Below are 553,892 nucleotides of genomic sequence, written 5' to 3'. Positions count from 1 at the left end.
CTGGACTGGGAATTATTAATTTTTATAAGATATCAAAATTTTCATAACGTAGATTAACATTAGGTTCATAGTGTAATACAGTTTTGCAAGCTTAATAAAAAAAGAGTATATTTTTGATTAGAAACATTATTATAATCATGAAGGAATGATAACACAACATCATAGAGCATCGAGTAGACTGGAGAACTATTTGAGGCAGCTTGCTTAACGAGTGATGTATTCTCTGAGCGAACACTTTCAAATATACATTTGAAATAAACATGTAAGTTTTAGACACACGTTCATTTTGATAACATGGTAGATAGAGTCTATCTGATAGACTATAGACCATTCACGAAAATCATCTACGATAGCATCATTTTACACGACTTAGTGTAGACTCGCACTTGAGCCAGTTTGAGGTTATGTATTGTGTTGATCGGATGATGCAGTGATTATTATTTCATTACTATAGAGGAAAAATTAAGCCATAAACTAGTCTTCTTAGTAGTTCTAGTGAGCACGAATGGATATATACTATTTCCAACTGCGGTTATATGAAGTCAATTGCATCGTTTTCTCTAACTCAGCGTCGCTCCAACTACGTCATATTTTCTGTCAAAACTATCGAACTTCAGAGTTATGTGGTATGTGTATAACATGATCACTTCATTTAATCATACTGCAACCTCCAAACATATCCTACACCCCTCTCTACACCAACCCTGCAGCGTATAGATCACTCAGGTGAAGGTCACATTGACAGATCTGTAGTATTATAGTTCTTATCCTATACTATAATAGGGGTCATCAACCAAATTCTAAATATTATTCTGTGAGAACACTGAAATCGATCTTTTTTAGCAAATTTGTTTTGTAATGAATGGGGGGAGCTCAAAAATGTGACACAATTTAGACAGGGGTGGTAAAAGATTTTGCGATGAATTATTGTGAAGACAATGGGGTTAAAAATACCAAAGTGGCATCATATCATACTGACATTTATTATGAAAATGGTATTTTCATAATAAATGTGATATGGAGGCATTTAATGTAGTAGGACCAGCAGTTACGATGCGTGCATTAGGATGAATGATGTTTGAAAAAAATCATTACCATTGTGAAAAGTCTACATATTATATGAACGTCAATCAATCACTAAAACTGAATTAATGATTATCTGTGGATAGATTGTGGAACAATTCTATCAACACAGATTATTATATCAACATAGCCGTTTTATATATATTATTTATAATAATCATGAAGTATTTGAAATTAGGAAATCAACATCAACAATGTCATTACATCTTACTACTCAAGTGCGAGACACCCCTTAGGTTTTGAAATTAGATATCATCAACCATGTTATCACTGAATTCACAAAGTGCTTGCAGTTTGCTTAGCGATTTAATTTTATTATATGCAATAAGAACCTTGCTATAGTAATTTGCGGTGAGTTATTTGGAATTTTTGGCGGAGAGGGATTTATGCCCGACAACATTGTATATTATATTGTGTATGTATATTGATGTAATTTTTAATATTGTCAGTGAAAGTTGTAATAACTATATTATACGTATATATGTCTTAACCCATCATAGTACCCTATTTGTGCTGCTGAACGTTTTAAAAAAAAAAAACTAATATTACCGTTAATTCCGTGGAGGTATAAAACTGTATAAATTAGGCATTTTTTTCTATATTGAATCAAAATCAAAATCGTGCAGCTTTACACCTTTAATTTTGCTCCAGTTATCTATATAAATGAGTGTGTGAAAGAGATAGCTAGGTAGTGAGAAGAACACAATACAAATGGCACATTTAACGTTAAAAAGAATAAGCACTATTTTATAATTTATAACGATAGCTTTTGTACCTCCAAGGTTAACTCCTTAATATTATTATACAAGGTCACTTAAATTTTGTCTCTGATTTAACAATAATTAATTAAGTTTCATTATAATAATCATTACGTGCGTAATAAATAATATCTCACCAAAAGTTTTAACACTAAACTATTTTTTCATTTTGTAAATAATATTAATCAAATTATGTGTAAATATGTAAAAAGAAATATTGTTAAGTTTAATGAACAGCTTTTTTGACAATTATTATTAAAGAAAAACCAATCATATTTTATGTAATGCGTATTAGTGCCAAAGAGGATACCATATTATACAATTTGAGGTGTATTTCCTAAACATGAATAATTTTTCATTAATTATTAATCTACAGTTTTAAACTCAAACCATTGATTGATTAAAGTATATTTAGATTATAAATAAAACTTAATCGATGAGACCACAGAATATTTGATTCATTTCTTCTCGGTGCTAGGAATACCCAATATTTTAAACCAAACTAACGTAAAAAAAACACATTAATCAATTTTCAATCGCTACATAATATTGTAATTTTGCAATGAAAATATCATTTCCCATTAAATAAAGTCGTAATCTATACAAAAATTAAACCACAATATTCTCATTGAAAGAAAATATTCAAATATTTAAATTTTATTTCAGCTGGAAAATAAATATTCGTAGCTTTCTAAATAAAAACGAATAGATAAGGGTGGCTGCGTACAGAAAAGAAACTTTCATCAAATACTAAATCTTTATTGTATGTATGTAACCTTACACTACTACTATCATCGGAAATATGTCAAACACACAAATGAAAAAACCTGTTTTTCTATGAAATTTATGCTTTGATAATTAATGTTGAATCCTTGCTAATTATTATTTTTATATAATTTAATACTATAAATTATGAATTGTATCTTAATAATTAATAAAATTCAGAATATTATCAGTAATTTTCTGTTGGTAATTTTAAAATATTACGCTATTTTTGTTAGGTCAAAACAATTAATAATGATGTAATTATTATTAAGTGAAATGTTACATAAACTATCTGACAATCTAATGAAATGTATTTGTTATTTTTTTTTGTCTTTCTTGTGAAATTAATATGCTAAAATAAGACAGAAAAAATGTTTGTAAATATTTTAAGTAACTACTACGTATTCGTAAAATTTCTTTTTATAACGTTAATGTGTACGACTTCAATTACTACAAGAAAGCTTTTATGTTTCTCATAAATATTATACAAAAAAAAACATAAACAATTTTATTATTATAATTCCTTTTCCTAAAATATGTAAAGTATTTTGAAATTACAATCTATAATAAAAAAGAAAACGCATTTGTATATTATAAAATATTGTGCTTCCATTTACTGTGCAGGTTCCATTGTATGAAATTTTAATCAAAATATTTATTTTATTGTTCGACATCCTATTTTCTAATCAATTTCAACTAGGTATAAGAATTTTCAAATCCTTCTACCCCAAACACTGTAGGCCTTCAATGTAACCTAAATTATTCACTATTAGTCTGCAATGAATTTGTGATTGAATAAAAATATTCATAACATTGCATAGACTTTAATTGCTATATTATCTTCAATTCGTGCTAATATATTTTTTTTTTATCTCGTATAATAAATATTTTGTTTTCTGACATCTAGGTATTTATTTTTCAAGCTGTCTTTGATGTTTTTTTTACATAATATTATTTTAACAGATATTTTAATAATCTAATACTTACTAACTTAAAAATAAAATGATTATAACGACAGCCGCTGAATAACTGAATTGGTATTAAAAGTTTTCGCTATTTAATAGTAAAGTTTAATTGTTAATCTATTACTTGAAAATTTTACTATGGACATCTGTGCGTTGACTTTGTAAGTAAGTACCAATATTAAACTCCATTTTGACACAATGTGGTATTAGATTATTACAATTATTTGTCATAATAGTAAATCAATCAATTATGTTAATGTTATTTAATATTCCTAGTCTTTTAATTAACAATACCAGGAATACCCATTTAGGTTCGTAAGAAAAAAAGTCTAAAACTAGGTATACTTGGTACTCATCTTGTACTAAATGTCATAAATGTGACAGGTTTTAAATATTATTTATCTCCCACAATACCTTCATCACTTTAATTAAAATGTGCAAATGTTTTGAATTACTTTTTGTAAATATTGAACTGTAAAAAATATTTGATGAAAACATATCTGTCATTGCCTTACGCCTCACCTTCAGGCGCTTTGTGTGTATGTAGATTTGCTGCATGGTTATTTTGATTGATGCCCACATATAAAACAACCATTTTAATGACACGTTTTTAAATATTTTTATTGAATTATTAAAATTGTATTGTAACAGATTTTAATTTAATACAATGATGGCAAATAATATTCATTTAACTAGATAATTTCGTACTATTCTTCAACCAAACATGTCATGGCTGCAATTTTGTAACAATATATAACGTACAGGATGGAAATGTGGGTTGGGGTTATTGATACGTACATGAAAGAGCAGGACGATAAGTGGTTTAGCAGATCACTGCGAAAACATCCGTAGCCATGACATAAGACCAATACAGAACTGAGTGTATTCGCAGCAAAATCATAACAAAAAAGCGTAAATTGTCACTAAATTCTATTTTATTGTGATTCTATGAACTTTTGATGTGTCCTAATAATATGCCAATTAAACGAGGAAAGAAAATATTAAATAATTTTTACAATATCAAAACAAGAACTACTTTAAAAGAATTTTAAAATTATCAGTTTTCATCATTATCATTAAATATATTAATTATTAATTTCCTTTTTTAAGATGTTATAATACAAAATAGCATATTAGCAATTCTTAGGTGAAATTTGTAAGATCACAATATGCAAAAATCATATATAAATCATTCAATCATATTAATATTTACCTTTATTCTAAACATTTGGTTTTTTTATTCTTTGAGCAGATCTATCTATAATAAAATTGTCAATTCGCAATCGTACTAGTTAACATAATTCGAAATTATTGCATTGCGTGATAGACTTTGTGGGCAGTGTAATCGCTATTAGAATATTCTAGTGAGGGAATTACGAGAAATTTGATTAACGACTTATTTTAAAATTGACTTTCAAAATGATTTAATCCACCAATACATTTATTATCTAATGACAAGAAAAAAAATAAGTATATAATATATAAATTGAGCATTCAATTGATTTATTTTTATCAATGAGTAAAACCTTTTTCATATAAATTAATCATGGTTAATGTTTTTTATAATTTTATTTTAAAATAAAGTTTTTTAAGAAAACTGGAAATTCTTTCTTTGTATATCAGTTGCCCTATTCTGATGGTGATACTTTTAGTAAGAAATAATATTGTTTACATAGTATTATCAATCAAATTATTAGTGGAGGCGTTTCAATTGTCTCGTATAAATTATTAATAATACTGTGGTGCTTCTTTACCAAAAGTAGATTATAATCTTTTTATTGTAAAGCAATTTATATAGATTTTTGTCATAGGTAATTTTTCTGTAAATTGTGTTTAATTACATCTCATAATTCCGTCACTAGATGTCACTACTCATTACTTTTATAAAATTTAATTTTTTAAATCATAATTTAAATAATAATAAATGTCAAAATAACGTAATTAAATAATAACACAACCAAATAATATTATGTATCGAGGGTGTTAAGCTAAAAGAATGTAACGAACATTTTGGCAAGAAATAGTTAATTGTTATTAGTTATTGTCTTCGGCGTGAAATATTTCGTGACGTTCGTTATAAAATATACAATATTTTTTCAGTAGTATAGTTAGGGATAACTAAACATTATTCCTTTCACCGTGTCACCAGTTTGATTTAGCATACTCGATACATAAAGATACCTAACATACATCCGTCAATAATAAATTAAAACTACAGCATTATCATGCTTAGCAAAAATGCTTTCTGTTAAAAGAAAATACTATAATATATTATATTAAAAATGTTTTCAATATAGACATACTTACCTGCATTTGCTTTAAAGTGTCTTGATATATTCACGTGTAGGAGATCGTTAAATTTAGTAGTCATTGATGAAATGGAGTCCGGTCTGATCCGGTCCACTCCTGAACATTCCGATCCTGTTTCTAAGCAATTGATTTACACTCGTGAATAATTAGGTATTTAGGCAGACATTGGGTGTAACTTATTTTATCTTCATCGGGAGCTTTCGTTGTTTTTCTTGTAGTGAAATAAAAAAAAACTTAATGACATGAAATTGTTGACTATCGCAATATTTTTACACAATAATCAAAGAGGTACCTTTCATTGTAAGTAAACTTAAACTATATTAGGATCTTATTGCCTGCGTGTTAGAAATAACAATAATGATAATTATTTACGATTTATTGACTTGGCGGCTTGAGAACAAAAATATCAGGCAATTTGGTATTCAAGAATTTGAATTAAGTGTAATGATTACATACCTAAAATAAATTAGGAAAAAATCAAATATAATATAATGATGGTATGCACAATTTATATGGAATCAGTTCTTGTTGGTCATCATTATAACTTTGAAAAATTTCAGTTGATCAAATTTAGAGGTTTTTACAAGCATTTAGTTACACTAAATTTACACAAAATGGGGCTAAAAATTTCGTACAGTATTCAATTACACGAAAATTTTTATACATTAAAAGTTTTTCCATACCTATAACATATGGAACTAGGCATGTAGGCTACATTGAAAAATGGTGTGGTGGAATATATTTCCAAAAACATATCCATAATAATTTGTGGGTGGGTATATTAAGTTTTTAATTTAATTTAAAGCGCTCATTGATGCCAGCATATTATGTTTTAATGAAGTGGGATTGGAATAATTACAAAATAATCCAATGTATATAATAAATATACATCCTGATTTGTAATAAATTAATAAGAAAATAAATTAGCCTAATTTTCTTAACTATATATTTAATTTACATACCTGAATTCTGTTCTCAATCCGTCAAAATTGTTTCATTATTTCATGGGTAACTTGAAATGACGTCTTATGAGTAGAGCAGAAACGCTGGGAAATTAAAAGTCTACCTTTTACTAATGTTTGTATAATAAACACATCAAAATTAATAATCATTATTGTAAAGGAGAATAAATCTATGTATATATTGTGTCATACAGAGTTTAGTGCCACGGCTTCAGTAGATGGATGTATTAAATTTTTTATTCATCTTGAAAAAAAAAATGGTAGCACTGTTGAGAAACGCTGGAAACATTCGATTATATTAATATTCCGACACATCTAATAAGCCTCTCGGTTCCATAGTTCACAGAAGATAATAATATGTTCACCAGCACCCATCCTCTGACCGAACTGATGAGTTTTTTCTTCTTCAAGGTGATGGTTCCCATTTATCAATATAGAAAAGCTCTCCTATTGTTTCCATTATTTCATGTCTAATTCATACGAAGACACATAAAATAATATGTCCATAAATAAATAAACATTGTAAAAAATCTGTTTACACACATTTGTATAAATAGATTTAAAACTTTTTTATACAAATACACAACTATTAGCATATTTTTCTAAATAATTAAAAATGAAAATTTAATCAGGAGAAATCTCTTCGAGAGAGTTTTAAGTTAAATACCATTGCACAATATATTGCATATTATAAGCATACTAGAAAAATCTTTAATTTAAACCACACGACATAAAAGTGTTGCAAAGCTACAAATATGTACATATTATTAAGATTTTGTTGTTGCATTCTGTATTTTCACAATATATTATATATATATAAGAATTATTTGTGAGTGGTCCAGATCCACCAGTAAGTTACTTCATATTATTTTTTGAAGTCGGAAAGAAACAGCGCCATCTTTAAATTATTATCGAATGTTCTTCAGCGCTTCTCAACAGTTTTTACCAAAGCATTTTACTTCATTATAAGCACATCATGAAAGATGATTAAACTTGTTTAGGTATGCTTATGTAATGCCTTATTTCTATAAAAGCACCCAAGCGATGTGATATCCAAAAGAATATTGTTCTATAACGAATATATTCGATAGGTTATATTATAATGCTACGTAAATTAATTCGTTTTCAATTGATAATCTACAAAGAATAAGTTATAAAGTTTTTATCCGAATAATATTTATACTTAAAATCTAATAATCAGCAATATGTTAAGTTTATACTATATAAAATTATTTGTTTGTAAATGAATTATTAAAAATATTCTCATTATATTACTAATATACTGAGAGATATTATATATTATTATTATTATTATTGAAAATATTATTTAACCTTCTTATTTATTATTTATGCACTTTCTGTCTATTTGGTGGTAATCATTATTTTTACTTGTTTTTTTTAACTTACAATATAAATAAGTATATAATTTTGAAAAACCCTTATTATACCATATTGAACAAAACCTAGGAAAAAAATTGCACCTAGTGAGATTCAAAGACACATTGCTTATTGTCCTGTTGAGTGATCTTGTCTATGAGTCAAGTAAATTTATTAATCCTAACAACTACTTTCAAATTCCTCCAATTATTTTGTTCTAGTGTTTGTTCTAATACTATATTGTATGTTTTAGTTGTTTTTCAAAAGTATCTATTTTCTTCAGTTTTGAATAAAAAAAATCTTATTATAACTTATCATTTGATTAATTGAAATTATCATTTTATTTGTCCGTTAATTCGTTGGTTTTAAAAAAAAATATGTTATATTTAAAATATGTAATTAATTGCTTTATATGAATAACTTCACTGGTACGCACACGGGTACTTTATATGGGGGCGTTTCAAACTTTCAATAAAATATGTTTTACTTCATTGCTGTGTTACATAATCAAATGCTTTCGTGCCTGATAATGTACCTACAGATCATAGATGGCATATAATAATAATATAACATTGTTTCAGTGAAAAAAATGATGTGATTTTATTTATGCGATTATCCTAACCAAACTGAATGTGTACATTCAGTAGAAACGGTTTTTGCTTGAGCGATGATCGCATGTGATCATCGTACTGAACGCTTTGAATAAAAATCATGTACCTACATACCATGCGATCATCGCATAAGCGTAAACTTTACATCACTTAAGTTCGCGCTGAGTACCGTAAACATTAATGCTCTCTTTAAGTTTTTTTTGTGAATGCGGATCATAAACTTTTTTTTCGACCATGTCCGATCCTAATAGGATCATATGGGCCTCCACAGAGTAGAGGTTTGTATTAACAAATTTTGTTTTTTACGAAAAATGGATGTCAGCCACTTGCTCAACGTATTAGGTTCATACCCTGACTCACACACAAATTGAAAAACAATATGTGTACTTGCCAGACCCACGACGACGACCACGACCGCGCGGCCATGGTGGGTGTCATAAACTTATCTGAGCAGTAAATTTTATATAAAAAATATGCACTAATATTCACATCGTCTAATTATTATGCCGAAAAAGTAATTATTACCACGCGTTCAGTTTGTTTTCGTAAACACTATATAGTAATACCCTTCAGCCATGTTTACTATAATTGTGTTTAGCAAAGATGGCAACGTTTATGGTTTAAAAAAGCGATAGTATGTTTTCACATGATATAATTATTATGTGATGAGATTTGTCCTGTAAGAAACGAATCTGTGAAGAATGATAAGATGTGCAAAATTTGGTGGGTATGATAAAATTCATTTTTAGTCCATTTGGCCAAACTAAAAATCTGATTTCTACTTTCTACAAAATTTCTATGTGCGGAGACGAAAAACTATTTGACTCTTTAATAAAACTGTATTATACCTTGTCCAAACCCCCTGGACCCTGTTGTGTGCCTTTGGAAGTATCATTACTTGCTATATTACATTTAACTTGCATGCATAAAAAAAGTGTTACTTATATCTAAGTTTCGCATGAGCGTTCAACGCAAGAAGCCATAATTTGTATGGGATTTCACACATGCACTGTCTACAACTAACTCTACACAGTATGCAAAAACACTCGTTGAACGCACAAGCGAAATTTCGATAATATTTAATATAAATTAAAGCCACAATATGTACGCATCGGACTATTTACTATCATTTTTTTCAAATTGTCTAATATTTTAATGAATTTTCATTCTTACCACGTATAATTATGTGTTTTTGTTTGTTAATATGAAAATATTTTCTATCCTAGGTCAGTGTGCTAAAAAAAGGTATAGGAGTTTCTGAATAACGCGTGTAGAAAGATAATTATTAGCTGTCAGTGTTAACAAGGCCTGATCCCTATGTACCAATAATTTCAGTGTGTAATATATAAAAAAATATATATGTTAAAACATTTTGTATTTACTATTATGTCGTTCTATTACATGTAAATTGTTATATAAATAATTAATTATAGATATATGAAGAAAAAACATTAAATTAACAAAATGAATGTATAAATAAAACAACTGAAATAATTCTCATGGAATCTACAATACGTTCACAATATTATTATGATATTATTATAATTTTATTTATCACATAATAATACTTAACATGTTTGATATTATTACAATTGTGACTTGTCAAAAAGCAAGAAGAGTAATAATAAAATTGTTTAATTTTTGAAATAAATATCAGTTTTCATTAAAAACTCATTTCATAATATACTAAACTTCCAAATATATTATATTACCTACCCACTTCCTAATTTTTTTTTTCACTGGCTCGACAATCCGATGTGGATCTCTGCTACCTCCCGAAGAGCTTTCTTAACAGATTATTTTCGAAGAAATCGTTGTTAGATTGCGACAACTATAACTTGAAATCCAGTGGTTTTGAGAACTATTTACTTCGGCAATAGTTAGTCACATAGACTAATATATCTATTATATACTAGGTAGTCACTTCGGGACACAATCGCCAGCGTTGCGCTTTGTGTTAAAGTTATCACAATCAGTGACGTCCCTAGACAAAATGCCGCCCTTGGGCAGCGCCATAATGCCGCCTCATTTTTTATACAATATTTTTTATCATTCGTGCCGTGTCGTTTCTGGCCACCAAGGACGTATAATGACAATGAAAGTAAACTAGACATCGCGAACCCGACAAAAAATTACAGTCCTGTTTAACCTCTTATGTTAATTAATAAGTACATTTTGTTTCCAACCTGTGTGCTGATTTTTTTTAAGAAATATATTTTCGTTATTAAGTACCTAGTTAAGCTAGCTATTTCTATATATGCCAAATGATTCTCCTCGATTTTCCGCCCTCGAGTAACTGCCGCCCCCAAGCGACGCTTAATCTGCCTACCCTCACGGGACGTCACTGCAACTTAGCCACTCGCTCAACTTGCTAGGTCATGCTCAGGGAACTCAGTATCTGTTCTGTGGTCATGCTGGATTCAAACACACATAAAAAAACAACATCTGAATTTGTATGCTATTTTTAAGAAAGGATTTCAAGTTATATGGAATCCTTTTTATTTTATCTTTGACTTTAAAAGGGAATATTTTTCTTTTTAATGTTTTAGATACTTACGTATTGATTCAGACGCGTACACAAAGGTGAGATTATCGGGTCCCCGCCCCCACCTCCAGAAACGGAAAATGTAATATTACTTCTTATTCCTCGTCAGGTTCGATTGATTTGGCTGTCGAAAAGCCTTCTGTACGGGTTGGGCCTACTCCTCTCAGTATTCTACGACACGCATGACCTGTGACAATTGGAAGACCCGTGACACCCATAATTTGGTGCAATTATCTGGGGCATTCAGTGTGTGCTTTAATATTCCGATGCGGCAAGTCTAAAAGGTAAGACAGCTCGGACGATACAAATGGACACTAATGATCCTAATAATTATTATGACCGTTAGTTACGCGTATTCGATGACCACTTGTTGATGCGACAGCTCACAATAACTCGTAAGTGAGCACACTTATAGGCCATCCATAGACTGAAACGTGTACGGTTCAGAACCGTGTGCCATACTAAACTTATGATTTCTGTTCATGTAAATATATTTTCACAAAGTATAATTATAAGCATCTCAAACTTAGTGAAAATATAATATATTCATGAACATGAATCATAAGTTGAGTATGGCACATGGTTCTAAACCGCATACGGTTTCAGTCTATGGATGGCCTCTTAGTTATACCTGCTGGCCAGGTGTTTATTACTAGACAAAAAGTGCAGTTGCAGCGTTGAGAAATTATACGTAGTTGGCGGGCTAAATGTGGAATGTGGAGACAGCGGCACTGATAAAAAAATTGACTTCAACTCCTCCCGACGCTTTCAAAATCAATAAAAAATATGGTGGACATTTATTTCAAAATCGACCCCTCCCCCCGCAAACTATTTTTACCACGTTTTTCTTAGGTCGTATTCTTGTTTATCGGGTGATTGTTTATCCAGTACAAATCTTGCATCGATTTTTAACTAACTTCCCGACTAGCTAGACATTTGAAACTTTTAGAATATATATATCAGAACACGATGCCAATGCATTCTTTTAATACTTTTAGCCATCTTTAAGTAGAATTGAATTCATTTTCAGTTAATTCTGTTTTGTATGAAAAGTTATTTCGGAAGAAATCCGCAATCCAATCCACTACTATTATTGGTTGCTAAGGGGGTGGTCCTAGCAACTAAATTATTAATATATACGTGCGTTACTATGGAAATCAAAATGACATTTCAGTATTCTATATTTCTTTGTTTGTTGCAAAATAGCAAAAAAATGATTTGTTGACAATTACCTTATTTGTCCTAAAGTATTAATACATAGAATTGTCAAGTTTATATGATTCAACAGAAAATTCAAAAACGTTGTAAGTATATACAAAGTTCTTTTTATCTAGTAATTATTTCTGTGTGCAGCTGTTAGGTAAATGTACCGGTAGTTGACCTTTTTTCAATAAAATGCCAAAAATAAGAAGCGTAGACGCGGTATTGCTCTAAATTGTAAAGTTCAGACAAGTGAATCCATCTGTGGTCGGATTGAGGAACCAACACATCACCGAGCGTCATAGCAGCTATTTGAAAATAACACATCACGCCGCAAGCATTTTATTTTTTATTTCCTAAGTAAATTGTTAAGGATATCAGTGGATTTAATGTGTTTGACTTCATGGTATCAAGTTAATGCATTACGGGCAGTCATAATATTGAAGTATCGAGATTATTTATAATTTTTAAGTTAAATTTACAAGAAAGCAAGTTTGTGGGGGGGGGGGTCAACTACTCAAACTTTTTTAATACTTTTTCAGTAGTTGACCGGGGCGGGGCGGTCAACTGCTCAATAAATAAATTTAAATTATCAATAACAATTTTTACATTCCAAAGTGTTGTGGAACGATGATTATTTATTAATTAGAAGTGTCCAGGGCGGTTCTATCCAGTAGATGACCTAGGGGTCAACTTTTTTAAAATTATTTTGCAGCGACGGGTTTTGTGTATCTTTTCAGCATTTTTTCTTCGAAAAACAAAAATTTCTTAAATTATAGCCCTGAATATATAGCAACTGAATGAAGCATGCCAACAATATCCGACAACTTACGAGAAATAGCGACGCGATACAAAAAAAATGCAGGGCATCACGGTTATCATCATCATTATAACGTAAGAATTCCTCAAGAAATTTCCGAAAATGTGGACTTTGTCCATGGATCCCTCGAGTTGTAACAGTACCAGGATAATCTGTGCCTTCAATGGTTACATCAGAGGCAGACAAGCGGTATTTAGAGAGGGGACTGCAGTTCCTGAGTAGAAACATTGATGAGGAAAATCTTGAATCATTCCGCAAAAACAACGAACCTGATCAAGATGACAAGTCACTGTTCGCACTGTGGCGAAAAGTAAAAAAATGAGTTGGAAAGTATCACTCCACCTGAGCCGGTCAGACACATCGATGAGGCATCGCAAGAAGAGGAATCCAATGATATGTCTTTGGCCACCTGGAATACTAAGAATTATTATGATATTTCATCTCAAATCGTTAGGGCACCTGTAGCTGGTCTAACGACTTGTGATGGTGATTCGGCTCCAATCCCCAGTGAACCTGAGGGTGGTATAAGGATTTGTAATGATACTTCGTCTCCAATCGCCAGTGAACCTGTGGCTGGTCCATCAAATGTTCGTAGTCCATTCAAGAGACATTTTTTCTTCCCCGGTAATGGGGAAGAAAAATTCAAGAAGAAGGCGAAAAGGGAGAAAACCCCCACCATTGTTTCCGGTAAACTGTGCCAGGAGTATTTCCTAAACAAAAAGAGGAAGAAAGAAGAAATGGAACGGTTGAAAAAAGAACGAGCTGCAAAGAGGCAAAGAAAGAACTGAATGAGCAAGCAAAGGAAGAGGGGGAAATTGAAAGCAGTCATGAAGAAAATGCGTTTTTCTTCTGAGTCTTCTAACCCAAGTGTTGACATTTCAGACTCAGCGGAGAGTGAATGGCATGAGTCTAGTGATGAAAGCTGTAAGCCTAAAACTCGATGGCTGCCCGTTATGAAAGTCATTAATGAACATTATAATGTAATACTTCCCGGGGAAAATTGTCCATATTTCTAAAGTAGAAGCTACTATTTCATCGATGCAAAAGTGCGGGAGACGATGGAAATGGCCAGAGCGGCCCGATGTACTTAGCTATGAATGGAAGGCGGTAGTATCCCACATAAATGACCCGACACGTTTATTTTTATGACATGTTTATTCAGTTCCGGAATTGGACTTTATTTGGAATATCTAAGGATTTTTATGTTAAGTTTTATTTTAGTAAGTACTGAGCATGCCTTACTATGTACCTAGTATGTATGTAGGTACTTAGTTGCTAAAATAAATATATTTTTGTATTTTTACTTTGATGAAGTAACTAATTTTGCACCTTTGTTACCCGAACAAAGCTGATGATTGGCTGTCAAATAAAATCCTTTCCTATGTAACTCGTTCCTGAACCGCCCATTGCTACCCAGTTGATTCAAGTAGCTATGGGCTAGAGTGGTCTGACAGGAAGCCGTGAGGCAACTCTGATGACAGATTCCTTTTCAGAAGCCTCCTGATTAGACATGGTCAACTACTGAAAAATATAGTGGTCGACTACTGGAACTTTCAATTTGTTCGATGGTCAATTACTGAAACAGCAACATGGTTTTGAAAAATTGAACACAATTTTTTTTGTAACAGACCCTTTCTTAATTTTTGTCTTATCATATTAATTAGGACATTTGATCCATTATGAATAGACTTGCTTTGCCAACATTTGGTCTAATGCTAACTAAACGTTAATCGTTATGTTTGTTAATTTTTTTTCTTAAGTGGTCAACTACAGGTACGTTTACATTACCTGTATGTTTAATTAAAACACTTTAAAAATAAATTTCTCAATAAGTTGTCACAAATTGCAAGCATCATATTTTCCGTTACCTGTACCTGGTAGTCTGTTCACCATTCACCGTAAATTATTAGTCGTAAATAAAAATTTATATAAAAAAAATAAAAACCAAATGTGTAGTGAAAGTAGTGTTGTGACAGAAGTTTCGAATGCGTCAGGAGTTGGTTTAAGAATGGTTTGGCGTGTTTTAAGAGAAAAACAAAAAACAGGAACCTTTTCGAGTCCTAAAAAAAGGGTAGTTAAAAATAAAAAAAAATTATATTGATGACTTTGATAAATCTGTAATTCGACGGTGTATTCATGACTTTCATAAAAATCATAAAACTGTTGCAACACTGAAAAACATTCATGCCGTGTTGAAAGAAGATATTAATTTTAAGGGTGGAATTACGTCATTAAGGAAAGTTATGAAAGATATAGGATTTAGATGAAGAAAAACAGAAGACAATCGGAAGCTGCTCATGGAAAAAAGTGTCATAGTTTTCAAAAGAATTGAATATTTAAGAAAAATTAAATAATATCGTGTTCAGGGGAAATCTATTATATTTACGGATGAAACTTACATACATTCCACACATACCACATCATATTCTTATTCTGACGAATCGAGTTCTGGTTTTAAGAAGCCGATTTCAAAAGGTACTAGCTTAATAATAATCCATGCTGGCGGTGAAAATGGATTTGTGCCAAATGCTTTATTAAAATTTAAATCCAATTTAAAAAGTGGCGATTATCATGACGAGATGAACTACAGTAATTATGAAAAATGGTTAAAAGAAATGTTAATTCCTAACCTACCACCTGAATCTGTTGTTGTTATAGATAATGCATCATATCACAATAAACTGTTGAACCCAGCACCAACATCAAATAAAAAGAAGGGTGAAATAATTCAGTGGCTACAGGATAATAATATACCTTTCCCATCGACGATGATCAAACCGGAGCTTTACAACTTGGTACTAATGAATAAATCTCGGCATGTAAAATACAAAATAGATGCTATTTTAAATCAGCACGGGAATTCTGTACTGAGATTACCTCCTTATCAGCCCAGAGTTAAATCCCATAGAGAACATATGGTCTGTTGTTAAAGGTTATGTAGGAAAGAACAATATTGAAATGACAATGGCATCTGTAGATAGATTGGTGGCAGAAGCTTGCAATCAATTGCCTATAGAGCAGTGGCGGAATATCTGCGGTTATGTGGAAAAAATGAACGCAGTTTTTTGGAATACGACATAAGAACGATGAATTGACCAGTGAGATTATAATCCACACCGCAGATGCCTCTGACGAAGACGATATGGATACGCACACAGACAGTGACTCAAATGGGTGACATCAACGAATACCTTCAATAAATTATGTTCTTCCTACTATTTATATTACTTTAACAGCGTATCATATTGTATACTTATAGTTGAAAATGCCATTTGTAATTGTTCTCCGAAGTCCTAATGATTGTATGTATAATTAAATGACTGAATTGCTTAGTTCTCTATAAATTTATAACTAATCTGTTAAATAATGATAATGATATCGTTAAGGCTAATTTATAAATTCCAAAACATTGTATATTCCTAATCCCAACTAAATAAATAATAAAACACGATGTTTTCATTGAATTGTAACTATCGGTATAAGTAAATAATATATAGGTACCTATGTTCTAATGTACGCATTTTTATTCTATATTTTATTAAAACAATAAGTCGTAAAAATATGCTTATTTACCGTAATTCTTCATGCACACCCTGTGTCAATACTACCAAAGAACACCAACACAACTGCAAATCGTTTTTAGCGTACAACAGTGCCGATGTAGAACGAAACACCTATACACAAGACAAAAGAGGAAACGTAATGGATAAATTAGTACAAATACAAGGTTATAAATGACGCTTGTTATTAAAGTAATCTCATCTCCTTACATAATATTATATTGATTGAAGCAATTCGATATTTGGTTATCGTTTTATAATATTTTAATAATTGAAAGTTATCATTGAGTGCACTTTGCGTTTATAAACAAATTTTATAATAACGATAATAATAAAATTAATACTGCTATAAATATTTTTGTTTTGTATGAATTGGGAGAAAACAATAAAAATTATGCATGATGAAATAATTATCACAAAATAATAATAATTAGGTACAATTAATGCACGAAAATTAAACATTTTCGATCCAGCAACACTTTCTACAATATATTATTCTTTTATCATACAGAACTGCAGAGTTTCTTTCTAGTAAGATGTTTAGACAATTAATAGACAAAATATTTTAAATGTCTCATAGAAAGAGAAAGATTGATCATGACTATAATAATTGAATAGGAAATATAAATTATGTTTTGTAATAACGTGCATCCATCCAGACGATTATTGATCGCCGCGGGCAGTTGATCGTATGGGCAATAAATGTCCATGTATACTGAATGCCGTATTGGCGTTCATAACTGACGTCACATGATTATGGTTATTTACCCACCCCCCTTTCTCCCATTGCCACATCTTTAAAAAATCCTCACCCATTATCTCATACACCCCCAAAAATAAATTCATTGAAAATGATCAATTTTAATAGTATGGATTTTAATATAAAGCGGACGCCTGTAGACGCAGAATATGGCAATAAAATAATTAGATAAACACAGTGTATTAATCGCATAAATCTATATTTATTTACGAAATAATGCTATTTATTTATATATTATAGCAGGGTCATTTACGAAGGCCTTTTCATTTTTCACATATTACGTGCATTAATAAATCAATTTAGTACATATTGTTTTATTTATGAACGCGCGTGAATTTTGTCCCGGGAATAATTTTATCAAATAACATTTAAACTGATAGAAATTAAAGGTCAACTTACTGTCAGCGCGTGTAATTAACCGTGGAGAACATTTTTCCATGAATCAAGCAGCGGTAAACTCACGAATCTAATCAAATTATATTCACCATGTTGCACTCCAGACAATATATATGTGCTACACCGAGAGTTCTTCATTTCTCACAGTTTCCCTAAGGTTTCTTTCAAGTCAAGCCTACGATCAATAATGTAACCAAGTCCAAAGCATCATACTAGATCGAATAAAAACGCGTTTTACTGCGGTCGTAGAACCAATGGTCCCTTTGAAAAAAATATTGTGTTATGCAGTATACTGGATACTATTATATATACTATACTATTTGGATTCATGGAATTGGCTTAATTGTTCTGGCAAATTATACAGTAGTATTTTTGTATAGAAACCATGGCCCCATGGGGGGCTGACGGGGCTCTAGCATGGGGGCCCGGCGTGGTGGATCGACCAACCAAGTGAGATAAACATACATCATAAAATTGAACTAATAGTAAAATAAATGTCACTTGTTTGTCAATGTTCACTTCAAGCGTACTGACATTTACAAATGTATGATTGTGCGATGCAATTTTTGATTATTGTTTATCGATATTCGAAAACTCCGTAATTATTCATGTGGGTGTATTAAAAAATACAAAAAATCTACAAAAATACCCTTAATTTTACCTCGAACACCATTTGAAATACACAATTGTAGATCATCACACTGCCTTTAACCTTGGCGATAGGTAGGGGGGCCTCAAATATCGTAGCCTGGGGGCCCGCTTTAGAATGTAGGGGCCATGATACAAACACTATATCACTGTGTATTTAACTTTATCTGAGATTGTAGCGTCTAAATTCCCGTTCTATCCCGTATTAATAGAGCTAATACTAATAACCGCTATAATTCCATTTTATGAAAGTGTAATAGTTATAGGTACCTACTGAATTAAATTATACAACTTCTTACGCATGAGACTGCTGACAGGTATACCCACAGAACAGTTTCTGAGTTCCCTGGGTATACCTACCTTTATTTATCTTACTAAGATAATATGTAGGTACTGACACAATATTACGTTGTACCTATATGGTTATGGTTATTTCACACACCAAATCAATCCAACACCTAACACAGCGGGTACCTTAGGGAAAAGTAGTAAATAAATAATAATAATAATATTCTTCTTGGTCGTACACTCATGGCTGAGTATCGTGACCACTTTTTAATTTTACCATCCTTTGAGCAACCAACACTTTCCATCCTTCTCGATTATCCGCTTCTCTCAGGGCAGAATGAATGGTGCACAGTCCACTCTTTCACTTAGTCACTCCAGCGCGCAGACGCTCTTCCTCTGCTTCGCCTTTCCTGGAGATTAGATTTTAACATGTTTCAAATGACTAAATGGCACGGTAGATAACTGAATGTGTCGGTATACAGCACAAATACTAACACTAACGTAATTAACCACTAACTAAATAGTGATCAAATGAAATTGTATTTTTATGACAAAATTTGAATTTGAAATTGGAATTTCGTGCATTGGCACGCGGCAGTTTAGACCCGCGGCCAAAAAAAGTTTCCGACGCCTGGTTAAATCACGCGATTTGGATCTTGAGCATATGACGTAATATTGTCAATCAATTGAAAAACAAAGGCCAAGGTTGATTCTAATTTTTTTATTTTATTTTTCGCTCATAAAAATATATGTACGTAAGTATATTATATTATTTATGTACATACATTATCACGTGCGCATAATTGTGTCGCGAAATACTGCAACAGACGGTCATTACGGGTTGGTGTCGTGAATTATAAATGAGATTTCATACATGGAAAATGCGGGGCGCATGTTCCATTATGACCGACATGACATGGAAATGCTCGACTCGTGTGTTCTTTTCCATAGAAGTATAGATTATCTATTCACACAAAATAGTGGGTACATAATGGTTATAGTTCAGCTCAACATCACTAGATGACAGTGTTTATCGCATAGATTTATAAACACAGAAACACAGACTAAATTATTTGTGAATTCGTTCACTATGTACCTACCAACTTATTTCATTTCTACAATTTAGATTTTAGACTATTAGAGAGGACGCCTATCACACTTTTTATATTACGCGATTGGAGTATGCTCAGTGGTTATTTTTCAAAACTGGACATGTCCACTATTCACTCCTCAGAGATAAATGAACTTTTCAAATAAAAACATAGAGCGAAAACACGCACGTGACAAAAACCAAACTGTTAGATTGTATGACAACATACTTGGCCACGTGACTCAATACAGTCCCGTCATTAGCTGAAAGTGACATGTCTCGTTTCGAATGTCAATAACGTTGGACGTGTCCCTATTTGAATGTCAACCTACTTTTTGAAACCTCTTTTCAATATGAAATTGGTGTTTTGTGGCTATTTTTGAAAGTCAACAAAGTGTGTATGAGGTTATAGAATGATATTCCGATAATAACTCATTTTCGGCATATATGGGACATGTCCAATTTTGAAAGTTAACCACTGAAATATAGAAATGTGTAATAACCTACTGAATATGTTGGCAGCAATGGATATAATATGAATTATTTGTGAAACACATTTGCTTTGGTTACTTACGTTTGGTTTCTATTAATTCATCAAAATCAATGAATCCCAAAATATAAATAATTGCCGTCTTCGTAAAGTTGAAATACAATTTAGTAGAAAGGAGAGGAAGGCGATATGCTAGTCGAGAGCTTTAATGAATATAAATCGTTATCCAAAGCTTTTCAATTGAAAAAATAGAAGTTTATCAGTTTCATCATATGTTTTCCACTAAATACCCTACCAAAAAATAGTTGTAACTTCATCACGGAATAACTCTTTCCCATATTGAATATATTCTAGCCCCATAGGATTATCTATTTTCGCCAATGTGATCTTTTGTCTCAGCACCTATTTGGTGGTGTTATTTTTTACTTACGTATAATACCCTCATAAATTACACATTTTAGCCAAAATGTTGTTCACTTCCTTATGGTTTAGCATCCTAGATGTATGAAAGTGAATGTGAAAAAGGTTTATTTTACTATGTTCGGTTCTAACAAGATCATATTATTATAGGCTTCCACAGAGTGGAGCATGCATTAATAGATTTTTTACGACCTATTAGGTCAATACTCTGGATCCAAACACAGATTGAAAAACAATGTGAATTTGCCAGACCCGAGATTCGAACCCAAGTCCCACAACATTATAAGCCTGCCGCGTAAATGACCGACCATCGTGGGTGTAAAAATGTAAATACACGTATAGCTACAGTAAAAACTAAACAGTGATGCGGTTCGTCGACTGTATATGTGCGTATACGTACGAATAGGCGGTCATCGGCTGCCAAGCATTTATCATACGCACGCACACTATCGACCGACCGCTTATTACCGAAGTTTATTTAAGAAAAAGCTCATCTCATCCACTATTGAGCCTATTGATTTCCTACAACTTGGCTATGAGTTACGAGAAAATAATTTGTATCCAAGACAAATGACGAATGTACCTCTACCAAATTATTTAGTTAAACCATGCATATGTAATTCTAACTGCGGTACATTATCATGTCGTTATAAGAAATCGGCTTTGACATATATATCATTGTGCAAATGTGTAAGTAGTGTTTGTTTTTTTAAAAACTGTGATCATGATACTTTACTTAAAGCAGTTTGAACACTTGACTTGTTGATTCTTTTTTATAATAAATGTGTACTTAGTGTGGTTAGTGGTTATCGTTATTTAATTTATTCACCTACCTATAAATGCAACCTACACTGTTTCTGGATTAACCATAATACTAAAACTAATGTCATATGCATAGATATAGTAAAGAAACCAATCTGGGTGATTCTATACAAAAATGCTACTAAATAAAATAATTTAAGCCAAGGAGGATCCTAAGAATCGATATTTTTGATCACATTGCACCACCCGCTATTTTTATTTTTTCAAATGGGACGAACCGTTCTACTACCATGCCGATGGCATGGTACAATTATTGCATTTTCAATCAATCCCCGATTCGGTCTTGGTTTTATTGAATAATTCAGAACAATTTTTGGTGGGTTATAAGAAAAAAAATTAAAACCTCAATAAAAAAAAATTACCACTAATATCGCCTGGCAACATCGACATTATATATCTTTGTGACCCCAAAAACCTATTCCAATTGTCAGAATGCGTTCCGCATATTATGTATACGAGAAGTCTATGGGATCCTGCACTATATTATGAATCCGTCCAGTTGTAATTTTTGTTCTTCATTTTTATAATATTTACATATTGAAAGAGTGGTGGTTATATCCAAATTTGGCTCAATTCATTTTTTTAGTTAACGACAACATTAGAAAGAAATATGCAGTAGGTGCAGTATCACATTGAATTATATGTTTGAATATAGGATATTTGAATAAATAAGTGCATCATGGGCATAACGCATAAGGATAGAAATTGAACAATTTATAAAAAGAAATAAATAATTGTATGTGATGTAATAGAATTTGCTAAAAATCTGGGCAGGGTCCAAAGCTTGAATAAAAAACAGTCGCTGTAAAAATATAGTCATCCAGTAGTAACTACCCAATATGTATAAAGTATTATCTGAAACGTAGGCCGCTGAATCGACAAAATGGTTACGTTCACACGTTAACACTCATGCTCAAAAGGAATGGCATTAGCTTATTAGGTAGATATGATTCCGTAGTGCGTTGATTCAGGCTGATGATGATGATGAAATAGTAAGAAAGTAATGTGTATGAATGAAAAAAATGTTGCGAAACACAGGTATGTAGCATGTGCATATATCTAATTGCACTTGAAATAACTGCCAACCTCACGATATTATATTGATTTTCCACATACCTTTATAATATTTTACAACATATCATTGTACTAGAACTAGATCTATATTATAGAAGGCTAATATTGGATAATATTCTATTGCACTATTTCAGTGTCCCTTTGAAATTAGAATAAACCAGTCTTGCCGCTCGATATAATGAGACAAGTCAAAAAGACATTTAAACGTCAAAATTAGTGTATTTCACTATTACGATATCTTAAATAATAAATAATGCAAGAAGACGAAATTTTAGAACTAACAAATGGTAGTGAATATTGTTCGCTGAATGAATTCTATATTGAAAAACGCATAGGGCGAGGCCAATTTTCTGAGGTCTACAAGGCCATTTCTGCGAAAGATGGAAGACAGGTCGCCATTAAAAAAGTTCACTTCTACGACATGGTGGATGCGTCAGCTCGGATTGACTGCTTGAAGGAAATAAATTTACTGCAGGTTTGTATTCTTCATCGTCTTCCTTAAATCTGTTCTTCTAGGTAATCGGCAGTCATCGTAGTGATTTTGTTATTTTGAGTGATCTGAAGAGATTTTTTATAGTATCTAGATACCTACTGCGAAACTAATTTCGCACATTCGTTTGCTAAGGGAAGCTAATCATTAAAATTTAACAATTAGAATGAACACATTTTAATTAGTCACCGTGACTATAAAGTTACGAAGAAAGTAACCTAACCTAACCTAACCTAACCTTATTGGGTCAAGCATCATAAAATATGATAAGATGTTTTACTAAGAGTAACCATTGCTCATTGGAATAATAGATACGATTTATTATATTATATAAAGTTTAAGACACATTTGAAAACGTATCTTCATTTCTTTGCGTGTTGCATCACTGTCGTTGACTTAACATAATATTATGAGTAGGGAATCCAATCCCGAGCCAAAATTCTGATCCCGGTATTTCGGGATTACAATTTGACAAACCTGGGATCCCGGTACAGGTCCCGGAATTATCATTTTTTTCCATTGTCAATATAAAAAAAATATATTTACAAATAACATTGATAAAATCGGTCAAAAATAAATCTAGTATAATTTATACTATTTAAGACATTTATTGTTAATATTGTATACTTTCAATCTTGGAAATATATAAGTTTAATTCAGTAAATAATATTGTAATATAAACAATAATGTGAATTTAATATGAGATTGCTGTTTCTGATAGTAAAGACTTAATGAATGGGTTAGCGAGATTTAAAATAGTAAAGCAAATCATGGTGTACTTATGGCCTTTCCGCTTCATAAATCTAATTAGTCAGCCAAATATGAAACTGCCGCAAAACGTATGAGATCATGTTCCATGTTCCAATCTTTCTCATTTTTTATTAATTTATGTAAATGAATCGGCAACATACACATGAGTATAAATCAAACTTCATTCAAACTCAGTTTATTTCTAATGTAGTTATTTGTTATTAAAAATATTTTTTCTGTTATATTTTCGTTTTTATTTTATTTTCTATAAAAATTGATTAAAAAATCAATCCTGAAAGTTTCGGAATTATGTTTATCAATCCCGGGATTCATAGGTATCGAAAATAGCTCGGGATCCCGGGATTGGAATCCCTAATTATGAGGCTGTGGTATTTTACTCCATTAAAAATATCAAAATAATCACCTGGGTATGAATTTACGACTAATATTCAAAATAGATAAGTAGGTAATAATAATATTCAGTGATTGCTTATCCACTCAAATGTTTAACCGTGAAACACACAAATTTACGTACTAATAATTGTTTTCCTGGTTATTTATTTCAGCAATTAACCCACGTGAACATAATACGATATCTAGGCTCATTCGTAGCAGATTCACAACTTCATATAGTGTTAGAACTGGCAAACGCTGGAGACCTTTCTCGTCTTATCAGAAATTTCAGAAGACAGAAGAGGCTGATCTTAGAGAAGACGATTTGGAAATACTTTGTACAAATATGCGCAGCTATCAATCACATGCACAGTAAAAGGATCATGCATAGAGGTGAGTAACGTACATGATTTTTTAAATACTTACTCGGAAAAAATAATTTGTGTAATTCTGGGAAATAAAACTACTTACATAAAATTAGATTAAAATTATTATAATTAAAATTAAAAAAAAATAGTGTTTCCTCTATAGTCTATACCGTATAAACCGAAATCAAACTTTACATATATGTTTAATTCTTTGAACTACTGATAATCAGTGACGTCCCGTGGGGGTAGGCAGATTGAGCGTCGCTTGGGGGCAGCAGTTTACCCGAAGGGCGGAAAATCGGGGAAAATCATTATGTATATATAGAAATAGCTACATAAACTTAGTAATAACGGAAATTGCTTTCCATTAAAAAATTCAGCTCACTGATTGGAAACAAAATGTATTAATTACTATAAAAGTTTTAACAAGACTTTATTTTTTGTCGGGTTCGCGAAGTCTAGTTTACTTCCGTTGTCCTTGGACGTCACGTCCTTGGTAAACAGCAATGACACGTGCAGATTTGCAAATAATATTTGAATTATAGGTACGGTATACGGTACCTAATTCAAAATTTATCCAAATATGTTTGCTAGTCATTCGCGAATTTTGGAAGTTGTCAGGTGTATTTTTAAATGCATCTGAAACCGTGAACTCTCAATACTATTGAAGCAGAGATGGCATTTAAATAAAATTAGATTTAGTGGTAATTATATTTTGTTAGTAATGTATCCATACAACACATTTCTTAAATATTGGAATCATGAAAGTATTAAGTATAAAAAAATACTGTATAAAAAAATGGGGCGGCATTTTTATCTAGGGACGTTATTGATTTGAACTACTGACAATATTTCAATATGTTAACAAGTAGTAACGTAAATTGATTAAATAATAACATCATCTTTTATCTGCAATAAATCTAATAAGTACATACTGAATTTAAATAGTGGAAATAATACGTAAAATCCCAAGCTAACCGGCCCGTACAAAAAAACATGTTCCTTTCCCCACAATATGTCATACGCAATTGTTCTCAGAGTTACAAAGCAAATCTACGTACTGCGACAAATTCTTCGAAATCACCTACGCCGTAAATACGTAATTTTTGTTTGATATAGTAGACATTTTAATGTTTCATATATATTGAGAATAATCTGTTTAATTTGAATCTTCTCTTTGGGCATATTAGTATATGCATCTATGAAGGTAACAAAGTCCCATTGGACTATATGAGACTTTGTTGCGTTCACTTCCAATAGCCTCATATGGCCCCATAAGAATAGCGTATCTGTTATCTACAGCCTCATCGAAAAAGAAGATTATACCTAATTATTTATCATCATTCTTTAATAAACCATTTCTTTTATTCAACTAATAATTCACAAGATTTAAGAATGTAACATTTTATATATTGAACATACAGTTTGGCGAAAGCCGGACGTCGGTTAGTAAAGTATTTAATATTCCTTGGTTTAAAACACAAAAACCGACAGTCAATAATAACGCAATTTGATATGTCTAGGACCTACTCGTTTAAATTATCGCAATAAGGTAGGAAGCTCGTAGCTTAATTATTGGTTAAAGCATATTGGCGCGATACCAGTGGATATACGGGTTAAAACTTCGAGTATCGTATTTTTTCAAATGTGATTTTTTTCTAGTAGGTCTAAATCTAAAGTGTTTTCAAGTTATGTATGTTCAATGCCCTCATTCGTTAGGTTTATAGACTTCGCTGTAGTTAGATCGTCGTAGGGCTAATCACCCAACACGGTAAAAAAAACCCTGATTACGAACACCAAAACAATTTCCTTGGACCCCGGACTCCCCATAAACCAACGACCCAAGCAAAGAATTAAGGACAAACGATTATATGTACAATGTGGCACATGGGACGTACGCACTATGTTGCAACCGGGCAAGATGGAGGAGGTTGCAATTGAATTGCATAAGTATAAAATGAGCGTGAATGCATTGCAGGAAATAAGATGGGAAGGCGCAGGTTTCATAAACAAGAGAAACTACACTTTGTATTACAGTGGATCTGCAGGTACGCAGGGTCGCTATGGAACTGGGTTCTTAATCAGCTCTGATATCCGCAGGGCAGTACTAGGATTTGAGCCAATTAGTGAGAGATTATGTAAACTTAAACTGAAAAGTACACTTTTCAATATTACATTCATCAACGTTTATGCCCCAACTGACGATGCGACCGAGGAAATTAAGGATAGATTCTATGAAGATCTGCAGAGAGCCTGCGAAAAAGTCTCCCCACATGATGCTCTAATTATCTTGGGAGACTTCAATGCAAAAATTGGAAAAGAGGAAGCATTTAAAGAAGTAGCTGGGCAGCACAGTTTGCATGAAACGACAAGCGATAATGGTGAACGTCTATGCTTTTTAGCGGCTGCAAATAATTTAATAATTAGTAGTACATAGTTTAAACATAAAAATATCCACAAAGGAACCTGGAAAATACTTGGAAGTAATACATGCAACCAAGTAGATCACATTCTTATATCGAAAAGAAGAGCGACAACAGTGGAGGATGTGCGCGTCTGCAGAGGAGCCAATTGCGATTCTGATCACTTCCTGGTGAGAGCAAAATTAAAACAAAAAATCTCCTTAATACTGAAAAAAGAAGGCGAGAAAAGAACTAAATGGAAAGCTGAAAAATTGAGGGATGAAGAAATTTTGGATAAATACCAGGAATCTATAGAAACAAACTTAAAAATGACTTTAATAACCGATGATGTGAATGTGGACTGGGAAAATACAAAAAACTGTAGTATCACGAGTGCCACAGAAATTCTGGAGGAAAATAAAGCAAAATTAGATGCAAGATGGTTTGATGATGATTGCAGGCAAGCACTGTTTGAAAAAAATGAAGCAAGGAAGAAATGCCTACAAAGGGAAATGCGCCAAAATTACGAAACTTATAAAGAAAAGAGAAAAACTGCAACAAAGCTTTGTCGAGAGAAAAAGAGATTGATGCTCAAGAGAATACTCCAAGATATGGAATATCAAAGAAGAAACAATGATCCCAGAAAATTTTACAAGACTCTTTGAAATCTAACGAAATCCTATCAACCCAGATTAAATTCCTGTAAGGATAGTGAAGGATAAATGCTGATCGAAAAGGAGGACATTATGGAAAGATGGAAAGGCTATTTCTCAACACTTTTAAATAGTAATGATCATGAGGAAACGGAAGAAGTATTGTACCACACTGCTGAGGAATTTATTGATGAACCTACTCTGCTTGAAGTAAAAAGAGCATCAAGAACGCTGAAAAACAATAAAGTACCTGGAACCGACAGGATAACAGCCGAGCTGATAAAGAGTGGTGGCCCAACACTGGAAGCAAATATCCACAAGATAATTCTCAATATTTTGGAAAAGAAATTTTACCTGAGGAATGGAAGATGGGTATAATCGTGCCTATTCTGAAAAAGGGAGACAAAACAATGTGCGATAACTACAGAGGGATCACAGTTCTAAACGCAGCTTATAAAGTTTTCTCATCTGTACTGTAGAGCAGGTTAATGATATATGGTGAGGAAATCCTGAGAGAATAGCAATGCGGCTTCCGACCAAATAGATCCACCGTAGATCACATCCATCTCATGAGGCAAACTATGGAGAAAGCGCACGAATACAACCTGACACTCCACCACCGGTTTATTGATTTTAGACAAGCTTTCGACAGCGTGAATAGGGATAAAATGCTGCAAAGCCTAAAAATACTGGGAATTCCCTTAAAACTAGTAAGGCTAATAAAGACCACACTGACGGATACTCAAGCAGTTTTCAGTGTGCAAAATGAGCAAACTGAAAGCTTCAAAATCGAATCAGGTGTGAGACAAGGGGTTGCGCTATGCACTATGGTATTTAACCTTGTGGTGGAATCCATAGCTCGTGAAACCAACATAAGAGGATGGGTAGATAACAATACAACGCAGATGTACGCTTATGCTGACGACATAGTAATTTCAAGCAGATCCAAACAGAGGATGATCGACCATGGTGGCACTATGAAAATAAAGCAGAAAACGCTGGGCTGCATATAAACCAGTAAAAAACTAAGTATATGGTCAGCACACGCGATCAGGTACCGCTGCAGAATATAGACATAGGACAGCATGCATATGAAGGGGTAGACAAGTTCACGTATCTCAGATCCAGCCTAAACACCCAAAATAAGACAGCAGAGGAGATAAAAATCCGCCTTATCTCCGGGAATAAATGCTGGCATGCCTGCAAGCGACTGGTGGGGTCGAAAATTCTAGGCCGAAGAAGTAAACTTCTAATTTATATAATAATTATAAGGCCAGTGGTCACTTATGGCTGTGAGACTTGGTGCTTAACTCAAAACGAGGAAAACATATTAGCTGTCTTCGAGCGCAAAATACTCCGCAAAATCTTTGGACCCACGTTGGAAAATGGGAACTACAGAATAAAAATGAACTACGAGTTGGAAGAGTTGATTAAACAGCAAACAATCATAAGATACTGTAAGTCCCAAAGACTACGATGGGCGGGACATGTGGAGAGAATGCCTGAAGTTAGAGCGCCAAGGATCATGACAAAATGGCTACCCCAACGGAAGAGACCCAGAGGCCGTCCAAGAAGGAGATGGGCTGACGCCGTAGAAGTGGACTGGCTTCATATAGGAAGACCCGGTAACTGGAGAAGTGTGGCGAGAGACCGGAGTGAGTGGAGAGCGGTTGTGGAGGAGGCCAAATCCCACCCCGGGATATAGCGCCGTGGAAGAAGATGTAGTTAGATTGGGTAGTGAAATATGTCATTGGGTAGCATGGCCCCCACAAGGGGGGGGCTGACATGGCTCTAGCCTGGGGGCCCGGGCTGATGGGGGGCCCGGCGTGGCGAGTCGACCAAATAAATGAGATAAACACACATCACAAATTTGCTCTAATAGTAAAAAAATTTCGCCTGCGGCGCTATTTTCCTTTCATAATAGTTATATTTTAGAATATGTGATCGTGTGATGTAATTTTTAATCCTGTCAATACTTGATAACTCCATAATTCAAGTGGATGTGATAAGTGTATTAAAAATACATTAAATACCCTTAATTTTACCGTGAACACCATTTGGAAAACGCTACTATAGAGCGTCGCATTGCCTTTAACCTTTGCGATAGGTAGGGGGGCCCGACAAATATCCTAGACTTGGGGTCTGCTTCAGGATGTGGGGACCATGTTGGGTATCGAGCAGTCACATATCGACTGGCAGTATTAAATTTCACTGGTTGAGTGGTCATCGCTGTAGGATTGGTTTCCCGAATAGACCAAATGTTCAGGAGACGAAAAGCAAATTTCATAATCCTATATTTAAATACATGGAGATATTTAAATTGTTATTTTTACAGCATATGAATGATGTATTCATTACCATTGCAAAGTAATTTAAAGAAAGGGATGGTTCTAGTCCAATTAGATACAAAAAAATATTCTGCATTAAAAGGTCGATTTCGACAAAAACTGATATTCGGGAAACCAATCCTATAGCGACGTGGTGTCAACAAGGATGCCAGATTGACTGATGCAAGCACCTGAAGGATTGTAGAGACAAATGAATTTCTTGGAAGAGACTATGACCCTGTCTTGGGTTACTAAACTACCAACGATGATGATTATATTCAATAAAATATCAGAACCACTTTCATTCGTTCAGATAGGTATAATCAACTAATGAAAAATACATTTTTTACCGATACCTACTTACAGTGTTTATTTATTATATTTTACGAAATTACAGGTAACACAATTAAAGTGACCTGATCTTAGATTATAGAAATTATATTTCATCGATTATATTATATTATTCGAAGACGTATGAATCAATCCTTGTCTCACCGTAGTCCTGGGATCTTTTGTCTGCTTAGTTAGATTACAGATGTCTTTCTTTTTTTCACCAATCAGACAAATCCCTTGATACTCTGGAGATACCGTTGTGTCTCGACCGTCATAATTAAAATGTAGTGCCGTAACTAGAGCTGGGTTTCCGGAATTTCCCGACGGGAATTCTCGAGAAATCTCGAGAAAAGGGATTCGGGATTTCTTTATTATCAAATATTAATTGAAAAACGATTTTCTATATGAAAAGAGTGGACATATAACACAAAACGTTCAAAGACTGATCGGGGCATTTAACACAATTAAGCCAACGTCGACTCAAAATGAGCACAATTTTTGCAACATCACGGAATTCTGTGTCTCAAAGCGTAGGTACGCGATTGTTAGACGCAGCGATTAACAGTCTGACAGTGTTTTTTTGAAATACTATTTGAATAAGAATTTTTTTGAATTATCTTTGTTTTCCTACTGTGTTACTTGTCTTCTTACATAAATAAAAAAATATTTTTTTGGAATTTGTCTGTTTTTATACTGATTTTAGGATTTTTACAGGTTTTTTTTAAATTTCCCGATATCTCGAGAATTCTTTTCTGGAAATCCCGAATCTCGAGATTGAGATTTTCTCGGGAAATACCCAACTCTAGCCGTAACTCACTATTTAGCCTTGATAAGTGCGTAAAATATAATAATTAACGTCTCAATAAACGCGGGCAACAGAGTTTGTATCTAGTCTATCCATATTTTCATGTCTTCAATAAAAATCTACTTTCGCTCAGTTTTTCTTGTGTACCGATTGGGTTGGGTACATTGGGTTACCGTACGATATTGAATGTACGATATGGTTAAAAAGGCATCAAAACTTTATTTAAATCATACGAGTATTTCTTATAGCCTACAACTCATAATACTATCTTGATCTCACCACTTACTTTCATATCCTTTTCTCACAATTAAGTACCTATTTCTCTCTTTGTCGCATAAACTTTTAGATCAATGTATTTTATTCGTAATGGAATGCGATGCTCTGTTTGCAATGTGCATTTATAAGTATTGATGACGGGGACCTAAATGAAATCTATCAATAATTATATTATATATTTACTGAATAATTTCACTGGATTAGAAAATAATAACATTTTAATTTGATGTAATATTGGTGATTCTAAGAATAGCTCAAATTTAATATGAAGATGACGAAGTGCATATTAACTGAAATATTTGCAATTTAACGGGCTGGGTAACCTAAGGTAACATTACAGTAACGGGAATGTTAATATCACCTCTTCGAAGAGTTGCGAAGAGGCGGAGGGAGGAAACAGATCAGTAGGTATCGTTATCTTGGTTTAGCGTATTCTCAAACCATTAATATATTATATATAACTATTGATTCAACGAGACAATGCTTCACTGTACTTTTTTAAACGATCTATTTTTTATTTATGTTTTCCTTTATATAAATATAAGAAACGTTTTAACAAAAAATATGTGTTGTAGACATCAAGCCCGCAAACGTTTTCATAACATCAGAAGGCCTTGTGAAATTGGGAGATCTCGGCCTTGGAAGATTTTTCAGCCAAAAAACCATGGCAGCTCATTCACTGGTCGGAACGCCTTATTATATGAGTCCAGAGAGGGTCAGAGAACATGGATATAACTTCAGATCCGATATCTGGTCGCTGGGCTGTCTTCTTTATGAGGTTTGCATATTATGTATATTATAATACTATAACAAATTATCAATATCGATTGTAAGTGAAGCACAATATAGGTCCCAATAAAGTACAGATTATCATTCTAGTACAATGTATGCTGAGTAGGGTTGAGTATGAATAATATGAGAGACTCAGTTAGTTTTGTGATTCGATTACCTGAGACGATAGCATACACGAAATGTCGAAGTACATAAGGTTTCAAGTTTTGTGTATTCAATATGAGAGACGCAGTTTGACTTCTAATGTGTGTTTTATGTTTAACGTCATTTGTCTTCTTCTTATTCGTTGAGACCTAAACACCTCTCTCATATTATACATACTCAACTCCCCCAGCACCCTCTCTATTAATAGACTTTATTACAAATCTAATGTTGCCAATATTCTTTCATTGCGTCTTTACGTTTAAAAAAGTATGTCAGCACATAATTAGTGTGTCGTTCGTTCTCAGTTTTCGTCGCAGCCAATATACTATGATATCCTTTAATCCTCACAATCAATTGGTAGCGACCGCAAACAATAATTTATTGAATATGCATAATTTTAAACATACCAGAAACATACTTACTTAGTAGAAAATTATATTTGAATAAAATATTGCTACGTTGTGGGGCTCGAATATGCACCCATTGGATTGCAGCATCGTTAATAATAATTGATAAAGCGCGTTGATCGGAATCCAACAGATGCAAAGTCGAGTCTCGCTAAGTATTACATTTTTTCAAAAATTATTTTCTAGTACCTAGATATATTTCTGAGGTGTTACATAACATATTATATTAATCAACGAATGCCATATGAAACGTGATTTATTCATTGAACTAAAATAACACTAAACAATAATTTATTGTTGATGAAATAATAGTAAGCAGCTTTTGTAACGTGCATCTCCCTGAGACCAGATAATCAGATAGCCAGTGGTTGCATTTAAAAATGTATATTAACGTTACATAACGAAATGTTAATATTATTAACCATTAGGTAGGTATGCGATATGCGTTAACAAGTATTTTTCTTAATAAAACTTTAGCGTACTTTATTAATACACATTAATGGTCATCTGAGGTCATCAAGAGGCCAGCATTTTATTCATAATTAAATCAAAATATATCGACATCCTTATTCTTTCGTAACATACAGGCTGCACACAAAATTTGTTTCATAAATTTAGGTATTTTACGTAGATGTCATCAAAACGAATAATTGAAATGTCCGGTGAACAAAATTTATCGACCATGGTGCCTACATAATACATAAAAAGAAACTGGTGCATTTACCGTACGATCACTATTTATTATACCGTCTCTGTTCTGGCAGAACACACTAACTGAAGAATACTAGTTTTGAGTAATTTGACTTTGAAGTTGTTAAAATGTTTGAAATGGTCTATCATGTGAGTTTATTAAGTAATCGTAAGAAGGATGACTTTAAAATGAAGACTGTTTATTTATTAAGAAGGTTTCCAGACGGACCAGAAAATTTGAAATAAGGAACATTTTGGTATAACTAACTCAATATGACATTTTTTCGAATTAGTGTCTTCTGCCAGAACAGTGACAGTTACCATAATAAATCGTTAGGTGTTCGAATTTAGAACTAAGCCCGTCACAGTATAAAAAGAATTGAATGATGTATGTCAAATGTTAGCATGTGGCGCCCTCACTCAGCGGACAATGTATACTTACTGGTATTATAAATTTTATACTAACTAAATATCTTCATGTTGTAGTTTCGTTTAACTCACATGATTCTTGAAGATAATCTCTTATTTTTAGATGTAATTTTGGTAATCAATAACAGTTAATAAAATAAAATATATAAGTCAGGTCGTCTTGTTTAGTAGAATCGACATCGAGAGAAGGGATGTTGGTATGCGCTCAGCTAAGGCTGTCCATGTGTTGTGATTGCGTTTTCCCTTTATCCCCCGTGCAGACATACCGCGCCGACTGGCTTCTATATTTCCTACGGTGAATGAGCTGACAGTCGATCTAGTGGTCTAATGCTGAGTTCGTGGTTCGTTGTTGGCGGTCAATCTAATAATGACACGCCCCTTCTATTAAAAGGTTTCTCACCTTTCCATGCTATCATAATATTATGTAGAATAATGTGTAGATCGTACTTTTTACCGTTTTTGCATTTTTCGTTACTGCCTCGGGCGCTAAAATAACTTGCTACAACTCTGCGGAACATCAATTATACTATGCTCCTAATAATTATTCACGTGAGTCATCAATGCCGATGTTGACATATTATTATGTTTACAAACATTTATCAAATTTTTTCATTTATATATTAAAATGTTACCTAAACGCATAAAATCTAAACGTTTTCCTGCTTATTTATATGTTTATTTTAAATATAAATGGTTTCTTTTCTCTTTATATCATTCGTTACCGATTTTGCAAATTTCAATATTTTACTTCCGATACCGATATGATATTCTAATTCCTCTTTTCGGTCGCTTCCTCTTAGTTGAGGATCGTAACCGCCCTGAAATACAACCATCTTCTCTGCAACCAAGTCTCTCTACCATTCATGTTTCCCTCATGGTTGAGTGAAGGCTGTCCCCATTAAGGTCGTCTACTTGATCGCTCCAGCGCGCCGATATTCTTTCGCTGCTTTGCCTTCCCGAGGCTACCAAATCCATCAGTATCTCAAGATTAATCGGTCCACGGTGTACAGTATGTTCTAAAATCTGCAGAATTCATTCCAGATATTATTGTCGATAATCGTTGCAACATCCCGAGTCTCTGAATAATTGACTGGTCCATCTTGTTACTATTCCCTATTAATAGGTAAGGTCAATCTGAATAACATTTTTTTTTTCAAAACCGTAATAACCATACACAATATTATTGTTTTAGGCTAGCTAACGTTTTGTTTTTTTGCTTTGATGATAATTGTCTGTTGTACCCAGGGAACTCAATAATAATGGGAACTGAAATACCTAACGGGCAACCGATCTCGAGTGTGGAAGAATATGGCATAAACTTAAACACGTGTTTAGAATACACTTGTATTTCGTTCTCACAACTGCTCTCGTCTTATCCACTGATACTCATTCAATATTGGTGTATTTGAAATTGCAACACACACTGTTGCACGTCTATAATGTGTGGTTCATTTTCTTAGAACACTCACACATTTAAAACCTTGCGTCAACATGTAGTGTATTAGGTTATAGCCGATCGGAATTATATTTATTAATCTGTTCTGTGGTGGTACCTATTCGGTGAATTTATAATAATTTCAAAACTACTAAAAGGATTTGAAGCTTTTATTTATCCCTATAAACCGAAAAGAGAAAATGCCACTGTAAATAATACAATCCCAATCGATAAAAACTATCATTATTTCAATAAAATTACTTTTATATTAATCAATATAAAATTTGAATTTTATCTTATTTAATATACTTAGAACATATAGTATGGTTGAATGTGATGAAGGTACCTCAGATGATACGTAGGTAGTTATTAAAAATAATTCGCATTTAATGTGAAAGATGTGAGTTCTAGTCTCACTCAGGCCAACTTTTTTTATGGGATTTTATCTAAGGTTTTTCAAAATTATATATTACTTCAATACAGGAAAAGTTAAGATAGTATATTATATACATATTCATATATATATTCCTATATTTATGAAACACCTGTTGTGCATACTCTGTGAAGATAATCGTTAATGTAAAACTAATGCCCCCCATTATGAAAAAAATGATGACACGAACCATTTTTTTTTTAATCAAAATTTTCTTAAATATCCTGATTTAAATATCGTTCGATAATTTTGTAACATTATCCTTTTAAAATATGTGTTTATATAACCATCATTACTTTTTAATAATATGATAAGTATATTCGATAAAATTCCATTTGTTTTATTGTCATTCATAATTATATTCATCATTCCTAATATTATAATTACAAAGTTTTATAAGTATTTTAAAACAATCTAAAAGACGAAAGATAGACAATAAACAGAGGGTTGGAGCGAACTCTTTTTCGAGTTGCTGCACTCCAGCTTCGCCCCGGGACCTAATACTTGCTCCAGCTCCGATCCAGGGACCACTCCGCTCCGGGTGAAAAGTTTTAATATGTATCAAGTATATTATGTATACAAATGTTAAAAATAAGTATTTTTGAAATAAGGTTTATTATTCGTCCTTTTCATTATCAACTTTATTAAACAAAATTCCGACAGCAAATCGCCTTTCATTACCTGCCTGTTATGTCAAAAAAGTGAGTTATTTATTACTCGGCAGTGTTGCCATATTTCAAATAATTCCAGTGTTACAAAGTGTCAAATATAGTTTCATTGGATTTTAGGACGAAAATTTAATAATAAAAAAACATCCGGAGCAGTGGAACACTAAAAATTCTCGGTGCTCCAGGTAAAACCCCATTGCTCCACTGATCAGTGCTCCGCTTCGATGCTCCACCTACAATAAACACCTTATTTATTTATTTTTATATTTATTTGGATTCATTTCAAGGGGAAAATACGTTTGCGTAAAATATAAACAGATATCAGTAATTAAGTACCCACCTAATCAATTTTGATAATCTGAATTAAATGCAATTATAATTTATAGATGTAATCATCTATAATTAAAATTGTAAAGAAATAATTCAAAAATTGATTCTCGTTTCTTGATTATTTTTGACAGGGATAGTCTTGTTTTGTGATTCGGAAGTCGAGATTGAATTAGTCTGATTTTTGTTTTGAAGACCTATAATATACTCGTACAAAGATCTCGTCTTCGAATTGGGATGAAATTGGAAAAAAAATATTTGGAAAAAAGAGCTAAAACAAAGCTATACCCAACTCTGGTTTCTGCTCTAAAATCTTAAATCTTAATAAATAATATTAACCGTCCAGTTTAAAAAAAACAGTTAATCTACTGTGATCTAAAATTCATCGAAAATTTGGTCGAGTGATTAACAACCATTTACGTTAAAAAGATCCGTAATAAAACCTCTTCGGGAGGAGGTCAAGATCCACGTAAAATTTTAGAGCAAATAAAAAAATAATCTAAATTCAAACTTATATTTGGGGTAGGCCAACTACTAGATAAATGCCATAGAATTCTTCGATTAATTATTTTCTCGTTAGGTACCGTTTAATAACTGTTGGGTACCATTGGTTAACAAAGTTTATCGTTTTTCCACCCGTTGAGTGACATGTCAGTTTCGTGTGTTTTACAATTCTGCAATATGCTTGACCACACAAATCTTCGTGCCATGTTGCACTGCTTTCGTAGTTATTCTTTTAAATGTACATGCATAATATTACTTCTCTTTAATTTATATCCGTAAAAATTGTAGTATTTCTCTTTATATTCAAAAAAACTTCCATTGTATATTTAATATTTCCGTAATGATGAAGTCCTCCTCCAACAAATGTGCGATCAACATTGAATTAATGTGCGATCATTATTGAATAACATTGATTTAATTTATTTCAATGTTACACACAGGGATCTCTCCTTGACTCATTTATATTTAAAATAACCGGCCCGAATTATAATATAACTATAATTAGCAACATTCTTTCTACGTATTAAATTATTCTCTTTTCACATTCATGTCAGTCAACCTACATGATAACAATATTGATCGCCAAATGAAATGTCATTCGGTTCATTTTGTCAATAATATTTTATTATTATTAGATAAAATAACACAAACAATTTAAATTTCAACAAGAACATCATTGAAAGTATGTAATAGTAATACTTATTGCTTTAAAATATGTAAGTAATTTCTACTTTTAGTCGCGCATAATCAAATGTTGTTTTTTTTTTCAGCTGGCAGCACTTCAGTCGCCATTTTATGGAAATAAAATGAATCTTTTTTCTTTAATACAAAAAATTGAAAATTGCGATTACGACAGCCTGCCATCGTTTGCATATTCAGAAAAGGTGATTTATTTTTCATATAACTATAAGAATTGATTTTTTTTCTATACATAATAATACATATTATATTGCATTTTTTTAACAAAAAAGACCTCGCACGTATATGGATCTTTTTACCATTATATCTATTTTATTCGATTTTCATCGATTTTTAACTAACTCCCCGACTAGCTAGATATTTGAAACTTTTCGTTGAAATTGAATTCATTTTAAGTTAATTCTGATTTGTATGAAAAGTTATTTCGGAAGAAATCCGTAATCCAATCCACTATTATTGGTTGCTAAGTGGGTGGTCCTAGCAACTAAATTATTAATATATAGGTACGTGCGTTACTATGGAAATCAAAATGACATTTCAGTATTCTATATTTGTTTGTTTGTTGCAAAATAGCAAAAAAATGATTTGTTGACAATTGCCTTATTTGTCCTAAATTATTAATACATAGAATTGTTTATAATTGTATATTTGTTTATATGATTCAAAACAAAATTTAAAAACGTGGTAAGTATATAAAAAGTTCTTTTTATATTGTAATTATTTATATATATATTTGTATTTTTCTGTATTTCTCATAATAACAATGAATATATATAATTAATATAAGTACACACAAGGGGCACTAATCGCCCACAGGGATGCCCTAAAACCCGCTGGATAGACGAGCTCATAAAGTTCGGTGGATGTACGTGGCAGCGAAAAACTAGTGACCGATAAGAGTGGAGAGAGCTATGGGAGACCTTCATCCAGCAGTGGATCGACCCGGACTGATGATTATGATGACATACACTTTATTAAAACAATAAAAAAATACAAACCTTTACGACGGAATGGTTTAATTAATAATTGGTTGCAGTGATTGTTATAATATACTAAACGTAGTAGATTAGTGAATAAAATTTCCGCCTTAAAACTCGTAGTTCGTAAAATTGGATATGTAAATCAACATTTTACAACGTTTTTATTAGCTCGTATTCTTGTTTGTCCGGTGGTTGTTTATCCAGTACAAATCTTGCAATCGATTTTTAACTAACTTCCCGACTGGCTAGACATTTGAAACTTTTAGAATATATCAGAACACGATGCCAATGCATTCTTTTAATACTTTTAGCCATCTTTAAGTATAAAATTTTGTGCGTATGCAGTTCGCCGTATCACACTTCACCGTGAAATATTGTATCAGAAATATATGGTCATATATTAAAGACCGTCCAACCACTTTGGGTCGTATGGTACTGAGATAAATTTATGTCTAAATAAAACACGGTTCTTGCCGGCCGAAATAGCCGATATCCTGAATTATTTGTTAGGTTGGGTTTGTTTTCATTATTGAAGAAACATTATTGTCGGCAATGCTCCACGAACAACGCGTAATTTTTTCATCTCGCTGCTATAGAGATGAGATGACCATATTATAGTATACGGTGATCTCTTTCCGGTAAGAAAGCTCACGGCGACCTGTGCTATGGTGAAATGTAATACGTATAATTTACGTCATGTAACCGCATAATGTGTATATTTACTTTCATTATTGCAATGCTTTCTACATTTAATTAGACAGCACAGTTCGTTTTAATGGTATATTATTATGACAGATTTTGTTTTTTACGTTTACTCTAATAGGTATTACCTACCTATTTCAGAAAGTTTTATCGAAAACAATAAAAGTTAACCTCGATGATTTTTGAAAATAAATTATAGAAGTTAAATATTTATTTTTAACGAATTTTATCATGCAGTCTGCAAACAACCAGATAATACTGGATTTCAGATAGTAAAATTAATATTCTTTTAATAAATTGATTAATTTACATTTTTATCACACAGTAATGCCTATAATAAAACAACCTCTTTCCTGTGTGTTTTACAAAATATTAAATAGGTGTTAATTTATACAGCTTTAGACGAATCAAATCTTTTAGCAGAATAACGATGACTCAACAATTTGATTCAATAAGATTCGTTCACAATTATTTATTTATGGTTTACTTACATAAATCAGTATAATAGGTTTGATCTCACATGCAACTAAAATATCAAACTGGTCATAACCGGATTGGAAAATACTAACTAGAATATATAATAATTATTTATGTATAACTAGTAATTTTATTTAAATATGTATGTAAACACCGTTGCTTTGATATCACATCATCGACATTTCATCATTAAGGGCACAGGTGCCGTATAACGGTCAACAATTAAGAATAAGTATGAAGTATATCTGTGAGCAATGTCTGAGGAATACTTTGTAGGAAAAATTTATATATCATTCAGTGGCGAAGGGTGGAGGTAGACTGTGGAGATCCGACATACATAGTGCACACTAAAATTTGTCAGTCATACGTATTTGTTTTCATTGGGATAATAATACAAATTGCAGGTAGTGTTGGTTAGCTTTTAAAGTTCAATTAAACTCTGCTGCAGCCAAACGATAATAGTGGAGGTAGGCTGTGGAAAATCGACAAAAATAGTACACACTTTTGTCAATCATATTTATTTGTTTTCATTCAACTAAGAACACATAACAAATTTATATGCCTATATCAAACCATAAAAAATATTGTTCTATCTATAAAATATCAAAAATTTGATTTATTCAATTTAGTGGCATAATTTTGAGATATTTTATATATTGAAGAATAGTTTTTATCTTCTATATATTACGGTTTGATTTAATGTTGCTCCTTTTCTCATTTATTCTATTTTTATTCTTTTATTATTATTATTGTTTACCTATTTATGAATTCTCAATATAGTAATTTATAATTGTAATAACTGTTTTTTTGCAATGAAGTACTTAATCCCTGTTTTTTCTCATTTTTTTTTTAAATCATAAAATACATGTTAGGTATAGATACTAGATAGCATGGCAAATATAGAACACAAAACATTAAAACGAACCAAATACGCTTGAAACACAAAAAGTCGATTTTTCAACATTTTTATTAGGCCGTATTCTTGTTTGTCCGGTGGTTGTTTATCCAGTACAAATCTTGCAATCGATTTTTAACTAACTTCCCGACTAGCTAGACATCTTAAACTTTTAGAATATATCAGAACACAATGCCAGTGCATTCTTTCAATACTTTTAGCTTTTAGCCATCTTTAAGTAGAATTGAATTCATTTTCAGTTAATTCTGTTTTGTATGAAAAGTTATTTCGACACCATTATTGGTTGCTAGGGGTCTGGGGTCCTAGCAACTAAATTATTAATATATACGTGCGTTACTATGGAAATCAATATGACATGTCAAAATGACATTTCAGTATTATTTCTATCAAGTATATTTTTTTTGATCGTTTAAGCTAGGCAAGTCAAGTTTATATGATTCAACAGAAAATTTAAAAACGTTGTACTTATATAAAAAATTCTTTTTATCTTGTAATTATTTATAAATTTAAAATTGTGAAAATATTGTTTTTTTACACATACCCTCCCATAAATAGACAATGTTCAAATAAATGTGAGTGCATTTTAAATATTATTTCAGTATCGAAGTCTCGTCGACGTCTGCATTCGGGCTGAGCCGGAGGATCGTCCAGAGATTGACTACGTCTACGCGATATCCAAACAAATGCACTCATTCTGGTCAAATGAAACTAATCACTTTAGTACAAATGAATCAGCTGGAACCAGTGGCTCTAGTAGAAATGTTGTAAGAAGCTTTACAAAGGCAAATGATAGAAAATAAAAATGCATTATTATGTAATTAGTTCGTAGGTACTGTAGATTATTTATTTTAATTATGTGAGGATTTTGAATTCGAATTGACGTGTTTATAAAATTAATTCTATCCATTTCGATATGTGTACAAATATTATTAATCTTTTCGAAATAAAAATATGTTTAATAAAATAAAACAATTATTACCGAATTACTCTACTTCCTTGATCGTTTCTCCTCAACCCAAGGCGGGTCCCGACCTTCAAGTATTAGATTCCAATTGCCAATATTGTATTATTATCATGGCTGAAAGTGATTGACTGATTATCACCTGGAGGCCCGGGCATGGGTAGGGCCCGGCGAGGCGCCTCGACCAGCGAAGTGAGATAAAACACATCACAAATTCGCTCTTACAGTAAAAAAGTCGCCTGCGTCGCATCAACATTTAAAAATATGTGGTAGGACAACGCAATTTAATGCGATATTATAATGATTGATATATTTAAATGATAACGTGTAAATATTTTTAGTATATTTCCTGGCTCTAATAAAAATGACTAAATATCCAATACGGCGAGGGATCGTATGTTACTTAGCTACCATAAAATGAGTGTCGACAACTCAATAACTCAAGTGGATTAATATAAAAATATAAAAAATCATTAAACTAACCAGGGAACAGATGTTCTGTGAAAATAACACTGAATACATGGAATACCTATTTTTAATTTTACCTTGCGAAACCTTTGGGTTACGCAGTATACATTGGGAATCGCTGCTGTAGAGCATGCCCTTTTAACCTTCGCGATAGGTAGGGGGGCGGAAAACATCGTTGCATGAGGCCCGTTTCAGGATGTGGGGGCCATGGTTATAATATTACTGTTTCCTCATGTCGGGCTCACCATGCACCAATAGCGAGGGCTGTGAACTGTTCAATGCACTCCATAGAGATGTAGACATTTTTTGCGATGCAATATGTATTTTGTTATATTATTTAATTTGTATTTTTCTAGAATTATTGTGGTTTATTTATTTTATTTCTTTTACTACAAAATTATTTACTAATTTAATTTACCTGTACTTTTTATTCTAAATGTCATGTTGTGAACGTCTTGAATTCATAATTCCTTATATGCTCAATGTGTATTTTTGTTATATAAATAAATATTTGATATCGATGCGCGTAGCCGCATCATCCCCCAACGAAACCGCCCCTGTCTGTCATATTCTACTACTCTTCACCTTTTTTGGAGATTTTAAATAGAAGTGAAAGGAGATTGCTACACACTGCTGCTAACGCTGATAATTACCTAATATTTATTTGAAAATAGTTGCCAATTTGACGTCAATAAAATAGTTATGGAGTCACTTTCCAGTGTTGTTATAAAAATAATCATTATTTTTTGTATGCATAATATGTGTGCATCAAAGAGATTGAAAGACTGGGAGGAGTCCAATCTCTTTGGTGTGCATCCTTTAATAGCGTAGTAAATAGTTAGATAACATAAATGAAAATAAAAATAACTAAATATATTGGATAGAATAAGACTGCAGATAAGACCATAAAAAATATTTTAAATTAGTAATTAATTTATTTATGTTTTGAATTGAACTGCTATTCAGGCTATTTTCGAAATTGGGACACTTCAATCAAATTTTTGCATTATGTACCTATTAATCAAAATGCCACTATCGAATTTAATGAATGACGTAGGTAAATAATTAATACTTCATTTATTTTGAACTTTTGGTCAATAACAAAGATGAATTATTTCAAACAAAAACAATTATAATTTATTATAATATTCAAAATTATGTCAAGTATATTTACGAATAGATACATAGTCCATGAAATGATGATTTGAATAATATAATCTAAAATTTCTCTGGCACACAAAGTTTGATTTTTAGGTACTTACGTATGTATATACCGACTTAATCATGATGCATCTTTTATTTTTAATTCTTTATGACATAAATAAAGAAAAATAAAGGAATAGAGCGGATGTACATACGATGTCTTTATAATACCTACAATGAAATTAAGGGGAGTTTTTTTACATATAATTTTCAACATAATATAATAATCGTTTATAGGATGGTTTATTTATAAAATAGAAACACTTCCTGTTTTAGTATTTATTCAGAGTTCTCAGAGACCAATCAACAATAACAGAGAATACTTCAAACGGTACGCAAAAATAGATTAACAAGATAAGATGACTCGCTCGACCAAATAACCAAATGAACTTGCCAAAGAATTAGTTCAGTTCAGGTAGGTATCGCATTTGACAACTAGATAATCACACTTAGTACTAGAAATGAATGTCGATAGTGTACGGTGCTTAGTTTCACAATAGGACGTGTATGATCAAAAGGGTCACAGCTAATCAGAATGCGCATTAAAATTTACCACATATATATAGGAACAATTTTATTATTACCTACCATGATTATTTACAATACTTTCAAATGTGTAAAAGATCCTTTATAATATGTAATCATATAAGCAATATTTCATATTATAATAAATCCCTAAATACACTAAAAACCAGAGCGCACCCGACACGACATGTTGAAGGGGGTTTCTCTAATAACCAAACCTGAAATGCGTCAAAAGCATGGAATACATATTTTCAAACAAGACATGTCTGTTACAATAAATTCTTTACATAAAATATAATGTCATCCAAATCCTGTAAGCTAAGAAAAATTGTGTTACCTTTGCTAGATTCTGGGACGCTATTCAAGAACCGATACGTGATATAATTAGTGATATCTTATATCATCGTATGGCATGTTGCAGTAACATATAACTGGCCTTGCGATGATTGGATGATTTTGCCCCCTGCTAGATAGGTACTTCGTTTCAGTGGCTGTTTGCGTATAATGCTAGTTTTCCAGTTAGGAATAATGTTAAAGCGAAGATCGACCCGACTAGGGAATCCAATCCCGAGCCAAAATTCTGATCCCGGGATTTCGGAATTACAATTTGACAATCCCGGGATTGGCATTTTGTTCCATTGTTAATATAAAAATTTTATATTTACAAATAACATTGATAAAACCGGTCAAAAATAAATCTATTATAATTTATACTATTTAAGACATATATTGTTAATATTGTATACGTTCAATCTTGGAAATACACAAGTTTAACGGAGTAAATAATATTGTAATATAAATAATAATGAGAATTTAATATGAGATTGCTGTTTCTGATAGTAAAGACATAATGAATGGATTAGCGAGATTTAAAATATTAAAGCAAATAATAATGGCGTACTTATGGCATTTCCGCTTCATAAATCTAATTAGTCAGCCAAATATGAAACTGCCGTAAAACGTATCATGGTGGAATTACTTTGTTAAAAGTGGGAAGCATTGTTTTTTTCCAATCTTTCTCATTTTTAATAATTTATGTGAAAAAATCAAATGAATCGGCAACCTACTCATGGGTATAAATCAAACTTCATTCAAACTCAGTTTATTTATAATGTAGTTATTTTTTATTAAAAGTATTTTTTCTGTTATATTTTCGCTTTTAATTCCATAAAAATTGATAAAAAAAATCAATCCCGGGATTATGTTTATCAATCCCGGGATTCATAGATATCGAATATAGCTCGGGATCCCGGGATTGGAATCCCTAGTCCCGACGCTGGCCGACACCTGGATACAGTGCTCAGTGATGCCCCAATGAAGTGCCGCCCTTAGGCAGAATTAGAATGCCATGCCATCTCATATTAAGATTCAAATTGTATTCAAATTTGTTAAGTAAATAGCTACCTTTGCTTTACCCATTTATTTTCGGCTATCTCAAACAGACAAATGCAACAAAACGCTTAATAAAACGGACATACACATGTTATCATCTATTGAGGAATAGATCATTTCCACTAAACCTGTTATCAAATAGGGGTGGTTCGGGTACGTGGAGGTTTTAGCCGCTGACAAATTTGGAGTCCGCCTTATGGTTTTTTATACTATGATATCGGCACTTTCTAACGAAGCGATCGCATCGTCAGCTTTACGCAAAACCACCATTGATTTCAAAAGTTGTAATGATCGCAATCGATCATTCATTTTCCATCCCTAATCAATATATGACCTATTCACCCTCACGGGACATCTTTGGGGTGATGGCATGAGAAAAAGATCGATGTCATGTAGGTATGATAATAAATAATAATGCATTTACAGAATCAAATGAGTTTAAATTTGATATAAAATCCAATAATATAAATATTTGTTTATTTGTTTATTTTAAATCATAATAATGAGCAGGCAAAACGGTTTGTTATCAGTATTTCACAGATAGTACTAGTTTTTTCGATTGATATGTCACTTAACAACTGGTTTGCGAAAACCGGTGAAAACTGGATAAGTGAGGAAAATTGCGTAAACATAAATAAAATCTTAATTAACATTCCTGTATCTCTAATATAATAACCACTAATTACTATTATCAGCTTTCCCAAAAAAAATCTCTAAATTTCAACTTCACTACGGCATTGACTGACTCATCGATTGTCTCCGCCATAATGCCAGTGCTGATCAAGAAACTTTTTCTGAACGGCAGGAAAATAGATGATGATAATCTTGGAGAAATCTGGCGCCGATAATGACAAGCATTTGAAGTGCGTAGCTCCCATCTGGCAATAGACCCAATGGTATATTTCCTGGGCTTCCTACTCCCCTAATTACAACATGAGTATGTATTACGTACACTGTACAACATAATATGTTGCGGACATACCCGATGTGTATATAGCATTCATTGGTGGGTATCAGACCTGCATTTATGTGAACTCGGAGATATTTTAAATCCTCAATGCAATTATTCAATTCATTTGTTTTTGTGTACGCGCGCACACCTACCAAAATGTGTCCGCACACATGTCTTCATCTCCCGCACAGTCCTCACACAAACATTTTGTAAAAGAAAGTTTCCTTTGCCAGATTTTAGTAATCACTACAGGTGTGTTCAGTGTACGTAACAAACAATTCAAGTGAACAATACGATTGCTTGCACAGTTACATGTATAGTACAATAATTATATCTACTTATTAATTATAGAAAACGTATCCCCTAAAAGTGTCAAAAAGGAGTGGATGTGATATTTCACATATGATCATTAACAAGAAATCCTGCGATAAATTTAAATTGGAATGGCTCTCTGAAATCGTATGCCATCTTCGACGCATTCGAAAAAAGTAAGAATTGGTGATGTATTTGTTCATTCAGAAACAGATGATTGTGTCAAATGCATCATATGCTCCGCAAAAAATATGCAAGGAGAATTCACGTCTGGAAAGAAGTGGATTGAATGGAGTTTGTATCTTTTAAAAAGGCATTTAAGTCAAAAAATACACCGGGATGCTATTACGAAATTGAAAATTTTGAAAAGAGGTGAACTTTTGAAAATGATGAAACACCCGAAGAACGAAACAATAGGATTGAGATTGCTGAGCGCCAAAAAACTGGTTGCTATCTAGTCTTTGTGTTAATTGATAATGTACTATTGGCTCTCAAAATAAAATGCTTATATGCTCTCTGTACAAGATGTATCTAAATACACATATATTCACGAAAGCTGGTGCAGTAAAAATTATGCGTTTGAATTTGTCAAATTCAGTAATGCAATCATTAAAAAAGTGTCCTATGAAAATGAAACACACATTATAGACGTGCAATAGTATCTGTTGCAACCTTCAAATACATCAATATTGAATAAGCGTTAGTGCATGAACCGAGAGCATGTTGTCAGAACGAAGGTCACGCTTATAATGACGTGTTCTTGACACGTGTTTAAGTTTATTCCATATTCTTCTACACTCAAGATCGGTTGCCTGTTACTTCACACCCGTTAGGTATTTCAGTACCTATTAATTATATGTTTCCTGGAAAGAATGCATTGTCTTTTAAATAGTTTATTTTTAAGTTTGCGGATAATAATTGCCTTTTATTACTAAATCCTCTTTATTCATGGCTGATTACTAGATTATAATATATTTATTGTAAATGTCTCTATCTATGTAAATTTTCTACCTAATTTAAAACTTCTAACTATTGTCCACTGAGCACATTCACACCGCATTTATTTTACACAATTTTAAAATACAGATAATGTTGTCGTTTTTAAATTGAATAATACATAATATAACGATATATTTAAAAGATCAGGCTGCAGGTGAATAGCACATCGTTTTATCTTAAATAAAAAAAAAATCACCACAAGTTAATCTGAGATCAAACCAAAATAATATTATAGTGTTGTTTTATAATACAAGAAGCAGGTATTTATGACAAAATGACCAAAAATATTTCATCAGAAAATTATATTTAGAATCAGCGGTTGATGAAATGAGAAAGGATTCTCTCATTCATGGATTTATTTTATTATACATTATTTATAATACACATTAAACATATATTTGTTTCCGTAGATATATTATATTAAAAGAACAAAATATGTAGGTATAGTATATTATAAACTATTAAATTATTATTTTAGTGTGGATGTTTTTAAAATGCCCCATTATTTTACCTACTTACTTCATTACATTTATATTATTAATTACCTTATTATATCAACAATATTTCTATGAACTACAGAATTATTTAAAATGCGAATCTTGATGTAAGCCTTTCTATGCCGCAATTAGTTAATTGATAGTAATTAACGTAAGAGTCGGTGTAATTAAGGCGTCCAAAGACGCTCTGGGCACTTAACCGGGTAAAAACGATATATAGTCAGGCCGCGACACGAGATTGCGAGTTCCGATGATAACTATGGATTGCAATACCGGTATTCAATTATTAATTAATACCGGAATACCGGTTTCAAAAATCTATAATACTGGTATTTTCGTTATTAAAAAAGCATACACAAAGCATAAGCAGTTTTTCGAAAATGAATTTAATGTTATTTTTGCAATACTTAGTACCTAGTGTATAAGTTTCATGCTGCCAAAACGTAAATATATTGACTTGAAACCAACAAAAATTAAATAATAATAAAACAAAATCCCTCAAATATACTTTAGATTAATTGTCGGGATGAATTGACATATTATTTCGAAAACGAAAGCATTCGTGGCAAATATTTTCAATATTCTATAACTATTGATCCAACGTTGATAGTTGTTAGTACATTCAACACACAAGCACTCGAACTTATAGTATTTGTATAATTTGCCAGTTCTACAATATTGTGATCTATAAATGTCAACATAATAATAAATATGAAGGAAGATACTTTAGGTTGCTATAAAATAATGTTTTAAATAGATTTTAATAGCTATAGTTATTGATAGGTACGTTTTGTTCGATATGTTTAAAGGAATACTGGTGTTCAATAAGAAATACCAATATATCGGTATTAATATATTCAATCGGTATTGCAATCCCTAGCGGTACCTAACCTGTTCGCAATAAATGAAGATTTTCGATTACATAATATGCTGTTCATACCAATTAACTTATCACCATTTTTTTTCAAAATGAAACAATCACATAAAATTGTCATAAGATATTATTTAATTTTTCGAAGCACTAAATTCGGAGTAGGTATCAAAAATTCTAAATGTAAAATTAACATTGATAATATTTAACCGGTCACTCATTATAAAAAAAAAAAAATCATTTTTGGACTAAAATTAACTACACAATATCAATCTAATCTTTCTCGAAGAGCTGCAAATATTTTCCATAATATTTTAAATGTTAAACAAAATAATGTTTGACGTCACAGAAATAGGTTATCATTGTATTCGTGAGTTTAATATTTTGTTTTATTTTTGTATGAAAATAGATAGTCACCATTTTAATGCTATTTTTTATTGATTATCTTAATACTTATCTACGTAAAAATATTATAATGTCAAATAAATTTCTCTTCCGTCATTTATAATGATTACAATATATTATCCGTCAAATCTAATGCAGGGCTCTAAATGACAGGAGCGCACCGGAGCGCCGGTACAATTATCGCTCCGTCTCGTGGAAAAAATAATGTCCTTGTCTAAACTAGATATATGCCATATAACAAAAAATCTAACACATTTATTTTTATAAAATACACATAAAATTTGATAGCTATGTTAATATTTCTAGGGCTCCGGTTTGTAAACTTTTCCATTTCGAGCGCTGATCGAATGTATCCAGTGACGTCCCGTATGCTGTAATAGGGACGGAATATAGTAAAGGGCGGCGAATGAAGAAACGAATTCAATGAATATTACAACTTTTGACAACTTCATTTGAAAGTATCGACATCTTAGTATTAAAAAATTATCGAAGCATAAATTAATAATAATACCAAATTTAATACATATCGTATTGGTAGTTTATCTCACACGCAATTTTTTTATAAGAGTGCCTCCAAACTTGTCAGCGTCACAGACTAAAGTGCTGAAGGTGTGTATGTGAATTTTAAGATAAGCGTATTTGTCCATTAAAGATAACCGAAAATAAAAAATAAAATATGTGAATAGTTGTGTACCCAACAAATTTTCATGTCTATCAATGAGGTCTATCAGAATCTAACAATGAAGTGAAACAGCATTCTAAGTCTGCTTAAGGGCGGACGTGCTCAGCGTGGGTCAAAATGGAGCTTTTTTCGATTTTCAAAGCATGATCCTGGACATTCCTTAAACGTTGTAGATAATCTATTTATATAATTTTGAAGCCTTATTATCCTTTATGTTTATTTTAAACATTTGATGACTGCATAAAGTATTTTTATTACATAAAATAGTATTCTTTTAAACCTCTCGCTCTAATGTTTTAGAATATAGTCATATTTCAGTACAAAAATGTGCAGTGGTGTTAAGATTTTTTACATTTATTAATTTTTAAACGCATTTATAAAACCATCAGTATAATTTATGTCGACATTATTAAAGTGAAATATTTACGATAAAAAATTATATTGATAATCTCTGTGTTCCCAAATTTGACAAGAATTAGGCATTTTATTATTCAAAAAATGGGAAAGATTAACACATTTGAAGATAATTCTAAAGATACTGATTGTAAGCTATGTCTTTGACGATTCAAGTGAGATAAACGTCATATGAATAATGATTGCTTTATAATAATTATTGACCTAAGAATAAGGTAGTGTTTTTTTAAAATACGCCATTTCTTTTGGCATTCCCAAGTGGTTGAGCTACAACATGCGGCGTAGCCATAAATTGACAAACTATAATTGAAGTAGGGAGTAAAATGATGTTAACGCGCGTGTTTGAACATGTACCGTTTTTTTAAAAAAAAATCGGTTAGGTACATGTTCAAACACACCACAAAGTGCGCCACTGAATCCCACTTAAGTGACCAAGTGACGGAGTTTTACCTTTATGGTCTCAACCGTGATACGACGAAGAGGTCACATTTCTGGATCCTCCCCAGTGGTGTTAAGCTAAATTAAATTGCTGGTTTTTCAAAACCATAATCGGTCCTCATCCCAAACATACTTTCCCAAGAGTACATTCTGTACAAGTCGGTTTACGGGAAGCCAGTCGGGAACCGCGTTAATTTTCATAGCCGATTTTGGCAAAATTAATGAATTCAAGAATGAAAACCTATCCTAACTTAACCTAGCCTAACCTAACCTAACCTAACCTTTTTTTTTTTTTTTTTTCGGCGGGGGGAAATCTTCTTAAGACACCACCAGCAGTCAGCGGCAACTGACTGATGGTAGTGTGGGATTCTTACCCACTAAAAACCCCCTCCTCTTCTCAGCTGCCCCCCCGGAATCCGCTTTTATGCATTACTTCAGGGAGGCAGCTATGTCCTTGCCTTTTGTTAGGCCACTTCTACCTGTTCTCCTCGCCGAGATCTTTCGTCTTCTTCTTTGGTCTTGAGGACGCACGATGCAAATTCTGCCCATGCTGACCATGCAGCTGTGCTTTCCAGCATTGAGGAAACCATGTTCGTCAGCGACATTGCTTCCTCGCTGACAATCCCTTTCAGGGTGTTTCTGGCTTCCTCCCAAGCTGGGCAGTCAAACAGCGTGTGCGCAGGGTTATCGTCATGGCCTCCACAGTGATGGCATTCGCGGGTCACTTCTTTCCCTATCCTGTGAAGGTAGTTGGAGAAGCATCCATGACCAGTGAGCATTTGGGTCAGGTGGTAGTTCAGCTCGCCGTGTTTCTTTTCGCACCACGCGTTTAGGTTTCCGACGAGCTGATGTGTCCACCTGCCCTTTGTAGAGGCATCCCACCTTTCTTTCCATTTTTGCATGGTCAGCTCCTTAGCGTCGACTTTTTTTTGACCGTTGTACACTGCTTGCCTTTCTTTGGCAAGCAGGTCTATGGGCGGGGTGGCAGTCAACACGAGGATGGCGTCCTCCGACACCGTGCGGTATGCCGAAGCGACTCTGAGTGCACTTCTTCTTTGCACTCTTGCCAGAGTGAGCCTCGTGCTCTCTATTTTGGTGGCATCGGCCCATATTGGGGCGCCGTATAGGAGGACGGAGTGGACCACTTCGGAGTAGAGTTTCCGTCTCTTTTGTTTTGGTCCACCGATTTTGGGCATCAGCCTGGCAAGGTCTTCTGCAATTCTCGTTGCCTTGGACGCCGCCTTTTCTGCGTGCTCTGCAAATCGCAGCTTGTCGTCGATCTGCACTCCGAGGTACCGTAATGATCTGGAGAACGGCACCTCGAAGCCGTCGACCTCAAGTTTTGGCGGCGCCAGCTTTCTGCGCCTTGTGAAAAAGACGGCTTCTGTTTTATGGACAGCGAGTTCAAGCCCTCTGCTGTCAAGCCATCTTCTGACTTTTCTTATAGTCTCCTCTGCAGCAAAGCGTAGTAGCTGGGTTGTTTTAGCTGTGACGAGGACGGCCACGTCATCGGCGAAGGCAACCAGAGTCGCTTCTTCGGGCAAGGGGATTTTAAGAAGGCCATCGTACATCACATTCCACAGAGCTGGCCCAAGGACTGAGCCCTGTGGAACACCCGCCGAAACGTTACGTTGGCACTTCTTGCCCATGCACTCGTACTCGAGTACTCGCTCCGTGAAGTAGCTCTCGACGAGCCTGACGATGTGCACTGGTGCGCCGATTTCGACAAGCGCGTTGAGGGTTTGTTCCCAATTTGCCGTGTTGAAGGCGTTCTTGACGTCCAGTGCAATCAACACAACGTGCTTACTTGCCTTGACACTTCCTTGCCAGACAAGTCGGATCGTCGCTACTACCTTCGCTATTGCATCGATGGTAGATCGACGAGGACGGAAACCGTGCTGGTTGTGTGACAGTCCTTTGTCTTCATCCTCCAATGACACCTGGAGTCGCTGAAGGATTAGTCTTTCTAGCAGCTTTCCGGCTCCATCGAGCATGCAGAGTGGTCGGTACGGAGATGGGCCAGGTGGCGTCCCCTTGCCCTTTGGTATGAGAACTAGTTTTTGCCTCTTCCAGGGCGAAGCGAAAGTTCCTTCCCGCAGACATGTGTTAAAAACCGCCAGCAGCAGCTCAGGGTCAGTCAATGCGATTCGTTTGATAACCGCGTTTGGAATGCAGTCTGGTCCTGGTGCCTTTGCGGTTTTTATGCGCTTGGCAGCTATAAGCAGTTCTGCTTCGGAGAATGGGCTGATCACCTCGTCCATCGCAGCACAGGAACTTTCTCTGGGCTGGTGCTGTGGAAAAAGGGTGCTTATTACCGACTCCAAATTGCCCGGACCCTGGAGGTAGGGATCTACGACTGCAGTCCGGAGCCTCTTTCTTACAATTTTGTAGGGCATGCCCCAGGGATCTTCATTGACTGAACTGCACAGCTCGGCCCAGCATCTTGCCTTGCTCTCTTTGATGGCTCTCCGTAGCGCCCCTTCCTGTGGTCTTGGTGATTCCGTTGGAGGTCGTCGTTGCTAGGTCCCGGCGTCTGGAGGAAAGGCATTCGCGGCGGAGCTCAGCAATGTCTTCGTTCCACCAGTAGACTGGCCGTCGCTGGTTTTGGCTGCTACGTCTGGGCATTGAAGCGTCACAACTGTGTTGCAGAAGGTCATTCAGAGCGCTGGTAATTTCCTCAGCACTAGCACTCTGTGATTTGCTTAGCACCGCACTCCTTCTTTCAGCAACGGCCTCATCAAGTGCCGTCAGGCTGAGCTTTCGAACCCCCCAACCGGTATTTGCGAGATTCGGTTGGAGTCTGGTGAAGCACGCTTCTAGATTAAAACTGATATAGCGGTGATCGCTGTGGGAGTATGCGTCGAGGACTTGCCAATTTCTGATTCCCCCCACGACTGATTCGTCCGCAAACGTGGCATCAATGACCGAACCGTTACTGCCTCGGACGAAGGTGTGACGACTACCAATGTTAGCCGCATGTAAATGCAAGTGAGACACCATCTCAGAGAGCAAGACTCCTCTTCTGTCTGTTGTCGATGAGCCCCATTCTGGAGCTTTTGCATTGAAGTCTCCGGCAAGGATTACAGGTAGGATTGACGTTTTCACGTCATCTTCGAGGCGTCTGAGGTCATTTGCGAAGGCGTCTATGGGAGAATTGGGAGAGAAATAGCAGCTGTAAAGTCTAAGCTTTTCGATCTCTACCCATGTCCAGCCGCCTCCGTTATCACAACCGACGCCTGTGATGCGTAAGTGAGTAGTCGGCACGTAGATTGCAGACCTCGAACCTGAGCCTAAGTACCACCGGTTTGGGGCATTGCGATGCTGCTCAGAAATTATCACGAGATCTGCTCGCCGCTCCTCAGCTATCTGCACCATCAGGTCCTGGGCAGCCTGGCAACCATTCAGGTTAATTTGGAGGACTCGGATCATTTTTTCTTTTTCTTGTCCTCCAATGCAGCTCTGAGGGCTGCGCAGTTTCTGCTCCCTGTCTGGTGATCGCAGCTCTTTTTGAGGTTGGCGCATGTCCTGCAATTGGGCTTGTTTGTGCAGGCGGCGGCTTTGTGGCCTTCCGTCCCGCAGCGATTGCACTCCTTGCTTCTGTCTTCAGGGCTTGTACAATCCGCTGCAAGGTGCCCAAATTCATGACATTTGAAACACCTTGGGAGGTGACCCCGAGGTCTTAGTCGGCAGTTCACCCAGCCGATCCGTATTTTCCCTCCCTTGATAAGGTCTGTGGACGCATCTCTAGGTAGTCTGACAACCGCCAACTGGGTGCCACTAAAGGCAGGCCTAAGAGAGATGACTTTTGCATCCTTTGCCATTTGGGGGGACGCAGCCGTCAAAGCTTCCATCAGCTCGATGGTATCAGTTGCTCCGTCGATATCACGAATTTCGACAGTGACGCTGGGGGTAAGCTTTCTCACCTGAGCTCCTTCTCCCAGCGCCTTGGTGATCGCGTTTGCGAGCTCTTCGGTTTGGCTTGTGCCTCTTTTCATTTGCAGGAGCAAGTCTCCACTCCTGGTTTGTCGAATTCCTGCTACCTCAAGATTCGGGAGAACGACGTTCTTCCTGATGCGCCTGAGAGTCTCCGCGTAGGAGGCGTTGCCCTCAGCTTTGACTTCAATTGCGTCGTTTCTGGGTCCAGGAAGTTGTCTTGTCTTCTCTTTTCTTGGATTTTCTTCTTTCCCTTTCTGGGACTTTTCTTCTTTTCCGTTCTTGTTTTTAGAGTCTTCTTTTCCTTTTGGGCCATTTGGTGATTTCCTCTTTGGTATTGATTCTTTTTTCCCTTCCTTGGCCTTTTCTGCTTTGGCCGTTCTCTTGGAAGTGACCTTGCGCCACTTTTCCTCTTCTTTTGGAGACCCAGCTTCCGTGAGTGATGAAGTCTGGGTAGCCTTGGTTTTTAACTTCAACCCAGTCTCAGCCACGTCTTGGCAGGTGCCCGTGTCATGCTTGCGGAGGTCAGCCAATATCAATACCACATTGGTGATCACCGCTAGTCCCTCCTTTATCGGGGCGTGGACGTTGGTTTTTTCCTTGATGTACGCCATCAAGGACGTGACCTTTGCCTCCAGCAAGTCCACCGTCTCCCACATCTTCGTTGTATTTGTTTTTGTTTTATAAGTGTCCATAGTTGATCCCACGAGTGGCAAGGGAAGAGAAGTCCATCCGACCAAAGCCCCGCATAGCCGGATAAGCCAGAATACTCAGAGGGGTTGGCAGGTACCTCTGAGGGATCGTTTTCAACCTGTTATTTTGCGTCTACAGGCCACTCATCCATCAGCACGATGCCTTACACTATATCTTGGGTTAAAGACGTTGTCTGTTCTTAGTAAGCTGCTGAGGCAGCGGGAGCCCCCCTACCACGACAAGGTGACAGACGCAGGGGGGAACCTAACCTAACCCAACCTAACCTAACCTAACCTAACCTAACTTAACCTAACAAATAATTCAGTATACCGGCTATTATCAAAATTTGTTTGCCGCTGGCTTCCCTTAAGACTTAAACCGACAAGAACCATACATTCCTCAATATTTCGATTATTAGGTAGGGTAGATACATGACATCTTACTAAGCTTCAAGAGTCTCGGCTTTTGAGCTTTGAGAATCGATATCTCCGCCGAATCTTAGGGGTACATTGGTACGACCGCGTTACATACACCCGAGTTCGTGAGCAGACACAACAGCCTTCGGTGATTGAAGTTATCACGAAGAGACGATTTACGTGGCTGGGACTCGTATTCCGGATGCCGCCAAAGAGTGTGGCACTTCGTACGCTTGTGGCACAGCCTCAAGGGTTCCGTCGCCGTTTCTGGCCCTCCCTCACCCTGCAGCGATGCTACAAAAGCGACCTACGTGCTGCAGGTCTGACATGGCGGAAGGCGCAGGAGTTGGCGATGGACCGAGGGAAGTGGCGCCAACTTGTGCTTGCCCTATGCCCCAATGTTGGGACGTGACAGGGTGGAAGAAGAAGAAGATACCAAAGAATTTGAATTTTGCCACTCTAAGTAAAAAAGGCAAAATCACATTTGACGCTTTTCTCGTATTTTCACGCTTAGTTTACCAGTGGGTAGAATATCCCTAATTATGTTTTTGATTTATTCACAAAATATTGATGAGTACTTTTGAAGAAGTGGCGGAGCGCCGCTACACCACAATAAATATTCTATACTCGAACAACATCTTCTTGGCTACGTGTTAAAACTGTGAACTAACAAGCTCCTCCCATTTAGTCGACAACAGCGCCTTCTGGCTTTTGCCTAAATCTTCTTATTGGAGAGTAAAAATATTTTTTTTCAAATATTATCTATCTATTTGTTTATTACTACATAATATTAATACAAGTGAATAGCATTTGATCTAATTTTATGCTAGATTATCTGGCAAAGAGGCATATCAGTATAGCAAAGAGTGCAAAAAAGTGCAAAGTTATAAAACGTACACTTTAATAAGAGATCATTTAACGTTTATCTTGACAGCCAGTTAACAGACATTATTGGCCACCGCTGTAGGTAAATTATTGCTTTGTTATATGTATCAAACAATTTACAAAGATAACATGCACTCAACGTAAATACAAAAAACATACGATGTTCAAAAACATATATTGAAATACCTCATAAGACACAAACGCTATCAAAATACGTAAACCGGAAGTTATAATTTACTATCTTATTGGTTTTATTTCTCCGTGTTTATGTATTTGTCATATATACATGTTGTTACATTTCTTTTATATTATAAATCGTGCGTATTTTTAAAAAAATATTTTCATTTATATAACAAAATAAACAAGGTTTTGGTTGCGTCCTACGAATTCTTCCTTTGTCACAAAGGAGATATTTCTCCGTGGACAAAGAGAGGTTATTTTTATAGTGACGCGAATTCTAAAGTTATTTTCACATCATAAATCATTTGGCCAATCGTCGGGTCGTGAACTTTTCGCGAAATAGATTGTGGAAACCAGAAGGGGCGGGAACAGTTATTATTATTGAACGAGAAAAAAAAGAATAATACGATTATTTTTATGGCTGATAACACCAGTATTGGTGCATAAATAATGCAGGCAATATGACTATCCTACTTATATATGATTCTTCGACATTCATGTTGGTTTCTTTTTTTGGAGAATTTTTTCTTTAATTACCTACTTTACATATGTCTTGGATTACCTATCTGTAACTCTTGATATAAAACAAATGAAAATTTGTATGAGACAGCGAGACATGAAGAAGACGTTTTAAACATACACAATATATAAGTAGCAGTGGAATAAGTAGAAGTGGCCTAGATCAGGGGTCGGCAGTTTGTCAAGTGAGAACAGCCAAATTGTCAATGAAACAAAGGTACCAGAGAGCCGCATATTATATGTAATATAAAATATGTCTATGGATATGGATTTTTAGGGGTAAAAAATTTCAAGATTTTTTATTTAAAAAAATAATTAGAACAGCGTCCATGCATCGCTGTTGATAGCTTTACTATATTATCTGGAAAATAGCTACTTATTTTTAATTGAATACATGATTGTAAATTTTCATCCATTATTCTGCTTCTAAGTTTATTTTTTATTTGGTTCATAGATGAGAATGTTTGTTCGCATACCTATATATGTAGAGGCAAAGATTGTGAGAATACCAAGGAGCTAGTTTTTTTATCTCGTCATAATAATATGTTTCAGGCAAACTGTTCCACGTATCAAATATCATTGTTTCTATTTTAGGCAGTTGTTTTATAGCTGTCCACTTGTGGTGTCTTTCGAGTTCTTCCAAGCGGCTGGTCAGATCTGTGAATTTGTAACTCCAGAGTTTCTTGCCTTTTAAATCTACTAACTGCATCTGTGGGTCTATTCTATACACAAGGCTACTATCGACCACTAAAGTGATAGTATTTATTACATATTTGTATTGAGGTATTATAATTGTTACAATAAGTTAGCAGTCAAAACTGTTTATCTCGCTCTAAATTTTATCACAGCATGTTAAGATAATATAGCACTTATAATCAACTTATTGTAATTGTTACAATAAAATAACTACCCTAAGTTTGATAATATTTATCACTTTAGCGGTCGATAAGTATAGAATAGACCCATTGGAGAGTATGAGAACCCATACGTTATAAGGCTGCTTGAGATGAGGTGAAATTGGAGTTTATGTCTGAAGAGCCGCAAACATCTATGCTAAGAGCCACATGCGGCTCGCGAGCCGCTTCTGCCGACCCCTGGCCTAGATAACCGATGATGATGAGGTAGATACGTTGGCCGCATGGCTTAAACATCGGCCTCAAGCGTAGTGGATCCCAGGTTCGAATCCTGGGTCTGACAGGTACACATATTGTTTTCAATTTGTGTATGACTCAGGTTATGGGCCTAATAGATTGAGAAAGTGGCTGACATCCATTTCTCGTAAAAACAAAATCTGTTAATACAAAACTCCACTCCGAGACCCATATGATCCTATTAGGATCGGACATAGTCGAAGAAGAGGAAGAAGATATCTATCCAAGGCCTGAACAGACACTATCCATCATAGACTATAGATACATATAGACGCCACCCGTTGCATTGCTAAATGAAGCTACGTGCCGTGCGTTTGGTTTGTGGGCGAGCGAACGCATTCGCCTATAAATGTTCGAGACCATAGACCATTTCGCTAGTGCTCGCCCAAAGTGCTCGCACTAGACGCTCAGAATTAAAATATAATTTTCTGTTTTTTTACGTTATATAGTATTTTTAAGCGGTCAAAATGCAACCTATTAGGTAAATATAACCATAATTTAAGTTATTTTAAAGAAACACTAGGTCACTGATATTAAAATAAATAATAATATACAAATAAATTGTCACGAACATGTATCAACTTACCTATGAAACGTAATACCATCTTCTTGCTTATCAGTACGGCTACCATATTTTAATACAACATGCAGAACCACCTTTCCTACTTAATTAACTAAAAATATTTACCACTGACTTTATGTTTAACACAAAAAATAGCAAATTTAGCAACACGAACAACACGCTACGTGAAGCGATTCAGCACGATTTACCGGCGATATTTTTGGAAACCAACTTAAAAGTATGTAGACCTCTTATCTTACTCTAGCGCGTATCGCAGAGATTATAAGGGTGCCGAATACTTTCTCACTCGCACTCATGCATCGTTTTTGTTCAGGCCTTGCTATCCATAGGTGCATCGGCATGACTATAAACTCCGCAATATGCGTTAGAGTAAGATAGATGATATATGAATAATCGACTTAGTGAAGCTAAAAGTGAAGCCGGTAAATGACGGGTTGACTTGTCTGCTTAAGGCCTTAAGGCAAAACCGTAAATACGTATTGCTGAAATATATAGTGTTTTTATTCGAAATATAAAGGTGCTCGTCAATATTTTTAGTTAATTTAGTAGAAAAGATGGTATATTCAATATTGTGTTTTGTTCAAATGTGGTAGCCGTACTGAGAACCAAGATGGTAGTATCATAGGTATGTTTATAGTAGTAAAATTGAGTTCTTCTCTTAAATATTATTGCTCTGAGCACCTACCTAAAACATTAAAAGCAATATTAAAAATGTTTCAAATCGTATTCAGTAAATGTATACGATATTATTGACTATTGACGTGTGTGCGTCAGCCGATATTCAATAATTATTAATGAGATGATTGACTTCGAGGGCAATAATTTCTGCCAAGGATATCTGTATTTAATTTGATAATACACAACGAAAAAATGTTAGATATTGTAGAATAGATAAAGTTTCAAGGCGTCAATCACTTTCTTTTTAATAATGTTTTAATAAACTATTTGGCTGAATACAGGGGTCATGCGATAGCAAATATCTACCTATCTACTTTAGTGAGTGTTTGGTAGGTTGGTACAGTGATTAGTTTCTTTTTAAATTTAATCCATAACGGCTGTACAGTAGTTATACACAATGATGACGTTTTAATATTATGCATATTCGAACATAGTATTTTTTATGAATTTGAATTAATTACTACGTCGAGTAAAAAATAACAGCAAATCAATTACATAATATCGTCACTGTTCTGTCAGAAGACACTAATTCGAAAAAAATACATATTGAGTTAGTTATACCAAAATGTTCCTTATTTCAAACTTTACCGTCTGGAAACCTTCTTAATAAATAAACATTCTTTATTTTAAAGTTATCCTTTTTACGATTACTTAATAAACTCACATGATAGAACATTTCAAACATTATAACAACTTCAAAGTCAAATTACTCAAAACTAGTATTCTCCAGTTAGTATGTTCTGCCAGAACAGAGACGATATTTTCTACGCATTTATTTAAGATAAGAATTTTATCTTTCAATATACCTATTGGGGGTGTGTTTAAATACGTATTAATTGTTATTGTTTTTATTTTTTTTAAAAAAAACCAATCACTCTAATGTATGGAGAAAAAAAACAACGGTCGTTCGCAAATTAAAAACATGTTATGGTAGGCACGGAATAATTTTCCGAATATTTTGAACCCACGACGAGTGATGAAATAATAATATTATTTATTATATTATTGTCAGTCGGAAAATACATGTTAGATATGTTAAGAAAATAACATATATTGTTTCGTCATTCGCAATATTAATTGGCTCTTTGTAATGATTAATTAATTGGTGACGTATAATAATATTTTTAAAATTATTATACCAACCCACCCCACGTAAGCAAACGGAAAGGAAACGTAAATTATGTTATTACACGCAAAAGGCCTAACGAAGGATAACAAATAATGGAAAAACAAATGAGTCATACCATCACAAAAAATAAACAAGTAAACAAACGAAATATTTATATTTATATACAACCTACTTACTCCTTTAAAACTTTTTTTTTCATTCTTTGCGGAAACATATTGTATTAAATAAAATAAAACACACTATTATGTAGTACATACCTACTTATTCCACATAATTTACTAAAAATCACGACCGGTTTCGTCCACTTAGGCTATACTTCAGCTGGGGCACGGTCTAAAACGATCGTGACTACGCGACGCGAAGATTGTGCAAATGACGCGTGCAGAACAAAACAAAATTTGTCATAATAGTCAACATGCGTCCATTTAATGTTATGTTTATTGTTATATTAGATACTAATAATAATAATACATTCATTGACATGTTTTCTTTTTCAAGTAAATGGGTAACGTTTTTTAGTCATCTTTAGACGATTTAAGAATTAATTCCCCCGTCGCCATCACAAAACAAATTGACGTGTTCACAGCTCGACTTTCGCTCTCGGATTGCCAGCCAGTCAGAAATTTCGTCGCACCTATAGTTGAAAATTATTTGCCGTTTCACTGAAGTACCGTCTTAATGTAATATTGGCAACTGATGATAATCGATTTAAGATACGAGTACATGGGGTCCTCGTTGTCCGAGGGTAAGTGGGACCGAAAGAATACTTCCCAATAGTACTTAGTAAATGGGTTTAATTGGGACACGTTTAGAAAAGAAAAAGACACGTGAGCAAGACAGATATAACGTAGGAGTGTGGGATTGAAAGATTGAAAGTGACAGTAGTTGCGTTTTTTGTTTTTATAGTTTTTGTTTGCATTTTCCTGCAAATTCGTAACTGCGGAAACTCAAAAAAATTGTCATAATTAACATCATTATTTGGATAATTTATGTGAGTAGAATGATTTGGATTTCCAAATGTTTTTTGGTCATAAGGTTCATTCAAATTATAAGAATCAGTTAAAACTTTTTTCTCTATCATCTGCTATCCGGAACCGCACTCGTATCAATCACGGAGATTGTTAACTACTAAATACGGCATCATCCTCTGCTACGTTTAAGCCGCGTTGACACGGTCCAGGTACGATCCAAGTACACTTGGACCGAGCGCCATCCAAGCGCACTCGTATGAAACATCTTCATATAAATTACTCCTATCCAAGCTACTTGGACCGCGTCCTACTCATCAAAGCTAGCTTGGATAGGAATAATTAGTATGAAGATGTCTCATACGAGTGCGCTTGGATGGCACTCGGTCCAAGTGTACTTGGATCGTACTTGGACCGTGTCAACGCGGCTTAACTGTTGTCTTCTCATAATGTGACCGACAGTGACGTCCCTAGACAAAATGCCGCCCCTAGGCAGGGCCAAAATGCCGACCCATTTTTTTTAAAGAGCAGGTATTTTTATCATTCACAACTTCCAAAACTCACGAGTGACTGGCAAAGATATTTTTTGATCAGTTAGATAAATATGTACCTACCTATAATTCGTAAATCTGCACGTGTCAGTGTTGGTCAATGCAAGAACTTGACGTCCGAAGACAACGGAAGTAAACTAGACATCGCGAATCCGACAAAAAAAAATACATTCCTGTTAAACCTTTTATGTTAATTATTTGTTTCCAACCAGTGAGCTAAATTTTTAATGGAAATATATTTCCGTTGTTACTAAGTTTGGGTGGCTATTTCTACATATACCTAATAATTCTCATCGATTTGCCGCCCTTCAAATAACTGCCGCCCCTAAACGTCGCTCAATATGCCTACCCCCTCGGGACGTCACTGGTGACCGAAGTACCTACTGTAGTTTTCAGTTGATACCTACTACTCAGAACATCTCGGTCCTTTCCCATTCGTTTGAGGACGTCAACATATTATGTCACCCTGTTAGTCCAAGGAATTTTGAGAATGCTTCGATACCTACAGCCACATCTAGAAACCATGGCCCCCACAAGCGGGGGGTGACAGTGCTCTAGCCTGGGGGCCCGGGCTCATGAAGGGTCCGGCGTGACGACGAGTCGACCAGATAAGTGAGATAAACATAGATCACAAATTTGCTCTAATAGTAAAAAAAGTCGACTGCGGCGCTATTTTACTATAATGATATTAATTATTAAAAATATTTGGTTGTACGATGTACTGTATTTTAATGGATGTACTTAAAAATACAGAAAATCGCTAAAAATACACCTTAATTTTACAACGTACACCATTTGGAAAACGCTACTGCAGCGCGTCACACTGCCTTTACTCTTAGCGATAGATAGGGGGGGCCGCCAAACGTCTTAGCCCGGAGGCCCGCTTCAGGATGTGGGGGCCATGCTAGAAAGTCTCAACTATCCGTGACTTATCGGTTTATCGTCTATTACTCTATATCATAGAATAGGATTGGGAGTAAAGATTAGATAACAACGAATCATACGAAATCTTGGTTAAGGTCTCGATTGAGAAGGCGTCTCATTTTGAGAAAGGCACACCTAACCATCTACCTACTTATTATTTTAAAGTAAAATTTGTGAAAAAATATGTTTTATTATTATTATTTAAGTAATTCTGCAGTTTTTTTTGGACATATTGTTCGACGCGGACTGGATAACCTGGAGAGACTGGTGGTTTTGGGTTGACTCCAGGGAAGGTTAAGCAAAAGTAAATCGTCGGCGCGCTGGAGCGACCAGTGAAGAAGCTGACTGGCATAGATAATATACGTACTGACTGGGGGCAGCATTAGTTCTGCCCTGAGAGAAGCAGTGGATCGAGAGGGGTGCGAAGTCTTCGTCACTCAAAAGATAGCAAAATTCCAAGGTGGTCAAGAGAACCTCATCCAAGAGGGAACGACCAAAAATAAGAAGTAAGTCTACCACATGAATATATTCGCGTCTACCTCTTGGCTCGCAGAACATAATACATTTTACATTACTATGTACTTGCAGACAGATGTAACCAAGAAATTGGTTCAAGCCAAATGAATCTTCTTTTGTAGTTTCCCTATAAAATCTAAGTAAAAATAGTTTAAGTGCCCTTTTTGTAAGTAAAAAGAAACAACAGACACAGTCATCTTGAGTTAGTTATTAGTGCAGTATTCCCAGTGTCTTTTTTTGCCAGCACTTTCATAAGTTTATAAGAAGGTTTGCTAAATTATTTTATTAAAGAAGCTGTATTAAATACATAAGCTATTCTTAATTAGACATGTGTGGCTATTATAGATATGTATGTAGGTTGACTACTACGTTATTTACTTTCTTTTTACATCAGTCAGTACCTACTCCATAATTGATTAGTATATAGTAACACTTGCATGCACTTTGATTACAATAATGTGATCAAATCAAATCACCAATGATTGATTGTCCGATTCAAAAATCATGAAAATATAAACAACATTAATATGCCCAGCCCGCATTAAATGTTTTGAATGAAAATCGGTCAGATGTTACATCAGTCGGAGAGAGGCTGCGACTAGTTTTTTTTTATTATTATTAATGGCTGATAACACAATCTGGGATATTGGCTGATGTTAATAATAAAAGCAGAAGAGGGGGCACTGGCGGACCACAAATCGTATAAAAACAATCTGTCCCAACGGAATAGCAACATTCTTACAGTAAACGAAATTTAGTAGACATGAAAATTGTATACTCGTTGAATAACCTGACACGGCTCGTAAAGCGATTAATACAGTGTGCATTTTTCAGTTACATCAAGGACGTTATATCTATAGAAAACAATCTTACATAGTGTTTATAAACAATACACAAAAAAGTGAGTGAAATTATTGAAGTGTTTGACAACATATTCGAAGACATTGAAATTGTAAGTACAGCGCCGTTTTTTTTTATCATACCTATCGACACTGGAACTTTCAATTATTGATGTTATTTTAATCAACCTGTAAGATTTCTCATACAGCAACGTCAAAACACTTAATAAACTGTAATATTATATATCTCTTAAACTATACTACATATGAAATAATATTGTTATATTTGTGTAGGTATAGGTTTTTTATTTACTAATACTTTGGACAACTTAATAAATTTAATAAACAAACCTTGCGAATTATATCATGTTCAATAAATTAAGTTCCAGTAAATATTGGTGTCATATAATTTTACGAAAAACAACCATTATTATTATGTATTTAAGGATTTAATTACAACTACAGTAATGTTGATAATAATATGCGTAATCATAATTATATTTTTCTGCCTCTGCTCTGCCTTGACGAAAAACGGTTATTAAACTTCCACCGGAGTCCGGACACAAACACGCGGTATAAAACAAGACACAAATTTTCCAGCCGCGCGATTCGAACCCGCAACCCACGTTTTAAATATCGAACATTCTACCATTCTTCCAATGCAAAAGGTTTTCGGTTATAAAAACCAATTGAAAAAATCAATTTATGTAATTTTATATAAATAAGAATGCTTTCTCAATACGTAACTATTAATTCTAATAATTATCGTTTATAAATCGGCTTAAGCGTCGGCCTATAGCGTCGTGGGTCCCAGGTTCGAATCCTAGGTCTGGCAAGTACACATAATATTGTTTTTCAGTTTATGTATGAGTCAGAGTATGGACCTAATAGGTTGAACAAGTGGATGACATCCATTTCTTGTAAAAACAAAATCTATTCATACAAACCTCCACTCCGTGGAGGTAGGTCCTTAATATGATCTTATTAGGATCGGACATGGTCGGAAAATAATTAAAAGTTGAGAAACCCCGCCCTCCTCCCAACTGTCTAAGTTCAGAGATGTTATAAAACACTTATCGATAATATAAAACTACATACATGCAAAATAATAAACAACATTCAATTATTGACACTGTATCAAATTTTCCAACACAATCAATGTAACCTATTAATTTTTATTAACCAATATTAATCGAAGTTCGATAAAACCAATTTGTCAAACGAATGTACAAGAACTGATTCTACATATCGAGTGCGTGTGCACAACTCGATAACTATATTATCAAAATGCACCAATGATTGACATTTCACATTAGTAAGTCAGTGCATGTAATGAATATCGTCGATTTTTTATCGTGTATTATTTTCTCGTGTCAAATGACATGTGTAAGTTGGAAAATGAAATCAGCCTCACTTACCTACCACACCGCGTTAGTTACACAGCAAGTGTGTATCATAATATTATGTTATTAACTTTTAAATCCTACTGTGGTTTAACTTTTTTGCTGTTATACTGTCACACATAATAATAATATAATGTTGGTTAGATATAAAAATTATAAATTTTCCACCATGTTTAATTATTCAGGAAAATATTAATCCCCAAGAACACAGAAAAATACACCTACTTATAAAAATATCAAAATCATTAATTATTGAGAATTTTTGAGTACAATGCTATATTTACTTATTCTTGTTTGTATATCGTTGGGTCTGTTTTATATGTTTGCAAATTTGAAACTCAACTATCCGTCCATCTTTCATACTGTTTTTTTTTTTAAATAAAGAATAAAACTAAACCAAATATTTTCACGATAGAACTATTTATATTGGTACATAGTTTCCAAATAGTTTCATAAAAACGCATACGAATGTAATGTGCAACAACACAAAGATTTAAAACAATTTTAACAAAATAGTCAAATGGTGCGACAATTTATTGTTTGTATAATTAAGTATAATCCTCATCTGATTATAAATACATACCTAATTGATTAGATTATAACCTACATTAAAAGCAGAGGCCATGTGCCTTGTAAAAAATGTCGGTATTATTATTTCATTATAATGTCAACGCCCTGAAGTTATTTCAAGTCAAACATATTATAGACAGCGACAGGATCAAATTACTAAACCAGTAAGAGATACTAGTTTGTCGTCACACTAAAAGTTTATATGTATCTATAATCTCCCAATGGCGTCGAATGAATTAATTTTCGAACATTAAAAGTATGCAATAAGTATGAATAAAAAACAACCAAAAAAGTGGTCACACGGGAGGGGAAAATCAGCGGAATATTGGAAAATTTTCATAGACAACTTATCTATAATATCATGGTCATTGGCCTGAATAGTTCAACACTGGAAACAGTTCAACAAAAAGTTTTGCATAATCCACGATCTCATATTTCATTCCACATAAATGATTAATGTATTCGTAAAAATCTTACTTTTCATTCATTCAGAATAATCATTTGTCTGATTTATGAATATATTACATTATGTGGTTGCAGAAAATCGTTAGATTTCTTCTGGTACCTACTTAATAATAATAAATTATACATTCATTAGGTAATATTCTTTCTCTAAAAATAGTTAAATACGATTAACCTGAGTACTATCGGAATGTAAAACTTATTTTCTTTTATTTAACACTGTTTTACCCAATTTCCCATTTTCAGTAATCATCTACGCCCCTTGTATATCCACAATCGATCAAGACATTAATACGGTTTCATAATTTACTTTTCACAGGTCTATAGCAGAAGGAAATATCGACGAATCATTCTAAATCAGTCTACGAAAGACAACCGTCTGAAACAGTCACGAAAGCTGACAAAATAAATACCTACACGAGGAAGACTATTCATATCGAAAGATATATTATTCATTCATAGTAGGAAAATCATATATAATAAAACAATGGCAACATCAGTCCAAAGGAAACCTTCCGTCGTCAGCAGTGCGGAGATGGTAGGGATCGACAATGCCGGTTTTCTATCTATCACCATGACCGCTCTTCGTCTAACTCTTCCGTGGGCTGCACCAAAGCCTGCATTCATCCCCAGTCCTCAAGAACGCATCATCACCCTGGATGAAGCATCATGGCATGACAACTCTAGAGATTGCTGGATCATCATTTACGATCGAGTATACGACATCACCACATTCCTAGATAAGGTGAGAATATTTTCTACTCATATAACAATTCCAAATAGAAATTATTAGCCATTAATAAAATATTTTTGTAGGTTTGCTTAGATTATTGGGTTCTTATCGGAAATTAGAAACTAAAATTTACTGAAATAATAATATATTTAATATTTATTTCATTAGAAGGCCTATCAGTAGGTATGTGTATTGCAATAGTCCATTTTGGTATGTCGTGATTTCGAATGATTTCCTCAGAATGTGAAACTTCATAAGATTTGTTGTTATGGGGAAGGCATAAAAAATTATTAAGTATCACATTAAAGCTTCAAATCTATTTTAACTTATCAATCAATATCAATATACTATTTAATAGGGAAAAAAATCGTTATATCAAAGATATAGTGAATATAGATACCTATAGTAAATCGTCTGCATCAGCTTTTGTATTGTTACATGTTTATTTATAAAGAAAACAATCAAAATACCTAATGCTGTGTAATAAGTATTCTTGAGACTCCTGAAGTTTTATTAATAATTAATAATAGGTTTAATGTACTTTTTTCAAGTTCAAAAAACATCGATTTACATAATAAAAAAATAACGGAAACGGAAAATGAACAAAATATTGCCATACCTTGTACCGGATTACATGTATTATCCCTTATATTATATTCCTGATAAATTATTTTTATAATCCGTTACTAAGCGTAGGATAATTAATTTATGCTATGTAATATCTACAGTTACATAAGCCTACTTATGTGAGTAGGTATTTGGTAGTTATTAGGCACACCACATTTTCGCCGACCGCAGCATTAACATAATTATTGTACCTACATTAGAGATAGGTAAACAGAATATGACAAGATAGGACTAATTTACAAAAGGGCAACATTCTGATATTTAGACACAAAGAAAGTCTCATACTTTTTTTATACATATTATTATTATCTATGATCAAAAATTTATTTTCAATTAACATTATTTTCGAAGGTGAGATGCAGCAGTATTTTACCATGCCATTAATAAGTTTATATCGCGATCTACAATGGATTTAATGATATTGATAAAAACAAGTTTTTTATTGTTTAATAATAATTTAAAAAACATGAGACAGGCAGGTGCCATACTTTTGTATACCTACCCAAGTAAATTTATTGGTTGGTCTTAGCAACTTTTGAATATACCCCTCTTATTAAAAAAACGATATACTTAATTATAGCTTTTTTTCAACCTATCAATCATATTATAATCGGAACATTTTTTTCTTAGTTCTTCATTTAGATTAAAATGTGGTACTTACCTAATAGCAATTTTGCATATTTCTTGTGGTAATGGTTGCAATTATTCTTTGTACAAATTAAAATGTGTTCCACTTCATCATTATTTATTAATTACCTATCTATAAATATTTTAGAAAAAAAAATGTGAACGTAAATTGGAAAAATATTTTCCTAATTTAGATAGATTAGGTAAAAATCTTTATTATATTTTAAGTTACATGTACTTATAGACAGAACAATCCAATAACACACCTTTTTTTTCTTTCTGCAGCACCCCGGTGGCTCTGATGTCCTATTAGAGTACGCTGGACGTGACGCGACCGTGGCCTTCCGAGGAACCGGCCACAGCACGGAAGCCATCAATGGTCTCCGCCCGTATCTACTGGGTCAGCTGCCGATCTGCGAATGCATCTACCGTAAACCTGGAGGTATCAACCTCAGTGGACTACCTGAGTAATATTTCCAATTTTCATACACCGAACCGAGGAGAATTAAGCTGCAAGTCACTTCAAACTGCTTTGGAAATCAGCCGACTAACCTCTACAGCTCCAAGTATTCACTATATTTGACTTATTCTAAATGAAGGACTGTCTGAACATTTTTATTCTAACAATACGGAATACCAGTTTTATTCAGAATTTGCCTTACCTTCTTGTGTTGATATAAATCATTGATTGGAATATAATCCAATACAAGACAACTTAATAAAATGTAGCATATAAAAGACTGTACACACACAAGTTGGCAACATCATAATAAATATTTTATAAGAATATAAACTTTTTCTGTGTGTACACGACTTAAGATATAAGTAGATACTAGTTAATCTATCCATCCAGCCAACCAAATAGACTTTAATAAAGTATTGTTAATTCAATATTAGTAATACCTACTTAATTATAAGTAATGCAATTTGACTGAATATTGTTTGAACAGTATTTGGCGATAATTATTTTTTATTTAAATTGGTTTATTTTTTGAATATCGAGACAGATAATGATAAAATTAGCAGTGGGATGACGCAAATCGGAAATATTATTCATCTTTCTCTTTGTGATAAAATAAGTTAACCTCACTTAACCTAAACAAGATACTATATTATTACTCTTATTGTTATCTATAATTTGTTAAAAACAAAACTGATTGTCATCGAGAATAATAATTTCTTATAATTAAAAGAAATTGAATGGAACACCTATGAATATAAGTAACATAATATAATTTGTAATCTTTTCCATAGTCTGTTTTACTATTTCTTTATTTCTCGTCTTTTTAAAACATATATTAGATTCCAGGTTAGTGTCAGATCAAACGTAACACTACAATTGTAATTGAAATGATCAGTGCTTTCTATTGAATTGATTTGCTATAGAAGTAATGTTTTGACTGTTATTTCCTATGATAATTTATAAATTTATTGTATTAACTTTAATTCAAAATGAAACAGCATCCGTCCAATATTTATATTTTTATTACCTTATTTTAATACGGGCAGTACATAAAAGACAGTCTATTCTACAAAGTATAAACAGATAAGCCCTTGTCAAAAAATATTTAATAAAAAACCAAACTTGACTTCCAAGTAGATATGTCAAATTTTATTGATAAGACACAATAGCTCTCATATATTTGAATTATTTTTAATCAACAGAAATTCTGTTATTTTTTATTAACTGATAATGGCCATAAAACTAAGAAAAAAAAATATTGATTAAGTGTTGCCGTGTACCTATAGGTACCTATAGAAGAATAACCAAATTGTCATCCCGCATGCTTTGATTTTTTTTATTATGACAACCAATGTAATCGCTTAATAATATCTAAATTCGGTTACCATGCAATAAGAATTACCGCATGGTAGGTATGTTTCGTAATGTTTTTTGCAAGTCATATTTAATTTACTTTGATTAAATTTTAATCGTCATTTATAATGCTTCTCCATTATTAAGAATAATGAAAATTATTGTATTCTAGTAGTTGACTGAAAATGATTGACATTAAAACTATGCTGAACGTATTTATTGCTAGAATCTCCATTGAAAGAATAAACCTATTTTGTTTATATGATACATTAAAATGCATGATCGTGGTCGTTTTCTGTCGTGATTAATTCTATAAAATCAAAAACAAATTCACTTGTTTATTTTATATTGTTTCGTGATAAAACAGTCTACGACCATCGATAAATTGTTATTAAATTATACTAGATGTTAAGAAAATTATAAAACAATTTTAGAATATTAAATAATAGTAAAACTCTAAAATATGCAGTATAAGCTACGCTTATCGAGCAAGGGCATCTTATTTTGTAATCATGAACAAATAATGTGTTTATTGTGTGCCCTCTTTCATAATATTATATTATGCTGGATCAGTATTAAATAATAATTAATGTAGATATTTCAGGTTATAAAAATTAAATTATTTATATTTATTAAAAAAAGATGTTGGATAAGATTTTCAACATTATTATGATGTAAAATTTGTATTCAATTCTCTTCAAATATATACATAATTTATAAAAATCATACCTTTTTCTATATATTATGGTATGTACTATACTGCATTTTCACGTAGTTACTGTATTGTACTTTTATACCAATGATGTATGTACAAAAACTAATAAAAAAACAGACATTTATCTAAGATCTACTTGTTTTTATTTTACAAATAAATGATTTATATACACAATAAGACAGAAGATGTTTACATTCTTTGGAATATTCCTAATAATGTTTATATCTAGTCTGTCTCTCACAACTTCTGTGCACCTGATACGCAATTAACAATAGGAGTAAAAATGAACACAGCATGTACGTCCTCACAACCGTACTCTCTTTCGGCATCCGACATTTTGATATTTTAAACTGGTCAGGTGTAAATGTGCCCTGAAAAAGCAAAAGAAGAACATTAAGAAATACAACTACAGTTCGGTGAAAATATTTATATTTAATTTGGTAGGTGAGAACACAGCGAAATAAAATTATTTGGTGAGGTACATTGGTACGACCGCGTTACAAACACCCGAGTTCGTGAGCAGACACAACAACCTTCGGTGATTGAAGTTATCACGAAGAGACGATTTACGTGGCTGGGACATGTATTCCGGATGCCGCCAAAGAGTGCGGTACTTCGTACCCTTGTGGCACAGCATCAAGGGTTCCGTTGCCGTGGCCAGCCCTCCCTCACCCTGCAGCGATGCTACAAAAGCGACCTACGTGCTGCAGGTCTGACATGGCGGGAGGCGCAGGAGTTGGCGATGGACCGAGGTAAGTGGCGCCAACTTGTGCTTGCCCTATGCCCCAATGTTGGGACGTGACAGGGTGAAAGAAGAAGAAGAAGAGGAGGGTATTAATATATAGGTCTATTATAAAGAAGACATAATTCTGGGAAAAACAATCTGTCATCGGTGATTCGACAGAAACACAGAATCACTGTTTGGATCCACAATGAACAGAACGGAGATTGAAATTATGATAACCAACCTTCCTTCAGAAAACAGCACATAAAGTAGAAGAATTAATATAACTACACAACCATAATAAAGCCAATAAAATTTACAGTCAGAAAGTACGCAAAAACCAAATGCAGTGTTATCAGTATCTTACATTTCAGACAGATAAAAAAGGATAAATATTACAAGTATGAGTCCTAGAGACAACTGACATTTTGCAATTTTGTCATTTTTGCATTAATAATGCCAAGTGATTCCAAATGCATCAATCCATTTATAAAAATCACTACTGGGTGAATTCTGTCCTGGGACTAAGGCCTTCTCACACTGTCATTGCGGATTTCACATCTAAAGAAGACAAAATGAGTTTTGTATATATTTAAAAAAAATCAAATCGATAATGGTACTCATTAATATTCACGGGAGATCACTACTTTTTTGTAACTACGAAAAATAGTGCTGTAGTTGTTTTTCGTGTTTTTTTCAAAACTTGATTATTGGAGACTGTGAAACATCATGAAAAATTAAGTATTTCATAAAAATAATGGTAATTATTAAACTGTAAACAGCAAGTAAAAAATAACCAATGGTAAGTATTAAAATATTTTTTGGTAAGTATAAGGTCCTCATTATCCGAGGGTAATAGGGACCGAAAAAAACAGAAATAGCGTAGGAGTGTGGGATTGAAAGTGATAGTTGACGACTGCGCTTGTGTTATATGTGTTTTTTTTTTTGCATTTTCCTGCAAATTCGTAACTGTGGGGATTTGGATAATAAATACTCGGATAATGAGGACCCCCTGTATGTCTATATTTGGTCAAAAGTAAACTTACTATGTTACATTTACATAATGAAGATGTCATCGATATTAAATACAGTGGAATGGTATTAAGTTTGTCTAATTCTCATTCTTACAATTAGTAGTAAGACTATTAAAAAATACATCAAAACAATTTTTTCTGAAAAGTGGCCCTAAGTGGCCAGATTAGATAACCTATAGGCAGGAGCGGACTGACCAGACGGCAGAAATCACTTTGTGCTGTGTGTAATCAAGACACCAATACGCCCCTGCTTAAACCAGTAATGTAGGTAGGTATACACAATCATAAAATATTATTAATATTTTTCTGTTATCAGTATTGTGCTTTGCAAACAGAAAAGAAAATAATTCCAAGAGATGTTTATTTGTCAATATGTTTTGATTACAACATTACATTCTCATTTAGTTTCCAAGGTATCTATCTGGCATAGTATTGACTCAAAATACACGAATACAAAATAAGGAGATTATTATCATTTATTTTTATTTGCAATATAAAAAAAAATAACTAATCCATGTTTTGTAATACATTTTTACATAGGATAAAATTGTAAATAACCGGATATTGGGGTATATCCTGATGCCATATATGATCAAATTTAGTAACCTTGATTTAAATTACAATGATGGTAGCCAGATGACGGATTTTGAAAACATTCTCAGTTACGAAGGTATTAGAAATTATCCACTAAGAAACCTGGATCGGTAGGCTAAGGGTTAGAACACTTACCTGGGAGGCATCTCAAATCGTACTCAGTACAAGATTTCTTCTAGGAATTTTCTAACATGTATATTTCTGAGACTTCCGAATCATAATATAGCAAAGATGTTGAAGAAAAGCATACTTCAATGGATCTTGAGGCTATTTCCCATAATCTAATCAAAAATTATTTGTCATATGTAATTCAAAATAGTAATCAATTTAAATTATCCAACGGACAGACTCGCAATTTCAATCAAAGCATACGTGGTATGGCACATGAATTGTATGAATTGTAGGTAATGTATAAAATTTGAATTGACAATTATTAATGATTACGTTATACTAGTCATGAAATTATTTATCTATAAAGGGATATATTAAAACTTACCATCATAAAACTGGGGTCATTTCTATTTCTCCATGAAAATGACGGGACTGAATATTCCGTGAATCTTTCATTTTCAGACGCCGGAGAATTTATATTGTGCTGTATAAAACAAGAGTGGTGCGTGTGTCCACCGAACGTAACACGGGGCTGAAAATTCTCCACCAGATACTCGGTGGATTCTCGCGACAAGCATTCCCATCGTTCGCGGAACCGCTCTGACCTTTCTGGAATTGGCGCAGCATCGGATTCAGTGCACATCTCATCAGACACTCGGTACAATGGGAAATGCTGAAAAGGCATACATTTTATAATATCGTTGTATATTATAATATATGTTCACATTCAAATATTAGTAACTTGCTCAACTTCTGTTCAGGAGTTGGAAAGAATTAGAAAGAAGAGAGTACATCAAAAACACCCGTGTCTTAAAAACAAATACTTCTTGTTGGATCTGTTTTATTAGTTTTATTAAAAATGTTGTGAAGTTGAGTCGCAGTTATCCTTTTATCTTTTGAGAGGTCTACAGGATTGCAGCAATCCTTCGAAGCATCATGATGTATGGCTTCCTAATTTCGCCCATCTTTTCAACGGATGCATTATAAACACACTAGAACCTCGAGTTGCGTCGTTAATGCATTCCACGAGAAAGCGAAGCATCTAGAAACGACTTAACTCGAAATTCCGTTTTGGATACATTGAAATAAAAATGAAAAATAAGTTCTTTACTGAATAGGAATTAAAAAATAATGTTTATTGCAATAATAATTAGGTAGGTAATCAAAGAAATAACAACATAAATATGTAATAATTCATACTTCTTAAAAAACAATATATAATATATATATAATAAACAAAACAAAAAATGTATATGAAATCCCCGAAAAATTTGGGTTAAAATTTTACTATATCGAGGGAAATCCCCGATTTGGGTTAAAGTTTTAATATGTCGAGGGAAATCCCCGAAAAATTTAAGATAAACCATTTTCTTTTAGTTGGGTCGAAAAACAACCAAACTCGAATACAAAATATTTTAGCAACGCAACTCGAGGCTCTAGTGCAGGATTGACGAACCTGCGGCCTTTTAGGGTCTCTTGACTGAATCCAACTTTTACAAAATAAATCCTTTCATTTTTAACTTTTTATTTATTAGGTATAAAAAAATGTTGGATTATTTTTGTATCATTTTAGTGCGATTATACATATAAATTTATAATATTATAAATAAATCCCGTGGAAAAGTATTAAAGGAGTGAATGTTCAAGCATCGGGATAAAGAGCATACGTTACCCGTGATACGCTCGCTGTCTTTTTTTTACGTAAGTCGAATATAGTAAATTCGGTCGTAGAACGGTGAAATATTCAGTGTGGATTTGCCATATCATTCTAAAGTGCGTTGGCTATCGCTGGCGACAGGTGTTAGCCAAAAATCTGTCTCTGCGAGAACAGATAGTTGAATTTTATGAAGAACAGAATCTGCGATGTGAGTTATTGAAAGTAAATTTCTATATGAATGTTGCATTGTTGTGCGATATCATGTTTTAAAATGACTTGAATATTTTCTTGCAAGGAAAACTAAGTCAATATATGATATGTGGAAAAAAATCGAGGCATTTCGTAAAATGCTATCTTTTTTAAAAACCCTTCTTCTTCAAAAAGAATTTTCGGGTAAAAATTTCCCCCAGTTAGCGAAGATCATTGATGAGCAGAATAATTATATATTCGAGTCATTTGAAGAATACACGGCCGTTATTGACGTATTAATTGTAGAAGAAATTAGCATTTCAGCCCCACCTATCAAGGCACCTAACGAGCTACAGAAGGAATTGATTGAGTTCTCAGTAGATGATATTTTCAAGTCATTGTTTGATGCTAAGAAAGATTGAATTGAAATATCAAAAAATGCCGTAGAGCGCCTTTGGCAACATGCTCGTATAATGCTTTTCTGCTTTTCAACCACATATTGCTGTGACTATCTAACCCTAATGAAGATACGATTAAGGTCACAATTGACAGATACCCATTTAGAGGATCAACTGAAACTGCGGACCTCTACGCTGCAACCAAATATTCCAATGCTTTCCAAGAAAAAGCAGAAACAACCCAGTTATTAAAAGCTGTCAAATTAATAAATAGTTTTCATTAATTTTAAATATTTACTATATCCGTGTAAATATAATTAAGTACACATTTTAATGGGTAAACCGGTAAATAAAATAATTATTAAATTAAATTTTTTTCATTTACAAAATAATGTACATTCATCCCTCGATTTACGCAGTTCACTATTACGTGGTCAAGAAAAACGAAAAAAATAACATTTTTTTTTCTTAAAAAATCCTTTGGAAATACCGCGTAAATTGAGGGATGACTGTACATCCATTTATATGTATGTTTCTTAAATGCGGCCCTATTTGATTTAAGATAAATGAATGCGGCCTTCCGATTGGAAAAGGTTTGTCACTCCTGCTCTAGTGTATGTACATATCGATGGTTTAGTGCACAGATGCATGAGAAATGGACATATTGTGTATTTGAATGATACAATATCTTCTAAAATATCCTATTTAGACGTACAATATTTTTACAGCATAAAGATATGATGTAGACGAACGTTTTGTGTACGTTAACTCAATTTCGACAAAAACTGGACATACAATATCTGTCAGTGGCAAAGACTCCATACTAGGCGATTATTTAAAGCCTACCTTCTTAAGAAAAATATTTTTTTTTCATATTGACATATTAAATAATATAATCACATAATAATATATTCAATATGCCCAACGACATCTGTCGTATAATTGTCATAATAATTTTACGATCTTTTTCACTATTTCAATAAGCACCATTTATGGCATGTCTCGAAGGTTCAAAAAAATAAGCGACATCTCGTTTCGCTTCACATATTGTATGGATTATGTTCGCGTGAATCGAAAACTTTTTTTATTTGAAGTTTGTTTCTCATAGTTTCAAGACGTCTGCGGCGGCCCACATAAATTGGTAAGCTATTTAAGGAGCGCTTACGTTTTACGTAATTGCACATTTATTCAAAATAATTTATAAGATAATTTAAAAAAATAATTTCTATGGGATTCGATCACATATAAATATTGATTGTTGTTAAAAACAATAAATAATTTATCTCGTGATTTTTATTTGTCAGTTAGTTTATTCATAGACTAAGACAATTTATTCAGCCAATTATGTCAGTTGAAATCTGATATTGTATCTATGTCGTGTTTTAAATATAGAACTATTTTAAAATGTCTAGTTTACGGGTTAAATTATAAATTCTTATGGAAAAGATTCACAAAAACGGATATTTTCAATATATTTTGAGCGTATCTTGCGTTTATATTTAGGAAAATACATATTTCAAATTAATTGCTTAATTTTATACCATCAGTGAGCTTTTGAAAATTCATCAGTAGTTATGCCGGATTATCTTCTTATTTCCCGTAAATACATCTAACAAGTGTGCTTTCTCCACAGCCTACCTGTTTCCAAAAGTCACCCTTCGCCACTGATATCTGTGCACTAAACCATCGATATTATGTAGTTTATTCTCATGTCTTTTTCTCCAAATGTCTCGCAGAATCCAAATACAAGAATTTTTTGAGGAATACCACCGCTTGAAATTCAGCTCGGGGTATTACTAGCATGCAGCATTAACCACTAAAACTATGAGAGGTGACAGACTGAGCTCAAATAGCAAGATTATAATGTTACCTGTAAAAGAATGGGTCGACTATATTTGTCAAGTTGTTTGGTATTCTGGCAGCTGCCAACACCTCTCGAACATCTTAACATGGCTGTAAAGTGTAAACATACAATTTACAATATGAATTATGTTTCAATTTTCTATTTATAATTTAAAAACCTGATATAAGTACTACATCATTCTTTCTAGTATAGATCTGTATGTCCATGATAATTCTCTATATATTATTATATAATTGTATATAATATAGTTTTATCTCACTGTTTTCATTATGTTGCTTCTTTTTCTGTTTATTTTTCATGTTATGTTGTGAATGTCTTTGTAATCTTCGCACATGAAAACAATAAATAATTTTGAATTGAGCTAAATGTCAATTGAATTATTTTTCTATTCAATACTGAATATTTATACACATGACTTATTAATGTAGAACTCATTGTTTTTATTGAATAAACATGATTTTGAAAATTTCGAAAACATAATTAGAAAAATCATTTGGCCGATTGGCGTTTGAGCACACATCAAATTATGATAATATGGACATATTACTAACATGAAATGTTATTCAAGGTAACTTCAGCCTTATTGCATAAGAAACATCCGTCTCCTTCCATCGCCATGGAATTGATGATGACAAAATGGTTTCCTCTTATCGTTACCATCTGCACGGGCGGTGAATTCAATTGGCTGGAAAATCTCTCTGCCAGATATGGTGTTATCCTAGTAGAAAAATTTAATTATCATTATTTAGATCGATGATTTGATAATTCACAAAAGTTTACAAACTAAAATTTCGGGTTAGAATATAGGGGGGCGTTTGCAGAGACTTGGAACACAGTTATATTTCAGTAAAAGTGAAGAAAACAAGGAACTTGTAATTGGACACCTCTGTGCATAGTTAGGTTTATTATTATTATTAATACAATAACATTAGGGGTACATTTATACAGATCTGACAATTGATTGTGTTAAACATTAGAGATAATGTTATCAAAACGACGGTAACATGTAGATTGTACGTAAAAAAAAAACCTAACCTAACCTAAAAAATAATCCAGTATATCAGCTATTTTCAAAATTTGTTTGCTGCTGGGTTCCTGTAAAGTGTAAACCGACAAGAACCTTGTTTTATTTAGACATGAATTTTATGTCAGTACTATACGACCCAAAGAGGTTGGACTTTAATATACGGCCATATATTTCCGATACAACATTTAGATAAGTCTACTACTAGATAAGTCAAAAAATATTTGTTTATCAATAAAATATTTTTTATTGATTATGGCTTGGTAAGGCTAGGCTTAATGAATTTAAAAAAACTAGCTAACACCATCTGTAATATGTATTCTTAATTCAACGAAAACAAAAAATATGACTGAAAAAGTGTGCACTATCTTGCCGGATCGCCCATGGCATACCTAAACTATTAAGGTTTGAACATATATAATTTTGAAAAACACTTTTCTATCGGTTATAATATATTCTCTCAGAAAGTGTTTTTCAAAATTATCTATGTTCAATAATCAGAATGATTTATTCTTAAATCTTGTGAACTATTCGTTGAATAAAAGAAATAGTTAATTATTAAGGTTTTGTTTAGGCAGAGTTTAATTGAATTTAAAAACTAACCGGCACCATCTGCATTTTGTATTATTAGTTCAATCAAAACAAATAAGTTGACTGACAAAGTTTATTTAGTGTGCACTATTTATGTTGAATCTTAGCAGCCTACATCTACCCCCCTCGCCACTGCCACCAAGTAAAGACAAATTTGATCAATAAATTGCCGGCCACAGACGGACAGTTCTCGTAACAGGTTGAACATGCCAGTTAATAACCATACAGTTATCTTTGGTAGATAATCTGCTGCGCCCATAGACGGACACTTTTCGACCTTTCAGATGTGTGCCATGTTCAAACCGCCAGCGACCTCCCACTCCCGTGTTTTTGTAAAACTGTTGGAATTTCAACTCACCGAAAGTTTTCGGGTGACGTTAGCTAGCTGTGTCGTAAAGTAGGAGTAGCCAGTACTATACGACCCAAAGAGGTTGGACTTTAATATACGGCCATATATTTCCGATACAACATTTCACGGTGAAGTGTGATACGGCGAACTGCATACGTACAAGTTTCCGGACACGCAAAACTACACGTAGTCTAGGTTATCTATATAACAGTTTGATTATCTAACTGACTGGTACTTTGGATCACTGATATCGATAGGACGCCATATACACTTGTTATTATATGTATTTGTTTAGACCACGGTTGATCTTATGTCACTTATTAAGTAAGATAATTATTAAAATTTGAAGCGAAGTAAACATTGGTAATTTAATGTTTGGCAGGGACGCATCCCCATTCAGAGCGGCACATGCCTTTTTCAACTAATATATATTTTAAAAAAACTACTATATGTAAGATGTCATGAGCCGCAAGAGGGGTAAATTACCATTAGCAATAATTGTTGTCAGGTATATTGTGTTTTCGTCCGCAAGAGATGCGTGCAATTGTTCCAAGTCAGAACCAAATATTACGATTACGATACTCTTTAGATTTTCGATAGTGAATTAGGCTATGTTTGTACGGAATATACATAGGTTAGTTAATTAGTTAGTGGCGTTAATAGATACTTAACAGACGCCGTGAAATGAAAAAGTTTGTAAACCACTGCATTTACTGATCAAGAGACTGTCTGGGTTTTTTGTTTTGGGGGGTTTTTATCCAAGAGGTAATTGTTCTGTCATCCGTACCTACAACAGTTAATGTTCAATGCTAATTTAAAGATAAGCACTCTGGCAATTCTTCACAGTGAGCCAATTAAATTACAGGATCGAAAACAATTTATTATTTGTGGTGTATTCTATAAAAAAATAATATTTGAAAATAGTGTATAAATAACAAATATTATAAATACTAAATAGCCATAGTAAGCATAAAGATAATTGGATAAATAAGCAATGTTATTAATATTAATATATCATTAAAAAATATCAAGTGATAACACACTAACTTGAAATGAAACCCGACATCGTGATTCCCAACAGCGACATACATTTTGACATCTTTTGGTAAGGAAAAAAGTGAATGGAATCTTTCCACATACGCATTAAACTCCAAGCCACTGCACCATAATCCCTCGTCAAATAAGTCACCTACAAGAATAAATAATAATGTTGACATTTGCACAACTTATCTTGGTAAAAAGCTACGTATATTATGAGAATAATAGTACAATATAATTTATTGATTCAAACACATTTCGAAAATAAAACTTCAAAATAAAAACTGGTAATAATCTGATAATGGAAAGTGTTGAGGAAAAAGAAAAAATACAGGATTTTAAACATCTAAAATACTCTCTTTCTGCCCGCTTAAGTTTTGAGAATTAGTTATCTTGGTTTCATTCTGAAGATGAATTTGTAGCTCAAAACAGCTGTCAATATGAATAACTAAAATATTCTGGAATTAACAAAAAAAAACATTATTTTAAAACCATTATAAGTTCCATTATGGAGTTCTACTAAGCAGTGGTAAAGGGTGGAGGAGGCTGTTAAGATCCGACGTAAATAGTACATACTAAATTTTCTCAGTTCTTCAGTGAACTAAGACTACACTATGTAGATAAAGTTTGATAGTTTTTAAATTTCAATGAAACCCTGCCTTACCAACCCTAGACTACTAGATAAGTCAAAAAATATTTGTTTATCAATAAAATATTTTTTATTGATTATGGCTTGGTAAGGCTAGGCTTAATGAATTTAAAAAAACTAGCTAACACCATCTGTAATATGTATTCTTAATTCAACGAAAACAAAAAATATGACTGAAAAAGTGTGCACTATCTTGCCGGATCGCCCATGGCATACCTAAACTATTAAGGTTTGAACATATATAATTTTGAAAAACACTTTTCTATCGGTTATAATATATTCTCTCAGAAAGTGTTTTTCAAAATTATCTATGTTCAATAATCAGAATGATTTATTCTTAAATCTTGTGAACTATTCGTTGAATAAAAGAAATAGTTAATTATTAAGGTTTTGTTTAGGCAGAGTTTAATTGAATTTAAAAACTAACCGGCACCATCTGCATTTTGTATTATTAGTTCAATCAAAACAAATAAGTTGACTGACAAAGTTTATTTAGTGTGCACTATTTATGTTGAATCTTAGCAGCCTACATCTACCCCCCTCGCCACTGCCACCAAGTAAAGACAAATTTGATCAATAAATTGCCGGCCACAGACGGACAGTTCTCGTAACAGGTTGAACATGCCAGTTAATAACCATACAGTTATCTTTGGTAGATAATCTGCTGCGCCCATAGACGGACACTTTTCGACCTTTCAGATGTGTGCCATGTTCAAACCGCCAGCGACCTCCCACTCCCGTGTTTTTGTAAAACTGTTGGAATTTCAACTCACCGAAAGTTTTCGGGTGACGTTAGCTAGCTGTGTCGTAAAGTGGGAGTAGCTGGCGCGATTTGGCGGCAAATTTTGACAGTTCTGTCATAATTTTCTAAGTTCGTTCGATAAGAAGTATATTATTTTTGTTGCGTATTCTTTTGCTACTCATATTATATAATTACGAATATTGTGAAGTGTCAACTAGGTACCGCAAACAATATTTATTGTGTGTTGTTAATATGTCTGTACCAAATTAATATATTATATTATTCAAAACCAATAAGTAAATTGTTTTGGTGATTGAATAAAACATATTACATAAATTTAATTTATATAACCCTGATTTAAATAAAACAATACGTATGTATTTTATCTTAATTAAATTTTATTAAAACAACAATTAGTATACTATGAATAATTTATTCAAAATAAAAGAATCTGGACATATATTTACACAAACAATAAATTGTAATCATAATAAATCTAACAAAGTAAAAATATTCGTAGATCAATCGTTCGTTCAAGTATACCCTACTTAAAACTAATTTAACACATGGTACCCCTGTGTATGATCTCGGGGAACATAACCTCCATAGTTTTTGACACTTGATCTGCCACAGACAATAACTGTACGTTAACGTACGTACGTACGTAATAACGTACAGTTATTGAACAGTTATTGTCTGTGCCATGTTCAAACTGCTACGAAAACTGTCCGTCTATGGCCGCCTAATCAAAGATAGAATTGCAATAAGAAATTCAGCATTTTATGGTAGAGTGAATGAATATTTATAATGAAGTGAAAGTTGGAATCCTAATTGAGTTGAATTATTCATTTATTAAAAAAATATTTTTAAAATCTCAGATAGTTTTTTCCTTAGTGATAATCAACTGAACTGTACATTACAATATTTTTTCTTATTAATGGCATGCTAGGTGTACCCAACAGGTAGAATGTGTCCCCCATTTCCATTCTAATTCAACGCTTCAGACACTCACACGAACAACACTCACAAGTTTTTTCCACATGGGATTTTTAATGCAGCGAGTCTATGGTCAAGTTGTTTCGAAACCAAAACATTGATAGGTTATTTTGTTTACTTACATAGGTACTGTTACTTGCAATTTTACACAATTGTTTATAATACAAATAATGATGGTTAATACTTCTAATAAATACTTTTTTTAGGCTTGTAACACGTATACATATTGTTATCATATGCATATTGTTTTTCAATTTGTGTATGAGTCAGAGTATGAACCTAATAGGTTGAGCAAGTGGCTGACATCCATTTCTCGTAAAAATAAAATTTGTTAATACAAACCTCCACTCTGTGAAGACTAGGGAATCCAATCCCGGGATCCCGAATCCCGGGATCCCGAATCCCGGGATCCCGGGATCCCGAGCTATTTTCGATACCTATGAATCCCGGGATTGATAAACATAATCCCGGGATTTCGGGATTGATTTTTTTATCAATTTTTATGGAAAATATAACAGAAAAAATACTTTTAATACAAAATAGCTACATTAGAAATAAACTGAGTTTGAATGAAGTTTGATGAGTAGGTTGCCGATTTATTTTATTTTTTCACATAGGTTATTAAAAATGAGAAAGATTGGTAAAAAAAACAATGCTTCGCACTTTTAACAAAGTAATTCCACCATGATATCATACGTTTTACGGCAGTTTCATATTTGGCTGACTAATTAGATTTATGAAGCGGAAAGGCCATAAGTACGCCATGATTATTTGCTTTAATATTTTAAATCTCGCTGATCTATTCATTATGTCTTTACTATCAGAAATAGCAATTTCATATTAAATTCACATTATTATTTATATTACAATATTATTTACTCCATTAAACTTGTGTATTTCCAAGATTTAACGTATACAATATTAACAATAAATGTCTTAAATAGTATAAATTGTACTAGATTTATTTTTGACCGATTTTATCAATGTTATTTGTAAATATAAAAATTTTATATTAACAATGGAAAAAAATCCCAATCCCGGGACCAGTCCCGGGATCCCGGGATTGTCAAATTGTAATCCCGAAATCCCGGGATCAGAATTTTGGCTCGGGATTGGATTCCCTAGTGGAGACCCATATGATCCTATTAGGATCAGACATGGTTGAAAGAAGAACACATTTGCAAGGTGTTTTATATTAATCCAGCCAGTGATGTCTCTCGATCACACCCTTGAGCAGACTTGGAATGCTGTGCCCATTTATTTTTAGTTGTAAAAATTATCTGCAAAGTCGTTAGGTACCTACCTATTTTATAATTAATTTGCGGCTATCTTAAACAGACTAATACACCGAAAATCTTTAAATTTAGCATTACAGGCACCCTTGAGAAAATGTTGCCTGTGAGAGAATGCCATTATAATATTGACTGTAGAAAAGAAAAAGGAATTAACTCTCAATTTGTTCAAAATAAGTTTTATTGGATATTCAACACGACTAAATACACACTATGTCGAAAGGATGTCAGCTGTAAAAATGCCGAATTATTATCTAAAATTAGCTTGTATTTTTTTTTTAAAGAAAGAAGTGATGTGGGAAAAGAGACTGAACCATCATTTTTATTGGTCTTCTACCTCAATAACAAAAATTACATTAAGAAAAAACCAAAGTAATTATCTTAAAACAGCGCGGGGGCCTGCCTAGGCAGTACTTAATTTGCGCACTACGCTGTATGCAAGGCACCAACCACACATCATCTGCTTCATAGAAAACCACAAGTAATATTTGTAGTCGTTCCTTCATTCGCAACCCTTTATAAAATGGTGCCCCTATGCAATACATAATCTGCTTACCCCCACGGGACGTCACTGAATCCGGCTCTGGTATATAAATCTCCGACCACTGGTGTGAAACATGTTACAATATGTACAATGCAAGAAGACTGAAGCCTTGCTAACCTAATTATGAAACTCACTTTCTTTATAAGAAGGTTTTTCATCAACATCAATAGTATTGCTCCAACTATAACTACAGTCGAACTTGGTTATTACGAGGAAGATGGACCGACTGAATTTGCTCGTTATAAGCATTACTCGTATCGTATTATATCGTTATATAACATTTTTCACGCCACGTTCTATTATCACTGCCAGCCAATTTTTACTAGGTGGACACTTGTAGGCCAGCTATTTTCAGAATAAAATAAATCCCTTAAAAAATATGAAATAGGAACAGAATGATAAATATTTGTGAAAACTTACCAACACAACATGTTTATCGAGATAATCATGAATCTTGTCACACTAAAATGATAAATATTGTTTAGAAAATATACACAGAATGTTTATTCAGAAGTTATGACGTTTACAAGAACCTGCGAGTTAACTCATCCGTGGCCTGACGCGACATACATGCTTTGGCGAGTTAACTCGTCCGTGGCACGGATCAGGTTAGGTTAGTATCGTAAAAATCCCCAAAACAAGCATGGCATTCATAAACTACAAAAGAAGTTGTTTATTATAATGAAGTACTGAACCGCCGGCGCTGGTAGTTACCTACTGACTTCACAAAGCTTGGATTTTTTACATGCAATTTCAACCATGTGCGTGGATACTTTTTCAATGTTGTCGGCGAAAACACCAATTAGGTACCTACCTACTTAGACACTTAACTAGTGTCATAAACGTAATCCGATCCCGGCGGCATCGGTCTATTTAACTGCCCGGTCGGATTTTATTGCTTAGGGTCGAAAATGTTGTTTTTAAATGATGGCACATTAACAGTTTTTCTCGGTATACTCAAGAAGTAGCTCGTTATCAAAGTGAATAAATGTATGGAGAAAATCATAAACTAAAATGTCAACAAATGTATCCTCAGTACATCCGAGATCTCGCTATTTCCGCGATCGTAATAACCAAGTTCGACTGAATATTTTCTTAGAAACATAATATGATGCATTATAATATTAAATAAAAAATATTTGCCCAAAACAAAAACCGCTTCAGGGTGATGCAGAGATATTGCTGTCTGGAAAGCACGGTGCATTTGCCATTCCCTCCTCAGCTTATCGAACCAATGACCATTCCGTGAGCCCAGTAAGTGTGTGTCGGCTAATATCATTACATTGGCAGGCTTTTCATTTTCGTCAAGACTCTTTGCATCCAATTCTGGCCAAGAGCACTGCAAATATTTATAAACTTTATTCTTTTACTTTATGTACCTAAATACTCTAAATATAAATGGAAATGAAACCATCGAGGACAGAAAATATTTAATAAGAATCATATTATCATATAGGTAGGTACCCATAATATAAATGGGAAAGCAAGTTTCATAAATAAGAAAGTAAATAAAATACTAAAGTAAATCAATTGTATGATAAACATAGATACCTGTAAAATTACAATGTAGTAAATAAAATATTCACAATAAAAAAACACTCCAATTACAGCAGCAAGTAATTTTAGTATAGTCCTGTTGTTGAACCGCATTGCGTTAACTTTGGGTGCCATGGAAAATTAGCTTAATGATAATTGAAAATCTAACTTGATTATTGAAAGAATAATTTATTTCCTATCAATCAAACAGAGCGCCGGCACTTAGCAGAATTTGACAGATCTGAAGGCCCTCCTTGTTTACAAACAGATAACCAAAGTTACAGTGCTGCCAGTTTCTGAATATACAAATTTTCTTTCATTTCACTACAATCAAATAATACCTCCGAGATATATAACATTTATTATAACTTTTTTTTAAAACATTGTGAGTTACTACTAACTACTACTATTTATTGAGTATAAGAACACGAAAAAATTAATTTTGATATAGTATTATGCCAAAATTGGACTTACAGACCTACAAACTTATCTCGGAGAATGAAATGAGGGCGATTCTATAGCAGTGTTGCCATATTTTGAAAGTGGAATTATAGTACAGAGCCTCCAAAATTATAGTATTTAGGGATTAAAATATATAGTACGCGTTGTCATCTGTTGAAAATGTATAGGTTTTTTGTTTCTCAGAAAAAAAATTAACGGAGAATTTAGTAGAATGTGTTAAAACTGTTGGAATTTCAACTCACCGAAAGTTTTCGGGTGACGTTAGCTAGCTGTGTCATAAAGTAGGAGTAGCTGGCGCGATTTGGCGGCAAATTTTGACAGTTCTGTCATAATTTTCTAAGTTCGTTCGATAAGAAGTATATTATTTTTGTTGCGTATTCTTTTGCTACTCATATTATATAATTACGAATATTGTGAAGTGTCAACTAGGTACCGCAAACAATATTTATTGTGTGTTGTTAATATGTCTGTACCAAATTAATATATTATATTATTCAAAACCAATAAGTAAATTGTTTTGGTGATTGAATAAAACATATTACATAAATTTAATTTATATAACCCTGATTTAAATAAAACAATACGTATGTATTTTATCTTAATTAAATTTTATTAAAACAACAATTAGTATACTATGAATAATTTATTCAAAATAAAAGAATCTGAACATATATTTACACAAACAATAAATTGTAATCATAATAAATCTAACAAAGTAAAAATATTCGTAGATCAATCGTTCGTTCAAGTATACCCTACTTAAAACTAATTTAACACATGGTACCCCTGTGTATGATCTCGGGGAACATAACCTCCATAGTTTTTGACACTTGATCTGCCACAGACAATAACTGTACGTATATGGGCACGTCTGTTGACAGTTCGACAGATTTAAATGGGGTAGTTAAACTGATCTGTGGTGTGTCCACTAACGTACAGTTATTGAACAGTTATTGTCTGTGCCATGTTCAAACTGCTACGAAAACTGTCCGTCTATGGCCGCCTAATCAAAGATAGAATTGCAATAAGAAATTCAGCATTTTATGGTAGAGTGAATGAATATTTATAATGAAGTGAAAGTTGGAATCCTAATTGAGTTGAATTATTCATTTATTAAAAAAATATTTTTAAAATCTCAGATAGTTTTTTCCTTAGTGATAATCAACTGAACTGTACATTACAATATTTTTTCTTATTAATGGCATGCTAGGTGTACCCAACAGGTAGAATGTGTCCCCCATTTCCATTCTAATTCAACGCTTCAGACACTCACACGAACAACACTCACAAGTTTTTTCCACATGGGATTTTTAATGCAGCGAGTCTATGGTCAAGTTGTTTCGAAACCAAAACATTGATAGGTTATTTTGTTTACTTACATAGGTACTGTTACTTGCAATTTTACACAATTGTTTATAATACAAATAATGATGGTTAATACTTCTAATAAATACTTTTTTTAGGCTTGTAACACGTATACATATTGTTATCATATGCATATTGTTTTTCAATTTGTGTATGAGTCAGAGTATGAACCTAATAGGTTGAGCAAGTGGCTGACATCCATTTCTCGTAAAAATAAAATTTGTTAATACAAACCTCCACTCTGTGAAGACTAGGGAATCCAATCCCTTACAGACTTACAGACTTACAGACCTACAAACTTATCTGGGAGAATGAAATGAGGGCGATTCTATAGCAGTGTTGCCATATTTTGAAAGTGGAATTATAGTACAGAGCCTCCAAAATTATAGTATTTAGGGATTAAAATATATAGTACGCGTTGTCATCTGTTGAAAATGTATAGGTTTTTTGTTTCTCAGAAAAAAAATTAACGGAGAATTTAGTAGAATGTGTAAATATTTCACCGCGGGCCGCAGGTTCCCGATTTTTCATAGTCGGCTAGTTTTTTTTAGGAAAAATATTTCGCCGCGGGCCGCAGATTTCCAAATTTTCGAAGACGACTCGATTGCGAAATGGCAAATGCAAAATTATAGTACTTTTATATTAAATTATAGTACTGAGATATCCCGAGTTCCGGTCTAGCTCAGAACTGTATCGAACTCAGGATTCACAAAAATTAATTAAATAGATTTGGGTTAAATGAAAAGTCTTTGTCTTTTTTTTTTGTTATAAGCACGTGGCTTTATATTTTCAGTGATTTTTCTTTGGTACACACGTATATGCTAATAATTAAAACAATAGTTTATTTTTAGCGCGGAGTACACAAATTCAACTTGCGTCCGCTCGCAACACGTGTTTATTCCGACTGCCTTTAAATAAAAGAAAAAAATCTCACTTGACAATTGAGTGAGTGGTACAGTCGCTACAAAAGGAACTTTCATACTAACTCTCTTCCACTCATACATCTTTCACGCCCATCTCTTTCAAACTTAAAAAACAAAATCTTACATATTATTACAAACTATTTCTTTTTATCCAGATAGCCAAGTGATACGTCATAAGCCTTTCATATTTTGTTAATTGACTATGTGACCAAGCTGCACGCTTAGGCCTACAAAACTTTATACCGGCTCCCCATTGAAGACGGTAATTCCAGGAGTATGTCAGTACGATATTCAAAATTATAGTATTTTGGGCGTACTATACCTATTTTATATCGTACATAGTACGCGGACCAAAATTATATTACAAATACTATAATTATAGTCAAAGTGGAATTATAGTACAAAGCCTCCAAAATTATAGTATTTGGGGGGGAAATATAGTACGCGTTGTCATCTGTTGAAAATGTTTTTTGTTTCTCAGAAAAATAATAACGGAAAATTTGAGAAACTCCGAGACCCCTTTTTATTTAGGTAGGTAGGTACCTCTTCCGACCAAAAATGCTTACCGAAAAAATTCAAGAAATTTCATTTTAAACCAGTCAAGAGATTTTTTTACGTTTTTTGAGCAATTTTTTCCCAAGTTCTCCAAATCTTCTTATATTGCGAAATTATAGTACTTTGCACCAATTTATCGAACAGAAATATCTAAATTTTAGTACTTTTAACAATTTTCTTCCGATATTCAAAATCATAGTATTTTGGGCGTAGGTTCTATACCTGTTTTATATCGTACATAGTACGCGAACAACATTATAGTACAAATACTATAATTCAGTGTTCAGATGGCAAAACCTGATATGTGCACTTTTGTTAATTGTGCAGGAGAGCTGTTTTAAATTTAGAGATTGTTTGAATCTTTCTGGTGAATATGTCTTTTGAAAATAATATAATGTAACGATGTATTCGAAATGAGTTTTAGATTTAGAATAAGTATTTCAAAGTTTTGATTCTCCACGTTTGGTAGAAAAAAAGATTTTTGAGATTTTCCAAGTTATCATGTTTTGTCATCTTATGTTCCAATATGTTATAATTATATTGTAAGATAAACTAACATGATATGTGAGGTAATTGAATAATAAAACTTTAAAAAATAGCTTAAAAATATATATGTTTAATGCTTGACATTAATTAAAAATGTTACATAGGTACATATTGATACAGACATTGGCATCAAATATTTTCAGAGGGTTGGAAAAATAATTCCTAATGAGAATTTGCCGTTTCATGAAATAATATGAATTCAATATTAGGTATGTTCTTACAGGTAGATATAAAGAAACGATTAAATCACTATACTTATATTTTTTTTAAATTTTAATCCTTAACAATATCAGCTTCTACGTCTACATTGCCCTCAAGTTCATTGCCATCTAATATTTAACAACTTCAACTTGAACTTATTACCTTCTTTATCTTATTTGCGATGAATTTGTGAATTTGTAAGTAGTTTGAAAAAGCAAAAAAAGTATTTTGGGACATCACTTCAAACGGCTTCCGATCTCTGGCCACTCTTACAAATTGGAATCAATCCCGAAGTACCATATTTTTTTAAGTTCTTGTCGTCAACTTTTTTTTGCTATCTCTATTCTTGAACGGTCACTATCACATTCGAGTCTAGGTATGACAGGATAGAAGATGCCACATTAAAATTTCTGTTCTGTCCATCTGCAGTATCTGAGTATGTGACAATGTGTTTGATTTCAGGTGAAAGATTCATGATTTTCTTTAATACACATGATGCGATGTCATTAGAACCTCTCCACCAGTTGACTCGTGCCACATTATAACCTTCGGAGAATTTTTGAGAAGAACATTCACTAATAGTTAAATTGTACACAAACAATAATCTTTTATAGTACACAATATTTGTGGATAATAGCAGACATGGTCGAACCTGTTGTAAACAACTATAACTAGTTGGTTTGATCTTTCCTCAGCTGTAGTTTTATCTCCTGATTTACTGTAATAACCTGTATGTGCATCAATGAAATGTGCATTGTGTTGTTTGGAGATTTCATTCCTTGCCTCTTTGATAGATATATAACGTATACATGACGTAATATATCCATTGCCTTATGTATTATGTATTTAAAGTTATTATAAATAAGGTTTATTGAATTTGAAACCCGTTTTGTTAAATACATCATAATATGCAGTTTTCACACTTCCATTTTCCAACTTCATTGTTTTATATTCACCATTACATAATTTTAATATTTAAATGACTTGGTAAGCACATTTAAATAGGAATATCTTCACAGGAGTAGTGGCTCTCGTGTTTTGGACGTTTTCTTATAAATGCCTCGATCTGGACTCGTTCATCAACCAATTTGTTTTTTTTTGTGGATGTCTTCCTCTTAAATTTTGTCCATGAAAGCCAGCTGCTGGCGATGAATTTGTCAGAATGAATTATTTCTGTAGTATCTATTAATTCAGCACCACTAACTGACGTTTGAGGATCAGATTAGACGATTTTTTTCTGGACAATTAATTCTTACACCGACTTCCAGATCATTATTTGCACCTGATGGTATAGAGAGAGAGAGGTATTTTTAAAACTACGTTATCTATGAGAGTATTCCTCTAGTAGATTTATTAGGGTTTCTTTATTCTGCTGGTTCGTCGTTAGTTCCAACCATCATGTCATCTTAGTCATCTTATAATACCTACCATGATGTTAGCAAACAAAATGTCGGACGGCAAAATCGCTGTATTGGCAGATATAATGTTTTGTCATATTATACATTTCACTCAAACCTTGGAAACGAAAGATGGCAAAATGAGATATTTTGCTTTATAAGCTTCTGTCAACTTTCGAAAATCAACATTTTGGAGATATAACAAAATGACAACACTCATAACTCCAATACTAGTGGGTCTACGATATATTCAGTAAATAGATTTTTTATATTCAGTAAATAGAACCAAGAATTCAGTAAATAGATTTTTGTTTGCTTCAATATATCTGGCGTAGAAATCATTTAAAAGTGGAGACATGGCGAACTTTTTTTTGTCATTTTTATTTCCTAAGCTCCATTTTTTATGAATGCCTTCGCTTTGTCGTTTTCCTTCAGTGAATGCATTAGTGGTCCTTAGATTGATTTATTCACTCATTTTTTTTTTAATTTCAACCAAATAAACAACTTCAACAACAAAATTATCGTTCCTAAACAAGTTTGCCTTAAATTCCAACATTTTGATTAATTTGACCCATTTATTTCATTTTTTTTACGAGATAGCCATTGCGCTTCACAACAGTATAAAAGTGAGGGATTATAAAATTAGTCTTCATATTTACAGAAAAGTTTGCAAACAACCTTTTATAGGACTGTTTTTTGTGTAGTTTATAACTAGCGGCCGTTTTATAAACTATGCATTTGCAAACTGCAAACCTGTGGCTACATTAATTGTGTTAAACTTTTCGCGCCTCCCTTTGCAACACTCCACGCCTCCCAGTTTGGAAATCGCTGTGTTAAGTAATTAACTTCACCTATTTTAGACATGGGATTATTTTTTTGCTTCTCACGGATTATTTTGGCTTTTTTTTTCTTCTATTGGCAACTTTTTTTCCGATTTCTCAAAATTATAGTATTTTGGGCGTACTATACCTGTTTTATAATGTACATAGTACGCAGACGAAAATTATAGTACAGATACTATAATTATAGTGCGGTTGGCAACACTGTTAGGGCACCAAAGTTGGTTAGTGTCGCAGGACAGGCTCTTTCCTTAACATAATATAGTAAACACAGTATTAATTTTTTTCTTCCTTTTATCTGCCGATCAAAAGCAATGTATGATTTTTTTAAGATTCATGAACTAGAACGCAATTTTTCCGAGGTCGAACAAGGGTTTCACAGACCGGAACCGTGCTCCAATTCATTTCGAGCCCTAAAACAATTCTATAATTTATTTGTGTATTTTCAGCCGACAGTTTTTTTATAATGAGATGAGATTTTATAATGGGTAATGAAAAGCATGCTATTGACAAATTAAAATAAATTAGATAAGTACATAGGTTCATAATTTATAATAAATCACTAGGTTAAAAGTTAGTAGGTTGACAATAATGATAACAAAGGAAAATATTGTATGTACTACGAAGTTTCGATCATAATTAATTATATAACATAATTTTTTTTTATATCGGAAGCAATGTCATTGATCGAAAGTATTGTACCTAATTTATTATTCAAACTAATAAATTATCTACAGAAATATGGTCAGGCTTAATTCAAAATGATCGTTGTGTGCATCTATACATACTACATAGTTAAATTTAGGTACAATGTAACCCAGTGGCGCACCCAGGATTTAATATTGGGGGGGGGGGGGCAAGGAGGAGAATGTAAATTAGTCCCATAGGATCTTTTTCTTCTTCACAGCCTAATTTCTCGTTTATCGGTCTTTTGTCGATTGCACTCGGTGTACCTACAGCAGTGTCTCCACATCCTGCAACGGCCCCCAGGCTAGGATATTTGGCGGCCCCCCTACCTACCGCTAAGATTAAAGGCAGTGTGAAACACTACATTAACGTTCTTCAAACTGTGTTTCAGTTCAAATTAAGGGTACTTACACAGTGAATTATTGGCGATTTTTAATACATCTACTTTAATAAACATAATAATAAAAAAATATATTGCACAATTATATAAGTAATTGAAAATGTTCATGGTCATGAAGCATAATTTTTTACTATTAAAGCTAATTTATGATGTGTATTTATCTCACTTATCTGGTCAACCCAACACGCCGGGCGCCCAGGCTAGAGCTCTGTCAGCCCTCTCCAGCCATGACCTACACCACTCCGGAATTCGGGTGGACACCGAGAATTTTTTGACAGTTCCATTAGGGATTGTGTTTCTAAAAAGACCTGACATTACTTAGTGTTTCTAAATTTTTGTGTTAGAAATTAAAATCTAAGAAATTTTTCTAAAAAGGGTGCTGGAGAATTATTACAAATCATTTTTTTGCCGTGTTTTTATTTGTCTAAGCCCAAGGGTATAGTTTATTGGCTTTCAATTTCAATGTTTAAAATCATTCTGATAATTTTCATTTTTGGGGGGTGCCAGGGCCCCTTGCCCCCCCCCCCCCCCCCTGGGTGCACCACTGATGTAACCGTCAGATTTTCTTTTATGGGGAAAATATTTTACTTGTTTTCAACGGATGGTCTAGTAAAGTTGACATTTTGAATTTGTCGGCTAACAAGATGCGCATGCGCAAAAAGTCATTGCATTTCTCTATCCAATAGGATAACGCAAATGTTTCAAAATATTATGACTATTGACCAATCAAGTAACGACTCTTTTGTTATTGTTTCGTTTGAAGAAACTTCATGCCAGTGCAATTCATGCTGATTGCAGGAGCGAGATTTATTTCGTACGTCAAAACTTTATAAAATAATAGTGATCGCTGGTGAATTATAATAATTTAGTTGTGATATTTCGTGTTTGTGCAGTGTGCTTGTCTGGATTACTTATTAAATTGCAAAAGGATACCGTGTAGTAAGTTTTTCTTATTTCTAGCAAACGTGTTTATTCATAATTCCTGCACAGATTTCATTTGTTCGCACCGTTGGTTGAGATCAGCTCGTTTCTTTTGTTTATTTTTCGGCCAGTTTTCGACAATCAATTTGAATTTTTAGGCTTGGACAAATAAAAACACGGCAAAAAAATGATTTTAATTTCTAACATAAAAATTTCGAAACACTAATGTCGGGTTTTTTTAGAAACCCAATCCTAATGGAACTGTCAAAAAAATCTCAGTGTCCACCCGAATTCCAGAGTGGTGTAGGTCTTGGCTGGGGAGGGCTGACAGGGCTCTAGCCTGGGGGCCCGGCGTGTCGGGTTAACCAGATAAGTGAGATAAACACATCATAAATTAGCTTTAATAGTAAAAGTCGCCTGCAGCGCTATTATACTTCATGGCCAGGAACATTTTAGATTATAATATAATTGTGCAATATATTTTTCTGAGTATTATGTGTCGATACTTGACAGCTCCATTATTAAAGTAAATGTATTAAAAATCGCCAATAATTTACTGTATAAGTAACTACCCTTAATTTGAACTAAAAAACAATTTTAAAAACGTTAATGTAGTATTTCACACTGCCTTTAATCTTAGCGGTAGGTAGGGGGCCCGCCAAATATCCTACCATGGGGGCCCGTTTCAGGATGTGGGGGCCATGGTGTAGGTATACCGAGTGCAATAGATAAAAGACCGATAAACGAGAAATTAGGCTGTGTTGTGTTGAGTAGGTTTGTGTATAAGTTAAATGCACTAATACTTTTTTTGTCCATATTCAACTAATATTTTTGAACCTCAATATTAACAAACCAAAAATCGACGATAAACATTCGGCGTAAAGAACTACTACACCCACTAGTCGGTGGTAGTGTAAATCAAAAGAACATTTTTTACAGTGGAATGCTGCATAAATATTGTAGCTCTCTAGACCAAGCGGGTAGCACAGCCGATAATAGTTGAGTAATGTTTTAGCATACTAGGCGCACATGTCCAGCATGATCGCTGTTGGTCACTTCCAATCCGCCAGTCGCTGATGACACGCTCAGCGGTTACCTCTGGTATGCCTCTCCTCCTTCATTCATACATTCTCCTCCTTGGGATCCCCCAATATTAAATCCTGTGTGCGCCACTGTTATCAAAACACGATGCCAATGCATTTTTTTAAATGCTTTTAGCCATCTTTAAGTAGAATTGAATTCATTTTCAGTTAATTCTGTTTTGTATGAAAAGTTATTTCGGAAGAAATCCGTAATCCAATCCACTATTATTGGTTGCTAGGGGTCTGGGGTCCTAGCAACTAAATTATTAATATATACGTGCGTTACTATGGAAATCAAAATGACATTTCAGTATTATTTCTATCAAGTACAAATTTTTTTGATCGTTTAAGCTAGCTAGTCAAATTTATATGATTCAACAGAAAATTTAAAAACGTCGTAGGTATATAAAAAGTTCTTTTTATATTGTAATTATTGTATATATTTTGCAAACGTTGTAGGAATTGTGGTAATAACTTTTATCATAATATTATCTTGAACGCCGCTTCAGAATCTTGCGATGATACTTACTTAACTTTAATTGTACATTCAGTGACGTCCCTAGACAAAATGCCGCACCTAGGCAGCGCTAAAATGCCACTCCATTTTTTATACAGTATTTTTTGTCATCATTTCATGACTCCAATATCTAAGAAATATGTTGTATGGATACATTACTAACAACAAATATAAGTAGTTACCACTAAAACATACAAAATTAAATTTAAACACAAAACATAATATAATTTAGACATTTACCCAAATCACCAGAGCTGAGGTCTTATTTGTTTGATATTTCTGACACATTTGGTTTGTACCATTCAGCAATACACAGATTGATTATTTTCACAGAATTTTTACTATGCTATCACGTACCTACAATCAGTGGCGCACCTAGGATTTATTATTGAGGGGGGGCCGAAGGAGGAGAATGGAAATTAGTCCCATATGCTCTTTTTCTTCTTCATATAAATATTTTTACATAATTTCACAATACACGGCGATATATTTGTACAGTTTTTCCTAGTTTTTATTAAATTGGAGGCATAGTGGCGGTAACCGTTGAGCGTGTCATCAGCGACTGGCGGATTGGAAGTGACTAGCGACCATGCTGGACATGTGTATCTAGTATACTTAAACAGTACTTAAATAATATCGGCTGTGCTACCCGCTTGGTCTAGAGCAGTGTTTCCCAAAGTGTGGTACGCATACCCCCTGGGATACGGGAAGAGTTTGGTGGGGGTACGCGCTGCACCGGGTTATGGCTACGCCTGGTGCAACAAGCATTAATACAACATCCATGCTAGAAGGTTTATCGCATGCGGAAGAAAAGCAATTGTTGGAATTATTAGCTTCAGACGGATTCTTGCAAAATAAATATAAGGAGTGTACTTAAACATCATTTAGGTTGCAAATGCAACATGTGTATCCAGTTTTAACAGAGAAATTCCTGAAATACATGCCTTTTTCAACTTCATATGTATGTGAAGCTGCTTTTTCAGCATTTGTAGACATTAAGTCAAAAAAAGGAACAGCCTTTGGGTGTGGAGCCGCATCTCAGATTAAAATTAATAACCAGGGAACCAAATTATGATGATCTGTCGTTTCAACATAAATAATTTCATCCTTCTCATGGTTTATAATGAATGTTATTTTTTATAATATAACTTTTATTTATATTTTATTATGAATGAATTTTATTTTTCGTTTATTATTATTTTGTTTATGTACTACAAAAGGAATATATTTTGATTGTTATTAAAGTACTTATATGCATTTTTCTTTGACGAGGAGTACTCAGTGTTACGAAAATTATAGAAGGGGTACACAGATGTCGAAAGTTTTGGGAACACTGGTCTAGAGAGCTTTAATATTTATGCCGAATTCCACCGAAAAAAATGTTCTTTTGATTTACACCACCACCGTAGTAGGTGTAGTCGTTCTTTTCGCCGAATGTTTATCGCAGATTTTTGGTTTTTTAATATTGAGGTTTCAACATATTAATTGAAAATGGACAAAAAAAGTATTATTGCTTTTAAATTATACACAACCTACTCAATACAACACAGCCTAATATCTCGTTTATCGGTCTTTTGTCTATTGCAATCGGTGTACCTACACCATGGCCCCCACATCATGAAACGGGCCCTCAGGCTAGGGCAGTGGTCGGCAAACTGCGGCTCTTTGGCCCCTTGAGTGCGGGTCTGCCACAGATGCTCTCTTCCATATTTGACATGGCTACAAATAAGAAGCAAAGAAAATGGAAGAGGATAACCGTAAATGTAATGTTGAATAGACCGAGACTTCGCGTTTATTCAAAACTTAAATGACTTTCCGACCTTTATTTATGTGTCGGGAAAAATTAGCGCATTCAAATTTAGAGAGATACTACAACTAAAAACTCGTAATTTTGCGCTAAATATTCTGTCGATGATGCAAGGAAGAAAGCAGCTGAGGAGAAGAGCCAAGAAAAATAAAGTTCTGTATTTAATTAGGTACTGAATAAAATCTTTCAACAATGTTAATATTGCAAGTTTTGTGGTTAGTAACAAGATTTCCAAGAGAGGAAATCAAGAGTAAATTGAGAAATCGATTTATTGATGAGAACCTGGAATCGTGCTTAAAATTAAATCAACAACATACGAACCTGACTTACCCAAACTTTACAAGGAGATGCAAGGCCATTATTCACATTGAGTTTGTCAGTCATTGCCATGATTCAATTTTATGGATACCTGACTTACAATTTAATTTTTATTAATAAATAAGATCATTATTACGTATGATATTCAGTTTTATTCAGTGTACCTACCTATAATTTAATTAGGACTTAAAACGTTAACTAAAGTCTATTAAGTAAATTAGCAGTGTACCTACTTACTACCTACGCATATAATTTCAGTTTAAGAAATTTGGCTCTCAAAAGAAATATCAATCGTTGTACTGTTGATATTTGGCTCTATTGACTAGGGCTAGGGTATTTGACGGACCCCCTATCCACCGCTTAGATTAAAGACAGTGTGAAACACTACATTAACGTTTTTCAAATTGTGTTTTAGTTCAAATTGAGGGTACTTATACAGTGAATTATTGGCGATTTTCAATACATCTACTTTGATAATGGAGCTGTCGAGTATCGACACATAATAATCTGAAAATATATTGGACAATTATATAATTTAAAATGTTCATAGTCATGAAGTGTAATAGCGCCGCAGGCGACTTTTTTTACTATTAAAGATAATTTATGATGTGTGTTTATCTCACTTATCTGGTCAACCCGACACGCCGGCCCCCCACAGCCCGGGCCCCCAGGCTAGAGCCCTGTCAACCCTCCCTAGCCATCACCTATACCACTCCAGAATTCGGGTGGACACCGAGAATTTCATTAGGGAACGGGTTTCTAAAAAAACCTGACATCAGTGTTTCGAAATTTTTGTGTTAGAAATGAAAATCTAAGAAATTTTACTAAAAAGGGTGCTGGAGAATTACAAATCATTTTTCGCCGTGTTGTTTGTATAAGCCCAATGTATAGTTTATTAGCTTTCGATTTCAATGTGTAAAATCATTCTGATGATTTTCATATTTTGGGGGGGGGAAGGCCCCCTGGCCCCCCCATGGGTGCGCTACTGCCTACAATACAATGCGTAAAAATAATAATTTTAGCTATTTTTATATACACCAAAATGATTATCGTCGATTTGCCGCCCTTCGAGTAACTGCCGCCCCCAAGCGACGCTCAATCTGTCTACCCCACGGGACGTCACTGTGTACTAACTATAATAAGTACTACTCTAGATTTTATAGTAAGGTACATCATGAGATTTTATAATTATTTTTTTATGAAAACAGTTTATTCCACGTAGACAATTATAATAAATACCCTTTTTGGTAATTGTGCCGCAGAGGTGGCCATGAGCTTTTATATTTTTTTTTACGTAAACAGTTTATTTCATGTAGACCAGCGGTTTTCAAACTGGGTCCGCGAAAAACAAACGCATATTCAACTATTTATATTTTTATAATTAATATAACATTTCTTGGGTATTGTAAGCAATGCTTGGTTTCAAACTTTGGATAAGCTAAAATCCCCAAATATTATTGGTACACACTGTACTATTCATCGCCAAGCCTTACTGGTGAAAACCCTGCTGACGAATTGAAAAATGTTCTCAGCCATGTGACTACGTGACTACAGCAATAAACTTCATTAAATCAAACGCACTTAACTCCCGTCTGTTTTCTGAGTTAAGTATGCAAAGAAAGCGATTCCGAATTTCAAATACTCTTGTTGCACACACATGTGAGGTGGCTTTTGGTGAGAGTTTTCATACTACATAAAGAAATTCAGCACCTTTTGAAAGATACCAAACGAGACACGCACGCAAAATTCTCCGATGTTCGTTTTCTTATTTCACTGTCATTTTTGGTAGATATATTTGAATCTGTGAATTCTATCAACCTGGTGCTGCAAGGAAAAGATATCACTGCTCATTGTTACGAAAAATTGACAGCTTTCAAAATGAAGCTCGAACTATGGATTGTAAAGTTAGAGAATAAGGATTTTGCCCCATTTCCACAGCTGAACACATGTTGATGAAAATGAGCTTGACGTCGATGGCGATGTCCTTGAGGTGATGAAACATGAAATTTCTTACTATTTTCCTGACCTACGAGAATTTGAAAAATACCATCGTTTTATCAATAACCCATTTGTAGTCTCCATTAGTGATCTGGCTTCGGAGGACAATTTAATTCAGAAACAGCTTATTGGTTTGATAAATGATTGGGGTGCAAAACATGTTTTCCGTGAAACGTGTTGTAGTGATTTTTGGATTGAAATGGCATAGTCCTATCCTGATGTTGCAAAGATGGCTCTAAAAGTGCTGATTCTATTCGCAATCACCTATGAGTGTGGGACGGCTTTTTCTACACTACTTAGGACTATCAAGACAAAATCTCAAAATAGATTATATGCGACGATTTTCTTTTTTTTATTAAACCCTTGCCATCGAACGATTTTTAAAGGGACCACCACGCAGGAAATTTTCGAAAGTTTGAGAACCGTTGATGTAGACAATTATAATAAATACCATTTTGTCAGCGCATCGGCTTTTCGATCCAATAATCGTTAATTCAAAATTTGAAATTTTCATACATTTTTATGCACCATTATCACAAGCAAAGTAATATTAGGTTGCGGTAGGTTATATTAGGTTAGGTTAAGTTAGGTTAGGTTTGGTTTGGTCTAAAAAGAAAGTTGTAAAATCTCATGGCCACCCTTACACCGAATGTGTCAAATTGCGTATTACATGAAATCGGCTAAATTTTGCCTAATTCACGAAAAATGCGAGCCCGTTGCCTTATTCATGAATTAGGCAAAATATCTGCCGAGTTCGTGAATTCGGCAGGGTATGGAATTCTTAAACTGTCAACATGATAGAAAAATTAAATTTAATACGGATGGTTTTATTAGTTATAATTGGACATAATATAATATTATCATCAGCCGGGGTCAATCCACTGCTGGATGAAGGCCTTCCCAAGCTTCTTCCAACTCTCTCGGTCCTGTGTCGTTCGCCGCCACGTATTTCCGCCGAACTTTACCAGTTCGTCAATCCAGCGGCTTTTAGGGCTACCCTGTGGCCGTTTTGTGCCCCTTGGGTACCACTGGATGACAGCAACACCCCACGCTTAAGGCATAATGGTAGGTCACTCTTGAAGATACTATTCAGACGTCCGAAAGCACTCCATCCTAGCTTTGTTCTTCGAGCAATTTCATCGTGCATGCTTCCGTCTATGGGCACCTGCTGTCCGAGATAGACGTAGCTGCTGACTTGCTCGAGTTGGGAGCCATTAATACAGATAATCGCAGGGTCCGAAAAACAGTTCCTCATCACTTTTGTCTTTGAGACGTTTATCTTTAGGCCGACCGTTTGACTGACATCCGCGAGTTCTTGCATTCTACCTTGGAGGTCTTTCGGGCCTTGTGAGAGTATAACAATATCATCTGCAAAGCGCAGGTGACTGAGGTGCTCCCCATTGATTGGAATACCTTTTTCCTCCCAATCAAGTTTCCTAAATAAGTCCTCAAGAGTAGCGGTGAATAGTTTGGGTGAAATTGTATCACCTTGCCGGACACCTTTGTTAATGGGGAATTTACACGACCATTTGTGGAGTTTCACGCATGCTGTGGCATCACTGTATATACTGTTCCATATGTTTATGTAGCGTCTGGAAATTCCTTGGTTGCTAAGGGCGTCTAAAATTGAGAATTTTTTGATGGAATCAAACGCCTTTTCATAGTCTATGATAATATAATATAACATGAAATAATATAATATTATTATTATTATTATTAGGTTAGGTTAGGTTTTGTAATTCTGAATTCAACTGAATGTCCATTTTGAGGTTAGCTAACAACTGTCAACAAACTATCAAATCATACTATCACAAACAAACAAACAAATCGACCATTACCAGATACTCAAGCAAGAATCAAATCTATATTTTTATATAATCAATGACATTTGACACATTTGGTTGGTTTGATTAGTTGCAAAAAATGCCACTTTCTATTTTGACCAATGCATGAGCATTTGACATATTTGGTTTTTTTGCAAAAAACACCACCGGAGTGCCACTATGTAATTTGCCCAATACATGAACTAGGCAGAAAAATTACTGCCGAATTCACGCAGTTGGCAGGTATTTTGCCTAATTGCGAAGAGGTCAGAGGGATTACTGCCTTTGATTCCACACATACCTTGTGCCCGTACTTGGTGGTTACCGAGTACTCGCTCATACTGCGAGTGCGATTTGTAAAACACTCGATATTTTGTTTTTCAAATAACCATGCGAAAACCCCACGTACAGAGATGTATGAGGTATCGATCGATTTGTCTCCGAAAGATCTTTCATATCAGTTCACAAATCGCATCGTGAGTGTCGTCATGGCTGAGCAAACCGAGTCACAAGGTTGCGCCTGTTCATTAACCGCATCCGTGTACCATGTATTGTATTATTACAAAATAAATTTATTGAGAGAAAGGTTTAACTTATCCAGCTAATCGTATTCTTAAGATGTCTATATTATTATATATTTATTAAGATAAAATTATTCTAAGGTAACGAACCCCTTATGTCATGTAGCTGTAGTCTTGATACGATCGTCCCTGATCGGACCTAATTAAGTTTACAAATTTTCGGCCCGATCGGACATAGGGATCGTGAGCAATAGGGGTGCATATTTTGTATGAAATTCTGCGGCTTTCCACGGTATCGCGTGAACGAGATGTCGCCATGTGCGAGCGAGATAGCATCCGCAATACCGATTTGGGAACGCCGCTCTCAGAGTCGTCCTCTTCTCAGATCGCAGACTCGATTCCCGCGTAATTAGATTGTATTAATTTAATTGTTATGAAAATTAAGAGATTGCGATTGATTTTACATTATGAAACTATTACTGACATCTTAAGAATACGTTCTTACTTTAGTGCTATAGAATTAATTATAATTATGTTATGTCTACAATTCATATTTAACGCACGTCCGTATTCTCGTTTTAATATTCATCAGGTACATTATATTCTAAATTTATTATTTTACAATTTACAATAATATATTATATTTATATTACATGAAACAATGCCTAACTAAAGTTATTGAGGTTTTTATGTTAATTGGTCTTTATATCTTATTATTATTTTTACCGATACCTTAATCAATTACCTGTATATACATGGCCCTTATGACCGACTTATTGCATCTATAGCTCACCTTGAGGGGTCGTTAGATCTGTCAAGCTAAACTGCAGGACTCTGTACATATTTATTAATTTAAGCTTTGCCAAGGGGTGTGTATCTTTAATCTAGTGGTGGGTTTGACTATTAAGGTCAGATTGAAATGGTTACGTCTTCTACTACTCCACCTGGGGAGCACTCACAAAGGACTGTAATTTCTGTTTGTGTCATTAGGTTAGGTTAGGTTTGGTCTAAAAAGAAAGTTATAAAATTTCATGACATCGTCTGCGACACATTTACCCAATTAATGTGACATTTTTGTGACAGATGACTGCTAATACGTACTACAAATTCGTTTTTAAGAACGATTCAGACAATGAAATCATGTGTTTGGATTAAAAACTAAAGTTTCTATTAAAATTGTACCATCTAATTTCTCTATATCTACACATTTCATTATTCATACCTAAAATTTTCTATAATGGTGATATTTTTCAGGCGATAAAATGTTTCACAAAAGAATGTTTAATAAAATACAACCCAAGAAACGAAAATCTACAGGTAACTCTTTTTTTTCTATGATGTTTTCTGATAGGTATGTTTTTGAGGTTTTTTATAATGATGTATTTTCAATATTAAGAATCTAATAATTCTTATATTATCTTGTATAGTTATATGCAATATCTTCCTATTGACAAAAATTAGTTGTTGCAAGTCCTTGGATGGGGATTCCAGCTCGTAAATAAGTAAATAAAACAACAAATCATTTCAGTAATGCAGTCATATACCAAATTACGCAAGGCCCGAGAAGAATTCCGAGAGAAACTCTTGAATCTGATTGTCCACAATGAGCTTCCCGAAGAAAAGGATGAGATTCCTTCGGCTCACGAGAGACAAGTCTTGCGCTATTATTACTATTTGAAACACGGCATGGAAAATGTGCATTTTGCACCTTTGGATAAGAAAATTCTGATCAGGTAAGTTGGAAGTGAATTAAACAATAGTTAATAAGAGAGATCAGTACGTATTAGACGATTTCAACATAGTTTGAGGAATCCTGTGGAAAGCGTAACATTTAAGACCATACTATAAATCCTGAGATCATGTGTTGAAACGTTATGCAATAGGCTTTTTAAGGAAATCGTGACTCGATAGCCAACTCATTTGAAGTCATTTACTCGTCTGGATCTCAATTACTCATGAAAAGTGGGATATGTCCATAAATTTTATGCGTTTAAACTTTTGCTTTTTGGGAAACACTGCACTAGACCGAAGAATAGCTGAGAAATTCTTGCAAGTAGAGGTGAGTATCAGAGTGAACTCTGCAGCTTAATGGGGAGTCCTTGGAATCAGCAACGAGGAAGGCCCACTGAGAAAATTAGACTCTATTATCAATTTTTATATTCTTTAGATTAACATACGCATTCCATCTGAATTGAGACATAAATTCACTCAAACAAGATTAAAATTCGCATGACAGTGACATTAAAAAGATATTCATATCTATATTATAGAGTTCATAATCTGCTCTCCCCTAAATTGAAGAAATGGAATGACATCTTGATAAGAGAAACCGAAGATATGAAAGAAGACTTCATGATGAGTATGAAGAAATCGATTGTAGATTTTGCCCTGCGTGACCCAAACACGGTAATAAGAAACATGATTATTATTTGAATAAATATCACCTCAACAATATTGTGTCCGAAGATTTGTACGTATGCAGTTGGCCATATTACAGTTCACCGTGAGATGTTGTATCGGGAATAGATGGCCGTATAATATTGAGATCAAATTCATAAAACACAAAATAGAAAGAAAAAGGGAAAGATAGAAGAAAATTGTTAAGTAAGTAAATTAGAAATACAATCATAATATTGTATAATTTATATAAAATACTGGTAGGTACTCATAAGTATCAAGTTATTATCAGATATTTGATACCAATCAATATATCAAATTATTATTCTTATTGAATTTAATACAATTGGAACATTACTGTCTTCAATGCTCCATGATCAACGCATATTTTTTTCTCAATGATATACGGCTATCTCTTTCACACCGTAAGACAGCTCACGGTGAAATATTATATGTACAATTTACATGTAACCCAATAATATAGCTGAGTGGTAGGCATACGTTGGACTAGCAATGTGGGCTCAAATCTTAGTCGGACCAATTGTTTTATATTATATATGAAACATATTACCATATTTTTTGATCTTATCTTATTGATGTTTTTGGAGTCATGGGTGTCTTTATTTTACCTGTTGCTAGCCCTTCAGTCGCATTCGACCAATCTGCAGAGCTTCATTTGGCAACGTTTGTTTTGTGAATAACGACGACATCACATCGATGTATTCGACACGTTGTAGGCGGACGAGTTTTGATGTGAGAGCCGGCTAAACTGTAGCCTACCTATATAAAGTTTGCTAGAAACTAATGTGGTGAAAAAAATAAAAAAAGTTAAATATAAGTATGACGTGTACCAATACCATCTGCAATTTATATTATTAGTTCAGTGACAACAAATGTATTATATGAGTTACAAAGTTTAGTGTGCACTATTTATGTCGAATCTCCACCTCCACCCTTCGCCACCGGACTGTAATATGGTTATAGTAGGCAATTCCTAATAATTCTGTCTATATATATCAAATTTTTAGAGAGAATCATTGGAGGAGAATGTGACTAGCGAGCGATTGGAATTGTATGATCGCGACGGGTCATGGCTTAGTCGGGTACAGACTGCAAAACATTTCCTCAAGAGAAACCTGCACAGCATAAATCCTTGCATAGCGCAAGTCTTGGACATTTGGTGGCAACAGTTCAAGTAACAATAAGAAAATTAATCAATAAATAAAAATATCTTATTGTGTGTAGAGATGATGATGGATGTAGTCTTTGTTGCTAAGTATTCCACATTAATTTTAAGGGCAGGGTGATATTGAAACAATGATTTGAATTGTTTTAAGTTTATTCATGTTATGGTGGCACAGGACAATTTAATGATAAAATGTTAGGACGTATTTGATTCTACCACAGATTAATAAGATAGAAATGTGGAAGGCAGTCACCACAGACCAAGACTTTGAAGTAGGTTTTTGGTTTATGACTTAATGACGGTCAGGCCATAAAACGCAAGAAATACAAAGCCCACTGAGTCCTCTAAAACATAGTTTCTTATCCGGTGGTCCGCGAAGATTTTGAGGTGGGTCGCAAAAATTTTCCGTAGTTTTAAAAATAGTTACCTAGAAACCCAACATTTGATGTGGGGTTGTATTATATTTCGACAATTGTTTCAAAAATAGTGTAAATATAAATATTTATTATTTTATTCCAATGTTGATGGTCCGCAAAACTTTTTTTGATTTTTTTGTGGTCCGCGGATGTAAAAAGGTTAAGATATTACCAATATTGAATGTGTGTTTCGTTTATGTGGCAAACTTTAATACGTTATAATATTAGACAAATATTGAAAATATATTCTTCAACACGTGTTTAAGTTTATCCCATTTTCTTCACACTCGAGAATTATATCTTCTTACAGCCACACCGTGAAGGTATTTTCCTTTTTATGTGTTTCTAGATTTTTCACAGTGTTAAAATATTACTTTAATGCTGCATTTCCATGTGGCAATTTTTGGTTTTCAACTTTGTGTTGAATGTTGAAAAAGAAATGTTCTTTTTCAACATTCGAGTTGTAAAAGTCAACAGTTGAGAAAGGAATGTTCCCACACATCAATTTGAGTATACTTAGTCGTAACCTAGATGGCGTCGAGTGAATATTTTAGTTTGTTAACGTCATTTTGTCTGACTGCTTCAAAACTTTTTTGTTCAATTCAGAAATTAAATGTAATGCACGATAACCAACCATGTATACGTATGCAATTCGAAACCGGTTTGACGTGCCAATGCAAGTTATTATCACCTTGGTTACTGTAGGCCAGTGTTTCTCAAAGTGTGGTACAATGTTACAAAAATTATAGAAGGGGTACACAGATGTCGAAAGTTTGGGAAACACTGCTGTAGGCAAAGGCAACCAGTAGACTCGAATGATGATTCACTGTTGAATCAATTAAAAGTAGAAAGGACTTCAACTTCGTTCAATTCAACTTCCAAGTTGACCAACATGGTTGAAATATAGTTCCCACTCATCAATTGATTTCATTCAACATACAGTTGAACGACAAAAATCACCATATGAGAAGGTAGCATATGTGAAGAATATCTATTACTTGTCAATCAAGCTAGTTTTCTATTTAATTACATTATATACTGCCATCTCATGGATCAGATTCAAACTATGTATATATTACTATTTATATATTTTTGTGTGGTGTTATAATAAAATTGTGAGTTATAATAGCGCCTGTACACGTGCATTGATTTACTTTCACCAATAGTGTGTATTTTAAACTATCACGATAATAATTGTTCTCATTCTTCAAGAGTAAGCGTGACGCGATGTTGTCATAGTATGGTACTATTTGATAGATTGTGAAAATTGGTTAACATCAAAATGAGTAATTAAATAGTAATGATGTAATTCGTTTTTTTACCAGCAGGTTCACCACAATCGTTCTACTGTCCAATTTTTGCGTGAAAATTCTGTACTTTTTTGATCTATGCATGCAATCTTGCAATTTGCACGATAATACATGTTTACATGTGCATTTTCTTATTATGGTCACGATAATACGTACTGTCAGCAGTAAATCCATGCACTTATAAATGGGGTATTAAATATTATAATGTTTTAATGTTTATCTTTCTTGCAGCGATCTGAGATTGGTAAGCATGCAGGACATGGTCAAAGCGAAGGAGGCATATGCAATAACAGACTTTCAATTTATATGCAAGTATCATATTGAAAGTGCCATTAAGGTTTTGAATAATCAATGGCTGCCAACCATTCAAAACATTTTCCTGCAGGTAGTAGAGATATTTTTTTATTTATCAATATTTTTAGTAGTCTATTCTTAAGCCTACCTATACACGAATCATGAAATGATTTGTAGAACACCAGTGACCAAAACATACGGCCATCAAATGCATAATTTTTCAAGTTTTGATTATTTTATTAGGTATATATTTGAAGGGTTTTCAAATTATCTATCACTTACTTACAATTAATTCACAACTATCCCAAAGAGAAAAGCGTAGGTCGGTAATGCGCTCAAGCCAATTGGATTTAAGACCGACCTTGGTCGGTTGTCACGGGTAAAATGAGTGTATCTTTATCAACTGTGAAATGTGGTGTTGGCTCAGAGCACAAGTATGCTGTATGCGTTAAGCCAGAACATTTTTATATTTATTTACCAATCTGACACTGATAATTCAATAAAGAACCGATTTTGGAAAGCAGAAGAAAAAATGGAAATCAAAGAACTTTGATAAATAAATTGTCTCAACTTTGGTCCCGCTTGTTTTTATGTTTGAATGCAATTTCAAATAATCTTACTTTTGGTCTTGTGAATTAATTTTAGGGTAGCAAAAAGAAGTTAATTCCGAGCACAAATCAACCAAAGAAAATGAAAAGATTCTACGATTGTCTCTCTTGTATAATGACATATAATCTGCAAATGTTGTGCTTAAAATCCATTGAAGAATACACAAATTACATTCTGGATATTGGGGTAAATATAAATCTAGCTATTCTTACCTACACTAACCTTGGTCGCTATACTGCCCTCATAAAATAAATAGCTCTAACCGCATTTTTGTTAAAATGGAGTTAAGATTGGTATGTATTTTGTTTTATATGCTTTTACGATGAATACTGCTGACCACAAAATATTAAGCAAATTTTCCACAGCCTATCGCCTGTTTATCAAGCCAAGTATAGTGCAAATTGTTATGGTAGTATGCTTAAGGGGACGCTCTACAGAATTGGCCTTGAGAATTGAAAATATGATTTTTTTACATGTGGTCCATAATATCTGGTCTACTAGTTAATATAAAAGGTCGCGTCAAAGTTGTTTGTGTCAATAAACTCGCTCCAAGTGTAGCGGTCGATCATTATTTCATATTCATTCCGTCAGGGCTGTCGAAGATGTAATTTATTAATATGTATACTTTAAAAATTTTATTTATAATATATAATATTTAAGTTTTGTGCATCTAATATCCACTGTAATTTACGTAGTGACATGGACCTGTTTTTACTGGGGTCAACTAATTCAGGAAATAAACACCCATGATAGAATTTTTCCAGTTTTGGTTGCATTATATTCCAAAACTCATCGTAAAAATTGTTTCCGATTTTATAGATGGAAATTTCTCGGTGTACATAGTAAACAAACCTACGAATAAAAAAGGCAGGAAGGAACATACTGATTCATCACAGTATAACAACTGGCAACCAAATTCGCCATTTTGGAAAGTGATGATTTTGCGTAAACAAATATCACGTGGTCTTGTACGTGTGCGGTAAACTTCGTATGTGTTTGTAATTTTGTGTATCATGCATTGTCGGCCATATTTGCCGGCCTTTCTGATTGCCATGATTTGTACACATGTTCCTTCCTGTCTTTTTTTATTCTTAGAAATAAACAGTATTTTCTATTAGTTATATGAAGTTGGCCTTTAATCTGTAATAAAATAATACACAATTAAAAGATTTTCAAATAGAAAAAAAGACATTTTCCAAGCTTTCAGCCATTCACTCATGAATGCCATTCCTCATTTAGGTAAGTATATACAAATTTTGATGTTATATTGCACAGTAAACAGTTATCTGACCTTTTCACTATTTATTATATATGTACCTACATGCAAATGTAATGTTTTCAAATAATTGATATAGATTATAGACCATCGTAGCTATTATTTTCTCGAAATCATAAAGATACTATAATATTGTTTGAGTAACAACCTATGTTCAATTTGAATTGGGTTATAATAAATACCTGTAGATATATCAATAGTATGTTTGCAACGATATCCACCCGAGTTATCAGTATGTACTTACACAGGTTTAATTAGAAACTATGATGAAATTAACATTCTAACGATTTACAGATTTTCCTGTGTTAATAGCAATTTTAATGATACAAGTTCATATTACGATACACCTACTCATATCAAAATACACTTCATCATATATGTGAAATATTTTGTTAAGCAAATAAGAACTATACAAAAATAACATAACATAATTAGCAGCTAGTCTTTTCATCATTATTTTAGATGAATGTCGTATGCCGTTTGACGCTTGGAAATGTGTAATTACATATTCCATCTATACAGTAAGCTAATATTAACTTTCAATTATTTGTAACTCTTTAAAACGTAACCATTAGGTTGATAAAACCAACAAGAAAATCATTACTTATTTGTGATTGATTATTAATAAAATATTAAAATATTATTTTGACAGCCCTGTTTTACAGTTGGCGGATAGCTAATAATAATAAATCCATGAATGACAATAATAACGTTTCTTGAAATAAAATCTTCGATGATTAGTGGTTTTTGCGAAAAGATCGATTTAAATTAACATGCTTCGACGCCGAGGTCTGTTTTCAACTAAATTATAAATGAATATCCTTCTCTTGAGCTTCCTGATGAGATGAAGATGGGCAGGTCGTATCATAAGGATGGAGGAAACACAGTTTACAATAATTCGAATGGTCTAACTCTAACAATGTATATATTACTTATGTACAGGCAGACCTCGACTTTCGAATGTTTGACTTTCGCACAATTCGCTAATTTGCACATTTAAAAAAAATCGTTTTTTTAAAATGGCGCGCTGTGGGGTAAAGATATCCCCCTCTCGATCGCTCACAAGCAAGTGCATTTCTTGCATCTTTTGCATCCTGTTCACACCCGTCACTTTGCTTGTGAGCTAGCTGGGAGAGGTATAGTCTTGTGTAGGAGCGCGTGCAGGCGTGTTGTGTTGTGCGTTTTGCTAATTTTATTCATTTCAAATATTTCATCCTAAAAATTTATAAACGTGAGTAAGAAATGGAAAAACTGCAGTGTTGACACGAACATAAAGAAATCAAGGACTCATAAACTTCACACGATCGAGACAAAGATGGAAATTATTAGACATTCTGATAGCGGTGAATCTTTTGCATCAATCGGACGTTCGTATAATACAAACAGGTCTACGATATGTTGTGATAATTGTGGAAATATATCTTTATAGATTGTTTCCAAAAGACACGGCATAGTAAAGTTGTGGATGAAATGGAAAAATCTTTGTAATCATGGATCGATGACCAACATCAGTCTACTTTCGAACATTTAACATTCGAACACACTTTCAGGAACCAATTATGTGCGAAAATCGAGGTCCTCCTGTATTGTTAAATTAATTCTGTATTTATTTTTTTAGGGAATCAATCAAGGGTTTTTTATAAACGTGGTATTCATAAATGAGACGATCGCGTTTGATCCCCCTTTCCAACATGTCCGAGAAGTTTTATTGGTCACCTATGCATCATTGATAGAAGCTTGCAAGTCTATCCCAAGACTGGAAACTTTACTATATCAGGATTACTCTGCTGACATTGTCTGCTTAAAGGTATCTCTTACTACTATCACTATTATTTCATCTCTATATATATAAAAATCTCGTGTCACGATGTTTGTGGTCGCACTCCTCCGAAATGGCTCGACCGATTTTTATGATTTTTTTTATGTATATTTTTTAGGTATGAGAATAGGTCAACAAGTATATTTCATACCGCTAGGTGATAAGGGATCTCTATCCAGAAAAATTTTTCTTTCATTTTTTTGACATTTTTTTTTGTATTTTTTTTATTATTTGGCATCAGAAAATACCTATAACCCCGAATTTTCACCCTCCTACCCCCACCCTCCCATTTTTTTAATTGCGATTTTATTATTTTTGTATGAACAAATTTAACCGTCGTTCGTATTTCAAACAGAACGAAATTATTTATGTTGTTGAATGACAGATGGCGCTACGTCCGAGAAGAATTCAAGAAAAGCGTCGCGTCATTTTGACATTTCATTCGGCATATCACAACGCAGTGCGTGCAAAATTTTGTACGATTTATTTTAATTTATCTATTTTTATGTGCGTGTATTACAGTGCACAATGCCAGCAAGACGCAAGGGGGCCATTTGGGCCGTCGAACGAATAAAGCCACAAACATGCGAAATAGTAGAGCAGAAAGAACAGACGAACAAATCCAACAAGATAACAAAAATGTGCGTGTGAGCATGTCGCAATTGCGTGCATCTCAATCACAAGAGGCACGAGCTGAACGAAATTAACAACGACAATTGGAACGGAGCCAAGCGCGCCGGTTCGTAGTCAACACACGCAGAGCAAATGATTGACAACGCCAACAAGTACATCGAGCATTTACATCCGCTTCATTTCTTTGTCTCGCATTCGAGTACGAGCCTGATATTGAATATTCCGCTCATCCGAAAGTGCTGATTGGTATGGACAAAGAATGTCTCCATTGTTATGCGCTCAAATTCAAACATGAGTCAGCCGGGATGTGTTGCACATCAGGCCAAGTGCAACTACCAGAAATTGAGATACCACCAGAAACATTGAACGGCTTGCTCATCGGCACGGTTCCAGATTCAAACCTGTTCCTGAAGTCCATTCGCACATTCAATTCATGTTTCCAAATGACTTCGTTCGGAGCAACAGAAATAGTTCATAATACTCCGGCAAATGGTCAACAATTCCATTCTACGTTCAAAATCAAAGGCCAGGTATACCACAAAGTAGGCTCATTGCTGCCAATGCCAAACGAGCCACATAATTTTATACAAATCTACTTCATGGGCAGTGAGGACATCAATCGTGTGGATGCACGTTGCGGCTACAATAACCTCAATTCGCCTAATGCCAGGCGTATCGTCGGCAAACTGGACGCCCTATTGAATGAGCACAATGAATTATTGAAATTCTTCAATGCACACATGCACGAATTGCAAAGTGACAATCACGCTATTGTCATCAATCCTGATAAAACATCAGCTGGAGAGCATGTGCATCGATTCAATGCACCTGTTTTTTACGACATTGCTGGAATCATGGTTGGCGACCGCACATCGACGCGAGAATTCGTGATTCTAAGTGTGAGGCCTCAGTGCCAGCGTTCGTCGCAGCGTTGAGCGTTCTGCGCAACTCAAACGTATAACTGTATAAATGTATAACCAAAAAAAGACATTATCTACGAACATTTTCACACACGGTTATACGTTCGAGTTGCGCAAAACGCTCAACGCTGCGCCGAACGCTGCCACTCAGGACGTACACTTAGAAGAAACAATAATCTGGAGTTCATCGCTGAAACACACCGTTCATACGACGCTCTCCAATATCCGCTAATTTTCTGGTAGGGACAAGACGGATATTGCATAAACATTAAACAACGAGATCCTGTTACAGGTAATTCATTCATTTTGAACATCATTACTCATTTTGAATTGAAAAAATGAATGGTTGGTGTTTTTTTGCTTTTATCGGCGGTCATCGTCTACAGCGCTCCATTCCTCTTTCTGTCATAGATCCCATCCCCACACACTTACGATACATTCATTATTTTTTATTTAACAACCAAAATATTCACTAGAAATAATTTATATGGCAGAACAACGTTTGCCGGGTCAGCTAGTAATATATAAAATATGAAAGTGATGCTGAAAAAAGGTTGAATTAGATTCAAGGTGTTTCACATTATACATTCATTAAATTTGTAACAAACATTGCATTTTTGTGCTCTGTGAATTTTTAGCGTGAGGTACACAAAAATAAAAATGTGTGAGCCGGCCAAATTTCAGATCTCCGCCGTCAGCTAATACAAAATTATGTGAGAAGAGGGGTGTTTTACATACTGTAATTATTGAGTCTGAACCTGTCGATTTATACTCTCGTGGTGCAGTGCGTAAGACGCTGGCCTTTCATCCGGGACCTCTGGGTTCGATTCCCAGTGAGGACACAATATATTTATGTGATTTTCTCAAAGCCTGGTTTGTGATTGTTTTACTTCTATTACTAAATACACTACTGTTGAACTACACTGAACACTGTCATTGGGCCTTTAGGCCTGAGAATATACGAGGGTGGGTCAATAAGTCCTTAGAAAAGCCGACAGGTGGCGCGACTAGTACTGTAAGCGGTTTGTTTTCATGCAGCGGCACTACCGATTCAGTATGCTGTGAAGTTTCAATCAGATTGGTCGGGTTGTTGTGTGTTTCTCGTACATTTAAAAAAAAAAATTGCTTGTTTACAAAAATGGAGAAAATTGAGTTTAGAGCTGTTATTAAACATTTTAATATAAAAGGGTTAACAGCAAAGGAAATAAAAAATGAGTTGGATTTAGTTCACGGCACATCTGCTCCTTCACTTGCAACTATTTATAACTGGTTAAATGAATTTAAACGTGGTCGTACATCAACAAAGGATGAACCACGCTCAGGACGTCCTGTAGAGGTGACTACACCAGAAATGATCAATAAAATCCACGATATGGTGTTAAGTGACCAAAGATTAAAGTTGAGTGAGATAATTGAGGTTACAGGGATCTCAAAAGGTAGCGTCATTTCTATTTTACATGACAAATTGGGCATGCAAAAAAATTCTGCAAGATGGGTGCCGCGTTTGCTCACAGTCGACAATAAACGCAATAGGGTGGTGGCCTCTAAAGCCCTGTTGTCGCTCATGCAACGCAATCCGGTTGAATTTTTTCGTCGCTTTGTGACTGTAGATGAAACATGGATACACCACTATACTCCCGAGACGAAAGAACAGTCAAAGCAGTGGATTGCGGAAGGCGAACCATGTCCAAAGAAGGCGAAAACCGTAAAATCAGCTGGTAAGGTTATGGCTACTGTATTTTGGGATGCACGTGGAATTATTTTCGTTGACTATTTGGAAAAAGGAAAAACAATAACAGGGGATTATTATGCATCTTTATTGGACCAGCTAAAAAACAAAATTGAAGAAAAACGGCCTCATTTAAACAGGAAAAAAATCCTCTTTCATCAGGACAATGCCCGTGTTCACACATGTTTACGATCAATGGCTAAAATTGAAGAATTGAAGTTCGAATTGGTCGACCACCCACCGTATTCGCCAGATTTAGCCCCCAGTGACTTTTTCCTTTTCCCAAACTTAAAAAAATGGCTAAGTGGACAACGTTTTTTTTCAAATGAAGAAGTCATCGATCGGACAAATGCTTATTTTGAGGACCTTCCGAAAACTTATTTTTCTGACGGTTTAAAAAAAATTGAGAAACGTCTAACCAAGTGTATTGAGCTCCAAGGAGATTATGTTGAGAAATTAAAAAAAAAAAAAAAAAAAAACTGTTTTAATGCTTTTTTCTAAGGAATTATTGACCCACCCTCGTATTATAATATGTAAGCATGTATGCCTGTTGCTGGAGACATTTCCCAGTTAAAATCTGCTAGATTGCTTGAAGATTGTAAACGTAAATGTATTTTTTCTTTACTAAATATTGTTTCCGCTGTCATAATTATTGGTTATTGAAACCGCCCTATGCCACATCATGATAAGAAATGTACGCTAGCTCAGGGCCCCTTTCTATAGACGTTTCACAACACAGTATTTTTTCTATGGCTACCAATTCAATTACACTAAAAACATTTTGAAAATGTCAATATATGAATCTCTTTAGTTTAAGTCCAAACTATTTGGTAATAATAAGCGAAATACTATTTTTAATGACCGATTATTTTTTTGTTCAGCCTGTGATCAATATGGAATACATCGAAGACTGTAAACAGAAGGTCCACGATATGTTGGAAGACCAGAAAATTGGACCCGGATTGAGAATTCAAGATTTTGATAACTACATTTCTCTTATAAATGGAGAGGTAACTCTTGATTGATTGATGAGCTGATATTTTCATTAGTTACCTTATTTAGTATCTTAAGATACTTGTAAAATGATTTGTATAAAAACTGTTTTAAAGTCACAAAATGATCTTGTTATTTTTCAAATGCACTGAGAAATAAATAAGTGTGACCTTTGAAACTAGAAACACTGTCATTAAATGTTCATCCAAAAATTAGAGAATGCCATCGACAGTTTATAAAATTATACTAAAGCGCCGGCTAGACGCTCATGCTTTACCACAAGCTTACCTGCGTAAACCGGTTTGTATCGGGAAGCCCGTGTGTATGGATGGGAAAACTGTAGCTCGCGCAAACCGAAAAGCACTGTAAAGTTCCGTATTTTTTGCACAAACTATACCGCACAGGCAAGTCGCTGTCGTCTAGCCAACAGAATCAATCATCGTTTGATACATTACCATTTTATGAGGGTTTTCCATTTGTGTTTGCCCATTTGTTGAATCCTAGCACACAATAATGTGTATAATTGAAAAAAGCAATATGTGAATTAGACCCAGTCATGATAACTGAACCTGCAACCCATAGTATCAAAGCAAGCGTTTTAGTCAATGTTTTGCTCATTAGTTTATTGTGGATTTCTTCTATAATTTCAGACAAGGTTGGAAGTTGAACAGTTCTTGAATGCGGATCCTCCGAACTCGTTCAAGGAATATTGTGACTTAGCTGTGAAGTTCGTTGACATAACTTCTGAGATACAGATGGAGTTGCAGCAGGTGGTCGTGGTCGGCTTGTATAAAATGCAACGAGGCGATCTGATGACGGCGTTGAAAAATGCAGCAACCTCATTCGCAAATCAATTGTTTGGCAGAATGACTTCAGACTATCAGACCATGATTAAAGAGTGAGTGCCTTTATTGATCTTTCGACAAAGAATATTGCCCGGGACTATGCCGATCATGAAACATGTGATTTGATTTAAGCGGTAGTCGGCAACTTGCATGTTAGTTACTGATAATAAAATCAGTACTCTCGACTAGCATACTTTTCACAATCATACATATTACCAGAACGTTAACTGCCAAAGATAGGTGCTATGAACAATGCTGTCATGTTTCAACGTGCCGATTTAATAATATATTATTTTTCCTTTAGCTACCGATCCAACCACTCAACAAGCATTCCAGTAATCCCATCAAGCGCTGTTATACTAAAAGTTCATAAGGCTCCCTCGAGTTATTCTTAGTTGTTCGAGTCAGCGGCCAAAGTGCAGTACACCTCCCTATTCTGGGTCAGTCATATCAGTCCACACCTTGGACATTAAATCGCTTATGTAGGTTGCGTAGTCAAACGAATCTTTTTTTTACCTACGCATCCGTTATCCTCTATTTTTTCCTGAGCTGAAGTGAATTGAACTTCTCATTGCCGAAAATAGGCAGAAGTATGCAGCTCAGCCGAAGAAATCTTCACAGTGGACCAATATAGACCCATCTCAAAAGTCTTTAGCTTCTCGAAAGCTTCTAGTCCAAAAGTCCAAACTTTGTAAAATAATAAAGTCTACATGAGATAGTAAGTTGTCGCAAATTTTTTTAGGATTGGCGAAGAATATCTAAATATATCCAACATACTGTTAACGGCTCCAGCAAATACGGCTGCCCTGATGGATTTAAAGCTTTACAGCAACGTTGTTGAAGATAACATTCTGATTGAGATGGAAGGGAGATTAAAATATGTTATGGAGTACATAACGTTTCTTTCCGACTATACCACTTTCACTCCGCTCGAAGTGAAAGCAAATAATAACACGTTTCAATGGTAAGTTGATTTTCTTAGAACATGTATAAAGTAAACGCCTCTCAATAAAGGGGGAAACTGCTCTTAAATATGGCAGTTTGTGATTTTGTGAATTGAATCTGAAAAAGTCGTAAAATGTAAAGGATAATATCAATAAATGTGACATACTATTGAAAAATCTGTCATGAACATTTTAATAATTGTAATCATTATGTGTATATGAGAAAAGATGAAGAGTAGTATTAAATAATTGCCCAAATTCCACAGAACCTAAAACAAAACAGGTTCTAACAGTATGTATGTACAGTGTGTATTAATAAAGGCTTATGTGTTATGTTGCATACAAACAGTGAGCGATAATTTTCTAAGGAGTGTTGTAACAGCAGGCCCTTTTTTACATTATGAAGACAGTCGATAGATTAAATCAATTTTATTTCACTGACACTACCTTCTGAATTTTATTACTGTGAGTGTGTTGAAAAACTATTTAAAAAAAAAATATAATATTATGTACCCACTTATTAGAAGTTAAACGCAAACTTCAGATAGCCATAATGATACAATTTATAACAGCTTTTCTACAAAGTTTTCGGCTTTTTCTCCTTTAAATGGTGGTTGCGCTTTGTGTTGAGAGGGCTGGTGCCCGTTGTAGCTGGTTTGGTGTTCACACACTCACGCACTGGTAAACGGATGGTTCGGAATGTCACTCTCATAGTTTCATTTGGGTTTTGGGATAAATGATGAAAAGTTCAGGATGGATAATAGATGCGACGTTTGCTTAAACTGTGTCAGATTTAGCGCAATAAAGGTCGAACAGATGCGTTTTGAATGAATCGTTATGTAGTTAATGACGGCAGCTTTAACAAGCCTACATGCGTCCGCTGTCTTGTAGTAACTGGCTGTAAACTTTGATAAATCACGGTCGACTCATGAACCATGACTGCTGGTCGCCTGGTCTTACGATAATAACTGGGATTTTTGGTATGTAGGTAGGAAAAAAGGAATGAGGGCCACCATAATTGGCCCAACCAAATGGTTTTACTGTAATTCATATTGATTTCGAGCTATGTGCATAAATTCTTTGTGGAATAACACTCCAACTTGTGTGAGTCGTAGTTCAAATTGCCATATTGCATTACTAATAGTTCTTATAATAATATTTTTTTTATATCATCTGCCTTATTTAATTATTTCAGGTACAGTCGTATGCCCAGCGTGTTAGAGGAGTGTCGACAGATCTGTCACGAGAAAGCTATCGAGTACCAAAATGCGTTGAAGGTCCGAATAAGTAAATTTATCGGTGACCTCTCTATGATGGCCAAGCAAGTGGAAGAGCTTCAATATTGGGGCGACCTGGAACAGCTGTATAAATATGTCACCAGGTCCTGCCGCATGAACGAGAAGTCAGTTCAAGTACAATCGATAGCTTTAATTGCTAAAATGTAACATGCAGAGATCATCATCGGGGTCCATCCGATAATTTTATCCGACTGTCCTTATCCAAAGTGGCTGGTTTCTAATTCGGTATCCCTCGTAAGCTTTCTTTGCCTGCGCCGTAATGGATGGCGTGACATTACTATATTTACCAGATCATAGTAATTCATATGATGCACATAACCTAACCAGTGCAGTCTCTCATTCTTGATTAATTGATCCACTTAACACATTTAGCGCTGACAACGCGCCTGTCGCGTGGACATTAGATGGACATTAGATACGATTAGCATGTTATTTAAATGTGGTAATTAAAAAAGTAATTAACTGCTCAACTGTGAATGGGTTTTTTAAGCTTAGTATTTTATCTTCTCTATTAGTTTTTTTTTTAACAGAAGCTGGACTTTGGATAATAAATATCTCAATACACCGAAGTAGTATTTGTTCACTGATATGATTTTCCTATTAATTTCCTGTATGTTATCATTATGACGGTTTAGGAGACAATTAAGTGAAATGAAAATATTGACTTCACTACACATATTTAATGTACAATTTAGCCGTGGCTTTCTGCAGCATCAAAAAGATTTGTAAATATTTTGTATCCACAACGTAGGGCCATTCCTTTGGCTCAGGTTTCATCCTTATCTTTTCCTCATCGTCACCCTGATGATTGTGGATTGTGATCACTTCAGAATAGATACTGTGGAACTCTGGATCAACCTTGCTAGAAGCCTGGTTTTGCAATGGATTCTTTCACTCGGTCACTCCATCCTTATATCCAAATCAAAATTATTCAACAAAATGAGTATGAGTAGAACAAAACCTTCTTTACCTTCTGCCTTTTTGAAATTCAACCTTTTAGCCATGCGACTCGTTCATCCTGTACTGTATTTGTGTGAACACTGTCTTCAAGCTGGCGAGATGCAACACAATAATATGTTCTTCTTAAATGAATCCAACATTATTTTGTTCTTGGCCATAGTAATAAATTGTTTGGTTAATATTTTTCTTTTAGATTAAGTGTCGCCTTAACGACAATCGATCAATTCAACGAGGAGGAGGTGTCATTCGGGTGGGAGCTATCACAATACCCTCTACGGAAACAAATCAGTGACAAACTTATACCATACAAGAAGCTCTACGATAGCGCAGACGAGTACATAAGGAAAAATCATGATTGGATGACTTCAAAGGTATGCAAATAATAAATTTACTTTTTTGTTTTATTTTTTGAATTTTTTTATTGTACCACTCTTATCTGTACTCCGTAGGTGGGGTCGTTTGAACCGGATAATATTGAAACTGACGTCAATTACTATTATAAAACAGTTTTCAAGCTGGAGAAAACTTTCGCGGACACGTCGGCTGCTCATCAGCTTGCAAACAATGTCAGGTACTTCTTACAGATTACTTATTATTGGAATATTTTTTGACATGTCATAACTTTGAATATGGTTACTGTCGGAGCTTTTTTTTTAAAAAACAGAGGTGCCAGAACTCACTTCTTGCTTCTAAACTTCTTACCTACTAAAGAATATTAAATTCAAATATCATTTAAAGCAACTTTTCCTATGCCACGATAAACGCATAAAAAAATACAAATAAACTACTAAAGTTGTAAAAAATAAAATTTTAAAAACATATTTTTGAATAAAAGTATAGTGATTTCCATGGGCCCCACATCCTGAAGTGGGCCCCCAGTCCAGTATCTTTGGCGGGCCCTCTACCTATCACTAAGGTTAAAGGCAGTGTGACACTATAGTAGCATTTTTTAAATGGTGTTATAGGTAACATTAAGGGTATTCAGTGTATCATCAAACATTAACCAAAAAATGCAATTACACAACCACATATTTTACAATGTTAGTACGTCTGAAGGAAATTAGCGCCCCAGGCGATTTTTTTACTATTAGAGTAAATTTGTGATGTGCGTTTGTCTCATTTATCTTTTCGACCCTCCAGGCTAGAGCCCTGTCAGCCCCCCCTTTATGGTGGCCATAGTGATTTCCAAAGTTCAGTCTAATTCTCGTCTGGCAAATCGTCTCGATTCCTTTTCTTTAACACTAAGAATGATCTTCCACTGAGTAACCACCGATCAACGTATTTTGAAGGATCGAAAAGTGTCAAAGGTGGTCTGACGAGTTTGATGAACAAAAGTGCCGAAACTGTTTTGGTCTTCAACGAAGCTCTTATTGGGGTAATAATTAGATTCATTTGCGAAAATTTGCATTCATATTCACAAGAAATCGTAATACAATACTTCAATGCAATTATACAAAAACTATAGTTTTTCAGGATATGTCTTTTCATATGAGTTGATTCAGGAAAATTAACTTGTACTATGTAAGTGTGAACATTGTTTCGTCTAATTGCTTTTGAGCAAAAGCATTTAAGTCATGTCAGGCCACGGACGAGTTAACTCGCGGGTTCTTGTAAATATCATAACTTCTGAATGAACTGTTTGTGTATATTTTCACGCGAAAATATTCGCGATAATTGATTTGGTAAATTTTCACAAATATTTATCATTCTGTTCCTATTTCATATTTTTATGGGATTTATTTTATTCCAAAAATAGCTGGCCTACAAGTGTCCACCTAGTAATAATTGGCTGGCAGTGATAAGGAAAGAACATTTTTCCATATGAATCATTTTTGGCCTTAGTAGCTAAAAATACTCTAACTCTAATAAATAGTTGGCCAGAGAATTTCAGCTAATTCCGAGAATTCTCACAGCTGCAGTAGCAGAGTGTTTTACCTACTATTGTATTTTTTTTCAGAATAGACAATATGCCTCTGCCAAATAGTGCAAATGGCATAGGTACTTACTAAAAGTTGCCTAATTTTAAACCAATCTATGTGGGTCTATTCTATACGCAAGGCGGCTATCGAGGGCTAAAGTGATAAATATTATCACTTTATCAGATTTATGTATTGAGATATTATAATTGTTACAATAAGTTAGCCGTCTAAACCGACAAAACTGCCCATCTCGCTCTAAAATTTAGCATAGCCAAGAGAGGTGCTGTTACAATAAGTGCTAATACTTTGATACATACCTACCCTAGATAGCTGCTGTAGCGGCCGAAAGCAGTATTGTGTATAGAATAGACGCGATGTTCTGGATTTGCTTAGTAGATAGTATTAATTAAAAATAACAATCATAATATTATGTTGTTTTGATGCATTACGTGTGACAAGCTTTGATGTCATTACGAGTCGTAATTTTTGATGTTTTAGCTAGTCCTAGATTTATTTAATGGATTTATTATACACAAAAATGCGATGTCAGCTGGCTGAAAAAGCTTCGTTACTTTCTTACGACGGCTATCGCTAGAGAAAGGTCAGTGGTAAAAATTGTAATAAATGTACATAGTTAACATATTATACTGTTTGATTTCTATTGGCAGACTGAAAATAGAAAACTTCCGCGAGCATCTGCCGGTGGTTCAGACCCTAGGCAATCCCGGCATGAAAGTGCGTCACTGGGAAAAGGTTTCAGAGATCGTTGGCTTCCCCATCACCATCGACGACAGCCTCACGCTGGAGAAAATCATCGACTACGGTCTGACGGAGTACATCCCCAAGTTTGAAACCATTTCCGAGGCGGCCACCAAAGAGAATAGCCTTGGGAGAAACTTGGATAAGATGATCAATGAGTGGGAGGAACTCGTCTTTGTAATCTTGACTTACAGGTAAAGCCATGACAGGAAATAGACTGTTCTATGAGGATTCATTTTTGTTTGTCACAGTTCTAGTCTAGCGCGTATTATTTAAATAAAGTTTAAATCAAAGCCATAAGGTTACTGAGGTAAAAAAATGTATAAGCAGGGCTCGAAATGGACCAGAGCATACCGGAGCGCCGTTCTGGTTCATGAAATCGGTAAAATTATTGCTCCGTCTTGTGGAAATAATAATTTGACCGTCTGAGCTGAATAGGCCATATAACAAAAAAATCTAACACACTTATTTTTATAAAATACACATAAAATTTGACAACTATGTTGACATCTTCAGAAAAATGTCGAGCTCTCCGTTTGTAAACTTTTCTATTTCGAGCGCTGTGTATATATAAGTTGCAACTCATTTCAAATTGCCGATTTTTTTTTAGGAAATACCCTTTGCACTTTTGTGATTTTGGGCCTATTAGCAATCACAAAAAATGCAAATAACAGTATATAAGTAGGTAACTAAAGCAAATCATCAAAAAAGACCATCACTTTGTTTATGGTGTGATTTATATCAATGCATTTATATAATATGTTTTCTATAGCTACTAGTTTATATGAATCCCTCTAGATATCGACCAAACTTTTTGATCTAAATAATGTAAAATTTGTTTCAATAATTGTATAGACATGACATAATACAGTATAATAATTTATATTATCTCACATTTATTATAGGGATTCCGGCACTTATATCTTATCGAGTGTCGATGAAATCCAGTTGCTTCTCGATGATCATATTGTAAAGACTCAAACAATGAAGAATTCTCCGTGCATAAAGCCTTTTGAAGTAACGATTCTGTAAGTTGTAACTACATTTAATAAATATTCTTTATTTTCTTTTGATAATTAGGCAATGCTCTCACAACAAACACTTGTAGGTGTGACAGGTTTTGTCGGGACATGCCATTTGTTCATCGTTAGAATCAAAGCGTTGACTATTTAGCCATGGGAAATGCACGAGGGAAGGTGGGTGAATCTACCAGGGAAGCAATAAAGTGTTATATAGTAATAGGTGTGGTACGAGCGGAATTTGCATGCAGTCAACGTAAGCTATGCGGTATTTGTGGATTTCCAATACAAGGAGTGTGGAAAATACTGTCTGCAAGGTATTGTTACCACTGGTGGCTTAGTCACAGTGACTTCAAGTACATGGTTTCTTGTGACACGTGTCTTTTGGTTCAGGGCGTGGGAGGCAAAGCTGCAGCTGCTTCAGGAGATCATGGATGAGTGGCTGCATGTCCAGTCCACATGGATGTATCTGGAGCCCATTTTCTCTTCACCTGACATTCAACAACAGATTCCCGAAGAAGGGAAAAGGTTCAGCGCTGTCGATAGGGTATATTCATTTTGACAAACTGATAAACTTAATTACATTACATTACACAGGTATGAATAGAGATGACTTTCATTTTAATACCTTTTAGGTATTATTATGTTTGACTCTCAGCTAAAAATAACAATGTCCCTGCATAATAAAATATTAATTTCTTTCTCAATGTATGTTTGCATTGAAAATATCCATCTCATGTATGCTTATAATAATTCATTTGTCTTTAGATGTGGAGGGAAATAATGAAAGCGGTGTTTGTGGAGCCTCGAGTGTTAGACGTAATTGAAATAGAAAAGATGCTGGAGAGATTGAAGAAGTCAAACAATCTATTGGAAAACATTCAGCGAGGCTTAAATACATACCTCGAGAAGAAGAGAATGCTCTTCCCAAGGTAGGTTATTATGATTGATATAAACAGCAAATAATAATTGAGCCCATATACGGAAAACGAGCGTTATCGCGATAACGCTGTTTTTCGGTAAATGAGTTTAAATTATGCAGTATACACCTATGCATGCACTCACTAAATATTACTTTGATATTCTAAAAATAGGTGGCAGTAGACAGTCCAAACTGACCGCGCGGGGCACGCTGTTTATCCGTATACCATAATATCTATGCCGTACAGTGTACGGCGGACACTACATACACATAATTCATGCTTGCGGATGGTCACGTCATTTCCATTTGTAATTTCGATATCATTTACAGAGTATAAAATCATAATCTATTTGTTTTAAAAATTTCCATTGATGAAACAAATTATGATTGTGAACACGAATAGTGATCAACGTTATAAAACTTTTAAAGGAAAGATTATTAAGAAAATAAACTTTGGTGTATGTGGGTAAGTGCTGTCAGAAGTTGTACAATACAATTTTTTCAGCCGTTGAACAAAATAATCTATATTCCACGTTTTGGGAACTGGAAAATAAAATCAAAGACATTTTGTCTTATTTGCATTTTGTGGGGCCAACAAAGTGGTGATTGGTTAAAAAATATATTGGAATTTATCCCAATAAATGTTGAAAATGGATTTCCTGATGAAGACATCACTTCAAGTGACTCTGATTAAAAACTTAGGGTAAAGGATGTTACCATCAAAATCAGTTGTACGATTATTTTATGTTATATGGAAAAACAGCATTAAATTTGTTACCGTATATTTAATTATAAACATTTGTTTTTTTGTTTAATAAACCGTATTCTCTATTACTCAAACTACCCCTATTCAAAAGAATTAAATATTTTCAATGATGGGTATCTCCACAACAACCAACTGAAATGTTTAACTGCCAATATCTCTGAACGCCGTTTCAGGATAACGCTACTTTTCCGGATATGGGCTCAATTTGTTGTTTTAATTTTACAGATTCTTCTTTCTGTCAAATGATGAACTCTTAGAAATTTTATCTAAGACAAAGGACCCTACCCGGTGAGAATGCATCAAATTATATTACTTTCCGCAAAAACTGCAACTTATGCTTAGGTGGAAACATAAGTGAAATATAACAAATCTGATTTCAGGTCATCTGATCAGGATTAAATAATCGATACTATTAAATGATTAGTTCAATTTAACAGATGAAAAAGCAAGATTTAAGTATCCTATAAAGCACAGGTTCCCAACCTATGGGTCGCGACCCCAAACGGGGTCGCAACGGGTTTTCTGTGGGGTCGCCAACTTCTGCAGTCAACAAAAAAAATATTCACTATAATGCAATTTTTATTTTTAATGGTGTCTTGAAGTTTGAATAATTTCATAAATTTTTTTTAAATTAAAATAAGTGTAATCTAGGTACACTATTCTGTCACAGTTGGTTGAAACATGTGTTGAGAGTTTGGGAGTAATGGTGAAATGCCTCTATTTTTCACCGGTATGCTCTTGCCAGTAAGACTCTTCCAACTCCTCTGCAAGAGATACTTGATTCGCTGATAAAAATCGTAAATTACATCAAATCTGGAGCTCTTAACACCCGTCTGTCCAAAGAACTGTGCAAAGACAAGGATTCTGATCACGAGGTTCTTCTTTTCTACACCGCAGTATGCTGATTGTCGAAAGGAAATGTTGTGAATTGTCAGAATCGTGTGTTTGAATTGAATGATGAAATCAAGTTGTTCCTGGAAGTGCAAGGGAAACATGACCTTTTGGTATACTTTAACGACAAAGCTTGGTTGAAAAGAGTGCATATCTAGCAGATATATTAGAACAGCAAAATTGACTTAACCTGAAACTTCAGGGAAAGGAAACGAATATTATCGCATTTCACGATAATCTCGGGGCATTTTATCCAAGCTGCAAAACGCGAAGAAAAATAAATCTTGGAAACATTGCCATGTTTGAGAAACTGCAGTCTGGTAGATGAATCTGAAGGTGATCTCAATCTGGGCACTGGGCATCTCGAATCCCTTGAAAACGAACATCAGCGTTACTTCCCTGAGCTGAAAGAAGAAGAAACTACATTGACACGAAATCCATTCTCTGCTTCCCTTGATGTAGTCCGCATTACCGATGAATTACAAGATGTATTCTTGGATTTGATGAATGATTCCTCGGCACGTAACTTGTTTAACTAAAAATTGCTCACACAATGCTGGTATGGTATGTATCATTCATACCCAAATGTGACGATGCTTGCCTTTCGAGTTTTAGTTCCATTTGTGTCTACATATCTTTACGACAGTGGATTTTCAACTCTTCTTCGTTTAAAAACAAAAGAAAGAAATATATTAAATGTTGAGAATGACATGAAGTTGGCGTTAACAAAAACTCACCTGCGAATTTTGAGGCTGGTTAATACGAGGGTGGGTCAATAATTCCTTAGAAAAAAGCATTAAAACAGTTTTTATTTTTGTATTTTTTTTTTATTTCTCAACATAATCTCCTTGGAGCTCAATACACTTGGTTAGACGTTTCTCAATTTTTTTTAAACCGTCAGAAAAATAAGTTTTCGGAAGGTCCTCAAAATAAGCATTTGTCCGATGGATGACTTCTTCATTTGCAAAAAAACCTTGTCCACTTAGCCATTTTTTTAAGTTTGGGAAAAGGAAAAAGTCACTGGGGGCTAAATCTGGCGAATACGGTGGGTGGTCGACCAATTCGAACTTCAATTCTTCAATTTTAGCCATTGATCGTAAACATGTGTGAACACGGGCATTGTCCTGATGAAAGAGGATTTTTTTCCTGTTTAAATGAGGCCATTTTTCTTCAATTTCGTTTTTTAGCTGGTCCAATAAAGATGCATAATAATCCCCTGTTATTGTTTTTCCTTTTTCCAAATAGTCAACGAAAATAATTTCACGTGTATCCCAAAATACAGTAGCCATAACCTTACCAGCTGATTTTACGGTTTTCGCCTTCTTTGGACATGGTTTGTCTTCGCAATCCACTGCTTTGACTGTTCTTTCGTCTCGGGAGTATAGTGGTGTATCCATGTTTCATCTACATTCACAAAGCGACGAAAAAATTCATCCGGATTGCGTTGCATGAGCGACAACAGGGCTTTAGAGGCCACCACCCTATTGCGTTTATTGTCGACTGTGAGCAAACGCGGCACCCATCTTGCAGAAATATTTTTCATGTCCAATGTGTCATGTAAAATAGAAATGACGCTACCTTTTGAGATCCCTGTAACCTCAATTATCTCACTCAACTTTAATCTTCGGTCACTTAACACCATATCGTGGATTTTATTGATCATTTCTGGTGTAGTCACCTCTACAGGACGTCCTGAGCGTGGTTCATCCTTTGTTGATGTACGACCACGTTTAAATTCATTTAACCAGTTATAAATAGTTGCAAGTGAAGGAGCAGATATGCCGTGAACTAAATCCAACTCATTTTTTATTTCCTTTGCTGTTAACCCTTTTATATTAAAATGTTTAATAACAGCTCTAAACTCAATTTTCTCCATTTTCCATTTTCCACAAGCAGATTTTTTTTTTAAATGTACGAAAAACACACAACAACCCGACCAATCTGATTGAAACTTCGCAGCATACTGAATCGGTAGTGCCGCTGCATGAAAACAAACCGCTTACAGTACTAGTCGCGCCACTTGTCGGCTTTTCTAAGGACTTATTGACCCACCCTCGTAACATGCAATTTCAACTATCGCATTAAATTAATTATTAAACATAATTTAAAATAAAATTATACAAAAAAAACTATTTTCGTTGCTTGTTTTAATTACCTTATTAAAAATGCCTTTTTCAATTGCATCGGGGTCGCGGGTCACATGGCTTTTATAAAAGGGGTCGCCACTCGAAAAAGGTTGGGAACCTGTGCTATAAAGTCTTGTATTTTTAGGACTGTATGTTTGCTTTGGTGTATCATTCTGCGATAATGACAGCCTTAACAGATTCGGCTTGTTATCTCAATATCTCACCCATTTGTTATCTCATCATCATCAAATTCATCATGGTTTATGCGTTTCGTCAGGAGTCAATTTAGAACAACAATTTGACAGACAGAATGGCACCGAGCTCACATTGGGAATATCTGAATATTAAATTTCAAGACATCTTAAAATATCAAATATATTTTATTAATAATTTTGACAAGTGATCTTATGTTCATGTTTTTAGAGTACAGCCATACTTGAAGAAATGCTTTGAGGGTATCGCGCTTTTGAATTTCACCGAAGACCTATTCATCTCTGATATGAAATCATCGGAAGGCGAAGTGGTACCGTTGATCTATAGCATCAATACAGTCGCTGCAAGAGGGCAGGTATTTGAATGATTAATTAATTATTTTGTTTTGATACTGGGCCACTTTTATCATTTTTTTTTTTGAATTTCTTTGTGCTTTAAGGTGGAGAAATGGTTCTTGGAACTTGAAGATTGCATGAAAAAGTCTGTACACCATACAGTATCTTTAGCATTTGATGACTATGCAGAAAAGCCAAGAGACGAATGGGTGCTGCATTGGGCCGGACAAACGGTATATGGTCGTACCTATCTATTAGAGACGCTATCTTAGTATATTAATGTAAAACTATATCTCTTCGCAAACTATTGTCGAGTCGTTTGGAATTTGCTAAGGAATTGGGGATAATTTTATATTTGACCAATTAATTGACTACTGGTTTATTTACTTTAAATACGTGAATTACAATTTAATTCATAGATTCTATTTAAATTATATAGATGTCACTATATGCTCACGCTGTGCTTGATTTAACCCGGACGCCGCGTAAGTTTCCATACAAAAGAAGTCCTGTCTGCGGTACATTTTTTCGAAATGTTTTTTTTTCACTGTATTGTAATAAATACGGCAGTAAAAAATGATTGGTCTGACATCTATTGCCTTAAACACATAAAGATTGCTGCGACACATATAAAATAGAAATTAATTGCCCAATGTACTCAAAAATACACAACAAATATTGAATTTTTAAACATATGCCCCCTTTGGGTGAGGAATTCACATTAATTATTTTTAATTGGCACATTTAACATTTAAATCTTAAGTTTTAACACGATTTTTTACAAAACTGAACACTTATAAAAACACACAAAAACAGTTTTAATAATGTTTTGCCGAGTGGTATATTTTATAGCATGGGTATATATGATCTTCTCAGAAAATAATCAAATAATTGAGGTGTCTGGAAACAAAAACGGAAGTTTTTAAAAATCGATAGAAACAAAAACGGCAATATTCTGGTGGCAGCTGGTAAACAATTCCATTTTTGTTTTTATCAATTTTTAAAAACTGCCGTTTTTGTTTCCAAATACCTCAATTGTTTAACTATCAAGTCTTCGCCACCGTCAAGCTAAACCTAATATATTATGAATGTTTATAATATGATGGGTTAGACTTCAACAATATTGTAGTGTTCTATGTTCGGTTAGTTCATGCTATAAAAAAACACTTTCCATCTCCGGTGTTGGGTATGTCATAAAAAATATTAATACCTGTTTTACAGGCACACTATTGTTAACTGTTGGCACACTCTGTTTCAAGGTCCAATGCATCGCCATGACTTACTGGACGGCAGAAGTGACGGCCGCTCTGAAAGTTAGTGAACAAAAGATGATGGATTACCTTGAAAAGTGTAATGATCAAATATCGAAAATAGTCGATTTGGTTCGAGGGAAATTGAGCCTTCAGAATCGTATCACTTTAGGTAAAAAATAACAGTTAACTCACACATTATTACCGTGCCATAATAGTTACTAATACAAATTGGATTAATTAAATAGATATAGCGAGTTTATACATTGAAACAGGAAACAATACGTTGCTACCGTGGTTTTTTCCCCTTATCCACTACTATTGTTCTACTGTTTGCCCGCTGACTAGATTCTAAAAAAAAATGATACACTGACACATACCTGTTATCAACAGGCTTTTGTTGGTTTCTGTAAATATTAAATAAAAGACGGGCCGAACCGCAACCCTGATCTCTATAAACAATTGAATAAAACACCTGATCTGGTTCCCTGCTCAACTACGTTAAAATTTATTTATGAGTAAAGGCCTTCGTCCGGTGCGTGAAAATCACTTACTGGGCAGAGGTGTAATTAACCCAATGCTTACGGGCCGCACAAAATTGTGTTTTTGCTAATTGCTTTTCAAATGCAAATTAACACGTTAATTAAAAAAATAATTAAAAAAGCCCGTAAACATTGGGTTAAAATAGATTTTAAAGTATAAATGATGATGGATGAAAGAGATAATTTTAAGACTAAATATAAGTATTCAAATGTAATAAATTTTGCCGCGCATTGCGCAACGGTAAAAACTCCGCGCGCCTGCGCCGAGGTGGTCGTCGTGATTCGTCGAATCAAAAGAATCATTCGATCAGATTTGGCCAATCACGAGAGTCCTTTTTACTGGTCGGCGTGGGGACGAGGAATTTGAAAAGAGTAAAAAAAGTCAGTAAGCGTCCCTTGTAAACTATGTACGGACCTGCGAAACTTATTGTAAAAACAAAATATATAAACCTGTAAAGAAAATTTTAAATATACGATAATACCAAGTTACGCACGAGACAGACGTGGTTTCATTTAATTTCTCCTCAATTTAAAATATCTTTTTTTGTGAATCCGGGGTTCGATGGACACTTGAGCTAGCCGCAGGAACCCCGGACATCTCAACACCCATTTCATAATATCAACCAGTCACTGCTTTGCTTAAGATTGACTTTGTCACTCAACGAAATGTAACATAATTTACAGTCGTACGGTAACGCACAAACTGGCGTACTAAACAATCTCTTGTTTTAAAATTGACTGTGATCCCTACTTGATAACCATATTATGGTTATTATTTTTATCATATTATTTATATATCATATGATTTTTCAAAACTTTACAAGAGAGGCTAAAAACAGTGCGAATTACAATATTATTCTGTCACTTATAATATCGAAATATTTTTTAAAACAATTCCATAATACATTAAATTTTATCATTATTATATTTTTTCCTTGGTATAGATGGTTAAAAAAATGTTATTTGTTTTTTAATTATTTTGTATGCACATAGCCAATTAAAATTTCGCCTTTTTTGCACATAGCTACTTTTGTATATATATCTATGTTTTTCTTGACCTCATTGTCGGAAACTTATTGGGTATAATAAAACCACAAAAAGTAGGTTATAAAAAACCTGTTTTGTGAAATTTATGCACATAGCCGATTTTGAAGGCGCAACGGTGTTATGCATCTAGGTTCTTGTCTGCCATTTTGTTATTAATACTACAAAGGTATAATAGGTTTAGAATTTAATAAAAAAATAAAATGAAAAATAAAAAAGCCTTTTTATTTTTTACAGACAAAAAGTTTTTGGTTTAGAATTTAACAACATGCAAATAAAATAGTGGTAACAGCAAATATGAAATTGATTTTAAAACTTAATGTGAAAATTACACTTGTACATATTTCAGGGGCATTGGTTGTCCTGGACGTTCACGCAAGAGATGTCCTATCTGAGCTCATTGAAAAAAAGGTTTGCTCAGAAAAGGACTTCAGTTGGTTATGCCAAATTCGATACTATTGGGAGGTATGTATATTTGGGCAATCGACAGACGTTGACACCAAAAATTTTGAAAAAAACATGAAAATTCACCGAAAGAGATTTCCAATTTCCAAATCTTGTCTCGTTCATAACAGAGCTAAAGAACAAAGAACTTGTGTAAAACACTGTATCTATATTATATTTACCCCACAGTGGAAAAGTAAATCGAGGACTCATCTCTAAAGTCCCACTTCTGACAAAAATTACACTTATTTTTTTTTTAATATGAGTTTGATTCAATCTTATTTTTTTGCCCATTGAGCAATTTGTTATAAAAAATGCTATTAATATAAGCTCGCTCTAGCAAAAACAGTAATTTACTGTTTTGTTTACTTTATCTTTTTATCGTTTTTATCAGAAACAAGAAAATAAAACAATGGAACTGGCCACTAAAATGATCAACTCTCAGTTGATGTACGGATATGAATATTTAGGTAATACATCCCGACTTGTGGTGACACCACTGACTGACAGATGTTTCCGGACTTTATTTGGGGCATTACATTTGCACTTAGGTAAGTGCAATAACTGATATTCGCAAATGTATACTTTGTATTCTTCTTCATTGGTATTTCATTGATCTCATTTGATCTGATTTCATTTCTCCACACCTAGACCACCTTTCCCCACATCTAGGCTATCTTTCTCCACAAGCAAGAAAGTTTGGGTTAGTATTCTCCACAGCTTGGCTTCATCCCTCTTAGCAATCAATAATATACAGTGTCTGTGATAGTGGCAAACACAACATTTTTTATTTGGTTTACAGTTTCTGTGATAATGTAACTTTTGTGAAAAGCGTATGAAACTGTAGTGGAAAGTAAATGTCCATTGTACTCATAATTGGTATATTATTAGTGTTTTGTTATTCTCTATATAAAAAGTGAACAGATATAACAAATTTATGATGTTGAAAATTCTCAAGAGGACACAGAAAGAACGGGCTTTCGCTCAGTACTTTCGTAGGATTCCACACATTGTTTTATACGGAAAATCTGCTGGCCGTCGTTTTCCCGGCAGACCTCCCCAAAGGTGGAGAGATAGCTGGTTTGAGATGATTCTTCTTCTTTCACCCTGTCACGACCCAGCGTTGGGGGCATAAGGCAGGCACAGGTTCGCGCCACTTCCTTCGATCCATCGTCAACTCTTGCGCCTCCCGCCATGCCAGACCTGCAGCGCGTAGAGCGTATTTGTAGCACCGCTACAGGGTGAAGGAGGGCCGGCCACGACGACGGAACCCTTGAGGCTGTGCCACAAGGGTACAGAGTGTCGCACTCTTTGGCGGCATCCGGAATACATGTCCTAGCCACTATTTATAATTAGCCATTTGCAAAAATCTGAAGGATCTAAATAAAAACAGATCTTACTATCTAAAACAAGTATAAGTATAAGTAGAAGAAGGCATTATTGTATGTGTTTAAAAGCTACTTATGTGGTTTGTGAGAATGTTTAATTTAATGTTGGTTTCTGAAGGTGGAGCACCGGAGGGTCCGGCAGGAACTGGTAAAACAGAGACTACGAAAGACTTGGCCAAGGCAGTCGCAAAGCAATGCGTAGTCTTCAATTGCTCCGATGGGTTGGATTATATTGCTTTGGGGAAGTTTTTCAAGGTATGTACTGCGCTAATTCAATTAGAATAATATTATCGTAAAACTATTCCATGTTTCTGAAATCAAAAATTTGGCACACTTATTGTTCATCTGTTTTGGTTATGTAACTGTGGTACAAACATTAACGGCCCACATGCTCGTCGTAGGTCAAAATTGAGATTTTATTGTATTTTCAAACCATGATCCTGGACACTCCTTAAACGTTGTAGATAATCTATTTATATAATTTTGAAGCCTTATTATCCTTTATAGTTATTTTAAACATTTGATGACTGCATAAAGTATTTTTGTTACATAAAATAGTATTCTTTTAAACCTCTCGCTCTATATTATAAAGCAATCATTATTCGTAGGATGTTAATCACACTTGAATGGTCAAAGACACAGCTTATAATGAGTATCTTTAGAATTATCTTTAAATGTGTTAATATTGCCGATTTTTGAATAATAAAATGCCTATTCTTGTCAAATTTGGGATCACAGAGATTATCAATATAATTTTTTATCGTGAATATTTTACAAAAATTATCTCGTCATAAATTATACTAATGGTTTTATAAATGCGTTTAAAAATTAATAAATGTAAAAAATCTTAACACCACTGCACAGTTATGTACCGAAATATGACTTTATTCTAAAACATTAGAGCGAGAGGTTTAAAAGAATACTATTTTATGTAACAAAAATACTTTATGCAGTCATCAAATGTTTAAAATAAATATGAGGGATAATAAGGCTTCAAAATTAAATAAATAGATTATCTACAACATTAAGGAGTGTCCAGGATCATGGTTTGAAAATACAATAAAAACTCAATTTTGACCTACGACGAGCATGTCCCCCCTTAAGGAACTTCTGGTCAAGATATAAAGTTATCACTTTTGATTAATTATGAGTAATATGATTGATAAGAGTAAAAGTGAATCACCATTAATTACTTCTAAATAATTATCATTTTTGTCTCTAGAATCCATCTCTATAATATAAGATTCTTGTACCCATAACATAATATTATCTAATCATTTAAAAATCAATCCAAAAATACATCACAATTTGTGTTCATGCAAGGGAAAAATTAGCTAATTTCATAAATACGAGAAGTTGTCATTTTATATAGGTAGTGTTTGTTATTTGTTTCAAAAAAATTACATTTCAAATGAAAATTAAACAGTTTTAACAATTTCCTGAAATAATTTGGATTTATAAGGTAGACCGATTATGTAAATTTTCTAATGCTTGTCACATCGAAGATAATATTTGTTCAACCTCTTGGGATCATACCACGTAGGCTTTTTAATCTTCTTTCATGATTCATTTCATTCTGAAGCTTGGACTTCTCTATTCGCTTTTTCTCCAGTTTTTGATATTACTGCCTTCCCAGCTCATCCGTAGCCTCTTTTGGGCTTTAGGACTGTTTTGGCACATGTTTAATTGGCCTGCCCACTTTACATTATCTTTTAATAGGATTAAAGCAATTCTTGTCGAGATTAATAATTAAATTGAGATTTTTACTTTATATTGACATAAAAATTGCTTAGATTCAATAATAAAATATGTTTTTTTATAGGGGCTCGCATCATGTGGAGCATGGTCATGTTTCGACGAGTTCAACAGAATAGATTTAGAAGTGTTGTCGGTGGTGGCACAACAGATCATGAGTATACAGCGAGGGTTGGTGTCCGGTGCGACAGAGCTCATCTTTGAAGGAACTCAATTAAACTTGGACAAGACATGCGCTGTTTTCATCACCATGAATCCAGGATACGCTGGGAGATCCGAGTTACCCGATAATCTTAAAGTAATAAAACATTCTGCATTGCTTTCTCCACCTATGATGAGAAATAAAATGTTTTTGCTGCTGTATAATGTTGATTCATTATTTTTCAGGCCCTGTTCCGGTCTGTAGCCATGATGGTGCCTGATTATGTTCTGATATCGGAAATCGAGCTTTACGCCTCAGGATACTTGAACGCTAAACCATTGGCTGTGAAAATCGTTGCCACGTATCGCCTCTGCTCTGAGCAGCTCTCATCTCAACGTCATTATGATTATGGTAATCAATTAACTCTTTTTATTGTTATATATCCATGTCCTCTCCTTAGGTGGAGTATATAGTTGACACCCCGTAAGTCCGGGTAGGGAGGGGAGTCGGGGCCACACGGCCGATCCGACCTCCGCGCTCGACTCTCCGGTCGGCCTGACGTTAATGACGCCCTCGTAGCGTGCCGTCGGCAGAACGCGGGAGCCACACGACCAGCTTCCACCCTTCGACTAGCTCAGAATAGTTCAAGGCGGTCAATAGTAGCTGGTTTTTAGTTCGGTAGAGCACGTTCAGTGTACGGTAGGTCTTGACAGTTGGGGGTAAATGCAGGATTGACGGGATGGTAAAATGATGAACGCACGTTGTTCGTAGCACAAATCGTTGCCGAAAGTTTTATTATTAATTAGGGTTCACAACAAAAACAAAAAAATTACATACACAACACAATACACAATTATTAAGTTTTCACAGTTTATAAATTTTGAACAGCCCTAAATTTTTTTAAATGGGCGCCTAGGCTGTCAATTAAAATCTAAAGGATCTAATCCTTCCACGTTCGTAACACGTGTACGCTGAAATTATTTTTTTCACAATAGGCGAAAACCCTAGGAATGGTTCGCGAGGACACACAGTCTTATCCAACGGCCTCGGTGGTACTACCTCACCAGCCTCGACACCTACCGTGTCGCGGCTAGGTCTCCTCTTTTGGTCTTTATCGCTTTCCCTTTCAATCTACCCCTGAACGTCCACCCCTCTCTATCATTCTTGCCCGCAGCAGAATGTTTGGCTTTTGCCTGGGTTTTACCGTAAGGGTCGTCCAAGTTACCTTTTTGCCAGGTAGATTGAAAGTTACAGCGGATTTCAAAGAATTGAGCCCAAAAGAAACAACATTTGTAGTAATTACCATTATATTCATACGGCAGCGATAAAAGAACTTTGGCTTGGCGGAATATAGGAAACATGAATGTGGCATCCATAACTTCGCTCGTACTTTAACCATAAAGGGGTCCTCCACGCACGTAGAAACGTGGAGGTATAAAGCGGCCCTATTCAGATTCGAGCGAAGTGCCCATTCTGTTTCCCGCCATCGTCCCTCTATCCTCGCTCGTATTACCGCGTCTCGAATTACCTATACATTGAAACACAATTTTGAACAACATAGCGGCGTGCTCTTTGTTCCGTTTACTTTATTGACGGTGACATGACCAACCTCAATAAGTTAACATATAATGGGCCCTTCTTAGGGTTAGTTTACAATTATGTTCTCGCAAGAAATTCATTACAATTCAACAAAGGAATCAGGGCGTCGCCATGACCTTCGAATCGGCCATGAGCAACCTAAGTTCACATAGTTTTTTTTTTTTCACACATGAAATATAATTCGTATAAGAAATTTACATTACAAGACCGAACGTCATTGTCCGCCTCCGTATCCTGCTTGAAGAGCTTATTAATTAATCTTATTAATGACGATCCTCTTCCATTACAAAAATAAATTTTAAACAATGCCTTTCGCTACATTTCGCACACGCCACGAGTCTCCATGACGCAGCTACATTCGCGACTTCTATTTTAGGCTTACAACTTTTATGGTTATAAACAAGCACTAAACAGCACTCACACACGGTTATTCTGGGTCCTCGCCATTTGGTCGCAACGCCCAACCGTTTACCATTACTCTGGGCTTACCAACGAGACTATCCCCCACCGTTCATATCCCGAGGGAGGGTCGACGGACGCCCCTAGCAGAGGCGAGTGGTTCAGACAGACCTTTGCGTGGTCGATCCCTCGCCTTCACGCTCGGAACGCGAACGTCGCCCCCCCACGTTCAACCACCAGCAGAGTATACCTCGCTGCAGCGCCCCCGCGGTGGACAGTGATAACCAGCCTCAGTATATCCTGTCACCTAAGTAGCGGTTACAAAAACGTAAACATAATCTTACAAGGTGGAATCTGGCATGAACGACATCGTTACAGGCCCATCACCTTTATATCGCTACGGTTGTGTTTTGACAGACATAATCACAAAGCAACATCCATTACACATTACAACAAAAGAAAAGAAAACAAAAAAAACAATTTAACTGCAATCAACTTCTGGGTGGAACTCTGTCATTCCTGCCTCACTACGCTAGTAACAACATATTTTTAAATTACAACAGAAATTCAAGACAAAACTAGATGAAAAACCACAATTACAACCATTAAACAAAGTATAAAACTTAAAAAACTCGTCCCTCTGCCATGAGGTGACCCTGATGCAAGCTTCCTACCTACGTTTCGAACCGCAAGAAGAAGGCGGGTAACTGAAGTACCCACATCGCTAGGTTGCGAGCGATTGCGTCAATGACGTTTTCGGCTCGTATGGCGGCAGTCCGTGCTATTTTTTTGTTTCTACCTGTTTATTTCTACGCACCGTTTTAGGTCGCGTACGTCTACGGTGGCCATCTCCACCCGATTTCCGTGGTCTGAAACCTCCTCGATTTATATCCTTCTTGGTGAAGGCCTCCCCTTGTACCTCTATATAAATACCTTGAATTCCTAACTATAAGGGTAGATCCCGCACCACCCGTATCCACTCTTCGAAAGAGTAGATTGTGGAGCATCGCCCGTTTTAACTCCGCTGAAAGCCTATCCTCATCGCCTACTTCACCTCCTCCACTACTTATTTTGTAGAAAAATCTTTTTTTAATGAAATTAGATTTTCTGGTAATTCGGGTAGACACAACGACGCACGTTCTGTCTCGCGGCTAAGCGAGTAAACGCTGAGTGTCGCCCTTTCTGACATGGCTGAAAGCCCATTGTTATCTACCACGTTCGCTAAGTTATCACAACAATGTTTCGGATTCACGTCCGCTAGCTTTTCAAGACTCATCCTCACTCAGCGACATACAACTCACGAGAGGGTTGTGGCATTCCGACCCTGCATGTCGAATTACTAGAATATCCGGCCACCGATCGATAAGGGACCCTCAACACATAATAAAAATACACCTCGATACTGCCCTCCGCCAGTCGTATCTCAATGAAGAGTCGACAAGCGGCCCCTGCGGTGGTAAGAGGGTCTGTGCCGACAGAGGTTTACCAACGGACTCTCACACAAGGGTGAGATGTTCTTACCGAAGGCGTACGAGCCGGCCTCCCACACACTCGCCGGAGTGACGAACGGCGCCCTTCAATCAATCACTCCCGACAGAAGACAAAACCAAGGTGCCACAATAAAAAAAAACAAATTAAGCTTCGCCTCACTACCCATTCATGCACGGCGGAATCAATCGGCCGGCACTACCCTTCGCGATCTAGGCTTCCTCTCGACACACACGTTACGTCAAGTCTCCCGCTCACGATCGCTACCATTACCTAGATGCAGGTTACTTCCATAGTGGGATCTCGCAAGATAATGCGCGTAGCTAAGACTCATCTCGTTGACCCGTGGCAGTTCATCCTAACACATCTATTCCTACCTAACGAATGCGCACACTAAAAATCGTACCCTATATTCATCATCCGTGTCTACATGCGTCCTTTCTGACACGGCTGAAGGCCTATCGTTTTCTACCACGCGCGATAAGTTATCACAGAGATGCTGCGGATTCACGTCCGTTAGACCTCAAAAATCTGCACTCATCACACGACACCAACTCACGGGACAGTTGTGGGGGACACACCACCCATTACTAGAATATCCGGCCGCGATCGACTATTGACTCGTGACCCAAAGAAAATACAAATAAAATACAAACACAATTACGGCGTACCTAGTGCGAACAGGTTCATTACACATCAACGCCCTCCGCCTCACTACTCTATCGCGCACACTGGCACACGTGCTCAGCGTCACTACATTCGTGAGCCCACCTTAATCCTGACAGATAGACGACAGATGCCCCCTCGATCAATCCCCGATCGAGAGACATGGTCCTACCTCAACGAGTCAACCAACCAGCCGACGGCGCCATCATCTAGTCAACCGCCCCGTAAGAAGATGCGCGTAGCTAAAACCTATTCCGTCGGTCCACGGCAGTCCATCCCAATACCTCCATTCCTCCTTAACAAACGTTCCTCGCTAACGACCGTCACTACCTCACATTGCATTCACATACGTTCATACATTAGCCGTCAGTAGGTAAATTAAACTAGGCAAAATTTATGGGATACAATTAACAAAATGTGCTTACAAAACAAAATTCAAAAATTTTAAATAAGTATTCATGGTTATCATACTTAGTACACCATCCCTCCGTACTAAATACGCAATACAGAGTCATCAACCTGGCCAAAGTAGATTTATAAATGATAATTAAGATCCATTTTCAACTTTTTCCACTTATCTTAATCGAGTGAATCAGGTCATCGATATTTAATTAATCTATTTTATTCCGTCGTGTCTGACGACATCGGTTAATGCAGTACCCAACTGCGGCATATACTGTAGTTAAATTGTAGGTCTAACAACAAAATGGCACATCAATAAGACATACACAGCAATGATAATAATACACAAGCATTACAATACGAAAATAAACAACAATATGAAATATGAATTAAAATGAAAGTTTTATATTGGCCTGGTCGTTCCTCCGTAGGGGGTCTCCTTCCTCGTCATTTTCTCCAGTTAGAGCCTGACAGGCGCTAACCGGCTATGTGGCGGTCTGTTACCGCGTCGTCCGCGCCACGATGACGTACCGCGCTTCTCCACGGACATTTCGTGGCCAGCATCCCTCTTGGTCCGCGCCGTCTTCTCGCAGATACACTGCACGGTACAACACTCAATAACTTCCATCAAGTCCGTATCGCAGTTATCCATCGTAAAGTTATAAATAAATTTAGTATTTATAATTTATTATTATTGTCGTTGATCCTTATTTGCACGCACTGACAATTGTTAGTATTGCAAAATTAACAGAAAAAATATAAACTTGAAAAAATATGTCCAAATGTCAAACTGACAGATGACAGCTGTCAAAAGCAACAAATGACAACACTCACAGCTGATTCGAAATGGCGGATGTCAACAGACTCGGCTGTTTCAAGATGGCGGACTATCACAACACCACAAACGCCAAAGTGACAGTTGACAACCCTCGCAGCTGATTCAAGATGGCGGATGTCAACAAGCTCAGCTCAGCTCCTTCAGTTCTTCACTGCCCTTTTTCTGACACGTACTTGTCAAAATGACAGGCACTGTCACAGCCCCACGTTGGGCGCCAAACTTGACACCCCGTAAGTCCAGGTAGGGAGGGGAGTCGGGGCCACACGGGCGATCCGACCTCCGCGCTCGACTCTCCGGTCGGCCTGACGTTAATGACGCCTTCGTAGCGTGCCGTCGGCAGAACGCGGGAGCCACACGACCAGCTTCCACCCTTCGACTAGCTCAGAATAGTTCAAGGCGGTCAATAGTAGCTGGTTTTTAGTTCGGTAGAGCACGTTCAGTGTACGGTAGGTCTTGACAGTTGGGGGTAAATGCAGGATTGACGGAATGGTAAAATGATGAACGCACGTTGTTCGTAGCACAAATCATTGCCGAAAGTTTTATTATTAATTAGGGTTCACAACAAAAACAAAAAAATTACATACACAACACAATACACAATTATTAAGTTTTCACAGTTTATAAATTTTGAACAGCCCTAAATTTTTTTAAATGGGCGCCTAGGCTGTCAATTAAAATCTAAAGGATCTAATCCTTCCACGTTCGTAACACGTGTATGCTGAAATTATTTTTTTCACAATAGGCGAAAACCCTAAGAATGTTTCACGAGGACACACAGTCCTATCCAACGGCCTCGGTGGTACTACCTCGCCAGCCTCGACACCCACCGTGTCGCGGCTAGGTCTCCTCTTTTGGGCTTTATCGCTGTCCCTTTCAATCTACCCCTGAACGTCCACCCCTCTCTATCATTCTTGCCCGCAGCAGAATGTTTGGCTTTTGCCTGGGTTTTACCGTAAGGGTCGTCCAAGTTACCTTTTTGCCAGGTAGATTGAAAGTTACAGCGGATTTCAAAGAATTGAGCTCAAAAGAAACAACATTTGTAGTAATTACTAAAGAGCATTATATTCATACGGCGGCGATAAAAGAACTTTGGCTTGGCGGAATATAGGAAACATGAATGTGGCATCCATAACTTCGCTCGTACTTTAACCATAAAGGGGTCCTCCACGCACGTAGAAACGTGGAGGTATCATAGTTATATGGGATATTGATGGTTACCTATGCAGGAAATGAGGTTATAAAATTGAATTTAAGTTAAGTTTCCTCATTTCTTATTCCAAAAAAGTTTACAATGTTTAGTTAACTTTGAGAAATTAATTGAATGCGTATTGAATATAGAAACGAGAAGCGAACTGCTGGTACCAAGAGCTGTGGAGAAAGTGCTTTCTGGTGGTGTAGGTAATCAATACGAGTGATGTTTTAAATTGCCATACGGCAAACATTTTCAGTCTTACTAAGTCATGCATGTTATACATCCTTATAAACATCCTTAGGATGATATCTAACAAGACGCTGCAATTCGATTACCTCAAAGAAAGTACAGACCAGATGAGACTCTCTCTCGAGGCATCCGTAGTATATAGCCAATCCAGGTTCTGTGTCGCATATTCACTTTGGATGTGACAAGAGGCTACATGGTCAGCTCTCTTATCTCTTCATTAATGACATAGTCACACCAGTATCTGCCGCAAGAATCTGTTCTAAAAGTTCAGCATACAGTTATTCTGAGTCTTCATAAGATGTCATGACTCACTACTGTAAAGCAGGACCTTCAGAATACAAGAGTGTTGAACATGTAGAATTTAGTTCTGACCAACCAACAAAAAAACCAACCACAAGTGCGAGTGTGAAGGCATTCGGCACGCTTATATTCTCCGCAATATGCATTAGAGTAAGATAGAATTTCTACGGCTGAATTAAATATTTTTTGTACACGTCGCCAGTAAATATTGCTTTGGATGAGTCCAGTCATTTAAAAACTGCGAGCATGTGTTGCTGAAATTTATTGTTTTTGTGTTAAATATAAAGTTGTGGTAATTATTTTTAGATAATTTAGTAGAAAATATGGTTAGCTTTGTTGTGTTTCATAGTTAAGTTAATAATAATAAAATTGAGGTTCTACTGTGCATTATACTCAAGAAACACGGCTTGATATAACCGAAAAATAACCACTTTCTTTATATTATTACTCTGAGGCTCTGACCGAGTACAAGAAACTGGAAGTTCCAGTCTAAGTTGAATGTTGCTCGAGACATTCTTATTTGAATAGTGAGCTCTCTTCCTAAAGTGCCTCCCGTGACATGAACCACCAGATAAGTACTAAAAATTCTTGTGCATTGCTGATCAGAGGGAAATCTGATTCGGTACAGGTGCTATTGCGCAAAACGTTTTCACACATCGACAGTTTATGACTTAATATTAAAACACGGCAGCCGTTAAATTTGCTGTTGGTTATTTTTCTATTGCGTTAATTTCTAGGTATGCGAGCTGTAAAGTCGGTGCTGAGAGCAGCTGCAGCCCTGAAATTGCGCTATCCCAAAGACAGGGAAGATATTATTGTACTGCGGTCAATAAAGGATGTCAACTTACCCAAATTCCTCAACCAAGATGTGCCGTTGTTCATGGTAAATGACTTCATCGACTTTTTATTTGCATAGATTAACTCAGTCAAGTCATTTTTCATTTCAGATTATTTTGTATATTGGAACTATTTAACATTGACCATGGTGAGATGTGATTTCTTCTAGTGCACATGAACTATGCAGGGAAATGTGCTTATTGTTACGATTGGTATTGCACATACATCAAGCCTATTGTATCGCTTTCTCTCGCTCGGCGTGTATTTTTTTTATGTTATTAATTTTAAATAATACCTATTTGTGACGTCTAACCCTTTCGATGTGAGCCATTTTCGCAGGAATTTATTTTCAGTCAACTGATCTGTTAAAACGGTCACTATAGCTAAAACAGATTGTTTTCAAAATTAAAAAATAGATTACTAGATGAATTATATATCAGTTATTCCAAATACACCAAGAAATAAACTATATTCGTGACATTCTCGCTAAAATAAATTGAAGAAAATGAAGACGCCAAAAAATATCATAGCTTTGAGAGCGCGGTCAATATGGCAGACGTCCAGTGTTCACATACACGATTTGAACACATACTAGCGAGCGATTCGCCGCGTTTGCATTTGTAATACACAGGGCTGAGTACATGCTGCTAGAGAGTTAGTTACCATGACAGATATATTACTAAAAAATCACACTTCAATGATCAGTGGGTTATCGCACTTAGTAAGTCATAAACTCAAATTTTATTACCGCTGCAAATCATGAACCTATATTTATTTTTGTCGCCATAAAATAATATTCCGTCATCGTCGACACATTAGGATGTTTTGGGAATAAATCAATAAAAATAATTACCCATGGCTAAAATACTATTATACTTTATGAGGCGCCATCGGCTTTTTCATTTTACAAAGGGTCTGTTGAAAGATCGCCAGGCAAAAAACGACCATGTTAATACAGTTTCGTGGCACATAAGAAATATAAATTATTACACATTATAATAATGTAAATATCAAATATGAAACAATGAACAAAGACAACGACATGCCAATTTACTGGAGAGCTGTACGTCGATAAAATATTTATCCTTGAAAAGCAACAGTTTTTAAAATAAATAACAAACTAAAATATACCAGGTGTATGATAAGCCGCAAAACATGGAACTACACACAATGTCACGTTACATTCGGAGCACATGTATCGCGACATACGCCTTTTATTTGGGGTTTTCGTGGAATGATAGCACACATAGCATCTTCTGCAAATGTTTGACGTAATGTGTGTTCCGGCATATGTTTTGCAATGTCTTGATGCGGTGCGCGTGGATGGTTGTGCGTGAGTTTGTGAATTTACTTAGTGACTGTTTAATAATATTTAATTGAAAGTCCGCCAAACTAATCTTTTTTTTGTAACACTTTTGAACATTGTATGGGGATTTAATAAATATAAATCAAAAATATGACAAGCAACTTTTTTGTACCACTTAATCCTTTTTCTGAGGCAGTTCAGGCTTGCTAACATCATGTCTGTTTTGTCCATGGCTCCCATATTCTTATTATAATCAATCACACACTTGGGCTTATTAACAGGTTCACCTGTCTTTCTATTGGTTTTACCCGTTGGCGCAAAAGCATGATCATCGATAGTTGTGAGCATGTGAATGTCGCGTTTAGCATGCCACTTCAACGCCAATAAAGGTCCGCGATGTTGTAATTCCGATTGCCCTTTTTTTAAATTTTGGACCTTGGCATATTTTTTCTCATTTTACGAACAGTTCCACATGCATTTGTTCGTGTGTTGTGTAAGTGTTCGAACAAAGCTGGGCTAGTATACCAATTATCTACCCAAAGGTTATGGCCTTTGCCTACGTAATCTTTGAGCAATGTGGTTACAACCACCTCCAAAATTCCAAGACCATATTCGTCAGTCAAGTCTGTTTGTTCTCCACAGTATATTATAAAATCTAATACATAACCAGTCAATACGTCAACTAAAACGAACATTTTTATACCAAACGTATGTCGTTTCATGGGAAAATATTGTTTAAACATGAGACGCCCTTTGAAAACGATAATACTTTCGTCAATGCATAAATTTTCAAAAGGCTTCATTATTTGTTTGAAAATATATGTATGGTCAACCAAGAGTTTGATTTTGTGTAACTTAATACCAGGAATTTGAGTTTCAGGATCAGAAAAATGCAGCATGCTGAGTAAAATTTGATATCGGTCTCGTCATTGTTTTTCCAAAAATGGAACTGAAAGTTGCGGGTCTGTTGACCAATGTTCTTCTACGGTAAGATGACGATTTCTCGTCATCAACATAGTAACAGTAATAAATAAATACATCACTTCCATAGATGTATCTACCCATTTATGAAATCGAGATTATTGCGTTAGGTCTCGTTTTTAACTACAGTATGATAGAATTTATTTGTCTCGAGAACAATTTTACTCATGATATCTTGATTTAAAAAATCGTTCTGTGCAGTGTTCTGTCAAAGAAGATTGATTACCTGATGAATTGCCATCAAACTCATGTATGACCAGAATAAAGGGTCCGGATGTCCATGAAACTAGATTGTCAGAAGATGTATTGATTGAAGTACTTGGAAATTCGTCAGATTGTATGTGGTCTACGTTTTCAATGACTTCACCAACGTCGAATTCATCTTCACTTATATCAAAATCATAGTCCGGATCCAGTATGATTTCTTAGATAATATTGTGTGGTAGTGACATTTTGGCGGGTGAAATAATTATTGCACATATGTTTATAATGACAAAAAACAATTCGTCAAAATGTTTCTATCGAGATCACAAATCACTAAGAAAAAATACATAACACTAACGTAATCGTAATAATTAATTAAAAGGTAAATAAAAATAATATCGATGCATGAGCAATGTTTTTTTTTTGATAACCCTGGTGACGTATTGAGTACACCCGTCTTTCAGTGGCGAAGGGTGACTTTTGGAAAGAGGTAGGCTGTGGAGTAACCGAGCTTGTCAGATATATTTACGGAAAATAAGAAGATAACCCTATATTACTACTGATGAATAGGTACACTAAATCGATGAAATTTCAAAATCTCAATTAGTTTGATATAATTAGTTTATAAATAAGCAATTAGACTGAATTATGTATTTTCCTATAAATGTAACATACGCTCAAAATATATTAATCTTTGAAAATATCCATTGTTGTGTATAATATGTTCCATAACAATTTATATTTTAACCCGTAAAACTAGACATTTTAAAATACTTTTATATCGCAAGATAAATTATTTTATATTTTTAACAACAATCAATATTTATATGTGATTGAATCCCATAGAAATTATTTTATAAATTATCTTCTTATTAATTATTTTGAATAAATGTGCGGATGTAAGCGCTAACTAAACAGCCTATGATTTCGGAATAAAAAGCCAGACAGAGACTGGCGTCAGTGGCGTCACGTTACTAAAAACGCATACAAACCACCATCTTAAATTCCCATCAAATATTTCATAACATAGTTGAATCCATGCGGCAGTAGTTATGGTTATAAACCTTACTAATTTATAAAATAAAGCTATGTACTTCTGAATTTTGACGATAGATGACTATCAATTATCTGGATTTTTCAGAGTATTTATTTTTTTTAATTTAAATTATTTGCTTGAAGATCTATTTTTCTTAGTAGGTAGGCTTTAAATAATCGCCTACTATAGAGCCTTCGCCACTGCCGTCTTTGCAATGGCACGCGATTCAAAGGACTGAATAACGAGTGTTCTTTTCAAAAATATATTTCCTTGTGTTTTACTTGACATTTTTATGATCTGTTGCCTGATATGTCTACCTAAAGGTTTGAACTAATTTTTAAAGCATATTATCCACAAGTGTCTCTTTCTAGTTTAGTCGAAAATACAAGATATATCTATGGCATGTTTACACGCCATACGCGTTGAAAAGGCTAAAGATGTCACCGCCTTATTTAACCCATACACTGCACTGTATTGCACATGTTTACATGTCTAAATGAATCAAGGCTATGTTGTGACAAGCAATTAAATAATAAATAACTTAATTAATAAATAATCAGTGCAGGTCAAAAGGATTAAGTAAACAGACGATTAGATATTAATTATTCTACTATTATATTTTAACCATTAAAATATTAATTTTTGATTCTTTACCACTCATATTCTTAGGCCATCCGCTCACGTGAATACTCAAAAAAGACGAGACTGAAACTCCAGTATCTAGCTAATGTATTTCAATGGCGGCTCGCTGATGGCAAGACTGGAATCTCTCAGTTTCAAAACGTCCGCGACCGAAACCGAAGAGATGCGACATGCTAGTCTCATAGTCTCTCAGTTTCCAGTCACCCATAAAACGGTGATACCAATATCAGTAGATTCGATGAAAAATCATATTTTCTTACCAAAATTGGTAGCACTGAACTGAACTAAACAAGCAATAACAAGTCAAGACGTCAATAATTAAAGATGGGCGAACCGATTTTTACTTTAAAATATGTGGCAGAAAGACAATGGGTTTGACAGTTTGAGGTTATGTAATTATTAGGTTTCAGTAGCGCCTCGTGTGAAACGTCAGTTACTGGCCAGTTTATGAGTTCCATCACTAACCAGTTCGTCAGTTTCTGCGTGAGCGGATGGCGTTAAGCTTACCACTAAATAATCGCTTGTAATTTACACATACATTTTGGTACATTGTATCAATTCATACCTAATTTAGACACTTCTATAGCCATCTGTAAAGTGTAATATTTTATTGTTTTAGGGTATAATCTCTGATCTATTCCCGGGCTTGGAAATGCCTCTGCCAGGACTGCCCCACGTTGTGACATGTTTCCAGGATGCATGCATGGAGATGAATTTGCAGAGCACGCCATTCATAGTGGAGAAGGCACTGCAGATATACGAGATGCTTCTGGTCCGCCACGGTCTTATGATCGTCGGTTATCCATTCTCCGGAAAGACTTCCACTTATCAAGCTCTGGCCGTCGCCTTGGGTCTTGTCAGCGAAAGGGTATGGTCAATATAGTTATAATCTCAGTCAAATAAAATTCTTGCAGTACTTATGCTAACTTATTAGTAAGTACAGTGGTTTAATATAATATTATTAGTTTATAAAGATACTTTAAAGCTCCTGAAAGAATGTATGTTCTTTGGAGCCAAGTAAAAGCTTTGAATTTCAGAATCTGACGATTAATCTGATCACTGCCAGAGCCAAGTTCACTCGTCAAAGCATGTATGTCGCGTCAGGCCATGGACGAGTTAACTCGTGCGTTCTTGTAAACATCATAACTTCTGAATAAACTGTTTGTGTATATTTTCTAAACAATATTTATCATCTGTGAAATCTGTGTATCAGTGTGAAAATGTTCACGATAAACTAGAGAAAAATGTTGATTTGGTAAGTTTTCACAAATATTTATCATTCTGTACCTATTTCATATTTTTAAAGAGATTTATTTTATTCCAAAAATAGCTGGCCTACAAGTGTCCACCTAGTAAAAATCGGCTGGCTGTGAAAAAGAGGTTTGCAGTATTTTAGGGAATTTTATGTTTTTAAAATTACAGCAAAAATGAAGTATAAATTTCGTAATAAACGATAAATTAATTTTTTCGAACAGCTCTGGTAATTATTGCCCAGGTGCTCATTACCACTGCACTAGTATATAATCTCGTATCCGGAAACTTGTACATATACAGTTTGCCGTATCACACTTCACCATGAAATGTTGTATCGGAAATATATGGCCGTATATTAAAGACCGTCCAACCTCTTTGGGTCGTATAGTATTGACATAAAATTCATGTCTAAATAAAACATGGTTCTTGTCGGTTTACACTTTGCAGAAAGCCAGCAGCAAAAAAATTCTGAAAATAGCCGATATACTGGATTATTTGTTAGGTTAGGTTAGGTTAGGTTTTCATTCTTGAATTTTGCCAAAATTAGCTATGAAATTTGAATTAATGTTCATATTGAATCTAATAAAATTGGAGACCGTATGATATACGGTCATCTCTTTCCAATAAGAAAGCTCACGGCGAACTGTGTCTTGTTGAAATGTTTTACGTACAATATACATGTAACCATAATACAATCTTACATAATGCTAAAAGAAATGGTGGAATTAGGAAGAGTGAAAACATACTTCATTATTTTACATCATACTGTAATTAAAAATAGTGTGTTGTAATGACAAACCATTGATAAATCATATTTTTTTATTTTAAGGGCCTCATGTTAGAAAATAAAGTTCAGTATACGATAATCAATCCAAAATCTATCACAATGGGACAGCTATATGGTCAATTCGATACCGTGTCTCATGAATGGTGCGATGGTATACTAGCCGTCAGCTACCGAGCGTTTGCAGTCTCAACAACACCTGATAGGTATGATAACATCTCGCTAAACTGTTTTAAATTTAATGTAACAAGCTTTTAACATTGTTTCTGAAAATTATCGATGATATTTAATTCGTTTTAGAAAATGGCTGGTGTTCGATGGGCCGGTGGACGCCATATGGATCGAGAATCTTAACACGGTGCTTGATGACAATAAAAAGCTGTGCCTGATGAGTGGAGAAATCATCCAACTGGCGTCGACTACTAATTTGTTTTTTGAACCAATGGATTTGGAAGCTGCCTCACCCGCTACGGTGAATATTAATTATGATTCGATTTCATTTGTTTGAGGTATTTAGACGGTCAACATTGATATTACCTTAGCACACATTAGCAGCGCGTATGTATGATAAACGTACGCAAGTATGAAATATCTGCTATCATTTTTCATACTATTTGTCAGCAACATCTCTCAACATATCAGCCCAGCGCGTCTATTCTATACACAAATTGTAGACTGTTTAGACGGCTAACTTATTGTAAATGTTACAATAAGTGCTAATACTACAATACAAAAAATGAAAAACTACCCTCAATAGCTGCTGATAGCGGCCGATAGCAGTCTTGTGTATCGAATAGATGTGCTGGAGCGTATAGATTGCTCTTGTAGCATTCCTGAAAATTAAGGCAGGGTTGGTCACGGTGATAGAGTCCATGGCGATTTGCCACCTTGTCTGGTTACGAGTTGTAGTGAGCGGATGTGATGTGGCTGTATTAATGTATTTCTCCAATTCGGCAGAAATATCAATTCTCACAATTCAAGCACTTAGTACATTTAGCTTCAATCTGATACTATATCTCGCAGTCATACATACCCCTTGAGCAACCAGCATTTGGTCTTCACACAATACAGTGGTGATCTACTTATGATTCTGATTTGGTCGTTCGTTTAATAATCAGTGTTGATTATTTCAGGTTTCGCGGTGTGGGATGATCTACATGGAACCCTGCGGTCTGGGTTGGGAGCCTTTGGTCGACTCTTGGCTGAATACATTACCGCCAGCTCTGCACATCATAAACAAGAAGAACATTCGCCAGCTCTTTCACAGGTTTTGTCCCCCGCTACTCTGGCTACTTAGGTCTGGAGGTGCCAAGGTACAGTAAAATCACATTCAATATTAATAAATATCAATGAACCTTTTAGGTAAATAGCCTAGGCTCCTTATATGAAAGATTCATTGTCGGGCATACCGGAACGATACTACTCTGTAGTTTAATCAAGATGTTATCATCAGAGCAGATGTTTTTTCAAACTTTTGCCCTTAATTATCTCAGAAACTAGATCAACAGCATAAGTATATTTTTTTATATTTTTATTTGGAAACGGAGCATAAAGATTTCGGATTAATAGCACCAATAACAATTTTGCGTGGTAAAGAAATCGTCCACTGGCAGAATGCCGCCCCACATAACCTTTGAACTTTGCACTATAAGTTTACATTGTATTTTTTGTGAGTGGTCGCGACATTCACCAAATTGACACCCGCACCGTTGCCCGTCCTCGTTCTGTGGGTATTCCACCTAAGAATTCATTTTAGTTAATTTAATGTGATGTGCTTTCAGGAAATGTACACGACTTCAGATTCGAATCTTGTAAAAGCGGCAATGAACATATTTGATTCGTTTATGGACGACTTTCTGGATGAAAAGTTCATGGTTAAGCGCAGTGAACTAGACGTTAGGGCACAACTCGAGGTCAGTAGAAGCAATATGTACAATCTACTTTTTTTCACTAAGTACTATCTCCATTACAAAGGTTTACAATCATCACAGTAATCTCCACCTTTGAGACCGCTGACTGGAATAATGAGAATGTGTCTTTCCGAAACCAAATCCTTAGATTCCTCAGCCATGATATTTGCACCTCTTTTTCGAGGATTTTCCCCTGTATAATAAGTTATTCAGATGGTAGTTTTCAAAATACTGCAGTCTTTTGCAATAAATTATTTATCGATATAACTTTTTTTTCATTCTCTTCACTTAAAATTTATTTATTTTATATTATATAATAATAATATGTATGTAACATGGCAAATTAGAAATTCAAAACATGCGCAATATGAGATGAGAAAATAATGAAAATAAGTAACAGTACCTATTAACAATATTTAACCTGTTCTCTGCCAAGAGGTATTTGTATGGCCATATACGGAGGGCCGCGATTTTCTTTGAAAAAATAAACCTTAGTAAACATACTTTTTTTGGCTTTATAATAATACTATATCATATAGACTTACCAAATTAATACACGATGTGTCCATTTACGCCGTTATTTATCCAAATAAATCACAATTAATGTTTCACAAAACGTCAGGGTTGTCACAACACTTACAGAGTAAAGATGAGAACGTGATAATGTATGAGAAGTAATTCTACAATGTGCTACTTTAGTCTTAAAACCAAATAAAAATATAACGAATTCAAAAAAAAATTAATAGTCTTCTACCGTGTGGTATGTCTCAAAACAAGGTTCAACGCAGAGAGCCACTTTGCACTGTTTACACTCATACCTTGATTCTCTTCGAAGTTTCCTGGATAAACACACCACACATCTTGCCATTGTTTTGACTTTTTTAGCACTTGGAGGTGATTTTGCCATAAAATGCCTCTCTGTGAGACGCGATGGCAATTCTGAATGTCTTTTCCTAACTGAAGATTTGGAAGGCACAACACGTTTGTATTCGTTAATTAATTGTCGAATGACCTCTAATTGAAATTGTGCCAACGGTACACGTTTTCCAGTTTTTTGACAAAACAGTATATGGCTGTTCAACAGTGAGAGGTCGATTAGATGGAAGAACATTTTTTTGTACCACCTCATTGTTTTGCGCGTCGAGTGTACACTTGACAAAACCATGTCTGATTTGTCAACTGCACCCATATTTTTATTGTAATCTTGGACACATTCCGGTTTTATTATCGGTTCATTCCGATACGTTCTTTTGCCTGTGTCGGTGAGCTGGGCAGGATGAAAAGTCGTCAGCATGGACACTTCCCTTTTATCTTTCCAGATTTGTGCCGAAATAGTGTCTGTGTGGTAAGCTTTCATTTCTCCTTTTTTCAATTTCTCCGTATGCTTTGGCAATCCCTTTCGGTTTCTCCTTACAGTGCCGCAAGCATTCGTTTTCCGGTCATGTAGTTTTTGGAACAAAATTGGGCTAGTATACCAATTGTCTACGTACAGGGTATGTCCCCTGTCCAAATATGGTTCCATGAGAGTCAAGACTACACTTCCTGAAATACCCATGTGCATGTGTGTTACATATTCGGTGGTTTTTCCAGTGTACACAATAAAATTCAGTACATATCCGGTGGCACAGTCACATATCACAAAAAATTTAATGCCAAAACGGCTTGCTTTTGATGGGATATACTGGCGAAATGACAAATTGCCTTTGAAAAGTCGCAAACTTTCATCGATGCACACATTCATGTAAGGATACATGCACTCCGCAAACTTTTTTTTGAAATAGTCCACTAGGAATCTAATTTTGAAAATCTTGTCCCCACTTATTTGTTGCGTATTGTCACAAAAGTGGAGCATGCGAAGAATGATTTGAAATCTATTGCGGGGCATCGTATCTGAGTAAATCGGAGAAAATAGTAAAATATCTGTAGACCAGTGATCTTGTATTTTATTTCTCGAATTACAGGCCATCAAAAGACATATTGCCAAAAAGAGGTACAATTCTCCTACTGTTACGTCTACCCATTGTTTCAATCTCCAACTCAACTCATTGCAGTGATTTTTGACGTATTGGTATTGTTTATTGGTTTCCATGGCAACGAAATTCATAAGCGTGCTGGTTATGAACAGCTTGAAAAACTCCGATTCTCTGCTATCAACATTTTCTATGTCCGCTCCTGACCTCGAGCTATCAAATGAATTTATTTTGGGGACAAAATCATCGGTTTCCCATTCGAAAACTGGAACAGATTCGTCAGCCGGTACAGTTTCATCAATTTGTGCAGCTTCATATGCACTGGGATCTTGTTCCTCTTCATCCAAATCGACATCAAAATCACTATCATCCGATTCAACAGTTATGCCAACCCTGTACATCAAATCTTCGACCTGTTCGGCATTTTCTGATGAACTTTGTGTTCCTTCCATTTTGATTAGAAAGAAGATCAAAAGGTTTATATGTAAAAAAGTTCAAATATCCCAGAAACTTGACTTATTATAAAAAGATATAACACAAAAAGTCAAATAACTTAAACACTATGCGAATAAAATAAGTCCCGACACTAATATCTTATAAAATATACAATTACGACACACAACACAGATTACGAAGGTTTAAAAATTACAAAATCGTACCCGTAAATTACTGAAATGAATTATAAAGTGAAAATATTTCAGCCGCGAAACCGAATTAGGTACGTCAAATACGACTTTGAATATTCAACTGGCATATTTTCGAAGATGTGTCACTGCTATTGTATAGTTGTGTATATTCAGGAATCACAGTATTCCCCGTTTCTCGTATGCATAAGCGAACCATAATTTCGATTGCATCTACTATAAGTAAACGGGAATCCCGGCGAGTAATTTGATAAATATCCGATCCGTGGCACAACCCTACTAGCGACGCGTTTCGGTAACCAAAGAAAGGTTTGTTTAAAATTGATGTTTCGTTGATGATAATATAGAAAATTACAAATGTAAGTATTACACCATGATTCTAAGAGATGTCGCTGTATGGGCAATGCGATTGAATTATTCAAAACATTGCCTCGGCCGATATATTGCGTTTCAAGTGAAGCGTCTTTGCACGCGCATTTTGCATGGCTGGCCCTCTGTTCTCGGAATAGAAAAGCGTGCTAGGACGCTGGTGGCACTTATCCGGTTAAGAGCCAAAGTGCTGTGTGATGGTCAAAAATTAAGAATTTATCGTATCTTTGTGACCTTAACCTAAATAATCTATGAACTTTCTAGGAAAGACGTATATGTCATTATGATACCTTTTCTCTTCTCATGATAGAAAATAACATTATGAAGAGTGTGCACGAACAACGATGAATGGCACACTTTGGGCATAAGTGAGTTATGAATAGAAGATTGGTATATGAATCATAACGAATGTGTTTTAGTTTTAAAAACACAACTAGATGGTAAATCTAGTTAGTAAAAAACTGCTTTACCGACGAACAACGATGAATATTGAATTTTACCCACGAATAACGATGAATAGTATAAACATGGCGGACCCGAGTGGTGTTTTTTTGTCGCCGGGTGGTTTAAATCATTTAAGGTAATGTCTCTAGGTAAAGTTGTTATCGAAAAATAGCTAGAAAAGTTTATTAATCGATAAATATATATTAACAGTAATGAGAAAAATAAAAAAAAAACGGTGTGTGTACTTATGTGCACGCATTAGAAGTTATACTTCTTTGTTCTTATCGTCACGATTGGAGTATATTACGTATTGAGTATACCGAATTTCACACGTATTTTCGGAATGCTGAGCTCGATTATAACTTAAAATTTTTGAAGTTATACTTCTTTTGGCGCGTTTGGGAAATCAGATCAGAGTGTATTTTTTGCATGTGACATGTAACACATAATTTATTTTTTCACACGAAAAAAAAAACGCAGTCGATTAGATTCTAACCACCGATTGTTCGGTTATCAGCCGAACGCACTACCTTTACGCCACAGTATGATACTGCAATCGTGACGATTATACAGTATAATATTATAGTTTAGAATTATTCCGTTGCCTAGGCAGCAAATTTATTATTGTCGGCCATTTGCAATTCCTTACATAAACAAACGATTAAGCGTCAGAGTGACAGTTGGTACTTCAAAAATAAAAACAACGAGAAACCATTATATAATTTAGTAATATAAGTTAAAGTGTATAGAAATAAACCAACGGCGTTCCAATAAGCGTCCTTTTTCTTGAGTGTGTAATTTAACAAGATAATTAAGAGCTAGTCAAAGAATCTAGTTTATCACAAGTTTTGTTTTTGTTTTGTTACGTCAAAGAAGTATAACTTCTAACGCGCGTACATAAGTACACACACCGTTTTTTTATATATATATATGGCAGCACTGGCATGCAATGACATGACACTTCTCTTGCTAATATCGATCGGCTTGGTACATACATAATTGTCTCACTTTGTTTATTCGGCCATTAATAATATTATTAGCGAACAGGAAACTTACTCTTCATTTTTGTAATCTTTTCGTTACTTAATAGCTCGTGTGATGCTATATTATGTCTATATTTGATTTTCGATGACGTGTGATTTAGGATACTGATCTAACCAAGGAGGGAAGCATAATTTTATTTTGTTCAATAACAGATACAAATTTAGAGTAATTGATAAGAATGCTGTACATTTCTGTTCAACAATTATTGTTCTAATCTAACGGAATCGCAGAAAATTTGCTTAGGTTGTTATCTTAAATTAGTAACTAGCGAGTTGTTGGCATCAGAAAATTGAGTGAAATTTTAATTATTGGATTCTTATTATACTAAATACCAAACAATAAAAAAAATCACAAATACGTTATGCTTGGGTATGTGATAACAAATGTATAGAATTAATTGATATACCCATGTCAGTGAAGTTGTCTTTTACTATATTACTGAATAATGCAGAAACCATTGAGTAATTAATATTATTTATACACCCACGGTGGCCGTGCGGCTTAAGCATTGGACTATAATGCGGTGGGTCCCAGACTCGAATCCTGGGTCTGGCAAGTACATTTATTGTTTTTCAATTTGTGTCTATCAGGGTATGGACCTAATAGATTGAGCAAAGTGGCTGACATCCATTTCTCGTAAAAAACAAAATCTATTAATATAAACCTCTACTCACATATAATCCTATTAGGATCGGACATGGTCGGAAAAAAAAAATATTATGCGAACTACCTATGTGATATTATGTTGTTTAATTATATTGTGAGTGTTTAAATTACATCAGATAATACATTACATTACATCAGATAAGTGAAGTTTAAATTACATAGTGAAATACTTACTCAGTGTAAACTACTTGATCAGTGTTGCGTTTGATTATATCTTTGTTATTGAACTAGTATTTTATCCATTGTAATAAATACTATCACTCTGGCGGTCGATAGTGGCCTTTTGTATTCTAAATTTCTATTCAAAATGAAAAAAGATGTAGGCAAGTATATTAAAAAAAAGCAAATTGATTTCAAACTGTTTTTTTAAATCATAAAAACGTCAATACGATATAATAAAATATTGTACATATTTAAAAAATTAATAAATATTTGAATAAGTATATATATAAATAAATATTATAAGGGTAAATGTAGGTACTTCCTTAATAATAGCTCACTGTACTCTGATAGAGTCACGGCTAACCGTGTATACCGTTGTCAGAGTAAGCAAGACTACTATGCTAAGCTGATTCAGGGCCAAGCTGGCTCAAAGTTAACTGATGGTTCAAGGCTGTGTATCGCCTTATATAGCAAACTAGGCAACCCCTTCTTCGCCGTCCAGCTGATAACGGCGGTGCGCTTTGGTGGAGGAACGCCAGATAGCGGGGACGCGTGGTGGTGGGGACGCCCGCGTTGACTGTAGGTGACGTCCGATGTGCGAGCGAGAAAGTATTCGGAGACCCCGCGCTATAATATATAATATATTCTTATATAATAATATGTGAATGAATTTTTGTCAAGCTGTAATTTTTTTTAATCTGGCAATTCCATTCCACTGGTAACTTATCTTACTGCCATCTAGTGTTAGTAGTTAGTTAGTTAGTTAGTTAGGTTAGTAATAGATTTTTAGAAATTCATGGTAGATGCCTTTAAATATAAATAGATGGCGTTAAAGTCACATTTTATCGATAATTTTGGCAAAGACATTAATTCTACACTATAAAGCCTTAAATAGGAGTAGAAAACGCAAGATAAACATACAAGATTGGAAGGATGTTAAAAGAAAAACACTTGAAAATGCAGGGAAATCATATAGTTCTAAGAAAGAAGTCGTAATTCCAGGGAAACAGCCTCCAAAAGAAATGAGTAGAATTCTTACTTATATTCTTAGTTGATTAATCATGCACATGCAGAAAGAACAATGCTGTAAGGCACATGCTGTTCATCGTTATTCTCGTATAAAAATTTTATTCACAAGACCAACACTATTATAATGCCGGGTCCATACTGGAAACATGTCGCGCGACAACCTCGTTAAATTTTACAATAAGTATGATAATTATTGTAAAATTTAACGAGGTTGTCGCGCGACATGTTGCCAGTGCGGACTCGGCATAAAGCACATGCTGTTCATCATTATTCTCCTACAGGAATTTTTGTTTATGATTTTTTAATTGATTTGATTATTTTTATAATAAACTAGCGAGTACCCGGCATGCGTTGCAATGCCACTCAAAGAAAGAAACTGTTTGTGTTTTAATTCTGTTTATTGAAGTGCTTTTGGATACACATTATTTTTTGTTTTTCTGTTTGGTGTGCGTACACGAATAAGTCAGAAGGTTTTCCAACACATGAGCAGGCCACATACAGCTGTCAAATTTGGTATAGAAACACATACGAATAGAAGAAGAAGATAGTTTTACTAATTCAGAAACCTTCGCGGGCGTGCGTACAACAACTAACCAAAGTTTGATTACAATCGGATGAATGGTATAGGAATGTATATGAATAGAAGAAGAAGAAGATGATTGTACTAATTCAGAAACCGTGCGCATAACAAGTCACCAAAGTTTCATTGCAATCGGATGAATGGTATAGGAACACACATGAATAGACGAAAATAGAATAGAAGAAGAAGATGGTTGTACCTACTAATTCAGAAAGCTTTGCGGGTGAGCGCACAACAACTGACGAAAGTTAGAGGGCTCGCACATCAGAACTCGCCGCATGCGTCTTACGACGAATTCGTCGATGTGACGTCATCGTAAACCAAGAAACAAACGTTATCAAATGGAGCTTCGCAGATTGGCCGATGCAACTGCAACTCTGCGACCCTGCGACATTCGTCTAGTTGCATTCTCCAAAGTCTGCATGTCGATCTCAAAAAATGTCAGCTCCGCGCAAGCGCACAGCCCGCGGCCATCGGCCATTTCTGTCTTTATCTCTGTCTATACTGTCATCTCGCTCATCGCTGGTCACCGCGTTTGACGTTTGTTCATACAATCAACACAATAAAAATGGCAGACGAGAGACTCTCCGATGCGGCGAATGTCGATATCGCTAGGCAGATGTGCGAGGTTTTATCAAGGAACACCGCCTGCCCGTTCTCGGAAGCTTTGATTTATGGCGCTTAGGCACACGAGGCGAGTTCTGATGTGCGAGCCGGCTTACATTGCAATCGGATGAATGGTATAGGAACCATACGAATAAAAAAAGATAGAATGAAGAAGAAGAAGATGGTTTTACTAATTCCGAAACCTTCGTGGGTGTGCACACAACAACTGACGAAAGTTTCATCGCAATCGGATGAATGGTATAGGAACCATACGAATAAAAAAAGATAGAACAAAGAAGAAGAAGAATATGGTTGTACTAATTCAGAAACCTTCGCAGGTGTGCACACAACAAGTCACCAAAGTTTCATCGCAAACTGATGAATGGTATAGGAACCATACGAATAAAAGAAAATAGGATGAAGAAGATGGTTTTTATAATTCAGAAACCTCCGCGGGTATGCACACAACAATTCACCAAAGTTTCATCGCAATCGGATGAATGGTATAGGAACGCATACGGGACAGACAGACAGACGGACAAACACACATTAATTTTTATATATATAGATTATTGTTTAATTGTGTTCCCTGTATGAATAACTACATCTTTGAATTAAAATACATTAACAAAATCCCTTAATAATTTTATTTACGTTTTATTCATTCCTCAACATTTTCAGCACTTTCATCGTTGTTCGTACAGACTCTTTTTGATCACTACATAAAATAATATATTAATACCATAAAAGAGTATTATTGTAAACATTATCGTGATCAGATGTCCGTGGTTATGTCATGGACTCGTGTATAACGGATAAAGTTCACAAAACTACCATCGACGTCCTTTGTAATGTAAAAAATATTAAAAAGAAATAATATTGTATGAAAATTACTTTACACTTACACTGCGAGTCAATGTGAGCCATCTTTTCATTATAATCATTGTCTGTTTGTAGGGTGTATTTTTCTTTTCGGCGATTTGGTCAATCGGTGCGACCCTGGAAGCCACCAGCCGCCCCAAGTTTGATCTCATGTTTCGAGGACTGCTGGAGAAGGAATTCCCGCAGACCACTAAAGATATCTTTGGTTATCCATTTCCCATTAACAAACCGGCGAAGATTTACATATTCTCCATACCCAAGGACGGCTTGGTCTATGATTACAGATACATTAAAAAGGTTAATGCTTACTGCATTGTCAGTCATATTATATAATTAAATTACTTTTTCTTATTGTATAATTAAAATTGTAAAAATTACTAAAAATGTGGCCTACCATTCACGATGGTCAGTTGGTAGAGCGTCCATCTCTGAAGCAGCATGTCCAGGTTCGATCCCACAGCTGGCAAAAAAGCATGTTGTTTGTTCAATGTGTGCTTGATTCAGTCCAATGGATTGAGAGAATGGCTAACAACCATTACCCACATTGTTTTTGTTAATATAACCTCCACACTGTGGCAACCATTTAACAACCAACATAATATTATACCCCATTTATACGTGCAGGGATTTACCGCTAACAGTACGTATTATCGCGGCCATAATAAGAAAATACATGTGTAAACATGTTTTATCGTGCAAGTTGTTAGATTGCATGCATGAATGAAAAAAGTTCAGAAGCTTCTGAATTTTCAGGCCACAGTTGGGATTTGTTGTATATCTGCGCCTGCGCAATAGAACGATAGTGGCGAACCTGCCGGCAAAAAAACGAACTACACCGCACAGACTCATTTTGAAGTTCAACGATATCCGTGACCTGCCAAATAGTACTATAAAATGACAACATCGCGTCTCGCTTACTCTTGAAGAATGAGTTTCATGAAACAGCACTTTATGTGTAGACAGTTATTATCGCGATAGTTTAAAATACACACTATTGCTGCAAGTAAATCCATGCACGTGTACAGGCGCTTTTATGCTCTACTATCAAATATGGCAATTTATTTTAACTTAAGAATGCAGTATGCTTGTATATTGAAAATACATAAATTAGAAAAGCAAGTACAAGAATGCCACAACAAAAATTGAGCCCATATCCTGAAAACAAGAGTTATCTTAAAAACACTGTTCAGAGATATTGGCATTAATTCTGATGAATAAAGGTAGTTTGAGTAATTGAGAACACGGTTTATTACACAAAAAAACTTTATTGGATAAACCACCATGTTTATAATAAAATATACGATAACAAATTTAACGCCGTTTTTCCGTATAACATAAAGTACAACTCTGATTTTGATGGTGACATCCTTTACGAAATCCATTTTCAACATTTATTGGGATAAATTCCAATATATTTTTTAACCAATCAGCACTTTGTTGGCTTCACAAAAGGCAAACAAGACAAAATGTCTTCCATTTAGTTTGCATCCCTTTGAATTTTATTTCCCATTTCCCGAAACTTGGAAAATAAATTATTTTGTTTAACGGCCGAAAAAAATGTATTGCACAACTTCTGACAGCACTTACGCACATACATCAAAGCAGTGGCAGCCGGTGATTTTTTGGATTGTAATTTTTGAGGGTGCGCTAGAAACTTACCTTATTGAAAAATGAAATCAATTCGGCGATGTTTTTGATTTGACAAAACGTTGTTGACATTTGGGCAATTATCTGTATATTTTATGTTTTTCATAAAACATTTTGCGAGTTACTTAAATCTCTATTGGATTAGTTTTAAGAAACGATTGTATCTCTTATAGTAGATAAATACCTCTAACTTTTAACGGAAGCCATCTTATTCTATATAAGTACATTTGGTATCTTTGCAATTTGTACACTGTATGAATAATGATTATTATGAAACTGCACTTTCTGAAATAGTATTAAGATTTATTAGCTTATCACTAGAATTCATTAATTAATAATTTTCTATATTATAAATAACCAACATCATTTCGCGTTTAGTCAACACACAGGATAATGAAATATTAATTTTCCAGAAATGCGGTAGGTAGCAAAATTATTTTTATCTTCACTGATTTAAACACATAAATCAACATATCTTACCGACATTGTATTATATTTCTTACTGATTATAAATTTATAAAATTATGAATTCTATTGTTTTTAGTTTTATAGGCATTTTATATACGAGATTGCTAAATATGATACTAAGATAAAATATGATAAGTAAGCTGCAACGTTTATAATAACAAACCATAATTCAAATCTGTAATTGCTCTCTACTACTACCAATATGATGTCATTTTACCCGGTCGGCGCACGATATTCTGGAACTTACGCATGGCGAAAACGATTAGCACGGTTGAAGTTGTTTTATAATGGCTTTAATTCATACTAAGCTTTGGGTTCATCTTAAGTAAACTAAATATATTGCCGGGGCGCATATGATTTCAGTGAAGATGACGTATACGGTGTATAGTGCCTGTATTATCGCCTATTGGCAATATGGGCACATCGGGATATGGTTTGCATTACAATAAGTGAGCGATAATATTAAAAACCCATGAAGAAAAAATATGATTTACGATGTTGAACGATGTTTCATAGCAATGCAAGCAGTGCAGTGCACTTGTATGATGTTAGACCAGCCGCCACTGCATCAAAGTATATTTTCTCGATAATCTTTCCTTTAAAAGTTTTATAATTTTGACCACTATCCATTTTTGACGTAATAATTAGTTTCATCAATGACACGCCTTTTTTAGAACAAATAGATTTATATTTTATACTCTGAAGAGTAAAAAATAATTTATCGCAATAACAAATGGAAATGCCGCGAACGTCCGTAAGCACGAACTGTGTGTACAGTGCCGCAAATTTATCTGAAGAATTGATGGGGGAACCACAGTCGAAAATTACCCAATCAATTACGCAACTGGACAGAATCTGACATTGGAATGGCGTATTCAATATGGCGTCCATATGGGTTCTAGTAGTTCCATTTTTGACTATTATTCAGATAAGTTGGTTGGGCTGTATGTCGTGTACTGCATAGATATTATGGTATACGGATAAACAGCGTGCAACGTGTGGTCAGTTTGGACTGCCTACTGTTACCTATTGTTAGTCGCGTAGTTTAAACCGATTTACCAAAAAACAGCGTTATCACAATAACGCTCGTTTTTCGAATATGGGCCCGATTTGGACCAATCTGACATCCATAAATCAATTAATGTATTAATGTTATTTCCTTGATTTAAAGTTTGAAACATTCTCACACCATAATATGAAGAGCTCATTATCAATCACGGCCAAGTCATGTTCACTGTTTTTTTCAGGAGAGGCGAAAGTTTGTTTGACCATGACATTTTATATTTTTATGCAATCTATACAGCTTCCTATACTCCCCATAAGATAATTGAAAATATAAAATTTTATTGAAGATGCTTAATTTTGCCAGAAAATCAGCTTGAATACATGACTTGGCCGTGTTTGATACTAAGGTGTTGACTTGGCCGCTTTTGAAACTAAAATGAGTTGAAATGGCATTTAAAATTAAAATTTACATATAGAATTCAGTCTTACAGCAGTTATTTTAGCTCATTATCAATCATTCCTTTATTCTTATTAATTAAAAATAAATATATTCAAATGCTTGATCAAACAAAAGAATAATAATTATTTATTATTCATAATAAACTAGCAAAAGCCAGCTGGCGGTCGCCAGTCTGTCTCGCTAGGTCTTGCAGACGGCTTGGCGGTGTTGGATATTAATGTAATTGTGAAGTATGCATAGACAGCGTCATAGTTTTCCCTTCAGGGTGGATTTTCATTCACCTCACTTTTCGATTACTCCTCCAAATTCTAAATTTGAATTCTGACACGTCAAATGAACTTGTTATAGGCGGCACGCGAAAGAAAACAAATGACAATCATTAGTCTATTAGTTTGACAGATAAAAAACAGTGACGTGGTTTTAGATTATATTTTCGTAGTAATTACTGAGGATATGCATTTATTTCTTGTTTAACTCATAGTACACCAATGTGCCTCTTACAGATTTGAATAGTTTTTTAGAATAGTAATTGTGATTTGTGAAATATCGATTATATAGAAAGTATTAAGTGACGGATATAAAACGCGATTTAAAAATGATATTATCTGTGATTGTGTCGAGTTTTATCAGATTGGTTAGTCCGAATTTGATACTGAAATATAATATATTCAATATTTTATATTGAATTGTGGGCATTGAAGTTCCCTACCGGAATCAATCAAATAATGAACATCGGCCAAAACATAACTTGGCCGTGTTGATAATGAGCTCCTCATATGTATTGTACAAATTCCCAAAAGAAGGCACTTGTGATTTTTGAGGTTTTGCTGAGAATTAATATTTTTACATATTTTGTACGACAGGGTAAAGGAAAATGGAAGCCTTGGAGTGATGATCTCATAAACGCACCGCCGATATCCCGTGACACGGCTGCCCACAATATTATTGTTACAACACTCGATACAGTCCGCTACTTGGCACTCTTCAAACTCCTTGTCTATCACAAAAAGGCTGTTATGATGGTGGGACCAACAGGAACCGGAAAATCATCTTATATCATCGTAAGACTTTTTATACAAATTATGATCAACTTGTTGAATAATTTGTTTTATAAGCATGTTATAAAAATTACAAATTTATTTAGGACTTTTAGTTATGTATTTATTTTATTTTTATCAAAGTTAAAAATTACACTTTCAATAATTACAATACAATGAATAAGATAAATTTTATAATAATTGAAGAATGCAGGAGAATAATTGATAATAGAGTTTCCATGAAACAATGTGTAGTATATATGCGAGTCAGATTGATTATTAAATTTCCAGGTAGGGTTTATATATTATTATATTTAAATATTTTAAGGTCACATGTTTCAGGGGTGGCACGTTTTTTAAAAGTTCATTACACTATAGTGGTTTCGAAGATATATGTGTTTATCTCATAGAAGTTATTTACCTAGACACAACTCTAATAGTTTTATTATTGATAGTTTTCTACAAATAAGTATGATATCGATGTAGGAGCATCATTTGAGGTAGGGCTATGTATAGATCTACCAGTATAAGTTGTCCGCTGAGTAGGGCGCCACATGCTAACATTTGACATATTATTCAATACTTTTTATACTGTGATGAGCTTAGTTCTAAATTTGAACATCGGTCGATTTATGATGGTACATATCGCACCCCCGCAACTAAACTGCCACAATCCAAAAAACGTCAAACAGAGATAATCAGCTTTGAAGTTTTTACCTTTCGCATTTTTGTACAGTGTTTTTGAAATATATTTAGATATTGAATGAATTTTTGACTTGAATTTGATGACTTAGAGATATGAAATTTTCGGTACATATACTATGAACGATGGACAATGAAACGTAGTAAATAATTCAAAACACGTAATATTGGACTTGTGGCGGTTTAGTTGCGGGGGTGCGATATATCTATAAGAAACGCTCTGTTTTTGCAGGATTTTCTGATGCAGAAAGCTGATACTAAAATCTACAAAGCACTTACAATGGGATTCTCGGCGCAGACGTCCGCTAATCAGACGCAAGATATAATCATGGCAAAGCTGGACAAACGCAAGAAAGGTTAGTCTTCTTCTTCTTCATTAGGATCTCGTGACTCGGATGATTTGACGATCTGGCAGTATTCTACACAGCTTATTTTCATCCCTCTTGGAATTGAGACTCAACTCAAATATTGCATTAGCTCATCAGATTGTCATTTTCACAGATGACTATATGATGAAAAAAATGGAGAGTACTGTGTGGGTAAACTGAGGAGAATCTGGAGTTCACTAACGATGGAATCATTGGTTCGTTTGATCAATCACAAAACTCTCAGCAGTCCGCCTCCGAGTAGACGGATTTTAATTGCTTCGGTAAAGTTTTTGTTTTTTCAGATTGGTTGCAGTTTTGACATCGCATTTTTTGCTATTTTTATTGATCTTTTATCATCAGTTTTCCTTCCACCTTCGACTTGGACTTGGACTCGACATAAATATATTCACTGACTATCTCTACGTCTGTTAGCGGCACACTGCGTTACTGCATGATATTATTACGATCTACGATCCCACTTTAGGCCCACCAATTTGCTTTCTTTTTCAACCCGGTGGAGCAGGTTTATCATCTGTACAGGTGATTTTGCAATGTCCAATGCTGCAAATCTCAAATTGGAGAACTTTCTACTGATATAATATTCTTTTCGATGATTGTTTACCGTGAATTGGTTATATAAACATTCCAAATAATTTCTATTGATTTGAGACGATTTTTCAACCTGGTGGAGCAAGTTTATCATCTGTACAGGTGATTTTGCAATGTCCAATGCTGCAAATCTCAAATTGGAGAACTTTCTACTGATATAATATTCTTTTCGATGATTGTTTGCCGTGAATTGGTTATATAAACATTCCAAATAATTTCTATTGTTTTCAACGATTGAGAGAGTTTTCAGATTTTAATTCAATCGACCAATGCTGGATTTACCCATAAAACATATTCGAATAAACATAGTTAGACCAACAAAATTGTTAAGCCAACTTTGTGATTAGGCAATTAGCCCATTCCATCAAATATATTTATGATATTTTGTTCATATGTATAATATTTAAGGTGTCTTCGGTCCACCCATTGGTACTCAATGTGTTGTGTTTGTTGATGACGTATCGATGCCGCAAGCAGAGACGTACGGCGCTCAGCCTCCCATCGAAGTACTCCGCCAGGCTTTGGATCAAGGACTCTGGTACGACCTCAAGGATAATGTCGTCATGAAACTTATTGAAATACAGGTAAAACATTTGATTTCGAGTGCTTAAAGTTAGACAACGTTATCTACAAAAAAGCGTTTTTTTTTTTTTTTTTGAGATAACGTTATTTTACATTTACGGCTACATGATAGTCAAACAACGTTATGTCAATCTTTTTTAATTTCTTATTAAATCGTCAGTAAAGTTTAACGCTAACTACATAAGTTACCCTTGTTTTCATATTTTTTTAAAACTATCCCTATAAATTTTAACATCATCATAAGCAATATAAATGTACAATACACAATAAATTATAAAATATTAACATGAGGTTTTAAATAAACATTTCCCTTGTTGAGTTACAAGAATCTAAAATAACGATTTTTGGCTCTCCTGTAAAGTTGCACTTTTGTAGATAGTGTTGTTTGACACTAAGCCCTCGATTTAATCTTATCCATTCGTGCCCGTTGATTGAATAAATATGTACAGTAAAACCTCATTAGTAAGAACACTGATAATTCGAAATTCGCCGTAATTCGAAATTTTCACAAAAAAAAGTCCCTTGAACATTATTTTCATATAAAACCATACCTTTAATTCGAATTTCGTAATTCGAAATGATTTCAGAGTCCTGACATATAAAAATATGCAATAAATCATAATAAAGTACACTATTTCATGAGCCAGTCTTTGAATGTGACAGTTTTTTCTTAAAACATCAAAAATTACTTATTTTATGAAGGTAATAAAAATAATCCTGACATTTTATGACCCATTGACACACACAGCCAGAGGCACAACTGCACTCCACTCAAAGGAAAAACAATAACTCACATGTTTCAGGGCTATAGGTATTTATTTGTTGATTGTTTATTAGATTTTCACATAGTTTTACTAGAGAACCAATGCCTAATAATTGTGTTGACAAATTGGAAAAATAAAAAATATTTCGTATTTTTCTATAATTCTAGCTACTTAGTAAGTTCAATTTATGGATTAATGACACATGGTATTTGCACAGATTTTTATCGGAAATTTGGTAGACACATCTATGATCGGAAACGAAATTAAAATGAAAATCAAAAAAAAAATTTTTTTTTATAATTTTAATATTTTTCCCCCATACATTTCATATTTCGTAATTCGATTTTTTTTCGATTTTCGGTCCCATGGAATTCGTATTAACGAGGTTTTACTGTATATGCGGGAATAATTAATGAAGATTTTTACTCTCACAAGTTGATGTTTCTTTGTTTTGTGGGAAAGATGAGGTATATGAAGGGAGATAAAGTCGGAGTTGCTTGGAAATTTTGAGGAGAGAGTTTATTTATCGATACGAGAATAAATATATACAATGATAAAGATGATGGAGTAATGTTATAATCACGGTACGGATACACTGATAAGATTGATGTTATCGAGAGATTAATCAGACCGCGAGACTGGACTCGAGTGAATGACGGTTGACTATAACAAGTTATGAATCGTCCTTGCTATTTATACTAATGCAGTCCATACATTACAAAAGACATTGTCGCAATTCAATAAATCATAATAGACACTCTTGATCTAGGTTATTGAGGAAATGTATTTATTGACACTTATAATGCTGAGTGGTATGATTGCTATAGTTTTCATCCTATAATGATATGCCATCATCATCTTAGGCACTCTCGATTCACTACTGGACGAAGGTCGTTCCATCTTGTTTCCATTTTTCTCAATCCTTTCATTGCCACGTACATCCACTAAATATAATTATCTTATCATTCCAGCGGAATTTTGGTCACCTTCAAAAATTTTTAATATCTCTTGGGTACCATGATGATGAAATTTGTCCAACGTGTCCAATTTGTAGACGGCTCTCCTAGTGCAGTGCGCAAGGCGCTGGCCTTCCATCACAGAGTTCTGGGTTTGATTCCCAGTGAGGTCAAAATATATTTACATAATCTAATATGTAAATTCCTCAAGCCTGAGAGTTTTACCACTTTTATTGGGCTTCACAGCCTGTTGTGGTGTTTAATAAAGAAACAAATAAAAAAAAAATGACAATGATCTGTTTATGAAGCAATATGTCCAATGCTTTTGATTGCCTCATTAGCCATTAATTTCTTTGTTGATCTCTGTGCGTTATGCCCATAATGCATCTCTCCATACCCCATTGTGTAACCCTTAAGCCTTCCGCTAATGAGAATACTCAAAACGACAATACTGAAACTAAAATTCCAACCAGTATCTAGCTAATATATTTCAATGGCGGCTCGTTCACTAATTTGATGTGTTAAAAAATCGCTAAAAACACAATGAATTTTATTTGACCTCGAACACTATTAAATTTGGAAAACGCCACTGGAGAGCGTCAGACTGCCTTTAACCTTAGCGATAGGTGGTGGGCCCGTCAAAGATCCTGGCCTGGGGGCCCGCTTCAGGATGTGGGGGCCATGGGGTAGACCTATCATTCTCTTTGAAAATAACTCAATTGTGAATATGCAACACGATTTTATTTCAAGTCAAAGTTTCAAGTCAGTTCGAAAACAACATAAATGCAGTAGTGGTGTTGTTTTCGCACAGATTGTCTTTAGCTACCGTACATCAACATAATTGGTCCATGATTTGATCCTTGGGGAACACCTGAAAGAGTTTGAAAGACTTCAGATGCACACCCAGCGTACTCGACATATTGACAATGATGCGAAAAATAAGATTTGAAAAAAATTTGCAAAATTAATAGATCCGCCTACTGCACTCAGTTTAGTTAAAAGAATATCATGATCAACTCGATTGAAAGCCTTTGACATATCCGTATAGATTGCATCAACTTGACAATGATTGTCTAGTGAACGAGATATGTATTCAGTGTACTCCATGAGGTTGGTAACTGTTGATCGAGTAGATCGAAAACCATGTTGATTATGATGTATGTTTATTTCGATTTATATGGATAAAAATGGCCTTTAGGACCAAATTCCATTTCGAATTACGAAATAACGAATATTTCGATTTATAACGAACTTTTTGTATGATAAATGATTCTTGGAGGTTAAAATTGACGAAAAATTCGAAAAATGGCGAAATTCAATTTATCGTTTTTCGAATTATCGAGGTTCTACTGTACAAATAATTTTTGGGTAACACTTAAAAAAACTTCCTCAACTCCTGGTCTATATGCATCTTTTGTCTTGTTTAAGATGATTTCCTGTTAAATAATTGGTTTACATTCAAATCCAAAGCAGTAGGTAGGTATATCATATTTTTTTATAATCAAACATATTTAGAGGTTTTTGATAAATACTTACTGTATTTTGATTTTCTTTTCAGTTTATGTGTGCAATGAGCAAGCCGACACCCGGTATGAAAGGAGTGACTCCGAGATTCACTCGACATTTTGGATTTTTATGCATTGACGAGTTCGACGATTCGACTCTCATGTTAATATTCAGCAAGATTATGCTCTGGCATTTGGATACAAGGTTTATACTCCAATATTAATTATCACTCTCACTAATGATTTATATGAATGGCAGCTTTTTTATGAATGACATTTAATGCTTTTTGCATTGCCGATGTTGATGAATTTATACAACAATGTTTTTTCTTGTACACAGTCAATGCAAGAGTTTTGTGGCAATCACTTTATTATAGCAGTGGCAAAGGGTGGAGGTAGGCTGTTAAGATCCACCATAAAGAGTGCACACTAAACTTTATCAGTCATACGTATTTGTTTTCATTGACTACAATTTACAGATGGTTTTGGTTAGTTTTTATAATGCAATCAAACTGTGCGAAAACTAAGCCATAATAGATTATAGTCAAAAAATACTTGTCTATCAATAAAATATCTAAAATTATGCAATTAAATCATACATTACTTTGGATATTTTATAGGTAGGTTTGGCTTAGGCAGGGCTTAATGAATTTAAAAAAATGAACCAACAATATGATGTGTAATATGTATTTTTAATCCAACGAAAACATATAAGTATGAATGAAAAAGTGTGCACAATTTTGTCGTATTGCTCAAAGTATACCAAAACTAGGCAGGAAAAACTAGCTAACACCATCTGTAAATTGTAGTCTTAATTCAATAAAAACAAATACGTTTGACCACTGCTATATTATATAGCAGTGGTGGAGGGTGGAGGTAGGCAGTAGAGATCTGACATAAATAGTGCACATAAAACTTTGTTAGTGATATTTATTTGTTTTCATTGCCCATGATATATACATTAGGTACTTATAATGTCGTGGGTTCCAGGTTCGAATCTTGGGTCTGACAAAATATATATAAATATACTTCAATTTGTAATGTTCACGGTATGTAAAAAATAAATAAATTTGAATTGAACGTCTGTTTGGGGTGAAAACTAGAGGTGAGTTGGAAATACTGTCACCAGTTTGTGTAGTCAAGTTTCGGATGAAACTACCCATACTCAGTATGTGTGGCCCAATAAACTTATTCCAAAAAACTTGTGATGATATCATCGCGAGTAGCTGTTCTGTGCACTCGCCAGTTGGTAGACTTTCAACACTATTGACATTAAATACTGGCGAACGAGATTGCACTTAAATATAGGTATATTTTAATTTATTAGTCTATTGCGTTCGAATGTATGAATAATAGGTCATAAACTTTGTGTCGCAGCACAGTGGTGAGATGACGCACAGGCTTAGGCTTGTTATATGACCGCTCAAAACATGTTATAAATTTAAAAAAAAAAACACTGTTATTCATTTTTGTTAACAAGAATATTGTAACCTAACAGAAAAACAACTCACAAATTTAAAATGTGTTCAAAATTTTATAATAAATGGGACTATTCGACAAGCGGAGCTCGGCGTATTTTTAACGATTCTATTGAAGCCAATACACAGTCTGAGTTCCCTGAGCCGATACGTATTTCAAATACCAATGTGGTTTTAGTTTCAGTTGAGTATGAAACTTTTGTCGCATACGCACGCCAAACGCTCTATATAGTATTCCAAATACTAGCAAGTATTTTGGAACAAGTTTCTATAGTAAGTTTTTTTTATACTGGTAGTAAGTATACTTAGTCTTCAAAATCGACCAGTTTTCCCATCTCTAGTGCAAACCATAATATATATTAGATAAAAATATTCTTCCATCTATGAAATATCTAAAATTATGGCATTACACAATTTTAGATATTCTATAAATAGGAGAATATTTTTTACCTAATATGGTTTGGTATCAGGTTTAATTGAATTTGAAAAACTATCTATAATTTGTATTATTAGTTTAATGAAAACAAATAAGTATGATTGACAAAGTCTGCATTATTTTTGTCAGATCTCCACAACCACCTTCCTTTATTATTACAGTAGAACCGCGTTAATACGAATTCCACGGGACCGAAAATCGAAAAAAAAATTCGAATTATGATTTATGAAATGTATGAGAGAAAAAATACTAAAATTTTGAAAAAGTGAAAAATTTAATTTTCATTAATTTTGTTTCCGATCATAGATATCCCTGCCAAATTTCCGATTCAATTATCTCAAATTAAATTCTGTGCTAAATACCAAGTGTAGGGACCAAAAGAATGTATTACTTAAGGGGAGAGGCATGCCAGCAGAGAACTTAGCGGAAAAATATGAAGCATGCAATTTGAGATTTTTTTTTGATAATTTACAATTTCAAGTGTATTAATTAATAAATATGTATCTGAAAACATTAAAAAGATTTTTTTTTTAAATTCAAAGATAAACTTACAATTGTAAAAAATGTAATAAAATGTGAATTCGTTGCAGGGTCACATCTTATTATTACATTATATATTATGGTCACATTTCTTATTAAAATTTTGTATATTAAGTTTTCAATTTTTCGTCGTGTAGATTTTTGACTAATTCATCGTTTTAATATTTTTTTAAATTTTAAAAAACATCGATTTTTATAAAAATATAAATGTGTATAACTTGAAATCCTTTTTATTTATATCCTCAACCAAAGCCTCGGAAACCGGCAACATCTCCACGACGACCTCGCAAACGAAACATGGACTTGATTTTTGGTACATGGAATATACGAACACTGTATAGAAGGGGAGCCCTCAAGGAACTGGTTTCCGAAATAGACAAATATAAAATTAATGTTCTGGCAGTCCAAGAAACCAGATAGATGGGCAGCGGGACGTTCGGTCTAAACTCACACACGGTATTACATAGTAGTAAGGAGAAGGGCCACCATGAATTTGGAGTTGCCTTTATTGTTGACAAAAAGATAAAAGGCAATATTCTAGATTTCACCCCAATTAATGAAAGAATATGTGTACTCAGACTAAAAACTAAATTTTTCAACGTATCGATCATCAATTATACACGCAGAAACAGAAGATAAAGATGACCTAATAAAAGATACGTTCTACAATACGTTCACAATGATTCTGAAGACAAAACTGGAAGGTTACGCGGAAAACATAGTAAGTGAATACCAAGCTGGCTTTAGGGCAGGAAGGTCTACAACGGATCAGCTCTTCACAGTTCGCCAAATACTAGAAAAATGCTGGGAATTTGATGTGGACATATATCAGCTTGTTGTTGATTTTAAGCAGGCATATGACAGCATCAATCGGGGAAAACTATTCACTGTCCTTCTGGACTTTGAAACCCACCGAAGCTAATCAGGCTTGTTAGAATCACACTGTAGAATACACACTCCCAGGTGAAGGTGAATGGCCAACTGACGGAGGGCTTTGAAGTATCTCGGGGTCTAAAGCAAGGAGACGGATTGTCTCTCATGCTGTTCAACTTAGCCCTTGAATCCGCTATTAGAAAGTCTCAAATGAACAGGAGCGGCACTATATTAAGCAGACCGAGCCAACTGGTTGGTTACGCAGACGACCTCAACATGATGGGCAGATCCATACAGATTGTGAAGAAAGAATTTGACCACCTCCAAAGGGCCGCACATTTACTCACTGCTGCCCATATTCAAATCCAGAAATGTCCACAGAAAAACTAAGACCCGGCTCTATAAAATCGTCATACGCACGGTCGTTGCATATGGGTGCGAGTCATGGACGCTAAATATGTATATAAAATATAAAATAAAATCGCTGAAATGGTGGATTGCTTTGAGAGAAAGATCCTGAGGCGGATATACGGACCCATGAATGATGGTGGGGGTGTGGATAATTCGGTACAACACTGAACTATTATAATAATACCGTTTATATCAAGATTCAAAACTCTCCACCTTCATAAAACTCCAGAGGCTAAACTGGGCAGGCCATGTCCAACGCATGCCTGAGTCACGGAAGCCGAAGAAGATCCTCGAAGGAAACCCAGGAGGGAAAAGGCCAGTAGGAAAGCCACGCACACGATGGGGTGATAACGTTACAAAAGTTGCCAACCAGCTGCTAAAAATCAGGAATTGGAAAAGACGTGTGGAGGACCGTACCGGCTGGAGGACGGCGGTGGAGGAGGCTAAGGCTCGACTTGAGCTCTAGCGCCATCGAAGAAGAAGAATGGTTTTATATGAAAATTGCGTCAGCGGGATTATATTTCAGCGACAATTTCGTATTATGACGAATTTTAAATTAACCATATTCCTATTAACGGGGTTTTACTGTATGTCAATGTTTAATCGAATTTTAAAAACTAACCGGCACCATCTGCAATTTATATTCTTAGTTCAATGAAAACAATTAATAAGTATGACTGACGAAGTGTGTCAGATCTCCACAGCCTACCTCCATCCTTCGCCACTGCTATGCAGTCCTGCAAAATCTATCTTGATATTTATTACTGTTCTTAATATTTCAGAGGGTTTTCAAAAGAATTTGATCCATGCATCAGTGAATTGGTGTCGGCCACTCTTGAAATATACAAAAATTGCCGACTTAATCTATTACCGACGCCATCAAAGTCCCACTACATGTTTAATTTGAGGGATTTTTCAAGAGTCATCCAGGTTTGTGATAACTCTTTCTCAACTTGCTTACAACTGTGGAATTGATGCTATTTGACATTGGGTAATTAATTGAGTTATGTTTTTTTATAACAGGGTGTGCTCCTATCCGTTCCTGAAGTAATAGAAACCCTACAGGCGATGAAGCGACTGTGGGTGCACGAATGCTTGCGAGTGTTTTCCGATCGCCTTATTGATTCTGAAGACAAAGATTGGTTTGTGGAAGCCCTCAGAAGTGCTACAACAATGTGCTTAAATGAAAACTTTGATGGCATGTTGGAAAGTTTATCGGAAAATCGTGATGAGAAGGTAATAGGGAATCTTTTTAACATGTATATGTTTTACCGCTTGCCGTGAAATTATAATATAATTCTGTGCACAAAATTTGAGTGTAACGCAGAATGTTACCAACCGAGCGGTCTAAGGTTCTCGTCCGATCACCGAAGTTAAGCAACATTGGGCGCGGATAGTACTTGGATAGGTGACCGCTTGAGAACACCACATGCCGTAGGCTCTTTTTAACCTAAGTAAGACAAATATACGTAAGTGAATATATATTGTAATATGCAAAATAACTTTTTGACGTTTTATTATTAATATGTTAATGATATAATTCATCAAGACCTGCTTAGACTAAACAATTGACGATAAAAAATATTCTTCTATCTATAAAATATCTAAAATTATAATTTTAGATATTTTTTTCACATGAAAAAATAATGCGCCCGCGTGGGTTCGAACCACCGACCTTTTGGTTAGCAGCTGAACAACCTGCCTCTGCACCAACGGTTGCCGCGGCAATAGTGACAATTTTATAAATATTAACTGCAAACGTTAAAATTGTGTATGGTTTAATGTCATAATTTTAGAAATTTAATAAATAAATGAATATTTTTTGACTATTTTCTAATATGACTTGGATATAGAGCTTAATTTAATTTTAAAAAGTAACAAGCACTATCTACATCAGTGGTCGGTACCCTTTTGAGAGACTGGGTAAAAAAATAAATTTTGAAAAAATATTTGGTTAGTAGGTAAATGCTGAGTACCTCCCTCCGCTATATGGAAGTACATTGGAATGTGGATAGGTGTCTTCAATCGCTCTCAGACATACACATGTTCCAATGTACTTCCGTGTTGCGGAGGTACTCAGTATCAGGCTACTGATGCAATTCTTTAAACTGACTTTTTCAATTTTTATCCTACAGCTTTTTCTTACTACATTCAAACATTTGGTGGTGGTAAATAACCTGCACCAAATATTTTTCAGTAAGTGCATTTGGTGTGGTTATACATAGAATGATAATTTAATAATTTATTTGTGTGGTATTTTTAGATCAGTGATGCTGAACTCCGCAAACTTATTTATTGTGACTTTGCCAATCCTAAAGCCGATACCAGATTTTATATGGAAGTGACGGATATGGATCATCTGACGAAAACTGTCGAGTCATTCTTATTTGAATTCAATAACATGACGAAGAAACCGATGAATTTAGTTTTGTTCAGGTAATTATAACTCTAACACTTGGTGGAGATTTCTCAATATTTTTATTCTGACTGAATTGGTAACTTTAAAAAACTTAATATTTTTTATGTTGGTACATTGAAAGATGGCAGCCATGAAAGTGACGTTTATGACAGTTTTGACGATTCATTTTTTATGTATTATGGCATACGCAATATTTGTGAATTTTTATCTAAATATTCTAAATAATGTTTTGGTGTATTTGGCTACCCATCGATGAATAATAATTGAGTTGCTTAGTCGCTAAACCCGCTTTGGAGGTTTTTTTAAAGTTTCGAGTAAATCACAAAAAATGTTTTGTGCATTTATGATAATGTTAATACTAGTAGTGGTGACGTGTGTATAGTTTGCATAGTAAGAATCATGGTTTGGATCGCGACGTCTGATTGGTCGACTGTGTAGAGTGGATTTAGTAACCTGTTATTTATCCTAGAGCGGATTTGGCGACTCAAGTCAATATTCATTTTGATTTTTTTGACGAAATAGGGTGGAATTTATAACTTGCATGTCGATAGGCTGGTAGACCTATCGATATAGCACATACGTACAAAACGTCAAAACTAATTTTATTGAAAAATCACCCAGAGCAGGTTTGGCAACTAAGCGACTCAATTGACATTTTTCTTAGCAATATTTATGCATTTAATAATCTAAAATAGATAAGAAAATTAATGAATATATTATTCCGAATAAATGAGGGAATGGCGCAGAGAGATAAATAATTCTATGCCTGCCTCTTGACTCGGTTTCCCATATGTGCTGCACACATTGCATATTGACACGTCACCCAGGACGGCTCCAGTAAAGGAGCAAAGTGTGCGCTGCACTCCTATCATAGATTAAATATGAATATATAATATAAAACCCCCCATGTATTCAAGATAACTGCCATATCAAAAACTTATATGAAATCACCCATTTTAAATTCCGCACGTGTTTCAACAAGTGTTAAGCAAAAGACGCGCTAATGCTACCGCCTACCAAATACAAACATAACTCCATCGATGACGCGCCGAGGTGCAAAATTCCGAGTGTACCTTGAATATTACGCTATTCTCCACGCACAACAAAAAACGTAGAAAAAATGAAGCTAGTATAGATCTACCATCATAAATTGGCATTTCAGCGAGGGCGCTAGTATGACATTGAGAATATTACCATAACTAACAAAAAAAATGGTAATTTATAATTTTTTATTGGTAGTAGATTTCTGTACAAATATTATGCAATCCATAATTCGAGAAACATGTTGTAAAATTAAATGGCATTTGTAACAAATTTATCCTCGATAGACAATTTTAGTTTCAAATTCGACCGGCTGCCAACTTACGATGGTAGATCTTTAGAATCAAAACCAAAAAAGTTCTATAAGACTACACAAGTCTTTGTTTGAAACGATGTTAATGTATAGCTACTTCTTAGGAGGATGTTTGCTCTCCAGTGTACGATACAAAAATTGACTTGATGTTTGGACTGGAAACACTGGCCAATATAATAATATTCCAACATAACTGCTTGGGCCACGCACCGACTTATAGTTTGTGAGCTAATTTATTATAATGACGAACGTCATGTCAATGCTTGTGTCAGTTAGTTTAGTTCCATTTTAGTTCAACGTTCTAACCAGGTCGGGTTTATAGTATAGATTTATTAATATTTACCATCTAGAAATGAGTACCGTATATTCATTCACATATATTAAAGAGAATCGTCACGATTTTTCCAAACGGCTTGATATTAAAGTGGCAGGTCATCCTTTGCCATGTTTAAATTTAATTCAAAATTGTACAGTTGTTAATCGGAAATTTAATGTGCAAATGTACTCAAAAACACAATGGTTGTGCGGGTGTAGTTATCTTAATGCCGTATTTTGTTTTCCGTGTCTGTTGTTCGGGGAAATCTAACTGGACTGAAAGTGGAATTAAATAGTAGAATCTGAAAATTTAGACGCCAATATCATCAATCAAGCTGGAATGCTGTTACGGTAGTTAAACGAAGACAATAATTTTAACTATTGGTTACTTTAGTTCTTTACCAAAATTATGCCAAACTGTGATATACTTTTTAAACAACTTCAATCGAGGCCAAAGGATGTGTTGGAGATATATATGTATATTGAACATTTCACGTGTTCTATACAACGTATTCGAGAAAATAATCATGTCACAAATTCAACCAACGAAAAAACGCTGACCCAATAACCTACCCCATTCTGTGATATGCAATGTATGCAATAATATAGGTATGCAACATTATAGTGAACCAAGCGAAAGATCGTTTCGAATATAAAGGTCATTTAGTAATAGCCAAATTGTATTTTAGTGAAAAGTTCCGGGATTATCATACAAATTTTTCAACTACAGATTTTAATATGGTAACCTCAATATATGACATTATTGACAAATTTAAACTTAAAAATGAAATAGTAGTCTTATACAGTAGAGAAGATTTCTACGTAACTGATGGAGCATTATCGATACTTCAACTTTTCACGAATAATAATTTACTGGACGTATTTAGCTAAAGTGTTACCTTATTAAAAATAATTTGTGCAATCCCCGACTTCAGAGTGGAAAGTGAGTGTTGTTTCTCAAATTTTTTGAAAAATACCATGACTCAAGACAGGTTAAATGCTCTTGCGATGCTAAGTATAGAAAAACAATTATTGATATTGAAAAACACTTAATATTCATGTTATGGACGTGTTTTCAAAATCCAAGGATCGGATGATAGACTTCTTGCATAAATAAGTGAGTCTTTCTTGCACTCCCTCATATTCTTGTCACCGGCCGCCACTAACTATTACTAGTCCACCATTATTTTTCATAGTGTCGGGTCATAAAATATAATATAAGGCTGTAGATTCCATTAAGATAGTATAGTCTGTTGAATTACTGATTTTAATTTAGTATTTTATATTGAATTAACATATAAATAGCGGACAATTAAATTACAAATTACAAAATATAATTACGTTGATTGTTTTTTTCCAGAAAATGCAATACGAGAAAGGGAGACAATATTTTTTTTATGCAAGTATAAGCGAGATGTAAAATAATATTGTTTTCATTTTAAAACGCAGTTTATTAATAATTTTCGTAGTTGCTACTTTGAAGAAAAACACGAAAAATCTTGTACACACTTGGCCCCTTAATTGATAAATAAATATCTGGAAACATTAAAAAGAAAAATATTTTTGAAGTTATACTTCTTTTGGCGCGTTTGGAAAATCAGATCAGAGTGTATTTTTGGCGTGTGACATGTAACACATAATTTATTTTTCACACGAAAAAAACGCATTCGATTGGATTCAAACCACCGATTGTTCGGTTACCAGCCGAACGCACTACCTTTACGCCACAGTATGATACTGCAATCGTGACGGTTATACAGTATAATATTATAGTTTAGAATTATTCCGTTGCCTAGGCAGCGAATTTATTATTGTCAGCCATTTGCAATTCCTTACGTAAACAAATGATTAAACGTTATAGTGGCAGTTGTTACTTTAAAAATAAAAACAACAATAAATAATTATATAATTTAGTAATATAAGTTAAAATTTATAGAAATAAACCAACAGTGCTTCAATGGTTTTCTTACGTCTGTAATTTAAAAGTTAATTAAGAGCTAGTCGAAGAATCTAGGTTATCACAAGTTTTGTTTTCTTATTAATTCTTCATGGGCACTTCTGAATCGATTATAACCGCTGTATGGCAAAGATGAGTTTTGGTCCAATACAATAATTAAATTACAATAAATTAACATGTGCTATATGAGACACAGATTAATGGCGTACGTTTTCATCAACCTAATCCACTGTAATATTAATTTGTTTTGTTACGCCAAAGAAGTATAACTTCTAACGCGAGTACATAAGTACACACACCGATTTTTTATTTTAAGTCAAAGATAAAGTTACAATTATTGTAAAAAAATGTAATAAAATGTTGATTTGTCGCAGGACCCCATCGACCCCATCTTATTATTACGTATATTTTATGGTCATATTTATTATTAAAATTTGGTTTATTAAGTTTTCTAAGCTTCACCTGACAGATTTTTGACTAATTCATAGTTTTAATATTTTTTTATATCCATTTTAAAAAACATCGATTTTTATAAAAATGTAAATGTGTATAACTTGAAATCCTTTTTATTCATATCAAATCGAGCTTCAATATTGGGACCATACCTAAATAAAATTTTAATGTTTTCAGATATATATTTATTAATTAACACAGCTGAAATTGTCAATTATCAAAAAAATGTCTCAAATTTGCAAGCTTCGTATTTTTCCGCTAGGTGCCTCTGGTAGGTAAAGATATTGCCTTAACAACAATGGAAAAGACCAGTAAGTATGAAGATATCACAGAGTATGAGCGATTGAGTCTATAGTGAATATGGTGCAGTATAGATATTTTAAAAATTTTTTCATTACAGATTTGCTGTGGAGCATGTGTGTCGAATTTGTCGAATTGTTGCTCAACCGAGATCTCACGCTCTGCTGATAGGATTGGGGGGATCTGGAAGACAATCTCTCACTAGACTTGCTGCACATATCAATGATTATGAGCTATTCCAAGTAATTACTTTATTTGTTATATTATAATAATAACTACAGTATAAGACTATAGTTGTAATTTGATTTATCTCTACTTGGCTGATAATATGTGTGCAAAATAATAATAAGTATCGATTGTACGTATTTGATCATTATGTTTCATTTTAAGGTTGAGATGAGCCGTCAGTATGGCTTCCACGAATGGCGTGATGATTTAAAATCACTTCTAAGGAAGGCTAGTATGCCGGATCAGCATGTCATATTTTTGTTTATCGAATCACAGGTGTGTTAACTAAACTTAATTTAGTATGTCTGCGGAGTAATTAGATTTGGTTAGGTTAGGTCAGAGGTTCTTAACCTTTTTGCGGTAGCGGTCGCATTTGAGATTCGGGATAACGGTGGCGGGCGCACATCGGATTTCTAAAAAAACAATTTAAGTATTATGTGTTACATACCTATTTTATTATATCGGTAGATTATACATTTATTTACATTTAGACGCCTGTCCTGGGCATTTACAAAAGAAGCATAATACACCAATAACACCCATACAGTTACATATAGAAAATAAAAAGAGATAAAATACAATAAAGAGTAAAAAAAAGTATTCAAAATAACACACGCTATTAGTGCGATCTTTGATATTGCATTTTACTTACTAACTTTTCAAAGTCAGAAGAGTAAGATGATAATCCCAATCGTAAACAATTATCAAGGTTAGTATTTGTAAGTCGAGATCTTGCTTTTGATTTTATTAAGTTCATGGTGGAAAATAAAGATTCACACAAATATATGGAACCAGAACAGGATTTAATTTTGTAAGCTCCTTTTTTTCAAAAGAGATTACTTTGTCTTCTTGAGGAATTTCCACTATCTAATTAGCAATTTTAGTAATGTCTGTCTGTATTGAAAGTCGTTATTTAATACTTTGCCGGGGGCGCACATGCAGTTAAGAACCCCTGGATTAGGTGTATATGTTTGTGAAGAAAATTGCCAACATTCAAATGAACTATGTCTTATGTTGCTTTGTAAAAAACCAAATAATGCTCGTTATTTTTAGAGATTTGTATAATAAAATACATTTATTATTTTCTTAGATAAAGGAAGAAGAATTTTTGGAGGATATCAATAATATTTTGAATTCTGGGGAAGTTCCAAATCTTTTTAATGCTGAAGAAAAGGCAGATCTTTGTGAGAGAATGAGAGTGGTAAGTGAAAACATAATGTCATTGATTCTACAATATCTGCTATGTTTACAATTCTCTATTGCTTACGAGATAATTAATAAAACTCTTCAGTTAAATAGCTATAGATATACCATCAAAAGTTTGTCCGGTGTTCGTAATTGGAATTGAGTCTATCACAGTATAATGATAAGACAAATATTTGAAATATTAGCATATATTGCGCCCTCGCTCAGTAACAATAATTAATACTGCTGGATGTAAAAATACAATAATACATTTATTACGTGATTGTTTTTTCATATCTATAATAGCATATAAAAGATATTGAACATTACTTAAAGATACCTATGTAACAATTTCTGTATATTTTATTTAGAATATTATGGAATCAACAAAAATTATTTTACAATAACATTAAGAGCCATTAGCTAAAATTTGTCTCAATTAAGTTAGATACCGTTGGTCTTCCTTTTTACAAAAAGATTTTTTCTATTGGTTATAATATATTTTCTCAGAAGTGTTTTCAAAATTATGTATGTTCAATAATTAGAATGTTACATTCTATACATATATATATATATATATATATTTGATCATATGTCATCATGATCATATTTGATCAAAAATTATTAGCAAATTCAAGTAAGTTCCAACAAAAAAGCTTGGAGTGATCCCTGACGTCGGTTAGTAATTAAAGTAATATGTACCTACTTTGATCTAAAATACAAAAGCCGATCACCAATGTAGCGCTTCAGTGAGTATTAAAAGCCATTTGCTAAAATTTATCATAATCAAGTATGACTCCGTTAGCATTGTGGTCAATGTGCGTGGGCGCTATACCCGAGAGATGCAGGTTCATTTCCTGCGGGGGTGTATTACTTTTTTCAAAAGGATTTTTTCTGTTGGTTATACCTAATACAGTAAGACCTCGTTAATACGAATTCCAAGGGACCGAAAATCGAAAAAAATTCAAATTACAAAATATGAAATGTATGGGGGGAAAATATTAAAATTTTGATGAAAAAAATTCTTTTTGATTTTAATTAATTTCGTTTACGATCATAGATGTGCCTACGAAATTTCCGATTCCGTATGTGTTAATGGGTCATAAAATGTCAGGACTATTTATATTACCTTCTTAAAATTAGTAGTTTATGATGTTTTAAGAAAAATCTGTCACAATTTTCAATGACTGGCTCATGAAATAGTGTACTTTATTATGATTTATTGAATATTTTTATATGCCAGGACTCTGAAATCATTTCGAATTACGAAATTCGAATTAAAGGTATAGATTTATATGAAAATAATGTTCAAGGGACTTTTTTTTGCAAAAATTTCTAATTACGCCGAATTTCGAATTATCCGTGTTCTTATTAACGAGGTTTTACTGTATAATTTCTCAGAAGTGTTTTCCAAATTATGTATGTTCAACATAGTAAGTGTAAACGCATGAAGAGAAAACTTGTATAAATATACCTACCTACATATTGCTCATGATTAATCTCTGCTCTGTGTAGGTTGAATGGGTTTTTAGTCTTCACAATACCTTGTTATTTATGATACACGTGGATAATTTTTTTTTAACTTCTTATCTAGATAGACAAACAACGAGACAAGTCCCTGCAGACGGACGGAACGCTACCGGCACTGAATGGTTTCTTTGTGAATAATGTTCGTGAGCAGCTACACATGGTGCTGGCCATGAGCCCTGCCGGAACATCGTTACGAACCAGAATTAGAAAGTTTCCTGCCGTGGTCAACTACTGCACGATCGACTGGTTTCAGGTGAGTCTGTGTCTTATTATTATAGTGGGTATTGTACAGGGTTAGGCAAACAGTCTTGAATACAAAATAATTTAATTAAGAATTATTAGCAAGTGCAGACACATCAAAAACTAAAATTTGGAGAGATTCCGATACCATCTATGAATCAGTTAATATTCTCTCGATTTATAATTATAATAGATTTGCTTTATAAGTCAATGAATCAGTCAAAACGCAGTAGCTGCGATTGCAATTTGCACGCGCAGTCAGTACGCGGCTAATAATTAGTGCATTGTGTTGTCATTAAACGGTATGCAGCCAATGAGGTGTCGCCAGATTAGTATGGAGTGGTTTTAAGCCAATGAAATTTTATATCAAGTTTGCCCAAACTAAAGATGGACAATATATGATTTTCGTTTGTAAGAACGTCTCCATGAGCGCAGCGAAAAAATCAAACCTCATATCAGAATTTTTACCAAATTGGTGGAGTTATGGTAGAGTGTCTGATGGTATGGGTTTCTATGTTGTGTTTCAATATGTGTGTGATCTCCGATTATAAGGGTCGGGACTATTATTTACTGAATGGCACTTTTGATTAATTTTGATGGGTTCGCCTGTTTAAGGAATGGCCTTCTGATGCATTGCTGGCCGTCGCCACTCACTTCCTGAATGACATCGAGCTGACAGAGGTGGAGAGATATTCCGCCATCCGGATGTGTCAGATGTATCATACAGACACACAGGAGCTTTCGGAGCAATACTTTGTCCGGCTGGGACGGAAGAATTACGTCACTCCAACCGCCTACCTGGAGTTGATTTATCTCTTTAAATCGTTGCTCACCTCCAAGAGAATGTAAGTGATCCATTTATAACTGCTTTGTTTTAAGACCGCTCTATAAGGATTTATTACTTAGAGCGAGACCACACCGGGCAACTCTGGTTGCGCAGCCAGTCGCGCGACTGTGGTCTCTCGGGCGACTTCCAGGGAGGCAGCCTATAATCCGCTCACTTTCAAGATGGACGTCGAAGCAGCAAAAAATACGTTCTCTCCGCGGCGTGGCTGCCGGCGACTGTGTGGCGACGCTCAATACATAGCTATATATTTTCATGCAACGCAACCGATCGCCCGACCAGAGAGATTGGGCAACCAGACCAAACGCAAGAACGAGATTTTACTGGTCGCCTGACTAAACTAGTTGCGCGACTACTGGGCAACCAGGTGTGGCATGGTCCATATAATTGCATACATTTGGTTGGGTCGCGCACCTGCCTGCGCAACCAGAGTTGCACGGTGTGGCCTGGGTCTTAGGTTCAGAAAAATATGATGTAGTTTCGATAATTAGTATTCATTTATTTGTATCTAATAATTACTTGAGAATTTGGAATAGGTCTATTCACAATGACTTGATTGATAAGAAAGAAAAAATTGGCAAACTGTCGCCGGTAAGTAGACATTATAGAATACTGCTTTAAAGTGTCGGTTTGTCATTTTAGGCCGCTGTGTAAATATTTGAAATGGGAACCCGTCTAATATTTTAAGTAATATTTTATAATAATTTCCATTCAATGTAATGAATGCATAAAGCATAAGCCCACGTATTCACATAGGGCCTTTAAGTTGTGATTGTATTGAGATGCATGTCGCGTACTGTCACGCTGTCACGGTGACAAATTTAGTCTATGGTTTCTTCATTTTGCAGAATATTTTGAACGATCACCACCTCTGTAAAACACTAAAAACACGCGATTTTTACATGAATCGAAAATGTGTAGGCATGTAGAAAATGATAAAAAACGTTAATTGAGTCATACAGGTGTCGATGCAGTGCAGTACAACGTGAGGTGACTTCATTGTTGTTCTGATGATTTCGGCAGATTTTGATAACTGCCAATGTTCGTTTAAAGGTTCAAAATGTGCTATAGGATGGGTGATATCAGTCTGATATCATTTTTAACACCAATAAAAATGACATTACACACGTTTTTACGTGTAGCGGCAGCTTACTGTGACGCCATGTGATAGTACGCGACGTGCATCTCAAAATAATCACAATTTTACTATTTGTTGCTCATGTGTTTTATCAAAAGTGACAACATGGCATGGTAAAGTGCATGTTGGGTATATTGTGTTGCTAAAAACTATTCTGTGGATGTTTATAAAAGTTATTATCAAATTTAATCTATTATTCATAAAAGGAATAAGATAAAGTTTATTGTATTCAATAGAGAGGTTGTGAACAACGAGAAGCGATACTTGGCTGGCCTACAGCAACTGGAGGCGGCAGCACTTTCGGTGAGCGCTCTGCAAGTGACTCTTGAAGAATTGCAGCCGCAACTGGCAGCGGGCGCGGCCACTGTGGCCGAGACCAGCTTGCAAGTTCTCACCGAGAAGGCGGGAGTGGCCCTTGTCGAAGAGACGGTTCTTGCTGATCAAGAAGTTGCCGATGAACAGGTCTGTTTCTTATGCTGAATTCATTACTTTCTCTCGTCTACAATCTACACAATGTCAGATAAATAGAAGATGATGGTACTGGGTATGAAATATATGACTAATAAAGCGGGGAGTGGATTGAATTTTTTGTGTTAAAACCAGAGTGTTGGAGCTCGGATCACGGAGCACTGGAGCAATGGGATTTTACTTGGAGCAGGAGTGAAGCCGGAGCACCGAAAATTTGTAGTGCTCCACTGCTCCAGATGTTTTTTTTATTATTAAATTTTCGTCCTAAAATTCAATGCAAATAGTACTATATTTTGACACTTTGCAACACTGCCGAGTGATAAATAATCTCGCTTTTTTGACAGAAGAGGCAAATAATGAGAGACGATTTGCTGTCGGTTGTTTAATAGAATTAATAATGAAAATGAAGATTATTTTAATACTACTTATTTTTATAACATTTGTATTCTTACATATTATAATACTTTTTACCCGGAGCGGAGCAGACCCTGGAGCGGAGCCGGAGCAAGTATTAGGTCCCGGAGCGGAGCAACTCAAAAAAGGGGCCGCTCCAACGCTCTGGTTAAAACTGTTGATCTTTATGTTGACAGCACTGAATACACTATTTAAAACAAATGCAAATGGTACATGTTTACATTCTCTTATTTGCGATTGGTCATCTAACTAATCTTCTTCCATTGATACCGTCTCCTATTGAAGGTTGACGACCAAATCGCTGTCCTCCCTATCCTTGGCCAGTCTAAACAGATCACTGATGCTAGCTATTTAATTAATAATTGTTCATTTAATACAAAACTTCTCTATGCTTATAAGGCGTTTTTATGTCAATGCTGCTTGATAAATATTATCTAAGAGCACTAGTGTGAAGCCTGATATAAATAAACCCGCAATTTTATTCATTATGACTTTATTACCTGCTCCACCTTTATAGAAGAAAGTTTTTTCAATGTCTTTGTTAAATACCTGTTTCCTAGAGTAAGATAATATCAACTCAATAATTAATACTATCCACTTGCGGTGGGTACAATGGAATAAAGGTGCAGATGTTGCATGGTATATTGGGTCACGGAACATTTTCAACAGTAATGCAATATTACAAATCTATGAACTTAATTTTAAAATCTTCGAAAGTTTTTGGAAGGATAGCTAAAAAAAACTCAATTTTGGATCGCGAAACCATAACTCTTATTCTGATCTGGATTGCAACTAAGAAAGGTTTAAAGACCCTGCACCATTAAAATATTCTAGTGAATCAAACCAATAGTAATTATTATATGTCGGTAATGATATAATTATGTAAATATAATATTTTGCTTCTTACTATGAACAGGCGAAAGCAGCGCAGGTGATCAAGGATGAATGTGACGCGGACTTGGCAGAGGCGATGCCGATTTTGAATGCGGCACTTGCCGCCCTCCAAACCCTCACCGCTGCGGACATCTCTGTCATCAAAACCATGAAGAACCCGCCCAAAGGAATCAAACTTGTAATGGAGGCCATTTGCATCCTAAAGGTATAACTAATTAAAAAAAATTCATCAGTGAAAAAATATTTTGACAAAAGATTGTTGTGAATAGGTGAATTTGATTTTCTCAGGATGTAAAACCGGACAAAATACGCAATCCATCTGGTGCGGTTGGCACATTTGAGGACTACTGGGGCCCTTCCAAGAAGATGCTCAACGACATCAAGTTCCTGGAAGGGCTGATATTCTTTGACAAAGATAATATTCCTCCGCCTATTATAAAGAAGCTCCACACCACCATATTGAATGACGAATTTTTTGTACCTGAGAAGATAAAGCAGGTATCATTGGCAGCTCAAGGTATGCTTATTATTCCCTTCTCTCTTCCATCTCACGAAATGTGGATGAGGGAGTGTACTGGGTATTAGAGACCTCTGGTAATATTCAAGTGCACTGCACTCCTCACAATTTTATAAGATAAATATTCGTATTGTGAAGTTAACTATATATGTGAGTAATACAATAATAAATAATATTATGTAGAATTCTTACTTAATGATGCTACAGAAGAACACACGGGCATCAGACGATGAGTATAAAAAGCGGGGGCGTGACGAAAAGAAACTACACAATAAAAAGAAACGTGATTATTTAAAAAAGGAAATGATCCTACTCCAAGAACACTATAAAGCCCAAGAAAGCCGGCTGTTCTATAGAAAGATAAGTAATGTTAGGAAGGGTTTCAAGTCTCGTATCACAATGCGCAAGGATGATGATGGCATGATACTCACAGAAAAGCACCGTATTCTTGCCCGGTGGGTTTCTTTGATCAACATTTAAATACCCCCATAATGATGCCGACAACACTAACATTAATACTCATGACCAGGAATCAATACAAAGTGGCATTGATGATAATGAAGAACCACCGACATTATATGAGGTAAAAGGTGCTATGTCAATGTTAAAAACAAACAAGTCGCCTGGAATAGATAACCTACAAAGTGAATTAATAAAATGTGGGGGGGAAAACCTGCTCAAACATTTGCATAGCCATGTATGGACTTCAGAAAAGATGCCAGAGGAGTGGAAGGATGGGCTGATTTGTCCCCTGCACAAGAAAGGAGACCAACTACAGTGTAGTAACTACATAGGGGTGACACTCCTTAACTCTGCATATAAACTGTAGTCGATTCTGATATTCCAGCGGCTGGAACCCATTGTAGAAGGAATGCTCGGGCACTACCAAGGAGGCTTTTGACGAGGGAGATTGTGTTACTCAAATATTCACTCTAAGGCAGATTCTAGAAAAAACCACTGAATTCAATATTAACACGTATCACCTGTTCATCGATTTTAAGGCAGCTTATGATAGCATTAATCGAAACCAGTTATACGAAACAATGCGAGAATTTGAAATTCCGACAAAATAATTAAACTTGTAGAGATGACAATGACACCAGTACAATGCCGGGTGAAGCTTCAAGTGGAAATATCCGAGCCATTTATATCACTGAATGGCCTCAGGCAAGGTGACCCTCTGGCATACCTTCTTTTAAATATTGCGCTAGAAAAGGCGATACGGGATGCAAAGATCATTGCCATATCAGAATTGGCGCTGAAAAAGGCATTCACAGCACTAGAAGCCTCTGCCAAAAGAATGGGCTTACAAACGAGGCAAAAACTAAATACATGCCTTTCTATGTCACACCACGAGAAGGCACACCAAAGTTAGATATTGGTGCACACAAGTTTGATACGGTCGACAGTTTCATATACCTTGGTTTTCTTGTAACTCTTAAACATAATAATATTACAGAAGAAATCAACAAGAGAATCATGTCTGCGAATAAATGCTACTTTGGCCTGTTAAGCCATTTTAAGTTCCGGATACTATCTCGCCAAACTAAAAGCACTCTTTACAAGCCACTTGTAAAGTCAGTGCTCACCTACGCATCAACAACCTGGATAACTTAACCCTGCGAAATGAACGAGCCCTGAACATTTTTGAAAGAGAAATTCTCCGCCGTATATATGGACCGATCAGGGACGGCACCAATTGGAGAAGATATAATGCTGAGCTCTACGGGCTGTACGAAGATTGCAGTGCAGTTCAATCAACTAAGATTGGGAGACTGCGATGGCTAGGTCATGTACACCGTATGAATGACAATGAACCGGCAAAGAGAGTGATGTCCAGCAATCGAATAGGGCGTAGAAGAAAAGGCAGGCCAAAGATTCGCTGGTTGGATGGAGCTGCCAGTGACTGCCGTATTCTGGTGGTACCGAATTGGAAAGCGGCCACACTGAATAGGGACAGGTGGAGGAAGCTGTTGGAGGAGGCCAAGACCCACACCGGATTGTCGCGCCCCCTGATGATGATGATTATGTAGAATTCTATTGCATTATTCTATATTTTTATGCATGAGAAACAGTGATCCCAAAATTTTATATTCTAAGCGTTGATCAAGAGATTCATTCATTCGGATCGTTCTCATGATTCTTGTTAAATAACATGGAGCAAATAGGTGTCTATGGTTATTAATTTTAGTAGGTAGATACATGTTCAAACACGCGCGTTAACATGATCTTACTCCCTACTTTATTTATCGTTTGACAATTTATGGCTACGGCCGTATGTTGTAGCTTAGCCACTGGGAAATGCCAATAGAAATGGCGTATTTCAAAAAAGTACTACCTTATTCTTAGGTCAATAATTAATATAAAGCAAACATTATTCGTAGAATGTTTATCACATTTGAATGGTCAAAGACATAGCTTATAATCAGTATCTTTAAAATTATCTTTAAATTTGTAAATCTTGCCCATTTTTTGAATAATAAAATGCCTAATTCTTGTCAAATTTGGGATCACAGAGATTATCAATATAATTTTTTATTGTAAATATTTCACTATAATAATGTCGACATAAATTTTACTAATGGTTTTATAAATGCTTTTAAAAATTAATAAACATAAAAAATCTTAACACCACTTCACATGGACGTACTGAAATATGACTATATTCTAAAACATTAGAGCGAGAGGTTTAAAAGAATACTATTTTATGTAATAAAAATACTTTATGCAGTCATCAAATGTTTAAAATAAATATAAAGGATAATAAGGCTTCAAAATTATGTAAATAGATTATCTACAACGTTTAAGGAATGGCCTGGATTAATTATATCTATATATCTTTAATTATAGTTTGTCAATTTATGGCTATGGCCGTATGTTGTAGCTTAACCACTGAGGAATGACAAAAGAAATGGCGTATTTCAAAAAAACACTACCTTATTCTTAGGTCAATAATTATTATAAAGCAATCATTATTCGTAAGATGTTTATCATACTTGAATGATCAAAGACATAGCTTATAATGAGTATCTTTAGAATTATCTTCGAATGTGTTAATCTTGCCGATTTTTTGAATAATAAAATGCTTAATTCTTGTCAAATTTGGGATCACAGAGATTATCAATATAATTTTTATAGTGAATATTTTACTAAAATTATCTCGTCATAAATTATACTAATGGTTTTATAAATGCGTTTAAAAATTAATAAATGTAAAAAATCTTAACACCACTGCACATTCATGTACCGAAATATGACTATATTCTAAAACATTAGAGCGAGAGGTTTAAAAGAATACTATTTTATGTAACAAAAATACTTTATGCAGTCATCAAATGTTTAAAATAAATATAAAGGATAATAAGGCTTCAAAATTATGTAAATAAATTATCTACAACGTTTAAGGAATGTCCTGGATCATGCTTTGAAAATAGCATAAAAGCTCCATTTTGACGTACGCTGAGCATGTGGGCCGTTAATCACAGAATCGCGTATTCAAAGTAATTTGACACACACTGTTGAAATAATATCGACACACTATTCCAAACTAAACCGACATTGTGCAAACAACTGGCGGGAAATTTGAATCGACAAAAATAATTATTTCGATTTTGAACGAAGTCAATATGGTTTGAGTCTTTGCTATATTACGGACTATTTCATAAATGTTGGATGATAGAAATCGACAGATGTCAGTAGAATAATAATGAAGCAAGTTCGTAAAACAAATTTCGTCTCTGTTGCTTACCAAATAACGAAAATACAACAGTAGAAACTTACTGTAACCTCTAGGTGCCGCTCGCTGGCTACGTATACGGCGATCTCTAGATGACGCTCGTGAGGAATAGGTTAAAACATTTAAGTTGTTTATTTGGTCATGTAACTCCATCAAAAAACTGTAGCAAAGACGATGTTTACAAGACTAAATTTACATTAATATCACAAATGCCAGATGGCTCAGTTGACCCCACTAGGTGGTCACCCAATGTGGTTAGTTGAGCCAGTGGACGTAGAAAGATTTTTTTCATCAGAGCAATATAAAATGCAAACAAAATCTTTCTCAAATCTTTAATCCAAATTATTAGAAAACAATAAGAACATATTAGAAAACATTGGGAACATGAAACTGTAGCCTAGCCCAGTGGTCGGCAAACTCATTAGTCAACAGAGCCAAATATCAACAGTACAACGATTGAGATTTCTGTTGAGAGCCATATTTCATAAACTATATTATGTAGAGGTACACTGATTATTAACATAATAAACTTTAATTAAAGTCTTAAGTCTTAATTCAACAATAGGTACACTGAATAAAACTTGATATCATACTTAATGATGATCTTATTTATTGATAAAAATTAAATTGTAAGTAAGGTATCCATAAAATTAAATCATGACAAACACTTAATATCCATCTCCTTGAAAAGTTTGGGTAAGTCAGGCTTGTATGTTGTTGTTTCTAATTTTAGGCACGACTCCAGGTTCTCGTCAATAAGACGACTTCTCAATTTACTCTTGATAAGGTTCATGCTTGAAAAAGATTGTTCGCATGAATATGTAGAACCGGAAAGGGAAAGAACAGCAAACGCTAGTTTTTTCAACTGATCATATGAGTCAGGAATACTATTCCAGGTGTTAAAAATCATCATGTCTTCCTTCTCCAGGTCTTTCGAAGCAGACTACTTGTGCTGTGAACCATGTTTATATTTGTTTTTCTCCAATATGTCAATATCGGCACAGAGACGTTCATATTGAGAGCTCAATAATTCTTTATTTTTTTAAATCCAGCAATCATTGCATTTCAAAGTTGCCAATATCAACATTAAAGGGAGAAAAAGATAATTCTGTTACCGCAGCATTAAGAGGTTTTTTTATCAAAAACTAACGTCGCTTTGCTGTATCTGAATTCCTGAAACCCGTTGAGAAAAGCTTCCTCATATTTAAAATTGTTGTTTTATCAACATCAGAATGATTTTCTTGGCGATGTTTCGGCAGGCTTAGAAAGTGAATCGAAGATTTCCTTTCGAAGTCTTGAGCAAAAAAAGATTATTTGTTTTCGAATGAAATAACTTTTTCTAACATCGAAAAAAATGTGTTTCCTTCCCCCTGCAGTTTACGATTAAGCTGATATAGATAAGACGTAATGTCTGTTAATAAGGAAGCGAAACGTTTTAAAATGTTTCCTCTTGATAACTAACATACCTATTTATGCAGCAGAAGATCTGCGTACTCACTCTCCATTTGAACTAAAAAAATCTTTAAATTGCTGATGATTAAGAGCTTTAGCTGTAATAGAGTTGATAATCTCAATCACAAATTCCATAATTTTGCAAATTTCTCCTGGAAATGTCTGTGCACAAAGTGCTTCTTGACGAATGATGCAATGGTAAGCAACTACCTCGTGATAAATTTTTTCTTTCTAAACAGTAACAAACCCTATTCTTACGCTGGTCATACTTTTCGCCCTGTCTGTTGAAATTGACACAATTTTATCGAGTGGAATATGTTTTTCCATGCACTCAATTACAGCATTTGCAATATCCTCTCCACGTGGTTGACCTTTGAGTGGCAATAATCTTAAAAGTTCTTCTTTGTGACACAGGTCTACAGGTCAGATGAAATAAATCGTAAAAATTTGTGCTGTATTATTTATGTCACAAGACTCGTCAACTGTTATTGATAAAGCTGAAACTAATTTAAGATTTTCGACTTGCTGGTTAGTTATATTCGAAAACATGTTGACTGTTCTATCTTTCACTGTTTTAGTCCGTACATGGTCATTTGTGGCAGAGCAACACGCGGCTCGCGAACCGCAGTTTGCCAACCACTGGCCTAGCCTAATCACTTTCGCAGTTCATGCAAACATAAACTGCACCGGCAGCAGAGGTGCACATAACATGTGCCCATTTGCGGCAATCGGTGCACTGCAGCCACTCTTCGCCTAGAAGGCCATCTGTATAGACCTCAACGCACATAAGGCAGAAATATTCTTCCTCCTCAGTTACTCTCAGGTGTACGTTTGTTATGACTCAAATGACCCCTTCCCCCCAAATTATTACTAATTGGATTGAGCCACCCAAAGACTATTGAAAATAGATTATTTTTGATACTGTCATCGCATAAACACACTATTTTGAAATCAAAATACATTCACTTGATTGCCGTAACACCACATACATGTGCTTGAGACCAAAAAGTATGGGGAACTGCTTTTTTACTTTTGGCGTGAAAATAGTAACATCGCACGTGCACAGTCACATCGAACACCGGACGGCGACTGTTGCAATTGTGGCTTGGCTGCTTACCCCTCCCGCTTCGTTCGGAATCCATCACTTGTATCTATCATGCAGCGTAAGAGTTGTACTATGGGTGGCGCAGGTGACCCCGTGGCTCAATTGACCCCGCTCTGCCCTACCTACATATTTTTCACATTATTTTTCGAGCTAAATTATTTTATATTTATATGAGTCTCATACAGTTGACTTGAGGCCCATGAGATCTGGAGTATTGATGATTTTCAACATTTTCATCCTGCTTGCATATTGTTTCACTTATTGCCATACAGAATTATGTCACTTACCTGTGATAAAACAAAGGAAGCTTCATGCTTACAAAATCACTTTGAATGCGATATGTTGAATTAAGAAATGCATCTCCAATATAAAGAATTTTCGAAATCAACAGCTGCCACTGCTGGAGACATCTAACAATGGGAGTTATGAAACATGACTCTTGTCAACAAAGTAAAGGAGATACATAGTATGATTAATAATTATTGGTTTATAAAACAATGGTCATTGAAGGCTGTTGCCAATTGAAACTATTTAGGTACAACGACTAACCACAGCCACTTGTGTGTTCTGGAATGTCACTGTTCAATATTTCAACAAACCGCCATCAAGCTTACTTTACTTAATAATCAAAACTGTTTTATGTTTGGTTCCGTCAGGTATGTGCAAATGGGTGATTGCCATTTCAAAGTACAACACGGTGGCGAAGATCGTAAGGCCTAAGAAACAGGCTCTCGCAGAAGCCCAAGGCATTTATAATAATGCAATGGCAGCCTTGGAAGTCAAACAAGCAGAATTGAAGAAGGTATACCATGCTATATGTAATATACTTTTACTGAAAGAGCAAATTCTAGTATACCTACCTACTTGTGCGCATCTATTCTATATACAAGACTGCTTTCGGCCGCTACGGTTGCTATCTAGAGTAGGTTTATATCGAAGTATTAGCACTTATATTGTAACAATTAAAATAAGTAGTTGTAATTGTTACAAAAAGTGCTATCTTTTAACAGCACCTCTCTTGGCTATGCTAAATTTTAGAGCGAGATAGAGAGTTTTAAATGTTTAGACGGCTAAATTATTGTAATAGTTACGATAAGTGCTAATACTTTGATACAAACCTACCCTAGATAGCTACCATAGCGACCGAAAGCAGTCTTGTATATAGAATAGATGCGGTGTTGTTTTGAGTGATAATTTTTCGGTGGAAGAGAAATATTTACATAACTATAATGTCCTAACAAACATATCTTAGTTGTAACAGTTAGAAGGTAAGTAGTGGGTGAGAAAAGAATGGAGTTGGTCTGAATGGACGATGAATTGGCACTGATTGAAGATGAACTGTGAGAAACCACAGAAAGCTCTTCAACTATTTGTCAAATTTTACATTTTCAAAAATGCACATCACATTGTAGAGCCAATGATGATGAGTATGATGACCATCCACTTAGGATATATTGTTTTTGTACCTTTCTCCAGGTAAGAGATAAACTGGAAGCTTTAGAAGAAGATTTAGAAGAGCAGAACAGACAGCACAGAGAGATGGATTTGAAAGTGGAGTCGTGCGGGAACAAGCTGGTGATAGCTGAGTTGCTGCTCAAAGGCCTCGGAGGAGAGAAAACTCGCTGGATTGCGGCTGCTCAAGCCCTACGGGATAGCTATGGACTATTGACAGGTATTTAATTCTGTCTGCTCCCATCGGGCCAAACGACCTGGTCGCCACAAAGGCCAATTTTATTTTATTTCATTTATAAAGTTTGCAACGTCTTACCGCAGTTTAGCAGATTATTTTCAGTTTTGAATTAGATTTGTTTTCGTAATACTTTTTTATATTATTACCAGGGTTGCCAGATTTCCAAAATCACAAAACGGGACATTCGTTATTTCGAATGATCAAAAAAAAAAAAAGATAACGAATTGAGGAAGAAATTTAGAAAAAACACATAATTTTAATTAAATTGTAATATATGTAAATAAGTACATTATCCATACAGAAGATAACATATAAAAAACATAATCACATAATAATCCGCTGGAATCACAGTTATTAAAATATATTGATTAGATACAATTACAGGTATTACATTTTGATATAAATGCAAGAATGTACAATCATAACAGTTTTTTTTTAACCTATATACGTATATTTTTGTACATACCTTTACAACTTTTGTCAAGTTGGGATTTTAAGAGGCAATGAGGGACTTGGGATTTGTCTGTTGAACTCAGGACAATCCCGCTCAAATAGGGAGTCTGGCAACCCTGATTATTACCTACTTTTAATTATTATATTTGTTAGTTCTCAATGCTCCTCTCTCCCATGGGTATGTTTTTATTAAAAAAGTCAATGTAAACTCAGTCAAAGTACACTCGAGTATGTGGCAACCTCGGTCTTGGGTAACTACTCCTGAGACATTCTCATGTATAAAAAATGTTGGGTCTCATGATACACTCGATTAAAATCGAGTGTGGTGTGAGGTGGGTAGGTTCGGCGATCCATGTTTGTGTTCTTTAACCCTTTCGACGCGAGCCATTTTCGCGGGAATTTATTTTCAGTCAACTGATCTGTTAAAACTGTCACTACAGCTAAAACAGATCGATTTCAAAATTAAAAAATAGATTACTAGATGAACTATATATCAGTTATTCCAAATGCACCAAGAAATAAACTACATTTGTGACATTCTCACTAAAATAAATCGAAGAAAATGAAGACGCTAAAAATATCCAAGCTTTGACCGCGCGTTCAAAATGGCGGCCATCCAATCTTCACATACACAGTTTCAACACATACTACCGAGCAATTCGCCGCGTTTGTATTTGTTATACACAGGGCAGAGTTGAGCTGCCGGAGTTGGTTACGGTCTATGACAGATATATTACTAAATCACTTGTGGAATAATCAGTGGGTTATCCATTTAGTAAGTCGTAAACTCAAATTTTATTACCGTTTCAAATTCTGAACCTATATTTATTTTCGTCGCCATAAAATTATGTTGTCATCGTGACACTTACTCATTACCATTAGGATATTTTGGAGAATAAAACACTAAAAATAATTACCCCACTGCTAAAATACTATTATAATATAATTTATGAGGCGCCGTCGGCTTTTTCATTGAACAAAGGGCCTGTCGAATAATCGCCAGGCATAATAGGACCATGTGAACAGAGCTAACACAGTTTCGTGGCACATAAAAAATAAAACTTGTTACCCGTTATAATAATGTAAATATCAAATATGGAACAATGAACAAAGCCATACAAATTTACTGGAGAGCTGTGCGTCGATAAAATATTTTCCAGCATTATTTCTTCGATAATATTATGTGGTAGTGACATTTTGGCGGGTGAAATAATTATTTCACATATATTTATAATGACAAAAAATACTAAAAACAAATCGTCAAAATGTTTCTATTGAGATCACAAATCACTAAGAAAAAATTACATAACACTAACGTAATCGTAATAATTAATTAAATGGTAAATAAAAATATTATCGATGCATGACCAATGTTTTGTTTTGATAACCCTTGGTGACACATCGAGTACACCCGTCTTCGCAATGGCGCGCGATTCAAATGACTGAATAACGAGTGTTCTTTTCAAAAATATATTTCCTTGTGTTTTACTTGACATTTTTATGATCTGTTGCCTGATATGTCTACCTAAAGGTTTGAACTAATTTTTAAAGCATATTATCCACAAGTGTCTCTTCTAGTTTGGTCAAAAATACGAGATAAAGTCTATGGCATGTTTACATGCCATACGCAGTGTAAGGGTTAAATAAATGTTTAGTACTACTCCCTATTTCTCTACAAATTTCTAATAAAACTATTATTATAATTTGCATGTTGGGTCAATTGTATCCATTCCACCTTCCTCATCCCCGTATCATATATATCAATAATTCAATGAATACTCAGTGCAATTCTATTAGTGTTTAATCCACCTTTGCATCACACCTGTGGGTATATTCTATACTTATCGACCGCTAAAGTGATGAATATTATCAAACTTAGTGTAGGTTTGTATCCAAGTATTAGCACTTATTGTAACAATTACAATAAGTTGGTTGTAATTGTTTCAATAAGTGCTATATTTTAACAGCACCTCTCTTGGCTGTGATAAAATTTAGAGCGAGATAGACAGTTTTGACTGTATAGACGACTAACTTATTGTAACAATTCTAACACCTCAATACAAATATGTAATAAATACTATCACTTTAGCGGTCGATAGTCGCCTTTTGTATAGAATAGACCCGCAGATATAGTTTAAAAATGTCCTCCGAGCAAATAGCATTGTGATTGCAAGTACCAGCTAATACAATCCTGTTTCTGATACATATACAGTGCATCTATTCTATACACAAAATTGTTATCGGAACTATCGAGGGTAGTTTTTCTTATTTTTGTATCGAAGTATTAGCACTTATTGTAACAATACAATAAGTTTTAACATCACCTCTCTTAACTGAAATTTTAAAGTGAGATAGGCAGTTTTGACTTTTTAGATGGACAACTTATTGTAACAATTATAATACTTCGATACAAACATATGAAAAACTACCCTCGATAGCTGCCGATAGCAGTCTTGTGTATAGAATAGATGCGCAGGAGTCCTAGCATGCGATTGTGGTTTTATAAGTTCTACAGTATCCATCTTCAAGGTTGGTGCCTCCCCTCATGAACCTTTTTCATCCCTGATTACAGTTAAAAACCCCATTCATACAGTCCACTTGCTCCTGCTATTTTTCCATATTATGTATTTTCATAGTCGCTCCATGTATGATCATTAAAATGGCATTGTTTCTAAATATATAAGGAGATATCCTGATATCAGCTGGTGTGATAGCATACCTCGGTCCGTTCACGACATCGTTCCGTCAGTCTCAAATCGAACAGTGGACAACAATGTGCAATAAACTGGGAGTGTATTCCAGTCCCGACTTTCAATTGAGGAACGTCCTTGGTGATGCGGTGACTATTCAGCAATGGAATCTAGATGGACTGCCCTCTGATGCCTTCAGCATTGAAAGTGGTATTATAATAAAGTAAGTCTGTTGACCATCATTATCTTAATCATTGCAAGAGTACTGATAATTTGATTAAAAGTCTGTTCTTAGTGTAAAATAAATTCTCTTACTTATTCCGAAGGTTTTGAGCTATAACCAAAGGGATACCTAAAATCAAATAATTCTATTATATCAGCAAGTAACCTAAGTATTTGTCAGTAAGGAAAACTCCATACCAGGCGACTATAGCCTACCTTCTTAAGAAAAATTGATTTAAATAACCTAAAGCCATTTCAAATGTAAAAAAATATCAACAGAGCCATATGTCTAAATATTGAATTTAGGATTCACATACACATAGATATAGCATACAAGTCTGTTGAATCTTCTTCCTATACATGCAAACGCTTGAGCAAACAAAGGCTTGGGATAATTGAAAGTTTTTTTTTGTATGTAGCTTGATATGATTTGTCCTTGGGATCTCAGCGCTGTCTGCTTCACTATTTTTGTATTACAACATATAATGGTGATTCCATAATATTCTTGCTCATTGAAATATGGCACCAATAAACTCTTTTCATCATTTTGTATGTATGACGTTTGATCTAAGATGAGTTCCTATCATTTAAGATCTGCCAGAAGATGGCCACTGATGATCGATCCACAAGGCCAGTCAAATAGATGGGTGCGTAACATGGAGAAACCTTTCCACCTCAACATCACGAGACTCACTCAACGGGATTTTGCGAGGGTATTAGAGAATGCTGTGCAGTTCGGCCAACCTGTAAGACTTATGACATCCATTGGTTATTTTAATCTGATATGTACACATTGACATTATATTATTAGCTTATAAATAGATCAAATCATGTTTTATCAAAGACAGAATATTATATACTACATTATATTATTTAAGAATGGGACATTCTTCATTGAATAATATACATAATTTGGGATAGCCCCCAAAACATATTGTCATTTTGATAATTATTTAAGTATCATATTATCCTAAGACATTTTGGAAAACGCACACATTTCTTATTTAAATGCCATTTTGTTGATTATTAAACGATTTAACTTCAATTTTTGGAGTCCCGAACTTACTTTGATTTGAATCCAGCACAATCTTTAAATCTCGACATAATCACTTTTAAAAATGCCATTTCTATCCGTCACGATACTTTTTCGCGTCTTTCTAGCCTACCTAGTATTTTTTGTGATTGTTGATGTGAATATTAAAAATAATCATTTAATAAAAATACTGTATGTATGTATGTCATTTTTGGCGCCCGTGACAAATAAATCTTAAAGCATAAAAATGTGAGCTTAACACAAATGGATCTGTGATGCAAAGTGATTTGCAAATAATTTAGTAATTACATCACTTTCTTATATTATTAAAGCTTCGTCTCTATATAACAAGGTTTTTTTCAATGTCATTCGTCATGACGAAGGTAATTGGTATTTGGATAGAAATGAAAGCAATCATAATCACAGATTTACATTACCAGTTGATTTCTAAAATGCTTCTTCAGGTTCTGCTTGAAAATGTGGGGGAGAAATTAGATCCCATGCTAGAACCTTTACTGCAGCAGCAAACTTTCAAGCAAGGCGGTGCCATGTACATTAAGCTTGGCGATAATATTGTGGAATATAACAAAGAATTCAGGTAATAAATGCATCATTGTCAATCGCAGTCATTACATTTTCGCTTAATGTGATATCAAATTCTTTGGTTTATATAGTTGGAAATATATTACTTATTATTGCTTGAAGGTTCTACATCTCTACGAAGTTGCGCAACCCTCACTACATGCCCGAAGTGGGGGTTCGGGTGACTCTGGTGAATTTCATGTTGGGTACAGAAGGTTTAACCAGCCAACTTCTGGCGAGAGTGGTGGCGCAGGAAAGACCTGAACTGCAGCAGGCCAAGACGAAGCTCACCACTCAGGGAGCCGAACACAAGAGAATGCTCAAGGAGATTGAAACTAAAATTTTAACGGTGATGATTCAACGATGACGACGATTTGTCTATTTGATGACGATCAAATAGACAAATAATTGGCATTGTGTTTTTGGGTATTTTATGAAGTCCTTTTCAAATAAGACAATAATTAAAATTTACAAGACAATCGTTCACATTGACGTGGCATTTTCTCTTACCGGCGACGATAATGGAAAAAAAATATTTTTGTAGATGGACACAAGCCCTAGTCAAATTTCAACTAACTATATTCAACCAGCGTTGCCAACTTAGCGTTTTTCTTGCCAGATCTAGCATTTTTGAACAGGCATATATAGCTATGAACAGGCATGCATAGACAGGCTTGCAAGATTGGCATCTGGTGCATGGCGTTAAATTTAGCATTTTTCAACTCCGCAAACAGTTTAAAACGTCTCATAAAAATAATATAAAATTAGATTTGCTTGAAAATAACTATGCAAGCATTTTCTACCATCTATTTTACATGCAATTTGATACAATATATTAAATCATCAAATTTTGGTGACCTGTTTATCAGTTTAGAAACAATCATTGTTCTCGTGAAAAAATGTTGATAATTATGACTAATTTTTTTGAAATGAGAATTTCTAAACTTTAAAACAGTAAACATCTGGCATATTTTTGTGAATTTTAGGCAGTCTTAATTTGATTTTTCTTTGGGCATTTTCGGACTTTGATGTCTGTATGGACAGTATGTTCAATTAACTGATATCAAATGTTGGCTCATTTCAGAGGGTTCTTTACTATCCTAGGTGATGTTGGCTCCCGAATTGATAAAGCTACCCATTATAAAGTATTTGAAGTAAATTGACTCATATGGAATCATATGTGCCTCCTAAAATTCAAGTTTGATATTATGGAAGTTTGAAAGAAGAACGGAGAAAGTAGGCTGTAGAATAAGATACGGCTAGTGACTGAAGAGAATGGAGAAAGAGAAATATTGAGGAAGTCGTGGCTCAATTTGGGTTATAGTAACATTGGTAGAAAAAGAACTCACTTAATATTATAATGTCGGCATAGCAGTGGCGAAGGGTGGAGGTAGGTTGTTAAGATCCGTCATAAATAGTGAACACTAAACTTTGTCAGTCAAACGTATTTCGTTACCTTACTTTGAAAAGGTTCTAACTGACATTTTGGCCTAAATTGACTTTTTGATGTGAAAAGGTTCCATTAACAATATTTTATCATATACGTTCATTTGAGAGTCATCTATTGTCAAATATGGGAATTAGCAGTATGCCGGAGTTCTATCTACATGTCTTTTTATATTGAAAATATGACCATTCCAAATTTCAAACGCTCATAGCTCAAAACATGGTCAAGTGCAATTAGAACCTTTTCAAAGTAAGGTAACGAATTTTGTTTTCTAATGGATTTAAGTTTTGCACTATTCCAATGGAATAGTACATAACTTAAATTCAAATTCCATCAAGTATCTTCGGTCGATAGTATTATTAGTATTTGTTTTCATTGAAATAAGACAAAATTTGACAGACGGTGATGGTTAGTTTTTGAAATTCAATTATATCCTGTGAAACCAAACCATAATAGATTATAGTCAAAAAATACTCGTCTATCTATAAAATATCTAAAATTATGTCATTAAATCATACATTATAGATAGAATAATATTATTTGTATATTATAGTTTGGTTTAGACAAAGCTTAATTAATTAAAAAAAAAATAACCAACAACATGTGTAATATGTATTTCTAATTCAACAAAAACAAATAAATATGAATGAAAAAGTACGCGCAATTTTGTCGGATCGCCCAAAATATACCAAAACTATTATGGTTTGGTTTAGGCAGGATTTAATTGATTTATAAAAACTAACCAACGCCATCTGTAAATTGTAGTCTTGGTTCAATAAAAACAAATACGTATAACTAACAAAGTTTAATGTGCACTGTTTTTGTCAGATCTTAACAGCCCACCTCCACTCTTCGCCACTGCTGCATAGGTACTTTTTAAACTAGATATACATTCGTCGTTGAAACTAGAAAATTGTGTAACTCCAAAAACACTACTTTACAGGAGAGACAAAAAACATTATGGTTTCCTATACAAATGTATGGTTTTGGAGTGAAATCATCCATGATTTAACAATGATACAATTTTTCTGGAATTACAAAATTTGCAAGACGGATAGATATTATCAACGGCCACTAGATGGCATTCAAAGTCAATTTTCGATTAAAACGGAGTTACACAATTTTCTAGTTTCAACGACGATATATATATTTTTTTACAGGTTCTATCAACATCAGAAACGTTATTGGATGACGAAGCAGCCGTTCAGGTTAGACTTTATTACTGTAATTTATTCTTAATTTCACTCAGACTTATTCAAGTTATAATATACAGTAGGTACTCTCTCAGTAATCCGACATCCCAAAAACCAGACAAGTGTCCAATTAGTTAAAGCGGCGGATTATATAGTGCATACATACAAAATATGGTAAAAATTAAAATAGGTAGATATTTCATAAAAATAGTTTTTTTTTTGAGAAATTTGTACTAGCAAATTACGGTTTTATTTATAATCAAAATCAAGTATCTACTAAATTATACATATTTATAAACTAAGTTTATTAACTAAATATTAAGGGACAAGGTGTGCCACGTCAACTATTTTCTGGTATTTTCAGAGTTTAAGCCTGAATATTCCGTAAGATTTGTAAAAAAACTATTTATATAATTATGAAGCCCCATCATTTTTAAATATTTACATTAAACATTTTGATAACTACATAAAGTATTTTTATGACGTAAAATAATATTCTTTGGAACCTTTAAATTTAATAATTGAGAACGAAGCCATATTTTTGGAGCTTTAATAGGCTATGGTGATGACAGTTTTTTCCACTAATTATTATGTCAAACCATTTATTATAGATAGTTTTAATGTTATCAAACATAATGTAGTAAAATATATTCAGTATTGATACCAGATGGAAGTCTCCCACAGGAGAGCGCCTCAAAGGGCAGACCGAACCATCAACTTTCCCATTACACCACAGCCTACGTCCACTCTTCGCGGTTCTCGCAACCCTCGGCCGATTAGAGCCCGCCGCAAAAATCCGAAATTCGAATTCGTCTACGCTCCCGCCAAACCACAGACGCGGTCTACCAAAAACGGCCGCTCGAAACAGCGCCGTCGGTAAAACAGGGAGGTTCGCGACCGACACAAAAAACAGGACGCCGCGAACCTGTCAGTTGGACGCGCGCGAAAATCTCTCTTCCTCCAAAAACCTCCTTCCAAAACCTCAGACGTCGACCAGCCAGCATCTCTCTCTCGCCTCGGACCCCGAACAAGAAGCATCTCCAGATTCTCCAGCCAAGCCGCAAGCCCCGATCCTCTCTTTGATTGGCCGCCGGACAGCCAGCATCGTCTCTGCTCGCCTCGGACGCGAAGCCAAGTCAGCATCTCCAAGTCTCGAGCAACAACCAGCCAAGACGACCGCGTCGGCGCCAAGCAAGCATCAAGCTAACCGCCAGCAAAAACCGCCTATACCCTGCAACTAACTAACTGCTAATACGATATAATAAACTGCCAGTAACAACCTCAACGTGCGTTTCTCTCAATTCCACCCTGCTTCTGGCCTGCTAGTGAAACGGCCTTCACCATTCTCCTCGACGGAGAAAGGCCGGTATCAGTATAATATAATATTTTTGCGGTTTCTGTTGGCTCTAAATCTAACAGAGATCTGAAATCGAGCGGGCATTTTGTAATTTAAATATGCTATGCTATAAATATGAATCATATAAACTTACAATTCTATGTATTAATAAAAACTTTTTATTGTACTTGATAGAAATACTGAATACATATATAATGCTAAAATGTCATTTTGACATTTCATATTGATTTCCATAGTAACGCACGTATATATTAATAATTTAGTTACTAGGACCCCCTTAGCAACCAACAATAATAACTTTCCATACAAAACAGAATTAACTGAAAATGAATTAAATTCTGCTTAAAAATGGCTAAAAGTATTAAAAGAATGCATTGTCGTCGTGTTCTGATATATTCTAAAAGTTTCAAATGTTTAGCTAGTCGAGAAGTTAGTTAAAAATCTTCAATCGTCCAATACAAATCTTGGACAAACAAGAAAAAAAATGTACTGGACACACAAGAAAAATTAGTACTGGACAAACAAGAATACGAGCTAATAAAAATGTGGTAAAATAGGTTAAACAAATACAAATTCGAACATATTATTCAAAAGGAAAATATATTTTGACATAAAGAGACAATAACAAAAAACATCCGAAGAAATTTGTATTTGCGTAAAATCTACGTCATGTCATACTTGGTCATAACATTCATCGAGATTTAACACTGTTGCAATCTATTTGTGCAACAGCAATCAGTTTTCTGTCCCTTTCTATCACTATCTCCCTCTATATTCAAAATTATGATTGTAGTATTTATTAGGTACCTATTTAGTAGTTTAGATAAATTTTATTTCAGTGAAATTTAGCGGGTCGTCCAGTATTGTACAGTATTATTCCAGGATTGATATTTTAGTAAATACGTGAGAAAATGAGGTTTTTCACCAATTGTACTACTAATTTAACTATTTGTTATTTAAAAAATAATACACATGAGGTTTTAGAAATTTTACATTCGTTATTGAATTTGGAATACCTCAAACACACCGTGAAGTAAAAATATTTATATATTTTACTTAGCAATGTATGCGACGTGTCCCAAATTATTAATCTATCTAGGTTAGGTACCTACTGATATTTATATTACAGAAAATGTAACTTTTACTAAATTATGAATTTGCGAGATTATATAGAATAGATGATTTTAAAGAATACTTTCATCAAATAACATAATAATGGATCATATGGAATATTCATAAGGAATATGTACATATTTTTCAACTCATTTAATTTTTGAAAGAAACCCAACAAACCTAATTTCGAAAAATTAGCCTGGCAACACTGAGAATATCATTGTGCTCAAGTCAATTTATTTCAACGCGAAACTTTTCAACCTTTTCGGTTTTTGACATAACAATATAATCACGATTGGTAGGTACTTCCAAATTCAAGAGCAACTTCATTAACAGTGTTGCCAACCATACTATAATTATTATAGTATTTTTGTACTATAATTTCGGTCCGCATACTATGTACGATATTAAACGTCGAAAATACTATTATTTTGAAATTTGAAAAAATTGTTCGCAATAGAAAAATTGCTGATTTATTTTTGGCCGAAAGAGATAAAAAAAAAAGCTCTCGACGTTGATTTGAAATGGAATTCTTTGAAGTCGTATATTTTTTGTCGAAAGAGGTAAAAAAAAGTTAAAAAAAGACTTTTATTTGAAATGGAATTTCTGAAATTTACAAATACTATTTTTGATCTTAACTTGGCGTCTTACGTGGACAAAGTCGATGCGAACGCGATCGCGATACGATCCAAAACGATGCGAAGCGGCATCGTTGTCCTACGTGTAGCTAAGTCACCAGCTGTCACCATCGCACATTTATACAATTTGTTTATTACCATGGTAACGCCTAGAAATATTTAGATGTATGTAAATAATTACCTCCTATGTTTATTATAAAATTGTTACCATGGCGACGCCCACACCGCCGTGCCGTGTCCACTTCGCGCAATAATATCAAATCGTTTGATCGCGTCACTGAAGCCCCACACCGCTCGCCGGGTATTATTTGCACGTAGGCCACTACAGGTGGCGTTGACTGTTTGATATTTTCGTGCTCCACCGCGTCGCGTCGTATTCGCATTGACTTCACCCAAGTAAGACGCCACGTAACAACATTTTCAACAGATGACAACGGACTATATTTTTTGCCGAAATACAACCACGAGTTAGAAGAGTTAATAAAACATGAAACGGTGGTGAAATTCTGTCGATCCCAAAGACTAAGGTGGGCTGGACACGTTGAGAGAATGCCTGGGCACAGGACGCCAAAAATCATGACCAAGTGGATCCCACAGTGGAAACGGTCTAGGGGCAGACCAAAGAAGAGGTGAGCTGACTGTATGGAAGAGGACTGGAGAAAGATGGAGAGGGCTGGAGACTGGAGAGGAGCAGCCAGGGAAAGGAGCGTGTGGAGGACAATTGTAGAGGAGGCCAAATCCCGCCCCGGGATGTAGTGCCGAGAAAGAAGAGAGACAATAATTTCTTGGTTCGAGTACTACAAGTCGCCTGTGACAAAAAGATGACTTCATATTACTGAGAACGATTTGGAGTTTGGACGGGACATACCTAATTTTCCTATTAAAATAAAATTAATCAACAAAGACGAGACATTTTATATAGAAAGAATGAAAAAACATCTAAGTATATACATTGTATTGGAAGTGTGCTGCTGCCAGAAATATTAGATTCTAGAACCAGTAGATCTATGAATATTAAAGAACCAGAAAGGCTAAATTTCTGTATTATCAATAAGTTTTTATTACTTATATCATTATTTGTGTCTATAAGTGTCATACAGTTACATCTATCTAATTCACTATTGAATAATTTAATAAAGTTTACTGTTGTGATAAACCCAGAACGATGGATGGGATTTTACGGTACCTACCTACAAATCTTGTTTGCCGGTGATTCCTCTGTGGCATACTTTGTATTCGTCTCTGAAGCCGTGGGTGTAGGTTTGATCCCGTGTAAAAAGTACATTATGTTCTTTCAATGTGTTTGATCAAGGTCAAAAACCAAATTGATTGTGCTAATGGCTAATAATCATTCCTCGTAACAATGTCAATTATTATCAACTAAACATAACACATTCTAAATTTATACTTAGCTTTTAAATTATTGTAGGTATTTGAAATAATATACTAGGTACCGATATCGCAGTATTAAAAAAATCAGTAAGCTCAATGCATAATATTACTATTATAATATAATCTAATATATAAAAATTAATATTTGTTTATTTGTTCGTACTGTATGCGCTGCCATACCGTTCATCCGATTGCGATAAAACTTTGTTAACTTATTGCTTGCACTTCCGCGAAAAGTATAGGCTATATCTTATATATAAAAATGAATGTCTGTCTATCTTTCTGTTTGTCCCGTATGCGTTCCTATATCATTCATCCGATTACGATGAAATTTTGGTAAGTGGTTGTATGCACACCCCCAAAGGTTTCTGAATTAGAAAAATCATCATCTTCTTCTTCATCATTCTATTTCCTTTTATTCGTATGGTTCCTATACCATTCATCCGATTGCGACAAAACTTTCGTCAGTTATTGTACGCACACCCGCAAAGGTTTCTAAATGAGAAAAACTATCTTCTTCTACTTCTTCTTCATTATATCTTCTTTTATTTGTATGGTTCCTATACCATTCATCCGATTGCGATGAAACCTTCGTCAGTTGTTGTGGTAACACCCGCAAAGGTTTCTGAATTAGTACAACCATCTTCTTCTTTTATTTTATATTCTTCTATTCGTATGCGTTTCTATTCCATTCATCCGATTGCAATAAAACCTTCGTCAATAATTGTGCCAAAACCTGCGAAGGTTTCTGGATTAGAATTACCATCTTCTTCTTCTTCTATTTTATCTTTTTCTATTCACAATGAAACTTTGGTGAGTTGTTGTGCGCATGCCCACGAAGATTTCTGAATTAGAAAATCATCATCTTCTTCTATTCGTATGCGTTCCTATACCATTCATCCGATTGCGATGAAACTTTTGTCAGTTGTTGTGCGCACACCTGCAAAGGTTTCTAAATTAGTATTATATAAAATACAACGTTTGTTGTTTGTTTGTTCCATGCAATTTTGATTTTTTTACTGCATATTAATAACATTAATAACGTTTGCATATTTTGGATTCGATTTTAATTTAGTGGTCTTTTGTTTGACCTTTACTCCTATTAGAATTATTTTCATATTGCCATATTGTATAACCCAGATATTTTAATATTAAAAAAATAATTACCTCTTATTATTTTTTAAATATCTAAGATAAATATAACCATGAAGCGACCCTGTGCGAAGCCGGATACTTCAGCTAGTAATATATAAGAATACATATTCACAAAAAAACCAGGTTTTATGTAGGCACGTACTGTAGGCATGTAAAATATTAGGTATTATTGTTGGGCTCACTCTGTGGAGGGGTCCATATTATATTCTGCTTACGATGCATTTGTGATTTAGTTTTACAATATAAGTACGTTATTTACATGTATACATTTGATTTTTATTTTTCTGTTGACTTCTTTCAATTTCAATGGAATTTAAAAAATGTATATATACTTTTTACTTTAGGTATATAAATGTAATATACCTTACTTACTTTTTAGGATGTAACTTGGTGGAATTTAAATTAAAAAGCTATAAAATGGAGATGAATCGAGTCATTCAAAGTAACAGCGACATTCATATGTATTCTTTATCATATTAATAGATTATTAATTATTTTGCTGTTATCTGTTGGATGTTATATGGTATTGAAAGAAATAACAAATCAAGTACTATTTTCACAACTTTTAATTTGTTAAGGACATTTTAATAATATGAATTATGGATATAGTAGGTACTTGAAACAAAAAAAAAACAAAACAGGTGTGTTATATATTTTAATGTTCCCAAAAAGAAACGCTCTTTTCTGCTGTTATTTATTTGTTGACAATGTTGAAGGAGACACGTCAAATTTGATATGAAGTAGATATTTAATTAATGTGGTATATCACATAAATATTAACTATTATCTGCAACTTAAGATGTATATCGAAGAATTAATAATTGATACAACGTATTATGGTCAGTTTTCTTTTCCTTCCAACAATTTCTATTTTTAGTATCAGCTGATAATATACCTAGTCTTTATGTCATGGCACATGTCTATGACCAAAAGCTTCAGTTTGTGTGTCCCGGTTGCATTGGAGCACGGCATAATTGTGATGCGGTACTTGGGCGCTTACCTCCCTGGTACATTACTTTCTTCGCGATGAACGTACGTTTTACAAAGGAGAAGTTTCCAAAATAAACCCGTCTCATCTGCGTTGTATACTTGTACGCGACGGACTACTGAATCTGACAATCGAATGCTGGCGAATTATAGAGCTTGATTTTGTGCTTTCAACTATTAAATAGTACGGCGGATTATAGTAGTTGTCGGATAATAGAGCGGCAGATTACTGAGTGTGTACTGTGTATATGTTATATTTTTTCCAAATTAATAAAAATTCAAATTAAGTTACTCAGATCGTATGTTGATGTTTTAAATATTTTGTATAATATTTTCCATGACAGATATTGAACTCGTCAAAATCTATGGCCAATGAGATCAGCGAGAAACAAGTGGTGGCTGCCGAGACTGAGATTCAGATTGATAAAGCCAGGACGGAGTACATTTCTATTGCCGAACATTCCACAGTACTCTTCTTTTTAATAGGTAATCATTACTCTATTCATTTTATTATCGCTATTGTGATTTACCGTAGTGTGAATTTTTTAATTCTTCTAAAAGTATTAAAGCATTCTTTCTTTTGTAATATTTTACAGAGAAGCTGTCCAATATCGACCCAATGTACCAATATTCGTTGGGATGGTTCGAAACTTTGTTCTCGTCTGCCATCGAGAACACCTATCGAGTTCACGACATCAATCAACGCTTGAAAGACCTGACGGAATATTTCACTTACTCTTTGTACAAAAATATATGCCGCAGTTTATTTGAAAAAGTAAATATTAAATATATTAGTGAATTGGCTGTCAATATGGCCAGTAGATTGCTTACTGAGGATTAGTTTGTACTATATCCCAAAAACCTTGTTTCGTAAAAAAGAGATTCAAAGCGTTTTTGTCAATTTGTCATTTAATGTTGAATGAGAGATGAAAGTCAATTGAGTGAAAGTGAAAGTTAAATTGAACGAAGTTGAGGTCCTTTCTACTTCTAATCGATTCAATAGTGAATCATCATTCGAGTCAACTGGTTGCCTAAAGTAACCAAAATGATAATAACTCTTAAGCGGAAACCACATTGAGATGCATGTCGTGGACTATCACGTGAACTCACGGCGATAAATGTCTATGGTTCATCATTCCGCAGAATATGTTTAACGTTCACTATCTCTATAAATTCGATGATGGAAAGTAGCTCCACTAGTTCTTCGTCTTCGGATTGGGATGAGATCGAAAGTGTGGTTGCTTTTACAATTATCGAGGAACAAAATAAAAAAGCGAAGAGAGAATGAGTTCATGGTATAAATAGAAAACGAAAAGAATTGGGAGAATTTAGTAGATTTGTTCAAGATGTATTTCAGAATGACCAAGGAACAATTCGATTTTTTACACGGACTTTTTGAAGGTGATATCAAAAAAACAAACCTATTAGTAGTGAAGAAAGATTAGCTGTTTGCTTCAGCCGGCTCGCATATCAGAACTCGTCTAGTCTAAAAACATGTCGAATACGTTGATGTGACGTCATCGTTATTTAACGAAACAACAAATCACATGTTGCCAAATGGAGCTTTGCATATTGATCGAATGCAACTGTCTTCGTCTGAAAAAAACATCTGGCTGTTGCAATCGACATGTTTAACACGTACGCAGCTGAAATATCTTTGTCGCAATATTTCTGTTTTCGTGCGCGTTATTAAATAAACATTTTTAAAGTGACATCTATTGTCTTTTACATCATTGGCATCATGAGAAATTAGATGAATTATAAAATAATATTGTTAAAATTCAAAATTTGCCGACAAAGTAGCATGTTGATTAGGTACCTATGTAGTTTTGTTATGTTATCAAAATGTCATTAAATTCTTATAATATAATAATGTACTTTATAGTTTATTCAAGTAAACCATTTACACTGTTTTTGTTATTCAATTTTCTTTTAACTTTTTAGCCAAAACGGGATTTGTGAGGTTTATAAGATGGATATCTTACTTTCAGCACATCCAATAATAAAAACTGGCAACCAACAACATCATTTTAATTATCTGTTATTCGTAGCACCTTTCCAATTTCCTCCCATGCTTCTTGGCGAATATGTTGATTGCGATAATCAGACGATCTATGATTGTATATAACTTCATGTTCTCTGACCTTTTCAATTAAAATCTCATCCATTTTTAAACATAAACAAAACCAAACCACCAGACCCATAGTAACAGCCATAGCAACAGCAATTACGTAAACAAAAATCATAAATAATGTTTTTATAGAAAATACATAGTGCCAACCACTAAAAATAAAAAACGTGATTTTGACATGATTCGAAAATGTGCAGACATGTGGAATATGATAAGAACGTTTAAAACGTCATGCAGGTGCGGATGCAATGCAGTTCAAAGTGAAGTGACCTCATTGTTGTTTTAGTGATTACGGCAGATTTTGCCAACTGACAATGTTCGTTTAAAGGTTCAAAATGTGCTACGGGATTGGAACATCAGTCTGATAACATTTTAAACACCAAGAACAACGACATTACACACTTTTTTTCCCGTTGCGGCAGCCCGTGACAGTAGGCGACAAGCACCGTGACATGCACCTCAGTTTGGGTCGTGCTTTATCGGCATATCAAACTTGTTTCTACTTGCATGCCATTACATAGTTGAGTGTTGTGCGTCACTAAGTATGATGTCTTCATCTGTTATTAATGAAACAAATTCACTTAACGACTATCGCTTCAACTTAAATCTGTATGTGGGAACATTTCTATCAATTTCTTTTTCAACATTCAACATGTATTTGAGCAACAAAAATCGACTTAAAAAAGAAAAACACAGCATTACTCTGAAGTATGAAATAAGATTGAAGAGAGAATATTGTCCCATTATATCCAGCCGTCTTCTATGTGTAATCATATAAACCATAGTGTAAACCAGATAATGAATAATCTGGATAATCGTGTAGTATAGTAGCATTATACCCCATTTACACGTGCATAGATTTACTGCTGACTGTATGTATTATAGCAGCCATAACAAGAAAATGCACGTGTAAACACGTATTATCGTGCAAGATGCAAGACTGCATGCTTGGTTCAAAAAAATTCAGAAGCTTCTGAATTTTCACGCAACAATTGGTACTTGCATGGCAGATGCGCACGAGCAGTAGAATGACAGCGGTGAACCTGCCAGAAGAAATACGAATTACACCGCACAAACATTTTGACGTTTACTGATTATCTACGATTACCTGTCCGACCCTCCCAAATAGCACCATACAATGACAAAATCGCGTCTCACTTACGCTTGAAAAATGAGATTGAAGAGACAGTCAGCACTTTTACGTGTAAACAGTTATTATCGCGATAGTTTAAAATACACACTTGGTGCCAGTAAATCCACGCATGTGTACAGGCGCTATTATACTGTATTTGTTATGAATCGGTCATTAAATAACATTTAACAATTATTTTATTTATAGGCCAAATTAATCAAAGAACACTGCAATATTCAGCTGATTACAGATAAAGTGGTTTCACGGCAGTAAAACGTACGCTTACGTTCCAGTTTATTCTATCCTACTCTAACTCATATCTTTATCACAAAGTGCTTCCGAAAATTTTGTACGTCGCACTCATATGTCAGTTTTGTTCAGGCCTTAATATTTAGCTTGTTTTCTTAATTCTTCTTTCTTTCTTATTTTTGCTCCTCAGTCAGAACACCTAGACACCAAATGGCACCTTCTTTCAATTAACCTTTCCTTATTGCTTTCTTTATGATCATAAACAAAAATACAAAGTGTAATATGTACTGCAAGTTGGTTGCCAACCTTAGATAGAAGACAACACCAAGAGAAGAAGAATATTGAGTTTTTTTCTTTCATTTTCTTTTTGATTTTTAGGACAAGATAATATTTTCCCTGCTGCTCTCCGTGAGCATCATGCTACATGAAAACAAACTGAATCTGCCGGAGCTGGTATTTTTGTTCGCCGGAAGTCACTCGAAGGTGGAGACGAATAGCCCAGTTGACTTTATAACATCTCAGGATTGGGCAGAATTGTGCAAGTAAGTGGGGCGATGTTGAAGGCATTTGTTGACTCAATGACTTTTAAAGCGGGCTTTACTGTCTCTAGGTCACTGGGTTTCCTAATTCATTTTAGTCACGTAACCCATTTATTTATATTTTGTACAACGTAATAGGACATGTTGAATAAAAAAAAAATTATGTAGTTATAAATAATACGCCGCCATGATGGCCGAGTGGTAGTGTCGACCTATAATTTTGTGAGTTCAGAGGTGAGTCCCGGGTTTGACAAAAAGTCGCATGTTGTTTTTCAATGTGTGTTTGGACCTAATAGGTTGAGCAAATAGCCAACATCAGTTTCTTGTAAAAAATTCAAAAATCTGCTAATATAGCTTCTTAGGATCGAATATGGTAAAATCAAATGGCTTTCATGAAAACATTATGCGTGGAATACTTGTTTAGTTTTATTATTAAAGTATTTTTGTATGCATTTGTGCTCGTATAAATACCTTTTTTCACAATACCCAACTACAATAGTGGTCTAAAGATAGAGGGTGTGATTTCAGTGTGGTAAGCTTTCTGTGAGTTCAGTTTCAAAACCCCACAAATGCAAAAAAATATATTTCATTAATTTGTAAAGTACTTCTATGTTGATAAAACAACTTGACACTTTCAAGTGACATATTTGTTTTCGATCACCAATTAACTTACTTTACGTTTGAACTTTTTTAGGCTTGGAGCATTAGTGTAAAGTCTGCTACAAATGAATCTAAAATGTGAAATGATTTGCAGCTAATTTAATAATAAGACTTAGTAACTTTATTCTCAGCTTCTCTTACATTTCTATAGAAGAAAGTTTTTGTTCAACATTGCTGGTGTGCTCAAAGTTTGTTTATTTTCAGGCTGGATGAATTTGAAGATTTCCACGGCATAACCGATTCTATTACAAGTGACGAAGATGTGTGGAAAAAGTATGTGGATTTGTCAGAACCTCAAGATAGTCCATTGCCATCTCCGTGGGAGAAGAAATTGACCATCTTCCAGAGCCTCCTTGTGATGAGGTGCATCCGACAGGATAAGATTGTGTCCGCCGTGCAAATATTTGTTGAAAGTATGATCAATTCACGATGTTATTCTGTTTACCCACTACCAGGCACGCACACATGCGACCTGTATGTTGAATTATTTCAATAATATTCTTTATATGAATGTAATGATTGAAGAAAGTCTACAGAGTTTAATAAGTTGCAAATCTGTGTCTATAGTTGATGGCAAACACAAAAAGCCACTTGCGTTGGTATTATTGAAGATTCATAAAAATCTCCAGAATACGAATGTTTTTAAACCGCTTTATCACTGAAACAGTTTTGCAAATAAAAGAACAGAAAGAATAAGCAGAAGCGTTTTCAGCCATGAATTAAATTTTTTTTTTTAAGTATAAATTTTCTTCCCAAGTGAGTGGTGAATATCTGTATGCTTCGATTTGAATTTGTAAATCAGGTTTTAAAGTGGATATAGATAATTTGACTTAGGGTGGAAATTCATATCAAGTAGTGAAATTTGGACCGGTTTTATCTGCCTCAGAGGGACATTTTCAAATGGGTGGACGAAACCAGTCCAAATTTATTTATTAAAGTGGAATAAGTACTAAAAATTTTTACATTTTATTAAATTAAACAATAATACAATGCAGTTCCACCATGACTTGACAGTTAACACAATAAAAGAAATCAAGTAGAGAGACAAACTTATATATAAACTGCATTTGGTTTTTCATATCTCCTACTGTATTTCTAACTTAAAAAAGAAAAAATTAGTATTTCCCGATCTTCACTTGGGGACCAATATGAACAGTAAAGCTTGAATGTGGTCGATAAGTCTGAAAAAGTTAAACCAGAGACAATCTGATACTTATTAATCTATATTCTTTTAATATTGTTGAGAAATATATGTGACGATATTATTCTATAGAATCCATGGGCGTAAAGTACGTTGAGCCTCCGCCATTTGACTTGGTCTCATCGTATGGCGACTCTCACTGCTGCATACCGCTTATCTTCGTACTGACTCCCGGATCGGATCCCATGGATACTCTTTTCAATTTTGCCGATGACCAGGTCTGTCATTTATTATTCTTCAAATGACTTTCAACGTTGATTATTTCAAACAGTGGTCATAATACTGTCATTATCTATTTATTCAACATTAAAATTTTTATGATTCAGGGATTCGGTGTATCGCGGCTTCTTTCGTTGTCGTTGGGCCAAGGTCAGGGTCCCATTGCTGTTAAGATGATTGAAGAAGGAATGAAGAGTGGTACTTGGGTTATACTGCAGAATTGTCATTTGGCAAAGAGCTGGATGCCTACATTGGAAAAGGTGAGAAACAATTATTATTAATAATAAGTAGCCACACACCGTGGACTCCTTTTTTATAGCGTTTGTATAGGATGCCTCCACATACGTGTTTCGGCTGGAAACCACACGTTATGAATTCTCATTGACCACAGCTAGCCATTGTGACTAAGGATTACTTGTATACCACCTATTATATTGCACCCAGACACTTTGCATTTTGATTCCAAAACCACCGGCGAGATGCTCACCTTCAAGTAGTCTCAACCAATAATAATAAAATTAATGGTTATCGTGTGTGCATGGTCATATAGAAGCAGAAAATTTTGAATATATAGTTTTGTTATATCAGCAATATTAAATTGATTGTTTTTTTTTTTATTTGAAGATTTGTGAAGGTTTCCAAACTGATACTACACACCCCGACTTCCGTCTCTGGTTAACATCTTACCCCAGTGAACATTTTCCAGTTTTTGTTTTACAAAATGGCGTCAAAATGACCAATGAGCCGCCAAAGGGTAAGATAAATATAATTTCAATATTATTGAATAAATTAAATATTCATATGTCATTATTGTTACTACAGTCCGTGGTGGATGTTGTTCTCCTCTAGAAACTTTGTTTTTCTTCCAACTATGTTATGGAGTGTTTAGACATAAGACAAATAGCGTAGTAAAAATAATGAGAATACAGCAGTCATACTTAGCCAGTGTATTTTTAACCTGTCTCTTATTTTGCATTCTGTTAGATTGTTTTACACTATTTTTCCAGTTCGTTGTTATTTATATGACCTAACCCGCGTAGTTCTCATTCTTAATCAGATCTTAGAGACCATAGAGCTCATCATTATATTTTGTGGGTTAACTTTTTCGTTCATAGACCATGAAAAATTGATCAATACATAGCAGAATTTAAAATGTTCTTTGAAGTATTATTTATATTTGGACCATGTTCTCAATAATTATGTTATCACCTTTGCTAGTATATTTAATACAGGACTACGCGCCAACATAATACGGTCATACCAAAGCGATCCGATATCCAGCATCGAATGGTTTGAAGGAAACAAGCAAAGCGAGAACTTCAAGAAGCTGCTCTACTCGTTATGCTTCTTCCACGCTGTGGTGCAAGAGAGGCGGCAGTTTGGACCTCTAGGATGGAACATTCCTTATGAGTTCAACGAGACTGACCTCAGAATCAGTATCACGCAATTGAATATGTTCCTCAATGAATATGAGGTGAGGCAAATATTGAACACATAAAAAAAGAGTTAGGTTAGGTTAGTTTATAATCTAGTGTATGCGTCCCTAGCTAGTTTTCTTGTGTCTTCCTGATGCACAAAGACTTGAGTAGATTGGCGAGCTTTCAGTCGACTAAGACCTAACAGTAGATGTGGACTAAGGGGAAAAAGTACGCTTTCCCCTGGGGTTACATAGAATCTCCCTAGTGGATACATAAAGGATTAACAAGACGTAAAAATATTTTTTTGACTCATACCACGATAATCGTTGTATCTACCAGTATAAGTTGTGTGTTGAGTGAGAGTGTTGCATGCTAAAACTTGGAATATCAATGAGTATTTTTTTATACTGTGATAAGTATAGCTCTAAATTCGAATAGTAGACTATTTATGTTGGTACTAGCAGTATCACCCGGCGCTGCCCAGGAGTGGAATGGTTTAATATTTAAAAATAAAGATTCTAAATTTAATACCATTCATCCGATTGCGATGAAACTGTGGTGAGTTGTTGTGCGCACGCCCGCAAAGGTTTTTGAATTAGTACAACCATATTCTTCTTCTGCATTCTATCTTTTTTATTCGTATGGTTTCTATACCGTTTGTCCGATTGCGATGAAACTTTCGTCAGTTGTTGTGCGCTCACCCGCAAAGGTTTCTGAATTAGTAGGTACAACCATCTTAAGGTTTCTGAATTAGTAGGTACAACCATCTTTTTCTTCTTCTATTCTATCTTCTTCTATACGTGTGCGTTCCTATACCATTCATCCGATTGCAATGAAACTTTGGTGAGTTGGTGCGCGCATGCCCGCGAAGGTTTCTGAATTAGTACAACCATCTTCTTCTATTCGTATACGTTCCTATACCATTCATCCGATAGTAATGACACTTTGGTCAATTGTTGCACGCACGCCCGCAAAGGTTTTTGAATTAGTACAACTATCTTCTTCTATTCGTATGCGTTCCTATACCAAATTTGGAAAATCCATGCTTCTCACATGGACAGCTGTATGTGGCCTGCTCACGCGTTGGAAAACCTTCTGATTAATTCGTGTACGCACCAGACGGAAAAACAAAAAATATTGTGTATCCAATAGCACTTCAATAAACAGAATTAAAACACAAACTCTTTCTTTTTTTGAGTGGCATTGCAATGCATGCCGGGTACTCGCTAGTTTGAAAATAAAAATTCTAAATTTAATACGTAGAGTGCAAAGGATTGAATTTAAAAAAGTAAAAAAATATAATATTAGAGATTTATATTTTTAACATAATATAGTAAGTATATTTTTGTACATGTATTGCATTTAAATATCTTAAAAAGTAATACATATTCAATTTATTATTTTAAAGCTTTTCTTTATACCTAATATAAATGTGTCGCTAAATTTTAAACACCTTTTTGAAATAATTGAGATATATATATCAATGGATTCGTTATTAAAATCTCTACATGAAAATTTTATTGCCTCTTTCAAAGTCCGCTACGATTGACTGTCATTTATGAAACAAAATCAATATGTGAATCAATTCACACTATAACACTGTGTATTACATTCAAAATCCGCTATAATACAACTGACTAATAAAAAGCGAGAATCAGACTAAATGCAACATGGCCGCCAGTACATTTATGTTGTGAGTTGCGGGAGAAGTGCTGTTTTATTGATTTGATATTCTTACGATTTATAGTCTTAAAATGTGCGACGAACTTATGAATATGGTTAAATGTCCAGTTAATAAAGCAAGGATGAGGTTGAGCTAACCAAAATCTTGAAAGTCAACGAAATGCGGCAAAAACGGTAAATTAAATTAGACATAAATGTGTTAAAAATGCGTGGGTCGTCACCTGAATTTCCAGTGGCGTGTAATTCAATTGTGAACTGTTTAAAACTGTTCTTTTCTCTAATATATTTTTTACAAAGAATAAATTGTCACGAAACTATTTAAAATTCTTCTTCTAATATATATAATATTTTATATATGCTAAATATTGATACCCAGCAGATAAATGCTAAATGATAAAAGCAGCTGATATTAAATTTGATACTTTTCATAACATGTGAGCACCAAACCCCATAAAACCGATTTTATTGGTCAGGCACTAATACGCGACAATAAACCATGTAAATTATTATATTTTGGAACATTTTTCAATAGTGACATTCACAAACCGCACTTATATGTTATCAATGTGTAGGTACTGTGAAATGTTTTATAATTTATTACATATAACTTATAAGTATAACAAATACATTTCACATTCTAGTTCAAGTGGTGATGCAACTGGCTCAGCTCGGTGACATAATATTTGACTCACTTATGTACATGTTATCGACTTATAAAAAATGTTATGAAAAATAAAGGCAAACAATTAATTTACTCCAGTAAAATATAAAATAAATGAATGAAACATATTTCAAGTCAAATTATGAGAGTACCGTATCACTCATACGTTTTTTAAATCTACAAACCAATATATATTTTTTATTTCATATTATTTTTGTGAGAACGAAAAAATATGTAATACATACAGATCTATAGTCTAAGACATTGGTCGGCAAACCACGGCTCGCGAGCCACATGTGGCTCTTTGGGTATTGGCGTGCAGCTCTTTATTGCCAAAAATTCACAATTTTTACTAAAACTTTTGCAACATTCACAATTTTTATTTTTTTCCATTGATAATATGTACACTTATTATATGTATTATATAATGACATTATCGCGAGCCTAGAGAATTATCAGAGCGAGATTAGAGAAACCAAATAACCAATGAGAATTTGGAGTCGTGCCTGAAATAAAAACTACAAGTTACATACATACCAAATATACAGAAATTCTCAAAAGAAATGCAAAGAAGGTCATTGTTCACATTAGTTTTAAAGAATGCGTGAAAATTGTTTGTAATTCTTATTCTGTAAAAATTATATTTATAATTTCATCAATAAAAACATATTTATTTAAGTATGTTAGTTTTATTCGGGAAATCTTCTTCACTTAAAAAGATATAAAATGTAATTAATTCATTTAAATAAATTATATTTATAAAAATATACGAATGGCTCTCGAAATTTTTTTTAACCGTTGTGCTACTCATATTTGGCTCTTTTGGTTCAAGAGTTTGCCGACCCCTGGTCTAAGACATACAGTGTTTTTATGTTAATTGCATTGTATTTTTAATTAAATTATTTTTACTGAACAATGAAAAATTGTAACATTTTTAATAATTTTTAATTATGTCTTTATGTTGAAGTTTTCCCTTAAATTTGTATTTATGCAATGTAGGAACAAGATGACAATGTTTTAATTTTCATTTTAAACTGCTATTTTAGAATATCTAGGTACCTACTTATAATACTAATTTTAAATGTATAAAACGTTTAAATTTTTTGTTTTATTTTTATTTTTAAAATATATTTTCGTGTCGAGAAAACAACATTTTTGTAGCAACAACTTTAAATAAAAATATGTAACCCTTTTTCATCATACCACGCGCCACCAATGGAAGATTCCGACATTAAGTTGTCAAAATATTCCCTAAGCGTCGCATGAGATTCCCAAATACTTTATAGGCTATATACTGCTAATTTGTATGCATCAGTGCAAATGTAATCCATTGATTAGCGACGTCACAATGTGACGTCATGATGTGTCATGGCGTCCAAATAATGGCAAACTTATAAAATTTCATTCCCCGACCATTAATTTAAAATTTTGAAATTGTAAATGTGTCTGAAAGTGTGTGAACGGTACCATATAAATTTAACAATTATAAATGAATAATTATTATGAACTTTAAATAATTTATCAGTTATTTTATCACATTTATTTTATAATTCTACAGTTCGAAAGGATAGAGTATTGCCAGTAAACATTTCTATTTGGTGGCAATACATACATATTATGACTAAGGCCCTCCTCCCACGGCGCAACTGAAATCTGGTGATACTGGTTGGTGATGGTACTCATAAACTGACAAATGTGATGATTCGCACACGGCGCTACTGAAACCACTTGAAATAATAATCACATAACCTCAAACTGTCAAACTGGACCATCAGTTCAATCAGCTGTTTTGTACAAAAACCAACAACACGCACGCTGCCGCGTTTACTTGAATAAAATTAGGTTATTTCAATTTTGCTTGCCTTGTACTTTTGACGTCTTGGGTTGTAAATGGTTTTTATAGCATGACACTTGTTCGCAGTGCTACCAATTTTGGTAAGAAAATATGATTTTTCACCGAATCTAATGATGTTGGTACCACTGTTTTACGGTGACTGGAAACTTGAGAGACCGCGCGACTAGCATGTCGCATCTCTTCGCGACCGTTTTGATGCCGAGAGATTCCAGTCTCGCCGTCAGCGAGCGGCCATTGAAATACATTAGCTAGATACTGGCTGGAATTTTAGTTTCAGTTCCGACGGACATAAGTTGCGCCGTGGGAGGATGGCCTAACTTCACTTCAATTATGAGATGTCAAAACAGAATAAGAATAAATGTCAGAAATGCAAATGGATTTAGATAATAATATGTAATGATCTCTGTATAATATTATCATTTATACCAATCACCATATGACACTATTGATGTTACCAGTGTATTTGAGATTTGTGCCTTGTTTATTACAGTTATCTTACAATAATTAACTAGGTAGGTAGGTACCATAATATTTTGAAAAATGCAGAATGCTTCCAATTGCATATTTTAATGCCAGATACAGCAGTAGGTACCTATCTTTGCGGTCATTTGGCGGAGGTACATTTGGTGCCAAAATATATAGATTTTTTCCCCACTCGTGATGCCGCTACATACAATTGTCTGTGAGTGAAGCATTCCGATCTAATGTGGCAGCACTGCGTCGCCGGCTCCCTGCCGATTAGCGATTCTAATAATACAATTATTTTCTAACTTTGCCATTTGACCTCCGATGGAGCTGAAATAAACGCCAATATTTTTTAAATGTACACATTCTAGCGACATTTTCAATAGAAAATGGGGGTTCCAACATTAACTTCCGCGTTTCAAGACCTTTTCCGCAAAAACCGTAAAACTGTTCCCGGGGTGCAACGGGTTAAATCTGAAATTTGAGCCAACCACGCACTCCGGCTCGTCAGCCTCTGTCTACTCTCCAAATTTTGTCGAAATCCGATTGCGCTTGTGGATTTGTATAAAGAAAAACCGACGCGACGGTAGCCACATCCAAATATATTCTTCAAATTATAGTATAGATATCTATTGTATAAATGGATATATATTTTTGCCTCTGTATATTTTCACTTCGAGCATATTGTAAAGCTCTGAAGATCTATTTTGGGATTAGGAATTATCTTATGTCGGTATGGTTTTTCTGAAGTATTATGATTTTTTGCAGGATGTCCAATACGTGGCTCTCCGATACCTTACCGGGGAATGCAATTACGGAGGCAGAGTAACGGATGACTGGGATCGCCGCTGCCTCAACACAATCTTGAGGAAATTTTACAACCCCGACTTGTTGTCTCAAAAGAAATACTCATTTGAACCGTCAGGTATACTGCAAAACTTACAACATATCGACCCTTAATCGGCAGAACAACGTAAGCGACACTTTTTGGTAAATTGCGTTTTAAATGGAGAACTGTTCAATATCACCTAGCGCATAAGTGACAAAAATATTAGAGCCCGATCTCAATCGCGTGACATTTTTTTAGGGTCTGTGCCTTTTAGCGTTTTAACTTGTAGCGCATTATAAAGTAGAGCAAAACAACGTAACCGACGTTATTTGATAGTATAAGCTACGGTACGGTTTATTCGGTGGTCCGTCTGGTAGTGAGTTGTGCGAAAACCAATTTGGGAGCAAAGTTCGCGCCGTCCAGTAAAACTGGCCGAGATAAAATAAGCCTGGTAATAGAGTTTATTAAACAATAATTACCCGCCGTTCCATCTCACTACTGTCGGAATAATCTACGAAGAATAGTATCTTCCTGTAGATTTTTGAAATGTTAAAAATGTATATAAAATTTATACTGAAAATTTGGATTCTTTGAATGAATCCACTAATGTCGTGATTCGGAATGTTTTCAGAAACGTATTTAATAGACAGTAAGTTCAACTTGGGTTTTCATCTACCAAAAAAGATAACAGTGTTCTTTTTGCGAGAAAGTAACAAATATGACTGGTGACGAGAGACTTCGGCTAATTGAAACGGATACTTACAAATGTCCCCTTACCGTAAAGGATAAATGCAAGGAGATGTTCTTTAATGATCTGGCCAAAAGTAAAAATCACAATGACATTTTGTGCGCAAGTTTTGACCTCGAGAAGGTGCTAAACACTCCCTAGTCGAAATACGCATACTATAATGAAAGTATCTACGAAAGTGGAACAAATAATGGATACTGCTTTTTATGGGGTGAAACTGATGGTAAACGTGGCAGTAATGAGATCTCAGCAATCATGCACAAATCTTTGGACAGGACTGACAAAGCGGGAAAAAATTAAGGAATTATTATACTGTGATTGGTCAGAATAAGAACCGGGCAACACTGGGTATGCTACCTTATTTTATGAAAAATTCAACTTTCATTGAATTGATAGAAATACACTTTCTATTACCAGTGGGTCTATTCTGTATTTATCGACCGCTAAAGTGATAAAGTGATAAATATTATCAAACTTAGGGTAGGTTTGTATTATAGAATTAGCACTTATTGTAACAATTACAATACGTTGATTGTAATTGTTGCAATAAGTACTAACACTTTTATATAAACCTACCCTAAGTTTGATAATATCTATCACTTTAGCGGTCGATAAGTATAGAATAGACCCACTGGTCGTACTACGATGCCGGTCGATTCCATTCATACGAAAATTGAGTCTTTTATATTCATAGTAGTTTGGGCACTATCAGAATGACCCACCATCATTTCAAACGCTAGGTCATCATGTCATATGCAGAATTCCGTGACTGGAAATCTTTCGCTGCTACTTGCATTCCTTCAAAGTTCAAAATTAAATTTGGTGAATTACGAAAGGCTTAATTTAAAAAACTTACCAAATATTGTACCTACTCTGGTGACAGTAGGACTAAACTGTTAGACCTAGAAAATGTCATCAGATCCCGATCAAGTGCTGTGATGCTTTAAGCGCAGCCACCCTTGCTGTATAGTGCTAAATCACCAATATCGGAGATCGAGTATAACGATCTTAAAAGTCTCTGTGTTAAATGTAATATCCCTCAGAGATGATGGATGAGTTTATGAAACTGCCACATGGATTATCAGTGGAAGATACTTTACCGGAATCCGATCAGGAAGATGTGAATGAGGATAATACAGCGATTACTGCTTAAAAAATGTGGGACAATATTTTTTTTGTAAAACTGAATAGTTGATTACAATTTTATTTTATCATAATTAGTAGGTCCCCATATTTAATTATGTACGAGTAGATACGTACCTATTTCATTTTGAAAAATAGCAATACCTGATAATATTAATAATATAAGTGAAACCTTAAAAATACCAATCATTTATTTTTATTTTACCTATATGTGATTAAGGGGGAAGGTGTTCCATGTCAGCTATTTTCTGGTATTTTCAGAGGTTAAGCCTGAATAGTACGTAAGATGTGTAGAAAAACTATTTATATCATTATGAAGCTTATTCATCGTCAAATATTTATGTAAAACATTTGATAACTACATAAAGTATTTTTATGACGTAAAATAATATTCTTTGAAACCGTGAAACGTGATAATTGAGAACGAAGCCATATTTTTGTGACATTAATAGGCTGTGATGATGACAAATTTTTCCCTTAATTATTATCTCAAACGATTTATTATAGATAGTTGTAATGTTATAAAACATAATGTAGTAAAATATATTCAGTATAATTATAATATTTGCAGTTTCTATTGGTTCTAAATCTAATGGAAGCGAGTGGACATTTTGTTATTTAAATATGCTACAATTATAGACATACGAAATAATATAAAGCTACGTATCAGAAGGTTTATCATTAATCATTGAATAAATGATGAAATATCTTGTTAGTTATAAATTTGTAATACTAAATAGAGACCTTTTTAAAACAACTGTTTCCACGAAATATTCGACCATCTTGATATCCGCCAGACCCACCTGCGAATTGGTGTATGATGTATGGAATCTTTAGCTGGTATTATTTTAACTTTATATGACCAAAAAAATACGCCAACACACAAGTATTGTACAAAAATATGTTTATAAAAGTGAATGCTACAAATTGAACACAAAAATAGGCGAAACAAACACAAATTCGAACATATTATTCAAAAGGAAAACATATTTTGACATTTGAGGACAAAACAAAAAAAAATCTGAAGAAATTTGTATTTGCGTCAATTCTACGTTATGTCATACTAAATCATACATTATAATTTTTAACACTGTTGCAATCTATTTTGCCTAATATTGCAACATAGCAATCAGTTTTCTGTCCCTTTCTATAACTATCTCCCTCTACATTCAAAATAATTATGATTGTAGTAGGTATGTATTTTATAAATTGTGATAGATTTTATTTTATTTCAGTGACATATATCGGGTCGTCCAGTATTGCCATATCTACTAAAATATTATTGAATTGATATTTTAGTAAATAAGAGAATGAAGTTTTTCACCATTTGTATCTACTATTAGTTTTACTATTTTTATTTAATAAATAATACACATGAGGTTTTACGAATTTCACATTTGTTATTAAACATACTTACATAATTTAGAACACCCCAAACACATCGCGAAGTAAAAATATCTATATTTTTTACTTAGCCAAAATTATGAATCAACATAGGTTAGGTACCTACTGATGTTTATATTACAGAAAATTTAACTTTTACTAAATTATGAATTTGCGAGATTATAATAATACAGATGATTTTAAAGAATACTTTCATCAAATAACATAATAATGGATGCCTGTACTTACATAATATTTTCCAATGTAATTTTTTTTTTAAAAACTAACTTTAATTTCGAAAGTTTAGCCTGGCAATACTATGAACGTCATTTATTTCAGCGGGAATGCGAAATTTTCATCCTCGGTTTTTGACATAGGTACCTAACAATATTATCACAATTATTTATATCGATTGTACTTACAAAAAATGCCACGAACTCACTATCCGATGGCTGGAAGTTCCAAAAAAAGACGTAGGAGAAAAGATGGAAATATTAATACATTAAAAACACAAAGGTTTGAAATTATTATTTTATAATTTGACATAATTATACATAGTTGAAAAAACCACATTTCACAGAAAATTTTGGTTCACAATATTTATTTATCTTGCAAAAGGAAGTTTTGCGTATTACTTATTAATACACACAATTAAGTATAATGATCATTTGTACTTATATTATTTTTATATTATGTTTGTGCCATGTCTTATTCGAAATTAGTGTGTCTGTGACAAAAATTATAATCTGGTACAATAATTAATAGCAGCTATACATTTTGTTTTCTGTTAACTATCTACTAAACTAATATTTTTGAATGTATTATAGTATTGATATATTGCCGAAGACTATGCCTGAGCATGGAAATCCTCAAAGCATACTACCTGAACCAGAATTTCATCCCACATTTGAACACGAACACGAAGAATTTATTATAGAAAATGAAATTGAAGATTCAAGCCCTAAATTCCGTGTAGAAGGCCGTAGAATTATAGACTTTTCATATTTTTTCCAACAACTTCAATTAATTAGCCACCATGATTCTCCATTTAATTGTAATTTATCACATTTAGAAATTTTTGGGGAAAATCGGGATAACTTTAGTAGTACATTTTTTATTCAATGTAAACTTTGTGGTAAAAAATTAAAATTATATACCACTGAAATGAACAAAAACAAAATGAATCTGTGTGACGCATTTGTATCCAGTATAATCAGTATCGGCAGTGGATTTTCAAATCTGGAAGAAATGTGTTCAGCAATTGACGTACCATCGATTACAGCAAGAACATACAGAAAGAGTCAACAGAAGGTGTACGAGTGGTTTGAAGAAACCAAAAATAAGAGTATGGAAAACGCTGCGAAAGAAGAGCGACAACTTGCAATCGAAAATGGTGACGTCGATTCTTCTGGTATTCCCATGATATCAGTTGTTGCAGACGGCTGTTGGTCGAAACGTTCATACAGATGCAATTATTCCGCAGCATCTGGCGCTGCCACGATCATTGGTCAAAGAACCGGAAAGATTTTGTACATGTCAGTGAAAAATAAATATTGCGATTTGTGCGCCAAAGCTAAAAATATCCCTGCTCAACAACATAAATGCTTTTTAAATTATACCGGTCCGTCAGGTGGAATGGAATCTACAGCAATATTAGAAGGCTTTAAAGAATCTATTAATACACATGGATTGATTTATTCAAAATTGATTGCTGATGGAGATTCCAGCACATACACAAAAATTCTTGATTGTCACCCTTATCCGAATGTAACTGTCGAGAAAGTTGAATGTAAAAACCATTTAATTAGAAATTATTGTGGCAAAATAGAGGCATTAACCAAAGACACAAGATATCCCTTGAATGTAAGAAAAATCATTGCGTCAAGAAAAAGACGTCTGCGGAAAGCCGTCATAGGTGCAATCAAGTATAGAAAACTACAAGATAGTACTTTCGAAGAAAAGGTTATCGCTCTGAAAAAAGATTTATTTAATGGACCGCACCATGTTTTTGGAGACCATACTTCTTGTCTACCATATTTTTGTACAAATGAACCAAATACAGAGGACATGCTTGATGTAAATTATGTACCAGCATTAAAAGAATGCAGTCTATTTTCTCAATTAATGATATATAATTCTCGTTTGGTGCTAAATTCAAAAAGTTTAATTTATAATTTTTCTACTAATATTTCAGAATCTTTTAATAACATGATTGCAAAATTTGTAGGCGGCAAGAGAATTAACTACTCTCAAAGACAATCGTACATGGGACGATGTGCAGCGGCGGTAATCGCATTTAATACAAATAAGTTACATTGCACAATTCAAAAACAAGTTTATAAAAATAGCCCAAAAGCCTTCATAAATCGCTTAGAATCAAGAAGGTTGAAAATAAATAAAAAAAAAATAGGAAAATCTTGGCGAAAACCAATACATACTGTTCCTTTATCTAATCCAGATTATGGAGAGAGTTGCCAAAAACCTGATATGGACAAAAATCAATATCAATTGTTAAAAGAAACTTTTTTGAAAAAACTCAAACTGACAAACTATGAGAGGAGGGATATAGAAAGACGCACCGTATTACAATCTGAATGTGCAGAATGGCTAGAAAGGCGACGAAACCTTCTTACTGCCTCTGTTTTTGGTAAGGTGTGTAAGCGGCGAGAAAATACAAAATTTGGGCCTTTGGTAAAACGTTTATTATATAGCCAATCATTAGCCAACGTGAAAGCGGTAAAATATGGTAAAGAAAATGAATCAATAGCTTTACAACAGCTTAGTGTACAAGAACGGATTAAGATTGAGAGATGTGGATTGTTTATCGATGATGTGTATGATTTTATCGGTGCAACGCCAGATGGCATCAGCGATGATGATACAATTATTGAAATAAAATGTCCTTTCTCAGCTGCTGGAATAAGTGCAGATGAAGCTATTGTACAGAAAAAAATTAAATTTTGGAAAGTAGATAAAGACAGGAATATGGTAATAGATAAAAATCACGATTGGTACTTCCAGATTCAGGGGCAGCTTCATATTACTAAGAAAGATGTCTGTTTATTTGGAGTTTGGACGGGACATAATTTTCCTGTTAAAATAGAATTAATCAAAAAAGACGAGACATTTTGGATTGAAAAGATTGAAAAAAAGATATATCACTTTTATATGAATTGTCTACTGCCAGAAATAGTAGATCCCAGAACCAGTAGATCTATGAATATTAGAGAACCAGAAAGGCTGAATTTCTAAATTTTTATTTTAAATTTTATTATGCTTAATATATTTTCAACAAGTCTATATTACATCACTATTTTATAGTTCATCAAGATATATCTAATTTACTAATATAGTTTACTGTTACGAGACACCCAGAACGAGTGTAATTTTATGAAATTCAAAATAATATGTATACTTACATCTAAATAATGATACCTGATCTTGCTGGCGATTCCACTGCGCCATATTTTGTATAAGCATTCGTCTCTGCAGCCGTGAGTTTTGGTTCCGTGTAAAAAGTACATTTTGTTCTCAAGGTCAAAAACCAAATTGGTTGTGCCAATGGCTTATAACCATTCCTCATAAATGATTATAACTGATATCACCTCATGATCAGTGCCACGCACGAGTTAACTCGCGGGATCTTTTAAACGTCATAACTTCTGAATGAACTGTTTGTGTATATTTTCTTAACAATATTTATCATTTTAGTGTGAAAATATTCACGTTAAACATGTTGATTTGGTAAATTTTCACAAATATTTATCATTCTATTCTTATTTCATATTTTTTAAGGGATTCATTTTATTCCAAAAATAACTGACCTACAAGTACCCACCTGGTAAAAATTGAATTTGGATTGGATGGAATTTCCTAGTAGATGTTCCAACTAAACAACATGACGCTTTCTATATATTATTTACTGTTAGTTTTGAAATTATTGTATTTGAAATAAATAATGTATCAATAATACACATAGAAATCAATAGATATATAAAATAGATATCACAGTTTAAAAATCAGAAAGATCAATGCATATTACCATTGTTTATGTTACAATATAAAACAACATTTATCATTAAACGTAGGTACCAAGAAAAATAGACTTCATTAAAATGTGTCAATATAGTATATACCCGATATAATTATATAAATTATTATATTGTTAATTACTCTGTGGGGTCCATATATACTGCTTCAATTGTAATTTAATTTTACAGTATAATTATTTATGTTAAGTACTTGATTTACTTATTATATGTACAAATGTAATATACTTACCTACTTATTAGGATATATCTTGGTGAATTTTAAAATAAGAGGAAATTAAATGGAGGTCATCGTGTCTAACTAGATGTCTAACTAGACGTTGTTAAGTCTTATATAAATATTTATACATTATTAAATTGTTTTTCTGTTTTTTATTGATGTAAAGACATGGCATGTATTCAAAGTAATAACAAATTAGCTGTGTACTATTTATTTAACTTATATTAAAACCCCAAGATTGATTTCGTCTTACGACATATTTTATTCTTCTAAGTTTTACTATGACATTGTAATATGAACCATGGATATAGTATAGCACTTAAAAAAATCAAAACTGGTAATATATTATTTCAATATTTAATAGTCAATTTTCATTTGAAGTCAGCATTTAATTACTGGTATAACACATAATTATTAACTGATATCTACAACTTCAGATGGACAAATTAATTGATATATCATATTATCAGTTTTCATTTCCTTTCAACAATGTATTCATTCTAGCAGCTATTTTAAATATCTTACTAGTTTTTATGTCATGGCACCTTACAAAGGCTCCGAGCAACCGTATACTGAGCTTCGAGAACAGATGTTTACGACGGATACTGGGTGTGCGGTAATTTTAGAAGTAACGGGAGATAAAAGAACGCACCAAATAGCCTCGCATCACGTTGAGAGTGAATACGCAACTTTGTACCTGGCCCGGCCACGTGCTGCGAGTGCCTGAAGAGAATCCCAATCTGGTTTGCCTGTTCTTCAAGCCAACCGGATTCCGGCGTCCTGGATGGCCGCTAAATACTATCTATATAGCATATCTGGCGGAGTTACGGGCTGCTAGTATGACCTGGAACGATGCAAAAAAACTAGAGTGACAGAGATTCTTGGAGGCGCCGCATTGTATCCATATGCTGCAACTAAGATGCAGATATAGCCGAAGAGAAGAATTAATATACAGCATCTAGAAAACTTAAAGTCTTTGAAATGGTGTTAGAAAGACAATGTTTCTAATATCAAAGTGATATTGAGGATGAAAAAGAAAAGACTTGGAGAGTAAGCTCTACCAAATGACATACCTGATATGATACAAGTAACTGATATGCAAAATTATATTATATTTTAGAATATTATGAATCAATTTAGCAACTTTTATATCATTATCGATAATAAATTTAGTGCAAAAATGTAATTATAAAATTGTTTTATTTTTTAAATATGTATGCGAGATAGACATAGCTATAGGTTACAAACATTAGTCACTTTATATTTACCTTTTGTAATTGTACTATTAAATCTATAAAATGGGTATATATGCTTGATGGTCTACGTCATAAATAATATTATATGAATCACGCCATGTTCGGATCGTACGCCGAAAGTCGGATTTATTTCATTATTAATTAAAAGATTTATTTCATTCCATCTTATTCATATGAAACCGTCGACAAGCAAAGATCTCGGTAGACATTTTCTCCATCTGCAAAAAACATAACATATGAACTGTTAATAGTGTGATTTTTAATCTTTTATAGTGTGCGACTGTTTGAAGAATGGTAATTAAAACGGATTAGTGATAATACAAAGCATCAAAAAAGATTGATTAACTAAAATAAAGTAATCAGGTAGGTAACATGTTTAATAACAACTAGAACGCCTTAGATTATATCAAACAAATAAATATGAAATCACAGGCATTCTCGCAATAACCTCTAAACTAACCACGCAACTAATGTAGACTAAGAAAACAATAAATTAACACTTGAATAATATATGCAAAACACACAGAATACTACTACAGTAATAAATAACATAATATTGTACTTACAGATAGTGTTTCTTATTCCTGATATAAAACACAATTCCTTCGTTAGGTATCTTGCAATTTGCTATCAACATAATCTGACAGCAGAGAGTTTTTTCTATTAGTCTATGGCCAAAAATACGGATTTACTTGGCCGGCTAAAAAAAAGATTTTAATATAGCAAGAACATTTTGAATATGCGACAAATAAATAAAAGTATATATAATATAGTTGTTAAAAAAATCTGTGTACATTATAAAATATATTTAATATTACAAATACATATATTTTTTAAATTCATGTTATAATTTGTAAACGACGAAGCACGTCAGCTAATACGCATAGTAAATGTTTAAACTTTGGTAATCAAATTCGAATGTGACAGAAAGAGAAAGAAAAACTTTTTAATCATATTAGCATGCGTAAAAGAGATGTAACATAATATCACTTTCACTTTAAAAATCATACCTAGTATTCAATGTCATAGTTCAACTTTAAATGAAAAAACAGAAACTCTAGGTAAGCATGTGTGCCCTTAAGTATCTACAAGCAAAAATATTAATTTAAAAAGTCAAAGTATTTTTAATTTATTTAACAACGTCCCCTTTCGTAAAATAAAATTTATTTTAATACTTAATTAGTAATGCCCTGTGATGATAATTAGTATGAAATTTATAAATAAAAACGACTACGCCAAATAGCGTAAGCGACATGCCTGGAAAAAATATCATGTCATAGACATAAGCAAAACAGCGTTACCGCCACTATCTCGAAAACTAAAAGCACTAATGCAATTGTTTTATAATTTCCGTATAGGCAGTAACCCATTATTATTAACCACATTAACAGAATTCATTTTTGGAACTAATTACGGAAATAATTTAAAAAAAACCTTCTCCTCTAAAATTTATGAATTGTCGCTTACGTTGTTCTGCCGATTAAGGGTCGATATATATAAGGGTCATAAAACCACTTTCTAATGGGGAGGGGTCTGTGATATACTGCAATTATGATGAAGGGGTTAGGAGGGGTGGGGGAAGAAGATGTGATGTCATAAAACCTTCTTTTGACCATGTCCGATCCTCATAGATGGACCTCCAGAGTGTGGAGGTTGATGATCACTGCCAGAGCCGAGTTAACTTGTCACAGCATGTATGTCGCGTCAGGCCATGGACGAGTTAACTCGTGCGTTCTTGTAAACGTCATAACTTCTATGTATATTTTCTAAACAATATTCATCATTTCAGTGTGAAAATATTCACGATAAACTCGAGAACCATGTTGATTTCGTAAGTTTTCACAAATATTTCTCATTCTGTTCCTATTTCATATTTTTAATGCATTTATTTTATTCCAAAAATAGCCGCCTACAAAGTGTCCACCTAGTAAAAATTGACTGGCAGTGAAAAGGCAATTTTTTGTTTTTATGAAAAATGGATGTTAGTCATTTGTTCAACCTATAAGGCTCACATTCTGACTCCATCCGAGACAACATTATACTGACATTGATAATTTTCAATAAATTAAGTTTAATGAAAGGGAGAAGAGCTTCAAAAATCTTACATAATTGGACATAGTTATGCAGAAAGTAGCCAGTCCACAAAAAATAAAAAAATGAGATATGATATAGATCAGATGCGATAAGGTTTTCTCTACGTTCTGCTGAAAATAGCCAAGCCGCAAAAAAATATTCTTGAAATAAAATACTATTAGACAATTTTATATTTTACATACATTTTTAATATCATGTTGTTGCTAAAGTGCCATTATCTCAGCTCGACATTATTGTGGACTGGCTACATTCTGCATAACTACGTTCAATTTAGACAGGGGGTAAAATATTTGGTGATGAAATGTGATGTCATTTATGGATGACCCACATCACTTCTTGGTCAAGTGTATCGAGTCATTGTGTTCCTTCCCACCGTTGGCAATCAATTTAGCTTTGTAATCTTGCAGGCAGTTGTAATTCTTGAGATGATGAGTATCATTAGGTTACCGTTGTCTAATTAAAGACGTACTTAATTGTTTCCAGGTATTTATTATGCCCCTGACCTGAAAGAGTATCCTGACTTCATTTCGTTCACCCAATCGCTTCCGAACACTGAGCCTCCGGGAGTCTTTGGGATGAATGTCAACGCCGACATCACTAAGCATTTTAGGGAGGCGGAGCAGCTTCTGAATACAGCAGTTCTTACGCAGGTCGTAATGCAATCTATTTAATTTTGTACAATTTATAATATTTTGAACACTGTATAGGGGGAAATATTATCATATACACATGTAATATACTCCATCGCAGAGAGGTAGTAGAGAGAGAAATATGATTTTATACAGTGTACAGAAAAATATCTAAATAATATTAGGTAGGTCCCTTTTTAAGTAAAAAGTTAATTGCAGCAACAAACAACTTGGCTATTCTCAGGTCACCTATTATGTCTTATTAGTTTGTTGAATTTTATTGACCTGTTATTTTGATAATAACTGTTAATACTATATAATCTTTTTATTGCTAATTGACTCTTATATAATTATTTGTGACTATTTATTATTCTCCCATTTTTTTCACTATTATTGTCACTTCTCCTCACTCAAATGTCGTAGTATGTTCCTACTTAATTCCCATAAATGACAGATATATTTATTATGACAATAGGATTCGAAAATGTCTGGTGTGGTGGGCCTAACGCCTGAAGAAAAAGTGCTGAAAATGGCAGAGGAAGTCCTCGCGAGACTTCCAACGCAAGTGCTGACCGGGACGTCTCACGATGGAGATATCCATCCTTCTCAGATGACTCCCATGTCCATTGTGTTGGTACAAGAGGCAGCTCGCTACACGAGGTTGCTCAACATAATCATTGACAGTTTGAAGGCTGTCATTGGTGCTATACAAGGTGACATAATATAGACTTACTACTTCATAATTGGTGTTTCAACTCGATTTGGGTTTTGACCGCATCCAGAAAACATTTCCACTTCCCTCCCTCTGTCTGTCTGTCGCAAGCTCCTTCCTTGGTGTCAGGGATGTTGTGTTTATATTAATATCTACTATTTAGTAGATAAGTATTTCAATAATACCTGTGATTTCATTGATAAAATTGATCACATTCAACCTTTTTTTAAATACCTACTGTATTACTAAAAAGGTTCAAGCGAATGCGAATTCTCACTCAGAACAAATGACACGTTTCGGGGAACCTAGTTGAGGATCACTGCCCTCAGCTGTACTCACGCGAGCATGGGTATTTTATTTAGTTTATTTAGTATTTTAGTTTATATATATTTATATTTTTATAACTACCATCTTAATTCTGGTATTTTTCATATATATTTAATAACATTTACGGCACTTAAGTTGCCAGATGTGAGATTCGAAATTGCGATCCATGACCTTAGAGCTGGACAGTGTTCCACTATGAGTGTATGTAGTAAGTGCAGACTATTATTCAATGAAGGCATTGTTATGATTCATACAAACCGAGAAATGGTGTAACCTCTAAATAATAAACTATAAATTGTTTCTTTACATCTTTCTGAAATATACTTTAAAATACAGGAGTAAGTGTATTGACGGAGTCAACGGAGGAAGTCCTCGTAAGTATGGTGCGAGGGAAGATTCCCAACATCTGGGCAAGCAGCAGCTATCCCTCTCTGAAGCCCTTCTCCAGCTACGTGGAAGACTTCTTGGAGAGGCTTAACTTTTTACAGGTGGGGTATTATTTACTTCTATGTTACGTTTATTGCACAGTCATTACAGTAAAACCACATTAATTCTAAATTGACAGGATAGAAAATCGAAATACAAAATGTACCTATGTTAAAACTTGTTTTTTTTCTGATTTAATTTTTTGAAATTATTGTAAATCGCTATTAGGTTTTATATTATAATTTCAAATTAATCGTGTTCGTATTGACGGAGGGTTACTGTTCAAGTTTTCGTCGAGTAAAGGTGATGTTGTGTGATTGAGATACATTGCATTGCGCTCTTTTTACGACCTATTTTGACCAAAATATTATATAACAATAATATTAATTTCAATTTACTATTTCGAAAATGGACACTTCTCTTGTGGTTATTGAATATTGGTCATTTTAGAACTGAATTCAGGCGGCAGATAACTTATTTTGTTTCATCAATAGAAAAGTACACAATGTAATATTCCCATTTTTATTGAGCAAGAAATGTCTATTTACTCAATCTCCCCTCCACATTTCTCAGTTTCTAATTATTTTCTGCCACATACATCCAACGAACTTTATGAGTTCGTCTATCTAGCGGGTTTTAGGGCGTCCCTGTGGACGTTTAGTGCCCCTTGGGTACCACTGTATGACAGCAGTCTCATAATATAATATAATGAATGTAGTACATATATTTCAATTCAAAGTGGTTGTGTACCATAGAGTTTTTATAATATTTTGATCAAAATGTATCATAAAATTTTCTCTTCTATTCGTATGCGTTCCTATACCATTCATCCGATTGCGATGAAACTGTTTTCAGTTGTTGTGCGCACACCTGCGAAGGTTTCTAAATTAGTATCATATAAAATACAAAGTTTGTTGTTTGTTTGTTCCATCCAATTTTGATTTTTTTTACTACATATTAATTATTACATTAATAACGTTTGCATATTTTGGATTCAATTTTATTTTAGTGTTCTTTTGTTTGACCCTTACTCCTATTAGAATTATTTTCATATTGCCATATTTTAATATTAAAAAAATAATTACCTCTTATTATTTTTTAAATAACTAAGATAAATATAACCACGAAGCGACCCTATGCGAAGCCGGGTACTTCAGCTAGTATATAATAAAAACATCATCGTTTACTGCCAATATTGAATTGTCAACATATTGGTATTTGAAAATACATGCCTTAATTATTCAATTTCCAGACATGGTACACCAATGGACCACCGGTAACATTCTGGCTGTCAGGATTTTACTTTCCTCAAGCTTTCCTTACCGCTGCACAGCAGAGCTATGCTCGAAAGTATCAGATACCGATTGATCAACTGGCATATGACTTTGTTGTAAGTAAAGTTCTCTATACATAATAATTTTTATATTATATTCATTTTTAGATTACTATATTATTTTTTCTATTACTTGTCTGTAGGTACAATCTTGTCCACTGTCACTGTAAAAACGGGATGGCTATAAACTTAAAAAACGAATTTATGGAAACTTTTTATTTAAAAAATGGATGTCATTTGAATATAATTATTTGTTGAAGGTGATGAAAGACGACAAATTAACGACAAATCCAAAAGAGGGAGTCTACGTGAAAGGCCTTTTCTTGGAAGGTGCTCGTTGGGACAAAGAGAATCACATTCTAGACGAAGCCTTGCCCAACGTATTGTATGAAGAATTTCCAACTGTAAGTGTAAAATTTACATTATTGATCAAATGAGAATAATAATTATGTCATGGCTGTACAGCCGTAGAGTAGGCATTGTGCATTATTGCTGCCTACTCCAAGACTGTCTCAAAGTAATGATGCTCGGTTGTCAATGATGTCAAATGCTGATTCTGGTATTGGGGGTGCTAAACATCTGGGCGGCACAATTCGGGGGGTGAAAAAATACCGATTATTTAATAAGATACATATTAATTTCACATACATAATTTAAAAACATTTCATGCATATCACTAGAATAAAATACGACACCCGAACTTGAACCTGTAAGCCGTAGATTCGCGCCAGTATGGTTTTCCAATTAAACTATGGGCATTCTACTTAATTATGACAATTTTAACTAGTAGTTATTACATGAAATGCTTAAGTATCAAATTGTGTTGATAATGTTGGCTATAGGATGTTACATTCTCAAATCTTGTGATTTATTCTTTGAATAAAAAAGTGGTTTATTTTGTTAATTTCAATTATATTATAAACTGAATGTTACGTTGAAAATATAAATAAAATACATATTATTATCGAAAATGAATAAACCCAAAATATATTAAAAAGAACATAACATATTCGTATTTAGAAGTATAAAATCTCCAATTTATGCTTATGAGTGTTTGTAAAAAAATAGTAAAAAACATTTTCTCTTCTTTGCACTGAAAAGGCATCAAGTTATAGATAGGTATTTTAAATGTAATAAAATTTGAAAATGCATATGTTCTCATAAATTTATTCGATAGAATAAAATAAAATTATCTTAGTTGCATTTTTTATTTTTGATATACATTTAAAAAAAATGTGTTTCTGCGAAACAATATACTTACATACTTTGACGAAAGTTGATTTTTATATGTGCAATCACTCTTGAGCCTAATGAGCTCTAAATGAAACATCTCTGACTGAGTTATTATAGATTTAAGTACTCTGTTCTCTCACGAAGAATTTATTAATGAAGGTACCTACTCATTCAACTAAAATCTTTATTGTTTGTTTAGCTATGGCTCGTCCCAATGATGCGAGCTGACATTGCGGATGGATTCTTTTACGACTGTCCCCTGTACAAGACGGGCGCGAGGCGAGGAATTCTTTCCACCACCGGCCACTCCACAAATTACATCATCTGCGTGCGCCTGCCCACCGAGCGTGAGCCTGACCACTGGGTCATGAGGGGCGTCGCTCTTCTCTCTCAACTTCCTTACTAAGTCATTGTCATGTCTACGTACTTATCGTTGAACTCCAATTCATATAGACTACGTCATGTACCAGCATAAATCGTCAACTAAGCGTGACATAGTATTGTTCATTCCAAAGCATTGTATTTAAATTTAATACTGTTTATTATTCATTTCCACTATTTTTGAAGTATGTAAGCACTTACAGAAGGCTGCCGGTTTAGGCGCACACACAAGGGCGGGGCGGGGCATCCTTGGGTTCGGATGTATGTATGGATGCAAGTGTCAAAATGTATTTTTTACAATTAAAATTATTGTTTGTATTTTTGTTTGTTTCATTTATTTATTTATCTGTAACAACATCCTTTCCAATCGTCAATTCGGAGGTAGGTAGAGAGCTATCTACTTTGAGAGATGTTTTATCTTAAGGTGAACGCGCCACCGACAAGAGGCATCTGGCGGAAAAATACGACATTTATAATTTAAAGTAATACGTTACATATCTAAAACTTTAAAAATATTGAAGCACTTCATCTTCATATTATTTTATGGGCATGTTTATTTATTATTAATATTTAATTTTCTCTAATGTATTGAAAAGATTTTTGACTATTTAATTCACATTTTTATGTATTTTTATATTTATTTAAAAAAACATTGAATTTTATAAAAAATAAAAATGTGAATAACTTGGGAAAGTTTTTTTGTTAGTTTATTTTTGATTTAAATAAAAATATATTTTTCTTTTCAATGTTTTTACATACGTAGGTAATAATTAAAACACTTTAATACATAAATTAACAACAAAAAATGTCTTAAATTTATTGCTACATTCATATTTTTCCGGTGTGTGTGACCATAATATCTCTGGTATAAGTGTCGGGTGACCATAATATCTTGGAAGTGAGAATGAAAACTGCAATTAATACTTTGAACGCGGAAGACGCACACGGTGCGTAATGACCAGGCGGCCGATCGATGTAATTAACGTGCATTTTAAAGGGGGCAATTAAAATCTCATTATCTATTCAGCAGCGAAAGCGTTAAATACATTTTTTTGATAATTGACCACATACAAAAAACCATGATATCGTCTATTCATTTCTAAACTATCCTAAACGCCAATTTTTCGACATACGTTTTTTTACATCAATCGATTCTCTATGAAATTTCCAACATTTCTGTATAAACTTAAATGCATAGGATTATATTGAATTTAAGAAACAATTATTTTTATGCCACTTCTTAAGTATCCTAAGTGACGTTATTTGCCAATGTATTAAATTTTTCATAAATTTGAAATTGGAAAAAATTCCCCAAAATTTATTGTAATTTGAAACTAAAAAATGATTTTTTAATATTTCGTTTTACAGAACTACATCGAATTAAATATAGGTTCATAATTTCTAAATTTTTGCTTTCCTGCACATTTTATGATTTGGTGTTTAGGATAGTTTAGAATTGAATAGACGATATATTGTTACAAGGTTTTTTTACCATTTTTATTTACTTTACGGTTGTTATGTTACTCAAGATAGATAAAAAGAAAATTCCACTCGTGTAACCCATTCGATTTGCTGTACTATCGGCATGGCCCCCACATTCTGAAGCGGGCCCCCAGGCCACGATGTTTGGCGGGGTCCCCAACCTATCGCTAAGGTTAAGGGCTGTGTAATGTTCTACAACATGAACTCCAGGGTTCCTCGTAAAATAAAGGGTATGACATGTTCGAAAAGCTGTCAAAAATCACACCAAATCGAGCCAATAAACAAAATCGTTGGAAAGAATCATAGTTTATTTTACATTATATTGTATGATATTTCTTACAAGTTATCTAAAGTCTACATACGTTTTATTAAACAATATAAAAATATGTATGGTATTATATTGACACCCCGGAAGTCCGGGTAGGGAGGGGAGTCGGGGCCGCACAGCCCGATCCGACCTCCGCACTCAACTCTCCGGTGGACCTGACGTTAATGACGCGCCCAGTAGCGCGCCGTCGGTCGATACGTGTGAGTCACACGACCAGCTTCCACCCTTCGACTAGCTCAATGATGTAAATTGTTCAGGGCGGTCAATCGAAGCTGGGTTTGGTGTTGGTAGAGCACGCTCAGTGTAAGGTTAGGTCTTGACAGTTGGGTAAAGATGCAGGATTGACAGTTGATGATGGTGGACGTTCAAAATGAAACACACGTTGTTCATAGCACAAATCTTAGCAGAAATTTTTATTTTTAACAGTTTAGGTTCACAAAAAAGGTTACTCGCTATACACACAGATACACAATATCAATACACATGAATAATTTTGCAACAGCCCTAAATTTGTTAATGATGGGCGCCGTGGGCTGCGGCAATTAAAATTTAAGGATCTATGAATCACTTGGTTCGTAACACTAGCAAATTCTACCTACAAAGTACGTAGCACGCGAACTCCGAAATTATTTTACGATTCAGCGAAAATTATAACACTAGGAGTGGTGCGCGGGGACACCGTGTCCATCACGGATCAAAAGGCTTCGGCTTCTGCCTGCCAGATTGGTTATATCCCCTTTCTTTGGCTTTATCGCTGTCCCTCTCGATCTACCCCTGAACGCTCATCCCTCTCTGTCGTTCTCGCCTGCGGCAGAATGCTTGGCCTTTACCTGGGTTTTACCTTAAGGGTCGTCCAGGTCACCTTTTAGCTAGGTAGTCAAGAGTTACAGCGATTTCGGGGAAATTGAGCCCAAAAGAAACAACATTAGGTATCTTATTAATACAAATACGATTTAAAACTAAAATTATTTCCTTCGAGTCTCGATCATACCAATCTCGCATGACCAACTTTTATCTCCCTATCTAGCAGTTTGTACATTTTTTTCAGTTAATAAATAAAAATACAGAGCATTCTACTTGATCGAGCGGCGATAGACGGAAATTTGGCTTGGCGGACTATAAGAAACATAAATGTGGCATCCATAACTTCGCTCGTACTTTACCCTAAAGGGGTCCTCCATACACGTAGAAACGTGGAGGTATCAATATTATTATACCAAACAAAGGATTGTGCTTTAATTTATCTGGCAATGCCAGAAAAATTGAAGAAATCTTGTAAGAACAGATGGTCGTCACGTTTTTCTTCCACGCAGATTACGCAATCGATCCATCAAAAGATTTTAAAGGTGCCCTCAAAGCAGGCCAAATCAGTTATACAATTACTAAATTTTACCAAAATATTCGAATATGCGTATTTTTGATAATTGAATATAAGATCAATATCGGCAATCCGAAAGTATAACAACATCCCTTTAGCAACCGTCAAACGGCCATATTATCATACCCACTAAAACAGATACGGATGTACTTGTACACAAAAACGTAAACCAATAAGTCAGCGCTCGGAATTGACCAGAACGCACCGGAACGCCGCTGCGGCTCGCGAAATTCTAAAAAATACCGTTCCGACTCGTGGCTTTATTTAAAACTGCGTTATGTTTCGTTTAATTGACATACCTATTTATGCATGAATGTCTCTAAAAGTTTTTCTCAAAATTAAATATTAACGAAGTTACGTTATGCCGGGCGTTACGTTACGTTACGCAATGGTTAAAAATAAAATTTATGACATCCCTAAATTTCTTTCAATCTTCTTATTTTGTGTCGATATGTTCATGCCTATATGCATTATCTAAATAAGAAACAACCAGCTGCAAGCGTAAATTACTTTATTACAAAAAAAAAAATGTGCCTTGCTGACATTATTTGAAAACTCTTAAAAAACTAAGAATATTTTGTTTAATAATTTCCGAAGGATGAAACATTTCAAATCTCAATACAGTCTTGCCTTGGACTATTACGCATTGTTTCGTTCGCAACGTACAGGTTAGAGAGGAATGGAATCATCTAGATAAAACTTTCATTCACAGTTGTGGATAGATTCAGGCTAAATGTTATGATGTTGACATGAAATGATTAGTAAAATTTAATTTAATCATTCCTTCTCTGTGAACTGTGTACACAACACACACACATGCGCGTGCAATGTTTACACATAATGTCCGGGATCCACGGAACTCTTTGAACAAAACCTTATTGTGAAATATTATGAAAGTGAAGCAAAACAGAGCACTTCATGTCCACTAACTTTCCATAGAAGCAGTAAAGAGTTAAAAGGGTTTCTTTTAAGGGGCTCGTAAACGAACCACTTTTTACGGCAATTGTGTCGCCGCTAATAGCTCCCCAAAACACGACAATATAGTAGTCTACGTTGCTGAAACGTTGCCCATGCTCTCTGGCAACATGGTTGGTCGATATATGTAAAGGGGCCCGTAACGAGCATCATAAATTGCAGATGGCCGATACAATTGTCAAAAAAAATGATGCAACTATTGCCCAGTTGCTTCATCAGTGTCGGGCAAGTGAGGCTGATGTATTTTGTGCGTATAGGTAAATCGTTTTCCAGTGGCACCATGGGTACGGCAAATGCAGCTTGCAGTTGTAGTGGTATTGTTTGCTAGCATTGAAACAGGCATTGTCGCAAGCAATTCAATACACGCGCGAATCGCCTATGGTGCCACTGTATAATGATTTACCTATACACGTGACAACAACGGCCGGCAATGAAGTTTCTGCACCATATCTCGTCGTTTTACAGCGTCTGTTTACAGCGTATTGTTTGACGGACGAAACATTTCCTGATCGTTATTAAATTATGTGGATTATCTACATACTAATTTTCTCGTGATATTTATTATAAATTCGTCCACTGAGAATTGAAGCGTCTAGTTTCAAAAGCCACTAAAACGACTTTTAACAGTTCTGAGAAAAATGAGAAAAAGTCATATCTATTGAATGCGTGAACTTTATGTATTTATTATTTGATTTATACACTATTTGCTGGTTGCAATAACTTTTCATTATTATATTTTAAATTTTTGTTATCAAAATGTAACTGTTTGTTTCCTTAATAAATAAAGAGTATACTATTTAGTATCCTTTACTCACTTTTTGCATATTTTACTGAGAGAATATATTAAAAATCAAATGATTTTCATTTTAGGGGACTTTGAAACTCAACTACCGTTTTAGGGGCTTTTGAAATCAACATATATGATTTTAGGGGGTTATGAAACTTACATCATAGCAATGGCGCATGAGGAAATTGCAAAAGGCGTCCTGTGGTTATATTTCTTGGAGAAAAAATAATTATGTTTTGTACAAATTAAAAAAATATTTTTTCGAAATAACTAAAATTAGCAATATAAATTATGTTAACGATATAGAATTTACTATTGTTTACATATATAATTTAAAATATTAATAAATAATAATGTAATAGAACAGTAGTATACTTATATATAAAAATGAATATTTGTTTGTTTGTTTGTCCCGCATGCGTTCCTATACCGTTCATCCGATTGCAATTAAACTTTGGTGAATTGTTATGTGGACACCCGCGAAGGTTTCTGAATTGTAAAAACTATCTTCTTCGTCTTCTTCTTTATACTATCTTCTTTTCTTCGTATGGTTCCTATACCATTCATCCGATTGCAATGAAACTTTGGTGAGTTATTGTGTGCACACTCGCGAAGGTTTCTGAATTAGAAAAATCATCATCAGCAACTGACGAAAGTTTCATTGCAATCGGATGAATGGTATAGGAATGCATACGAATAGAAGAAGAAGATGGTTTTACTAATTCAGAAACATTTGTGGGCATGCGCACAACAACTCACCAAAGTTTCATCGCAATCGGATTAATGGTGTAGGAACGCATACGAATAGAAGAAGATGGAATAGAAGAAGAAGATGGTTGTACTAACTCAAAAATCTTTGCGGGTGTGCGCACAAAAACTGAAGAAAGTTTCATCGCAATTGGATGAATGGTATAGGAACCATACAAATAAAAGAAGATAGAATGAATAAAAAGAAGAAAAAGATGGTTTTTCTAATTCAGAAATCTTGGCGAGTGTGCACACAATAACTGACCAAAGTTTTATCGTAATCGGATGAATGGTATAGGTATAGTGTACATATAATTATTTATATTCTAGTTAGTGGCTGTCTCTACTTTATATTTTGTTATTATGCATTTTTAAATATTTGTATAGAAAGTAATAAGTTGGTAAAACCGGTCCTAATAATTAATAAAATATATGAAAAAAGTAATAAATCAATAGGTTCATATTTAACGTTTCCAATGGTAAACTGTAATTATTTTAAATCAAGTAATTTTATAATCAACAATAATTAATAGGGGCAGTATGACGAGACACCACTGTATTATTGGACAAATAACACGCAGAAATGGTCAATATTCACTTACCGTTTTTGGCGTTCGATATGAACTTCCCATGTTTCTTTTCTTCATAAACTCTTTCTTGACTCATTGGGTTTACATTTCGGCACATTAATCAGTTCAACATTCATTATAAATGAGGCGTGCAGTTTCAAAAACAACTTATTCCACTTTTACAAATTGTTGGCAAACACCAAAAAACTGTTGATCTTGCCGATTTTTTTAATAATAAAATGCCTAATTCTTGTCAAATTTGGGATCACAGAGATTATCAATATAATTTGTTATCGTGAATATTTTACAAAAATTATCTCGTCATAAATTATACTAATGGTTTTATAAATGCGTTTAAAAATTAATAAATGTAAAAAATCTTAACACCACTGCACAGTTATGTACCGAAATATGACTATATTCTAAAACATTAGAGCGAGAGGTTTAAAAGAATACTATTTTATGTAATAAAAATACTTTATGCAGTCATCAAATGTTTAAAATAACTATAAAGGATAATAAGGATTCAAAATTATATAAATAGACTAGCTGACCTGGTAAACGTTGTTCTGCCATATAAATTATTTCTAGTGAATATTTTGGTTGTTAAATAAAAAATAACGAATGTATCGTAAGTGTGTGGGGATGGGATCTATAACAGAAAGAGGAATGGAGCGCTGTAGACGATGACCGCCGATAAAAACAAAAAAACACCAGCCATTCATTTTCTCAATTCAAAATGAGTAATGATGTTCATAATGAATGAATTACCTGTGATAGGATCTCGTTGTTTAATGTTCATGCAATAACCGTCTTGTCCCTTCCAGAAAATTAGCGGATATTGGAGAGCGTCATATGAACGGTGTGTGTCAGCGATGAACTCCAGATTATTGTTTCTTCTTCGAATCACGATTTCTCGCGTCGATGTGCGGTCGCCAACCATGATTCCAGCAATGTCGTCAACAACAGGCGCATTGAATCGACGCACGTGCTCTCCAGCTGGTGTTTTATCAGGATTGATGACAATAGCGTGATTGTCACTTTGCAATTCGTGCATGTGTGCTTTGAAGAATTTCAATAATTCATTATGCTCATTCAATAGGGCGTCCAGTTTTCCGACGATGCGCCTGGCATTAGGCGAATTTAGGTTATTGTAGCCGCAACGTGCATCCACACGATTGATGTCCTCACCGCCCATGAAGTAGATTTGTAAAAAATTATGTGGTTCGTTTGGCATTGGCAGCAATGAGCTAACTTTGTGGTATACTTGGCCTTTGATTTTGAACGTAGAATGGAATTGTTGACCATTTGCCGCAGTATTGTGAACTATTTCTGTTGCTCCGAACGAAGTCATTTGGAAGTATGAATGGAATGTGCGAATGGACTTCAGGAACAGGTTTGAATCTGGAACCGTGCCGATGAGCAAGCCGTTCAATGGTTTTGGTGGTATCTCAATTTCTGGTAGTTGCACTTTTCCTGATGCGCAACACATCCTGGCTAACTCATGTTTGAATTTGAGAGCATGACAATGGGGACATTCTTTGTCCATAGCACCAATCAGCACTTTCGGATGAGCGAAATATTCAATATCTAGCTCGTACTCGAATGCGAGACGAAGGAACGAAGCGGATGTAAATGCTCGATGTACTTGTTGGCATTGTCGGTCATTTGCTATGCGTGTGTTAACCACAAACCGGAGCGCTTACAATTGTCGTTGTTGATTTCGTTCAGCTCGTGCCTCTTGTGATTGAGATGCACGCAATTGTGACATGCTCACACGCATGTTTTTAATATCTTGTTGGATTTGTTCGTCTGTTCTTTCTGCTCTACTATTTCGCATGTTTGTTGCTTTATTCGTTCGACGGCCCAAATGGCCCCACTTGCGTCTTGCTGGCATTGTGCACTGTAATACACGCACACAAAAATAGATAAATTAAAATAAATCATACAAAATTTTGCACGCACTGCGTTGTGATATGCCGAATGAAATGTCAAAATGACGTGACGCTTCTCTTGAATTCTTCTCGGACGTAGCGCCATATGTCATTCAACAGCGTTAATAATTTCTTTCTGTTTGAAATACGAACGACGGTTAAATTTGTTCATGCGAAAATAATAAAATCGCAATTAAAAAATGGGAAGGTGGGGGTAGGAGAGTGAAAATTTGGGGTTATAGGTATTTTTTGATTAAAAATAATAAAAAAAATACAAAAAAAAATTTCAAAAAAATAAAAGAATTTTTTTTCTGGATAGAGATACCCTAATCACCTAGCGGTATGAAATATACTTGTTGACCTATTCTCATACCTAACAAAAATACATAAAAAAAAATCATAAAAATCGGTCGAGCCATTTCGGAGGAGTTCGACCACAAACATCGTGACACGAGATTTATATATAATATATAGAGATATATAGAGATTATCTACAACGTTTAAGGAGTGTCCAGGATCATGGTTTGAAAATACAATAAAAACTCAAGTTTGACCTACGACGAGCATGTGGGCCGTTAACAAGATAATTAAAATAGTAATATTAAATCATATTAGTAATTACAGAATAACGCAATAAAATAATTTTAAACCAGTGACGCTCCAATAAGGCGATTGTGTAATTTAACAAGATAATTTAAATATTAATAGTAAATGATATTGATAAATATGGAATGAGACAACAAGATAATTTTAAACCAGCGGCACTCCAATAATTGGCTCGTTATCTCGAGTGTTTAATTTAATAAGATAATTAAAACCTTCATAATAAATATATATAAATATATAGACAATAATATGAATAAGAAATTTAATGTCCATGAGATATTTGTACTCTAAATTAGGGGATTAAAATGAAGGTTTAATTTATAAAGTGTACCATGTGTAATTATTGAAGAATATAAACTACTCCAAACTTTCGAAGTGTTTCATTTCAACTTGCTACCAATTAAACAAACAAACAATTTGGATAGTTCGATGAACCAAAGAATAACTTTTATTTATTTTATGAACCTGATTCTAAGTCACCATAAGTAATCACACGTTTTATTTTGTTATGCCAAAGAAGTATAACTTCTAACGCACACGCGCATTTATTATTATAACAAAAAACAACAAACATTAGTTAGAAAATAGTAATCAAACAATAAAATACCTGAGATTTTTAAGTATACTAATATTTTAAAAAAAGTATAATTTTACAATGAAAATTAGGTAAGTAAATAATTGATAATAATATCATATAAAAAAAATATATGAGTAGTGATATAAACCTAACCCCGTGACACTCAAATTACGAAGTAACATAAAATTGCTAAGACACTTGTCACCGAACCAAGCTTCTGCTGACCATGTTTGTAAAAATATCTTCGCATAATACTCTATCGGCTATATCTATAACAATCAGTGGTAAAGTTTACGAAGTCATTTACTAAAAATGAACTATTCATATTAACATTAATAATTGTACAAATTTAATATAAATACCAATATGAATCTAATTTGAGTAGGAAACACAAAAATATATAAGTAATGGACAAACCAGTGCAATTTCCCATTAGTTTCGTCATGTAACTAAGTGTAGATAAAAACATGAGTCAAGATACATTGGTTAAACCGAGATACATTTTACAAATTTTGGTTAGGTAAACTATTTTTTAATTAAATCAAAATCCATCGTGTACAAGCATGTGTAAAAGCAAGGACATGTTTCGTAAAAGTGGAAAGTTGGTTATACTCAAGATTTACGAATATAGCATTATTTATTAAATATGCATAATTTTAAACCATCTCAGAAGTATAGATACGTATTAGAAAAAAATATTAAAATATTTACACCACGTGGGCATGTGAGATAACTTATTCTAATAGGTTTCTGATGTTAGAATCAGTGGCGGCCGGTGATTTTTTGGATTGTAATTTTTGAGGGTGCGCTGGAAACTCACCTTATTAAAAAACGAAATCAATTCGGCGTTGTTTTTGATTTGACAAAACGTTATTGACATTTGGGAAATTACTTGTATATTTTATATTTTTAATAAAACATGATACGAGTTACTTAAATCTTTATTGAATTAGTTTTAAGAAACGATTGTAGGTATCTCTTATAGTAGATAAATACCTCTTACTTTTAACGGAACCCATCTTATTCTATTTAAATACATTGGGTATCTTTGACCGTGAACAGCTACAGCGTCTATAATAACAAACCATAATTCAAATCTGTAATTGCTCTCTACTCAGACCAATATGATGTCATTTTACCCGGTCGGCGCACGATATTCTGGAACTTACGCATGGCGAAAACTATTAGCATGGTTTAAGTTGTTTTTTAATGGCTTTAGTTCATACTAAGCTTTGGGTTCATTTTAAGGAAACTAAATATATTGCCCGGGCGCAAATGATTTCAGTGAGGATGACGTATACGGTGCATAGTGACTGTATTATCGCCTATTGACAATATGGGCACATCGGTTTATGATTTGCATTACCATAAGTGAGCGATAATATTAAAAACCTATGAAGAAAAAATATGATTCACGATGTTGAACGATGTTTCATAGCAAGCAGCACTTGTATGATGTTAGACCAGCCGCCGCTGGCTAGAATTGTTATTTAAAGGAAATATTTTTTATATATTTTCCAAATTCTTTGATGATTTTATTTAAATTTTTTCCATATACCTATCTACCTATTTTTATTTCGTCAACATTTCTGGCATGAATTTTTGCAATGTATTATTTGCTCAATGCAATAATATATGGATACTTAGGTACCTATATATCGTCTCTGTTCTGGCAGAACACACTAACTGAAGAATACTAGTTTTGAGTAATTTGACTTTGAAGTTGTTAAAATGTTTGAAATAATGGTCTATCATGTGAGTTTATTAAGTAATCGTAAGAAGGATGACTTTTAATAAAGACTGTTTATTTATTAAGAGGGTTTCCAGACGGTAAAGTTTGAAATAAGGAACATTTTGGTACTAACTCAATATTTAATTTTTTCGAATTAGTGTCTTCTGCCAGAACAGTGACGATATTCTCTGATATTGTATGAAAATGCAATTAGAGAAATATACCTGCAATACTCTTCGTCACGAAATACGAGAAGATGTTAGCAAAACACCAGTTAATGGTATTGACAAGGTGTCATTGATTTTTCGACAATTTAAAAATATTATTACATTATCAATAACCAGTGCTGGATAAACGTCTCTCTTAGTTCCTTCCATCCCTCTCAAATTTAGGTACCTAAGTACCTACTTATTTTTTCACTACAAAGTATTTCCGCCGCATTTAATCAATTCATAAGTAATGAAAGTAAAATAAAAAAAATAGTAGAGTAGCTCAGCTTGATATGAGTGACTTTTGAAGTTTAAGTGTGCTCGATGTTTCTAAAGAAGACGCCCATATACGAAAAAATCGTAGAGACCACTGATGTTTTAATTTACATGCACTACGCGATTTAAAACCTCCTTGTATGCATACCACTCCATACCAATGGGGCGAAACCAAATTGGTTGCATACCCCCGAATAACGACCTAAGGCTGACCAATGAGCGGCCTCGATTTCCTAATATACCTAATGTCAAAACTATGAACACGTCAAGCCTAGCTATGTAAATTTATCTGCTAAAAACATAACCTAACCTAACCCAACCAAAATTTGTAAAATGTATCTTGGTTTAACCAATGTATCTTGACTCATGTTTTTATCTACACTTAGTTACATGACGAGACTAATGGGAAATTGCACTGGTTTGTCCATTACTTATATATTTTTGTGTTTCCTACTCAAATTAGATTCATATAGGTATTTATATTAAATTTGTATCATTATTAATGTTAATATGAATAGTTTATTTTTTAGTAAATGACTTCGTAAACTTTACCACTGATTGTTATAGATATAGCCGATAGAGTATTGTGTGAAGATGATGATGAAAATGATTTATAAAGTAGGTACCTACGTTATGTAAAACTAAGAGATATTTTTTTATATTACAGATAATTTAACAGTATGAAAACATTTTTTTTTAATTATAGAGCGTTCCGGTTGGTGAAATTTTCTATTTCGAGCACTGTAATGACGACTATAAATATCAATCCTGCGTGACCAACCTTTATCTCAATCATCTATTAATTTGTACATTTTTAGTTAATAAATAAAAGTACAGAGCATTTTATTTGATCGAGCGGCGATAGACGGACATTTGCTTAGCGGACTATAAGAAACATGAATGTGGCATCCATAGCTTTGCTCGAATTTTACTTTAAAGGGGTCCTCCATACACGTAAAAACGTGGAGGTATCAATACTATACACACGCATCAAAAAAAAGTCGCAAGTTTACTTCATGGTTATTAAAAGTTTAAAATATATGGTTGTGCAATAAATTTTTTTGTTACAGTTTGTCGATATTAAATCTTCGAGTAGATGTAGGTAGATACTCAACAATGCGCGAATACACTTAATAATGTTTACCTCGCGGAACAACATTTGGGAAACGCTGCAGTGTAAAGCTTCAGACTGCCGTTAACCTTAGTTTTAGATATGGGGGCCCGCCAACGATCTTGGCCTGGGGGCCCCGCTTCAGGATGTGGGGGCCATGGCTAACATATTGATACGGGCTATATTGCGCTTTATGCAATATCGCTAGCCAACTAACATTTGACAGTGGAAGAGAGTGGGTGGTGGAAGAAAATACGCTCGAACAGGTTTGCACAATATTTATTTGACAGCAATAAAGTACATAAAACACATAAGTTAGAGGCACAACATGAGAATAGTCAACACAATGTATAAGTCAATAAACACAACATGAAAATAGTCAAGGCGAAAAGTCAATAAAAATAAATGATAGCCGCACAACTTTATGAGAATACCTCTCCCTGATACTGAAGTTATATTAACGGTAACTGAGCGTGTTATAAAGAGATGCACTGATTCTAACTGGCAGAAAAAAATGGTCGACGGCAATGGTGGCTGGCTGGCTGCGCTGGTTACCCTCAAGCGGAGTCGACCAGACTTCCTAGGCGAGTGCTAGTTGTCAAGCCGGAAACCTTCGTAAGGTTATAACCGTAACAAGACTGACTGCTGGATGTGACCTACTAGCGTAGACTGATCTCTGAAGTAGACTGCCTGCACTCTAGAGTAGAGTGACTGCACTCTAGAGCGGGCTGGAGTAGACTGACTTTTCATCAGTGCTGCCATCTTTTCAAAGTGAAATTATAGTACAGAGCTTCAAAAATTATAGTATTTGGGGAAAAAATATAGTACGCGTTGTCATCTGTTGAAAATGTATAGGTTTTTTGTTTTTCAGAAAAAATAAGAGAGAATTGGAGAAACTCCGAGATCCCTTTTTATTTAGGTAGGTAGGTACCTCTTCCGACCAAAAATGCTTAAAAATTTCAAGAAATTTCATTTTAAACCAAAGTCAAAGAATTTTTTGACGTTTTCCGAGCATTTTTTTTCAAGTTTTCAAAATCTTCTTATATTGCAAAATTATAGTACTTTGCACCAATTTATCGAACGGAAATATCTAAATTTTAGTACTTTTTACATATTTTTTCCGATATAGTATTTGGGGAAAAAATATAGTATGCGTTGTCATTTGTTGAAAATGTATACTTAGGTTTATTGTTTCTCAGGAAAAAAAATAACGGAGAATTTGAAAAACTCCCGAGGCCCCTTTTTATTTAGGTACCTCTTCCTTCCGACCAAAACTGCTTATGGACGAATTCAAGAAATTTCATTTTAAACCAAGGTCAAGGGTTTTTTTACGTTTCTCGAGCAATTTTTTTTTCTAAGTTCCCCAAATCTTCTTATATATATTAATTCGAAATTATAGTACTTTGCACCAATTTATCGAACGGAAATATCGAAATTTTAGTACTTTTGCCGATATTCAAAATTATAGTATTTTGGGCGTACTATACCAGTTTTATATCGTACATAGTATATGAACCAAAATTATAGTACAAATGCTATAATTATAGTACGGTTGGCAACACTGCTTTTCATAGTCCTGATCTCGATTTTTTATACCCACGGCGGGAGCATGGTGTTTTTGGTGCAGCAATCACGGGTACTAGGTCATTATTTTGAAATCTTCACGAAGCGCGGAACGGCTCTATGTAAATCATAATCGTATTGCTTGCTATTAAATCTGATGGCGCGGAATGGGGATTTAATTAATTTGTTCAACGAATTTTCGAATTCGGACAAAATAAAAATTACGTTATATAGATGACATGTCTGGCTATCTGCTGTAATTTTATAATCATAAGGATTAAAATTTAGAATTTTAAATTTGATTCCTAATAAAAATGAATAGTTATGGATGAACGAAATTACTTTCATATTATAAAATTTTACAGTGTCAAGGATTAAGTTAAGTATGCGCTGTACTATTTTCAATTGGTTTGACTAATAATTTGATATACAAAAATCGATTTAAAAGTTATATCTTTAAGGCATGATTTTAGTATATAAAAAATGTTCGAATTATGATAAAACAATTGCTGGAGGCTATTAACCTTTGCTAGGTTTTTACGGCGTAGGTATTTTTAATTCGCGATGTGTTTAAATAGGTACCTAAAGCAGTGGCGCACCCAGGGGGGGGGCAGGGGGCCCAATATATTTTATGATTATTATGTGTCGATACTCGACAGCTCCATTATTAAAGTAGATGTATTGAAAATCACCAATAATTTACTGTATAAATACCCTCAATTTGAACTAAAACACAATTTGAAAGACGTTAATGTAGTGTTTCAGACTGCCTTTAATCTTAGCGGTAGGTAGAGGGCCCGCCAAATATTGTAGCCTGAGGGCCCGTTTCAGGACGTGGGGACCATGGTGTAGGTACAGCGAGTGCAATAGACAAAAGACCGATAAACGAGAAATTAGGCTGTAAAGAAGAAAAAGATCCTATGGACTAATTTACATTCTCCTCCTTAGCCCCCCCCCCCCCCCCAATATTAAATCCTGGGTGCGCCACTGACCTAAAGTTACCTACATGTAGGTAGGTGCGTGGAGCGGCCCACGTCGTCTTCTTGCTTTGCACGTAATACCTTGCAGCTTCTGTTGGAAGCCCAGCCAAACCTCGATAGTATATGTGAGGTATCCACAAAGGCATCTAGAAAAGAAAAAAAAAGCTCCTGGCTTCACGATGGTGTAAGGCGTTACTGTCTTCTGATGGCTTCCATCCTTCAGGAAATGTTTTACATAGGTGTCGGCGGTTTTGCATGCCTTCCGTCATGATGTCATCGCTCCTGACGTCGCGAGTTTTCATCAGATAGAATGGAGACTATTATTGTTCAATGCGCTGATTTCTTGCCAAGAGATGAAGATATCGTTTGAATGTGAACGGCTGCTAGTGATAAAAAATGCTTCCACCGTTGCGAGTAGGTATTTTGTTGTAAAAATGGCTGCGTTTGTCTTCGAGTAAAGAAATAACATCCATCAAAGGCGGGTGACATCGAGGAATACGAATATGAAGATATATGTCCGATATCTTGGTTAGAAGTCACTGTATCTTGGATTTAGTGTGCCGCGGTTTGTAACGAAATTTGTGGTGATTTCATTAGCTGGAACTGCGTTGTCGGAGATGATCCGTACGTAACATTGCACGGGGCATCTTCTTGTATCCTCAGGATAGTCGGGAGTCATTCTCTGGTTTATCACGCCTCCAAGTTGATCTATGCCAGTGATAGTATTGTCGCCCGGATTTCGCATCGCGATTGTCGCACGGTCATTTTAGTCTCGGTCGGGCGACGGTGGCCGATTTGAAATCAGTTGGCCGCGTACCGATTCAAATTTCTGAGAACTGGCCGGGACCTTTAGAGGCTGCGAAGAAAGGTTGCCGGAGGATGGTTGACAGAATTATTGTTTTCGGCGGTGGAGCATTCCTGTTAATATCTTGCGAGGTAGGTACGAGGTACAATTTGTACGGCGGCTGAAAATAACGCCTGGCGATGGTTTTGGCGTAGTATGACGTATCGAAGGTGAAAGTCGGCCATCTTTAGTTGGTAACAATATCTTTCTCGTAAAAGCAAAAATATATTAATGCAAACCTCCACCTAGGATAGGACATGGTAAAAAAATAATAATACAACAACCATAAATAAAAAAATAATACTTATGCACTACCATTATACTGAAATTCCTATATAATTTGCATGTTTTTCGCCTTCATTTGTTTTTGAAACTGCTTATCTATTTTTATTTGACAATATTTTTTAATCATTGCAATGGAAAGAAATGCTAGAATTATCTGCCCATGTCGATGCACAGCTTATCCTATTGTAATAATTCGGTTTAATGTGAGGGAGCAGAAATCATTGGCTTTAAATACCTATATTACCCATTTCAATCCTGAGTCACCAAGGCTTCCTCCATGACGTCGATGAAATTTCAACGTTTTTCAAGAAAGACTGTCGAAAGTTCTTATGGAAAAATCGTAAAATCACCGAAATAAAGACCTAGAATTAGTAATTTTAAATGTGAAAATAATTGAAGAAATCCCCCAAGATGCTAGCTGAACGTTTTAAATATTTTATATACTTAATATGAAACATAATCATACCAATTATTCAAAAAAAATGACGACTATATTTTGACAGCATATCAAAATTATTGGATACCTACCTACATACTTCGTTTTGTCAGAGTTTCAGTTTCCATCCGTTGTTGGATACACTTTCGTATTACCTACCCTCCACTCTCATACCTACCACCTGTCTACTTCCTGATGTCAGCCATCCACTGCAATAATGGGAGAGATCTCCATTATTCATTATTTTATTATTAAAAGGAGATCTCTATTCATGGTGATTTTCAGTGATTGTATCTTTTACGAAAGTGGGGCCAATCAAAAACCAGTGATTACTGCAAAGTTGTCTCCTTACACAATCTACTATTGAAATATACTTACAATCATTTGCTGGGTTATTTTAAATTTCTGTATTGATTTTGATCATTGAGGTTTATGCCCCACATCCGTATATCATTATATGCAAGAAGCACTGCTTAAAAACCAATGAAGAATAATAAAGACTATCATTCTTTAAAATTCTTATAAGCAGTTCTACTTTCTAGTTCTTGAGGCACCGCTGCTATGTACCATAATGCAAATCTCTTCTTTTCCAATAAACCTCTGAGTTGAATAATAGTACATAATAGGTATTTAATTGTGATTATCCGGAAAACAAAACTTCAGAGTAATATAATATTTTCGAAGCGAAACAATATCATTTAGCAGCTTGCATGGATGGAAAATTATAAATGGAATTATCATCTAATGTTCCTATTTTTATATTTCTGCCAATTGTGAAATTATTTTAACGATAATGTAATATCTATCATTAATTTTATATTCATATTCAAGGTATATTACTTGTGCATGTGTGTATCTCATATTGTTTTGATATAAATTATTGTAATATTTACTTACTGTCTACAATATAAAATGAGCTTTTCTTCAAAACAATATTGTTTTCAATCACAATTAATTAATATAATGTTGTTTTAAATTGATATTTTCAAGCTTCACTCCTATATTTAGTGTAGTTCAGTGGTGGCGAACCTATGGCACGCGAGATGATTTTGCATGGCATCCTCTTAAGAGAAAAAAAAATACCTATTGATACACCCCTGTTACAGGCGGGCTTCTCCCGGTGTAAAATAATCGTTTAGTAGTCATAAGTCGAAACGTAACCCTGACCTCTAGAAACGGCTTCATAAAACATCTAATCTGATTCCTTGCTCAACTACGTAAATTTTTTTTTATTCATAAGTAAAGGCTTTCGTCCGGTGTTTGAAAATCACACAGCGGAGGTGTAATTAAGATAAATTTAATTTGATTTAAAAAGTTTAAATGATGATGGATGAGAGAGATAATTTTAAGACTAAATATAAGTATTCATATTTAATAAATTTTGCCGCGCTTGCCGGCAACGTTAAAATCTCCACGCGCCTGCGCCGGGGTGGTCCTCGTGATTCGTCAAATCAAAAGCATCACGCAATAAAATTTGGCCAATCACGAGAGTCCTTTTTGCTGGACGGCGTGGGTACGGGGAATTTGAAAAAGAAAAAGAAAGTTAGTGAGCGTCCTTTGTAAACCGTGTACGGACCTGCGTAACCAATTGTAAAAACAAAATATGTAATGGACTATAAAGTAACATTGTCCAACCAAATATTAAAATATATAACGCTAAGACCGCACGAGAAAGACTTAGTGTTTTATTTAATTTTACCAACATATATAAATCCTTTTTTTTGTGAATCCGGGGTTCGATGGACACCTGAGCTAGCCGCTGGAACCCCGGGCATCTCACTATAATAATAATAAATGAAAGATCGCATTGTATAAAAAATAGCAGGCAAATACTTTTCAAAATTAAACATTACGTTTAATGTAAACATATAACTGCATAGGTCAGTCCTTAGAATTTATGTGTCACATATAATATTATCGCACTAACCTCATCAGGCGGCAGGGAATGCCTTTTGATTGATTTACAATGTTTGTGACCACTGTAGCGAGAGAATGCCTCATCTGATCGGAGCAATTCTGGTGTCAATTCGTGCACAAGGAACCAAACTAATTAATACATTGACAATTTCATTTCTACCCACAAAAAATGACTGCACCAAATAAGAAACAAAAACTTGGTGATGCTTGTAGTAATAATTCTGGCAGACAGTTTCAAAATTGATGGACCGTAATGTATGGCGTAATTGACAAAAGTGATAAAACTATATGTGTGCTATGCTCTGCGAGTGGTATCTAGAACATCATCATTTTTGAAGTTGAACAATTTGACAGTTGAAAAATAGAATTTGGGAAATTTTAGCACGCGTACGTAAAAAAGTTTGCCAGTAACAGTTCAGCAGCAAAAATGACAACACCAACGACAGGTGGAAAATGAAAGAAATAAAGAATAGCAGCCAAAATCAACAACCATATACAAGACCGATCGCAACAAACACGAAATGAATTATTACTGTATTACTATTATAATCAAATATAAAGGACATTAGAACAGTTATTCTAAACTGGCAATTATTTTATAGGGAAATAATAAAAATACATGGTATAAAACGTTTACAATATATTTTAAATAAATACGATCTAATGCTATTTAAAAAAAAATGCTATTAAAAACAATAATTAACCATCTAAAAGAGTATTTATGAAAACAATAAACACAGTAACACAATAATATTGACATATGTAATAAAGTCGTCTATTTCCAATATCCGAAAACACCAGAGATGTTAATGAAACCTTTCTTCTGCCAGACGCACCATTCTGTGAATTCTTTATCAAAATCACTGAAGCAAATTTCAGTTAGTTTTAATTGCCATTTTGATATGCAAAACATATAAAAGCAATCACTTATTTTAATAAAAGATAATTTAGGAATGAACTTTAAATCTTTTAATTGTTTTTTGTAGAGATTTAGCATAATCATAAATGTAATAAATAGAACTAACTACCTACATAACTATATTGGAAACAGACAACTGAATTGAAACATTCTCAATCTACAATAATTCATAAATGGATATCATGTGATATTTATTGCTTGAGAGGTATTTAGAACAATAATTTGTGAAAGTTATTTTTTATATTCCAGAGAATGAAACAATAAAGACATGCCTGAAAATTCTACCACAGAATTCAATCATCCCTGTGAATGTATTCAAATAAAACTACAAAATAATATAATATCTTTCGTTTTACAAATATTATAATGATCAGTACTATAATATCATTCAAATTATTTGATTTTTTATTTGGAATATGTATCATTCAAACAGCTCAAATTTAATTAAAATTATTTGGAATTATCCAAAATGGATACTACTCATTAGGTACTTTGAATATAAAAAATCTTAGTTACCTGAAATAACAATCAAATATTTTTGTTTGAATAACATAATATTATGGTTTCAAATACCTACAAACTTATTATTAATTAGTTCCTTTTTGGATGAGTCCGTCTTATGTTAAGATCCTATTGCAATGGAGCACTACTGACAGGTTTGAACAGTTTCAAGTGGTTGACTGTGCGGCAATTCCAAGCTCTCGCCGCATTCGAAGCGAACAAAATCAAGGACGGTAATTTTATTATCTTTTAATATCTGCGAGATGTTTTGCGCGGGGTCCAATAAATATTCTTGATAAATCAGACAGGACTCTTCATCGGCCTCTTTGTTAGGTTTATCTTCCTTCTCGTTGCCGATCTTGCTGGGGTTCATCCCGACGATGTGCTGGCAAATTTGTCTGCCGATGACCGTTCCATCGGCTGCACCCTCTTCCACTGTGTACGCCAACAGACCACCGTATCTACCAGCGGAGTAGTCTAATTGGTGTGGCGGGGCTGGGTGAGTGTACCCTGTGAGTTTGAGACCAGGAGCGGCTTTCCAGCATTCAGCGCGACGCAAAGCTGCATTTTCACCAACGGTTCCTATCATCAAGGCCAACTCTTCAAGCAAAGTTTTTCCATTGGGCGCGTGGAGAGCTCCCAATCTTTCAGAGTCCAAACACATCTAAAATTAATTACATACATATCATTAGATTGAAAAAAGTAAACCAAAAATCTATTTATGTATCAATGAAGATATTTTTACGGAACAGAAAGATTACAATCAATAATTTCTAGCTGTAAAGAAATTATTGTAGTACTACAGTACTCTCACAGAATCCACCGCTCGATTATCCGGCAACTACTATAATCCGGCGTTATTTTTACTAGTTGAAAGCACAAAATCAAGCTCTATAATTCGCCGGTATTCATTATGTCAAATTCATTAATCTGCCGCGTGCCTATGTCAGCTGTCCGCAGTTGTATTTAACGTACCTGAGGCATGGAACAACCTACTGAGATGAGCAATAATTTCATAGTGAAACTGTGGCTACGGCCCTTCATGAATCCAGATGATGAAAACTGGGAACTGGAAGGCTCCATTCCATTCCCGATTCCATTAGAAGAATTGATACAGAGAGCAACTGAAAACTCAGCTAACGCAAAATGTTTTAGAAGAATGGATAGCAGAAAGTATTGAGTATGCGCCACTTCTAACTGAAAACGAACTCATAAATATATCAAGAGGCTTAGATTTTGAGGATGAAGACAATAATTGTCAACCGACTGCAGCTCATATGGTGAAGTCAGAAGATGCACCAGATGCTATTGACTTACCATTAAATGGACAGAGGAAAATAATGCAACCATCAACACACTCATCGTGCTGCATAAATTACGAGATGACATATTATAATCTTCCAACAATATTTAGGAAAAAAACAAACAACACTGAACAACTGGTTGTGTTGAGTGAAAGTGATTTACTGTTTAATTATAAACTTTAATATGTGTTAGTTAATAAATATGTATAATTGAATACATACTTGATTTTGATTATAAATAAAAGCGTAAGTTGCTAGTACAAATTTCTCAATAAAAACTATTTTTACGAAATACCTGTTTTAATTTTTACCAAATTTCGTATGTACCTATGCACTATTATCTGCCGCTTTCACTAATTGGACATTTGTCTGGTTTTTGGGGTGGCGGATTACTGAGAGAGTACTGTATTTGTAATAAAATACACATTTATTACAAACATTTTTAATTAGACTATTATTTGTCCAATGCAATTCAATACAATTTAACATTTGTTATTGAACATACATAATTTAGAACACTTCAGAAATATAATAATTAATACCTTGATTCAAAATTACAAAAGATTGTCGACAATATTTTATAACAGAATTTGAAATAATACCTTGTACGCTTTCTTAGTCACCTTATGCACTGTCGACCAGTCTCCGACATCCAAACAAACGAAACAGAAACCACGAGGCATAAGAAAAGAAATCAGCATTTATGCACGTGGTCACGACCAGTCTTACTTTCTGGTTGCTGGCAACCATGGTTGCCGGAGTCCAGTTGACAGTGCGTAAGGAGCCTTAGTTAATAAAGCACATTGGCCGGAAACTGATAGATGCGGGTTTAAGTTCAAGATATAAATTTAATATTTTCTCCAATAGGTAGGTATGTTTCTGAGGTGTTTTAAATTTGTATGTTGAATATAGAATGCTCTAAATATGTATTTTGTAAATCGTGTGATTTACTTTGAAAAACAAAAATAGTTTAAAAATTTAATGAATGTCAAAAATTCTCATACCTTGGTAAGCAGGCCTTTAGCTTTGAGTCCAGAGTGAGCAAATTTAAAGCATGCGTTTGTTGCTTCTTCAATCATGGAATGGAATTTTTCATTTCTGGCGACAAAGTCAGTCTCACAATTGATTTCCACGAGTGCTGCGTGGGTGCCATCAAATCGCACGGCCACCAAACCTTGACCGGTAGTCCTTCCGGCCAGTTTGGTAGCTTTCGACCAGCCAAGTGTTTGGGCCTGCTTATGGAGCCAATCTTCAGCCTGCAAAATTAAAGTAGATACCTATGAATTATTATTTTTCATCATATCTCATGGGAGGAACTGACTAAAATTTCATTTAAATTTACAGAACTATTGAAAAATGTTCAAATTGCAATATACCATAATATGAGATTATCTATTTTTTTTTATTGGCTATGTAATCCGATGCGGATTTGGATTGCCTCATGAAGAGGTTTTTTTAATAGATTTTTGTTTTATGAGAAAAGGGTGTTGGCCAATTGCTCAACCAATTAGGTCTATGCTCTGGGTTCAAACATGTATAGAAAAAACAACATGTGAATTTGCCATCTATAAGCCAACAAGTTACCACTCAGCCACCGCAGGCATTTTATTTTTATTTTCTCTAAGCCTTACAAAATATAATACACTAAATAGGTAAAGCGCTGGAACTGGAAAAATTTACGAACCGAAGTGCTCGAAAATTTTCTGAAGATATTTACATAATAAGTAGTTGTCACTTTTTATGTGTATTTTATAAAAGTGTTAAGATTTTCTATTATGGCCTATCTAGCTCAGACGGTCAAAATATTTTTGCCACGAGATGAAGCGATAATTTTACCGATTTCACGAACTGGAACGGCGCGGCGCTCTGGTCCATTTCGAGCCCTGACTAAATATTACACCCTTTGGTGTCTTATTTTGAAGCAATTATAACACTTGTCAGAATTGCTTCAAAATAAGACTTCATCAATAATAATGTATACTACACCAATTTACAGTGGCACGTTTTATAATGTGAAAGCCCGACGCACTGACTAACTTTGAGGCCCCCTACGATAAAAAATGAACAATCTAATTTTAATTTTCCAAATAAATCCAGGCATTCAAACAATTTTTGTTTTGTACAAATTATACAAACATGGTTTAATTGAAAGTCTCCTTTCTGAGAAATCATAATACCTCTATAAGTACATACTTACAGCAGAATACCTACCAATTTAGTATTTGGAAAATAGTTTTCATGAATTTATATTTACAATCGAATTGAACGGAAGTATATGAATTACAATAATGAATGTATATTTAATCAAAGCCTTCTATAATTTTTGCATTCATTTTATAGAGGTGGCAGGTTTTAACTCTTAGGGGGCCCCTTTTAAATTTTCTCACGAATCGGTTGCGTCATGGAAACGCACTTCTGCCAATTTATACTATGTAAGAGTGGAGCCACACCGGGCGACTCTGGTCGCCAGACCAGTCGCGCGACTGGTCTTTCTGGGCGATTTACTCGGGCGACTTGCAGGCGACCAGAGAGGCAGCCAATAAATAATAATAATAATGAATGTACACGCGAGTATGCAAAAATACGTTCTATCCGCGGCGTGGCTGCCGGCGACTGGTCGCCCAGTGTGGCAGCACTCAATACGTAGCTAAATGTTTTCATACATCGCTACCGGTCGCCCGACCAGAGAGACTGCGAGACCAGACCGAGCGCAAGAACGTGATTTTACTGATCGCCCGACTTTATTGGTTGCGCGACTACTGGGCGACCAGGTGTGGCATGCTCCATATAACTGCATGCATCGGTCTGGTCTCGGCGACTGGTCTGCCGACCAGAGTCGCCCGGTGTGGCTCGGCTCTAAGACAAAAAATTATGGAGTAAGTACTAGTGGCGAAGGCTCCATACTAGGCAATTATTTAAAGCCTACCTACTAAGAAAAATATATCTTCAAGTATTTAATTTATATTAAAATAGGTAAATAAAAAATATGTATGCAAAATATAAAACAACTGAGTCACTATCGTCAGAATTTAGAATACCGTTTAATTTAGTTGAGTTTCGAATAAAAAATAAGTGGCCACAAGCGCCATCTATTTTCAACTGAATTAGCTTCGGATTCCGATCGACAGAATCCAAACTACATTTTGTATCGCTATGACGTCAGATAGCATCAAGCATGTCTGTAAATTTGAACCGAATCTATAAGCGCTACAGAATACGCTTACTGTAGGCCCTACACTCTTTAGGAATATATTTATTGTCGATGTCTGTCGCTTTAAGCAAATAATAAATACATAAGATGATTTAAAAACATAATTTCAATGAGATATAATTAAAAATTGTTATAGGTAATTAATTATAAAATAAAAAATAATTGTATCTCGTGATTCTTATTTATCAGTTAGTTCACTAGCGTAATTTATTCAGTCAGTTATGTCAGTTGATGATATTCATGAACGTTATTTTGTTCTATTCTGTGATCAAAATTCAGCGTATTATTGTGTTTTCTGAATGTGGATAAATTATCTGACACTGTACCGAAGTCATTCGTCAGTGTTTTAAATATAAGTATTTTAAAATATCTAGTTAGACTGGTAAAATTGTGAATTGTTGTGGAACAGATACAATATAACAACGGGTTTTTTCGAAGATGACATTATTGAGAGCGTATGTTGCGTGTATGAATGTTTAGGGAAATCCATAATTTAAACTCATCGTTCAGTTGTACATCGTTAGTGAGCTATTGAAATTTCATAGATTCAGTGTGTCATTGTCATTAGTGTGTCCCTATTCATCAGTAGTAATATCGGATTATCTTCTTATTGCCCGTAAGTATATCTGACAAGTATATTTTTTTTTCTCATATCTCCACAGTCTCTTTCCAAAAGTCACCCTTCGCCACTGGAAGGTAAACCTAAACTGGTGTCTAAACCCTTATTATTTCAATGGTACCTACTTAGCTATAAATAAACTTAGATATGGGTACCTAGTCTTTGTCAAGTTCAGTAGTAATTATTGATGAACACCAAACTATTTAATGAACCCTTAAAAGAAAATAGTCGCAAACAAAAATGTGAGTATAATTACAATACGCACCTTATTTACATCATTGTTGTGCATTTCTAAAGCTTTTTTGCAATTGGCAAAGGTATATCCAGTAGTTTTACGAAGTTTTGCAAGCAATGATGTAGTCTCTGCTGCCCTGAACACCTTTCCAGTGGAAAAGTTTCGGAGAAAATTCGTAAACATCTGTGAAATCAAAACAAACATGCCAATCAGAACGAAAATGTCGAAAATGTAAATCTCATTATAGAGAGGCGAATGATTTATAAATGACACTTCGGTCAAAATTCTAGGTTAGAAAAATACAATTCGGTGGTTGTGACTAGTTTTCCGCCCTCGTCAACTGTCAGACGCCATTTCTGAATTCTATCTTAGTGTTGCTATCGTTTTGTCATCGAATTATAGTACGTAGTCCAAGAAATTATAGTATTTCGGGAAAAATTATAGAACGCGTTGTCATGACTTATTGAAAATGTATAAGTTTTTGGGTCTTTTTACTGGTTCTCCGCCACCGGCCGCTGTCATCTGTCAGTGAGCGCAGTGTTGCCAACCGAACTATAATTATAGTACATTTTCGTCCGCGTACTATTAAAAAAGTACAGTACGTAAAAAATACCACAATTTTGAAAAATTTTATTAATTGAATTCACCGGTTTGGTTAGGGGTTCATACGTTGCGATGTTTAAAGTTCCGTAAAATGTTCGTACTTCAATCACAGCAAATCGTAATAACGTGAAGCGAGGGACGTAGTAAGTATAATCTAGGTCTATAATATAAATAATATAAGATCTCAGTGTGCGATATTAGTCTATGGACGTGATTTTGCGTTGTATACTACTCTAAAAAACCTTCGTGACAGTTAATGACGGCGGCCAGTGTTAGCATTTTTCGGTCGTAAGAGGTGTTATAATAAAGCAGGGCATCGGAATTTCTCGAATTCTCCGTTATGTTTATGTGACAACTGTTAAAATGCTAACAACTTATTCATATTAAGGAAATATCGAAATGTTAGTTCTTTTGGCATATTTTTAAATGTCGAAATTAAATTGTTAACATGAAAATGCATTTTTATCGATATTCAAAATTCTGGTATTTTGGACGTAAGTACTACACTTTTTTAATAGTACGCGGACCAAGTACTATAATTAGTTCGGTTGGCAACACTGCGGTTACTGACAGATGGCAGCGCGCGAGGGCGGAGAACTAGTCACAAGACCATACAATTATTCAAATCAGATAATATTCTAGATCTAGGCAACCAATGTCACCATAGGAGAGATAGAAGATAGAATAACAATTCATTGTTTTCACACCAACTGACACGATCTCTGTTTTCTGCAATAAGAATTTTCAAGTTAACTCTGATTCTGCAATTGTTGGATGGATAAGTGAGGTAACGTCGTCGTAATATTTAAATTTGGATCGGCTTAATTAATTTTTTCTACAAAATTACTCATATAAGGATGGGGTAATTTTGTCGCTATTCACTAACCGTGGTGCAGTCATCAATTTGTATTTTTGTCCAAGAAAATGATGCAGATTGCAGATGTGCGCCGCAGTGTTGCCATGTCTACTGAAATTTTAGTAGATCTACTGAAATTTTGGTCAGGAAAAGAAGAAATTATGATATTTGTGATAAATAAAAGTCACTTTTTACATGATTTTTTAAAAGACACTTATGAGATTATGTCAATATGCACGCTTTCACCAAACACAATCGTTGAATTTCACATTTTGATTTGATTAAAAAATAGTTTACCTAACCAAAATTTTCCAATTTACGAAAAATCAGAGCATTGAATAAAATAGCATGTACCCAAGGTATCACGACTCATGTTTTCATCTACACTTAGTTACATTGACGAAACTAATGGGAAATTGCATTGGTTTGTCCATTACTTATATATTTTTATTTTTCCTACTCCAATTAGATTCATGTAGGTATTTATATTAAATTTGTATAATTATTAATGATAATATGAATAGTTTATTTTTTAGTAAATGACTTCGTAAACTTTACCACTGATTGTTATAGATATAGCCGATAGCGTATTGGGCGAAGATGAGGATGAAATTGTTTTATAAAGTAGGTACATTATGTAAAACGAAGCGATATTTTTTTATATTACAGATAATTTAACGGTACACATTTTTTTAAATTATAGAGCGTTCCTGTTCGTGAAATTTTCTATTTCGAGCACTGATCTAACACACTTTCATTCAATTGACTAATGGCCATAGCCCATACCCCACTGACATCGCTATCACTTTCAGTGTCGCTTTCGCTTTCTAAGCTAATAATAAATGGCTCGTTTAAGTACGTATCATTTCCTCGATATTTTTCATCAATTTTACGAACATATTCGCAATGTTTTTTCCATTCCAGAACTAACTAATAGAATTAAAGGCTTCAGTTAGGCGCGTTGACACGGTCCAAGTACCTACGATCCAAGTATACTTGGACCGAGTGCCATCCAAGCGACAGCTTCATACTAATTATTCCTATCCAAGCTACTCGGACCACGTCCTACTCGTCCAAATTAGCTTGGATAATAATAATTAGTATGAAGATGTCTCATACGAGTGCGCTTGGATGGCACTCGGTCCAAGTGTACTTGGACCGTGTCAACACGGCTTTATCAGTCGAGGCATATTTTCAGCCTTAACACCTAAACACTTATGTCCATATTGTGCCAATATATTATCAATTCCATATAATGGAGCAGGTTTGTTTCTTTTGATAATCTCGAGAAGTTGCGGTTTGGTCATTCGTTTGAAAAATTATGACCATTCTGCGAGAGCCATTGCTGCATTTCAGCTTTAAATTGTATTTGTACTTGGGGTTTTATTTGTGCAAATACTATGGTACGGAGCATTCTCCATTACAATAAAAGATGGTTCATTAAGATGAGGTATTAATCTTTCTATCATCCATTTTTTAAATTTGAAATGTTCATTTCATCATGATAATCACCACTTTTTGTATTTGATTTCAATATCAAAAGGGCATTTTTGACAAACCCGGTTTCACCTCCTGCATTGACAATAATTATGAACCGCTGACCTTTCGACACTGGTTCATATACTCCGCCATCATCTTCACTTTGCCAGCATTTCTTTGATGTGTGGGAGGAATGTACCTATAAAGGTTTCATCTAAATAAACTACTGGTCGGCGATTCGCAGAAGTCTCATTGTTCTTTAATCCATGTAAGAATTTTGCTCTCCATGCACATATTTTATCATTGCGTTCCATGAGCAATTTGCGATTAGTTTTAGTATTTATTTCTAAAACGAAATTCTAATTTGTGCAGTATCTTACGGAGAGTCTCACTACCTAAAAACTGAATAATATCTTCTCTCAAAACTTTTTGCAGCTTATCTACTGAGGGTAGTTCTTTTCTGACTGCATAAAAATCGTGAACTTTTCGTCTGATGACTCCCAACAATTTTTTTCCACTTACTCTTCTTCGTTTTTTTCCGGGAGTACCTAGAATTTTTCACTCCTGTATCCACCTTTTCTTTACACTTTTTCAAAATTTTATATATCTTTGATTCAGAAATACCTACAAAAGAACAAATTTATAAATTGTTGGTGGTATTGAATGAACGCTTGGAAAATTATTAATACAATAATGGCAATATTAACCTGTAGCGGCGGCAGTGTGGCCAACCGTACTATAATTATAGTATTTGTACTATAATTTTCGTCTGCGGACTATGTCGTACGATATAAAATAGGTATAGTACACCCAAAATAATAAAATTCTGAAAAATCGGAAAAAGTTGGCAATCGAAGCATAATATCGGAGAACTAAAGAAAATCCCTTTTGTCTAAAAAAAGGTGACGTTAATTATTTAATAAGTATTTTAATTATGTTTAAAAAAACGAGACGTTAATTATTAACGTTTGAATTCTGTGTAAAAAACGATACTTTAATTACTGGATCAATTTACCGAGAGCTCACCGCAGAGAAACGTCAGATTTTTTTATTCAATACTTGAAAGCATCTAAGCGACACTTTTTGAGCATAGACAATCATGGAAAAATCGCTATTATATGGCTATATCGCTATTATAAGCGTAGACAATAAGTACAAATATAAAAATATTTTACAATGAATAAAATTCAAACATTTTCAATTACCTACCTAATAAAATTCGCCGTTTTCAAAAACCAATATAGTATATTAGAGTTCGCCAATGCATTTCATAAAATTTGAATAATTATAAAGTAACCTTTGAGACAAAGACACTCGTGCCTTCGTATAAAAACGCTCTAAATAGGTTTTTATGCGAAAATAAGGAACATTTTTCAAAATAACGTTTTAGATCACAATATTTTTTGTATAAAATTTAGCCGTGTTATATAAGCTAGCTAGTTGTTATATAGCCGTGCCGTATTACTTGTTTTGAAGGCCGACGAAAAAACTTTGGAATATGTAAATAAGTGTCTTATGAAACGTATCTGCATTGAAACCGCGTTTATCGTCGGCTTTCGTAGACGACATTAATTATTATTGTTTCAAAATTAGCCATTTATAAGGTTGACAAAGAGGTAGCTTTATTTAAAAAGAAAAAAAAGCCAATATATAACCAAAATATAATTCACGCAAGAGATTTAAGACACAATGAAAGCCATCAATTTGTAATATATTTGGCTATTTTTGAGACTTTTTTGACCGGACCTTCCATATCGACGCGGGTGCCTTTTTCGGGATATTTTGACGGGGTAAATGCGAATGGATGGCAGTGTCGGAGACAAATAATTATTGTATTAATGATAATAATGAAATGAGTTTTACCTACCAATAAAACTCTTATTATTCATGCTGACTTTGAAGTCCTTGAGATAGGGTTTGCTCTTTCTTCTTCGCGTGAGGTTATATTCTGCTAATTTATTTTCCTTTTTCTTGTCGTTGGTCATACCCGCGCGTCCATTTTTTTATGTATGGAGTTTGGCATACCTTTGTCTTCATTATGATATGACTCAAGGGTCCAGGTAGAAGTTACCTGGACTTCAAAGTCAACATGAATAATAAGAGTTTTATTGGTAGGTAAAACTCCTTTCATTATTCGAATTTGACTTTGAAGTCTTGAGATATCTGTTTGTTATCACCTGGTGTTGGGTATGCCAAGTTCCTGTATGTGACAATGATTCATTGACGAGATATAGACCATCGTAACTTTCCATGTATATGGTTGAATAGAGAAGTTAATGGGTTCTTTTCCCCTTCTGATGGTGGTGTATCCATCGTTCTCTGGTAGTTGTCGTGAAATGTTGACTCACTACGCCAGTTACCTCTCTTTAAGATCATCATCTATTGGGAATATTTACAGTTTAAGGACGCCACCACTGAGCGGACACTGACTGGTGGTTCTTGTACGCCTGCTCTCAACAGTACTGACCTTATCCAATTCCCTATAACTGTCCTGGTGGCTGGCTTTGTTGATCCTCTTGAAGATATAAATAATTCCGAAATATCCCCACCTTCCCCTCTCAATGGGCTTGACATGCAGACGAGTTTCCGTAACCAGAACACTGGGTCGATGTTTTGACACGTGGAAGCGCTTAGCTTCCATTCCGATTGACGATGCTTGGCGGTATCTGTATTTGAGCCAAACATTGGCCATACAATTATGTGGTCACTTTTTTCCACTAATCCATTGTCTACTATTACTGAGTAGTGTGAGGTCATGAACCCTTCGTCCCGATGCGAGAAGCAGCCGAGTAGGTAGCTGTCCTGCGAGAGGTTTCGAATAGGTTGTACTCCACCGGTGTTGTTTTCCTAAGATGATCTACCACTCGTCCTGGATCCTAACCGGTTGTTTTATGTATTTTGTTTTATGTACCGAAATTGCCTGTAACATATTGTGTTGTACTACCACGTTGATGCTTATATCTACAATGATAATCGGTTTGCAAAATGTTGCTATGGCTGACTTATGCACCAGGATGGTGTTGTACGACAAACCCTCCATGTTGTGCATGTAGCCTAGGTATCTGGCCAATTCCATTGTTTGAGGGCTATTATGATCCATTAGGTTCATGTTACCCATGTCATTGTCTTCCATTTGTTCCAAGCTGGTTTGTAAGTTTTTAGAGTCGAAGGCCGCCATCTGGAAGTAAGGAATGCCCTTTCTTCCACCATTCAATTTGATGTTATTTCCACCCCACCCGAAATTATCCATAGTTAAAGGGACAGGTCCTGGGTCCTTGGAGGTGAACGGTTGGTCTCCATACCTACTAGTGTCGTATGTAAGTGAGGCATTGTATAAGGAGGTACTATCGCCCTTTTTCGTAAATAGTTAGTTTCGTAAGTAAGTTTCGTAAGCATTGTTTCCAGCTCGGTGCCACTAGTAAGTACTTACCTTTTGCTGAGTTCAGGTGCGCTAGGACTCGTGAAAGTATGTTTGGTGGGGGAAATATCCACGCCAGTCTGAAGTCCTACACTCGGCTGAAGGCATCGTGAAACAGCGCGCCACTGTCTGTAACGTCGTGACACATACGTTGCAATGACATGTGCTGTTTCGCTTGCGAATAAATCCACCTCGGGAACACCCCATCTTTGAAACAGGGGGGTGGTTGCGGTGCTAACGAGGTGCCATTTGGGAATGAGTTGTCTGCGGGAGAGATGATCTGCCACGCAGTTGTAATTTCTGCGGAAGTATTGTGCAGTAAACGTGATGTTGGCTCGACTGATAAATACTAGTATCTGTCGGCATAGGCTTAGGAGAGTGACAGATTTTGTGCCGCCCTCGTTGTTGATGTATGCCACCACTGTTTTTTTGTCTGTCTGCAGAAGCAGATCTGATCCTATGATTTGCAAACATTTCCTTCCTGTTGGAATGCCATGCCATGCTAACTGGTCTTGTTCCCACGTACCTGATAGGTGGTGTTCATTCAGTTGGGCTCCCAAGCCTGTGTCAGCTGCGTCTGTCATCAGGAAGTGATTGATGTGTGTCAACTCTGAGGAGCTATCACCTGGAGCCACCACATGATGCCCTGTTAGGCCTGTGGTGGGATTGTCGTCTATTGGCGAGAATGGGACCTCGACAATATTGATGACTGGAGCATTGTAGCCGTCGGAAATGCAACCTTCCTCGTGGAGGTAGGATGCGAAGTTAAGTCACCCTAGAAGGGATTGAACATGTGCCTGCCTGAGGGACCAACTGCCTTTTTGTACCTGTGTTATGTCAAGTCTGAGGATCCTGTCGCCTAGGGCCACCACATGATGTCCCGTTGGGCCTGTGGTGGGATTGTCATCAATTAGCGAGGATGGGATCTCGGCCATATTGATGACCGGAACATTGTAGCCGTCGGCAATACAACCTTCCTCGTGGAGGTAGGATGTGAAGTTGAGTCGCCCCAGAAGGGATTGGATATGTGCCTGTCTGAGGGACCAACTGCCTTTTTGTACCTGCATTAGCAGATGGTGACGGAGTGCTACACACTTCTCCGGCGACAGAAACCTCCGCTTGTTGTGTGTGACCTACGTGATGTCCAGGAACCTTCATTGTTGGCTTGGGTTCAGACAGGATCTTTTAATATTTATTAACCACCGTAAAGACTGTAGGAAGGTTATCCTGTATTCCACCTGAACCGAGATTGTTTCTCGGATTGGTTGGCTACTAAGAAGTCGTCTAGGTAAGTGAATATTCTCAGCCATTCTTTCGTAGGCGTTCGGCGACCCAATTGGTCAAGGATGCCAACGTAATCGGAGCGGTTGGCAGCACGAACGGGAGACACGTGAATTGTAGGTGCTCTCCTTGGTAGGCTAGTCGAACGAATCGACGAACGAGTTGAGAAGCCATTGGTACCTGGAGGTACGCCTGGCTTAGATCTATTATTACTAGCCAGTATTCTGTTTGTAAGACGGCTGGAACCTCGTAATGGTGAATTAGTTTGAATGGCGGTAGGAACGCATTCAAACGCTTTCGGTTGAAAACAGGGAATATGGGCCCGTCTTCTTTCTTGATCAGAAATCAGAGAGAAAAACTGGGGGTTTGGCCCGCTTCTTCTAGAACCCCTGAGTTCTCGAGAGTGACCTCTGCTGATTGTTGCATTTGAAATTCTTTCCGTAAAAGTAAAGAAGGACTTACCAATGGTGGTATCCGCACAAAAGGTATGCGGGCTACGGCTATTATTTTTACCAATGTTGGGGGGCTCTCGGGGGAGTCTGTAATCCCTAGAAAGCGCGTCTTCAGGTGGCGGATAAGAGAATTCCCTAATCAAGGGTAGGAGAAAAATAAAATATCTCCCGCGGACCAACAGACCTGGCCCTCCAGGTTGGGGGTTGGGCAGAGGGCTAACCACCCACTCCCGTAAAACAACAACCAGGGTTCACAAAACTAAACAACCGTGCCTCGGACAAATGGCAAATTCAGAAAGACGACCCAGGAAGAAAAACGGACTAAGAATTGGATATTGGAACGTACTAAGCCTATACAGAACAGGAGCAGCACAAAAACTAGTGGAAGAATTAACTAAATATAAGGTCCAAATCACCGCTATTCAGGAAATTTGCTGGCCAAATAGTGGTGAAATTGCCATTGGATAAGACGTCATTTATTATAGCGGGAATTTGTATAGCAAACATATATTTAGAACAGGTTTTGTTATTGCCAAAGAGACAGTAAGCAGCGTTCTCTCGTTTGAACCCATCAGTGAACGCATATGTGTACTGCGAATCAAAGCAAGATGGTCAAACATTTCCCTAATTAATGTACATGCACCTACTGAAGCATCAGAAGAGACCGAAAAGGAAGAATTCTACGACCTCCTTGAAGCAACATTTGACAGACTTTCAGGGCATGACATTAAATGTGTATTGGGGGATTTTAACGCGAAACTGGGAAAAGAGGCGGTCTATAGACCTTTTATTGGAAGTGAAAGCCTGCACAACACGACCAATGAAAATGGAACGATGGTTGCTCTCTTCTGCAGTGCTAAGAATCTGGTTGTGCGGAGCACTATGTTTCCACATAAAGATATTTATAAGGTCATCTGGAATTCCAGAGATAGCAGGACGCACAATCAAATTGACCACTTTCTTATAGACAGCCGGCATTGGAAGACAATTGAAGACATCAGAAGCTACAGAGGCGCAGATTGTGACACGGACCACAACTTGTCAATAGCTAATTTTAAAGAAAAACTTTCGAAAACCATCCGCAAAACTCCCAAAATAAGGACGAAATACCACGTAGAAAACCTTAATATCTTATCTAAAAGAGACTCTTATATTAAGGAAGTCTCTAAATCCGGCCTCTAGGCCAACCTCGGAAGAGATGGTTGGACGCCGTCAGCAGGGATGCAGCGAAGCTGGGTGTGACCGACTGGAAAAGAGAAGCTCTGAACAGAGACGCCTGGAGGATGGTTGTTCAGTCGGCCATGGACCTAAATGGACCTTAGCGCCAGTTTAATCATCAATCATCAATGTTGGGGGGGTACACTACGCCATCCAGACTCCCCGAAAGTCTCTTAGGCGGCCCCCAATGTTGTTTGTCGTCCAGATGTGGTTACTTTCGCTTAGAGTACGGATCCCTGGTGGAGCCCGTACCTCCGATGGAGAACTCCCTTCCCACAGGACGTCGCCCTTTGGGAGTACCCCGGCCATAATGTGAGTTCGAGGGCCTTCCGGGACCCTCAGCTCGGAAGAATCCTTGATAGTGCCTCCCGAGTGAAGGTATCCTTCCGGTAAGGATCTGAGTCATGTTCTTGCAAATTTTATTATGCGTTGTCCCCAAAACCCTCTTCGATTTTTTGGTACAGGCCCATCGCTGTTATGATGTTTTGAGGATTGGTTGCCCAATCCACTAACCCTTGCATACCCTTTCAGAAGCTATCCCGTTGGGAAAACATCGCATTCTGAAGGGCCGCGATGGTCATCTCCATCAGATGGTTAGCTGATGACGAGTGGTCGCACCGACACAACTTGTCATTTAGACCTAACTCTTCGACCGTAGGAGCCGCCAAGAATGGTTTTTTGGGCGTTGTGCCACTCCTTGCCGGTCCCCATGCTGAAATAAGGTACGTAACGAGGATACCTCAAACATCAGCATCTTAATCGACGCTCTTACGTTGAACTTTTCTTCCTGTAGCAGTTCTGCTTCGCCGTCTGGTGTCCACTGCTTTTAGAATATCCTCCTCATGGTTATTCAGATGTTGCGCCATAATCACCGATCACTTAACGTTCACTTAACTATCACTTAACGTTCGTCCAAGATAATTTTTTTGATAGTTAGAATGAACTGTCAGACGTAACATGTAAACAATAAGAAAGTCAAATCCTTAATGAAGACAAAGGGATGCCAAATTCTATACATAAAAAATGGACGCGCGGGTATGACCAGTAAATAAAAACGGAGGAATGACCAACGACAAGAAAAAGGAAAATAAATTAGTAGAATATAACCTCACGCGAAGAAGAAAGAGCAAACTCTATCTCAAGGACTTCAAAGTCAAATTCGAATAATATAAAATTATTGATATATTTGAATGCTCGATACCGAAACGACAAACAATCGCAGCGCTCCATATTAAACTTTGTAAGATAATAACTTAATTCCCTTCCGAAATCTGTGCGTCGCGTGCTCTTTCCCGTAAGCCAATACGAGCTTGATTGACGAATATTCGCTGCGAATAATTCGCTTTGGTGTGTGGATCGCATTAAGCACGAATGTCTTTGTGTCAAAGGTTACTTTATAATTATTTAAATTTTATGAAATGCATTAGCGAACTCTATTATGCTATATTGATTTTTGAAAACTGCGAATTTTATACATTGTAAATGATTTTTATATTTGTACTTATTGTCTACGCTTATAATAGCGGTTTTGCCATATAATAGCGTTTTTTCCATGATTGTCTATGCTCAAAAAATGTCGCTTAGATGCTTTCAATTATTTAAAAGAAATCTGACATTATCATGGTGAGCGGTCGTAATATAGAGGCCAAAATACTATAATTTTGGAGGCTCTGTACTATAATTCCACTTTGAAAATATGGCAACACTGACCGTAGATGTACCTCCAGTGCTGCCAACCGTACTATAATTATAGTATTTGTACTATAATTTTCGTCTGCGTACTATGTACGATATAAAACAGGTATAGTACGCTCAAAATACTATAATTTTGAGAAATCGGAAAATAGTTCACAACAGACGAAAAACAACGCCAAAATAATCCGTGAGAAGCAAAAAAAAAAATAATCCCCACGTCTAAAAAAAGGTGACGTTAATTAGTTAACACAGCGATTTCCAAACTGGGAGGCGCGAAAAGTTTATTAATTAATTTAAAATTAATTTTAATTAATTTTATAATCCCTCACTTCTATACTATTGTCAAGCGCAATGGCTATCTCGTAAAAAAATTAAATAAAAGGGTCAAATTAATCATAATGTTGAAATTTGAGGCAAATTTGTTTAGGAAAGATAATTTTGTTGTTCAACTTGTCTATTTGGTTGAAAATTAAAAAAAAAATTAGTAAATAAATCAACCCAAGGACAACTAATGCATTCACTGATTAAAAAAAGACAATGTGCAGGCTTTCATTAAAAGTTGGGGCTTAGGAAATCAAAACGACAAAAAAAAAAGTTCGCCATGTCTCCACTTTTAAATATTTCTGCGCCAGATATATTGAAGCAAACATTGAGTTCTTAGTTAGCTTGCTTATGCACTTTTCACAATATTTTATCAATACCAAAAAAAGTAGCCTGCGGCGCTGGTTTGTTTCGGACCTATTAAATATTTTGAAAATATGGTTGAAAAATTCTGACCCGTGGGGTCCGCTTCAGGATGTGGGGTCCATGATAAAATCTATATGTCAATGAACGAAGATGAATTTGGATTGACTACTATAATTGAAATTGATTGTGCTGATAAACAAGCACATTCGTCAAAAATTAATGTAATACTATAAGTAAGTAGTAAAACCTTGTTTATTTTTTTTCATTTTTGTGTTCGTAAGTAGGTACATTGTTGACTATTTAAAAATATGTCTGTATTATTTAATGAAATATGGGGAGGGCGCCTAGATTAGATTTTTTTTAAAGGTAGGCGTAGTAACATAAAGTTTGGAAACCACTGACTTAACATTTGAATTTTGTCTAAAAAAACGAGACGTTAATTACCCTTCATGGATGTTTTGTCTATTACCCCACGTTTAATTTTTTGAAAATGCAGAAAATCACTGTTCACTCGTGCTACGTGCGTACGTGCGTACTATATTTTTTGCCGAAATACTATAATTTTGAAGGCACTGTACTATAATTCCACTTTCAAAATATGGCAACACTGTGTACCTCTGATCTTTGATATTATGTTTATTATATTATTGTCTATGAATATCAATTGTCAAAATACAGCACAAGGCGATATTTTGATATAAAAATAATAATCTATCTGTCAATGTCAATGGTTGTTAATAATATTGTGTATTTAAATTTCATTGATATTTAATATGGTAAACAAGTCTAGGAAGCCAACATTATCGTGGTTTCGTTTACGACTTCTCAAATCCGGATTGGGTATGTTTCTCCTGTAAAATTTACTGCTTTATTAAAAAAATAATATTATGTTTTTGAAAAACAGTATCAAGTGTAGGTACCTTGTAATGCTTTTATTTTATTAATCGTAGATAGTGTTAATTCCACCCTATGTCTTAATTTAATGACGTAGATACACTCTCTGAAATGCTTATTTTCAATAATATAAAATATACCTATTCGAAATATTGAATTGACAAAAACTTGTATTCTCAAAAGAATACATAAATTTCGTCTACGTTGTTACGTGTGCATATTGCTTTCTCTTTTAATTAATTATTAATATTTGTCAGCCACGTAAAAATAATATTGTTATACTTTCATAGTGTAAGTACTTGGGTCAAATGCAAAATAACATATATTTATAGTTTTTACTTTTTAGCAGAATTATAATAAAAAATCATGTCAGTCCACTGGAGTCCAGAATTAACAAAATGGGAGTTCCGGGATCTCCAAGCCACTGCAATGGCCGTGGACTGGTCAGGGAATAACATATTGCTGGCTGGAAAAAGATGCCTCGCTATAAAACATCTGAGTTCAGAGAATGACGCAAATGACACCATCAAAAAAATAGTCAGGCAAAGCAAATATGACGTGGCTGGCGCAGAGTGGTGCCAAACCCAACACGGACAACGACTATGTGCAATATCTGTCAGTATATATATACCTATAATAATAGTTAATAAGTTTATGGAATTCACTTATTTGTAAATTTTACACTTTATATATATACCTATATTTTTACATGTGAAATGGCTAAAGCAGGCTTGAGAGTGGATTGATTATTTGGGTCCATCATAAGTTACAATAGAAATGATTGAGAATACACATTAACAGCTGTTAATTAAAAAAACTATTTTAATCCATTATATTACTTTGGTATTGTTGTATACATCGGCATGACAACTTAGGTATTGACAGTAGATGGTCAAGATGGCTATGTGTGTGGCCTCAGTAGCAGCGTTTTGCTGAGCGCGGCGTGCAACGTGGAGGACGAACACGTGTTACGCAATGCAGGTGGTCTTACTGGCTATGAAAACCAGCGGGCGTGCTTGTGTTTATATCAGTAATGTAATGATTTTATTTATTTATTTATTTAGAAAAAAAGTATTACGGCGTTATAGCGATTGGCCAATGCGCCATAATACATAATAAATACAAAATTACAAAAATGTCTTAATTACAAATAACAACTAATATAACAAGAAAGTAGAAAAGGCAGCATGTGCTTATGTAAATATTAAAGAAACATGATATATACAATTATACATTTAACCTATTTAACACATCCACTAACATTATATAGTTAATAAAAAATAAATCAACCTTTATGGTGCCATCAAATATGTTAATCGCATGATACACAGCATCATGAAACATAACATTTGTCCTGCGATGAGGTATCTTCAAGACCGTAGAGTTACGAGTGATATTGGTGGGAACATGAAAATTAATATTTGCCAGTATATACGGATTGTAAATGAACCCACGAAGAAGTAAAAAGAAATGCTATAAAAGAGCAATCACTCTTTGGGTGGACAGAGATTGCATTGATAGCATACCCAGAAGAAAATGAGTCGGGGAATTCATTTTAGTATCATTATCACAAGGAAAGAACCTGTATGTTCTTAAGTAGAGAAATCTAAGAAATCTATTGTGGATGATGATCAAAATTAGCTTCGAGATCTCTTATAACATTGTGTAAAATGCATGTAGCTATTATTATTAGACAAGCATGTTCCACGTTCGTTTCTATCGCTTTACTTAATATACACCACTTTGCATATAAACTCCCAAAAACACATTCAATACACTTCCGTGCGCCAGAGAGACAGTTATTAAAATGCGCTGCACACAACGCCTACTGAGGCCGTACACTAAGAGAGTATTTACGTTGCTCCATTAGGCCTGTGAAGTGAACTGTATATTTCTAAGGGTTAACTTTAATACCATCTGAATTTTCCAGTCACTCTTGATATTTTGTAATGCGTCAAATACCAGTAATACCGATGATAGTTGAGAATAATTAAAAACAAATGACATTACTAAATATAGTTGACATGGTACGCAAATTACAAACATTCTTTTTTTAGTTCCATTCAAAAAGGTGTCATGAGATGACGCAAGGCCCACTATTATAATAGGCAGGCCGTGACATCAAACCATAATCTTCGATGCTAGTGCTAGTTAGTGCTTATTATTCAAATGCAATATGGTAAACTGTTTGTAGAAAATGATGAGCGTTGCATATTAAAATAAATGGTATTGATTTGTACAAAATATGCAATCGAACTCTTCATTTATTGCGAACAGGTTACCGCATTGCATTTGGAGATAATCAACAACCAGCATTACTATCGTAATTTGCAATTCATTGCCTTGTCGGCCTCGGGGTTGACCAAATCATATTGGATTTCTAATAAATGTCATTTCAATTTTTAGAGTAATCAAAGAGTAGATATCTATCATTGGAGAAATGGCGATCTCACCGGCATCCACTCGTTACGAGGGCACACTCGAGTTGTGAGCGACACTCATTGGCACAGAGAGGACCACAATCTGATTGCCACATGTTCCATCGACACTTTCACTCATCTCTGGGATTTGAGAGATACTAGACGACCGGCACTCTCGCTCTCTGCTGTTGGTAAATAGTGAATTTTTACAAAGATGATGTTGTTTTATTAATTACTACATACATTGATTATTTCAAATACAAAACATGTTCGACTTGTACCGGAACCAAAGCATTGACACTATAATACAAACATAGCTTCAACTGCCTGTCATCAATTATTATATATGTTACGCCGAATGTGCGAAATGGACTATTACATGAAATGGGCAAAATTTTGCCTAAATCATGAAAAATGCAAGCCCGTTGCCTTATTCATGCATTAGACAAAATATCTGACGAGTGCGTGAATTCGGCAGTAATTTTTCTGCCTAGTTCATGCATTGGACAAATTAGATAGTAGCGCTACGGTGGTGTTTTTTGCAACTAAACTAAATGTGTCAAATGCTCATGGATTGGTCAAAATGTACATATATTATCTCTGGTGGTATTTTTTGCAACTAATCAAACTAACCAAATGTGTCAAATGTCATTGATTATAATATACCAATCAATAGCTACAATGACGTTCATATCCATTTACTATGCGCAAAAAATCTAGAACATAATATGATAACGGAAGAATTTTATTAAAAGGTATTTTCGCGAAATTGATTCGTGCTTGGGTATCAATCGTGCAATGGTCGATTGTATGTTTGTGATAGTTTGTTGATACTTGTTAGCTAACCTCAAAATGGACATTCAGATGAATTCAGAATTACAAAACCTAACCTAACCTAATGATAATAATATTATATTATGTCCAATTATAACTAATAAAACCATCCGTATTAAATTTACTTTTTCTACTGTCATGTTGACAGTTTAAGAATTTCATACCCTGGCGAATTCACGCACTCGGCAGATAATTTACCTAATTCATGCATAAGCCAACGGGCTTGACTATTACATGAATTAGCCAAAATTTTGCCCATTTCATGTAATAGTCAATTTTGCACATTCGGCGTAACATATATATAGATAGGTAACCTTATGAAAAATCACAAAAAATTGCAAACGAAAGTCATTAAGTAATAAAATAAATACTGTGACTTCTCGACTTACGACCATTCAGACTTATGGACGAACTAAAAAATCCGCTTTTTTAAGTTTTTATTGTCCGCCCCGTGTGCGCTGCTGATGTAAATAAGACGTAGCAGTCGATCGTGTCAACTGCAATTCAAAAAATTTGAAAATTTGGACTAAGACAACAATAGGTCTTCGAATGTACGCCGCCTCATTCAGCATGCACTTGCCTGTTATAAAGTAATTTGATTTACGACCTAGGTGGCGGATGGAATCCCGTCGTAAGTCGAGAACTCACTGTGCTATCAATTACTAAGGGTACTGATGGAATTTGAATTTAACTTCTAACTGATTTAAGTTTGATACTATTTCATATGAATCATTTTTGGCGACTCGGATTTCGCCTTTCGGCATCTTCAGGCACTATGTATAATATATTCAAATGTGGTAAATATATGACTTACATGAATTATCATAGTTATTTATGGCATATATTTAGTAATTGACATATTAACAGATCGTGAAAAGGCATAATTGAATTACTCAGTTATTGAAGAAACTGAAGTGTTTAACATTCATTATTAAAAAATTAACAGTATTTTATACGCACATTATAATAAAACATGCATAAAATATTATTTTTTCTATGGCTACCAATTCAATCTAGTTAAAAATTTTGTGGAATCTTCATCACGTAGTGTGGAACAAAAATGCCTCCATCTCGTTTTAGTCTAAACTTTTTGTATAATAAAATATAAAATTTCTTTGCCCTTTAGCTGGAGCATCACAAGTCCAATGGAACAAAGTGTCCAGCAATCTTCTCGCCACTGCTCACGACGGAGACGTCAAACTGTGGGACAAACGAAAAGGTTGCTCGCCCGTTCAATATATATCCGCACATCTGTGCAAAATCCACGGCTTGGACTGGAGTCCTCACCACGACTATCAGCTAGTGACGTCGAGCCACGACGGTACCATCAAATACTTCGACATCAACAATCCTAGAAGAGTAGAAAACACGATCACGACCAATTACCCCGTGTGGCGAGCCGTTTATACGCCATTCGGAAGTGGACTGGTGACGATGGGAGTCGGTTGGGGCGGGGTGACTCGAGGAGACCAGACCGGCGTCGTCGGAATCTGGGTCGGCGGTGCGCTGGCGCATCGGCTGGTGGGGCATTCCGATGTCGTGTTGCAAATGCAATGGCGGCCGAATCTTACGCCGTCTAATTTTCAATTGGTCACATGGGCTCGAGATCAGACTCTCAGATTGTGGACGATGCATCCTTCATTGTTGAAAATGTGCTCGCATTATTTGACCGATGACAATGATACCGAAGACGATTCATTGAGTGACAGTAAGTTCTGAGTTATTTCGATTATATTACTAGATACTTGAAATTTTATATTTTCTTAAACGTTTATGTAATGCCCAATAATAAAAGTCCTCCATACTAGGTAATTATTTAAAGCCTACCTTCTTTAGAAAAATAAATTTTCATCACCTAATAACCTACTTATACATTTTGTAAAAGCAAAATATACCAACAGAACCATCTGTCTCTAAGTATTAAAACTTAATTTAATTTAAGATTCACCTATACACAGATACACTGTATCTGAGTGTATTAAATTTTCAACTATAGTGTGAATGTCAGTAGTGTGTCATGTCATGAACGCTTTGAATTTATAATTTGTTATGTTCATTATATGTAAAATAAATAAATTTGATTTGATTTGATTTGAAATCTTTACGGTGATAGGCGGCGGGCTTGGAGAACTAGATCCCCTCCTCTCGCGTTTCAGTACTTTACAATACTTCGAAATCAAAAACCATAGACAAGATACAACTCGAGCGCCGCCGCCAGGTCTCACATTAAAGATTTTGCAGTCTAATCTTCATGCAAACAAAAGCTTTGGATAATCCAAATTTTTTCTGTACACAATTTGACGCGTTTTGTCCTTGATATTATCGTAACGTCTGGCTCATTGTACCATACGACTCTACACACCTTTACTACTCTATGACAACATCTTCTTGGCTACGTGTTATAACTGTGAACTAACACGATCCTCCCATTTTTAACCGCACTTCCATTATAAACTAACAAGCTCCTCCCATTTAGTCGACAACAGCACCTTCCTTCACGTAGCCAAGAAGATATAACAATACCTACCTACGCCTTGCTCAAAAATAATTTAAATAAAATAAATAGTTTGCAGCATTTAATTGAATTCTAAAAAAGCCCACCTATTTTCTTAGCTCTACAATTAAATGAAAAAATATGATTCTTGTAATAAATTTATTGTGTTGAAACATTGAATTGTGTCCATTTTAATTTCTAAGATTTATGATACATATAATTATGATTGACAAGTATCTGTGCCAACGTTTTTTGGTTCACGGAACCCTTGAAGCATTTTCAAAAATCTCGGAGAACCCTCAGCTTACAGGGACGTTTATCGAGTTTTACTTTAGTAATGCTTTTACTGAACTATCATATCTGGGCCAGGACATGATCGGAAAGCCAATGCCCATTGTGTTTATGTGTATTTACACATATTTTATTGATAACTAGAAGCAGACAGTAGTATTTAATATTCCGCAAACTTTTTTTACAGCCATTAGCTACGTTTCAACTAATGAATATCCGGATTCGACTATGACGGACCCTTCCGATGTTCAAATGGTATGTAATAGGATAATGCGATAAGCTAATATTTGATGTACCCAAAGTGTATGTAATATACATGGCCCCATTCTAAAGGGCTCCCTATCGCCAAGATTAAGAGTGGCGTTTTCCAAACTGTGTTCCATATGATCCCCAGATTCGGCGGAATGAAATTAAAGGCATTCTGAATGTTTTAGCGTATTTACTGTATTTTTTAAATAAATTCACTCGTTTAATTGAATTCGTTCATATAAATATAGGTTTATTGAATACTATGTACCTATCAGTTGACGACGTCCCTCCGAAGCGGACAAAACCGATCCTTATTATGATCTAATCCTTTAGCGGGCATAAGCCCATTCCGGTTACATAATATGTAACCACCTGCATTATGGGTCATATTTAAACCAAATCTGTATGAAACGCCACCCGTGCTTAAAATGACTGCGGGAATGCGTGCAGAGCATGAACATAACCAAGCAGAGTAAAGTTAACTGTAAAACAAATTATGACAGTTTGACGCTGCCGGTTACATTTGTATCCTGTGCGCATTCTTGCACGTGGCGCGGGAGCATTTTGTCATGTGTGTATATTTAAAAGTGATTTGAACTAGTCTATTGGAATTTACACAAAGAAAAAGGTATGTCAAAACATATTTTGAATATTTATGTACTATAATTAATATAAAATCATAACAGAGAGACATTATTTTATGCATTTTTCGAACTGTAAAGTTTGCTTGTATGAAAAATAACCTCAATTTCATATCGCGAGGCCAATGTTTCAAAAACTTTTTATCTAATTTTAAGAATTGATTGCTGGGCAATGATTTGTTTCATTTAAAAATATCAGCATGTTATGTGAAATTGTCATGTTAAAAATCTTCATTCGATAACAACTACCGATTTTATGAACATGTGCATTTCATAACAATTTTTATTATATTTGTATTGTATCCAGTAGTACCCAAGTGGCACAAAACGTCCGCAAGGTAAACCAGAGGCCGCTGGATCGATGAAATGATTAAGTTCTGCGGAAGTACGTGCCAACGCACCGGACAGGACCGAGAAAAGTGGAATCAGCTTGGAGAGGCCTTCATCCAGCAGTGGATAGATTCAGGCTGATGATGATGTTGACATATAACATAGTTATAATATAATATTGATCTTTTCAACTCGATAACGTCGAATTGCGTGAATAAAATGTAAAATCGTCTTATGCATTGAATGTTTTGGCCCATACCACAATGATCAAAGCAAAAAACGATTGTAATATTTTTTTTTATATTTGTAAATGTCTTTATTGTGTCTTTATTGTGTATTTAATTTCAATTTTATATGAATAAATAGTATTACCAATTCAAGTGGTTTCATTTATATTCGCAAAGAAGTCAATACCCTAAACGTTCAACGGTTACGTATGTAAAAGAAATCAAAGAAAAAAAATCAAAATGATGACTAAAAACAAAATGTACCGAAAATAATTATTGAATACCTATTTATTATTATACGTTACGAAATAATATCATATCAGTTATTCAAGAAAAATGCGAAAAAAATTATTTGGCCGCTAAAGGGTTAAATATCGACAGACAATAATCAAAAATATATAGCATGCGTCGCGCAACCCCATATTTTTTTTAAATGTAAATACCGGCTCATTAAATATGATAGTGCACACCGCAGTCTTACTGTTCGTGTAACAAATCTGTAAGAAAAGCGTATGTAAATATCAAAGTGGCCTTTTGTCTTCTATCCATGTCATTTAGCTAGTTGATCGACCACGCCGGGCCCCTAGGCTAGAGCCCTGTCAGCCCCCCTCCTGTTGTGGTCATGGTACTATATAACTAGAGGGAGTTTTATGAACTTTTTCTATTACTACACTTGATGGAGATTCTATAAAATGTTCTATGGTTGAATTAGTAGCCATAGAAATATTAATTTTCTCTATGTTCACGTATTGAAAAATAGTGGCTATAAAATCTTCTTTACATCTTTTGCAACATTCAAATGTTTCATTTTTATGTGCCTATAACATACTGATTTTTTATGATTGTTCATTACAATATTCTAAATAATGATGGTTCAGTATATTTGACTGCCTATGCACAATAATAATTAATGATGTGTTGTGTCGTTTTACATGCTGTTATAAGCTACATTAAATTTGTATTATAATGTGAATGCTTTAGTTTTGATAGGTGCTAATCGAACATGTTAAAATAGTAAATTCATGTATTGTCCGGCAACTTCATCTTGGCTACGTGGCAAATCTGTGAACTACGTACAGCTAATCGAATTTCCGGTTTCAAATTAGGAACGCCCCCAAATTTTTCATTACATTTTTGACACTTCGTATTGGACGCATCTATCAATTTACGTAATTTGAAGCTTTTTATATTCAAAAGATGTCTAAAACAATACGAAATGATATTCGAATTATTATCAGTAAACTTTTGATTTATTGCGAAGAAGAAAAAGAGTCGTATTTAAAAGGCGAGCTTATACAATACTTTCAACAAGCCCATTTTACGGGTTCCTGTCATGTCAGGTATGTCAAAATTCAGTGTTGTAATACTAGAAATATTTCCCCAAATACTGGAAATTATGTTTGTATATTATAAATTTATGTGTATCGTAATCTATTTTATTAATATTTTTAGACGTATAATAAGTAAGTATAAATGATCATTAATTAGTTAATGAAATATCCTATTTTTTCCTAATTATTTTCCTAATTTTTAAACCGATAAGTAGGTACATATTGTTTTAAAATTTATGTAAGGTGGATATAATTTAATTTATAGAAAATTATTTTCACAGTATGTGTTTCTACAACAATTTTACTAAAAATACGATATAAAGACATCATTTGTAAATTATAAAACATGTGATTGGGTCATCAATATAATATTGAATATGTTATATCTTTCACTTCTACTTTTTTACTCATAATTTGTGTTCTAGTTATTTAATTAATAAATACCTGCAGCAATATTATCAGTTAATGTGGGTTCAATGATACATTTCCTTCCAAATTCAATAATTACGCTGTATTAATTAACCTAATATAATAGTAATAATTAAGAGGTGAAATTATTTGAAAAAAAAATTCTATTGATATTTATTGAACAATAATTAGACAACACTGTGAAATATTCTATACGCGATAAGAGCGACTTCCTGTTGTTGCCTAAATAATGTTGTCGTACAGTAGTCATTAATAAAAAAATACCACCCATTCACACCAAATTTATGCTCCAGTTTAACTTGGCAATATCTATACAGTAATACCCCAAAGTTACGCGATAAGTGGGTCTGGCGAAAATTGCTTAAGTCGAATTCATTTAAGTCAACAACTTTGCATATAAGTTTGCGTTTACATACAAATTTTGTTTATTTGTGAACAAGGACGAACAAAAAAACTAGTTTAAAAGGAAAATATTTAATAAAATTGCAGTTATTTGTACATGTAATAAATGTGTTACGAAAAATGTCGATGGCTTCATAAAATCTAACAAATTCGTCTGACAACACAGTGTCTTCTTTTTTTCACACAGAATTTCTTCGAAGCAAGCTAATAATTTTTTTACTCCTTATTTTGTAGCTAAAACGCGTTCTTCGTTGGAGTCTATGTTTTCTAAAATGTTTAAGCCCTTTTCAATTGAGCTAAAACCTTCTGTCAACTTTGCAATTGTCATGTGCTTTTCTGGCGGAACAGGGTCTGAATTGTTGCTAAACGAAAAAATCAAGAACCGCGTAACTCTGAGTTCGTGTAAGTCGGGGTATTAATGTACATTTAATAGTCTATGGAATTAACCGAGTGAAACAAAAATTGCATCAAAATGCTTGTAGTAATATTGTGAAGTTTGCTTCAAATGAATCGACAATGCAAAATGTCTCACAACTAATTTATTCATTCAACGTCTTTGGATATACCTAACCTTAATGCAATCTTTCTTTTTAGGTCAAATTATCTTCTTATGAACCCCATCAATCACTGCGAGATGAATTTGAATCGGTAAAGAACATAGAGAACATCACCGTTACCGATATTGACTTGGATCACAAAACATGTACAGTTAAGACTGAAGCAAACGGGTACATTGCTATTTTGAAAGTGGCTTTTCCTTGCTCTTACACGTTGGACTTGTCTATTCCTCGTTTCACTTGGCTGTCCGGCACAACCATAGACAATAATTCAACAATCAAAATATTGCAAGCCATTAACCTAGCTGCATATAATCGGATCCGTGTTCATAGCCCGTGTTTATTGCACTGCTTGAAGCTATTGACAACCTGTTTACAGCAAGTAAGTGCTTACTATTTATTGCATGAATTCTGAGGAGTAAAGAAGTACAAGTGACATGTATAAGTAAAATAAATTAGCAGATTTCACACCATATACCAGTTTATGTGTGAAACAAGATTCAAGCATATAACTGCTTTTTATGAAGAGTTATAAACATTCTATTTCTACCATAGATTACACCCCATGGACACAAACGCACGCACTAGGTCCGGACCCCTACCGGGAGCGGAAACAGTACAAATTATTTAGATGGATGGAATATTATTTATTCTTCCCTTTCGTCAGTACTTCATGACTGAGGATCGTGACACAGATAATTTGGCTTTCAAACAACTTTGTTAACGGATTGGCCCCATCCCTTTCAGCTTTTTACGTCACGCTAACCACTTGGAGATGTGACAGCTCACAATAACTCATAGTAGATCACTCTTAGTTATACCTGCAGACCAGGTGTTCATAGTGCGTTGTGTCCTACAAACAATAGAAACACTAATAAACATAAACCAATATCAATATTTTTCTTGGAATTTAAAATTGATTTCAAGAGCTCATTTACAGATTGTTAAAAATGATTATGTAGAATATTTATATTTGTACATTTAATTTTGAAATTGATTAGTTGAACTTGGTCACCGGTGCACTTGTATTCCTTCAATGTTCAGCTCTTCAATTGTCTGTGACTTTGTTTACATTCAGCCTTTAGAGTTTTCTTTCGATTTTTAATATGTTACCAAATATCCCACCATAGGCTCGAATCCCATAACTTGGTTACATATATCTCGAATCTAGTTTGTATCCCATAGCTCACATATTAGTTTTTCAATAAATATGTGTTATTTATTCATGACATGGAACCTTGAAAGTTGAGTGAATGGCTAATAATCAATTCTCGTAAATAGGTCTGTTAAAATATCTCTACTACGGAAAAAAACTATAATAAGTGAATTCTGAAAATTTATTTTGTTTTGGTAAAATTAATAAGGGGTGGTTTTATATTCAGGGCGAATATATATTTGAATTACTACTTTTATTATAGAACTATCTACCATCAAAGAATGACAATTTCTTACAGTTTTATATGAAATATATCTGTTTTAGATACCAATCAAATCTAAAGACGACGGAAGTAACAATAAAAACAATGAGACGAGACCGCTGTCAGAGTGCAGTGACAGCGCTGTCAACGGACTGGGGGACAATTGCATTCCTTTCCCAAGAACATGCGGAGCTAAATGGTGTTGCGTCGGAACCCTAGTAGTGTTCAACAGACCGCCAAATGCCAAGAGAATGTCACTCAAGCCGGAGAGCTCCACGCCTCGCTCATTATTGTCGCTGTCCTCTCCGATCATAGTGCCGGGGGCGTACAGATCTCTTTCTCCTCGATTGACAACGTCTCCGTCGCCGACAAATCCTGGTCTCTCTCAGATGCTGCACAGACCACCGTCACATTCGATAACCACATTTTATTTCCAAGATAGATGGGTACGCATAATAATATATATTACACTTTATCAAGTAATTATTAACTAATTATGATGATTAATAATTATTGGTAAGTATTCATTTCTATTAGTTTTATTAGTTCCATACTGTTGTATCGTGGGGTTACTGCCAAAAGTTGGTAAGTCTCGAAATCATGTTATGGAGTAATTGCAATTTGAATGTTTGACATGCCCTCTAAAATCAGGCATAATGGCGCGTCTACACGTGCATGGATTTACTTGCACCAATAGTGTATATTTTAAACTGTAGCGATAATAACTGTTTACAAGTAAAAGTGCTGACTGTCTCGCCAATCTCAATCTTCAAGAGTAAGCGAGCCGCGATGCTGTCATTGTATGGTACTATTTGACATATCGTGAAAATCGGTTAATTTCAAAATGAGTCTGCGTAGTTGGTTTTTTTACCGCCAGGTTCGCCATTATCGTTCTACTGCGCAGGCGTAGATATCGTATAGTCCAATTGTCGCGTGAATATCCAGAACTTTTTTGATCCATGCATGCAATCTTGCATTTTGCACGATAATACGTATTTACACATGAATTTTTTTGTTATGGCCGCAACAATATTTAATGCTGACAGTACGTTCCGACAGGATTTGGTTCTTTGTCTAGAATGCATTTCTAAAATATAACATATAAATTTGCCAGATGTTGTATTCCACTGTCTCGGTGGCTGATGCTCTGCCGTTACTCCACCATAAGTGTTTTACGATAACATTAATAAATAAACATCGTAATATAAGACAATCTGAAATAATATTATTGCCATATAATTAATAATAATATGATGTGTTTGTCTGTCCTAACAATTACTAAAAATCAGATACATATATGGTGATATGCTATATGAGTTTGCATCGTTAATTATTATTTAAAATGTTTTTCTTTGAAACCTAGAAATATAAGTGTGAACCAATGACATTATTAATGGACAACGCACTCAATACAGTAACTAGCAATTAAATTCACGCACAGCGACATTCGCACATGTATAGGTAGACGTCACGCAATTTCCATTATGCGATATCACGCATGGGGAATTTATAGCAATATCACCTTTATTGTAATGGCATTAGAATAGTGTTTCTAGGTGACAATGTTCATTTGAGCGAACCCGTTCGGCAGACCCGACTAAAAGCATCGGGAATTTATAGCAATATCACCTTTATTGTAATGGTGTTAGAGCAGATTATGCCATTTGGCAGACCCGACAAAAAAGTGAGTGTCATTTTTATTCCCAGATGATTCGTCCATATTAATGTCATTGGTGTGAACCCATTGTGATCAGTAGGTACTAGATATTTTAAACCATTATTCATTTCATATCGATCATGTAATAATTTTTACTAAATCATTCAGCATTTAAATTTTTTTATGTTAATTTAATTTTCCAGAAAACTCCATCAAGAAGAACTGGTAGTGGATTGCGTAGCGGAGGGAATCCTCATTTTACTCCTCGCATCACCCTTTATAATGCTGATCACCTTTTCTTCCTCAATAAACATTTGGCTGAGAAGTACACCATCAACAATAAATCCATCCCTGGTACAGCATGCCTCACTAATTCAATTAACAATGCTTTAAGTATCGATGACAACTTTTCCTAATAACCAGTGCTTTGATGAATCTTTGTAACAACCATAAACCTAGCTTTAATATAGGTAGATAGATATTTTATGTTAGACCTGCTTGTCTATTTGCGGGTTTAAGATGTACGATAACTGTATTTTTTTGCGCAATTCATTCATTTGAGTACCTTCCAGATGTCCGTTGTTCCATCGTCCAGTTGGTGACGTCCAGTGGGCAGCACTGAATTGTCCTAAACAATATATAAACATAAAATTGACAATATCATAAAATGTTAAATTACCATAAATTAATTGAATATAAATTGTTTTAACAGCTTCATTTTTATTACATTTTTGTATACTCAATGGACAAGTCGATTAGAGTTGTAATTTTTATGATGTTGTCAACTCGTGTGTGTACATTTTTTTAGATACAAACCACATGAAGTATGATCACATCTAAATTTTTGATATTACAGAACAAGATAGTATGGTTTATAAAACATTGATTAATCTAGTGTGATTAATCAAATACAGGGTGTTCGTCGGGAAGGTATTTTGTTTATAAGGTTTTTGTATAACTTTATGGAAAATGATAACAAAATGGTTTAATGCTAATAAATGTTTTATTGAATATTAGGAATTACGTATGGAAGACAATTTCAGCTAAATGTCCGCCTCTTTTAATCTCACAACTGCGGGCTCGTTTTACAATATTTTTCTTCACATTTTCATACATTTCAACCGATATTTCATCATGAAAGTTTTGTTTAAGTTGCTCAAGTGTTTCGAGGTTTTTGGCATAAACCTCGCTCTTTAGATATCTCTAACCCCACGATGGCTGCGTGGCTTAAGCGTCGGCCTATGGCGTCGTGGGTCCCAGGTTCGAATCCTGGGTCTGGCAAGTACACATATTGTTTTTCAATTTGTGTTTGGAGTCGGAGTATGGACCTAATAGGTTGAGCAAGTGGCTGACATCCACTTCTCGTAAAAACAAAATCTGTCAAAAACTTCCATTCTGTGGAGGCCCATATGATCCTATTAGGATCAAACATGGTTGAAAGAAAAAGAAGAAGAAAGGAAGTCCAGGGCTGCTAAATCCGACAACCGTGGAGGCCAATCGACATCACCATTTCTTGAGACAATTTGCTGTGGAAACCAATCTTACAGTAATGCCATTGTAACATTGACTGTATGTGAAGTTGCACCATCTTATTGGAACGATATGTCAATCAAGCCCAAAGCAGCCAATTCTGGTGTCAAAAAGTTAGCAATCATGTTACAATAACGTTCTCCATTAACAGTTACAGTAACGCCACGTTCATCTTCAAAAAAGTAAGGGCCAATGATTCCTCCAGACCATATAGCGCACCATACAGTCTATTTTAATGGATGCAAAGGTGACTGATGAATAATTTGAGGATTTTGTAATGCCCAGAACTGACTATTTTGTTTATTAACGTATACATTTAAATTTAAATGGGCCTCATCACTCATTATGATTTTTTTTCAAAACTTCACATAGTTTTCTAGTCGTCACAATAATTGATAATTGATTTTGATAAAATGTTTTTACGATTGAATACTTTTCCATAATAAATTTGCCACGTCTGTACTTTACAACTTCCAAATATGAACTGTCAAAATTCATATTTACCAAAATGGCGACCAAACAAAGTAGTAAACCTTCCCGGTGAACAACCTGTATATACAGAATTTTAAACACCCCCAGATCATATAATATATTGAATTAAATTCACAAGGAAGGCACTTGGGTCAATAGCTCAGTGATTAGAGCGCTCATATAGTAAGCGAAAAATGAGTTTTTAAGTCTAAAAATTATTCTAGTTCACTTTTATTATGTATGTTTTTGAGCATTATCCAAGTTATATATTTCAATAAAAAATGTTTAATTCTTAAATTTTATGTAGTCTTGAATAAAATATCATAATATTTAGGGAATCCAATCCCGAGCCAAAATTCTGATCCCGGGATTTCGGGATTACAATTTGACAATCCCGGGATCCCGGGACCAGTCCCGGGATTGGCATTTTTTCCATTGTTAATATATTTTTTTTATATTTACACATAACATTGATAAAATCGATCAAAAATAAATATAGTATAATTTATAATATTTAAGACAATTATTGTTAATATTGTATATCTATGTTCAATCTTGGAAAAACATAAGTTTAATGGAGTAAATAATATTAAATATATATATATATATATATATAAATAATAATGTGAATTTAATACGAGATTGCTGTTTCTGATAGTAAGACTTAATGAATGGATTAGCGAGATTTAAAATAGTAAATCAAATAATCATGGCGTACTTAAGGCTTTTCCGCTTCATAAATCTAATTAGTCAGCCAAAAATATGAAACTGCCATAAAACGTATGAGATCATGTTGGAATTACTTTGTTAAAAGTGTGAAGCATTGTTTTTTGTCAATCTTTCTCATTTTTAATAATTTATGTGAAAAAATAAAATGAATCGGCAATTTACACATGGGTATAAATCAAACTTCATTCAAACTCAGTTTATTTTGAATGTAGTAATTTTTTATTAAAAGTATTTTTCCTGTTATATTTTCGCTTTTATTTTATGTTCCATAAAAATTGATAAAAAAATCAATCCCGAAATCCCGGGATTATGTTTATCAATCCCGGGATTCATAGGTATTGAAAATAGCTCGGGATCCCGGGATTGGAATCCCTAATAATATTATATTGTCTTTCTATATAATAATATGTAATATAATATTCAATATAATCAATTTCTCGGCGGCTCTCGTGGTGCAGTACGTAAGGCGCTGGCCTTCCATCCCGGAGATCTGGGTTCGATTCCATGTGAGGTCAAAATATATTTACATAATCTAATATGTAAATTCCTCAAGCCTGGGAGTTTTACCACTTTTATTGGGCTTCACGGCCTGTTGTGGTGTTTAATAAAGAAACAAATAATAAAAAATAAATAAAAAAAACTATATATCATTGACAATGTCTTAGAGTTAAAACATTTATTGACTCAACCTTAACAAAATTTAATAAGTATACCATTGTATTTCAAAATAATTATGTATTTCCGCTCCATTAACAAGAATGCAATTTTTTGTAGACATGTGTGAGCACAATGCATCTGTAGCCGGCTCAATGGGTAGAGTCGATCTGATGCAGTCCTGGCAATTGTCCGCGCTCACTGGATCATCTCTGGAAAAATACAAAATGGAGCCTTCCTACTTTTCTCCCAATCCGTATAACTGTGATACCGATGATTTGATCAACTGGTCATTGCATCCGTTTGGATCGAATATGATACACGCATTGTAAGTATTATTTGTAAGGATAATTTGTTTTACCTTGCTACAACTAAGTACTATTAACAATATCATTGAAAGAACAAGAAAAATTTGGCAACACACCAATGTCACAAAGTCAAGCAAAATTATAGCTTTATCATTGATATTTTTCATATACCTCAGTACGTAATGCTATTTTTTTTTTTTTTTTTTGACCATGTCTGATCCTAATAGGATCATATGGGCCTCCACAGGGTAGAAGTTTGTATTAACAGATTTTGTTTTTTACGAGAAATGGATGTCAGCCACTTGCTCAACCTATTAGGTCCATACCCTGACTCACACACAAATTGAAAAACAATATGTGTACTTGCCAGACCCAGGATTCGAACCTGAGACCCACGGCGTGATAGTCCAACGCTTAAGCCATGCGGCCACCGTGGTAAACGTAATGCTATATGATGTGAAATTTTATCTAGATATTTTGACATGTTATAAGACATCTGGTTTCTGAGGAAGATTAATAGCACTTTGCCAGCTCAGAATGTTGCAAGGGAATGTTCTACAGCAGTGATTCTCAACCCTACGCCTACTGACTCATTTGTGTATTTTATAATTTAAAAAAAAAACAACAATATAGCTGTTATAATATTTTAAATGGGTTAATAAAAATAATCGCAATAAATATTTGTATTGGTTGATTGGATATACAGTATAACCCCTATTTTACGTTTTTTAAAGGACTGAAAAAAAAACCTAATTGAAGGGAAAATGTAAAAGGGGGGTATTAAAAGAACATTTAAATTGTATGTTTCTAAAAAAATAACGTTTTATTAAAAAACAACATTCAATTTAAATTTTTATTGAAATTTTTTTTATTTTTTATTAAAAATAAACCGCGAACTTGTAACTTGTAAGACTGATGACAGAATAATGACAGACGGAGTGTATACAAAATACAAACACAATGCCAAAAGAAAAGATGGCGACTAATGGACTAATCACTTTGTTATGCGCCGAACTTGGGCCAATCACAGCGTCGCTCGCCGAACAATCACCGTGCGCCGTTCCAAAGACACTGAGTTTTCCCTCCAAACACCTTACGCCGTTCGAATGTCACGACCCAATCATTGTCAAGCGCGCTTAACTCGCATATTTTGAATATTTCCGACGTAAATCGCTGGGAAGAAAAACGTAAATGCGGGTATTAAATGTACTGAAATACATCGGGACTGAAAAAATTACACACAATTGCCGGGAAAACGTGAATTCCGGGCACGTAAAAACGAGGTTATACTGTATTAAAATTATCATCGGTATGGTTGAACAAGCAATTTAACCTTTGGCGCTTTGTGAACCAGCAGTGCTGCCGCCCAGTCGGATAATGATCCAGAGTTAGTCTATTTATAGCTGTATGCATGCTCGGTTATCGCGATACACTGTTTTTTTTTTTGTGCTTGACATTGCTTTTTTTAGGACATGCCCAATAATGAGTAATCCAAATAAAATACAACGAATCTCAATTCAATGTAGATTAGGATGAATCATTATAGTTTAATTGAAATTAAGGATAACGGATGTGTTTAAAACTTCATTAATTTAGGGTTACTTCTTGACTAAGAATTGTTAAAAAAAATTGAGATAATATTTATTTGTCCAATATATTATGATATGTAGTTATTGTTCTCTGTCTAAGTTAAGTATAGAAGTTTCATTGGAAATAATAATTGACTGCCATTCCATTTTTTGATATAAATGTATTAATTAATGTAGTGTTCTCCTCTGTGTCAGTATCAATACTGGGTGACATCCACCTTCACGATGCTAGATTGCGAGCTGCCTCATTGCAGACTGTAAATGATTACTCAATATTATTTTATTTTAAATTATAATCTTCATACAGATCAATGACATCTATGATCACACGATAAGTTATAATTAAAACACAGTAGATGCCTGCAATGGCTAAGGAGTGAAAAAATCTTTCATCTTAACGGCCCACATGCTCGTCGTAGGTCAAAATTGAGTTTTTATTGTATTTTCAAACCATGATCCTGGACACTCCTTAAACGTTGTAGATAATCTATTTATATAATTTTTAAGCCTTATTATCCTTTATATTTATTTCAAACATTTGATGACTGCATAAAGTATTTTTGTTACATAAAATAGTATTCTTTTAAACCTCTTGCTCTAATGTTTTAGAATATAGTCATATTTCGGTACATGAATGTGCAGTGGTGTTAATTTTTTTTACGTTTATTAATTTTTAATCGCTTTTATAAAACCATTAGTATAATTTATGACGAGATAATTTTAGTAAAATATTTACGATAAAAAATTATATTGATAATCTCTGTGATCCCAGATTTGACAAGAATTAGGCATTTTATTATTCAAAAAATCGGCAAGATTAACACATTTGAAGATGATTCTAAAGAAACTTATTATAAGCTATGTCTTTGACTATTCAAGTGTGATAAACATCTTATGAATAATGATTGCTTTATATTAATTATTGACCTAAGAATAAGGTAGTGTTTTTTTGAAATACGCCATTTCTTTTGTCATTCCCCAGTGGTTAAGCTACAACATACGGCCGTAGCCATAAATTGACAAACTATAATTAAAGTAGGGAGTAAAATGATATTAACGCGCGTGTTTGAACATGTACCGTTTAAAAAAAAATAAAAAAAAATTCGGTTAGGTACATGTTCAAACACGCGCGTTAACATCGTTCTACTCCATATTTCAATTATAGTTTGTCAATTTATGGCTACGGCCGTATGTTGTAGCTTAACCACTGGGGAATGCCAAAAGAAATGGCGTATTTCAAAAAAACACTACCTTATTCTTAGGTCAATAATTATTATAAAGCAATCATTATTCGTAGGATGTTTATCACACTTGAATGGTCAAAGACAGCTTATAATGAGTATCTTTAGAATTATCTTCAAATGTGTTAATCTTGGCCATTTTTTGAATAATAAAATGCCTAATTCTTGTCAAATTTGGGATCACAGAGATTATCAATATAATTTTTTATCGTGAATATTTTACTAAAATTATCTCGTCATAAATTATACTAATGGTTTTATAAATGCGTTTAAAAATTAATAAAAGTAAAAAATCTTAACACCACTGCACATTCATGTACCGAAATATGACTATATTCTTAAATATTAGAGCGAGAGGTTTAAAAGAATACTATTTTATGTAACAAAAATACCTTATGCAGTCATCAAATGTTTAAAATAAATATAAAGGATAATAAGGCTTCAAAATTATATAAATAGATTATGTACAACGTTTAAGGGAGTGTCCAGGATCATGGTTTGAAAATACAATAAAAACTCAATTTTGACCTACGACGAGCATGTCCCCCCTTAATTGTGCTATAAAAATCAGTTGACAGAAAGATTTATTTTGTCGGTTTCTGTGTTTTCACCTTTTAAACAGAGGTCAGTTTACAATCAATATAACTCATCATTTTAAATAGTAACAATATAATCACATAACATTCAGGGATTGTGTGCATTGGCCATTATTATTTCATGCACAAGCTTTTTGAGTATTCTGCATTTTAAGTATTAATGTGAGATATGTACGTTTACGAATAATATATTTTGAATTTTCAGAATCAACCATTACGCAAAAAGTGCAGACATACAAATGGCAGCTATGCTCTGTTGCGCATTTAGTATTTATTACAACACCCATATGACAGGCAGTAAATCCAGTGATCTTTCAACAAATTCAAACGTAAGAATATGCATTCAATTTTAGCAAATAACAAATTCATGTTTGAAATAAATTCACCAAAGGAAACTAGATCAAGATTATTATTATTATTATTATCATCATCATCAGGAGCAGCACAAGCCGGGATCCTAGCTTCATCTGCCGCTATCCATAATGGTCACTTTCCAGTTCGGTATACAGCAGTTATTGGAAACTCCATTTAGCCAACAAATTGTTTGCCACTCGACATAACTCGCGTACCCAGCGCAGTCTTAATCAATTGAACTGTACTGCTATCTTCGTAGAGACCATAAAGCTCTACATTGTATCTTAATAATGCCGTCTGTGAATCCCCGATTGGCCCATAAATATGGCACAAAATTTTTCTTTCATTAAATTTCAGAGCTAATGTCCACAAATTTTATAATTTTCTTAAATACTGGAGTACATAGCTTTTTTTTCGCTCACATAATACTGTTGTTAATTTCCACAGTTATATCATTATGTTGGTTCACGAGCGACCATAAATAGACAGAACTGTTGACCATATTAAACGTGTATGTACTGGTGTCCAAACTAGGTGTGGTTTATCATGATGTGATAAAAACTGCCATATAATATATTTTGTTTTGTATGCTAATTCTGACATGGTAATGATATCTACAAGTATATGACACTTATTATGTTTCACAGGGCAGTAGCAGTTCGCCATATAACACTATCCATAACCTGAGTGAAATCAATGTAGACGGCTGGGGTATCCCGATTTCTAAACAAGATCGAACAAACTCGTGTTCAGATTCAACTGATGTAAACCCCAGCTATTATGAGACCTCCTTGAATATTCTCGGAAAGTGTGAAGAGACACCTACTTCTCCTGTTCTGGATCCATCCATCACACATCTCTACCAGTGTTACATGCGAGTCTACGCGGATATATTGCATCGATGGAATTTACTGGAAGCCCGTGCTGAGGTATGTTCACTTATTTGCAAACTTTTCTCCTACTTGTTTATACCTTAGACCAGTGCTTCTCAAACTCAGTGGGCCGTAGAATTTCTGTGGGGAGCCGTGAAATGTTTCAGTAGAACTGAAAATATAAGATCACATTGTGATAAATAAAATAGTTTATTTTGCGGCGGAAGGGGGACCAGGGATTATTTTCAGATTTTGGGAGCCGTGGTATGAAAAAGTTTGGGAAGCACTGCTTAGAAAATAGGGCTAGCTTGTAATGTCACGCTTTTTTTAATTAATGCAGTGCTGCATCCTGCACCTCTTTCCATTTTGACTGTAGTTAGTAAGTCGCTCTTTTAGGAAGTCGTCAGTGTTCTATTACTTTGTCGAACAAGAACTTCTTGTCCATGTGGTAAAACTGTGAACTAACAAACCCCTCCTGTGCAGTTAATCGCACTTCGGGTTTCAAATGAGGGATGCCACCAAATTTATCATTTCATTTTACTTTTCCGTGGTGTACGAGTCTATCAAGTTACGTAATTTGGTGCTTTTTATAATAAAAATATGTCTAACACCATCAGGAGTGATGTTAGAATCATTAATAGTAAACTTTTGGTTTATTGCGAAAAAGAAATGGAGTCATATCTAAAAAAAGACCCGATACATTATTTGAACACACATTGCCGCCATGACAGGTACGTCACTGAGAAGTTTTCTATATGTGACTACGGCGACTTCCTGTTAGAGATCGTCCGAGATCTTGTCGGACAATAAATTTTATAGCTATAATTTGGTATAAATTTGGTTGTTAAGTTTGTCAATTGCAAAGTCCAATGGAATGTTTGTTGAATATATTCCTCTGTATAGTGTTTTTTATTAATAAAATTAAAGGTATAATGCACGTGTTGACAAAAGAATAATTTAAAAATGTGTTATAACCACGAACATTTCATGTACCAATATATGGCTTTATTCTCAATTTATTTCAGACGACAACCCTTTTATGGTATTAATATATTTAGACGACAACCCTTTTATGGTATTAATATATTTTATATGATCATGAAATATTGATTTCTAGAATAAAATAATGTAGGGTATTAATATTGGCATAAATATAGTCGACACTCATAAATACCCTAAAGACCTTTATGCAGCACATCGGCCGTTATTAATTTATGGAATTGACTGTTTGGGTAAATCTAAAATTATTATGTTGAAATGCTTGCGATTTTTAATAGATGTAGTCAATAATAGTGTGAATATTTCTACACCCCTCCCAATCCCAAATAGCTTGTAACTAATTTAAATGTTAGTCCATTTTATCAGTCTCAATTTTGTGTATTTAGGCACCATCTAACAAGGTTTTGGATGACTGTTCACATTATGTTTATTGTAAAATAATAAAACTTATGCAGGTTAATTATGATGTATACATATTACATAGAATATGTTGAAGTCTTCTTAGACTGGTGAGAAGATATACCATCCGGAGCCTCGTCATAAAACCAATCAATTTTCATTGCAGGTAATGAAACAGGTGTTCAGCGGTGTAGAACCCAAACATAGCGGGGTGGAATTAGTCAGCGAATGTCACCGATGCAACATTGTCGTGAGAAAGGGACGCTGTACCAACTGCTCATTGGTCGCGTTCAATTGCGTCATCTGCAATATCGGGGTGAGGGGGTCGGCGAATGCTTGCTTGATCTGCGGTCACGGTGGACACACCGCTCACTTGGAAGAGTGGTTCAATAAATACAATGTGTGCCCCACCGGCTGCGGATGCCGGTGTCTCATTGAAACCGGCAACGTAATGGATAGGTAACACCAAAGTAACCGTCTAGTTAAAAATAACCTCTCTACAGAAATCATTATCTTCTTACTCATCTACACCTACATGCAGAAGGACATTTCCCTCTGTCCAGTGTCACAATCCGCACATTTTGCCATGATAATCCTGCCGCCTACAGATCACTCTTGTAGTGTCACCACAGTGTGGGCGATAGAATTGATAGGGTAGAACCGCTATAATCAATATCCGGAAGGTATGCCATATTATCATGTTTACAATTCCGTACTGTGATGGCAGACAGTTATAACTACAGTTTTTTTCATTTTTTAAGTTTTCTTCCATAATGTGTTCCAAATTGTACATCCTTTGATGTGACAAAATATTAGAACTGCAACTTTATTGGTTACAAAGTACCTAATGTTAAAAAATATCTGCATCTGACCAAATGTGAAAAAAAGTCATATGGCAAAAAGATATATCTGCTTAAAAAGCAAGATGACAATAAAACTTCAATATTTTTAAAACAAATGATTAAAGGTTTGTGTTGGGATGCTAATTCCGCTTATTTTGATATAAAATACTTTAAAATAATAAACTAACCTGTCAGTCTGATTTAAAAACTTTGTTTTTGCTCTCCTGTAAAATTGTGTAAACAGAAGTTATAACCGTCTCCCATCACAGTACTGAACTAACTGAAGTGTAATTGCATTTTTCATTTGTAACAATACCTATAATATATGACACACGATATGTCACTTGAATGCAATATAATATATTACCATGTAAGCACGTGGATTTGATACAATTTTATTAATGTAACAAAATACTACTTCTAGTCATATGTACAATGTACAAACCGTGTAGCAGAGACTAGTTCGCATCTTTGAATTCCGCAGCTAAATCAATCATCTTCTCTACGATCCAATGTAGACCTAAGTCGCCTGTCAAAGAGGTATCTTAACAGATTTTTTGTATGAGAAATGTTTGTTGACCATTCATCCAAACACGCATTCAAAAAACATCATGTTAATTTACCTGAAGTAAGACTAGAACCCACAAACCATGACTTCATCATTCTGTCACTCATATATCCTGGCCGCTATCAAATACGCATCTTCTTTTTCCAATTGATTTGTATGTTTAGATTACAGCGAATGGACCGACTACACGTAACAACCAATCCTCATAAAATTTTATTTAGATACCACTCATTTCATTAATTTAATAAAGCAATCTTTCAAATTCACATATCGTGGGTATTCTGCGAAAAAGCACTAAGTCAAAATTTTGCTGTTTTGACTTAATGATGAGGTAATCTTATTAAGAGTACGCTCTTTAGTCTACAAAAACACACACAGTCATATCTATAAAACTGGCGAAGATAATTTATGTTATAAGTCAAAAAGACATACATCTATTCAGAGAAAAGGCACTAAATGGACTTAGACTTACTAGGAAAATTCTGCGTGCGAAACTGCACTAAGTCATACTCAAAGCAATATCGCAAAAAAGAATTTGCCTTTTATATATATAAAATAAGTTAAGACCGTCCAAACTTTCAAACTCGATTATCTCAAAACTAGTATTTTTGACTTAATGCTTATTCGCAGTATACCCACGATATATAACTAATACAAATAGAAGAATAAACTCTTTACTGTATTTATTAATTTATTGTTTTTAAAATTTATTTATTCGGCCAAATGAATTGATTATTTTTAAATGTAGTATTGGTGCAATTACATAATATGACATGTTTTTCTTTTATTGGTGGAGTTTCTTGTTTCGTATAAATATTATATAATATTTCCATGTGAATTTGAATGATATCATTTTCCAAATACAGCATTTAATCTTATGTAAAATGAAAATATTTGATCACAGAACAATATGTTTAAGTATGTGAAGTGCATTGGCTCAATATAATCATTCTTTTGCTATTACTAAATTCTATTTCAAGTCTAGTTCTTTCGTCATTTATGAAGTACCATCATATAATTGTACATATTTATATAACCAAAGACAATATTATATCATTTTGTACATATATTATTATTTCATCAGAATAATTACGGAAAATATCAACAACATTTAATCACTAAATTAAAGATTATATTACTTTGGAACCTTACAACCTAACAAATATTCAAAATACATCAGTGCATCAAATTATGCGTTTTATTCATTGTCAGCCTATTTTTGTGATTTTGACCAATTTATTTAAATTTAATTGTTTTTATTCACCATACAATGCAACTAGTATCACTAGTTTACCATACATAGTTGATAGTGTGAATTCATGACCCAATTAACTTTGCTAAATTTGATTGACAATTAAGTCGCTTAGTCGCCAAACCCGCTCTGGGCGATTTTTCAATAAAATTAGTTTTGAATGTACATATGTGCTATGTCGATAGGTCTATCAGCCTATCGAGGTGTGAGTTTTAAATTCCGCCCTGTTTCGTCAAAGAATCAAAATGAATATTGACTTCAGTCGCCAAACCGCTCTACATAGCCGACCAATCAGATGTCGCGATTCAAACCATACGTTTAAATCGCTATACAAATGTCACCACTACCAGTATCAACATCATCGTAAATGCGCAAAATAGTCTTTCGTGATTTACTCGAAACTCAAAAAATCTTCCAGAGCGGATTTAGCAACTGAGCAACTCAATTGTAGTAAGAAATTCACACATCTGGTAGGTTGTATAAACACAATGCAATAATGAACTGCTCACTGAGTTTGAGGATTAAAAATATACATGTGTAAATAAAATCAAATTCTTAAATTACATCTTTAAAAATAATGCAATATACATTATATTGTGAGTATGTATATTCAACTATCTGTTGATAAATTTTCAAAGCATAATTCGCATATTGAATTTATTTTGGATGACAAAGTTGCGTATTGTGTCTGAAGACACCACTGTGGCGTGACGTATGTATATAACTACTTAAAAGACTCCACATTGGCGTGAGCGGTGGGTAACGTGTTTAAAAATAATAGTCGCCATGTCACTATAATAAATATTACATAGATTATTTTTGTAATACCTCAATTTTACATTTTTTTATGTGTAATTAATATTATTGTATATTCTAAATTTTGTTAATAAAAAAATGTCAATGAAATCAGTGCTGTGTTTTCTCTGAAATTTTCCCATAGTTAATGCTTTGCTGTGAGTGTATAGGAAATTAAATGAAACACATTTTGGAAAATTAATTATTTATTTCACAAAGCATAGAAAATTTGTGATTTAAGGCTAGTTAGTGTCAAGTAAATTTTATTTAAAAACTGTTAAAAACCTACTTTTACATATTTTTACACAACCAATGAAATATAATTCTTGTGCAGTGGTGAATTGAAGAAATTTGTCATGAAATCTATATTAGTGAAAAATGGAGAAACTACATTTTTAGGAAAAGTTTCATATTTTGTATAAATATATTATGACTGTCAATATTTTTAGTCGAGTCTATTAAAGTAGATTGCTTTTCAGAAAGTTGCTTTGACTATATTTTTAAAACAATATGTACATGTCTGAAATGCCATTGAGTGAAAGACGTCATTATTTTGTAGGATACATACTTTGATTTTGTTTCATATAATTGAAGGCCTTGGGATAAAATTATAGTGAGAATTCTGATTATGCCATATTATATGAGAATCGCCTCTAACATATTTTTCAAATAAAAATATTTAAATCATGTTTTCGGACCACAGTATCTAAGATAAGAGTCTAAAAATGTCTTGTGATAAATTGTTGATGGCAGGTGAAATGTCAGATAGTTACTAGGGTACAACCAATTTTTAATATATGAACTTAGCGGAAGATACCTACATTTTGTTTTAATGTACATATTTCATTTATTTATAAACAAAATTTTAAAATGATTTTTCTCAAACTAAGTATATAATAATAAATGATGGGGCACTGTTTTATCCCGAGTCCTTCAATTGTTTGTTCGGTTTATAGACAGTATGAGTAATTGATATTAACATAAATGTATATTATGTTTCACTTTTTCGATTTCATACGTCATAACTATTTAATTAGGACAACATAAATTCTCATTTACGTAAGGACTTTAGTACGACAAGAGGGAAAATAAAAAAACCTTTTTTTAAGACTAAGCTGTAACTATGAATAAAGAGTTTTTATATTATTTATTCAAAGACAATTCTGACAAAATTGTTAGATGTCTCATTTTCTCTATGGAATGTTTACTAAAATGATATTCTGTATGAACCATTACATTTTTTTTGTTTACAATTATTTCACTGTAAATATATAGATTACAATATAGTATAATATCCCAGGAGGCACTTGGCTATTGCTATGATTTTAAAAAACTAGCACATGTTGGGCTTTCCCTTGTCGTATAAAAGGTATCAGATGTGATAAAAATAATTTTAAAGTGACAGTACATATCAATATAAATCGAGTCGATTGAAAGTATACAGTAATGTAGATAATAAGTAGGTTCATATTATAAATATCGAGTGAAGAAATAGTTTTTTCGCGTGAATTAAACACAATAAGCTTGCAACCAAATTGCATTACTATGAATATTAATTAATAACATTTTTTTTTTAATATCAATATTTTCATTTGCGATTCTCTAAATATTTACACATGTTTAAGGCAAGAAACCTTTGTTTTTTTTACAAAGTTATAAATCTATTTGACAATTTTCAAACGGCTATTTTTAGCGATTAGTATTTTGTTTTTTTAATTAATGAGTATTATATCATTTGATAATGAAGTGATTGGTCGTTGAAATATAGTAATAAAGAATATATTATTACACAGAATCAAATATTTAGTAGGTACCGTCTCTAGTGTAACTAAAAAGCATACTACTGAAGACTTTGTAATTTTTTTCAATGAAAACAATTAGGTACTCCAACGTTCCGTACTCTGATAATTTTAACAATTTCAATTAAGTAATGTAAATCATGTTTTCTATATTTTTTTAAGAAAATAAATAATTAAAACAAGATTATTTAAAACTAGAGGCAAAAATGGATTGTTCCAAAATGTACATTATCATTTCTTATACGGCAGCTTAGATAAGCAGTTTTTAATAATATTAATGTGATGTGTATTCAATACCTCTCCTACATGCACCATAAAAATATACAAATAATATCAATGATTTATGTCTCACTTTGATTATTTTTTAGTACTTACTACAATATAATTACTATCTATGAAATCTTTCGCATAAAAAAAAAATATTTATATTATTGCACATAATATCATTTAATCGATATAGATAATATCTTCGTCGAATCTTATCAGGTCAGATAAGTAGCCGCAATATAACCGTTTAAACAGAAAACTAAAATTGATAAAAAATCTAATAAGACTGCGATAATATTAAAATTAAATTTATAAAACATGTTAATTATCTTTTAAATCGATAGCATAATGAATAATAAATCATATAACATTCACATACCTTTAAGGCTAATTATGTTATTAAATGTGCATAGAAAACTATCTTCCAAAAAAATTCAAACCTTCCCTAATCACAATACACTCAAAATTTCAAACACTTCATCACAATATGAAAACTCGCAAACTATATCTCTCGCAATCGTTATTCAACCCTTCTTTATAGCAAAATGGTAGCACCATATTATGGGTCACCATAAATAAGTATAAAGCCGCCTATAGCTAGTTAAACAGCAATGATGCTTTGGCTCACACATTTATATTTTGGCCCAAGATCCATCGCTCCAATTCAATACGACATTCTGTATGCTTTTGAAATTACGATGGGTACCTACTTTCTTTAACCCTGAAAGCTGTCATGCAAGCTAAATTTTCTTCCGAGTCTCTCGAGACATTCTTCATACTATTAACAGTGAATTTTACAACCATTTTCAACTATTTTCATATTTAATAGTGACTAGGAAAACAAAATAAAATATGTTTTGATTTTATTTTATCCATAAATAATCACAACATTGTTCATAAAAAAATATTTTAGTTCAATAATTTATTTAATGTACTCAAAACAATGTTTAATCTTAGGGATCGTCCATAAATGACGTCACATGATTTTCAGTAGGTATTTATTTTCCCATCGTCACACTTAGTCACAAAATCTTTTACCCCCTTGTCTAAATATTACGTCACATTTTTTGAACAATGTGTTAACAAAAAAAATGAGTTTATATTTTATCAGTTTTGTGACATTACCTTGTCTACCCGTTCATCAAAAATCATCACTTTATATCATAACCAATCCCCCCCCCCCTTAGGTCATGATGGACGACCCCTTAAGTATCTATGGCCATGGCTACGATAATTATCCATTTAATATTCGGCCCCACAGTGGCGTAGTTAGTGAAACCCCTATCTCTGGTTTGATCCTGCATCACATATTTTTCAATGTGTCTAATCCAGAGTAAAACCCAGTGGATTGGGCGAATAGCTAACGACTATAATAAGTTGAGGTATTGATGTTTATAACTTTAATCACTATTGCTTCACATTGTTACTATAAGTCATAGACTCATAGACATAGTCAATTTAGTGGTTTGTAGCCCATATAGTGATATAAATAATTCATGACCATGACTGTTCATAGCTAAGTACAACGTTTAACAAAATCTTTATTGAAGAACAATTATTTTCAATTTTACAAATCAAAATAAACAAATTACACTAATAATTCAAAAGTATGTTAATGGTTTATCGTCAAACAATATTAATATTATGGTCTTATCTTATCATCCCATAGTCTGACCGAAACATTTTGACCGGCGGTAGAATGGAAAACTACTATCGCGTGAGGGAGATAGCACTACACATCCTAGATTCAAATAGAGATGGTGATATACACAAAACACTTTGGCAATATACACTAGCGCCATCCTTCGCTAGCCGAGATGCCTTCGGTCTGACTACAGTATTTGCCATAGGTATAAAAAACAAAAACATTTATAAATACTTTTATTTTGAAATAGTTTATAAGTACAAAATCTCTTCTTCTACAAAGCTATGGTTTTAAGCATAGGTACTCAGAAGGCAAGAATTTACATTAATTTTTTTTTTTATTAATGAAGTTTAATAGGAATGTTTTGTTTCTTTTCAAAATGTAGATACCTACTGTTAATATTAATTTATAATTATTATTGACTATCAATTTAATCATAATATAAAATTAACATAAATCGGATTTCTAAAAGCCAGAGTTCGGGAAGCACTGTTCTAGTACAACTCTTATTTACAATAAAATATATGGAAACAAAATTATTTTTGGGATATTTCAAATAATTACTAATAAATATATCTACTTGAAAAACAAAATAGATCAATTATTATTTGATTCGGTCACTTCTACCAGAATTACGTTTGCTTATAGAGTACTCATTCAAATAGGTTCAGAGCTAGCCGGATTTATTATATTTCTCTTCTTATTTTTTCTTATCAAACTAAGGGCTAAGACACCGTGCTGACTCTCGCTCGATTCAAATTAAATTCATTTGGAATCAAGTTAGACCTGGTTTGACGTGCCACCGTCCGGATCGATTTTCAGCACCGCGTGTCTTGGCCCTGAGGAGTTTTGTATGACTCGAAAAATTATCAGTATGTGAAAAATACTCCTATAAATATTTTCTTTCTCAGGAGATAAATATCCACACTATTTTACACCGATTATGAATTCAATCATACAAAACTCCTGTTTCAGATTCTTACAATATTATGAAGATGTGGCTGTCAAACTCCTACTATTTGATCAAGCGAAAGCATCTGCATTCGTAGGTTACAAGGGGGAAATTACCACTAGTTTGTTTATTATTTTTCCACTATACGGGTGAAGATGTTTCAAAGACGAGTTGTCCTATTGTAGCAGCTATAGAATAATAAAAAACATTACTAATCAAGTCTAAAAAATATCACAATTGTCTATTTTTAATCAATTTATGTTCTAAAAATCATATTTCAAAAAGAATACTACTGAATAGATATATCGGTAAACTATCTGTCAATAATTATCTGCATTTGTGACTAGGATTCACGTATAGACATACCAAAAGGTGTTATCCGCTGGCCACATTTGGAATAAGTTATGCAAAACTACAAGACTGTCTATTGTATTAGATTTTTGTTTTGCCACTGTATGTATCTTCCTCCTTCCTCCTTCAGAATTTCGAGTCGTTGCACAGAGTTATGTCTAAGTGATGGCAAACGGTGCTCAGAGTAAAAGCATATAATACAATTATCTCTAGAGAATATCCTCTGCAGACAGCCCAAAATATCAAAGAAAATAAAGGAAGAACACGCAATGACAATCTATAAACTTAATACAATAACCGTGAAAGTCTCTAGAGATTTAAAATTGTGTTTAAGAATATCGGTCATGTTTAGGTTTACCTAAAATGGTAAAGATTTTCAATTAATTTTAAAAATATCTGCAAAACAATATTTCTCAATGTCACTTCAGCGCATCTATTATATACACAAGACAGCTATCGAGGGTAGTTTTGTATCAAAGTATTAGCACTTATTGTAACAATTACAATAAGTTAGTTGTAATTGTTACAATAAGTGCTAAGTTTTAACAGCACCTCTCTTGGGTGTGCTAAATTTTATAGACAGTTTTGAATCTTTAGACGGCTAACTTATTGTAACAATTAACATATGAAAAACTACCCTTGATAGCAGTCTTATGTGTAGAATAGATGCGCGTATCAATCACCACGTATGTAATTTTTAGTAACATTTCTGGAGAGACAAACCATATATCGTCGCCGTAGATGTCAAGGGAGCCAGTCCACAAAATCATAATGCTGAGAAATATGCGCGCAAAGATTTTGTGTGACAAAAAAAAGTAACATTTTTTTATTGATTTTTTTTGTTTTTAAAGATATAACGGTGAAACTTTGAACATAGAATATACTTTATGGTGTTATCTTTATATTATTTTGTACAAATAACTAAAAAAAATAGTATGTTAGAAGTTATGTGTGTTATATCTCTTGACCACTGAATATTGAAATGTACAGTTGGCACACGTGTGTGGTAGTCAAAAGAGTTTTGTGGCTTAAATCCATTGACCACTGCATCTTTGATGATTTTAAAATGCTTTTGTGTACTTTACTCATTTTCGCCAAATTTGTGGCTTGGCTCCCTTGACATCTACGGCGACGATATGTTAATAATAAAAATTTCCCAGCAAATAAAAATTTATTTTAAGAACCATTACCAAAACGTAATAAATGACATGCTTTTGTTCCTCTTGAATAAATCCGTGATTCCAGTGTGAATGCAGATAGATTTTATAAAAACATCACCAACTTATAGTTCACAAATATTCTACAATATATCCTAAACTACATAAAATTCTACTTATTCAATAAACTATGGGTGATTCTAAATATAGTGTATATCTTGTCTAAATTAGGATAATATGTTCGGGGTTTCAAAACTAAGACATATGATCTTATGGAGCTCGAATAACTTCATAAAACACTTAATCACGCTCGATACTAAAGTCACTCTCCTGTAAGACTATTATCTATGTGTTTACATATTTGTAATACATAGTATTCTAAAAATAATCCACCCTTTTTAATTTACTTTTTAATAAAAATAAAAACTATCATTAATAAAATTACAACAATAGATACTAAATTACATCCAGAGATTTTAGAAACCTTAAATGTATCAATAATTTTATTATTAATTAATGAATGTATATTATTCTATATTCCGAAAATACATTTTTCTACTTTTAAACAGTTTCACAATTTTATTTTAAAAGATTATTTATATATTAATGTAGAGTCAATATCATGAAAAGCAACAAAATTTACTTGTCATATCTATAATTATTATTATACCAGCATTTATTATAGTGATGAAAACAAAATATTTCGTGTGACATACTAGAAAAATTTTACTTAATTTGAACATTTTCTTTCTCACACATAGTGTTAAAAGGGTGATATGACTGATATGTAATACCAGTGTATTCGATCATTGGAATTATTTTTTATGTCATACAAAACCTTTTATAGGTGTTCAATGTTCATTGTGATCTCTTAGAAGGAACAATGTAAAAATATGATGATCATACCTTTCAAGGAGTCTCCTCTTCAACTCGGGTGGATATGTAACATAAATATAGTGTTCATTTTGGCCGAGTTCGTTGAGGTCGGCCACCGTGTAATATTCCTCGCTATACATGGTTCCTCCGGGGCCTGCATGCCCTGCCATGCCCCGCACCGGCGAAGAATGAGCCGTTGCAGATGCACTGTTACTCCCTAAGCTTTTGTCGTCCGAACTGTATGGTTTGGTAATAATGAATATAATAAGTAAATACTGAATTAAGCCAAGTCAGACTAAGCGAACGCAAATAACAACTAATGGAATATTTTGAATCATAAACAAATCCCCCAATAAATCACATTCAAAAGCTGCATTGAATAAGTTCTTTACATGGATACTAAATACTCCTGTATTGACATTTAAATATTTGCTATCTGTTAATCTGCCGCTACTACATGTATTCAAATTATATATGTACAATATTCATGGAAAATGAGTGACTTAAATATGTATATAAGTCTTCTCATCAATTACATGTCATGTCGCTTTGTGATTGATTAGCTCATTCAAGTCATGAACAACAAAATGTCTACTCGAACGCGTTCAGAGAGAAATCTCTGGCTCGCTCCTGTTTTAAAAGTGTTTACGAATCACGTCCACTGAATACTGGAAATGTAGGTTTTAACCACAACATCATGAATCGTCAGTTATGACGCATGCGCGGAGAGGATTATGTATGACTGATTATGAGAATTTCTCATTAAGTATAAAATTGATGAAATGTTGTTTCATCCTGTACTTGAACTAATACCATGATAGTCGATAGTTTTAATGCCTAAAAGTGTATAATTTATATGAAATGATGGATTATACTTACTCGAAAAGCACCCATATAATATAGTAACACATGCAGATACCGAGGGTCAGCACTGTTGTTATTCCGATAACAAGAGGCCACGGGAAAGGCCTCACTGAAGTGGCAGCGTCCTCCCAGTAACGATCACAACTCAAATACCAGCACACGGCTCGATTCATCTCTTCTGCAAAATTCAATAGTGTCACTATCACTATCATCATAATGACAATAATATTGTTTTTTCAAAATAACAATAATAATTGTACTAATTTTTTTTTTTTGTTAAAGTTGGATCTTTACAATGGTTGTTCATTTTTGACAAAACAAACCTAACAATCAAGTAGTATTCTAAGCTGCCTCATTGTTACTTTTGTTTCACCAAAAATAAACACTTAGAACCTTGTAGAGTTCTACACTCGCGAAATGCATTAACAGTAATTAAATGCACATGAAGCTTGGGCAGAAAAATCAGACGCAATCTCATTTTTACTAAATATATTGTTAACTTTTGTAGTATTCTTTTTTCTTCCTTTAACTGCCGCCCACAAGCAGTGCATGGTATACCTAGCCGCACAGAATGTCAATCATTGGTACTTAAAATTAATTTATTATATAGGATTGTTTAATAAATTTACCTTCATTTTTACACTGAATATTACAATTTTTAAATTTATTATTTCTACTTAATATTTGATGACAGAAGATTTTCAAAGCAAATAAATCTAGCATTTGCTGCCATTCGCATTATGCGCTGATGTGGAGTGGGCAAGCTAAATTCTATTAACCTAAATTACAAATTAGTTATTTATTAATAATGATAAATGATGATAATACTGAATTTTATATAATATTAAATTCAAATTAAAGTCCCACACCACACCACATTTACTCCCATAGAAGGCAGTACTGGGCAACTTATAACACAATATTTTATTATCTAATAAAAGAGACAAATAAGAGTTTACCCTCAATTTCTTTAAAATCGTGCACAGATAAATGTATGATCAATCCGGCAATACAGTCTCTCACAAGTAATTCACACCGAGTTTTCAGTTTCTGCAGGTCCTCAGGATTGCAATTGGCTTTTAACTTCTGCAATTCTGACATCCTTTGCTGCTTTTGATCGACTGGAGGCAACGCTGAATCAACCATGTCTTTGTCGCACAGCTCAGATGTGCTATTTTGTTCACCGTCATTTTCATTTGCTTTTCCTTCCCCGTCATCTATACAAAGAAATGAAAAATGTTATTTATTCACCATTATAAATAATTTATGTATCATTAGAGACCTTCGATATCCTATTATCAATATGATTATTAAAACAATGCTTTTATACGTAGTAAGAAGATTATGTTCAGTGGGGACAATCTTCAATTGTTACAATACAAGCGAATACCTTCTGAATTTTCAAGATCGTCATCGGACTTCGTGGGCTCTGAAGCTTTTGGGCAATTGTGGTGTTCGATTACTTTAGATTTCTTTTTTAGCTTCTTGCTTTGCTGTTCGTTAGTTTTTAAAAAAATTCTGGCAACCTCTCTGGGGCCCGATGTTGCCAGGGCGGTTCGATAAACCGTCGCTTCTTGCCATATTTCAATATCCGTACTCGGAATACTACTACCGTCCATTCCCAAAGAAGCGTCTTGAGAAATTAGAACTTGGCATCTCATAATATCACAATAATCCGCTAAACAAACTGCATCTTCTGCCTGGAAAAAGAATAATCAAAAAATATCCATTAGTTACAAAGAAAATCCAGACAGTCATATTATAATGAAATTTCAGAATTGGTCCAAGACTTTTCATCGATTCATCAAATGCTTTTGAGGGTGGGCACGATGACTCAAATGGATCACTCAAGTTGTTGCAATGGAGCTCTTTATAAGGTTTATGAAGGAGCCCCAGGAGATGCAGCGAGACTGAGTATGACAGATCGGGCAGAGAGATAGCGAGAGAGCTTGTGATAAAATATCCCTGTAGAATGGTTGTGTAATTGGTCACGGACCAGAACGAATTGTTTCACCAGCTTAAATAAGTTTGTATGTTAAAAAAATGTAGTCACAACAATTGACTAAACACTACAATAGATATTCAAGTTTCTAGACTAAACAGAATTCCAAGTATTTTGGATAATTGAAGAGACGCATTTCATCAGAGTGCCTTTTATACAAAGTGACTTGTCAATCTGGGTCTTCGTCGATACGTTATTATATGGAATCTGGATAATTAATTTTCAACTAAACTGAAATATGTGTTTTTGTCACTCACTTTATTAATTTTACTTTTATGCCTGTTATCAAAATGGCTGTCCAAGTATTTCTCTTCATAGAATGACTTCCCACAAAAGCCGCATGTCCACTGCGACGATCTATGTTGGAATTTAGCCGCATGCTGCGGCCCAAAAATATCACGTAACGGATGGAAGGGACACTCCAGCGGTAGTTTCACCTGGTGCTTTTCTAACACGGGTATCCATTTATTTTGAACTATTTTGCGAACAATTTTAGCACTGTCTCGAGAACATGATATCTTGAAAACTGTTGGACCAGGCCATGGTATTAGTGACAGCAGAAATAATACTAATACCTGAAAAGAGAATAATTGTATTAAATCTCACAAAATTGTAAAATTATTGGGTGACAGGAATACATAAGTATGCCTCGTAAGGTTACACGACCGAATTTACAAAGCTTGCGAATAAAAGTACCAAAACCATGAAGAATTCACATGATTCAAGAATTTAGCATTCATTATTCAACAACATTTTTGAATTAATTTCAAAAAAAAATCGGTGCCAGACAGGACTCAAACCTGCATCTGTCGGATTGAGACAACACCTCGGACACATAATTATTGGTTAATTTCGTCGTAATTACATATAGTACAGGTAGCTAAATTGATAAAGCACATTGGCCGGAATCTAAATGGATGCGGGTTCCAGTCCCGTCAGGCACCAGTAATTTTTTCTAAGTGGTAGTATGTTTCTGCGGTATTTCCAAATTATGTATTGGTTAGGATCAATCCTAATGGCAGTGACATCCCCTCCAAATAGGCAGATCACGCATTACGTTGAGTTAGTAAGTACTTGTCACCTACAGTGAGACTGGAACTCGCAACAATTTTGAATCACATGAATATAAAAAATATATTTTTTATTCAAAAAAAAGCGATTAAAGCGATTAATCAGTCCAATTCCGTAGTGATTATGGGAACATGTATTGCGTTTTTTCATTGAACGACGAAATTTAAAATTTCCGGTAGGTACCTACCAAAATATTGAATAATGTACTTCTTGAAAAAAGGTTGGGGGAGGGGTTGATTAGGATTTTACAAAACCAGTAACCTAGCACTATTATATTTAGCATTACACCACTACATTACAGGAAAGAGTTATCTAAGGTTTTATGTACATTTTTAAGTGATCCGCCATATAACAAAAGGTTGGGAATCACTGGATCCATTTTAGATGCTTCATAAATATTTACTAAAGATTAGTATTTCGCACTCGGACATTTAAACAATAGCCAACTAGAAAATCAAAGTAACCGTTTCCAATAGGTATCTTATTAAATGTATAGGTACCTACTAGTCTATTATCTAGTATAAATTTAAGTATAATAATAGATATTCCGTTTTGTTTAGATTTGTATAGTCATTTTTGTCGTAATAATTATTAAAAATACATTTCGATTATGAATAATGATGGCATAAAAAGTTGTTCAATAAAAAATTACACCGAAGATTATAATAAAGTTGTTTATTATTGGGTACTATTTAATAAGTACTTAATTTTTACACACCACTGGATTTAATAAACATTTAGGGGGATGCAGTAGTCATATGAAATGCCTGCATAGGAACCTGAATATTTCGACACCGATTTTGGCGCATGAAACGAATTTATTATATTATTATCTGTTGCTATTTCTTGTTTTAAAATATTGGTTTACTTTTTCTAGATAAATGCAACCATTAATCTGTTGTTTCCCTGTTTGATTTATACCGGAAACGTCAAAGGAGTGAATACTTAGGGGTATTATTACTATAGGAACTCAGTATGCACCCTATTATTGATTCAAACCCCTGAAACACGAAGCGGTATCACGAATATCAAAAATATATCGAAATAACAAGTAACATACCTCCAAAGTAAATGATTTGGTCTTCATTCATATTATCCTATATTACAAAATTATTAAATATCTACAATATTGCGTAGATATGACACAGTCTTCAAACCGCTGCGCGTAAAAGCGAATTACCCACTACCCCTAATATATAGTAATCTATACACTCGCACTTATTATAGGACACCTATGCATTACAGGGGTAGCTGAGGCGTAGTTTTTTTAGAAGGTTGTATGATATAATAAAATTCTCGCCTCTCACGTTTTATTTTTTTCGATTTTTAATCATAATTTTATTCTATGTTGTGTTATTTAAAACACTCGTGATCTCTTTCGTTTGATAAATTTTATTAGTGTTCTTTTTGTTGTGTTCGAATAACTAGCTATCACCGCTACAAAACGCAGTACTATTTAATATATTTGTACACGATATCTTCATCGTTCTTGAATCTTTATTTTTTAATGTATTAAATTCACACACCCATTTATTTTTCAATATAATTTACGATGTTTTATCAAAATCATGATTTATTTTATAAAAAAAATCAGCTGGCCGTTCGGCGAATGTGATTTTATTGTAGCCCTTGGTAATATTTAACCTTTGGCAATACTGAGCATACGAGGCCTATTTTCATTGGTTATTGAATATTTACTCGTGTTTTCATAACAGCGTAAGTAACAGAATTATGACATGCGAATAAAATTCAATGAAAACAGTTCTTAATATAAAAAGTTTTTTCTAAAATATGTACAACAAAAGTTATTAATCATCAAGCAATTGAACGATAATTCATAAACAAAAACGAGTCTATTATATTACATAATATATAATTTTTAAATTGTCGATGAAGTACTTAACACTAATCGTTCATTTGAATGTTCTTCGCATATTTGCATTCCAATAAAGTACACATTCGCTTAAATATAATATATCTTACGTGTTCTTGCACGCTTTCAAAACTGATATGCCAATTTACCCAGGACGAATCAAACGTATGACATGTGTGTCAAAATTGATCGTCGTAATGTCATACCGGGTATAAAATAGTTATTTAATCTAAATTATTGTCTAAAACCCCCTACTTTTACAATGTCTTCGTATAGTGTTCAAAGTGTTGCTTTAGTTTTTTTAATAATATTCACCCTATCGGTGTTTGGCGGTCGAGACTTTTACTCAATATTAGGTATCACAAGAAGTGCAAGTTTAAATGAAGTTAAAAAGGCATACCGCAACAAAGCCAAAGAACTACATCCGGACAAAAACAAAGACGACCCTGACGCGTCTCAAAAGTTTCAGGACCTTGGCGCCGCCTATGAGGTCCTTTCAGACCAGGAGAAGCGAGAACTTTACGATCGCTGCGGCGAAGACTGCTTAAAGAAAGATGGCATGATGAACAATGCAGACCCCTTCGCCAGCTTCTTTGGCGACTTCGGGTTCCACTTTGGCGGAGGCGGAGAACAAAACCACGAAACTCCCAGAGGAGCAGATATCATAATGAACCTCCAAGTTACTTTAGAAGAAATTTACAGTGGAAACTTTATAGAGGTGAGGTCTTATTTATGATAAATATTCTTTCGATATCTGTGTTGACTGTTGATACATCGCTCTCCATATTACTGAATAAGTTCTGATACTTAATTTCGATCCTCAAAACATTGAAGTTCATGTAATGGCAAGTGCCCTGAATATCGAATATTGATTTTCAAAAAAATATGTTGGAATAAGTACTTACTTCTATGTGACAGCCATAATTTGTTGGTGCAGACGCCATATATAAATAACTAACAATCAGTGGCTACACAATGGTATTCATACCTACTTTCTTCATCCTGTCACACTTCAGCCCCCGAGCTCAGGGAAAACACAAAATTGTGCCACTTCCTTCAGTCCAATCCTAACCTCAAAATATCGAAAGGGATTAACAGAAATTTCAGGTGAATTCTTATGATTACAATGCTCCAACCGGATCACATTCATGATCCTCCAGAACATTTTTGATTTCTCCCCGCATCTCAAAGATTCGGCTTAAAGTTTGTCCTCATGACAACTGACAGACTTCTATATGGTCTGCTGCACTCCCCGAGAGTGTGAGCACCCAAGGTTGGAAACCCCTACGCATAAGTTATGCGTAGTACAAAAGACAGCACATTCAATATTTCCTGTTGTTTCGATTCCATTCAATAATTTGTGAAATATTTATTTCTCATCATAATATAACCATTTTTTAGATAACTCGCAATAAACCAGTCATCAAGCCCACTTCCGGGACGAGAAAGTGTAATTGCCGGCAAGAAATGGTCACCCGAAATCTGGGTCCCGGTCGCTTCCAAATGATGCAGCAGACGGTTTGCGAAGAATGCCCCAACGTCAAGTTGGTGTCGGAAGAAAAGGTTCTGGAGATCGAAGTAGAAGCGGGGGCTCCCGATGGCCAGAACGTCAAAGTACGAGGAGAAGGAGAGCCGCACATGGATGGAGATCCGGGAGATCTCATTGTCATCCTCAAAACAGCACCCCATTCCGTATTCACCAGGAGAGGTGACGATTTGTATGCAAATGTCACTTTAAGTTTACAGGTCCGTTATAAACCGTTTTTAAACACTTTATTCTAACCATTTTTTAAACCCTTTACCGGAAAATTCAATTCAACAGACAGCTATATAAGGAACCAGCCAAAAATCATTATTTAATTTCGACAACAGATGGTACTAGAAGTCTTATACTGGCAACGTTTAGCACATATCAAATGATTTTTTAACAGGCACAAAGTGTTTAATCATCATTATCTCAAAATGAAGATTTTAGGGTAACATTACTTTTCCGTAATCGTAGCAAGAAACCCCCCTGCTCTTTCACGTGAATATCTATACAACGACCCCAGCTTTCATCCTTCACACTGAATAGAACACTATGAAATCGTAGCCATAACATTCTGATTATAAGATAGGAACAATAGTAATTTTACTATTAAGCACTATTGCTTTCACATAATTTCGGTTTGAGTTCAAACACTAGAAAGTGTGTTTATGTCAATAGCTTCTTCAAGGTATTTTTGTTTTGTAAATTATTGTATTAATTATTGATTCGTTTACGACCACCTAAGTGAATATAGAAACAGATGTCACTATCATAAATCATAACACAACTTAATTATAAATTTGTTACTTGTGTACATAAATGTTATTAAGTATTCTTTGATTAATAAGAGGACGTCCATATATGACATCACATCCTAAGGCTAAGGTTGAGGAGCGGGTCAGATATAATGTGGTGATCTGTAATGAAGGGGGTAGGAGGGGGGTGTAGGAGATCATAAAACTAACTCATATAAACATTTTTTTCTGGTAGTTAAAAAATGTGACGTAATTTAAATGGTGTGCTGAAAGACTTTGTGCCAATGGGCGTTTGTTCAGAAAATATCGAAAATAATGTGAGGTCATTTATGGACAAATTATTGAGAATATTAGAGATAATATCTTTTAAAATAATAATATAATTATTTAGACTACAAGCTTTTTATATCTTAATATTATATTGATTCTTATGCGGCGAACACATTATCATTACGTTACGTGCTGCCACACTATGGGAAAAAATGTGTAATGTCGATTTTCTTTGTATTCAAAATGCTATCGGACTGATGCTCTTATCCCGTAGCACATTTCGAATCAAAAATGAATATTGTCATGGAACAACAATGAAGTCACCTCACGTGTATCGCCCTAAATCGTCAATCGAACAAGTCGGTGAATGTTTTTTTTTCCATTTTCTGCATGCCTACACATTTCGACTCACGTCAAAAACGCGGGTCAATGAATTTTCCGATAGATTATTATCTATGACTAGTGTTTACGTATGTTACCTATGCTGGTTGGGTTCTGTTTAAAATATTATCTACGATTTGATGTATCCACACGTAGAAACTACGAATTAATTGAAATTATCAAGAATCATGAATAATAATTCAAAATATCAAATGTTAAGCATTGTTCTTTCTTACCTTACATATTGAATTTATTTTTTATTATGTAATATGGGATTATTATTTTTGAAGTTTTCGTCTCCAGTAAGACATCGATCGGTAAAATTGAAGAAAATGTGATTTATTTTGGTTTGGGGGGTTTGCTTAATTTTAAGATTATTTTTAATTCAATTTAAGATTGCCAGTGCATTAATCTACCAAGCAAGGATAAAAATTAGTGAAAACCGCATCCAAGAACGTGCAAAAACAATCTATACTAGTAATACAATTGGACTGTCTATCTGTCTTGTTATAATGCAAAAACTATTTGACACATTCAGATGAAACTTACACAGCTTATAGACTACATGTTGGTAACAATTACGTCGAACTTTTATAAACATTCATCTCGTTTCTCAATATTGAAACTTCTCAATAATAATGCACTTGCAATAACATGAGGTTAGGCATGAGATAAGAATTATTAATACTAATCAGTCTTTACTATATTTTGGTATTAGTTACAGTATGATTGAATTCATTCATATTAGGTATGTGTTTTCATTGCCATATTAATATTTTACTGATAAAGTTGGAGGCCTTGAAAGAGATTGTTACTAATCACTCTTGCAATTTGTTCCATGAGCACTAAAGCATTACTATCAATTTTGTATCTGGTCATAAAACAAAATCAAAAAATACTATTCGCCTAAACTCTTACTATGGTACTATAATTGGTCCCGTTATTATTTTGTTTTTATGTGAGGCCATCAGTTTCAAAGTTGTTCCATTTTTTAGATTCAATATTGCAATACACGATGAAAATAATTTATCTCTTGCATTCAAAATGTTTATGTTTCTTTCCTGGAGTGATAACTTTCTTCTTTTTATTTTGTAGATAGTAAGATATTAGGTAATGAGTCGTATAATATCAAAAGTAGATCTGTGCGTTATTCATCATTTCGAGAAAATGACAAAAAACGTTTTGTTGGGTTTTTTAGTGTTATAATAGCATGAAATATGTTTCTACATTTAGAAATTAGAAATTCGATTCAAATTCAACAGTTCTACTTTTGTTTCCAAAGTATTGAACAGTTCTAATTCTGATACCAAGCCCTATTTTCCATCACAATTTTATACCACACAGATATGATTTTGATTTGAATATTATATTGCTAGTCGTACATTATGGTCAGAAGAATAATTTGGCATACTTAGTTAAATTTTGATATATTTGCGACAGTTCTACTTTTCATACTCGTATGCTATTATGACTCATATGCTATTTTGGATATCCATGAAATATTTTTCAATCTAAAAAATACTCAAGAACTCTTGTCACAATTCAAACATTATAACAAGGACTTACCTCATGATACCGGCCTTCTGAATGCAAAGGCAATCCTGCGCATCTATTCTCTACACAAGACTGCTATCTAGGGTAGTTTTTCATATTTTTGTATTGAAGTATTATAATTTTTACAATAAGTTAGTTGTAATTTTTACAATAAGTTAGTTGTAATTGTTACAACAAGTGCTATGTTTTAACAGCACCTCTCTTGTCTGTGCTAACTTTTAGAGCAAGATAAGACAGTTTTGACTATTTAGACGGCTAACTTATTGTAACAATTATAATCATATGATAAACTACCCTCGATAACCGCCAATAGCAATCTTGTGTATAGAATAGATGCGCTGAGTGGTCTCATATCTTTGTACTGTAATAACTAAAATCAATAATCTGAACCGTTTCGGCTTCCATCTTTTAAGTATGATTGAAATAGACTTTGATAGTTTTCTTTATCAAAATCATCATCATTTCTACCAGTACAACCCGTATTGGATCTTGGCCCCCTCTAAAAAGTTTTTCTTTCCTGCACGATCCGGTACCGACGCTTCATCAAAATTTTACACTGACAAAACCCACCAAAAATCACGGAACACTTAATTTTCTGTCACGAAACTCATTTGGGAAACGCTGGTTTATTGCATAATAATATATAAAATCTAAAGATGCAGTTTGGATGAATATACAAAATTCTGATATATTTGAAATCTTGTATTTCAAAGTAATAATGTGTATGTCTTAAAACATTTTTCCCCGCTCTCACGTGGTATCGTTTTCAATCCCAATATTCTAGAAAATTTGAATTTTTACGCACCCGTCAATTACATGCGTGACACAGCCATGACCTATTTTGGGTGAAAGCTGTTTCCTCATGTCAGGCTCACCAGGCACCAATAGCGAGGGCTGTGCGGCTGGTCAATGCACTCCCTAGAGATGTAGATATTTTTGACGATCCATTATATATTCTGTTTTTTAAATTCTATTTTATTGTTTAATTTGTATTTTTTGAATTATTGTTGTTTTTTTTATTTTATTTCTTTTGAATAAAACTATTTTTGCTTTCTTTTTTTTCTCCACCTTGTTTTTTCTCTAACTGATTACTTGTAATTTTTATTTTAAATGTCATGTTGTGAACGTCCTGAATTAATAATTTGTTATGTACTCAACGTGTCTTTTTCAAATAAATAAACATGGGTTTGTGATGTTTTTATTCAGGATGCCCTGACTGGTTTCGATATGGAAATAATGCACTTAGACGGACACAAGGTGTCCATCTCCCGCGATAAGGTGACGTGGCCAGGAGCCCGCATCCGAAAGAAAGGAGAAGGGATGCCCAGCTTCGAGAACAACAATCTTCACGGAGTCATGCACATTACTTTTGACATTGACTTCCCTAAGCAAGATCTCTCGGCTGATGATAAAGAAGGTATATATTTTTCTTTTATTCTTTATTCATCAGATGAAACCAATTTTGATACAAACTTTTCATTAAAACAGTGTATTCTCCGCTAACTAATGACGTTTTGAAGTCTGGGCACCGTTAGCTAAATGCCAGGATATATACAGATATCTGGGCACCACACGGATGAATGAAACGCATAAGAAATAATCGTACATTACGTCTTGAAAGCGAGGTTTATTGATAGTGTGTTTTCACATTCTTATCTTGCACTGACCTGCGGTGATATTGTATAGTAATATTACATATTAGCTGAACTATCGAATGGCATAATATATTAGCTAAACAATCGATCAAGCGAATTGATATTATGCAATAATATTGATCGCTTTATTGCATGGGCGGCTGGCTCCTAGGGTCAAATAGTCAATGACCTCCCAAAAATAAATATCTTACAATCTATATACATTATACAATGTCAATTATCTCCTATATATTATTATCCTACGCCTTTTTCCGTTTTGGCGAGCGATTGTAACGTGACGCACGCTAATTTGTATGTACGTGTATCTAACCACCATACACACACACGTATCTCAACTCTCGCAAGCGTTTCTCGGTCAATTTCATGAACGCCAAGATTCATATTTCTTAATAATATTTCTTTCTCTCTCATTTCCCATATGTGAGACGGAAAGAAAGCACAAAACACGCCTTTTTTTCATATTGTTTTATCGCTTGCATACACTAAATTTTGGTCATTGCCGAAAACGAGACAGCTATACTATTTTCAATATGTAAAATGAAACAGAATGATATAAATTTTTCCTTAAATTTTTCAAGAGTTTTGTTCTGTGGTTTCAAGGTCTCATTTGTGCGGCAAACCTTTTTATTCTTATTTGTTGTCGCTTATTATTTCAAACTGACCATTGTTCTCTGAAAGTTTCATATTATTATGTTATTAATTTGTAGTTCAGTTTAAATCCAACCTTTGAGTAAAACCCATCGACTGCATTTTCTGTATTAAACCATTGTGTACAAGTTACCGATTAAAATGTAATCTGCTATATTAATCATAAAGTTACCTTCTAATGAGATCAGTGGAAATATAAAAAGTGTTTATATATAAATGATCCCGCCATTCCATAACACTAGGTATTATAACGGAGTTTTTATTAAATGTGTTTGATTGTTTTAATCTTATGTTCTTAAATAGTATTAAGTACAACAGTTATTAGGTGTATAAATAGACACACAAAGTTTATTTTTTGACCTAATTTACAAAAAATTATAACGTGTTGGGTGCAATTTCGGTTAACGATGAGTTGACAACGTGAAAAATGGAATTTTTTTAAGGGTAAGTAACCTACATATAAAAATTTATAGTACTTCTTCTATAATGTATAAAAAGCTAATTTGCAATACGTCTTTTAAGTATACAACGAAAAGGCAAATTAAAATAATATATTCAAAATTGACCTACCCCGTTGCCAGGCTTAAGGCCGCTATTGCTTTATTGACATATTTCAGGTTTGTGTAATATTATATTTTGCAGAAGCAAAAATTTTTTGACATACCTACAGTGTGAAATATTGATACATTTCTAATGATTATTAACCAATATCGCTACGGCTCAGTGCAATATTGGAAAGTGAAAGCATATCGTCGAAATGAATCTTTGCGCCAACCCTAAACTTCACTTTATTATAAGTAAATACTTTATATCGGATTTATGAACTACATGTTAGTTCAAGTATTAACGTATGCGTATCTCTATAGTCATTTCATTCAACTCTAATGGGTGTGCGACGGCATTAGCACATCTTCTATGTGGTCAGAAATTAACTTGGGAAGGTCGGGGCTCACAAAAAATTATGCACAAAAGAATTACAGTTGTGGTAAGCGGGTGAATGTACATAGCCCCCGAAGATGCCGAAAATGAACACTGAAATGGGACACTTAAATCAATTAGAATTGAAATTCAAATGTCATCAATTATTGCCCTAGTATTTATTAAATAATTATCTATAATATTATAAACACTAATATATTCGCTGCACTAATTTTGCATTTTTTCTATATAATACATGTATAAATGTCAAAATATGTTTGTTTGATTTCCTTCACCTACTTGGGTCCAACTGACATCGACAACCGACATTGAAAAAATACAAAGTTTATTTGTTCAAATTATCTTTCCTACCAATTCCAATTTGATAGATAAAATTTGCATATTTTGGATTCGATTTTATTTCTTTTGTTTGCCTAGATACAGATATTTTAATATTGATGAATTGAAAAAAAATTACAACACACTGGTTGGGAAACACTGCTATAGCAAAACATGTTTTTTTCTGTTCTAGCTTTGCGGAAGATCCTCAAACAGTTGCCGAACAACAAAGTGTACAATGGACTTTCATAATTATTTAATTGTAATGTATAGTGATATTGTAAATTAAAGTGTGATTGATGTGTGGAACAGTGTTTTTTTTTTCAAAAAACTAAAACTATATTCCTATTGACTGCAAATCAACGATTTTAGTTAAACTGGGCACACCTCCATGCTGGTGCAGGCTGGGGTGATCCGGGTGAGTGGTCATCTACTGACCTGCTCTACCGACACTCTTGTAAATAATAAGAAACCAACCATTGCTTGATATCTCGCATCCACACCTCAAAGGAGAGGCGTCAATTGGTTGATTCTAGCTAGTCATAAGAGAAGGTTTATGTAATATAATAGTGAATGACGACTGTAATAATATGGTATATGTATTACTTCGAAATCTGGTTAAAAAAGTATCTGACCTTTGGCCGAGAAAAATAGAATCAGTCATCTGGATGTTGGAAACTTTAATCCCCTTCAAAATAGTTTCCTTGGGATTGCATACACTTCTCCCAACATTCCCTCCATTGTTGGAAGCATTTCTAGAACGCCTGTTTGAAAATGGAGTACAGCTGGGCTGTTGTTTTCTGCATCTCTTCTCGTGTCCCTTTCAGAAGCATTTTTGACATGGAGAATAGCTAAAAATCACAAGGCCGTGTCGGCAGAGTAGAGAGATTTACAGATGTTCCATCAATTTGCACAAATTTCAAAGACAATCTTCACTGAAAATTTAAGTGCTGAACCAATACTAATTACCAACTCATCTGCAAGTTCTCAGGCAATGACACAATGGTCTTGCATGACCAAAATCCAAACATGGTCAGTATCCTTGTCATTTTGGCTTATTGAGGGCCTACCAGAACATGCGGCCGCCTTTTAACCAGTTGAACCACTCCTTAATTTGTGTGATGCACATGGCATCGTTGCCGAAATCCTGCTTATTCTTTGAATGGTTTCCGCTTAAGTATCGTCAAGCTTGTTGCAATACCGCAGTTTAAGTCATTCAATCATAGCCTGGGAAATGAAAATCTGACAGAACGGAGTACACTCTCACTCACAGGCTGACTGCCAGAGTCTGATACAGAAAAAAATTCACACTTGTATATGCGGATACCTTCCACATCTCTTCAACAAAAGAGACCTCCTGTGCTCTCATTTGTTTCCGCGGGAAAAACAAAGGTCGGATACTTTTTGAACGGCCCTTGTACTTTTCTGTACAATGAACAATGAGGCTCTCTTAATATTAAATAATATAATTCCAAATGAATTTCCGTCGATAGTGTATTATAGTTCAGTGAACAATTCGCCATATTGACTTACAGTTCCATTAGAAACTAATCTGTTTCAAAACATGATTATATTAACATAATTATCGTTTCATACATTTTTGATATCAACAGAAGGTATATATTCTTATGTATACCTAAGCCTAAAAAATTATGTGCACAATTTATGACAATAGTGATTTGTAAATGAGGAAGTTATTAATTTATATTTTAATTTATAATTTATTTGAATGTTCTACCATAGCCAATAAAAACAACCTTCATATTTATAAAATCAGCAACACAAATCATGTTGACCACTGAACAGCACTTTTTATTGAAAACTTATTGTGCCAACATTCTTATGACAAAATAAAGATCAATTAAAGACATTCTTCAGTTGTTTTTATTATACCCTATACTTTAAATGGTTTAGTGTTAGAGATATCGAAATATAAATTCTAAAATATAGTCTCACAGTCGAGAACAGTGGTTCTCATGTGCGGCCACCAGAGGAATTTGCTGCGGCCACCAGCGCTTTACAGAATGATATTTCAAAAATTTATATACAAAATTATGAAATTGGTTGAATACAGATGACTTGTCTTAAATTTCTTTCCACGCTCAAATGATCCATAATGTGTTCTTGTGATGAGATCATGTGTGAAATAGTCCGTTTCTGAAATTTCACTATACTATTTCACGCATTTGTATGTGGGACCAAATATGGAAAGAGTCGTCACCATTTTATTTAATACTTATGGTATTTGAGAGATGAGGTAATATTATTTATTTTTCAAGTAAGAGTTTATCTAAAGATATTCAGTTTTACAGTGAGTACTTATTCTTTGTTTTTTTATGGTTAGGAAAACATCTGTATAGGTATTAATTTATTCTACATTCTTTTGGTTCTAAGGAGAAATTGATTCAACCCATTTAAAAATGGATACAAGAATTTTTTTTTCGAAGAATGTTCAGTTGAATCTAGCGAAGATAATTCAAACAGTGGTGCGAGGACTTCGGAAATACCAGCTAAACGAAGTCGTACTTTTCAGGAAGAGAAGAGAAAGTTTCACTAAGAATGGGAACAGAAATATTTGATTGTGCAAAATGAGAATATACAAGATTCTATAGTTACCGTTTGTGTGATTTGTAAAATTGTGATTAAACAAATAAGATCATATACTATGGAACGCCATTTTAAAATTTATGTTGAAGTCAAAAAAAATGGCCCACTATGAACATACGCCAAAATCTGTGAAAGATCATTCAGTGTAATGTACTTCATTAAAAACGAATATCGAAGCGAGTTGACAGTGATGTAAACTGAGAAGTAGCCATGCGGTACGGCTCGCATTGGAAAAAAGGAGTATTAAGGAATTTCTATTTGCATTATTTTTAAATAAATCGATATGCATTAAAATGTTCAAATGTCTTTTATTAAATGGACTTGTCTATAAATAAATTGATCCATTTTTTTAGTAAATAAAATTTAGCTTCAATTTTTTCAATCACAACAAAAGTGAAATTTGTTGCGGCCACCAGACGTTTCCATAGGACTGTCAATGTCAATGTGAGGCCACAGTTAAATTTCACGTGAGAACCACTGGTCTAGAGCACTACTTCTCAAACTGGGGGCCGTGGAGCTCCTGCCAGGGAGCCGCGAAATATTTCAGTATTTGAAAAAACAAAAATCATAACGTGATCACTGGATGATACCTTATACAAATCAGTCAAAATCTCGACGTCGAATTTTTACATGATTAAAATACTTTATTCGATATGGATAAGAATTTCTAGAACGTATAGTAGTAATGAACTTCGCCTCTTTCTTCCCACTTAAGTGATGAAAAATGGATGTTTTTGCTTCATATTTGGCGGATTAGTAAATGAATTGAATCATTCTCTTCATGGAAAAGATATCAACATTTCAATTCTGAATATCAAACTTTCTTCGTGGTCAAAAGGTATTAATCAAGGATGCACTGATATGTTTTCATGCTTGAATGAGAGTGTCTTACCGCCAATGAAATATCACTCTCGACCGACAACTTACTTACAACACTTACTAACAATTAAAAGTGTTATACTTGATCACATTGTCGAATCACAATGATTTTTCAACATATATTTCTCAAACTTAAATGAATACCAAAGGTACAATTGCATATGAACACCATTTTTTCTAAATCCTTAAAATATGATTATATTACGTGGGCAGCTTAAGAAGAATTGGTTGATATTAGATCAATAATTCCCAGAGACGTCCCTTGATAAAATGCTGCCCCTAGGCACCACCAAAATGCCACCTCACTTTTTTAATAAATTATTTTTATCATCCTTTCATTATTATTTCAAGATATAATTGTGTTCTATGGATACTTTACTAACAAAATATCAGACTAATTATTCGCAAATCTGCACATGTCGTTTCTGGTCTCCAAGGACGTCGAAGGGAAACGGAAGTAAACTAGATATCGCGAACTCGACTAAACCAGTGAGCTGATTTTTTTAATGGAAAGATATTTTCGTTATTACTAATTTTAGGTTGCTATTTATATAGGTATATTCCAAATGATTTTCCTCGATTTGCCGCCCCTCGAGTAACTGCCGCCCCCAAGCGACGTCAATCTGCCTACCCCCACGGGACGTCACTGATAATTCCCTTGAATTCGATTGTAATAAAAAAAGTCTTTCAGAATTTTGGATAAGGTGCATGAATATCCGTCAATCCCAAAGCAGCAATGTTAATCATAATTCCTTTTGATTTTCATTATTATTGGTAATAAAAAATAAACACAGGTCGTATCTTTCAACAAAGACTTTGGAGCAAACCCTGCAAATTAGCATTTCAGACATTGTACCGGATATTGATTTATTATGTAAAAATATGCAATCACCCCCCTCTCATTAACCCATTCACTGCGGACCTTTTACTTAATATTACATAAGCACATTTAAATAACATGCTAATTACATCTAATGGCCACCTGAAGGCCAACGCACCAGTTGTGTTGGACGCAGTGAATTGGTTAAATTGTTTTGTAGGTTGCAGCTGTAGGTAATAGATGTGAAGTTAATTTTTTTTAAATTTTTACTTCACAAGCAAGTAAATGGAAATAATGTTCTATAATTTTTAATAAAAATGTACCAATAAATAGATACTAAAGACTAAAAAAATTTGAGGAGGGGAGCCTTGGATTTATTTTTTATGATGTAGGGGGCCGTGGTATGAAGAAGTTTGAGAAGCACTGTTCTAGATTAGAGATCCTACTGTTGGATTTATTTTTTATGATTTAGGGGGCCCGTGGTATAAAGAAGTTTAAGAAGCACTGGTCTGGAGTAGAGATTAGAGATCCTACTGAATTGATGTATCAAATAAAAACATTAAAGCAAACCTCCTCTATTTATAGAAATAATCTCCATCCATATATTATATGAAACCTAAATATATGAAAATTAAGCTGAAAAGGAAAGACTACTAGGAGCATAAAATGTAGACACTGGCGGATCTACCTTACGCGCTCTAGAGGATGATACCCAGCGCTCGAAATGGAAAATTTTACGAACCGGAGCGCTCGATAATTTTATGAAAATATTAACGTTGTTATCTAATTGTATACATGTATTTTATAAAAATAAGTCTGTTAACTTTTTTATTATATGACATATATAGCTCAGGCGGTCAAATTAATATTTCCACGAGACGGAGCGATAATTTTGGAGATTTTATGAACCGGAACGGCGCTCCGGTGCGTTCCGGTCCATTTCGAGCCCTGATGATACCCAGTGACGTCTCGTAGGGGTAGGCAAATTGAGCGTCGCTTGGGGGCGGCAGTTACTCGAAGGGCGGCAAATCGAAGAGAATCATTTGATATACCTGTATATAGAAATAGCTAGGTACCTAAACTTAGTAATAACGAAAATATCTTTCCATTAAAAATGTCAGCTCACTGGTTAGAAACACTGTATTTAACACAAACAACAACAAACAGTTTAACAGGACTGTATTTTTTATCGGGTTCGCTATGACCAGTTTACTTCCGTTGCCCTTTGATGTCCTTGGTGACCAGAAATCGATTTAATAATACCTAAACCTTTGCGATCTCAGGCTAAAAATATCATTACAAATGTTGCCAAGTTTTGTCAAGAAGAAAAGCGACACGGATTGCCCTTAATTCCTCAAGACAGAGCAAATTAATGTAGGTATGTATCTCAAAAATGACATGTAAGAATCCACTGTATCACAATATGAAATGTCAAAAAAATATTTATAAATTTTATTTTGTATGTTTTAGTCATTTTAGTGGTAAGTATATATTATTTTGTTAGTAATGTATTCATACAACACATTTGTTAGATATTGGAGTCTTGAAAGGATGATAAAAAATACTTTATAAAAAAATGGAAATATGAAAGTTCGTTGTCAGTGTGTGTTTGCCTTTGGTGAGTGTACACGGCGCCTGAAGATGCCGAAAGGCGAAACCCTGGTCGCAAAAAACGACTCAAATGGAATAGTACAAAACTTAAATCCATTGGAATAATTTAAATACAAATTCCATCAAGTACCTTCGGTCGATAGTATTAATATTATATTCAGTTTCATTAACATCAATGGTTTCTTCTAACTATATGACATATTTTTATTGTATTACAAAGAAATCAATATACCTACTGTATAAATTAATTAATCAATTATATGTATGTAGGTACCTGCCTAAAATCTTTTTAATATATTTTATCGATGTATAAATTCTTCTTCGACCATGTCTGATGCTAATAAGATAATATTATGGACCTCCACAGAGTGGTGGTTTGTATTAACAGATTTTGTTTTTACGAGAAATGGATCTCAGCCACTTGCTGAACCTATTAGGTCCATACTCTGACTCATACATACATTGAAAAACAATATGACGTGTACTTGCCAGACCCAGGATTCGAACCTGGGACCCACGACGCTATAGGCCGCATATAACATACCATATAACTATTAATGTCTTAGTATTTCGTTTTCCATGCCTATTATTTTTTTGTCTATCCCATCTCTATTGACACCTATAGGACATGACTTGCGCTCTACTAATACAATCAACGGCCAGTGGCCGTAATTTTGCCGGCCAGCCATCTCTTCCTCATATGAATCTGCAGCATAATAGCCCGCTTACACGTGCATGGATTTACTGGTAGCAGTATGTATTTTCGCGACCATAACGATTGTACAAGTTGCAAGACTGCATACATGGATCAAAAAAGTTTAGCGGCTTCTCAATAGTGGCGAACCTGCCAGAAAAAATATGAACTACACCCGCGGAGCATTTTGACATTTAACAATTTTCACAATCTGTCAAAAATCACCATACAACGACAACAGCGCGTCTCGCTTAGAGTTGGGTATTTCCCGAGAACATCTCAATCTCGAGATTCGGGATTTCCAGAAAAGAATTCTTGAGTATTCTCGAGAAATCGGGGAATTTAAAAAAAACCTGTAAAAATCCTAAAATCAGTGTAAAAACAGACAAATTCCAAAAAAAATATGATTTTTTTTAATTTATGTAAGAAGACAAACAAAGTAGGAAAAAAAATAATTCAAAACTACTTATTAAAATAGGATTTCAAAAAACACAGACTGTCAATCGCTGCGTCTGACAATCACGTACGCTTTTGAGACATCGAAAATTGCGTTCATTTTGAGTTGACGTTGGAATTGTATTACATGCCCCGATCAGTCCTTGAACGTTTTGTGTTTTCTGTCCACTTCTTTTCATATAGATAAGTAATCGTTTTTTTTCAATTAATATTTCGACTGTGGAAAGGAAAAGGGGCGTAAGCCTCAGTTTTTGCAAAGTGGGTTTTATTTGTTATTAGCAATGTATTCAACTCAATACATGGTATGCCCAAAGGATTTAAGCTGCAAATGACGAATTATTATGAAAATTTAGCTTTTAGTTTTTAGAAATGAAGGGCGTGTGAATTTTACGTCCAGGAAAAGGGGCTCAAACCACGTCAATGACATTATAAGTCGTTTAAGCAATCTTTTGTGGTAAGGAAAAGGGCGGTAAGCAACTCAATCCGTAAAGTATGAGGATAATGGCAGTTTTACTAAACGCTGACGGCCGGGTGGCTCAGGTATGAACCATAATGAAGATTAAGCCACCTAATAGTTTCGCTCGCTCGTTTGACAGTCCAACACGTTTTTCGACACTCTCTCCATTAAAATTCATTTAAAGTATACTAATCCAGTGAAAATGGCAATAGAAAGAAGTTAAAATATTCTTAAAATGTGTGGTGTTAACATGGATGGAGTAAACAACACAAAGAAAAATGGTAAGACCTTAAAATTACGCCTTGAAATTGTTATGCCGCACAAGTGAAGCGTCATCGTTAATTCTCTGTAAATTGTTATAAAACATTATGTTACAACTTATATTGTGTCTTAATCATTGGTTAATGATCTCTTGTTCATATTAGATGATAAAATTAATAAAATATTTTCTATATTTACTTCAAACACCGCCGTGCGGTTTATAGGTTATGTGACATGTCAAACACAATTCTAAACTGAACTTGGTCCCATCTACGCTTATATTTACGATTAAAATCATTGTAATGGACAAAAATTATAATTATGCACCGTATTATTTATAGTAATAACATAAATCTTGAGTAAAATGCGTTTTGTTTTAATTTGTTGTCAGGAGCCACTGATCAAAGTGACAAGTGATTGTCAAGAACCAAATACATCCGCAAATATTGGTTATTTGTTATAATTATTGTAAATAACTAAGATTAGCTTGAATCAATATACTATGTCTATCTATATATAATAAAATATTTGCTATATTTACTATTATCATTATTACTATTATGTAATGATTATGTGTCATTTATGGTTTAATACAATACTTTTTTTCTGAAAATAATAAATTATGATTGTTCTAATTTTAAACTTAATATAATTAAACCATAGGAAATGAAAAAATATTAAATAAACACCTAGTGAAACACTATAAAGAAATACATTCCCAAGAATTTAATTTAAAATAAGTGTGAAAAAAGGCTATTTGCTGCGTAAGTCCACTGTATTTTATGAATACGACATTTGAAATTGGTAAGGAAAAAGGATGTTACCATCATTTTTATCGGTTTTTCTCTAATAACTTACGTAATTAATGTCAGATTGGGAAAATAATACACCAAATTATTAATCATTATGCACTTTAAGTCTGTGTATATTTTTTATTTTGATTTTGACAGAAAATCATTGAAAAAACGTTTTTTGCTCCTCCTGTAAAATTTGCTTTGTGTGGATTACGCCCTTTTTCCTTTTTACAGTCGATTTGATAATAAAGAAATCCCGAATCCCGAGAAACGATTCTGGAGATCCGGGATTTCCCGAAACGTTAAAAATTTCAGTTCTCGAGATTCGGGATGGAAAATCTCGAAAATTTCTCGAAATCCAACTCTAGTCTCGCTTACACTTGAAGAATGAGATTGGCGAGGCAGTCGACCCTTTTGTGTGTAAATAATTATTATCGCGATAGTTTAATTTACACACAAGTGACAGCAAACCCATGCACGTGTATATGCGCTACAATAATTGCTTGAATTCGGGTGCCGGACGAAATCCCGAAGGCCAAAATCCCGAAGGCCGAAATCCCGAATGCTGAAATCCCGAATGGCCGAAATCCCGAAAGCCGAAATCCCGAATACCAAAATCCCGAACGCTGAAACCCCGAATGGCCGGAATCCTGAAGGCCGAAATAATAAAAAAAACATCAATAATTGCGCAAGAGAGACAAACCATTTTTTGTGGAAATATAAAAAAACAAAAAATACAAACACCAATAATTAATAAAATTATATCAATAAAGTTGCGCAATTCAAGATTGCGCAATTTTTGTAAGAGAAACAAAATCCATTTGTTCTACAAAATTGTCTCTCCTGCAAAAATTGCGCAATCTGAAAACCCATTTTCCGCAAAAATGTTCCTCTCATAAAGCCTCCCCCAAACCAAAGCGAATATTCGCAGCGAATTCGCAACGCCCTCGCTATCGCTGTCGCTACCGCTTGGATTTGATGCGAATTTCGCGTTTGGCCCCACACCAAAGCGTCAGCGACGCAGCCATAGACTAAATAATTTTATTTACGCGCCAGATTTAAAATTGTAAATATTATTAATATTTTACGCCAATTATTCTATAATTTTTATGAATTAAATATAAAAAATACACGTACACTATAGCGCTTTCAGAATTGCTACAACTTTTACCCACTTTGCGTAAAGTGTATTTTAATTATCTGAAACAAGGTGGCAGCATTGGATGCAGCCATAGACTAAATACATATACGAATGTCAAAGTGACAGTTGTGTGTTGACAAAATGTACACGTCTTCTGAATGCTTATTACACGCTGAAGATATAATGAGATGGCGTGCGACAAATTACATCGACATTTAATATAACCTTACTTTATGACAGGGCAAGATTGCCATGGCTCATAGGTAAGATAGATTTACTCAGTTTCATAACTGCACATATTATAAATAAGCATTTACCATGAAGGGTTAACAGGATTTGAAGGTAATATGCTATTGAAATAACATGTCTCCGTTATTTGAATTGTAGGTTTTGACTATTTTGCGTTTCTACGCAGAGGGAGCGTACCAAAAACGGGTAGGCCAAGTCTTCTGCGCAATGAGCCAGGCATCAGTAAGCAGATGCATAGGAAACGTGTCCGATGCTATAATAGCAGTGCTTAGTAATACTTACATACAGTCGCCATACAGCGCTGACAGTCTTTAGTGTTGTGTTGATACCCTCTGATCAATTTATACAATATTACAATGTACATGTCATGTAACTAGAGTAACTGCGCATAGACACAACAAGTAAATTACCTACTCAATAAGAATTTAACGGGAATATTATTTTGTGTCGGTAAAAATATTTTTTAATTTCAGACTTCAAGAAAGGGCAGGTTTCCCGAAAATCATTGGGTGCATTAACTGCACCCATGTGCGAATATACCCGTCATACTTGGAGACTTTCAAAAATGAGCGCAGAAAATTTTCTGTAACTGTGAAATTCGTAATAAAATCTATGTTGTTTCTGATACATTCATATTCATTACGTATAATATCATAACATGACATTTATTTTTATGCAGGTATCTGACATGGACATTCTGGCAGTGAGTGCCAGATTTCCTTTGAGTGTTTATGACCAATTCATATTTAGTGGATCGTTGGTAAAAACTGAAATGAAACATCTACAGAACGACAAGAATTGGGAATTTTGTTTTATTAGGGAAGTATGTTAAACTTTACTTTACTATGGCAGTACCAGTAACAAATATTTTTGTTTGGTTTATATTCATCCGTATTTTGTATAGGTACTTCAAAGGAATCAAAATTTTGCATAGGTATGAATATGATATTTAATGAAACAGTTTTTTAATTATTTAAATCCTGATTTCTAATATTTTTACAACTTTCAGTCGAAAACATATTCAAATTAACAGACTGTGTATATTGAAATCATTCTAGTGCCACCATAGGCCAGCCAGACTCACTACACGGCTGCCCGCTGTTTGACCAGGGATGTGATTGAGTGTTTTTGGATAATGGACCACACCAGATCGCATAGCTACAGCAACAAGTGCAAGACCAACCGTGGCTATACATACAGTATACATGTATATATTAAATATAATTTATGTATATTTATTTATGGCTTATACACCGAAACAAAATATGTCACTTAACTGTACTTGAATATTTTTGCAGGATCATTCAATAAAAAATACTTGGTTTAGGTTAAGAAAGTTTTAATAATCATTTTTGCACAGAATACAAGAAAAATATTTATATAATTATTAGAATTACAATGAGCTTTAAAAGTAACACGATATTGTAATAAAATGGACAAATATGAAAAAAAATAACAATAAATTGTATATAGATAGGTAGACAGGGTTCAGATGATTCTGGCAGTGCAGGCGACTCATTTAGGTGTCAGTATTGTTACTTTCAAATGACAATAACACCGTTCCAATGTGATTCGGTCGTGCCAGAAGACTCTGTCCTTCCTCTATTTAGTAACCGGGCGTTTTACAACTTTAAATGAAAATTAAGTGGGTATATAGATAGTATATTTTTTCTAGTACAATATTATTTAATTAGGTGACTTTTTATTTCTTTATTACTTGAAATGGTGTTTATATGGTAGATGGATTATAATGGTTTTGAAATATAGTTATTTTTGTTAATTCTACTTTAACTGAGTCATTTACCTTGACAGCTGTTTCGGCACATAAACTCATTTTCGGAACATTCAACAATAATTTGTGATTATAAAAGAGCTACAGGTCACGTAGCAAATTAAATACGCTTAGTTAAATAATAAATACGTACCAAATATATTACAAAATACACCACATACATCCATCGAATATGGTATATAAAATACAGATTCAAGTATCAAATAATTCTTGGATAAATAGATGTTTATGTAAGTATATGTTTTTTTAAATACTTACATGATACTGTGTTGTATAACATTTAAATTTATATTTTTGATTTTGATTTACATACTTAAATGTACCTACATAAATTTGTAATGTACAGTAGGTACTTAATTACATTTTTAACATTAGGAAATTACCATTATTCGATTCTATCCACCCGCCATGTCTATAATCACCCCAACGCTGGATAGAAAGAGACATCACACAAAATTGGCTGTTTGATAATAAATGGTAGTTTAAAAATATTTTAGAGTATGATTATGTCCATAGAAACAGGTTTTAAGTCATTCATATTTGTCCGAATAATGTGTAGCAGAAAAATAGAAATTTTAAAAAGGGTCTATTCAGTATTCACCCCATTCTACGGCAAACATTTTTCTTAATAAAAATAGGTACATCAATAGAGGAATCATAAAATGGACCTTGGCCCTCGCCCACGCCTTATTCATCCTTGTATATTATATTATCACACTTAATGTTTTGGAAAATTCATTAACATTGTGCACAAATGCCACTTTTGTTGATTGACACTTCACTTAGTTGATCTCTTTGTTCACGTGAAGTACAATAAAAGTATGTAGCAGCGAAGAACTAGAGACCGAAAATAGTAGAAGGAGCTAGAAGAGGCTTTCATCTAGCAGTGGAATGACCCCGACTGATGTTTATGATGAAATATTATTTTATTCCTGTTAATGCCGGGGGTTTCATTTTTAATTTCTTCTGGTGCTTTGTACCTACGTTGAAAGGTTGAAGATCTTTGCGAAAATTAAATTCATCACAAAGCATTAGTATATCTCCAACATCATTCAGGTAGGTATCCATGATGATAATATAATATTATGTACTTAGAGGAGGTATCTGACCTTTATATTTACATGCACATAAAATTATTAATCTTATTGCCTAATGCAGACCAAGATATACCTACCTACATAATATTACATGAACAGAAGTTTAAGAACATCTCAATTAAGTTTAAAATGTTTGTAGGTATACAAATTAATGTGAAACAGAAAACATTGGTTATGTTAGATAGGTACATGGAACATGTAGATATTATCTTGGTTCGCGGTCGGCACTGGGCAAAACCAGTTTATTAGCTCAATATACCTATACATAATGAAGGAAATATATACCTAGTAGGTATATAGGTACATAATATCGTTTTTGTGATTGAGGTCTCTTGAGATCAAAAAACAAACACAACCTAGGTATGTCCTACTGTAAATAACCCGATAGTAAGTAGTATGTAAGGTTTTTGGTCTAAAACCTTACAAAATACCACAATGACGACATGGAGTACCTACTTATCTACCTATATGTATATTATATCTTTAGCTACAATAGAAATGCTATGCTGCATAATGTTAGATGCAAAAAAATAATCTTAAAGACTAGGTACCTATCTAACCTAAAAAAATATTATCAACGAATATAACATGGGTATTTACGTGACCGATACCGAATATGATTGAAGTAGGTATTGTAAATGATACCTAATTATAACATTATTGATATGACTGCTCGAAAGTCGAAACCAAAACGTCAAACGATCGCAATAAGTTAGAACTGTCAGTGCACTAACAATCAAAGTTATAAAGTTTCTGTTATTCAAAGCTGTGCATGACGCAAATTAATATGTATTTTTTAAATATCGGGACCTTAGATTAAAGTTATTTATTTATAATAGCGTATTCATCCTGTCAAAAAACTTTACATACTTTGGTTAGACAAAGATACCTACATAATATTATTATGACGACCTTCATACCATTTTCAACAATTTCCCTGCCAATTTCATCCCATATCTTATCTTTCTTTCTTATGTTTTGTAGTCACTGTCAGAGAAATCATAAAGGATTGGATATTTCCGGACCAACTCGATCAGCTGCTCAATGTCTTCGCCATTTTGATTTTACTAATTCCCTTGGCGAAATTGTCCGCCGCGAATAAATTCGCTGTCGACAGAGTTCCCGAAAATCGCAGCGAATATTCGCTGCAAATTCGCACTCAAGACGCAAGGCGGTCGCGCAAGCGTGCTCTGTCCCGTAAGCCAATACGAGCTTGATTGGCGAATAATTCGCTGCGAATATTCGCCGCGAATATTCGCTTTGGTGTGGGGGAGGCTTAACAATTGCGCAATTCAAGATTGCGTAATTATTGATGTTTTTGTTTTTTTATTTTTCGGGATTTCGGCCTTCGGGATTCCGGCCATTCGGGATTTCGGCCTTTCGGGATTTCAGCATTCGGGATTTCGGTATTCGGGATTTCGGTATTCGGGATTTCGGCTTTTGGGATTTCGGCTTTCGGGATTTAGGCTTTCGGGATTTTGGCCATTCGGGATTTCGGCCATTCGGAATTTCAGCATTCGGGATTTCGGCCTTCGGGATTCCGGCCTTCGGGATTTCGACCCAAACCCAATGCGGGTGCCCCTTGAATGCATCGTGAACAACGATATACGTAAGTTTTGTGTGCGTTTAGTTGATACCACAATGAGTATTTTTGAAAAAAATACTGTTAGAATTTGAGCAAGTTTGAGTATTAATAATGATGCTGATTCACCATGTCCTATGGGATTGCATTTCTTGTAATAATTTATGTATATTTATGTAAGTATACCTATCTATTATTGTATCCTCTCAACAGTGCTCGAAATGGAAAAATTTCACGAACAGGAACGCTCGACAATTTTCCAAAAATGTGTGATATTAGATATAATAATATCTGTAACATAAAAATATCTTTTAGTTTTACATGATGTACTTTTTTCATCATCATCTTCTCCCAATACGCTATCGGCTATAACAATTAGTGGTAACATACAAATATAGTCATTGTAGTTTACGAAATCGTTTTCTAAAAAATACATTAATAATTATACAAATTAATATAAATAACTAAACGTATATGAATCTAATTGGAGTGGGAAACATTATTAAAATACATGAAATAATAGACAAACTAATCACAATTTCTCATTGGTTTCTTTAGCAGTTTGAATAAAAATATGCAACTAAGAGTGGATAGAAATATGAGTGAAGATACTTCGGCTTAAACAAAATACATGTCGCTTTTTTCAAAGCTCTGATTTTTCGTAAATTCTAAATATTTCGATTAAGGTAAACTATTTTTTAATCAAATTAAAATCCATCGTATACGAAAAAGCAAGGGCATGGTTTTTAATAAATTAATTAAAAAAATATCTAATACGCAAGTTTTACAAATGTAGCATTCTTTATTAAATATGAATCATTTTAAACAACCTCAGAAGTGTAGGTACATATTATTAGAAAAAAAAATATTTACATCATGTGGACATGTAGGATAATTTATTCTAATAGGTTTCCAATGTTATAGAAATTGTTATATACAGGGAAATTTTTCATATATTTATCCCGTTGGATTCTGATTGATTTATTTAAATATTTTTATTTCGTATTGTACCTTAAACAATACAAAAAATTTTAACATGCATACGATGTTCACGAATATGTATCTATATTAATTATGGAATTATTTGATTTAAGTTATTAAATGTATTATTTTGTTAGTTTAACCATCAAAAACCCAGTTCATTCAACCCGAAAAATATCCATATAAAATTAAAACAATAAAAATATATGAGGAAATGATTTTTTTTTTGTCACTCAATGTGAAATATTATAATAGATTAGGATAAATAATTATTATCTGGCGATTCCGTAACGTTGAGTAGGTAGGTAAAACAGCAAATACGTGTGTTCTGGTCACAAGGAAAAGCATGACTGTATTTACTATTTAGTATGAAATATTTTACCCCATTAGAAATTATTAAACAACAATTTAAGCTATTAAGTACCTACAAAGAGTTTTTAAACGATGTCAGAGCACAATTTAGCAAAGCAGCTGCAATAGTTAGGTTTTTTCATGCATGCAATAATAATTATTTAGAACCCAACCCATCAACCTCGGTCGATCCAGTGTTGGATGAAGGCCTCCCTTATTTTATTCCATCTCTCTCGGTACCTACTTAGTTTTTCACTGCAAAGTATTTCCGCTGAACTTTATCAATTCATCAATAATGTGAGAAATATAAAAAATAAATTAGTGTAGAGCAGCAAAGCATGGGGGTTAGGTAATGGGAAACCAAAAAAACACAACTTAAAATGATTAAATTTGGAAAAATAAGGAGTCTAATTTTGTCGCTTCCTCTGATGAAAACGCTTATCATTGGCTGCATACAACTTAACCCAATGTTTACGGGCCGCACAAAATTGTGTTTTTGCTAATTACTTTTCAAATGCAAATTAACACGTTAATTACAAAATTAATTAAAAGGGCCCGTAAGCATTGGGTTAAATATTGATAAATGACCAATGAACGACCCCGATTGCATTATGAAATACAAAAACTATGAACGCGTCAAACCCATGTAAATTTCGCTAACATAATAATACGATAAATGGACAATTCTGTCAATTATGGTTGTCTCGATACAAAATTTAAAGTTTCATTACAAAAAACAATTGGCTAAGAATTTCAACCCTCGGTAGAACAGATATAGTATACCTATCTCGGTAGATACTTAGGTAGGGCACGTAGTTTTATTCACACTATTTTTACTATGTTATTTTTGTGCAATATTTAACAAATTAATTAAGTCATTTATAGAGTAAAGATAATACATGTATTTAATGTGTTTCATTTAAAAATTTAAAAGTTCCAGTGTGCATTATAACTATTACGTTATTAACTCACTATATTTAGGCATGTACCTTAACCTTAACTGTATTAAAATAATATGTATGAACTTGCAAAAAAATAAATGTCTCGTTTTATAAATTAATACTACAGTAAATCTACATTCCAATGTAAAATAGCTTCCAACCTTTCCTTACAATCATAAAAACATTTTTTTTTTCAAAATACATTATTGTCCCATAACGTGCGACAATGCAATAAATCTTACCCAGTGCATTTCTTTGTATACAATTTTATTGTTTTATCACCATTGACGCAAAAGGGTCTGTCTATTAGTGCATTCTATGCCAAATTCGTTGAAAACAGTATTGTCTTGAAAAAGGTTAGTTCTCAAATACGTTGTCTTACATTTACTTTATCACTATTTCAAAAAAACTTAAGTACATTATGTACGGGTCATAGAAAATTCAGTGGTTCTAAACCAGTAAAATTATTTTTTAATAAAAAAAAATATTTATGTTTTTGTACCTTTGTACCTATCAATTCATTTTCGTAAATTTTAAATCTAATCCGGAACGTAATAATATTAAGTATGACGCTTGAGGATTTTACTAGACGAATCGCTGTCCGTCGGATATTTTACGAACCGGTACGCCATTTTCGAGGTTTTAACGAACAGGAACGCCATCCTTGGAAATCCCACGAACAGGAACGGCGCTCCGGGGCGTTCCGCTCCATTCCGAGCGCTGCCTCTCAATGATATTGCAATATTATATAGCTGGTGTCTACTAATATTAGGTACGAAATCAGTTTGTATGAAAGCATTGTTTTAATGCGAAAATGTATTTATTGGTGGTACTGGTTTGTTATATTTGACCCCACCATCTGAAAAGTACTAGAGCCACCAACCACTGAATGCAAGACCATATTTTTTAGAAGCGAAAGTAGAAAATAAGGACTTCTAACTAACTTGTGATACCTAAACCGGTGACAGTGTGATTAAAAAAATATATAACATCTTAATGGACGTGAGAAAGAACATGAGGTGGTGTTTTTGTTTGGATTATTACAAATTGTTTTATATTTTCTACTTACACTAATTCTATGCATGGCTCTGCATTATGATCATAGACTGCAAATCAAAATGATTTTGATTTGCAGATGCATTTATAGCAAACATCACACGGTTATCACCCACATCTGTCAAAAGCTGCAAGCATTTCAACACAGCATAATATCAGAAACCATCAATAAATTATGAAATATGTACCTGTAACTTGAATTTGTGAAAATCGGTGTGTGTACTTATGTACGCGCATTAGAAGTTATACTTCTTTGGCGTAACAAAACAAAATAAGCCGTTAGATGAGTCTATTAATATTACAGTGGATTAGGTTGATGAAAACGTACGCGATTCATATGTGTCTCATATTGTCGATGCACAAAAAAAACCTCCAATGTGCCATTTTTACGAAAATTGGTTTTTTATGCAAAAATATTTTACGATTTTTTCTGCATCGTTGACAAGAACCTCCAATGTGATATCACTTTTTGGTTTAAAGTTATTTTCGAAAAACTAAACCTCTAATGTGATGGGTCTCATATTTAAAAGTGGATAAATCTCCGATGTGCTGACTTATCACATTGGAGGTATTGTTGTGCACGCACTCGGCACATCGGAGCTAATGAGTTATACGCTAACATTTATTATAACTTATAACAATTATAACACATGATAATTGTAATTTAATTATTGTATTGGACCAAAACTCATCTTTGCCATACAGCGGTTATAATCGATTCAGAAGTGCCCATGATGAATTAATAAAAAATCAGATTTTAATATATTTTTTGAATTATTTACCAACTCAACATTCACAAAATTTTTTTATTGATATATAATTCTACTCATAAATAATACTTACATAAATATGGCCTCAAATCTTGATACACAATCTTTACAATGAAAAATAATTATTAGGCACTCCAATATAAATAAAGTTTTATGAATATAAATTAAGAGTGTAGAAATATTGGTTATGTTTACAACACGTGCTGTTTACATGGTTGTATTGAACGACCATCTAAATCAGTGCTCCGCAACCGGTGTGCCGTAAGACGATGCTAGGTGTGCCGCGGAGCAATGGTTCAAAAAAAAAACACAAATAATTTTGTATATTATACAATATTTACTTAATAGCCAAATTTGCGTACATGGCTGGTAATACATTTGAGCACCTGCATGAACTTAATAAAATAATGCAAGGTCATAATGAAAATATATGAACCTGATCTGATAAATTAGAAGGAGTTAAGACAAGTATCTCTACAAATGTACCAAAGGACCTACCAGACCACCAATGAAAACTAGCAATTAATTTTGGATCCGTCTCAAAAAAATTTCATCGTTACTTTCATACAATCAATACGACTGAATCCGAAACCCTTTTGCAACCAATGACGAAAGTTCTATGGAAGCGCTTTCCCTATAAATTCGAGAGTATTTTTTTTTAAATTGAGAAACAAAACTGAACTTCGCCGATGTTCCATTGGCTATTTTCTGGATTTCGGTTTATAAAGAAAATCCTCGTATTTTTGACAAGGCTATCACAGTTCAGCTCCTATTTTCTACGACATATCTAGGTGAGCAAAGTTTTTCAACTCAAGCTATAATTAAAAATAATATACAGTCTTGCTTGAAGGGTCTTGACCAAGAACTTCGGGTTGCTCTTTCAAATATCAAGTCAAAATATATTAAACTTTTACGTTCATTGGAACAAGATCAGGTATCACATTAATTAGTTATTTTATTGATAATACAAATACATTGGAATATGTACATTTGGTTCTTCATTTTGAGTTATGTATATTTAATTATTTATCAAATAAAAAACATAACATAAGTATGTAATGTAATTTTGGTGCATGTCCACCACAAGGTGGGGGGCTCTAGCCTGAGGGCCCTGGCTCAGGGAGGCGGCGTGGCAGGTCAAGCAGATAAGTGAGATAAAAACAAATTACAAATTTGCTCTAATAGCAAAAAAGCCGCCTGCGGCGCTGTTTCACTTTGCTGATATTATTATTTTTAAAACATACAATTGTGGGATATAATAATTTGTTATTATTTTGTCAATACTCGACAAATAAATACAAAAAATCGCTAAACATAGAATAAATACAATTAATTTTACCTCGAACACCATTTGAAAAACGCTATATTAAAGTATCACACTGTCTTCAACATTAGCGATAGGTAGAGGTGGGGGCGCCGAAGATTCTAGCCTGGGGTCCATGTTTTCGTGTATAAATTGTTTTACGCGTGGTGTGCCGTGGAATTCGGGGAAGAACTTTAGTGTGCCGTGGGTGAGAAAAGATTGCGGAGCACTGATCTAAATGACACTACGCGCATGCGCATTTACCCTCGAGACCGAAATGAATACAATCATAATAATAAATTGTACTGCATCGACGCGCACAACTTCGTCACACGCCAAAAATACACTATGATCTGTTTTCCCAAACGCGCCAAAAGAAGTATAACTTCAAAAAGGAAACAAATTTGTACCTTTCTCTCAGATTCGGCGTTTTCGCATCAGCCAAAATTCATAAGTGAAATATACAAAAAGGATAATTACAGATATTATCGCACGCACAAGTAAAATCACTGCCATTCAATAACATTGATTCAATTCTTATCATCGCGTGCCAAAATTGAAATAGAACATGTTGCGATTATCGCACTGGTGCCCTATGTTATAACTTGTGACATGAAGTCACCCGACGACATGACGTAATTGTGACGTAAGCTCAATACGCGCGTCGAGGCGAGCCGCCCAAGCACACGGCTCACCGTAGATATTATTATGCTGAAACACCTATTTGGGTATGGGGACAATCAATAACGCCAGTATTTGAGTAGCGTTAATTTCTCGAATGCTGTTATCACTCCGGTAGTACGTCACAATGATGTCATATGACGTCATGTCGACCGGGCGACTTCAACTCGCAAGTTACAACATAAGGCCCCTGGACGCCTTCAACAAATGCATGTACCTACCTGCTATGTGTTCATCCCATAAACGAAAACATCACTGAAGACTTCCGGCTTTTTGTAAAAACTTTTAATCATATTATACCTAACTAAACTTCATAATTCCGTCATAACTAAACATTTTAAATTTCTGAAACACATCGTCCCATGAAGAATTAATAGTGAAAATAATTAATTGCGCTGATAATCAGTTATTACACAATCAGCAACAAATTAGATTATTAGAATGTGAAACTGAATCCATGTTTTTTAATATTGGCCACTGATAACAAAAATGAGCATGGCTTTTCAATTAGGATTGTGCGCCATATGCAAATATTATGTAAGACAATACACAGATAGGTACATATATAAGTACATAGTAATATTATGTACCTACCTAGATTGTTGACGGTTCGATTATTCGAAAGCTCTTAGTAATAATCTATAACGGTAGAATTTACGTGATTATGTTGGCAACTAGGGTCCAGGGGAGGCTCTACCTTAAGGGTTCGTAGGGACCATCCCCACATCGTTACCATGTCAAAAATAGACATCAGATATTTTCATCATTGTTATACATACCCAATTTCATGATTAAATGAACTATTTAATTTTTTTATCCATCTAAACCCGTCGCAATTTTAAAGTGATATTTATTTTTATTAAACAAATAAATAAACCAAAGATTGTAAACTATGTAATAACATAATGATGATTAGGCGCGATATTAAAATAATTAGGTCAATTAAATATGCTCTATTTCACGGTGCCAACTATGTACGAATTAAGAAAGTTATAGCGTCTATTTTTTGATGACCGGGGTCACTCAGTCTCATCCCATCGCCGCGGTACAAATATCGTTCTACAAAGGATGTGAATGTATTAGCGTTAGTATACCGGGGAGCGAATCAAATGACCCAATGGTAAGTAATAACGCTCGCCGCATGTCGTTGTTCAAAACCGATAATGATAATTCTATATAATAATTAGGTACATATTATTAATTAAATTAATATTTGAAAGCATGCTTTTTGTATGTGATGAGGTAACGACTCAGATAATCATATTATTTATTCTGAAATAATACTCATTTCCTCATTATTATTGTAAGTAGCTTGGTACATAATGGAAGTATAATATGAAAAAGTAGGTAGGTATGTATATTTTTAATCATTAATGGTTAAACCCCACCACCTAGAAAGTCATCGAGCCGCCAATGGGTAAGCCGTCCAGTCAATGAACACCCCCCAGCGAATGAATGAATGAACAAAACTCGATTATTTTCAAATCATAAGAAATGGGTGATATTTTTCTGGAGTAGCATTTTTTTACGTTGGCAGCACTGAGGTCGATATGCAAATAACTTCACAATGCTACTACTTATGCCTCATTTCTCTGGTTAGACATTGGGACCAAAATAACCAACTGGTTTAACGGTGAGTACTAGTGTTGTACGCATTGATAATAGCATAATTAATGATTGTTAACTAAAAACTACCTACAGTTACTGCCTATGCAGGGCTAAAGGGGTTTCTTACTCGAACAAAAAATGGCTGTAAAATTATTATTAAAAAAATAAAAAATGTCCCTTTCATTAAAAATCATAGGTGTTCAAATTTTGAATTTACTGAATGCCAACAAGATAGGTACAGGAAGGGCATAATGTTCTTCTGGCATTGCGGCCACGACGAAACCGCTTTGTAACAGTGTTAGTGTCATTTGAAAGTAACGAACCAACACCTAAATGATTCGCCTGACTGCCAAAAGAAACTGACACCATTCTAATTAGGTGCCTACATGGTACATCCGACTAATACGCACCCAATAATAATACGGTTCGTTGTATATGCTTTAAAAAATGGCAAAAACATTATCTAGTTGCATTTTTTTCAATAAAAATGCTATTTTTAATATCGCAAAAGAATCAATATTAAATTTGACAATGTTATATCCCAGTATCCGTATTTACGTTCATGCATCACTATTGGAATCCAATACGAACATTTTATCAGTGGCGCTATGTCATCGCAAGAGAATGCAAATCATTGAGGACCATCCGGACGAGGGTCCATATATCTCTAAGGGGGGACATGCTCGTTGAAGGTCAAAATTGAGTTTTTATTGTATTTTCAAACCATGATCCTGGACACTCCTTAAACGTTGTAGATAATCTATTTATATAATTTTGAAGCCTTATTATCCTTTATAGTTATTTTACACATTTGATGACTGCATGAAGTATTTTTGTTACATAAAATAGTATTCTTTTAAACCTCTCGCTCTAATGTTTTAGAATATAGTCATATTTCGGTACAGAACTGTGCAGTGGTGTTAAGATTTTTTACATTTATTAATTTTTAAACGCATTTATAAAACCATTAGTATAATTTATTACGAGATAATTTTTGTAAAATATTCACGATAAAAAATTATTTTGATAATCTCTGTGATCCCAAATTTGACAAGAATTAGGCATTTTATTATTCAAAAAATCGGCAAGATTAACACATTTGAAGATGATTCTAAAGATACTTATTATAAGCTATGTCTTTGACCATTCAAGTGTGATAAACATCTTATGAATAATGATTGCTTTATAATAATTATTGACCTAAGAATAAGGTAGTGTTTTTTTGAAATACGCCATTTCTTTTGTCATTCCCTAGTGGTTAAGCTACAACATACGGCCGTAGCCATAAAATGACAAACTATAATTAAAGTAGGGAGTAAAATTATGTTAACGCGCGTGTTTGAACATGTACCTAACCGAATTTTTTTTTATTTTTTTTTAAACGGTACATGTTCAAACACGCGCGTCAATATCATTTTACTCCCTACTTCAATTATAGTTTGTCAATTTATGGCTACGGCCGTATGTTGTAGCTTAACCACTGGGGAATGACAAAAGAAATGGCGTATTTCAAAAAAACACTACCTTATTCTTAGGTCAATAATTATTATAAAGCAATCATTATTCATAAGATGTTTATCACACTTGAATGGTCAAAGACATAGCTTATAATAAATATCTTTAGAATCATCTTGAAATGTGTTAATCTTGTCGATTTTTTGAATAATAAAATGCCTAATTCTTGTCAAATTTGGGATCACAGAGATTATCAATATAATTTTTTATCGTGAATATTTTACAAAAATTATCTCGTAATAAATTATGCTAATGGTTTTATAAATGCGTTTAAAAATTAATAAATGTAAAAAATTTTAACACCACTGCACAGTTATGTACCGAAATATGACTATATTCTAAAACATTAGAGCGAGAGGTTTAAAAGAATACTATTTTATGTAACAAAAATACTCTATGCAGTCATGAAATGTTTAAAATAACTATAAAGAATAATAAGGCTTCAAAATTATATAAATAGATTATCTACAACGTTTAAGGAGTGTCCAGGATCATGGTTTGAAAATACAATAAAAACTCAATTTTGACCTTCGACGAGCATGTCCCCCCGTCACAAAAAATATAGATTCAAAATAAATCGCATGGGAATCTGAATGAAAAAAAAACAACGGAAGGAACGCTAAAAGGGCACTCAAAATCATGGCCCCCACAAAAGGGGGCTGACAGGGCTCTAGCCTGGGGGCCCGGGCTCAGGTGGGGCCCGGCGTGGCGAGTTAACCAGATAAACATATATCATAAATTTGCTCTAATAGTAAAAAAATTCGCCTGCGGTGCTATTGTCCTTCAGTAATATTTTTACACAGTTTCTAATTGTGTATAGATACTCGACAACTCCATAATAATTAAAATGGATGTATGTTTTAAAATATACAAAATACTAAATATACACATTCATTTTACTGCGTCCACCATTTGGAAAACGCTAGGTACTGTAGAGCGTCACACTGCCTTTATCCTTAGAGATAGGTAGGGGGCCCGCCAAAGATCCTAGCCTGGGGGCCCGCTTCAGGATGTGGGGGCCATGCTCGAAATAATGAACGTCTCGTGAGAAAAAATGCAGGAAAACAGATTGGATCGGATTTTTAGACAGAAAATTGTTTATTAGAAACACTAACAAGTCCTTGCATAATTTTTGCATTGGGGCTCACGGTGCTGAAATACAAATCAGAAAAAGGATACATCTTTGAATAAACCTGACTTTTGAAGTAAGTAGATACCTAATAAAATAAAATAATATATATTTTTACATACCTAATAGGTACGTGAACTCGGGGGAGTGGCTTGGTGTACCTACAATTTACACGGCCTCACACTGTATTTATATTTATTTACAGTTGCTTACCATTACCATTAATTTAGTTTTCTTAACATCTATGGGACAATAGTATTGACTTTTTTATAATTTGTTTTATCTTGACGAATTAAAAATAAATCATTAATTTTTGTTTTAAATCGACAATAGATACTTACCTAAAAAGTAAAATTTATTTTTCCCGCAATCTCGATCAATGACCATATTATGCTCCACCAAAAACATGGTCGACTCATCGCAGGCGCACCCTCAGGTTATCTTGCAGGCCTTGCGGCTAGTAAAAGCATAGCTATGTACAGTGCAAACCAAGTCGAATCTCACCAGTTACCGCAAGCTGCCACTGGATACCGCGGTCTAGTGGCAACTGGCGGTTCGTGTAGCCGGCCCTTATTGTATCTACAAGCGCAGCTGGTTTTTAGGCCACATGATCAATCAGAAAACATGTCAAAACAAAATAAAAAGACAAAAGTGCTAACTCTGAATCAACCATATAGGTAGATAATCCAGAATGGATAGATATTTCTGGACCTCAAACTTGAGAGAAGCTTGAACGATGTAAACGTAGAAAAAATATGCCGAGAAAAGATTAGACTTCGATTTCGTTTCAAGTACCTAGACATTTTGTTATCGAGAGGGCCCACGAGATGCTCCAATCGGCCCCCTGTCTACTTAAGAGTCGGCCGTCGGGAGCTAGGACGATTTGGCGCCGTAACAATTGGACGCCATGCAATTCGAAAATAAATAGACGTTAGGTACTTACAGGTGCTATAAAAAATATTTGGTACTGTTCGGTTATACGGAATACAGCGGAAAACGCATTTTGAAAATAGCTGATAAACTGGATTATTTGTTCCGTATTATGTATTCCGTATAACCGAACAGTACCAAATATTTAATAATAATATGTATATTTAAATTATTATATTATGTTTTAATAGTTGGTGAGAATTTAAATATGCACACGTAAATAATGATTTAATCGTGCATATGTTAAAGTTCCAACGAAAAAATAGATTTTTATTTTTATATAAAGCCTTAGGCACGGTAATTCTCAATCCGCAATAAAAATATTATGTTAAGAGTAAAATGAATTAAAACTACTAAATAGTAGAAACTGATTAAAATTCCTCGTCTACATTCTGTTTACGTGTCTACGACAGTGCGGCGTCCAATTGTCCTGGCGTACAGTTGTCCCATTCCAGCCGTCGGGACCTGGCTTTGAACTTAGTCGTCCTTTGCGTGGTATATAGTGTTTAGATACATAACTACCGTTGGAATGTTCATATTGTGCTGAGATGACAGTGAAAGATGAAGATTATGTATTATTTTCCATGATTTGAAAATAAAACCATGAAAAAACTTTTAACAATTCGACGCATGCGCCAAGCCGGCGTTGCTATCGAATTCCGGACAATGTTGTGCGCATGTCGCAGCAGTAATATTATATTTTTCGCGTAGCCCGAACACTGCCGGGCACTCACTCACTGCTAGGGGAAGATTCGATGCAATGGAAGGAGGCTGCGCCATTAAATTTATTCAAAAGCCCAGACAAAACATCCATGGAAGAACATGAGATATTGAGAGATTTTAACTGGAGTTCAGGTAAGTGAACTTATATAAAAATAATCTATTTCTAATGTTATTTAGGTAGAATTTATAAAAATAGGAGATGGAGTAAAAAGTAAAACGTCATCTTGCATCTCAGGATGGATGCTGGCATTTATGTCTCCGATTTTCTATATATTTTTTACCTACGATGTATTTATTTTTATAATGAAACATATTATTCGACAAACGTTTTTATCAAGTTCATTTAAAAGTGCGTAGGTAACGGATGTATTCGAGCTGAATATTTTATTGCGATAAAAATATATTGATAGGTATATAAACTACACTATCCTTAATACATATTTTTATTAAGTCCTAAAATATTATAACACTCATAGTATTATAATCAATTGCTATATTTTTTGAGAAGAAATATAACTCGCGCTCAAAATAAATTCAAATTAAGAAGTATCATACAAATTGCCCATGTAGGTATCTACGTACTTTTTTTAAATTTCCGAAAGTAACATGAGCCAAATTATTATTTTACTAGACTTTTTAGATTAATTTCCACTGAATACTATACACAGAGTGGTGCGTGAAACATGTTATTTTTTGTACAGTAGATTATAACTCTTACTTCTTTATTTATTAATAATATTATTGGGAAGGTGTACCACTTTCCGAGTAAATTATTCCGATGAATTAATATTCACGGTAAGCTGTCAATAATAATATTGCTGTAGAGCCTGTAGATGTTTAAAAGTATTATTAATAAGATTCGAGAAGGTATTCTTATTCCACGGAATGCCCATCGCTTACGCTACGGCCTACGCTACGCCGTAGCGCGCCAAATTTATTAGTCGGTTCGTTACTTCGCGTAGATCAGGTGTATTAAGATTTAATGATCATGTATGTAATTATAATATGTTTATATCAAATTGACAACACACTGCACCTAGACACCTACATACAGTTGCGGATTATCGCACAAGCAAATAATAAAATGTCAAAGAGCAGGCAAGGGCAACCTGCGGCCTAAATGAAGATTTTTTGCGGCCCAAGGCCCATTTGAAGTTTTCAGCTTTCTATATTTTTCATTTTGGTATTCATATAAAATAGATATAAAATCCTTCGTAACAAAACTCAAACTTTATGAAAATCAATTACGGTCAAATAATTCAATTTCAAAAAATTCAATTTAATTCATTTCCCATTATTAATTAAATGACTTTAATAGAGACCGTAAAGATTTTTTTAAATATTCTAACGAAGTCACAAAATTAATTAAAGAATTCGATACCAGATTTGCATTTATGCAAAAGTATGAAGAACTGTTCAAAATATTCTTAACTCCGTTTAACGTGGAGGTGGAATCAGCGCCTCCAAATTTGCAAATGGAGCTTATAGAACTGCAATCAAGCATAGAGTTAAAGTGCATGTTCGAAGGGAATAAACTTGAGCTTTATCAGAAATATATCCTCGAAGATATGATTCCAAAATTAAAACGACTGGCAATGTGCATTACAGAAGCATTTGAGACTTACATATCGCTGGGAATCGTTCTTTTCCGAAGTGTCGCAGCAGGTTGCTCGATGAAAACATGACCAATCAACTGCGATGCGCATCGGCTAAATTACCAATCGATATGAAAAAGATACCAAACAATATACAAAAACAAGTGTCACATTAATTATAGGGTTATATAATATTTTGAATAAGTTCTTTGTCTTATTTTTTATATGTGTGGTTCAGTAGTATTTATTTGGCTCACCCGTTTATTTAAGGGGCTTTTATTTATTACCTACATATTATTATTCTTCAATAAAATATTTCATTAAATGAGAAATTATATAATTAAAAAAAAACTTCAGAAACTATTAAAAAATCTAGAAAAAGTTGGATTAAGGACTCGAACACACATCTTCCACTTTCCGGATGAGTGGTCTAGCCTTCAAGCTATCGACCCCTTATGATTCATGCTAATTATTTATAATAACTACGTTTATCTGAGATATTTTAAATGCCTTAATTCCTTTAAAATGGAGGAATTCAATGTGAAATATTTTTGAAGAAGAAAATAATATTGCAACGAAAGGTGTTTTCTTTATTTTTTTCTTCTTTTTATTACTCCAACGGGCCAGGGGACCAATGACAGCAGTGTAATAGTAGTCGTATTGAAACAATCACAGATGCACGCGAGAAATTCGTTTTATTGTGTTTAAATACACAATCTCCTAATGCATCCGCTGTATTGTGAGCTCATCGGGAATCGAACCGAAAGCCCCCGGATAAGAACGTGTCTTTTTTATCGTACAAGTTTATTGAGTAATAAATATCAATCTCTACCAATTAACTATTTTTGTTGTGGTCACGAAAGATAAGATAGATAATATATATATATAATACTCGTATATCTGATCTGATAGTCTTGTTTTGGATATTATATCAGATAGGGGACGCATGCAGGTTCAAGGACCCTTCGTTATTACGAGAGTCAGTGCTGGTTCTGGGTACGTTGCGGCCCGAGTCACTGACAAGTGAGGAGGCCCCGTTATGAACATAAACAATAAACAGCCAGCAATACGTTAAAAGGACTACATAATATTTCAATATTTGATTTATTTTTACGCTCGAATTGTGATAGGTATATGTATACTGTCCAAAAACAAGATCTAGTCGATAACCAGAAGTCGCTGTAGTCGACTAAACAGGGGGGCTTGTTAGTTCACAGTTTTAACACGTGGTCAAGAAGTTCTTGTTTGATAGTACACCATTTTTTATGGTTATGGTACTCTCTGACGATGTAATTGCCTCATCTGCTTTATGAAAAACCGCTACTGAGAGAGCATATATTTTAGGTTAGGCCGATGAAAAATTGGCAGTTTTGTGAGGTTTCCTTGCAAATCATCAGGACGTGTCAATGACAACCAAATATATTGCATAATAGAAGAAGAGTCCTTCTATCACAATCGCTTTTGATAGAAAATGTGGTTCTTGTCTGTTTAGTAGAAGCTAAAGGCAAACAAATTTTGAAAATAGCCGATATACTGGATTATTTGTTAGATTAGGTCAGGGGTAGTCAACCTTGTCCCTACCACCCACTAGTGGATGTTCCAGCTTTCATGGTGGGCGGTAGGGGTTTATTTCCAAAAGAGGAGACCTTCATTTGTTCCTTACAAAACTTGAGCCAGATATCGAGTATTTAGTTTCGCAGCATCAGCCCAAGGGATCTCCTTAATAATTTGATTAATTAAGTGTAATTGCACCAGACTTCATGCTTCTGTGTATGCAAAGTATAAATAAAAAGATAGATTTAACTACAGTAAGTTGTTTTATAAAGATTTATTCTGTCAAACTTAGCGAAAGTCTGACATAAAGTAAAGTAAATCACCATTACTGTGGTACCGGTGGGCGGTTAGAAGAATTTAATACTAACAGAGATACAGCAGTGGGCGGTAGATATAAAAAGGTTTACTTCCCCTGGGTTAGGTTACGTTATATTAGGTTGTCATTCTTGAATTCATGAATTTTACCAAAATCGCCAATGAAAATTTCCGCTGTTCCCGCCTGGCTTCCAGTAAAGAGACTTGTCCCGAAAATGTTCCAGTGTGTCATAAATAACCATAAGTACCATTTTTATGTCCAACAATCTTCCAAGGTCCTCGGTGTGTATGACACCCTACTCTATCCTTTTTAGGCCCCCTATTTATAGCAGGCCTTCTTCGCCATCTTTGACGATAATCAACTTTTTTCTTAACGGCCCACGTGCTCGTCGTAGGTCAAAATTGAGTTTTTACTGTATTTTCAAACCATGATCCTGGACACTCCTTAAACGTTGTAACAACTTTGACAAGAATTAGGCATGTTATTATTCGAAAAATCGGCAAGATTAACACATTTGAAGATGATTCTAAAGATACTTATTATAAGCTATGTCTTTGACCATTCAAGTGTGATAAACATCTTATGAATAATGATTGCTTTATAATAATTATTGACCTAAGAATAAGGTAGTGTTTTTTTGAAATACGCCATTTCTTTTGTCATTCCCCAGTGGTTAAGCTACAACATACGGCCGTAGCCATAAATTGACAAACTATAATTGAAGTAGGGAGTAAAATGATATTGACGCGCGTGTTTGAACATGTACCGTTTAAAAAAAATAAAAAAAAATTCGGTTAGGTACATGTTCAAACACGCGCGTTAACATAATTTTACTCCCTACTTTAATTATAGTTTGTCATTTTATGGCTACGGCCGTATGTTGTAGCTTAACCACTAGGGAATGACAAAAGAAATGGCGTATTTCAAAAAAACACTACCTTATTCTTAGGTCAATAATTATTATAAAGCAATCATTATTCATAAGATGTTTATCACACTTGAATGGTCAAAGACATAGCTTATAATAAGTATCTTTAGAATCATCTTCAAATGTGTTAATCTTGCCGATTTTTTGAATAATAAAATGCCTAATTCTTGTCAAATTTGTTACAACGTTTAAGGAGTGTCCAGGATCATGGTTTTAAAATACAATAAAAACTCAATTTTGACCTTCGACGAGCATGTCCCCCCTTAACATTCCTTATTTGTCCAATTAGCCCCATTCGTACCAAGACCGACCTTGCATACAAAGTAAAAGATTTATCACATAATTTATAACTGTAATTCATTTTTATAAAAATAAATTTGTAGTAATAATTTACGGTTGTAATGACGCGTCATCTTTATGTTGCTAAAATGTAACAATATGATTGACCGGGCACATAAATAATATAATCTGCTTTTATTATTATCAGTGCAAGGATGTTACGTTATAGTACACCCATCTATCTAATCGTAATTTTAATAAACCATAAAATATGTTTTGTTTTAATAATATTTTGTATTCAAGTAGTTTGTTATAAAAGATAAGTAGATACATACATCAAATACATATTTTCAAACCTAAAAGGTTCGAATTCGATGCCTATATAGACATTAATGTTTAAAGTACTTTTTATAAATATTATAATATCTTTCTTCTATGTACCAGGTATTTACCAGCAATAAACTTCATTATGGAGTAGTGCCAGAGTGATCGTATGTAGTCGTGGTTGAAATGCTCGAAATGACCGGAGCACGGCTCAGGTTCGTGAAATCCTCGAGAACAGCGAGCCGCTTCGGAAAATCCTTGATTCACAAATGATTTTATTGGTTGAGTATCTCAGTGAATTGGGTGCAAGCACCGTACAACCTAGGTATTTGGATGTTGTGGATTTGTCCAGCGTTTGAAATGGAAAATTTTAGGAACCGGAGCGCTTTATAATTTTACGAAAATATTAACCTAGTTATCAAATAATTGTAAGTGTTATATGGCATATTTAGCTCAAACGATCAAATTATTTTTTACACGAGACGGAGAGATATTTTGGGGATCTTAGAACCGTAACGGCGCTCCGGCCTGATAATGGCCCGTACAGTATATAGGTACCTAAGAATATGCGAACCAATGATGAACGACCAAATAATTGGAACTAGTAAACTTTCGAAATAGTGACGTTAAACCAATTTACTTTAATGTTTATCAACACATAAGTAAAAATAAGTACTTACCACCCGTCATAAAGATTACATTCATTGCTTTGTTCCTAATATAACGATAATGGTTAATGTGCAGCAAGGTATGTTTGATTTTAGGAAAGAAACTGGATGTACCCCTATGAGTATGTTTAAAATATTATTGTACTAAATACTAAAATAATAAAAATTATATCTAAACTTTCCATAAATTGTGTTTTGGTTATCAAACTTTTGCAAATTATTTATAGTAGGCATCTACATAATACTATTTTCATGGTACTAAAGTAAAATTAATTCATAATACGCCTATTATAGTACCCAAGTAATACTAAAACACACTGGTACTCATTGGCGCACCCAGGGGGGGGGAGCAAGGGGCCCTGGCACCCCCCAAACATACAAATTATCAGAGTGATTTTAAACATTGAAATTGAAAGTCAATTAACTATACGTTAGGCTTAGACCAGTGATACTCAACCTGCGGCCCTTTAAGCTTTTATGTGCGGCCCGAAACACATTTATTATCAGGAATTTCGCATATCTTGAGATTCGTTTCGACTTTGACGCACAGATAGTGACACCCGAAGAGGATTGTCATTATGGTCCACATCAGATCTGGTATAAGAGTGTTGCTATTGCACACGATTAATTTAAAAAACACGCATAATTTTTAAAATCTCAAAATTCTTTTGTGAAAAAGGGGGTTTCATGATTTTTTTCGTCACACCAGTAGTGATGCGGCCCGCGTTACTTTACAAATATATATTTATTTGCCCGAAGAATAAAAAGGTTGGGTATCATTGGCTTAGACAAATAAAAGCACGGAAAAAAATGACTTGTAATTCTCCAGCACCCATTTTAGAAAAATTTCTTAGATTTTAATTTCCAACACAAAAATTTCGAAACACAATGTCAAAATATTATCGGTGTCCATCCGAATTCCGGAGTGGTGTACGTCATGTCTGGGGAGGGCTGACAGGACTTTAGCCTGGGGGCCGGGCTGTGGGGGGCCCGGCGTGTCGGGTTGACCAGATAAGTGAGATAAACACAGATGCTAAATTAGCGAAAAGTTTAACAGAAAATAATATGTAACCACAGGTTTGCAATTTGCAAGTGCAGTTCATAAAACGGCCACTAGTTATAAACTACATAAAAAACAGTCTTTTAAAAGTTACGTTGTTTGGAAGCCTGTGTGAAGATATGGAAGATAATAATTAGGTATATCTCATTTCTATAATATTGTGAAGTGTGCTGGCTATCTCGCGTTATCTCATGATTGAAAAGTTGTTTGAACCCAAAAAAGAGATTGCAATTGAATGATAACTTTACTGTTAAACCTGTGAGATGTCCGGAGTTCCAGCGGCTAGCTCAGGTGTCCATCGAACCCCGGATTCACAAAAAAGGGGATATTTTAAATTGAGGAGAAATTAAATGTAACCACGTCTGTCTCGTGCGTAACTTGGTATTATCTTATATTTTAAATTTTCTTTACAGGTTTATATATTTTTTTTTTACAATAAGTTTCGCAGGTCCGTACATGTTGGAAAAGGGACGCTTACCGACTTTCTTTTTTTCATTTCAAATTCCTCGTACTCACGCCGACCAGCAAAAAGGACTCTCGTGATTGGCCAAATCTGATGGCATAATCCTTTTGATTTGACGAATCACAAGGACCACCTCGGCGCAGGCGCGCGGAGATTTTACCGTTGCGTAATGCGCGGCAAAATTTATTATATTTGAACTTATATTTAGTCTTAAAATTATCTCTTTCATCCATCATCATTTATACTATAAAATCTATCTTAATTACACCTCCGCCCAGTAAGTGATTTGCACGCACCGGACGAAGGCCTTCACTCATAAATAAAATATTAACGTAGTTGAGCAGGGAACCAGATCAGGTGTTTTATTCAATTTTTTATAGAGATCAGGGTTGCGGTTCGGCCCGTCTTTTATTCAATAATCAACAAAAGCCTGTTGATAACAGGTATGTGCCACCTGCCTATTCGATTGAATTTTTTTTTAAATCGATAGATTCGAATCAATCAATGCAAAGACCAGCATTCGCCGATTCAAAAAGACAAAGTGAAAGCATTCATAAAAAATATTGTAGCTGTGGTAATCAAAAATACAAAAAAAAAGTAAGTTCGACATGTTTCCACTTTTAAATGATTTGAGTTAATATTGAATCAAACAAATATTTATTTACTGAACACTTACATGATTTATTAATACACTTTTCACATTATATCGAAGACCTCGATTTTACAAATGTAAAAATTGATAGAATTATCATGAAACAAAAATTTCAGAGTGAAACCCTTCTTCAATGTTGGTTGAATCGAAGTGAAGGATATAATATGTTGTCAAGCAAAGCAATGCAAGTACTGCTGCCATTAGTAACATCATATTTATGCAAAACAGGATTTTCTGCATTAGCTGCAATGAAATTCAAATATCGAGCCCGTTTAGTAGTATAAGAAGAGCTACGAGTAGCACTCTCCCTCACTCCTTAGTGACATCTAGATTTGATAAACTTTGTGAAAATTAACAAGCACATCCATCGCATTAAAAAAAATTGATTTAAAAATTAAATAAAAAAAATATAATATACCTATAGAACCTTGGTTATTGTTTTGACAATTACGTGTTTTTCATTTTTTGTATTAATACATTTTTTACTATTTAAAAATGTGTCTGTATCATTGTATAATATAAAGGGGGGAAGCGCCAAGATTATATTTTTTTAAAGGGGTGTAGTAACATAAAGTTTACAGTGTACGATATTCAAATGGATATGTTAAATAGCAAAAGTTAGTAATTAAAAATAACAATCAATAATTATGTCTAGTTGTATTTTTGGTACGTATTTCCACAATATCAATTGAGAATGTCCTAAGGACGAAACCGGTCTACTTAACTATAATTGTGGAAACAAGTACGAAAAAATAACTAACATAAGTGTTTGTTATTTCTAATATACTTACTTAATGTCTTTCCATAAGTGAAAAAAATTAATAACCGCAAAACTTAGCATAACTAACGTTCCCAGTTATTAAATATAATAAGGTGTGTAGGTTTTCCGCATTTCTGTTTGTGTATGGTAATTAAACAAATGCCTTGATATAGTAAATTAAATATGTGTTGGGTCACTAGTGTGGTGTTCGATGTGTAGGTTGAGGATGATGATAATGAAGTCTTCGATGTAGCAGGGTGAGATTTATTAGCAGCGTATCGGTACTGTAGTATATTATACAATGATAGTTACGAGCTAGGTACTTGGATTCGAGTGACATCTAGATAAATTATTCTTCATTATTTATACAAAATAAAGTAACACAGTAACATTAAATTCTGGTACATAATCATATTAGACTAATTATAGAGTCAGCGTTTTAAATCGAGTAGTTTGTGAAATATTATTTATTATTACAGTCGTAAGAAAATATTGATACACCCCTGTTACAGGCGGGCTTCTCCCGGTGTAAAATAATCATTTAGTAGCTCAAGTCGAAACGTAACCCTGACCTCTAGAAACGGCTTCATAAAACATCTAATCTGATTCCTTGCTCAACCACGTAAGTATTTTTTTTTTAATTTAAAAAGTATAAATGATGATGGATGAAAGCGATAATTTTAAGACTAAATATAAGTATTTAAATATAATAAATTTTGCCGCGCTTGTCGGCAACGTCCAAATTTCGACGCGCCTGCGCCAGGGTGGTCCTCGTGATTCGCCGAATCAAAGATCACGCGATAAAATTTGGCCAATCACGAGAGTCCTTTTTGCTGGAATGGCGTGGGTACGCGAGATTTGAAAAAAGAAAAGAAAAGGCAGTAAGCGTCCCCTTTCCGATAGGTACGGACCTGACGACTACAACTGTAAAAATCCCAAATATAATTTGTAAAACTAAAAATTAAGAAAATGTAAAATATAAACAATATCACGTTACGAGAACTAAGGTCCGTGTTTTATTTACACTCCAACCGTTTGAACATCTTTTTTTTTGTGAATCCGGGGTTCGATGGACACCTGAGCTAGCCGCTGGAACCCCGGGGATCTCAATGGCGCCTGGCAACATGGGGCGTGAAGAATCGCATTAATTCTTCCGAACCCGCGAAATAAAATTTACGCCCGCGAACGCTAAATAAAAGTTGACGATCCAGGAGCCGGAACAACCAAGAAATGGTTAACTAAAAAGCGGACTCTGACGTAACCCTTATCGAAGAAGAAGTGCTGTCTCCAACATCAAACCGGGAGGGCCCTCTGGTGTTCGAAGACAGTCCACATACGGAGCTGACCGCGCCTAGCGTCGTGCTGGAGACCGTAGCACCAGCGCGTCTCCAGTACGACGAATGGCTGCACAAATCCCACCTATGGAGACCAGACACATCATCGACGGTATCCAGCGAGGAGGGCTCGTAGAGGCCACGGCCCACTCACGACGAAAAACGGCGAGCAAAATGCCGATTTTCCTAGGGTATCACTAACATGTGTACCCTAGTCGACCACGGGATGTTCGGTGAGGAGAGAAAAAGGAAACGCGAGGCTAGGGAGCCTCACAAGAGGGCTGAGAAGGCGCGCAAGCTGAGATGAATCGAAGAAGCTGTACGGGCGCAGGCTCAACCACGAGGAGATGAAGCAGGACCAGTCGCCAACCCTCTAGTCAAGGGTGAACGCCGAGTTGCTGTTGGAAGTTTTAGTGTAAACAGTGTAGTTAAAAGTGAAGATAATAATCGTAAATATCCGGAAATTCTTCTAATTACGGATAAAAAGTTAATTAAGGACCTACTTTCTGAGCCCTATAATCTTAAGTTCGTTAGTAAGAAAAATGTACATTCTAGTTTTAAAAATAACGCTCCGCAAAGTGACGCCAATTCTTTCCGTTCAAATAAAGTAAATATGAATGAATTCGAAAACATTAACATTGAAAATCGCAAACAATTTTATAAACGGGAAAGACGATATTCTACAGTAGCGCGAAACCTGTCTCAAAGTTACGCCGTGTTAATAATTTGAATCCAAAGAGAAACGAGGAAAATAGTACACTACCGTCCCTATTATTTCTTTACAAATTACCAATCGTAAATTTAACACAGCGAAAACGGAACGGGAATAATAAGGCGTCACTCGACAAAGTGTTAGTTGTTATGTTAAATTTTAATAATAAGTTAAAATTAGGTATAAAAGGATGAAAGTAGAGATTGTATGCTTGTGATAAAAAAAAAAAAAAAAAAATGAGTCAATAAGCCGTAAATTTCTCAACGGGGTTTCAATAATAAAAAAAAAATAATAATAATAAAACGTGAGAGGCACCGTAAATCGGCGCGGCGCGCCTTTGGAATAGGATGTCGGGCGCGTAAAACGAAACAACAATTTTTTTTTAAATAAAATGGGTTTCACTAAAAATAAAGTTAACTACACAGTTTTAAGTGTACTGATTCAGAAATAAATATAATGAGAGGGTGGAATATTTCAATTTTTAATATCAATGTGATTTATACAGTCAATACAATGTTGCAAAATAATTATGGGTATTAGGGTAAAATATTAAATGTGATAGTAAGTACCATAAGTACAATGGGAAGATTTTATATAAAATTAGTAGCTATTTAATGTATGGGGTAGGAGCAATTAATAAAGTAAACTCGAATAAATTTAAAGTACAGGAAGTCTAATGAACGAATAAATTACTAAAGAAAGGGAAAGAATAAATACAGATGAAGACAATTTGGAAGCACAAAGGGAGCCACCTCTCGAAGTAAGCGCATCCAAAGGCAGCGTAGCCGAAAATTCATGATACCAAAGCTTGATGGTGTGGAGAGTGCGCACTCTCCTTTCTCGCGCAGGTTCATGGAGAGACTAGGGACGTGACGCCTGAAAGATATCGTGAAACAACAAGAGGTACTTCCGAAGTGTAACCATCTATAAAAAAAAAAAAAGAAAGGGAAAAGGATACTTATTGTAAACATCCATCCTATTACCTGTGGGAGAGCCGTGCCGCCGTCAACGAGCCTGGCCGTTGTACCGCTATACGATGCCTTGCCCGCAGTAATAGGAACAGATGGAGACACAGTACCTGTCCATCTATGAGGTGATACTCCAGAGACCAGCAGATCAGTGGAAAACTTTCCACAGAAAGATATCCGCTGCTCGGAACGAGCCTGGCTCAATAGTAACGCCACTACCACGCCCTGGTTGCAAAGGCAGACGACGCCAAACGAGGTACGCTCCTATTGCACCAGAAGAAGAAAAACATAACACGAAATAATAATTCCGAACGAGGGCCAAACGTCTACAAATGTAGCCCCTAGGAATACAAAAGAAAGATTGGAAAGCGCGAGAGTCAAAGACTGCAGCTTCGCGACCCCTCCGCTGACTAATAAAAACGAATAAAATAACAAGAAAACCTAATTAAAACAAAGTAACACAAAATAAATGTACTACACTGAAATTAAATCAAACTCTGACCTATTCAAAAGTATCGCGAAAGCATTGCTTTGAGCTGAAAATAATAATCCAAAATAAATATAGAAAATAATAAAAATAGAGCTAAAGTATAGAGTTTTATGTTAGAATAGTTAGATTGTAGTTGAATTTTTTTATATAAACTGTTATCATGCCATGTATTTAACGGATGAACAAGGAATTGGATGGGTGGCCGATGAGATCAGGGCATACCTTTCGACTTTAATCCAGATGGGGCGAATGATACACCCCTGTTACAGGCGGGCTTCTCCCGGTGTAAAATAATCATTTAGTAGCTCAAGTCGAAACGTAACCCTGACCTCTAGAAACGGCTTCATAAAACATCTAATCTGATTCCTTGCTCAACCACGTAAGTATTTTTTTTTTAATTTAAAAAGTATAAATGATGATGGATGAAAGCGATAATTTTAAGACTAAATATAAGTATTTAAATATAATAAATTTTGCCGCGCTTGTCGGCAACGTCCAAATTTCGACGCGCCTGCGCCAGGGTGGTCCTCGTGATTCGCCGAATCAAAGATCACGCGATAAAATTTGGCCAATCACGAGAGTCCTTTTTGCTGGAATGGCGTGGGTACGCGAGATTTGAAAAAAGAAAAGAAAAGGCAGTAAGCGTCCCCTTTCCGATAGGTACGGACCTGACGACTACAACTGTAAAAATCCCAAATATAATTTGTAAAACTAAAAATTAAGAAAATGTAAAATATAAACAATATCACGTTACGAGAACGAAGGACTGTGTTTTATTTACACTCCAACCGTTTGAAATTATTTTTTTTGTGAATCCGGGGTTCGATGGACACCTGAGCTAGCCGCAGGAACCCCGGGGATCTCAATATAATACTATGAAAAATGAATATTCGGCTAATACACCGTAATGGTATAATGTGCTGTGATATGATGTAATAATACAACGTCTCTAATTTCGTCAATCGACTTGCTGATCTAGCTAACTTGTATACTGTAAATGGATTCGCTGGGAATATATTACTGCAGAGTAATTTGATATCTTAAACAATAGATATTTGATATTACTCTGCAGCTACATATGTAATGGTCTATAAGTTCCAAAACGCCTCAATTAATCAATGATAGAGTTGGGATGATTATGAATCGCCAATGAAAACAATGTCTTTGTAATGAACCCTCGCTTCAACAGCAAAACTATTCTAACATATTATCACTTAGCTGAAAAATCAATACAAAAAGTGATAAATATGATGTTGTATTCAGATAGTTAAGTCTTTCACCGCTAAAGATGCGCCAGGGGCATGGCCATTAGATCTAATACTTTCCCTGCTGACGAGTTAATTACCACATTTAATTATCATGCTAATTGCTACATGCCACGCGTGTCTTTAGCAGTGACCGTGTTGTGTTAATTAACTAGTCAGCAGTGAATGAGTTTTAATTATCGCAGGATATGAACTGTCAGGCGTGATCTTTTTTAATGCGGGTCCAGAAGTGTCACGGCATAGCACTGCCAAACCAAATTTGGCATATTGACTTTGTATAATTTTTTTTTTTTTTTTTTAAAAGAAACTAGCAGAGATATAGCAAATACATAATTCAGACTAAACAAATGTCAAAGTGACATGATAGCAGCATTGCACATGTGTAACGGCTCTACACCTTTTATGCAGAATTGGCCCAAGTGATATCTGTGATATTCAGATCAAGATAAATAGCGGAAATGTGTTATCGTGTTAACTAGTTAGAATAAATAGTATAAGGGGAGTCCCCATTGTCCAATTTAGGCCAATACTAATTATTTCTAAATCATTTGTGTTTGAATAATACTTATTTTCTTTATAATTACAGAATGAAAACTCACTACATACAACTGCCGGATGAAAAGAAAACTACGACACAATTTTTCAAATATAAGTATTACTTCCTATTGCTACCCGTGATAATAGCAACGTTTTTGCTGCTGATTATAAACATCGGAGTAGAAATAACGTTTCAGTCGCACGAGATTCACTTTTCGTGGAACACTTACAACGGCAAGTATGTCGATCTTGACGAGCGAGGATTCTTCATCAAGACTGAAGGATGCACGATACCGGCGTTCGACGCCTTCGATCCTTCCATCCTCAAGTTTGTCCACCAAGTGAAACAGATACACTGTCACGATAAGAAAAATCCACCATTGATCAATTCCAATCACACGAGTCTGTGGATCGTAGAAGAATACCTCCGGAATTATGAAGTGTACAACAGAAGAAATCTGACATGCTGCTACCGACCGTTTTACCGGCCAGACGGCGAGGCCAGCACTTCAGATGACCGTTTCGAATACGTGAAACGGTGCACGGCTTTCATAGATTCCGTCAACATCGAACACGAATTCGTCAAAGTCGTGTGTTCATATAATGGATCAGAAATATATAAAGATTTTCATTCGTTTATAACTGTAGATGATAAAAATAGAAATATTAATAAACGCTCAAAGCTGAAGTACAATGTGCTCATTCTCGGAATCGATGCGGTATCGCGGTTAAATTTTCACCGGACCATGCCACAGACATTGAAATATTTACAAGAATTAGGCGCCGCAGAATTTAAGGGTTACAATAAAGTCGGCGACAACACGTACCCCAACCTCGTTCCGGTGCTGTCGGGACTGAGCGAGGAAGAATTCAACGCCGACTGTATCACCAGAAAGAATTCCACCTACGACGACTGTCCGCTGATCTGGAAAAAGTACAGCGAAGCCGGACACTTCACAGCATTCGCTGAGGATGCGGCGCATATAGCGCTCTTCAACTATCTTAAGAATGGCTTTTCCGGAAAGCCCACCGACTTCTATTGGAGGACTTTCGATTATCTAGCGGAGTCCGAAATAGGACACGAGAAACATTTAAACGCTAAGCTGTGCTTAGGACCGAGACTAGTGTTAGATGTTTTGCTTTCTTATATTTATAAATTTACAAAAACGCTCTCGAATAGCCAGTATTTCGGGTTCTTCTGGGAAACCAGTCTAACCCATGACTATTTAAACTATCCACTGTTAGGAGACGACAAATATTTCACTCTCCTGAAAAGAATGCGTCGTGAAGGCTTGCTCAACACAACAATCGTGGTAATGCTAAGCGACCACGGAATCCGCTGGGGAGAGATCCGGACCACCCACCAGGGTCGAATGGAAGAACGCCTGCCGTTTCTCTTCTTCATGCTACCCGACGCCTTCAAAGAGAGGTTTCCGCTCGCATCATCCAACCTTAGACGGAACACCAAAAGACTGACGACCCCGTTCGATCTTCACGAGACATTGCTGGACTTGTTGAATTTGAGCGAGATCGAAAATGACAAAATACGCCAAAAATCCATTGACCAATCGTATATCAATGCAAGAGGCATCAGCCTATTTCTCCCAGTCAACGAAAATCGCACATGCCGTTCGGCGGCTATCGCACCCCACTGGTGCACCTGCCACCAGACAAAGAAACTAGACATCAAGGATAAACAAGTATTAAACGTAGCCCAAATCATAGTCGAACATATCAACGGCTTATTGATAAATTATGCACAGTGTGCCAAACTTGAATTAAATCAAGTCATCGACGCGACGATCGGCCGGCCATCTGATTCGCTAGAAATGGGCGGTGTCGCTCACATCGTGCAAGACTACACGGTGATTGTGAAAACTAACCCCGGCCGAGCCATGTTCGAGGCGACGGTTCGGAACACGGCCAGCGGCTGGAACGTCACCGGCACCGTGAGTCGGATAAACCTCTACGGCAAGCAAAGCTACTGCGTCGACAACTTCCACTTGAAACTATACTGTTACTGTGATAGCCCATTTTCCAAATATAAAATATTTAGATAATAATTATACATATGTAGTAGCTCGATTGCCAAATATAAAATATCATATTTTGTTAAGATTGCGTATGCATTAATTATTTATGTATTATTATTACCGTAAATTTACAGTTAGAATGACAAATTTGATACTGAAGATTGAAGTGCAATTATAAATTCTATATAACCGTTTTCCAACATACAGTAAATGAGGTCCTGTTCTCAAATGAGGCCATTATCAATATTCTCCAGGTTTATAAATGTTAAAGATACATAATTTAGACAACAGAATAGATACCTACTAATTAGAAAGGTATGTTTCTGAGGTGTTGCAAATAATGTATGGTCAATAAATGAATGCCGCATTATTAAAGCTTGTGAATTATTCAATGTTATAAACATACCACATAAGCATGAAGTTCGATAGTTTTGACAGAAAATATGACATAGTTAGAGCGACGCCGAACGAGACAAAACGATGCAATAGGCTTAATGTAAGAGCAGTCAGAAATAATAATGGTAACTATAAATAAATATGGCCTATGTAATTCGTGCGCCGTTGAAGAAATCACAATATATACGCAATTTCAAGGTTAAGCTGTTCCACTATAAGAGAACAAGTCAGGCCAAAACATTCATATTATACATGTTACAAAAATAATATTTTATACATAGTAGTCCATTGAATGTTATCCTGCAGTAGAACTAACTCGCTTTGAATTTGGTTAATTATGCACGCATTAATAATTGGTTTGTGGTGATCTTAAAATAATTGCTCGTAGTTTATTTTGTCATTTTATTATACGTCTCCTGTAAACTTAATCTTCCTATTCGAAACAGAAACAACTTTTTACATACACCTCCAAATTTTACTTGGATTAAAAAAAAAAACATGATATTGTCAATTTCATCATCATCGTCAGGGGCGCGACAACCCGGTGTGGGTCCTGGCCTCCTCCAACAGCTCCCTCCACCTGTCCCTGTCCAGTGTGGCCGCTTTCCAATTCGGTACCCCCAGAATACGGCAGTCACTGGCAGCTCCATCCATCCAGCGAATCTTTGGCCTGCCTCTTCTTCTACGCCCTATTGGATTGCTGGACATCACTCTCTTTGCTGATTCATTGTCATTCATACGGTGCACATGACCTAGCCATCGCAGTCTCCCAATCTTAATTGATTGAACTGCGCTGCAATCTTCGTACAGCCCGTAAAGCTCAGCATTATATCTTCTCCTCCAATTGGTGCCGTCCCTGATCGGTCCATATATACGGCGGAGAATTTCTCTTTTAAAAATGTTTAGGGCTCGTTCATTTCTCAGAGTTAATGTCCAAGTTTCCGATGCGTAGGTGAGCACTGACTTTACAAGTGTCTTGTAAAGAGTGCTTTTAGTTCGGCGAGATAGTATGCGGGACTTAAAATGTCTTAACAGGCCAAAGTAGCATTTATTCGCAGACATGATTATCTTGTCAATTTCAGTTCTGACAATAAATGAAGATTATAAAAGGCAATTCCATTTTCTCTTCAAAACATAAAGATTTGCTATGCTTTTCAACTAAAATAATCTGTCATGGGTGGAATTAGAAAAACAAATTTTATCAAAAATATGTCAACATTATATTTCAAGATATCCTTAAAACATTTCAAAATAATCTATGAAATACACATAATTCAAAAACAGTTAAAAATATACATTTTTCTTAATAATAATTTCCCAATAAACGGAATGGCCACTAAGAATGACAAAACTATCAAACAATATAGATACATTAGTTCATTGTAATCTTGAGCCGTATATATACTTCACTTTAAAATTTTCAGTCTAATCCAATGCTTAAATTTATTTATGTAACAAAATATAATATCTTTATACACTTCGAAGCACCAAAAGATATCAAAAACAAAAAAATACGGGGAAAAAAACAATTTACTGCCCCAACATGGATAGGTTTTTATAACATGGTATCCTCAAAAGCTAAGCATTCTTTGGTGAATATTGCTTAGAAAATAATCTATCAAGAATACAAAGTTATTTAAAAAGATATATGAATATAAATCCTTCACAATATTTATTCCTTCTACAAAAATTCTACAAAAAATACAGAAATAAAAGAAATACATAATTAACCAATGTTGACAAGGACCGTCTTCTATAGAGATGGAGCCTAAATGTATGAGATTGAAACAAAAAAAGAGCCTCTGGTCTGAGTAAGATAACTACAATATGTGACTACGCATTACAGATTCATTTGAAGAGAACTTCTACTATGACATTCACTATAATTTAAGATTCACCGAATTAGTTTACATAAGAACATGATTATATGTATAGGATATTGCCAAACTAATCCTTGAATACTTAATTTCATAGGATTGGTTAATCAAATTCGACTTAATTTTGATATTTCACGAGTATCACATATTGCAGTATCAAAGCAGACATTTGATACCTGTGGAAAGATACTCCCTCGACAATTCGGCTGCCTAAAAATTCACATTATTCTATGATGGTTTATTCTATAAAAAACCAGTTTTATACTTGTAATACTAATGCAAATCATTTTTATCTCAATGTAGTCATGGCAAATAAACTCCTTAGATCACATAGTGTGAAGTGTGCTACAAAGTAATCATTAATTATTAGCCTCCGTAACCGTTTTTCAGCTTCACTTTCAAATATTTAGACTCCATCTTTATAGGTTTTCTTCGTCATCTTTGATTTTCAATGACTAATATTTTGGATTCCGTTATACAATGGACTGAGGGAAGTGGCACGAGCCTGTGCTTGCCCTATGCTCCGATGCTGAAGTATAACAGGGTGCAATTAGTAAGTATGCATGTTAAAAACAAGACGTGAGTTCTGTTAACATAATATTATAATATACAAACACTAAAAATTATCATTAAAAATATTATTGATATAGTAACAATAAAATAAAACAATTCAATGCATTTATTAAAATGGCTAAAACCAAACTCGACAATGTCACATTAAAATCACTAGCTGTTTCAGGGCCGTATGCATGAGATTCCCAAATACTTTATAAGCTATTCAACCGATATTCCACTATATAGCGTTGATCTACTGTTTGTGACATAAGCAATGTGACGTCACATGTCATTCAAAATGGCTGCTTTAACTGTCACTTTAAAAATGGATTCCGTACAGCAAACACGTATAATATTAACAGCTATGCAGCAGACGTTTGTTGCTGCGAGGATTCATTATTTAAATTATTTATTATGAGATAACTTAAATGGATCAATCGGATCAATTAGAAATGTCAAGAAGCATTACCGGCAAAAACTGTATGTATTGCCACCAAATGCCGTATGAAAATGTTTACTGGGAATACTCTATCCTTTCGTGCAGTAGAATTATAAAAGAAATGTGATAAAATAACTGATAAATTATTTAAAGTTCATAATAATTATTTATTTATAATTATTAAATTTATATGGTACCCTTCGCACACTTTCACACATATTTACAATTTCAAGATTTTAAATTAATGACCGGGGAATCAAATTTTATAAGTTATATGGACGCCATGACGCTTATGACGTCACAATAGTGACATTGCTAAATATCTGATTCCATTTGCGAATATGCATGCAAACTGACTAATTTAAGCTTCAAGGTGTTTTGGGAACTCATGCATGCGACGGTCAGACGACAATCTTGATATCAGAACATTCAGTCAAAAACAATAAAAAGAAAAGAAATAAAAAGAATTCTATTTTAGCCCGATCCAACTCGCCAATTTGAGTGAAAGATTACATTGAAAGTGTAAGATCATCTCTGGACGCACATGACACGTTTTGTCAATACTGTCAGTTTGACATTTCAGTAAATTCAATCAACTTATTACTTGTCCAAATAGAATCTAAAATAGTTTACAATGGCATTTCAATTATGAAAATATGAGGGGAGATTATTTAATATTGTCCCCAAGTCGGCCAACAGATATTTTTTAATGCATTTATATTTTTTAAGACTAGCAACATTTATTAGGAACCAATCAAAATAAGCATCGACATGAATTGAGTCTGCTATTGTAATTATTACAGTATAAACCTACTTTTTAGATGCCTACAGTATTTTGGCTGTACACAGACAGAGAGGTTTAAAAGTGGGCAAGACCTAAATGCTCATTCATAACACACTATAATATAATTGAAATAACAAAAGACATAATCATTAGAGATCTCAAATATTTCTATGAAACAAAACAATGTTGTTAGTCATTGTTAGTTGTCATATTGTATAAGGCAAGACAAACTCTTAAAATAATAAAAATAAACAGATTTAAAATAATAAACAAAAATTAGTCTGGCCATTTATATCACTCGGAAAATAAACTTAAAGAAATATAAAACAGATACTGATATACAATAATAATTTCCCATTAAATGTTAAAAATAATATCAAAGTTGATATAAATCTCCATTCGATTTTAGTGTTTTCTTTTTTATTATTATTTATTGATAGATAGATTTAAATAAACCTACCCCACATAATCACATTAAAAACATGTTTAAAACACTAAAAACTATCGACTGTGGGTAATTCAATGACATTATTAATGGACGACGCACTCAGTACAGTAGTAAGCAAGTAAATTCACTCATAGCGACATTCGCACGTGCATAGGTAGACGTCACGCAATATCCATTATGCGATATCGAGCATCGGGAATTTATAGCAATATCACCATAATTGTAATGGCGTTAGAACAGTGTTTCTAATATCAATGTTCATTTGAGCGAACCCGTTCGAACCGAACCATTCGGCAGACCCAACAAAAAGCATTGGGAATTTATAGCAATATCACCTTTATTGTAATGGCGTTAGAACAGATTATGCCATTCGGCAGACCCGACAAAAAAGTGAGTGTCATTTTTTTTCCAGATGCTTCGTCCATATTAATGTCATTGGGGTAATCTACTTGATAGAAACAGAATTTAAATTCTAATTAATGAATTTCAAACCATTATAGGATATGAGATAGTACATAACTCTTATCAATTAGAATTTAAAATCAATATTCTCCTTACGTACAGACACCTGCAAGCTCTTCTAAAAATATTTGGTAAGAATATAATTAAAAAAAAAAAAAAAGAGTATTTGTGATTTCACATGTTTGCGATTGAAGGAACATTAGAAGGCCACAGACATGACATTCTTTCGTGTGGGAAAGATAAATTTTTAATGAAATAACTTGTCTGATGATGATGCCTGATTAGAACAAATATGATCTGATTTTCATTAATAATCTTCCTTCAACGATCATGAAAAAACATTGATGTCTAACTATTATAAATTCATTTAATTCAATAGATTATGAGACTAAGCAATGGTCCTCTTGATTGGTGGATATCTTGGAAGAGACCAAAGTTGTCCCGCCTTGTAAAACGGAGTTGACAACGGCCCGTGCTAAATAGCCAGCCGTGCACGCGAATGGTGCCGCAAACAAACTCTTTTCAACATCATTCACTGCCTTGTCGTCGTTTATATCCTAGAAAAGAATTACATAAATTGCAGTGGCATGCAGTCTATAGATGCCGTAGCTGTGGAGCATCCCCAGAAATAATCGATAAAACACTATCAATTTTACTTTACTATACTTCTTCTGTAGTTTATATTATTATTATATAAATATTTTCTGTTACCACTGCACAATACCATAAATTATATTACTTCATATAAATACACATCTGTGGGTCTATTCTATACACATGTCGGCTATCGACTGCTAAAGTGATAAATATTATCACTTTGTCATATTTATGTATTGAGTATAATTGTTACGATAAGTTAGCCGTCTAAACTGTCAACCTCGCTCTAAAAGTTAATACAGCTAAAAGAGGGTCTGTTAAAACACAACACTTTTTGACAGTTTAGATGGTTAACGTATTGTAACAATTAACTGCTGCAATACATAAATATGAAAAACCTCCGTCGATAGCCGCCTTGTGTATATAACAGTTTCGCTGAGGTATTTTTTATTCCGTCAATAATGCCATCCAACTTTTATAGTTTTAAATCAACGTTAATCATCACTAATTTTAACTGATAAATGGCATCAGGCAATGAACACAAAAATAAGGGAAGTGGGTTTGCCTTCTGGGCGAAGTTGTAAGAATATATTGGTATAATTCTAGAGTATGGAGAAATATGAGATAAACACGTGTTGAAGAATATGATATTTTCAATAGTTACATCTGTATCATAATATGCATTAAAGTTTGTCACACGTAAATATTGGTAATATTTGAAGACACTCGGTGGGCATTGTATTACATGCATTTTATAGCCTGATCGTCATTAAGTCGTAAGCGACAGGTAACTTCAAAGTCTTTCTTTGTCTATGGGAACTGACTTTCACATTTCTATCTTAAAATCTGTTCTGTGGCATCAGATTTTCACCAAATTCTTATTATGACTTATTTACATCAACTGTTTATATTCGAGACATACATAATCGGCATGAATAGCACTTGAGACGGTAGCTTAATTGATAAACCTGTCGTCTGGATTACGATGGATGTGGGTTCAGTATTTTTCTGAGGCTGTCCCAAATTATGTATGTCCATAACCTTATTGTTTCAAAATGGTGCCAAAATATATATTACAATAGCAATCAAATAAATTTTATACCTTGTTGTACATCTTTTCGGCATCAGTTAATATTTGGTCAAGGTCAAGAGTTTGTTTAAAGTTGAGTTCGGGATTTCTTCGGAGTATCGTTGATATGATGCAAATAAGTTCGACGACCAGCTGCCTGTAGGCGGGCTGCTGTATGTGGTTAAGCATCTCTTCGACAACCAATGCAAAACTTAGCTCCGAACGGCTCATGTTTGACAATGTCGGCTGAGCCGGAATCCAGTGACCCTGTAAATTACATTTGAATTTTTCATTACAAGCACGTTTCACTATAAACCCCCATTTTATAATTATTGTTTTTTAGCAATTGAATTGAATGGGAAGGAATGGATATTGAATAATAATAATATAATATTAAATCATCGTAAAATAGCGCATTACCAATTGAGGGGTACAAAAGTAAAGGCAGCAATCTCTCACTTTTATGTTTTCGAGAAAAAGCCCAAAACTTATAAATATTAAAAGAGATATCGACGGAATCTAAAAGAATTACATGATTTTAGTATTTTGATATAAGTGAACAAATTCATTCTCAGTTTTTATTTAATGTATGTATATAAAAAGATAATTCATATTTACATCGGGAGATTGCTGCCTTTGCATCTTACGAAATTGGAGATTGCTATGTTTGCCATAAAACTTTCTAAAATGCCGACATCTTTGCTGTGTGTTTATTAGCTCAAAGGAAAACCTCATAACTTGGAAAGGGATATTAAAAAGATTTAAAATTAGCACCAACAAAAATCACCGCCAACTATCTGTTTAGTATCGAGCGGCCATCCTGTGGCGTGACATTCCCTTGCATTTGATCGGTTGAAATGGAGATTTCTGTGTATGCTTTTGAAAGGACAGTGAGATTACTGCTTTTGCTTTTAATAGCGATTTTCAAAGGTGCGTTTTGATGAGAGAATGCTGGGTTTGCCACTAAATATTGAATTTATTTGGTTCACAATTATAATCTCTATGGCACTGTAATCACAAATTTTTTTTTGAGTTTTCGGAGATTGCTATCTATGCTTTTATACCCCTCAATTGCACCATTGAGACCGTGACAAATGTGAAAATTATTGAGAACACTTAGTAAACACATCTACTTGTCAAGGTGGATTTTTTTGATTTCAAGTTGGCCAGCCAATCGATCAATGCACAATGGAAATTTCAGCATAAAAAAAACAGAAAATGGCAATTGACACATAAGATTAAATTTAATATATCATGCATTCAAGTTTAGGATATGAAAGGTGTATGCTATAAGAGCAGGATAGTTAGTCCTTAGTTTGAAGTGATAGGCATGGTAATTAAATAAATGAGTCTCTTAGTCGCTAAACCCGCTCTGGAGGTTTTTTTGAGTTCCGAGTAATTCATGAAATACTGTTTTATGCATTTAGGATGATGTTCACGCTAGTAGTGGTGATGATTGCATAGCGATTTAATCGTATGCTAAAATCATGGTTTGAATCGCAATGTCTGATTGGTCGGCTAAGTAGAGCAGATTTAGTAACCTGTTATTTATCCTAGAGCGGATTTGGCGTCTCTAATCAATATTTATTTTGATTTTTTGAAGAAACAGGGCGCAATTTAAAACTCGCACCTCGATAGGCTGGTAGATTTATCGATATAGTACATACGTACATTCAAAATAAATTGAAAAATCGCCCAGAGCGGGTTTGGCAACTAAATACACTTTTTAATGACTATTCAAGTCACTTGAGATTTGAGAATTTATTGCCGTATAAACAATATAAAATTTGTATAAGAAAATATGTAAAATATATAAAAATGTTTACAGTTCAAGGCATGGTGGAAAAAAGCATATCCAATAACTTGCAGTCAGCTATTATATACTATTATATTGACATGCAATAATTGAATAATGCGCTGACTGTAGATTATTCGACTGTCGTGTTGCTGCAATCTCGCAGCGTTTGCACATTGCATTCCAGTCTGTTGCTTCCATTCATTACGGTAATTTCTGAATGCATCAGTCCCTATATAGCAATGCACGCAGTTCGACTGGCGTTTGCTGACAAGCCTTGGGTTGTTCACCCCCATACAAGTATCAAAGACAAGACAAGTTATTACATATTACCTACTTTGTCTATTTTGTTTTTAATCTAATATATAAAAATTAATATTTGTGTGTTTGTGTATTTGTGTGTTTGTTTGTTCGTATTTAATGCGCAGCCATACCGTTCATCCGATTGTGATAAAACTTTGTAAACTTATTGCTTGCACTTGCGGGAAGAGTATAGGCTATACTAATATATAAAAATGAATGTCTGTCTGTCTGTATGTCTGTCTGTCTGTGTGTCTGTCCCGTATGCGTTCCTATACCATTCATCCAATTGCAATGAAATTTTGGTAAGTGGTTGTATGCACACCCATGAAGGTTTCTGAATTAGAAAAATCCTCACTTCTTCTTCTTCTTCATTCTATTTTCTTTTATTCGTATAGTTCCTATACCATTCATCCGATTGCAATGAAATTTTGGTAAGTGGTTGTATGCACATCCATAAAGGTTTTTGAATTAGAAAAATTATCATTTTCTTCTTCTTCTTCATTCTATCTTCTTTTATTCGTATGGTTCCTATACCATTCATCCGATTGCAATAAAACATTCGTCAGTTGTTGTGTTAACACCCGCAAAGGTTTCTGAAATAGTACAACCATCTTCTTCTTCTTCTTCTTCTTCATTTTATCTTCTTTTATTCGTATGGTGCCTATACCATTCATCCGATTGCAATAAAACTTTCGTCAGTTGTTGTGGTAACACCCGCAATGGTTTTTGAATTAGTACAATCATCTTCTTCTTCTTCTTTTTCTTCTATTCTATATTCTTCTATTCGTATGCGTTCCTATTCCATTCATCCGATTGCAATAAAATTTTCGTTAATAATTGTGCCAACACCCGCGAAGGTTTCTGAATTACTACAACCATCTTCTTCTTCTTCTTCTTCATTCTATATTCTTTTATTTGTATGGTCCCTATACCATTCATCCAATTGCGATGAAACCTTCGTCAGTTATTGTGGTAACACCCGCAATGGTTTTTGAATTAGTACAACTATCTTCTTCTTCTTCCTTGGTTCCTATACCATTCATCCGATTGCAATGAAATTTTGGTAAGTGGTTGTATGAACATCCATGAGGTTTCTGAATTAGAAAAATCATCATCTTCTTCCTCTTCTTCATTCTATCTTCTTCTATTCGTATGCGTTCTTATACCATTCATCCAATTGCGATGAAAATTTGACCAGTTGTTGTGCGCAAGCCCGCGAAGGTTTCTGAATTAGTACAAACATCTTCTTCTATTCGTATGCGTTCCTATACCATTCATCCGATTGCAATGAAACTTTGGTGAGTTGTCGTGCGCACGCTTGCATAGGTTTCTGAATTAGTAAAACCATCATCATCTTCTTCTATTCGAATGCGTACCTACATCATTCATCCGATTGCAATGAAACTTTGGTGAGTTGTCGTGCGCATGCCCACGAAGATTTCTGAATTAGAAAATCATCTTCTACTTCTATTCTTATGCGTTCCTATACCATTCATCCGATTGCAATGACATTTTGATCAAGTGTTGTGCCCTTGCCCGCAAAGGTTTCTGAATTAGTACAATCATCTTTTTCTTCTTCTATTTGTATGCGTTCTTATGCCATTCATCCGATTGTGATGAAATTTTGACCAGTTGTTGTGCGCACGCCCGCGAAGGTTTTTGAATTAGTACAACCATCTTCTTCTTCTTCTATTCGTATGCATTCCTATACCATTAATCCGATTGCAATGAAACTTTGGTGAGTTGTCATGCGCATGCCCACGAAGATTTCTGATTTAGAAAATCATCTTCTTCTAATATTCGTATGCGTTCCTATACCATTCATCCGATTGCGATGAAACTTTTGTCAGTTGTTGTGCGCACACTTGCGAAGGTTTCTAAATTATTATTATATAAAATACAAAGTTTGTTGTTTGTTTGTTCCATCCAATTTTGATTTTTTTTACTACATATTAATAACATTAATAACGTTTTCATATTTTGGATTCAATTTTAATTTAGTGTTCTTATGTTTGACCTTTACTCCTATTAGAATTATTTTCATATTGCCATATTGTATTACACAGATATTTTAATATTAAAAAAATAATTAACTCTTATTATTTTTCAAATATCTAAGATAAATATAACCACGAAGTGACCCTGTGCGAAGCCGGGTACTTCAGCTAGTATACTTATACAAATAACATAACGAAGTCTATGTAAGTAATAAATATGTATGAGTATTCAGAGAACCTTAGTGGAAGTAAAGATGACATGGTTTACACTGGTGATGAGAATTTGCAGCATTGTTGCCATATATTGACGATGGCCATGTTGAACATTATAAAAATTGAGAGCATAATAAAGTGAATACGTGTATTAATTAAGGCGCTAAGTACCAAAATAATAAAAACTGACATTTTTATAGAAAAATGTTCTACATACCAACGCCAATAACTTAAACTATAGTCTAAGTGCCTCAAGCAAGTCAAAAAAATACAGCAAAATAATTAAACCTGTCGACGTTGTAAGTCCGTTGGCGTGTTTTATTTATAATGGTGTAAGTAGCACTGCAGTGGTCAACGGCATTCAATATAAAATAGCTGACGATGGTGTCTTGACTCTTGCGAGTTCTTAATACCTAAAATTATAGAAGCTGCCGTGATTGCTTCACACTGCAAAACTACATTTTTCAAAAGGTCTGCTTCATGAAATTTTACTGCTATGACTCAGTATTTTGTAACTACAGGCAATACTACTTTTTGGTACTTAGAGCCTTATTTAATACACGTATTCAAGTGTCCTTTATCACACTGTAATTAAATATTTATACACATTTTGCTGTACGATTAATGTAGTAGATTTATTAATGCTGAACAGCGAATTTACAACTTGATCCTACATTATTACCTGTACTGTTATTCCTTGTGGAGTACGAGTTAAAACATCCCACACTTGAATGTAGAAATGTTTGGGCACTCTACATAGGCAGCCTTCCAGCTGACGTTTATGAAGAGTATTCAGCCTGGAAACATACATCCATTAAGAACATCACATTGGCATGGTCTCAGCATTGAAGTTAATGGCCCCCTCAAACCACACCCAGTCTTAATCAGCTGTATCACGGGACCCTACGTTTGGTTGTGAACCATATTTTTTTTTATGTCTGAGAATATCTCAGGAGTAGTTACCCAAGAGTAAGACCCCGTCCAGGGTAGGCGCGTTCGGCAGAGCGTTGAGCGGCGCGCGCAACTCAAACTTATAACCAAAAAAAGACATTGTCTACGAACATTTTCACACACGGTTATACGTTTAAGTTGCGCGCGCCGCTCAACACTCTGCCGAACGCGCCTACCATACATACATACCATACCTACAAATGTGTTTTTACTAAATATAAATGACTTTTGAAGTTAAGAGTACCCTTGGGAGAGAGGAGCACATAGAGGCAAAATTAAAAATTCTAGTAAGTAACAAAAACTAGTACAAAACTGCCGAACAATCTAAGTGAAGAGATCTTCACGTTGGCAATATAAAGCTGCAAATTTTCTAAATGCAACAAAATTGGCCTTTGTGGCAACAGTTCGATGGTCCCAACAGCTGGTTGAACCGACTTGAGCAGCCTTTCCGTATCATGTATTTTGCATCCTATATTTCTCGGGCACATGGACATGTTGACACCATGTCCAGTCAAGAATTGACTGGTGTAAAGATCCTTAGCCAAAATGGTTACCTTCATTCGCTATTTGATATTTGGAAAAAAACAAATATGTGCGCCGGCCTTTCCATTTTTTCTGCCAGGTCTTTAACGCCGCATCCAGCGTCATTAGACGAATAATTCCCTTCTCCAAATAGAAGGGTTTACCATTTTTAATTTGATTTATCGTGGTCAAGGAATGTAGTATGTAAATGGAGTCGCCAAGTATGTGTCCATGAAATAATATAAATTTAAAAAGTAATTTCATAAGGTGGAGGTTGTATTAACAGATTTTTTTATGAAAATGGTTATTAACCATTCGCCTAATCCATAGGCCACTTGCTCCAAACACGCACATCAAAAACAACATTTTGGCAGATGCAGGACTCATATGTGTGACCTACGGATTCACGAACACTCTACCTCTACCACACAGTGCAGTACAGTAGAACCTCAGTTATCCGGACCTTGAATATCCAAATTTGTATATGATAGTCAATATTGTATGATTATTAGAAAGAGCGTATTGAACTTACTCTCGCTCGTGAGCCCAATCTGAAACACTAAGGACTCGCTGCAGAAGTTGCCTAAGCTCGTACGGAGAATAACATTCGATGGGCTGCTTCAATTTACTTTGTTTCTCAGAGGGGAACATTTGAACGTACAGTTTGATAGCTTCCAACACCCAGCCAACGCGGATCTTCAGAATACCTTTGAACATGTCTGGACTGGTTGCAATTAAACGACCGCAATACAGAACCACCTCCTAAAAAATGTTATGAATTTAATATGGTCTCTTAATTATTTACACTGTTGAGGCCTTCCTCTGATTCTCCATTTGCCAAGCATCTCATTAAATAATTTGGCAGTTACTACTTTCTTACTTCACCATGTCCGATCCTGAGAGGATAATATCCACAGAGTGGAGGTTGTATTAAAAGATCTTTTTACGAGAAATGGATGGTTAGCCACTTGCTCAACCCATTAGGTCCATACTCGGACTCAAACACAAATTAAAAAATAATGTGTGTTTATTCAAACTTGGGACTCACAACATTATAAGCCGACGCTAAAGCCGCTCGGCCATCGTGATATCAGCCCAGTGGTATTGATAGTGTCTGTCACAGCCAAAGAATATGGATTCTACATAGGAATTGGTAGTAGATTTCTGTACAAATATTATGCAATCCATAATTCGAGAAACATGTTGTAAAATTAAATGGCATTTATAACAAATTTATCCTCGATAGACAATTTTAGTTTCAAATTCGACCGGCTGCCAACTTACGATGGTAGATCTTTAACAAGTTCATTATTTTTCTTCTTCTATTGGCAATCTCGAAAACAAAATATTTATTAATCTTAAAAATAATGGTCAATCTCAAGGCCTGAACAAAAACGATGCATGAGTGCGAGTGAGAAAGTATTCGGCACCCTTATAATCTCTGCGACACGCGCTAGAGTAAAATAAAAGGTCTACATATGTTTGAGTTAGTTTCCAAAAGTATCGCCGACAAATCGTGGTGAATCGCTTCACATAGCGTCGTAGCTCGTGTTGCTAAATTACTATTTTTTGTGTTAAACATAAAGTCAGTGGTAAATATTTTTAGTTAATTAAGTAGGAAAGATGGTTCTGTGTGTTGTATTAAAATATGGTAGCTGTACTGATAAGCAAGAAGATGGTATTACGTTTCATAAGTTGATACATGTTCGTGATAATTTATTTGTATATTATTATATATTTTAATATCAGTGACCTAGTGTTTTTTTTAAATAAAAAAAACTATATAACGTTATAACGTAATTATATTTTAATTCTGAGCGTCTAGTGCGAGCACTTTGGGTGAGCACTACCGAAATGGTCTATGGTCTCGAACATTTGTAGACGAATGCGTTCGCTCGCCCACAAACCAAACGCATGGCACGCAGCTTCATTTAGCAATGCAACGGGTGGCGTCTAGATGTATCTATAGACTATGGTCAATCTATTGCTTTTGGTTGCCTACATAAAATTGACAAAGGAGAATCTTTCCACAGGTATTTACAGCAAAATTTTATATTCAAATGTTTGTTTTGATATGACCAGGGGTCGAAATGAGCCGGAGCGCCGTTCCGGTTCATGAAATCGGCAAAATTATCACTCTCGTCTCGTGGAAAAAATAATTTGACCATTTGTGCTAAAAAGACCATATAACCAAAAATCTTACACACTTATTTTTATAAAATATACATACAATTAGATAACTGTGTTAATATTTTTGGAAAATTATTGAGCGTTCCGGTTCGTCAAATTTCCCGTTTTGAGCGCTGGATATGGCAATATGTGAGACACGTGAAATGTCCAATTGAAGTCCAATCCTATGAATTTAAGTATACAAAGCATATTTTGGCAATATCTGTACATACAATAATATATGTAATAAACTAAAGGGGTTAAGTTAAAATTATTAGAACAGGTTGAAATAAATAAAAATCTATAACAACTGAAAAATAAACATGTAAAATTTGCATTCTTTCTCCGAGTAACAACTATTATACAGTTGGCAAGATTTGTTAAATGTACCTGTTGCAATACTGCTTGGATCACATCGTACGGTTGAATCGTTTGATACATGACAGACTGAATTTCTCCGGGAGTCATGGGCTTGTCAAACACTGTCTCCTTCTGTCCAATCACACCGACTGTTATCTGCAATTAATAACATTGAATTAAAATTATGAAGAAGTGAAACAAGGATTCATGAAGACTTATCTTCCACCTTTAAAAAGTAGATAACATGCTAAATATGTCAAAAGACAGGGTTGGCATGTTTGATTTAGCTATCTAACTATAGTTGATTACTTAAAATGTCACATTCAGCATGCAAAAAATGCATACGCAAAAATTATTCAACGATGATAACTGTTTTTCTAGGGTAGTTTAGTCAAAAATATATGAAGATGTTTCTAAGTCAGGGAGAGCCTGTATAGTGGCAAATTGTCACCCTTTTGGCTTAAGAATCTCGAATAATGTTACCTGCTTTCCATTGACCAATACAGTGGTGATAAAAGGACTTATTGAATCGACGGTGTGATTCAAAAGACTGGAGCAATATCGAACAGCTCTCCAGTATCGGAGAACGCCAGCTCGGTGGTAAAGTCCACGTAGGGCTCCTTCGACAGTCACACCATTTACCTATAAAAATACAACCAATTTGAACAAAGGCTTGGCCAAATCTGCAGATGTATTCAAGATCGCACATTTATTACGATTATAAAATCTCAACAAAAATTTGTGTAGTGTAACCCCGATTTTACGTGCACAGAATTCATTTCCCCACTATTTTTGTGTAGTTTCTGTACTCCTATTTCATTTATTGGATATTATGTACACGGTTCACGGTTTTCCATTTTTATTTGCAGTTTGGGTTCGGGTTGTAAAGGGACGCGAGAACCATTTTGGGGGTATTGAGATGAAAAGAGACTAGTTGAAGGTTGCTCGGATGAATGGAGGACCAAGAGTTTATTGCTGCGTAAACAGTATACAGGTGGTATAAGAATAAATATCGCAGGAGAGATGTTAACGGTTTGAGGCTCGGTGGAAGGGATCCTTGAGTCCCAGGCATGGTCAGAGAATGCTTCCGGGCGAGGCGTGGAGAGAGCTGCAGCGATTGTGCGATAATTGAATAACTTGCTGATTCTTGTGTTGTTGTAATTACGCTGACAAGGCTCAAGGTTGTTGCCCATTACAGCAGCAAATACTCAAAATTCAATTTATTTTAACACATTGAATTAAATGCATGATTATCTTGACTTGCCAGTGAAGAAGAGGTGAACTCAAATCCAATTCCAACAAAAGAAGATTGTATGATGCACATTGAGGGCCTGATAAGCTACATATTTTACTAGCATTGATGTCATACAAAAAAAAATGTCATGGGAAAACAATTAAATTTTATTTACCTTGCCTCCCCGAATGCATTAATTAGATTTATTAATACATAATATTTACTCACTTCGTAAGAAGACCCCATCTGTTTCAGCAGAACTCCCCACAATTGGCAATGAGCGTATATATTATCTGTCGCCTTCAACGCATCTAAAATTTCCCACACAGGTTTACCGTTGAAATTCTGGAAGTCGATGGTGTTTTCTTTGAACGCCAGACTCTTGGGAACATCAGTCAAGCTTTGGTAGCCAATGTATTCATGCTCGAGCTGCTTGAACTGAGTAAAGATTCCTTCTGGCAAATCGCCCTGGTCCATGAAATCGAGATGCTCTAGAAAAATAAGTAATGCATTATATATCAATGTAATAATATGTACTTAATACCTTATCTACATGATATTGTTATAACGAATATAGTATTCGGATACCTTCCACTTAGCAGAGAGCCACAAGGCGACATTTCATAACAAATTTTTATATTGAATACAGTATAACCCCTATTTTACGTTTTTTAAGGGACTGAAAAAAAAAACCTAATTGGAGGGAAAATGTAAAAGGGGGTATTGAAAAAAAGAACATTTAAATTTTATGTTTCTAAAAAAATAACGTTTTATTAAAAAACAACATTCAATTTAAATTTTTATTAAAAAAAAAAATATTTTTTATTAAAAAAATCATGTATATTAGTTTGTTGGATTTTTGTTTTTTTGTTATGTAATTCTCTTCCAAGACTATTTATAAACATTTAAAAGTGTCATCTTGAATATCAGCAAAGCTTGTAAAGTAGGTTTTTAAACCCTCGATGAACCTCCAAACCCGGCCAATCACAGCGTCGCACACGATGCCAAAAGAAAAGATGGCGACTAATGGACTAATCACCTTGTTATGCGCCAAACTTGGGCCAATCACAGCATCACTCGCCGACCAATCATCGTGCGCCGTTCTAAAGACACGGAGTTTTCCCTCCAAACACGTTACGCCGTTCGAATGTCATGACCCAATCATTGTCAAGCGCGCGTAACTCGCATATTTTGAATATTTCCGACGTAAATCGCGGGAAAGAAAAACGTAAATGCGGGTATTAAATGTACTGAAATACATCGGGACTGAAAAAATTACACGCAATTGCCGGGAAAACGTGAATTCCGGGCACGTAAAAACGAGGTTATACTGCATTTACATTGATTGTTGCTAAGCATTTAAACACTCACGATAGACAAGCGATAACGTGCTGGTATATAAAGTCGTAAGTCTCGGGTTTGAGTCCCAGATCTGGCGTATTAACATGCTCATTTTTGAGTCAGACCATGGATTTGGTTGAGTAAGTGACTAACATCCATATCTCGTAAAATAAAAATATGTTAAGAAATTTCTAATTGAGGCGGCTAAGATCCACATCAGATTGTAGATACAATTTAAAAAAAAAAAAAAGCATTTGAATTCATAAAAAATCAGTTATACCAACCCATGCATGAACTGGAAATGAGATTTTGCAGTCTTCCAATTCTGACCTTGACACTGTCACAATACCCTTTTTTAAGCATAGCGAAAAGATCCAACATCTCCTTGAATTGAGGATCTCGCATGTGTTCTTCTCTTATCAGAAGACAAACAGTCGGCCGACCCGACAATCGCCAATATCGACCCACAAACTGAAGCTCTGTTTTGATGTCGTCAATCAACAGAGACATATCGCGGTAGAGATAAAACTCTGACACCTCGAATATAAGAGGATAGCAGAGGACGGTCATTCCACACACCCTGTATACCTGAAATGTTAACCAAATTTAATTCGCATCGATCCTAAGCAGTGGCGTACATAGTATGGACAAAGCGCGTGGGGTTGGTGTTCTGCCACTACCACTCTGTTTTGAAGACAGAGCATGACTAACATTTCTAAACATTTCATGAAACCAAAATAGTTTTTTCAAGCAAAAATTGTTCATTTTAAACGTACATATATAATTATATTCCTACATTTCTAGGAACATGTATCTTAACACATTGATCGCCAACTAGTTTTACATAAAATAGTTAAAAAATGATTATTTGTTTCTAAGGTATTATTTGATAGGTTATGAAAAAATATAATGTTTTTTTTCATTTTGATGATTTTTTTACGTAAATATTGGTTTTTATGATGTGCCGGTCACATGTGTCCGTCGCAGCGCCAACAAGTTAATTTATTATAATAGATAGTATAATAAACAGAAAAGGCACAAATACGGAATAAAAGTTTTCAAATTGGGTAGGATAATACTTGGTTACACATAAACTGGAAATATACGTATACATTATAATCATTTTTATAATTCTATATTTTTATTATTTACATAATTTTTATAACTTACATTTTTATAATCTATTTAATTTTTTTTTTATATCAATAAAAACACATTTACAATTTAAAAGGAGAACTTTTTTTTTCATTATGTACATTCTTTACATTAGTGAGTCTATATTTTGTGACTGGGAAGACATATTTTCAGGCCAAGTGGCAGTAATATACAGAAGGGCCATGCCGGTCACCGCGTATCGAAAAATTTACTGCGTGCGTGCCCGCCGGCGCTGTAGAACAACTCTAAGATTGTCTTCTTTGCCGGTCACCGGTGACCCCCATGGCCCTCTTAACGTAATCCAATGCCGGTCACCGGTGACCCCCATGGCGATCAACATGTTAAAATCTAATGGATTTTTAATTATTAATTATTAAGTATCTATAGGATAATGGTCAAAATGGGGTAATTTATACATTGTTCTTCATTTATGTAACCCTTGCGTTGATTCACTGACCACATGGCTAACTTTTGACCCAAAATAAATGTCCTAACATTGTTACTGTTCAATGTTTCATCGGATATCAGAAAATTCTCACTATTTATCTAATGTTGAAACATGAACTTTGTGGGTTTATCGCCTAATCATTTTACGGAGACTTTTGATTTTTACCTTGCTGGTTCCTAATGAGCCCACCGGTCGATCGGGGCGTCCAGTTAGACCGAGTTTACGGCAGACGCCGAGTTCCTGATAAACTTTGACCAGCTGCGAAGAACTGCAGATTTGCACCGGTTCCACCTCGTGTGGAGTTTGCGTTTGTATACCATATGTACCCATCATCGCTTGCAGCCGCATCGACTCCGCTATTAATACTATTTGGACTACGAGGTCTGTAGCAGTGCCCTGTATTAAAAAAATGAAAACTGGTTTAAAATTACACATAGAATTAGCATTAAAAATAATCATTGAAGAGTTTCTAGTTGTCCATATGATATAAAAGGACGTCTTGAGAAAATGTTCCACCGTTGCATATGTCAAAATGTGACACATACAAATATACACAATGGGCTCGATCAAACGAATGATATGTCATTCAGGTAAGTCAGTGTGCTCATATCGTAATACCCTGTTTACACGTACATGGATTACTGCTGACAGTACATGTTATCATGCATGTGAAAACACATATTATCGTGCATGTGTAAACACATATTATCGTGCAAGTTACAAGATTGCACGCATAGATCAAAAAAGTTAAGAAGCTTTTGAATTTTCACGCAATAATTGGTACTTGCATGGCGGATGCACATGTGCAGTAGAACGATAGTGGCGAACCTGCCGAAAGAAATACGGACTACACCGCACAGAACATTTTGACTTTTACCGATTATCTACGAACCTGTCCGAACCTGTCAAATAGCACCATACAATGACAACATCACGTCTCGCTAAATCTCGAACAACGAGATTGGAAAGACAGTCAGCACTTTTACGTGTAAACAGTACTACTAATAACTATTGATATCTCATGGGATAAACTCATTTGTTTACATATTCAAAAACATCATTTTTTAATTAAGTTTTAGTATATCACCCTTACGCTACCTGGAAAGCAGAATATCTGCCAGCTTTTCTGGGCCGATTGTACGACGGAAGATACCTCCTAATTGGATCTAATTCATTTACGTGAAGTAAACCGCCAGTCAAAAGTTGAGCGATCACAAATACAGCCTGGCCCCATAAAAACATTCCTCCACTTTCTAAAAATAAACATCAAATAAATACAATAATTATTACATAAAACATATTAATTAATTCAATTATTTTTTATTTAAGAGCATACATAAGTAAAACGGCAAATAATTTTCAACAGTAGGTGGGACGAAATTTTTCACTCGTCGCCAATCGGAGACCGACAGTCGAGGTGTAAGCACGTCAATTTGTTTTGTGATGGCGTCGGAGGAATATATTCTTAAATCGTGTAAAGGTGACTAAAAAACGTTACCCATTTACTTGAAAAAGAAAACATGTCAATGAATATACTATTATTATTACTAATATAACAAGTATAGCCATAAGGTTAGGGCTTAAGAATGTAGCATTTTTCATTGAAAATACATAACTTCAGTCCGGTAAACATATGTACCTATTAGAAAAATCCTAGAAGGGGTTTGGAAACGAATAGGATTTCAACAAATGTCTTTTGGTATTTTTACCGTTATGCAACTAATAGATTGGAGCACTCCGTTCAAGATTATTTCTATGATTTTAAATCGATTCATACAGCAACATGAAATACGAAAATGTGTTTAAACAATTTTTAGTCAGTGAGACCAATATACTAATAATTAATCTATCGGTGAGGGATACAAATTGACATATAATTGTAATTGGGTATTAATTTGACTAAACATACTGAATTTCATTTTTATACGTTTATATTTTTTACAAATTATCATCAGTAAAAGTGTTCAATAGAATTCTGCCGAAAGGTGCTGGTAGGCCCATTTTGATTGAATAAGAAAATTTTGACAAAAAAACTAACTAACAATGATTATTTATGTTTCTAAGGCTTTCCAAGGTATGCAATATGCTTATCTATATAATTACGAAAATAATACATTAAATTAATTTATGTTTACCATCAGGAAGTCTCCTCGATGAATTAGGCTCGTTACGCTCCGAATCAATTGATTCTTTGCCCACATAAAAATACCACGGGATTACCGGATCTAGAAATATAAATTAAGATTTAATGTCACACCGAGGAAGTACATAATATAATCAATTTTATTCGCCAAACAATATTGTTTTATACTGTATCTCCCATGATGTCAGCTGTGAATATTATGTTTATAAATATCTTTTCGCAAGATTTAAACGATTCTAGTGCACAAGATCCTCGTGTTATAAATGTGTGATAAAAATATTATATTACATTTAAAAATAAACGTTTCTCTTGTCCTTTCAACTTTATTCATCTTTTTGTTGCGACAGCCGAAGTCATCTAGGACACGAGAGCCCATAGTGTGAGGCCTAATCGTCCTAATACCTCGTTTAGACATGCATGGATTTACTGTTGACAGTACATATTATCGCGGCCACAACAAAAAAATACACGTGTAAACACGTACATACGTGAAAATTGCAAGATTGCATGCATGAATCAAAAAAGTTCAGAAGCTTCTGAATTTTCACACGACAAATGGACCGTTCGATATTTACGCCTGGACAATAGAACAATAGTAGAGAACCTGGCGGTAAAAAAACAAACTACACCGCGCAGACTCATTTTGAAATGACAACATCGCGTCTCGCTGACGCTTGTAGAATGAGATTGGAGAAACAGTCAGCACTTTTACGTGTTAACAGTTATTATCGCGATAGTTTAAAATACACACAATTGGTGCAAGTAAATCCATGCATGTGTACATGCGCTATAAGACCGGGCCTGCATTATAGCACCTGCTAGCGCTTTCGATCCATCATTTAATTTTGTCACTCATATTGATATTGACTTGTGACCCGTGGTAGACAAGCTCATCAATTGTCTCAATACATACATTGATCGTTTCTGTCCTGGGATTTTGGAATTAACAAAACAAATATAGCCATAATATTTATAATCCATAGGTACTACTTAAAAAAAGTAAAATTTTCATACCTCCGTATTCATCAGTGAAAATCCTTGCCTTCAAGAGCTTTTGATACTCTTCTACCTGCTCTGGCAATGTTCTAAATACGCCGTCAATGATCATGAATATATAAAATAATGGCCATTCTGATTCGATCCCATCAAATTCTTTTAGTTCGCCTTCTTTATAGAACCTAACAATTTATAGGATATGATTACTTTGGTTAATACAATTACATAAATTAATAAACGCCACGCACAGCATTTTGACGTTTACCAATTTTCACAACCTGTCAAATAGCACCACACAACGACAACAAATGTGTTCACTTACACTTAAAGAACTAGCTTGGTGAGATAGTCAGCACTTTTGTGTGTAAAGTTATTGTCCCAATAGTTTAATTTACACGCTATTGTAGCCAGTAAATCCATGCACGTGTACAGGCGCTATACACTAAGTAACAACGCAACAATTTTTTCTGGCATATACAAGATAAGCAAAAAAATCACAATAAATGGAATATGTTAAGTTTCTTTTAAATATTATTTTTGTATAGCATCTTCTGAATCATTTTATTTCTCCTAAATGCAGTACATACTAGTATTATCTTCCTAAAAATACAAGTTACAATTACTGACCAATAGTTAAGTACTATTCCAAGAAACCCACGATGGGCCTAGCAGTTACGCCTCAGGTCATGGTTCATGGATCCTGTGTTCGTAACCCGGCTCTGACAAAAATTCAAATATTGTTTTTCAATATGTGTTTGGACCCAAAGTATGAACCAAATAGGTTGAGTAAGCGGCTAACATCCAATTCTTGTAAAAACAATACAACCGGCACTGTGTGGAGGCTCGCTCATAATATGATCTTATTAGGAACAAACATGGTAAAAAAAACTCTATCGCTAGTGCAATTAATTATTGCAATTACATTTAGAAAATTCTTGTGTTAAAATTATTCTTTACAAGTTAAAGTTACTTTACGAGTTGTGTGTTACACAGTATGTACATATAATATTATTGACGATAGATGAAAAAACCAATTTGAATCATTGCATGGATTATTTTAAGAAAATAAATAATTCTATCCAATGAAATCAATACATAATGAGTAAATACATAAATCCCAATTTTCTGTTTATTCTTCAATACCAACGGTTCAGTCTCTTTCTAATAGTTATTCTATTGACATGTTCAATACCTCCGGTCAGGCAATCGAGCATTACAATAAATGTTTTTTTTTTGTGTCTACCTATTCAACTTTTTTTCATAATATGATATTATGCTGCTTTATGCTATGTTTTACTGTTGCATAATCTTATATTTTGATTCATATTATGTTCATGCGCCTTCTATAAATAAGTAAATAAGCTTACCTTCGATCGCTATTTTCTAAGACACTCTTAAACCCATCCCGACTGAATCTTTTCATTCCATATCTTCCAGAGAGTCTCCTTATAATATTGCTTTTAGTCTGATTGATCAGATGCTCTTCGTGAGTGGCGAATGCAGGAAATGAAATAGTTGGTATTAGTGAAGCATCAACACCCTGTAAATATATCAACCATTCAATGCAATACACAATACATTCACTACGCAGTTCATATACGGAGAATTGACATAACAATAATTGATAAAACAACAAAATTTCTTTTCTGATCTCGCTCACAAGTGCGATTAATTTCGTAGAATCAGAACATCAATATCTACTCAACTGTCAAACACTCCAACCAACAGTCATTGAATTTAGTCACTGATCAAAATATTAGCGTTTCTATTTATTCCAAGAGTATTTCTCAACCTTTTGGATGAGTAATGTATTATTACATTATAGCTGTCCACCATTATCATGCTGCCGACAGATTGCCTGCAGATGGCAGTAATGGCAACTTCAGCCAAAAGTGACAATTTTTTTTTTCTTAATCAACAATGTTGAGTCAACTTTATGTGCAGAGTAATAGATAGGGTTGTTGAGTCATGATTATGTAAAATTTATATGTTTCAGGAAGTCTTTACAGGGGCCTTCACTATCTCTTTTAATAATTGAATTCCAATATAGTGTATATTATGATGGGTGCTGTGCATCATTGAAATAAAAAATTGTCAGACACGTGCATACAAGGGGGGGTTCTTGGGTCTAGACATCCCCCCTCCCCCCCCGCCCAGAAATGAAAAAAATAGTCTTTGTCAGGACGTCATAACTAAGGATCGTGATCCAGATGATTAAGCTGCCGAACAGTCTCCTCAACAAGTTGACTCCACTCCTCCCAGCATTCTACGAAATGCAGCCCATGTTATCACTGGAAGACCCGTGGCACTCATGAGTTGATGCAACCATCTAGGGCATCTAATTTTTGCTTTAATATTCAAATGCAGTATGTCTAAAAGACAAAACAACGCATACAACATGAACAGATACTAACGATCATAATAATTAGGCCGCACGTATTCGATAACCACTTGTGCATGCAACAGCTCGCAAGAACTTGGGTGGTATGAACCTGCAAGTCAAGTGTTTATCGCTAGTCTCAAATACGGAGTGTCTTGGTTTGGGTAATGTACTCAGAAAAGTGCGGGGACCACGGTAGAAGTGACAAGACACTATAAGCAGCGGCGGCTCATCTAATACCATGCAAGTGCTACGCACCGCCTGCATTTTTGAAGACATCGCTCAACTTTTCATTGTTATTCATATGTGTATCACTCACTTAGCGAAGTAGAACATGTAGCAATATTATGAACAATACTTCGTTCATGGGCGCAAAGCGATTGCGATCCAAATAGATTTTCAGTTTGCACAGGATTACAATGAGGTCATTGTATACTTCTTAAACCGTGGTCCAATGTTCCTATGGTAGCGTTGTGTGTAGCATTTTTTACACACTTTCTGATCGGCGCACGAAATTAGGACTCTAGAAACAAAAACGCCAGTTTCTGTTTTATAACAATGTTGGCGAGCTAATTTTTAACAATTTCACATTTAAGATTTAATGAATCGCCAAACTTTTACGAAAATACCAACTCTCGCATTTATTTCTAAACCACTCAAATACATTCATATAATAAATCAAAATTCAAAAAAACACAGCAGCACTACATGGGTAGTAGGTCGTAGCTGAATAATAAATAAGAACGATAATATAAGAGAAACATACTTTTAATGACATATAAATACATTAGAAATAAATCTGAGTTCGAATGAACGCTGATTTACAATATAAATATTACCTATGCAATGTTAGTTTATTTTATAATTTCACTTAAATTAATAATAATGTGAAATTTAAGAAATAAATATACTGCTATTCACTATTGACAAAGTGACCCAGTGTCATCATCCGTTTTTAGAACGGTTCAATTTTGCTGACGCATTCATTGTTCGCAGCAGCGTTAAGCCATAAACTGTGACATTTATTTTTCTTTATTGATATTAAATCAGTCAAGTGTTTAAAAACTTTTTTAAGAAATTGAATAAATAAACAAAGACATATTTAATTTATCTTCTGAGAAGTTCGACGTTTAGTCATTATTGTACACTAAGATATTATAATATTAGCTTATTGACACGGCAGTCTTCAGTGATTAAGGTAATCATGAAGAGACGCTTTACGACCTTTACGTGGCTAGGACAAGAGTGTTCCTGATGCCGCCAAAGAGTGTGACACTTCATACCCTTATGGCACAGCCTCAAGGGTTTCGTTGCCATGGCCAGCCCTCCCTCACCCTGCAGCGGTGCTACAAAAGCGACCTACGTGCTGCAGGTCTGACATGGCGGGAGGCGCAAGAGTTGGCGTTGGACCGAGGGAAGTGGCGCAAACTTGTGCTTGCCCTATGCTCCAATGCTGGTTATAGAAGGTAAACCATTGCGCACTACCAAAAAGTGCTATTCTGAAGACCACCGGCCGCCACTGACTATAAGTAATAGGCAGGATAAACGTGGACCCCCCCCTATACCGTTTTTCTGTGTGCATCTGTATTATACTAATCGCCTTGTGATTAAGAGAGAGGGCAACAGTGTAACCAGAATAGCTTGAAATTATCTTAAATAAGCCAATAAAGTTACATAATATGGAATACCTTTGAACTGGACTCCTTGGGTAACAAAGTTTCGAAAATACTTCTGTTTCTATTATGAGCATCAATATCAACATAAATAACACTCCATGAAGCCCCTTTATCCCCAAACAAGTTACATCCATTGATTGCTTCTAAGGCAGATTTTGCCATACCTGAAAAAATAGAAACATGTAGAAAATGACAATATTCAATATCCCAACTAGTGAATAAACATAACAAAATCACTATTAAATCCAAACATACAATTGACATTGAGTGAAGCAAGAAATTTTTCCAGAACTATTAGAAGAAAATATCGCAAAATAAAAAAAGAAATAAATTGATTACCAATTGAAGAAGCGTGGATCTCCGGAGTGCCATCATTATATTTGGTACCTCTTTCCCACATTCCATAATCAGGAGTTCTGTAAGCCCTCTCTACATAGTAAACCAAGTTTTGGACAAATGCCACTTCATCCTAAAACAAAATAATGATACTGAGGATGCTTCATACAAAATCTACACATTTAGGGCCAAATCACACTGTAAGTGGCACTCGTTGCATAGATGGCGATTTGATTTTAAATTGGCAAGCTTCCATTAAATTACTATAATAATTCATGAATTGTATTGCATCTGTAGCTATATTCTGGCAATTGTATTGACCGTTATCATGAAATTAAGCACATGTGCACACACAATATATGTATTGCCAAAGTAATAAATTTCATGTTAACGATTTATTGCTCAAACAATGAATATTATATTAAATTTATTCCTTATATTCTAAAAAGACAATTATAAATTATTATTGTTGGCAGAGCGTTCATCTCCGAAGCCATGAGTTCGAGACAGGTTTGAATCACACATCTGGCAAATTACATATGGTGTTTTTGATGATTTCTATGTGTTTGATCCAGAGCAAAGATCCAGTGGGTTGAACAAATGACCGACAGCCATTCATCATAAAAAAGATGAGTGGAGCGACTTGTCAGACAACACTACTGGTAGAAAAGCAATAGTGTCAACTGGCACAGCCGAAACAAACAGGTCAAGTGCGAAACATCATCACTATAATAACGGTACGTATATTATTGTCTATGGTACATATGCCTCTCGTTTGTTTTGGTCGCTGAGCTCGAATGGCTAGCTTTAAGAGCAAAAATGGCAATTTCACCATTAGTAATTAATACTATATAGTAATTAATTGGAAGAACATTCCGCTTAATTGGGACAGTAAATTTAAAATCACAACACATATTGTGTTGCACATAATCTCAAGAAAAAAATATATATAAACAATTCAATATGATGTGATCTCATATATAACAGCACTTCAATTACATGCTGCGTTGTTTTTAATCAGATATCACATAATATTTGCTGTTGCATCAGTGTGGCACTACACCGGTTGTTAGGCCTATAGAAGTCTAACACTACTATACCTTATTGAGTTACCACTACACCACCTCGTGTGTGCGACGTATATATATATTTACTTTTGGTCAATTGTATTTAAGAAGCCAAGAAATGATTTGACACTTTCACGTAAAATTGCTTTGCTAGATAAAATTAAAAGAAAAATATTCTTTGTTAGATTGGCAGCCAGAATGCCTTAGTCCCGATGTGTCCCAATTAAACGGAATTGACTGTAATTAATTATATTTTATTTCGACCATGTCCGATCCTGATAGGATCATATGGGCCTTCATGGAGTGGAGGTTTGTATTGACAGATTTTTTGTTTTTTACGAGAAATGGATGTCAGCACAACTTGACACAATTGAAAAACAATATGTGTACTTGCCAGACCCAGGATTCGAACCTGGGACCCACGGCTTTATAGTCCAACGCTTAAGCCACACGGCCACCGTGGGTGTGTAATTAATTATAAGTGGCCAATAACCATGTTTATAATTTATTTTTGAATAACCGATTGATGACGATGATTTCATTTGACTGTAATTACCTGAGTATAAATAATTTGTAAACCAGATGTAATCATCTGCACCAGGAATATCAAGTAAATAGATATGACATCGATCTGCAGGTGGTTGTATTCATCATCTTTGAACACGATCTCCCCGGTGGTCAGATGAAATTTGCAATGCAGGGCGTGGGCGTTACACTGTTGTCTTTTGAATTTCTCAACACGACTCGCTTGCTTGATCCAGCATTCTAAAATACCACGCATGCATTTCACGGCACTCTGTCCCAGCTCATAGGACTTTCCTCTGTCATCGTCTATTCGCCTAAAAATAAAACCAATGAACACTTACCGCTTCCGCCAACTTTGCATTACATGTCATAAACTTCGATGAAAATCTTTTAAAATACATTCTGATGAATTCAAAAGTTATATAATTTTTAATCTAGCAATCAAAATTTGGTGATTTTAATTTTCACGATAGATAAACTGTTATGGTTCGTTCAAGACCAACTATACTCAAGCCATGACACTGAATTGTAAATTACGATTGTTGATTAACTTCGAATGCAATGCGGTAACCTGTTCGCAATAAATGAAAATTTCGATTGCATATTTCATTCAAAATATTACCAAACAGTTTACCATATTGCATTTGAAGTATGAACAATAACTAGCACTACCACCAAAGTTTACAGTTTCGTGCCACGGCCTGACTATAGTGGGTCATAGGTTCGATAGTTTGATCAGGTAAGGAGAAAGAGTAGGAGTGGCACCGAGCAAGACAAGGCACAGTGTAAACCCTGTCGGTGATAGCGACCATAGAAATATACAAATCAGACCCGCTTACTTCTTGGGTACCGAATTTTTTTTAATCAGTGCACATTACTCTCACTGTGACGACTATAATTAGCAAGTATGAACATACCGGTAAGCTTGATAGAGACTCCAGACTGCAGCAGCACAATAAATACTTTCCCGAACACTCCCGACTTCCGTGTCGCACGATAAAACTGGGAAAAGACCTGAGATTGGACTCTGATACCTCAGCAACTGACGTTTAACTGCAATAATAAAAAAGTAAGTTTGTATCCATTTGTAAACTTACATAAAAACATCTGTGATGTTCAGATCAAAATGTTGATAATTGTCCAAAATTAACTCTAACCCTTTTCCCTCTATTCCCTTCACCTTTGAGTAAAAATACATTAACTAAACTCGAAAACTACGAAAATTAAGAATTTGCGGTATCTTTGACAAAAATACAAGAACAATCTATAGAATTTGTAGGAAAAATACACAGTAGAAACTCGATTATTCAAATTTCTATATGATTATCTGGTCTGTATAATTATAAGGAAAATGTATGATTTAGAAAATATTATAAAATATATACATAAAATGAAATTTTCAAGAATTGCCCTGAAAAGTGACCTTTCTAGAATAAAATAGATTTATTATTTTTCAATTATCCGGATTTTTCATTATCCTGACTATTTTCATCCCAAAATAATCCGGATAATGGAGGTTTAACTGTATATGTTTAACAGATGTCCGTAATTATAGCACTTTTTTATATATTCTTTTGTCAATACGCGCATTATACCATTGATTTTAATTAAAATAATATTGTGAAGTACAATGTATTCGGTAAACTTTCTATTGGAGTTTTTCGGATGAGGTTGCAACATTTTGCAATCTGTATTGCTGACATAGTATTTATATTATATCACGGTTTAAGTAATATATTATTATCTCGAAAGTCTTTCTTTCCCTTTCATTAAATCCTGTTTCATCATTATTGTAATAACACAAAAACATCCTATATCTTTGCGATTTCATGATAATGATTCAGCGTTCCATTTGAGGAGTTTCATAATACTACTTTTTAGTAATTAATGGAATAGGAAATAAATTATTTCTTATACAGGATTTGGCTTTACAATAAACTTTCCAGGAACGTAGGTCGACTATAAAGGATTTAACAAAGAAGAAATCAATTATTCCTCCCTCTGGCATTAAAACTCTAAGACGTTCTTGGCCAAGTCAATCTCCACAACCATTTTGATGGCAGTGGGGGAGTTTCTTCAACAAGTCTAATTTCACAGGTTATTTGGTAACCATTTTATGATATAGGAATCATAATAAGATAATATAAAAATAATAAGATATTCACCGATGCCATAATAGATATCCAGCTGCCTGACAGACTCTTCATAATTAGAAACTTTCAAGAATTGGTATGAATTTATCTCATCGATACTGCCTTGTCGAATCATCGAATCTTTGTGTGGATGGCGCAACATGATTCAGATCCTAAAATAAAATATAGGGTAAATGCACTGGTATCCGGACAGTTAACTATTTTCTCACCTTATTTTCGATTATCTTTTCCATTTTTAGAAGAAAACAAAATATGCTATGATTTATAAATGTTTACATATATATTCTTTTGGTTTATAAATATTTTAAAAATCTATATTTAGGTACATTACTATCATATTTCTCATGTTAAGAAAAATGGTTGGTTTTTTTAGTCTCCGGACACACAATCTTAGTTTCCGGACGTACTATTTTTAGTGGTCGGACAGATTATTTCGTATAGAAAATAAGACAACTTTGGTGTTTAAAAATTTTTTTTTCACGTTTAAACAATTTTAGTTAATACAGTGATGCAATAAAAGCAGAAATAGTTCACAATGAGCACTCAAGCAACTGCTAACTTGAAAAAAAAACATATTTTTATTTATTCAATGTGTTTCTTTCATATAGTTCTGTCGAAGTAATTTTGAGTGCAAATTGAGCAAAGCAAAATGAAATAAAAAACTGAACTTCATAAATCAAATGGTAAAACTAATAAACATCTCAAGTGAGTTGACCAAATTTTGACATTAATTTTTATTACATCCAAAAAATCTCAAACTGTGTAACTTTTGTTTGTGTTCTATAATATGCAAAGCAGGCTTACAAAAAATAAACATACTTGAGAACTGCTGGCAACTAAATTATTGCCATTGATAATTTAAAAAAGGTTCAACACTTCAGTCACCATAATTATATTTCCAAACACACTAAAATAAATTTCAATACTAATCCTAATCCCTTCTCTGACGAAAAATAAATGTTTTCAAGTGCTATTTTCAATCATAAATATAAAAGAGAACTAAGTGTAAAAAATCCATGCTTGAATCAAGCACTCTTCAGTAGTTTTACAGAGAAAAAAATGCTTCAGTGCTATACCCCCAACCCAATAGCCTGGATATGTGACTTAATGTCTAAACACCTACAAACCCGGAACCGGGGTTCAACGTAATACGGGTGTCTGAGTGATTATACGGGTGATAAACATATTAATTAAGGTCTAAGTTTAAACAAAAATTACATACTAAATCTTTTAGTGATGCTTCACTATAAGATAACATAGACATTGTCGTGGATTTACGGTGAAACCAACGAACACATCCATCACAGCCAATGTTCTTTAATAAACCATCCTCAACATCACTTTCTAATTCATCAGAACAATTTTGGCAAATCGCCTTTTTCGCTTTCCTTTTTTTATTTGTCTTCTCTTTTCTAAGGAAGACCTTTCATCTTTTATGAATTGCTGTACTTTTGTCATCCTTCACTTTTTCTTCTATGATCTTCCTCCACGCTTCCGAAGAAATGGCGCTTGGTGCTTTGACAGTGTCTTATTATTCTATTTTTACTCCCAAATTGAGTAGGTTTGGGGTAAAAAAGATGAGATTTTAATGTTAAATTGCTCAAACTTGATGAACTGGTGCTTGCATTTGACGTACTCGTACCAGCTATTGGAGATAATTGTGTAAATACATAATAATTAATTAGAAAATAGCTTTGTCCGGTCATTCAATATTGAATTTTAGTCGCCGGACAGCAGGATCAAAATTATAAAATCGTGTCCGAAAACTAAAAATATTTACAATTCTATGTTTGTCCTTTTCTAACTTGTATGAAACCAAGCAAGCCTCGATGTGATACTGTACACACACAAATACTCAATGTCTCTTATAAATTCAGTGCCCGGACACTGCGTCCGACAACTAAAAAAAGATAAAATTTTGCACTTTAGTTGCCGGACACCAAATATTTAACTAAATTTAACAAAATACATTATTTTTATCATTGAATAATATACATGAACATATTACTGAATAATATGAAACATCTTTGAAGCGAATAAATGAAATAATCATAGTTTTAACGTACTTTTTGTATCCTTCGTTCACTAATTATTTTTTAAGAAATCGAATATTTTTTTTGTTCGAGTCAGCATGTGCACCACTACTAATGTAATACTATATAATGAATTCCTTTGTGTGTGACAAATATAATTTTATTGGTCAAGGAACAATACAGGCACAATATGTGAGTCATCCTTCATATGAAACTCTCATACTTTGCTTATTTTCGTTATATTTGTACAAAACTGTCCGTATACTGAAGCTGTCCGGGGACTAATGCAGTTACCCTATAACATTGTTAATTTTTATTAGCTTTAATGTGTGTGCGTTAAAGCTAATAAAATCCTATATAATATGATATATTTACTTTAAAAACAATATCTTAAATTTACTATATAATATTAATTATATCCTTTAGTGGAAAAGGCGGATGTGAAGCAAACATCAGAAGGCCCACACAAAATGCGAAAAATGCGATGACACATCTTACCACCAAAATGAAAGGATCAGGAAATTTCAATTACCACAAAAATGATGCTTGTGCAAACATTAGTGCTCTCCATATTTTTGTACGGTGTCAAGTCATGGACCCTGAAGGCAAAGGAACGGATAGCAATTGATGCCTTCTAGATGTGGTGTTGGCGCCGAACGCTTCATATTTCTTGGACTGAGCACAGGACGAACCAGTCCATCATCCAGACACTGCAGATAAAGAAACAGCTTTCGACAATATCTCTGAAACGCATTTTGCAGTTTTTTGGACATATTGTTCGGTGCAGACCGGACAACTTGGAGAAACTGGTGGTCTTGGGCGCGCTGAAGCGACCGAGTGAAGGAGCTGACTGAGGGCAGCATTCACTCTGCCTGAGAGAATCAGAGGATCAACAGAGATGGAAAGTCTTGGTCGATCAAAATTCAAAGGCCGTTACGATCCTCAGCCATGAGGTCACGACCGAGAAGATGAAGATAGGTATCCTTTAATTCTTTTTTTCATTTTTTCCAAATATTTTATATTACTGAATGCTATATCAAATACTTACTGTCTTACAGTATTTCGGTACTCCAGTGTTCAATTGTCGATTTTTTTAATATCGATATCGATTTTAATGTCGATAATATTTAGTAAAACCAAAACGGCATTGGGTAGTGAGAAAGAACGTAGGTGGATTTTAAACCTAGACAAAATACAAATAACCTTAATTATTTACATTGAATTATTATTTTAAACATAGACAAACCTAAAGTTTAGCCAAATAAGCACTATAGCATGGAAATTAAATTTCCGTGGTGAATCCCATTTTATTAATTTCACTGTATTAGTGAATAGCTAATTTTATATTAAATAAATTAAATGAATAAAACTCAGGGCATAACAAGGTTAAATTTGACGTTTAAATAAATTGTACGGTGTTGCCAGCGGTAAATTGGTGTCACTTTTTCTGGTCCACACGTTTCCTTTATGCATTAAACGCAAAAAATGCTGCAAACTTTACTGAAAATCACGCCCTTTGCTCAAAAAGGTGTCATTAAAGTCGTCAATAATAAATAAATTATATATTTTGTAAAGAATATGGTATAATAGGGTTCCGATTTTTCAATTTCTACAAAGCATTTTAATATTAAAATAGTGATTGCCGTCTATGCCGGTAATTGACACAAGATTTAAAAGAAAAAAAAGAAAAAGTGTAGTAGATGTATATTGAGGATTGAGTTTATGGCATCCGACGTTTGAGTCGAGTTCTCATTTTTGTCTTTCATAATCACAAATTAAAGATTATAATATTTATATTTCCTATCATATTCGAATGAAGACAATATTATCAAAGATATTTACGAATCGCGTTTCAAAACGTTGACAAAAGTGCAGTAAGCAGCCGCAGAAAGATGTCTGTCGCCTTCGTGCAGCGCGGTAATCGCCCGCCGCCTAACACCGCACAAATTCAGAAGATGCTCGATGAAAATTCTCATCTCATTCAAACGATTCAAGAGTATCAAGCCAAGGGGCAGATAAACGAGTGCATTCAGTATCAGCAGATACTCCACCGAAATCTGGTGCACCTGGCGTCCATGGCGGACGCTACTCAAAACATCCAAGCGATACTTCCTGTGAGTTTTTTTTGTCATGCAATGTAACATACGTTCCGCAATATCCACTCTGACATTCTATCGGATATCTCCCCTTGCCGTACGAGAATCCTATACTCGATAGTCAATTCCCATCCGACGATAATCTAATTTTTCTGATCTCTTTCAGCCCCCTCACCAGTTGCAATCGGGTGGCGCCCAGCCCAATCAAGCAGCGCCACATGGAACCGCCGCCGAAGGCCCCAACAATTCGCAGGTGATGAATTCTGGTGGCTATCCGCAGCCACCCCAGGCATACAGAGGACCGCCTGGCCAGCCATCACCGGGCGCGCCGCGCCCTGGCGGGGCCCCCCAACCTTACGGCCAGAGGGGCTACCCGCAAGGTCAATACCAGGGTCAGTATCAGAGCGCAGCCGGTGGAAACTATCCTCCGCAAACGCAGGCGGGCTACATGAATCCCAATCAGCAAGCATATGGACCACCCGCCTCGCAACCCCAGCCGCAGGCCTACCCCAACAACTCAAATTACGGCCCCCCAATCACTGCCTCCCAGACCGGGGGCTACCCGCCAGCAGGACACCAGACTGGAGCGTACCCCTCATCAGGAATGCAGCAAGCGTATGCTCCCCCAGCGGCGGGAGGGCAAGCCCCCGCCAATCCTGCCCCCTACCCCGGTGCTAGAGGGGCAGCCTCACAGGGATATGCTGGAGCCGGAGGCTTTCAAGGACCGCCATCTGGCTACGGTCCGGGTGGTGGCGGCGGAGGACCTTCACCTGCCGCTTACAATCCGGGAGGCGGACAGGGCGCCTCTTATTCCTCCCAGCAGTTTGCAGGGGGCGCCCCGCCCTCAGCATACCCACCGGCGCCCGCGACGCAACCTAACCACTCGCCCCAACCGGGAGCAGGATACCCCACGCAGGCTGGCGGCGGCGCTGGGTACGGACCGCCCTCTTCGCAGGCTCCTGCTTACTCGTCGCCTGGGACGCACGCCGCAAATCCGCCTAATGGCAGTCCTCAGGCCGCCGGTCCAGGAGCGGGTAACCAGCCGTACCCTCCGTCCGGACAGCCCTCGGGGTATCCTCCCGCCGGCCAGCCACCCTTTGCCAACCCCTCTTCCCAGCCGGGCAGCCCCGCCCCCTCTGGCTATCAGACCCCGGCAACTCAACCCCCCAACAGCTCCGCCTCTGGCTCTTCGCAGGGATACGCTCCGCCCGCCCCCCAGTCTTACCCTCCTCCCGCTGGTAACTATCCTCCCCACGGTTACGGTTCTCATCCGCACCCCCAAGCCGGATATCCCCCCTCTCAATATCCTAACTCGTCTTATCAGTATTCTCGACCTCCCGCTCCTCAGCCTCCTCCGCCCCAACCCTCCTACGGAGGTTATAGCTATCAACCTCCCGCTCAGCAGTAAGCGATCACCCATGACAATTATCGCCCCCTAACTGGAACAGATGTGTTTTCCCAATTACCACTGAATTATGCACGCGCATATGATAAGATTTCCGATTTACTGGTTGACTTATCCCATTCAAAAATAATGGTGATAATGTGGTTCAGTGTTCGCTTCAATGTTATTATTGAAATGGGCATGGAAATACACTCGACTTCAAATCGGAGCATTGCCTCATTCCGATCATATACAAGCTGATCATTGAGTTATTCCTCATATCTTCAACCTAATGAAATCAGTCAGTAACACTACCTTTGAAGTTTTAAAATCTTTATAATATTTAGGGTCTTCTGACAAAAACCGATATGTCACTTGGTCATTCATTTTATCTACAATTTCACACAATATGTAATAATCCATCACTTCTAAGACACACACTGTTAATAGAAATGGGCATATTGTTCTAGTTTGAAAGTAAATAATATGATTGTGGACTTATCGAATTTTCTAATTAGCCGCCTCATTATTATAATAAAAGCCCTCTGGATGTTGAATAGTTTTAAGCATTTTGACTTCATGCTGCAAATATCCCAACTGAATAATGACTACCTAACCTACCTCGACTTTCGACTGGAAAAATTAAGATACAATATTAGTGATGTTAATTATACTGTTTTGTATTGAATGTAGACAACTGTTTCAATGTTCAAATTTTGTATACCTTTTTTACGAACTTACAATAAGATTCGAAAGCCTTGAATTTTACTAATCCTGTCAAAAGTTAAGCCAGTAAAAAAAATTGCAAACTTTTAAATTTAGATTAAGTTACACCAGGCACATATTGCAAGCAACTACATACTGTTGAGTGTATGCGCTGCGTTTTTGTGGTTGCTTGCGGTCTATGTGGGCTGGCCCATAGGTATTATATTAGAGTCTGCAAGAATGTTCGTTTGTATTATTCGTTAGCTAACGAGATAACGTCGCAAAGCGACACCTGCCAAAATCCCATGGCACAGCATCGCTCCCTATAAACAAAGTGTGGTCAATTTGACCACACATTTCATATAGCCGAAACTGAAAAAGTGACCTGATATCAGGTCTTTAATTAAGTAATTTGTTTTAGGAGTTCTATGTATCAAGTTACTAGAGTTACTAGAAAACATAATGAATCAAAAAGGCAGATAAATAAATACAATTCAACCTTGAATAGCAGATATGATTTTTTCTAATGCATATGAATTCAGCCTGGTGAATATGATTATTGTTACGGTTGCTTTTCTCGACAGTACTTACTTTATGCCTATTGCACTGTTTCTGGCTTTCGGCACCACTCTGACTGTCTTATTTTCCTTGTGCTAATTTTGTATATTTATAACGATAAATAAAGTGCTTTAAAGATATTTATTTCGCAAAAATAAATTTAAATTTGTAACAATGAGTGGAAAAAAATTATATAATTTAATAAAATCAATGCGAAATTTGTACTTGATGTTTTTAGTACGTTACTGTTGGATGGTTGATGGTTAATAATTCTCAGTTGAATAGTCGACAGAGATGCCCTCATTTTCTCTTTCTAACTTTCACTGTTTATTATTTATATTAACAGTGCTGAGAATCCCAGTTCACAAAGACACAATATGGAAATTGGTAAAACTAAGCGGCCAATTCGCTAGTTGATCATCGTGTAAACTAATACAGGTGTAGATGTGCTACCAATTATTAATGATGACTTAGCTCATGAGTGTGGATTAGAATGTTTCATGTCATTGTTGTGCTCTTAAAAAAATTTACCGACAGCTTGATACGACAGTTGATAAAACACTGGTCTATGGTCTATGAATGAATAATCTTATCTATAATAGTTACGAATTTTAAAAATGAATTTCTACATATTCCTTTTTAACTTTGAATATGTAAATTTCTATTTCATTTTAAATCCCTTTGCATTTGTCGACAGTCAGTGAATGTTAAAAGTATTTCTATGTTATTTTTAGTGTCAAAATCAATTTTACCATTGTCACTTTGAAGACCATACCGTATCCGTGATGGAATTAGCATTTTAATTTTTACTAGAATATTTGTATTTAAATAAATTTGTGTTATGGGTAATATTAAGAAAATGAAATAAGTATTACAAAGGAATGGGAAAAATGTTTTTAAATATAAACATACTGAGTGAGAATCCAATAAGGTTAGTACTATGTAATTAGATGGTAATTTTTCGTATTCAATGATTTTCCTGCCAATTTGAATTCAAATTACATCCATAAAGGTATCGGGAGAAATCAGTTTAAATTGCGGAACTGCTCCATTATTCTTCTAATAATGAAACACTTACCGAAAGGGATAAAAAAAAAATCAGATTGTGAAAGATTATAACCATATTATGTCCCTCATGCATGTCGTGTTTCATGGTGAAAAGTTTAATATTGACAAGAATTTTTGTACGATTCTCTCATAACCTGATTGTGTACATAAAAAGTTGATTGTGATGTTATTATTAATGTTATGTCCAATATTTTATATTATTCTTGAATGCATTGGTGTGTACAATTTAAATAAAATCGTACCAGTGGTTTGTGAAAATCGGACTGGATGTTTTAAATAAATTGCTTTTTTTAAGAAATTGTTTCACTCACCTTAGTAACTTCCAAATTCCCAATCAGTAAAATACCATATGGGTCACAGAGTGGACTTAAACACTTAAAATGCACATCGAAAAGATTTTTTTAACCAGCTGCAGGATCGAACCCACAGCCGCCTCTAGTACAACTCCAGTTGTATTAATCTAAAAAAAAACTTTAGTAATAGAACAAAAATAGAACTATTACTAAAGCGGTACTGCCGTAAGAGCAAGTCTTCCTGTGGACTAGAAGTAGGTACTATTATTAAAAGGCAAGTTGACAATGCCTTAAAAAGGGGTGATTTAGGAATGTTTTTGTCTAAAAATGTATTGTGCCAGTATCAACAATCTTGGATATAAAAAAAACAATGAAGATGTAGGTAGTTTTACTATTCGTCTGAGGAGGATGGCTGATCACTTGTTTGTGTATTAGCTAATCTTTGATGTCAAGACGTGAAAATACTGCAGCATGGTACAAAACCAATAAAGAATGTAACCATATGCCGGCTCTCACATCAGAACTCACCTTGTTAGGAACATGTCGAAAACGTCAGCCGATCGTTATTCACAAAACACACATTGCCAAATGGAGCTCCGCAGATTGCTCGCATGTGACTGTTTGAAAAAAACATTCACTGTTGCAAACCGACAAGTCGCATGCGACTCAACCTATTTGTCGAGATCGGCTCTGCCGATATGAGCTAGCCTGCGCAAACCGCTCTCGTCGGCCATTTTATCTAGACATCAGGATGCACTGTGCATCGATATATAATCGCTGTTTCTGCATCTGATGACATATTTGTGTAATGGCGTTTGACGTTTTGAGAGATCATGCGCGAGTGTCGCTCGGTAGATATGCGAGGTCGTGACATGCAACACTGGGTCGCCGGGCCGGTCTCCGAAGGTTTGATTTATGGTTGTGCGGTACACGAGGCGAATTGTGATGAGCGAGCTAAAGGCTACCACTATTTTTATTGGGAAATCGAAGAATCCCAGATCTTTCAGCAAATAAAAAGAATGGAGAACCAGTCTCCACAAGTAAATTTATTTAATAACCTGATCCGTGCCACGGACGAATTAGCTCGCCAAAGCATGTATGTCGCCTCAGGCCACGGACTAATTAACTCGCGGGTTCTTTTAAACGTCATAACTTCTGAATAAACATTCTGTGTATATTTTCTAAACAATATTATTTATCATTTTAGTGTGAAAATATTCACGATAAACATGTGTTGGTAAGTTTTCACAAATATTTATCATTCCGTTCCTATTTCATATTTATTAAACGATATATTTTATTCCGAAAATAGCTGGCCTACAAGTGTCCACCTAGTAAAAATTGGCTGGCAGTGATAAAGTTACTATTACTATATGGCAGCACAGAATTCTGTAAATGTGTCGACATTGAGGAAATCATGAAATAATTTTTAGAGAAGACCATTAGTCCTAGCAATTATCTGAAGGATCTTACCGTACCAGCAGAAACATAGTTCTTTGAATTCTTTTAAATGAGTGGAAACCAATGACATTAATATGGACGAAGCATCTGGAAAAAAAAATGACACTCACTTTTTTTGTCGGGTCTGCCGAATGGCATAATCTATTCTAACACCATTACAATAAATTTGATATTGCTATAAATTCCCGAAACTTTTTGTCGGGTCTGCCGAATGGTTCGGTTCGAACAGGTTCGCTCAAACGAACATTGATACTAGAAACACTGATCTAACGCCGTTACAATAAAGGTGATATTGCTATAAATTCCCGATGCGTGATATCGCATAATCGATATTGTGTGACGTCTACCTATGCACGTGCGAATGTCACTATGGACGAATTTACTTGCTAGATACTGTACTGAGTGCGTCGTCCATATAATGTCATTGGTGGAAACAGATATGAAATTATTTGTTTTGATCTCCATTTTCATAAACTTTAACACTGTCATTGACAATGTTTGGCGCTCCTATCTCCCAATCCCAAATCTGTCCCATCTTCACTTTCACTAGAGTTCTCCGCTCCGCGGTGTGGTTTGGTGGGGCCATTAAAATCGCTAATTAACATTCTAGTCTACGTGGCCACATGAGCAGGAAAATACACCACACTAATAATTATTCCACTATCCTCTCTTATCAATCAAGTTTCATTTTAACATTTAATTCTATTTATCATATGGAAATGAAATATTTGGCAATAAATAGTGAAGCCAATAGGAGCAAACTGTGTGAGCAATGCACGTGTGTCAAGGGGTTCTTCAGTATTTCCCACCGCATGAAAACACGCTATGGCCATGCGTTAAGAAAACAAATTATTTTTAGAATACTTTATCCAAGGTGCATGCATCTACAACTGAAACACTAATAAAGTAACTATTGATTGATAATAGTTATTCAATTTATATTGTGCAGTATTCGTACGTTTACCATTGTATGGTGGTTAAAAGTATTTTAATCATGTATAAAGCCGTAACTGCAAAATGGTACTTTTTAGTAGTACGATTTTAATGACACCATAACGTTAATTTTTAATGTTGAAATCGTAATTTTTTAGTTGATAGTGAGATACCCGGGGTTCCAGCGGCTAGCTCAGGTGTCCATCGAACCCCGGATTCACAAAAAAAAAAAAAATTAAACGGTTGGAGTATAAATAAAACTCGGTCTTTCGTGTTCGTGACGTGGTCTTATATTTTCTTATGATTTTTAGTTTCACAAATTTATATCTGGGTTTTTTACGATTATAGTCGCAGGTCCTATCCTATTGGAAAAGGGACGCTTACTAACCTTTTTTTTTTTCTTTTTCAAACTTCGCGTACCCACGCCATTCTACAAAAAGGACTCTCGTGATTGGCCAAATTTTATCGCATGATTTTGATTTGACGAATCACGAGGACCACCTCGGTGCAGGCGCGCAGATATTTCGACGTAGCCGGCAAGTGCGGCAAAATTTATTATTTTTGAATCCTTATATTTAGTCTTAAAATTATCTCTTTCATCCATCATCATTTTTACTTTTTAAATTAAATTAAATTTATCTTAATTACACCTCCGCCCAATATGCGATTTTCACACACCAGACGAAGGCCTTTACCTATGAATAAAAAATACTTACGTGGTTGAGCAAGGAATCAGATTAGATGTTTTATGAAGCCGTTTCTAGAGGTCAGGGTTACGTTTCGACTTATAGCTACTAAATGATTATTTTACACCGGGAGAAGCCCGCCTGTAACAGGGGTGTATCAATAGATATAATATATTGACTGAATTTTTGTTTTTTTCGATTATCATTGTTGTATTATCTTTAAAATTATTTAATAAAAGGCAATCATGTCCCCATGTAACCCACGGTGGCCGCGTGGCTTAAGCGCTGGACTATAACGCCGTGGGTCCCAGGTTCGAATCCTGGGTCTGGCAAGTACACATATTCTTTTTCAATTTGTGTGAGTCAGGGTATGGACCTAATAGGTTGAGCAAGTGGCTGACATCCATTTCTCGTAAAAAACAAAATCTGTTAATACAAACCTCTACTCTGTGGAGGGGCCCAAATGATGCTATTAGGATCGGACATGGTTGGAAAAAAAAATCATGTCAAAATAGGCAAAAACGCAGTTACGGACTTTTACGTAGGAAGTGTCAATTTATGAAATATTATAATTTAAAAAATGACAATACTTCTAAACGTGGGAAGCGATGTTGCCAAGATAACCACTGTTTTGCAGATGTATCATTCAACTTTCTTCTATGCATAGCATTGTTAACTAGTTAGTTTTACATAATGTCGGCATTCTATGTATTAGACCGTAGGTGCCATGAAACGAAAAGGTTTGAAAATCACTGGTACAGGGATCAAATGAAGAAAAACGAACTAAGTAAATTTTCAATAAATTCAATTAGAGAACGAAAATCTTACAAATTACCTAACTTAATAATAATTACATACATACATATCTCATAATATATTACTTATTCAGAAAATGTTAATGTGGGCATATTGAATGGACGAACACTCTCATGGAAAATGTCCTCTTCTTCATCACCGACCGGGGTGTAGGTGGGGAAAGGGGGAGCTGTTGTCAATTTCCTCAAAGGTAAGACAGTATCAAACATATAACAGAGACCGTTGATGTGTCCTGGGATTCCCACACCCTCTACCCAGATGACATTATATTTTGTGTTGATGCGAAGAATCCGGACTCCTCTCAAAATTCGCCACCTGAAGCAAATGAAAACAATAGTTATTTATATGCAAGGTCTTTAACAGCTTTTAGTAGTACAGTAGAATCTCAATAATCCATCACCACCTGAACACTAGTGGCAGCTGCTCTAACATCATGCTAGTGCACTGCACTCCTTCCAATTTTTAAAACATCACTCAATGTGTACCATTAATATTCACAATTTATCACTTACTTTTCGTAATTCACACCATATACATTTCGATACCCCAGTTCAATAGGGGAAACCTTGTTCCAAGATAATGGCGTTTGAAGTTTTTGCAGTAATTCTCATTTTAATTTTAAAGCCTTGATTTCGTTGAAATTGTATGTTTTTTTATATTTAATTTAGTGGAATTCATCAATACACAATGAAATTGTACATTTTATTAATAAGGAATTAACCAATTAATTTGATTATATAACGGAATCACTAATTAATCTCAGAAAGGGTTATTCGATTTTATGACACATTGAAGATATTTTTGACTATTTTTTTTGCTGAAATATAAAGAGGAGACTTTTCTACATCGAATGGCATTCTTAACTCAAAACCTTTAAATTTTGAGTTGTTCCCCTATTGAACTGTGGTATCGATTTGTAGTACACCTCCGAAGAAACCAATTTTGGAAACCACCGGCTACACAGCTGAAGATATTTTGGTTTTGCATAAATTACTGGAGAGAATTTTAAAACAAAGTTTGAATGTGAGAAAATAATCATCAATAAGAGATTATGTTGGTAAATAATAGAACACTTTATGTTCTGCCAATAAAAATTGACCAATATTTCAAACTCATGAGAAGGAATCTTTTACATGTTTTTTATTTTCCAGTTTTCCATACATTCCAGTAATATGGCACCATCAGGGTTTATATAGTGCAGGATTAGTGAGATTCTACCGTAGAGTTAAACCTCGATACAACGGACTAATACGTAATTAAAAAAATTAATATTTATGAGTCATCAATGATTAACCTTTTCCACTCGAATTTTTTTTTATAGGTACATACCACCCACTCGAGACTTTTTCCCGCACAAAGCATAATTTCAATATAAAACATTTAATTGGTGAAAAAAATGTAAAAAAAATTTTTTTTTTTTATTCTGTAAAATAAATTTATAATGAATATACTGTACTTATTTTTAGTTTATTTATAATTCTTCGTGTGGTATTTCACAAAGCAATCTCCAATATGTAATCCTGGCTTATCACAGAATCGTAATGAAATAGCGGTATGTAGAGAACTGGCTATAAAATGTAAATCGTCCATTATGACTGTAAATATGATACAAATGAATTGCCTTCAAATACACTTGTAATATAAGCGGCTGTCTCGTAAATTTCCTAAATTAGTTTCGGGCTCATAACAACTCATTCCCAGTGCGGTACACATTATCAAAAGATTTCTCAAAAAATAATAAATCGATACGTAATAATTTTCATTTGACTCATTAGATTATTTCACATTATATAGGTTCCGAATCGACATAATATACTAGTAAGTATTGTCATCAAAAACAGTATTCAAATATAAAACTGTAAACTATACGGACGCCCCTGCGCAAGCGAGAACCAATAAAAAATATAAACACACTTCAAAATCATGCGTGACAAACACTTCACTCTAGTCTGGGAACGTTCAATAAATAAAATTTATGTGACAAAAAAACATTGCTTGCAAGCGACGACCTACGAATAAAAAAAGAGAAGATTCCGATAAAAATACTATGTTGAAATTAGGCACGCAGTATTCTTTTGCCGACTTCTTTCTCAGATAAATGTAATAACCTATTATTATTCATTCTAACTTGATTGAAATCGCATTATAAAAATTTATGAAAATATTACAAAAAATGACATTAGAGGCGGTGCCGCCGCTACGGCGGCACTCGAGTAATACGGCAAACTTCTAATGCCGCCGATATGGCGGCACTCGAGTGTTAAGGGTTAAAGTTATAATCCATATCAATACAGAATTAGTATGGATTATTATAATACAAGTACACAGTAAACTTACAACCAAATAATTTCAGTAACAATTTGTTAATACATATAAGACGCCTTACCGATTCCCCATGTGACCAGGCAATTTTGTTCCAGGCCAAACTCTGCCTTTCTCACCACCACCTCCGATGTTTCCTGGCCTCCTATGACTTTTTGTAACACCGTGAGATGCCGGTAGCCCTTTGAATCCCCACCTCTTGACTACGCCTTGGAAACCATGATCGATTCTGAAATCAAATCAAAACAAACCCAATTGAACTTACAGTGAGACGCTTCAGTTGAAAATTATTCAATAAATTTTTTTTCATATTTAACATAGAAATAAGCACCCACAGTAGGCTTAGTTAGTAGAGCACCTACCTCTGAAATCGTAGATAGCTGACTGGTCAAAAAAAATACATTTTGTTTTTTCAATATGGATTTAATCCGGTGCAAGACACCAATGAGTTGGGTGACTAGCTAACAACCATTAGTTAATAAAAAAGACAACCCCATTATAGTAATTTATATATTTTATTAAAACAATAAAATAATTCAAAGGAATTTTCCTTTCGTTACGTACGTTAATCCTCTTACGTCAATCCTATCCCCGACCCTAAAATGTGAAGCATACAGTGGTGTTCCAGGAGTGATAGCCGCCTCGGGTGTAATCATGAATCTACAAATGTGTTTCTTAGGTGGCACACCAGAATTTTTAAACAAGCCATAGTATTCTTTCGTGACGAGGGATGGATCTACTGTCTCGGCTCCAACCAGTAAGCACCCCAGCTTGTGCTGAATGCGTACAAGCGGTTTCCTAGGAGGATCCCACAGTCCAGGAGGAGTGTATTTTATCACATGATTATCGACAACCTAAAAAGACAAAGAATAATAATTATTATTCCTATAACATTATCAAGACTACAAAGATAAACAACTTGTCTCTGCTTAAGTATTCAACTCACAAAAAGACGGAATGTTTACCAACTGCATACGTACAAATTTCTGATATAAATTTCACTCCAGTAAGTATTCAGGAATTCATATTTTGGAAACCGTATCAACTTAATTAACTTTACTTAAAACAGGTTATTAAATATTATATGCAGCTTGGTTGTGAGGGAGGATCCCGTCTCTTTCTGTTAAGCAGAGACATTATCATTTATCTTTGTAGTAATGGTGACAAATAGATAATAATTTATAATATGTAATATCAATTTGTTTACTTATATTGTTGCAGTGCATACATAGTATGCGGCAACATTTCATGAGCTGTACAGCTCAAAGGAAATATTGGTAGTAGGGACCGACAAGTTCAACGTGAGGCTCCAAGGCTTGTTGATCTCTCGTTCAATTCACTCAATGGAGTCATTAACATACATAAGAATTGCACTAGATTCTGTATACAAGACTTGTCATCAACATTGAATGATGTTTAGAGCTTCCAAAGCGGTTTTAACCGAAACCGGGTAACCGGGGGTTTTTAAATTAACCGATAACCGGGTAATTTCATACGGTTAACCGCTCTTAGTACCTCCATAAGTATATGCACCAAAGAGACAAACACAACAAAAATATTTGTATGAGCTATGGCATGCTATAAAAATTAACAACAAATAACGTCGCCTACATATATTACTTTATTAGATATCATTTAAATGGATTACCTACTTATTCTTATTCTTTTGGTTTGGTAAAATTTCCAAGAATAAAAATAATAGCGCGACCAACGTCTGAACAAAAATGAACCATAAGTGAGAGTGAGTAAGCATTCAGCACGCTTATATCTCCACTCTATGCGTTAGAATAAGATTGAATTCCTTCGGCTGAATTTCATAAATTTGAAAACGTTGCCGGAAAAAAATGATTTGGCTGATTACATGCATTTAAAAACTGCGAGCACGAGTTGCTGAAATTTATTGTTTTTGTGTTAAATATAAAGTTAGTGATAATTAATTTTAGTTATTTTAATAGAACATAATATGGTTAACTATGTTGTGTTTAAATTTGGTGGTCGTACTACGAGGGTGGGTCAATAATTCCTTAGAAAAAAGCATTAAAACAGTTTTTATTTTTGTATTTTTTTTTTATTTCTCAACATAATCTCCTTGGAGCTCAATACACTTGGTTAGACGTTTCTCAATTTTTTTTAAACCGTCAGAAAAATAAGTTTTTGGAAGGTCCTCAAAATAAGCATTTGTCCGATCGATGACTTCTTCATTTGAAAAAAAAACATTGTCCACTTAGCCATTTTTTTAAGTTTGGGAAAAGGAAAAAGTCACTGGGGGCTAAATCTGGCGAATACGGTGGGTGGTCGACCAATTCGAACTTCAATTTTTCAATTTTAGCCATTGATCGTAAACATGTGTGAACACGGGCATTGTCCTGATGAAAGAGGATTTTTTTCCTGTTTAAATGAGGCCGTTTTTCTTCAATTTTGTTTTTTAGCTGGTCCAATAAAGATGCATAATAATCCCCTGTTATTGTTTTTCCTTTTTCCAAATAGTCAACGAAAATAATTCCACGTGCATCCCAAAATACAGTAGCCATAACCTTACCAGCTGATTTTACGGTTTTCGCCTTCTTTGGACATGGTTCGCCTTTCGCAATCCACTGCTTTGACTGTTCTTTCGTCTCGGGAGTATAGTGGTGTATCCATGTTTCATCTACAGTCACAAAGCGACGAAAAAATTCATCCGGATTGCGTTGCATGAGCGACAACAGGGCTTTAGAGGCCACCACCCTATTGCGTTTATTGTCGACTGTGAGCAAACGCGGCACCCATCTTGCAGAAATTTTTTTCATGCCCAATTTGTCATGTAAAATAGAAATGACGCTACCTTTTGAGATCCCTGTAACCTCAATTATCTCACTCAACTTTAATCTTCGGTCACTTAACACCATATCGTGGATTTTATTGATCATTTCTGGTGTAGTCACCTCTAAAGGACATCCTGAGCGTGGTTCATCCTTTGTTGATGTACGACCACGTTTAAATTCATTTAACCAGTTATAAATAGTTGCAAGTGAAGGAGCAGATATGCCGTGAACTAAATCCAACTCATTTTTTATTTCCTTTGCTGTTAACCCTTTTATATTAAAATGTTTAATAACAGCTCTAAACTCAATTTTCTCCATTTTCCACAAGCAAATTTTTTTTTAAATGTACGAGAAACACACAACAACCCGACCAATCTGATTGAAACTTCGCAGCATACTGAATCGGTAGTGCCGCTGCATGAAAACAAACCGCTTACAGTACTAGTCGCGCCACCTGTCGGCTTTTCTAAGGACTTATTGACCCACCCTCGTACTTTCAGAAATTTAAATTTTCTAGCGAGCCACTTATACATATTTCTACTTTATATTGTTTTATCATCGTCCTTTATCGTACCATACATATTATTATATTACTTAAAATAAATAAGTACATCGAACTTCTAATAAAACATAAAGTACCTACTTATCGTTTTTTCTTAAACTAAATAATAATTGAAATATATTTTGAAATAAGTGAGTAAAAGTAAAAATAATTAGTGAAAAGAATAGTTTTCACTTTCCTTCACATTTTTTTCAATTCTCGGTGAGTACTCCCATCCGAATGCAATTATCAAGATGTACATCTGTGAGTCTGTTTCTATATTTTCTTTTAACCACCTTCATAGTGGAAAACGTTGATTCACATAAGTAGGTAGAACAAAACAATGCCTTCATTTAGAGCGCAATTCGATCTAAAATTGGATACTGGATGTTGGGACGAACAGGCATACAGATTCTACAGTTGAGGCAACACTCTTAAGTGACAAGTCAAATTGAAACTCTATCAATTTTATTCCATTTCTCATGAAGGGCCTTTTGAAAATTTTCGGCGATACAGCTGAATAGTTTTTCATTCCGGAGTCCAATAATAAAAATTGAGAGGTAAATTTATAAATGATAAAAATAAATATCCTACGCGAGCTACCAAAAATGCCGCCACAAGCGACCGTTTGGCGATCACTGGTATAACGTTTCATAGTTAAGTTGATAATAATAAAATCGTTGTTCTACTGTGCGTTATACTCTAGAAATGCGGCTTTATTTTGCCTAAAAATAGGCCCTCTCTATATCAGTGGCGAAGGCTCCATACTAAGCGATTATTTAAAGCTTACCTTCTATTTTCAAGTATTTAATTTAAATAAATAAATATCTATATAGTCTAGGACTAGGTGATATAATAAAAATATTGATTGTCATCTATCGTCAGAATTTAGAAGTAGAGCGTTTAATTTAGTCAAGTTTCGAATCAAAAATAAATGACGGAAGGTCACAGACGTGAGTGCTATTTTTAGAATTATGTCGAACATAATCCTCGCCGAATTTTCTACCGCGATTCCGTTTCATACAACTTCATACATGTCTGCATATTTGTTCCAGACTTGTAAGCGCTACAGAGCAAGCTTACACTCTATGTTGATTTGTTTATTGTCTATGACTATCTTTTTAAGCAAATAATAAATAATAAGGATGATTCAAAAAAAAAATAACTATTGTGTTCGATCACATATAATTTATAAATTGTTATTAAAAATAAATATTGTATTTCGTGATTATTATTTAGGTTACTTCAGTCATAGACAAACATAACATGATATACACAGTTCATGTCATATTGACATTTCAAAGATGGTGATAAAGTTTTATTTTATAATACAAAATTCAGTGTATTACTGTGTTTTGAATGTGGATAAATTATCTCATATTGTACCGAAATCATTCGTCAGTGCTTTAAATAAAGTATTTATTAAATTGTCTAGTGTTCCGGTTGAAGATATTGTGCGACCGATTGCATTTAAAAAAAATCATTTCCGAGTTTGACGTTTCTTCAAAAATTAAAAATTATCAAAGCTTGACCTTCCAAGGGTTCATTTAGATTTGAATACAGCAAAAAACTTATATTAGACATTTTCACAATTTATATGATAAATATTCGTTTTTAACTGGCAGTTATACATTAAGCAAACTTTTTTGTTGGCCATGCGTATTGTTTGCTAAAGAAAAGTCTGCGTGGAATTCTACTGCCATAAGTGATTTAAATATTTTGACAAATTCAGCGGTGAAACCTATGACCAGTGTGTCGTTGTCATTAGTGTGCACCTATTCATCAGTAGTAATATCATAAGTATTATCTTCTTATTTCCCGTAAGTTACCTGACAAGTGTGCTCTTTTTCTCTGATCTCCACAGCTTACCTCTTTCCAAAAGTCACCCTTCGCCACTGCTCTATATATCATTACTCTGAGAGCGCGACCCTTTTTAAAAGATTACGCGTATACCTACAGCTGAAGAAGTGTCCCAAGGCCTACTGCCATCTATCTATAGTAATGACCGGGGGTTTGCACAACAACCGCCACTAACTCGAAAACTAAAAGCACTAATGCAATTGTTTTATAATTTCCGTATAGGCAGTAACCAATTATTATTATCCACATTAACAGAATTCATTTTTGGAACTAATTACGGAAATAATTAAAAATAAAACCTTCTCTAAAATTTATAAATTGTCGCTTACGTTGTTCTGCCGATTAAAGGTCGATATACCCACTATGACTTTACCATTTGTTATTTTATAGTGTACATACCTATTGGGAGTATGTCTAACAATCCATTGTGTTTGTGATTTGATATTTTTACCTACTTATGTATATTAAATATTTATGATCTATGTTGAATCTTGTATTGTAATATTTTAAAACACATTCAAATTTTACTTATTTTCCATTTTATTATCTTTATAATTTATTATTGTTTTCATGAGATGTACATACTCTTTGAACAGTAACGTACTACGTACATGTAAAAAATATATTTCGGTTATAACCGTTAGCCGGTTACTTAATCCTTAATTAACTGTTAACCGGTTAGTATTTTTACCCCTGGAAGCCCTAATGATATTGTATGGAATTGAAAGCACAGTACAGTAATACCCTGACTTACACGAACTGGGAATTACACAGTTCTTAATCCGACACTTCAGACCCAGTTCAACCAGAAAAGCGCATGACACTTAAACTCAGCTTAATTGAAAAGGGTTATAGAATGGTTTAGGTACAAAGCAAGGAATAAAAAAAATATTAGCTTGCTATGAAGAAACTCTACATGAAAAAAAGAAGACATTGTGTCGTCAGACGAATTTATTAGATTTTATGAAGCCATCGACATCGAAATAACTTTTTTACGTAACTAACTCATTTATTTTTTTAATATTTTGTACATATTAATATGTACAAAGAACTGCAATTTTCTTCTAAACTAGTATTTTTATTAGTCCTTGGTCCCAATTAAAGAAAATTTATATTGTAATGGATTTAAATTTAGTTTCTATTTGGGTCATTTTTTGCAACCCAGGTTTCGCCTTTCGGCATCTTCAGGTACTATGTGCACTCACCAAAAGGTAAATACACACTGACAACGAATATCATTAATTCTAAATTATGTAATAATTATGAAAAGCCAAACTCAAGTCGCAAAAAACGATTCAAATGGAATAATAACTTAATCCATTAGAATTTAAATTCAAATTCCATAGTATTAATATCAAAATTTATATGTATTTATATGCAAAGTTGTATCCCGACTTCGACTTAAGCGATTTTCGTCAGATCCACCTATCGCGTAACTTTGTGGTATTACTGTATAACAATAATGAAACACTGAAATTGTAATATTGTTGGGCAGTGGAATTTCGACATTCGATAATGATTACTATAGACCCACCTGCAATAATGTTGTGTGAATTTTCCGACCGCTTGCGGACCATAATGGATAGTCCCCAATTTTCCGAGCAATCAATCCTGCCCGTCTCGTTCTAGTTGTCCATTCACCGTGCGGTATGGGTTCATCCAACAACGGAGTCGGTAGACTGGCCATTGTTTTAGCCACCGTGTAGCGGTCTTGGATAAATTCCTGAATAAAGTCTTTGTTATCTGAAGTGATATGATCCTCGTGTAACTGTGAAAGATACCATCACATGGATTTATTTATTACAATGGGGTTTGATTTTTCTCAATTTATCGAAATCATCATAAGCCTGAATTAATCCACTGCTGAAGACCTCTCCAAGCTAATTCACTCCTATATTGATCAAGCTAGAATGTGGCCAGTGCCAGCTGGCTCCACCTAGGGGCGGTAGGTTATATGAAAGTATGGTGAAGCAGGCTAGTATGGTGAAAAAGTATGGTGAGGTGGGCTGGTAATCAATTTGTGGCAAAATTTGAAAGTTAACATTATATTATATGGGTATGTTATAATGACCAAAGTAAATCCTCTGTGATGGCCTGAATTATTTTTATCGCATCGCTATTTCTCATAAGTTGTCAGCTATTGTTGGCCTGCTTTATTCAGCTGTATGAGAAAGCCGATTCCTTGCCCCCCTTTTAATTTAATACCTCTATGGGCTCCGCTAATTAAAAATAATTATTTCAACTATTTTCAATTATTCTTGCCAGTTGCCTAATTGCCGAGCAACTACCCTTGGTGCGGTCTTACTATAGGTGTGTTGGTACTGTTCGGTTATACGGAATACAGCGGAAAACACATTTTGAAAATACCCGATATACTGGATTATTTGTTAGTTTAGGTTAGGTTAGGTTTGGTTAGTTTAACCTAACAAATAATCCAGTTTATCGGCTATTTTCAAAATGTGTTTTCCACTGTATTCCGTATAACCGAACAGTACTGGTGTGTTTTTGTAGCACACAGTTATGTCAGGTAAGTAAATTATATAATTGATTTTGTATGATTCACAATAATTATCATGTATGTATAGGGATATGTTATTTTAATTTCCTCTTGTCACGCTCAAATGGCTAGAGCTTTGGGAGTGAAAATGATAATTACACAATTATGAAAACAATTACACAATTAAAATGATAATACAAAAGTGCAGGTAGATGACTGATATAGTGGTAATTTTATAGTACTCCATATCATTCCATCAATCATACTTTAATTATTAGGTATGATTTATCTGATTCGACGAGGAAATAATTCGGTAATCGCCTGTTTGGTGTAGATTAATATTTATATAACTTTCATAATGATCTTACCACGCGCTCTCTTTTGACAAACCATTTTGGATAACGTAATTTAGGTTTTGCCAGGAAACTTCTGTTTCGAACTGGAAGTACAGTGTGATTTAACCTGAAATAAAAAAATACATAATATTACTGCGGTATAACCTAGAATATGGATGCAATTAACACCATTCAAACTAAATGTACTAACGTTAAGTTGAGAAACTTTTGGCAGAGAGATGTATTAATCAAGGGAGCCGACATCCTCCAACTTATTCTGAATAAAATACGCTATTTCTATATATGTATTTTATTAAAGGTTATAAAATGTTCAGACCATAGACTAAGTTCAGACTTTGGCGAACGGACTGTCAAAATTGCGGGAATAGACTAAAATGGACCAAATTTAGTCTATGAACTAAATTGAGGGACTTTGAGGGATGCCAGTCGAACTAAAAACAATGAAAGTTTATGACAAGATGTCTGTATCATTCAACCTGAATCAAACAAACGAAATGAAACCGTTTGGTTGGGACCGTTTGGTAAATGTCCACGGAAACGCTTTTCTGACGACTAATTAGTGTTGCCAGTACTTAGAATTAATTCATAACATATTAGTCTCTAAAACAGAACCATATTTATTGAAACGTCCACTTGTTATGAAATTCTAAGCTCCTATCGTTGTCTACAATAATACAAATTCGTATTCATTCATTTTAAATGTACAAAATATAAAGAATGCTTCGTGAATAGATAGCCATTTAGTTAATTTATAAGATTTATAGGTATGACAAGTTTTTAAAAATTACTTTTGATAAGAGCTTTTTATAATTGACCACTTGTTCATGTCGACAGTATGATTTTGTGACTTAGACGACAATCGAACATATTAAATTGATAAAATTCATTAGGTAGGTAGGTAATATAAAGATCATTCCGGGTTGATTTAGCACAGTTTGTAGTTTAGAATCTCCGTTACGAAATATAAATAAAATGAAAATAAATTCTTGGTCTGACATAATAATTATAGTAATGATATTAAATCGAACTCTTCGCATAGAAAATATGGTTGGATTTTGAGATAATAAGACCAAAAGCGGCTTCTTGTTCGCGTATGGTTACTTATGAATAATAGGTATTGTTTATAATCTATAATATACATAATTCAAGTAAACATCTATGGTGTAAATGTCTAACATATTAATATGAACACCTTACGATATATAAATGCCGAATAATGCTTATCAACACTTTGACAGATTGCCATTAGTCTATGGATCGTCCGAATCAGTTTGACGTTTCATGTCAAACCATTTCTGATGGTCCGAAAACGGTTTGATTTTCAATGATACACTGAACCAAACGTCAAATCTCAAACCATTTCCGGTCAACTTTTTACTCATACAATTTGTATGTATATTGTCTATGGTTTAATTTGATTTGTTTCGTTCGGGTTGAAAGAAACGAACCTAATGCCGGCGCTCCATTGGCACGCAAGTCAGACGATTTACAGTCTTCGGACTTTTTTTTCGCGTGGAGCACCCCAGGTCTGCGGACTTTTTAATCCGCAGACCAGGCTCGTTGGATTTCAAACATGTTTGATATTTTACTCGCCGAGCCGCTGAAATTCGTACGTTCACCACGCTTTACCGTCACATTATTTATATCTATGCCGACGGACGACAGCGCCATCATTATTTTACTGTCATTCAAAGTGTTCGGACATCTCACATCGATAACAACAATGGTAGATCTACGAGTGCATTCGAAAAGTTTCTTGGAAGATTTTATTAGTTGTTTTAAAGACAACCCATCGTTGTGGAAGACGACCAGCCCACTATACAAGAATCGTGATGCCAAGTCCTTGGCGTATGCGGAACTTTTGGAGATTTTAATCAAGGTGGAGCCGCAGGCAAGGGTCGACGATGTTAAAAAGAAAATACAGACATTGAGGTCGGGTTACAGAAAGGAGAGAAATAAAGTAAGGACATCATATCGAAGCGGAGCCGGCACAGACGCAGTTTATCTACCCAAACTGTGGTACTATAAAAATTTGGAGTTCTTGAACGACCAAATGGAAGGTACGTAGGAATGCTTTAAAGCTATTTATTATACACGTGCAGATTATGAAATTGTCGTACCTAGCTCTGAAAGTGACATCGCATTAGATTAGCTACTATTAAGCAATTAAAACATACAGCTATGAATCATTTCTAGTCACAATAAAATTTCTTATTCTTTGCCGAGGTAGGTAATAAATAATAATAATATATAGGTACGAGGGAATGCTTTAAGCCGCGTTGACACGGTCCAAGTACGATCCAAGTAGACTTGGAAAGGAATAATTAGTATGAAGATGTCTCATCCAAGTGACAGCTTCATACTATGTATTCCTATCCAAGTGACAGCTCCATACTATTTATTCCTATCCAAGTTAACTTGGATGAGTAGGACGCGGTCCAAGTAGCTTGGATAGGAATAATGAGTATGAAGATGTCACATACGAGTGCCATCCAAGTTTACCTGGATAGGAATAAATAGTATGAAGCTGTCACTTGGATGAGACATCTTCATACTAATTATTCCTATCCAAGTCCACTTGGATCGTACTTGGACCGTGTCAACGCGGCTTTAAAGCTATTTATTATACACGTGCAGACTATGACATTGTCGTATCTCTGAAAGTGACATCGCATTAGATTAGCTACTATTAAGCAATTAAAACATACAGCTATGAATCATTTCTAGTCACAATAAAATTATTTATTCTTTGCTGAGGTAGGTAAGAAATAATAATATATAGGTACGATCATGGCGGTGGAAGCGCGGCTTATTGAGTCGTGGTCGGGTCCCAGGTTCAAATCCTGGGTCTGACAAGTACACATTGAATTTCAATTTGTGTATGAGTCAGAGTATGGACCTAATATGTTGAGCAAGTGGCTGACATCCATTTCTCGTAAAAACAAAATCTGTCAATACAAACCTCCACTCCGTGGAGGTCCATATTATGATCGGACATGGTCGAAAGAAGAAGAAAAGAAATGATCATAAAATCAAAAATCGCTCGAGTTAGGTTCCTTCAGAGACAATCAATAAATCGTCAATCATCAATCAAAATTAATGGTACAGTTTGGTTATGAGGAATACAGCGGAAAACACATTTTGAAAATACCCGATATACTGGATTACACCAATTATACCAATATCAATATTAACCGTATGAAGGAATGGGTACTTAGGGGAGAGATAATAAAAAACAAGTTTGAGTATTATGTTGTATTTTAACAATTTATATTTTGTTTTACAGAATCGAGCTCAATATCCAGCATGGTGGACGATTTGGAAAACATGTCTCCTGATGAGAGTTACTCCAACTCGTTAAACAACGAAGATTGTATTGAGGTAAAACATTTTAACTAAATTGTTACATTGGTTTAATTTATCTATTGCTTATCATACTTTCTTGCCATGTGCAGCCCCGGTAGTATTAAAATATTTTTCGAAATCTCCTCGCGCTTTCTTAGCATTGGCAGTCGAGTTCCGATTAGTCGTTGCTTCCAAAGGCGCTAAGGTGTCCTGTGACCTCAGTCCGAGCTCTATTAAACCTGTCTCAGGATTTTCCCTATCAAGGTCATGAGAAGGAGTATAAGTATGTGTTGATTTGCGACGAAGAAAGTTGTGCAGCACACAGCATGCTAATACAACTGTATTGATATTTTCAATTTTCATGTTTATTGGAGCTTGAAAAATGCGGAATTTAGCAGCTAAAATGCCAAAAACATTTTCTATAATTCGCCTGGCTCTGCATGTCCGATAATTATATATTCTTTTACTGTGATTTAATTGCCTTTGTGAATACGGCTTTATGAAATCGTTACGTAATGCAAAGGCTTCATCGCCAATATAAACAAATGGCAGTGCATCAGAATTAGCAGTAGGTTTTTTTGGTGCAGGTATTTTTAATCTGCCTTCGTCTAAACGTTTGAAAAAATCAGATTTTCTCAGTACGCCTCCATCAGAAATACGTCCATTTGTTCCAACATCAACATAAATAAATTCATAATTAGCATTTGCAATCGCCATCAAAACAATGCTGTGGAAATGTTTGTAATTATAAAAGTGGGAGCCGGCGCCTGCAGGTGGCACGATTGCAATGTGTTTCCCATCAACTGCGCCCAGGCAATTTGGAAATTGCCATTTACTATTAAATTCTTCTGCAATCGTCTCCATTTCTTCGTGCGTATCAGGGAACTGCAACAAAAAATAATCAACATTTTATTTACAGATAGAATATTCGCCTTCAACATCCACGTTGTCGACTACTCCAAGGTCGAATCTCAATAGAGCACCAGAACCCCCATCGTTCAAACGAAAAAAATCGAATGATAGCGCCAACAAAGTGTTAGAATTAATCACCGACAAACTAAGCAAGACTGAAGATGAATTTGATGTTTTTAGCAAAATGATGGCCATGAAACTACGATCGATGTCACAGGGACAAAGATTGCTGGCCGAGAAGCTGATGCATGAAGTTGCCTTTATGGGACAAAGTGACAAAATAATGCCAGCAACTACTGTTCATACTCAACCAGTTTATCGTATATTAAGCAAAAATGTACAAAAGCCGGTATAATAAATTAATGTTTTTTGTATGAATAAATATCTTGTAAAAATATTTGTTTTTTTGTTTGTTTTTATGCCTATAAACCTTAGCTTAAGCGATACAACAAATGGTAAGTATTTGAGCTATGTTAGCAAACCTATATTATTATGTGGCCTCATTTAGAAATCAAATTCCATGCTTGCTTTTCGAAGAATATGACTAGTATTACAATACATTCAACAGGAATAATTAAGCAGCTTGCTTACAGCCTATATGGAGAGTCCTGGCTAGGTACAGCATTCTAATGGTCTATTGAATATTTAGCATGTCAACGATGGCCTTATTTGTGACTATATACATACCTATCTCAAATGCATCTTGTCTGCCATTCTTATGATGTTGCCGTCTATGATTTATATAGGTAAAACAATCCACTAAACGTTCACTTTATAAGACCAACCAATGTCTACTTGTTAATGATATATTTGTAAATTTGCCCAACTTTATTAGATGACGTATAATATAATACACACCTTGAAATATTCTCCTTTCAAAACGTCAATGATGACTTGGCAAGTTTCGGGAATTATCTTGCCCAGAGTTTGTCTTCCAATCGCAGTTCTATAATGCAAGTCAGTGAATGTTCCGCCGGCAGCCAAAAATCGCAGGGTTGCACATAATCTATCATGAGGAGAAATAGCTTCCCTCATCATAGTATTTTTTTTTTAATAAATGGGGAGACCAAATTATACAGTTCTGTGTATACATCCTCCGACATTCGCAAATAATTGCGGAAATCGCTCGGTTGCAAACGCAATTCTCGTATTAAATTTGTGTGGGATAATGTCGTTCGTTTCCTTATCCAATGTTTCACCCAGTATTTGTGTACCCTTTGCTTCGTTATTACATTATCTGCCACCCAATAACCCAAAAAACATTAAACGTCGGTATCATTTAACGCCATCACGATTTAACTGTCAGATATACGTATATTATCTATGCTGTCAAAGTCGACTGTTTTACTCGTCAAATTAATTATATACTCGTTTCGTTGAACGTCTGTTGGCCAGTAGCAGAACGTAGAAAAATCTGAAGACTTATTGTCGTCGGACTTTTGGCTCGCCAATGGAGCGCTGGCATAAGGTAGGTAGGTACCCATGTTATCAAATGTATTAATTTAAAAACCAAGTAATTTTTATTCATATACCTATTTACTCTACCTACCTACCCTTTATTAATTTAACCTACACAAAGAATTCAGACGAAACAACGAAAAAATATAGGTACCTAGATAAAATATTCATTAGATACCTAGGTAGGTAGATTCATTTGTACTGTATTAGTAAAAAGTAACTAGGTAGTTAGGTATGTAGATATCTGTAAAATTAATTTAAAAAAAATGTTTTTGATGTATATTATAATATAATAACATTGATACAATACAATTAATATCAATACCTTACCAATTACTGTTGTACGTCAATCTACAGCTCGATGAAGACTTTCCCAATAAACGAAATTAACCTACCTATAAACTTTATTATTGTCTCTTGAATGAATAATTATTATTATAAAAATAAATATGGTAGCGACCAGTGTTGCCAACCGTACTATAATTATAGTATTTGTACTATAATTTTGGTCCGCGTACTATGTACGATATAAAACAGGTATAGTACGCCCAAAATACTATAATTTTGAATATCGGAAAAAATATGTAAAAAATACTCAAATTTCGAGATTTCCGTTCTATAAATTGATGCAAAGTACTATAATTTCGCAATATTAGAAAATTTGGAGAACTTGGAAAAAAATTGCTCGAAAAACGTAAAAAAATCTCTTGATTTTGATTCAAAACAAAAATTTCTTGAATTCTTCGGTAATCATTTTTGGTCGGAAGAGGTACCTAAATAAAAGGGGGTCTCTCAGTCTTTCGAATTCTCCGTTATTTTTTTCTGAGATACAAAAAACTTATACATTTTCAACAGTGATGACAACGCGTACTATATTTTTTCCCCAAATACTATAATTTTGGAGGCTCTGTACTATAATTCCACTTTGAAAATATGGCAACACTGGTAGCGACTAGCGATACTAGATCATACCATACCTGTCAAGAAAAGGTAATTTTATACAGCCTACGTGTTTCTTGTTTCTGTGTTTTCTGAAATACAAACATTCGTAATTAAAATTTTTATGTTATAACAAAATGGTTTTTCGGAAGAGTTACCAAGAATTATTTTTCTAATTTAATTCTATATAAAGCGCCTATAAACATTCTTGTTGCCTTTCGGTAAATACTAATCTGCCAACAAACATGTATATTGTTAGGCAATCAAAACAATTATTATTAATTTAATAAAATTTATCTGTAGGTAGTATTTTGACAGCAGACTTCAATGTTCCTTATCTGTAAAAGATAAAGCAATTGACTCTTATCGGTGTGATTAATCGTAGTGTAAAACTATATCCTTCAGTAAGGGAAATTATTGTACGTCGTCATTCACTCGATATTATTTTTTCTTCATCCATGTGAAAATAACACAGTTAAATGACACTAAAGAAAATACGGTAAATGAATGGCTACAACTGGTAAATCATTGGTGTCCGATTCGAAAACAGGTAGATATGAAACCATCCCAAGAGTCGCACGTATGATTTCACCAGCTCAAACCAATACAAGAGTCAAGTCTCTGAATTTATTGACTCATATCAGTCATGATAAGAAGCGAGGAAACAAAAACAGACCTGATGACTTTGACAATAACATGGTAAATGAACAAAATTACACTGATGATTTCGAATATGCCAATCATATTTCCGATTCAGGAAGGTTGAGGGGTAAGAAAACAAACATTAGATTTTATAAAATTATTTTTTCAAACTATTTACAATAAAATATTTTGAGTTAAGTTAAGTTACCAAGTGTAAGTAGGCATATTATTGGTGTTCGATTACCTACTACATATAATTATATTGATTTAATTAAATTAAATTATTATAGTTACCAATCTATGTAATTGTTGTTTATAGTAAGTAGTATAGACCTGATTACCTATACAACAATGTTTTAAATTATTTTCATATCATTGTCATGTTTTATAAAATGTAAATATTCTTGCGTACAAACGCTGTGAACATTATTTCAAAATTATTTGTGAAGGTTATGATGAACATATGTTTTAGATTAAAATTAATATATAATATAAATGTCTATCTCACACTGAATACGTTTATAGTGGAAAACATTCTGCTTAGTCTCTACATTGCTTGTATTATTAAATCTGGCAACGTGTTCAGCCAGTGTCTATTTTTAGCCTAACATGCATGTAAATTCAGTAGGAAACCAAAATAGAGTTTAAAACAGGGATCTAAAATGGAGCAGTGTGTCAAAAAAAGCAATATTTCTCAAAACATTATCATGGACTATTACTCCAACTACGACGAGAATGTCTCCCTTGACAATATACCAGTGTTTGTGCTTGAATTTGGAAAAGATGAAATTGTCTCAAGTAAATAATGACACAATTCTACTTATCTATACCGTGCGTGTGTGCGAAACATATTAGTAATTTCTAATTATATTATTTCTGCTTACAGCTATACCGAGCACAAGTGAGAGTGAACAAAAGAGTAATATCCACTATGATCTTCCAGAATCACCGCACTTGATATCACCTGACAACATGATACTAAACTCTGACATCGGCGTCGGATCTATGGTGGAGGTGGTTGCAGATCCATCAAACATATTTTACGGCGTAGTTCGTTGGATCGGATATACAGATGGTGAATATTCACTATTTCTTTACAAAATAAATACTTACACTTCTTTCGAAACAATTTTAACATTCATGTTTTGACAACTGTCAAAACTATTTATTTTGAAAAACTTACTGTTATGATGTTAAGTGTCATGCAGTAATTTAATGTTCTTCATCATTTTTTCTAAGCGGCACACTTTATATTGTCCACGGTGGTCGCGCGGCTTGAGCGTTGGACTATCACGCCGTGGGTCTCAGGTTCGAATCCTGGGTCTGGCAAGTACACATATTGTTTTTCAATTTGTGTGTGAGTCAGGGTATGGACCTAATAGGTTGAGCAAGTGGTTGACATCCATTTCTCGTAAAAAACAAAATCTGTTAATACAAACCTCTACTCTGTGGAGGCCCATATGATCCTATTAGGATCGGACATGGTCAAAAAAAAAAAAAAAAATAATAATAATAACAAGACATGGCACTCCCTATAAATGATTGCGCATCAAATTCTTCTCAAATTGTCTTAAACTAGACTCAGTTCAACACATTTCTCAAGTAACAAGTTTTCAGTACCTAATACATTTGATGATCTGATCTGATTTCAGATACTGTTGAAAAAATACATATAATATACCTAATTGCTACACATTATCTACTTTTTTTAAGATAGCTTTTACAATTCTATGTAGATCTGGATCGCCTCACTAAGAGGTTTCTTAACAGATTTTTTTTTACAAGATATAAATGTTGGTCACTTATTACGTCCATACTCTAGGTCCATATATAATTCAAAAACAACATGGGATTAGAACCCGGAACCCAAAACATTATAAGCCTGACACATAGCCGCTCGGCCATCTACATAGGGTTTTGTAACTAATTGAATCTTTGCAGAAAGGAATTATGGTGTGCAGTATTGGGGAGAGATAACTCTGCTATATTGTAAACATATTATTGTAGGTAATGATGATTCAAGAACACCAAAATTCAGTTTCGCAACATCCATATTCTATTACACATGAGCTAAGATAAACAGAATCATAACCGATTTCCAAATTGCTTAGTGCCATGTTTGTTGCTGATGGCAGCCTGCTTGCTCGATCCATGATCATTAGTTTTATCTTTTTGTTTTGTCTCAGGGCAAGGCCCATCAGCTTACTCTGTTTCATCTCTATGGAGGAGTATAATATATTGTAAACATATCGCGGCTTAAGCGTTGGACTATCACGCCGTGGGTCCCAGGTTCGAATCCTGGGTCTGGCAAGTACACATATTGTTTTTCAATGTGTGTGTAAATCAGAGTATGGACCTAATAGGTTGAGCAAGTGGCTGACATCCATTTCTCGTAAAAAACAATATTTGTTATTACAAACCTCTACTCTGTGGAGGCCCATATGATCCTATTAGGATCGGACATGGTCAAAAAAAAAAAAAACAGACTGACAAAGTTTAGTGTGCACTATTTATGTCAAATCTTAACAGCCTACCTGGCTCTATATTACGACCATGCACCCTGGATAAACGTCAGATTTCTTTGCTCAATACTTGAAAGCATCTAAGCGAGATTTTTTGAGCATAGACAATCATGGTAAAAACCGCTATTATATGGCAAAAACGCTATTATAAGCGTAGACAATAAGTACAAATATAAAAATCATTTACAATGTATAAAATTCAAACATTTTAAATTAATAAAATTCGCCGTTTTCAAAAATCAGTATAGCATAATAGAGTTCGCCAATGCATTTCATAAAATTTAAATAATTATAAAGTAACCTAAAACATTCGTGCACACACCAAAGCAAATTATTCGCAGCGAATATTCGCCAATCAAGCTCGTATTGGCTTACTGGAAAGAGCATGCGACGTTCAGATTTCGGAAGGGAATTAAGTTATTATCTTACAAAGTTCAATATGGAGCGCTGCGATTGTTTGACGTTTCGGTATCGAGCATTCAAATAATATATCAATAATTTTATATTATTATTGATACAATTTGTCTCCGACACTGCCATCCATTCGCATTTACCCCGTCAAAATAACCCGAAAAAAACACCCGCATCGATATGGAAGGTCCGGTCAAAAGAGTCAAAACAATCACTAATCAAAGAGTAAATAAAAGCCATTCAAGCCATTTTCACTCGTACTTCTTATTTTATTGATTAAATTTGAGTCGGAATTATCTAAAATAATAACAATATCGCTTAGTTAACACGGTTAAATTTTATATAAAAAATATTGTTATCTATAACGTTATTTTGAAAAATGTTCCTTATTTTCGCATACTTACCTACCTATTTAGAGCGTTTTATACGAAGGTTTAAGCACGAGTGTCTTTGTGTCAAAGGTTACTTTATAATAATTTAAATTTTATGAAATGCATTGGCGAACTCTAATATGCTATACTGATTTTTGAAAACGGCGAATTTTATTAGGTAATTGAAAATGTTTGAATTTTATTCATTGTAAAAGATTTTTATATTTGTACTTATTGTCTACGCTTATAATAGCGATTTAGCCATACAATAGCAATTTTTCAATGATTGTCTATGCTCAAAAAGTGCCGCTTAGATGCTTTCAAGTATTGAATAAAAAAATCTGACGTTTCTCTGCGGTGTACTCTTGGTAAATTGAGCCGCCTACCTCGAGCCCCCACCACTGATATATATGTATAAGATCAAATCGATTTATTTTATTTAGTATTATTTGATACATCAGCTAATTGATATCTTCGTGATACGATATTATGTTATTATCTTAAAATTTTTTCTTCTTCAGAAACGGTCTATGCGGGTATAGAACTAGAGGAAGAACAGCCTGGTTTGAGTGACGGGACACACTGCGGAGAGAGATTCTTCACTTGTCCGAAAGACAGAGGTCTCTTTGTGCCTCTCTCTCTGTGCCGGAAAGATGGCCGGTTTCAAGATGTGCCTGTCACGCCGCAGCCTGATGCGGCATCAGCTGACTTTGGACAGGTAATAATATTAAATTATGCCTCTGACTATAATATATCATCTCTCCATACATCATAGAATTCTCACTATAACACGATTGTTAATTAGTTAGGTACTTACATAAAAAAGTAATGGATTTTGTAAACAGATACTTTGAATATAAACAGGAGTTACCTAATTTTACATGCCGGAACCATGCGAAACTATACAGGAGAGGCAAAACATATCATCAATTTTAATGACGGCAGTGTCCTTACTTTACAACGAAAACATATGATTTTGAAAAACATAAAATATGTCATGTCATTCACATACATGTTCACCTATTAATAAAATCATATAAAAATAAAAATTATCTATTTTCAATAAAAAGAATGTTATATTTTTGAATCTCATGTATTCAGTCTTGATTAAATAAATATAAATTAATATTTAACTACAAGTACAGGTTGTCATAAGAGATTACTCCTGACACCAGTTATAAATCGTGTTAGTACTAATATCATCACCTTGATTTAATTTACAATTATTATTCGCAAGGACAGTTGGATTAATAAATGTTACAATGAAGGGTTTTTTCCAAATCACATATCTCAATAAACAGAATAGAACATACAAAAAGAATAATCAATTCCCTACAAACGTCATAGACGAATGTTATTGCATGCAATAAATGACTTGACTTATAACATTTTTCTTTTTCTTTAGATGGATTGTCCAGTTGTGCCCGGCTGCATTCCCCCGTTAAATCACACAACTGACTTGGAAGGTCTGTGCGGAAAATTCAGAGGTATTCAAGGACATCACAATTCATGCTATTTGGATGCCACCCTATTCTCCATGTTTACCTTCACGAGCGTATTTGACTCACTGCTGTTTAGGCCGCCAGATTCTTTGGTAAGTAATGATGTCTTCCTGTCTGCATTATTAATTATATATGTGCACAATCCTCATTGCTCATATTTTCGAAGATTATTCCTCTCATTAGACTGTATATCTCTTCTAACGTAACGCATGTTTTGTAAATAATTGATTGTCAATGATTCATATTTAATCATATTTAACATTAACTTCCCATCTAGTTCCAAATTTGAAACAGTGATTTTATATAAAAAAAATATTGAAATACTCATTATATAACAACAAAAACGGTGAACGGTGGGATTTCAGATACTAACCTTTTGACAGAGGGTCTCCTGGACTCCGGGTCACTCGCACACTCGGTACGTTTAGGATGGGGTTGAGTTAAAGCTTGTGCGGGGCTGGTCACATTGTACTTAAAGATTATTGGTTTAGTTAAAATTAATTGTTTATTTGTTGATTGTCAGCCTGGCGGCAGTCATTTTGACGCTAAATTAAATTACTCAAATCAGTTTGTCTCACTTACCCTCAATAAATTGTATCTTAAGACTATAACGGTTCTGATAAAATCAGTGATCGTTAGCTGAACATTCCTCTGTTCCTAGGATTATCTGGATCAGTAACATAACGAATTCCACAAGCTCTACTATGGTCCGAAAACACCCTAATCAGCTAAATTTTTTAATCAGTTTTTTTGACAAAATACTGCTTAGAGGGTATAATCATAACTCAACTCAATTTTAACCAAAATTAGTATTGATATGATTTTACCATGGACCTTATCATTTAATCAGCATAGCACTTAATCTGTAGTTGATTGATCTAAATAAAAGAATTTTTATCATCTTTAATTAGCTGTTGGAGTTTCAAAGCATCCATCTGTATGTATGTCTATAAATATATATTCATTTCAGGATAATGCTCATTACGAAGAAGTCCAGCGTGTTTTAAGAGAAGAAATTGTAAATCCGTTGCGTCAAAACTTATATGTTAGAGGCGACAGAGTTATGAAATTAAGGAAACTGTTGGAAAAACTTAGTTCAATATCTGGTCTGACTTCAGAAGAAAAGGTATCTATCGCTTTGAACAATAAATTAGTTCAAAATATATATCTATAAAAATTATAACCTTGTTAACAAATTGTATCCATTGACCAACTAATAGATAATAGTCATCATCATTTACGGCACTACAGCTCTTGGTGGGTCTTGGCCTCCTTCAAAAACTTCCTCCATCCTGGACGATCCAGCGCCGACATTATCCAGTTGCTTTGGCCGAACATTTTTAAATCTCCTGTGGCCCAGTCCAGTCATCTCAATTTCGGCCGTCCAGGTCTTCTCTAGCCATCGGGGGTTGCGTACATATCCTGCCTCCGGCTATACCGATATAGATAATAGTAAACAGATATATATAGAGATGAATGTGGTTGAAAATAAATGTATGCTACCAAATTCTACCCTCACAATAAGGATTTTCACAGCTTTTTTATGTATTTTGTATTGTACACTATATAATATATTGTACATGTTGTTGAAAAATTAGCTCTTTGCAATAGCAATAAGGGTGATTGTTGCAAACAAACCTAAACAGCTAGCAGCTTATTAGAGAAAGTTTACAGGGAGCCTTATAATTTTTGCATGACTACGCTACATCTAAGAAGCTTATAATTGTCTTTGTTTTCAGGATCCTGAAGAATTTCTTAATTCCTTGGTTGCGCAAATATTACGAGCTGAACCATTTTTGAAACTGAGTTCCGGGCAAGAGACTTTCCATTATCAATTGTTCGTGGAGAAAGATGAGAAACTGTCTCTGCCGAGCGTTCAGCAACTTTTCGAGCAAAGCTTTTTGACTTCCAATATTAAATTGAAGGAAGTCCCCTCGTGCCTAATTATACAAATGCCAAGATTTGGAAAGTCATATAAGATGTACCCGAGAATATTGCCCTCTCAGTTATTAGACGTCACAGATGTTATTGAAGATGGTAAGTTTTCATTTGTATGACAATATTTTTCTGTACGTTTGAAAAAACGATTAGCATGCCGAATTTGTTATTCCCGCCTTTGATCTAGAAGAAAACTATTATTAGTATCTTGGCATATGGCACATTACAATTGTTATTAGGTATCAGTGGCGAAGGGAGGAGGTAGGCTGTTAAGATCTGCCGTAAATAGTGCACGCCTAACTTGGTTAGTCATACGTATTTGTTCTCATTGAACTAAAACTGCAATTTACAGATGGTGTTGGTTAGTTTTTAAAATTCAATTAAACCCTGTGAAAACCAAGCCATAACAGATAATGGTCAAAAAATACCTGTCTATAAAATATCTAAAATTATACAATTAAAGCTTAATGAATTTAAACAAATTAACCAACAACTTATTTTGTATCGCTGAATCAAGGAAAACAAATACGGTAAAACCTCGTTAATACGAATGTCACAGGACCGAAAATCAAAAAAAAAATCGAATTACGAATTATGAAATGTATGGGGGAAAAATATAAAAAAATTGAAATCTTTTTTTTTTGATTTTCATTAATATTGCTTCCGATCAGAGATGTGCCTACCAAATTTCCAGTTCCGTGAGTGTTAATGGATCATAAAATGTCAGGATTATGTTAACACAATGCTTACGGGCCCTTTTAATTAATTTTGTAATTAACGTGTTAATTTGCATTTGAAAAGTAATTAGCAAAAACACAATTTTGTGCGGCCCGTAAGCATTGGGTTAATTAGCTTCTTAAAATAAGTAATTTATGATGTTTTGAGAAAGGTCTGTCACAATTTTCATTGATGATTGGCTCATGAAATAGTGTACTTTATTACTATTTATTGAATATTTATATATGCCAGGACTATTTCTAAATATATAATTTCGAATTAAAGGTATGGTTTTATATGAAAATAATGTTCAAGGGACTTTTTTTTTCGTGAAAATTTCGAATTATCCGTGTTCTTATTAACGAGGTTTTACTGTAAGTATGAATGAGCAAGTGTGCACAATTTTGTCGGATAGCCCAAAATGTACCAAAACTATTATGGTTTGGTTTAGTCTGGATTAAATTTATTTTTAAAAACTAACAAATACTAATTGTAGTTTTAGTTCAATGAAAACAAATACTTATGACTAACAAAGTTTAATGTTCACTATGTCAGATCTTAACAGCCTACCTCCACCCTTCGCCATTTTAATTTTATAGTTTATTTAGTATTTTTTCGAATAAAAATATCAATCGCATTAAAACACTTCAAAAGAAATATACTGCAATTTACGATGACTAGTACTAACTACTATCAATCTAAGTGTCCAAAAATGGAAAGTGAAAAAAAAATTTCACTTCTGTAGTCTGCTTTCGTCACACACTCATTTTTTCATAGCACATTATAGTTTCGGATATTTTACTTTGACATAAATTATGGTCGATTACAATAATATTATTATATGTGAAAGACTACGTCCAAATGGCCACAGGTGTTATTTATGCAGGACGCCACCCTTTTTCTCATATTCATTCACCCTAATATCATATTTAGTAACCATTGTTTTTATTACAGCGCCTAGACAATGCACAGTTTGTGGGAAACTTGCAGCTTTTGAATGCAGAGAATGTTTTGGACAGTGCGGAGTCGGGTTAGAAAGTACTTCCTTCTGCCAACCTTGTTTGGATACCGCTCACACACACATAAAACGAGTAAATCACAAGGTAAATATAATTTTATTATTGTCAGAAAATGAACCTTAGGCGTAAAACCCACTTAACACAGCAAGTGGGGCTCTCGCGCAAAATTTCACAAGTGGCGCGTAAATCATCGAAAATACAACGTAATCAAATACGCCAGCGCACACTGAATTTGACGACGCATTATGCCCGCCTGCCCCATGAGTCATCGTTTTTTGGCTTCTCGGCGATACGAATGAACGAAAATACAACGTAGTCCATTCATTGAACACGGCGAGCAAAATCACGCTCTGGAAGCGTCGTCGATCAACGGGCGAGAAGCCATTATTTAATAACAGAGAACTCATTGTTTAATTTTATTGCGTGTCCGATATTTCGCTGGTAGAATAATGTCATCGTGAATATTAATTACAAGCCTCGAAATAATATAATATTTTTATTGCTTTGTTATGAGAGACGCTGATAATAATAATTATTTTGTGCTTCTTGGGCCCCTTATTACATAGGTGAAGGGTAATGCGCGGGTGGGAGGGGGCCTACTCAGTAGTGAGCGCATCGAGCGCTTTTTTGGTGGGCTTTATGCCTTAAGCTTTAATTACACAAGTAGACTTACAGATTCGATGACTCACGCCGATCGTTGTAAACAATTGATTGTGATGGCATCTGTCGGTTTTTAGTTGAACCTTGCTTACCTCAAAACCACGTGAAATATAAAATTGATAATCAAGACTGTTTTGCTCAAGTACTCCTGAAATATAATACATACTACACCGCTTCACACGTCTTGACGGTGTATTATTGTGTTGGTAACACTGTACCTTGATAATCTCAATTATCTTTGTTTTTGTTTCAGCCAACCGTGCTATCGGTCCCGTCAGATTTCACAATAATGGCGGAGCACTGCCCTGTCCCCCGCCTATACATGGAACTATTTGCGGTTGTCTGTATAGAAACATCACATTATGTTGCATTCGTTAAAGCGGGGTCAGGTCATGAAGCTCCTTGGTGCTTCTTTGATTCAATGGCGGACAGAAAAGGTCAGTGTACACCGATTGCGCAATCTCTCATGTCACGCGTAGTATTAATTATCGTTCAGACAAAATGAAACATTATCGAACAGTTTCGCAAACACATTTCTGCCGAAAGATTATGAATATGGCATGTATTGAAATTGTCGAATCCTGGTATTTACGAGGAATGGATGGTAGCCACCTGCTCAAACCTATTAGGTCCATACTCTGACTACAAACACAAATTGAAAATTGATGTGTATTTGCCAGACTAAGACCAGGATTCTAACCTGGGACCCACGACATTATAAGTTGACATGGAAGGTACTCGGCCACCATGATTCGCCTTTTTTCTTTGTTACACAGGTTTTATTCCAGAGTCAAAGATATCTTTAGACATTCTGTCTGCAGATGTGTTCATAGCCACACAGAGATAATTAATTGATGTATAAACAAAAATATTCTTCAATAAACATTTGAATCAACTTGCTTTTTTAATGAATGGGGAGGGGGAGTTAAAAATATGATCTAAGTTAAACAGGGGTTTGAAAAATTTCGTGATAAAGTGTAATGATGGAGTAAAAAAATATCGAAAATCGTGTGATGTCATTTATGGATGACCCCTTATTATATGTACATAATCAGACTCTTACTAAGATATCAAAGTTTATCTTACAAAGTGAAAAATTAATTATGCTAACAGTGGGGTCTTAATAAACCCTTCTTCAAATTTTAGGTGAACAAAATGGCTACAACATTCCAGAAATAGTCCTCGTTGAAGATATTTCCGATTGGCTGAGCGAGGAGGGAGTGCGAGCGCTCCATGAAGCTGCCCCCAATGACCGGATGCTCCCTGAACATGCCAAAAGACTCCTCTGCGACGCCTATATGTGCATGTATCAGAGCCCCGACGTTAGTATGTATCGGTGAATATTTTGTAACCAATTAACTGTATTATATTATCTCACTGTCTTAGGTGTAGACCTTAGTTCCAACATGAGGGTTATATTGAGACATAACTGTTTTTAGATATTTGCAGATAGTATTGTAAGAATAGTTTTTTTTTCGCGTTGCGTACTTTGTTGAAATTTTTTTCAGATTAGACAATTTTTGACAAAAATAATGATGGAATTATCGGTGATAATTTATAACGGAGGATTTCCAAATATTTTGTCCAAATTAAAGGATTTTCATATGTCAGTTATAGTTGCAGTTTGTCTAACAGAAGATTTATAAAAAGTTAAATATGATTCAATTGACATCTGAACAATTACTGTGTAATTCTGTGTTCGAAACGAAAAAGGTGATAAGTCTTATTAATTGAATATGTCATATTATGTTTAAGCATAATTTAGAAAAAGGATGAGGTGGATCATCAAAACACCTCTGAAATACTAAATTTCATACAGTAGTCCAAAAATCAATTTTCTTTGGCTGTCCTAAAAAGTAGATGGTGATTTTAAACTTATCACCTTTTCCCCTTCGCACATAGAATTGATTCATAATCGTTGAATCACAAACTTTCTTAACCTTTTCTATCCCTCCCGACATTACTATTGCATTATCTGATGGGCTCAAATTTTTAATGATACACATTGAATGTAGAGCGAAGCTTACTACAATCGCTGTAATACCGATAATTTGTCGCCTAGTATTTCATAATTATTATTCAAACAGATGTCACTGTGTGTTTAAGCTTTTAGATTATGCAAATCAATTGACAGTGGCTAATAATTTGAGTTTAAAGTCAGGCGAGATAACTCGCGAAAATTGTATGTGCGGCCTGACGATCACGGCCTCATAGAGCGAGATAACTCGCTGAAGTCATAGAACCGGTTAAGGTGTCCTACTTTATTTGAGATATTTATTTATTAAATTGTATTTACTGTGCATTTTGAATACTTTTGTATGTTTCTAGGTAAATGATTATTACATATTTTATAATGCTGCTGTTAATAAAAAAAACAATTCATATTCATGAAAATATTTTATTTAGTAAATTAGTAAAAAAAATTACATTACAATAAAAATTGGATAACAATTCAAATGTGGAAAATTCATCATTTTTATTATCATTTTTTAGCAATGTGTAGGATGATTTTATAATTCTTTGGTAATAAGTAAATTATTGAAATAAATTAAGAAAAAATCTTTAAAACATGATTTCACTTATTAGCTGTTTCAGTCAATTTTTATTTAAGTATCGTCTACTAGAAATACTTTGTAAACTTAATGCATATTCACATAATTTTTGGTTTCCTAGTACGTATGCAAAATATACATATACTGTTTCATAATTATCTAATATTGATTATTTTTACCTCTGAAATTATTCAAAGTTCTATAGCTGTATTGAGACTCTTGTATGCATAAAAAATGCCCTAATATTGAGGCAAGCGTTAATAGTATTAAAAAATAATTAGAAGCTAGTAAATTATTGTAATATAAAAAAATATTTTTAAACTGTTGAATTTTAGCAAATAATTGATTAATTAAATTATCAAAAAAATACTAATATGTATGTATGTAAAAATTATTAAATCGCACTTGGAATGATGTCACTTTACATTGTACACAATAATAATATGTTGTGACATTTATAAACTTTCAACGACAGAGCACATAACTGACAAATAATGACAAAACAATTAAAATTTAACAGTTTTTGCCTGACTGGATTGTTTGTTACGCCTAGTCCAGACCGAGAACATCTATACGAGAAAGTTTTCAATTCCTTGGCAAAATACATGAACACATGTATCAGAATATTTTAAATAGTTTTAATACAATCTTCACTTATTCACGCACAGATGCATTTTGGTCTTGACTTTACAGACATTCAGTAGAATGCAATGATCTCAGAAACTTCTTTTTTATCCCACAATGTATGAATAAAATCACTTATAATATCTGTTGAATTCTAATTTAGAAAGTACCTATGTAAGTATTACTATTCCTGTGCTCTTTTTAATATAAAAAATAATGGTTCTAAGAAAATTATAATTCAGTTTTTAACATCATTTTCTTTACCACACCTTCACAGTGACATTTGTCAGCCTCTTGAACCTTTTGCTCTACTTTTTCCATTCCTTCATAATTTTGTATTGGCTCTCCGAGTCGCTTTGACCACTCCTGCAACAATCATCAAATGTTCTATGTCAATTAATCTTTACCCTTGAATATTACAAACATTGAAAAGATATCAGCCTATCAATGTTCAGTATGTAAATGGATGAAATATTGAAAATTATGTAATTGATTTTTTTTTGTATCATATCTTATTTTGGTTTTGTTAATGTATATAACGCAAAAGTTTGCCGGCACGTTTGTATTTTTATAATCATTGTATCGATTTTGCAATGCAATTGGCTCATGTTTCGAGTCTTAACGCATGTCACGATAACGCCATAGTGCATTTACTTTAAACAAAATTTATATAATATATAACTATGATATATTTGTATTATGAACGAATGTATGAAAACGAGCTTTAAAACACCAATTGTTGAGAAAATGGCTCTAGAATTTCATTCGACTACCCCGCAATAGGCGGATATATTGTTTGATAATAAAAAGTTGATATGGAATTACATATATTGTAAATTATTATGAATAGTCAATCCACTTAGTATGTGTTTGTTTCACACATCGCACTGTTCTCACAATGTCAATGTGATAATTTTCATTGTTAAATTATGTACATGAATGTGAAAATATACAGATAGTGATTCAAGGAGCGGCAGAGCCTTGTATGTTATGAAATTTTTGATGTTGCAGTATACAAATTTTGTGTGAAAATGTTTAAATGCATACCACATAATTTGTATACTGCAGTAGTGCTTTAATTTTTAGATAAAATGTAGGATAGGTTAGTACTGTACCTATTGTATATTATTCAAGATCATTTAAAAAAAATATTTTCAAGAACACCCGAATTTTATTCCAATCATTTAACTTAAACCCTATATTTCTTCTTTAATCATAGGGCTAATTAAAAGAGTGAAGAGTTATAGATTGATTAAGTTTTGTCACATACAAAGTAATAAGTACATAATCTATACCAGAAATCAGCATCTGGCGGCCCATAAATGGTTCACTGTACTAACTAACATGCGGCCTGTATGTTGAATTATTTCAACAATAATGTATAATATATATTATGTATATGAATAAAAAAATAATAAATATAAAACAATGACTGAATAAAATCTTCATTATTGCAAATCCATAGTTGGACAGCAAATACAAAAAAGTACTTTTGTTGGTACAGTAAAACCTCGATATGACGGACAAAATATTTGGTTAAAATGTAAAAATTGTTAAAAACACCCTATTAGTGTTATACATGTTTAAATCCAAGTGTCACAGTTTGTAAACAATGTTCTGTGCACGATAAAAAGTGAAATAGCAGATGAAGTTATGATCTTGGAAAATAAGGATGGAAGTGAAGATTGCGAGGAAGAAGAAAAATAACACTTGACAATCTAATAACATTTCTTATTGACTATTCGTCAGATAACAAAATTCAATTTTAGAGAGTACTGTTTTTATACACCTCTTCACCCGCATTAGTCTGTTATATCGAGGTTCTATTGTATTACATATTGAATACCTTACTAACTAAGAGCACGAAGTAGACCCATAGGGCGCGTCCTTAAGATACCTGCCCATAAAACTAACCAGCACCATCTACAATTTGATATGTATGACTGATATAGTTTAGTGTTCACTATGTCGGATCTTAACAGCTTACTTACCTTCACTCCTCGCCACTACTGTCAAGTCTGCTAAGACAAATGCCGAATATCCTTATATACAAATGATTTTGATTTCAGGATCATACGCCAACCCGAACATTCACTCTAAACCCTGAAGGTAAAAAAAACTGTTAGACCTTACCTTTAAAGCCATCGCATAATAGCAGATGATATCCTTTGGCATCAGTTGCGCTCTCGTAAACTCTTGAGCGTTTTTCGAAATGGTGCGGGCTTTTTCATCATTGTCAACAGCCCATAAAATCTTTTCTGTGAGATCAGATAAGTCTCTCTTGAACGGAAGGTAGTGTTCCCCAGGTTTCAGTTGACGATAGAAGTGTTCGTAGTAAGGAGATTCCTGTTTGAGCACCAACGAGTCACCCGCTAACAAATATGGTAAACGGTAAGCGGCCACAGTCCCATCAAGGTTAATCAGATATTTGAACTGCAAAATTAAATAAACATCAAATTCTATGAAGGCAATCATATTCAAACAATTATATAAGACAATCTGAAACGGAATACATGAGGTTATTTAACACATTTGATAATTATATTATTGTAGATTTTTGGTTAGTATGTAGAATATAAAAGGGTCCTCATGAATGACCCCGCTCATAGATGTCTCGGTCTGCTCATGCAAATTTCTTTTTATTGTATTATCATTGTTGTGCGAACACAATCCAATAATTTTATGACATACTATAAGCCGCCAGAGGTTATTGTAAAATGTAGTCTATTGGAAAAATTAACTCCACCTACATTACGATACGGGTGATTATTGCTGATTTTCATTAATGTATTTGGCCTATTCTGCTAGCGTGTCCACTTCAATATTGAGATCTTGTATCCGATTATTATAATATCTATGAGGCTATGACAAAAATTAATTTGCAGTACTCCAAATTAAAGTATGTATATACTAAAAACCAGTGGCGGCTCGTGGATATTATATCTGGGGATGCTGCGGATGATTAAAAATAAAAATAAATGTTTATTTGGATTATATTTTACTATTAACATCAAAATTATTAAAATTAAACATTACATGTATTTATTTCATTATAAAACTGATTCTTCTGTCTTTTTTCCTTGAAAAAGGGTCTACCATCTTTTCGTTGCTCTCGACAGCTATCGCGCCGTGCATCGCGTCGCACTCATACACCCGCACACAACACGAAATACTGGCAGTACCAGACGAAGCTCCTAGCTGCGAGCCCCGCGCCCCTCCTTCGACAACATGAGCATATTCCATCGCAAATGGTACTGCACTAAATCACGCGATGCTTCACTTTCTGATATTAGTATCAAGGTGTATGATAATTATTGGATGTATCGGTGCGCGGGCGAGCTTAATACACGCTTAAATAATATTGATATTTTCATATAATGTACATAAATTTATGTATATTATAATATTACATTTTTCTCAATTTGCTTGGGGGTGCTGCAGTTCTGCAGTGCATATGGACAAGCTGCCACTGCTAAAAACTATCTTTTAATTTATTTTTGAGTATGTCGAACTACCATGCACATCATCAGCTCTATTCCAACATAGCAGATGACTCCGAAATCAATAAAAATAGTGATAAAAATGCTATAACATGATCCAAGAGTTAACTATCTCGAGGTATGACCTGCCAAATGCTTCTTAACTGTACCCCTGGCAGCCGCGCTAATTAATTTGAGCGAGATACAAGACAAAGATTTTTAACATGAATTGTATTTGGGAAATATTAATACTCGCATCGCAACACTAACGCCACCGCACCGCCCCTAGTTATAGTTGCTGGTATTATACGCCTACAAGTTGTCAAATATCATTGATTACACATAATAATTTCAACAAATTGCAAAGACAATGTACAATAATATACAATATTACACCCGTCCTCTTTTTGCACGGGGTATATGTACCAAAGACTACCGTGTAAAAAAAGATAAGGTGCCCATACAAAAATGGTAGATACGTTCCATTACTTAAAATCAACTCAAAATACGAAATTCTTGAACTCAAAAATAAATCTAATTTATGTATTATTTATACTTACATAAAAATACATAGTTTTCGAGTTAAATTAAATTTAGCATAGAGAAATATATTCACTCAGTGTCGCTACTTGACAATAAACGTGCCCGTTTACTGCTATTTTTCGCTGGCGAAAAATCACTCATCGCTGGAAATATTTAATTACGCTGACGCCGAAACACGCGGCGCATCTCTCCTATTGAACCCAAAGTGACTGACTAGTGGCGTCATGTATGTACGTTTGTTTGTCTGGGCGGCATCCGCTGACAACATATGTATGCACCAGTGGCGTGCGGTCCATTGCAACGCAGTTTTTTGATACATATGTATTTTTATTCTTTTTAGTTTTTTTAAACCATGTTGAAGCAAAAAAATCAGTGAATAAAAACCAGTCGATACTTTTTTTAAACCGTGTTATTTCGAAACCGTGCAAAAAGAGGATTGGGTGTATAATACATACTAAGCAAATTTGACATATATTATTATAAACGCGCTATTACAGTACAACAATAATTACGATATAATATAGCATAGGCATGCACAATTCTAGTTCGAAAAGATGTTACCCTACAGCAGTGGTGGCGAACCTATGACATTCGTGCCAGTGACACGCGAGATGATTTTGCATGGCATGTGAATGTTTTATTTTGAGAAGAGAAAAAAATACCCATAATAAAAATGACAGATTATATTGTATAAAAAATAGCAGGCAAAGAAAGCCTTCAAAAATTAACATAACTTTTAATGTAAATATATAATGGTATAGGTTGGTCGTTAGGCTTTACGTGTCACATATAATATTATCACACTAACATTAGCAGGCGACGGGGAAGCCACACTGCGAACATCTGATTTTAATAGATTTACAATACTTGCGACTACTGTAACGAGAGATTACCTCATCCGATCAGAGCTATTTTTTGTCATTTTGTACGTAAAGAACCTAATTAAGGCCATGCATTAGTTGAGGCACGGCATCGTTGCTAGGCGATGTGCGGATTGCGGGTCGCGGGTGAAAATGACGCCTGTCAAACGAAATATTATTTCTCATATAAATCCAACATACGTCCATTTTATGTTCTGTTTATTATTCTATTAGTATCAATAATAATATATTCATTGACATGTTTGCTTTTTAAAGTAAATGGGTAAAGTTTTTAGTCATCTTTACATGATTTTAGAATTAATTGGCCCGTCGCCATCACGCAGCAAAGTGACGTGCGTCCGACTCCACGTTCTCTCAATGAATGCGAAGCAAGTACAAATTTTCGTCGCGCGTACAGTTGAACATTATTTGGCGTTTCACTGATGCGTCACCTTAAGTAATACAGTAAGAAACAATTTCATTTCTACCCACAAAAATAAGAAACAAAAAATTGGTGGAGCTAGTAGTAGTAATTCTGGCAGACAGTTTCAAAATTGGTTAACCGAAATATATGGCGTTATTTGAAAAAAGTGATAAGCTATAATGTGTGCTATGTTCTGTGAGTGGAATCTAGAATATCATCATTTTAATAAGATTCTAAAAACACAACTTTTTCCCCATGAAAAACTGCTTGACAGTCAAAAATAATATTTAGGAAATTTTGAAACAAGTACTTAAAAAGGTTCACCAACCCTGCCCCATAGGGTTAACTATAATGTTAAGATACTTGTACAATATGGACGCCGTATGAAATGTCTAGTTGGAGATAGGTATCGAGAAAAACTTACGTCAAAAAATTTGAAGAATGAAACACGAGGCACAATGGGACCATAAATATGTTCTTCATTTTTGTAGAAGAAAAAGTTTGTCAAAGAAACATTATACAGATCCGTGTGCTGCCTTGCAATATCAATCAAATCCAGTCGCTCCCTTGAGGAATCCCGGCCGCGCCAAAATGCCCGGGGATATTTTTCTGTCCATTTTCTTCCAATGTTTCCTTGTATGGATAACATATCGAGCATAACTCTGTAGGAAAAAATATTTTTAAAGACAAGGCTAGAAACAGTTTTCAATAATAAAACCTGACAACCGACGAAAACATTGTGTTCATACTGTCATTTGTAACTTCCTTCCAAACCACTAAAAACAAAGAAACGTGGCTCGAAAATGAAGATTACTGAAAATAAAAAAAACCATTTATCATGCATGAGGTTTTTAAATACCAAGTAAAACAACATTGCACACTTTACTTATATGGCATGAGCTTGCTGTGAATAAAAATCTGTTTCTGCCTTAAGGGCCAGATGCTTAACCATACCATGAATTTATGATTATTAAATTTATAACATACTAGGCTTTATACTTTTACCATTGTATGTCAATTAAGTTATATTTTATAATTTTTATTACTGTTGTATTATTACTATTATAAATTTTAAAACTGGCAGCACCTTCAATCAGAAAAAGCAACGTTGGAATTTTATATATTATATCATTTTTCTAACAACATAAATGTCGACTATGCAATGAGTTCATAATTCGTTAGTTTAACATAACGTCGACATCTTATCATCTGACCCTAAGAAATTGGTTGATTCAAAAGATTTATCACCTTCCCATATTTTCCAATGTCGCTTCAGTTATGTCATAAGTAGGCAATACAATATCATGAGTATCAGTGCTGCCGCACCATGAAAATATTGGCACCAATTTCCCGTGGTTTTTGACCAATGGCCAATCGCCCAAATTCATAAAGAACGACATATCCGGCAGAGTCACCTTTCTCAGTATGGAAAGAAATACAGCATCAGAAAACACGTGAAACCCAACATGTTGGCCGTAACATTGTCGGTATAGCTCGTTATTCTTCACAGCGTAATGGCACAGGCTGATGCTTCCCGGGCGATTGTAGTGGAGTTTCACATCCTCTATTACTCGGCTCATGTTCACATCATGAAATGGCTTCATATCAGAATTGATTTGTTCAATTTCATTAGGACACTGATATGCTTCAGCCCATGAGGAAAAATCGCCTGCCGGGCAATTACAATTATCATGAACGATTGGACCTGTTAACAAGGTAATTTGTACTATATTTCAATTCTCTATAACATGATTAATACCATATCAAAGATAATTTTTTTTTAAATCTATAATATATTGCTGATTTCATAAAAATAAACTATTCATACACGCATGGAATAATAATTATTAGGTAATACCGGAACAAAAAAAATTAAATCCTAACAACACAACTAACATAATTTTTGATCTCACAGTATAATAAAAAGTATAGATACTTTGGTCGCAACCTTTTCAAACTTATGGGCAGCATTCAACTTTTAATAATTTAAGTAAGTGTTTAAGAGGACATCTAAATTGCAAATAATTTATTTAGGTACATACTTTATTATCAATTTTTAATATGAAGCAAACATGATATAAAATTAAAACTGAATAAAAAAAATATTATCGAGTAAAAACAATAATAATAGATCGCTGCTTAACATGGAGTTTTTTAGCTGTTTTTCTATAGCTAAATTATCTGTATCCACTTGGAGCCAGCGGCAAACAAATTCTGAAAAAAGCCGATATACTGGATTATTTGTTAGGTTCGGATAGGTTAGGTTAGGTTTTTATTCTTGAATTCATGAATTTTGCCAAAATCGTCTATAACAGCGTTTCCCAACCTTTTTTGGCTCGCGTACCACTTGGTAGTACATCACGCTTAATTGTAGCACTTCGTAAAAATGATTGTATTTCGAGAAATTTGTTATTCTATTTGCATTGTAAATTTTATAGGGTGACTATATTTCCCAGAACTCAATTTATTTAAGTTTAAAAAAAAATACCAAAGGTTTTATTTTTTCTGATAAAAATGAGACATTTGAACTTTACATATCACGAAGTTTTTTTTTAACAACTAATTTTTATTAAAAAAAATTTACATAGAATTAAATTTAATTATTTGCATAAAAAAATGAAATGCGCCGCAGGCAATTTTTTCCAAAAATTACCGATATTAATAGAAAATATAATATGTACTTACTTATATAAAATTAATTAAACACGGTAAATGTAAAAATTCTTCTGATGAAAACGAGACAATTCACTTTCATTTTTACAAATTTACAGGTGAAATTTTTGTTTTAAATATAATAATATTCATGAAATTGTATTTAAAAATATTTTTATTACCGAAATTTTCTATTTATTATCGAAAATAATAGTTATGAAAGTGTTGCGATTATATAATACATTCTTATCAAGTTATAAGTTTAATTTCTAAACAAATTTTACGAAAATATAAGCACAATAATATAAGCAAAATAAATGTAATAAGTAAATAAACTTTAAAAGTGCACTCCAAAAATACGATATTGATTGTTGGATTTTCGATCATCGTCTGTACATATTAACAACTGTACTTATATTGTTAATTAAAATTATGAATTATAGAAAAAATACAATAGTTAAAAAGTTATTTTTATGATTGATTTTTTTTTACTTTTTATGTCCGCCATTACTGATTATTTTTCGCGTACCACCAACTATCCACTCGCGTACCACAGGTTGGGAGCCGCTGGTCAATGAAAATTGGCGCAGTTCCCGCCTGGCTTCCTGTAAACCGACTTGTACCGAAAATTTATATTCTAATGGATTTAAGTTTTGTACTATTCCATTTGAGTCGTTTTTTGCGACCCAGGTTTCGCCTTTCAGCATCTTCAAGCACTATGTGCACTCACCAAAAGGTAAATACACACTGACAATGAATACAATTAATTCTAACTTATATAATAAATTAATACAATAAAGTAGGTTTATCACCTACCTATTAAGTAAAGAATCATAATAAAAAATATATATAACAAAACAAATTATGAATAGTTGAAATGTTAGTAAAAAAACCCCTATGACTAATAATAGAAGTCTGTTGATTTGTTTACATAACCTACATACGCATTTTTCCGTGTTGTATGTAATTATTCATCTTAAAATATTGGTCAATGTATTGCTTTTAGTTGCTTATATAAAATTGACGAAGACTTATCTTTCTATAGGTATTTAATGCTAAATGATGTATTCAAATCTCTGCCTTGATACAGCAAGATGTGCGATACGTGAAACTGAAGTCGAATTTAATTATACAATATCCCATCCTATAAATTTAAGTATTCGAGGCCTATTTTTACAAATCTGCACATAGAATCATGTATGTAATTATCTGTTTGGGTGAATCTGAAATTATAGTGGACTATCATAATAGAAATGTGAAGTTCTCTTCGAATAAACCTGCAATGCAGTTATCTGTATCTAACTTAATCAGTTGACCAGATGTCCCCTTTGGGCTTTAATTTCATACATTTAGGCTCAATCTATAAAGAAGGTTCGTTAAAAACCAGTTTTTATAATCATACGATAAATTAAATAATAGTCATTACCCGCAAAGTTATATGGTGACATCCCCATGTGGACATTTTTATGTTTAATTGATATTTTTAAATTATTGCACGATTCATAAAGGCTATATCGGATGATGAAGGAATTGTCTTTACGGTCCAAAGTGTCTACCCATATTCTACATGGGCCATTTTTGGCTTCACCAGTTATTTTAACATCCAGGTCATCTTTGGTGACAATCACACTGAAACAGATGATAAATCATGGTGGACAAAAGTGAAGAAAATTGTAAGATTTTTATCACTTGATCACCTAATAATAAACTCAGATGAATAAAAAGAATTAACAAATGAGTTTGTATTGAAATTGATAAATATATTGTGTATAACTCGAGTACTTACTTTTCTTTGCTGTGAGGTATTTGTAAAAAGAAATATCTCGCCGGCATCACTATTTTATCTGGAGAAAGACCGGGACCCCAAAGAACATTCATTGAATAACAATCAACCATACACATTAAAATAAAAGGTATCCTTAAATCCATTTTCATCCATTCCATGTTTATAAGTACGTGTCAACTTAATCTTTAGAATATTCTTCTCATTGACCTCGGTATGGCCTCATTTTTCTATAAACCAAGGAAGAAACATCTAAAAGGCCAAAAGTATTATTTATCTATGTACCCACTTTGAAACAGTTTTAAAAATTTGACGTCTTTCGTGTGGTTGTCTATCGACATATGTTGCAAGCATAGATAATATACGTAAAGTTGCAAGTAAATAAATTGTGACATTTCTCAGTGCTGCAAACTTTTCGAAAGCTGAAAAAACAATATATTGGAAAAAACAATAAATTATTATAGTATTTCTAAAAACAACTAGGTACGCTAACTGGAATATTTTTCGTTTTGAAACCGTCAAAATTATACATTTTTGCAGAATCAGAATAACGTAAATCCATCCTAGGTATGTAACCAATCATACTGGCGCCAGTTTTCATTTGATTATGTTGGTAAAAGTATAATAGTCTATGGTTGGTTCCATGTTGGTTCGGTTGGATGCTGCACCAGAAATGAAATGGCACTTGTCTGATAAAAGTGACAGTTCTAGTTATTTATAAATTATTACTTTTTTAACCGGGAAAATTTGATAACTTGTTTTTAATTTTCAATATTTAGATAATAAATAATTGATTGGCACATCGTCTTAATTCACATATCATCGTTGATAGCATTAGTAGTAATTAATATAAATAGAAATGTCAATCGATTTAGAATCCAACGATATTGAAAAGGTTCAACAATGTGTACCAAAACAAATACCCCGAATTAACAGATCGTCATATTCAGATTTTTTCAGAGATAATTTAGTAGCTAACATACCATGTATCATAACAAATATTACTAGCGGTTGGAATTGTGCCGCTGAATGGGTTGACAACAAACAGCCGAATTTTAAAAATCTAATCGACAAATATGGACAATGTGAAGTGCCAGTCTCGGAGTTCACATCATCAGATCCTGCCAGCTCATGCAAAAAATCAATGCAATTTCAGGAATACGTGGTCTATTGGAAGTCAGAAAACAAAACCAGCAATCACGGAGTGTCTTATTTGAAAGATTGGCATTTGAGAAAACATCAGCCCCATGATAAATTTTATTCTGTACCTATGTATTTTGCTTCAGATTGGCTGAACGAATATAGTGTTGACAACAACATTGATGACTATATGTTTGTATACATGGGACCTAAAGGATCATGGTAAATACTTGGTAGATAAATGAACATGCATTCAGGGCCGAATTTATGCTTCAAGGGACGCTGTATTAATACACATTGGGGGGCCCAGAAAAAGAACTTATTAACTGGTTTTATGCCATCAGCAAGTTTTCTCTAGGCCGTGGTCGACAGGCTGCACATATAAATTTCGCAAGTTATCTCGTCTGACTTTCAACTCAAATCACTATCCACTGTCAATTGATATGCATAATCTTAAAAAATAAACACACAGTGACACCTGTTTGAATAATTATGAAATACTAAGCCACAAATTATCAGTATTGCAGCGATTTTAGTAAGAGCTTCGCTCTACATTCAACGTGTCATTAAAAATCTTTGGCCTGATATTGCCATATTAATATTGTGAGGCATAAAAAAGGTTAACAGCATATTACAAAATTTTAAATATTTTTTTTATTGCACATCATGCATTTGCACAGCACCAAATGTTTTGGCTGATGTGTGCAATATTGGTATTTTTTCTTGTCATAACGCCTGAACACTATAGAAGCTTCTATATGTGTGTATAGTAAAAAGTTCTTCCGGTGGCATATTTTCTTGCAATTTAATTCAATTTAGTATATTTGGTACAAGTCGGCTATGGGGAAGCCAGGCGGGAACCGCGCTAATTGTCATAGCCGATTTTGGCAAAATTCAAGAATGAAAACCTAACCTAAACTAACAAATAATCCAGCCGCTGGCTTTCCTATAACCGACTTGTACCGTATATTTTATTGACAGTAACTATATAAGTACCTAATTTTGTCAAGCTTTTGGACCCTGAAAATTTATTCACATAGCCCACGGAGGCAGCCAATTCATCAGTTTCAAGATTATCAAACTTTATTTTAGACTCCAGACCCATGGCCCCAAGGGGTAGGCTGACAGGGCTCTAGCATGGGGGGTCTCGACGTGGTGGGTCGACTAGCTAAATGAGATAAACGCACATCACAACTTTGCTCTAATAGCTAATAAGTCTCATGCTTTCATATCTTAAATACGTGATTGATGCAATTTAATGTGATATAATAGTTGATATACTTCAATGATAATTCACGTCATGATGCTACCGTAGAGCACCATACTGTCTTTAACCCGGTGATAGGTAGGTGGGCCCGCCAAAGATCCTGGCCTGGGGGTCTGCTTCAGGATATGGGGGTCATGCCTCTATCAATTTGTGTGCCCTAGGCTATAGCCTCTTTAGCCCTATGTTAAATCCAGCCCTGCCTGCATTGATGTGTTAAATGGAGTCCTCATAAAAGACCTTGCCCATACACATCTGAGTAACCTTTCTTAAATAGATAAATACAGTTGAATGTGGCTGAAAAATTAACTCAATCTACATTGCGAAAATTGTCATTATTGCAAATGTCTCACAGCATTATTGTCACGTTCTACTAATGCGTCCACCATAATTTTGAATATACACGGCATATACTTTGAAATAAACTTTACCTGTGTGCATGGTAGTAAACGTGATTATTGCAGATTTTCATCAGACATCTTCGGCCTATCCTGCAAAACATATTCACTTTCGTATTAAGATTTATTATAAATGAGGGTGTATCCTAGTATATCAATCACACACTATAAATTCTTCTGAATTGCCGCATTGTAATTAGAGTAATATTTCGCACTAGGTTAGGGCTTGAATACACCCTACCATGAGGCAGAAACTATAACAAAAAGGCTGATGGTGTGATGCTAAATTGCGATACCGATTACATTGTTCTGCCTAAAATACTGAATTTTTAAGGCTTTGGCACACAGAACGTGATCTGTCGCGGCGGGCAGTGATCGTCGTAGCGGTCAGCGATGTAAGAACATCACGCAAGCCGTGATACCTTTGTGAGCGATTCAGTCCTGTGGTTGCTTCCTAACGGGCAGATATGTATTCTTTTTTAACGGTTTTTGTTCAGAATGAGTAGTTCGGACGAGGAGCAATTCCTTTTTCTATTAGCCCTACAAATAGAAAAAAAGACGATGTTGGGTACATGGCATCAATACGAAAAGGGAAAGATTTGGGTAGTACCACCGCCTCTGTATTGAGCTTCAACCTCATGATAGATTTTTTCTAGAAATAAACATTTTCTCACTTTTTCGATAAATAACTCCGTTTCTTCCGCTATTGCACAGATCGCGTGGTTGATTTAGTAATTTTGTATAACGGTATCGCTGCCCGCTGCGATCATGACTGGCTCGCTGCGACAGATCGCCCTGTGTATAGCTGGGATGATGCTATCTTGTGTATACAACTAGATCACCGCCCGTGGTGGACAGAGATCGCTGCCCGCCGTGACATATTGCATTCTGTGTGCCACAAAGCCTTTACTAATATGTCGTGAAGATATTAAAAAATAAATATTTCTCATTGTGACTCTATGCTTCCATTCAATGGCAACTTAATTTGTTTATTTAATTTATATATTAAAAATACATAAAAATAAATAGTGAATGAAATATATTTCATTTCAGGACACCATTTCATGCAGATGTTTACAGCTCATTTAGTTGGTCGGCAAATGTAGTAGGCAAAAAAAGATGGTTACTTTTTCCACCTGGGGAAGAACTTAAATTTGCCGATCCTTTGGGCAATTTACCGAACGATATTGAGAGCCTTCTGTGTGATGACCACAGATGCTTTGACTTAATTCAAAACTCCGGTGAAGGAATATTTGTTCCCTCTGGATGGTTTCATCAGGTGTATAATTTAGAAGACACAATATCTATAAACCACAACTGCGTCAACGGTGCCAATATTCATCTGATGTGGAAAGCGTTAAAAAATAATTTCCATCTTGTAGAAAAGGAGATTATTGAATTCAAAGACACCGATGGTTGGTCAGAACATTGCCAAATAATGCTTCAGGCGTTATTTGGTATTAATTATGACGGATTCATAGATTTTATTAAATATATAGCAGATAAACGTATACAGTCAATTGTAAAATGTCTTGAAGTTAAATTTGATATGTGGAAATTCGGACGAAATCACATTTTATATGATTTAAGATCGATAAATGAAATTTTGCAGCTTTTAATTTGTGAAGCAAATTTAAACAAATCTAAAGTAGAAGTAATAAAAACCTTAATAGGGGATATACAAAATACCCTATCATGTTCTGTTAACCAAAATTAATAAATCATATATTATGAGTATGTATGTATAGCAAAGAATTAAAATGTTTTTAAAAGTGTGTATTTTATTTTCAAAAAAATATTTTTTTATTTACATTTCATTAATTGATATAAGTTTTTTGTTTATTTGCAGGTATAAAATAATTAAAAATGACTTTAATTAATTCTCAAATTGCAGTAGGTACATCTTTGTAATATTCCATTAGCCATTACCAACTCTTGTAGTCCAATTCGTATGGCACTGGCTTCTCATACCGGAGTTCCGGGGTCAGTTACTGGTGAGGCCACAAAACACATTTGTGATTTTTTCAAGCTTGGGATTTCTGTAATTGTTTTACTACCTACTTATACACTTAAAATATTGAAAAAAGATGAAAAAAATACAACCAATTGCCCAATTTTAAAAAAATGTAACCATTAAAATTCAGCAAGTATTGATATAAAGTTTTTTTTTTGATCATGTTTGATCCAAATAAGATCGTATGCGCCTCCACAGAGTGTATTGAGAATGGATGTTAGCCACTTGCGCAACCCATTAGGTATATACTCCAACTCCAAACACAAATTGAAAAACAATGTGTATTTGCCAGACCCAGGATTCGAGCCTGGGACTCACAACGTTATAAACTGACGCTTAACACAATCACTGCTGACCTTTTAATTACCACATTTAAATAACACGTTAATTATATCTAATGGCCAAGTACTCTAAACGCGCCAGTCGCGGTGTTAGCACTAAATGAGTTATGCCGCCCGGCCATCGTGATGATAATAAGTATACCAATTCAAAATTACAAGTTAAATAAAAATAAGAAGATATAATGTTATTTACATTGTAGACAATCAAAATAATACTTAACATTGAGGGGATATTGAAAAATAACCTATATCCACTACTCATAATTAAAATATAATTAGATTATCATTATCCAGGTACCAATCAGACTTTATGAAAATTATTTACATTGTATTCTGTAAAGTTTAGGTACGGTGTAATAATGGATTTTTGGTTGAAAACTATACTCCCATAAAAAATAATTTAATAATAAGCAACACCAAACACCTTGAATGAAATAAAATTGTATTGTATAAGTTCACACATGGCTTGGGTTCTCCATTTGGAACATACTTTACAAATATTAAATTATCATAAATTAGACTTTGGGTGTATGTATATGGAATCACTATTTTGAAGACTTTCAATTTCCTGCGTTGAATATCGCAATGACTTCAAAATCGCTTCTGTATGTTCACCGTGGTGCGGCGGACGTTGACCTGCCAAGGACTTGGCCGGCGAGCGACTCAATTGAGGGGCAGGACCCGGCACCATATTACCTTCATGACTTTTAATGAAAGAATTTCTAGACATATTGTGCGCATGCAACGGTGCATCATCCATAGACAATACGGGCGAAACGCATGCATCATTTTCACCAAAAATTTCACACCATTCATTTTGTGTATTTTTGATAAATTTACTGCTTAAAATTTCTTTCTGTTTATCAAAATCATCCATTTGTGAATACTCAGTGTCGCTTAACTCTAATATCCTCTGTAATTCCTTGTAAAATTGTGGTTCTAATGCGCCGACCGCCATATATTTCTCATCTTTCGTCTTGTAAGTGTTATAGAAATGTGCTCCGCCATCCAGAATGTTTTCTCCGGGCAATTTGCCCCAGAGTGGTAAATTTTGAGAACGGAATATCCAACTAGCAGCATATGCGGCGCCCTCTACCATATTGGCATCGATGATTTGACCTTTACCGGATGTCGTCCTTTCGAACAGGGCCATGACGATTCCTAAGGCGCACATTAATCCACCACCGGCGAAATCAGCAGCAAAATTGATAGGGGGCAATGGATTTATTCCTGGCCTCGCAAGTGTGGATAAAAATCCGGACAGAGCTAAATAATTAATATCATGCCCGGCACTTTTTGACAATGTCCCATGTTGCCCATAGCCAGTGAGTCTGGCGTAAATTAGCTTTGGATTATCACATAAGAGGACATCCGGGCCGAGTCCGTTCTTCTCCATAATGCCAGGCCTAAACGGTTCGATCAATACATCCGATGATTTGCAGATATCTCGAACAATCTTTACGCCAGCTGGAGTTTTAAGATTTACAGCGACACTTTGTTTACCATTTGCCAACACATTTAACATAGCCGGGTTTATCTGAAACAAAAATATTCCATTCTATTTATACAATAGAACGGACAGCCTAAATTTTATTTCACAATTTCACTTTATATTCGAGAATTTTATGTTCATTGTCCATGTTGCTTGGCTAAATTTATGCATAGCATTAATTAATTAAAACACTAAAAGTCAAATAACCAATATATAATATGTCGTGTTCCTGTTTAATTGGGTTGAATATTCATACATTAATTTACTAAGGTACTGACAAAGTGAAATTGATACATATCACTTATGTAAGTACAATACTGTGAATAAAAAATTTTCAAAAATATTTTGTGAAGACAAAAAACCATGTTATTACGCAGGTTTGCTTTTATGTAATTTTTTTAATCTTTTATGACTTTTTCGCAGTATGGTTCACACGTGGTATTCAAGCTGATAACAAGAAGACTATCGGTCGATTCTGAAACTAATACAGCAACCAACAAATCCTATCATGTTTAGTAAAATTGGGAAAAAAATATTTTTCAAATTTGAATTTCCTTTAGTACATTTTCCATTTACATCGATGATAATATGATATTATAATATTTTAATCTATGTTGAATTCACGCAGATCATTAACATGTATGAATATTAATATTTTGTTTTCCATAATACTACTGATTTAGTTCTTTAAGTAAACAAATCTTTGCTCAGGTACTGTTCTGAGAAATGAAATTGTAAAACTTACGTATGTAAATGATTTTTTATGATGACCTAGTAGGTATTATTTACATATTTTTTCCAACAGCATGGCGACATACAAAGTCACCTGCCACTGAATAATAATATTCGTTATGCATCGAGAAATTTATTCCTATAAAGCAGTGATACACAACCTGCAGACCAAAATCGGTATCTGATCTGTAATTATTAAATTAAAATGTATTTCTAGTATAATATAATAGTTAATATTTAGTAATATTTATATAGTATATATTATTAGTAATATTTATATATATTTAGTAATAATTAGTTTTCAGTACTTGCACCCACTGCGGTCCCTCTGTCAAATAGGTTGTACACCACTGCTCTAAAGGTATCTTTTATTAATTGGATCTACAATTTTATGTTGATTATTACGAATACATCGTCAGTATACTGGTAGAAAACGTTAAGTCAAAATTTAGCTGTTTTGACCTAATAATGCAACTTCATAGATTTTAACACGCTCTATCGTCTGGAAAAACAAGCTCATTCATATTCCATTTATTGTTTTCGTAATATAAAGATGTCAATACGAATTAAGTTAATTATGTTCGCATTTCTTACTGGAAAATAACTATAAGTACACTTAAAGTTTTATGACTGTAGAGATTTAATATTTCTATAGCTGCACAAAAACGTCAACGTGACTTATATCTTTTTGGCTGTACACATTTATGCCACTGCTCGGCTATTTGTACCAACTTAACTAAATTGCGTACGTCACCCGCGCATTCTACTCATCGATTGACAGTTGATTTTATATGCATCAGGCAGTTTTGAGCGCAAATAAGATTTTATTTTGGGAAATATTGACAGCAATGCACCAAAGATACGGAGGCTTCGAATTGCTGAAGGTAGAGCGCGTGTCATTCGTAATTATGTATTTCTAAGAAGAAATAAAGATTTGTTGGCCATGTGTCGTAGTACCTAACATTATACCTCCAGAACTACATCCGTGGTGTGAAAATTTGCCTACTTCAACTTCATTGGATAGGACGTCATTACCTGAGCCATCGGAATTTGATTCTGATGTGGAAGAGGAATAACTCTTATGTAATTTATCTCAATTTGTGTAAAATTAAATGTGGCATAATTAACTATTAATTATATGTTTTTTTTATAAAATAGATCATAGGTAGGTAGGTACTTAACTCTTGTTTCAATATTTTTGGAAACAAAGTAATAAACAAAATACTATGTAATTCCCATTTTTATTTTTATTCTATCCTCTAAATACACGTAATTGACATAATTAATTAGGTATTGATTGTATGAAAAAAATTATAAAGACTATTTTAATTTGAAATTAAAATACCAATGATACACAAAAAAGTCATCAAAGTAGATATTTTTTCATAATAATGTCAAACAGAAGTACCTCTATTTCTGTGTAAATTTCTAATTTATATAAAATTGCAAGTAAAAAAATCCATTTCTATAATAATTAGGAGTCCTGTATATTACTAGCCAACTACCTATAACATTAAGCCTATTGCCACTCCATTGACTCCAAAAGTGTACTGGTAGAAAACAATAAGTCACCATTTTATTTACAAATTCAAAAAATCAACAATAATTATTACAAAAAATACTTGCTTATACTTGAATTGAATTCTTACATGATTAATGCATTTCATAGAGTGGTTGGTTTAATAAATAATGATTTAGGTGAAAAAATAGAGAGCTCCAAACTTCTTGATTTTAGAAAAAGTCGATTTTCTCAAAACAAGGATTTTTGACTTATAGCTTTCTGCCAGTATACCGACGATATATCTAACTATTTGCTTCAAATTATAAAATGACAATAGATTTGCAGATAACGGATGATTTACTACCTACTTAACTGTGATAATATTATCTACACATATTTTTCACCCTAGGATGTCAGTCGGATGGAATATTTGTATAATTAATGTTTTCTATGCCTCACGAAAATTGCTGATTAATACATTGGACGTACCTAGCGCGTAACGATTAGGTGGCCATTCGATATAATTAGCATGCTATTTAAATGTGGTAATTAAAAAATAATTATCTAGTCAGCAGTCAATGTGTCAATCCGATAGTTTTCATAATTCTTCATGGTTTAGGCCTTAGTATGTCATAATTATACAAAAAGGTGTTACTGTGTGCTTAATTTTTTAGATTATGCAAATCAATCGCGACAGTGGCTAGTAATTTAAGTTTAAAGTCGGACGAGACAACTCGCGAAATTCATATGTGCGGTCTGTCGATCACGCCTCATAGAGCGAGAAAACTCGCTGAAGACATAGAACTAGTTAAAATGATACTTACAGCTATTGTACCTATAAAAAATCAAAAAACTTGCCTGAACCTTTTGACATTTACAATGTAAAATCATTGTCAATTTTGAAACGGACAAAAAATTATCTAAACTACGCAATTCCTAACGAAACCTATAAGAAAGTAATGGCATGGAAACATATTAAGTATCTTTTAAACATACGCAAATTAGGTAATATGATTTCTATATACCATTTGGTGGTAAGATGTATACAAATTTAATGATCTCGTACCCAACAGAGGTTGCAGTAAACATTGTGAGTGGTGCCTCCATTTGCGGATTCGAATATGGGCTGAATAGAGATATCTATCGCAGATACAACCATTTTTTGGAACACAGCAGGTTTCAATAAAGCTGCTGGGCCGCCTCACGAAGAGGTTACTGAAAAGATTTTTGTTTTACGAGAAATGGATGTTAGCCACTTTCTAAACCTATTTCGCCCATTCTCCGGAGATCCACGTCTTTATAAGCTGACATGTTACCGCTCAGCCATCGCAGGCGCCCAATAAGGGTTTCTAGCATAAACTAAATGCTTTATAGCTAAACATAATTAAATTTATGAAAATTGGAAGATTAAATTTACCTTGTCAATTATAGTCACGGATGCCCCGAATTCAGCAAGCAGCATTCCGCAAAACGGCCCAGGTGCCAAACCCAACATTTCAACAACCTTTACTCCTTTTAATGCCATTTTATTGAAATTCTGCAAAAATATTATAAACAATAAATAATATTACAATCTCCTTTTGGTTAAGTATGTGTAATACAATATGACAACAAAGGAAATGGAACGATTTTGATTTGACACAGTATTATTATACATAAAAACCTTCATATTGTTGATTCAAATTAGCGGTTTTCAAGAGTGTACTCTATGTGGCACTATTTTACGACAGCTTACCCTAGATAAACGTCCTCAATACTTGAAAGCATCCAAGCGACACTTTTTGAGCATAGACATCACAATTTTGTGACATGCTGCACTTTATAGTTAATTCTTGAATACGCACAAATTTAAATAACAAAAAACGTAATGGGACACCTGAAAAAATATGATGTCTCTGTTATTATGATAATTATTATTTTCATGCAGGTCCTAAGTTCATATTCTCTAATCTATGAATTTGATAATAATAGAATTATTGCACAAAACATTTCTTTTATTAAATTTCTTATAGTAAGTAGGAATTCACGTAACTTTATCTTCTAACTGTGATAAAATTTCTTCGATCACCCATTTACAGCGCCTAAGACAGATTATTAGGCAATTCGTTGAGACTTTTGACTAATATCATGAAGATCATCACATCAAGAAAATGTCAATTTTTGAATGCATGAACATAGACTATGGAATAATCATAGACTAATATGGACTAATAAAATGAGATTTGACATTTCAATGTAGTATTGCCATAACGACAGGGTAAATTCCTTTTATGACAATTGTATGAATAATGCTGGCGCTCCATTGGCACGCAAGTCAGACGATTTACAGTCTTCGGACTTGTTTTTCGCGTGGAGCACCCCAGACCTGCGGACTTTTTAATCCGCAGACCAGGCTCGTTGGATTTCAAACATGTTTGATATTTTTGCCAGACTTCGTCAGTCGATCACTATGCAAATTCGATTTGACTTTAATACGCAATCATTCGGACCGAAAAAAAATCTGTAATTGTTTTAAACATTTTCAATGATTAATTTGTTAATTTACACAGTAGAAAATGAGAGATTTACCAATAATTTTTTTATTTGTATTTATGAAATTCATAAAAGAAATCGTAAAACTTGTGTTGTTTTCACTGCTATATTATTTTATGCAAGTCTACATATAAATAACACAAAATTATAGGATTATCGGAAGACATTACGAGAATCGTACACTTTTGACAGCTCGACTTTTTTATTTGTTCATTGATCAGTAGCAGAGCATAGACAAATCGGACGATATTGTCCTCGGACTTTTGGCTCGCCAATGGAGCGCTGGCATAAGTGGACGTTCAATCTCTATGGTTTATCTAGGGTGACTGCTATAGTAATGGGACAGCATTAGCTATGGGACACCTCAACTTTAAACTCCCAAAATAAGATTAGCTAAGCATTTCTGTAAGCGTGAAGGAGACAGATCTATTCTGTCATTTCCTCTTTATATGACTGCATTTGTATTTTATATATTATATTATATTATATACAATTACATAAGTAATTAGAATCATTTATTTTTGTAAGTTTTTCTTTCTCCCATGGGCATTTTACCACGTTTTTATTAGCTCGTATTCTTGTTTGTCAGGTACAGATTTTTTCTTTTTTGTCCAAATTTTTTAACTGACTTCCCGACTAGCTAGACATTGGAAACTTTTAGAATACATCATAACACGACGACAATGCAGTCTTTTAATACTTTTGGCCATCTTGAATCAGAATCAGAATTGAATTTATTTTCCGTTAATTCTGTTTTGTATGTTTTGGAAAAAAATCGTTAAAAGTAATATTTACTACTCACTATTATTGGTTGCTAAGGGGGTCCTAGCAACTAAATTATTAATATATACGTGCGTTACTATAGAAATCAATATGAAATGTCAAAATGACATTTCTGAATTCTGAATTGGACAGCCTGTCCAATTACTGTGTTTGCTTAAATTTATTTAATATCAATGAATTTCTGTGGACTTTAAATGGTTCGTGGTTATTTATTATTAGCTTATTTACAAAATTTCAGTTGATTAGCTCTTTGCGTTCAGTTATTGACCGGGTGTCCAATTACTATAACACTGTACTGTCCCATTACTAAAACATTTTTTTTATTGTGTTTCAGTTTCTACAACATGGGTTATTTATAATTTTTGTCATCAAATGTGTTTTATTTTTGTAAGTGTGAAAATTTAATAATGTATTTAGGTATAGCCTTCAAGATTTATTTTAGGCTAAGACTTTAGGTATCTAAATTAATCTGTAATTTGATTTAAATGCTGTTTCCCATAACAGTATCACTGGCGTCCCATTACTATGTCAAAGGTGTCCCATTACTATGTTTTCTCATTTTTTTCCGAAGAATATAAATTTCTAATAAATGCTTTTGGTTATATTGTTTTAACATTCATCTTCTTAAAATTCATTCAATTCCGCATCTTTACATATCAGATATGTTTCCTGGAGGCTAATATTCTTTGAATTATTATACACTTTTTAAAAAAGTCATTTCCTTAAATGTCCCATTACTATAGCATTCACCCTACAATATTTTGCATATTATTGAAATATTGCACTGCGGTACCAGCCTCAGATTCTCGTAGGTAGGTAGAGTCAGTGTGATATTTTTGCTGTGCTTATTGAATTTGGAAATCGCAATTTAATTGCTCCATGGATATAGGTATTATTTAATTCAAATTGCTAGCAGTTTGTGTTTCATTCCATTATAAATTTATCTGAGTTAAAATACCTATTAGTAAATTAGTTTAGAATACCTATGTACCTACCAATTTAAACTAAGTTGAGAGTATTGTGATTATTTACCTACCTACCTACCTATGCATGATAGTATTACCATTCTCTAAAATATTAATTTATTAATATTTTTTTGAGTTTACATCTTGTACTCTATGCTTTCTAGACTGTCTCTGAGTGCAAATGGCGATGCTTGTGTTTCGTGTTTATGCTTCATAAATTTTACTGATAATCGAAATATCAAATTTTGTCAATAATTTATGGATTTCTGTCGCTATGTACGTCTTTCTTAATACATCTGCTATATTATGAACGGTTTATTTAATAGTTATTTTACAAAAATGCTTTGTAAACAATGATTGTTTAGTTCGTAACAAAATGTCATCTCATATTTAAGAATTTATGATATTGTCGAACAATTACCTGTCAGATATATATTTAAAATCATGTAAATGCATGTTAAATACAGGATTTTTTTGTTTATATCGCGTTGGTAAGTATTTCGAGAAATTTTTACGCAGAAATTATTTACAGGTAAACTCCCGCCTTTTTACAACACACGTCGTGTCTGCACAATAACATCGATATTCCTAAAAATGAATGAAATAAGGGATAAAGTGGTGGCCGGGCCTTCGACTTGGGAGACTTTGACGTCCACGATCGACACTGCTCCGGAAATTCTTACGTCGCCTGTCAAAATCTCCACCTCCAACAGTGATGTTAATCATTCGTCTCCCTGTCAACCCACTCCTCAGACGCCGCAGGGCCTTCCAATGCCGGGATCCAATTTCATGGACGACATTCACCCCGAACTCTCCCAGCAAGGATGGAGAAAATTTTGGTCCAAGCGAGAAAACAGGCCTTACTTTTGGAACAAGCTATCAGGTGAATCGATGTGGGAAATGCCCATGACGAAGAGAGATTTCGATCCTATAACAGACCCTCTGGGGATATGCAGTCCGGGTCCCATGAATCAACCGAGCCAGTCACTGAACGTACCCAAAAGACGGGCGTCAGAAGATAATGGACCTCCACCGAAGAAGTTCGTCTTAGCGGGTCCATGGGATTTAGACATCCCTACGAATGTTGTCATATACGAGCGCCCCCCAACCATTTGCCCGCACCCGCACCCCGAAATCGAAGCGTACCGCTACAGTCTCAGTTCTAAACTGAGAGGGTGCTACCAAGAACTGTGCCATGCCAGAGAGTCCATTGACGCCCCTAAAGATTCTTTCAACAGGTGGCTGATGGAGAGGAAAGTCAACGATCAGGGAGGATGCGATCCTCTACTTCCCAGTCACTGCTTCCCGGAGATATCTAAGTCCATGTACGATGAAATAATGAACGACATCCCCATCAAATTGAGCCATCCAAAGTTTACGGGCGATGCTCGTAAGCAACTCTCGCGGTACGCCGAGGCAGCTAAGACAATGATTGAATCGAGAAATGCGTCACCAGAGAGTCGCAAGGTTGTCAAATGGAATGCTGAAGACACATTTCAGTGGCTTCGTCGGACAGTCGGCGCCACTTATGATGATTTCCAAGACCGACTTGCACATCTCAAGGTGAGCATCATAGTTATTTTGCCTTGTCCAGACCAAGATACACACGTGCGTGTGCGTAAACAAATGAATATCATATATAAACTGTTCAAAACTTTTTTCAATTCTGTTTGGACATTTACAAACATTTAATATTATGTTCTGGTACAAAAGTATGAAAATCTGCCGTGGATGGAAAACATTGTTCAGGAACACATGTTCTTGGTATGGACTAGGCTTACAGTACAATACAATATATCCATAAATATACATCTTATAGTAGTAAATTTATGGTAAACCTAGATGGTCGAGCGGTTACGTGTCAGGCTTATGTCTGGCAAATTTCTCAATGTGTGTTTGGACCCAGAGTATGGACCTAATAAGTTGAGGAAGTGGCTAACACCCATTTCTCGTAAAAACGATCTCGCAAGTAATTTAATGCAGTTTTAGATTCACTCAATTAATCGATTACATGAATTAATAAATATATAGCTATCTACCATAAAAAATTACCAAATGACAGTGTCAGACCTGACAACACTCAATACTATTTAGGTAACAACAATAGGTATAAGCAAAGCAATATATGGTAACAATATTCATATCTAAAGAATGTGTCGATTTGAATACTAATATAGATCGGTAGGTATATATTTCGATAAAGCCGGTGTATATCACGTAAGTAAGCGTGTGAGTGAAATGTATGCATATGACTAAGCGATTAAGTGCAGCGTGCATGAGAGGGATGCAACGTCGGTGTTGTATTTATGCGATCGCGCAACAAAAAAATAAACTCTTGCCTGCAAATTTACATGCATCAGAGAGAGAGAGATTATGCATTACAGACAGACAAGTGCTGCAATACAGAATATTCACATTACTCCCTAGGGATCCTCCAAATACTCAGATAGATTGCAGTCGTTCAGTCACATTGCTAGTAATTTATTTTGTAAATTTCAGCGTCAATGTCAACCGCATCTGACGGAGACGGTGAAAGTATCAGTGGAGGGGATCTGCTTGAAGATCTATCACCTGTCGGCAGAGTACTCCAAGAAGATCAAGGAGAGGCACAGCGGCCTGCTGAAGGAGCACGGCATCAGCGAGTTGAGCGCTCCGCAGCAGCAGGCCGCCCTGCGCAAGGTGTGGTGCTATCCCGTGCAGTTTGCCATCCCCTCCCCGCGACCCCCCGCCATTGACCACTTCCTTGACAGAGACCAGACCATCCTGCGCTATCAAAATGACACTCTGGTCGTCAACAGCATACACCTGCAGAAATTGGTATGTCATCAAATTGTTTAGCGATTCAATTCCCTTTTTAGTCACATAAAATGTGTGAATTTCAATGTGAAATCTTGTAATGATCATTTTAATTCAATGTGCATATGTGTCCTATTATCAAATGACTCACAGTCCAAGGCATAAGGGACTGGCTTCTCATAACAAGGCTTCCGAGTTCGATGCCGGTGATGTCACAATACATCTATGTGACTCATAATTTTGCATGTTTCTGTGATTGTTTTACTGCTTCTGCTACGGCCTCATGGTACGTGTTAAAAGAGAAAATAATTACAAGATAAAAGAACTTTTTATATACAACGTTTTTAAATTTTCTGTTGAATCATATAAACTGGACTTGACTAGCTAAAAAATTTGTACTTGATAGAAATAATACTGAAATGTCATTTTGACATGTCATATTGATGTCCATAGTAACGCACGTATATGTTAATAATTTAGTTGCTAGAACCCCAGACCCTAGCAACCAATAATGGTGTCGAAATAACTTTTCATACAAAACAGAATTAACTGAAAATGAATTCAATTCTACTTAGGCCGGGAATATACGGGCAACTTCGTGTTGCTGCTACAAACGAGCTGCCGACCAAGGCAACTCATGCTGCTGTGCTTGGCAGCAAATGTGTCAGCGGGAGCTGGAGCTTACGAACGAATGTTGACTCATATCCAAAATGAATTTTGAAGGAGAAGCTGTGTTATTTATGCAAGTGTTGTTGCTTGTGCTTTTAGTACGTAAAAGAAGACGTAGAAAAACTCGCAGATTTTGGATACATCCTATCATGTCTCAAAGGGCTGGACATGGTGAATTTCATACTCTATTTATGCAACTACGGCACATTTTACAAATAAATCACATTTTAGATTCCAAATGCACTCATAGTTTTTTATGTCACTTATAAAAGCGTCTGTGTCAAAATTATTGTCGTCCATATTTGGCAAAAACTCGGACTGGAATGACGGTGCGCATGACTAGGCACCAGGCGGTGAGAGGGGCTGAGTTGCTATACTGGGCAGCCAGAGCTGCCGAGTGTATGTTTGACGCGGCGACAAACTAACTGCCGCAACTCGGCGGTTTCGGGTAGCGCGTCGACTGCAGCTGCCGAGGTCGGCAGCAGTGAGTCACTGTGTGTGCGTCCATTATGAGTTTTGTATAAAAAATTAGGGATCTCCGAGTTGCCACTGCCGACAGCAGCAACACGAAGCTGCCCGTATATTTCCGGCTTTAAAGATGGCTAAAAGTATTAAAAAAATGCATTGGCATCGTGTTCTGATATATTCTAAAAGTTTCAAATGTCTAGTTAGTCGGGAAGTTAGTTAAAAATCGATTGCAAGATTTGTACCGGACAAAGAACCACCGGACAAATAAGAATACGAGCTAAGAAAAACGTTGTAAAATAGAATAAACCATAACGCACTATTTCCCAAATATCTGAAGAGAGGCGGGAGACTGGTTTACAGATCTGACCCAACATTCCCACTAAGGCTGTTTTTTCCAAAATGGGTGAAATTACCCCCTGAAGCAGCAATAGCGAACCTTTTTATGCTTACGTGCCAAAATATTCATAATGAGTGGCGTGCCAATGACTAAAATTGGGGGTAAATTATAAATTAAGAACCACATTATGTGCCTATTTGTAGTATTATTAATTATTATAAATTTATGAAAATATATATTTGGTGGCGCTTTTAGCAGCGGACTGTATTGTATTGGTTTGAGGGTGATGTAGGACACAGGATGCCAGACACTGACCTTTATGTGAGAGGGCTGGCGCGCGCTGGGGCCAGTTCGATACTCACGCACTGGTAAACAGAGGATATACTTTGATGGATGATAATATGAGGTTGATGAATGATGATGATAGGTTGTATGATTGATGGACACGACGTTCACTATAAACCGTAACAGACTTAGTGGATCAAAGGTCGAACTGATATGTTTTGAGTTTTGAGGTAGTTAACGTGGTGCGGCAACACGCACCCGTTCATTGTCTTGAGCTAACTGAGAATGTTGTTTGCAATCACGGTCTATTCATGACCCGTAACTGCTGGTCACTTGGTCTTGTGACAATAAATAAGGGTATGAGGTACGGTGGGGAAATAAGGAATGACTGCCACCATATTCTCCCCGGCATCGAAAGTTATTTTCGATTCCCGTAGTGAGGAACCGAAGTTAAAGTAAACAAAGAAATCTTCGAATTGGTACTAGTTGGGCAAGAAATGCCCAAGTGGAGAAGAGAAGAGAAATAAACAAAAAAACTAACGCTAGAAATTAGAAACATAACTAGGCACCGAACCTAAATCTAAAAGACGTTACTGGGATGGCAGCGGGCGGAATTTAACCACGGGTCGTTTGTAGACAGACGTTCTTACGAACACTGCTCGAATCATGGCATCTCTATCAGAAAATGCCTATCGGCCACTTAGGTGGTGGTATATCCTATGCGTGGATTAGCACCACCGTTCCTGGTTGGATGGGTTTCACCGGTGTGTTCAATCTTTATTATTCTTCCTGAAAGATAAGTTGTTTCTGGCGATGGTCAGTTCCCAAGGATGCGTTTGATGTTGACCTCTGGGTGCTACCAGTTTTTTCATGTATTTTACTGGTTCGGTTGGATGACTTGACTCCTCGCCTGCTCTGTGGCCATGGAGTGGACGAGTGTAATTTGGGTGTGCTCATCCTGTCTGAACGGGTAAACAGGTGCTTCGGGTGAGAAACAGCTTGTTGAGATGATAAGCGATCCCGTTCACCTTGCTTTTTACGCTTCTTCCAAACCACCTCTGTGCCATGGTGATTTTCGAAAGTTCTAACGCGGATCCGGCATTTAGATCAAAGTCGTTGATTTCGGTTTATCACCGCAGCTTGGGTAAATGAACTTTCGAATTTGTTCCAAAACTGATTTGGTTTGCGTTTGGGCGTTCGTCGTGAAACGCTCTGCTTTGGGGGGTTCTTTCCGTTTTCTGGCTTCAGAAAGGTGTATCTTGGGATCCCTCTGGAATGAAGAGGCCTTCTAGTAGCTTTTGTTGTCGGCGCAACAGCCGAACTAGTCGTCGTGGGGTTTTCATCGGCAGTAGGGTCCTCGGTTTGATAAACAACTTCTTCTAAACAAGATTTCTTGAAGGCTTGATGTTCTTGCGACGAAGAACTGTCTTCGTGTTCAAGTTTATTGGAACAGTCTTGAACGACCAACGGTTAAGTTCTCCGAGGAGGAGGAACAGTCTTGGTAGACGTTCTAGTTTGTTGCACAGGTGTTAACGCAGCTTGCCTTAATGTGTTTTGTAGTTCTCCCAACGGAGGCGTTTGAGTACTTCAGTACTCTGACTTTTGTTGAGGTTGCTGGGTGTAGGTATTTTCCAATGATGGTTCTGTCACTGGACATCGTGAGATGGGAGTGTTGGGAGCACCAACACTTTCGTTTCCTCCTGATAGGTGCTCCTTGACTTTGTCACTGGTTGTTCCCATAACAGGGCCTGGCATATGAAATGATTTTATCACTGGACATCGTGAGATGGGAATGTTGTGAGCACCAACACTTTCGTATCCCCCTGACAAGTGCTCTATGACTTCGGCACCGGTTGTCCTAGTAACAGGGCCCGGCATATAAAATGATTCGTTAGCCAACAAAAGATTTTTTTGGTGAGTGAGAGCTTGGTTTCCGATAATTGAGTTGTGATGATGTTGGGGTGTGACCGAACTGTGGCCGGTTTTCCCCGATGATGGATTAGCATTCAAAGAAAGTTTGAATTAGAGAATTCTTGCATGATGGATTGCAACGATTGTTCAAATCGCTAGCATTAAAACGGGGGGTCCCAAGGTTGGAACGGTTCGCCATAGGGGCAGTGTTAATTTTGGAATCGTTAGATGCATCGGCATCTTTTCTTGCAGCATGTCCAGGCACGTTCCTTTGCGGGGTGTCGCCTTGTCCGGTATCTCGTTACAGTATGGATTTGAAGAGTGGGCGTGACCAGTCGAGGTAGTCAAAGTGGTATTGGCTTCCGTTGCAGTGGTCAGGGTTTTCATGATTTGCTGTGACTCATAAACGCTGGTTTGTAATCTAGGATTCTGCTGGTAGGGCGCGTGGGGCTGCAGATACATACAATTTGAATGATAAATTTTAAAACTGTTTGTACATGTTTTATGTAACATACAGTCAAATTCGTGGTGATTACTCAGCTAATACTAATTCAGCTCTTACTGATCACCAAAAAGTTTTCCATCTTTCCATTTTGTACTTTTAATGGCCCCGCGATGGCCGAGCGATTACGCATCAGTTTATAGTGTCGTCGGTCCTAGGTTAAGATCCTGGGTCTGGCAAATACAATTTGATGATTTAAGAATGCTGCTGACAAAAATAAAACTGAACATTAATATATTAGTAACAGCCCACCAGGTTCATCCTTCTCATTAGAATAGTTTTTAACCCTTTGAATGTTCATAATACCAGCAAGATACTAATCACGTAATCACGATCGTTGTTGACATCACAATGCTTAGAATGGTACATTATTTTGGGAGCTTCGTACTGTGCCATTATCAAACCGGTTTTTATTAAGTTTGCTTTGGACATTTTATTAAATAATTCAATTAACAACAAATTGTTCACCCATAATTAATTCTTCATTCCATTCCAGGTCAAGATAATAATATATCATTGTGCGAACATTATTAAGAATCGTAATAGATTTTTGGGTTATCACCGTGTGTTCTACCACGTTATTTCCTCAACGTTTCGGGCTCGTTGCAGAGGCCATTCTCGAGAATGGAATTATTAAATAAAATAAATAAAGAAGTACCTACATTATGTGCGTATTGATTTACAGGAACATTTGTACAGATACAGCTGTTTCGACGACAAGAAGTTTGAACTGTTTTTACCACGAGTATGGTGCATGATAAAACGCTATGCAGCCTTCCTGGGTGCGGCCACCCCGGGTTGCGAGAGTCACATCACGCAGTCTGCCCTCCCCGTCACTGTATTCGAATGCCTTCACAAAATGTTTGGAGTGACGTTTGAGTGCTTCGCGGGCCCTCTCAACGCATACTTCAGGCAGTACTGCTCCGCATTCTCTGACACGGATTGCTACTTCGGATCCAGAGGGTATTGATACCGCGTTTCATTACTTACTCATAATTCTGTTTTTTTTTTTAAATACATTCATTTTAACCTTTTTTGTATTGTATCACTCACTGCCCGCCCTTGAAACAAATCATAGAGATCATTTGTAATTGTTGACGTAATGTAATATATTATAAGGTAGAAGATAAGACAAAGTATATGAACCTTTACAAAGTAGAGAAATCTTAGAGGGGTTTTCCCTGGACAAACATAAAAAATGTATTGCATCTATCAACTAACACACTCCTTCAAATTACACAAATATCATATTCTATTCTTAAAATGGTTAAAATGTTTCTTCCTGTAAAAGATCACTTTACCGCTTAGATCCCTCGTACACAGACATTCGAGGTGACCCCAACTTAATCTGTACTTCCACTATAAAAGCCAACAGCTTTTCAGATCGCACTCACAGGTCTGATTTATTTTAGAGTCAAAACGTCCTACACATTGAACAATAATATGTGAGCATATGGAGAGCAGTAATTTTTGAAATATTAGGTTTATCTGTCAATTATTATAAATATATATGGTATGTTATCATAATCAGCATAGAAAAAGAGGGCAACACTCATTTGACAGCCAAATAAGCAGAGTTAACTGCAACATCTGTAATAGATATAAGTTTCATTATTTTCTGTACAAACTAGCTTTAAGAATTATAACAAACATTTAATTGCCAAGAGTGTTGGCCGTTTCCGAGAAATCACATCTTGTTTTTTTTTTTAATTAAAAGTATGATTTATGTTGTGTGACAACCGTTTCACAGAAAAAAGGTCGTTATATTCAGGTTTAATAAATATGACTTAACAGCTCTCTTGTATTATTATACCTTCACTGGAGACACCAGGTCGGCTGCATTCTGAATAATTGCATAGTCTGTATCTTGATCTTAAAATAAATACCGCTACAACGTGTTGATAATTAGAACTCACTTTACTCCAGCCTCTTGACCAAGGTACACCAACAACTAGGGGCCCGATTCAAGCCTTATGCACTATGCACTGTGTTTAAATTGTTGGTAGGATATTTCTGAACCTCATGTGTGAAAAACATGTTAGTCTATTTACTATCCATTGGCATTGCTGTGCAGTGCAAATACATAAACTATAACCAAAAGCAAGATGCCTGTCAATTTAATTGCTGGTGCTAACGTTGAGTTAACACTAATATTAAGTCAACTATGTGTACATCGGTGCATTAAGTTACATGTGTTCGGTAGATGTCAACCAATTCAAATACTTTTGCGGGTTGTGGTCGCCTCGTGTTTGTATAAGTGAAGGGCTTATAGTTAAAATGAAGTCATTGACTTAATTGCGGAATATTGTTATTGTGGAAACAAATAATTTTTATTCATGGTACCAAAATGACATATGGAATTGACAGGATAAACGGAACACATTCCACTTTCAGACCATTCCTGGACTTCAAACCGGTGTCAGGATCATTTGAGGTGAACCCTCCATACTGCGAAGAGTTGCTGGAAGCGACGGTGCGGCACATGGAGCGCCTGCTCGCCGACTCGGCCGAGCCTCTCAGCTTCATCGTTTTCCTGCCCGAGTGGAGAGACCAGCCTCCCAACGCCCTCCTCAAACTGGAAGCGTCACACTTCAAAAGAAAACAGGTCGTCGTTCCAGCGTTCGAACATGAATACCGACATGGATATCAACACGTCATGACTAAGTGAGCCACAAACTAATTTCGTTTCGGAGTGATAGTCTCATAATTCTTATTACAGCGTGAAAAAATTTCTTTTTCTTACGTATATCACAATATTTTTATACTACTTTATCACTGTTACTAATTTAACATCTTTCAAAATCACCTCAAACAAAACGATGAATTGTTTTAATATTGTGTACAATTTAATGTTCTTTTTCGCGCTGCAACCCTCTGGTTTTAGGTCTCCTCCAGCATCTGCCCCTATCCAAAAATTTTGACTTCAACTCGACACTGCTGCTCCATCTTATATATCGTCACTGTTCTGGCAGAAGACACTAATTCGAAAAAATTACATATTGAATTAGTTATACCAAAATGTTCCTTATTTCAAACTTTACCGTCTGGAAACCTTCTTAATAAATAAACTGTCTTTATTTTAAAGTCATCCTTTTTATGATTACTTAATAAACTCACATGATAGACCATTTCAAACATTTTAACAACTTCAAAGTCAAATTACTCAAAACTAGTATTCTCCAGTTAGTGTATTCTGCCAGAACAGAGACGATATGTGCTTGACCGAGTTGTCATTCATCTTCAGGCTTCCTGAATATCAGTTTCGTCATCATATGTAACTTGTCTATCTTATGCACATGGCCTAGCCGTCTTAAAACGACCCAATTTAATGGACTATACGATGTGTGGTGGGCTTCTGTACAAAGCATAATATGGTTCATTATTGTATCTCCATATTCACCCTGACTATGTCATTGATGGGACCGAAAATATCATGCAGCACGCTTCTCTCAAATGACCCTAGCTACTATAAAGTCATGTTTTAGTCATGTGTTATCATTGAAAGTGTTCTCCGCAAGATACATTTCAATTTTCGTTATATATTCTTTTCAATATTACATTTTAATATTCATCAGACTTTGTTCCACGTCAATAATTTTTTTTTTTTGTTCGACAGGTCAGAGATTCACTTCCGCTCGGCACATGGCACCCTGGTGGTGTGGCTGCAGAACGCGTCCGGCCACAGCCGGTGGGGACCTACGGAAGAGAGGGTGGAGGCTCTCCTGGACGCCTGGAGACCCGGCAGGGAGAGGGAGAGGGACCGGCGGGAGCTGCTCAGTCCTCCACCCGCCCCAGCCCCGCCACAACTACCCCTCCCCGCAGCGAACTCCGCCCCGAACCCAGCGCCCGCGGGAGGAGCGGCCGGTTTGCCGCCGCCGAACGCACCCTCGCCTGGCGTCACGTGATCTCTCCTTCCGCTCGCCCAATAACGATCCGTTCTCTTTTCCCGCTTTCGCGTTGCCGACGCTGCCGGTCACCTGACGTCGCCAACCTCTCTGCTCGTTTCCCAGCGGGAACTGTTCCACGATAGTGATGCGAAACCGGAGACTCTTTCAAAGTGACCATTGAAAACTGAGCGCCTGGCGCTGCCCGCTAAGTATCAAACCGTGGATAAAATAACAAATGTAATATAAAACTAGTAAAATTCAATCAGTAGATCGGTGTTAAAAACTCTCGGGTGAGTACAATTTTATGGGACTATCTGCGCGCTTCCGCCAACAGATCCCTCCGATGTTGATGTCACCGCACCTGCTTTTCCTTTGATGTTATGAAGACTAGCTGTAAAATCTGTTAATTTCTGTATATGTTAACCTGTCGTTGGCGGCCGTCGCCGAGATGAGAATCCGGTGCGTGGCGAACCCTGTTGTTACTTTTAAGAAACCCGACAGACCAAAATTTTCCCATCACTAGATTGGCTAGATGAAATTCGTGCAGTTTTCAATTCATTATGGCATTATAAATATTAACTGTGAAGTTAGATAAGTCGCGTTTAAATTTGACATCATCTGTACATATAATATTCTTCTCTGGACATCTCCACTCCATGAGTAGAGCAAATGACCAACACGCGGCTTTATTTACAATTTCATTAACTCGCATTCAGAAATTCGATTGAACCATTTGCTGACTCTGGAATTGTAAAAACTGACCCTCTAAAAGTGTCTCTAAAACATAACCGTGGATTATTCAAAACAATTGAATTTTCGAGACATGTACCAACAATAAAAGCGAATTTGGGACCTTTCTGAATCGACTAACGGTATCTTATTTTATGAGCTGAAGTACAATGTTAGAGGAGAATATTTTTCATAACATGAATCTATTGTTAGCACATTTTCCCATGGCATAACCAAATAGATAATAATTATTGATTACCCGTTGCCATACTTCAGGAACAATTACCTAGGTACTTTTCCATTTAAGTTTCCCTACTGATAGTTAATCAAACTTTGAGCATATTACATGAGTCACTTAGTCGCTAAACCCGCTCTGGAGGTTTTTTTTGAGTTTCGAGTAAATCACAAAAAACATTTTTGTGCATTTACGATAATGTTGATGCTAGTAGTATGCTAAAAATCATGGTTTGAATCGCGACTTCTTATTGGTCGGCTATGTAGAGCGGATTTAGTAATGTGTTATTGCAGATTATGTTAGAGCAGTTTTGCCGACTCAAGTCAATATTCATTTTTTTTTTTTTTGACGAAACAGGGCGGAATTTTAAACTCGCACCTCAATAGGCTGGTAGACCTATCAATATAGCACAACATATGTACATTCAAAACTAATTTTATTGAAAAATCGCACAGAATGGGTTTGGCGACAAAGCGACTCAAATAATATCGATTGTCATATATTTTGTTTGATAGTGTTTTGTTATATGTACAGATTTAGGTGTCAGGTGTAAATGTTTAACAAAGATTAGACGTTGAAGTTTTTTTAGATAATATAATGCAGTTTATCTGGTTATTTAAGTGTTTTAGTGACAGTGACTTATCTTATGCCGGTCAAGTTAATATTCGTTCTAGCGAGTACAATGTTTAGAGGAATATTTTTATATTCTTGTAAAAGTTATTGTTCTTGTATAAAATATGTCTAATTCACTTTTGTCTGTGCTGATTTCATTTATACTTTTATAAAATGAACAACAGAAGAAGGCGTATTACATTTACCGAGTGATTTGTTTTTCTGTCACCTGTTAAAACTTTTCAGATTTAATTTACTCTTGTACTAAATTCAAAATACTGATGTGCAATATTTTCTCTGCTTTAGAGTACAGCTGAATGTGCGTTACCGGCAAAATACAAGTCGGTGTTTATTTGTATTGATATATAGAATAGAAAGTCAATAATTCAACTGTTTAATCTGCAAACTGGAAAACTCCATTTGGGAAAATTGTTCAGGAAATTGAAAAAACTTAATTATTGAACTATTGAGCAGAATTTAACAATTCCAAAAATAAGGCCCTTCTCCCACGGCGCAACTGAAATCTGATGGAACTCATAAACTGACCAATGTGATGCTTCGCACACTGAAACCCACTTAAAATAATAATCACATAACCACAAACTGTCAAACTGGACCATCAGCTGTTTTGTACACAAACTGACGACACGCACGCTGTTGCGTTTATTCGAATACAATTAGGTTATTTCGATTTTGCTTATCTTGTACTTTTGACATCTTGGGTTGTTATGGTTTTTGGTTACGCAGTGCTACCAATTTTGGTAAGAAAATATGATTTTTCACCGAATCTATTGATATTGGTACCGCTGTTTTACGGTGACTGGAAACTTGAGAGACCACGCGACTAGCATGTCGCGTCTCTTCACGACCGTTTTGAAACTGAGAGATTCCAGTCTCGCCTTTAGCGAGCCGCCATTGAAATACATTAGCTAGATACTGGTTGGAATTTTAGTTTCAGTTCCGTCAGATTTCAGTTGCTCCGTGGGAGGAGGGCCTTAGTAACTTTTTTATTTACAAATAAGCTTAACTATGAATTTTTACTCTATTTTAGCTTCCACTTTATATTATATAAAGAAAATTTATACAAAGAGCAGAGTTGTTCCATTTAGAGATTTGGCAGCTGCAGCTGGTTATGTTGTGTGAAGAACGATAGCGCATTAATTTATAGGTTTAGGAGTTTCAAATTTTGTGTGAGCATAGAAATCTCATTTTTGGTCTGGCTGGTTTGCAGGTTAAGCAATCGATATGTGTATTCTATATAACATCAATACATAATTATTGAGGTCTCATTGTTGAATCATCAATAAAAAAAATTACCACAATAATTACTAGCTGCATTAATGTTAACTAATGCTGTGTGTAAAATGACAATTAGTAATTACAAACAATAATTGATGACTTACAATCGAACTGTTGTTTATTAAATTATAGATCAAGCAACACTTTTGTGAAGCTGAGATGTAGGTTTTTTTACTTCACGAACTGGTCTGTTCAAAAAGTATCTATCCAGCAGTGGCGAGGAGTGGAGGTAGGCTGTTAAGATTCAACATAAATAGCGCACACTAAACTTTGTCAGGCATACTTATTTTTTTTCATTGAACTAAGAATACAATTTGCAGATGGTGCTGGTTAGTTTTTAAAATTCAATTAAACCCTTCCTAAACCAAACCTTAATAGTTTGGGTGGACTACGGGCGATCCAACAAAAATAGTACACGTATTCAGTCATATTTATTTGTTTTCATTGAATTAAGAATGCACATCACAGATGGTGTTTGTTAGTTACTTAAAATTCATTAAACCCTGTCTGAACCAAACGATAATCTATAAAAAATATTCTTATATCTATAAAATATCTAAAATTATGTATGGTTTAACAGCATCGCTGCCTCCGGCTCCTATCGGAGCCGCGTCACCACTCATAGTCAGTGCCGCCGTATCCGATCGGAGCCGCCTGTATAGTAATCAGGAAATTGTCATTATTTCACTGGCACTACCATTGAGTGATTTATTTCTTAGCTGGCATCGTAGATGAATACGTTACCGATATTTTTCGCTAGTTGGTTTTTAATTTATTTGTTTTTTTTATAGACATTTTTCATCAAGATAAAAAGTTTTTTAGTCAAGCAAGCCACTTCAAAGAAAATATTAATTGGTATTCATATTAGTGTTACTCAAGTGGATTGCTTTGAAATTTGATACTTTTCATAACATGGTGAACACCAAATCTCATAAAATCAATTAGGGAACAATAAATTTCATTATCTCAGGCCATAAAATAAATTGCTTAACATAATAATATTTTCGAGCATTTTACAAGGGCCTTCATTCACAAAACCCACTTGAATGTTTTCAATGTTAAGTACTGTGAAAAATTTTATAATTTACGACTTGTAATAACATAACTTATTTATAACAAATACGGTTCAAGTTCAAGAGCAGTGCCACCGTTCCGGGTGACATTATATTTTACTGCCGTATTGACATGTTTATCTACTAAAAAAATATTATGAACATAGTCATCACTTGTTTTCATCTACCTTGACCTAATTTTTACGTTTTCGTGGATTGGCACATGGCGTCAATTCTATAGTATATACTAGGCAGCGAAACTGTTAATAGCATAATTTTAGATATTTTATAGATAAACTTGGACTATTATCTATTATGGCTTGGTTTAAAACGCAAGGTTCAATTGAATTTAAAAAACTAACAAATACTGCAATTAGTAGTCTTAGTTCAATGAAAAAAAATACATACGAGTGACAAAGTTTAGTGTACACTATTTATGTGAGGTCTTAACAGCCAACCTCCACCCTTCGCCACTGCCGCGTGGTGTCCATATGCTCCAACTAAGGGGCGGATATGGCGGAAGATGTAGCTTTAAATGTGCATTATTTATGTCAGAGCTCCGCAGCCTACCCCCACCCTTCACTACTCACCTTTTCTATTCGAATTTTTGAATTGATAATGTTTTTCTTTGCTAAGACATTATTTAATCGGGTGTCAACAAAAAAAAACATGTAACCTTGGTCCTGGTCCTGGTCACTGCAGTTATGTCCATAAATATAATCATACACATGCATCTGGAATTCAATATATCGTCACCGTTCAGGCAAAAGTCACCAACCCTAAAAACATAGTTTTGAGATATCGCAATTTGAAAGTTTGAAAATGCAGGAAAAATCAGATTTTAATGTTTTTAAGGTTTTATCTACATTAAATTATTTTCTCATGTCTTCTTAATAATTTCTTTAAGGTACTTTTACTTTTTGATGCTAATTAAAACATCTGGAAGGTTTTAAAGGAGGCAAGGTAGCTCAAATTATGGTTTGGTGACTTTTGCTTGTTAATAATCTGAAGAATGTTAGCCAAAAGAAGCATCAGTAAAACTCACCATCCATAGTATAGTGACTTTTGCTTGTATATTTATAACGAAGGATTTTTTTTTTATAGAGTCAATAATGTCTATTCACCTATAATGACTTTTGCTTGTTAAGATTTTATCGAAAGTCATTTAGTGAAAAACAAATAATTCGGATTTAAGCAAAATTTTACTAACTAATGTACCGAGGTGAGTTTTGCATCTTAAAGAACATAATTTTACGCTTCGGGTGACATACTCAACTCAAAACTGCCATTTTCAGGGTTGGTGACTTTTGCCTGAACGGTGACGATATAATCTCAATTGAATTTTGAATATTTCGACACCTCCTACGGATAAAGTCGTAACTGCAAAATGGTACTTTTCAGTAGTACGATTTTAATAAATTTTAATGCTGAAATCATAATTTTTTAGTTGATTGATATATTATAGATATTGATTTTTGTTTTTTTTTTCAATTATCATTGTTGTATTATCTTTAAAATTATTTAATAAAAGGCAATCAAGTCAAAATAGCCAAAAATGTAGTTACAGACTTTTACGTAGGAGGTGTCGATTTCAGATGTAATTTACAGAATGCAAAAATGTACTAAAATGGTACAGGTCTGCAGAAACTATATGCAAATAGTGGATAGAGTGAATCCAGGCACCTAAAATTGGGGTTCCACTTTATGTCGCTTGGTCTACCCGTGATGAAGACTGCCTCTTAAAGAGAGATGGCAGCGTTGCTTGATCTATAAATATATAAAGCAGTCCTTCCGGCATTTGTATAACTATATTAAAATGTGGTCCTTTGTGAATATATTGATGGATTGTCGCACAGATATTGTAAGCAAAATTTTTATCAAATACAAAATGCACATCTGCATCATAGATTTAAGCTGTAAAAATATTGTACACCCAAATAGGGTGGATGTTTGAGGAGATATTATTGTCTCATTCAAATACATATATATCCATTTCACCATATTGTATCGATTCGAATCATTTAAATTGGGTTTATCAAAACATCAACATCTGTGCTGTAACCTGTCAATATATGCTTTATTTGTTAGCACTTCCCCTGTACTCTATTTCGTAGTTAATATCACCGAATTTATTCACTGAAGAAATTGGGTGATATGGTAACTACTTATACATAAATTTATTGTTTTGACAAAAATTACTCTTAAGCATAAAAAAAAATAAAATTATTAATATAACGGATTATCTAAAATATTTATTCTGTATTTTGTATTGTTTTTATATTGGTTCGATCTCATTGTTTCGCAATGTCAGTTTATATTATAAAATAATTATAATATATTGTAAATATAATATATTTTTTAGAAATATTTTTTATCTTTTTATTTTCTTTTTCTTACGAGTTGTAAATCTTCCTGTCGCTCGTCTCTGTTATCTGGAATAAATATTGCATAAATATAAGTTTCTTCAAGAAAACGAATCTACATTTTTTCCTTATATATTTCATTTATACCAAACAATTATATTTTTTTGATGGCTATCTAAAGCCTTAACGATAGTGATGCACAAACACCGTATACTGCTTCACATGTGTGTCATTTAGAGCAGTGCTCCGCAACCGGTGTGCCGCGAGACGATGCTGGGTGTTTGTTTGGATCACCGGATGTGATATTTGAGCACCTGCATGAACTTAATAAAACAATGCAACTGTGAATGCAATTGACGTACTCTGATAAATTAGAACGAGTTAACAAATATACCAAAGGACCTACCAGACCACCATTGAAAACAAGGAATTAATTTTGGATCCGTCTCAAAAAAATTTAACTTTGCTTCAAAAGAAATTTCATCATTATTTTCATACAATCAATACGACTGGATTCGAAACCCTTTTGCAATTCTATATAAGCGCTTTCCCTATGAATTTAAGAGGAATTTGTTGAATTGAGAAACAACGGGACGCTAAAACTGAACTTTGCCGATGTTCCATCGACTATTTTCTGGATTTCGGTTAATAAAGAATATCCACGTTGTCACCTCCGAAAGGGGGGGGGGACGTAGGACGCACTGGAACCCCCCCTGAGATGATGTAATGTCTAGGTTATGTCTGCTGGCTTCTTCTTTCGGGGATATGCGGGTTTAATTGACTACGCGGATTTACGGCGCAAACAGGGCTTTTTATTTTCGGTAAACAATACAGCGTCTAAAACATGATATTTTAAAAAATAAATAATTCGCGGAGGTGCGTCGGTTCCGAGAGACCAAAAACTGAATCAGTCTCTCTGGCAATCTCGCTCGAAGCGACCGGGCGGTCTCTTCCGCATGCGTCGGCGCGTGCTGACTGAACCATCTGTCACTGCGCACCCCAGAAATAGATTCAACTGCACAGGTGACGCCATATTGATTCGATGCATGATTTGACATATTTTTACAAAATAACGATATTTCTTACGGGCTAGAAATTTCTTTATCGTAGTCGATCTGATCATGTCTGTCCGAATCCGCCCAAAGGCTCCATGGCCTTGGATCCTCTGAGGATGCCATCGTTTAGGCGGTATCAACGTATCTCCGACAAGGCTATCGCAGTTCAGCTCCCGTTTTCTACGACATATCTAGGTGAGCAAAGTTTTTCAACTCAAGTTATAATTAAAAATAATAAATAGTCTTGCTTGAAGGGCCTGACCAAGAAACTTCGGGTTGTTCTTTCAAATATCAAGTCAAAATACTATATAAAACTTTTGTGTTCATTGAAACAAGCTCAGGTATCACATTAATTAGTTATTTTATTGATAATACAAATACATGGAAATATGTGCATTTGGTTCTTCGTCGTGTTATGCATATTTAATTATCTATCAAGATAGGCTCAAGGGAGGCGGCGTGGCTGGTCAACCAGATTAGTGAGATAAACACAAATTTGCTCTAATAGTAAAAAAAGTCGCCTGGGGCGCTATTTGCATTTGGCATTTATATTTTAAAACATACGATTGTAGGATACCATTTAATACATACAAAAAATCGCTAAACATACAATCAATACCATTAATTTGACTTCGAACACCATTTGAAAAACGCTATTTACGTGTGGTGTGCCGCGGAATTCTGAGAAGACCTTTAGTGTGCCGTGGGTGAGAAAAGGTTGCGGAGCACTGATTTAGAGGTTCTCTATGATTTCACAAAATACTTCAAGGGGTACGTCAAACAAAAAAGGTTGGGAATCACCGGTCGCTACCAATGCATGTATTGCGCAATGATGTATCTGCAATTCCGCTAAATGTGACTGGCAGCAGCGAAGAGTCCCTTTAAGAGAGAGACAGGCGATGCGTATCCAAAAAAAACTGCTAGGACTTCTAGACCACACTGGGGAAGGAAAATTTATTTTATGGCTCACCAAATATCCCCCAAATAATTAAATCTTAATAGGTAACAATAAAACGATATAATTTTGTCAACATTATATATTATAATATATGGGAAGATAATATAGATAATTTTATTAGTGAGAAAGATACAATTTTATTATTGGAAAAAATTATGTCAAAACACGGTTCTAAATTAGATAAACAAACACGTGACCTGAAACATCGACCCATCTGTCCAATCGGTCTCATTTTTTATTTTACTTTTCATTCAAGGCATTAATAAATCTATTTCGCAAAGATGTGATGAGGAGTAATTGCAGTGATGCAAGGAGTAATAATTCCAGATTGGTTTATTGCTTTCTCAAAAAATAATAATTCTCGAAATTTCGGAAAATTTATTTCTTCAGATTCTCGATTCACCCTTTTTAATTATTTCTAGATCGCCACCTCTATTTTGTGATGTGATTGGCTTGTTTGCTTGGGTTTTGTAGGCTGCAATAATCGTGAACTTTTTATAATTCCGAAAGATGTCACTGCCTAAAACTTTTATTTATTATTATTAGACACATGGGTTGTCTAGAAAAGCATTGTTAGGAAAAAAAATATACCTAGCTCGATGCATTTCTAAGAACAAAATTTTAACTTGGCTAATTGTGGCACCCATTTGTATCGACATATTAATTATTATAATGTAGGAACAATTATCAGGGATTTTCAACCAATAAAATCAATGTTTAATAGAAAGATAAGTATTTTATTATTTTTTTTAAATATTTTGAACCGGAACGCCATATGAAATATTCTGAGGCTCGAGAATTTTACGAGACACCTTGCTATCTTCTAGGATTCCACGAGAAGGAACAGTATATTCGAGGATTCCACGAGACGGAACGGCGCTCCAGGGCATTCTGCTCCATTTCGAGTGCTGGGGCAGTGTGGTGCTCTGAAGTAGTGTTTCCTAAATTATACACGGGAAGGGGGTTATCATTTAAGTATATCAATCTTCATATAGGTATCACATCAAATAGTAATAAACATCCACATATTTACAATATTTAATAGCCCTGAAACAAATTAGCCGCAGGCGAGATTTTTTTTACTATTAGAGTAAATTTGTGATGTATGTTAATCTCACTTAGCTGGTAGACCCGCCACACCAGGCCCCTCCTATGCCCGGGCCCCCAGGCTCGAGCCATGTCAACCCCACCTTGTGGGAGCCATGGATTATATACCCACGCGAACTTTGTAAAATGGAGATCTTATAAATAAATAATGTGAAAAGTGCATTAGCAAACTATCCAAGCGCTCAGTAAATTGATTTATGTTTGCTTCCATTATATCTGACACAGAAATCATTTAAAAGTGGAAACATGGCCAACTTATTTTTTTTGTAACTGATTTCCAAAGCTCAAATGTTTTATGAATGCCTTGACTTTGTCTTTTTAGATCAGTGAATGCATTAATAGTCCTTGCATTGATTTTTTTTTAAATTTCCACCAAATAGACAAGTTATCGTCTCTAAACAAATTTGCCTCAAATTTCAATATTATGATTTGACCCTTTTATATCATTTTTCACGAGATAGCCAGCGCGCTTCACAATAGTATAAGAAGTCAGTGACACATATGTGTTATCAACAGGCTTTTATTGGTTTCTGTAAATATTAAATAAAAACCGGGCCGAACCGCTACCCTGATCTCTATAAACAATTGAATAAAACACCTGATCTGGTTCCCTGCTCAACTACGTTAATATTTTATTCATGAGTAAAGGCCTTCGTCCGGTGCGTGAAAATCACTTACTGGGCGGAGGTGTAATTAAGATAAATTTTAAAGTATAAATGATGATGGATGAAAGAGATAATTTTAAGACTAAATAAAATATAAAATTCAAATGTTGTAAATTTTGCCGCGCATTGCGCAACGGTAAAATCTTCGCGCGCCAAATTGAATCCTATTGCAAATCTGAAATTGCCGCGAATCCAAAGATCATCCGATCAGATTTGGCTAATCACGAGGGTTCTTGGTAAGTCGGCGTGGGCTCGGAGGGATTTCAAAAAAGGGAACCCCGAGAAGAAAAGTTAGTGAGCGGCTGGTTTTCAAACCATACGGACCTGACGACTACAATTGTAAAAGCCCAAATATAATTTGTAAAACTAAAAATTAAGAATATAAGAAGACCACGTTACGAGCACGAAAGACCGTTTTTATTTCTATTCCAATCGTTTAATTTTTTTTTGTGAATCCGGGGTTCGATCGACACCTGAGCTAGCCCCTGGAACCCTGGATATCTCAAATGGCGCCCTGGCAACGTGAAGCTCGAAGAATCGCATTGATACTTCCGAATCCACGAGATAAATAATATATAATAATAACAATAATTAAAAAATAAAACTAGTGAATACGAAGTATATAGCGAAATCGTGACACAAGTGCCAAGTCTTGTCAATGCTGCAGTGGCGCACCCAGAGGGGGGCGGGGGCCCTGCCCCCCCCCCCCAAAATATGAAAATCATCAGAATGATTCTACACATTGAAATCGAAAGCCAATAAACTATACCTTGGGCTTAGACAAACAACATGGCAAAAAATGATTTGTAATTCTCCAGCACCCTTTTTAGTAAAATTTCTTAGATTTTAATTTCTAACACAAAAATTTCGAAACACTAATGTCAGGTTTTTTTAGAAACCCGTTTCCTAATGAAATTCTCGGTGTCCACCCGAATTCCGGAGTGGTATAGGTCATGGCTGGGGAGGGTTGACAGGGCTCTAGCCTGGGGGCCCAGACTGTGGGGGGCCCGGCGTGTCGAGTTGACCAGATAAGAGAGATAAACACACATAATAAATTAGCTTTAATAGCAAAAAAGTCGCCTGCGGCGCTATTATAGGGGAGAGCAGGTAGGATTCGTACACAGGGAGCATTCGTACAGTGGCGATATCTTCACTATCCAATTCATTGGCGTGCTCACGTTTGTATGTAAGACTCCCGCTCATACGCATAGTGTAACCGCGGGGCAGGGCATCAGTGCGGCCAACAGCTTCGACGGAGCACGCCGATACGTGTTTTCGCTCTACGTAAGTATTTTTTGTATTCACTTTTGAACACGCTTAACTGTTATAAGTTTTGCACGAATGTTATAAGTGACTTAGTATAGTTTATGAAGTGATAACTTTGTTTAATATGTAAATAGTCATTTTAGGCTAACTATAGCGGTTATTTTTATTTTCAATTAATTTGTTGATTTCTCGGTTTGGGGTACCTTCGTGCAGTTATGAGTGGGGTAGATTCGTACAATACGAATGCTCCCCATTCCTAACTGCGTGGCAGTAGAAAGATTGTTCACCAAAAATATTATTGTTACAGAACCATGCCGCGAATATATGTGAAAAAGGGGACAGGAACAGAAGATGCAATGATGCAAGATGCAGCCGTTAGAATCCACGTAAGGTGGACAATCAACTTCTACAGCGGGCCAAGATGCCAATGTGCCAGAAACTCTACCTGCAGAAACAGAGATTACTCAACAAGATCTTCCATGGAGCTCAGCGCCAGTATCACCCTCCTTGCTATCGCCTACAACTGCACCTGCATCTTCATCAACTGTAGGATTAATAACTCCAGAAATTATCTGGCCCTATCCCAGAGTGGACAGAAATGCGTTAAAAAAGTCGAAGAAAGGAAAACTACCAGGAAAATCGAGAATATATACAGATACCCCTGAAAAAAATAGACTAGAAGAAATAGAAAAAGCAAAACAGTTGAAGAAGCAAGAGCAAGAGAGGAAACAAGGGGCTAAGGAGATGAAGCGAGCATTATATTTACTGTCAGATACAAGAACCAAAACAAAGAGACAGAAGAAAACTTCAGGGACAACTAAACCAAAGAGGCAAAATAAAACTGTAAAGACTGATAGTCAGGATGAAACTGATTGTGAGGATGAGGCTAATATGAGTTTAGGAGAAAGTTGTTGTTCTCTCATCGAAGAGACGTCTGAAGGATCGGATACTGACAATGAAACTCCAGTTACGTCAGAGAACATCAAAGAAGAACGCTTTATGATAGTAGAGTTCAAGAAAACAAAGACCGTTTAAATTATCTTGGGCAGGTGCTTAAAAAATATAGTCCCGTTGAATACAAAGTTTGGTTTTTAAGGAAGAAGCCTCATACCTGGAAATTTGTCTTTCCCACTACCAAAGATGAAGGAACAGTTTACATATCAGATGTGGTATGTGTTTTCCCGCTATCAAAATCTGCTTTTACAGCAGAACAGCCCGGATAATATTTAGCTTCGAAAAAGACCTATCTATATACAATGTTGGATAGTACAACTATTAAATACGATTAAGACCTATTAATCTAATGGTTAATTTTATAATGTTGGTTTATTCGTTCCTTTATTAACAAAAAAATAAATAAAAGTGTTATGTTTTTATGACTAAGTAGTTATAAGCACTTTAAAAACAATAACTGTTAATTATTATTACATGAAGGCTGATTCTGTGTTAGCTTTGATCTCAATACATGAATATATTACATTGAATAAATAGCATTTTCTTTGACTGTACGAAGGTTCCCCATTATGTACGAATGTGCCCCACACTATGTACGAAGCTACCCCACGTGTGGGGTAGTTTCGTACGTTTTCCATTTTTCAGAAAAGTTACCGTAGCTTCGCCATGCTGATTTGTATCTAAACTATACTTCACTATTATTAAAGCCAAATATATTGGATATATAACAGCATTGAAGTTATTTAAAAATATCTTACAGTTTTGTTTTTATACGGCTTAGAGTAAAAAGTGTACGAATCCTACCTGCTCTCCCCTACTTCATGACTATGAACATTTTTAATTATATAATTGTCCAATATATTTTCTGATTATTATGTGTCAATACTCGATAGCTCCATTATTAAAGTAGATGTATTGAAAATCGTCAATAATTCACTGTATAAGTAACCTCAATTTGAACTAAGACACAATTTGAAAAACCGGTGGATAGGGGGCCCGTGAAATACCCTAGCCCAGTGGTCGGCAAACTCATTAGTCAATAGAGCCAAATATCAGCAGTACAACGATTGAGATTTCTTTTGAGAGCCAAATTTCTTAAACTTAAATTATATACGTAGGTAGTAAGTAGGTACACTGCTAATTTACTTAATAAACTTAAGTTAAAGTTTTAAGTCCTAATTAAATTATAGGTAGGTACCTACACTGAATAAAACTGAATATCATACGTAAAAATGATCTTATTTATTAATAAAAATTAAATTGTATGACTTGTATGTAATTGTATTGCAATGACTGACAAACTCAATGTGAATAATGGTCTTGCATCTCCTTGTAAAGTTTGGGGAAATCAGGTTCGTATGTTGTTGATTTACTTTTAAGCACGATTCCAGATTCTCATCAATAAATCGATTTCTCAATTTACTCTTGATTTCCTCTCTTGGAAATCTTTTTACTAACCACAAAACTTGCAATATTAACATTGTTGAAAGATTTTATTCAGTGCCTAATTAAATACAGAACTTTATTTTTCTTGACTCTTCTCCTCAGCTGCTTTCTTCCTTGCATCATCTACAGAATATTTAGCGCAAAATTACGAGTTTTTAGTTGTAGTATCTCTCTAAATTTGAATGCACCAATTTTTCCCGACACATAAATACAGGTCGGTAAGCCATTTAAGTTTTGAATAAACGCGAAGTCTCGGTCTATTCAACATTACATTTAGGGTTATCCTCTTCCATTTTCTTTGATTCTTCTTTGTAGCCATGTCAAATAAGGCAGAGAGCATCTGTGACAGAGCCGCACTCGAGGGGCCAAAGAGCCGCAGTTTGCCGACCACTGCCCTAGCCTGAGGGCCCGTTTTAGGATGTGGGGGCCATGGTGTAGGCACACCGAGTGCAATAGACAAAAAACCGATAAACGAGATATTAGGCTGTATTGTGTTGGTAGGATGTGTATAATTTAAATGCAATAATACTTTTTTTGTCCATTTTCAATTAATATGTTGGAACCTCAATATTAAAAAGCCAAAAATCTGCGATAAACATTCGGCGAAAAGAACGACTACACCCACTACGGTGGTGGTGTAAATCAAAAGAACATTTTTTTCGGTTGAATTCAGCATAAATATTGTAGCTCTCTAGACCAGTGTTCCCCAAACTTTCGACATCTGTGTACCCCTTCTATAATTTTCGTAACACTGAGCACTCCTCGTCAAAGAAAAATGCACATAAGTACTTTAATAACAATCAAAATATATTTATATATTCCTTTTGTAGTACACACACATGTTGCACTTGCAACCTAAAAGATGTTTAAGTACACTACTTATATTTATTTTGCAAGAATCCGTCTGAAGCTAATAATTCCAACAATTGCTCTTCTTCCGCATGCGATAAACCTTCTAGCATGGATGTTGTATTAATGCTTGTTGCACCAGACGTAGCCATAACCCGGTGCAGCGCGTACCCCGACCAAACTCTTCCCGTACCCCAGGGGGTACGCGTACCATACTTTGGGAAACACTGCTCTAGACCAAGCGGGTAGCACAGCCGATATTATTTAAGTAATGTTTTAGCATACTGGGTACACATGTCCAGCATGGTCGCTGTTCACTTCCAATCCGCCAGTCGCTGATGACACGCTCAACGGTTACCGCCACTATGCCTCCAATTTAATAAAAACTAGGAGAAACTGTACAAATATATCGCCGTGTATTGTGAAAATATGTAAAAATAATTATATGAAGAAGAAAAAGAGCCTATGGGACTAATTTACATTCTCCTCCTTGGGCCCCCCCCCAATATTAAATCCTGGGTGCGCCACTTCTCTGAGGTACAGATATTAATGTCAATATTATCAACAATATTATGTAATACTCGTGAGTTCATGGATTATAATTGACATGAAATTGTACGAGAACTAAACATACGAAGGATGTCGAAACACATATTATCTACATACATTTTTATTTCATGTGCTATTCAAAAACATTATTAATGAATAGTATTTATTTTTAATGTGTAAGACCTACATAATTATTAAAAAAATAGGTAAGTATTGTTTAATTCTAATGCATATTTTTAAAAAACGTAGAATATATCTAGTGATGTACCCGATTGGTTTAAGTTTAGTCTGACACTTTTACAAACTAGTAACGCAACTTTACTTTTATAATATGTACTAGTGAAACAATAGGTAGGTACCATTATTGTATTTTGTTGGATGAGTAAAGCCAATGCACGAAATAATTTATAACGCCTAAAAATAAATATTATCGTGGAGGCACCCCATATACTTTTATTATTTTTCACATTGTTTTACATTCGGCCAGCCGGCGAACAGCGGTGACGGGACCTAATAAATCATTACAATGAATTGCTCTACCTACAATATTATTATGTTTTTAAAATAAAATCTTCGATGACCAGGGATTTTGTTGTAAATTTGATTTAAAATGACGTGGTACTCTCTCTGTGAACTCTCTTCGACTGAAATATGAATCACACTGGCCCTGTTATACCCACTCTTAAATAAAAACGTGAACGGTAATAGCGTTTAATCACATAATGATAGTAATAAGTGTGTGAATTATGATAGTGTTAAATTAGATAATGACAATAGTGATAAAATATATTTAAATACACTGTGTAGAAATGTTTTAGTAGTGTAAATAATTTAAAATACGGGGTACAAGACGACGTGGCCTCTGCTGTGGTATGTGTGTCTGGGTATGGGGTCAGCTCATATAACGGAGGAGCGCCCCTTCTCAAACTGCCCTTGAGCATCCACGGAGTAACTGGACGTTACGAGGCCATCGCCGATACTGGAGCCACGAGAACTCTCGTATGGAAGGCATTGGTATGCTCGCCATACAAAGTTAAGGGCGCTCCTCAAACGCTCATTACCGCGAGTGGCGAAGCTTTGAGCACAAGCGGGGACGTTTTACTCAGCGGATATTTACGTGACAGCCCCGTGGAATTCGATGCTCTCGCCTTGAACAATTTGCATGTCGATCTTCTCATCGGCATGGATTGGCTGGACAAACAAGAAGCGGTCATTGACATGAAGCGTCGCTGTGTACACTTTGGAAACCACATACGAAAAACTGTTCACTGTCAAACGACGAGACCGCCATTGCCTAGCGAACAAATTACTTTGGCAGAACTGTCATCCGACATTCCTGAAAAAGCACGCGTTGCTTTAACTAAAGTTATGACGGACTTAAGCGACCGGTTTGCCGAACACGGACCAAGGAGTAGAACCACAGAATTTCGGATTCATTTAAAGGATACTACACCCGTTGGGACCTTTTAGACAATCCGAAAACAAGAGAAGGCAAATTCAAGAAAGCGTGCTGCAGATGCTTGCGGACGGTGTAATAGAGCCTAGCAACTCTCCGTACTGCTCTCCTGTACACTTAGTACCCAAATGCGACGGTACCACCCGGTTTTGTGTGGATTACCGAAAACTCAACGCCCTCACTAAAGAGGAGGCTACTACCCTGCCTCTTATTTTAGAGACACTCAAGGACCTAGGCACTGCCACCATTTTTAGCAGCTTAGATTTGCGTAGTGGTTACAGGCATGTAAAACTTGATAAAGATACCCGACCACTGACGGCTTTCGCTACGGTTGATGGTAGCTGCTATCACTTCAACGTCTTACCATTTCAGAGACTCGTGAGCCAAGAGGTGCTGGTCGGACTCATAATATATGCTTAGTCTATTTGGACGACATTATTGTGTATAGTCGGTCGTGGGAGGACCACGTAAACCATTTACGAATGGTATTTGAAAGACTACAATACCATGAACTAAGAGTAGCACCGAAAAAGTGCCAAATTGGTCTCAGAGAGGTCGACTACCTTGGGCACCACATTACAGCTACCGGAAATGAACCACAGTTGCATCATCCGCAAGAAGTAGAAGCGGCAACCCAGCCCACAACTAGGAAGGAGGTGCGCAGCTTTCTTCGATTATGCGGGTGGTTACGGGAGTACATACCTAGATTTGCTGAAATAGCTGTCCCTCTAACACAATTACTTAGAACAACGGTAAAATTTCACTGGACTAATGAAGCCATGGACGCTTTCAAAAAAATAAAAGAGGCCATGAAACAACCACTAAAGCTGGCCAGACCGGATTTCGAAAGGCCCTTTTGCCTACAGACGGACGCTTCGGGACATGGGATTGCGGCCGTGCTGTTCCAATGGAAACAGGACGGTAGACGCAATGTCATAGCCTATGCGAGTAGACGCGTGAATGAAGTCGAGAGTAGGTATCACCGCAATGAACTTGAAACCCTGGCCGCGGTTTTCGGTATTACAAAATATCGGGGATACCTCGAGGATCGAAAGTTCACGCTGATTACCGATAACCGAGCACTCACTTGGCTAAATACGGCGAAAAATCATAAGGGTAAATTAGCCCGGTGGGCGATGCTCTCGAGCGAGTTTCGTTTTGATACGGAACATTGCCCAGGCGTTGAAAACCATCTGACCGATCACCTTTCAAGATTTCCTCAGGGACCAGCAGCTAGCGATGAGGACGCAGAGGAAATAAACAAACGAATGGAAGCACCCACGCGGAAACCCGCACCAGTGACAGCAATGTTGCTCACAACTGTTGCACTACGACAAAGAATTATTGATAAACAACAAACGGATGCGACGATACGAGACTTAATACGACGTATAAATTCGAATGCCGGGCCGAGTAGAGGACTCACCGGCTTGATTGTGAAAAACGGTATATTGGTACAAGTAAGCGAAAGTCAAGCGCAACAAATCGTAGTGCCGGCCTCGCTTAAAAAGGAGGTTATGAAGATTTTTCACGACGAAAACGGTCACCCAGGATCATTGGAGACCGACTACGCTATCCGTGATGAATTCGTGTGGGGCAGGCGTAGACGTCAAGTGGAAGCTTACGTACGGGCATGTGGCATATGTGCCACCCGGACATGTGCTCTTTTAACGGATAATGGAACTCAATTTAGTCACCCGGCATGGCTCGCAGCTTTGGAGGAATGGGACTGTTTGCAGTGGACAACCGCTATTTACTGCCCCAGACAAAATCCAACTGAGCGCCGTAACCAAGAGATTAAAAAGGGGTTGCGTATTCGGTTGGCAGGCCTTGAACAAAACACGTGGGATGAACATCTCGCGGACATAATGGGTGATTTACGATTCCGACGCAATGCAGCCACGGGATTCACCCCTGCCGAAGTACTTTGGGGGTCAAAAATGTGTAGGCCCGGATATTGGTCTAATCCATTGAGATCTAGAGAGACTAACGTAATTGAGCGAAACCGTGACCAACTGAACGCTGCTGTTCTAGCCAACCAAGAAACTTATTTCGAGCGAAGAAGGCGAAATCAAACAACCGAAGCACCAACTTATCAAGTGGAGGACTCTGTCTACACAAAGGAATACCCTAAAACCAGACCAGGTGCCTGTGCGGGATTACATCCAAAATGGACAGGGCCTCACAAAATTATTTGGAAAGTTGGTAGAACATTGTATTACGTGGAGCGGCGTGGCCGTCCTTACAAATTCCACGTGGACCAGATTCGGAAACATCATCCTCCTGTGGAGATTGAAGAAGAACAGGACGTCTATAACGAAGACGAAAATAATTTGGATATACCGAGGGGATCGCCCCTTGAAGTAAATGACCCTGGAGGCGTAACTGGACAATTTGTGACGCCGGCGCTCGGTGAAGAGGGAATTGATCACTCCCCGCTCTCGTCGCCGGCCAGCAGTGAATCTACGGACGTAATGCCTGAAGAACTTCGTGACATGCCTGGTGATGCTCCCGAAGTACTACCAATCATAATGGGAGTGAAGAAGAAGAAATGGAAAGGGATACTTACGGCTAAAAACCATCCTACTACCGGTGAGAAAGCCATGCCGTCAACGAACCTAGCAGTTGTACCGTTAAACGATGCTTTTCCCACAGTGGTAGGAACGGGTGCAAGCACAGTATCTGCCCATGAGGTGATGCTACAAAGACCAGCAGACGAGTGGGAAACTTTTCACAGAAAGATATCCGCTGCTCGAGTCGAGCCTGACCCAGTGGTAACGCCACTATCTCGCCCTCGTCGCGAAGGCAGACGACGCCCGGCTAGGTACGCTCCTATAGCGCCAGAAAAAAAGAAGTGCGTAACGAAATAATAATTCCGAACGAGGGCCAAACGTCTACGAATGTAGCCCCTCGGAATACAAAAAACTGGACAGCCCAAGAGTCGAAGACTGCAGCTCCGCGACCCCTCCGCTGACTAGTATAAAAGAACGAATAAAATAACAAAAACATTACGAAAACAAAATAAACGCAAGACATTACAAGAAAAAAATAAAATAATAATAAATTAATGACAAATGATAATAAGAAAGGAAAATAAATCAAACTCTGACTTATTCAGGAGCATTGCAAAGCATTGCTTTGAGCAGGAAAATAGTAATTAAAATAAATATAGAAACAATACGTAAAGTTAGTTGTATAGAGTTTTATGTTAGAATAGTTAGATTGTAGTTGTATTTAGTATAAACTGTTATAACATGTACCCGACAGATTATCCAGGTATGAGGCATGTGGTCGTGTGATCAGAATGTACGTCGAATCCGCCGACAGGGGGGATAAAATAGCTTGCCGTCCCCACATCGGTCTATGCTGATGCCTACATCCGTAAACTCCGACGGTTAGACAAGTCACCTGATCACATGAAAGCCGGCTTAACAAAAACATAGGGCCAAATTCCTTGGTAACCTGTCTGGATAGGAATTAATAAAATATAAGTGTTGATCTCCGAAGCTGGAATCCATCTACCTACTTGAATATATTATTGTTTTGTTAAATTATATACTTAATAGATGAACAGGGAACGAGATAGGTGATCAGTGAGATCAGGGCATGCCCTTAGGCTCCACTTTTAAAGGGGCGAATGACACATACCTGTTATCAACAGGCTTTTGTTGGTTTCTGTAAATATTAAATAGAAACCGGGCCGAACCGCTACCCTGATCTCTATAAACAATTGAATAAAACACCTGATCTGGTTCCCTGCTCAACTATGTTAATATTTTATTCATGAGTAAAGGCTTTCGTCCGGTGCGTGAAAATCACTTACTGGGGGAGGTGTAATTAAGATAAATTTTAAAGTATAAATGATGATGGATGAAAGAAAAAAAAAAGAAATTTTAAGACTAAATAAAATATAAAATTCAAATGTTGTAAATTTTGCCGCGCATTGCGCAATGGTAAAATCTTCGCGCGCCGGCGCCAGGGTCAGGCTCGTGATTCGCCGAATCCAAAGATCATCCGATCAGATTTGGTTAATCACGAGGGCTCTTGGTAAGTCGGAATGGACTCGGAGGGATTTCAAAAAAAGGGAACCCCGAGAAGAAAAGTTAGTGAGCGGCTGGTTTTCAAACCATACGAACCTGATGACTACAATTGTAAAAGCCCAAATATAATTTGTAAAACTAAAAATTAAGAATATAAGAAGACCACGTTACGAGCACGAAAGACCGCGTTTTATTTCTATTCCAATCGTTTAATTTTTTTTGTGAATCCGGGGTTCGATCGACACCTGAGCTAGCCCCTGGAAATCTCATGAGGTATTATAAAATTAGTCTCCATATCTTCAGACAGGTTTGCAAACAACCTTTTATGACTGTTTTTTATGTAGTTTATAACCAGTGGCCGTTTTATAAACTATGCATTTGCAAACTGCAAACCTGTGGCTACTTTTCGCGCCTCCCTTTTTTGCAACACTCCACGCCTCCCAGTTTGGAAATCGCTGGTGTGACAACCCGTCCAGTGACGTCCCTAGACAAAATGCCGCCACATTTTTTTATACTTACAGTACTTTTTATCATCCTTTCATGACTCCAATATCTAAGAAATGTGTGTTATGGATACATTACTAACAATACCACTAAATCTGATGCCATTTCTGCTTCAATAGACAATATTGCGAATCTACGATTTAAAATAGGTACATTTAAAAATACGCCTGACAACTTCCAAAACGAGTGAGTAACTAGCAAACATATTTGGATAAATTTTAAATTAATGTAAATATGTACCTACCTACAAATCAAATATTATTTGCAAATCTACACGTGTCATTGCTGTTAACTAAGCACGTGACGTCAAAGGACAATGGAAGTAAACAAGACATCGCGAACCCGACAAAAAAAATAAAGTCCTTTTAAAACTTTTATAGTAATAATTCATTTTGTTTCCAACCAGTAAGCTGAATTTTTTAATGGAAATGTATTTCCGTTATTACTAAGTTTAGGTAGCTATTTCTATATATAAATAATGATTCTTTCCGCCCTTCGGGTAACTGCCGCCCCCAAGCGACGCTTAATCTGCCTACCCCCACGGGACGTCACTTGGAGGGAAAATGTAAAAGGGGGGTATTGAAAAAAAGAACATTTAAATTTTACCTTTCTAAAAAAATAACGTTTTATTAAAAAACAACATTCAATTTAAATTTTTATTGAAAAAATCATGTACATATGTATACTAGTTTGTTGCATTTTTGTTTTTTTGTTATGTAATTCTCTTTCTATAATTCTATATAAACATTTAAAAGTGTCATCTTGAATATCAGCAAAGCTTGTAAAGTAGGTTTTTAAACCCTCCGTAAACCTCATTGCTACTTCATCAGACAATTCTTCAAAAGCGCGCGTAACTCGCATATTTTGAATATTTCCGACGTAAATCGCGGGAAAAAAAAACCTAAATGCGGTTATTAAATGTACTGAAATACATCGGGACTAAAAAAATTACACACAATTGCCGGGAAAACGTGAATTCCGGGCACGTAAAAACGAGGTTATACTGTAACTGCAAAATAATCACAATGAATATAAAAAATGGCTGCCATTGTGAATGCAATAAAAATCGGAATGGGAAATGAGTGATCTTAATATTTGTGAAGTTTACCAACTTAACCATGCTTCAGGCGCTTCAAAATAATAATTTTAACTGTCAAAACAGAAATAACATAATTATAAGACTCCTTCTATTTATAATCCAAATCCTTTGGTGTGGGCTGACATATCTTATCATTTTCTATTGTATTTTATGTAACAGAAACATACACACCACGAGATTCAATCAATCCAGTTCACCGTATTAACAATGGTGGTGGGGAGAACAGGCTACCTGACGCATCGTGGGCAATATGTTGCTATTCAACATGTGATCCTACGCATCATTAGTCAATGTTATCTTTAATAATATATTTCATGAACCCAATACCGTCAATTGTTTTTTTCTTAATTCTTCTATCTATCCCTTTTTGTTTATGATAAACACAAAACATTTTTATCAAACGTTATGTAAATCGTTATCCGATTCATTGTTGAAGTGTGTCCACAACATAGATATAGGGTATGTCCATAACATTAATATAATACATCGATGGTCCATAAATATTAATAAATCATACGATTACCTGCTGATATTTTGTAGCATCACGTGTGTATATCGTCACTGTTCTGACAGAAGACACTAATTCGAAAAAATTACATATTGAGTTAGTTATACCAAAATGTTCCTTATTTCAAACTTTACCGTCTGGAAACCTTCTTAATAAATAAACAGTCTTTATTTTAAAGTCATCCTTTTTACGATTACTTATTAAACTCACATGATAGACCATTTCAAACATTTTAACAACTTCAAAGTCAAATTACTCAATACTAGTATTCTCCAGTTAGTGTGTTCTGCCAGAACAGAGACGATATGTGCATTGTTCGCATCGGTGTGGATATGTCTCATATTAGCATATTTCCTCTCAATAAAGAGCTTTTGCCACTGGTGACCGAGCCTCTAAGGAAAATATGATGGGTAAGGGAAAAATGAATCATAATTGATGAAAAGAAATTTTATTGTTTTTAGTTGAATATAATATAACAGTGATTCTGAATTAAGTACAGATTCATTACTCTACTAATAATTTTAAAGATAATTAAAAGTACTTTGTTATTTACAAAATACTGGACACTAAGTAATAAACACACTATCGATTTGAAACTTTTTACATACGGAGATTCTTACTACTAATGGACTATAACAAACTGATTGTTTATTACATATTAGTAATACGTAAAATTTTTGATCCTTTCTCTACAAAACTAGACTTAATTGTTAACTTACAGAGATCCTATTATCTGCGCTTATATTTACATCAACCTGTACCACGAAATAAACTTCACTGTGTATTAGCGATCAAGGCTATTTTTGGATTCCAATACCATTAAAAATATACCGCATTTTAGATAATTACTGAGGTACTTAGATAGAATAGATAGAATTCTTTGAGGGCACCCTTGGTCAGAGGTCGGCAAAAAAAAAACCTTCTCATACTACCACCATGACGTGTCTAATGTTAAAACTACCTGACTAGAATGCAATAAATTACGCACAACACTGTATTGTTGCCGAGATGTTAAAACCTCCGATGTGATAAAATTGCAGTTTCACAGGAGAGACAAAAATGAAGGTAGACAGTCTCTAAATAACAGGTAGCGGAGGTCTTGTCATCATTGAGTGTTTATCATAGCCTACAATGCCTATTTACATTACGGTCTTATTAGAATGAGACATGTTATAACGAAGGTTTCTAATATTAATTATATTTTTATTTTGGTGATATAGGACATTGAGAATTCTACTACACTATGTGGACTAACATAAACGGACAGAAAATATAACAAAACTATTTTGACAACTCAACGACGATATGTTTTTACAACGGGCTCCAAGTGGAAATTATAAAGTAAAAATTTACGTCAATGCTGGTTATAAGTAGGCTTACCATAATTATTCTTTTCCAAACTGGGATATGATGTGATACCCATCTATAAAAAGTAATAATCTCGGCACTGACATTTTAGTTCTCAAATTATTGATCTTTTGAGTATGGATCAGACTATAACCATAATTATAAACAGGGACATAATATGGTAAGCCTATTTATAATAGTTACATCAACATTACATCTATTGCAAAATGGAGTTAACGTCATATTTTTTATGCTGAATGAGTGATACTACACAAACATTTTCCCCATGATAATGGAGGTTTGTTTCAGATATACATAATGCAAAACATGAGATTCGATATCATACAAATATGTACGCTTAGGGTCGTCATATCGATACCTGGAATCGTATCAGAAGAAAGGTATCTAAACTTTTTAATATCATAAAAAATGCAAAAGTTTATTGAAAAACCATAATCTAGATATGATATTATATAAATTTGTATAGCCCACTGTCTGACAAGATCTGAGGCAAAAAACAATAATTATATACAAAAAGTTGTGAAAAGAGCATTAGTCTAATATCACCCCATTTTACCGCACTGCGGGGGTTGGATGTGTGGACACATACACATAGACTCGAAACAACTTTACTACTGTCAAATTATTAACTTCAAAATGTAGGTATTTATTGATCGATTGAAAGTATTAAAATGCAATGTCATCAATCAGCATTTAAATATTTCAACTGTGGAAAAAGTATTGAATGACTCGATACTGACTAAAAATATATTAATACCTATATTAATTAATAATATATATATAATAATTTAAAATATATTAATACCATAGAAAAACATATTAATACCGGTATTGGATCGGAAGAAAAGTATCCAAGTATCAATACTTTTTTGACCACCTATATATACGCTGTATTCTCGTTTTAAAGCTGTCACAGCACATATGACAATGTCCACCGACCGCTACCTTAGGTGATTTCATAGTATAATATTCACTGCCAAAAACATTAGTGAAAATAATATCTATGTCTCTACTCGGGTACCTACCTAAATACTTTACACTATTTATGTAGCATGCATAGAAACGTATTCCTCAATGACATGACTACTTTGAGTTGCTCAAGTATCATTGATTATGTTTACCTACCATAATAATAATCTGACTCTTCTCAACGAGGGGTTACAATAACCAAGTTTCAGCTGTCGATTATGTTACCTAAATGAAATTATTCTTTTCTAATAATAATGGTGAATTATGAACACATTGGATCTTTCGATATTTGCAATAATAATATCATTGTGCCACTCAATATTTTGTGAAATCAATAATCAATATTGAGTTGGGTGATATTAGCTAACAATTAAAACATGCCTTTAAGCTTCTAACGAAGAGAATACACTAATGAACATTAAATAAGAATACACTGTGTAATACACACTATACTGAATTTAAGATAACTAAATAGCTACTACACAATTGCAATGTCTTATTATGAACAATAATAAAGTAATACGTAAACATTAACATATCACTATTTAATTTTAGTTAAGTGAAAACTCAAACCATCATTCTCAATTCTACAATTTTATTTGGGCAAACATTGGGAAACCTGCAGATCAAGTAATAAAATTGTGACGATTGTTACTCAATCAATGTATAGCTTTCTCTTATATAATCCACTCAGGAATGAACCGTGTAGTTGTGCATTAACGCAGTGGTTGTTATTTTGTTTCATTTCACGACTCCCATTGTGTATATTATTTTTTCACAGCGGCCTAAATTGATTAATGGAATTGGTGACATTTTCATCACATATCCTGAAATCTTGAAATCAAACGAGACACAGCAACCATCGTTTTCCATTCCGTGTTAGTTTTGAACGATATTTAATTTCTATTACAGCTACCGTCAAAAACCTAACATCGCAGAGGTATGTTAAATGGTAGTAATATTTATAAAGTTTTCTAAGACAGCATATCGATCAGTGATTTTGACAATGTTTGCAATAAGGGAAGAGCAGTATACTGCATAAAGATTGTGTCAGCGTTGGAGAAAAACATTATAACCATGCATGTGCAATTTTAATAGTGGCACATACATTAAAAACCTCTGCATTAATGCATCTACAGAGAACATAGCATTAAAATCAATCATTTGAAATTCACCAAAATGTTGTTGAATCATATTGAATGGGTTCCGTTGTTCGACTATATCTTACGTAATGCGATTGTTTTTGCGTTTTTCCAATGCAAGTTACTTCCATTTACAACCATAGTTACAGCCATTTCCATATACTGTGAATTTATTAACTATCATCGGATATCTGTTCCAATTCTTCTTATATCATAATAATAAAATAACCAGTTGGTGAAACTATCGATTTTATTCTATCCTTCTGCATTAATTTGCAGATTTTAGAGTAAAAAAAAAACACTTTGGCCAACAGGTGTTTTGTACATTTTTTTTGTGTATATCTTTTACTTCACGAAGGCACACCCCCACTCGGCTAGGCAGTATAATACGCAGTAGCATAATTCAAAGGAATAATTTCTGCCCTGCGCATGTGGTCGGCCGGGTGGAAATGCGCGTTTGTGAAATGAAAAAACACCATTCTAATCATATTCTTTGAATGATGATCCTTCAAAAAGGATAAATCAAAACTCAGCTACAATACGAATCATTCGATCATCCTATTTTAGTTTGATAGATTTGCTCAGCTACTTCAGGTTAGTTAATCCCCACCGCATAAATTTTTATGTTAGTTTTCAATCAGTGCAAAAATAAAGAGGTGTGAAGCATTAACATTGAACAGACATTTGAACGGATCGATTTTACTACAAACATTATCCCTGGTAAAATGCCAACCAATGGTAAATCATGGTCACCCTGATCTCTTCTATACCAAATGAATACAATTTCAACCTAATAAAAATATTATAATCGAGTAATTTACTTCAAAGATATTAAAATTAAAACATTGTAATTTGTAATGATGGATACAGTTGAATGTAATTGAACAGACAATAATTATTCAGGCTTATGCTGCATTCTCACTTGGCAATTTTTGTCATTTAACCGTATGTTGAATGACATTTGAAAGTCAAATGATAAGTGAGATCCATATTTTAACAAAGTTGAATTGAACCAAGTCGATGTCCTTTCTACTTTAAGTTGATTCAACAGTGAATCATCATTCGAGTCAGTCGTTTGCCTATAGTAAACAAGGTGACTAGCATCGACACGTGAAACTTGTTGCGACTTACATGCGATTCATTAATTGTCGTGTCTCAATGTAATTGTTTCAGTTTCGCTATACTTCAGTATGACGTCCTGTAAAGTTAAAAAGTGGTCAAATGAAATGTTAACGAACCAACTAATTTACTCGATGTCATCTCGATTAATTTCTTCTTCAACATTCAAAACGCAACACAAATTGACATATGGAAACGCAGCATATTATATACCTAAGAAAAGATTAATAACAGTATTATTAATTATATTAACTTGAGGTAATTTGTGATATTTAATATAGTAATATACCGGTGAAAATGCAATCCTACGAAGTAAATGCTATAGCAATTAACAAATGTCAGTCTTATGAACTTTGCATGGCTGTCTAATTATATTGTGTGATTCTGAAACAACTTAAAAACGACCATGACTATTTTTGGAATAAAAATACCATTAGCCTCACCCCCTTTATAAAACACTAAACATATTTCAGTTATAAATACTAATTAAAATAGAAACAATTGCAATAAACTAGTGTTGCTTATAGGCACTATGTTTATTGTTACAGTTCTATGAAACAAGACTAATAAAATTACTGTATCCTATATTTTTACGCAACGTGGCTTATGTTCTGCAGGTGTTTCGATTAAGACTGACCAACACATCATTCATAATACATATTACACTTATTAGAATAGCTAAGTTTTAGCTTTGGTAATGAAGCAACAGACAATCTGGAGATAGGTGGGATATTTATTTCATTCATGACAGTTGTGTATTTACAATCATTTTAATTATACAATAATATTATGTGCAATCTACGGTACCATATCGAATGACACTCAAATAAATACAATTTTTCGTACATCCAGACCACATCACTACAATAAAGTTTAAGGCTAAGCATAAGGGATAACACAAATTAATAAAAAATAATAATTAAATCTCACGAAACACGTTTATATTTCTTATAATATACTTCAACCGCTCTAGCAATGCGGTTCTCACACAATAGCAGATAGAGAATCATAAAATTTAATAATGACCTATACTGTCTTATGCCGTAGGCAGGGTATAGTGACTTTTTAATTCCACAAACTGTTATGGTGGTATATGAGCATTGTTAAAGTGGTTGTAGTATGGGAAGAGCATGAGAGCTATAATTATAAATTACCAAAAACCATCATTCAATTTCCAAATCTGGATAATTTTGTCATTTATGTTTTATGGTAAATATTATCTCTAGCTGACAATGCTAAAAATGTTTTTGCAGAAATATTTTTGTCAATTCATTTAAAAAGGGACACAAATATGAGATAATAACAATAAAATGAAGTTTGATAATATTTACATACATTATGTCACCACTCTGAATAGTAAAAGTGAAACAATCGCAATGAGTGTTAGAATCGCCCATATCATGAAAATAAAAATAATTTCCACAAAATAATGAGTTCCTTTATAATAATACTTCAAAGTTTTTTAATCAAATACTTTTGAGAAAAATTTAAATCAAACACAATGTGCAAAAATATGATAAAAGTATAAATCACAAAAAGATATTTTAATACTCATGATGGTACCAACGACTGTGCAGTTTTGTCAAGCAAATTTATCAGCAGATGACTCATTAACAGGGCATGGATAAAATGCACACATGATGCTCATGTATTTTATTATCGTGACTGGATTATGCTCAGTGTTGGGTATCAGACATTGCCTGTGCTTTCCCATTTATTTACTTATTGTCACTAGAAGAATTATTACTTAAAAATCTCAATTTATTTATTTAAAGCTAAATGAAAACCATATGACGCTCCAACACTACAAGCAATGTAACAAACATGATAGACAAATAATAGTATCATTATTGTTAGTTCACTATTTTATTGATTTGTTCATTATCGAGCAATGGTTTTCAAGACAATTCTGGCGGTGGTCGCATGAAAAAAACACTACAATTAACATTCACTTTGAGACCGGTGAGTTGCTGAAAAATCATTATGAAGATTTAAGTGAGTATTAGAATCACCGTAAGAAATTTATTATTACTTTTGAAAAAATGTTTTTTTAAGTATAATACTATATTAGCATAGTAGGCAAGAGGCCACATAGCTTAGAGACAGCATTGGCTGGAATGTAAAACAAAATTAAAATAGTATTGAAGAAAAGTATAATCCAATATGTTAGTATTATTGACAACACATGTTGGCAATGAATATGAATACATGTCATATTAAAAAAAACCTCTATAGCTGCGTCAAAAAGCAGATATGAAAAACCAATAGCCTCTCCCATGTACAATAGTGATTTGTGAGACATAAAAATTATTTTTCTTAATAAAAATAAAGCAATGTTTAGTTTCACATGAAAACATTAACATAAACCATTTTCAACTGAGCATTTTAACTCTCTTATTCAAAAATATAGTGCAGTAGTGTTTCCATTAGACAATAATGGGTGGAATTTCGGAGAATGATATTAATAATTGAGCCGGCATTCTATAACAATACATTGCTCAAAATACATTACAAAATTCCGCAAAGAAATTGCCAAAATGTCTAATGGTAATTTTAATAAAGAATTATTGTTATTTCCAGGCCTTACTGCCAAAGCACTGCACAATGATGTGACAAGATTTAAAAGTCAATCTATCCAAATCAGTACACATCTTCATCTTCGTCCATAGCAAAATCAACTCCAGAATCGGCGGCGTATATAGGACTGAAAAATTAAACAATAAGTTAATTAGTATTACACTATTGATTGATCACCATAACTCACATACGTATATATTGTAATTAAATCATTATCAAATTGACCCTTTGTCCCAGGCGAATTCTTGAAAATAGATTAATGTGATGGATGATTGATGTTTTAATAACCAATATCAAGTCAGTCTGTATCGATGATTCCCAACCAAGTAAGCGTGCTGATGCCGGGGTTCCCCGCAAGAACTCACAAAAACCGCTTTTTACGCCTTTTTACGCACCCCCGTTGGTGACTGGTCAAAAATTGTTTATTGTTTTTAATGTATATTTAACCAGTGCAAGGACCTGGTTGAAAGGGAGAAACGGTTGGGTGTACAGGTAATAACTATTCCTCGTAATAAAGTCTGTTAATACAACCTCCACTACGTGGAGCCCCACATGCTCTGCTTTTGAATCAAGCATGAAGCATTTTAAAAGTTTAAGTCATAATCTAATGAAAAAATATTTACAATTGAATCTAACTATTCCAACACTATCCGAACTTAACTGAATGTATTAAATTCATGTATACGATATATACAATATTTTAAATAAATATGTGTTTGCGCATTTCGATACTTCTATTCTTCTGTATGCGACACTCAGGTAAAAGTAGACTTTGAACTCATGGTCTTTGTGAATCCTATTACATATACAGAACTCATGCAATTGCTTATAAAAATAAGAAAGCAACAGTCAACTTAAACCAATGAATGATTCAGTGTAAATAAACACCAACTAACAGTTTGACATATGATACCGATACACATAATATAATATGACACATTCTACAATTACATGGTGGACATTTGTTATTCTTATTCTTGTATTTAATTAAAATATGCAGATCAAGAAATATTATAAAACATGAATGATAATTTTTTAATATTCACATTATATAAAACTGTTAATAGAGACCATCGATAACAACTCACTTTATAGCTCTGCACGTGAAGAATACAATCCTCTTCAATTTTCTATTGTACAGAAAATAGTTGAAGGACCACAGACAGCCGGGCTCCCCGAATGGGTCTGACGCGAGGTCAGGATTGTAGCTGTAAATATCACACTCGGCCATGATGATTTCATCATCGACAGCCGCCCATAGAGGCCCCCGCAGCCCTCTGTACTGCTCCCCGGCCACCGCGCTCAGATTGCCGTCCACTTGCTGCATTACGAACTGTAAGGAGGGCTCCTTGCTGAATTCGTGGCTCTGAAAATAATAAGAAACAATCAGGTGATACCGTTATGATGATGATACCAAAAAGAATGCACATACACATCTTCTGGTGATTGCTGTATACAATCAGGGTTCAGTATACAGTTTCAATATTATGCTATAATAATGATGAAATATGATTTGTCGTGTCATTTTCAGATATGTAGTTTTACCTATGGGGAACACCAAATAGGTGCTGCAAGTGGGGCCCCTGACTGATTAAGTCTATGTCGGTTTCCTAGATTCTATAGCAGCGCATAACTAAATGCGTCATTTCTGCTTCTTAATATTGGCAATGTAACTCAACTTGAAAAATTAAAAACCTATTATATTTAAATCCCCACCTATTTTCAAAATGTTTCTTTAATGCCAATTGTATTCAAAAGCAGTGTTGCCAAACGTACTACAATTGTAGTATTTGTACTATAATCATGGTCCGCGTACTATTTACAATATTAAAAAGGTATGGTACGACCAAAATACAATAATTTTGAATATCGGAAAAAATAGGCTAAAGTACTAAAATTTCATTATTTCTGTTCTATAAATTTGTACAAAGTACTATAATTTCGTAATAGAAGACAATTTGGTGAACCGAAAAAAAAAGTTGGTTGAAAGATGTGAAAAAGCCCTCGACTTTAATATAGAATTTATTAAATTCGCAGGTGAGCATTTTCGGTCGGAAGAGGTACCTACCTTAATAAAAAAGGGCCTTGGAATTTGTCTAATTCTCCATTTTTTTTCTTGTGAGTAACAAAAAAATGTATACATATTAATGTATATAATTTCTTGGACCGCATACTCATAATTTTAGATTGAAGAAGTAATAATTCAGTGTAGTTATGCAGAAAGCAGCCAGTCTAAAATGTGGGTTAATATGAGCCATCATATTCACCATAATGTAATATGTGTTTTCTAAGTTTTTTGATCATTAACTATGACACACACAAAACTAACACGAATATTCCATTTATCCCCTCAAAGTTATTCATACTGTTAGCTATGTATGGTGTGTATCACTAAAATAAGAGATTACCAATAAGGAGAATATTTACCCTTGCATTGGAGAAATCATAATCGTGAAACGCAGAATTCAATGTAGCTATCAAATAGAATAGCGTTTTTCTTGAAATTGTGTCACACAACATTCCTTCTTCATCGCCTGACAAACTTCGGCTGGAAAAAAAAAATTAAATTCACATTCAATATTGTCTACTCCATTGGTATTTAAATTGGAGGTTGGATAGAAATTGAAAGGGATATTAGGAAATATTTTAAAACCTAAAGTGGGTAATAATTTATTAAGTAAAAACAAATACTTAATATTGTTTGATATTTAATTATTGAAAACCTTTGAAACCAAAGAACAAGTTGAATTTTTTTTTTGTTAACTTTTCTCTGCAGTCTCAAACATACTATTATTATTTTAAAAAAATCTCCAAATGAGTTCTGTGTCAAGAGAGGTGTGCCTCGAGAATAAAATGTACTAGGTAGGGTCCCAAGATCATGAGGAGCATTTATGATCTCGGACAATATATAAAAAAAATGTGGAAAGACGTTTGTGGATAAAAAAAAGTTTTAGAAGCTGCGGTCTAATCTACTTAATATCACATATATTTTGTCAATGAGTCTTCTAACTCATAAATTGAACCTAAAACATGTTTATTAATCCATTTATTCGAAAAAAATGACGTAACAAAATTGATTACATAGTGATTAGCCGACACGCTACAATACACAGTAAAAATACAAAGTATGCAATAATTTTATTATAAAAGAGTAAGTAGTGAAAATGCAATAGATAAAAAAATATTTAATATTAAGAAATATGAAACAATATTGTAAAATCAAACAACTTTAATTTTTTAAGAAATTGTGTTGATTTTTCCATAAATAATCATCAAGTTACACAATTAAAAATATCTATCAGCATTCAGATTTGGCTTCATTTTAACTCTGCCATAGACACAAATGAGTGATTCGCTCTTTCGTGTTTGTAATTATTTCCCCGTTCTACATAGATTTTTGTGATTAGATAACGACACGATGCTAATCCTTATGTAAAAATTCTCACTTGCACATATGTTATACTTAAATTCCCCTGGTTTGCATAGACAACATTATCGGTTATCTTATCAAAATATTTCACTTAATGTAAATATAATATAAAAAAATATATGATCAGCAGGAATGGCTAAAGTAGAAATATGACATAAATCTGTGTGCAAAACCAAATGGAAGATAAATGAGTATATAATTACTATTTTTATGAGATTGATATTTTATGCAAATTTCTAGTGTATGAAATATTAGAAATAGGGGGACCGTGGCTAATTTGACTAATTTTACAACATTTCGGACTCAATTCCCCTTTTTCTTTCGCACACTAAAATAAACATATAAGGTTTCATAAACAGTTCCATTTGCTATACTGAAATAATTAGTAAGTAGATGGTTTAGAGGCCATCCATAGACTGAAACCATATGCGGGTAAGAACAGTGTGCCATACTAAACTTATGATTTCTGTTCATGGAAACATATTTTCACAAAGTATATTATAAGCATCTGATTGTATCCGTTCATACCATACACTTACACACTTAGTAAAAATATATTTTCATGAACAGAAATCATAAGTTTAGTATGGCACACGGTTCTAAACCGCACACGGTTCTAAACCGCATACAGTTTCAGTCTGAGGCCGCCTCTTAATTTAGGATGTAAAATTCCTATGTAACGAAAATCTTTATCACCATATTCTGCCGAAGATGCAGTTATTAGGATTACCTTTGAATTCCTCTTCCGTGCCTGACTGATGAGACGAGAAGAATTTGGTTCAAACAAATAACAATCATATTGCTTATTTAACTACGACAGTGTATCACTAAGGATAAAATCAATTATATTATGTTGAAAAATCCACATATTAATTGCATTCAAATAAGTATAGACATAACTTAGTTATACATCGTAAAAATATTACGCAGCAACCCAGTCTACCACTGAAAGACATAGAGGTGGTCAGCGAATATGTTTATTTCATGTCAGGTCGGGTATCTGATAAAGTTGGATACGAATCTGACAAAAAGTGTAATGTTCAAATTGCAAATAAAGACCAAAAAGTTAACAAATCAATTAAAATGTGTCTAGTAACGTGAGCCTTTATAAACCAAATCAAAAATGCCATGGGTTTTCCAATGACACAGACGCTGTATGCTACTGAATATCGAGATGGGTTGAGTAAAGCCTCAGAGAAAGCTGCCCGAAGGCCATATCATCCGGGTCACGATGCTCAGTCATGAGGTCCCAAAATAGAAGCCACAACTAATATAATAAATCATCTGTGCATTAATATATTAATTAGGCACCTGTATAAATATTCATCGATCTATCTTACACGTAATTATCGAATAAGACAGCATTCAGATGCAAAAGAATATTATAATTTTTTTTTTTTTTAGATTAAATGAATAATTGACGGAAAGTAAATGTATAAATGGCTTGCTTAGCAACAGATATTTGGCAAATACCTAAGTAAGTGATTGTATTGAACACTTTCGAATGCATAACTAATAATAAATGTAAACAAAACAACTGACAGTATTTCTCATTCTTTGTACATAAACATAATACAAGCAGTACTACAGACTAAGTGACCTCTACTTAGATAATAATAATTATGACATACACCAATAACTAAGTAGTATCAATCTGTTGTTATTTATTTACTAAGCACATAAAACAATACTAACTGCCACTGGTTTCCAGTTTGCTTGTATCGATAAATATTGTAAATTAGTTTCATATCAGTTCAATTAATATCTAATTAATTTTTCATTAACAAGTAATCTTCGACAGCTGCCAATGTTAACCTGTTATACAATCACTATCCAATGTATCTATATGATAACGATATTGTTTTTCGCTGATGACGGTTCTTCCCAGTTATTTGTTTGGGAATGTTGATAGACAATACATAATATTACAGATGTGTTTCCCAAATAGAATTCCTCGGTTAGCTGGTTTTTGTGATATTATTTTAATAATGAGATTGAATGATGAGTAACTAAAAATATTTAAATCACACTTAAAACTCTGCTAAGAGCCAAGCCGCACACCACTGAAGATTCAAGCTGTAGTACTCTGGATCGGATTTACCATAGGGCTGAGCTAAAGGGGCCATAGCCCAGGGTCACTAAATTAATAAGGGCCGCGGAATCAAAAAAATTATGAACAAAACCGCAAGGCGGATGAAGCATCTGCTTCTGCTCCAATGAATATGGAAGGTCCTCGTAGTGCAGTGCGTAAAGGGCTGGTCTGTCATCCGAAGGCTCCGGGATCGATTCTCGGTGAGGTCACAAAATATTTATATAATTTTTCAAAGCCTGGGTTGATCCCATCTATTACTAATTAAACTACTGTTTCACTACACTATTGTAATTGAGCCTTATGGTCAGTTGCAGTATTAAAAATAATATAGGTATATATTATATATACAGTCGAACTTGGTTATTACGAGGAAGATGGGACCAACTGAATTTGCTCGTTGTAAGCATTACTCTTTATATCAGAGAATAGGTATTTTTAAATGAGCGGTCACATAACACAAAAAGTCACAATTCAAACAAAAATACACAATTACAATGTTTCCCCGATACAAGCATTCATAAACTACAAAAGAAGTTGTTTATTGTAATGAAGGCTGGTAGGTACCTACAGACTTCACAAACCTTGGACTTTTTACATGCAATTTCAACCATATGAGTGGATACTTTTTCAATATTGTCGGCGAAAACACCAATTAGGTAGGTGCTTAGACACTTAACTAGTGTCATAAACGTAATCCGATCCCGGCGGCATCCTGTCCGGTTGGATTTTATTGCTTAGGGTCGAAAATGTTTTTAAACGATCGACACATTAACAGTTTTAAGAAAAATTTTGACGATATTTTTGCTCGGTAAGACAAGTAGCTCGTTATAAAAGTGAATGAATTGTATAGAGAAAATCATAAACTAAAATGTCAACGAATGTTTCCTCATTACATCCGAGATCTCGCTATGTCCATGATTCTTAATAACTGTATAATATAATAATTATGTATACATAATATTAATATACATATACAATATAACCTTGTTTTTACGTGCCCGGAATTCACGTTTTCCCGGCAATTGCGTGTAATTTTTTCAGTCCCGATGTATTTCAGTACATTTAATACCCGCATTTACGTTTTTCTTTCCCGCGATTTATGTCGGAAATATTCAAAATATGTGAGTTACGCGCGCCTGACAATGATTGGGTCGTGAAATTCGAACGGCGTAAGGTTTTTGGAGGGAAAACTCCGTGTCTTTAGAACGGCACACGGTGATTGGTCGGCGAGCGACGCTGTGATTGGCCCGAGTTTGGAGCATAACAAGGTGATTGGTCCATTGGTCACCATCTTTTCTTTTGGCATCGTGCTTGTGTTTTGTATACACTCCGTCTGTCATTATTCTGTCATCAGTCTTACAAGTTACATGTTTATTTCATAATGCTTTCGGTTCGATGATTATTGATTTTTACGTCCTTATTCTTTCAAACACATAATGTCTAACCAAAGGAAAGCTTTGTCTGTTTTTTAATAAAACGTTATTTTTTAGAAACATAAAATTTAAATGTTTTTCAATACCCCCCTTTTACATTTTCCCTCCAATTAGGTTTTTTTCTTCAGTCCCTTAAAAAACGTAAAATAGGGGTTATACTGTATATTTAATTTTTTTTAAAACTCAATAGAAGTAGGCAAGCATATAATAATATAATAATATTAATGAAATCTATATACGTACTATTATTATAAAAATATCAAATGCCGCCCATGTTCACCTGCAGCACCTGTAACACCTACGATACCTTGGAATCAGGTGTTATGCCTAACACAGACCAATATACATCGGTTCGATGAACATTGAACATTGTCCACAAACTGTTTGAAAAATTTATCAAAATTGTTTCTGAACATTTCTATTAAAAACATTTGCGAAAATTGAATATATTCTGCTGCATATTTTCCTGTTTTCATGAATTTGTAGCGCCGTATGACTTGGCCCAAGGTTTATTAATTTTATTTAAAGTTGACCATTAGTGACCATAATTAAGGCTAGACCTCAGTTGAGGCATGGTCTAAAAAGATCGTGGCTAGGCGATGCGCAGATTGCGGGTCGCGGGTGCAAATGACGCATGCCGAACGAAATATAATTTGTCATATAAATCCAACATGCGTCCATTTAATGTTCTGTTTATTGTTCTATTAGTAACAATAATAATATATTCATTGACATGTTTTCTTTTTCAAGTAAATGGGTAACGTTTTTAGTTGCCTTTACACAATTTAAGAATCAATACCCCCGTCGCCATCACGAAACAAATTGATGTGTTCCCAGCTCGACGTTCTCTCTCCGAATGCCAGCGAGTCCAAAATTTTGTTGCGCCTATAGTTCAAAATTATTTGCCGTTTCACTGATGTATCGTCATAAGTGTATAGGTATGTATATATATGTAGATATGAGTAATCACCATTTTGAAACAGTTTTTGCATTCAAAAGTCCAGTGGCATCATGAGGTAACGTCCTAGTTAGAATATTGGAAATCAAATAAGACTCGTCAACATATTTTTTGGATCATAGGTTTGGATTAACAAACATTTCGTGGTTATGAATAAATTGAATGAAGTGTATCCATCACTATTGGTAAAAAATGTTGTTTTTAAGTTGTAATTTTGGATCTCGGTTGTGGAGAACAATTACAGATTTTCTTGAAGAATTTGAAGTAAAAGACTGAGAAAAAAATATAAATGTTACACTAAAATACTTCAGGGGTTCCATTACGTTATACAAAGTATGAAAAAGTTTCGTGCACAGATTAATAAAAAGAATTCAGATACAATACACTACATTTTGATGCAGAGTTTTGAATGTGTGAGTGTCCTACGAAAATGAACCACACATTATAGACGTGCAATAGTGTATGATGCAACCTTCAAATACAGCAATATTGAATGAGCGTCAGTGCATAAACCGAGAGTAGTTGTTAGAACGAAGGACAAGCGTATTCTTAATGAGTGTTTAAGTTTATGCCATATTCTTCTACGCTCGAGATCGGTTGCCTGTTACTCCACACCTGTATTTCTGTTCCCATTATTTCTGAGTTCCCTGGTTCCGTGACTAAAATTAATTTGGAAACACTGTCACAGCAACATGGTGCAGTTTTATTATTAATTTTAATCGAAAAATGCAGCACTTAGTTGTACACAAGAGTTGGTAGCCAAGTATAAACTTGGGTTGCAATATGTCATTAATTACCTGTAAGACCCACACCCTGGAGACATCCCGAGTGCTGTTTGAGGCGGACTCAGTGCTTGAAGTTCATGAGGAGTTCCCCCTTCCGAGGTGAACCTTTTGTACAAGGCTTTATCTCCTCCTGCCATTTTGCAACTGTAACTCTCGATCCTGCCGGAGATCGTACTGTCTCCGGTTTGAATGGATAGTGCACTGTTGATGGCTTCGAAGCGACTGCTCTCGAGTAGTTTCATGGTTAATTTTGTTGTTTAACCAGTGGCAAGTAAACAAAATTAAAAACACAATTCAAACTTAATTACTTATATCGAGATTTATACAACTTTGTTGTGTTCTAACTATGCTTGTTGCAATAAAGTTTCTGAACATTGTCGTAGGGTGTATGAATATGCCTTTTCGTTTCGAGTGTATCAAACTTGCACTAGGGTAAAGAGATAATTGGCGAATATTTTCCACATACAAAAGATTTGATAACATCACAAAAGTGAATAGAAGTGTAGCAAAAGAATCTATTGATATTATTATGGGGGTTTACGGGATTTATTTATAAATAGTCCAAAGCTTGGCTTTGTTTCAAGGGCGAGTCCAAGTTATAATAGTTGACACAACAAACCGAGGGGAATATTACTGTTCAGAACCTTTTGAATCATTCATGATTGACATTTGAATATAACGTTGCACAAATATAACACCACTACACAAGACTTCACTATCTGACAAACGATATTAATACAATTTTTAACGATACATTCACTTTAGTCGAAGAAAGCGGAGGACATATTTTTATTTACAATATATCAGTGTGGCTATACCTATAATTTAATGATGCAGTTAAAATGACAGGGGACAGCTATAAATAAAGGAATAAATGAAAATATATATGAAAATACATAAAAATATACGAGTAATATTTTTCAATTATTTGTTTTTTAATCTTGATGAATTGTAACTTTGGCTGTTTTTATTATTACCATAGTTTCGGATTGCAAATTACCAGTCTATGGCAAATAGCATTGACTAATATACTTGTCTATGCATAGTTAAGTATATTAGTCTATGGTACTGTACTGGCACGACTGGCACTCAGTGTTGCCATGTCTACTGAAATTTCAGTAGATTCACTGAAATTTTGGTCAGGAAAAGAAGTATTTATGATATTTGTGATGAATAAAAGTCACTTTTACATGATATTTCAAAAGACACTTGTGAGATTATATCAATATGCACGCTTTCACCAAACACACTTGTTGAATTTCATACATTTTTGTCAATCTACTGATATTTTGAAGAAAAAATCTAAATATCTACTGAATTTTGAAAATTTTAGTTGGCAACACTACTGGCACTTGCCACCCTGACGTTTTGTTTGCTGTTTAATTGTACAATAATAATATTATTTCAGTTCATTTCAGTTTATCCGGTGTTAGTAATTATTAACTAAGTGATCAGAACTACAATATAGTATCATTACATTCTTATTGGATCTCTTCTCATTAGTATATTGCACAAACAGCGTACTTGAGCGAGATATTAACATGAAAATTTATGAAGAAAAGCATATTATAATCTGACATTACTTCCAATTCTCCAAAATGAGCGAAATCAAAGCAGCATTGAAAGATGCCAGAAATGCAATTGATAAAAAGGAATTCCAGGAAGCTATTAAATTTTGCAAGATCATTCTTCAAAATGATAAAAACAATTACAATGCCCTGATAATGCTGGGAGCCGCTTTGCAAGATTCTGACGAAGCTGCTTTCGCATTTAAAAAAGCAATATCAATCAAAAAGGATAAAATCTTGGCCTGGCAAGGTTTAGCCAATTATTATGAAAGGAAGAAATCGCCTGAAAATGACAACGAACTCATAGGTATTTATGAGTACATGTTTAAAGCCGAAGAAGATACAGGCAAGTGTATTAATATTTACAACAAATTGTATGAGCTTGCTCAAACGTCTGATGATCTGCCAAAGATTGCCGAGATACTTTTTGGACAGGCTGTTAATAATGATAGTATAGAAAAGAAAAATGCAGCTTGTCAAATACTTTTGAAGCTACTTATGAATAACCAATCAGCTGCTTCGGAAGAATTGATTAATTTATTTGAAAAGGTGCTTGTTAACACAAATTTTAAGGATTTAGATGACAATTTTCGCATTAAATATTTGAATTACATCCACAAATCAAAGGGATTAAATATTGCGTCACTGTCATGCTCTGAACTTTTAAAAGACAATATTTCAAATAATATAAAAGAGTGGTTTTGCAAAAAATATGTGGAAGAGTTTATTTTGAAGAACATTCACGATACCCCAGCGGAAATATTGACGTACATTGACGAATTACTCCTGGCTGATGAAAACTCTGAAATTGGTAGATTAACTAAAGCCGTTTTGCTGTATATTCAGAAAGATTATATAAATGCATATAATAATGCTTACATCGTACAAGTGTACAGAAAAGCTGACGTGTTCGTTTATGTTATACTTGGTTTATGTTGTTTACGTCTCCAGAGATGGTTGGAAGCCGAAAGTATCGCCCAAAACTTACTGTTGAATAATGATGAATACTTGAGTACCATCATAATGAAAATTCTCTTAACTTCTCTATCCTCGCAACAAAATGAAGAAAAATGTCTTCAGGCATTTGAAATTCAAACGAAGATTGAAACTTCTCTCGAGGAGGCTGAATATATTTCATTATTGAAGGGGTATATTTATGTTAATAATTTAAATGAAGCTGAAGTATGTTTGATGCATTTAAAAGAATCTAATGATTTCTTTGCTTTAAACGCAATGTTTTTATCTCAAACTAAGAGAGTGGAAGAAGCATTACAAATTTTGGAGAGTAATAAAACTGATCATCCTTCTTGCTGGCTCGAGTTAGGATTACTTTATTGCAAACGTGACGAATGTGAAAAGTCACTGATGCCTCTTCTGCATGCCGCGAGAGTGTTTCCTTTTAACTTTGAAATATTCGTCGCGCTGGGAGATTATTACAGTAAATTTAACGTCAACCTAGAGAAGGCTAAGAAATGCTATCTTAAAGCGTTCACTCTCAATCCGGAATGCGCTAAGGCCGGCAAATGTCTGAGTAGTATTTATAGGAGTCTACATAACTGGGCAGAAAATTATGATCTCTTGAAGAACTTGAAGGGATGGCACGGATCATGGTCTTGCTTGCAATTCGGTCTTCATCATCTCGCGTTGAATGAATGGGATGAAGCTGTGTTCTACTTGCGTACTTTTCTACGATTGAATGCTAATAATGTTGAAGCGTGGGAATTATTAGCCGACGCGTACTATTCGAGAGGATCATTCACTTCAGCGTTGAAATGCTATAAAAAAGCTACGGAGCTAAATAATCAAAGGAAATATTCTCTCGTTCAAATTGGCTCAATACATTGTCTTCTTGGCGAATATGCTGAAGCTCTTGTCACTTATAAAACTTTGAATGACATGCAATTTTTACCTGCGCTCAAAGGAATGGCTGAAGTCAAACTGGCAATAGCAAATGAGAAATACACTCAAAACTTATATGGAAACTGCCGAGATAATGCTCAAGATGCCATCGAATTGGCTACGTCCGCAATATTGATCGAAGGTCAATTTGTTTCTCTTTGGAAAATACTATCCAACGCCGTATCCGTCATAGCCAGATTGCCGTCTAAATATAAATGGTTGTACATTGATGGTAAATTTATCGGAGACGAAACTAAAAAGTTCAAAATGTTCAGCAAGAATGACGTGTACACTTTGGCAATAAGATTTTTTTGCAGAACTATCAATTTGGCTTCTGACAATAACAGTTACCTTTACTACGATCTCGCATCAATTTATTTAGATTACTATAGGACGACCGATGACCCTGATGTCATTCAAAAAGCTTTTGCCGCTATTAAAAAATGTCTGAGCATTGAGAAAAATGATTGGCAACACTGGAATTTACTCGGTGTAATATGTATGTGTAAGGACATAAAGAAGTATAGCCTCGGGCAGCACGCCATTATAAAAGCTATAGAACTGGACTTCAGTAACGCTATGCTTTGGAGTAATCTCGGCATACTGTACTTTTACCTGGATAATATAGCATTATCCAATAAATCATTTCAGAAAGCTCAACAGTTCGATCCCGCCTATCTGCAAAGTTGGATCGGTCAAGCATTAATAGCGGAATCCGTAGGTCACGAAGACGCGATGGACCTTTTCAGACATTCTTCTCAATTAGGTTTCCACAAAGAGAGCAGTCTGGGGTACGCTGAATGGGTCTGTAAAACTTTAATGACCTCCATATCTAAAACTGATTCGAAAGTTGAATATTCCATCAAAAATATGTTCGCTATACCGACAGCCTGTGACCTTATGACGTGGTTCAGCGAGTATGATATAATGGATGCGTGCTCACTCAATATCTATGGAATTATCTTAGAGAAGATGGGTATATTTCATAAAGCTGCTAAGTCTTATGAGGAAGCTTTAAACCACGTCGATGACACTAATAAAGATACCGTTGTTGTTAATCTCGGGAGGGTATATATCAGACTTAAAAGGTTTCAAGATGCAGTCGCCATGTTTAAAAGTGTTTCTACAAACAGTTTTCATTCAACCACTGGACTAGCTTTGGCTACGTATAGGTGCGGAAAGTCAAAAGATTCCTTTTCTTTGTACAATATTGCGTTGAAAACACTATCTATCAGTGACAATGAGAAGTCCGAACTTCTCGTCGCCATGGCGGGCATGGTTTATAAGTTCCAAGGAATGATTGATGCCAAAACGATACTCTTCCAGAGTATTCAATTAAAGGCGGCTGTACCTCTATCGGGACTCTTGGCCATATACGCTTTAGGGATGCTTCACGATGATCCTGATCTTTCAAAGCTTGCGATGAGTGAAATATTAAAAATGAAATTAAGAAATACTGAATCTTTTTCCATCGCATTTTTGGAATCGTATTTAATGCTGAAATCTAATGATCCTAGAGGAGCGATCACAAATTTATCGAGGCACGCTCATATCAGACCCGATGATCCCGCTTTGTGGCGATACATGTCACAATTTTGTGTCTTAGAATCGTGTACGAACCCACGAGTCGCAAGCCAAAGTGCACAAAAAGTGATCATTTTGGGACAATCTAAAATGGACGCTTGTAAGTCTCTGATAATAGCCAGTCTATCAGAGTTGCTGCTTGGAAACTTCAAGAAAGGAAAGAGATTCGCGCAGAAAGCTTTGCATCTGTACCCGGATAACCCACAGAACTGGGCTGTTCTAGTGTCTATCTTATTGCCGGATTGTGATAATTTGGGTGTAAGAAAATGGGCATTGAACATGATGGCCTATGTGAAAGATACTTTATCTGTTAATGAAAAATTTGTACCATGGGTGAAATCTATTGAAATGTCTTTGAATTAGCATACATTCCATGTAAGTAGAACCTCGATTACTAATTGAGATGAAAAAAAAAAGAAATACGGCACTACTATACCATTCTTGGAAAATTTCACTAGTTTTTATCAGTATTTTTTTCTGGTATTAAAATAATCATAATGAAATCCGAATAATACGTAGAGTATGGATTAATTCTCCCAGTTTTTTATCCATCAAATCAATGGTTATGATTCTACCACAAAGATACCAATCCAATCAGATTATTTATTAGAAAGGTTGTGTATAATTAATTTTCATTATATTTTTTAAACTAGATTATTTATGTATCAAGTATCCTCTCATGAACTCTATAACAAAGATAATATTATTATACTCTTTATTTTTAATGAAATAACTAAGTATCTGTGTACAAAATTTTATTATAAACAAATCATGTATCCTAATTATATATGTTCAAGTATCCTGCGTAATTACAGTTATTATGAACTTACCACCGTTTAGTTTTATATTGATAATTATAATGATTGTATATTTCGTATTTCTACCATAAATTTTGTATATTGTAGATGAATGTAAAATTATTCAGGAATCAAATGCAATAAATGTTTGGTTTACTTTTTAAAATTTATTAATTAATTGTATGCTTTCATTGTTTACCCAAATAATTCAATTGTGTTGTGGTGGAGTTTAGTGTTTTAATTAAACAAAACATAATATATAAAAATAGTAGAAGGATAAATAAATATTTTGTAATTCAAAGACGATTTGTTATAAAATGTGGACACACATTCACCTTATTAAAAAAAAAAATATGAGCGACCCATATAATCACGTGATGGAAAAATCTATTAAATAAAATCACTTCTGACAAAATTTTCACAGCACACATCTTGGCAGACATTACTCTAATAGGCGGAGCATTCACCTTCAGAGGGAGTGTAATGGGTGTTCGAGAAATCTAATGACAGAATTACTTACTAGAAATGTGATTTACTGAAAAACCTAACTTAGTGCTAACACCGCGACTGGCGCGTTTGGAGTAATTGACCGTTAGATATAATTAACGTGTTATTTAAATGTGGTAGTTAAAAGGTCAGCAGTGATTGTGTTAAGATGACATACATATCTACTTATTTACTTATCCCATGGAGGTAAACGGGTAATGCATTACTAGGGGTGTCAGATAAGAATAGTAAAGTCAATAATACAATTTTTGTGAGTTGTGAAATCATGGGAAGAATTTTTTATTGCATTTAAGACAGCCGAGAACAATTAATGACTAGATACAGTGGACAGTGAAGTTCCATTTAATTAAGGGAGCAGGAATTTAATCTTCCTCAACCAGGACCGTTAATGTTTACTCTCACGTCCGTCACACTCCAGAATTGAAGCATAAGTCAAGCAAAATATCGAACCATGTACCTCAGTCAGATCTACGACACGTAGATTTTTTTGTGAACGCTTTAGTGAACGCTTCAATGCCGCATAAATATGACACTCGGACAGCATCCAGAATCCTGTTTCAATCGAGAAATCATTATTTATTTTTTAAGTTTAATATTGTCGCTAATTTTCTACAAACACGTATCTCAATTTTTAACAGTTTTGAGTTATTTGATGTAATGAATTCAGAATTTGAATATGCACATATTCCACTAACAAGTATCTCAAAATATACTTCATAATATAATAGATTTAAGCAGTAAGAAAAAAATTGTATCGCAATAAAAGATTTTTATAAATATTATATAATCGTATCTTGGGATACGTGTTTGTAGGTACACAGAATACTGAACTCCGACCAATGAATATACTGAAGTTCTTTCTCGCAAGTCAAGATACGTGTTTACTGCAGTAATATTGTGGAATGATTCACAGTAAAGTTGCAACACATACTCGTATCTTCGACATTATGACTTATCGACCGAAAGTGTAATGCGATAGATTGTAGAAACATAACATTTTTTTCATGAAAATATGTGTAACTATACTAAATCGATATTTCATAGAAGAAAATTTATTTCTGAATTAATAGCTGAGGGAATAAAGTTGTTTTTGCCTCTCCTGAAAAGTTGTGCTTTTTGAGATACGTGGTTGTAGAAAAGACAAGACATGTACTTTGAAATGTAAATGTCTTGTAATTCCATTACATCTAATTTATATTACTTATTATGGTAATTGCAAAAATTAACATAGTTTACTCACAAATAAGTATTTATTACAAAAGGCAAGTCTAATGTATCAATCGCAGGATGGATTTTGGTCGATTGCTCTATAAGAATTGAGTCATGAAAATATAAAAAACGTGTAAGCACATATTTGTAATAAAATATGATTTTATCGTGATTTTGAAGAAGAAGCATTAAGAGCATACCTACTTCAGTGAAACAGCAAATAATTTTCAACAATAGGTGGGACGTAATTTCGCACGTGTTGCCAATCAGAGAGCGATAGTCGACCTGTGAGCACGTCAATTTGTTTTGTGATTGCGTCAGAGGAATATATTCTTAAATCGTGTAAAGATGACTAAAAAACGTTATGCATTTACTCGAAAAACAAAACATGTCAATGAATATATTATTATTACTAATATAACAATAAACATAACATTAAATGGGCGCATGCTGAATTTATATGACAAATTATGTTTTGTTCGTCACGCGTCGATAGTGCAATCTGCGCGTCGTGTAGTCACGATCTTTTTAGACCTTGCCTTAGCTGAAGTATAGCCTTAACCATTTGTTTTTGTATTTCCTTAACCAGCTGACTTGAATGTTTTCAAATGAACCATGAGGCAGCTGATGTGACCTCGTCGAAACACTTAATTCGAATGGCTATCATTCACGACATGCTACAGGAATGAGAGAAAGGGAAGGCGTGAATCCCCGCGCTTTAAACTGAGGTGTAATTTCTCTTACCGTCGCACATCAGTGACGATGAGTGTCCAAAACTTTAATCACGAATTAATGAAAAATCGAGTATTTCTTTGTAATGGTGAAAGACAAGTGATGTTGTTTAATTTGTAATGAATGAATGTCGTCAACCAAATATAACATAATTGTTTAAGTGGGGTAGGTAGGTCATGCGTTGCTTAGGGGCGTCAAATGACGAAACAAATACGATCATTACAACTTTTGAAAACTGTGCCTGTTTTCCATGAAGCAGAGATGAGGTCACTTTATTAGAAAGTACAGGCATCTTGATTTTTAAAAATCATAAGGGGACCTCCAAACTTATCAGCGCTTCAGACCTCCATGTAGGTACCTAAAATCACCGCTGTTTGAGAGTGGATTTCGTAGAAATTCTCATATCCTCAGTTAAGTAGATGAGCATATTATGTATGCTCGTACAGGATGAAAATGAAAGACGACGACATTCACAGTCTGCATAAGGGTAGCACTTTGCCTACGGACCAGTGACGTCCTGTGGGGGTAGGCAGGTCATAGGAACAAATAGGTATTACAACTTTTGAGAGCAGTGGCAGTTTTCCATAAAAAAGATGAGCCATTTGCTACATTAGAATAATAATTATCCTTCCATTATTGAAGCATAGAAAACCCAGACAAAACATATAGGTAACTTTTATTTTATCGCACAGATTTTTTTTACAATGGTGTGTCAAAAACAGTGTCACAGACATCCACGTAGCTAAAGCACCACTGAGAGTTAAAAATGCTTAAATTTAAAAATGCTCGAATTTTCAGTAGATAGTGTAGGTATACGTTAATAATTATAGGTAAGTAGGTACCTATCAAACAATTTTTCAGACAATGAAGTAAGTCTGCTTAAGGGCGGTATTTTGTGTAGGGATGTCACTGCCACGGACGTCACTAATAGTAGATCAGATAGACAGGGCTCGAAATGGACCGGAGCGCCGTTCCGGTACCTACATAAGAACCCCAAGACTATCGCTCCGTCTCATGGAACAATTTATTTGACCGTCTGAGCTAGATAGGCCATATAACAAAAAATCTAAATTACTTATTTTGGTACAAGTCGGTTACGGGGAAGCCAGAGGCAAACACATTTTGAAAATAGCCAATATACTGGATTATTTTTTAGCTTAGGTTAGCTTAAGTTAGGTCAGGTTTTAATTCTTGAATTCATGAATTTTGCAAAAATCGGCTATGACAATTAGCGCGGTTCCCACATGGGTTCCCCATAACCGAATTGTACCCTTATTTTCATAATATAAATATAAAATTAAATAACTTGGTTTATGGAAATATTTTCAAGCGCTCCGGTTCGTAAAATTTTCCATTTCGAGCGCTGAAATTCATACCATACAATGTATTTGACACGGTCATGGATGTGCCGTATAAATAGTGTGTGCCTAACTTACATTTTCCGCGACCAAAATAGATTGGGAAGCGCTAGGCGCACATTAATCCTTATTAATTATAGTCAGATAAAACGTATCTAAGTTCAAAGTAAGGCTATTCTGACACCAATAAAGTCGGCAGGAGACATTTATTTCAAGATCGAATCTGAGCATCGGTCTACAATTTTTTATGTTACCCCCCACCAAGTTTGAATGAGATCTAGGAAAAATTCATTATGATTATAGGTAGCAATAAAATACATCAGGTAGGTACTGCTCTACAATTTGATGTGGATGAGGTTAGCAGGTAACATAACAATATTGACCCACCAAAACACTTTTATGGTCGCGATACACGGATCATCTCGTTATAGTGTACAATGCGTCCGATCCAGATTGGCGATCAATACTGACAGTTTTCAGGAGTAACCGTGTCCGGAAATTTGCACACATGCAGTTGGCCGTTACAGTTAATCGTGACCTGTTGTAACGGAAAGAGATGGCGGTGTAGTATTGCGATCAAATCCATGTCTAAAAAACACTTAAAACTACCGGAATAGGTACAGTGGAAAGACAGAAGAAAATAGGTTGGTAAGTACACTAGATAATAATAATCATGTCGTAATACATTATATTTATAATAAATTCTGGTAGGTTTTCGTAAGTAGTCGTAGGTGCCTATGAAATACTTGATAATAATAACAGCGTTATTATCAGGATACTTGATACGAATCAATATCAAAATTTGAATTTAATTAATCTTGAAATTGAATCAAATAAAACTGTAAATAATTATTGTCTGCGCCAATAATGACTGCCACCCGTATCTATACACATTTTTTACCTACAATACGACTTTTTTCGATTCAATTTAATTACGCAATTACGTTGGTTACTGGTAAAATATACTGCACAATCCTTCAATCTATTGAAATAATATTGCTATAGTAAATATAATATTAGTCAAGTAGGTGCCTATGAAATATTAATACTTACAATATATCTTAAATTGGATAAAATTGTCCGAAGGAATGACCGCCCTTAGATCCGTCTATGCACCGCCATCTTTAGATTAAGAAAGCCTGAGCATAACTTTTTGCACAAACAACAAGTGGTCCACCGCCATACTATTTATTGATAATGTACTTGCAAGCAGAGTTTGGTATTCTATAATGAATGAAGAGCATAAATAAGTTATTAGTTATTGTCGTTTAGAATCGACTGTCACATTAACAAACGTCCTAGTGTATTATGATATTATTATACACAGAAGAAGTTTACTTACTTTGATCGTCACTTCCAATGATTACTAACACATAACCACTAAATCAGATGAACTCCAAGGTCTCCAAGATACGTTAAAATAATCTGAAAGAAATCTGAAACTAAGAATACTCAAAGTGAACACGACAGACGCGTCAGTATAAGCACTCTATAGACAATGACAGGTCATTCATAGGCAACGGGAGGGGCGAAAAGTAGGATCAATCGTGTAATGTAACGGCTTCCTTCTTCAGTGGGCAATGTTCTATGTCATGTCCGGAATATAAATTGTTCAAAATTATGCAGTTCAACGTTAGTTTTTGACGTATAGCCCCATGCGAAAATAACATATTTAAAAAATAATACGAAATAAACAACCGCTGGAAAAGACAGAAAAATGTAAGTACGTATCTACCAATCAAAATCAAATTAATGTTCTAATCGAATCTAATAATAATTACAAGATAAAAAGAACTTTTTATAGGTATACAACGTTTTTAAATTTTCTGTTGAATCATATAAACTTGACTTGACGATCAAAAAAATGTGTAGGTACTTGATAGAAATACTGAATAAATATACTGAATTGTCATATTGACACTTATATCGACACACATATTGATTTCCATAGTAACGGACATATCTATTATTAATTTAGTTTCTAGGACTATCTGCTTAGCAACCAATAATAGTATTTTAATTTTTACGGATTTCTTCCGAAATAACTTTTCATAAAAAACAGAATTAACTGAAAATGAAATCAATTCTACTTAAAGATGGCTAAAAGTATTTAAAAAATGCATTGGCATCGTGTTCTGATATACTTATTCTAACAGTTTCAAAGGTCTAGCTAGTCGGGAAGTTAGTTAAAAATCGATAGCAAGATTTTTACCGGACAAATAAGAATACAAGCTAAGAAAAACGTTGTAAAAATGGAACATTACTGTCTACAAACAAGTGTCGCATCTAAAAATGGTTTTATTTTATAACATTAATACAACTTCACGATTAAATGGTCCAAGAATAACAATTTTTATCTCAACGCGACGCGGTAATCTGTTTCCGGTACCACAGCTCGCGATGAACTGTGATACGGTGAACTGCATACGTTTATTTTAGGAAAATAAAGTGAAAGAAATGATTTTTATTAATTTTTACTGAAACACGTTTCAGAAACGCTGGCCTACGCTATAAAAAAGATTGCTCAAGTGACGGCACTTTAACGATGCCTTCATTAAATTAATTAATAAAATACCACCAGTCCATGTTTATTCCAAGATTGGATTCTATTTTTTCATACAGAAATTTTCGAGCTTCGTGTTATTATTAGATTAGGCAGAATATTTTATAACATACCTAACTTCAATAGCTATATCGAATAACCTGAAAACTCTAGTTTACTTCATCATGGTCGTTCAATGCATTAGATAAGTATCTAGGTACCTTATGGAAGTCCCGTGATTAATTAATACCTACATTATTTTACATTTACATCAGGTAGCATACTTTTATCATTGTCACTAGGTCATGGCCCCCACAAAGGGGGGAGCTGAGGAGGGGCCCGGCGTGGCGGGTCGGCCAGTAACCTAAAATAAACATACTACAAATTTAGTAATAATAGTAAAAAAAATCGCCTGTTTCATGGGTGAATTTTTATTTTATGTCTATTTTTAATGTGTTTCCTGATTAATAAAAATGACTATTATCCAATATGGCGAAGGATACATTCTTACTTGGCTAAAAAGTAGTTACCTACTTGGCTACCACAAAAGGAGGCCGCGATCAGTGCTTAATAATATTATGATGCCCAGTGCCGACAATTCCAGTGGATATCTACCTATATTATATTTAAAAATACCAAAAGTCGCTAAAAACACACGGAATACCCGTTATTTTACATGGAACCCAGGGGGCCGCTTCAGGATGTGGGGGCCATGCATTAGGTACAACCTAACGAATGCTTACATTGTCTTCGTTTCAGGGCTGCTCTGTTTTTTTCTCATCTCCAAGGCCCTTTATAATTAATTATACTAATCAAACCAATTTCGCCACACTTCGATAATAATAAAATTGCGATATGTTTTCAATATAATATGTTTTACTATTGACAATAATTAATCTCGAACAATGACTAATTTAATTATACAAAAGGGTACATTCGCTTTACGAATGAAAGGGTACATACCCCGCACTTCTAACCTTGCCCCCAGGGCTCGGAATGGGCCGGGGCGCATCGGAACGCAAAACCGGTAACATTGTCGCTCAGCTTCGTGGAAAAAATAATGTTATCCTTTGACCTATAATGGCTATATAACAAAAAATCGCCACTGGAGAGGGGTCGATTTTGAAAATATATCCATAATAATTGACTGGGTATTGATTTTTAAGACGGGAGGGGTGGGATTAACAAAATCCAGCAGGTGCCACTGTCTTCCACATTTGCCCCACATACTACTTATAGCTTCTCATCACTTCAACCGGGGACCCCGCAATTTTACAGGTATGTTCCCCATACCCAGACACTCCGCACTTAGAGTCTGGCGATAAATACCTGGACTGCTATATAACTAAGGGTGTTGCACCAATTTATGAATTCCACAGGTCTTCCAGTGACCACAGGCCTTGCGTGTCGTATAATGCCGACAAGAGTGGGGACAACCCGTTGAGAAGGGTGTTGTTTAAACAATCAAATTATCCGGGTCACGATCATCAGTCATGAAGTCCTGATGAGGAGGAAGAAGAAGTAATATCACTTTCTCTAAAATAATTTGTATTTTTCCGTTCCTGGGAGGAATTTATATACTTATATAGAAATTGAAACCGCCTAATAAAATATTTATGGAAAAATAACACAATAATTATTCATTGCTTGTAGAAATGTAGATTTACCAAAGAGATTGAAGTTTACGATATGTCATTGAATATACATATTGTTTTGTATTAAACAAACGTTAAACACAATGTAATGTAAATTAAATTCTTATTCACTTTCTGAAACGCAATTTTAATTTTAAGTATTCCACAAGGCGACAAGACAGTCTCGACTTCTTTTGTCTTATAGCCTGTCATTTCGAGCCCTACATAGATCAGTGATTTTGTTTATTTTATAAGTATTTTATATTAAGTATACAAATATTTTCGTAAAAACGTTATAAAGATACCTAAACAGAATACGAAAGTTGTGTAGGTAGTCGGTAGACAGTTTTATACATATCTCTATTTACTTCTATAATTTGACCACCGGGAAAAGTTAATCGACTATTTCACATTGTCACGTATTTTATTACCTACATATAGTTTGTAGGTACTCGTAAACTATGGGTTGTAATCCAGGATCCTGTTCGATTTTTTAATCCCGAAATTGAAAATTCGTAGTAAGTATCAACTTTTATATGTTTTTAGTCTAACTAGAATCTAAAATAACATATTTTAGTTAACTCAATAAGTAAAAATCAAATAAAGCGCATTGTTTATAAATGATTTTTTTAATCTACGAAAATGACTATTAAACCTTGTATCTATTTTTGAATACGCCAATTACCACTTAATCATTTTTTCTAGTCCTTTGTTTCCTGTGTAATAAACACAGAAATGTCGGAATTTTCGTCACTCTCCGGTGGCAAACGTACAGCTGACAGGTTGGCAAAGAAAATAGCTGGTACTTACTTTGCCATTGTTGAGTAATGTGAATATGTATGCATATTACCTACCTTAAGATGTTGAAAGGCGAAAACCGTACCCCAAAAAATGATTCAAATCGATCGAATTAAATTCAAATACTCCCAGTTGACAGTATTAATTACCTACATAAGGTGTTATCTGTGAAAATTTTAATAATTAGGAACATTTCACTGTAATAATTGATTATTAAAGCTTTCTGTAGATTTTCTGAATACATTGACGTAGGCACTGGGACTGCACATAAAATTTTCATTCTTTCCAAAACAGATGAATGTGGTTGAAAAATGAGCTCTATCTACATTGAAATGAGGGTGGATATTGCAAATGACACACTTAAGTATTGCTACATAGTATAATAAGTCTTCGATAGGTATACCGAAAGGAAGAAGGTGAGAGACGTAAACCGAGGTGGTTGGAGTATGAAGAAAGAGAGCTTGCAGTAAACAGATGTTAGGTACTGAAGACGTATCCTGATGAGGCCAAGAATCACATTTCGAAAGATAAATAACTAATATATTTTATTTTAAGACGTTGAGGACTTTATAAATTAAATTTTTAATGCGTTCACAGTACCTATACTTAACTGTTGAACGTTTTTCAATCAAACGAAAATAAAAGAACACGTTGAAATATAAGTATAAGAAAATCGTGAGTAAGAAAAAATTATAAATCAAGAATTGTGAAAAATGCATTACGATCTACCGAGAGAGTTAAACAGACCATATTTTTATTTATTTTTATTTGCACTACAATCCGACGTGGATCTTTGCTGCCTCACGAAGAGGTTTCTTAACATTTTTTACATGAAATGTTCGTTAGCCACTCACATAACCTTTTAGGTCCACGTGGTTCCAAACACACATTGAAAAATATCCTGCAACTCGAACCGAGACCACGACTTTATAAGCGGACACGCTACCTACCACCTACCTGTACATCGCGGGGCTTTTGATTGAGAGAATATAATAATATAACAACGTCAGTCTAATTTACTCACGTAAGTGGAATATGTTGATAACTGAAGCAATCTGGTTGAGCTCCCAATTAACATCAGAAATCGCAGTTTAATTCTACACATAAGAAGTACCTAATAATAAGCCCAAAGATACTGAATAAAAAAATCTTTTAAATTAATTTGTATTTACATAAGTAACAAAAAAAAAATAATAAAACCTTTTGCAAAACTTCAATTTGTTTTCTCCAGTTCATGGATAAATACATACCGATCCAGTAACCAAGGGATTTATAATTCTGTTCGGGATTGTAGTCTCTGAAATATTGATGTACTTATACTTCAGTAGGTATATATTATTATGAACCTTCATACATATTATATTAAATTTAATAGTCTTGAGTGCATTTAGTTTGGTCCAGTTAGTAGGTGGTAGATGGTATTTAGGTACCTACATGAGATTATTTCAGAAAAAGCATATTATGCCTACCTAGGCGAGTAATCAGTATGTGTCAGTGTTGCCAACCGTACTATAATTATGGTATTTGTACTATAATTCTGGTACGCGTAATATGTACTATATAAAACATTATAAGTATTTTTTGTCGGGCTCGTGATGTCTAGTTTACTTCTGTTGTCCTAGGACGACACGTCCTTGGTGAGCAGCAATGACACATGCAAGTTGTCAGGTATAGTATTTTAAATGTATCTGAATCCGTGGACTCTCAATATTGTGTATTAAAGTAGAGATGGCATTTAAATTAAGTTTAGTGGTATATATTATTAGTATTTAGTAATGTATCCATACAACACCTTTCTCAGATATTGGAGTCATGAAAGGATGATAAAAGATGGGGCGGTATTCTGGCGCTGCCTAGGGGCGGCATTTTGTCTAGGGACGTCACTGAAACTACCTACCTATTTGTGGTTCGAGAATAAGAAACAATTCCAAATTGTATTTTCAATGAGAAAGTGTTTTGATTCGTATGTATTTAGGTGGATTTTAAATCCTCGGGGTTTTTTTTACCGACTTTTATCCCACATTCAGATTACCCACCTACTTGAAAAATGAAAATCCTTGTATGATGCGAACACAATATAATATCTGGTTGATGTTCCTTATACATTTTGAATATACAGATAGTGGCATCCTCTATCAAAGTTCCACCCTAAAATGCCGCCCCCTTCCTTAGTTTCATTATTTTATGTTCATTAGTAGTGGCGCGTTTAGTGACGTAGAGGTCCGACACTGGGTGATTTTGAGGCCCCCTACGATAAAAAATGAACATTCTAATTTTGATTTTCCAAATTAATCCATGCATTAAAACAATTTATATTTTGTATAAATTACACCCACGATGGCCGCATGGCTTAAGCGCCGGTCTATAGTGTCGAGGTTCCCAGGTTCAAATCCTGGGTCTGGCAAGTACACGTCATATTGTTTTTCAATTTGTGTATGAGTCAGAGTATGGACCTATTAGGTTGAGCAAGTGGCTGCTGGCTGACATCCATTTCTCGTAAAAACAAAATCTGTCAATACAAACCTCCACTCTGTGGAGGCCCGTATGTTCCTATTAGGATCGGACATGGTCGAAAGAAATAATAAATTATACAAACATGGTTTAATTCTCCTTTCTGACAAATTAAGTATAATACAGAAGTGCCTACAGCAGAATACCTTACAATTTAGTAGGTACTTATTTAGAAAATAATTTTCATGAATTTATATTTACCATTGAGTATAACGGTACTATGTGAATTACAATAATGAAAGTACGTTTAATCAAAAAGTAATAACACCGAAAACGCGATCAAACCATATACCTATTTGAAGATGCAACGGCATATTAAATGGCTGTATAAATAATCTGTTTATCTACAGTAGGCTAAGTACCCATTTAGTTTGAAATAACTAAATATACAAATTTTGTTTTATTTATTTATTCATTCGATCAGCATTCACAAGAAATTCTTTTTCGTGCGAATAATCCGCGGTCGCAGGTCAGAAAAACGAATCGCGCTGGAATCTCATAAGAATATTCTTATAATAATTACATAAAGACAACGAACTGAGAGTTTTGTCGAGATGCTTGGCATCCCCTGTGCTCAAGTTTGTTCTAAAACGGTACCGAGAGAGCGGGTGAGGCGCATCTGATCTAAATTTAACAGATTTTTTAAGTTTGCATTATGAAGCCGCAACATCCATTCCATTTTCTAGCTTCTCAGTTTTTTCCTCGGCTTCGATAATTCACAAGTAACTTTATATTTAGGCGATCGACATATTTTCCCCCGATAATGTCAAGTAATTAAAAGTTATAAATAACAACTGATTCATGAGAAAACCCACAGCAAGTGAACTAATGACTCTTTGTGTAAACGCGAGTGTTTTGTGCAACATATTAAGAAAATGTCATTATAACCTCCCACCTTTTGTATAATAATGAATCAATTTTAGTGCAATTTTACCAAAAGACGGTTCGAACGATTGTCTTTAACAATAGCGCGATCTAATGGATTTTTATTTTGAAACGCAACAAAGTCTTGAAAATTAAACCAACAAGTGGGATTATTATTGCATCTCGGGCACAATGGACGAAAAAGAGAAGACATTGAACGACACAAAAGTGCTATCAGAAAATGCCGGATATAAGGTTACAGATAAAAATAAAAGCGTTCATATAAAAAAAGAAACTTTTAAAATTAATACTAATAGGCTGATAGAGCAACGACCTAGATCGACAGGTTTTCGGACTTTTCTCAATTGGTTTAAAAAAGTTGAAGATCTTCAGAGAACAGTGCAAGAAGAAAGCAGCTCTTTGTCGGATTCTTCCGATGAACATAGTTCAACTTCGAGCACTGCGACCGTGGCGAGCTTTTCATTTCTTCCCGCGAATATTTACAAACCGTACGGGGATGCTTCTCAGCCAGAAAAATTTATCACCCCGGGACCGTACACCGAAACATACCATCGACTCATTTCGGAGAGAAATCGCAGACGAAGTATGGACAAGAATCTCAGTTTGAGAAAGAAATATAGTCTATACTCGAGTGGGACTCTCACAGCACAGTTAAAATCAAATTCAAACGATGAAAATGATGTGAACGAGACGGGGGATGCCCTCAAGGCTTATGATACATTCAGTTTGCCTACAATAGCGAAAAGCGGTAAAAATGATTTTAAGAAATATAGTGAGAATAGACGAACAGCCAGTTTATCATCGAAAGACGCTAAAACGGGAACGTCGTGCCATGTCAAAGGAAAGCGAAGAGCTCCTCCGCCGCCGACTACTATGGAATTTACGAAAACATATAGGAAAAAACGTCAAGCTCCTAAACCACCTAACCAAATCACCAACGGTGAAAGTGGACATAAACTATTGGAGAAACAAAGCGACGCCATGAACGTTACTGTGTCTGATAATAATATTCAAAACTTATCGAAAAAAGGCATCGATAAAAATCTTCATATAGATTTAGAAAAATGCGTTTCCACTGCTCCATCAGAGCTTTCTCCGAAACCTTGGTATAAACGCCAAATAAGTGAAAACAAATCGAAAAGTAAAAGCAGTAAAAATGATTCTTCGAGGAAAAAATCAAAGCACGAATATCCTGAAGTCGGGTTCTTTAGATGCTCGAGAATATTTGAAAATAAAAAAATAGCAACCAGTGAAAAGAGTGAGGCTGACTTGAAACAAGAAAAAAGAGCTTCCATTCAACTGCCCAACATCAGTGAACTTGACAGGGAAGCCGCCGAAATAATCAAACACCATAAACATGACATTCAAAACAATTGGAATCAGTCATCTGAAGAAAATGTCGCTTTTGTAAACAAACCGTCTTCGGCGAGAGATCTCATAAACAAATTTAACGCCATCACCAATGCGACAAAAGTCTCTTCTACTCCTGCAATCGCCCGACCGGTCGAACAACAAAAAGTATTCAACGCTCCAAATCAATTTTTTGACAAAAATAATGAAAATCATGATCACATTAAAAGTGAAAAAAGTAAAACCCCGGAAAAGGATTTGAAGCCTGCATATTTTAATAATATTTTGTACAGAAATAATGGATCTGACACCACTACAGACTTTTTAGAAAGTCAAAAAAAATTGGACGATAAATCAAAACATGACAAAGATAAAAGCGATCCGTTGAAAAGTGAAGACTTTTCTCAATCTTTCCAGGCAGCCGTATTTTCAGCACTTCCGGATTTAAAATATACACCTACTGATACTTCCCACACAGAAGATAAAGAAAAAGCTGATCTAGAAATGCAGCAAAAAGTAATAGAAGCTCAAGAGAAAAAAAAATTACGAGAGTTATTAAAAGAAATGAAAAATTCTCTACCTAAAAAGCCAAAGCTAGAAGCAAAGAAAGATTTATCTAGTGCAGATAATGTTAAAATGTCACCAATATTATTGAAAAAAGATACAATTGTAGGAGTTGTGAGTAACGAATCCAAAACAGTAATCACAGAAATTTCTGTAAATGAAATACCAAATGTAAAACCGAGTAATGAACAGTTTCCCAAAAAATCCTCGGTCGTCGAAGAGAAACAGATAAAGCCTGAAAATAAATTAGCTGTGACAACCGAGCAGAATAAAAATGGAATCATAAACAAGAATATTGTTACCAATGTGATAAAGTCTCAAAACAATCAGCAAGAGATTTATGGTTATAATTCAAATAAAATGTGCAGTTCTGCTCAAACTGGTAATATGAGCAAAGTATTGGCTCCAAGTAGGAAAACTGAAATAAAATCAAACATACCGAAAATTGAAAATAAAGCTCCAACGATCAATGTAAACGCAGTTTATACAAATCTAGATGAAAGCAAAAAAACTTCTTCAATTGATCCCGTGAAACTATTCCAAAGTGATGAAAATACAAGGATACTACTGAAAAAACTTGAAACTGCGATAGCCGAAGGGGATGATTCCATGGCAGCAAAATTAGCAAAAGATTTAGCAATACTAAAGGTCAACTGTTCAGTTATCGGTGCGCCACATAAACTAATACAGGACACCAGTATCAAAAAGTAAGTACCTATAGCATCTATCAGTGGCAAAGGGTAGAAGTAGGCTGTTAAGATCCGACATAAATAGTGCATACTAAACTTTGTCACTCCAACGTATTTGTTTTCATGTGTACGATTTTGTTTATTAGTCTTTATCTAAATATCTAAAAATATACCATTATTTATAGATAGAAGAATATTTTTTAACGATTACGGTTTGGCGAGACAGGGCAGAGATAAAATAATAAATTTAAAAAACTAACCAACTTCTGAAATGTGTAGGTATTCCTAATTCAATGAAAACCAATAAGTATGTCCGAAAAAGTGTAAACTATTTTTGTCAGATCGCCCATACCATACCTACCTAAACTATTATGATTTGGTTTAGGCAGGGTTCAATTGAATTTTAAAAACTAACCATCACCATCTGTAAATTGTATTTTTAGTTCGATGAAAACCAAATAGGTATGTCTGACAAAGTTTAGGATGCACTATTTATGTCAAATATTAACAGCCTACCTCCACCCCTTGCCACTGGCATCTACCTTTCATTCCCAGAAAAAAAATTGTAACAAAACTTATATGATTTTTCAATCAAGTTTTCTGTTTGAATAGTTTGAATCATTTTAAAATAGTAAGTATTAATTATTGAAATAATTTTGAGTCCTATCAAGTAGGTAATCACCTTTTAATAAGGACGTTGTTTACAGTTATCCTATCTTAAATGCAGCCAAATATATAAAATTCTACCTTTTTTCATCACATCTACTTTCGGACAGGAACAATCCTACGATGTGCATGACACGATCGGAGCACGTAGGCACTAGGCCCTTCAATTCTTTCAGCCCCCTTCAGGTGTAGAATTAGCAGTGTTATCCAAAAAAACAATCACAAGAAAAATTGTAGCAGGATTTTTTATGTTTCTTTGTAAAACTCTAAAAAATTATTTTCAGAAAAAAGATTGTTGTTCTTCTCATTGAAACTTTTTTCGCCAGTAAAATGAATCCGGTTAATATGCAATGCTTACAGCCAATTCCAACATTGAAAAACATAAAATACCCATGGTCCATCTGAAACTACCACCATAACAGCCCGGGTGCGCTACTAATTGCTCTATTGTGGCTATCGCACGTTAGACCACTCAGCCATTCTGACATCTAATTGAGACTATGGCAGTAGTGAAACTTTTGGAGAACACTTAGTACACATCGTAACTATTTGACATTGCGAATAAGATGGACCGCTTTGATTTCAAATTGTCCGACCAAACGTGTAAAACGCTCTATGCCCACACAGCTATAGATATTGATTATTAAATTTAGTACATCATGCATTCGAATTATGAAAGACAAAATAATTACTTTGGTAAGATATAAGATCTTTCATGTACACAAATATGTCACAAAAATTATGTTATTGATGAGTAACTTTGTGAGCTTGCGGAGTGGGTACGTTGGTAGAAGTGAAGATAAGATGGATAACCGTGATGATACAATTGTTACATATTAATGACGGCGATGTTGAACATTATAAATAAGGAGTGCAAAACAAAAAGTTTCACTTCTGCCGCGTCCGGTCACCACACACACTCAATATTTATTATTTTTCTTGTTCGGTGCCAGACACCATAGAGCACGGGGTTCAATTGACCCCAATTGGTCCTATTGGCCTAACCGGACCTGCTCGGTACATATTATGGACCACTATCATGTGAACATAATATCTCAAATTCAAATTTATTTATTAACATATATAATTAACTTTACAACTTACAAATTGAAGGCGTTCACAACACGACATTAAAAACAAAGAGAGAGTATTAAAAAACAAAGAAATAGAAACAGTATGAGAAAAAAAGTATAATGACTAAATACAAAAATTAGTACATAGAAGTATGCCGAATGAGCTAAGTAGACTCTTTTAAGAATTTATTAAACAACATCCACCTAAACTCATTCTCACGTAGGTGGAATATATCAATATTGTTGAACACAGTTATGTATTGCCCATCCAAATGACATTACTAGTGACAGGTTAGTTCTGCACATTGGGAGAACAAACAATTATTGATGTTCCCGATTTTTAAGATAGTTATCAGGTACATACAGGTCAACACTAAACCAAGAATTATTATAGAGTTCACATTTACACTCTGTGTAAGTCAAAAAAATTACATCGCCAAATATAGATCTCTTCTAACTTTTATACTTATACAGCAGTATGGCAGCATACCTAAAAGAAAGTCAGTTGTATAAAAGACAATATTAGAATCGGTCATTCGTCATTGGCTTAATGGATTTCTCATTTGTTTATGAAAGTGTGTCTTATTCCAGGGTGCAAATCTACATTGAAGATCAGATATCTCACCAAGGGCCGATACCACTACGAGTTGATGAGAAAATGACAATCGCTGAGCTCAAGAGGAGGATCGAAAACGAGTTGCATATTCCGATACCGGTACAACGATGGATTATTGGGAAACAACTGACCACTGATGATAACTTACAACTTCAGCACTACAATGGCAAGGATTTCGATGTGCCATTATTCCTCTACGTGGTAGCACCAGGTGAGATATGCCCAAATTACACGTGTGGACCTATCAATACTATCATGTTGAATATTATCTTTACGGGTTAATTTTAATATATAATATTTTAGCACAAGATAATACAACGAAAGAAAAGTAATATGCTAGTAAATACACTCAGCATTTTTTGTAGTTAGAAAGTATGAGGGAAAATTATTGTTTGTTGTACCTACCAAGCTGACCAATAGATATTTTATTTATTTATAATTTTTAATACGAGCCACACAACATTATGTCAGAATGATCGAATTGGCACTTGAATCATTGTGTGTAATTACTACTAAAAATGGGAAAGTCATTGAGTCTGCTTGTGTAGGTTAGAGAACATCAGCAACTTTTGAAAAACTAGTAAAATTATTCATATCATGTTGTCAAAATATAAGTTTAAATTAAACAGTAAACATCTAAATATATTTTAATATCTAAATATCTATCTAAATATATTTTAAATATATTATACACAAAAATATATTTTTTTAATTGGCTCTACAACCCAATCTTGACCACCTCACACGCATTGAAGAAACAACATGTGAAGTTTTCAGACACGGAATTTAAACCTCAAGAGCCGACGTGGTACAGCTCGGCCATCGCAGGGCCGTTAGATAAATTTGTAATTTTAAAATACCAGTTATAAAATTTTCATTTGTTGATCATCCAATTTTTTTGAGTACATTGTATTTTATGGTGATCTATCATTAAAATGTAGTTTAATTCGAATATCCTAAGATAAATGATAAAAATAACCATGAAATACGATCTACTATTAAAAATCGGGTGTGCACGGTGGTATTTTTAAAATTGTAATTTATCTTTGAATTCCAAATTTTCCAAAATTCCAAATTGATTAATTAAAACACTTTAAATTCTTACATCTGTATATTATGTTTAATGTTTCTCATTCACATCGAAAAACAGAAATCCATGGTTAGAATTTTCGAACAGTTTGTATACAATGTTCAATGTATCTCGGTTTGTACTAAATTACATTCTTCCTATTTTGCCGCTAAATACTGCTAGTAGAACCACCGTAGTACTGCACTTCTCCAACAATTCATAATAAATTTTATTATCGCTTTCAAATAATAGCTGCAAAAAACTGCAGCTATTATTTGAACCACTAAATGATGTCTAAATTGATTCTGATCTCAACAATGACAACTCTAATGGTAGCATTATTAATGTTTGTAATAGTCTGCGATAACCTATCATTCAGAAAATTTTAAATATTTTTGTTCATTTTTCAGAGAAGAAAACTGAAGAAAAGGTTGAAATTGTAAATGAAGTAAAAAAAACTGCAACCGAAATAAAAGACATCACAAAGAAACTTGTCGCCGCTCTCGATGAAGTCAAACCTCTTGAGATTAAAAAAGTTGATAAACCCCCCAACGCAGTAATAAAAAATGAAATCAAAATTCCTGAAAACATTTTGAATATAAAATTCGTAGCTCCGAAGACAAGTGGTAATGTTGTTTTAAGAGATGTTATAAAGAATACTTGGATATGCTCGGCGTGTACGCTTATTAATAGTTTGCTGAGCCCTTTATGCAGTGCGTGCGGATCACGCAAAGCTGACAAAGTTGATAAGGTTGAAGTACCAACACCGAGAGCAACGAAAAAGGAAACAAAAAATCATTACTTACAACTTGTGAATCTAGATGGCGGCGATTTAGTTCATAATGTTGAACAATTTGAATGCCCTGTTTGTTTCTTGGACTGTCCTCCGCAGACGGGAGTCGTACTCCGAGACTGTCTTCATTCCTTTTGCAGAGAATGCCTCGCCGGCACCATAAAATTCAATAATGAAGCTGAAATAAAATGTCCGTTCCGAGATAAAAATTATTATTGCGATAGCGTCATCCAAGAGAGAGAAATAAAGGCATTGGTCGATAAAGGTGTGTACGAGCAACACTTGGCGAAATCAGTCGCTTTTGCAGAGAATAAAATGAAGAATACTTTCCACTGTAAATCCCCAGACTGCAAGGGGTGGTGTATATTTGAAGAGAATGTTAACGATTTCCGATGCCCTGTTTGCAAAAAAATTAACTGCCTAACGTGTCAGGTGAGTTGTTCGTGCTCATATTACATTTAATATCAAACTACCTATGTAGGTAGCCATAATATATGTTTACAAATTAAACTAGGTTTCAAAAGATGTAATATCTAACCATAAAAGTAGGCAAGTAATAACATTACTTCAATTATAATAAAGTCCACTCAGAAGGACATTATGATGGCCTAGTTGGTAGACCAACCGTCTCTGAAACATTAGGTATTCAGTTCGACACCGTGATTATGACCCTAACTTCGTGCAACAATTTTTCATGCATCTATCAATTATTAATTGCTCCATGCTTGCTCTCAAAAACATGCTAATGAAGTGTCCCAGAAAAAAGAGACTGAAGCTAGATTGGATTTAGTAGTGAATGAAAAATTCTAGATTAACATAACATGTCATGATATGGATAATTTTTACAATTGTACATTTGTGTGACTAAGGGATTACGAAATTATTTCACAGTAATGGACAGCCTTAAGATAGGACTCGCATAAAATACCGTCTGGATAATCGGCATATTATGTAAATTTCCAATCAATTAAATATACAATTTTCCAGAACCATTAGGTTGTATCGGATTTTCAAACTTTTTCGTTTCGTGGCAGGCTTTGAGTCGTAAGTATATATATTATTTTCTGACTACGCAATTAAAAACCAACTAATGGGATAGGCGAGCCCGCTATACCCCACAGTTTTTCAAATCTTGAAATCAAGATAGAAACAGTAATTCATTGACACACCTAGGCAAAATGCCATCCATAATTAGATAAAATGCCGCGGTATATTATTTTTTCTTTTTAGCTTTTAAATAATGTAGAACCTATTTTATAACCCATAAAAGTTATATTAAACAATCCAGGAGGGAAAGCGACTATGATATTTGTGTTCACAAAGTGACTAGCTAGGCTGTGGGGACTATAGTTTCAGATAATATAGGTATACCTACTTAGACAGATCGTTAGCATCGCAGGCAAAAATTCCGTCGACTCCACAGAATCAACTCTTAAAAGTTATATTATACGCATTTCATCTTTAATTTATCACCTCCAAATAACTTATGAGGCACTCAATTCTCTCACATATTGAATCCAGATGAACTTCTCCATAATATCTTCCTGAAATTATTTTTGTAATCAATTGCTTACGTGAGATAAGTGCTGTTCAAAAATAATTTTATGTCATAAACTAGCGTAACAATAGCATCTCTGTCATTGTGATCATGCATCAGCACATTTTATGAAGATTCAATTTTTCTAACTCCTTATGGTGCCCAGTGGTAGTTTGAAAACCACTGAATTATATCCCATTTTTTCCTTCTTTTAGGAAATAGCTGCACCTTTAACTACATGAATGTTATTTTTATTTCTAGGCAATCCACGAGGGCAAGAACTGTAAGGAATATCAAGACTTCATGGTTAGCGAAGAGGCTTCCACTTCCAGTGACGGCCAACGAACAAAGGAAATGTTAGACGAGATGGTGAACCGAGGAGAGGCACTCATATGTCCATCGTGCAAAGTATTTCTAATGAAGAAGTGGGGATGCGACTGGCTGCGGTGCTCCATGTGCAAGACAGAAATCTGCTGGGTCACCAGGGGTCCAAGGTGGGGGCCGGCTGGCAAGGGTGATAATTCGGGAGGATGTCAGTGCGGGGTAAACGGAGTGAAGTGTCATCCAAAATGTAACTACTGCCATTGACAGTGTATTCGGTTTAACTATCGGAATACTATTCTTGAGGTGTGAATTAGCTCAACATACTTATGTAATAGTACTGTGTAATTAATCCTATTTTAGAGTTGATCGTCAATAATAAATTGTTGTTCTCCGTCCATTGTAGGGCGGTCTCTTCCAGTCTTGAACATGCCACAGACATGTAGGTATTATAATTTTTGGGAAATACCATGATTTTTACCCCCTTTTTGTAAAATGTACTATAATTGTGTGAAAAAAATATGGCAGCACTGATCTCTCTACCTATTTTTCCTTTCACATAAAGAAAGTATGTCGCATATTGAATATTTGTATTTACAACGTAATAGCTAGTATTCCATTGAAAATAGAAATGAATTCTTATAAATCTATGGACTACTTACACAGATGTTATATGTTTTGAGAAAATCAAATTTGAATGATATGAATTGATTAAAAATCGAAATACATAAATTTATAATGTTTATATTTGAATGAGACAAAATCTTTTTCAATTCCCTATTTGCATGTACAATATTTTTATGATGCAAATAATGTGCAATAACTAAATTTCAATAAAAACTGGACCTAAAATCTGTACATTAATACTTAGTATTTGTAATCACTATTATATTATAGACAAATACAAAATATTCAATAGAACAGGTCAATCGTGCCCATAATAATTGAATTGAGTAGGTATTGAAAATGCAAAAAGATTAATATGATTTTATTGACATTTGGGGAACCATTAACCATTCCTATTTTTATTTCATTAGCCAGTTTACTTGACAGCCGTTTTCAAATTAAACATAAGGAAGCCGGCGTGATCTCGTGTTACTCGATTCATATTGCACCACTCATAGACTGCCACAGGAGTGAGAGAAAGAGAAGATATGCATCCCCGCACTTCAAAATGAGCTGTAGTTTCCCCTTACCGTCGCGTAGAAGGCTCTTTGCACAGTATGAAAATAGTTTTACAACGAGTGCCCAGAATGTTGTGAATGAATCTTGACGAATGTGAAATTGATTATTTCTTTGCGATGGTGAACACCTGTTGTTTAATTTGAAACACCTGTGTCCTTAGCCAAATTTATTCCGTTTGTTTAAGTTGAAAAATAACAATGGAAAAGTGTGGTCTATTACTGCCAGTTTTGAAACTGGATAGTAGATCATGCCTAATATAGGTACCTACATCATTAATTAATGGATACCTTTCCAACCAGAAACCATTGTTAAAATACTTTGACTTGAGATTCAAATCGAAAAATTACGATGCTATTTTTTTAAAGATTGTTTACAAGCCGTGTCTGATTTCTTCATATCATGTAAATATTTACATTATTATAATATGTACTTAGATAATTATTATGAGTGAACAAATTGTAATTAATGACATATTTATAACAGCAAAAATTACCCAAAAATATTCAAATTCAGTTGAATATAAAATGACTCCAACATAAGTACCATTGGCAGAGAAACCGTTAACCTGTCATTCCAGCGATATGAGGTCCTAATTTTGCGTGTTCAACGTATCCAAACTACATGAGAGTGAAAATCAGCCGGATTCAATTGGTTTTCACTTAATATGACATGCAGTCTGCAAACAAAATACTGTTATGTATTTATGTGTGTAGACCGCTCGCTTCGAGACGAATGGCAAAAATTTGACTTCATTAATGAAACACATTACTCAATTGTATTCTTTCTATCTTTTCTACAAAACTGATCTTCAACTTAAGAACTGAATTATTTTAAGAAGCTTTTATAATGTATTATTTTTTTAAACAATTATTTTCACACTAATCTACAGTTGAAATGATAATCAAATAGTCAGTAGTGTGCCATTAATTTATTTATTATTCTTTAAAAGTGAATACTTACTATTTATATTTCCCTCTCATATTAATTTTTTTCTACTTGTTTGTAAGCTTTAATAAATAAAAGAAATATTTTTCACCATATTACATTATCTTCTTCTTCATCCATGTCCGCTTCTTACCATATTGTCGACATCACGTGGCACCTCCAACAATCCGTGTAGTCCGCCAGACATCTTAAATACACTCTGGTGTTGGTATTTAGCGCGGATTTCAAGGACGCCATTATATTTTTATGTAAAATGCCATGGCTCGTTACCATCAAGTAGCAGCATTAGAATGAAAGCAACACCTGACAATCGGTTCCGACTGAGGTCAACTTAGATCATAAAAAAATTGTTGGCTCATATTCACAAAAGCAATGAAATACCCACGATGGCCATGCGGCTACGCGTCATGCTGTCAGGGGTCCTGGGTTTGAATCCCAGGACTGGCAAAAAATCACATGTTTTTCAATGTTTGGATTATGGACCTAATAGGTTGAGCAAGTGACCAACATCCATTACTCAAAAAACAAAAATCTGTTAAGAAACCTCTTCATGAGGTGGCCTTGATCCACATTAGGATTGTAGTCAATGAAAAAAAATATATACGTTAAATAATTTTACATATAAACAAAATGCTCCCGCGTAGTGAATAATTAGTATTAAAATTGAATCGAACACATTGAGTGCCAAGTGTGTTCATTCAGAATAAAAACCACAGCCAAATCACAGTAAGTGGTGAAAAACACCCCACTTTTAAAACGAAATTTCATAAATCTTTTACTGTATTTACTGTAAATTTAGGTATCAAGCCGAATCCATAAGCATCTTATAAAATTTTATAGGCAGATTAAAGTCCACAGATGCCTTTTATGCATTATAAATATTATTAGATACAACTCCATAATGTACATATTTGAATAGGTATACATAACTGAAATCAGTTATGTATATTCGAATAGGTACATTATGGAGTTGTATATAATTATAATTCGGGTCTAATAATTTCAAGTTGATACTTTTTACAATACATAGGCTCAACCTAACCATTAATAAAAATCCCACCAACCGATATATCGCACTTTTAAATCAAATTAAATATAAGAGCCAGAAGGGGCTTCGCCATATTTATGTGGCTTTAAGTACTTGGCTAGAATCAACACGTGGGTGCAGGCATAGTTGAATAATACACAATATGCAAGAATTCTTTACAACCAGATAAAGTGATCAGGTAACAGCGGCGGAATGGTGACATGAGACGCATCTAGAGGAATGTGCGCATATATGCGGGCAACGCGTCCACAGTAGACCGTGCGTTGACAGTTCGCAGTTCAGTCGTCAAACCAGGGATAAGAAAACAAGGATGCAGAAGAGTTTTTGCTAGAAAATTCATATTTAAAATGGCAAAACTTTGCAGCAAAAGATGGGGCCAATGAAGTCAATATGGAAAGGACTTGTAAAAGGAGAATTTTATAACTAATACTACAAGCTGCGGGAGCAACCAGTTTTTCGAGTAGAATATCTGTGCAAGCATTCCATTATATTCTAATTGATTTAAGTTTTGTACTATTCCATTTGAGTCATCTTCAGGCGCTATGCGCACTCACCAATGGCAAATACACATTGACAACGAATACAGTTAATTCGTGTTTAATTGTAAATTAATACAATAAAAGAAGGTAAAAACCTTATTACCTACTAAGTAAAGGATCAAGTGTTTATTTGCAATTGGTGATGCCGAATGGTGAAACCCGGGTAGCAAAAAAATATTCGACTAGAACAGTACGAAACTTCAAAATTTTAATTCAAATTCCATCAAGTACATACCCTCAGTTATGGCCAACACAAGGGGCGGGCTGACAGGGCCCTAGCCTGGGGGCTCGGCGAGGCGAGTCGATCAGATAAGTAAGATAAATACACATCATAAATTTGCTTCACTAGTAAAAAAAAGTCGCCCTCGGCGCTATTTTCCTTCGATAATATTGTTTACAATTATGTGGTTGTGCGATACAATTTTTAATTGTGTAAGTATAAATATTCGACAACTCCATAATTCAAATGGATGTATTAAAATCAGGGCTTTTTTTTTAAAAAAAAAAGGTGCCGGAACTCACTTCATGTAAAGCTTTTTACTAAATAAAATTATATTCAAATGTCACTTAAATTAAATTTAAAGGAGCTATGCCACGAAGCGAACAAAAAAAGGTTGATTTTTACGATAATTTTTTATTTTAGTCAAAACAAAGCTACAGAAACAATAAAATACATACATTATATTTGAAATATATTGTACAAATAAGACTAAATTTTAAATATAATTGTAAATACATATGTAATGTATTTATTTATGAACTTGAATAAAAGTTTAGAGTGATTTCCAAAGTTTTTTCCAATTCTCGTCTGATACATCATCTCGATTCCTTTTCTTAGTGTTAGAGTCTAAGGACAAATGTCTTCCTTCAAGTAACCACCTATCAACATATTTTGAAGGATCGAAAAGTGTCAAGGGTGGTCCCACGAGTTTGATGAACAAGAGTGCCGAAACTGTTTTAGTGTTTAACGAAGCTCTTGTTGGGGTAATAATAAGATTCATTTGCGAAAACCCCCGTTCACATTCACTTGAAGAAATGGGAATAGAATTCAGAGCATATACCAAACGCAAGAGTTTTTCAGAATATGTCTTTTCGAGAATGTATTCGCGAAATCCACGAATCATTTCTCGTTCATCTAGTTGTAGCCTGATCGAAATGTTTCTAATTTCCAACTCTCCAAATGTCAACCGATTATCAATGTCTTCAGGCCAATATTTTTGGTCAAGTACGCGAGCCCAAAGTGCAAACTCAACATCTTTATTATCTAGCAGCCTTTTTTCAATTGACGTTTTCAACGTGGAATAAAATATTTTCGGATCAATAGGAGGATCATTTTTAGAAACTTTTTCGTGAAGTAAAACTCCACGAAAATGCAGATTGCTTATAGCAGCTGCAGCACATTTATAATAGGGTCCAAAATTCTGTTTTCTTTCTTCAAAAACTTGAACGAGTTCATTTATTTTTCGATTTGCAATGTAAAGGTTCACATTGCGATTTTGTAGGTCCAAACTAAGTTCCGACAATTCTTGGAGAGCGTCGCACATCAATGCTAGATCCAATAAAAATGCTGTTGATGTTATTTTGTTCTTTAAGCCACTGTAAATACACTTGTCATTTTTATCTCTTGTAGGGTCATTCATCGCTTCTTCAAAATGACGCACAAGGGATTCATAATTATTCCACACAGCCGAAACTGAACGAAAACTAGATGCCACCCATCGGGTACTTAAAACTCTTCCGATTTTCAGTACCTCAACGCCTAGTGATTCTGCACATAAATGCAACTCTCTATTATTTTTCGGCGACGCGTGGTATAAAACATAAAGTTTATCAATAAATGATTTGAATCTATTGATCCCTGAAATTTTCTTTACAACATCACTTACTGATAATTCTAATCTGTGATTAGTACAAACTATAATTGAAGGAAATTTTTCTGTCAGCAATTTTTTCACTCCATTTTTAGAACCTAACATCACAGCAGCGCCGTCGCATGCAACCGAAACTAAATATTTTTTTAAATATTCTTCTGTCATCCCATATAAATCAAAAGATTGGAGTAATGATTCAAATATTCCTTTTGCCGTTACCTCTTTAAGTTCAATCAAATCCAAAAACAAATTAATTGGTGAATTCATTCCAACACTTCGACACAGCATCGAACATACACAATGAGGGTGGTTTTTTGGCTTATGGTGGTATACTCATCAATTATCAAAGAAATTATATTTTTCGATTGAACAATTTCTTTGAAAACATTTTTTCTCATTTCATCACATATATGATTTACAATGTTAATACATGCGTTAGTGGAATGGAGAATATGACCCATTTCGATCCCATTTAGTTCTTGGAGATTAATTTCACTTTCAAACATATTGAATGATTGATTTTCCTTAGCTACTTTATATGCAGTTCGAAAAATGTTTGCGGTTATTACTTTTTCGCAAGATAACGATTTTAAAAAAGTATTTTCAATCTGCTTTTTTTTGGCTTCAGAAATGATTTTTAACGCTGCTTTGTGTGCAATAGATCCTCTGTGATCGAAAAAAAAAATTCGGAGTGACCCCAATTGTAGCTTCCTCTCTTTCCCAGAATACGTGATTTCATTATTGGCCCATTCTTTGGATATTTTCATTCCCATTGTCGTTTCAGTTCCAAGAGTTCCAACGTTTCTGCAAATTGTGCAGCCAAGTTTCATTTTGTGTACGTTCAACCATTCGTTTTTTGAGCAAAAATCGTTTTTTTGATCTAATGACCAGCAGTCTGGCCAATCGTTTTGAGTTCGACCTTGATCCCCGAGATCAGCTCGAGATGATTCAGGAACATCTACATGTACCGATATTTCCATATCTTCTGTCATTGTTTCTGTTACTGTTTTGAGCTTTTTATTTGCGGAATCGGCGCCGCTGCCGGTGGTTGAGAAGTAACAGGAAATTTTTTTCATATTTAAACTTGGGGTTGCACTAAATAATATATAAAATATAGTAATAATCGTAACACAAACTGACTAAACAAACATAAATAACAATATACGCAGATGCCGCCATGCGATAAACGTCAAACTGTCAAAATCATAATACGCAAAGACATACGTATGAAGCTAGTTACATACGCAGGTTTGCTATTTAAACTCTATACGGTTACTTCACTAACACTAACACGCCAACATTCAAAATGGCTTCCACCTGTACCTTATTTTATCATTTTAACGAATTATTATTGTAATTACTTAAGCGCAAATATTTTTTCGTTTAATTGATTTTGAAATAAAACTGTGTAGCGCGGGACCTCTCACTCGCACTGAATACTTTCTCCCTCGCACTGCGACCGTCGCCTACAGTCCACGCGGGCACCTCCCATCGAGGCGTTCCCTACCTGCGCGCGCCGGCGTCTCAGCTGGACAGCGAGGAGAGGGTCGCCTGGTAGGGAATATAAGGCGCTACGCAGCCTCAAACAAATCAGTTAACCTTGGGCCAGCTTGGCCCTGACTTAGCATAGTAGACTTGCTTACACTGACAACGGTACACACGGCTTTCCGTGACTCTATCAGTGTACAGTGAGCTACTCTTGCAAACTCATCTCAACATAATAGTCTTGCTTATACTGACAACAGTACACACGGCTTTCCGTAACTCTGTCAGTGTACAGTGAGCTATTGTGGTGAGGTAGGTACGAGCTCAGGTTTTGCCATAGTTTCGCCTTCATCAACACAACGAACCCTTACGAATTTATTTATTAAGGAAGTACCTACTTATACCCTTATAACCGTGAAAAAAGGTGCCGGAACGCCGTTCCACCGCGTTAAATGGAAAAAAAAGCCCTGATTAAAATATACAAAAAATATACACATTAATTTTACCACATACACCATTTGGGAAACGCTACTGTTTGGAAAGCATTACACTGCCTTTATCTTTAGCGATAAGTATAGGGGCCCGCCAAAGATCCTAGCCTGGGGGGCCGCTTCAGGACGTGGGGGCCATGCCTTCAGTCGATAGTATTAATTTGATTATAATATATTAGATAACATAAGAAACATTATTAGGAAACCAGGTTTAGAAATGACTTTTCTGTTCATATGTTGTGGATGGTTACTGGTAAATGGTGCTCGTGCCTGTACAGCATTTATAAGCTCAGCACTATCTATGCTTTGCAAAGATATATGCCAAGTGAATACCACACATGCACCAAACGCGTGCGGCAAGATCATCTGGTTTGAGATACCCGCTCCTCACTCGTTTCCCGCGCATTCAGTGGGGACATCTGTATGCACGCGCTATGGTAAGAGCAAGACGCAAGTACGATCGCGCCCGCGCCTAGGTACCAACTCGTGCGAACTCCCCGCGCATTGTCAGAAATATGCAAGTGCATAGTGTTCCAACTGTTGGAAGGATAAAATATTATTTCATTATGATCACCACCATTGATTGCCATTTTTGCTCTCTTGTGATCTGACACTGACAGACCCTCTGCAGTCGTGCGGCGATAATGTTTACTATTGTACCAGCATGGAAGGCGGCTCGATGGCTATAATATGGTATGGACCAGTGGCGGCCGGTGGTCTTCAGAATAGCATTTTCTGGTAGTGCGCAATGGTTTACCTTCTATACCCAGCATTGGAGCATAGGGCAAGCACAAGTTCACGCCACTTCCCTCGGTTCAACGCCAACTCTTGCGCCTCCCGCCATGTCAGACCTGCAGCACGTAGGTCGCTTTTGTAGCACCGCTGCAGGGTGAGGGAGGGCCGGCCATGGCAACGGAACCCTTGAGGCTGTGCCATAAGGGTACGGAGTGTCACACTCTTTGGAATCAGTAACAATTATCATAGTAAAGGTCGTAAAGCGTCTCTCCATGATTATCTTAAGGCCATACATCAGTTGAGGCACGGTCTAAAAAGATCGTTGCTAGGCGATGCGCGGATTGCGGGTGCAAATGACGCCTGTCAAACGAAATATTATTTGTCATATAAATCCAACATACGTCCATTTTATGTTCTATTTATTGTTCTATTAGTAACAATAATAATATATTCATTGACATGTTTTCTTTTTAAAGTAAATGGGTAACGTTTTTAGTCATCTTTACACGATTTAAGAATTAATTGGCCCGTCGCCATCACGAAGCAAAGTGACGTGTTTCTAGCTCGACGTTCTCTCACTGAATGCGAGCGAGTACAAAATTTCGTCGCGCCTGCAGTTGAAAATTATTTGCCGTTTCACTGATGCGTCACCTTAATCACCGAAGGCTGCTGTGTCAATAAGCTAAGATAATATCTTAGTCTAAAAAGACCAAAATGTTGAACTGTTAAGGTAAATTAAGGTAAATTAAATATGTCTTTAAAGAGTTTTTAAACAGTTCAAATGATTTAATATCAATAAAGAAAAATAAATGTCACGGTTTACGACTTTACGCTCTGGGCAAACAAGCTTCAGCCAAATAAATAACCGCTGATGTGTTTTTTTGTTTATTGAATGTATTTGAATGGTTTAGAAATAAATGCGGTAATTTGTATTTTCGTAAAAGTTTAGCGATTCATTAAATCTTAAATGTGAAATTGTTAAAAATTAACTCGCCAGCATTGTTATAAAACAGAAACTGGTGTTTTTGTTTCTAGAGTCCTAATTTCGTGCGCCGATCTAAGTGTGTAAAAAATTCTACACAAAACGTCATTACGGGACATTCGACCACGGTTTAAGAAGTATATAATGACCTCATTGTAATCCTGTGCAAACTGAAAATCTGTTTGGATCGTAATCGCTTTGCGCACGAACGGAGTATTGTTCATAGTTCACGAAGTGAGTGAGTGATACACGTATGAATAACAATGAAAAGTTGAGCGATGTCTTCAAAGATGCAGGCGGTGCGTAGCACTTGGATGGTATTAGAGGAGCCGCCGCTGGTATGGACTCTATCCGTAGTAGCGGTATGCATACACTGCAACATCAGGCGTTTTACAATGAAAAATTTTGCAATCATGGATGTGTGTGGCAGTACATTACATTAAGTACATGTGTTTTGTGAATATGTCAACAAAATCGCATTAACATGTTGCAGTCGAGATGCGTTTGAAAATACATAGTGAAAATATAATACAGTTTAATCGTCTGATCTAATCTAACTTAAGATGTATGGTTATGATGAAATCATGAAATGAATACGTGTATTAATTAAGGCGCTAAGTACCAAAAAAATAAAAACTGACATTTTTATACAAAAATGTTTTAAATGCCAACGCCAATAACTTCAACTATGGTCTGAGTGCCTCAAGCAAGTCAAAAAAATACAGCAAAATATTTAAACCTGTCGACGTTGTAAGTCCGTTGGCGTGTTTTATTTATAATGGTGTAAGTAGCACTGCAGTGGTCAACAGCATTTAATATAAAATGGCTGACGATGGTGTGTTGACACTTGCGAGTTCTTAATACCTAAAATTGTAGAAGCTGCCGTAATTGCTTCACACTGTAAGAGGGCTCGCACATCAGAACTCGCCGCATGCGTCTTACGACGAATTCGTCGATGTGACGTCATCGTAAACCAAGAAACAAACGTTATCAAATGGACCTTCGCAGATTGGCCGATGCAACTGCAACTCTGCGACCCTGCGACATTCGTCTAGTTGCAATGGCCAAAGCGTGCATGTCGATCTCGGGAATGTCGCCTCCGCGCAAGCGCACAGCCTGCGGCCATCGGCCATTTCTGTTTCTGTCTCTGTCTACACTGTCATTGCTCGCTCATCGCGGTGAGCGTTTGACGTTTGTTCATACAATCAACACAATAAAAACGGCAGACGAGAGACTTCTCCTTTTTCACGTTTGACGTTTGCCGCTAGGCAGATGTGCGAGGCTGTAGCATACAACATTCGCCGGCAGTCTCAGAAGTCTTTGATTTATGGCCGTCAGGCACACAAGGCGAGTTGCGATGTGCGAGCCGGCTTAAATCACATTTTTCAAAAGGTCTGCTTCATGAAATTTTACTGCAATGACTCGGTATTTTGCAACTACAGGCAATACTACTTTTTGGTACTTAGAGCCTTAATTAATACACGTATTCATAATGTAAAAGTCAAAGGAAGTTTTTTCATGTGGTTCATTTTCAGCAAATCTTTAGCGACTAGGTTTATAGCAATGTTTAAACCAGATTGATGAGAATGTTTACAGGAAAATATGTCTATTATACAACCAACGGATAAGGATGTAATAGAAACATTTTACTTAAAATGAAAATAGATCCTTATGGTGAACATTAGCAGACGAAAATATAATGAAGAATCAGTCATCAGTTTCCACAAGAAAATTGAAGTTATGAATTATTGCTACATAGCAGCGAGAATTGGAATCCTCTATTGAAAAAATCATGAAAAATTTTGAAAGGACTGTTCGATGTTCTAAATACCAGGTTTTTCGTTTTTCAGATCATCTTAATCACATTTGGACTGAATAATTGAGATTCGACTGTAGTTTGTAGGGATGAAATAAATAAAACCGTATAGTTTTTACAGGTTTTATTAAGAAACTTGAATTAAAAACAATATGGTTATTACGTAAAACAAATGTTTTGTAGGGTAGGTATATATACCTCATTTTAGTCTATGCTTACAATATAAATACACTTTTAGTCCCATTATCTACAACTTTTAGAAATGTGATAAATATGTCATGTAGGGGTCCTGTTCTCTTAGCACTTTTGATGTAGACGATAAATGAATCACAATCACATGCTAGTTATGATCAACAAACATAAACACTCCATACATATTTCGATTGAAGAGCTTCAGATTAAGTTTTTAAATTTATATTTCAGTCAGGCAAAACAAAAAGAACCATTCTGGTAGTCCCGCCACCAATTTAAAAACGGCATTACATAATATATTATGTTAAATGATGATATGATCTGCGAAAATTTTCTTTCATTGTGAGAACGTTGGATGGAACAGAACACACCTACACAATAAATTAACCAACATTAGTAATTCGTAAATCAACTGACATCATTAAATTTGCTTTCCCAAGCTAGTCTATGCTCCATTCAAAAATAAGGGGTTGATTCCTTCTTATAGACATAGTTCCAAAATAATCTGTAGGTTTCAAAAGCAGAATGAAGTTTTACAAACCTACAAATAAAACTTCAATGATACTGGAAAAGCTTTGAAAACAGGGTTGCATTATTGTTATCCTGTTAAGAAATAGACTGAGAATGGTATAAATGTATCACTGTTTTGCATTTCAAATAATAATTTATCTTGTCGGTTCTTTTGACATCTTGATGAGACTTTCAAGAATGAAGAGCCACCATTTTCATTTTACATTACTGTCACTTCAAAAAAGTTAAAACAGCATTATCGAAACAATATGCCATCTTGCACGCACAAATAAATGGCAAATTTAATGCCTTCACTTTATTTAAAACACCGTGCCCAGCCAAGAAATATGCGGGTAATATTACCTCACTTTCACCACTCAACTGAACACTTATTGGCCAATTACAATCTACACAGGTATTATTTTGATGATGTTGATAAAATACTACCTCAACGGAGAAGAGTGACACGAATAGATTTGACCTGTTGCGTATCCTACAAGTCATTATTCACTTTCACTATTACCCTAGTGTCACAACTGACAAATGTCTATACCGAGATAAGATTATAACTATTTAATAAGGCCTAGGCGGTCCACCTCTCATCATACCAGGGGGCGGTCCTCTCATAGCAGGAGGTCCGCCCATACCAGGTCCGCCTCGTCCCATTCCACCCATTCCCGGAGGCATTCCCATCATTCCAGGAGGGGGGCCTCCCATCATGGCCGGACCCATCCCGCGCATTTGTGGTGGGGCCGAAAGTTGTCCTCGCCCTCCAGGCGTCATGTGTTGCTGTGAAGGTCCACCTACACCTCTGACGGGACCTTGGAGTCCGGCCGGTGCTCCTCCGACGTTGGCCGGCATGCCTCTTCCTGCGGCTCGACCGACACCGGGTCCGGGAGCCGCACCCGGCATCGGAACTCTGGGCAAACCTTCTTCTGGAGGAGGCAATCCTTCCACTGCCATCGACACTATGTTCTCCCCTCGCAGCAGGATGAAGCCCAGCATTCGCTTTTCCTCTCTCTCGGCACTCTTATTGTTCTTCGATTTGATTTTCCTGAACTCCTCGCAGTCCCCGAGGATCAAGTTCATATGTTTGTCAAAGGCTTTGAAAGTCCCGATAAATGTTCTGGAATCCTGCAAAACTATTCGGACTCGATAGTTGATGTGCTGTAACATCTTATTATTCTTTCCGATAGTCTGAAACATTATAAACAGATTAAAAATGTGTAAATAAAAATAAAATCGTTCATAATACGTTACCGGTTAGCGGAGATAAGCGGATAAATAAAGTTATATATGGGTCAAAAATTATGAAATAGCACATCTTTAGACTCTGCCGTAGTAAAACAAATGATTAAAAATAATAATTACCATTTTGAAGGCTGGATGATCACGGATTAGGAAGAAAATATATAAATCTAGCCGCCAAAGACCTCAGAAAATTTTGACGGCGGCTGTGCCAGAGACAAACAACAACATTGTTTATGTCTAGAGCAAGTCAGTATTGCTAGTTTAATCAACGAATTTTATTATTTACCGTAATGCGAGGTGTGATTAATCCACCAATTCCAGACCACAACATACCTACGTAGGATATCATCAATGTTTTCCACCTATTTTCAAAAACAAAAGTCCAATGTCATTTTATAAGATTATCAATAAGTATGTTATTACAGCTTAACCTTGAAATGTCACAGATTCCGATTTCTTAAGCCGCATTTAG

At 34.7% G+C, this 553,892-nt stretch overlaps 23 protein-coding genes across 37 annotated transcripts; 13 read left to right on the top strand and 10 right to left on the bottom strand.

Annotated features, from left to right (window-relative positions):
* The first annotated feature begins 23,197 nt into the window (after positions 1-23,197).
* Positions 23,198-42,144, top strand: LOC147066313 (serine/threonine-protein kinase Nek7-like). The gene is made up of 5 exons (XM_085955747.1): positions 23,198-23,419; positions 24,751-24,970; positions 32,317-32,519; positions 38,341-38,454; positions 41,944-42,144. The coding sequence occupies exons 1-5, from the start codon at positions 23,198-23,200 to the stop codon at positions 42,142-42,144; spliced, it is 960 nt and encodes a 319-aa protein (XP_085811873.1).
* Positions 42,145-53,872: 11,728 nt separating this feature from the next.
* Positions 53,873-54,892, bottom strand: LOC147066312 (uncharacterized). Its single transcript, XM_085955746.1, has one exon. The coding sequence runs from the start codon at positions 54,890-54,892 to the stop codon at positions 53,873-53,875; it is 1,020 nt and encodes a 339-aa protein (XP_085811872.1).
* Positions 54,893-65,320: 10,428 nt separating this feature from the next.
* On the top strand, positions 65,321-71,551 carry LOC147066311 (uncharacterized). The gene is made up of 3 exons (XM_085955192.1): positions 65,321-65,541; positions 68,183-68,608; positions 70,136-71,551. Exons 2-3 carry the CDS (start codon positions 68,351-68,353, stop codon positions 70,319-70,321), a joined length of 444 nt encoding a protein of 147 aa, XP_085811318.1. The 5' UTR covers positions 65,321-65,541; positions 68,183-68,350; the 3' UTR covers positions 70,322-71,551.
* Positions 71,552-72,501: 950 nt separating this feature from the next.
* On the bottom strand, positions 72,502-87,975 carry PGAP5 (Per1-like protein PGAP5). The gene is made up of 7 exons (XM_085955190.1): positions 87,729-87,975; positions 87,321-87,516; positions 81,964-82,105; positions 79,504-79,670; positions 78,959-79,041; positions 75,230-75,517; positions 72,502-72,752 (listed from the first exon to the last, which is right to left on the bottom strand). Exons 1-7 carry the CDS (start codon positions 87,846-87,848, stop codon positions 72,591-72,593), a joined length of 1,158 nt encoding a protein of 385 aa, XP_085811316.1. The 5' UTR covers positions 87,849-87,975; the 3' UTR covers positions 72,502-72,590.
* A 7,888-nt stretch (positions 87,976-95,863) lies between these two features.
* LOC147066309 (dynein axonemal heavy chain 7-like) lies at positions 95,864-241,338 on the top strand. Its single transcript, XM_085956032.1, has 71 exons — positions 95,864-96,027; positions 105,330-105,392; positions 105,604-105,808; positions 106,346-106,481; positions 107,501-107,667; positions 109,616-109,769; positions 110,324-110,473; positions 113,182-113,370; positions 117,546-117,674; positions 118,308-118,555; positions 119,245-119,466; positions 120,642-120,848; positions 121,898-122,075; positions 122,154-122,275; positions 124,292-124,576; positions 125,288-125,410; positions 125,795-125,948; positions 126,170-126,333; positions 127,315-127,377; positions 130,530-130,674; positions 130,759-130,887; positions 131,914-132,076; positions 133,840-133,955; positions 134,329-134,485; positions 135,441-135,577; positions 137,145-137,375; positions 137,465-137,630; positions 145,090-145,235; positions 149,978-150,226; positions 151,442-151,602; positions 151,697-151,868; positions 152,530-152,709; positions 153,178-153,309; positions 161,778-161,999; positions 166,146-166,343; positions 167,254-167,377; positions 168,407-168,582; positions 171,859-172,010; positions 176,326-176,473; positions 176,567-176,779; positions 177,807-177,979; positions 182,442-182,583; positions 182,732-182,845; positions 183,660-183,770; positions 185,349-185,537; positions 186,140-186,369; positions 187,743-187,968; positions 189,305-189,487; positions 189,571-189,799; positions 196,749-196,894; positions 197,569-197,764; positions 200,920-201,148; positions 201,740-201,893; positions 202,645-202,778; positions 202,886-203,111; positions 205,370-205,417; positions 212,389-212,530; positions 212,641-212,819; positions 215,935-216,098; positions 216,960-217,168; positions 218,029-218,174; positions 218,283-218,435; positions 218,800-218,929; positions 219,408-219,649; positions 225,026-225,182; positions 236,463-236,629; positions 237,084-237,321; positions 237,984-238,135; positions 239,326-239,463; positions 239,667-239,810; positions 240,839-241,338. Exons 2-71 carry the CDS (start codon positions 105,338-105,340, stop codon positions 241,043-241,045), a joined length of 11,766 nt encoding a protein of 3,921 aa, XP_085812158.1. The 5' UTR covers positions 95,864-96,027; positions 105,330-105,337; the 3' UTR covers positions 241,046-241,338.
* Positions 232,868-451,375, bottom strand: LOC147066298 (protein O-glucosyltransferase 2-like). Its single transcript, XM_085956021.1, has 9 exons — positions 451,036-451,375; positions 450,676-450,878; positions 447,846-448,302; positions 447,022-447,259; positions 443,425-443,724; positions 441,462-441,657; positions 234,452-234,585; positions 233,898-234,103; positions 232,868-233,473 (listed from the first exon to the last, which is right to left on the bottom strand). The coding sequence occupies exons 1-6, from the start codon at positions 451,191-451,193 to the stop codon at positions 441,523-441,525; spliced, it is 1,491 nt and encodes a 496-aa protein (XP_085812147.1). The 5' UTR covers positions 451,194-451,375; the 3' UTR covers positions 232,868-233,473; positions 233,898-234,103; positions 234,452-234,585; positions 441,462-441,522.
* mEFTs (elongation factor Ts, mitochondrial) lies at positions 260,378-268,111 on the bottom strand. 3 transcript variants are annotated; one of them, XM_085955354.1, is made up of 4 exons: positions 268,035-268,111; positions 266,576-266,728; positions 263,485-263,736; positions 260,378-261,840 (listed from the first exon to the last, which is right to left on the bottom strand). In XM_085955354.1, exons 2-4 carry the CDS (start codon positions 266,726-266,728, stop codon positions 261,322-261,324), a joined length of 924 nt encoding a protein of 307 aa, XP_085811480.1. In that variant the 5' UTR covers positions 268,035-268,111; the 3' UTR covers positions 260,378-261,321. The 3 variants fall into 3 exon arrangements, with proteins under 3 accessions (XP_085811480.1, XP_085811481.1, XP_085811479.1); XM_085955355.1 differs by lacking the exon at positions 268,035-268,111 and adding an exon at positions 267,193-267,399; XM_085955353.1 differs by lacking the exon at positions 268,035-268,111 and adding an exon at positions 267,041-267,101.
* Positions 278,888-304,746, top strand: Wdr59 (WD repeat domain 59). Of its 3 annotated transcripts, none has more exons than XM_085955571.1 (12): positions 278,888-279,074; positions 279,478-279,743; positions 281,535-281,739; positions 283,509-284,090; positions 285,355-285,422; positions 289,371-289,715; positions 290,814-291,197; positions 292,612-292,762; positions 295,913-296,120; positions 299,732-299,855; positions 300,528-300,809; positions 302,317-304,746. In XM_085955571.1, the coding sequence occupies exons 2-12, from the start codon at positions 279,495-279,497 to the stop codon at positions 302,611-302,613; spliced, it is 2,895 nt and encodes a 964-aa protein (XP_085811697.1). In that variant the 5' UTR covers positions 278,888-279,074; positions 279,478-279,494; the 3' UTR covers positions 302,614-304,746. The 3 variants fall into 3 exon arrangements, with proteins under 3 accessions (XP_085811697.1, XP_085811696.1, XP_085811698.1); XM_085955570.1 differs by having other exon boundaries at positions 279,475-279,743; XM_085955572.1 differs by having other exon boundaries at positions 278,890-279,074; positions 279,461-279,743.
* Positions 310,031-320,603, bottom strand: LOC147066306 (uncharacterized). 2 transcript variants are annotated; one of them, XM_085956022.1, is made up of 7 exons: positions 319,370-320,603; positions 315,778-316,095; positions 314,909-315,218; positions 314,478-314,735; positions 313,534-313,696; positions 312,685-312,891; positions 310,031-310,458 (listed from the first exon to the last, which is right to left on the bottom strand). In XM_085956022.1, exons 1-7 carry the CDS (start codon positions 319,406-319,408, stop codon positions 310,431-310,433), a joined length of 1,323 nt encoding a protein of 440 aa, XP_085812148.1. In that variant the 5' UTR covers positions 319,409-320,603; the 3' UTR covers positions 310,031-310,430. The 2 variants fall into 2 exon arrangements, with proteins under 2 accessions (XP_085812148.1, XP_085812149.1); XM_085956023.1 differs by lacking the exon at positions 319,370-320,603 and adding an exon at positions 317,652-317,825.
* Positions 318,630-326,821, top strand: shv (DnaJ heat shock protein family member shriveled). Its single transcript, XM_085956030.1, has 4 exons — positions 318,630-319,182; positions 319,866-320,210; positions 324,159-324,369; positions 326,706-326,821. The coding sequence occupies exons 1-4, from the start codon at positions 318,727-318,729 to the stop codon at positions 326,762-326,764; spliced, it is 1,071 nt and encodes a 356-aa protein (XP_085812156.1). The 5' UTR covers positions 318,630-318,726; the 3' UTR covers positions 326,765-326,821.
* LOC147066304 (uncharacterized) lies at positions 335,991-340,636 on the top strand. 5 transcript variants are annotated; one of them, XM_085955274.1, is made up of 4 exons: positions 336,283-336,495; positions 336,955-337,066; positions 337,161-337,304; positions 337,540-340,636. In XM_085955274.1, the coding sequence occupies exons 1-4, from the start codon at positions 336,485-336,487 to the stop codon at positions 337,585-337,587; spliced, it is 315 nt and encodes a 104-aa protein (XP_085811400.1). In that variant the 5' UTR covers positions 336,283-336,484; the 3' UTR covers positions 337,588-340,636. The 5 variants fall into 5 exon arrangements, 1 of the variants encoding a protein (XP_085811400.1); XR_015071587.1 differs by lacking the exon at positions 336,955-337,066 and having other exon boundaries at positions 336,330-336,495; positions 337,161-337,415; positions 337,540-340,635; XR_015071586.1 differs by lacking the exon at positions 336,955-337,066 and having other exon boundaries at positions 336,332-336,495; positions 337,540-340,634.
* On the top strand, positions 352,903-369,250 carry LOC147066303 (uncharacterized). The gene is made up of 2 exons (XM_085956017.1): positions 352,903-353,072; positions 366,895-369,250. The coding sequence occupies exon 2, from the start codon at positions 366,896-366,898 to the stop codon at positions 368,903-368,905; it is 2,010 nt and encodes a 669-aa protein (XP_085812143.1). The 5' UTR covers positions 352,903-353,072; position 366,895; the 3' UTR covers positions 368,906-369,250.
* LOC147066302 (putative phosphorylase b kinase regulatory subunit beta) lies at positions 373,365-402,720 on the bottom strand. Of its 3 annotated transcripts, XM_085955528.1 has the most exons (20): positions 402,549-402,712; positions 401,835-402,012; positions 399,282-399,421; positions 398,034-398,169; positions 397,148-397,430; positions 395,528-395,657; positions 395,201-395,352; positions 392,500-392,672; positions 391,151-391,314; positions 390,129-390,218; positions 389,092-389,246; positions 388,159-388,389; positions 386,675-386,978; positions 385,278-385,540; positions 384,299-384,457; positions 383,846-383,971; positions 381,819-382,048; positions 380,496-380,610; positions 375,539-375,772; positions 373,365-374,396 (listed from the first exon to the last, which is right to left on the bottom strand). In XM_085955528.1, the coding sequence occupies exons 3-20, from the start codon at positions 399,409-399,411 to the stop codon at positions 374,220-374,222; spliced, it is 3,252 nt and encodes a 1,083-aa protein (XP_085811654.1). In that variant the 5' UTR covers positions 399,412-399,421; positions 401,835-402,012; positions 402,549-402,712; the 3' UTR covers positions 373,365-374,219. The 3 variants fall into 3 exon arrangements, with proteins under 3 accessions (XP_085811654.1, XP_085811653.1, XP_085811655.1); XM_085955527.1 differs by lacking the exon at positions 401,835-402,012 and having other exon boundaries at positions 402,549-402,720; XM_085955529.1 differs by lacking the exons at positions 401,835-402,012; positions 402,549-402,712 and adding an exon at positions 402,351-402,479.
* LOC147066301 (uncharacterized) lies at positions 403,002-407,411 on the top strand. Its single transcript, XM_085955552.1, has 2 exons — positions 403,002-403,416; positions 403,565-407,411. Exons 1-2 carry the CDS (start codon positions 403,195-403,197, stop codon positions 404,804-404,806), a joined length of 1,464 nt encoding a protein of 487 aa, XP_085811678.1. The 5' UTR covers positions 403,002-403,194; the 3' UTR covers positions 404,807-407,411.
* Positions 410,071-422,009, bottom strand: mRpL3 (mitochondrial ribosomal protein L3). Its single transcript, XM_085956029.1, has 6 exons — positions 421,870-422,009; positions 421,692-421,785; positions 420,361-420,594; positions 414,189-414,478; positions 413,689-413,853; positions 410,071-411,617 (listed from the first exon to the last, which is right to left on the bottom strand). The coding sequence occupies exons 1-6, from the start codon at positions 421,920-421,922 to the stop codon at positions 411,368-411,370; spliced, it is 1,086 nt and encodes a 361-aa protein (XP_085812155.1). The 5' UTR covers positions 421,923-422,009; the 3' UTR covers positions 410,071-411,367.
* On the top strand, positions 428,352-440,502 carry CYLD (ubiquitin carboxyl-terminal hydrolase CYLD). Of its 2 annotated transcripts, none has more exons than XM_085956018.1 (9): positions 428,352-429,102; positions 429,862-430,050; positions 432,801-432,997; positions 433,685-433,873; positions 434,752-434,907; positions 435,521-435,818; positions 437,391-437,539; positions 438,369-438,552; positions 439,262-440,502. In XM_085956018.1, the coding sequence occupies exons 1-9, from the start codon at positions 428,841-428,843 to the stop codon at positions 439,453-439,455; spliced, it is 1,818 nt and encodes a 605-aa protein (XP_085812144.1). In that variant the 5' UTR covers positions 428,352-428,840; the 3' UTR covers positions 439,456-440,502. The 2 variants fall into 2 exon arrangements, with proteins under 2 accessions (XP_085812144.1, XP_085812145.1); XM_085956019.1 differs by lacking the exon at positions 428,352-429,102 and adding an exon at positions 429,582-429,773.
* Positions 451,376-451,701: 326 nt separating the features above from the next.
* JMJD4 (jumonji domain containing 4) lies at positions 451,702-455,613 on the top strand. The gene is made up of 2 exons (XM_085956024.1): positions 451,702-452,394; positions 454,888-455,613. The coding sequence occupies exons 1-2, from the start codon at positions 451,892-451,894 to the stop codon at positions 455,549-455,551; spliced, it is 1,167 nt and encodes a 388-aa protein (XP_085812150.1). The 5' UTR covers positions 451,702-451,891; the 3' UTR covers positions 455,552-455,613.
* On the bottom strand, positions 455,603-462,526 carry Amacr (Alpha-methylacyl-CoA racemase). Of its 3 annotated transcripts, XM_085956027.1 has the most exons (4): positions 461,947-462,082; positions 461,650-461,790; positions 461,332-461,451; positions 455,603-457,726 (listed from the first exon to the last, which is right to left on the bottom strand). In XM_085956027.1, the coding sequence occupies exons 3-4, from the start codon at positions 461,437-461,439 to the stop codon at positions 456,698-456,700; spliced, it is 1,137 nt and encodes a 378-aa protein (XP_085812153.1). In that variant the 5' UTR covers positions 461,440-461,451; positions 461,650-461,790; positions 461,947-462,082; the 3' UTR covers positions 455,603-456,697. The 3 variants fall into 3 exon arrangements, with proteins under 3 accessions (XP_085812153.1, XP_085812152.1, XP_085812154.1); XM_085956026.1 differs by lacking the exon at positions 461,650-461,790; XM_085956028.1 differs by lacking the exons at positions 461,650-461,790; positions 461,947-462,082 and adding an exon at positions 462,483-462,526 and having other exon boundaries at positions 455,895-457,726.
* A 1,830-nt stretch (positions 462,527-464,356) lies between these two features.
* Pcif1 (Phosphorylated CTD-interacting factor 1) lies at positions 464,357-475,274 on the top strand. The gene is made up of 6 exons (XM_085955633.1): positions 464,357-464,470; positions 464,727-465,757; positions 466,694-467,011; positions 471,848-472,125; positions 473,557-473,826; positions 474,779-475,274. The coding sequence occupies exons 2-6, from the start codon at positions 464,789-464,791 to the stop codon at positions 475,065-475,067; spliced, it is 2,124 nt and encodes a 707-aa protein (XP_085811759.1). The 5' UTR covers positions 464,357-464,470; positions 464,727-464,788; the 3' UTR covers positions 475,068-475,274.
* Positions 475,275-503,105: 27,831 nt separating this feature from the next.
* Maf1 (repressor of RNA polymerase III transcription Maf1) lies at positions 503,106-514,484 on the bottom strand. The gene is made up of 4 exons (XM_085955486.1): positions 513,681-514,484; positions 507,398-507,518; positions 506,059-506,336; positions 503,106-505,097 (listed from the first exon to the last, which is right to left on the bottom strand). Exons 1-4 carry the CDS (start codon positions 513,908-513,910, stop codon positions 505,034-505,036), a joined length of 693 nt encoding a protein of 230 aa, XP_085811612.1. The 5' UTR covers positions 513,911-514,484; the 3' UTR covers positions 503,106-505,033.
* Positions 514,485-515,006: 522 nt separating this feature from the next.
* On the top strand, positions 515,007-519,682 carry LOC147066293 (superkiller complex protein 3). The gene has a single exon (XM_085955449.1). It carries the CDS (start codon positions 515,267-515,269, stop codon positions 519,080-519,082), a length of 3,816 nt encoding a protein of 1,271 aa, XP_085811575.1. The 5' UTR covers positions 515,007-515,266; the 3' UTR covers positions 519,083-519,682.
* Positions 519,683-531,252: 11,570 nt separating this feature from the next.
* LOC147066292 (uncharacterized) lies at positions 531,253-542,594 on the top strand. Its single transcript, XM_085955551.1, has 4 exons — positions 531,253-534,313; positions 536,626-536,861; positions 538,130-538,944; positions 540,311-542,594. Exons 1-4 carry the CDS (start codon positions 531,864-531,866, stop codon positions 540,635-540,637), a joined length of 3,828 nt encoding a protein of 1,275 aa, XP_085811677.1. The 5' UTR covers positions 531,253-531,863; the 3' UTR covers positions 540,638-542,594.
* An 8,982-nt stretch (positions 542,595-551,576) lies between these two features.
* On the bottom strand, positions 551,577-553,621 carry SmB (small ribonucleoprotein particle protein SmB). Its single transcript, XM_085955204.1, has 2 exons — positions 553,541-553,621; positions 551,577-553,366 (listed from the first exon to the last, which is right to left on the bottom strand). Exons 1-2 carry the CDS (start codon positions 553,541-553,543, stop codon positions 552,743-552,745), a joined length of 627 nt encoding a protein of 208 aa, XP_085811330.1. The 5' UTR covers positions 553,544-553,621; the 3' UTR covers positions 551,577-552,742.
* Positions 553,622-553,892: the final 271 nt, after the last annotated feature.

The sequence above is a fragment of the Rhyacophila brunnea genome, unplaced genomic scaffold (genome assembly GCF_057557595.1).
Source record: "Rhyacophila brunnea isolate RB1 unplaced genomic scaffold, BYU_Rbru_1.0 scaffold_5, whole genome shotgun sequence".
Lineage (NCBI taxonomy): Eukaryota > Metazoa > Arthropoda > Insecta > Trichoptera > Rhyacophilidae > Rhyacophila > Rhyacophila brunnea.
This window is presented reverse-complemented; position numbering and strand designations above follow the sequence as displayed.

Bases quoted from the DNA above. Each gene is read 5' to 3' on its own strand.
- LOC147066313 (XM_085955747.1), top strand. From the start codon at position 23,198: ATGCAAGAAGACGAAATTTTAGAACTAACAAATGGTAGTGAATATTGT. The intron at 23,420-24,750 runs GTTTGTATTCTT...TATTTATTTCAG, and splicing joins AGGAAATAAATTTACTGCAG to CAATTAACCCACGTGAACAT. The intron at 24,971-32,316 runs GTGAGTAACGTA...TATGTGTTGTAG, and splicing joins TAAAAGGATCATGCATAGAG to ACATCAAGCCCGCAAACGTT.
- LOC147066312 (XM_085955746.1), bottom strand. From the start codon at position 54,892: ATGATCCGAGTCCTCCAAATTAACCTGAATGGTTGCCAGGCTGCCCAG.
- LOC147066311 (XM_085955192.1), top strand. From the start codon at position 68,351: ATGGCAACATCAGTCCAAAGGAAACCTTCCGTCGTCAGCAGTGCGGAG. The intron at 68,609-70,135 runs GTGAGAATATTT...TTCTTTCTGCAG, and splicing joins TCACCACATTCCTAGATAAG to CACCCCGGTGGCTCTGATGT.
- PGAP5 (XM_085955190.1), bottom strand. From the start codon at position 87,848: ATGGCACCCAAAGTTAACGCAATGCGGTTCAACAACAGGACTATACTA. The intron at 79,671-81,963 runs GTTAGTGTGTTA...TTTTTCTACTAG, and splicing joins GATGTCGGGTTTCATTTCAA to GATAACACCATATCTGGCAG. The intron at 72,753-75,229 runs GTAAGTTTTAAT...TTGCTTTTTCAG, and splicing joins ATGACCCCAGTTTTATGATG to GGCACATTTACACCTGACCA.
- LOC147066309 (XM_085956032.1), top strand. From the start codon at position 105,338: ATGTTTCACAAAAGAATGTTTAATAAAATACAACCCAAGAAACGAAAA. The intron at 107,668-109,615 runs GTAACAATAAGA...TCTTTCTTGCAG, and splicing joins ATTTGGTGGCAACAGTTCAA to CGATCTGAGATTGGTAAGCA. The intron at 125,411-125,794 runs GTAAGTTGTAAC...CTTTTGGTTCAG, and splicing joins CCTTTTGAAGTAACGATTCT to GGCGTGGGAGGCAAAGCTGC.
- mEFTs (XM_085955353.1), bottom strand. From the start codon at position 267,067: ATGACAGCGGCCGGTGGCGGAGAACCA. The intron at 266,729-267,040 runs GTAAAAAGACCC...TTGATTTCACAG, and splicing joins CGGCCGGTGGCGGAGAACCA to ATGTTTACGAATTTTCTCCG. The intron at 261,841-263,484 runs GTATGAGAATTT...AATTAATTTTAG, and splicing joins CTAAAGGCCTGCTTACCAAG to ATGTGTTTGGACTCTGAAAG.
- Wdr59 (XM_085955571.1), top strand. From the start codon at position 279,495: ATGTCAGTCCACTGGAGTCCAGAATTAACAAAATGGGAGTTCCGGGAT. The intron at 279,744-281,534 runs GTCAGTATATAT...TTCAATTTTTAG, and splicing joins AACGACTATGTGCAATATCT to AGTAATCAAAGAGTAGATAT. The intron at 292,763-295,912 runs GTACAGCATGCC...AATTTTTTGTAG, and splicing joins CAACAATAAATCCATCCCTG to ACATGTGTGAGCACAATGCA.
- shv (XM_085956030.1), top strand. From the start codon at position 318,727: ATGTCTTCGTATAGTGTTCAAAGTGTTGCTTTAGTTTTTTTAATAATA. The intron at 319,183-319,865 runs GTGAGGTCTTAT...ACCATTTTTTAG, and splicing joins ACAGTGGAAACTTTATAGAG to ATAACTCGCAATAAACCAGT. The intron at 324,370-326,705 runs GTATATATTTTT...TTTCTGTTCTAG, and splicing joins CTCGGCTGATGATAAAGAAG to CTTTGCGGAAGATCCTCAAA.
- LOC147066306 (XM_085956022.1), bottom strand. From the start codon at position 319,408: ATGGCGTCTGCACCAACAAATTATGGCTGTCACATAGAA. The intron at 315,219-315,777 runs GTGAGTGACAAA...TTCTTTTTCCAG, and splicing joins ATAAAAGTAAAATTAATAAA to GCAGAAGATGCAGTTTGTTT. The intron at 310,459-312,684 runs GTATGATCATCA...ATTATTCTATAG, and splicing joins AAGAGGAGACTCCTTGAAAG to CTGCTACAATAGGACAACTC.
- LOC147066304 (XM_085955274.1), top strand. The intron at 337,067-337,160 runs GTAACTGTGAAA...ATTTTTATGCAG, and splicing joins ATGAGCGCAGAAAATTTTCT to GTATCTGACATGGACATTCT. The intron at 337,305-337,539 runs GTATGTTAAACT...AAATCATTCTAG, and splicing joins AATTTTGTTTTATTAGGGAA to TGCCACCATAGGCCAGCCAG.
- LOC147066303 (XM_085956017.1), top strand. From the start codon at position 366,896: ATGAAAACTCACTACATACAACTGCCGGATGAAAAGAAAACTACGACA.
- LOC147066302 (XM_085955527.1), bottom strand. From the start codon at position 399,411: ATGTTGCGCCATCCACACAAAGATTCGATGATTCGACAAGGCAGTATC. The intron at 382,049-383,845 runs GTACATTTAACA...AACATTTTTTAG, and splicing joins TCCAAGCAGTATTGCAACAG to GAGGTGGTTCTGTATTGCGG. The intron at 374,397-375,538 runs GTATAAAATTTA...ATTCTTTTCTAG, and splicing joins CCGAAAAGATGTACAACAAG to GATATAAACGACGACAAGGC.
- LOC147066301 (XM_085955552.1), top strand. From the start codon at position 403,195: ATGTCTGTCGCCTTCGTGCAGCGCGGTAATCGCCCGCCGCCTAACACC. The intron at 403,417-403,564 runs GTGAGTTTTTTT...GATCTCTTTCAG, and splicing joins ACATCCAAGCGATACTTCCT to CCCCCTCACCAGTTGCAATC.
- mRpL3 (XM_085956029.1), bottom strand. From the start codon at position 421,922: ATGTCGGCTCCCTTGATTAATACATCTCTCTGCCAAAAGTTTCTCAAC. The intron at 420,595-421,691 runs GTAAGATCATTA...TATCTTTCACAG, and splicing joins TTGTCAAAAGAGAGCGCGTG to TTACACGAGGATCATATCAC. The intron at 414,479-420,360 runs GTGGGTCTATAG...TTGTCTTTTTAG, and splicing joins TTCACACAACATTATTGCAG to GTTGTCGATAATCATGTGAT.
- CYLD (XM_085956018.1), top strand. From the start codon at position 428,841: ATGGCTACAACTGGTAAATCATTGGTGTCCGATTCGAAAACAGGTAGA. The intron at 429,103-429,861 runs GTAAGAAAACAA...TTCTGCTTACAG, and splicing joins CGATTCAGGAAGGTTGAGGG to CTATACCGAGCACAAGTGAG. The intron at 435,819-437,390 runs GTAAGTTTTCAT...TTTTTATTACAG, and splicing joins CACAGATGTTATTGAAGATG to CGCCTAGACAATGCACAGTT.
- LOC147066298 (XM_085956021.1), bottom strand. From the start codon at position 451,193: ATGGAATGGATGAAAATGGATTTAAGGATACCTTTTATTTTAATGTGT. The intron at 450,879-451,035 runs GTAAGTACTCGA...CATCTGTTTCAG, and splicing joins ATACCTCACAGCAAAGAAAA to TGTGATTGTCACCAAAGATG. The intron at 447,260-447,845 runs GTGATAAATCTT...TTTTTCCTACAG, and splicing joins ACATTGGAAAATATGGGAAG to AGTTATGCTCGATATGTTAT.
- JMJD4 (XM_085956024.1), top strand. From the start codon at position 451,892: ATGTCAATCGATTTAGAATCCAACGATATTGAAAAGGTTCAACAATGT. The intron at 452,395-454,887 runs GTAAATACTTGG...ATTTCATTTCAG, and splicing joins ATGGGACCTAAAGGATCATG to GACACCATTTCATGCAGATG.
- Amacr (XM_085956028.1), bottom strand. From the start codon at position 461,439: ATGGCATTAAAAGGAGTAAAGGTTGTTGAAATGTTGGGTTTGGCACCT. The intron at 457,727-461,331 runs GTAAATTTAATC...TTTTTGTTTCAG, and splicing joins CCGTGACTATAATTGACAAG to ATAAACCCGGCTATGTTAAA.
- Pcif1 (XM_085955633.1), top strand. From the start codon at position 464,789: ATGAATGAAATAAGGGATAAAGTGGTGGCCGGGCCTTCGACTTGGGAG. The intron at 467,012-471,847 runs GTATGTCATCAA...ATTGATTTACAG, and splicing joins GCATACACCTGCAGAAATTG to GAACATTTGTACAGATACAG. The intron at 473,827-474,778 runs GTGAGCCACAAA...TTTGTTCGACAG, and splicing joins TATCAACACGTCATGACTAA to GTCAGAGATTCACTTCCGCT.
- Maf1 (XM_085955486.1), bottom strand. From the start codon at position 513,910: ATGAAACTACTCGAGAGCAGTCGCTTCGAAGCCATCAACAGTGCACTA. The intron at 507,519-513,680 runs GTAATTAATGAC...TTTTTTTTCCAG, and splicing joins CCAGGGTGTGGGTCTTACAG to CCGAAGTTTGTCAGGCGATG. The intron at 505,098-506,058 runs GTGAGTTGTTAT...TTAATTTTTCAG, and splicing joins TTCACGTGCAGAGCTATAAA to TCCTATATACGCCGCCGATT.
- LOC147066293 (XM_085955449.1), top strand. From the start codon at position 515,267: ATGAGCGAAATCAAAGCAGCATTGAAAGATGCCAGAAATGCAATTGAT.
- LOC147066292 (XM_085955551.1), top strand. From the start codon at position 531,864: ATGGACGAAAAAGAGAAGACATTGAACGACACAAAAGTGCTATCAGAA. The intron at 534,314-536,625 runs GTAAGTACCTAT...GTCTTATTCCAG, and splicing joins CAGGACACCAGTATCAAAAA to GGTGCAAATCTACATTGAAG. The intron at 538,945-540,310 runs GTGAGTTGTTCG...TTTTATTTCTAG, and splicing joins TTAACTGCCTAACGTGTCAG to GCAATCCACGAGGGCAAGAA.